This window comes from Corvus hawaiiensis, chromosome 3, assembly GCF_020740725.1.
Source record: "Corvus hawaiiensis isolate bCorHaw1 chromosome 3, bCorHaw1.pri.cur, whole genome shotgun sequence".
NCBI classification, from domain to species: domain Eukaryota; kingdom Metazoa; phylum Chordata; class Aves; order Passeriformes; family Corvidae; genus Corvus; species Corvus hawaiiensis.
The window spans coordinates 16331505-16908220 of NC_063215.1; the positions used below are offsets into that span (position 1 = coordinate 16331505).

At 40.2% G+C, this 576716-nt stretch overlaps 1 protein-coding gene and 4 long non-coding RNA genes across 5 annotated transcripts; 2 read left to right on the forward strand and 3 right to left on the reverse strand.

Moving 5' to 3' along the window:
• Positions 1 to 3832: 3832 nt before the first annotated feature.
• LOC125322619 lies at positions 3833 to 17868 on the reverse strand. The gene is made up of 4 exons (XR_007202117.1): positions 17791 to 17868; positions 16111 to 16210; positions 5301 to 5386; positions 3833 to 3873 (listed from the first exon to the last, which is right to left on the reverse strand). It is a non-coding gene; the product is annotated as an uncharacterized LOC125322619 (long non-coding RNA).
• A 946-nt stretch (positions 17869 to 18814) lies between these two features.
• On the reverse strand, positions 18815 to 20862 carry ID2 (inhibitor of DNA binding 2). The gene is made up of 3 exons (XM_048296461.1): positions 20414 to 20862; positions 20143 to 20207; positions 18815 to 19459 (listed from the first exon to the last, which is right to left on the reverse strand). Exons 1-2 carry the CDS (start codon positions 20759 to 20761, stop codon positions 20151 to 20153), a joined length of 405 nt encoding a protein of 134 aa, XP_048152418.1. The 5' UTR covers positions 20762 to 20862; the 3' UTR covers positions 18815 to 19459; positions 20143 to 20150.
• A 49147-nt stretch (positions 20863 to 70009) lies between these two features.
• On the reverse strand, positions 70010 to 83217 carry LOC125322617. Its single transcript, XR_007202115.1, has 4 exons — positions 83135 to 83217; positions 75715 to 75817; positions 75198 to 75440; positions 70010 to 74418 (listed from the first exon to the last, which is right to left on the reverse strand). It is a non-coding gene; the product is annotated as an uncharacterized LOC125322617 (long non-coding RNA).
• Positions 83218 to 121355: 38138 nt separating this feature from the next.
• Positions 121356 to 357316, forward strand: LOC125322616. Its single transcript, XR_007202114.1, has 16 exons — positions 121356 to 121496; positions 136472 to 136559; positions 138647 to 138798; positions 139506 to 139644; positions 153630 to 153749; positions 227404 to 227630; positions 230767 to 242375; positions 280480 to 280609; positions 294599 to 294700; positions 296948 to 298045; positions 298846 to 298914; positions 299387 to 299635; positions 337882 to 338052; positions 343199 to 343285; positions 346138 to 346276; positions 355227 to 357316. It is a non-coding gene; the product is annotated as an uncharacterized LOC125322616 (long non-coding RNA).
• LOC125322618 lies at positions 169932 to 194336 on the forward strand. The gene is made up of 3 exons (XR_007202116.1): positions 169932 to 171321; positions 190233 to 190361; positions 194224 to 194336. It is a non-coding gene; the product is annotated as an uncharacterized LOC125322618 (long non-coding RNA).
• Positions 357317 to 576716: the final 219400 nt, after the last annotated feature.

Here is a 576716-nt window from a genome sequence, read left to right on the forward strand (position 1 = left end):
TATATGGTAGTGCAGGGTGTACTTTATATCATCAAATTGACTTGTTATTTAATGCCTTCCTAGCAAAGTTCCTAGAATTGGCAAATATGATTGCTTCATAGCCAGTTTAAGAACAGCATGCCATAAAAGCTGGCTTTTAACGGGACAGTAAATATACTGACTCTCAGAATCTACTTGCATAAAAATAACTAGGCAGAGTGAATTTTTCTTTTAAATTTTTTTTATACAGGTGTTCATAAGCTAACAGAAGAAACTGTGGTAATATAATAAAGGGAGAGAGGAGAAAACAAAGAAAGAAATGGAGGACTTAATACAACACAGTAGTAAGTGTCCTTTAGTATGTAACAGAAATGTATGCTAGTTTAATGTTTTTTTTACATGTAGAATATAACAGAATAACATTTGCAAGAAATAAAAATACCCTGCAGTTTCCTAGCTGAAACTTGGTTTTTTCCTCTACCACAGTTTCTATGGCTACTTGCTTGCATAGTTGCACAATTTTTCAAGTTAAGAAACCATAAACAATTTTCAGTGTTGAAATATTAAATGTTAGCTCTGTGACTTGTGGGAATCATGGAACCCAAGAGTTGCATGAAAAATTGAAATCAATGAAAAGTATAAAACAATAAGACAACTGCAAACATTTCTGGTACTCGCTACTTTGCAGAACTCTTGTAATGATAGTTTATGTATCCACTCTAATTTTAGATGGCTGAACATACAGGAACTTGAAACCATGACTACTTTGTCTAACTGAATCTTAAGAGCACAGTTTGGCTTGTCCTCCTGTTATGATGCCTGGATAAGTTTGCGTGATAGGGTGAAAATAAATCGCTTCTGTAAGGAAAAAAATGGATGCAAGTAACATTCCAAGTTTTATGTGAGACTCTTGTGGCTATTTGCCAGCCTTTTCCAGGGTTGCAGTTTCTGAGGAAGTGAGAGAGGGAAATTCTTACATTTCACTTGTAAAACTTGCAACAAAATGATGGTCTGGTAAAATTCTTGAAGATCTGGAAAAAAGTTTACAGTTTGTGCCTGTCGTGGTCACTCTGGGATATCTGATCACCCTATGTGACTTTGCCCACACAGCAGAAGAGGTACGGGATGTTGGTAAGTTTTCAGTCCCTAACTTTCTTAAGTTTTCTTTTCAAATACTGTTAAATTTTTTGGTTTCTTCCCTTTTTTTTATTTATATAGTCTTTGGGAAATTTTCCTGAGACACACTTAGCAGGGGTTTATACAGAATGGTGAAAATAGGTGGTTTCTCTTGTGGTCTGAGGCTCAACTGTTCACTTCTGTCAATAGAATCCACAAAGCCTCTTTTTTACATGTGCAGCTCTCATGGGAAGTTTTCTGGTCCTCACTGTAAGAACATGGGAAGTTCTTTGTACAAGATAACACAAGCAGAGGAGCCACAGTTCAGCATGTTGCACCCTGTGGCCTTGATCATTTTGATCAGCTTTAAATCTGTTACAGATTTATTTAAGTTTCTAAACACATTACTAAGAAATTGCGAAAGAAAAGTAATACCTGAGTATTTGAGGTTCCATAAATGAAAGCTACAGTGGTGGTAAAATAAAAGTGTTCATACCAAGAAGTGAATTTTCAGACACACGAGAGAAAAACATTGTAGTAATTGGTGTGAGATAGAGACTGCTTTTGGGATTTTGGTCTTTTCTGTGCTGTATAGGAGGACAACTTACTGCAAAATTCCAGTTCCAGTTAAGCAGAGAAGACTGGAAAGACTGTACTAAGCTTACATGCTATTTTCTGGCAGCCTTATGCTTCGTATTGTCGAGATTTCAGTTATCTTTCTTACGGCCCATTTCATCAGATTAAGGGCAGGGTGGGGAAAAACTTTACTTAGAATCTTTCTCCATGGGAATACAGAACAGTTTCATAAGATTGACATATTCTCACAGGTTTCTGAATTTTAACAAACAGAAGAAAAAAAAGAAGGGAAAATGGGTGCTCAAAAAATGTCATAGTATAAATAATATCACACCATGTTTCCAAACTTTGAATCTAACATATTTATTTTCATGTGTGGGTTTGATGTGATACGCTTAATATTTTGGTAAAGTTTTGGTTTAGAAATTTATGCCCTGTCTTCCATGAAGTAAGACTCAGAGCTACAGGGTTCTTAGCAATGTTTTTGCAGTCAGAAGTGATTGTAGTTCTTTAAGAAGACTGATACTGGTAACACCAAATGTTTGGGCTTTAAAAAGCATTTACAGGTGGTGTTTCCCCCAAATTGTTGTGATGGTGACAGTGGATAAACTTCTAAAGGACATTCTATTGGCCAGTTTCCTAGTCTGTCATATCTTGGGGTCACCTTCTTCCGAAGGGGAAGGAAAAAAATTCCCTGGGATATTTTAGAACAGAGTCTTTTGGAGGAAAGAAAAGACAGGTGAGAGATTGTGTGATATTTTATGTAGCAAAAGGTTATAACTGGGAGTGTTACAACCCACCCCCAGAAAGTGAGGGATAACCCAGATTGTTGTTAATGGATCCCTTGGGGTAGCTTAGAGTGAAAGACACTGAATGATTGGTGTTTGTAAATATATGTAGGGTTTATTGCAGAAAGTTTACTTGCAATGGAAAGCAGGTATGTAGCCATTTTGGTTCGTATTATCTATAGTAATATGACAATATACACTTAAAAATGTATAAGGAAGGGACAGGTGTAGAAAGTTCTCACTGCCAGGAGGTGTCCTTACAACACTTGGTTGTTGCAATTATGTCTGTTGGTCAAGGTGGTGGTTGAAGACCATCAGGTGGTGGGAGAAGTCACACAGAACCCCCTAAAACACAACATCTATTGAGTTTTTATCAACTCAGGTTCAAGTGGGAACGCCCAAGTACCTCTCCTGAGCTGGGGAGTTTCACACTGGATGATGATTGTGGATTAATGTTGTGGTTCACGAGACACTTCGGAAGCCTTTGGCACCTTCTAAGACGTTAGAGCTGTCTATTACGTCAGCCCAGTCCAGTCCATAGGGCCCATCGGCAGAGATGAAAACCTTCAGGCTGAGGGCGAATGTCCCAGTGCTTTCCCGGCAAGGCAGTTACCACAGCTGAGTTCACTTTAGTAAGGACAAATAGACAGCTCCCCGAGCCTCAGGGTTTGCCTCTTTCCTTATCTTGTTCAACACCACCTGTACACTGTAGGGGCTCGCCCTCTGCCCCTGGGCGGGTACTTTGCACATCGCCAGCTTGCCCCTGAATGTTTGAGCTATCACCATTCCAGTCTCTCTCCAGGATCTCTTGTGGATACATTCTTCTCCCCAGAGCTGGGATGATTGGACAATAGCACCCCTTTATCTTATCTCAAGTGCCCGTCACTTCCCAACCTCCAGGCAGTAGGCATAGTCGGGGTGGGGTAGGCTGCGCTGGTTGCAGACGAACAGCTGCTGCTTTGCAGTTTGTTGCAAAGTCAAAGTGGGCAGAAGTCCTCCGATGATTTTTACAGTGCTTAAGCCATTAACCATTTCAGTCTCTCATAGAGAGTTGGTGTATATTTCTTTTAAAAATGTGATTCTAGCAACAGAGCATACTTTTTGTTGTGTGAATTCTTAGAGCTGCCATTACACAGCACAGTGTTCAGGGTTCTTTCATGTTTCAGGTCTGAGTACTGACATTGCATATCTTCGTTGCTTCTTACAGAAATAACCTGGATTGCAGAATTATCTTTGTGAGTAAACCAGAGTGTCTGTATATCATTACTGGAGTACAGTAAGTCTATTGTTTATGAAGGAGAAGGGGAGGAAAGGAATGCTAGTGGTCCATTATAAGATTTTTCTTTGTGTCCAGGATTTCTCATGGTAGAAAACAAAAGGAAAAGTTTGAATAGTTTGTATATGTCCTTGGAACCTAGAAATAAAAACAAAGGCATAGAATACTGACTGTGGGGAACTGTTAAACTAAAACAGAAATTTTGTGATGCCTTACTGCCTTGCCTCACTAATTAAACCACAGGGAAGCAATCAGCAGAGATTTAACTTTTTTGGTTTTGACTATTTCTTCTGAAATAATGTGATGGTTTGTGCATGGCTAAAAGCAATCCATATTCTTGAATATGTTTACATATTGCAGTACCGTCAAATCTCCCTCATTTGTTATAGTACTTTTGAGAGGCAGCAAAATTTTCCTAAGTTCATTTTGAACACCAAAAATCCTTTCCCACCTCAGAAGCAGTAGAATACAGGATTACATATGTTTTTTCACAGGGTCCTGAGCTTTCATCTGCCAGTCAAAACTGGACTTTTGATGAGAGACCACCTTTATTTTATGTTCATTTAAACAGTAAGAGCTCCTGAAATCTAAACTGAAGATTCCTATTAACTTTTTCTCATTACCCAGCTTTTTTTTTTTTTTTTAATCCTCTCTACATTCCCTATTTGACTATAAATTTTGCAGTCTGTTTATGGTCCTCTCCTTCTGGCAAAGCCTTAAGATTGTAGCTTTGAATGTCTTGGGCATGTCAGTCATTTGGCACTGGGTATGTATTTGCTTTCCCTTATTGTTGGACATGCTCCTGTCTTGTCTTGCCCCCACTCCCTGTGTTCCGTGCACAAGAACATTGTGTACCTGGAACTGTTTCAGTTCTGCCTCAACACCTGACTGGTAGTTGGGGCTTTGGTTGCTGACAGTGTGACTTACCTTCCCCAATTTTTTCATGATAACCTCAGAACTGCTGTACACTGCAATTTTTTTCCACTTCAGCAATGGCAGAAAATGCTGTTGTACTGCAGTGGTGGTGGTGTTTTTTGCTTGGATGAGGATTTTTAATTGGTGGGGGTTTTTACCCGAGGAAGGTTTTACAGCCTAGGTAGGATCTAAGTTATACAATAAATCTTTTTCTCATTTCTCTCCATCTTCTTCCTCAGGTCATAGAAAATTCACAGGATATACATATCCACAGTCCACAAAGCTGGTTTTAAAATACATTTTATCTGATATCTTTATTGCGGATGGTATTATGGACACATCTGAAAAAAAGTGCACTAATTTATATCTGCAAATGGAAAAAACCTTCGAACTTTATTTAGTGGGGGGAAAATCTGCTTCTTTGTTTCCTTGCATCTATTCCTGGTAAATAATCAGGCAATGATTGCTCATAGGATAAGGACAGTTGTCGGCTCATCTGCATTCTAAGTAGTCTGTTTAGATCCTAGATGAACTTTATGGTTGCACTCAGGAAGAGCTAATTTTCCTCATGGTTCTCTAAGTTGGGTTTGATGATGCAAGTCTGAGTGGCACTGCAAATAATGTTATATGCAGGACATTTTATCACTTACTTTCAAGTAATCTGAAGAATCTGGAAGTTTCTACGTTTGTTTTGAAGACTCAAGACTTGTCAACCTTTGGTGTTCAGGTATTTTTACTGTGAAAGATAAAAAGAAATCATTATTTTTTTCATTTTCTGTAAAAGACAAATCATCAAACCATAAGCCTACTTAACCTCAGGACATATTTACACCTTTGGAATATAAAGGAGGGTTTAGAGGTTTTGTTGTTCCAAGATGCCTTCTGGTCTTAATTTTCAACATCATCTTTTCAGTAGCTTCTTTCAAGGTGTGACGAGGAACCATGAATAATTTCCTCTGTTTTCACCATCTGTGCTACCTTCTGCCTCTCTTCCATCTGATGACAGACTAGCTCAGCTTCATCAGATCTTTTTATATGCTAATATGAATCGGAGTCTTTAGTTTTGCCGTCCATGGCTACGATGTTCAGTAATTTTTATTTTTTATTTTTTATCCTCACATCAGATTTCAGATCTCCTTGTACAGTAATTTCTTTAAGCACCTGGTGGTACTTTGCACAACTGAGATCCATAGAAATAATTTATCTGCATAGACACTTTACTCTCAAGCAAAAAGTACAATGGTGATTCATCCTAGACTTGCAAGAGAAGGCATTTATGCTTAAAATTCAAATTCAGGAAAGTAGTCGCACTTCTGTAATTTTCCAGTATAGGAAGGGGACAGTTATTTTATTCTCGTCCTTGAAATTATTTGGACTTTCATAAAAAAATGTTACTTTTGTTTGGACTAGTCTTATAGCAGAGACCTGCCAGTGCTCATCTGAGATGGACCATGACTCTTTTGCTTGAGTAAATGGCTTCTAAAACATAAGATCAGTTGGTTCAGGTTCTATCAACTACTTCATGGTTCTTCAATTTTTTTTAAACTTTTTTTTTTTTTTTTTTTTTTTTTTAGTTTCAGAGAGTAGACAAAAAAAAAGAAAATTTAAATATATTTAACAATTATAGAAATAACCTATATTTAAATAGCCCCTGGAGTTCAGGGGAGGGCAGAAACCTATCAGAGTTTTTTCTCTTCAGGAATCTTTTCAGGCTGTGAAAAGTTGGACAGAGTACTTAGACACTCATCCTCCTACTATGATGAGCTCCCTTCTAGTCTTTCTGGAAAAGTAACCTTAGGTTTGTTTGTTTGTTTGTTTGTTTTTAATATCTGTCAATAACAAATCTCAAAAAACATCTCTATCCAGTCTCTGATCTGCTGAAGAATTCTTTACCTATTCTAGTCCATTCAGCCTTCCTATTTCAATGTGAATACTGGGTGTCTGTCAGGGTTAGGGTGCTGATGTTCCCATGCTATGGGAGAGATCCTTATCAAGAGCATAAAGGGCTCTATGAGAGAATGCTCTGAAACGCCTTCTGTTTCTGCTCTCTTGGCTGAGTGTCCAGACTTTGGACTTTCTGATGGAGCTAAAGCTCAACCATCCCATTTTCTGCTCCACGTTCACTTGGCAGCATTACCTTGGTGCACCAGCCACACACATTCAGTGTTCTTAAGGGTTCTCTAGGTTGAATTAAATTGTTTCCTGTGTGGAAGACCAACGGGAACAAAGCAGGTAATGATCAGGACTAGGACTGCAGGACAGAACCTCAGTGGAATTTACAGCATTGCCGTTCATGATCATGTCTCTTCAGATTGTAACATTGGGAGAGCAGGTGAAATCCACGCTTAGGAATGTCCCTGCCACTGTCACTTTTTTGGATAAAGCATCCATGAAGTCCTATAGCTTCCCCTCTGCCCAAGCAATTCTGTTTTAACTAGGGAATGTAATTTTATGTAGCCTCCCATACCTAGGCCATTCTTTCATTACCAGGATGATAAGAGGGGGTTACTTTGTCTTCACAGAATCAAGTCCAGGACCATGTTAGTAGCAAAGCAACACTATCTGTAAAGGCTGCTAAACAGGATGATGATTTATGATGTGTCTATGGTGGAATCTGCCCAGAGTGGTGCAATTCATCAGAACTCTGGCAACCCTTGAGAGTCCCCACTGTAGTTGTGAAGCTCTTCTCTGCTCAGAGCAGAGCCAACAGGCTTTGAGCTGATATTCAGCAAGAGTTGTGGCATCACACAGGAATCTGGGGGTTGCTGCTGAGCTCCTAAGATTGATCTGTCAGTCTTAGAATGAGGACTGTGACACCTCTTTCCAGGTCACTGAGAGTAATGCACGGAGATGTTTAAATATACATTTAAAAATGGAGGAAAAAAGTATTCATAGGTTGTACCCAAGGGCAAGTCTTTCTGAGAACCCTGGAGTTCTGTAGCGGAGCCAGGACTGAGATGACACAGCACCTGTATCTGAAGTATGTGTGAGGATGTGGTGTGAACACATGCCGTGGGTAGTGCAAAGGTTGAAAATTCCTAGCTGCCTGGGAACATGTGCAATTACAATATAAATATGTAAATGAACAACACTTCTAAGAAAGTAAATCACTGCTGAAGAGGAGAGATTTCAGGAAAAAAATAACCGAGGGTAGTCATTAAAATCTTCCAAGTTGATGCTATGTAGCACCGAAATGTATTCAATTCAGATATCTTAGAATTATTTGGATTTCAAAATTCTGAAGAAAATATCTTCAAAATTCATTCATGTTTAGCTATCATAAGATCTTCTTTGTAATGCTTTCTGGAAAGAAACAGGCAGAAACAGAAAAAATCCAAGATAAATTGACTCCATATAACTGGCTTGTATATTTTTCTTCTCTCCAATTATCTTAGGAAGCTAAATTATGCAGGGGAGTTCTGCCATACTAAGAAATCAATAATTATTAAAGAAAGAAAACTACTGACATCAGAAATGGGAGGTTCTGAATACTTAGACCTGTCCAGCGTACCAATAGTTTTTTGTCCAGATAGCAACTTAAGAATACTTATTTTTCTTTCAGTGACTGCCTCAAATCAGTATGGCCAAGGTGTGCTTCCTGTGGAAATTCTGGATCCAATCAAAACAATCTATAACCATGATCAATTTTCTTGGAGAAACAGAGAGACAGCAGTATCGTGGAAATACAGCTACTAGAAGATAGGAGAGGACTACCTGGAATCATATTCAAGGCAAAAAGGGAGGGCCTGGGGAATTACCTTTACTTTGACATCTGGAAGAACTTAATTTATCAAGCTTTTGTTATTTATCAGGTGTTTAAAGTTCAAGTTTGAAAGTTAATCTTAAGTTTTCAGGGATGACCCCTTATCAAATTGCTCCAATTTCCTCCTTTGTCTGAGTAACCAGCCTGCAGAAGATGGATACAGCATATGTGATATGTTTGACTGCAGTAAGACTTTTATCATCGAAGCTTAAGCAAATCATGCAATGGAGTGAAAGCAGACTGCTGGAAAAGGTAAACCTGCCAGTGATCATCAGTTATCTCATGTCAGAGTAGGGTCACACAGGGGTCTGTTTGGTCCATTCTTGTTCAGTACCTCAATAAGCAACCTTATTGGTAGAATCTCAGAGTTTGCTATTGTCTGAACATGCCTCATCTCAAAGGACAGAATTATTGATATGCAGAAGATTGTAAATTAACATGATGCCACTCAGTAAAGGCAAGTATAAAATATTGCACTTACAAAAGTGAAATCAAATCCACAAATATAAAATTGATTTTAAGCCACTGAAATACTGCAGAGGGCAATGGGGTTTTGGTGTGGCTACTAAACCAGTAGTAAGCTAAGAAGGTAAGTGATACTGTGGAAGTGAGAGGGAAGAAAGGAAATGTCTGATGGGTGAATAAATAGGAGTGTTATCCAGTCCAGGAGAGGTATGTCCTGCTGCTGAAGGTCTACTGTGTCCAGACCTGAGCAAGTTTAATAAGCAATGGAGGAGAATGGCAAGAACATATAGAAAATATGACTTTACAGGTATGTAATTTTGAAAGAGTTGGATTCAGAGGAAGGTTGAATGGACATGATTTCTTCACGTGTAAAATACTGTTACAGAAAGATTATAAGCTACATCAGTGGAGCACAAAGTAATCAGCTTCTAATTTATGGTGGAAACCCCTCCCCAGTATTCTGAAAATAAAAGCTTTCTACTAAAGCAATATCAGTGATGCTAAGTTGTGGAATTTCATTCTTTGGGAGGGTTTGAGAGTAATGTAAGTGAATGAATCATAAGATGACATAAGATCCTTCCACTCTGGTTTGCACTTTTGGGTTTTACATTGCAAAATGCACAGCAATTTGTTTCAAACATCAGCCGTCACTGTGTTCAGCACTGATGAGGCTCCCAAAAGAAAAATAGTATGTGCCAAACTGTGTGTGTTTCTGGGAAATTCACTGATGGAGTAGGCCTCGATGTAAATACCCGTGAAAGAGAAAAATAGCCAAATTCCCCTTGGAGCAGGTCCATGAATAGAAGTTCAAATGCAAAAGGTCCCACTTTGTATTGCCTGGCTCTTTCTATTTCAAAGCTGGTTGGAGGCAAAGATAACAATAACCCCAGACTGTTCCAGTTATATGGGATACAGTAGCTCTTAATTCAAATGGAGAAGCAAAGCAGTATATTTTGCATATCAGATTAATAGCTCCTTGTTCTTGCCCTTGATGGTCAGACTTCCAGTCACAAGTGTGACTCTTGTGTTTTGCACAGTGACCTCATACCCAGCCTATTACCATGTTGGGTGTTTGCATTCATGTTACAATGTTATTAACATTGATAGTTAAATGTATGGATCTTGGAAGAATTCAAGTACTTGACATAAAATCATGTTACCTGATCTGCATTCAGGCCAAAGAAACTGCTTTTACTTCACACAGGGATCTGTGGCTGCCCAGTGTTTATGCTTTCTCCCTGGCTCTTTTTTACTTAGTGATATAAACAAAACTGGGACCTGAACCTACGTTAATGCTTCCACCAGGATAAGGACCATTCTTTGGCCTATTGCAATGGAATATCCTGCTGATATTGATTCTGATACTCTATAAAACATAATGCTGCTCTAGGAGGGCTTCTGGGCCATGTAACTCCCAAGTCATGACTGGCAATTGTTTGAGTGTGTGGCAGGTACAATTTCACATGATAAGTGACCAATTTTAATGCCCAAGATGCTCCCATTGATAGTATTTACAAAGGTAGCCCAGTATGAGACATGCTAGTTCATGAGAATTCCTGAGAGGGAGAATGAAATTTCCCATTTTTACACATGGATAGAAACACTAAGGGGTGAAATGACTTGCAGAGGTCGCATACAAAGTCTGTGGGAAATTTGGGCTAAGAACTACATCTTATAGCTCCCAGTTCAAAGTCTTAACCACAAGATCGTATTTCCCCCCACATCAGTGAAGCCCTGTTTCATCACCTTTAACAGCTGATAAATTACTGGTTTGAGCTGCTTAAATGCCAGAACTTTGAAGGGAAAGGTAAGAAGATTTTGTGGCTTTTAAGTGTTTTCATGGACACCTTAAATCATTCACCAACTGTATACGAATCAAATGAAATGAACTTTCTTTCCTGACTTGTAATTAAGTGCTTAAGAAAGCTGTGGAAGTCATCAGTTGATGAAAAAAATTAAAAATACATTTCAGCAATAGTTCAGAGACTAAGAAGAGATAGTAAACTAATACTTTTAAGACTTGAAATTGATTACATTTATAAGCTTTTTTTTTTCCTCTCTAGGAAACAGAAGAATGTCTATAAACATTTCTTCAATAAAATACTCAGTTGCTTAGAGGCATCTCTGAAAGTCTTTTTGCAAGTGTGCTTCGAGACCTTTTTCTGTGATGATTACATCAAATTGCTGCTCTGTTACCTTACATTTACCTTTAGGTCCCATGTTTCAATGTGACACTGTCTCCAAGATAGGGACAGATATCCAGTAATTGATTATGTCATGTAATAGTTCCAAGTATACTTTCACTGAAGCCTTTAGGCATTTGGTTTTGGGTATGTCTATGCTGCAGTCTGCTACCTTTAGGTCAGCTCATGCAGATGATGAGGATGACTGAAAAAGCTGTTTAAAGCATTGTGAGCAGTCAGGTTGCAAAGATTTAGGTGTCAGTACAGCCTTATGTATCTTCCATGGCTGTCTCCTACACTGAAGTCTGTACTGGACAATCTTCTTTGGTGCTGGTACCCAACTTGAGAGAATGAAAGTTTGCTTAGGTCTTGCTCACAGACTGCAATCATGCTTCCCACTTGTACTACAGAGGTATTTTTCAGGATTGGAAAAATGCTGGATCTTCACATCCGCTCTCTCTAACCTTTGAGTTACTGCATGAATTAATGCCCTCAAAAATAGCACTTACAGAGCTGTTTTTCCTTTGTAAGCCTGAAACTTGTATATCAAAAGAACCTGTTGTTATTGTTACTTAGTGAATGACTTTCACTAGAAAATCTGATTAATAGAGAAATTTAAATCACAGAACTCTCAGTTTTAGCGTCAGTCCTCCTTTTCTCTGTCATTTACTGAACTCTGCTCACCATGTCTATTATTTTTGACATAGTCATAATCCTTTTTATCCTTTGCTGCATATAGTTCTGAAGGAGAAAACCCCACTTTTTATTCCTAATGTAAACAATATAAAAAAATTTTCCTCATTACATATTTGTTTACACATTTATTGCTGACCCCCTGAAATCATATGTGAGGTTATGCATGTTATAAATGCACAGAATTTAATCAGAAATAACTCTAATAAACCCCAACATGGAATCTAAAAAAAAAAGTTCTCAAAGTTGACCTACTTTTTTGTTCTCCCTGCTTTAAGTGAATTACATGCTTCCTATGATAATATTTTGTTGTTACTGTATGCATGGCAGGAATTGTGTTACTGAAGGTGATTCATTCATAATTTTCCTAGCAACTGAACCTGCAAATGGAAGTCTTAAAGAAATACTTTTACAGCTAATTATCTTGTTTTTCCCTAGAAAATGTTAAATTTAGTCTGTTATGAGAGGTATAGTTATCAAGGGCTAAAATCCTAGTTTATTTTCCATAGGTTATGCAGTGTGAATAATCTCTAAAATGGAAAAAAAAAACCATTTATATTCCGATTGAGGCGCAAGGCCAGCTGGAACTAGCATTTTATATTTGTAAATACTGTGGAATTAGAAGAGGGATTTTTAGCTCTTTCTTAAAACTCTTCAGAGAGGCTGAAGAATAAATCTGTCCACCCCCTTCACAAGACAAGTAAGTTTTACATACTTTTATTCTAATAGCTCTGCTTTTTTCTTGTAGAATTTGTGACTGCATTCACTTTCTAGATTGCAAATATACTTTCTTCTGTTCTGCCTCTTTCTTACATGGACGCTTCTTTTTTACCTCATTCATTGTGTTTTCCATGTTTTCATTACCTGTGATTCTTTGCGTAAAACCTACTTTTCTTCCCTTTCCCTGGTGGAATAATTGTCTTCAGAATTTTCTTGTATGTGTGTGTACATTACATCACTTACTCTTTTTTTCCTGCATATCCCTCTTGTCTCATTCTTCCACTTGTAGTCACACTTGCATTTTTTTGTGGCAGGGTGTTGTCACTTCATACTTCTCAGTGGAAGACCAATAAATCTGAAAGTACCTGCTTTGTTTTCTCACTTTGATGCCTGGCTTCTGAGTTTCTTCTTCTATTTGAAAAATTTTGGTTATTTTTAGGCTCATAACTAACAAATCTGCTTCCTTCCAGGACTGCCATAGTCCAGGAAGTTTCTGCCTTGGATATCTCTCCAGAAGTGTGTCCTTTCCCCTTACAAGTACTGTTCAGCCACATTCCTTTTATCTTTTTTGAAAATACTGCTTACCTCAAAGCCCTGTAAAATAGTAATAAAAGTAATAGTAAGTATTCAAAACTGTCAAAAAACATGAACTATGAGTTTATAGATTTGGCATGTGATTTACTCAGCCTTCTAACTGTTGTATCTTCTGAAGAGTACTAATGGGAGATTTACTTAATGCATTTGACACAAACTTTTTTAACTCAAAGAAGCAAACCCCTAGCAGTGGCACAGTGTTCTCATATACTTATGAGGAGAAATACAAAAGCACTAGGAAGATACTTTTCCAAGAAGTTGTGAATTGTAGCTATGTAGCTTGACCAGTCTTTCTGAAATAGCCTGCCCATCACTTTATTCCTGTATATTAACTCATGTAGACACTGAATCTGAAATTAAAAAAATACTTACATGTTCATGTTCTTGGTCCAGTTTTTGTTAGTTTGGTTTTTTGTTTGTTTATTTTTTGTTTTGTTTACTCTTGTTCTTGGAACAAGTCTCTTCTACCCTTAATGAATGGAAAATAAGAATTTCTTGTAGTTGATCTCCTGCATAATGATGTCCATGAGAAACAGTTCCTCCCAGTTCCCCTGAAGTCTGTGTGTCTTTCTGATGTTGTGTGAGACTGTCTTTTGTAGAGGCATTAATATGTTACAGCTGGGTGTGAAGCTAGTGGTCTGAACAAGGCAGAAATCTCAGCGCCAGCAGCAGCATCTGTCGTTGAGCACCAGTTCTTCTCTATTCTCTGATCTCTAAAGTGGTTTACAGTAGACTGTTATCACATTCCTTCTTTTCAAGTACTACACAGATCTCTAAAAGGTCACAAAAAGCTTGTGGATGGGCAATGAGGTTTACAGAAAATATGGCTGAAGGACGCTATTAGAGGTTTTCTAATATACCAAATTTCCCTGGGGTGCTGGTATCAGACATAGCCAACCCAGCTCAGTTCTGTGGGGTGCCCGAGTGAGATGGTCCGTCTGGGATGGAGGTTGGGCTCTCTACTCCAGGTGAAAGAAACTTGCACAAGACTGAAAACACAACTGAAACTTCAACCTCATTGTTTTTTTAAGGCCAGACATGCTACTTTGATCTTTTCCAGTCTAATATGCAGGAGATACTTAGTCTTATGTTACTTCTGTCCTCCCTTTTTCTTCCTCTCTCTCCCCCTTTGCCTCTCTCTCCCCCTTCAGAGCACTGCATCTCTTCTCAGGACAAGAGAAAAATAAGATGACAGGTGTCACTCCAGCAGGATATGCAAGTTCCGTATTGACAAACAGTGCATCAAAGTGAACCTCCACACCAAAAAGATGAGAAAAGCTGTTCTAGGAGAATATGAGATGCTGAGAGTACATGGAGGAAGTACCACCCAAAGCTGATCTTGCACTCTTCCTTAAGTATCAGATACTGCAGCTGTTAGCAAGAGGTAGGCTCCAGTGAGGCAAATCTGCTGGTCCTCTGTCTGCTCAGATGCAAGATGGTAAGTATCCAAATAATTTGTTCTCTTCCAAATGAAAGAGAAATTCAGCAGGTTTACAGTCCAGTTCTTAAGAAGAGAAGGAAAAAAAACCCCCACAAGCAACTCTCTGTGAGCTTTTGAAGTTCTGCCATCAGTAGTAAAACTTAAGAGCTGTTTCAGGCAGTTAGTTTTAAGGAGAAATACCTGATCTATTCACAAAACTCTGAGTTGCAGACAGGGTGTAATTTGTGGTGATATTTACTAGAAATTATAAAAACTTACTCTTTTTGGCAAGTAATGCAGTTAGTTTAATTGTTTCAAATCTGGATAGGCCTTGTATCTTCACATAATGTCATTTTATCTATCCATTCATTGTGTTCTTGTGAAATAGCAAGTAAAGTGCTGTCTTCTAGGGCAGCTAACAGCAGTAAGTCCACTGCAGCACTTCCTGTGCAGTTCATTTTTCTCAGTTTGGCCCTAATTATAGTTCTTGCCCAGTGCAGTGACTACCCTTTAAAATTTTTTTTAAAGACAAGCAATCAACTGAAATATAAATTCCTCTCAGTTACCACGAGTGACTCCAAAAGTAATTGCATTTGTTTGTTTCGTCCTTTGTTTAATCCTTCAATTTACTTTAGCTAGTGGCTCACACAACCAGTGGCTGTTGCAATATCAGTTTTGATTTATTGAAATAGTGTTTGCATTTGGCTCCTGCACTTTAGAATTATGATAACTTAATAGCTGTTCTAGAGAGGAATATGGTAATGTGGGTAAAACAAATTTGATTTCAAAGATCCAACATTTTCATTTATCTGTAGAATTGGAAAATATTGATCCCTTTGCAAAACAGTAGTTTTAAAGAGTACATTTGTGAAAACCTTTTTCTGAACAAATTCAATGCCAGTGTTTTCTTTTGCCATGCAACAGTTGCATTCTGCTATCCCTCTTCTTTACAGCTTCCAGTAAAAGCTGTGTAAATCATTTATTGTAAGTAAGCAGGGGCAGTGGTAAAACCAGGAAAAGATGCTTACTCACAGCTAATTCTCATTAGCAAATTATAATTGTATCTATTTCCCATATTGCATAAATTGATCCAGACTGCAAAGTGTTGTATAGAAGAATCCTTAACACGCACTAGACTGTTTAGAGAACAGTCTAGTTTCTTTCCAGAGTCAAATACAAATTAGTGCTGTCAAATGGTGCTTTTCCCATTGCGGTACGGGCAAAGTATTTGGTATTTCAAAGCTGATTTCTCTATAGGGTTTTACAAAAGGTGCCACTTCTTGGGAATGAAGTTCGCAGCTTAGCAGAGCTGAATTCGCCAAAGCGCCGTTTCCCCGGAGCGCGCAGAGAAGGCGGCGCTGGGAGCGCGGTGCCGTGCGCGGCCGGCCCGGAGGGTGGCACTGGCCCTCCACGCACCGCCCGCCGCCCAGCCCGCGCCGGGGGACGCGGCCCGAAGGTGCGTCCTGCCCGTGCTCCGAGGCAGCGCTCTCGGTCATGTTTTTGTCAAAATATTGGCACTGGCTCTGCAAGTGGCTCCCGAATGGTTTCGGTGCGATAGACACAATGGTGTTTGCCCGGGGGTGAGTAAACAATCCCCAGCCTGCTCTCTGCGTTTCCCTTACCTGGAGATGGGCTGGAGGGATTCCTTCCGCTTGTGGGTGTGAGCCCGTCGATTTCTGACTGGGATAAGATTGGGAGCAGGGCCATGTGTTATGAAGGGCGCTGCACAAGAAAAGCCAGGTTTGGAAACCTCTCTTCTAGACGAGACAATCCTCTTGTATCTCTGTTTCCCCCCACCCCCATGTGGAAGTGTCTATAGGTGTATTTGCGACTTTCATGCATAGCCTACTCAAAAACATTGCAGAGTTTAAATATGATTGTCACCAAAAGTATTTTGCTATCACATACTTGACTGCAGCTCCTCTTGATCTGTTGTGTTCAGCTACACATAAACAGGACTATGGACAACAGCTGTGTATAGAGACAGTAAACAGGCCAGGGAAAGTGGTGAAAATGTCACACATTTTTCTGATGTGTTCTAGGGGGACAATGACAATCGTATAGAATAAAAAATATCCCGCATCTTCAAGGAAACCTAAAGAATTAATGTTAAGGCTTTGGGCTCTCAGCTTTGACCTTGCTGTTTATCTCTGAATGACAAAATCTTAAGAACAAAACCAAAGAGTGAATCTCTAAGGGAGGACCTAGCTTAAGCCCCTAGTTCTGATTGTAGAATTGCATTGTCAAGTCGAGGAATTAGTTAATTCTGAAAGAGGAAATTTTTTTCCTTTCTTAATTTACATTTTTAAAAACATGTTTGTTTGTTTTCCTGCTCAGCTCCCCACGCCTTGTAAATTGTGAATTTCTCTTTTGGCTATGCGTGATAAGAAAATGGGTTTCATTCTACAAGTGTGTTAATCATCCCGTAGCTTAAAAATATTGTAGTGTAAATGCCTTAGTTCCTAAAGGGGTTGATCTTAAAATAATTACAGTGATCTGACCGTTGCAGCTCTTTAATTTTATAAAATGAACTGTGGGTTTAAAGTGACTTACTGTTGTCTCACCCTAAAATGAGCAGCAGGGTGAAAAATTAGTTTTGACAGTGAAATTTGGTGGCGATTGCATTGGATTGTTACTGGCTTGGAACTACAAACATCTCAATACTCTGATTACAACCCCGACTGTGCTGCTATTAAGAGTTGGGTAAAATATACAGGAAAAAGAGTATTTTAGGGACTGAGGCGTGCCGATTTGCGGCAATGAAGTATTTCACTACTGGGCTGTCAGGGTTAAACGTTGATTGCACGAAGCTGGAACGAGCCCTGCGCTCCGGGCGCTGAGACAGTAGCGAGGTTTGGCCACAGGAGGCACAGCGGGTGTGCGCTGCACGGAGCTTTCCCTAATCCCTGCGGGGCTGGGCATGGGGCGATGCAAGATCAGCTCTGGGCCGTGTCCTTCTCTCCCCACCCCCCCCGGCCCGTCCCAGCTTTTGCTAACCCTTCTTGTCTTCTGATTGCATTGATCCTCTGAGAGGGCGCGCTTCTGCTTGGGCAGGGCAGCGTCAGTATTAAGAGATCAGAGCTGGCTTTCTCCCAGCCTACGTGAATGGATTTGGTGTCAAGGGCAAGGAAAGGCAGCTGCTGCTGCCCCAGAGCACCACCCACCCACCTGTTCGCTGGGGAAAGTGTTACTGGCCCCAGGTGAGGCTCCTGCCTTTCACACTAAGAGTCCCCAGAGCACAGAAACCCTAAACACGCTCCCTCAGGCCCAAAGCGCAGCGCCTGACAGAGAGCTGTACTTACCCCAAGCAGCAGGGAAGTTTCTTTCGTTCAGATTACAAGTGACTCTCTTTAATTCCTATGTAGGACCCACAATTTAACTTCCCATTTCGGGGAAGTTTATGCGTGTGCTTAAATTAGAATGTCATCTGATAAGGCACAGTTCCCACATCCACTGTCTTATGACAACTAAACATATTTAATGAACAGTGAGTCCATAGGGTACAGTAAGTGTCCCTGGAATAATAAGGGATATTGCATCGCTTCTGAGGGCAAAAGAGAAAGAATAAACCATTTCTGGCTTTCAGGAATTTAGACTCCTATTTCAAACTTAATTTAATTCTTATGGAGAGAGTCCCTGTAGGAGCAGCCAAAGTTTAATCAGTAACACAACAGCGATTTAGCTCAATTCTCAGTATCTTAGTCATATGGAGAAGCTGCTGCAACTGATTAGAAAGCTCATTTCATTGAAATATTGCATGGAAGCATGAAAATTCCAGTGAGGAAAGGCAACAGTCACTTCATCATTCTAGATCCCATGTTAACGCATCACCAACTCTCACATTCAAAGCCTTTTTGGAGTTGGGGGACTAATAACCACCCACAACCCTTAATTCTGAGTGATTATTTTAAGCACAAATTAACAGATCTGGGCCATTACTACCCCGAATTGAATCATTCAGAGGGGTGGGAGGGAATAAAAAAGGCAGTACTCCATGGGAATGCCTCAGGATTAACTGCTTTTGTACATTTCCAAGCACTTTTGTCAATAGCATCCCCTGTGTAATAAATTCCTTTTCTAGTTCCTTTCACACTGTTTACAGGCAGAGCAGTTAGAAGTTTGCAATATACACTCAAATAAGATTTTCCAAGTTACAAGAATTATTCACTTCAGGTAATTTTATTCTTTATAGTCTCTACATATTTGAATTTTTACTTGATGAATTCGTAACAGAATGTATAAGTATTAAAAAAACAAACAACAAAACCACAACACAAATCAAAGCCAGCAAACAATTGGTCCCCAAAGAATAAAGCAAGCAATCAGTTCAATAAACACACTTGATTTATTTTGTATAAAAAGGGTTAAGTTTACAACTAAACTTTTATAAAAAGTTTAGCATGATTAGGTACATCATTACACTTTTTGCAGAAATGTATATTTCTGCGACTATACAAGAAAACTCTAATTAAAGAGTTCACAAGGTTTCACTCATATATATATTTATATATAAATATATACACAGCATTCAGTCCTAGGTTTGTGTCAAAAAGGTAATTTCTGACCACAGACTTTCCTAAAAAACTGAACACTGGATCCTTCTGGTACTCACGCTCCACCTTTGGAAAAAAAGGCAAAGTCTGCTTTAAAATGGGCAACTCCTTGTGAGATTTTTGTTTCGCTCCCCACGTTGGGAATAGTATATAAAGGAAGCCTTCCAACTAGGGAAAGGGTATTTAAGAGTCTCTTCATAAATAACTAGGTTCAGTCCAAGTTGAAAAATGGGGTGGGGAATAAAGATCAATCTTGATTTTTTCTTCTTTATTAATTTTAAAGGTCCTTTTACTTGAACGTGGATTTCCCCCTCCAGATATACAGCTGAAAAATAAATTCAGCACCTCAAAAAAAAAAAAAATCCTGTAGACATTTTCTTGTGCAAAAAAAAAAAAAAAAATCTCATCAGTGGAACACCTGCAAGAGATTGAAAAGAAGCATATTTAGGAGAATGCTAACAGGGCAGAGATCCGGACAGACTGGCGCCAGAGAGGAAGCCACAGTTTGAACATTTAACCAAACACTCAGAGATTGGGCAAACCCTGGCGTCCAGATGCAACACATACACGCTCACACACTCGCTCTCAAGAGCACAAATTGAACATAAAAATAACATACACTCCAGGGAAAGGCTAGAAAGAGGATTCTCAGTCCAATCTTTATTTAGATCTCTGTAAACGCAATGTTCAGAGGCGCCAGCCTGCCTCTTAGAGCAATTATTTGATTAAAAGCAGTCACTTATTTAACTGATAGCGCAGACAATCCCACATCACAGAATTCAAGGAATTGTGCCAAGATTCCCAACTTAATCAGTCACTTTGGCCCAGGAAGTTAAGACTCCAAGAACAGATAAGAATTTGCATTAAGCAGCGAGCAGGATCAGAGCAGCCTGTGCTGCTGGGTGAACCTCAGCAACACACACACACACACACACACACTTAGGACCTCAAGACTCAGTTATTAGTCTCATTTCTTACTGATTACAAAGGCATCTCCTAATCAACTTTTAGGACCTATTTTTAGCACTTGCCATCACGCCTCCCATTCCCTGGGGAGGCAGTTTTTACCCGAAGTTTAGGAATAAGGCGCACAGCACTCACCGTTAGATTTAGCCACAAAGTGCTTTGCTTTCGCTTGACATGAGCTCTGAGGGGAACTCGGACGCCTGCGAGAGAACAAGAGCAGGGTAAGGGCGAGGTGGCCGAGCACTCAGGGAGGCGGGATCGGATTGTCCCGGTCCAGCCCCGCCGCGGGAGAGGGAGCGCGCCGCGGGTGCTGTCACCTCGCCACCCGCGCTGGGGACACGGCTAACGCCACCCGAGCTCCCCGAGCCAGGTCAGCGGCGAGCCGGGGCGCGGGGGAGGCACCTACCTGTAGCGAGAGGATGCTGATGTCTGTGTTGAGGGTGGTCAGAGGAGTTCTGGAGGAAGGGTTCTGCCCGGGTCTCTGGTGGTGCAGGCTGACGATGCTGGGGTGCGAGTCCAAGGCGATCTGCAGGTCCAGGATGTAGTCGATGACGTGCTGCAAGATTTCCATCTTGCTCACTTTCTTGTTCTGCGGGATGCTGGGCACCAGCTCCTTCAGCTTGGAGTAGCAGTCGTTCATGTTGTACAGCAGGCTCATGGGGTCATCCACGGGGGTCTTGCTCCGAGAGATGCCCAGGTTGTGCTCCGAGAGGCCGGTTTTCCTGACGGACCGCACAGGGCTGAAGGCTTTCATGCTGCCAGGCGGGCGGAAAGCGCGATTCCGAGGGGCGGACGGGCTGAAGCCTGCGGAGCGCTGCGGTGCCGCTCTGGCGCTGCCGGAGCTCGCACTGAGGGCCGGCGTTGCGCGGCCGCTCTTATATGGCGGCCGCCGCCGGGCCCGGCCCGCGCTCGCTGCCATTGGCGATCGCTCGCACGTCCATCACCGCGGGGCGCCCTCACTGGTGGGGCCTTCCGCCCGGGCAGCCAATAGCGACGGGGGGCGTGGCCGCGCGCACAGCTGAGGGAGTAAATAGTGCGCGGGGCTGCGCGGGCCCGTGCGGGGCCTGGGGCGGCAGCGGCGCGCTCCCGCCCGGCCCTCAGACATCCCTCTGTCCCTCCCCTGCCCTCCCCTGCCCCGATCTCTGCATGGGCTCGCACTGCTGTGCGGGGCTGGCGGCGCCGAGCCAGGTGCGCGTTGCGGGATGCGCAGGTCCCGCTGCAGCGAGGGATGGCGAGGGCTGAGCCTTCCCCAGGTCACCGTGAATTGGAGCATCCCGGCGATGCTTGCATGTCCCCACTTAACACACGGCAGCGAAAGTCAGTGGCCGCGTTTGCAGCCAGAGCTATAGGCTGCGGGTGTAAGCAGGAATTAAATAAATCAAGATTAAAGATAAAACAAGCCTATAAACCCCACTGCAACTTACTGTCCTGATGAGAACGGAGCACTGAGCACCCAGACAGCCAGGCAGGCGTCACTCCTAGCGCCCTGCTTCCTGAGAACAGGGTTACTTCAGATGATGCTATTAATTGGAGATCATTAAGCAAATGTGCATATTGGAAGTGCATTTACATGTATTACCCTTGAAAGGCTGCTCATCTGCGCCCTATCAGTGCTCGTGACACAGTACTGCCATTAATTATGCAAAGATTGTTTCTGGTGACAAATGCAAATGCTTACTACACGCTGTACTTTTAGCAGCTTTGGTTGCAGCCAATGAAACATCTTCCAGAAACATTCCAGAGGAAAAAGTTTTCGGGGTTTTTCTGTTTTGTTTTGTTGAGCTGGAGAAGTGACTTTGATTTTTTTCTTAAGTTTAGTTCCATTGTATTTTCTCATATTTTGCTTATACTACCGGCCGTATCACAAACGGACAGAGATTCCACCTCCCATTGCACACACTACCTGAGGAAAGTTCAACTTACGAAAGCTGGAGCTTATATACACAACTAATATAAATGAAATTCTGCACAAATCGCAGCAATTTTGTAAAACCACATGGATGCTTAAAGCGCGTTAGTGTTCATGGCAAACAAAACCGTAGTAAACGCACACATCCATAAAATCAGTGAGGATTGTGCTGCCAATCATAACTATTAAAAGCAGACAAATATGGGATTTATCTGCGCTGTTGTTGCATAGCTACACGAAGGGGGTCGGGGCTGTGAGGGAGGAACATTATGGACACTTGAAGACAAAGCTACGAAGAGCCGCATCAGTGTTTTTTCCAGTTAGCGTGGCATTCCTGAGCTGGTGGTTGGCTATTCTTTTAACAGGGCACTTTGGTGACTGTCACACCAGGGTGTTTGCCCCGCGGCTGTTCTCCGGGGTGGACTGGAGGCGGTGCCGAGGCTGACAGGAACACAAATCAAGCGTTTTGAAACGCGAAGGGTGAAAGTGAATCTCGACATTGAATCTGATAGGAAGACAAGTACACTGTTCAAGTGCAGTTACAGAGAGTAAATAAAAATAAAAAACACCCTGCCAATTAACGACTTGCTTAAAATCACCACTTAGAGGGACTTCAACCTTTACATCGCTAAGATACCAATTAGTGGTGGTACTTGACCTGCGGCCACCCGTTTTGGTCCTGCAACATACTTGCATTTCTGTCTAATGAAGGCACTAGTGGAAGAAATGTTGAGTGGTTTTGGTGTAATAATAGCCAACGTAAATATGTTCATGCTTCTCCCATCACTGTTTGTCGTTCTTGGACAGCACAGCAGCACGGCAGAACCGGCCGGCCGGGCGCTGCAGAGGACCCTGTATTGTTGCTTTCGCTTTTCCGCACCAACGGCTTAGCACGCTTTTTGGAACACCGGGGAGTTGTGTGGAGGGGCTAACCTGGCTATTTTCCCTGTCATCAAATGACTGTCATGTGCGCTTTCTGCACGCAAAGTAGAGCCCGCGAGCAGCCAGGCTCCGCTTCCCCCAGGCGAGCGGCTGGTAACATTTCATTCGCTCAATTCTGCTGTTTTAGCACTGAAAGCTTTGGCAGAGGCTCGCCAGCTTTGGGAGCTCCTGCGCTCTGACACGGGTCCCACGAGCGGTGCCACAGCCGTGGCGGTCCCGCTGCCCGGCGAGCGGGGGGGGCTGTGGGGCAGGGGGGGAGCCCGAAACCAGCGGGGCTGCGAGCTGCTCCTCGGAGGCTTCTCCCAGGACCCGTCCCAGGCAGCTCCGGGTGCCTCGGGAGCCGCGCGTCCGCCTCTTAGTTTTCAGCCGAGACTTTTACGGCCGGTTCCCAGCCCCGAAACGCCGCCGCCGCCGCAAACATCTGGTAGGAATTGCCGCCACTCGAAGCTACGCACAAGGCGCCGCTTTCGCCTCCGCGCCCCCCGGATCACAAACCCGGGGCTGCGCTCCGCGGGCGCGCGGGTCCCCCCCCCTCGCCCGGCGCCAGCCCGCGGCGGCTCCGGGTGCGCGGAGCGGCGACGGGAACGCGGCCGCCCCGGGGGCGCCGTCCCCCCCGCGCCCCCGCGCCCCGCCCCGCGCCCGGGGCCGGCCCGGACTGCGCGGCGCCAGCCCCGTGACATCAGCCCCTCGCCGCCGCCCCCCCCCGCCCGCGCCGCCCGGGCCCGGCGGCGCCGCTCAGGCGGCTGCCATGGCGACCGGGGCTGCGCCCGCGGCGGCAGCCCGGCCCCGCTTCCCCCTCCCGGGCGCACCTGCAGCGGGGGCCGCCGCCGGACGCCCCGCCATGCCGCGGGGGGGGGGGGGGGGGGCCGAGGGAATGTGGGAAGGCGGGGGGGGGGGGGGGGGGCGCCCGCAGAAAGGAGAGAGGGAAGAGTGAAACGGGCAAAACTGCGGATGGACGAGGGGGGGGAACGGTCCCGGCGCCGCTCGCCCCCCAGCGGGGCTGCTCCCCGGGGCCGGGGTGCCACGACCCGGGCAGGAAGGAGCGGGCCGGGCTTCCCAGACTGCGATGTGGGGTAGAAGGTGGGGGCTTCGGTCCTGCCGCCCCCCCTCGGCCCCACCCCCCCCCCCCCAAAAAAACAAAGTATTTTCTACGAGGAAAAGTCACGGGTTTTTTTGAAGGCTACCTGCTCTTTCGCCTCTGAAGGTCTTTCTAGCCCAGCCCCAGGGTCACACAGTCACGCCCGGCCTGGCTCCCCCCGGTGCGTGTGCGGGGCGGGGGGCTGAGGGAAGAACCTGCGAGGCTGCGCTACCGCCTCCCTTGGGGACCGGCGAGTTCCTCCGCGGCCCTGTGCCCTGGCTCTAATGAAATCTATCTAAAACATCCAGTAATAATGTAAATAGCTTTAATTGCCGCGTATTTAAGCCATCAAACCAAACTAAAAAAAAAAAAAAAACAACAAAAAAAAACCTGTTAAAATTGGCCAGGTTCCAAGTCATTGACACCATCCAGCCTGTCCAAGCAGGGCGTCCAAGTATGTTTTGATACAGCAGTTTTCAATGTAGCAGGTAAAATATCTCGCTAAACCCGGTCGCTTTTAACTACCCGCTCCCTTTTGTTTGCCTCACGTTTCCAATTCATTCAAAGAAAATTGTAGAAGTTTGGGGGTTGGCTTTTTTTTTTCTCCTTTCTTTTGAGCGGGAGGAAGAGTAACGCATGCAAAATATTTAGTTACAACTTCTGCGAAAGGCACCGGTCTGTAACAGCATTTTCTACTTTCACAAAGGATTTTCCTGTTACTTTTGTTCCGGTCAGAAAATTAAAAAAAAAAAAAAAAAAAAGCGAACGAAGAAGAAGAAGAAAAAAAAAAAAAAAAAAACTTGGGGGAGAGATAAGGTCTGGAAAACAATCTGGAATTGCCAGGCTGTTGGTGGGAGCTCTGCGGGGCTGGCGTCAGGAAGTCTGCGCCGCCTTCTATTACTGTTGATCCAGCTTTGTGCAGCTGCACTCAGTACAATTAGCTTGTAGAAACAATCCTGCTGTAGGCAGCCTCTTCCCTTCAAAGTGCTTTTCTATACTGATCCCCTCACATCATGATGCTGGAAATCAAGTCACAAGCCGACCACTGTTTGGCCAACATCATCTGTGGGAATTCATTAACCTCCATCCCAGAGATGCAACAAGAGATTGTTTGTCCAGAACTAAACTTACAGCTTAATATGATGTAGCCCATACAGGAAAAAACCTGTGTCCCCTTTTTTTTTCTTTTTTCTTTTCTTTTTTTTTCTTTTTTCTTTTCTTTTTCTTTTTTCTTTTTTCTTTTTTTTTTTTTTTTTTTTTTTTTTTTGTCCATAACAAGAAACACATTGTGCAGCTTTTTCTTCTTCTTCTTTTCTTTTTTTTTCTTCAGGGGGTGGGGAATGTAGCTGAAACCAGGCATGAGCCGGCTCCTGCTAAAACTTTGCCATCAAACTGTTTTTTGGTTCATCGGGCTGCAGTTTCCATAGAAGCAACTTATCCCCACGATCATCTTGTCGGGTGCACTTCGCAAGCTCATTTCCCGTCTGAGCTTGCTCCGCTGCTCTCGGATGCTGCAGCTGACACATTTCCTCCCCGTGCACTTTGCACCCACCTCATCCTTGCCCAGATGCCCGGGGCTGATTGTGCCTAAAAGGGGGTTTCAGCACACTCCGCAGCTGCCTTGGGGGAAGGGACTTTTTTTTAATTTAATTTTTTTTTTTTAATTTTCTTTCTACTTTTCCCTGCTTCCCACTCCTCGCCCTGCCGGCAGCAGCCCTCCCCGTGCCCCCGTCCCCAGCGCTGCAGACCCGGCTGGCAGGGGTGCGGCTGCGGCCGCTGTCCCCCGCCTCGCGCGTGTCGTGCGTGTGCTGCCGTGTGCCACCGCAGTCGGTGTCACCCGGCCCGGCCCGGCGGAGCGGGGCTGCCGCGCGTGGGACAGCGCTGCCGTGCCCCCCCGGCTGGGGAGCGGGGCCCTGGCGCGCCCCATCTGCGTGGGCAGCCCCGGCGCGGCAGCAGCAGGGTGACATCTCCCTGCTCCCGCGGCGGTCTGCGAACAGCTGTGCTGTTGGAGCAGCAGTCCTGCTTCCCGGCACCCCCGTGCTGCCCCTGGCAGGGCTCTCCGCGTCCCGCCCTGCCGGCAGCTGCTCCTGGGCAGTGGGGCTGGCACCACAGCTCCCTCGCCGCCAGGTCCTTCACTGGGCACGAGAATGCCCTGCCCACCGTTTTCACCCAGCCCTCTCCGAACCCCTCCGGGTTCTGCTTCAAAGAACATATGGATACACCGTCCCTGAGTTCCGTTTCCAAACCGTGTTCTTTCCTGGGCCGTAGTTGCAAATGCCACAGATTCACCAAATTTTAGGATATCTTTTCCTCTCTTCTCATTGTGCTTTTGAATAATGTTGCTTTTTCACAGTATCATCCCCTTCGTCCTCACTTTTGGGTGCTTTAGAAGTATTGTGGCAAAACATAAATGTTTTTTTCATTCTTTTGAGACATCTCCACTTTGGCTAGAAGTGTTGGACTATAGGATGGGCAGGCCTTTGTTCAGATTCTGTTTTGACATGTGTATCATTTTATGATCGTATTCCTAAACTGCTGTTGTGCAGTAAAATGCCTTTTACTCAGACTGTATTTTCCAGCACCACCCTGCAAAGAGGGCTGTTTCCATGCGAATTGCATGGTTTTGCTGCAACATTTATATCAAATCCAAATTCAGATGCTTTAGTTCTAATGTTTACTTCAGTTTTGTAGGATTTCTCATTTTTGTAAGTAGGACCAGTGCCCTGAAGGCTTTGCTACATAAACTGCTACCTGCAAAGGGCTGTTGCTTACCTGATTCTACTTGAAGAAAATTGCCATGAAATCTTTCTGAGAGCAGCATATTAAGTGCATATATAAGGCATAGTAAGTGCTACTGGTATTAGGTGTATTAGATCCATGTATTAACTCTGAGGTTTTTACTCAAATCCAAATACATTTCTTTTAAAAAAATCTTTAATTACTTTATTAATGCAACATCTATGTTTTAATTAAGTTATATGTCGTCTTCTAGAAGTGCTTACAGTGAACCAGTTAGGTGGCTCTCTAACTTAGCATGGTTGTAGTAAAATCTAGGATCAAGCAAGTTCACTTATTAGTGCGTGGCTTGTGTAGCAGATGGTTTTCATCTAGTGTAGCTTTTCTAGTGATACATTTAAATTAATGTAGGTCTAAAGTGTTGCAGATTTTGCACTCCCCACCAATTCTCTGGAAAATCTATTCAGGATAGGAAAGGGAAAGGGGCCAGGCAGGAGATTACTGACAGTACCCCACATGCAATAAGGAATAAACCAAGGAGTAAAAAAATGAGCTTATTCTTTTGTTAATTATCTGGCTGGCTGGTCCAGCTCCCCTCAGTCTCCCACTTTGGCCCAATTTTGATCTTTAGGTACAGGCCTGTGGGAATAAGATTGCAAAACGCTTGGCTTAATTTCACTAAAAAAAGGATATAATGGGAATTGGCTTGGTGGGAGAAGATTTTGCAGATCTGTTCCAGGTATGGTTTTAAGCACACACATCCCACTCGACCCCCCAAATTGTAAAATTATGATAATTTCAAGTATAAGTGTGTTTATGTAGTATGCTCTGTGTGTTTTGTTTTTGCTCAATAATAATATTTCATGAACATAGAGAAGAAATTGAGTCTGTACTGCAAGTGGCATCTAATTGTTGGTCAGTCTGGCCTTCCTGTTGTCTTCAGGAAGAATACCTCAGTTCCATGGTGGAAAGATTTGTAATATTAAGCAGGCAGTACTAATTTCACTTTACCAAAGCTATTGTTATACAGGACCCACATAATTCTCAGTCTTTTTTAACTAATGTACAGAAAAAAACAATGTATGGTCAGGAAAGCCTAATTCCACTCAGGGTTTGGGTACTGGAAGTGCAGTTTAGCAAAATATGTGTACCACATCTCAAATGCACGTGTGCCTTCACGAGTCCTGTTGAACCACGTGGGTTCCAGTGAAGTTTCCCAGGCTGTTAAAACTTTGCTTCTTTATAGGCCCAGAATGAGCATTATCTAGGTTAAGCTGACTTTCTTGGTGACTGTCGCCTGCACAAACCCCCCTGAGAATCACAAAATAGCTATGTGTCTGAATCTCTAGAGAGGCCTGGTCCAGGAGGTGTGCTCAAGATCATGGTTAAATGCACACTGACAGCATGGAGCTTAGCACAAGGCGCAGCAGCTGGAGCTGCCGGAAAGTTCAGGGGCAAAGAAGGAAAAGAACTGCTGCTTTCTCATAAGCAATTTTTCTCATGAGGGCACTTGTCCTGGAAGTGAGGGATGCAGATTCAATGTTCTCCTCATCAGAGGTGATATAAACTCCCTCCTGCTTGCAAAGCAACCCTAACAACCAGAGATAAAGCTAAGGTGGAGGACACCCACCCATCCTGTTCAAGTTTGCCACAGTGAAGAAACAGATGCAAATTTCAGAGGGCCAGAGGGATTATAAACAAGAGGGAGCCTAACAGTGTAGCTCAGGGGTAAAGGCATCTCCTGGATGGTAAGAAGCCCGAAGTCTGGGCCTGCTGGCCTGGCAGACTCACCCATTCTTGAGGGTGAGGTTGATCTCACCTTATCTTAGCTATTTAGAGGTTTTATGTCTCATCTCTCTATAGTCAGTGGGAAGAGAGAACAAGAGACACCTGCAGAGAGTGATTCATTCTGGGCCCATCTGACACCTCTCTCAGGATGGAGTGAATCTCCTTGCTGGGGGTCATTGCTCACCATCAGTTCTCAGCAGAAGCCGGACAACCAATTTCAGCCAGAAGCCTGACTTATAGATGCCAAGTGAGGCGGATTCCACTGCAGATGACTAATTTTCCTGGTTTATCATACCTGAATTTAGTCTTTAAAATTTGGGTAGTCAAAGTTAGTTGAGTTCTGTCTCTGTATCATGATCATTCCTTCCGTTGGAAGGCTGGACATGGATAGTGGAATATCTTGGGATGAAGTATTGCTGAGCCTGTAGAGCCTAAAGACCAAGTGGCCATGTGCGTTCCTAGTCTGCGCTTGTGAATCCTGGTGCCTGCCAGGTGTTGGAAATGTAAGTGTCAAACTATTACATGTCATTTTGTGAACTTCTTTTGTAGATGGTCTAGGTGACTAGAGGCACTATATGCTGCTTTTAAGGGAGGAGCTAGCTGTGTAAAATATGCATAAAAATTGTTTGACGATATTACGAGGCTACAGTTGGGATTTTCGGAAAGCTGAAAGGCTCTGTATTTAAATCAAAGAAAGTAAAGTACTATGGAAAATGGACTAAGTGTATACTGCATTTTATGCACTTGAGTACCCAGAAAAATCTGTCTCTAACTTCTAAAACTGGAGGTTGGATGCCTTTAAAAATACCACCTTTAATACTAGCCCTGAAGAGATGAGCCTGCAATTTTCGGTTTCAAAAAGCTATAGTTTTTTTCATTTTTGATAATGTGGAATAGTGCTGTGGTGTACTGCAGGATGAATCCCAACTATGTACTTCATTGTTTCATCAGAGATCAGCAAAAGGTCACCCAGCTTTCTTTTCAGGTTACTGGAGTGCAAGTATTTTCTCTGCTGGTCTGAGTTTGGTGCACATATATTCTTTGCAAATGGATGATTTCAGGGAAAGACAAGCTATGTGTTTTTATAATTTAATATTTGTTAAAAGTCACCAAAGGCTTATTGTCCAGTCATTTTGCAAATTTTAGATTGTAGAAACAATTGTGGAAAATAAATGTCCAGTTTGGCAAAATTAGAGTAACATGTTCTCTTGATAGTTTTTTAGCTACAAATACAGTTGGAGATGATGCCACCATGTTGTTCATGTCAATCACTCCATAAGGCTGAATGCCTTCAACTATTCCAAAACATGGTTGAGAAATCCTTCTACTTCTTTTATCAAAATACGAAGGATATGTTTTTAAATTTGGCAACATAAAAGTAATTTGGAATGGACTAAAATTAAATTATTTAAGACCTCGAGCTATTGTTTACAGCAGAGACAAGAGATCTGAAAATATGAAAAGGATGCAAAAACTTGTTAAAATGTTTTGAGCCAGAACAAAACAGCTCATTTAGACCTACCTAGCTGAGGATCTCTGGATTGTTCTCCATTGAACAATCAGAATTTGGACTTTTAACAGTTTCTTTTTTTCCTGCCTTATCACTCTGCTTGTTTTTACCTCATTAGCGATAGTTTTGTGTTCCTTATTCTCTTTCACAGGTCTCTTGGTTCCGGAGATGGGATTCACCTCACTTGATTTATGGCAGTGTCTGGTTGATGTCTGCATCTAAGCCTGTCTTTAAAGACTCAGTTTACAGACAATTGAGAAAATAGTTGCTTCTGTGATGACTTATTTCTACCTAATACAGAAGTCTAAAAGCCTAACTCTACCCTTGATATTCTTGATTTCTGAGTCCAGCTGTCCTTAGCTCAGATAGTATGTGGTTTAACTAGACACCCTGGCCTTGATGTGGATGTCCCATGTCAGGGTTGATTCTTAGACTTTCTTGATAATTCTCCACTTTTGGGTTTTTTTTGGTATGTGTGTGACTTGACATGTTTGACAGCATTGAGAAGAATGAGCAGTGGCTATTAGATTTTGACCAAGAAGCTTTTCTGGCTGTGGTCTGCTGGAGTGCTAGGGTTTTGCAGTCCACAGTGTGTAACCTCTAGGCTAGATGCTCATAGTTGTAAGTTTTGTGCATTTCTGCCTGCTGTTAGCTGTGCAACATTCACTACCAGGGCTGCGTTTTCCTCTGTGGCGTAGATGGGACTTATATAGTGAGGGAGGTTGCTTTCTGTGGAAGCCTTACCTCGGTTGTACAAGGTACACAAAGAAGGAAGATGCTCCTTAAAACAGCTGAATTATGTTGTGGAGGCTTTAATCCATGTCTCTGCCACAAAGTTCTTTTTTTATGTGAGATAATGGACAAGTCATTTAGAGCAGACCTGTGTCAGGAGACTGTTTATATCACCTGGGAAGTCAATAGGAATTGTCCTTAAAGATCTAAAATGTGATGAAGACACCACTCTGAAGTAACAGGTCCTGTTGATCACAAGTTTAGCATCCAGAACTAGAGCTAGAGTTAGTAGCCAGTATATTTTCTGACCAGATGCTTCACACATTACCATTGGTTTAAAGATAACAGCTTTTTATTTTTTTTCTTGAAAAGAGAATATCCCTTTTGAGGGTAGGACACAATATTTTCTAATAAATGTGGGAAAAGATTCTGGAGTGGCAGAAGTAATAATTATAATAAGGGACATTCCAGTGTCCCTTTCAGGGCCTATAGAGAGATTCTACTTCCTGCTCTCCAGATGGGAAATTGCAAGATGGTGCAGTGACAGTAGGGTGACTGCCAGAGACCAGAGAAAGTACCAGTCACAGCTGGATGAGGACTTGGAGCAGGAACAAGGAAGTCTAAGGATTAAAGGGGAACAGGGGAGAGGGAGAATTCAAGTTTCAGATCTCTTCATCAATTTAGATTTCTTTCATTTGAAATGTCAGGCTAAAATAAGCAACACTATCCAGAAAGTGAATGCTTCTGAAGAAGTTTCTTGTATTTCTGTCTCCTGTTAGGACAACCTGTGAGGTAAACTGTGGTGATTTTAGCCCTAACTAAATCAATTTCTTAGGTTATAAGAGACATAGGTTCTGGGTTGATCCAGTGAGGTGCTTACAATCCTCAGATAAGAAACACTCTAGAAGTGGTCATTTGGGACATTCACTGGTGCAATGGAAATTCTAAATTACAGTCTAAACTGGGAAGAATGGAGTATGAAGCCTTGGTTTTTGACAGGCCTTGTAAACATCAGACCACTTCTTTGAGAATTTCCTGAGAAAATGTTCAGGAGTATAAGCTTGGTTTTCTTCTGAAGTGTGATTGTATTTCTTTTTACATGAGCTTCTACTTTGTTTTCAGAAGTGTTTTTATGTATTCTATTAAGGAAAAAAAACATCATGGGAAAGTTTTTGGTAATTTTTTTATTGACTGGGTGTTTTTTGCTGTAATGCAGATGCTCCTTTTTTAAACCTGGTAAAGGCATAGCTTTTGAGGACATGATACTCTCTGTTCTGTACTGAGAGCAGCAACACACCTTGCAGAATTGTTTTAAGGAGCAGTCTGGAGTGTGCCAATTTCTCTCTTTTCTGCTATTTTGGTAGTGTTTTGTGGAGTGAAGCACATGTATATAAGCTGCAAATGTACATTCCTGTATAGAATAAGCAGGCTGTCTGTGTGAATCAGCTGTTATGGGGGTGGCTGTGGGTAAGACATGAAACAGGCAGTGGAAACTCCTTTGATGGAGACTCAGTAGTCTTCATACTTTACACATATGGGGCCTGATGCAAATCCAGTGAGACCCAGGAAGGCTCTCCCTGTCAGTTCACGGCTTTAGATCCAGCTTCAGGTGTGTTTGTGAATGTGTATGTGGGATGTGGCTGTTTTTTGGCTAGCATAACAGGTGCCTGTGAGAGCGGAGAGGGAATTTGTTTTACTGCTCTGGGTTGGCAAGTGAATTTTATCTAAAGCTTGTCACTTGCACATAGCCAGCCTGCTCACGTTCTAAATAGATTCTGCCCTCAGATTGTAAAGAACAAGATAATAACATTATGTTATGTACTTGAGAGCTAAATTATTTTAAAAGTCTGAAATTAGCAGATGAGGAGGAATTTATTTGCCAAATACATTTCAGAAGCAGCTTGGGAAACCTGTCAGAGCCCATCTTTGACTGCTTAACTAGTGGCTGTTCAACTTAATAGCTCTGAAGAGTGCTTATAGTATGAGGGAGACCAAAACAAAATCCCAGAATGCGTGAGATTTTATTCCAAACAACAAAAACCGCCGTCAATTCTCAAACCAGATAGTTAGGAAAACCTGCATCTACAACTACTGACCTTACCTAACATCCTCTGTGCTCCAGGCAAAAAAAACCCTTGCTCTTTTTTTGGACTCTTTATCCATTCTTTCCAGCTCTATTAACTTATTGCATAGCTGAACATGACCTTTGCTCTGGTAGCGATGCCGGCCTTTACCCTGCGTTCGGCCTTTACCACGTGTTCGGCCTTTTACCGCACAGGTATCTTCAAGTTTTCCCGTGTCCTAGCCTCCATGTGTGGGACGAAGGTCTGGAAAATTCTTTCCAGCCACTCTCCTTCAAATCACTCCTTAAGATGCACTTTCCCCCCCACATGTCTGTGGGGCTTTGCTGACAGTAGCTGGGAAGAGTGGAAGTTAAATTGTTTTCTTGGCAGCTTGTGTGAAAACATGCTCACGTTATTTGTATTGTGGATCTGCTGTCAACCCTTTTCCTGCTGGGGACAACAAGGCCATGATGCCATTTCAGTAATCATCAGCAGTCACTGGAACCTGACACAGACAGGAGCAGCTCTTGGCTCTGATGGTTGTTACCTTCCCTCTCCTTCACTCCCAACTGTCCCAGTTTGCTTTTAGCCACCGTGCTGCTTTCATCCTTCCTGGCTCTTGCACATCTGTGAATTCAGCTCCTGTGCCTGGCTGAGGGACTGATGCAGAGTCCACCCTTGCAGGCTTTATTAGCACATCTTGGCTTTAAGCATCAAACATCTGTTTTGGGGAGGTGATGGAGTCACAGATCTTAACCCTTCAGAGTGGCAGAAAAGCTTCCTTCTTTGTTGTTATTACTTGCCCAACTCCATATGCAAGGGGAAGGCATCCTAGCTAATCAGAGCTTCAGACAGGCAATTCTTCAAATTGCTTTAGGTTTTTAAATTAATATTGTGGGCTCCAGTATCGTGGTGGAGAGCCAGTGTCAGTCATCTGACAGTAGCCTTCACCATCTATCAGTAATGAGGGAATTCCTCTGCGTAAGCCCCAGAAGCTCCTGTAACGGGTGAGATTGCTGTTTGCAAAGCATCCTGCAACATTCAGCCTTGCAGGTCTGCTGATTTTTAAATTATATAAACAAAACCGTGTAAAAGCTGCATAGCCCAAAGGTAGTGACTGTTTATACTGTCCAGATCACAGATGCTGAGCATGAATGCATGAACAATCCTTTTGTATGGTGTTTGACACTTTCTGTGGCTGTCTGCACTGTTTTTTAATATACAGAATCCCTGATTCTCCACTGCCTTGCACCCTGTCTATTCATTCTCACCCCTGTGAAGTGAGGGTAAAACACTATCAAAACAAAATGGTACCATTTTGCATGTTTTCCACTCAGTTTGTTCAGGTGTAAATAACGACAGAAAGAACGGGGCAGAGCAGAACCTGACCCACAGTCTGTCTCTCAGTGCATCAGGGGTCTTGAAGTGGGGGGATGACAGAACAAACACAAGCTGTTACCTTGCCATTTTTGCTAATGTTTTAAAACCAGGCAGCTTGTGAGGATGACAGCTGCAAAAGTCAGGCAGTACTTCGTTCCTGTAGTCCTCACGTGACGTATTCCCCTAGAGCAATAGAAGTGTTACCTGTGGTGTGGATGGGTGCTAATGATAGCTGGTTTGGGAGCAGGGTTGTCAGTGAGAGTCATCTTTCTGAGTTGTTCAGCTGCTCCACTTAGTACTGGAGAAAAAAAAATCCTCTGTACTTTGTGCTGTTGGCTGCATTACCTTGGCTTTTATAATTGGTTGTAATGGAAAGTGAGCTCTTCAAGCTGTGGTGGCGAGCCTGCTGCTTTGTCTCCTGGGCCCTGAACAGCACTCAAGCCTTTTTAATTTAAAAAAAATTTTTTGTCATTGTAGGGACAAAAGACTACTCATCCTAACTTTCTGTCATCTTCTAATACTGCTTTTACACAGCTCTGCAAGTAAACACCCAAGCCTTCTTCCAAAAAAAAGTATCTCTTTTCCCTTCCCTTCTTTTTCTTTGCACAAATCCCAGCTCTGACACCTTCCTTGCTTTCCTGAACAACGTATTAGACCATCCTAGACCATTCTGTTTTTGCCAGGGCACAGAATTTAAGTATATTTATGATTTGTTCATAAGATATCTCTATCACCTCTTGTGATTTAATGTCCTTCAACATTAATGCAGGAAAAAATAATGTTGTATTGCACAAAAAAAATCCACCCTCCCTTAAAAAAATACCCAAATAATCAAAAAATGTATGTAGATAAGTACTGGCAAGATCTGAATTGAACAACTGTTGCATGGGCTGTTGTAGTAGGTAGGAATAATGAGCAGAAGTTTGTCTCTTTGAAGCCAGAACAGTAAATATTTTTGCTTATCATCAATTGAAATCTCAGCCTTACCATTGCATTAGCATTTCCACTCATTTTTAGAAACAGAGTGAATTTTCATGACTCATTTGAGTGCTCTGTAACTATTTGTATGCAAATGCGGCTCAAACTTTCTCACAGTCACATGCTTCAACCTCCGTTGGAGTTCATGCACAAATGGGAGTCGTGGTGTTCCTTCTCCTTACAAACCTTACCTTTCCTAAACAGTCTTGTGCCTTTCTCACACTTTTGATAGCATTTGAAGAAACACTTGTTCCTATAACTTCAGAGTTGTTTTAAAATTGAAAGACTAAAAAAGAGAAATAAAAATCCACTCTGTATTGAAAGCATTTTGTTAAAATGTTGTGTTCTCACATTTAAATATGAGAGGTTAGGAAAGGAGCGCATGTTTTCATCTAACTTGCAGAAAAAATATGCAAGTCCTGGCCTGAGAACAAGCATGAAAAAATTCAGTTGAAAGGTAATGTATCCATCAATGTATGCAGAGACTTAGAATGAAATTGCCATCTCAACCATAGCTAGAACAAACACAGCTGATGAATAGATGTATATTGACTAAAATAAATAAAAAGTGTAATGCCAGATGCGGACAATGCAGAATGCAGAAAAGCAATAAACTGAGTAAACATCAAATTAAGGACTAGCCTTAATTGTGAGGAGTTAATTCCAATGAGAAACAGAACTGGGGAGCTTTTTTGCCCAAAACCAGTTGAGGTACGTTTCCAACTAGAAGAGAAGCTGCCTGATCTGTCACTGCTTTCCCATTTGAGGCTCATCATCAGCAGCCTGCTGCATATAACATACAGTTCAAAGGCTGCTTTTATTTCTGCGTATCTGTGACAAAGTTGTAGGCTTTCCCTGTAGCCCAGCAAATTTTGTTTGCAGTTTTTATCTGCTTTTCAGAATGCACTTTCTGTTCTCCATAAACATGTCTTGGACCTTCTGAAGCAACATCCCTTGCACTGCAAGCACACGGGGTCTCTTGTCAGTGTTAGGAAGCAAGTTTTTATGTTTCTGTCTCTTACAAAGTCCAAACTATTAAAATGGAGTCTTCCAGAGTTGTTTACTTGTTCAGGAGCAAGATTTTTGGAATTCAGATGAGACACTCCACAGAATCACAGAATGGGTCAGCTTGGAAGGGACCACAGTGGTTCATTTGTTCCAACCTCCCTGCTCCTGCAGGGTCGTCCTAGAGCTCATTGGACAGAGTTGTGTCCAGAGAGTTCTTGAATATCTCCAGTGAAGGAGACCCCACAGCCTCTCTGGGCAACCTGTTCTGGTCACTTGCACAGAAAGGAAGTTCTTCTTCATGTTCAGGTGGAACTTCCTGTACAGCTGTTTCTGCCCATTGCCTTCTTGTTGGCACCACTGAAGAGAGCCTGATTTCATCTTCTTGGCATCTCAAATGACACCAGTTGTAGTCAGTGAACATCTAATCAGTAAGCTCAGTCTCCAGGGAGTGTTGAACCAGAGTCCCAAACTATGTCTGCCTCTGAGTCAGTTGCATGGCTCAGCAGTCACTGACCATTAACTTAAAAATTGACACCGACAGATAAACACTGAAACTGTTTCTTTTATCCCAGGAGCTAATTTCCACCCTACATAATTGATTTTTTTGCTGTACTGTGCCTTTGTGGAGTGGCCTGAGCACCCAGCACGGGGACAAAGACCCCACTGCATACCTAACTGTGCCCCTACTCCAGTGCTGTGTAACACCCTGCAGGTTCTTAGATGCTTTGCTTATTGAAATATTTTGTCTCTTTTTCTGTTTCTGGTGTTGCTGCCATTAGTAAGCAGCCCTCCACAGGTACCTGGGCTCTGCGATGGCTGCAGTTAACATGGCTAAATAAGTTATATGCAAGTGAATTCAAATGTCTTGTTGACACACCTGTGAACTCAATGATCAGTTGGTGACCACCTAAAGTTTCTAAATTGACTTGAAATTAAGCAAGTTACAGAAGCTGTAAACAAACTGTAAAGAAAAGAAAGTAGGAACTTGGTACTTGGTTTGGCTGCAAGTTCCAGACTGATGCATAACCTGCCAACGTGAAGTTCACTGCAGGATCTGGTCTTATGAAGGATGCACTCCCTCTTTTCTTAATGCCAGCATCATTAGTAGTGCAGGTATACAGATCTCTTAAATTAATAGTGCAACAGATTGTTCGTGCTGCACTTAACAAGCAGTTCAATATAACAGCCATGAGCTGAAATATTTGCAAGTTTCTGAACTTCAAAGAAAACTTTGCTTCTTTTTAAAGAGTCTTACAAGCAACTAAGCACATTTTCCCCACCTTGTCTTAAAAGAAATTACAGAAGAATATATACAGCAGGCCTGAAATTCCTGCCAGTCCTTCATCTTGATTTTCTTGGCATATTGGTAAGGAATCTGGATACTGAAATTTATGGTTAATGAGTACCTTATTTTATGGATGTGTTCTTTTTCTGTGCCCTAATGCTTATCTGAACTGTTCATGTTCTTATGCAGGGCCAAAAAAGACACCTAGAAGATAAATGCTGAAGTAACCAGTGAAACATCTTACTACTTTGGTGTTTAATTTTTAGTTTGGAAAGTATGGGTGGTCTTCAGTTGAACTAAATTTCTTTATTGAATTATGTATCTATGGATTATAATCCTACAAATTATCTGCAGTCTTCATTTCAAGGGTCTTCTGTGTCTAGTGATGGATTAAACATAGAGGCAGCAATTATTAGGGAGCTGTTGGTCAATGCTAACAAAAGTGGCATGTAGTGGTTCGATTTGAAACAATGTGGATGAAGTATACCTAAACACAAACATCAAGTGGAAAGCAAAAATGTAGAGAAGTGGCAAGGATAGCAGCAATTCCAGAATGGAGCAGATGAGGAGAAAGCTGAAAATACTTGCCCAAAAATGAAAAAAAAGCCCCAAGCCCCACCAACAGTAGGCAGGAAGGATTGAAAATAATGAGCTAAAAATTAGAAGTGTTGTGTACTTACCATTGATTTCCCAGAATCTCTAAGTGACTGTTGTTGGAAGCTGAACTAAAACCAAGGGAGGTGAAAAGTCAAAGGACCCTTTGAGGGGAGAGTAAAAGAACATGTTTGCCCTTTGAAAGAAAAAGGCAAAGATTTCCACTGGTTTTATCAGAACAGAATTGAATGCTGTGAGCTATGGAGGAAAAAAAAAATCAGTGTTTTTATCATGCTGTGGTCCTAAACTTACACATGTGATTAATATGATGTTTTGTGTTCTGTAAATTGGGTGTTTATACTTAGGAAAATTTTGAGGACTGAAAACCCTGAAATGTCTTTCCTCATTCCTTCACTGGAAACAGCAGCATCTTCTCTTTCATATTCTGGGCTTTTTCTAGCTGGGAAAATCTGTAGTCTTCCCAGGTGACCAGTCCCTACATCCACTGGCTGTGCATTTATTTCTTATTCCGCAGCTTGAGAAGCAGATCCTTGCTCACCTGTGCTACTTTCTGGCCTGCCTTGCTTGATTTCCTGCACGCTGGGATTGAGAGCTTTTGTACTATCAGAAAAATGCCAGTTCTGTTTAGCCCCTCTGTCCTTAAGGCCAGTTACCCAGGGGAGCTCATTCACCAACTCCTTTAACAGCTGGAAGTTCACTCTTGCAAACTTCAGGGTCTTGACTTTGCTGCTCACCAGGCTAGAGTGTGGTCACCACCGGGCTGCCTCCAATCTTAATTCCTTTTGTGAGCTCATCCACACTGGTGAGCACCAGGTCCAGTAATGCCTCACCTCTGGTTGCCTTGTCTAAAACCTGGACCAGGAAGTTGTCGTCTACACACTCCAGGAGTCTCCTGCATTGCTTGCAGCCAGCTGTATTGCTTTCCCAGCAGATGTCCAGGTGTTTGAAATCACCCATCAGGATGAGAACTTGCAAGTGTGATGGTTCCCGTATGTGAAGCAAAAAAGCCTCATCAAGAGGCTCCCCCTGATTAGGTGGCCTAGAGTAGACCCCCATCACCAAGTGTCCTTTGTTGGTCCTGTCCTTGATTTTTACTCACAGGCTTTCAACCAGTTCATGGATGTTACTCAGGGGCAGCTCTTCACAATTTATCCCCTCCTTCCCAGACTGTCTCTTCTGAAAGGGCTTGTGGCCCTCAGTTGCCATGCTTCAGTCATACATGACAACTCGTCTCACTGTGCTTCTGTGATAGCAATTGGTTGTAGTTTTCTAATTGCACCACAGTTTCCAACTCATCCTGCTTGTTACCCATGCTGCGTGCATTGGTGTAACTGGGCTGTCGACCTCTTCATCTTTTGTTGACCTCTTCATTTTTTGGGAGGAGCCCTCTCCAGTTCCTTTAGGATGATTTGCAGGTGTTCCCCTGCTATAGGGCTGTTGTTTCCTGGTTCCTTACTGACATCAAGTAGGGCATCCCCTTCTGCACTGAATCTAGTTTAAAGCCCTGGCTAATAAGTCCCACCAGCTTGCTCCCCAAAACTCTTGTACCCCACTTGTGCAGGTGTGCCCCATCTGCTGGCAATATGCCCAGTCTCTCAAGGGCACGTCCCAGGTCATAGAACCCAAAGGTCTGAGCATGGCACCAGTCTTACGACCAGTCCTTCACCCTATCCACTTGTTTCACTCTGCCTGGGTCCCAGTGCCCTACTTGGGAGGATAAAAGAGAACACTACCTGTGCCCCAGATCCTTTCAATGTCTTTCAGAGGGACATGAATTCCTTTCTGATATTTTGGAATCTGTCACAGCTTCAACTGATCATACATGAAAGAGTAGGAGCAGATGATAGTCCTCAGCTTTTGCCAGACTTGGAGGCCTCTTTGTTACATCCCAAATGCAGGCCCCTGGGTTGGCAACAAACCTCTATGTTAAGGCAACCTCTCTTCTGAGTGTCTAGCAAAGCTGTTCTTCGTGTTGGAGATTTTTTTCCAGCTCCTTAGTGTAACTGGAATTAAGTGACTATCTTGCTGCATCAAATCCCTGAGTAGATGTGAAGTAGATGCTGTTTTACTCGGGGGGGGATGCACTGAACAAGGCTGTAAAGGATTCTGCCTTCCTTTACAAAATCCTGTGGTTCTTATTCCAACTAAAATTATGTTTTCATTTGCTTTCATTTATTACAAATCTAATAAATGTAATTGAGGAGCAAAGGGAATTTTTTTCCTGTCTCATGTAGTGTCACTAAATCAAACAGCCTGTACCCATACAGAAGTTGCAGTGGAAATCACTGTTACAGGCATGCAAGAAGGAGCTAGAATACAGGTTTTCACCTGCAAGTCTTGGCTGAGGAGACAGATTTACCTCTTTAGTTCCTCCTTATCTTCTGGCAGTTAGAGCAATCGAGAGCAGGGCTGAGCAGCTACAACCAAGGAATGAGCACCATTCTGACCAGGTGCCAGTGTCCCATTTCAAACCAGCTGTTTTTTCCCTCCATCACCATTACCTTTGGCATACATCTCCACTGGTTTATAGGTAAGTGGCAGACAAGGAGATACTACATCAAAATTTCAGAATATTTGGTGTAGTCATTTTGCAAACACATTGTGTGAGCTGTTCAGAGAGGTGGTTGGTTGTATACTGGATTAAAAGACTTTTAAGTACAATTGCATTGATCTTCATAGTAGCCTCTAGGAAGAAGCAAGTAGGGGAGATGCACAATACCTAATAGATAAGCAATCCCTTTGCAAATATCGTGGAAGCAATTGCAACACAATGCCATACATCCATGCCCCAGGCTACTTTGAAACTTTGTGGATAAAGAGGTCTAAAATGCACTGAATAGTTAAAAAGCTTTTTCCAAGAAAGGATGAGATCAGTTGTCAGTAGGTGTCCAAACACAGAGAATGGCCAACTTCTTTAGCATTTGCCCTCAGAGACAGAGCAAGTGCATCTTCCTCACCAGCACTGGGGATTTGTGTCCCCTCCCCCTGCCCTCCACTGCTCTCCAAGGGGCCAGTCAACATCTCAGCTCTCTGCTATGCAGGATAGCTTGGCTGTAACCAGCTTGGAAACTCTGCTGCCTGGAAAGGAGGAGACACACTGTGCTGTGGAGATGGTGTGTGTGATTTCTTGAGGATAGTGGTAACATTTCCTCTTCATAACTGCCTGGTGCCAAAGGGCAGCAGAAAACCTTGGTAGAAACCATCCTTTTGGTGTGTGAAGCTGCCACAGCAGGATTTACTAACCAGGACCTGAAACTCGCCTGTGCTTTGCTCTCAGTTCCACATTTTTCCTGCAGCAGTTGCTGCATCAAGGCTCAGTATCACTTCTCAAGATAGAGTCCTGTCCGAATTCAGAGGGACCAGAGAGGCCTGTAGGTAGAGTGGTATTTGTCTTTGCTCTATATGCCCTGCATGAGCAGTTAGCATTGTGTTAGGTGCTAGAAAGTTTAGTTAAATTGAAAGCCAAAGCATGAAAAAATGGAGTGGGCTGACTCTGACTCAGCAGCTGGTTTTCATGCATAGGTAAAACAAATTTATTGTGTAAAGGGTATTCTTTTGCATAATCTACTATAGAAGTTCCATATGTTTTTCTTGTGCAGTGTTTCTTTGCAGATGTTAATTATTCTTCATTTCTTTCTATTTTTATACAAGCAGCAAGTTATTTTTCCCCAATTGCCAGAAGTATTTTAAGGATGTTGTTCATGTTCATCAAGCGCTTCTTTACTTTTCATGGGGCTGTTGCATTTATCCCAGGTCAGGCTTGGGTGCGCCCTGGGTAATGTTTCTGCCTAACTGTGCTGGTGGAGCTGTCACTGCGCCTTACAGCTCTCTAGCCCTGTGGGATTAAAAGTATAGAAGGAATATCTTCAGACTTTGTATTCTTAAACATGACAGACTTAAAGATGTCAGGATTAAAGACATGTTTGCTTGGCTAATCCCACTAATAATGAGTTAATTCACCCATAAAGGAGCATATGTGTTCTACAGGTATTTTTTGTTGCTCCTTTTCTGAATTAGTAACATACATCTCAAGAATCATGACGGTGCACCTCACTGCAGTAAGCACAGATAGAAAAGGATACTTTTTCCCAGGATCTAATCCAGCACAGATGCTGTCAGTGACTATATGTGGTCTCTCATATCCAGTTGGAGCGCCCCCCCACCCCCCCAAAGACAACCATTAATTGTCACTCACTGATAAAGTGTGTCTTCTGATATTGGGGACACTAGGAAATTTTTGTGTCAGATGAAAATAAGATATCTCTCAGTTTCTGCTTCAAAGCAGTTCCTTATTCTCTATGACTTGGTCTTACACTCCATCTACCTTTAGACGGCTTTACTTTGAATAGCAGATCTCTGGGTGATGCCAGTTTTGGCAGAGTGTGGTAGTCATTGTTTCAGTAGAATGAGCACTAAGCTTTAGGATCTGAGTGGTGGCTGAATGACATTCCCAAGGTGTAAAAAGAACTTGGTAATGACACTAGTTGGGTCAGACCAGTGTCCAGCTGCCCAGGTGTTGTGTCTCTGAAAGCAGAAACAGGAGATGTTATTTAGGGAGACCGTACTAGCCTGGTCACTTTCTGCAATTCATTCCTCTTGACTTCCATACCTGGAGCAGTTGTGTTAGGAATGTTAGACTGTAGCCCTGTTTAGCCCTTTCAGCATCTGCTTATGGACTCTTGGTCCATCAAGTTATCTCATTTTTTAATGATCCTACACCTGCAGTTCCCTCCTCAGCCTTCTGCATTGGCAGGCTCCAGAAGTTCGCTAGGTGCTTTGTAAAGAAGTGTTTTTACCTCTTTTAAATTAATCACTTACTGATTTCATCAAGTGACCCCTAGTTCTAGAATTGCGAAAGTTGATGAAGACTTGTGCTTTGTGATTCTAGAAAACTTATATTCCCTCTCTCAGCTAGTTCCTCATCAAATTGGAACTCTAATCTTTTTAGTCACTTGTTCCTTCTTAGAGCAACTGTTCTATCCCTTTGATTGTTTTAGTTGTCTGTACATGCAGTAAGTCTACTACATTTGCCTTGAGGTGCTGGGACCAGCACTGTGAAGAGTACTTGGGAGGGACACCACAGACAGTTTCTCTAAGAAGAGCCCTCACTTGTCCCATGGACCCACTGTAACTCTGCTCCCAAGCCACTGTCTGTAAGCCATACTGCTTCCCTCTGGCCAAGGGACTTGGATGGATGTTATGCTGGGGTGAAGAAGGGGAATTGCGTGTGCTTTATCTTTCTGCGCCTTTCTGCTTTCCAATCCAAAATGCCAGAGTTTACCAGGACACAGTGTTAACTCATACAAAAAAATTGTCAGCATACAGGCAGACCAGAAGTGAAATATATATCGACAGACCATCTCAGAAACCTACACTAACTGTAAGTAACAAGCTATCCTCTTCAGTCAGCACACGGTTAACCTGCGCACACATACACATCTGTAATGATACCCATTTTATAGATAATATTTCTTCAAGTACATTATCGCTACAAGAAAGACATAGTTTTCCAATAAAGCTACCTTGTGTTTTCATATCAAGGCAGTATCTACATATTTATTGCAGAAATAAATTTTCTCGTATTTATTCCTGAACAAATCTTAAACCATTGCTGCTAAAGCAAAGCTCATACATATGGTGAACTGAAGGAAACTTTTAGAACATAGTTGCCATTAATGCAGACTATCTTTAGCAATTTTTTGTATTGATGGATTTACCATTTTGTGGTTAAGCAATTTTTCATTCTGGAATATTTCTGAAGCCACTTTCTGATACAAATAAAAAAAATTTAAGGTTTATCTTGTATATCAGTAGTTTGGACAGCTCTGTCTACAGAAAAATAAATATAGTAGATATAAATTAAAAGGGGATGAAACAATCTGAGCTGGGAAGAGATGAGTGCAAGTTTATTTTATTTCCTTGGTTGTGTAGGAGTCCTGTTAACCAGTATGTAATGCACAGTCATGTAATAAAACATGCTAGACATTAAAAGGCAAAAACCCAGTTCACAGATGTTGTAATGTTATGAGATAATTTTAGGGAGTGAATGGGGTGAAAAGGCTGGATTTGTTAGAGAGGAAAATACCTATGGAGGCCTTTTCTGTGAGCAATACCATGACTTCATTACCATGTCAATTCTGGGAAAAGGCTCTGATTTAACACAGCAGTTGGCTGGATCCATATGGAGCTGATGAACCTCTGAATGAATAGTGAATGGAAAAACTGCTGGAATCTGCCTTCAGCTTTGTTCCCAGGATGACCAATGTAAAAGGCCTAAGAGCAATACTGCACAGATGGTGTAAAGAGGTAAGAAATCTGCAGGGTTTAGTTTACGTTTTCTTATTCTACACTGTTTGGTGTTTTATTTTTTTAACCATGTTTCACTAACTCCAACTCTATTTGCTTAAATGTCTTTACTCACAAAAATGTAAGAAAAAGGAAAGCTTTCGGGAAATGAAATTAATTAAAAAAACATATGTAGCAGTAAACATTTACATAAAAATACCATTTAAAATGTTGAATTTTGTATGGTGTAGAAGTAATTGAAAGCATAATTATGAAATCTTGAAAAAAAAATAGTTAAAAGTTTAACAAAGAACTTTGGAATTTCTTGTTCAATTCACCCTATGTTGTGGGAATATGCAGATGTTCACATTTACACAGTCATGTATGTCCACTAGGGTTACATGCTTTTATAGTCTGAAGCATCATCACAAGTGCCAATACAGTAAATCAAAAGACTCTCTGGCATTATCTAGTTTCCTTTCTGGCTTTAAAAGTTAGAACAGATGTCACAAGAGAGGACAAAATGGATTTTACCCACCGAGAGAAGCTTTTCTTGCCATCATTAATAGGAGGCTCCTTGAAATGCTAATGTACACAGTTTGTGTTGCCGGGTTTGCATAGAGATGGTGGGAAACAGCTCTGATCCCAACAAAACCTTTTGTTATTAATCAAGAAAATCTGCTCTTCTGAAACAGCAAAGCACTAAAATGGTGTGGCTACTTGCAATGCAGAGATCTCTATAGCAATCTCCAATGAACAAAAATGTAATAAAAACTGTTCAGCAGTTCTACGAGATACAGCACATGTAGCAATTTATTTGCAGTGATTTTGCATACACCTTCTACTTTCCTTTGTCTGTTCAGCATGGGTATTTACAGTGGAAAGATTACATAGTTTCCGTATTTTTTCTAAATCTCCACTCTTTAAAAATCTTGTTTCATTTCATAGCAAATCTAAAAAGCAAGTTGATGCAGAAAGAACTTTGAAAAGCAAGCTTTTCTTCTTGGAAAAAATCTATCACAGAGCATGAGTTTCTGTTCAATTTGACGTTAATACTATGTAAGATATTTTTACTTTGTTAGAATATGGGATTGTAAACATGTTTTGAGTACAAATGTACTCTGCAATATTAGGACTAGTATGTTCTTCCTGTTGCAAATGGGATTTAATAAATTTTAGTAATCTTAAAGAGAAGATGTTCAGACCCTGAGATTGCTTTGTGACATATGACCTCTTACTTTTAAGAAATACCAGTGCAGTTAAATCACAGAGTACTGACTACTATCAGACATTCACTGCCTTGTATAGGATGCCTCAGCAGAAGCCTTCTTCCCCACAACTGTTTGAATAAAAGCAAAAAAATTAAGGAAAGCCTGAATTAAAATATAAATTATTTGCCTGGCATTACTCATCACTGAAATCTCTGACCCAGTCTCTGATCAGAGTCACATTAAATTCCCTATCAATTTATTGTACACCAGTTCCACAACACATTAATGTGTCTTTTCACAGATTCATTGTACTGAGAGTTCAATATATGGGTACAAGAGAATGAATGAAGGATGAAGCATTAGCTCAGAGTTTAAGTCTCTTTTAATTTCTTTGACTCTGTGTATCTAAAGCAGATACTTGTATTTTGCATTGCCATAGATTATTGCGCTTTTATTTCTATTGTGTTTTTTTTTTAAATTATGGTAATAAGCAGACAGTAAAAGTAGATAAAAATACCATGTTATAATTCATGCAAGGTGTTTGATATGATTGCTGTGTAGGTATGGAATAAAAAAGTATACATAGTAAATTTTAAAATGGGAATGTCTATTTGTTCATAGCTTTGTCTGATACAAATTTGGCAAAGCCAATAGGAAATTGAGTGGGGTAAGAAGAGATAACTTATGTGAAAAAACCTGAGCGAAACATCATCAATTCCATCACTGAGGAGCTGTTTCAGTGGTAGGAAATACTTTAATGGGCAAGCAGGGAAAAACAAAGATGTAAGAACAACTTTGATATCACAAGTGCCTTTGGCATTGTAAGAGGTCTAAATGAAATGACCAGGACTATCTCTGGGTAATTCCTACAAAAGGATTTTCTTTCCCTAAGTTTTGATGCATACAGTTTTTCCCAGTCTCCATTTTCCTTTCAACTTTACAGTTAAACTTCTGATTTCATGAAAGCTGCATTTCAAAGGGGCCCCAAGAGCAGAATGCAGCCCTGTGCCAAAGGGTCTCCACCACCTGTGCTGCTGTGACCACAAGACCTCTCTGCTCCTGTGAATGTGCCCAGATTAACTCACAAGAGGCTGCACTGAAAATCTCAGTTTTCAAGGAGGGGATACTGTTCATCCAAAATAACAAACAGCAACAAAAAATATCCAACCAAGCATGCTTAGTGGGACCTACTAAGGCTTTTGTCAGGGATTAATGACTTTGACCTCACTGTCCGATCCCTCAGCATAGAGGTAAGGATGAAGACTGTTCCTCTGAAAATTTTTGATTAGGAGGGCTGAGCTATCTTGTGTCAACAAAATACCCTACAGCCCTCTTGTCTTAAGAGTACTGACAAAGTAAAGCCATTTGAGCAGAAAAATACTGAAGAGATATTGTCCTACATAAGACTTTTATCTACCTGTAAAGTCTCAGGGATTTAGAAAAGGAGGGTTGGTTTTTTTTTTTTCAGAAGCATTATACTTAAAATGGCATCAAAACTTTGCAGGATTTCAAATGCATAGATTTCAACCAGGCTGGAAATCTACAGTCTAGGTTCTGTTGCTAAATTATGAGCTAAGATGCTGTATGATAGCCTGAAACATATCCATGAAAGGGTTTTCAGATGAACTGGTTTTTAAACCAGTGTGAATTCTTTTATGGACACTCAACCTTGAAGATTTTCATCAAGGATTAAATGTTAATTGACTACTTCCCTGTACAGTCCCTACCAAATTTTGTTCTCACTTCCTCTGGTCCTGAGTATCTTCACTGCATTTGAAGTGGTTATTCTAAATTTGTCCCAGTGTAACAGACCAAAATTTAGCTTTAAGAGCCTCTTGGAGGAGCATTGCCATCTGTTGGTGTGGTTATAGATTTTTGGCCGAGAATCTGGAATAGGTGAGCAGTCCAATTCAGGTGTGAACACTTTCTCGACACTGCCTTGTAGTGAAATCTCCTTGGCTTGGTTTTTATATACTGAAAAATTGGTGTGACTTGATATAAAATCAGATCTCTTCAGCTGTGCCTTTAGTAACATTTTATGGACAGGTTAAATAGACAAAGTGCAAGAAAGCAAGTCCCACTTTCCACATGGGAATTGCTGTTCCTGGTGGTAAGCCGTAAGCGTTTATAAGTTCAAATTCATTTTGTGAGGTAAAAATAATACTTTTAAAAGTCAGGCTGTATATGTAAATTATTTAGGGATAGATCTTCAGAGATTTTTCAGAGTATTTACGATATGAAGACCTTCGGGCTTTAGAGTACTGTATATGGGCAAACAGCAAAAAAAGGTCAATTTTTTTGTGTATTTAAATTGGTCTCCAAGTTACATTGAGTCATATCATATCTGCTTTCTCTGTATCCTTTTCTTTAAACTTCCATAGTCAGGTAGCACCCTGCAAACTGCGTTGATTCCAACACCTAGGATAGCCTTATAAACCCTGCGGACATTAAACTATTGGAAAACAGATTGGGTTGGTAAAAATAAGTGTGCATGTTCTCACAGAACCTGAGAAAATCACACCTTTACTTTGTTAAAAAAATCTGTTTGTGCCACTCCAGTAATCACTTCATAACTGGTGGGAGAGCAGAACATATGTCTCAGAAGTGGTGGTATATAAAAGCCTCTACCTCTAATCCTATTTTCTTTAAGAGGAAAAAAAAAAAAAAGCAACAAAAACCCCAACCTTTTCAGTATGTCATCTGTAAAATCGATGCCAAGGGTTTTCTGCTTTAAAATGCTAAGACATTTTGTGGTGATTTCTGTGAAACCCCTTGGTTAATCCTTTTGCAGTTTTATTAGCAAGCAGAGTCCTGAAGAAGTAAAGCAGTGTCAAGAAGGGTGTTGTGAATGGCTTTTGTAGCCCTGCTACAGCAAATGAATCCTACGTGCCTGCTGTTCCCAGAGCATTTCTTGGTTACTTGTTGAGGGTTAGTTGAGGGTTGAACTCACCTCTTTCCAAGTTTACCTTTCAGACTCTGTGCCAGTGCGGTAAATATTAGGTAACAGGATATTTACAGAAGGATCATTTCCATAGGGAATGGATGGGACCTGAGCATTGATCTGCTGGACAGGGGAGCGAAAAAGAAAGAGGCTTCTTTTCTTTCAGAGTGTTGGTTGTTAAATGGTCAGGGGCATGAATGCTGTAATGTGTGGCAAGGCTGCTGCTTGAAATAAATGTCAAGAAGCAATCTCAGTCTAGTGCTACAAGCATAAAGAGCAGATGATGGCAGTTTAATATGTAGTCTACAGAACAAATGTATCCCACTTTAACACCGTTGAAATCAGCATGGTGACAGGTTGTGCCTGGGAGGCTTTGGTCCAGCAGTGTCCAAATTAAATGTGAAAATGCAAACTAACTGCTGACATTAGACACAGGGGTCTCGGGAACGTTGTTTTTGTCAGGATTCAATTGCTCTTTCATCTTCCTTACAAACTCCTTCCATCTCCTCCCTTCTCCCCTTTTCCTAATCAGCGAGGTCAGAGGATTGGAGATCCTGCCAAGCCTGTGCTAAGCCCCAAGGCTGTTCACTGATCAGCAGGTTCCTCAAATTGCTTCTTTTATTTCCAGCTATGACCTTATCCTTCTTCTGGTTTCATGTAGGTTAGTGCTGGCCTGTACATCTCCTCTGAAAGGCAGCACCTCCAGTGGTATCTTGTCCTTGGCACTGCTGGCTTCAGGTGTGAGTCAGATGAATAAATGAAGGAGTGACTTGTACTGTAAACCACATCACATACTTTTTGTCTTCTTTCCAGCTCCAGACCTGGGTTCTTTGGTACAGGCCAACAAACAGTCCAAGGATTCAAAACTTATCTTTAAAATCATGCTCTGTTAAATAAATCTCTTAGAGTTGATACAGGGCATATAACTCTTTGATAACTTCTAATGCACAGTGAGAGTTACTGGATGTATATTATGTGGAAATGAAAGCATGCACATTGCTGTGTGTATTCATCATTTCTAGGCAGTTTTTTTCAGGTAAATAAGATTTTGCTAAGCAGCATTCAGCTATGCTTAACCTTTATTAATAAAAGTAATACTTGGTATGGTACAATTTCTTAGAGTCAAGACAAAATTGCATCAAAAAGAGTAGGTAGAATAGATATCAGGAGGATTATAGCATTTACATTCTGGTGATGATTATATATTCTAGATGCCAAATCAGATTGCATTACAAAATTCTAAATTAAGAAAATATTGTGCCTAGTTCTATGAGCCGTTATTTTAAAGCTGATCTGGTTGAAAAATAGTGGCTGTTTTGCTTTGGAATAGCTATTATACAGCCTTACACTCTGATCTTTTCTGCTTCTTTCACTTTGCCTTTGTTCTTACTCAGAGCACGGGAAATAAGTCACTGATTTCTGCACACCTTGCGTAAAAACAGTGCTTATTCATATTTATCAGAGCATCATACAGTCCTTCTTCCACCTCTCCCTCCTTTTCAGGTAAATTCTACTTAGCAGTTCATTTCTGTTTACCCTTGGTGATTTGCAGTACTTTGGAAATTCTCATTAAATGGTAGTGAATAACATTAAAAAAAAAAGTAAAGCAGAGCTGTTTGTCTTGCTGTGTCTTTAAATCTGACCTTTATTGTTTAAGTTGCATTTGAAAAAAAAAAAAAGAAGTCAATTTGTTGAAAGATGACTGCATTCCATTATACTGCGCTCGAAGCACTGGGAAAATCCCACTGAGGCAGGGACACAAGCCACTGTTTACAGTGCTGCATTTTAAATGCATATTGGAAAAACAATGATAACAACATGAATTTCCTGCATCTAAGACTTCTGTAGTTAAGAAAGCATAATTGCACCAAATGCCAGGATTTCTTTTCAAGAGCAACCTAATTCTCCAGTGGTTGCAATGAATCGTGTTGTGGCTTGAGAAGGGAAATTCTCTCTGGTTGTGCACTGGTGCTCTCGGCTCCCTCCAGGCACGAGTGTCCAAGCATGGACGTGGTTGGAAGAGGGGCTTTGAAGGAATGTGGCTACCAACTCTTGTCTCACCTCTTCTGTGTTTCCTCTGACTCATGCCCTTGTTTTGAGGTGGATTTCTTCTCTGCTCCCCCCCTAGTAGATATATTCAGAAATTCAAACGTATATAAATATATGTACATGCTCGTTTTTCTTTGCTTCAGGCTTCTTGGTGAAGGGAAAGATTACTTCATAAGAGTTGGATACTGGCCTTTCAGTCAAAGCAAGTCAGGCCTGCAATAGTGGTGGTGCTACAGGAAAAAGTTGTTGTTTTGTTGGGGGACAGGGAAAAATAGAAACAAGAGGATCTCAAATAATGAGATCAAGCTTAGTGTGCAGGAAAACTTGGAACTTTTCTAAAAGGCATACTGAGTCAACTGGAAACCAAGTTACTATAGTCTAGAGCTTATTTGAATGACATCTGTGAATAGTTTTTCCATTAATTGTTGAATAAATGACTCAGAAATACATTTGCCCCTCTTTGACGAGCTTCATGTATGGTTGAATACTCTTTTCCAAATAAATTATTCATAAATTTTGAGCAATCATTGAGTAATTTATTCAAAATATTTTTTTCATTATACACTCCTGTATCCCATGGACTGTGAGTGAAACTGACTATGTTAAAGTTAGTGAAAACATTCTAAATTGTTTGACCAATGCCATGACTTCACCTAATTCAGAGCCTTTTGAGAGCTAAGTATTACATTTACTTATGGAACTTTGGTTTAAATATTAGTGATAAACTTACCTGTGACTTTTTCAATGTGTAGAAAAAAATGGGCAGGAATTACTTCAGCTTTTATTAATCTAATTCATTTAAATTAAAATTTGACTCCGGATATGTGAATGCACAGTCAAATTGTTTTTTTCTTGGATTTCTACAACATGATATTTCCTGTCATCTGGATTCCCAGTTTATGATGAGTGAAATCACTACAACAGTTGTTGAAGAAGTCTCAGGTCTTGGCTGATTTCCAGTTTTTGATAAAGTTATTCAGGAGTACACCAGTGGGGTATTATTTTTGGTTTTTGTTTTTGTTTTGTTTTTGTTTTGTTTTTGTTTTGTTTTTGTTAATTGCAGCAATCTTTGAAAGTGTTCAGAGTTTGGGTTGGGTTTAACTGTTCTCGTCGTTGACCAGATAAAAATTGTTAGGATGTTTCCACAATTCTGGAAATAAGTGTAATTTATTTTATTGTGAATTTATTTGCATTCTACAACTAGTTTTGGTAATTATAACACTCCAGCCTTAATTCTCCCTGCAAATATGACGTGAGTCTTCACTTCCTGTCCTAAATTTGTATTGTGTAACTTCATGCAATTAAGGCATGGCTGGCATTATGCCATTGTTCGTGGGTGAAATTATTCCTATGTAAATACTTCATTTTTTACTGTTAATTGGCAAATGGTATAGAGAGCTTTGGGATCCATCTGGAGAAAAGTTACTGCATATGCTTATGATCATTATTACTGTGTTATCTTGTTCCTTTAAGATACACAACTGCTTTATTATTTGCTGAGCTCCAGGAGAGTACTTGGTACTGTACAGATATACAAGGGGAAAATGCTACTGCTACTGCTACTGGAGCCTACAGTAGACTTGGCTGAGTGAGACAATAGGTATTGAGCTGTGTGAAATATATGGGTTCAATATCCACATTTCTTATTAACGGAGATTTAAACATCTCTCTGTACCATTATGATTAAGATAACTTTGTGGAAGAAATGCACTGCAAGTGAATGACAAAAGAGGAGAAAAGTAACTTGGTGAATAACAAAAGAGAGAGCAAAGCCTTAAACAGAGGGGCAGAAAGATGAGAATAGGAGGAGGATTCACATGAGGCAATTTAGAGATAGCTTGGAAGGAGGGAAGAGAGGTTGGGAAACTTGTGCTGTTTTACAGATATGACAGAGGGAGGGAAGGGAGTAGTAAAGGAGATAAGCTGGTAGAGAACAAAGAAGAGCAGTGATTTTAGCACTGTGATTTGTATTGGGGAATGTGGGTTGCATAATGGGAAAATGATGACTGCTGATGTCTGGGGATGGAGAAAAAAAGAGGTGAAGACGAGTTGGTGAAAAATAAAACTGGTTTAGTTGTAGTTTTGAGAGTCTGCGTAATAAAGAAGAATGGGTAACTTTTTTGAGAAAAGGCATCTGTTTGACACAAAGAAAATTCAGAGGTTGATGGTGTGATACTGTAGTAACAGATGATGTGAAATTCCATGAAAGAGGAAGAAGAATTGAGATAAAAGGCTGGGTTTAGATGTGGATAACTTAAAATGTGGCAACCATTTCAGGAGCTGCCAATTCATTAATTAACTAATTTATTAGTTGGCTTTAAACTCACTCAGACCTTTCTCTTTTCCTCAGAGAAAAAGTAGGAAAAATCTACTGAAATTTTTTTGTTTAAATATTTTGATGGAAAATAATTTTGTTTTCCTCTGTTGCTCAAAGATGTTGCTATAATTGAAGGCCCTGATCAATAAGGCATCGAGGAATCTGTGTCTTTGGAAACATATATGGTAAGAAGGCATCTTAAAAGTAAGATACCAAACCAGAGCTTGATAGAACTGAGAACCGTTTCTGGCTTTCTTTAGGTGTTTTTTGGGGTTTTGAACAAGCCAGCATTTCTGTGTCATTTCTTTGTACTTAATGGACATAACAGTTTATTTCTGTTCATCATTCTGTTCATTCATCTGTTTATTGTGTTGAGGTGTCTTTCTATCCTTATTGGCAAGACATGGATCAAAGGGAGACTGTATTCCAACTGGATACTTCACAGAGATGCCTATGTTGTATAGGGTTAGTTCATAATTTCATATGTCTGTGCAATGCAAAGCATAAACAGAATTACAGAATATTGTGTTCCACAACTCTAATTAAACTTCTTGTCGTTGCCTGCCTATGGAGTCAGGTCTGAAAGCTCTGGATTGTGGGCGATCTGAAGGGAATGCTATTCTCTGGAATTTCTTTGAGACTGCACTGGTTGTGATTCCTAAGTTAGCCATATACAGGTTGAATATGATCCGACATCAAAATAAAAATGATGCTGATATAGTATGGTAATCTGAAGATTCAAAATTAAAAAGACAGGCCATTGAAATTGTTATCAGATGTTGTGTCTGAAATACCTCCAGTTTTCTCTAGGGGAAAAAAGGGTTGGCAGTGCAGTTGCATGGTATCAGTTGTCAAACAACCTTTTACAAGAGACTGCTGTATAAAGACTTTTTCTGATGTGAAGGCCCACACGTGAGACATTTTTGTAAATACAGAAGAAAATATTCATCTTAGCAATAAACTGTATCTTGTGCAAGTAGGTTGTGTAGATGGTGTGGAAGGCTAAAAGATGTTTAAAGTTTGTAGTTAAGTTCACTTAATATTACCTTGATTAATGGTAGTTTTTTCATGTATCAGATCATTTTGTGCTAATTCAGTACAACAGTGTCTGCCTAATAACAATCAATAGTAAACGATTTCCTGCTTAAATATCAGTTGAAAATCAGTGATTTCTTGCTTCCAACTGCACTTGGTGTCAATATTGCACATGGTGCTGCTTGACGCAAGTGATTTGTTTGTCAAGCACTTAGCACACAGAGATGCGGTGTATCGGTGCAAAAGCACCGTCCCCAGACAGTGATAAGGCCGGAAACATTTATTAGAAAAGCATACAGTTTTTATAATATTTTTACCATCAGATTAAAATAACATGCCTCTAGACAGCCAATAGAATTTATGATTCCAGCATCAGATAATTTCTTTCAGACCAAGTGTTTTGTTATAGCTTATTGCGAACTACTGCGGTTCTATCTGTTACATTTTAGAAACTTTGTTACATCTTCTCCCCAGCTCAGCAGAATAAGCTTTTTTATTTAAGTAAGTGGTCTTTTTTCCTCTTTTACTAAGCCTCCTTTGTTTTCTTGTCCCATAGATAGATAGATAGATAGATATTTGAGTCTGGTTTCATCAGAGTAGTCTCTGAGAAGTTATTGAATTGTACATGACTTGGTTCAGTGCAACGGTCTCAGTCCAAATGAAGATGGCATTCTGCTAGACTGAGCATCCCCAGACCTGGCCCATGACTCACTGGATCAATTATTAGAACAATCCTGAAAGGTTCTTTTACTCCTAAGTAAATGAATTAATTATATGAAACTCAAATAGAATGATTTCTGTGCTTGAGGAGTATCAAATTTCTTACTGAATATCTGACTGTCAAAAATGTGACAAAGAGATGCTGGTGAAAGGAAGGCTTGGAAGTATTTTTTATGACTGTTTTTTCTTGTGATACTTTGCTATTTTGCTTCCAGTCCATTTCTTTTTGTGAAAGATGAACCAAAATGGCTGATAAAATCCTAGGCAGACATGAGGTGGCATTCTGGGCTGGAAAACCATCTTGCAGTGCTGCAGAGTACATCATCCCTCTTTCCATATGTCTTTGCTTACTAGTGAGGATGAGTAGGTGTTGCAGTAGGAGGCACTACCTGAATCATCTGAGGGAGTAATAAATTTCCCAGGGAGGCAGTTTCCCATCATCCTGTCTGCAGGTAGACAGGTACCCTGCTTTGGAAGTGCTCAGGTGTCTGTGTATTGAGAAAAGTATTTCTTTTGCCTGGCTTTGTTTTCAATTTCAAACTCCCTCTCCTAGATGATTATACTTCGTTTAGGAGATCTCTTTGTTAGTCTCAAGCGAGACAGATGCTCTGGCTTGAGCTGGTAATAGTGCTGTTTGGGGGCTGACAAGCTGGGTGAATTTGCAGTGTGGTTGTATACATCCTCTTCAGTCACCAGTGCCGTGTGTTTAACTTCTCAATATGTTCCATCTGTGGTAGCTAACAGGGGTATGGAATTTATGACTGCAAAGACTATAACATACCACAATACAGGAGTGCCTCTTGAGCTGAAATGATGTTTTTAATCAGTACATTAAATGTTGCAGTTGATTGACAGATGGCTCCTTCTATTTTCTGGAATGAATGTACTTTAACTTAATTGTAACAAGAGTATCACATGTTTTATAACACCTTTTACACTAACAGGTACAGAATTTTAAAGTCCACGTGCAAAGAACACTTCATGCACCATGGAAATGCAGCCACCTTGGGTGAAATGTGGGGAATTTAGGTAGAGAGAATGTAATTACCCAAACTGGAATTTGGCCAGCACCCTGAGACTAAAACCCGTAATCTTACAAAGAGTACCATGGGATCTCTAATGACCACAAATGGTCAGATCACAATTTTATGTCTCTGGCTACAATGCTTTGCTACAACAAGGGTATTTTCAACTGTATAGTGCATTCATTATGATTATGCAGCTAATTTTATTCTCACTGTAATTTCTAATAATAAAGTTACAATACTGCCACTAAAATGTATGAACAAAATGATACGACACAATGTTATGTTACATATATTTTGGGGGCATATTCTGCTCTCACTTATAGTGGCATCTTTCTTTGAAGCCAATGGAATTCCTCCAGGTTTGTGCTGGAATAACTGACAACAGAAGTTGTCTTTCCAAGAGAGCATTTTTTTATGCACATATATTGTAGATATGTTTGAAAAGTTAAATATTTATATTCTGTCCAAGTATGGGAGAGTCTTTCTTCTTTTATTTTTAAAACCATAAAATTGTTAGCAGATCCATGAAAAAAGAATATTATGGCTCTATGTCTGTTGGTTAACCTTCACCACAAAAATTGATCTGTGGGAATTTCTCACAGTGTAACATACTGTATCCAATTCCATAGTTATTACTGTAAACCTATTAGTGCCACCTGGGTTTGCATATCCGCAATGCTGTCCAAGTGAAGACAGATTAGCTCTATCACATGTTATGCCAGAGGGACAGCCTCACGAGGAGCCTGCCCTCAGGGAGGAAAAAAAAGGGCTCAGACCTTTAATGAGAATACAGTGCTTTATAATAGTGTTTGGTGGCCTAGAGATTTTCTGTCAAGTCATTTCAAATTAAATTGGCAGCCTTGCAATGTTCAGCCCATATGAGTTTTTGTGCCACGTGCATCATTAGTGTTAAACCAATTCGTACAGAAGATGAACACATAGGCACTGCTTGCATTGGTCCCTCTTTTAAAGTCTGGGCCTTTATAAACTGCTGAAAAATGCTTTTTCCAGGACAAAACCTAACTTTGGCCTGATTTATTAATGTGTAAATTCAGGCAATTTATTTGTGAAATTATTTGTAAATAATTATACGTTTCTATATAGTGTAATAATGAAATTAGTACCAGTCTAGGAGTGAACCAAATGACTTTGTTACCAATTAGTGTGACTCTACTCCCACTTCCTCAGGCTGACTCCCACGGAAAGGGTGCAGAATTTGCCACTGAGAACTCCATTTATTTCTGTAACTTCCAGGACTTTCCTTTTTTAAAATGTAACATTTATGTGATATTTTAGTCCTTCGAGTGTCTGAAAATTTAAAAAGCAGATGATACTTAAAGCTGAACTGCTATCATTATGCAGGAAGTTTTTTCCTTAAGTCTTTCTCACATTTTTCATTCAGGGCTCAGCCTGAAAAACTCACATTGGTATAGTCTTTCTGTGATGTATTGATTCATTAGTTTTATGGGAAACTGGGGTTTGCATCCTCAGAAGTAGGTAAGTACCTTGTTCAATGGAATTCAAGAAGAACTGGGCAGCTGAATAGCTATGAGGATCCCAGTTTGCATTTCCAGTTATGCAAAGTCCTAAGAATATCTGCAAGATTCTGAAGGTTTGTAAGCTATGTTACATTTAATGATAAAGGAAGTAGTTTTACAATTTCTAGGCATAGAGCATTAGCTGTAGCTAGTACATGATAATATTAGATGAAAGTTTGCTTTCCAGATGGTTTGGTAGAAAGGAAAGTCTAACTCACTGAAATAAGTGATAAAAGGGGCTATTTGTGTGTTTGGAGCTACAGGTTATCTTAGTCCATTATTGTACTGATATCAGGTGAAAAAGATTAATCATATAATAATAAAACCAGGTTTTTCTTTTACTAGGGAGCATGCAATTTCCACATTTTTCCAGAAAAGCTCCTAAGATCTTCCATTCCATATTTGGTACGTGCACATTTGTAAATCAGACATGAGTATTAGTTTTGTTAGAATTATCTAAGTAAAACCGAAGCACCACAGTCATGAAACAAGTTTGAATACCTCTTTTTATTTAATATAATCCTTGTTTTGGGATACAGTCCAATACTGTGATTTCATAACATCCCCTACCCTCTGTATTCTCTTTTGTAATTGAAGGAAAAGTGATGACAGAAAATCTTCCTAATGTGATAGCATTCTTATATGTAATTGTAAAAAGAAAAATCCAAATCTCGCTTCTTCAAATTAGAGGAGTAAGTCCACTGCATTTGGTAAGAGATTTACACTGCCAGAGCAAGCATGACATGATCCTGTGTGTGATGTAAGCACATTTTTTTCCTGTCTGTTAAATGTGTAGTCTTACTTCAGTGCATGTTCCTTTGGCAGAATTTAGCTCAATTTTCTTAACTTGCAGCGCTAGACCAAATTCAGCTGTGCTCCAAATCCATTGTCTTCTTTGGAGTTACTAAATAATTGGATTTGACATAATACACTCTTCACTGAGTGCCATCTTGCTTTTCAGGGAGGTTAACCCAATAAAATTTTCTATTTCTGCACTCAAACATAAGCATCTTTTTTTTTTTTTTTTTTTTTCTTTTTAATTCCTGTTAGAGGGAGTAGACAAACTGCTGCTGTAAATAGTGCTAAATATCTAATGGATATCCACAATTGCCTTGAAACTTCACTTTATCAGTTGAAATCGATAGTAAAATTCCTAGTGACATTAAGATGGCAGGAATTTTCCACTGTTGCACCTAGCTATTCTTACAGTCAGCTGTCCTTCCTAAAAGTGCGGCATTATTTCCATTTCACAGGCAGCAGTGTTCATACCTGGAGAAGATCCTGGAAATTAAGGCCCTAACAGTAATGTGCCTTCCACTGACACAATACAGACTGTGTGCCCACATTAGCCAGCAGAGCAGATGGACAGCAGCACACTGGCAGGAAGGAGCAGTCAGCCCTCTGAACCTGGTATCCACTCTGAGCACATCTCAGGAGGGTGCTTCACGCTGATGCTAGTCTAGTCCTGTGGACAGAATGTTAGCAAACTCTGTGAGTAAATAGGGGCTCTCAGGAACATTTCTTTCTCTTTTAGTGCTGAGGCCACCCTGCAATGTGAGCCCAAGTGCAGTAAATGGGGATGATTTGTAGGTTTGACTCAAAAGAGTCCCTATGATCCCAGCTAAAGCAATAGTACAGATGCACCCACATGGAGTAATTTCTGGCTCTCTTTGTTAAGTGGCTGCTTTCAAATCTTAATTTGCTTTTCTTGAGACTTTGTATTTAATTCTTGTGCCATCACTAACCTGTTCAGGAAAAGTCAGTGCAGGTGTGTATTTCCTGAGAGCATTGATCAAAGATTTCTACCTCTCTGGCCTTGTAAAAATGTAGCAGCACATTCAGATTAACAGTGATGATATGAAATGCAGCTGTGTGATCTGAATGTCCTTATTGAGTAGGCTTTGATTAGCCAGTCAGCATAGTAGTTTATTTTAAATAATTTTTTTTTCTCCTTGTGATGTCTATTGGTATGCCTTGGTTCACTGAACACATCCCCGAACACATCACCCTTGAATATCACAAATACACATACTCTGCTCAGATTGCACTGAAGTTTGTGGTACTATATAGATGCAAACCAGGAAGAACCACAAGGTGGAAAATAAATTTGAAACTCTCTCGCTGAGGAGTGGTACTACAACTGAAAAAAATTCCAGAACAGAAACTAGATCCAAACACATTGCTGATTATTCCTCTGCAATTCGCCTTTAAAACTTCTGATGGTCTTTAAAGTGTTGTACTAATGTTTCAAAAGAAATGTAATTTTACAGAGTGACTTGTCTGGAAATAGAATGAGATGGAACATCTGTCCTTCTGAACTGTTGGAATTGCTTGGCTGAAGCAAATGCAAGATGAAAAAAAGGGAGATGAAAAGACAGTTGAAAAAAAAATAGGATTTGTTAATCTTTTCTCTAAAACACATACTAAACTTTTCAAGTTAAATTTACTCATACTATTTCCTGCTATTTTATACTACTACATCTTCCCACATAACAACTGAGTTAAAAAAGGAAAAAAGCAAAACTGGTTTCATTACAGAGATAACAGCATATGCTAGGACAATTGAAAAAGTTTGATGCATTTTCTGATCACAGAAATACAGTTTTGTTTTTTAAAATAATGTGGATGAAAACATTTAGTGGTCTTGACTCTTGATTCATATTTTCAGCATCTCAGCTAATTATTATGATGATCTTTATTTTGTTCTAAGCTGACATTCTAGAAAACATATTGGAGTAAACAACCATTAAACCTTCCATGCCAGAAAGCACTTAAGGCTAGTAAAAAAGGTAACATTGCCTTTTTAAAATGTTTTCAGCAGTCAGTAATCTATTTTCATGGTGTTCTGTAAACCCTATTATCAAGGCTGCAGATTCCTACACATGACCAGTCTTCAGCAGTGAACAAAAATGGCATCTAAATCCCAAGTGACACTCTTAAGTACTTGGCAGCAGAAGGGCTCTTCTGAGGAAGATTAAGTTAATGGAAGCGTTTGGGTAACATCTGCATGACTCTTCGTCCTGGTATGGCCAACTCACACTGCTGCAACACGTGACCGAGGATTTCTTCGATTATCACTTAAGAACAAAACTGGCTGAGGTTCCTTTCCAGGCACCCGCCAGGCTGTGATGTACGTCTTGGAGTACACATGCGGTGTAAACAGGCACCGTTAAAAAGAGTGGCCTGCACGGCCTTTGAAGAGGACTTAATAAAAGTCAGATTACTCATTTAATGAAAAGTAGAAGAAATTGGGGGAAGATTTGTTGTTGTAGCTGCTGTTTATTTGTCTTATTTACAGCAAGATGTACTGTCTTTTCCAATTGAGGGCTGCTGCAGGCACACAGAGCCTTGTTAATACAGGCGATTAATGCACTTGCCCTTCACCTCAGTTGACCTGGGTTTAAATCTGTTATTTTGTTACAAGTTAGAGGAGTTTATTGGCCTTTCTTTAGCCCCTAGCTGGTGCCTTTCCACCTCGTAAAACCACTTCACAATTTGGCATGAGTGCTGTACTCTGGTGTGAAAAGACCCAGGTTTGCAGCAGCAGGGAAGAGGCAAGTCCTGGCTGAGGGACATCTGGGAAGGGGCGTGGGGGACTTTGTCCAGGGACTGGTTGTGTTGGACTGGTCTCACTTGGTTTTTCAGACCCCTGTTTGAAATCAGGGAGATCCTTCTTGTCTGCATAATGCAGCACTGGTTTCCATGCCGAGGCTGATCAGAAGTTACAAGGTTTCATTTTCCATAGGACTAATATTAAAAAAAGAAGGATGGGGGAACATGAAGGAGTCAGTTACACTAGTGCTAAGTGGCACTATTTATATTTGTTTTGAGATTTGCTGACAATAAGGACAGAGTGGAACAGAAATCTTAAATTCCTTGAAAAGGTTTTTATTTTCTACTGGGTATTCCCACTCCTTCAAGCCCCCTTCCTCCTTTCCTTTGCTTGCCATTATCAAGAGGTGATTTTCATCAACAGCTACAGGGGGAACATACAGAACAATGCAAGCTCCACAGAAATGCCTCCTCCACTCTACTTCAAGATCTGGCTAATTGGAAAATCATCTTGAATTGCTATTCCAAGATTTGGATGAAAAGGTGACAAATCACTGCAAGTTTGAAATGAGATCTATCCTGAGAAAAGAGAAGAAACTAAATTTTTTTTTTCCATAGAAAATGAGTGTTTTAGAGGAAATTGGCATTTTCCAGAAGAAAGCCTTGGAAACTGAATTTAAGATTTGTATGTATCAACATAACACTCAGCATTTTGGGCAGTTATACAGAAAAATAAAATTTGATGAACATAAACCAGCCTGAAATTAAAAAAGATAAAAACACTTTCAGAGTTTCACAGGAAAGAAATAAAAATCAAGGAAAAAGTTGCTGCGGCCCAAATTTGCTATCACATTAACATTCAGGTTTGAGCATTAGAGAAGTGAAATTGAGATCTATCTGCTGAAATTTACTGTCTTTTTCCTTAGCTTCAAATTCAAACATTACCATAAGAGAAGCCAACCAGTTGTTAATTATTTCCAGAATGCATTCTTTTTCTCCAAGGTATGTGTTCCTAGAATTTCCCCAGATTTGTTTAGGTAAAGGACTAGTTTTTCACTGCAATTACTTTTTCTTTAATCTCTTTCAAAGGAAAGGCACTGGCATGCAAAGATTGGTTTTGCCTGCAGATTTCATCTTTGACTGATGTTTTGTGTTGTAGGATGTGGTAGGCATCCACTGAAGATCAGCACACTGGTTTCAGATGTGCTTTCCTTTTTGTTGCTGGTTACCAACATTTTTTTTTCTGTAATGCCATTGCCCCTACAGCCATGTGGAAAGGGACAGTGAGAATCTGCTTCAGGGTAGTGTCAGCCAGATTAAAGTAAAGAGCTTTTCTTGTGTTAAATTAACCTGCTAGCATTTGTATAGGAATGAAGAGGAGCTCTGCAGTGTGGGCAGCTACTGGCAGAGGGATGGTAGCAACCAGATGAAGGGGGACCTTCTAAAAGCAGTTTCTTCAACAAGCAATTGACCACTACTTGTAAAGATTTTCAGTGTTTATACCTAGAAGTTGCTTCCATGAATTATAGTGTTTAATGTGTCGTCAAATTGCAGTGCTTCCTTGGGTGGTAGGGCTCAGGATACATCACAAGGCCCTGGGTTTTCCAATTAAACATGCAGTGAATTAAGGAGTTTACATTTCTTGAGAATGAACAGATGAGTAGATGAGCCTTCTTATGAACTACTCTAGTAAAAGAAAAACCCCAAACCACCCAGACTGTATTAATAGCAGATTTTATTTTGTAAACTTCATTAAACTTCTGATCCCATTGACCTACCCACTTTAGTGATTGGACAGAAAGACAAGAACACTCTTGTTAAACCAGAGCCTGCTCATCACATTCCCAGTAGTCTCAACATGGAAGCAAAGCATCTTATCTGGGAAAGTGTGGGTGAGGATGGAGGTATGAGAACTGGTGGGGCTTGTTTTGAAGCTGGGCGGTCTCTCAGTCACAGCCACAGTCTCAGTCCCAGCTCACAATCTTCACTTCTGTAGAGAGAAGTTTGGAATCTCAGATGAGATTCTAGGCCTTTAGTTTGGTGACTGAAACTTAATAACTTGTAAGCCCCAAACACCAGTGCCTGGCGGTACTGTGTGTTGGCATTGGCCTGAAACCTTGCAGATGAGCTAAAAATGGTTGTTTTAATATAAAAATGCTGAAGACTTCTCATGAACTAAAGGATGTTAATTTAAAAAACAGCACCAACCTTGATGATCTGTCAAAAGCACATTAAAACTGGTGCTTTTCAGTTTCTGATGGAATATGTTCCTTGGGCCAGATCCTCAGGTGCCGCAAACAGGTGTGCCGAAGTCAAACAAGCAATGGTAGTTTGCAACAGCTGAAACTTTGGGTGCCTGTTGGTGTGTACGTGTGTTGTATGTGGCCTGGATACTTACTGTGGGGCTGGATTGCATGCAGGAGATCTGATGGTAGTGTGCCAAATGGAGAAAGAAAATTCTCTTTCCATGGAGTGCTATCAAAATCCTGCTTTTTTACTTTGAATCATCAGGGCTCTAGCTTTCAGGCTTGCAATTGTTTAAAGATGTAATAAATATTTCTGATATTCTGTTAAATGCAGTCTGCTTTGATTACCAAACCTAGCTTGAGTATTGCACTCTGGGGGGTAATGATAATATTGATTTACCTATGTATAGGGTGTAGTATATCAGTATTATCAGGCATGACTTTATTTTAGTAGAAACTTTACAATACAAATCTAATCTGATAGTTTTATATGATCTCTGGCTCTGGATGTTGGAAATAGGTTGCAGCTTGTGTTGTAATGGTTTTGTTTAACACAGCACATGGCTTTTCAAAAGCATTTGAGGGGTAACCTTTGCTCAGGATTTTGTTCTTACCCACAAATGGCCATTTTAATGATGACTCACAAGAAACTGTTTGAAATGTTTCAGAAACCTCTTGCCCTAACTTTGATATTCTTGTTTGAAGGTCAGCCTTTTAGAGGCAGTGAGCTGTGTTGCACTGTCTGAAGGATTCTGGAGAGAAACTTGCTTCTGAACAGGATTCAGAGTGGCTTAGGAGAAGAAAATATCTTCTCTTACCTGCTGCCTGCTGAGAACTGACCCTGCTGCAATTCATTTCTTGCTGCTCCTAATATACCCTCAAGGGAGACGAAGCCTTTGCTACAAGCCCGTCAGCAGAAAGTGGATCCACAGGGAACTTGGTTACATGGTACAGTCTGGGGCCCAGTTTAACTTTGCTTCATCTTTCTAGCAATCCCAGAACTCTTCAAAAATGTGGGTGGAGATCTATTACACATGCTTACTATGGTTACTCGCCATGAAAAACAGTATGAACGGCCAACACAGGCTCCAGGTGGTGGATCAGCATTAATCATAATAGACTCAGGGCAGAGGACTGGCAAGATACCATGAGAAATGGTTGTACATCCATCCCCTTGAATTCCATTTCCTCCCACAGGGGATAGGGATATGGAGGTAAGTGCCAGTGCCTGCATCTTCTGTTTCCAGCTATCATAAACCATGATCTGCTATGTGTCCGTGTCCTTTTGTCTGCAGGAAAAGGGTGCATGACGCAACTCTCTGGTACAGTAGAGTTAGGAATCTGGGGATTTTGACAGCTTTCACAAAAAAATAATAAGGATCGAAGTCTGTCCTTCAAATTCATTTGGGTTTAATAGCAACAGCTTTTAGCAGTATTGCATGTTTGTCAGTACACTTGGCTAAAAAGCCATCTGGGTGATGAGCCAGAAAGCTCCATCTTTCTCCTCTTTCCTCTCCTCCTCTCTCATCTGTTAGATATATATTTCTGCTCATCTAAACCTGCAAGGGAAATAGTGTGGATATGGAAGAGAAGCAGGAGTGTTCAATGTGTTCGCAGCACGCTCAGAGCAGGCCTGTTGAGTGAGATACAAGTGGTGAACCAACTAGCAGGAGAAGAAGTTCGGGCTTGTGGTTGGCCTTGCGGCCAAGCTCTTTAGCTGGCAGAGCAGCTGCAGAGGCAGCCAGGGCTGAGCTGACTGTGAGGAGATGGGGAAGTACACGGGCTCTGGTCAGTGCCCAGCCCTCCCCCTTCCCTCAGTGCAGAGTTGTGTAGGGAGCTCTTTTGCTCAGAGGATGTTAGGACACAAGTGATGCCTCCACTGAACCACAGAGAGGAACAGCTACCGGAGTTGCTGAAATAGGGACTGTTAGATGCTGTGAGAGCTTACTGCACTTCTGGAGCATTTTCTGTACCCCATCCTCTTTCGCTGGAGAGCTGTCTCTCTTTTTTCTGCATCTTACCACTCCCCACAGTGATTTCACTTCATTTTTGCTCCTTGTCTCTTCTGGTTTATCTTCATCTCTCCTGACCTATTTCTTCTTAAATCTTTCCTCATCAGTCACTTGTTTGTTTTGGTTCCACACCCCCACTTTATCTAAAGCCTGCACAATTTGCTGGCTGTGGTACTGCCTTTTCTCCAGCCTTTCCTCAATTTTTTGTTTTGGCTGTGAGACCTCCAGGCAGGGCCTGCCTGCAGCTCTGTGTGCACAGAGCCTGGCGAGAGTGAAGGCACTACCCTTGCCGTAGTTCTTAGGCACTGATGTCGTAAGCAGAATTAACAGCAATTTGAGTGGATGCAATTGCCGGTGTGAGCACAGACGTACAATGCAACTGTGGGAAAGTTAAGTCTCATAGTGTCTGATCACTACCTGTAAAATAATATTTTTCTTCTAGTCTTTAAATAAGAATACATGGTTAAAACTAAATTGTATTTTTAAATCTCTTTCATCATGAATAATCTTCATCATGGTTAGCAAGAAAAATTAGGTATCCAGCTTTTGAATAGTATATTTTAGGCTTACCTATCTGCTTCTCAGAAGTTACATGATTCTGCAGTGTGATGTACTGATTTGTCACTCATGCATCCACATCCGTACACAAACACATTCCCTTTTCAGTTCTGTTGCTGCTTCTCCTTTGGAGGATCCCACTGGAAAATAGCAAGAAATAGGCATCTGGGAAAAAACTGTTGCAAGTTTAATATCCTCCCACCAACTTGTGTCTTTTGTACCTGCACAGGGAGGGAAAGAATTGCGATGGCAACACATGGATATGCAGACATTTATATAGCTAGCACACTTCTAAACCAGAAACAAGGCAATGGTCACAGCTTGTTGCTATTATATGAGCCCACTCATACAGTAGTACAGTTTTACAGCTCATAGAGAAGTGCAATGAGAGTACTGCAGTGTATGATATAATCACACTTGCATAGCTCAAGGAAATATAATATGTCTTATTAATTATGGATCACAAATATATTTTGGGATCCTCTGATTAAAAGCAGTATTGAGATATAATGCATTTCAACAGCACTGTGCTAATTTGCATGGTTGACTGGAAGACCTTTTGCGGTCAAATTAATTTTGCTATTTATTAAGTTTACATATCCAGCACAGCAAGCCTCATGCATCACAAATTGCAATTCTTCAGTGTATTTTTACAACAGTATTATCTATTTTAATTATTTACAGTGCTTAATGACTTCCTAGTTATTCTCAGTAGCATCTGTTTTAAGAAAACCAGTGAAATCTTATTCATAGCGGCTGAAAGGGGTCAAGCATGTGGGAATGTTGGGTGGAGATGAAGTTAGAGGTCCCTTTCTTCTCTCACCTGCACACTGGCTGCTTGCCACTGCTGTCTAACTCAGCCTATTGTCTCTTCTCAGAAGTACTGGAAAAGCCCCTGAAACCAGCATTGTGGCTTAATTAGGGACTATTTAAAAGAGAGAGACGTTCCTGTTTGTATTGCATGGTGTGCAGAAGTGTGACTCGTTCTGTGCGCTTGTTGCTAAATTCTTGATAGTGGCCAAATAACAGATGAAAAGATGTTTTCTCTGTAAAGCAGGGTTTACAAGTTTGGAAGCAAGGTCACCTTAAAGTAAAAGCAAAGATCTTTAGTGTTTGACAGAAGGTAAATTTGCTCAAATGAGACAGATAAGGTTTCAGATGACACAGGTTTCAAATATCAAATTGTCAAGCAGATGTTAGTATAGAACATGCTTGCTGATAAATGAAAAAAATACCTTACAAACAAGCAACTTGGTGAACAAGAAAGTCTCCTAAGCATTTTGATATGACTGTCTCATGCTGGTGAAGGGCCTAGTCCTGGGAGGAACAGCTGTGGGAACTAGGGTTGTTTAGTCTGGAGAAAAGGAGGCTCAGGGGAGCCCTTATCACACTCTACAAATATCTGAAAGGAGGTTGTAGTGAGGTGGGAGTTGGTCTCTTCTCCCAAGTAACAAGTGATAGGACAAGAGGAAATGGCCTCAAGTTGCACCAGGGGATGTTTAGATTGGCTGTTAGGAAAAATTTCTTCACCAAATGGATTGTTAAGCATTGGAACAGGCTACCCAGGAAGTGGCTGAGTCACCATCCCTGGTGGTATTTAGAAGATGTGTAAATGTGGCACTTAGGGACATAATTTAGTGATGGACTTGGTAGTGTTGCATTTGTAGTTGGATTTGGTGATCTTAAAGGTCTTTTCCAACCTAAGTGATTCTCTGATTTTGTGTAGTTCCTCTTTCTTGGCTTGATGGATCTGAAATCCTCACCCTCAAGATTATCAGGAGACCATCTGGATTTCCTTTGAGACCAGCAAATGGGATCTTTTTTTTCTGCCCAGCAGTGCAGCATCTCATCACTCCCTCTCACCAACAATCCTGGCAGTCCTGGATTTTGCATCTCTTGCTATTCCAGGCAGCCCAGGCATATATGCTTTGCACATGTGCCAAAGCCAATAGTTTTTGCTGTTTCCAGCATGTTGGTGGTTGACTTAATTTTCTCTCTGTTTAACACTTCACTGGCGTTTGGCGCTGAGAGCTTGTTGTACAGACCGCATCTCCTAGTACAGAGCAGGTAGCACGGGCTGTTTAACCTGTCCTTCCTCATGCTGGACAGACATCTCTTTTCTGGATGGGAATTCTTACCCTCTTCTGCTTTAATCAAGGCTCTGTGCTGATATATTACTCCTGCTTCCACCCACAGGGAAGTTGGTGCTTCCCTTGCCATTGGGCTCAGCTTGGTGGTTGGTTGCCTTGTGGCTATTGCTTGTCCTGAAGTCTAGTTATCTTGACAAAAACCAAATGCATATATAAAACAGAAAATAGACCATGCATGTCCACACTAATAATTTCAAACATCAGGCTTACCTAGGCCCTAAATCAAGTTAGGTCCAATCCTAGTCAAGTTGTTAGGAGACCATACACAGTCTATTAATGTTGCTGCCTATGTGGGTTCTCCTCTTTCTCCACCAAGAGACCATCCAAGTGGCTCTCACAGATAGTCTGTGGCCACTGAGCCTCTCCTGTAAAGATCAGAATCACAGAGTGGGTTATATTGGAAGGGACCACAGTGGGTCATCAGGTCCAGCCTCCCTGCTAAACTTGTGCCACCCTAGAGCACATTGCACAGAATTGCATCCAGAGAGTTCTTGAATATCACCAGTGAGGGAGACTCCACAAACTCTCTGGAAACCTGTTCTAGTGCTCAGTCACCTGCACATTGAAGAAGTTCTTCCTCATATTGAGGGGGAATTTCCTGTACATCAGTTTCTGCCCATTGCCTCTTGTCCTGTTGCTAAGAAGAGCCTGGTCCATCTTCTTGGCACCCTCCCTTCAAATACTTATAGCATTTGGTGGAGTCTCCACTCAGTCACCTCTTCTTGTGGTTGAACAGGCCCAGCTCCCTCAGCCTTTCCTCATAAGGGAGATGCTCCAGTCCTTTAATCATGTTCATTGCCCTCTGCTGGACCTGCTCCAAGTGCTCCATGTCTCTCTTGTACTGAGAAGCTCAGAACTGGACACAGCACTCCAGGTGTGGCCTCACCAGGGCCGAGTAGAAGGCAGGATCATTTCCCTCGACCTGCTGGCATTGCTCTTCCTAATGCCCCTCGGGACACTACTGGCCTTCTTGGCTACAAGGACACATGTCATGGACAGCTTGTTGTTCACCAGCACTCCCAGGTCCTTCTCCACAGAGCTGCTTCCCAGGAGGTCACCCCAGCCTGTACCAGTGCCTGGGGTTATTCCTCCCCAGGTGCAGGACCCTGCATTTGCCTTTGTTAATTTCAAACTGTTCCTCTCTGCCCATCTCTCCAACCTGTTGAGGTCCTTCTGAAGGGCTGCAGAGCCCTCTGGGGTATCGCCACTCCTCCCAGCCTTGTGTCATCAGGGAACTTGCTGAGGAGACCTCTGCCCCTTCATCCAGGTCATTGATGAGTAAGTCGAACAATACTGGGCCCAGTATTTAACTTTGTCAGATACCACTAGTCTCAGGAGACTTGAGAGAGATCTGTAAGACTAGGAACAGTTCTAAACAAGGTATATGAGTGTGCTTGTGATAGAGCTTAAGCATGCCATGCAGTCTGAACCTCAGCCTATTTTGGGGGGCACTGCAGAAAAGCTGGGATTTTCAAATTAAACCCAAGTCCAGCATAGCTGTACTTTTGCATCCCAGATTAACCTGCTGCAGCTCTCACCTTCTTTCTTGTTAGCACAACTGTTTATATTTTGGGTGTATGAAGGGGAACAGCCAGTATCTTGTTTTACTGTAGTGTGAGGAAAATCTATTTAAGTGTCTGAGGAAGGAACTGCTGGTTGCAGGTGTTCATGAGAGATGTGTTCCTCTTCGCCCCTGCGCCCCTGGAGGGGAATTCAGCAAAAAGGACCTGCATGTGGATCACAGTCCCTGACTTCCCCAAAGCTATATAAACATAGCACAGACGCTGGTGGGCCCTGGTGTGCTGAGGATGTGTCCCCTGGTAGAAAAGAAAAGAGGCTTAGATGATGTGCTCTGTTTATGTATGTTAACCTGTGAAATTTTTACCCTTTTTCTTCATACATAGTTTGTGCTGGATGTTTGTGATTCACATCTAAGGATTCTTTCAATTTATGACTTGTTTACTGAAATTTTCAAGACAATGAGCAGCAAATAATAATAGGCGAATAATGAATGTATAACAGGTAGTAGTCCAGCATGCTTATCACCTACAGACTGCTGGCATCTTGCTGGCTGTAATCTGTCCTCTTTAACTCTGACCTGGTAAAACCCTTGAACACATTTAGAAATGTATGAATAATTAACTAAAAATACCTATTGTTGCTTTCTTGGAATTAGACATGTCACTAGTTCCCTGTGCAGATGATGTGTTTACTCTCATGCTTATGAGCAATGCATCAGGCATCACTCTTTCACATACTCACAGAAATGCTTTATCGCTGGTGAAATATGTCACCTTCTTCCTTGAGCTGAATGTTTCATTCCTCTTGCTCACAGATCTAATACCACAGTGAATTAAATGTTTTGATGAATCAGGACTGAAATCTACAGTGAATATGATTGCTTAAAAATAATTCCACCAGACGTAGTTTGGAGATGTCATTTTTTGTGGGCACGTATGCTCAATGTATGGGTATATAAAGCAGCGTGTGGGAATGCGATGCTATTTAACTCGTAAATGGAGAGCAGAACTTTATTGGTCACAGTCAATATTTGTTCAGGGAAAAGGAGTGTAGGTGAGAACAATCCATATGAAAAGAAAGCAGGTTAGTACTCAGAACACTGAAAATACTGTTCAAGGACAGTTTATCCTTGTGGAAAATATGACCCCCTGTTAAGCTGCTGAGTCTGTTTGCAGATCTTTTCAAAAGAGAGTCCTTGCATTTGCCATTTTAGTTTGTTTTGGCTGTTGGTGTCCAAACTACATTCCTAGCAAATTGCATGAAGTGCTTATTCCATTATTTCTATTGTTATGTTTCTCAATAGAATGTGGTTATCTTTAGCTAGTGTCATGCTTTAGTACATTAGCACTGAAATGCACTGATATTGCAAAGAGAGTGTGAGGCAGCTGACATTGAACCTTGTACCTTGTACCTTGCCTCTGAAGATTCCTAAACCAGAGGTTGCTTTCAGCTTAAAATGAAGAAAGAATATTTGCATTTCTTTATAACCTGGTCGTCTCCCCTTGTGAAACTTTGACCTGCGCCTGTTCATATATGTTCTGCTCAAACTCTGTCCAGGTGCTGGGATGTGCTTGACTGGTCCTAACTGGTTTTTGGATGAGAGGTGCTCTAATCTGCTCTGAATTTTTATTTTGCATGGCTTCAGTTTTCACATAATGAGCCAGTTTTATCTGTCATGTGCACAGTTCTGCTTTCTTTACGTCCCAGTTCATAATTTTGTTACATGCCTTTTGTCCATAGAAAATAAAGGAATCACGGAACTGAAATTGAATTAGACTCAAAACGTGCTTGAGTTTCCTGTTTTTCTTGTATTAAAATACTTTTTTTATTGAGACCCATCATGCGGCAGTTTCCTAACCACAACCACAGGGACTGCAAGAACACACTGAGTTCTGCCACACAGCACAGGGAAAGGGGCAGACCTGGAAGTGGGCTGGGGATGTGCTGGGCAGAGCAGCGCGGGGGGGACGCTGTCCTGCTGCACTGGCAGCTGCCCTGCTGCTGCTGGACAAACGAGTTATTTTTGTCCTGGACACTGGCAATGACTAGGTTTGTGGTTCACCCCTTGTCCAAGTCAGATGTCATCTTTCTCTTTCATCCTCCTTCCCTGCTGTTTTTTCTGCTGCCCATTCTTTTCTCTCATCTCATCTTTTTTTTCCTTTGCTGTTCCACTCCTCCTTCTTTCACTCTGTCCTCATTTTTTCTCCTTTGTTAGCCAAACAGACCTACTGAAATATAAAGCCTGACCTCTCTTAAAGAGGGAGGATGTCCTTTCTCTTTTTAAATTATGCACCTGTCTAGATGTTTTCGTCATGTAATTGCTATAGTCACTATTGGGAACACAGATAGCCCCTTTAAGACAACCACTAAAAGCCTTTTGATTTAAAATTATGTTTTCAGTTTTGTGGCCTTTCTGTGCTTCTGGTAGTATCTTTCTGCAAAGCTTAAGTGGAGAGACAAAAGAAAGCAATGCAAGACCTGCCTCCAGCAATATTTCCACAGCCCTGTTACTGGGGAGGGCTGCTCACACTGCGGTCACTGCTAGTAGAGCTCGTCGCTGAGTGCAAAATACATTCAAAAGTTACTTTATTATAAGATTAACAGCTCTATCATGAAAACCAGCAACATTCCCAGGCTTGTGGAAATCAATTCTACTGCATTCCAGCCCAGGATGTCCTTTTGACACTTTTTTTTTTCCTGTGGAAACACTCATAAATTTGGCATGGTACTTGGAGATGAGTTAGACCCTTTTGATTACAGCCCTTTTGAATCCACCCTCTCTCCTTCCTTTGTTCCAAGAAGGAGGTGCTCTGTCTCTTGAGTCTTATGTCCCTTAGTAAACTAAGGGATATTTTAGATATCTTACTGTTTGTTTTGGATTAAGTGGTGCTGTTTAGGGAGTAATGTTCTTTTTGGTGTGAATGGGAGCAGTGGAATTTGTAGTTCCTGTGACAAGAAAAAAGATATTTTCACAATAGATAAAGAAGCAATTTTTTTTATATGTAGGAGAGAGAGGCATGGTATAAGATCAGAATTTTGGAAACCTCCCAGTTTAAGGGAGCTGTGATTTGGGCATTGATAAAAACCCCTATTCTTAATGGTAAAAACCCCCAGAAATGTGAATATGTTAAATTTGCGGTGATTTTACTTGTATGGACAAATTATTTAAAGCAGATTAATCAGATCCTTAATTTAGACACTAATTTGATGATCTGCCCAACAATGAAAAAAAGACTGTTGACTATCCATTATCTCACACAGAAGACAAACACAGTGTTATTGAAATGACTTACATACTTTCTGAAGTAAAATATTAATGCACGCATGCCTGTCCTAAGTTTCAGCCCATCACTAAAGCTCTGTGGTCTTCTTACATTAACATTTTGGTCTATTTTACTATGCATAGCAAAATAAAACTATGTTACACAATTAGACAAAACACCCTTGTTGTGATGAATAGTCACTTTCTGAAGGTACTGAATGCAACCTTTAATTAGTATTTCATCTGTGGCCAGGGGTCGTACCTTGAGTAAGCCCTAATAATATTGCCAGCTTCCAGTTTTCTTAGACATGTAGTTTTGAGTCTATTTGCTTGTTTGCGGTCATGTCTAAAATTAACTATTTGAGTTATAAACCTAAGAAAACAAAGAGGAGTATAATCTCATAATGGCACACAGAAGTGGGGCCTGCACCAGATATTTCAATGTGCTCTCTCTCCTTATTATATTTACACCATGTCTTCCTTATTTGCTTTTAATATGGGCCATCAGTTTTCTCCTTAAAAGCCTCAGTCTGAAGGCTATGCGTGTCGACTGTACCTGCTGTTATGGGGGTCTTTTCTACCAGCACTGTTTTCCTCTGCTGTCAGATCTCCCCCACCTACCCATTCCTCCTGCTTAAGGCCTGTTTGACACTGTTGTAATGATTCCCCTTGGGAGATGTACAATTGGATTTCTAAGTTCCTGCACGGCTCCTGCTTTTTAATGTTTGCTCCTGAGTCAGCACTGTATGCACAACTGGCTGGGATAGAGTAAAAATTTGAATAAATATCTGTTCTGTTTTCTGGATTGTATTGCTGTTTGGTTGCAGAGAAGAAATGTGCCTCTGAAATGCTTCAGGAATCTTACATTCTCACATACAATTAGGTTGTAATATTTTGGATGCCTATCTTTCTATTTCCTAATCTTAGTAGTTCCTAATGATTTTTGTTAGAAGTAGCCTGATTTTCACCAAAGCTTTATCGTTAAATACAATGGATGATGGATTTTTTTATCACGCAGCAGCACTCTTGATGGACAGTACAGGCTCTGCTCCAAGTTACATTTGGTCATAAAATATGTGGCAGTGTGAGACTAAACTTGTATGCTGTTAGAACAATGATCTCATAGCTAGACACTGGGGTAAAATTAGCTTTGGTCAAATTTACATTTTAGAGCAAAGATGAATGCTTGTACCCTGTGTCCTAAGAAAGGGAAGGTTATTTCAGGGAATCTCAGGATTCCTCAAATGCTTCTGGAGTTCAGAATCAAATTATTGCTTTCCTATAAACAGTCTGGGTGTTAATGTTTTTTCTGCTTCAGCCAGCCATGATGGGTTCAGCTCTTCTGTACACACAGGCTTGTATCCTTACATGTTGATAATTCTCATTTTGTCATATACTGTGGCAGAGAGTGATGCAATCTATCAGAACCTCTGAGCAATTATCCTCTTTTGGGCTGCATATCCTTAGTAGTCCGGGTAGCAATTACCCAATCTGAATATTTGGCAACTAGTTTGTAATTCCTGTGGAGAAAGCATATGCAAGCCTGGCTCTGACCTGATTAACTTTCTTAGTTCCATGACTTTACCATGCAGTACTGAACACCTAAGGGGAACTAGCATGTTCCCAGGTACTTGTGTCCTGAACAACATCAGTGAATGCTAATCACCCCTTCTGGATTTGGTGCTCCCTTTCATCTTGGGCTGGCTACATCCCAGGTGGGTGCAGCTTCTGGCAGCATGCCCCACAACGTGGGTGTTGCTCTCAGAACAGAAGCAGAGGACTGCCAGATGTCCAGTGTCACCTGCCTGAAGGAAATTTTCCTTCCAAATCTCTGGGTGGATTGTTTCACCAGGTGACTGTGCTTGTTGTTGTGGTCTGCTGATGTGACCATGTGACAAAAGGCACTGCTGGCTTCCGTGTTCAAGGGAAGTGGAATTTAACTTGCTCAGTTGTATTTTGCAGCTGCAAAGAAGGAAAAAAATAGAAGTAAGAGTACAGTACAGGATGGACTAACATATGTCTTATTTCCTGCATTCTGGCAGCACTCTTAGGGAGGAGGGACATAGCACCCTGGCAGTGACTATGGCCCAAATCCTTATGAGTTCAAGAGCTGCAGTCAGGAGTGTACAGGAAGCTCAAATATTAGGATCATTTTAATCCTTAGGTGACTAAGAACCTTGCATACAGAAGGCTGTTCAGTTCATAGTAAATCATGTTCATTTAATGATGTTCCCTTTTCCTGCTTTTTAGGGGTTGTTGTAGATGGTCTTATAGTTACCTAACTATTTCTCAGCTTTTTTGGACAAGCTTATCCTGTGCTCGCTTGCATGCTGCCAGACTTAAGTGAGATAGAAACATTGCTTGAGGACTAATTTCCTGCAACATCACCTTCTCATTCAAGGCTCCAGACTTTTCACACAAAAATATATTCAATGTCACTGATATGAAAGGGTCTGGGATGGTTCAGTGTGTTCCTTTCCTCAGCCAACCACATCTGTCTGTTGTGTTCAATAGAAGGAGTAGTTGTTCTTGACTCATCAAAAAGAATAGCTTATGTTATTTTGAGCTGGGTTGTCAAAGATGGCCCTTGACAAGACTTGAACTCATTCTCCCTGAGCTTAGTGGGGTGGTTTAACTGCTCATCTCCAGACAATAAATCTGGTAGTCAGAGGCACAACAAGGAGGTACAAGGAAGTTCTTTTAATCTTCAAGCAACTTCATGGGTGAGGTCAAGTTCTTACCCTATGATTCACCAGCAGATTTCGTCAGGTTTAAGAGGTGAACATCAGCTCCCTCGTACTGCTTTGTCAGTTCCCACATATCAGCATTCCTCTCCATCATGGCATAAGGGAAATGGATGTGACTCACACTTGACAGGTTTCAGGTAAAGCGGACATCAGAACATAAGAGACGTTGAAGGTTGTGACAGTGTTACAAGGGGTGGGTCAGTTCTCTCCTTAGGGAATGTGCTTAACTCCCTCAGACTATTCCAGAAAAGATCAAAAAAGAACAAAAAAAGAAAGATAGTGAGGGAAGGAAAAGGTGCTCCTATTTCTTGTGGCATTACTACACAAAGCTGAGCTGCCAGTTTAGTTAAGATCTGCAGAGAGATTGTGGTTAGTACTGGTGGTTGACTGGGTGCCACTGCATTCCTTGCAGTGGGACTCAGGCCAACACCATTACACCATCAACTCTGAAGGGATCACCAGTAGCACAGATTGCCAACAGGACAGGAAAATACAGCAGAATTTTTGATACCTAGAAAAGGTGAGCTTTACTGACAGTCTAGCTGTTCTCTCCACCACCATGACCATCCCGGAAATATTTAAGTGTCAGCATGCCTGTTTGCAGTCTTTTCAGCCTGTAATAGAAAAGTTGCTGTCAAAAGTAGAAAATGTAAATATTTGTGAACTTTTATAGTTTGGCATTTTTTTCTTTTTGTTTTTAAACTATAAATTCCCTCACTTCCTTTCTTCCTTGTTTTTAGCAATAGGCTGTGGGTCATCAGTATCAATAATTCAGATCTCTCTCATGACACACCTAAACTAAATTGTCAATAGGAGGTGTTGTAGGAGATTCACACATCATTCCAGCAACTGTAATATCTGTTGGGAAATGCAAAAACACCAGGTGCATAGCTGCTGGATAGTGTTTCCATTTACTTTACCTGGGGCTTTTCTGTAACATACAGCAATGTACGTCACATGCAGAAAAAAAAGTAGGTGGAAGGTTCTTTCCAAACCACATTGACTGAAAGAATGTATGTGTAAGGTAAGCTGTCTGCTGACATGCTCATGTGTTCTGCAGAGGAAAGGGTTACCTTGTCAAGGAAGTCTTCCTGGTGCAGGTGTGCATCCTAGCAGATTCATTCAGAGACTGAGAGACGAGAATGAGCCCTCCCTCAACTGACATGTACAAACAGCATTTTACCCATTTGTCTCCTAGGGCATTTGCTAGCTGTCTTGTTAATCTTTTACTCCAAGTCAGACATATGTATTGATGGGAAAACAAACCATAGACCACAGACCCCCTGCCTTGCATTCCTCACCTCCTCAAAATAACACTCACCATAGAAGCATGCAGACAGCACCCACAGCTCAGTGGATTTGTAGCTGCATTTCCTTGCACTTCTAAAGCACCTCTTCCACTACTGTACTCATAAGCTCTTCTTTTTACTAATTATTTATACTGTTGAGTAACTACCTATGCCCTGCAGTCCATCACATCCCCTTCCTCATTTGCATTTTGCAGGTACATGATTCCTTCCGTACCTCTGACTTAAAGGTGGCTGAGAAACTGGGACTGGAATCTCTTCGTTTTAACACTAGGTCACAGTGTGCTCCATGCACCTCTTGCCGACCTTCTGGAGGCTTTAAAAGCACCATTAATTTTACTTTTTTCTAATAGAGCAACAAAAATTTAGGATCCAATCCTCAGCTGGTTGAATTGTTTTTAACTTTATTAAGAGGGCATAGGAAACTTGTGAGCCAGATCCAGTAGCAGAGTAGAGAAAGGGAGAAAGGGAAGTAATTTCAGGAACAGAAATATCTGTAAAGTTTAATCTTCAGTTATCTTGCTACTGTCTTCATCATCATCTGGTCCCAACAGACTTTGTGAGCTAAACAGTCAGGTTAGCTCAGTACTGAAATAAAAGAGCCTGGAGGTGTTGTCTTGGTGGTGTGAAATAGTGACCTATCTTACCCAAGCAAGCAGATTCTTTTGCCTCTTGCATCATTGCATTCTCTGAGACTTTCTTGCATGTTTGCCTTCAAGCTTGCCAGGCTGATTGGTTGGGATTAGTGGCAGAGGTTTTCCAATGTTAATTTTATTTTTAATAGCATTTATTTTCTCCAACAAAGCTATGCATACTCACATGTTGCATCTCATTTTAAGTGAGCTCAGAATTTCTTTAAATAGTAATGATTTGAAAAGGACAACACCCTCAAATTCCTGTAAGAATATTGTTTATAAATATTTGTATTTTGCATCTCTGTAAACGAAAATTACCAAAGCAGAACAAGGATTTCTTTTCAGTTCTCTTTAATCTTAGAGCTATGCTTTGTACTGTATGACATGGAATTGACCTTCATGGGACTGGATCCAGTCAGAATTCATATCTCACTCAAATACACATTTGTACATTGTTTAGGGTGTTTGGTCAGGAAGTTTTAGCCTTTCTGTTTCAAATATGAAATATTTCTAGTGTTTAGTCTCAGTAAAATCCACAGAAACTCCAGTAGGCTCTGTAATAATTTCTTCAAGTGAGAATGTACCCTTCAATAGGAATTTAGGTTTGATACAGTGGTAGAACTTGTCCTCTCCATTTAATTTTTTCCTAAATATTTTTGTTTTTAGCTTCTAGGTTCCCATTGCAAAAAAATTCACAAAAAACTTTTTGTAGCACCTAGCACAAGGACACTGGGATCATAGTTTGTTTTGTAATACAAATCACCACTTAAAAATAAAATAAGAAATAAGCTGTACAGAGTATTGACTCCTTCAAGAGGTAGTCAGAGGTTTGTAATAGCAGGTTCAGTTGACAGCCCAGGAAAGGGAAGTTGTGGAAGCCAGTGTTGGGGATAATGGTGTGACCTTTGCTGCTAGAGCCTTCAAAACTGAAGTAAAAGCAAGTGCTTCCCTCTGTAATTCAGTTGTCAGTCCTGCACCATCCTTAGTCCTGATGTGGAGGTCTGTCACAAAGCCAACTCCTGCTGAGCTAGTAGCAGTATTTGGGAACTAGTAGGAAATAGCCGTTGTACTTGGAGACAAACAGGTAAATTATGAAGTTGTTATTATTATAGATATAACAACAAGTCTGTAATAATCTGGGACAGATCTGAGTTTATAAACCCATCCTGAAAATTACATCAGTCCGTCTTTAACCCTGGGTTCACTGAAGACATTGAAGTTCAACATGTAGGTTAAAGTGAAAAATGCATTCAGTGTTGGCTTTTGCATAGACTAATTTGTTGGCTGGAAAGCAGTAAAGCTAGAGAGAAGGCTGAAAAGCTAGTGAAAGTGCTGTGGCAACTCACTGTAAATTTCTAAGTCCCTGGTGGAGAGACTACATCCAATTGCTGTTACTTCTCATACACTTAGATCAATGGGTAATTCTTCGGGGAGTGGCATCATTGTTTTGTTCTGAATTGTTTTCGTGGTTGGTCCGTGACCATGCCTCCTGGGCTGAAAGATATTACAATAGAGATGGATCCTCTCCACCTTTGCAAGTGAATTGAGAAGGCCAGGTCTGGCTGCTGTGCCTTGGGTGAGCTGTGGGAGCAACTCCCATGCCTACCTCCCTGTTATCCTGCTTACGAGGGTGCTGGAATGCAAAGGAGATGAAATGCCAGAGCATCTGCCAGCCTGTCCTGCCTGGCTGAGTTTCATTGTTCTTTAAATTTCATCCAGTATTTCATTCAGGGAACAGTAACGCAAAACTCAGCATCCTAGATGATTTCTTGCTCTCTTTCTTGGCCTCCATGCCCTTGCTGGGGTCAGTATCCTCCAGATATCCACAGCCGATCACGCTCTCCTGCCTTCCCTCTCTGTTCCCCCAGCAGCTTGCTGTCCTTCAGCCAGGTTACACATATTTTTTCAATCCCGGTTGTTCATGGTCTCTGAGCACAAGGCTTAGTGGAGTGCTGTGCTGCCAGTGCTGTGAGACGCCCCAAAGGGAGCCTGGCTGTGGCTCTGCTGTTTTCACACCTCTGCACAGATGGACCCAGCTCCCCTCCCCGGCGCCCCTGCGGGCGCCCTGCCCACCCTTGGCCTCTGCTGTCAGAATGACTTTGGCAACTGCCACTGCTGGATTGCATCACCGTGCATGGCTCCCAGGTGGCTGCAGCTTTCAAACTCGCCTATCAGCCTCTCTATCTGCTATTAGCTTCTTATCTTGCCTGTCTATCCGGGGTATTGACTTCTGGGCTGCTTTTGCAGTTTTAATTGCAGTTTGGGCACGGCAGCACTGGGATGTAGGTGCTAGGTCAGCAAACAAATCCCGTGGTTGTTCAGGCTTGGACCACACTTCCACGGCACTGCTGCAGGAAATGGAGGTTCAGCAGGCTGAAGAGCACGGGAAGTAAAGCAAGTGCAGCATCTACTCGCGTGCCTCAGAAACTGCTCAGGGAAGGGAGCACCACTGCGAGCAGGCACCAGCGCGGAGACGCCAGCTTCCCCCCCGTGATTTATACGGGGTTTATAGTGGGGTGGGGCCAAATAGGGCCGGTAGGAAGCAGCTCATAGAGTTATGTGGGATTAGTGAGGAGTAGACAGAGGCAACGCAGGACCGGGCAGGGGGCCTGCTCGTGGGACGGCTCAGCCACAGAGGCAGCTGGCACCGGAGTGCTGATAAGGAGGAGAAACAGATGGCCATGCAAGCCCTTACACATGCCTTCCTGGTAGGCCTGCTGAAGGCTGGTCCACATCCCTTATTCCCCAAACAAAAATACATCTTTTCCTTTCCCTTGTTTGAAGATTTCATGTGGCTCTTTAAAGTTTGCTGCCATAAACATGCTCTTGAAGTCTTAGCCCAGTATGTTGCTGCCTCTTGTGAATGGCACAGGATCAGTCCCATTCATGCCTCTACCACGCTGTTGTGACATGGTTATAGAGCCCTTTATTTAGTGCGGCAAGTCTGCAAAATTAAAGAAAATTAGGAAAAATGACAAAAGAAGGGGAGATAGCAATTATGTAAAATACCCCAAAACCAATTCCAGAATTGGCCTTGATACTGAGGGAAGCATGCAGCAGCTCCTAGGTGTGCAGAAGGTAACGTGACAGACTGCTAAGTGGAACTTGTTGAAGATGTGTTCTGTATCGTGGAGGTAAGAGTAGTGCAGTGGGATGTGGCAGTTTCTGTGGAAGCCTTTTGGCTGTATGGCAGAGGGGGAATGCTTTTGGCTGTATGGCAGAGAGCAGAATACAGGGCAGAAGGTGAGCAGAGCCCAGATAGTGCCTAGGTACTGGAGGCAAAGCTGCAGCATTTGGTATCCTCTTCCTACTGCAGTTCATTGCTTGCAGGCTTGTGTTATGCAGCTCTGTCTATTCTCCATTACTACAGAGCCACCATGGGGATGAGGTTTGGAAAAAGCACAGAATGCTTCTAGTAGTGCAGATGTTTTCAATGAATTCACCCTTCAGAACTGAAAGCGAAGGAGGCCTGGAAGGGGAAGAGTGTTTGTAGTGAAAAATATTCGGCTCATCCATATGTAGACCCAATGTGAGCCTGGAAGACACTGAGTGCTCCCTGTGAAGTGACAAGTGCCCTCAGTCTTCACTGAAGTTCTGCTGAAGGCAGTGGGTATGTCTGCATAGCAGTGGCAGCAATGACTGCTTTTTGGCTGGGTAAATTAGCCTTTGTGGCTGCGCTTCGGCTCCTACAGTATGCACGCTTCAGTATCTCTTTAGAGGCTTGTCTGATGAAAAGGGAAAACATTCAGCATCTTGCCAGATCAGGGCCTGGATTTTGAAATGTTTTTGTAGGTTAAAATGAGAATGCATATGCATGGGCTTGTTTTCAGGCGAGCTGAGCACTTGTAGCTTACAGAGTTGGGTGTAAATTTTAGATGTTCTGAGTCTCCAGAAATCACTCTCAGAACACTTTTTCTGCTGATACTATCCTTATTGCCCTTACCTCCACCTCCTCTGCTGTTATACAGTATTTTAGCTATGTAACTGTACTATTTAAAGCATTTATGATACCATTTGTTTGGGAAACAGTATAAATCTGCTCTATCCTATTTAGGAGTTTGCACTGCTACTCAGCAATGTAAGCTCCTGAGTGACTTCCATGTAAAATCAATCAACGATAGTGAAACCTAGTGGAAGGGCTGTGAATGCCACTCAAAATAAGGCTCCCTTTCCTCCACAATGGCTCTGTCTCAGCCAGCGAACTGGAGTCTGGCCTGTTTCACTCACCATGTGTAAATTTGAGTACAAATTTACTCTTTTAACATCTTACCAAAAAAGGTCCCATGACCCATTCCCCACAGCTTTCACATTTTAGAGAAGTGATAGAGATGGAAAATTTGTGTGAGGACCCTTGCCACTGTAATATCTCAAATGGTAACATAATTCTGTAGAGTATCATCAATTGTAATCTTATATGATCAGGCTTTCTACAATATTTCTGGAAATATTTAAAAGGTGCCAATGTACATACAAAAAGGTGGGTACGGTTTTAGGTCTATCTATCAGTCCTTTTGATGCCCTCCCTCCTTATCCCGACATCTGTTTCCAAGAATGTCATACCTGGAAAGAATCATTTCAAATTAATTCAATTTGTTTCAAAGCAGCCTAAGCTTCATCCCTCACAGGGGCCACTCAATCATATTACTGCTCCTGTGAAACTCCTAATGGGACACAAAACAAGTAAAAGAAGATTCAGGTGATCTCACATATTAAACATACTAATTAAATCTGGCAGCAAAATGACTTTGTGAATTTCCTTTAATCCTGTTTTTAAATTAGGCCATATGTATTTTGGCTTTAGATTTCCCATGCTGTCTTTCTACGAACTTCCTTTTAACCATGTCCTGTGGCCAGTTCACATCCAATTGTTTGAAAATCAGTCTTAGGTGATAACTGGATCATTACATATGAAGTGTCTAATTCTGCTTTCAAATCGACCTGTTCCTTTGAAAAAGTAAATGAATATCTCACGAGAGGTTTGAAGCTGAACTGATCTGACTGTCCCCGTTAAAAACCCAAACGTGCTGGATCTCTGTGTTTTATGGCAAATGTTTCCCAGAGGAAAACTAGCTTTAAGAAAATGGGGATTCTTGCTTTAAATCAGCAGTAGTTTTCACTTTGCTACTTTATAGCATTGCCCGTGGGGAATATGGTCTTATTGATATGTTTTGCAGTGACATGCTGACTAACAAGATTAACAAGGGACATACTGACTAACAAGGGCTTCTTCCTGCAGTCCTCTTCTGTACAGTCTTGGTATATAACCCACCCTGTAGGAAGTTTGGTTCGCAGTTCAAGGAAGTCTATGTTTTTAGCCAAAATGTTACTGTTCGGTATCTACTTGAATAAATATTCAGCCCTGATGGGTGCACTCCTGTGTTGTACACATTTTAACTTCACAAAGCCAAAGCTCCCTGTGGCACCCAGGATACATGGTGGTACCTGAATGGACCCTTTTAGGGGATGGGAGGAAATTCTCTGTTACTTCTGGGGCCCAGAGCATGGATGACACTTTCATGTCTCATGCTTCCTGTAGAACACTATGCTTTTTATCTATTTCAGGTGGGGTGTGGGGGTGTGGGTGTGACAGCGAAAATGTTCACAGTGTTCACAGGCCGTTCTGGGCAGAACATCTATTTATGTGATTTTGGAGGGACTGGACTTGGTGAGCTAGGTGGCCCTGCTCCTCCTCATTGTATGCTGCACTCTCCTAACTGCACCAGTGACATAAATATGCGATAAATAATACAATCTACAGTAGTGCTGCTTTCACATAATAACTATGGCAGCAAAATTCATTCCTGGAGCCAACCACTTAGTGGGTGTAACCTGCTACAGCTCTGTCAAGTTACGCAGGACTCCATCCGTTCGCTGCAGCAGCAGATTTGGCCACTTTTGTTCCATCAAGGATTAGTGGATGGGAAATTTACCTAGACATGCACACAGACACAGCAGTGCCCACCCAGAGAACATAGCAGCATGGACTCACCAGGGCTCCTGTTTTGCTGGGATGACAATCTGGTCTGCTGGGAGTGAGTTTGTGTCAGCACAGTTCTCTTGATCTCTCTGCACTTAGTGACTCCTCCCTTGGGCAGTTGGAAAGCAATGAAATGCTGCCAGTGATACACGTGTTTGTGGGTGTGCAGACGTGCACATAGTGCAGAGAAAATAAGTGGCACTGTTGAATAAACGTCCTATCTGCAGAGGTGTGAGGTACTCGCATTACTCAGAAGTGTGCTGAAATGATTGATGCTAAAAATGTTATACCGCTGTACTTCACACAGTGCACATTAAAGGAAAGCCAAGTCAGGGCATATTAAATTTTATTGAGAGTGGGTTTTGCAACTTTTTAAGAGGCCATGTGCCATGCTTCCTTTTTTAGGATCCAACTACCAAAATTAAAACCACTAAATCTTTCTAAAAATAATCTGAGAAAAACTTTCCCCTATGTGAAAATGAAGCATGTTAATGTCCTCGTGTGCCTTGATTTTCCATAAAAATATTGCCTTGTTGGAAAGCAGAGTCTATTCCCCTTTCATGATACCAACTCCATGTACCACCTCTTCACCTTGTTGCCGATGGTGTGAAACTGGATGTGACCAGTCCTGGCGTTCAAGCCAGTAACATTGACAGGGATGGGAAGACGCTTTCCACTGATGGAGGCAGAAGACTCGGAAGACTGCCTGAAGAAGTGAACAGGACTTGGACCACTAGATTTGGGGAAGATGTAGTTGTGGGAAGATAGAGGATTTAAAAGTCAATCAGATACAAATTTATTGCATGGGTTTTAATGAGAAATGCGTGCTTTGTGGGCATAGCTGTATGCATACTCACTGTTTGCATTCAGTGAGCAAAGACACATGTGAAAGGTGTTTGCATAACATGAATGGGAAGTAGGTAGGCTTGTTCTTTCTCACAGTCATTCTCTTTCTGTTTATATATATATATAATTTACATTTATTGCAAAATATTATGTACTCAGACTGCAGCATATGTTAGGCTCATTATTTCACTATTGTATGTTGAATTCTTGGGGAGAGATGGAGAGGCAGTAAAAATACGCAGGATCTTGGGGAGGTGATAATTTCCAGTTAAAGGGGCATATAGTTTGCATAAGCAATAAGGAAAGAGATTATCTTATTGATTCTGGAGAATTTCTTCTGTGTGTACTTGGAGGCAGAAACAGAAGTGCTATTCGGATATTTTAAGACTGTGCCTTTGTGTCTTCCTCTACATCTAAGAAGTGCCCTGCCCAATTTGTGCAACTCTAGTTTAAACAGAAGAGTAGTGACCATTTCTGCATGACTGTGTCTGTTTCGTGGGGCTGGGTGGAGGTGAATGTGGAGGGAAGCTCCTTTACTGCTGCTGGCTAGAACCAAAATGTGAAGACATGGGTGAAAAGGGCAACCCTGTGTGAACTCAAATAGCTTTCCCATCTCTTAAAATTGCTCAGCCTAGATAAAATTGTGGGATGTGAACTGCAAGTGCAGGCAGGAAGCTTAATGCTTTCTGGAAAAAGTAATGAGTGAAGGCTGCAGCAAAAACCAGAACAGCCCTTCCTCCCCTCAGCCCACTCTGCCCAAATGAGCACTTTCTGTGCAACTATTGGCAGTAATAATCTTCATCTAAAACATCTCTTGTTACAGCCTTTATTGTATTGGCAGTAAGTGCATAACAAGCCAGTGCTGTACTAATAGTTCTGTGCTGATAAAAACCCAGTCAAGTGAAACACAGAAAATATTTTTTTAAAATGCATTCTGAAATGCTTTCTTGCAGTGCTAAAAGCAGTTTACAGGAGATGTTGAAAACTAAGTGCAAGGTTTAGACACCATGTGTTTACTTTTTAAGGCTGGGGTAACGCCTGGGAAAATCTTTGCTTTTGAAACATGTTTCAAACAGAGGACCAAATGCACTGCTGTGTACTCGTGCAAGTTCCAGCGGAGCAAAGGGGGCTGGACCTGTTTCCACCAGGAGTTGGTGCAATCACAAGCAAACCTCGATATGTCTTTCTGGCATCAGTGGGACGTGCCATGAACAGCTCTAGGAGCTAGAGCCAGGCTCCCACAGCAGCCATGACTTCTCAGGGATCTCTTTTTGTTCATGTGTGCCACTTCTGCCCATTTCAAAAACTGTGGCCAGTTAGCTGTAAAAACAGATGTGCCTGTGATATTTCTCTTCCTCTATAGGTTACAGGCCAGACTGCTCTTGGTGCTTGCATGGCAAAAAGGCAGGAGGTGGGGAAGAGGGGAACAAGCAAGAAACCTTTGCTGGTCTATTTGCTTATCTACTGAGACACAAATATGGGGAATGAAGAGGAATCAGTGTTTTTTGTCAGTAACAGCCCTTACAGCAGGGAGGACAAGGGGAAGGATGGGGGAATGGAAGGGTGTTCTTTTCTCCGCAGCATCTCTGTATACTCATCAGCCTAAGGAAGTCAGGCACACAATAGCAATCCAGTTCCTCAGTTTTCACTTCATCCCACTCCCTCAGGCACAGGGAGTTTTGGGAGTTAACCTGAGCCTTGAGAAGCAAGTCACCCCAGCTCTCTTCAAGAAGACACGAGCTGGCAGAGTCCCAGGAAGTGCGCAGAAATGGGTCTCTGCGCTGGTTTTAGAGGGAGCTAAGGAAATGCGCACCTCCGAGGTCAGGACAGCCACTGCTGGCTGCATGACGTCGGCCTCGGGTGGGCTGGGGCAAGGAAGAGGGCAGCGCTGCAGTGCTCCCTGCGCTGCTGTGCCTCCCATGGCCAGCTGGACACTCTCCTTGGGCTGCTTTGCGATGTGGACACTCACCTAAGGCTTGCGCTGGGGGCATCTTTCTGAGGCTCCCTGGGCTGCTCCCTGCTGACCCCGGGGTAGTTTAGCTGCCTCCTCGGGAGAGCCGCCTGCTTGACGCCTTGGAGCCGTCTGCCAATCCCTCCCGTCACCACCTCTTTTACTCTGTGTGTGGCATCAGGGCAGCCAGCAGGATGTAACTGTAGACTCACACTATTTAGGGCTGTCGCTGCTGACCAGCACAACAGTAGGTTGACTCACAAAGGACAAGAGTTTCTTTTTTTTTCAATGCAGTTTTTCGGGCTTAAATGCAGTGGACAGGGAGTGCTACTTAACTAGAAAAGCTGCTTTAAGAGAAAGTTTCCTCATTTTATTTTATGGTGGGGGGAAAAAAGTTTGTTCTCTTGCATGAAATATGATGGGAAGGCCAGAATCCCCCTTCCAGGGCTGGTGGGACACAGCAGTGGTGTGAGCCAGTGTGAGCAAGGAGACAGCCTTGGGCACTTCTATACTGTGAGGGCTGGTGAAACTTTGGATCCCCTCCTGACTGCAGATCTTCACAGCAGCATTCCTTGTGTGACAAGCCTTTTTCACATTTCCCCATTCAGCTGATTGTGGGTGCTGTGCTATTTTAAACCCACATGGAAGTATGTTTTTAGGACCATCTGCTACCGGCCCTAACCCAGATGATACAGTTAGAGCCTGCCCACAGCATCCTCCCCTCCTTCAGACAGTTCCAGGAACAAGCGGTGAGTCAGTCCCGCAGCTGAACTCATATTTAGCTAACCCTGATATCCTGCCTATCGGAGAGAAATGCACAACGGCCTTCCCAGGTGCAAAGCCCCGTTGTTCCCATTATTTAGGGAACGCTTGGAATTAAAAAAAAAAAAAACCCACCACGAAAGCAAATGTCAGATCATTTAGTGCATCGACTCCTTTTGTTCTGAAGAGTGAGAAGGAAGAAGTGATCAGTCCCCCCACAGCAGCTTGCCCCTCTTGCCTTTGCTTCCAGGCTGAGGGACAGCTTCTGGCCCTGGCTGACCGGTGGGCTCGTAGCCCTCACCTTGTCTGTCGCTGCGGTGGTGCTGCTTTGGCAGCGGCTCTCCCTCGTGCTGAAACATCTCCGCACAGCTGGAGCATAGTTAATTCTTCCTTCGGGCACTGGGGGTGAGCGTAGGCGTCTCCTAGGGCTGTCTGAAGGCCAGTGTCGCCTGTCCGGGTCCTGCCTTCTCTCATTGAGCAAATGTTGTTAAACACACATCTGTGGATCTGGATGAGGCTCTTTCCCTCCACCTTAGGAGCTTTGTGAGCCTGAAATAAGGTTTCAGCCAATGGATCATCTGAAAAAGCCTCCCGGAGAGCAGCATGACTAAGAACCAGCGTTTATAAGCCATTACTTGATGTATTTTAAACTCCTGCTCTTTGATCCCTGTATGATCCAGCAGCCTCTTTCTGGCTGTTTGGCAAAAGCAGCAAAACATGCCCTGCTCTGTCATCACATTTCTGCTGGATCCCCTCTGCATGCTGCACTGTTTCCCACCCAGCAGGTTAATGACCCATAATTACCTTCATCATATAATGAATAAAGTTCAGTATCTCCACAGTAGATACACTAGCACTCAGCCTGGGCACAGCCTTCAATGTTAAGTGATACCTGAGGCCCTGTCCTGCTCCTGCTGAAGTGGAGGTAAATCCCCCACCCGCCTCTGCATGGCCGCTGACTTCCCAATTCTGCAGCACAGAGAAAAAACCCTCCGTGACGCTGCCAGGAGCATTACCTGCAAAATGAGTATGAAACATGAACGTTGTTTTATTTAGGCTATGCAGTGTCTGTATGCTCCCATGCAAGCTCGGATCAGCCCCAGCTCGGAGGAGCTTTTGCTGGTATCCTGTTTCGATCAATGCTGATTTAAATAAGCATTGTGAATCTAATTATTTAGTACCACTCACATGACACTGCATTTGCTATGGTACCCTTGAGACAGGCAGGCTTTATCCTGCTCAACAGAAACATCCGCAGCTGTACCACACTCTGCTTCAGGCTCCTTGGAGTTACTTCATCGTTGCCTGACAGCTGTGTCCCCTGACCATTATCTGGTGGCCACATACTTCAATAGCAGACTGTATGTACTGTATGCACTAGACTACAGTGTGACCTGACAGCTTGGCTTCCTCTCCCAGAGTATATCTTCTGCTACTCTTCAGCATCCTACAGTTTATCTGTGGTCAGCTTTCTTACCCATTTCCTGCCAGCTGCTACTGGTCTTTTAGTCAGCTCCGCCAGGCACATGGGCAATGATGAGCTTGCTGAGCCTTGTGCTGCATTATTTCTTGGATGGAGGCTCTGCAAAGGCTGCTCTGGAGTTTTGTATAGAGGATTTCTTCCTATGTAGTATCACGGCAATTAAAGAGTGCCAGTCTTAAGAAATAAACCTTGTATTTATCATGTGGTATCAATTTTATCTCCGTTCTAGCATTGTTGCAGAGTTATGGCTGAGACTTTGAAAGCACAAAATTGTTTCTAGCAAAAATTATAACTAATTTCATCAGCCCACAGAGCCCAGAATTTGGTATTCTTCTTACCTCCTTTGCCAAGTTGTCCCACAGAGATGTTAAAGCAGCTGAGGGCACAAGTCCCTGCTTTGGATCCAGAATTTGGCATTTTACAGGATCATAATTCCTCTGCCTAAGTCTTTCGGAAAATGGCTTGTTCTCCAAGCTGGGACTGAGCAATGGCACTGTGGTCATGTGCTGAGCTCAGCTTGGAAGTGTTCCCGTTGCCACAGCAGGGTGCAGCAGCTGTGGAGGGTCACAATTCATGGATGTGTCCCTTGCTCCTGTCAGGGCTGGTTTAGGTATATTGTTGGGGCTGTGTTGGGAAGCACCTGTTCTGGAGGAACCAAGTCACTGGAGCTCAAGGATATTAAGTGAGGGTTTGTTCTCCACCCTTCCACCCTGACTTCTCCTATGTGGGAGCTTCATTCCCAGGAGCGCCCAAGTGAGCCCCAAATGAGATGAATGTTCAGTGAAGCAGAAATCAGCTAGAGAGACTCTGGTACTCTGAGCTATCAAAAAAGAATGGCTTTGAAATAGCAGAAGGAGAAGAGCTCAAAGCCTTGCCCAAATAATTTCCTCTTTTTGTTTCTTCTTTTTTTTCTTTTTCTTTTTCTTTTTCTAAGAAAAAAGTAATCACTTCAAACTTTTATGAGGTTTATGAATCAGCACGTAATAGATCCTTATACTGGGATATGAGATGGTGTGGGTGTTCCTGGGATTTCTTCTATGCGCTTTGCTAAGCCCAGACACACACCATCAGTAGCAGGTTCTATAAGATTAAGCACAGGGAAGGCATGGATAAGGCCGTGTCCATGTCTCATTCAGCCATGCAGCCTAACTGCACACTGGGAAACAGGAGTGCTTGGGCCAAAGGCTGCTGCAGATCATGTGGAAAATCAAGAGGAAGAAGAAATTTGGCTCACACAGTGGAGTTCACTGCTGAGCTTCTGAGACTGAATGCTCATGACACAGTGTCTCAAATGAGAAGCAAGGCAGAGATGTCTTCCTGCAAAGTGGTAGGAGGGATTATGTCCATCCTTTCCCATTCAACATTCATTCTGAAAACTGATGATGATAGCTGGGTATGAGTGTGGTGTTTTTCTTCTGAAACACCTTTAGAAGGAGCCTGACAATCTCAGCAATACATTGAGGATGCCTGGAGAGGTTTGTCTCATTGTCCTAGAGCCAGCAAGTGTGAATACTCTGGGTTCAGTGTTCAACGCCCTTGCCGCCTTCTCTCCTGGTAAATTTAGTAGACATACCTAGGAAAAATCCAGTCCAACTGAGCACCACAGAATGCTAAGATGGAAATTACTCATTAGGACTTTCTGTTCCTGCAGTGGGGCTTCTGCCATGTGTTAAGTGAGTTGCAGATTTTAAGGCTCTGGTGCATTGTTTCATTGGCCTATTAAAACTCAGGTTCTGCAAATCCACTCGACCCAGTAATGCAGATCTGCCAGTAAAACTATTTTTCTCTCTGTCATTTACTATTCCAGCAATTTTGAAATGAGATCTATTTTTTAATAGCAACACTTTTTCATTTTCTTCAAATTATTGCTAAGGATAGTGAACAGCACTGGGCTAAGAGGTTTCTGGGGTATCCCATTAGACATCTTCTGAAGATGGGGATGATTCAGTTAGGATTGCCTTTTTGAGCACTTTTGGCTTACCAGTTTTTAATCGATTTGAGGTACATTAATTCTGGATAGTGCTAATTATTTTAATCAGAATGTCGTGTGGGACTGAGTTAAATGCCTCACAGATGTTGAAACCCATGACATAGACACAGCTATCTTTATCAGCTAAACTGGTAATTTCACTAAAAAGCAACACCAAGCTCATTTGACAAGGCTTTTCCACCAAGTCAGGCTGATGACTATTAATTACGCTGCCATCTTTTAAGCCATTTTCAACTCTGACCCACATGTACCCATCTGAGAGGGATGGGGATGCAATGCAAATGAGACATGGAAGCACAGGGGACTTGATGAGTTGTGTCATCTCCAGGCCAGGAGCTACGCTGGGTAGTATCAGTCATGTAAAGACTGTTATCTCTCTAATCCTTCACATCAATCTGCTTGACTCCTGGATCGGTGTTAGGCTAGTCAGCCTGTGGTTGCCCAGACTGCTCTGTAAATAGTAATGAGCTTTTTGCCAGTCTTCTGGAAGCTCTCCAGTGCTCCCAGATGTGTGAAAAACCAACACAAACATTTTGGAAAACTCTTTGGCACATTTCTTTAGTATTCTGAGGTGCAACTTAAAAAGTGCCGCTGATTGAAAAATGTTCGGTTTTGATAGTGGCTGTTTAACTTTCCTGTAAGTAACTGATGGAATAGAAAGTGTTTCCTTATCACTATGAGATAGGAATACATCATCCTGCTAGTTTCCAAATACAAACCTGAAATATTTATTGAATATTTCTTCTTTTATGAATCATGACTGGCAATTTTGAGATTCCTATCTAGCTGTGGCACTCTCCTATTGTTAGGATTTTGTTTGTTCCTGATACATTTAAACAGTTCCTCTTTATTGTTCTTACTGGCTGCAGATTTGTGAGTTGGTGCCTTTAATTTCCTATGGTAATTTCCTCACTGCTGATATATGTACACCCACACTGATAGATCAGATGCAAGTCCAATGTCCAAACTACTAAAGTTTTAATGAATCTGGGCTCCTGATTTTGTCTTGACCCAATACAAATGAACAGGTATAAAGCTTGGATTAAGGTTTAATTTCTGAATTTCATATCCCTTCTCTCCAATTCCAGAAAAACTGGCATGTTGCAAAGCCATCTTTTATTCAGTGGCTCTCAGTCTTTGAGAATCAAGATCAGAAAAAAAGAATCCCATTTGTTTCATTCCTGTGAATCAGGAATGAACTGGTTTGTGCTATGATGAAAATACCTGGGTTATATTTTGCGTGGTGACTATTGGGCTTGGCTACAGAGCTAACTGGTGGATGGGGCTGGTTGTCCTCTGCTCACCATGCAGGGCACACATCTGTTGCAGAACTGGAGACTGCAGAGAGTAGGGGATTTCTGCAGGTAGGGAGAACTTTGGCCCAGGCACTGCTGCAGTGTGTATCCATAAGGGCAGATGGACAATCACGGAACAGCTGGGAGAAATGAATTCATTGCATCAGGGCTGAGGCTGTGACGCCACCGCCCTATCCTCCTGGGCAGTCACAGTCCTGGCTGTGGGGGTAGAAGGGTCAGCCCAAGCGCTGCGCTGCTTTGAGTTTGGAGGTGAATGGCAGTGGCCTCTGGAGACAATGGTGGGATGAATGGGTCTTTCTCATTGCTTCCCTCCCAGCTGCTGGGGAGGTGTGAGACCTTTTTCACCCTTCTTGTTGCTGTCTCTGACCTAGTGTGCTGCTGTCTGCTGCAGTTGTGCCCTGGGGGATTAGAAAAGCCCCTCTGGGTAACCGTACATGAATTGTTATTTTTGATTGCAAGTGGGTGACCATTTATTGACTCTTCAATTGGGTAAAGTTATTTAGAAAGTTATGCAGCTGGAAGAATGCTGCAAGCCTGGCTTACAACTCTCCTCTCTTTCCCAGTAATAGACTTTGATTTGCTGTAGTTCATTTCCCTCTGAAGTCTGCTTTTTGTAGATAACATAAAGCACTTGGCATAGTGGTTGATAACTGAATGTATGAAGCATGACATTTTCCTAGATACAGTATGCTACATGAACACTTGTCTTTTGTATCAGTACCCATAAACAAGAGTTGACTGAGGGCAAATAGCTTGCTCAGGTCCTGTGGAGAGGCAGGGAGTGAGTCAGTGCTGAGGGGAGCATGATGTGGCCACAGCTGCTTTGAGGAGGGCATGTGGCAAGAGAAGGCAAAGCCCAAGGGCAAATAATCCCTGTGAGCCAGCTGGTAGCAGGTGAGGCGACTCATGATGTGGATTTAAAAGAAAAGTATTTTGGAAACTTAATTTCCTCCTTACTTGTTTTTCTGTCCAGTGATTAAAATACTGACATGTTTTTCCGTCTCTGGAGCATGGCAATCCACCTCTCCTCCCACATCCCCCAGACCAGCGAAAACCTCAGAAACTGGCATTAAGGACTGGGACACTCCTGCTGGGTTTAGACCTTGGCAGCCCTGTGGGGGTAGATGGTGGTGCCCATGCCAAGCCATCAAACAAAGCAGTTAACCTCTTGGTTTCTCCCTCACCACCCACAAAGAGAAGCTAAAAATAGTAGGCAGTCTTACAGAGTTCTGGGAAAGAATTAAGTAAGAATAAAGCACCAGGCTGGGTGGCTGGAAAGCAGCACTCTGTGCTGTAAGATGGAGCATAATGTATACCAGTGAATATGCAGAACTGTGTAGTATATTTTAAAAGGAATGAAGCTTCACACCGTCAGCTATTAAAGCATTGCTGACAGCTGGATTCACACTGCTGTGCTGCTGAGAGTTAGTAAGTGTGTGCATGAACCGAGGGAAAATGACTGCCCTTCTCCTTCACAGTTCTCAGGGTTTTACCCCGGCTGCCTGGCTCCAGCCAACACAGGACTTACACCGAAAGGTAAAGGAGAGAGAAACTGGTCATGTCATGAAAGGCAACTAGAAGGGTATGGGGAATACAGAGCTCTGGTGAGTTAAATTGAAGATACTTGGGGTTGAATTTTTGAACCTCCTTTCCTAAACTATGTATGCAAGCTGCAGGCAGGAAAGTATAGGCCAGAGACAGCTCGAAGAAATGCTGACTTGCTCATGAAAATGCAGATTTTACAGTTGTGTTTGTAAGAACTTTTGCATAGCAAGTAAGAAGCTGTGAACTGCTTCCCTTGATGCAGACTGAGTTTCTTTGGTTCAGACTCAGTTGTGAGGGAAAGTAATCCAGTTACCGATTTTGAATGAGAATCAGGCATCTGTTTGCATCGAGTTTTTGCATTCTGTTTCAGCCATACATTTATGAGCTATCCAGAGGCGCGGGAACTGAAAGTGAAGAAAATATTTGTGGGATTCCACAGAGACGGAAGAAGCCACTGCTTTGCACGTGTGAATTTTGCCAGTGCATTTTGGTGGCTTAGAATGAAAGCCTGGTGCTGGCTCATAATGAAAGTTGAACCTAAAACTGGCCATATCCAAATTCCCAACCCCAACAAACTGGAGTGTGAGGGCTTAAGGCAGAAGAGAGTGGCTATACCAGGTAAAGATGCTGTATATTTATTTTAGTGCTTAGGGTTGATTAGAGTTGGGTGAAAATGATTAGCTGAAAGGATTCTGAATAAACCAATTTAAAATGTAATTATGAAGGGCTCAAGATAGTGTGTGTGTGTAATTATGTTTCTTGCCTGTGTGCACTGTACTCAGTGATTTTGTTCTGCAGCGAGTGAAAGGGGGAGGAAGGGATGTGCAGGGGAATAGCTGCATGGGGAGCAGCTGCTGTAGACAGGCAGCTTGTGCTGGGTTTCTCCTGTGATCTGGAGGTGCACTTTTAGCTGTACTTGAGGTAGCACTGAACTGGGTATCAAACCCAGCATAGCCATAGCAATGTGTAGTTGTGTTTCAGCTGCTCAGAACTGGGAACAAAGCTGGGCAGGTGATTGCAGTGAGCTCCTTGCTCCCTTGGGGTTCTCCTAGCCTGTGACACTGTGAGCTTGTACAAAACCAGCTCAGGGTTGCCATGCAAGCTGTAGCATATCTTGGGATGAGACCACTGACATTCTGGGTTGTGGCATTTCAGGGATGCTCATATCACCCCTGTGACCAGCAGCAGACAATAAGCCTCTTCTGGTGAGCAAGTTATTGCAGACTAGCTCACGTCCATGCTGTTGGGGATGAAGTCAGTCTGGGATGGGCTTGCTGCATCCACACTGTTCTCTCTGGAGTGAGTTGAGTCTGTGCAGAGTGGGTGTAATGATTGAGGGGATTTGTCCCCCTTGGTTGTGGTTGGCTCTCCTGTCATATGCTGGCCCGGGGCTGGAGCCTGAGGTGAGCAAACCAGCACAGTGCTGACACTGCACACATCCATGAGCCATGCAGGACAAACCACATGCAGGGTCTGGAGGCACCTTTTTGAGGCTGTTGCATCTGGGCTTTCCTCCAGATGCTTTTCTTCTGTACTCTCACATTACTGAAGGCACAAAAGGTCAGGAAACGTTCCTAGAATCCTTTTTACATTAAACAGGGAACACAGTGAGGAAGAGAAAGAAAAGTAGAAATTGTTGAAGGAAGATGAGCTGTGACAATTAAGGAGGCTAAGTCAGGAGTGCTAAAAGGCACTTTAGCATCAGTGGTGAAGGGTGATTTTTTGTGGGCTTGATACTCAATGAGTGTGTGTCTGAGTTAGGTAGTGAACTGTGCACAGAGGCACATTTAGGACAGAAAGTGAAAGGACATGCTCTGGCTGACTCACACATTCATCCACAGCGTGAGAGCGATCCCTTTTGTAAGACACAGCCCCAGTTGGGCAGCAGCTGTGCTGCACGTGACTCCCGCCTTCATCTGACATGGGAACAGAGGGCAGGAAGAGCCTCCTGGGATAGGTACTCAATCTCTCTTATTTCATCCTGTAATTCCTGATCAAGCATAATCTTAAAAAATAAAAAAGCAGTGTTATGCCCATGTTGTTTCATCATTTCCTTATGCTCTCTGTATGTCTGCTTTCTGTTACTGCCTTAATGGGATTGTTAGCTGCTTGGGGCAGCCATGGTCTTGTGCTCTCATCATTTGCTGTGGTGGGCCAGTATCATGAAGACTGTCACATCAGCACTTTGGGCACATCTGCTGGTGTTTTTGGACATGGGCTGCAAGATAGAGATGTTCCATTGGGACAGGCACATTTTCACAGCAGGAAACCTATGTTTCTGTTTTGTCCTTTGCTCAGTAGATGCTGGTGTGTGTCAACTAATCCTTTTCCTACTTAATCATTCAGTCAGCACCGATGTGTTCCTCTGAGTAATGGCCTAAAGACCAGAACTTCTAGCCAAACCTTGTGTTTTGCTAAAACCACAAATCAAACTTGAAAAATAGGTGCAATAAGAAATAAAGCTTCTCAATAAAGAGAAAGGAATATTTCAGCTGTTGTCATCTTAATACCTTCTTGCAGGAAAGAACTGTTTTTGGAAGATGGCAAGGGAAATGAAAAGGGGTAGCAGTGCCTACAGCTGATAACACTGACCTGTTTTCTTGGCATTCCTCCAAATGCAAGGCTAGCTCTGCTTGAAATGTAGGTGATTCATCAGCTGAATTGCAAGCAGATAGTGTGGTGCAGAAGCACAGTCATAGACATTATTATTTCAATAACCTGAGTTTTAGCTATTCCACTTTAAAAACTAATGAAGCAAATAATGTTGTGACAGAGATGTAGGCAGTGAAAATGTGTCAGAGAAAGGCAATTAACCTATGTACTAATAAAGTCTGTCAAATCAGTAAAATATTTTTTATATATTATAATAGCTAATCAGAAATATATAGGCCATGAGTATTCAGTGCCGCAAGCCTGTGGAATCTTTTATACCTTTGAAATCTAGATGTAAAACTTCATCAGGGAAAAGCAGGAGGTTTTTGATTTTTTTTTTAGCACAGGTGTAAACAGCTAAAAAGTCACAAGGTGACTTTTGCTGGGGTGGGTTGTGGATTTCTCAGGACCTGTTAGCATTGTGTCCCCCCCTTGCAACTAAGGTTGGGTTTTATATCCACATACAGGCATCCCTTAATCACTTACTGGCTGTTTTATCAACGCTCTGCTGGACACTCATGGGGCATTCTGAGCTGAAACATGATTGATACAAACTAAAGCAAAATACATTCTGTAATCCAACTACCTGGCTGGAGGAATGGGATTGTCTGTGATGTATTCCTGGAGCAGGAGAGGTTCTCTCCATTCCATGTCCTCTCTCAGTCATAATTTCTCCCACTGAGAGATAGCAGGAAGATGACGTTGGATGTGAACCGAGGCTAGGTAAGTTAAATCCAGGTTTAAAATTCTTTGCTAAGTTGTGTAAAAGTTGTTGTGCACAAAACTGAATGCTCCTATAGGAGAAAGAGCAATATTTCTGAAACTGAGTGAACTTCCTAATGCATTAATATTGTAGGCATTGTGGTGCTATAACCATCACTTAGCTGCTTCATGTTGGATTTTGATCAGCTTAGTCTATTGGTGAACATCACATCTGGAGCTCTGTCACACTGTAATGTCACAAAAGCTGTTGGATGCTCCAACATTGGCAGTACAAATACACTGAAAAACAGCTTGACCTTGTGTATATCTTTTAGGATACACAGTAGTAAAACATTTATCCTGTTTGCAAATACTTAGACCAATGCATTAAGGCACCTCTTTATTACTCTAACAACAATCATCTGCCATATTTTCTTTTAAAGTTAAATGTTTACAGTGTTGTCTCATATTCACAGTCCTACACAACCATTGCTTGTGCTGGTATGTGTGTGATAAAACCAAAATTTTATCAAAGCCTTTAACTGTGTTCTGCCTCTATACCTACCGAAGCGTTACTGTTAAAGATGTTAAATTGTATTCAAATATTAATAATTAACAACAAACACCTTGTATTAGTTATTGCTATTGAAGGGCATGTGCTGCTGATTATGGCCTCTGTCCTTGTGCTCTCCCACACTTACCCTCTTACCTTTCCTGGCACAAAGGACCTTGCATATGTCTTCTGTGCTTCTTACCATGGCCAAGGCTTCTTGGATGGTGCTGACGGGCAATTTGGGTATGAACTTGAATGATGGCCTTTACTGCGGACAGACAGCCTGTAACTGTTTCCCTTTGCATACATAAGTCCTTCTGGATTCCAGTTGAGCCAGTTTGTGTGACTTTGACTAACCAAACAAATGATCTGTTCACCCCCATGGCCTCCCACCAGGGTGCATGTCATGTCTTATGCAGTATGTGGGAATGCTGATAGCTCTGTGTCTCAGTGACAGTTCCTGCTGCAGGCAGCTTTTGTCATTGAGTGGGCTCACGTTAAATTGTGTTCACAGAGTCAGAGAATCATAGAACGGCTTGGATTGGAAGGGACCTTAAAGATCATCAAGTTCCACCCCCCCGCCATCAGCAGGGGAACCTTAGAATAGATCAGGTTGCTCAGAGCCCCCTCTAACCCGGCCTTGAACACTTCCAGGTTTGGGGCATCTACAACTTTTCCAGGCTATCTGCTCCAGTGCCTCACTACCCGCATGGTAAGGAATTTTTTCCTAATACCTGATCTAAAACTACTCTCTAAGTTTGAAGCCATTCCCCCTTGTCCTGTCACGACATGCCCTCATAAATAGCCTCTTTCCATCTTTCTTGTAGGCTCCTTTTGAGTACTGGAAGGCCACAATTACGTCATCCTGAAGCTTTCCCTTCTTCAGGCTGAACAATCCCAATAATCCCAGTCTTTCCTCATAGGAGAGTTGCTCCATCCCTCTGAGCAACTTGGTGGCCTCCTCTGGACTTGTTCCAACAGGTCAATGTCCTTCCCATGATGGGGACCCCAGAGCTGGATGCAGCACTGCAGGTGGGGTCTCACCAGAGCAGAGCAGAGCAGAGCGGCACCTCACCTGCTGCCCACATTGCCTTGGATGCAGCCCAGGACATGTTTGGCTTTGTGGGCTGCAAGGGCACATGACTAGGTCAAATCCAAACTCTTACCCACCAGCTTCCCCAAGTCTTTCTTGGCAGGGCTGCTCTGGATCTGTTCCTCCCCAGCCTGGATTGCCCTGACCCAGGTGCAGCACCTTGCACTTGGTCATATCAAACCTCATGAGATTCCCATGGCCCCAATTCTCAGGGCTGTTCAGGTCCCTTTGGATGGCGTCCCCTCCCTCTGGTGTGTCAACAGCAACACTCATCTCTGTGCCATCTGCAAATTTGCTGAGGGTGCACTTAATCCCCTTGTTTACATCATTAATGAAGATATTAAAACCACTGGTCCCAGTATGGATCCCTGAGGACACCACTGGTCACTGATGTCCATTGGGACTCAGCTGTTGATCACAATCCTCTGAATGTGACTGTCCAACCACTTTCTTGTCCATCTAACAATCTACCCAGGGAATCCATATCTCTCCAAGATAGAGAGAAGGATGTTGGGGGGGACTGTGTCAAAGGCTTTACAAAAATTGAGATAAATGACATCTGTAGCTCTTCCCTTGTCCACTTATGTAGTCATTCCATCATAGGAGGTCAGGCAGGACTTCCCTGTGGTGAAGCTGTGCTGGCTGTCTCAAATTCCCTCCCTGTCCTTCATGTGCCTTAGCATAACTTCTTGAGGGCTGTGTTCCATGATCTTCCCAAACACAGATGTCAGGATGACAGGCTGGTATTTCTCAGGGTCCCAGGTATTCAAAGGCTTAAACTACAAAATCTGAAGTTTGACTGAACTCCAAAAAAAGAAATGGCAGAAATCATGTTATTTTAATCACGAGTGAGCTGTTGCCTTTGAATTTGTTCTAATTAAACATCAGGTCAGATTAACTACTCCAAGGGTGTTTCTTTTTTTACGAGGTCTTAAAGTAGTGAATAGTTTAATAAGTTTTGAATTCTTTTAAATAGCTATTTATTGCTTGGAAAAACAGCTTTTTGTACTTTTTAATTACACAGTGAAAATTATATTAAAAGTTAATTTTTTTACTTCATATCTATGTTTTAAGAAGCTTTGAAAGGATTAATTAAGCATCCAAACTACCTGCTGAGGTATGTAAATGTTACTATCTCCACTTTTCTGATGGCGAATCTGAAGCACAATGCTGTGTAAAGCCTGAATCCACCATGTCTCCATTTCAGAAAGAGACAAGGAGGATCAGAACCTGCCAGAGAGCAATTAATACATTAACACAGTCAGGTGAGAGTGGCTTTCCCAAGGTCAGACTATAATGTCATGGGCAGACAGTTGCAGGCATTTGAGTTAATGAGTTACTGATGGTGAGATGTACTGTGAAAACTCACAGGATACGTGCTCCTGCTCACAAGTGGTGTACATGACAGTACAGATTGCCCTGAAACAGTGTTTGTGGGGAATTAGTGTAGCTTTGCCGTGGCTCAATCTGATTTTCTAAGCCACCACAGCATTTTGATATCTGATGGTCCTGTGTCCCTATGTCAAAGTCCTCCCCTGCTCCCCCTGTGATGTGATCTGTAGGGATTCCAAGATCTCCTCTGCCGATCCAGTCATGGGAAAAGGAGCTAAAAGAGCCAGTTTGGCTCTGGTTGTTGTCAGAAGTATCTGTGAACTTTGATGATTTCCACACCTGAAATCTGAAGCATTTTCTTATTCTCAAGGAAGTTCTTCACTTAAAAAACTCCTCCATCAAATCAAGCCTTCCTGTTGGTTTCGTAGTTTTTACTAAAAATGGCAGAATCTACCATTCATCTGTACTTAATGATAAGCTCCTACGAGAACCATCATTCATCTGTAGGCTGAGAACAGCCCTTCATCTTGCAATCTTTCTGCTTTCTCTTCATCTGTATCCCAGTCCTCATCAACAGTTTCCCATGGGAATTGTTATATTAAAAATGTAATGACAGAAATGCTGTTTTGTGCAGGACTGTTCAGGAAAATGATGAATGCTGTGCAGATGTGTATATTGAAACCTCTGTATCTCTAGGAAATATACTGCTGTGTTTTCATAGTTTTCTCTCCAAAGCTGTAATTAACAACAGTCAGCAGAATACTTGAAAGGGTTAAAGGAAAATAGATTTGAGGAAATACTGTAGGTGCTGCACATTCAGTGTTGCAGTTGCATGTGTGCTTGCAAAAAACACAATGGGAAGTGTGTCAATTGCCTCTCTTTGCAGATGGATGTAAGTCTGTGTAAGCAAGATGCTGGTTACCACATAATTAGACCACGAGGTTCTGTCCTAATGCCCTAGTTTCTGTTCGTAACCCTGCAGTGATCTGGCACTTGACAAAGGACAAAACATTCAGCTTCTCCAGGTCAGTGCCATCAACAAATCAGGGTTGTCACACCTCTGGTGCCGAGTACAAAGCTCAGTGTTAGTCACGATGTTATCTTCCTCACTGTTTGGGTATCTGCTATGTCCAGTTTGAGATCTCAGAACTTATCTACAACATGTGTTGTGTGAACACCTGATAGGTTGTCTGAGGCTCTGCAACAAGTATTTCCTTTTTTTTGCTTCTGCTAAAATTTTTCAGGTTCTTACACAAGTCTGTGGAGTAAATGTCAGTAAAATGTGTGACCGACCAGAAACCTGGGTACTTTGCTAAGATGCATTTCTTCAACTCTGCCTTTAGTACTGAAAATACAGATAATAGCAGGCATCAATAAGCATATTATAAAAAATTTATATATAATATATGAAAGTATAAATACATTATATAGCTATTTTTGAAAAGTGAACTGACTATATTCATATTTATTTTCATCTATGAAGATTTCTCCATGGGAGGAGAAGAGAAAAAAAGAAAGATCAACTTGTGACAGATGCACATCAGGGAAGTGGGTTGTTGCACTGCAGGGAGGTGTTGAGATATCACAATGATGGGCATGCTATATAGACCTGAGCAGAACAAAACACTCTCTTAGGAAAATTGAGCTGAGGTACAAATCATTAGCTGACTTAGTGAGAAATGGTCCTGAAGTGAACTGCAATTTTTAAATAACGTGCAATATAGAGAAGTCTCTGTGAAACAAGTGTTAAGAATTTCAAGTTGAACTTTTTACATTTGTCCCTAAAGGCAGATCTGTTAAGTTTTTCCTTTGTGAGGGTATAGGCTTGAGGGGAATCACCTGTACCACAGCGGTGTCCTTTGCTTTTAGAAATGGAGTTGCAATCTGCTGCCCCTGCTGCTCTGAACTGGCCTTTGAGTCTGCTCTTGCAATCCAGTATCTACTTTCTGAGCCTAAGCTGTAAGTCACAGGCTTTGCAGCAGTGTCCCCAGAGAGCTTTGAGGCAGTTCATCAAAGCAGGTGAAAAGAAGACTATGTTGTAATAGATCTTTCATTCTTGCATATGAGTAACGAGGAGGAACAAAACATGCTGTCTGTAGGCATAATTTTTCTTTAGAAACAAATCATACCAGGAATATAAATACAAGCAATGTATTACAGGTGCTACATACGGCTTTAAATATTCTTCTCTGGTGCCAGAGTGTGTGTATTGGTGTGATTTTGTTGTGGATGGAGAGAAATACTGTCTTTTGTTTTTGTGACAGCTCAAATACTGTGTTAAACAAATTACTTTCAGAACATTTCAAACATTTTTATTGTTTGAGCAGCTCAATTCAAACAATTAGTTTGTGTTCAATTTCCTAGGTAAGTTAATAAGCTTTTTAGAGTACTTCATGATTGCAGTTTAACTGGTGTCTCAGAATTTATGCTTCTGTTTTGTTTGCTCAGCATTAGCATTGCTCATTCACTAATCAAGCACTTCCTAAAGTGGCCCCTTCCCCTCCTCAGTACCTGCACTCCATTCCCCCTTGAACCTTCACTTTTCTGGTAGCTTTTGTGTGTTCTGAAGGATATGTACCTCTACCTGGGATAAATTATCCCTTGCTGGGCCTATTCCAACAGCATTCAAAAACTTACAGACACCGTTCGGAAATGAGTATGAAGTTGAAGCTAGCAGCTCTGCTGCTCGGGAGATTGAATTGCTGTCATATTGCATCTGACTTGCATCAGATCAGAGTTTAGGATTTGGGTGATTTGTTCTTCAGATTAATGTCAATCTGTTTTAAATTAAAACACCCTGGGGCAAATCCTTTTCTATGATCAATGAACTGTCTGGCTGCAGTCAACCAACATTACAACAGACATGAATTTGGCCTCCTGGTTCGTTGCCTCATCCCCTACATCACTTTCCTTATGTGGTTGAGACATCAAGCCTTTGATCCTATAAGTTGTTGACCATCTTCTACTGAAAGCAGTGAGAATGGAGGGTACTTCAATGTTCAACACCTTGTTGGTTTGGGCACAAGAAATGGACCACATATCTGCTCTACCTAAAATATAATTATGGTATATCTATGAGCGGGCAATCTGCTTTGCACCTGTTTTACTACAGGAACAAAAGGCACAGGAAGTGTTTGGAAAATGAGGAACACACCTGTGTGTGAGAATAAAACAAAGCATCTTTATATATAATCATTTGCCATAAGTCATTTCAGAGTTGACAAGCTGTTTTTCAACTTCGTGTCACCACTGCCTGATGCATCTAATTAGTCCTGTTCTCCAGCTGACAAATATCAGCTGCTCTTTCTAAAACATGGTTTCTCCCTTAAGTACATCCCTCTGGCAAAGTTAAATATTAATTATCCTTTTTTAAAATTTTATGATTATTCATGTGTGCTAATGTCACTACACAATGAATGGGTAAGTCAATACCACAAAATATTAAAAGCATTGTTTCTAAAGCTCTGCAGCAGCCAAGATGTACAGAGCCATTCTGGAAATGAATGAGGCTATGGTGGCTGGGCTGTGCCACCAGTCACGCATGTCAGTGGTGAGACTCAGAGACTGTGGCTGTGGGATGTGGGCCTGGATATGGGAAATGTACCTTCTCTTCCCAATTCAGATGCTGGCCGGTTTTATAACTGCACAAATCACAGGACTTTTTATTCTGCATACTGAAACTGCAGGGCATACAACAGCCTGGATACTGAAGCATCCAGGTACTCTGCAGATCTGAGCTCTGTGGACCTGTACTTTTGCTGAGTGTTTGGGTGGTGATAGTCTGCTGGAGTTTCTCGCCTTCCTTTGTGTGCTGGCCATCTTTGTGTGCTGGCCTTCAGGAAGATCAATATCCATGCCTTGTGAAACAGTCTCGAAAACAGACACTGAGAAGGAAGATATGTTGTATTCATGTCTCCTGAGACCAGTTATACCAGCTGCACCCAGGCTATGACACCCTTAGCTGTTCCCACTAAAACGAAGTTGCCCATCTTTCCCACTTGGCTGCCACAGTGACATGAAAGCTAGTGCATGTTCTTTTGTTCTGGAGGAGATTTTGTGTTTATTCTGTCCAGACAGATTTGCAGCTGGCTCCATGCAAGGGCTGATGTAGCTGTGCAAGCCCATATCTTTTTGTGCCTTTCAAAGCATTGTGGGGCAGCTTTGAAGCTGTTCCCTTCCCCAGGCTGCACTTCAGGGTATGCAGGCTCACTTTTATCTCAGTGTCTTTTGCTCACTATGCTCTATCCTTCCAGCTCTCCATGTGAATCAGAAAGATGCTGAAATACAGGAAGATCTCCTGTAGCTGTTCCTTACCTTATTCCAGTTTCTCACCTTACCATTGACCTGACTTTCTGACCTAGCTTCTTTGTGAGTGTTTTCTAGCATGACTAGCATTTTCTTACCCACATCACACAACCCAGCATGTCTGTCTAGCCCAGGGTGCTAGACGTGCCTTCCCTCCCTTTCTGTAGCCACTGAAGTAGTTGGAGTTTGACTGACTCGCTGAGCCAGTCCATAGGACTGAAGTAGCAACTGACACTTGTTGGAGCTTGGGCTAACATTTCTGCAGTGCGATATCCTAGAGCAGTATGTTTTACAAGCCCAAAGTATTTGTGGATATATTAGTTGTAAAGATAAAAATTAATAACATTTGTTTGCATTGTGAATGTCCTGCTTAGAAAATGGAGTGCAAATAGTGCTGGGTACCTGCCACGTGTTTAGATCATGGTTTTATTACATGAAAATTTGCACATCTCTCTTGTCTTTCTAAGTGTATGTCACCTGATGGAGATTTTGAAGAATGCTGGCTTTTTTGCATGTTAGATACCTACTAAAGATCCAAGTCCCAGCCAAAAGAAACTGAGGTGTGTAGGATCAATGTGAACATGAAAGCTTCCAAACTGGCAGTCATGGAGGATATCCAATCATTGTAATTATTTCCAAGTAATTTAGTGTAAATCTAATTATAATATGAGGTCATCTTGGTGCAAAATGATGTCTAATTAGGCACAATCCTTTTCAGATAGTCATAATAGATGCCAGAGAAAAACCTTTTGGCTCCTCTTATTGTGCGCTTTTAATTCTTAATTTACAATTTTTTTTGGTAATTAATTTTTTGAGCAAACAGGGCAAATCAATCTATTTGAGTTAATTAGCATTTCTTCCCTGGTTTCCTAGTCTTCCTCTCTGTTACTCCTCTTTTTCTTCCCCTTATTTGAATATTACTGTAATTTGTTCACATTTGTTTGCAACTAGTGCATAATGATTTCAAGCCATGGGCGAGCAAGGGACTGCAGCAACAGGAAAGGTTGCAGCTCTGGGAATGAAGGAAGGAAGGAAGGAAGGAAGGAAGGAAGGAAGGAAGGAAGGAAGGAAGGAAGGAAGGAAGGAAGGAAGGAAGGAAAGCAGGTCTGCAGAAAGTTTGTGTTGGTCACCTTAATTTAGTTGCAAACACCAAATTGCATCAGGGCTGATAAGGGCAGCAGCAGAATTAAGCAGAACTCTGGGGCTGAGGTGGGACAGGGTAGCAGAGCAGTGGAAGGAATCACTGCAACTACAGAAAAGGAAGATGATGAGCACCCAAGCAGGGAAACTGACTGATCTGCATTTGCTAAAAACCATTTTAAGCTGAACATTGTTTCACCTTGATGCTTTATAAGAAAGTCCCTATGAGATCAGTTTTGCAAAGAACACCCGGGCTGCATTCACAGAAACCTATCTCATCTTTATTAGTCAGTATTTGTCCAGCCACTTGCTTATTTCAGTGCTTATACACGTCTGTTTTTTTACCTAGTGCAGATGTACTCTATGGACTGCAGCAGGCAGATTTCTGCTCTAGTGCATGCATGCTTGCCCTTTTTCCCCTTGGACCTGTGAATCTCTTGAGCTGTGTGAAGCAATGCTATCCAGTGGTTTGAGCTGTAGGCTGAGTGCCAGCAATTCCTGATGTTGCCTTGTCTTGGTTCCTTTTGTTGCTGATTTTAGGAGCTCTCTAAAGACAGACACAGAGTCTAGTTTAGAAAGGAGACATTGTTTATTCCGTGCAGGGTGAAAGGTGAAGGTTTCCACAAATCAAGCACACCAAGGGGTAAAAATTACATCTTTTATAAAGTAAAATTACCTGAACCTTCCTATCTAATACATATTCTCCGACTACCTAATGCATATCTATTTGTGTGAGATAATCTTGCGCAATGCTTGAAAACACAAAGTACCTTTTTATTAAGCAAAGTCTATTGTAGAAGTTATCTGAGGACTTTAGTTACATTTACAAAAGGTGAGAAAATGACATCAATTCCTTTTGTAGAAGTTATCTGGTGACATCTGTTACACTTTCAAAAGGTAAGAAGATTCAGCCTGGGGACAGATAATTCAGCTTGAGGACATCAGTTTACTAACTTGTTTTTTATTTTTTGCATGTGTCAAGCATGTGGATATCCTCCATGTTTTCATGTGGCCTGTGATGTGAGACACTTCAGTTTTGTTTGGAATGCTCAAAAACCAAAGAAATCCTAAATTAGGTGATTTTGTCCTCTTGTTTACCACCTGTTTTTCTATAAAAAGGTGCATAATAATGCTTATATATATAACTCCCTTGGATATTGCAAAACTAATTTCATGTTTGTAATGCTCTTTGAAAATAGAAATCAATAAGTAGCATTAACTTAATCAGAAATTGTTTTTCTTTTAAACAGATCTTTATCTTTCCTATAACTTGCCTCTGCTGATCTCAGCTTGTACTTAATGTATTTGGAATTGAATCCAATAGGAGAAGCTTAGATTCAGGGGCAGAATGACCATGAGAGAGGAGGGTTTTGTAAGGTAGTAGATTGCTGCTTGGAGATGCAATCTACAGTTTCAGTTCGAGGGCCACATCAAGGTAAAATAGGGCTCTGGCCTAATAGATGCAGTCATGTAATTTTCTGGTCAATTAAAAATCAGCCCAGACAATGCATGAAGACTGAGGGGAGATTAAATAGACTCTACAGAAATGTCTCGGGGAGAAAAAGAATACAAGAAAGCTGAGTTTGCTATGTTGGAGTGGTTGGGGCAGTCCTAGTAAGAGGCAGTGCCTGTCCTGGCAAGTTCTCTGTGCTGAATGAATTGTGGTATTCAAGATTGCTTCTACACTAGTGAATAAAATAGGCCAGGGAACTACTCACTGGCCACAAGGCCAGCTGGAGAGTCACTGCTTTTGAACATAAGTCCTTTTCGTCTCCCACGCTAACAAGGTGGCCCATCCAAACCATGTATTGGGAATGGTCCCTGGTTATTGCTGAAAGTGTCCAGGCATTGTGTGAGAGCTGGTTGCCAAGAACAAGTCTGTGCCGAGGACAGCATTGACAGTTGAGCAGCAGGTGATGCTGTGCCAGAGCTTGGGCCCATGCCCTGGCCCTCTTTGGTTGCCTAGTGCAGTAGCCCATATACCTCTGACTCTAGGCCACATCCCACTGTTCCTTCAGCCCTTCCTGGAGTTCTTGGCTTGGATTTTTGTTTTATTTGTTTGTCTCAGAACAGCACTGCCAGGATCTGAGCTGCCTTCTGGAGCGGGTCAGATCACCCGGCCCGTCACTGGCTGCTGAACGAGCAGAGGGAGACACGCAGTCCTTGGGCACTGTGGAAGTGGGGGCCGACTGCTTGGCTGCACAGTGTGTGAAGAGTAAAAGGGTCAGTGCCCTGCCTCAGTACACACACACTTGTGCTATTACAGACCATCATGTTGATGCATTCACGGGGCAATTCTCCGAGCTGTCACTTCCCACTCATAGCCAGGCTCCTAGGCTGTAAGGACTTTGAAACGAGGAAGTGGGTCTCAGCTAATAAAATACCTTCTGTATGCAATAGAAGTTTGGTAATGATATAGCTTTGAAAAGTGGGATGGAAAGAGTTTGTGAAACCAGAGTAACTTACTCTAGAAGAACTAATTTTTTCTAACTTGTTAAGTTAGTGTCATGTCGATAGTCTGTAGGTTTCAGTGTATAGTTACACATACAAGTGTATTTATTTGACAAAACACAGAGAATGGGATGATGATCTAAAATAAGAGGATGACTCAGATGACTGGAATTTAATTTGTCAGCAAGTGAAAGCAGTAGCAATGAATAGAAGAAATAAAATTACTTTATCAAATTTCCTGCATAGATCTTGTCTTACAGAAGGAACAGTGTACAGTATATCAAGCCAACTAAAAATATTATAATAATGTAAAATGATAGTCACTTTTAGCATATGGCAGAAAGAAATAAAAGAAACCTAAACAAAAGCCATTGCTTTCTAGAAGAGTGCAGATCGTGTCAGTCATGTTTAAGCTCTCCCTGTTCCCATGAAGAATGAGGAGAGGTCTGAGTGTACAAACTTCTTGTCTTCCTAGAAAGAAAAGCTTTTCAGTACTGTAGATTAACAGGTCACGCATGTAAATGACGCACATACTTAACTGATCTCCAGGACTGGGCTGTCTTTTGTCTTAGCAGCCAAAGGCAAGTTTTACATTATCCCAAACCAATCCTCAAATAACACCACCAGTTGTATGGCAACTTTTGCTTTTCTTTAGGAGAAAGGTGTTCACCTTGATGCAAGAAAAGGGAAATTTTCAGTCTTGCAAGCTCCTCAAAAAGGTTCTCTTCAGAAAGGAGACATCACAAGATGAGGCCAAAACATTTTAAAGACTTTGACAAGTTCCTTTCAAGGTTTGGGGGACTTCTAAATCATTGTGAAATGCATAGACTCCTTCTCTTCTGCCTGTGACAAAATGAATTATGCTGTGATCCATATTGTTAATAGCAACTGAGAGAGATGATCAGAAGTCTAGCATAAATGTAGCAATTTTTAATTCCTTGTATTTTTTAAATGAGAGAATGAATTTAAGGGGACAAATAAGAGCCTGAGAAATTTATTACATGCAAACTGAGTTGGAATGAGCATGATTTCTCCTACTGAGACAACTAAAATGCAAAAGCCTGTCTAGAAGCTAGGAACAAGGGTTGGGCTATGGAAAAATAAAAACCAGCATTCCTTGGCCAAGAAAGCAGATGTTAATCATGAAATGATTGCAGACTCAAGAAGCAGTATTCCTCTGCAAGTGTATGCCCTCTAATTCACCTGAAAGATTCTTATCTGTTTTCCCTCCTAAAGTGTGCATATATATCTAGATTACTCCTACAGATTATTTTGCTTTCTTTCATGCTTCTAAACCTATGTTTTGCTATTGTAAGGAGGCTTTTCATTTGTGGTTGCAAGTTGTTGTGGATACTGTCCCGAAGTAGACTTGCTGGCTGTATCCAAACTGAAGTTCAGGCATGGAGATGGTTGTGATCGTCATATTGGAGACACAAACCCGAGCTGAGGGTAGCCAGTGACAGACTGCTGTTACTGGGGGCATCTACTTTATCTCACTGGGGTACTCGCGTGATGTCCTTGCAGCACTGTCTGAAGCCTTTGTGCTGCATTGTGTGTGGGACGAAGAAGAGGAAGGTGGCACTAAGTTGTGAACTATGCAGTGCCCAAGGTCCAAGACTTAACAACCCCTTTCTCTGTACCGCCCTACTTCTACATGAGAAGTGTCTCCAGTTCCTTCATACCTGAAATTTTCATGGCCTAATTTGTATTTGCTTTGGACATCAGAAAGCCAGCCTAAAACCTTGACTGTACTTCTTGAAAGGTGATCTTTTGAGTCTATCCCTTGGTGCTGGCTCTACCCCTCTGAAGCCAAAGTTTGAGAAGGAAGGAAGGAAGGCACCAGGAATCTGGCTGGCTTTAACTCTCCTTGAAATGCTGGTTGAGTAATCCTTCATTAGATCTTGTAAGTTGTTAAAGCTGGTGGCCTTGTGAGTACAGAGGAAATCTCTGATGATCACAGAAGCAAGGTTAAGGCACACAGAGTGAAATTCTAAGGAACTCTTTGGGCCTGATGATGAGAGTAGGTAGAAAGCCAGGGGCCTTCCTGAGGCCCACACTGCTTCTCTGGCACGAAGAACAGGTGACTAAGGAAAGGAGCTGGAGAGGGAAAAGGCACATAGGTCCTTTTCATCCTTTTGATGAAAAGGTCTGCCTTTTTCTCCTTTTGGATACACCTTGAGGGGATAGGGTCTTCTTCTCAAGAACACATCATACATCTAACTGTTGTATGTTGCTTAGAATGAGCAAAACCGGGAATGGTTTCTTCTGTTCAAAACCTAAGAGCAGCCTTGTTTTAAGAACATCTTTATTAAATAAAGTGATGGAAAAATAGTCCTTTGACACAAATGGCTTAGACACTCCTGTTAGCCACTTTCCTATGACAGTAGTGTGTGATACAGTTTGAGCTTCACATGGTTGCCAACCCTTTCCCTCTATTTTTTAATGTTTTTAAAGCAATTTCAAGTGTGCCTAATTCCAAAAATATTAATTCAAATGACATTAAAAGATGTTTCTGGTGCTCCTGTTTAGACTGTTCTTGGCAGAGGGCTGGGGAGTTCAGCTAGAGCTGCCCAGGCTTGCCGAAGCCAGCTAAGCAGCAGGTCCCCCCTCCTCCTCCCTCCACCACCAAGAAGGGAAAAAAATCTGTTGAGCCTTAGATAAGCTTTGAAAATGCTAGCAGAAAGAAGTGGAGAATGGTCTAGAAGCCAGATGTAGTGGTGAGAGAGAGGAAAAGATCTGGACAGTCATGAAATGGTAGAGGGGAAGGGATTTATCACAGGATGGTAGGAAGGGCTGTAGAGGGGATTAAAAACAGGCAAGTGAACATTACTGGAAGTTGATGATATTACAAGGGAAATAGCTACTTGCTGCTGGCTGTGTAGGAGGCCTGTCAGACTTGGGGAAGTAAAAGCATAGTGCTTACATCAACATGATTTTTTTTTTTTTAATGGCATCTGATCCTGTGTTGCATTTGGGCATGATATTTAGTGACCTACCTATATGTGACACATTTGCTGTAAGCAGTGTTGGTTGCTGCAGCTGGCAGGGATGGGAAAGCTTTCAGAGGGGAGTTCTGGAGAACAGAGAGCCAGTACTGTCCAAGCCCTGAACAGGTCCAGGCTGGGTACATCAGTGTCAGCACCAGAGGTGTCCTACTGGTGATTTAAGCTGTGTGTTTCAATGTTCCAGCTTTAGCTCTTGGGAGCCACTGTACTGAAAAGAAAATGTGTATTTGATTATGAGTGGAAATGAGTGCCTGGGCCATCTTCAGCTGTTTGAAAAAAAAAAAAAAGAAGGATTTGGTTTGGCTGTATTGTTCCACAGAAAAGTGGGGCACAGGGAGGGAGGGGGAATTCCTGCCTTCTCCAGCTCTGGAGCAGCAACCTGGGGACAACCTGAAATTGCTGTGCCCATGCAAATGCCACTACCTGAGCCTGGGCTTGGCCACATTCAGTGTTGGCTAACTGCTGAGATTTCCTTCATAAAGAACTCTGTCTAAAAAGACCCCAAGGCATTTAAAAAGTGAGGGAAGAGACCTAAGTTGGGCCTTTCTGGTTCAGAGAAAGGGGGAGAACTGAGTGGATCTGGGCTGGGATATAACTGGCATCTAGCAAAACCCTGTCTGGGATGAAGCCCAGGTATGGCCCCTTGATTCTCTGCTGCATCCTCAGCATGGGTTGGATCAGCTCTTGCACACCAGGACAGGTGAGCTGCCAAGGAAGAGTAGTCAGAATGAGGTGTGCCCTTCTACAGCCTACCTGAAATCACAGGAGGCTACATCGACTGCATGAGCCATGGAGATCAGCTCCAATCCTGGGCAATCCCTAGAAAGGATTGAGCCAGCCCTAGACCCTCAGTACTTGCAAGAGCTAGTCAGGACCTACAGTCAGTCTCTACTGGAGCAGCCAGTTTTGTAGAGCTTTTACTGTAATATCAGGTTGTGACCCATATTTGGGATTGCTCAGATCCCTTCTATCCTTTCTTTGGCACTTGTGTGTTGTTTTCCTGGTAGTAGTGCTCTGCTCTTTTCTTTAGATCCCAGCTGGCATTTGCTTGATGTGGACAAAGTGCAGAAAGTTTTCCAAGTCCATTTCAGAACATCTGATGCCCTTAAAGGTTTGAAAGGACTTATCAGTCAGTGACTTTGGAAGAGCATTTCAAACCCACTGCCAAATTAATGGGTCAGCTAAATAGTAAGTGGACCTTTTTTACTGCTTTGCGTCACAGACCTCCTTCTGTTTCACTGGGCTAGAGTTTTATTGCATGAAAAGGGTTTGGACTGGATAAACCAGCATTCTTTCCTGAGGACCTAGCAGAGCATGATAATCACACAGTATTGTAGGCAACAGAGTGAATAGGAGCAATTGTATCCAATACCTGAGTTATTGGAACATGCTTGCCTGTTCATGTGAGCCAGGAGAGAAAGGTTGTTTTTCCTTTCTGAAGAGGGAAAATTGGAGAGAAGCTGTGCCAGAACCTTTCCAGGTTTAGAGAAGTGGAGGAAACACCTGCTACACCATCAGCATTCTTGTTAACAGCGACTGCATGAGTGACAGAATTTGTCCTTTCCGGGGATGATTCAGACTCAGAAGACTCTTGGTAGTGATGACACGAACGCCTGGTAGCTCCTGAAAGCAGAACTAATGAGCAGTGCCACTCACTTAGCGTATGGTTTGACAACAGATGCACATGTTGGTAATTAAGTATTTGGCTGCATTACATTATTTTATTTTTGGATTTCTCAAACATACACCCATTGCAATCTCTAGGCACATTTGCATGGTTTAAAAGCCCTAAACTTATAGCAAACAGAAAAATCAGCGTAGGAAAACGATACCCCATTTTTAGAAGAGCTCAGTAGCACATAGGCCTTCCTGTGCACCCCAAGCCTAGGAAACAGAGGCTCTGTATTGCAAAACTGTACTCAGGGAATAATCCCAAGGATTTCTTCCACGCTGAGCAGAGCTATGTCAGATCAAATCAGTACACAAGTCTTGATCCAGGGTTTTATTCTACTGTATCATCACATCCATCACTTCTTGTGACCCAGCAAAGCCTTGGAATGGCTTTGAACTTCTTGAACTTCATAAATACCTGAATGCAATTATACCTTGCAGTGCTTAGGGAGCAGACTCAAATACTTCATCTTAGAAGAGATCTTCTGGAATGTCTTACTCTGCCCTTGCATGCCAGCAGTTATTTATGTCTTCATGTTAATGCTGACCTCAGCTACATCCTGCAAAATATGTACATAATGGTGCTTGCTGGAGCACCTTGCTCCCAACTTGTACACCTTTGCTAACTCAGTATAGATTCTTATTAAAACTCTCCCTTGGAGCCCAGGCAGCATTGCCCTGTATGTCAGATATACTGGAGGAACAGCTACTCCAGAAGTTGTGGAAATTATATTCTCATCCCACTCTACCCAGGTTTCTGTTGTGGGTTGTTAAGGAGGAATTAGGGTGCATCGTAAGGGCAAGATGGGGAAACATATGATGACTGGGGAGGTCACCTGGTCCAGGAATAATGCATGGAATTAGGGTTTTTCCTGCACATTATGTTACAGGATGATAATTTCCTTTTGCGTGAAAGTTAGGAGCTGAGCCAACTACATTGAACTTGTTTTGAGATTCTGAAAGCAGCAGAACTAGTGAGAAGACCTATTCTTTATCTTGACATTAGTAATTGTATACAGCAGAGGTCCAAGATCTACTGGAATATCCTTGTAAAACCACCTGTAAAGTTGCTAAATATTTTGAGTCTTGCCTAGAAATTCTCAACCTTGTTTTACAATTCAGGGAAATTCCAATCATTTGTCACCACTGCCTTCCAAAAGTATAGCTGGTCACAGACTGTGCCATCTTTTCACAAAAAGATAGAGTAAAATCTCTTTGGTTTCCTCTCTATATTTGTAAGCCTGGTTCTAGAGCTAAAATTGGAAGATTCTTGTGCAAGGACACTATTTGACTGACTGAGAGGTGTCTCTGTGTATCTCTCTGTGTTCCTATTCACTGACTGGAAAGTCTGCCTGTGTAACCAGAAAATGACTACAGCTTAAGCTGATGTAGGTGTTAGCTATGCTTAATGAAAGAAAAGAATTCCAGTTGGTGCTGACACTGAGAAGGATATTTAGAATTTTGAAGGAGAAAGACAGAAATGAGAAGACTAAGAAAGATGTGACCAGGCAGCTCCACCTACAAACCATAACCCTCCAGGGCAATCTCGGGTTTCTGCTCTGTACTAGCATACAAAACAGATTACATGCTAACCTAGACTGCAAGCATGAGAGTATTGGAAATCTGTTGCAGGTGTTTGATGGTAAACAGTGTTTATAGCTGCCAGGATGGAAACATTAATGTGTGTGAGTGAGTGCAAGTGGAGGGCAGGCCTCAAACTTTCACCCCATTACCTTCACATTTCAGTTTTGCTTTGCAGAGTACTAGCTCCCTGTGAGTTCAGACTGCTGGTGAAGCTACTATGTGATTTTACTTGAGCATGTCCTGTGTTCAAATTTGAAATGCCAGAATCACCTGGGAAGTAGTGGCTAATTTATCACAGGAACAAAAATATACAATGGAGACTGAATGGAAGAGGATAAGTTCTGACAGGCATGCCTTTACTTTTTCAAGCAAGTATTTTTGCTTGGGTGGGTGGTGCATTAGTTATATATACAACTCATGCTTTTAGCTACAGCAAAATGTGAGAAGACATAATAATAGCTCTTCGCGCTAAGGCTTCCTCTTTTTTTTTTTTCTTTTTTTCTTTTTTCTTTTTCAGTTCAGTTAGTTTGAGAGTTTAGATTATTCTCTTTCTGAGAACTGAGGGAAGTATTTTTAATACTTCTTAGTGTGAGAGGTGGCTGGGCTGCCCTTAACCTCAGATGAAAATAGCAGTACATTTACTAGGGAGCTGGGCCAGAAGGTTGGACTTCTAGTGCAAGGCTCTTGATTACTGCCTCACAGTGGTTCCCAGTCAGTCAGGAAGATAAAAAAATCCATCCAAAATAAAAGGCAAATTCACCTTTGAAGACTTAGTGTGTGTGATGGGCTAAATATGTTTTACTAGTATTTTTTTCCATAGGGAAAAAAAGTAGTAGTATAACCAAAGGAGAAATGTGTTTACCAAATTTTTCTCTACACACAAGTAGTTGACAATTGCCCACAAAGAAACTGCAGCATGAGGAGGATTCATGAGCCTGTTGGTGTCTTCCGTCAGGGCTGTGTGCAGGCTGGGGTGGACAGTGAGGGGACAAGAGGTGTTTACTACGGCCCCAACACACCCACTGCTGCTGTGATCTGTGGGTGGGGTGGGTGTTAAGGAAGGAGGTGAATGAGCTTGTTCAAGTGATCATGAGCAAGAGACTAAGGGAACAGCCTATCTCTTTGGGGTAAAACTTCCCCCTGTGCTTTGTCTTTTGGAAAATGCGGTTCTTAACTTCCACCTTTGCACTCTGGAGTAAAAAAGTACAAGAACATAAAATGGCTGGTCTGGCTCTATCTTTTGACAATGATCAATCTGATGCCTAGGGAAGGGTATACAGGGTAAAAGCAGGAATATTTCCTTATCGGTTTCCTGCCTTCCTAAGCCACCAAAGTCTATGTCTAGTACCCAAATGGATATATGTCTTCTTAATTTGTGTAACTGCATCTTGAAACCATGCACTGTTCACAATGTTCTTTGGCAACTAACTCCTCCATTTAACTACCAGTTCTGTTGAGAAGAACCTCTACTTGCTTTGGTTCTGTCTCCTCATTCCTATTTTGTGTCCCTCATTCTCAGTGCTCATTTCTTAGTCCCCTTCCTATGTCACTTTTTGTAAGAATCCTACCCTTTCAGTTTCTTTACCAGGTAATGGAACATCTGTAGCTCCATCACATGTGCACCTTTGCATGTTCAATGGAGGCTGTGATATGGGGCTGGAGAGGGTCTTTCCAGCTGGGATTTCTTCAGGATAGGCTTAAGGTGGCATCACCCCTGATTGCAGAGCAGCACTTGTGTTCCTCACCTCCAAGGGAAATGAGCAGTCAGGTTGGCTGAGGTATGTCTGACCTCAGGGAGAAGTAAAGAAGTCATTCTCCTTTGCTTAATACATGAGAATGAGGTGTAGGAACAAGGGCACACAGAGTGGGAACTATGCATCCTGCTCACTTCAGAAAACTCAAGGGGTCTGTAAAATCATCCTATTAATAAAAATACACCTTTTCTAAATTCTGGGAAGGTGTAAGCACTTCAGAAACCTAAAACAGTTTAGGTTTAACCTAAGTTTAACCTTAACACAGCATAAAAAATCCTGAACAGGAGTGAGGTAGAACTGATGAGAGTTCCAGGCTGGGGTCTGCAGAGCTTCATCCATGCACAGAGTCCTACCTCCTCTGAACTGCCCCTGGAGCTTCCTGGGGAGCTGGGCATGTTGAGGAGTGGAGGGTGCAAGCAGGCATTTCCACATTGCACAGTCTGAGAGCATTTGAAAATCAGAATGCCCAACTTTCCTTTTTTTCTCCTTAAAAAAAAAGGCAGATGCTTTATAAAGCAGACACTTCTTTAATTTGTAGCTGTTAATTCATTTATAAACTACATGTGCTTCATGAGTGATTATGCTAATGTACTTAAGGCTATTTAAACCCTTGCACTGATTAGCCTAACCATTCATTGTACAAATAAGATATTATCTTCAAAATGTGACTAGCAAAATTCAATAATCACAAACATGTTACTTCATTGAATACAACTATTGGCTTTACTGAATTCAGCCACTTACGCTTTAATTTTTAACATTTTTTTTTGCATTGTATTCATGTATTCCATACTGATATGGTGGGACTAGGCTGGTGGAACATATTTAATGGCAAAAATAGGCAGTTAAATTTATATTTCATCCTGTCTCCAGGCAAAAGAATTTGTGGGGTCACACTCACCTCATGCATGCAGAGGAGCAAGTGGGCTGTAACCCCTCTGAGGCAGGCGGGATGCGCTGGCTCTGTGCCATGAATTAGCACACCATAGCCCTGGCTCTAGTTCCTGCTCTGAGGTCTGCCAGGTGCTGCGGGGCTGCAGGCAAATCACTTAGCCCAGAGAGTCTGGTTTTCCCCATCTGAATGGGGTAATGATGCTCAGCTACCTTCAACACTCGCTGCTAAGTGCTCTCTGAGTCACAGGCGTTGTTATTAAAGACATCTGGAGAGATATCTTTGGGCAGCTTTGTGCTGAAGGTGTCTGAGGCCATTTCTGGGCAGATTTCCCTGGGGCTGCCATGGTGTCAGTGTCATCATCTGGTGTCATTTCTTGATTAAATGATCCAGGGAGATTAAAGAAAAATGAGGGTCTGTACTTCCTCCATAGTACTGTGAAAGCAGCAAGGTGTTTTGGGTGATCTGCCTGATATAGAAAACTTGTTGCCAGCTTGCAGAAGGTCTTCTGCCTGAAGAGTGCCAGGATGGGATTCTGCTGGTGGGTCAGGGCTCTGGCCTTTTGGTTTGGAGAAGGATCAAACCTCTTTTGCTGTCTTTGAGGCAAAATGACAGAGCTCTTTGACGTTTTTGTTGGTATATCTTTTTAAAATCTGTCTTGAGATGAATTTAAATTACAAAGATTTTTGGTTTTGTGTTGCTACATTATCCTGACATTCTGTGAAGTCAGGAGGGATGTTCTTTGGGGGTTCCTTGACTGGCCTGCCAGCATCCCAGCCACTTTGGTTATGGGACAGGGCCATGCATCCTGCAGGCCCTGGAGAAAGCTGAGAAGGACTGGTGGTAATGAGGATGGGCACTTCTAATCCCTTGTGCCCTGGTCTGGGCTGGTTCTGCCTCTGTGAGCTGAGCACTCTGAGCAGCAGCCACTAGAAAGAGCTAACTGAGCTCTGTGCTTTGTATGAAATAAATGCGAAGGTCAGATAGTGGAAGTAGAAAAAAAAAGTCTGAGATAGTTATCTGTATATCTAACATTGTAAAACTACTTTAAAAAATGTTTTGTGGATGGAACACAGGGAAAAAGCTGTGCTACTTTGCTAAAATGTGATATTCAGACTAGTGTGCTCAAAGGGGCAACTGCTTATACACATGTAGCCCCATCAAGCAGAACCTCTGCACCCGCCCGATGGGAATAGTGACACCTGTGCAAGCGGGTGGTGACTTTTGCATACACAGAAGCTGCTTTTAGGGTGGATGAGTGCAGGCACTCCTCCCTGAACATCTGCAGGTGCGGCTGCATGCAAAGAGACAAAGGGAAGTTGAAAGGAGGCAATCATATGTGCCCTTCATGGCAAAAAGTCATGAGTCACACTTAAAAATACTGTAAGATTCCATGTTTTCAGGCTTTTCTCTGCAACCAGGAAGGCCAGAGTTTCAAGGGTAGACCTGCAGGAAAGAGGACAGGGAGCCCAGCAAAATGCGGGAGCTGGCAGCCCTGAAACTTTGCCCCCAAGTGTCTCAAAAGAGCTGCAGCTGAGCTGCCCACAGCACAGATTCAGTGTCATACTCTGTGTCACCACTGAAGTGGAAACCAGGAGACCCTCTGGCTGTCCTTGTAAGAACAGTGAAGCAAAGTGAGTGAAGCAAAAAGCTGCATAACTTATGGTGATGCAACTCCCACAAGAATGGCAGCACCAATGCAGGGATGTTGCACAGCACCACAGCTTCCTCTGTACATGTGTGCGAGCACAGCCTAAAAACAAGTGTGTGCATGTTCTGCTTTGAGATAAGGCATATCGAGGTCAAGCTAGATGCAAAAGGGTTAAACACCCATCTCACTGCAAAATGGTTAACAGTTGCATTCTCACATTTATGCATTCACTGTCATAAGGGAGTACTTTTCTTCTGAAGTTTAGAGATGTACGGAAGGTATGTTGGTTCTTAGGATGGATTATAGCCCTAACTGAAACCAACTAAACCATTAGCACAAAACCATGCTTCTTTTTCTTCCATGCCATTAATTAGGAGAGTTAAAAGTCTTCCCTACTTTTTCATTAAAAAAATAGTACCAAGATTTGCACTTGTATGATTTCTTAGAATTTTTTTATGGTCCTGAGAGTGGTATTGCAGGGAAACTTACAACTGAAAAGCAGATAGAGGCATCAAAAAAGGAAAGATGAGTAAGAAGAGGATCTAGTCTATGATTTAATTGGAATCAATGGGAATTGTGCCATTTGCCTTTGGTGGCAGCAGAATCAAAGCTGAAACACCAGCTGTAGTTTATTTTAGATTGCTGCCTGTCTGAGATTAGATTTCAGATATCTCCACAGGGTTCTTTTTTCTTTTAACTACCTACAATTTATGGCAGCAATATATATTCTAAATGTCTTCCTCTACCAGAGGATCAGCTGAGCCTGTAAGGTCTGTAGGTGAAACAAGCCCTTTCCCTTTGTTTTCCGGGGGATGAGTCTGCCAGGTGTGAGTCTAAAGGAGTGGGTATTGCACTGCAGGGAGACATCCCTTGGGACAAGGCCTCCAAAGCTGCATGAGTGCAAAAGTGAGAGATTCAAGCAAGTTATGCTACTCAGCACTTCTCAAGTAGATATATGGGAAGCAGAAGCCAGCTAAGTGGACTGGAGATGGAGTAGCCTGAGGAGTGAAAGTCTCAGCAGGCTGATGACTGAACTCTAGGTGTAAGGAACTGATGGAAAAGATGGAGTGGAAGATCCTGATGTTGCTGAATAAATCCATAACCTCTTGGGAAGTGCTGTACTGTAGTGAAACAGAGCACAGGGGGAAATACCCTTCTGTAGGGAAGAAGGAAATATTAAGGCCTGAAGTCAAAGAAAGATTTGCAGAAGGCAACAGGGAAATGGTATCCATCTTGAATAGATGTAACAATCTGTGTAATGCTAACACTTGTATTTGAGTTGTGGTAGTCTTTTGGCTGCTAAATGTGTATGATTATCTTTGGGTGATGAATGAAAAATAGTAGTCGTTTAGTCTTTGAGAACAAACAAAGTAGTTGCTGAGGTGTCAGATCTTCTGCAGACCCTACCTGCTCTTTAATAGTGGTTAGTGGGCAGAGATCTCTGCAGGAGGTTTAGACAAACAGGAAGAAACTAGTGGTGAGCACTTGAGACAGGTGACCTAAAAAATAGGTAACTTTGATGTTGGAGGGAGAAGAAAAAATTTAGAAAACAAAATCCAAGAAAAAAGTCATGAATGAGTTGGTGAGGGGAAATGCCTAAGGGTCCAGGACACAAAACCAGCTGAATTCTCATTGAAGAATATATAGAAATGATGAGCTTTGTAACAGCTAGTCAGGAATCACTAAAAAACTCACTAAAAAAAAAAAAAAAAAAAAAAAAAAAAGAGGTGAAGTGCATCTTAGAGAAAAAGTTGTGGTTTGCAGAGCTTTAAAGTTTCCTGGATTGCTCCTGCTGTGGGTCATTTTGCCTTAAAGGTTTACTGAGGTGAAGGGTCATGACTGTGTTTTCTCCCTATTCCTTTTTATCTGGTCAGAGGCGAGAAAGAACCAACATGAAATAGGCACTGAAGTCGGCTCCAGTCCTCTCAATGGCTAGGATCAAGCCACTGATCAAGCCTTCATACTTCAAAGGAATAATGAAAATCCCCATACTCTTCTACTTATAAACTGCCTCCCACCCATGTGTGTTACTGAAGATGCCCAGAGCAGGCACGATCTGACATTATAATAGAAAGAAACTGATAGGCAATTCTCTCTACTAGAGCAACTAGTCCTGAAGAGCTGATTTAACCTCCTATAAGCAAGGACAAATGATGATTGAGATGTTTCTATTCTAGTAAATTGTATAACACATGCTCTGCTGTCCTTTGGTCTGATTCTGTATTTCTTGAATGTTCTAATGTGCAAGTGATGTTCAGAGGAGTTCTGAGCATGTCAGGAATATAGCTGGGGCTCAACCTGTAAAAGGTGTTTGCAAAATATTGCCTGAAGCACACAGGCCACCTGGACTTGTGACTGCAAAGGTTCCAGTGGCAGTAACCAAATGAGGTTTTGTTGAGTTGCTCTGAGTAGGGAAGGTATTCTTGCTTTGCTAAAGAAACTAGAATTTGTGGAGCTAAATATTAATGAGACCATTCAAAACTGAAACAAGAGTAACCTATGTCTGTCAACTGTTTTGAGTAATACCATACTGGAGTTAAAAAACCAAACGCGAACAAAACCCCAAGCAAACCAAAGCAAAACACTTTGTGTCAATTTTCAATTTGTTATCATGATTTGAGTGTTACAGGCTTTCTGCACCTCTCTGAGCCACAAATAAATAGATGGGGTCCATCCCTAAGTTATCTTTCCTAGGGTCTCCTTCCTCATTTCAGTGTGATTACATTGCGTTGAAAATGCTTTGGGTGGATGTTTACATTCAGAAACTCTTACTAAAAAAAGAGAGCAATTAGCAGAAGAGGGGACCAAAATATTTACATTATCTGTTGTTCAGCTTAAAAATTCAGTTTCTTTTTAACAGGTTTTCTCTGCATGGTTTCATGAAGGATAATTTTTGGAGGAAAGTTGTTGAGAAGGGAAAATTGTTCAGGAGCAAGACAGATCTCTACAAAGTGAAATTTACCTGTTCATTGCAGACCCAGAGCCTGAGAGTAGATTCTGACATATGTGTGAGCCCAGAAGTAAACAAAAGGAGTTTATTAATGTGGGTGGCATGACTGGCATGAAATGGAAATAGTACCTAACATTTATAAAGTATTACTACTCTGATTAAATTAAACAATTTTGATGTAATGGTTCATTCAGACAATATAGTTTTTAAAGGTAAGAAATGAGGCTTATTAAGGCTTAATGACACACACAGGGTCACACCATGAGTTTGAGGGATAAGCGGCTGAATTAGAAGACCTGACTTCCAGTACAATGCTCTACATTAGATGACAATGCACAACAGAAAGAATGAATGGAAATAAAATAAGACAGATGGTGAATGAAAGGAAACATGCATAAGTGTTTGAAATAAATATATGCACTGGGCAAGAACGAAACTGGTAATTGAAACCTTTGCTCACTTTAAAATACAATCAAGTGTATTTGCTTGCAGTGCATTTGGAATAACAGGCTACTGAAAGGGATGATGTGGCCTATGAGAGAAAGCGAAAGCATTTACTGAGGGTGTTGCTAAAAGCTATATTTTTGCCTCCATTTTCAGGAAAGAATAAGGGAACAGATGGCAGAAATTTCCCAAGAGAGAAAAGAGAATTACTAGAGAAGATCAGGATCAGACCTGCACAGGTGATCATGAAATCGAAATGCCTGAAAACTCAATTTCTCAAGGTCGATATAATCCATGCCTAGGTAACCAGCTTCTCTGAATTCTGAGGCAATTGGGACAACATGAGAAAACTGGGAGGTGCTGGAGGACTGGCAAGAGTGTGCAATGTCAGTGATGACCTAGGGAGAATCCAAGTACATCAGAGTCTTGTCAGCTGGGTGGTTTCTATTTAATTTGTGTTTCTGCATCACATTCATTGCTGGAGTATCTGAGCACCTTCAGTAAAAACAGCCATAGTGTCTCTCTCAGCCTCTCCTCCCAGGAGAGCCAAAGTTTCTTGGAGGGGCTTGTTTTAGTAGAATCTTTTTGTTGTTGTTAGTGTATGTATTGTAGTATATTTGTTGCAACAGGATGAATTGAGAGAGGTGTCTTGTGTCTGAACTGGAAAATAGTAGGTTATTGAGGAGACTGCATTCCTCAGTAGCAGTTGCTCCTGGACTAGGCCTGGTTAGACTGGGATTGCGGGAGATTTAACAAAATAAGGACAGGAGTTCCTCTGCCCTTGCATAGCTGTTGACATTGTGTCCAGCTGGTCTGTGCCTGCTTTCTCTCTGCTTTGGTGATAAAGAGTGTTTTCAAACAGGACCATCAGACTCCAGCTGCATAGAGGAATGCAGTTTTGTTCCAGTCCCACTCTAACAACCAGATTTTGTGAGATGTCTTGTTCCTAATGTCAGGGGAGCTAAATGCCTAAACATCTTTAAAATATGTGTTGACTTTATTCCAGTTTTGTCCAGTGTACCCCTGTGCTTTTGCATGATTTAGGTAAATACTGTAGTATGAAAAGAGGAAATATCCACATGGAGGAGGCTGGAAAACCTAAGGAGGAGTACAGTGAGAGAGCTTAAGTAGCATGATTTGATTATGCATAGTCAGCATGATTGCCTGAGAAATACTGTGTCTACCAAAGAGAATTTGTTTTGTTTTGACTTCTGTGAGGAAATGGAAAGAATTTTGGTGGATTGATATTGGGATTAAAATTAAATTTACAAATCCTATGGAATAAGTGGATATTATAAGTGTAACACAGGATGACCAAGTTTATCCAGTGCTGAGTAGCAGGTTTCTAGTTTTAGGGAACCTCTTCCAGACCAACATCCAGAGCGTTATGTTCAGAACAGATCCTTTTCCTCTCATTTTAGTGCATGTCTTAGAGACTTGCCAAGGAAGGCATGAACTCAAGGAGTCGCTCAGAAAGTGCTTATTTTCACATCTTGTAGGTAATGACTCTTCCTATTATATCAAATCCTTTTGTTGGGTCACTATTGAACCAATGCCATGCTTGACAATCATCCTGCTGGTTGGACTGCTGTGGAAGAGTTAATGGCCAAAGTAAGGACAATTTTGGGACAACTAAGAAAAAGACAGATGATATTTTGAGCTGGAACTAACAAGTTACTAGCATTGACCAATGAAGTGTGTTAGAGTCACATAGACACTCCTAGATTTCGTACAGCCTCACTTCTGTCTCTTAGAATTAGTGAATTTCTTGAACAAAGAACATTTTTTCTGGCATTAAGCAACCACTTGGAATTTATGTTGTCCCTTACTCTTATGTTCTTACTAAGCCTAACTTGTAAATATTTGGGATATAATAAGCAAGTTACTCTCATTTAAAAGGTACAAGTACTGATGCAAAAAGTCATTTGCCCTGCAAGTATGCCTGCTCTTGCCTGCAATAAATACCTCATTGAAGGAAAGAATAGATGGAGAAGAGGTCACGCATGGCTGATGTAGATAAGTTTGTGCCTGGTACAGTAAAGATATTGTTCAGTACTTATCTTTCTTGTGAAAATATTACTGTTGTAACAGTACCAACATATCTATGTGTGTTAGTTGTCTCTCATTCAAGCAGCAGCTCGGCAGGTTTGTTCTACCCCATCACATGTTGTAAGTCATCCACCTGTATTCTGCACAGGTGTCAGCCCTCCCTGCATCACACTGCTGATGCTTCTGGCCTGACCTGTGTGCATTTTGCTAATGTTCCTCACCAGACAGTGCTTCTGGATGAAGCTTTGCCCAAAGGCACTCCTACACTCATGGCTAGGTGGGGGAATTGGGCCCAGCTGTGAGCAATGTGATAGGGAAGGCTCACAAGCCTAGAGTGGCCCTTGCAAGTTTTGCCTTGCACTTGAGAAGCTCCTTCCTGCTACCACATTGCTCACCACGCTTGGTGGTTTAGTGCCACCATTTGCACAGGCCTCCTCCTTCCCAGCAGCACTGGGGTGGTAAATTTGTGCTCACACAGCGTCTCAGTCCAGATCAGAGGTGTAGCTTGCTTGTAGGATGCAGGTGGTGGGAGTGGGAGTGTGCAGCTGCTTGCAGTCGCGCTGGGTGACAGCTAACCAAGGCGGCTTCCTCCTCCCACGCACCGGGCCCAGCGCAGGGCTTTTTTCCTGTTCTCGCCTGCTGTCAAGATGTGCAGCGGGCTCTCGGTCAGAGCGGGTGGGATGAGGTCACGTCCTCTGTACCATGTCAGAATGGGAGTGATGAGCATCTCCCACCTCAGCACATGAGGAGTCAGCTTCCAGAGAGGTTGGTGGCACTGGCAGTTCCTGGTGTGCTGTCATTCTCTGAGGAGGAAGTTCCCATTGTTCAGACTTATTTCTTACACCAAATACTGATCAAAGTTATATGCTAGTCTATACCAGCAGCAAATTTGTCCCTGGGGTTTTTATCCTTCAGTTGTTTAAACCATACTCCTGTGAATGATCAGTGAAGTGAGCCATGAAGAAGAAAATTAATTCTATCTCAGTTCAATGTTCAGTATTTGGTATACTTTAAATCAGCTGTTTATAAAATGGTCAACCTCTTTCCCATCCCATGGCAGGACTTTAGTTTTTTCTTGATTAGATATGGTGTCTGGCTTAATGTGGGCTGAGGCTGGGTGAGTAGACCTGGTTATTGTATTTGCTTGTGTGGTAATTGAGATTGATACACACTGAAATTTGAGCTGGAGCCAAATTAAATTTAATTCTATTGCAGTCCAAGGTGCTTCTTTGTATGCTGGCCAGAACAGTGGTTCATCACTGGGACTCCTCAGAGTACTTGTAATAAAAGTAATAAAGCTACAGTTGGTAATAGTTTAGTGAGGGTGTGTTGTTTGAATTGGGGTTTACAAGAAAAGATCCTTACCACAACACCACATCTCTTGTCTACTCTTTCAAAGATGTCTTAAAGACATTTTTCTTTTTTCTTTCTCTTAAGTCTATGTTCTCTTTATACCTGTATCACTGTGTATGATGAGCATCAAGTATGCAACTCTTTCCAAGCTGAAAACTTCTACTATGGATAGAATACCAGAAGGGATAATAAATAGAAACAGATTTTTTTTTTTTTTTGGGAAGCAATTTGCATGTTATGCTTCTGGATCCTAAAGAAAAGGAAATGTACTTCATGTTAAAATTGGCTTCATCGCTCCAGTTTTCTCAGCTCTGCACCAACTGCCTCTAATCAAACTGTCCAATTACAGGAAACAATTGTTTTCTTGGTTTCTGTTAAGTGCAGAAATTAATTCACTAAAGGACTTTTTACCAAATGTTGCTTTAACAAAACTATCCTCACAATTTGTTTGAAAATAATGTGCTGATATTTATGTCCAGTTTGTATGTTAGAATTCAAACATATGGTCACCAGGATCCACAGAAGGTCATTTACAAAATTGTAATATTTATCTTAGCTGATTGCAGGGTTTGGAAATCTCTATTGTATTGGGAGAAACTCAGTGGACATTAATAGTTTCACAATTGTTGTGGTAAGCTGAGAATCAGGCCCTGACCTATAATTATCAGTTACATGAAGAGCACTGATAATACAAAAGGGAAATTGGTCTCCCTAGATATGCTGCCTTAAATGTGAGACAATGACTTCAGGCTGTTTCTGAGCTGCAAATCTCCCAGGTGGAGCCTTGCTGAAGTAGAATAAAATAGAATAAAAACCAGAGTAAGAGGATCCAGCTTTGGTTAATAATGCTTTCCTTGCAAAACTGGATCTCAAACCAAACCATAACCTTAACACACTCAATTAGCCCTACAGAATTACAGGAGATCACATGGAGAAAGTGAATACGCAACATCCGCTCTCATTTTAGCAATGATGTTTGCATGTCTTCACCTAACAACTGCTTTTTATCTGCAAAGAAACAGATTGATAAGGAAAATATTAACAATATACTCTTTATACAATTATATATATATAATTTTTAACAATATACAGTTTAGGAGCTTAGTAATTATACTGTAAGTATTTGATCTCCTCACAAACTTTGTATGAAACTAAATAGACTAAATAAGAGTGTAATGATCCTAGTTAGGAGGCCTGTATAAAAAGACATATAATACACTGTAAAATTTCCTTGAGAAGCATAAGGCAGTTATTGGAAACTATTGAATAGAGGAAACATGAGGAGCTACTATTCACTGTCTCATAACAAGAGAAGGTGGGGGTTATTCTATGACATTGACAGTCAATAAACGCAAAACAGATAAATGAGTGACTCATAGGCATTAACCAGTAAGCCTTCAGCATGTGGAATTAATTTCCATAGGAAATCTATAATAAACTGCAGCACAATTGGCAGCATTGCTACAGCCATGTTGAGAGGGGTGATGTACTAAAAACTGCTTTTTGTTTCCAAAATGTGTTTAATATGTGTCTGTGTACTCACATATGACTTGCAGCTATGCTCACTGGATCAATAGACTGCTATTTCCTCTGTTAGTTGAATCAATGAGGAGGTATTTGGTATACACCAGAAAAAGCTTTGGAAATTTGATACAATGCCCTATCTAAGAATTTCTTTTTGTCCTTATAGCTGTACTTGTCTATGCTTTTTATTTTCCTCTCCCACATTTTCCAATTTTTTGCCTTTTTAATCAAGATCGAGAAGAGAACAATGCTGGAGATTTTCATGTTGGCTGGCTTGTACTGTTTAGCAACTTTTGTTTGTTGCTGTTTGCTGAAGGAAGGGTTGAGGAATATATCGCTTTATTCCTGTTACTTCCAAGTTTGCTTTAGGTGCACTTGACTGGTTGATCTTGCTGCATTTATGTGGACAGTGGAGTGGTATATAAGATAAGAACAAAAATTTGGTAACTGAAGAAAAAATCTCCATTGCTTTTAAAGGAGAATAAAAGAGAAGAGCAACCTAACACAAAGCAAATGTTGCTTGCAGTGCAGTAAAACCTAGACAAAATCTGAAATGCTCTATAAAAAGGGAGACAGCATGTTTATCAATTGTTATTCCTATGACATGGGTCATTGTTTTGTTTTATTGTGTAACCTGTAATTTATTACAGTGCCCATCAACACAGTAACATTAATTCTTCATATGATAGATGCATATATATTTTATATGTTAGCCAAACAAGGATGAACAAATACAGCCTTACCTCTCTGGAGCACAGAGAAGCCAAGCTAGTACCCTGACTGACAAGTGCTCAGGTCTAGTGGAAAGTAGGTATGGAGAGATGCAATTCCCAGCACTCTTAACATTGTAGTTTGTGCCTTTATCTGTTTCTGAAAGGTTTTGTCCTAAATCTTGGGCAATGCAGAGAAGAGGATTTGAAGAACACAGGAGGTTCAGGGAATTGGAAAGTGTTGCCTAAAGCTCTTTATATGCCTGAAAATGAATATAGGTATGTATGTTCTGTATGTTCCAGGTATGTAGGACTGTATGGAGTTTTTACAGCCATAAGAAGCTGGAGTGGTGGATATGAAGGTACTGGGGAAAGAGTAAGTTTAGTGGATTGCAATGCAAGGATGAGGGGTATGGGCATAGAAGATATCCTCACATAGGCAGCGGAAATTCTGGGAATTACCAGAAAAAAAGTATACAATGATAATTCCATCATTATAAAACTTTGTCCCTTGTTATAAATTGACTGTTTTTCCTGCTGAAACAGGGAAACGCTCTCCTCCAATTTTCACGTTTCCTTTTATATATTCCACTTGAATTGTCATCCACTGTTGGTGTCTTGCTTGAAACATGGTCATCCTGCCAGGTGTGTGCGTGCACAAGTCTGCATGCACTGAGGGACACTGCCAGCCCAGCCCTGCCCCAGTGACCTGATGATCTCTGTGTGTCTGAGTGCACAGTCAAGATGAGGAAACAAAAAAGAAATGTTATGCTTGAAGAAAGAAGGAAGGATAAAAGCAGAATTTCAAAGCACTGGAGATTCTGCAGGTCCCATAGTGACACTGCCCACCTGGAAACACGTGCTACAAGTCCTGCATTCCGCTGGCCGTTCAGCCCTTCCCTGTGTCAACGTGGGCAGTGGCAATGTGCGAGCTGAGACAGAGAATAGTGAAAGCCTCAGACTGCTGTCAGGACTCCCTGAAGGGGAAGGATCTCTGCACACCAGAAAAAGCTTTTCTCCAGGATTTCTGCTATTTCCAGTTGTTTCAGGTCCTGGTGCATAAACCTTCCAGTGTGCTGCACTGGAAGGATCTGAAGTACACAGGTCTACCTAGGCAAAAGGAATATATGTATTATGATGGTTTCACACCAGCTCACTCTGGGATTGTCCCTGGGCAATAAATTTTTTGTTTGGAAAACACAGGCACACATGAATCACCCAAATACCATCTTTGCTTCCTGCCCTTCACACCCTATCTTACTGCATATTTCCCACATTTGTCACTAACCATGTTCATATTTTGGTGTGGGTCTTGTAACTCATTTAGCCCTATAGAAATAAAAGCTTTTAATTTAAATATGCATATCTAACTTTCCACATAGGAAGAAAATGTTAACAAAAAGACTTTTAATGTATATGTCACATTACTTAGCTCTATAAGAATGTCCATAATTTTGCAAGAACTGGCCCAGAGTCCAGCCAACAGGTGCCCCCAGATGGCTTCAGAAGAAGATGCAAGAAACATGACCTTTGAGGTAGTGCAGAGCACAGGCTGGGTTATCACCATGTTACCAAAGTTTGGCTGTGTGGTGTTAATGGGGTAATGGCCATGCTGTCACTGCCAATTACACCACCTTGGGAGAGGCTGTCAAAGAAACCAGAGAGTCTAATTTGGAACTAAAAGCAAGAACAATTGGCCAGCCATCCCTGTAGCAATTCCTTTGTTGGGCAGAATGATATTTGGGTTTGTGTTTCACTGTATTCATTAAAAATGTAATGAACAAATTTAGGTTTTTTATTATGGACACTGTGCAAGTAGTTTCTAGAAAGAGACAGAGCCTGCAAGATTACGATAGTGCTCACGTGGATTTTGAGTGGGCAGCTGAAACATTTTAAGTAACCAAAAATAATAGTAGGGGACATATGATAGCTTTTTGTTATGTTTTCTATTTCGTAGGACAGTCTTTAGATAGTTATTCATTACTTTCACAACTCACAAATACATTTTATGACTATCTAACAGCTTGTCTGCATATTGGAACACAACCTTACAAACAGCAGCACACAAGCATTTGTAAAATTAATTTAATTAGTATTCTATCAGCTCTGGAGCTTAGCTACTGTGCATAGGTGTTGCACAGGCAGTATAGTTTAATGGCTCCTGGAGCATTTTAACTCAGGACTCCATAACATACTTTTTCAGTTTCCATGCTTGTGGAAAGAGGGTCACAAAATCTTTCAGGCTGCCCAGCTGTTAAATGGTATGCTTATATTTAGGTAGCTTGGCTAAAATTGGTAGGATGCATTGAAGTATTTGGATGAAAGCTGCTTTACAGTGTAAGCATAAAGCATTATTATTAGAAACATTATTACATTATCAGCAGTGTGACTTACAATGAAAACTCAGGAACTTCTGGATTTAGGAGAGAATTTTTTGTTTTTTTAACATAAGTATTCAAGAAACATAAAACAGAGAAATAAAGACATAGATGTAAAACAAATAACAGTGATGTTAACTTTATTAAAAAGCTTCATTGTGGTATCAGGCAGGAAGTGAAACTGCTTTCAAACTGCAAATATTTCTCAATCATTTCATGCACCAGCAATCTTTGTAATAGGTTTTCTGTTGTTTTTTGCAAAATGTTCAGATGAGCAGATAAAAGTTGAGACACAAGGGGAAAGGCAGTCATTTTTCTTGCATTTCACTAGCCATGTATTTAATTCTGTGATTCAAAGTGACCTTAGAGTCTGTCTCAAAGAGCAGATGTGCATGCTGAAGGTTTGAGCCTTAACTATTTTTATAGGGCCATTCCTTTTTATAAACCAGCAGAGCTGTATGCTGGCAGCCCGCTAACCGGCTTTGGGTGTTGACTCATGCTTGGTGAGACTTCAGTCAGAGGCAGCTGAAGTAGAAACGGCTCCAGCTCCTTTCCCTCCCCACCCTGTGTCTTGCCATGGGCCAGCGGCGTGTGATGTGTGCCTGCACCCTGGCCAGGGAGCTGAGAGCCTGCTGTCCTCCTGTGAGTTCCTGCTGACTTCAGGCTGTAAGCCCTGCTGACTCAAGAGGGGATACTTGTTCTGCTAAAGCCTCCCTGGTATGGAACTTCCAAAAGAGGGACAGAGGCAACAGCTGGCAATGGTGAATGCTTCATCCATCCCAGTTAAATCTGCCAGGGAATGTGCATCATCAGTTTTAGGTTTTGCACTACTTGGAACTACTTTTCTTCCTCTCAGTATCATGTTATGTTGATCCCAGAGGGTCAAGTACAAAAGTATTGAGAACTTAGAGACACTAAATGCCCTTACTGGGTGAATTAATGGGCCTTGAGAGCATTTGGCAATGGGACTGCTCAAAAAAACTTCAATTAAACTCTTCCTTGACAGAAAAGCAGTTTTTTCATTAAAAACAGAAAGCTAGAAAACTGAAACTTCAGCTAGCATATTCATTTCTGCACCTGGGTCAGATGCAGAAGGTTAGATGCAGACTAAGTGCTAATTAGGTATCTCTTGACTCAGTAATTCTTGCTAAAAGTGCTGTGTGTAGGGCATCTAGAAGAGCAGCAGGTGTTGTGGTAGATTTTACTTGTCTAATCTTGTAGTTTCTAGACACCACGACCCCAGTCTTTGCAGCTTTTCAACAAGCAATGGTTTATTCTTGTACAAAAGTAGAAATAAAAAGGTAGGAAAAGCACATGCAATAAAAAATTTCCAAGGTAATCCCATTTCACAGTGTTCAAAAGTGATCTAATTTGAACACTTATTGTGTTACATTTCAGTCAAATGTTTGTCTAAATTTTGAAAAATTTAAATCTTGGTAAATTGAGAGAAGATTAAGTGTTTTAGAAAATCTTTGCAGACCCGTTCTGAGGAAGAAAACACCTTAATTTTGTAAGAAATTACATGTTAACAATGGCTACCAGGTCTAGGTAATGGCCTGGGGTTTAGGAGACCTGGATTCAGTTCTTTCTTCATTGTATGGTTTTCAACATAGTTTTCCAGTGCCTCACTTCCGAATCTGTAAAACAGGGGTGCTGTATTTACCTTGCAGAGGTGTTGCAGAGATCAGTACTTTGAAGACTGTGATGTTACTGTGTTATAGGACAGTGAAAAGTTTGAAGCCTATACTTTTGCTGTTCCCTGGATTCCTATTCTTAACATTTTTCTTTGCCAAACAGGGAAATCACAAAGCTCTCCAAAATCATAGCAATCTGCTGTTCCTGCTCCATTTGCTTGTTCCAAAGCCTGTAAAGTTTTATTAGAATCTTTGCAGTGACTTCATATACTTTGTGTTGGACTTTCATGACCTCGGGACCCATATGGACCACTGCATTTATTGTTGTGTGCTGAACGTCCTCACATTTCAGAGGCTGATCTCAAGACTGCTGAGAATTTGTCAAAGTCCTTCATTAGATACCATATGCTTGTTTGATACTGACAGATTTCATAAGTGTGACATTAACAGGAAGAAAAGCATTAGTACCTAAAACAGATTGCTCCATTTGCTCAGCTTGCTCCTCCAAACTTTTAGATAGGTAATGATAGTAAAGCCTAATGATACCGTGCTGGAGGGCAAACAGGCCCCTCAGTATCACAGGTGATATAATTCATAAGGACACGCAACTAAAACAGATAAAAGGATGGGATAGAGCCTCTCCAAGCCTTGCAGGAAATTGGTGGCTGCAGGGTGGGCTCTGGATGTTCCAGGAGCCTTGATTCATTATTGTTAGTGCACTGTTTGCATAGCATTTGTGAATGCTGTAGAAAGGTTTATAAACAAGTGTCAGATAACAGAAGTACTTGATGAGCTCTCTAGTCAAACAAACTGCAGTTAGATGGGCACTGATGATGATGAGAAGCTGAATGATTTCTAACATAATTTCAAGGAGATGCAAGGGAATGGTGTGGTTTGCACCTGAATGAGGTCATCTGCTCCAAGTGGTTCAGTTTTAAATCTGTATTTGGTGGAGCAGGCAGGGAGTTTTAAGATCATAAAATCATTCTGATTAGAAGGGACCTTAGAAAGCCTCATGTGAAACCTTTTACTCAAAATGGGGTCAGCTAAAAGATCAGACCAGGTTGCTCCGGGCTTTGTCCAGTCAGGTATTGAAAACCCCCAGGAATGAAGGTCGCATAACCTCTTTGGACATCCTGTTCCCCTGCTTGATTTCAAAGGCTTTTATTGTGAAAAAATATTTTCCTCAGATCCAGTCTGAACCCCACTTGCAATTTGTGCTTGCTGCTCTCCCACTATGTACTGCGGTGAAGAACCTGCCTCCATCTCCTTGTTGGTTATCCTCAAAAGCACTGGGGGCTGGTGTTTTTCTAAAGCCATCTCTTCTTCAAGCTGGACAAGCCCACCTACCTGAGCCCCTGCACTTTGGGCAAGTGCTCCAGTGCTTGTGGACTTCTGCTCTGGTTTATTGATAAGCTGCAGTCATACAGATTTACAGGAAGACACCTAATTCCTTCAAAATCAAAAACTTCCATTGGAAATGTCTGTTTTCCATGTAGAAAACTGTTTCCAGTTCAGATGTGGCCCCAGCAGTCAGCCGATGGGCTGCGGAGCTCCTGGCCTCACCGGCTCTGCAGTGCTGCAGCCACACTTGGGGCAGATTGTCAGCTGGCATTACCAAGGGTCTCACTCTGTTCCAGGACTGCTGAAACATTACTCTGGAGTTTCCAAAGTGAGGTACTGTGTAATTTTAGGGAGGAGAATTTCCAAAAACACAACATTTTCTTCTCTGAATTGACTTCTCTGTCAGTTCCCCTTTTTCCTTCCCCCTCCAAGTAATTTTCTTCAGAACTGACTTTATGTAAGGCACAGGCTGAACCTACAGATGGGTTTTTTGTTTTTTAATTATCCAGAGGATTGTGTGAAATGGGCAGGCGACCCTGTCATTAGTAAGGTGTTTGTTTAACAGAACAAAACTATTTCCCTCTTTACTGTAGACTTCAGATTCTGAACAATTATTAACTTGTTGCCTTCCCTCTTCCTTCCTTCCTTTTCTCTTTATAGTTGGACTTGAGGTTTTGCGTTTCTCTCTTATCTGCTGCTTTCAACATGTTAAAAGTAAATTTTTGTGGGATTGCAGAGGCAGAAAGCAGAGGGGATGTTCTAGAAGGGAGACTGAAGTAACTATAATATAATTAATTATTGTTTTTTATTAATAATTGCACCATTATGGATATAATCCTAATTTTGCATATGCAGGCAAACTCAGAGTGTCCTAGATAAGCTTGAGAAGGGCTTGTGTTCCTAGTCCTGGTGCACCTTTTCAATTACTTCCTTTTCTCCTCTCAACCTCCCTGCTCTATCACCTGGCCAACATCCGTGTGGACTTGGAGGTGACTGCCTAAGGTGGGCAACAGCATCAAAAAAGCTCTAGATTTCTGCCTGGCATGGCGTTGTATTAAGAAAATGAGGCAAAAGGGCCAGTAAATTTCATTCATCCACAGAAGGTGCCTCACAGCATGAGGCTGAGCTGGTGGACTTCTGAGCCACAGGAGGCTGTAAATGTGAATGCCATGCTGGATTGAAAAGGGCCTAGAAAACGTTATGAACAGTTGTAACATTTGAAGTAATAATACAGGCTTAATTAAATCTCATATATGAGCACATTGGCTAGTCTCTGTAGGGATCAGGAAGGATTTTCCCTTATCCATATACAGCATTTCATAATTGATCAGGTGCATTATGGGGTTATTGTCTTTCTCTAAATCCGAGGCAGTGATTAAATGTTTCTGCTAGGAGTGGGATGCTGAACATGAGCAGTGGGCCTGGTGTGGCATGGCAGATTTGGTCTTCCTTTAGATTGTTCGTTGTTTTCCCCTGTGATTTGTATTTTGATTCTTGTAATATTTGACATTTTTCTAGCTCCTGAATGAAGGTAATGGCAATGAGAATCTTGGCTTTCACTATGATACTAATTTTTTAGCCTATCAGTACAATAAGGTTGGAAGCACGACCCAAACCTCTGAAGTAGAAGAAACCCCAGGCCATCTTTTACTGCATTGTATAATGCATTGGTTGCTGATAATGTCTTTGCATGTTCCAACTCAGAGCAGCTATGTAATACATAAATTTGTCCTATAATGAAAACAATCAGGTGGGAAAATGCTTCTGACCTTTGAAGTGCTCTGGGAGATGGATAAGAAGGTATTTTTTATGCCTGTGTGTTTGTTATCGCTGCAGTAGTTGTGACTACAAAACTATTTCTATACAGACATATTTGTGTAGATGGGAGCCTGGAAAATTTCAGTCTTTTAAGAGGGGTTGAGAGGATCTAAGCCCAAAGCTAGATGTTTACGTGTGCCTCCTGACTCCTGCCTGATATGTGACCTAGCTTCCTGGAGACTGAAGTAGCTGCACAGGTCTCCCACACTCTTGAAGTCCTGATGTGATCATGCAAAGGGCAGAGGCACCCGAAGTGGTGGCGCAGGGCAGATGTGAGACATCGGACCTCGGCCAGGATGTGCCTGTTATCCTGGTGGGAAGTGCCGGGGGTAGCAGCTGAGGGCTTATCTACCAATGAGTACAAAATGCTGATAGCAGGCATGCCACGTGTTTCTGACTGCTGTGTGCAGATGCACAACCTTGTAGAGTTTTGTAATGGGAGAGCATCCACCAGTTGTATCCATCTGCTGGCTGCTCATGGTACCATGGAGTAGGAAAGGTCGATTTACTGGGGCAGGAGAGTGTGGAAGAGGGTCAGAGAAAACTTGATCAGTCTGTTCTATCTTGCATGATTGAAGGAGGCCCATTAAAAACAATCCAATTCCTATGCTACATTTCTACAGAGAGGCCAAGATTACTTTAATTAAAAGACATCTCTCTAAAATCCTTTATAAAGGATTTATAAATCATTAAGATTGTTATTAATTGTCACTGATCATCGTTTACAGTGAAGTAGGAGTGAAATTATATATGGTACTGACAATTTCTTAAACAAGGAGAGGCCATCCCTACCCTGAATTTCTTACAATTATTGCCCAGCATATGTATTGAGGGATGCAAGGAGTATGAAATTGATGCCCAGTGAGTTTAGTGTGGAAGCTTCTGATAATGTTTTAATAATACTCATGCAAGAATTTAGCTTTCTTCCCAATAAATGATGCTTGTGAAAAGTTTAATATGTATTTATTTGGTGTGTTGTGATACTGGCACATGAGCAGAATAATAAGGAGTTATGTATGCTTGAAAGGGTTTTCACCTGCATGTTGACTTTTAATTCTTTTTTAAAATGCTGAACAATAAGGTTTATTCTAATTAAAAGAAGAAGATGGGTTATTCCTCCAGAGTGATTTTGGTTAAAAATTTAATTTGTCTTGTGTTAATTTCCTCTTAACTGTTTGCAAGAAATTGACATGGTGAAACATGGTTCTGTGCAGAAATGAAAAGTAAAGTATGTTTGCAGTATATGAAAAAATTTTTTGCAAAATTTGCAGAAGCTTCTCTGGTGAGCATATGCATCTGTATATTGGTCGAATTATATGCTTTTAAGTGAAAGTAAGTGAAGAAAAATTACTAATGACACCCAGAGCAAATGCAAAATGGTTTCAGTTTCTTGAACAGGGGCACCAAGATGTGAATCATCATATTTTCACTGTCAGAAAACCTGAGTGGTTTTTCCTCAGGGTAACAAAGGTACATGTCAACTGTCTGAATAAGAAATCTCAGCAAAGGCAACACACATTAGTTTTACTATGAAGTAAACTCCCTCAGGTCAACCCCAGGCAGGGTACAACACTCATCTTGGCAAGTCACCTCATGGTAAAACTTGTAGTGCCTCATTGTCACTTATTTTACCTCGAGGTAGCTGACATGCATGTTGGCTACCCTGAGGTAAAAATGCTGCCTCTTTATCAGCAAGCACCAGCCCTTGGCGTACGTGCAGGCCAACACCGTGCTCCTTGGCTGTCCCCAGGTGTGACAGTCAGCCTGTACCTGCCTATCCCATCTCTTTCTACCTCTCCAGTGCTCTTCACAACTCAGAGGACGTCCAGCATCTCTTGTGAGTTAATTTCAATCCACTTCACTAAATCAGTCTCATAAAAAGTTCTCAGGCTGTCAGAGGGACCCTGTTAACTAGTTTCAGAAAACTGTAATATTGAAAATCACCATGTGGTGTGTATTCGACAGCCCTGAATATGGCACTGAGACCTCCCTGCACCATGTTTTTCCCCTGTGGGCTCTCTCTCGGCTCCTCTCCCATCTACTGCTACTTGGAACATTCCTGCTGGCTGGAGGTTTGTCTTCTTGTGCTTGGCGTATCCCCACTTCCATCTCTACCAGAAAATAGGAGCCTCTTTATCTCTCTCTCATCTCTCTCTCATTTACTGAAGGTCCCTTATGTGTTCCTGTGCTAGGAGCTGGGAATATAATTTTCCTTCCCACCAGTCTTATCTCCCAGGCAGAGCAAAAAGAAGTAAATTATTCAGCTGACCACATTTTAGCTGTAATGGTGAGAAGCAGATGGTTAATAGCCATTGTTATTTTTCTTTTCAGTATATAAACCATTGCAGGGGGAAATAAAGGTATTGGTTTTACTGGGGAGAGGCAAGGGATTGCATGCATCCTGCACTTTTCTCTTTGGGTGAGCGGGTTGTCATCAAAATCATATGGTCTGTGCTTTGATTTGTAGAACTTTTCCTGAACATTGGGCTTGCCTGGAGATGACATTGAAAAGTTCCCATATTACAGGCAGACAGCTGAATGCCCTCGAGCTGAAAGTAAGACCTTGCTTGACTTAGAAAATGAATGTCATTTTTCTGGTGTTGTTATTGAAGGTAGTATTATACTCCTGTGTATCTGAACATGACAGCAGTTACAGCATGGGTAAGTGCTTATAATCAGCTGTGATAGTGTTTATTTTAGAAGTTGAGTGAATCATTAGAAACATGCTTGCTGAATGATTTTATTGGGGAAAATGATTGCCTTGCAGCTATGTAAACTCACAGACAACCAGAAAATTATGTGGTACCAAGTTATCACAACACCTTAGATACATTCTCTGTTGTAGGTATCTCCTCAGATTAGCAGGTTGTATTTGAGAGTGCTGTTTGTCAACTACTCTTTTTAATTTCTGTCCTAATTTTCCTTCCTCTGGTGAGAAATTCTGTTTTCCCATCTCCTCTTCCCTACAACTTAAAATATCTAGTATTCCAGTATACCTCTGTCAACACTCTACATTCCTGCAACTGAGTTATTCTTCAGCATTGATTATTGTTCTCCTATCAGGAAGCTGTAGCAGCAAAGGGCCACAGTATTCATGTCTGTTTGACTCCCTAGATTTGATTCTAAGCTCTGCAAAACCCACCCAAGGTCAAACTCTCGATTTATTTGAGAATTCAGACTTCTTATCCCAGGTCCTGTGAGTGATCTCTTCATGTGGGTGGCCTGTGTGCTAAAAGGTTGGGCCTTGCATTTTTCTATCCAAGTCACATGTGGGCCTCTGGAATCTCAGAAATTTTCCACTTGACAGAAGAAAGGGACTTCAGAAGCACTGCTATAAGTACTTAGAAAGATAGGCTAAGAAAATGTTTCAGTGTACTGATACCATACTCTCCTCACTTTTGAAAAATGGTGGCATATTTCTTTGAATCTGCAGTTTGGCGTATTTGTGGGTATAGGCTGGTTTTGACCAGGATTTTCTTGTCTGTCTGCAGAAATGGCAGAAGGGCTTAGAAAGCTGCAAGATCCAACTTTAACTTGCATCAGTTACACCAGTATGTTCTGTCTTCATTGAATTTTGAATTGGCCCTGATGTCATGATGAGAGCTTCCTGAGTTCCAGGATGCTGTGAAAAAACACTGTTCTTTAGGAATCAGTATGTTAAAGCTTCAGCAGATGTGCCGAAGGAATATCTTTGGGGTTCCTGGGCTTAAGATGCAAGTCACTGGTTTTGATTAAGTACAGGCTTATTATTAGAGAATGGTCTCAGCAGAGGCAAATTACCATTTACAGGTGAGAGAAGTGGCCCATTTCCTTTGCCTTTAAGGAGAACATTGTCATTTTTTCCCAAGTAGATATGAGTTTACAGTTCTTTCACACAAATGACTTACTGTGAAGTCTTCTGTAAGCAATATGGTGGGTCATTAATGGCCGCAGAGGAGGCAGTAAGTGGTGACAAGTATCTGCAGGTGAAAGCCGAGTAGATAAATATAAGGTACTTTGGAACCTGTTCCCTTATCTAACCTTTTAAGGTTGCCATTAACAGTTTCCTGCTTATCCTTCAGTTGAAATCTCTGCTCACCTTGAAGAAGCCGATTGTTCAGTGGGAAGACTCATTAGGAACTCTATCTTGCTCCATCTCAGCAATTGGGCGTACAGCTCTGAGGTTTTATTCCCACTTCAGGATGGGAAGGCTGCTTTAAGTAACAAAATGTTGCTGAAGTCTATTGTCTTTGGCTGTCAGGAGTTGCTTGCTTTAAAGAGAAAGACTGTGTAGTTCTAATTATTTTTTTTTTTTTCTTTTGGTGTGTATATCCTTTTTTGGGCCCATTTTGAGACTAAAACCATGAGGTATCTCAGGGGGGTTATGGTTAGCTCATGCTATGCAGAATTACACACAGTAGGAAATCTGGGGATTTCTCGCTCTTGCTTCAGTGACTCTAGCAGCTTGCCCAGCAATCCTAAGTGACATGTTGTAAGGGTCATGGGTTTGGAGCAAAGCCAGCACTAGTATTAGCAAGCAGAATTCCTTATGACTCCACCTTTTTTTTTTTTGTGTTATTGGCCCAACACAAGCAGCAAAAATAACGTGTCTGAACCTGTTTCCTTGTCTGTTCTGGTAGTTACCCATTTTCTTCTCCCCCAGTTCAGGGAAAGTGGGGAAAAAAGGTTTGCCTTTGCCCAGCAGCACTGCAGGTGTCTGTCCCTCTGAAAGAGTCCCAGCGGTGTGGGCGTGCTGGAAAGAAAAATCCCCAGTGACTTCACCCAGCTTGGCTTGTGGTGGTTACTCACAATGAGGTAATTTTTTTCTAATTTTTTTTCTGCACGTTTAATGCTTCATCTGAGATTTTGCATATAAGTGAAACTGCAGGTCTGGGACTGATTCAGGGAGTTTTCTCTGCAGAGTAATTTTGGTGAGTAAACACAGATAAGAGGAAGCTGGGTTAATCCAATAACTCCTCCTTCAAGGGCAGGTGCAGCATGTGGCTCAAGGTACAGAACAGAGGAAATGCCTTGTTGACACAGGTGATCAGAGTGAAGTGGCCAAAATTGATATAATGATATGAGTTTGCAATGCAAAGCCCTGCTTTCTCAAGGCTGCTATTTGCAGCCCTCCGTAGCACATAGAGGTCTTTCACCTCTGTTTGGTCAGGCATCCTGTTGTGAGTGACTTCCCAGCTCCTCTTCATGATCTCTTGGTAGCTGCATTGCTACAGTGTAGCTTGGACTGTGCTGTGTTAACCTGAAAGGATTATTAAAATAAACTCTGAGTCATATATGAGCCGTATGTGGGATAAGATGGTTATCAAGGTTTATTTTTTCTTATAATTAGGTCTCTTAAATATTGCCTCATTAGATATCTTCCGTGACTGTTGGAAAAGTCCTCAGGGGACTAGTGGTTGTTTGTTTTCAAGGCAAGTTCACATGATAAATACAGAAGCTTGCAACTCTGTTTAGGTTTTTTTATTAATGACAATTAACCAGGCCTTTTTCTTTAATCCTAGGTTCTTGTCCTGATTTCTCTCCAGCCTTTTTCCACTGCTATTACAGCTCTGGTATCCTATAGCAAGTAAGAACATAACATTACAACTGTTCACACGTGGGAGATGGAGGAACTGCATTAAGAGCCAATCAGATAGGAAGGTAAGAGGCTGCTTAGGTTTGTAGGGAGCCACTTCCAAGTTTGGCAAGCCGGGCTGGCGTGCCTTGGCCTAGGCTGAACTCAGCAGTGCCGGGTTTGTAATGGCTCTAAGCAGTTCTTTTCTACCCTGTCCTTAAATGTTTTTCACTCAGGGGTTCAGGCATGGCCTGCTTTGTTTCTGTGGTATTCCTCTCCTTTCTCCATGCTTAAGGGGCTGCCTGGGAAATAGCAGCATATGCTTTCCCCTGCTCTGCAGTAGCCTGAGCTTTCATGTTGCCTGTCCCTTGCCCTCTGCTCACATGGCTGTCAGCTGGCTCACCTCCATCTCTCAGCTCCTCTATGTGATAAGACCAGTGCTGTTCAGATACATTTTGGGAAGTGTCGGAAAATATCCAAGGAGACGTAGTTGTTTTTTCAGTCATCTTTTCTTCTAATCTCAGTCAGGAAATCTTGGTCTTCAAATTCTGCTTCTCCAGCAGTCACCACCATTTTTGCCTCCTCCTGCCTCTCCTCTCACTTCCCCTTCAAAAACAGGAATAACTGGCCTGGTGCTCCCACTTAGAGCTCTTGGTCCAATGGGCATGTGGGACACCACACATAGAAGTAGAACTGCTCTGAGAGAAAAAAAGGATGTTGCTGGCCCTTTGAGGCAGACCTCTGCCTTTCTCCTTTCCACTGCTGAATTATCTCTAACTGCCACGGGTTTTAGGTGAGGTGGTTAGATAGAACTAACTGCATAATATGATCTCTCTAATGATAGCTTTTACAGTCAAATGTTGCAAGGTTTTTTCCATTTCTTTCTTCATTATTTTTTTCTTTGTATTCTCCAATTCTTTTTTGTCTGCTAATACTGGGATATCTGAGATATATTTTTAGAAAAACTGGTGAATCTGGAATGCTCACAAATTTTAGTAATAATGCCTTTTATTTTCTGTAATGCTTCAAAGGTGCATACATTATTGGATACTTATCAATATTCTCCTCAATTCAAGAATTTCAGCCAAATAGTCAGGGACAAGGAGGAAATAACATGTGGTAGAAATGATCAGTCTTGTATTGGGAGCAATGAGTTGTGAGCAAAGACTATGAGGCTGGGACTTGTTTCTCTGCACGTTTTGATGGATTGATCTGTGATTAATCTGCAAACAGGAAAAAAAAAGGGGTAATTAACAACAAACATAAAATTTGGAATGCATAATCTGATGAGTCAGAGACATAGATTAACTGTATTTTACATTTAGGGACTATTTGGAAAGGTTAAAGCTAGGAGGAATTCTGGAATAGACTGCATCAGCAAACTGGTACTTTATTTACTCTGGCAAGGTTTTCAGCAGTAGGGAAGGCTATTCCAGGAGGTGTTAGTCTGGGCATGGTCAGCACTGGCTCAGAGTTTGTGTAAAATGCAGATTCAGGAGATTACTGGGGATAGAAGCAGACTTTAGGAGTTGTAAGGCGCCTCAGAACATCAGCCCGGTAGACTATTGGATCTGCTGAGACATTCTGTTCCCCCCTCTGGAAAAGAGGAATTGGCCCATGCTGTGGAATGACTAACAAATTGTCCCTGAGGACTGGCCAGTTAGGTAGGAAAATGTTATTTACCTTAAAAAACCACATTTTTACGCATATTCAGGATGCTAATAATAATCTGCCAGTGGAGCTCTGCCCTTTGCTCATAACTGTGGTCGTCTCTTCTCCACAGTGTGACTGAATGCTAGCATTTGTCATTTCACCCAAACTACTCATACACTAAAACTAACAATCTGGCCATCACATCTCTCCTGGGAGGCTTGGACGTGAATCATGGAAGAGGTGTTGGGCCTGTGCCACAAGTCATGGGAATTGTGGAAGGAAATTATTATATGCTAGATTTGTTTTATAGTAAGCCGTATACTGTCCTAGAATTAGACCCCTTCTTTATATTTTCAGGAGCCAAGTCAAGGAATCCTAACTCAGATGAAATTCCTCTTGTAGTTGGAAAGTTTGTCCCAAACATAATTTAAGTTTTCACTTTTCTTCTTGTTTACAGTCTTTTTCTTTCTTACATATTTTCTCTTTGGATTCAGGCTTATTTTTTCACCTGAAAAATCTGCCTTGATTCCTAGAGTGTCTGGTCAGTACTTTTCTTTTTTTACTTATTTCTCTTCTCTTTTATATAGTTAAAAATATTTGGCAGAACATCCTCACTTGAATTCTGGTCCATACATTTTTTTTTCTCCTGCATAATCTCACAGGTGAGGCGAGGGTTATGAATGTTCTTTCTGGAGATGGCAGATACCTGGGTTAGACCCTGTTTAAGCCTGGGGTTTAGTATATACTGCCCCAGGAGCTGAGGGCATTCAGTACAACACACACATAAGCCAGCCAAAGGGCCAGTGAACTCAGCTGCAGCAGAACATCCATTTGCTATCTGATTGTCCACTCTGAGTAACTCAGTGGTGGAAAAAGTACACTGATAAACTTGGTGCACAGAAGGTAGTAATTTCATAGCATGTCTTAAAAAGCAATCAGACACTTCCACCCCTAAAATATCTAACCTCCCCAAAAAACCCCAAACCCCAACCATAACCCCCAAACACTACAGAAAGGAATGTAAAACTTCCAAAGAGATACTGGGTTCTTTCTGCCAGAATTGTATTGTCTACAGTATCTCAGGTCAGGTCTTCTGCAGGAAACTAAAATAGCGCGTGGGAAGAACTCTTAAACCAGCCTCATAGAATTCACATGACATTTCATTATTTTGTAGAACTTGTTTTTAAATATGAAAAATAATTAAAAGGAGAATACAATTAAACTGAAATTAACTAAGGCTAGATAGATTTACCATAGGCAGCGATGATATCTGGAGCTTTACAAAAACCAACCTGTAATGCACATCTAAATGGTATTTTGAGATGTGTACTGAGCTTAAAAGAACTAATATTCCATTTGAAAAGAATAAAAGATACTATTTTGGAACTTATTCTTTTCTGAGGCACAGCTGAAGGGTGAAACCAAGCTTTTCCATACAGCTGTATGAGACAGAATTCATACTCCACCAAATGAGACCTTTATGCTTCCACCTGCGTATTATGGCTCTAATAAACACGTTATCAGCTCATGAAAATGATGGCAAACAGGTGACTGGAGGATTTGATAAGTCAGCAGCAAAGATTAACAGATTTTTCTCAGGGAAAAGGTACGAGAGATTCCTTTATTTAAAACAATTGCAGCATGTGAATTGACTGCACTTAAATCATTACTGGCAATTAGTGTGTGTCAGAAAGGTTGCAGCTGGCTCCAATTACAGGTAGAACTTTAAGAAGCTGAACTTAATTGTATGTGTGATAGTGAGAGGCTGAGCAAATGCATACCTACATAAATGTGATCCCAGTGCATAAAGGAGGGCAAGATCCTATGAGCTGGGACCTGATTATTGTAGCTAGGCCTAGTTCCTGCCTCCTGGGAAATAGATATTGTAGGGGGAAATTGATGGGAACACAGAAGCTCACCTTGCTGAGCTTCTTTGGGTGGTGGGGAGAGCTTAAGTACTATGTAATACAGGCAATACTTCTTTGTCTTTCTGTGGTAGGTTTGCCCAATTTAAGTCTTGCCAGTCATATCCAGCCTAGGCTGTATAATTGATCCATCCAGCTCAAAGCCAGCAACCTGGTGCTTCAAAGGCCCTGCAGCTGTAGCTGGGGAGTGATTTGCAGACTGCCTGGGTATTTTGATGGGGCACTCCTTCGTGTGCAACTGTCATATGTGAAAATCTCTTTCCTTGTATGATGGCAGTGTGTTGGACTCTGTGGTGTAAAGGCTCTTGGATTTACAGCTGTGTGCTTGGGGTGTTTCTGCTGTAGTCATTATCAGGATCTCTCTTAGTTGCGTTCCTGGCTATGGCCATGTGCCTTCACCCTGGTCATGAACCAAGGTGACTTTTTTGTCATTCCACTTCTCTGTCTGGTTGTGTGAGTGTGTTTCTTGTCAGGTGGCAAAATAGCGGTGTTTTGAATAGAAGACTAGTATGTGTCTGATCATATGTTAGGAATTGGGATTATAGTACGTTGACTGCTTTTCATACCTCCATCGAAGCAATATGACCCACTTTGCCAGAGAAATTTATCTTTAGGCTCTTGAAATTCCAGTTACACCAGTGATTGGTATCTCCTGATGAGCAATATTGCTTTGCCCAGCTCCTGTGCCCTGTTACAGGAGCTTTCAAGGACAGAAGGTAAATACTAATGTTCCCATTTAGGGATTCAGTACTGCATATAAACCTGATGTGTGTCCTTGTGTCAAGATGATGCCCTCAGGTGGAGCCCAGGCTTACTGCTGGCTTTTGGAGGGGCTTGTGTGCATTTAGTGGAAGAAGGGAGAGCATAGAAAGCATTCTATCTTTTTGTCTCTTTCATTCTATCTCTTGTACGTCTGCTGGAGGAGAGAGGCTTAACCTTTGTCGTCTGTGTACCACTGAGTCTTAGCTTCTGTTTTCCAATAAAAAGGTGTATCCAGATTACTACGTTTTTGAAAGATTTGGTTGAACAATTTCACAAGGTTGTTACTACTTCATTGGAACTGATTAATGAACTGCAGTGTGACTGTATTCATGTCTCCCTGTTCATTAGCCAGCAAACTGTGTCTGTGCGGGCAGCAGCCGTTCTGCAGTTTGCCTGCACTTGGGCTGATGCATGGGCACAGGCACCTTATTGGTTACTTGTATTGCTCATAAACCCATGTTTGATCAGCGGAACAGCTACCACGAAACTCATTAGAGCTGCTATTTTGGGAAAGCAGGGTGATGTTTCACATAACATGCGCTAATGTGCAAAGGCTGCCATGCTTGTAAAACTAAACTGGAACTTTGTTGGAGAAGCATTAAGCATTCCAGCGGTGCACACAGACCAAGTTTCAAGTAATTCCTCCAAAGTCTTCCCTATGACCGCTTTCCTACTTACATCCAAGTTCCACAAATGTTGCTATAATGGTGATAATATGTTTTAAATCCCTAGCTCTTCCTCCAGGATTTTGAGATGAAAATACTAGTCAAGTAGAAACTGGGAGCTGGGGAAAGAGAGTCTGGGATTCCCAAACTCTCCCTATGTTTATGTACTTTTTTTTGTATCAGCATCAACAAAGGTGCTTGCTGTGTAGTCAGCTGAGGTAGTTCTGTGGAGGTAAGGTTAGTTTGGTGTGTGAGGCCTTTGCAAACAGAAACACTGCTGTCTCTGTCCATGTGATTTGTTCAAAAGCAGCACACCCATTTTTGATACAAGTATATCCTGCCTTTACAAGAAATGATCTGTCATAGGTCTGGTAGTTAATGATCTGTTCTGTCACATTTATTACAGTTCACAGGGTGCCCACAGTGCTGTGGGGCCTGTGGATGCAGCTCCTAAGCACCACTGTATTGCAAATTTGTAGTTTTCACAATGGAAGGGCCCATCCAGCATCACTTCAGCTAAGCTGTGTGTTTTTTGTTGCTGTTAAGTTCCTGAGCACAGAACTGCCAACACAGGAGGTGACCTTCTGAAAGAAACTTTGAATATGTTAAAGCAACACATGGTACATCCCGTTCCTGGCTTTGTCTCATGTCTCAAGACAAAGGCCTGTTGTGTGAGTGAGAGGGATGTCATCATGTTCAGGGCTGTGCAGCTTGGTGGGAGATTTGGAGGTGAGGGTCTTAGCCATTATTGATGCTAAACCTAATATTTTATTCTGTTTAATTGTGAACAGAGAGATGAACTTCAACATGACCAGGCCCAGAGCAGAGCTGTAGAATATGGGAAAAGTAAGGAATAATGCTTGTTGAGACTGTATCCCTTCTCACAGACTCTTTGGACACCACCAGAGGCTAAGGGCAGGGCTGTCTGAGATATTGCAGGGCCATGTGGCTGTTCTGTTGTCACTTCCCTGTGAGTGCCCTGCTGGCATTGTCTAAGGCCTGTGAGCTGCCTTGAACCTCTTTGGTAGATTGAGTGTTGCCAGCTCCATGTAGTCCCTGAAGCTCTTGACACACACCAGAGACAGCTCCTTTTATTTTTTAAAATGAAAGCAGAGATGATCATCTAGTAAAGTAATTGCTGGGAGGATTTTGCCTACTAAGAAACAAAGTATTTCTGTTCTTAATGCAAATTTAAACAAATGAAATACTGCTCTTAGTGGCAACTCCAATGGACTATGCAAGAAAGTTCGTGTCATGAGAGAACCAGGATGCTAATGGGCTGTCCTGGGTCTTGCTGGCCACATCTTCTCTTTGAGGACTCCAAGAACTGCACAGATGTCTTTTAATTATACTTCCACAGCTGAATACTCTGCTTACTTTGTGGGAAAAACCTCTGTGTTAGGCAGTTCATTGTGAAGAATGGACGTTGCAAAGAGATTCCTCTCCCTTAGTGCATTTATTTCATGTAAGAAGGTTCATGGGGAGTAAAGTTTTGGAGAAGTAAATCCAATCTCACAGATGGGACATATTCTTTCATGTGCAGGCCTCTCGTGATTTGTTCTCTCACTGCGCATGTATTAGAATTTAGGAGCTGAACAAGGCACTTAGAGATACAACATTAGAGTACTTAATAAGGAAAGTATGTGTCTTTTTTTAGTGTTGAATTGTTCTTCAATGTTTTCTTTTGTCTTTAGTCATTATAGTCATATCACTTACCAGCATTGCCTGTATAGATATCTTAGGGACTTTTGGTGAGACCTGGGGCTTGGGAGGAGGGATTTTGTGGTGCTTTAGCTGCTCTGACTGTGTCCTGGGGCATAGCATTTTGGCTTTCAGGACTCCTGTACAGTATGCCATGAGACAGCTGTAGGAGTAACTGCAAAGAGAGGTGTAGCGACATATGAGAACTACAAATATGTAAAATTACCTGTAAGTTCTTTTAAATCACTCTCTGCTTATTATTATTATTTTCAATTATAATCCAGTTATGGGTCTGGGCAGTGTAAACCAACAAGAGAGCTCTGCTTCCCTTCAACAACCCTCATTTTGTGAAGTTACTCTCAGTTTCAGAGACTCTAACTTCCTTACATGCCTCCTCTGCCTCTCTCTCACCCACTCCCAACTGAGATGTCTAAAATGACTATTTCTGACAGTTTGCATTACATTCATGGCTATATCCTGTGTGTGGAAAAACAAAGCTTTAAAACATGATTTCATTGAACTGCAATCCTCTGAGAAATGAGAGCTCTGGTGACAAGGCCTGAGGACGCCGGTGCTCTGGGAACAACACTGGCTGTTGCAGAACTTGGGAAGAAAATAGGAAGTCAGCAATACTTGAGGTCACCTTATTATTTATTTTGCCCCCTCTGAAGATAGCAGCAATTGAGTTGATTCTTACTTGAAAAGAACTCTCCTTGTATTTCTGGCTTACTTTTAATAACCTGCCTTGTCTCCCCCCATGCCTCAAGCTGTGGTAGCATGCAGTTCACTGATGGCCCAGGCAGTATTTCAAAAGCCATGGGACATGTCTTTCTTCCTTAAAAATCTGTCTAGTGAAAAAGCACTTTCTTATTTTCACAGGTTTGTTATTCCCCTGTGTGGAGGCAGTCCCTATTTTGTTTCCTCCACTGCCATTCTCATCCCCCATATTTCCTTCACAATGTCTTCTCTGTGTTTGGCCATCAATAGCTGGGCTTCACTCTCCTCAGGGCTCCGACTGGTGGGGATTTGCCTTAACAGCCAGTCCTTTGGTAGCAGGGCTTTTTCTAAGACCTCTCACTCCCTTGGGACAAGCTGTCAGCCCACACAACTTGTCATGAACAAGGGAATATTTGAAGGTTTTTCTTAACTCACTTTCACATTTTTTCACATATTAGTATTTTTTTAGACCCTGTTGTGTTGTTTTAATTGAATCTTGCCACCAAACAAATGAACATTGTGCTGCCACTTCTCAGTTCCTTTATACAGACGTGGCTAAGAGAGTTTGGAGACCGTGCTACCTGCAGAAATGTTGAAGTCCATGCTGTGTATAATCGTGATGAATTACTTTCAAGCTACTCCATACATAAATCTGGTCACACCAGAACAAGAACTGTGGAAAGTATATAACATTAATATATACTCATTACATTCGTCCTTTCACAGGCTCCAAGGCTGTCAGGCTGGCCATGGGGTGGGGAACTTGAAGTAATGAGGAGTTAGATTTAGGCATTTTACTAGAAAGCATTGCAGTTCTCCATTGAAAGGGTGATGCCCTTTAAGAAACTGTGCTTCTGTGATACAATGCCTGTGAAGGAGTAATGAGTTCTATGTTTGTTTTTGTTTTTTATTGGTGGCAAAGAAGCTTGTCCCATTTTGCAAGTTTATTGAAAAAGGCAGGAGTTAAAAAAACCCCCAACACCTTGAAAACTCAGTTTTAAATTTATAGTGCAGCTTTCTGCTCTCTTTGAAACCAAAGACAAATTTCCTACTGATTTTATCAGGAGCAACATAAAGGCCTGAAAAGAAAAGTAATGCTCTTTCTCCCTCATATGAAAACATGTCATTGGGTTCCTCCCTGGATAGTTTTGGCTGTGTCATTACAAACATACACCAAGGACTGAATTTGGCCTCGCAATGAATAATATTTTGTTTATTCAGTTTGCAAACCTCTACTCAGAATGAAGGCCTCACTGGCCCCAAAATGGGGAGGAGGAATACAGAGAAGGCAGCCATGCAAGGTAGGGTTACTCCTTCAGTGAATAGGGGCTGTCCAGAGCAGGAAGTCAGTACCCAGAGAGAGAATTCTGAGCAGCGATGCCTCATGTTTGCCCTTACATCTGTCATATTGCTCATCTTCAGAGCTGCTGATCTTCTCTCTATTGCAGGGGAGCTAGTGTGGATTCAGTCATCTGCTTTAAGTCCCAGAATGGAAACTTTTGCTGAGGAGCTTTGCTGGTTTGGGTGGATGTCATGTCACATCAGGTGTTTTTCAGAGAAGAGTAGCACTTTAACAGCCAGCTCAAAAGGAGGGAATTTCCTTTCCAGACAGAATGAGAAGGCAGGTCTTTTGTTGATCACCAAGTCTGTGGTTTATTTAATTGGGTTTTTTTTTGTGTGCTGAAGGCCCTAGCTGGTGGTAGGGCTGCCAGGCTCCATTGCCAGCAGCATACTGTGGCACTAGGGCTTATATCTGACTTCCTACAGCTGCAAATGCTGACAGCACTAATATTTCACAATGCCTGGGACACAACCACTGGGATGAAGGACAGTCTTCTAACTGAATTCATGCAGTGAGAGAGGCTAAGGAAGAGTGGCTTTCTGCAGCTGTTCCTTAGAGAACTACCCCCTGCTTTTAAGTCACAAAGCCCGTTGCCATTGCTGAGTCTATTCTTGGTTTCTTATGCCCCAATGTGTTTCATTCCTGACTATTTTTTTACTTTGTGTCTTCCATTTGGACGTGATTTGGCAGAATGATTCAGGTCTCTGTTACCTTCAGACTGAATTCCTGCAATGGAGGATGAGGATGGAGACAAGTTGGAGACTCAGCTTGTGCAAAGAGCCGTGTGTTAGTTAACACCATTCTTGATTCACTAGAGCTAAGCCTTCAAGGTCAGGTCCTGCTCATGAAGGCTCCTGTTGAATTCCTTTTATCCTGTGGTTCATACAGCTGTACTGGCATGCAGTTACCTTCCTGCCTCTGACTTCAGTCGTGGTTTGCTGGTCGGCCTGCTCTCGTTATGTTAATTGTAGACGCTGGGCCCCTCCGTGTTGGGTATAGTTCTACTGAGGTTTGGTATTGAGAAATGCGGCACACCCATCACTGGAGCTAAAGCAAAGAGCATTTTTGTACACAAAGAGAGAGGATTTTTAGTCCTGTATAGATATAAATAATATTTTCAGTTATAAACGAACATGGAAAATTCTAATATATCGATAAGCTTCAGCTTTTAATACTATTTTGTTCCTTGGCATTTAAGTTTTGTCTCCAGTCACGATCAGGTATTTTCACTGCTGAGAGCCTCAGGGGCTGCTTTCTGCTGTGAGCTCTATCTCGGTGATTCACTTCTCTGGTCTCCTAAGTAGTTGGTTTGCTCAAGGTGGTGTAGCTGTTGTTATCCTTGAGAAAACACACAGGTCATGGCTGATATAGATAACAAAACAGACACTGTTTAAAAAAAACCTCAGTTCTGAGAGCCGATGTTGTTAATAATCCTTGATCTCCACTAGCTGCTTGTAAACTTGACAGTCTGCTTCAAGGGTAGACTGTTGGTATTTTCAGTTTTAACTAACAGGCAGCAGTGCTGTGGGATGCATTTTGGGATATCACTAGGATCAGAAGTATTAAACAGGGTTATAATCTAAACTGGGATCGCATCTGAGATTTCCCAGTCAGCACTGGACTCCCTCAGATCAGGTAGCTGTTGAAGCTGTAGTTGGCAGTCACACAAAAAACTAAGAATTTGAAATTGAGGTCAAAGTTGGTGACATGACTCTGTCTGTAACGATGATATGTTAGGGATTTACAGACTTTTTGTACTTTTTTAAAGGTGGGCCTATATAGGAAGACTTTCTGAGTTTTCGTGATTCCTCATGGTAATTGTATTCAACTCAGTTCTACAAGGGTAAATTGGCATGGGAGAACCCAGACAGATGAGAAACATAAGCAGTACAAAGCAAGTATGCACCATGATACAAGACCATATGGGCAGATTAAGCCCTACCTAAATGTGGGGTCTGCACCCTTGCTGAACTCTGCCACAGCCCAAGCAGTGCACAGTGCTGGATCCTTAGTGCTGGGAAATAAAAAAGTCCTCTTGTGCACTTTAGTGAAACTGTATCTGTAGGACAGGCTGTATTTATTATGTGCATGTTGGAAAAATGAGGTAAAGAAAGGAAAAAGGGTATAAACATTAAAAAAATGTATACATTTATTTTCAATACAGCATGCTACATGTAGCACAGTCAGTGTACTGCATGACTCTGGGCTCAGTTCAGATCCTGAAATTCCAAAACAGGAGAGTTTCTTTTGAACTCTCTAAGAGAGAGAGAGTGAATTTTGTGTGCATTTGAAGTTGATTTCAGATATGATCCTTGCAATAAAAGCACTTGATGGACATCTGATTTGTGATGTGCCCAGGGCTATGTCATTCTGTGGCATAAGTTGATAATGGGCCCAGCCAGCACACACAATGCTTGTTGTTCCTAGATCAGAACACATATGCAAGGATGGGAATGAAGGTTTAATGTGGAGAAGTCAAACACAGTCTCAGGCTTTTCCTATAGGCATGAACAAATCTCTTGATGCCTCTCCCTTTCTAATTTTAGTGATAGAGCTGTTGCTTTTGCAGGAATTTATAATTGCTGTTGGTTTCTTCACTTAGAACTTTCATGGCTTGTTTAAACAGCATTGCAGTTCTGGAGTTCTTTTGCAACATCTTAGGAGGGCACTAAAGCAATATAAAACAGACTAGGCCTGACCCCAGGGAAGTTAAGGCATGGGTTCAAAGAGTCTTACTTGCTCATTGTTTCTGCAATCCAAGGACAGCAATCGTGTTTTGCACCTGGAGTACTAGTTTGTCTGAGGCGCAAATTACCCCCAAATTTTGCTTTCTGTCTTCATGCCTTTCTACAGCTCTTAAGGGATCTACAGGGTTTTTTCCCAACTCTTCTCTAAAAAGATGCCTTTGTTTTTCCTGTCACTGCCATAAATGCTTCCCTGTGGGTCCTGGGATAAAGACAAGGATTGTACTTCTGAAAGTGGAACATCTAAATACTTCCCTTACAGCACACGAGGTTAAAGATAACATGATGTTAATTGCCTGTTGCTGTAATATCCTTGTGGAAAAACTGTTGTATTTCTGAAATTTTCTGAAGCATATTGCAAAAAGTCAGTACAGATTTAATCTCCTGGTCTGCCCAGACTGTCAGTGTGCCCTTGAGCAGGTTATTTTTTCTTTGGGTGACTCAATTTCTTATAACTGAAATAAGAACATTTGCCTAATGTTTTTTTTTATGCTGGTGTAAGGAGTACATTAAAGACTGTAAAATCCTTGTAGTTTGCAATGGTCAAGCCACATAAGTCATTAAGGCAGATGTTAAAATATCTCAATACACAATCTGGCCAGAAGAGCCTGGGTTCTCCATGAAGTATTGCAGCCCTTGCTTTGCCTGCCTGTGCCAGAATGCTGTACCGCCTTGCGTGTCACTGTTAAACAGCATTTTCCTTCTTGAGAGGATTTGTTAAAGAGCACCATTTTACTCCATCCCAGACAATGCAGACTGACTGAAATCTCTGGGAATGCTTACTGCAGACAGTAAGCTTTGAGGTGATGCTAATACCTCGTAAAGGACCCTCTAGCTAGAGGATCCTGCTGGTGCCTGAGTGTTAACTGAAGATGGTCAGGGTTTCTGTAGTGTCCTAGATCAACACACTTCATTGTAGTTCTCTGCATACTGCATCTTGCATCAGATCTGTCCCGTTAAATCAATGGTATTATTTAAATAAATTATTTTTATTAATTTATTATATGAAAAAGTTTAGAGCAAATTCCTTTGATGTGTGATATCCTAATCACACCCGTAGGGCATTAGCAAGCACAAGGCACATCTGAATGTCTCTAATTCCCTAGTGGTGTGATTATATCTCATAATATTCGCAACCCCCTGGAGCTTCTTTACTGGTATAAATAAATCAATTATTTAAGTCAAATACTTTGATCATTAGAAGCTGCCAGTGAGTGCTTGAATGCCTGAGCTGTGCAATTCACCAGGAATGATCTTGCTTCTCAAAATGCTGAGCAGCCAAGCTGAGCGCTACCAGCACTTCATATCAATCTGCTTTATAAATTAGATTAGAAGTCAGTTTCCAATACTTCATCCTGGATAGCAAGGAAGGGAGAACTTTACAGGGGTGGAAATATGAGATATTGCTGCCAACAGATCCTTTTATCATTTAACACTGCTGTCATAGGTTAAGTGTGAACTACTGTTCATATTAACTAATAGCTATTGTACTGAAAACTGACACAGGGATTCCAGCTAATGCACCATGAACCTGGTTCACACACACTGCATCATATTAACTATTATTTGCACATATGGATGGAAAGGAGTTTTGAGTCACTTGGGATATATAGCAAATTAGCATTTTATATCATATTAATGAAGTGCTAATTGCTCCTTGCAACCTTTTTTTGTGCAAATTGAATGGGTCCTATTTGCATTGTCATGTAACTGCTGTATTATCTTGCAGCACTTTCATTAGGATGAGGCAGCACAGAGTTCATCAAGGAAAAATATTAGTAATTGTGAGATAATTAGTTATGAAACCAGTATTGTTTAAAGTAGACCAGAGTTAGCTGCAGTTAACTTTGTTTTAGCTTGGGAATATTTTTATTAATAGGTTTTATAAAATATCTTTCATTTTGCATGCATTAAACTGACATCTTTACAAAAAGAGGTTCCTGCTTCAATATTTTATTTTTCAGTTCCTGTTTGTCAAGGTGTTTTGCATCATCTAATGAAACATGAAATATAGCAAAAAATATTAAATAAGGGAGTAGTTTATTGCTGGTCATTTGCCTCTAAAATTAATTACAAGTCTGGAGCTCTTTGAAATTGCAAAATAAGGAAATATCTCTAAAGATTTTGAATTTACACGTGTCTGTGAGTCTGATCAAACAACAGTCAAGTCTGTAAAACAATTTAAGAAATGTTGAAGATGTTACAGTTCTAATCATTTGCAGAATATTGTTGATGATCACAGACACAATTCTCCATAGGTGTAAAATAAAGCATGTGATATTTTCAGCCAGTACAGGTATTTTGGAGAAGAGAGGTGGAAAAAATGAGGTAAAAAAAATTGAAAGGTAATTTCATGCTAACTTGGGGATGTTTCCATGATTGTGGAGGAAGCATGATTAATTTCTGAAGCCTCTGTGGGAAACGCACCCAGACAAAATGACATAAATCCCCATTAGAGGATTTAAATGCTTTTGCCAAGAAAAAAGTGAGTTGAACTTTTGGTACACAGCCCTTTGCCAGTCAATTTATCCAGATTTAGGGCCTGCACCTTTTCTTTTTCAGTGAAGTATCGGATATGGACAGATTGCAAGTTACAGCTGAAGGTGGTGTGACAACTTTATTGCTGTTGCATGGGTGACATGTTGTCTTCGATTGGGAAATAGGCTGTGGACTTCCAGAAAGGTATGTACAAAGAAATGCTTTCAAATATTTGCAGTATTAAAACAAAGGTTGTTAATACTGATTGACTAATACTTTCATTCTCTCTCTTTTGGCTGTGTATGCTATGCCTGTCTGTAAATTTACACCTATGTGTTTATTGAAAAGGGAACCTCATCTTAAAAGACAACTGAATGAAGAGACTGTGCATAGTACAGTCTGTCAGAGTATATTCTCAAGAGTCTGCAGAGGAGGGCACTTAAGATTCACACCTCAGACATCCTGAGTACAGAAATAATTGCACAGGACCTTGTCCCAGGCAGGCATGAAGCAATGCAGCAAGGAAAGACCTTCTTGCTGATCTAGGCTTAAGACTTTTTCCAAACAAGCACAAGCAGCTCAGCAGATTTTTCAGACCTGAAGTCTAGATAGGGACATTTGCAAACTGCTTTGTTTTTCCCCTGTATGTCATCCTGGCTTACCTGATGAAAAAAATGTGGATCATCTGGATTTCAGTTGTATTCTGCCCACTCAAGGACCAAACTAGAAATACTTGATTATGGTACTACTTGCATCCAATTTGTACTCAACCAAAGGAACTGTATAAATGAGCAGAACAAAACTGTCTTTATACCTTTGCAAAATGCTTTCTGCCTTGTCTACATAATCTTTAACTTGCTGAAGTCTCTATGGTGAAAAATATTTTCTCAATCTCTTTTTTTTTTTTTCCCTTAAAAATACTTTGTAGCTCTTGCTATGGCATTCTGGGAAACTTCAGTAGATGGTTTTGAGAACACAAATATTATTTTATTGGTAAGTCTGAGTGCATCAGCAAAGTCTTACCTGACAGCACTGCACAAGCTTGCTGCATTGCGTGCGTCAGAGTTAAAGTTTTAATGGGCTGGTGAGTTATCACAACAAATGTGGACCCTGTGGGGAATTGTTTACTCTATGTAAGAAGATGAGGAGATCCTGGGTGTGGACAGGAGAAAAGGGTGATGTGGCAACCTCAAGAATTTTATGGGTTTATGTTAAACAAATAGCTGCAGTAACGTAGGAGGTTATCAGGAGCCACAGGAGATCCAAGAGCAAAGCTCTGGTAGAGAGATAGAGGAATCAGATGCACAAACATTCTTCCCTGCTGACAGGTAGGACTGCACTGGTATATTCCTCTGCTAATCCAAATGAGTCTGGAAGAGGAGCTGAGCAGAAAAGGGAACTTTTGGTAAATGAGGAAGGCTGCTTCTTGCTTCACAGGCCACTTCCTATTACATGCTCATCTCTTTTTCCAGGCAGAGCTGACAGGAGTCCTTGCTGAGCTCCTGAAGCTGATACTGGGCTATGCAGCTGCTAAGCTCTAGTTAGAGTGTAAGCCTAACTTAAGCTCATGGCTACCAAAAGTCAGTAACGTTTGACACAGTGACCTGTGGGAAGTGAATTCAACTTCAGTACCATTCCCTACAGTTACTTTGCCTGGTTAGAAAAGCACTCCTGATTTGCTCAACTGACACAGATTTTTTTTTTTGCTGTGCCCAAGGAAGCAAAGGGTTCTGATCATGAAGCGAAGCCAGCGTGTGTCAAGGATGGGAGACTTCAAGTCAGGCTTGGAGACACCTTGTTGCAATGGCTTGGAAGAGACTTAATTTCTGTTGCTGAGATCTGTATCTCTTATTTGTCTTAAAAAGGAAAAAAAAAAGATCACTTCCTTCTATGGGCTGATGAGTAAGAAGCTTTTCAGACACCTAAAATGAGTAATGTGAAAAATTAATAGTTTGGAGTCCAAAGCAAAGTTTGTGTGACCTCGGAAAGGGAGGGAGAGAGAGTTTTCAAGGGAATGACAAGAATCCAAAAATATTGATTTCAATTTGCCATGGGAGGGAGCAGGAGAAACAAGCCATTGGAACAAGTTCATGAAGCTTCCCACTAGCTGGAATGTTGAACAGCAGAGTGAAAACAAACATTTCTGTAAGGTTTACCTTCTCAGAAAAGATTAAGTCCAGTCCCTCTTGTCTTGCACTCTGTCACTGGTAGCTTCTGGTCCTGTTTGAAACACCAAAGAAGGCAGAACTTTCAGTGCTGGTGGCTTGTGGAAAAAACCCAAAAAAACTATGGAGGATGTTTTACTTCGGGCAGGGGTTTCAGGTTGCAGAAGGATCCAGCCTGTACACTTGTGAAGGGCTATCCTCAGCCTCTGGGACTGGAGGAAGATGAGGGTACAGTCATGCTCCATGTTCATTAGTGGTCTTCTAGGAGTGCCTGCATCAGGTAGCCCTCTGCCTTTCCTCAAAATCAGAGTCCTCAGCTTGGATTTCGTGAGGCATCCTGAGCCCACATGATTCAATTGTGTATTTGGTGTGATTTAAGACCAATCACTGTCTCAGCAATGCTGCTCCTGGGTCAGTAGCCCCATAAACCCTGCCTCAGGTGGCCCACCTTTCCCTTGAGAGGGAAGAGCACAGTGTGCACATGTGTCTCCAAATGGCTGGGAAAGAAGGAAGCTTTGATATTTGACATGACTTTTTCCTCTTTGATACATCAAGCAAAGTCACAGTCTCTGTTGCTTTGCATCTTTGAGAATAATGCAATAACTAAAACAAGATGATAAATTGAAATTTGGAAATGGAAATGGCTTAAAATCTATGTATCTGAAGGTGACTGGGCTATTAACATGAGATGAACTTTCTTGTGACCTATATGCATGCAAAGATTGACACCTATACAGGATCAAAGGAGCTTATGAAAGGCTACAGTACATGAGAGGAAATTGAAAGTGTGTAGGTTGTCGATCTCAAGAGTGGCTTTTATTAGTTATTGTACATAATAAGTATTGTGTCAGAAATGAAAGGGATTAACTCTCACCCAAGGTACTGCACCTGAGCAAATATTGTCTTGCCTGGGTGAAATTTGTGCCAACACAAAGAAGACTTGGTATGAGGCTATGTACTTCTTAAGTCTCATTTAAGTCTTCAAAATGAGGATTACTCAGGATTTTAGTGGTACGAAATTATAAGGACAAATTTCAGCCCTTATATTGCTACAGTGTATATCCCCGGGGCTTCTGGAGCAATGTAGAGTCTCACCAGGAGACATCAAAGCTGTTGGAAAGTGCTTTCTGTGCAGACTGACCATTTTCCAGATTTGGGGGGTTTTCAGTCACTGAACTGAAGCTCTGAAAGGCTGTTAGAGATAAACTAAAGGGATAAGTGAGTTTTAATGGCTGAATGTTTTATTCTTTGCTGTGTTTTCCAATGGCTCAAGTGCTTTTGTCTATGTGAGCCAGCAGAAGAGTATTTTGCTGCGGTCAGTAGTTTTTTTGGTGAAACACTGTAAATTTTGGAACAGCAGCTGACAGTTTGTTGTTGGAAGTATGAATAGAAAACTCAAAGTTTCAGAATTAAAGTAACAAGTATTTTCAGGCCAGAAGAAGAAAATTCTATGTCTTGAGAACTAAGGAAATATTTTTCTTGCTGAATCCTTCTGTCTAGATCTGCTTCCAGCACACGATATTCACCTTTCAATTGCATTCTTGCACCTGTGCCCAGTTTGGACACCTCTTGCTAAATATTTTCTGGTTTATGGAAGAATGGTGAAATGGCTTCACAAGAACGCAGACCATTTACGTGACGTCCATTCCCATATTTAATTGCCTGTCTTTAGTAATAAGGCATGCCCATGAAAGGCATGACTGTAACCACCAGAGGGGAAAGGAGTAGGATATAGTCTTGTACACACAGTATTTTCAGGAAAATACTTCCTAGGATTTTTTGGTGATTCCCATATTTGTTATGTCTGCCCTTTGTCCTGCTGCAACATAGACTGAGAGGAAAAGAAATGGGGAACCTCACAGTGTCTCTGTGTAAAGCTGCCTCTCCTGTGTATTGACCTGTTTCCAGGGATATATTGCAGTGATGCCTCTGTTTTTTCCATATATATTCTGAGACACAGAGACCACTGATGGGGTGTGAGAGACTCTGGGACACTTTCATATGAAGCTGTTCCTTCTGAGAGGATGTTGCTGCATTTACAATGCAATATTTTTGAGGGGCTTGTGTCACCTGCCGCTGTCATTACAGCGTACACATCATGAGAATGCTTCCCTTCCCTACCAAGCTGGTCCCTAAGCCCTTGCTGTATGTCTGGCTTACTAGAGTTGCTGGTTAGCCTGAAGGATCATTTTGCACAGTTTTGGGGTTTTCTCCCCCTTTTTTTTTTTCTTACATCCTTTGCAACTCAAATATATTCTGATCTGATAGTGTTAGATCCATTTATTCTGTTTCTCTATTAATTTGATCTTACACATATAATTGTAAGCACTGCATTTTTATCTTGCATTGGTGTAGTAGTTGTGTTCTGAAGGCCATTAATGATCTGAGGAATCCAGGCCAATGCTGGTTTAGGTAAAATGATCACACATGAATAGATCTGCTCTGCATATGCTTCTCTGGCATTTGTGGAGGCTGTAGGGTGGTGGCTCTTCTGTCCTCCATCTAATATTTGCCCAGTGTAAGATCACTGGAAGCATGTCATTGCCCTTACAGGATCCCTGTGAGGCTGACAATACTGCTGTCACCATGATGCCTTAAGAGGCCTCCTAGAAACAGAGACTGGACAGGAGTAAAGGAATAAAAGTAGGTATTTATTTGAAGGGCCTTCTAAGGTACCCCCTGGGGAGCCACAGGCTTTTGCCAAGATGGACCCCAAGATGGACAACAGGTCACGAGTTCTTCACACTTTTATAGGTTTGGTTCATTTGCATATCAGGGTTAATTCTCCAATTAAAGCTTCACTTTAATGATGTAGTTTCCCCTCTGCTTGCTCCCCTTAGAGGCTCTTTGGATTATACTTTTTGGGCCTAGGACGGTCTGGGTGTCCTTGAAGAGCAGGCCCAGAGAGGCTTTGTTATGTCTACCTAGCATGAGAGAGCAGAAATTAACAGGCTACACGAAACTTCAGAGTTACACACTAAGCAGTACAGAATTTAAAAAATATAAAAGTTAAAACCTAAGGCATCAACCATTTTGCAGATGAGGAAATTTTTGGCAGAAGATAATCACACGACATAACCAGCATTCCTCTAACGTACATCAGATAGTGATCTATAGAGGCACAAATTCGGTGTTGTAGTACCTTTTCCCTCCTTCGCAAGCTTGGCAGAAGACTTTGTATTCTTCCTGACTTCTGTCCTAGTCAGAATTGTTCTGTCACCTGCTCCAAATTAATTTCTGTAACTTTCCATGATTTCCCAAATAAAAATGTTGTAAACCTCATGTTTACAATGTACATGGAGGTGAGGAGAAATCTCAGAGGAGTCATATCATGGATGTTCAAGCTTGCATCTGCCTTGTTGTGACCGAGCTGTGAGTAAGCACAGAGCAAGCAAGAACCTTTCTGTGCTAGGTGAATTTCTAGGGAGTCTTTCCTTTACATGGTCAACCAAAAGTTTTGGAAAGCAGGATGATTTTGCCTTGGTATGTTTTTGATACATCAAGGCAAAAGTAAGGAAATATCAATTTCTTTATTATTAGGGGGAAAAGTGCATTTAGATTTTTGGTTTGACCAACTTGATCCCACATTGAAGAGAGAGAAGGGGAGACAGAGAAGTCAGAAGTTTTTCTGTCTTACTAATTTCTAGAAAAACATCACTAGTGAGCTTATTAGTATGGCATTTTCAGTGGAAATACAGTATTTCTGCTGGACAAAATGCAAGAATGTTTTATCTCATGGAATTTCCCACTCAGGAATGGAACAATTCTTCATATTGCCATGGCTGCCTCAGCTCCTAATACGGATTTAGCAAGCAGCTCAAAAATACCCATCAGAACCTAAGGACGCAGTTGCTATGGTGGTTTTTCAAAACCTTAAAGGGGTATACCAAAAAAGTCAGGAAAAAACATTTGCTGTAAAAATTGTTGGTTGCAAAATAGGAGGGATCCTGCATTTTGCCAGATTTACTAGCCATTTGTTTTGATTTCTCCCACAGCAGGTTCTGCCTTGAATAGACTACAAAATTTGATTCTGTTGTGTTTTATGTGCACTGAGCCCAAGCAAAAGCCTTCTGTGATAATGTCAGTGCCATTTTGCTCTTAGAGATTGTAGCTTTCAGCTTGATGCTTTCTTGTAATGACACTACTCTTGGTTCATCCTTGTTTTGATGTTCTTTTGATATAAAATGTGTTTTCTGGATGAATGGGTTTGCTCCTTGTTTATAATTCAAATTGCTGAAGCCTGTTTTCACTGGATTTTTAATTATATAGCTTTTAAATCCAGAGTTCGTTTTCTTTGAGAAGAATCCTCATAAGGCTTTTAAATACCAGGGTACCACTTTTTGTTTAGGAAGTCTCTGAGTCACAAAGTGCTGCAGGAGACTGTACTGAGGAGGTATCACTGTGTGCTTACCCTGATATCACACTGTTTCCTAAGTTCGTGTAATTGCTTAGTGATGGAGGCATGATGGATGTGTGGTCTCACCTGGTACAGTTCTTTTATATCCCCATACACAAAATGTGTTTATGTCTTCATTCCTCATGTCTTTTTAGAATCTCACTTTCTGCATTTCTTGTTATATTATTGGAAGTCAGAAAAGGGTAAACATTTAGGGTAATATCCTAGCAGAAGTCCCAGACTGTGGCTGTGTCAGTACACTAGCAGGGCCAGGAGCAGTAGTGTTGGTGACCTGTGGAGTTTGGGTGTTAGCACACTCCGGGGCATAGTTCTGCCTGTGCCAGCCAGTGCTCTCTGCAGTTGGGCCTTGAGATGGGTCAGGGCAGCAGCGTGAGCCAGGGACTATTCCAAGCAGGCAGATACGGATGAGAACTCCTCTTTGGGGAGTGAGCAGAAGGATAGAGTTTAGCCATATGGACACAGGCTGTGCCATAAAACTTGTGCTCAGGGGCAGGGAATTGGCCCTGAACTGCTGTATTTTGTATTCCAAGGCAGGCCTGTTGATTTCTGTGCTGCAGTGCCAGGCTCTAAGACAGAATGCATTTACAGCTCTCTGTATACAGGACGTAATTTTAATGCTTGGCTCCTGCTGCAGATAACGTCACAGCGAACTTCAAGAGGATTGTTTTTGTCCCCAGAACCTTAAGCTGGAATAATGACTCTAATTTATTTATGCACATTTTGACAGCTTGTTATGTTTTATTCCATAAAGCTAAATGTGGTCTCAGCACCTTGGGGTTATTGCTACCAAGTAATGATGCCAGGGAGAGATAGGAATTTTTGTCTCTGAGCAGGGAAGATCTTTTCCATTCTGTAAGGATTTAAAACTACTGTCCTTGTGTCTGCCTATGTGTTTGAGAATGTACAGTGAAACTGAAGGGTGATGTGTCCTAGCTGCATAACTGAGTGGGAACACATCGACTCTACATCAACACTGAATTCTTGAATAACCCAGAAACCAGTGACCTTAGCGTGGGAGCTGTCACATTCATACAAGAGATGGGGAGCTCTGTCCTAGAGTAGAGACCTGTAAATTCTTGCTCTGTAATGTGATTCAGTTTGTTTCGGATCTGCTGAATGGTACAGATCGGGTAGCCCCTTAAGAGAGACTCAATATCTCTCTATGGAGGTCTGAAAGATAGACACCTTCTGGTCTGAAAGGGTTGTATCATTACTGGGTGTGTTTTATGTACCCATAGTATTTCCAGGGTCTAATATAATGCTTTAAGTTTGATAATATATTGACAGCTTATGAAGGTGTTCATAGGAGCATTGAATAGTTTTTTAAATGAGTAGAATATGATATTAGTGGGTAGAGGGCAGTTTTGATGAGGAATTTAAATGAAAACAAAAGAAAACAACTGTAAAACCAGAACACCGGTCACTGGATTCTGTATGATTTTGAGTTTCTTTTCCTGTTATCTACAGCAATATCTATTAAAGAAAACTGTGAGGAAGCATCCCCAAGCACCACATTGTCTACAACTGAGTGTTAGAAGAGTCCCTGGCAGGCTTTAGACCTGGAACAACTAGATTTCTCTCAAATAATTTACAGGCACCATTCAGGGATGAGCTCCAACCCAGCACCTATTCTGAATAGGTACTTGACCATCTTGTTTTGGAGGTTAAGAAGGTTAAATAGTATGAATGGGAAATGTTTGCAGACAGTAGCTGTAATCCCAAAGAAACGTCCCAGACTTGTTCAGTTGTCTAGTGCAGCTACAGCTAATGCAAACTTACTTCTCTAGCATATACATTGGGAAGCCCTGTTGAAATGGGGAAAGGGAGAAAGAGTATGCTCAACCTAATACAAGATATATGGGGATGACAGAAATCACATTAACACAGACTCTTAATTCCTTCCTGAATATCTTCTATTGGCTTGTAACAGTAGTAGCACAAGAAAAATAACATTAATGACGGGCCAGTGTGGATCCCTGGAGTCTCAGTAGGGGCTGCTGAGAGACAGAGCTGTAAATATGTCATGAAGGACTGAAAAGGAAAAGGTACCACTCTAGGGGGGAACTCAAAGTGTAGGTGTTGGCTCATGTTCACTAACCTGGGTGATGGAGCAGACTGATCATTGCCTTTGGGCTTTAGTCTGTGTTTTAATACATTATTTTTTTTATACTTTCTCTTAATCGACTACTCCAACAGCATAGTTTCCAGGGCCAAGTTTATTTATAGTCCACATGGAGAACATGAGTAGTTACTCCTTCAGAAACAATAGGAAGACGTTGCTCTGCTGCTGATACAGATGCACTGATGAGAATGATCCTGTTACCATTCAGCTACTAACTCCTTTATCAAAACTTTAACTAGGTTTATAATCCAAGAGAAAGAGCTGTGGCCACACTGGGATTCATCAAATTCTAGTGGTAGAAGTTTGATTTTCTCACTCCTGCCCTGAGGGAACGATCAAAGTCTGTCTGACAACTGACCGTCTTTGCAGTCCAAGGAAGGAGATCTGCTTGAACGTGGAGAGTGAGCTGAATTCCCACCTTTTTTGGGTTGGCATTTCATATCAGGGTTTGGATCTCATATTGTGTGTGTCTCACAGGGATGGTGAGTTTATCAGGATGGCACTTGTGTGTAGGTCTGTGGTCACTGTGACAGTTTCCTGGTCTCTAAAGTAATTTCCTGGAAAAATAATATCAAAATTATGAGTGTTAGTCAGCGATTTTTAAAATCAAATGCAGCTGAAAAGATAGATATACAAGAACTTGGACCAAATCTTGGTTATAACCTTATATCTGAACTATGTACAGTATGGCATGCTCCACTATCCTTTTTGTGAGAAGGTAGAAACTGGTTCCATTTCCTGAGACGGTTGCCATTCCTGTTAGCAGAGGCAGAACTTGAAGATCATTGAAGAAATGGCTCATTGGGAGTCTGATGTAAGTTCTACCATCAGTGAAGTGTGCTGTTGTCATCCACAAGCATTTTTCACTCTAGTATTTTGACCTTGGCTTCTAGACCTAGCCTAAAATGTCTGGTTTCTTTTCAGAAATGGCTGGTCCTGACACATAGTGAATAATGCACAGCCTATATCTTTTTAGGGCCTTGCCCTGGACTCTGGTTCATCTTGCAAAATGCACATAGTTAATCTCTGTTGTGTCCTCTTTTCAGAAAAAAGACCCTGGCAACAAGGAGTAGCTTATGGAATTCCTGACAGCAGGTGTTTCTTTTAATTTGGCTGCTATAGGTGTTTTTGATATACTAGCATGATTTTTTGTCTGTTAATTCATGTGAAAATGAATTATGGAGCTGAGGCTTGGACTGCCATACTTTAAATTACAGTCAAATGGGACCTTTGGATGTTTGCAAAGGCCAGCCACTGAATGCTTTCCCATTTTCATATCCTATGGAAGGGAGTTCTCATCTTCGTTCCTGCTCCAGAGAAATTGACCCTGCAGGAGAAGGGGGTGATTAGTTTTCTGTCAGATAAGTAAATATATTGTGGCAAACTTGAAAGCTCATGTTCTTTTCTAACTTTTCCATTAATTTTGTGGCTAGACAGCTAAAAATAAACTGCTTTCTAGATACCCTAGTCTCCAGCCCATCAAATTGTGTACTTGCGTATATTGAGCTACAGCCCACAATAACTTTTAGCATTTTGCAGTATATGGACAAATGGAAGTAGGAGATTGTGACTTTCTGTGACTTTTATAAGGAGTTGGCACAAGGTTATATAGTTTAATTCAGGCTATATTTTGCTAGCTTTGGCACATATGGAATAGCATTTTTCTCTGCAGTAATCTTACCTATATAATGCTGTCAGAATCTGTCCTACCAGCTGGAGTGAGCTATTTCACACTGTATCTGATATTGTTTCCTTTTTATCTCTTGAGGCAGAGTGCTTTGCTGTATATCCTGATATCCCATGGCTCCCCTTTTGGAGCTCTGTTCACACATCTTGATTCCATCTGTACTCTTGAAGAGGCCCGCTAGGTAGAAGATGTATCTGTCAAACACATGTCCACTCTGGACAGCAGCCCTTTACGGGTCACGCCTTGAAACATCGCTAATTTGATTTCAAAGGGAGCTATTACAAAATGCCTTTTGTGTTGTAAGGCCTCTGGAGAAGGACCTCAGTTGGACACAGCGAAATGCTGCAACTGCTATAGTCATGGAGTTCCTTGTTGGAACAGATATAAGAATCAGTCATGTCTTTGTCTTGGAGACCTGTACCTCTTCAGGAGAAGTCCCCTGATGTGAGAGGGGGATGGCTGAATGTGTGTTAAAAGGTCCAGGGGACAGAATATTAGTGATCCACAGCATCCATCAGATGCTGTCCAAAGCTGTTGAACAACCTCAGGAAATGAGTGGTAATCTGACTCTTGTTTGACTATCCTGAGTCCTGAGAATGGCGCAGTGGGTGCAGAGGGGTGATGTACACATCTGTGCACTCCCCAGCAGTGCTTTGAAGATCTGTGTTGCAGCCTGTGGCTTTTTATGATGCGGTCATGTGCATTTTTAAGACTTAGAATTAGACACCTTTGTGCTTGAAGTTAAGCATGACTGTGACACATTCAGCTGTCACTCTTACAGACTTGGTGCGAGAGCCATATGGAAGGGAAGAAGTATCCTAGACCCAAGATGCAAGTTTATGGATTGCATGATAGGAGGCCAAACACCGAAACAGCATCTAACAAAAGTGAGTACTTGGTCAAAATTTCCAATTCTATTTGGTCAAACTTCCAACATAAATAAAACCATTGTCTTGAAGTAGTGGCTTTTCCTTCTGGTAAGCTGTGAATCTTCCCCCACATCTAATTCACTATTTTCAGTTAGGTACAGTTGCTCATAGGCTGCTCAATCTCTGAGCACATTAGAGCCATAGTAGTAGCCTGTCTGGCATTTGTAAACAGGCAACACTTGGGACTTCATAATACTCTAACTCAGTGCAGTACTGTGCCAAAATAAAGGTCATTTCAATTTCATATTATGTCACGCAGTTTTGAAGTGACATGTGTTTAATGATTTTTCTCCAGTAAGTGAACGATAGCAAGTATTAAACTAATACACTTTGATGATATGCCCACAAAAAAGGCAAAAGCTTTTCAAAAACATTAAACTAATATTTCACCAGAAAAAAACCCCACAGCACATAACAAGGATTCCAGCTCCTGCCCAAAGCTTCTGCAATGAAGAAAATCAGACTTCTTGGCCTTTTCCAGATGACAGTTTCCAGAAGTCTCACTGTAATTTATTTTGTGTGTCCATCGCTGCAGAGTGAGGCTGATGCCTAGGTTTTAACTTTTATATTTTTCTGATTCTGTACTGCTTAGAGTGTAACTCTGAGGTTTCTTGTAGCTTGCTAATTTCTGCTCACTTGTGCTAGGTAGACATAACAAAGCCTCTCTGGGCCTGCACTCCAAGGTCACCCAGACCTTCCTAGGCCCAAAAAGTATAATCCAAAGAGCCTCTAAGGGGGGCAAGCGGAGGGGAAATTACATCATTGAACTGAAGCTTTAATTGGAGAATTAACCCTGATATGCAAATGAACCAAACCTATAAAAGTGTGAAGAACTCGTGACCTGTTGTCCATCTTGGGGTCCATCTTTGGCAATAGCCTGTGGCTCCCCAGGGGGTACCTTTGAAGGCCTTTCAAATAAATACCTATTTTATTCCTTTACTCCTGTCCAGTCTCTGTGTCTAGAAGGCCTGATAAGGCATCAAGGCTGATCTTCTGATAGAGACACAAGAGCATGAAGGGTGCAAGTGGAGCTTGTCACAGAATCTGTATCACAGACCTCATAACAGGACCACTAAAGGAGTGAAAAACTGGTCCTTATGTGTATGAAGCCTATAATTGTGCATAGATATGTTTAAAGTCTTCTCATTTAGCAAAGCCTTCCTGTCTTCCAACTCTGCCTAGTACTCCAGGTAGTTTTTCTCTGCCATCTTTCTAGCAGGCCATGGGCTCAAACAGGCACAAATTGGAGCACAGAAGGTGCTATCAGAACATCAGGAAACACTTTTACATGGTGAGTGTGTGGTCACTCACAGGTTGTCCAGGAAGGCTATGAGGCCTCCATCCTTGGAGGTATTCAAAAGCCATCTTGACATGGTCCTGGCAACTTGCTTCATGTAGCCCTTCTAAAGCAAGGTGGCTGGGTCAGATGACCTCCCAGAGGTCCCTTCTAATGCCAACCATTCTATGACTGATTCTGTGGCTGCTTGATCAGGGCTGCTGACATCTTGTTATTCAAAGACATATAGGCATTGAACAAAATCTGTTACCCGGTCTTGGTTTTGAGAATGTTGCTTTTGGTGTTAGCAGCTGGTTGTGTGCCCCATTTAAGAAACTATCAGTTCCTTCAGCACAGAATAGGCCAGAGAGCTATTTTGATTCTTGGTGGTGTAGCTTTTGAGTGTGCAGGAGGAATGGTGGTATTGAGGCTGCCTCTTCTAGGAGGAAGTGTGAAGATTCCAGGAGGTAGGATGGACACTAGTAAATGGCTGGTAGTGTGAACACTGGGGATGTACACCTCACAGCAGTTTGCAACAAAGCCTGTGTCAGCTGGTCCTTGCAAAATTTGTTCTTAATATTCTACTTTATGTTTAGTTGACAGAGGATGAACTGTCTCCTGAGCTGGTCACACACCAAGTTGTGTCTTCTGTTTGGTCACTAATCCCATTGAAATAAAACTGATGGTAAACTGTAGCTCAAGAAGTCAATACTGAATGCATTACCTGTCCCCTTGCACCTCCTGTCTGACCTCACTGAGCAATAGGAAGAGATCAGGCAAAATTTGGTATTAGGCTGCAATCCTAGAATGAGGCAGCTAAAATAATCCCAATTAATTTCCTTTGGAGACACATTTTTCAGAATGGCACTTTAGGTACTCAAACTTCAAAAAGTCTGAGATGTTGCATACAGATGATAAACCTTCCTATGTTATTCAACTGATCAATTGCTTTTTTGGGTCAGTGGCTATATGACATTATTTAACAGAGGACAGCTAAGTCCATATAAATAATATTTTAAAAAGCAGAAAGAGATTGTGTACTTGCTGTCTTAAGTACACTGGGCCAAAGATGAAATTTAATAGTACAACCATTCCTTACCACTCAATTGTTCTTACAGCTTGTCCTAAAATGTTTTACTATCAATAATCATGGCAAATATAATATGATATTCCTATTTTTCCAGTGCATGGACATGAGCACTTGCATGAGCTTCGATGATGATAATATTTGGCTTAAAAATTATTTTAACAAATTTTGAATTGTTTCTAGTCATATCAAATTCAATGCCAGAAGATAAACAAAATGGTTTCAGGAATACTTTTGATGCTGTGCTTAGTGCATTCATAGTAATAAGAAACCAAAGCTGTTATCTTTTGAATGCATGTGCCATGGAACTGAGAAATATCTTAAGACAACAAATTACTATGTCTTTGTTACTTTTTGACTGATACGATCCACACAAAGTTGGTAGAAGTGCTCTTTTGAGCAGAGATAGCAGGATAGCACGGCACTTCTCTTCCTTTGCCATGAATTCTGTAGGTGCACACGCATGGTATCGCTGGTTTTAAATGTCTCTGTCGTCTGTCAGGGTAAGTTAAGCTTCCGGTCCCCTTTTCCATTCCAGGTGCCTCTGTGCTGGGTACTGTGGCTGCCCAGCCCCTGGCACTGGCACTGGGACACAATGCACTCAGATGAGGGGCTGAGACAGGAGGAACTGTGCAAGGGCTGGTGCCAGGGATGTCAGAGCCAGTAACCAGCCTGGTGCTATGGGCTCGGGGAGTGCCCCCCTGGGACTACAGCTGTGCTTCGGGACTGAAGACAGGTTGGATTGCAGATGTATAGTAATGCTTAAAGGCTGGCTGTGCTGTCAGACCAGCATGTCTCGTGTTTCACAAGATAATTGTATGCAGTCTTCAGGCCTTTCATGTATTGTGTTTTATCCCAAGACCCATCTCCTTTTGAAAAGACATTAAAAAGGTTCTAATATGTATGTGGATAGGATTTTGTTCCTAGTAGGAGAAAAAGTTTTCAGACCTTGCATGCAAATTTTTGGAAAGAGAGAGCACACTGTTACATAAACTTGGAGCATGAGAAATGTGAACATGTTCTGTAAATGATGCATTTGCTTGAATGAGTGATTGCAATCAAACAATGCATCTTAATTGTTTTCTTTAGAGTAATCTTGCAGCCCTAGAAGAAGTAATAAGAACACCATGAAAACAGTCTCCAAACTTTTTTGTTGAAGTTTAAGACTTTCATGAGAATATGTACAGACAGTTACTGTCATAAAATCAAAGCTATTTCTTCCATAATAACCATAGCTTTGTGAAAAATGGAGAGATCCTATATCTATATCAATAGTTTAAAAGACCAAGGGTGGGGGATTCTCTTAATTACTTGCCTGTAAAAATATGAGTCACTGGTCAAAAAAAAGGTGTAAATTCTTTCTGTTTTTACTTTTGGTGTTACATATAACTACTACTGAGTTTGCACTTTATATTAAAAATTAACTTTTTGGAGGGGACTCCCCAAAATTTCTAGCGTGCATTAAATCTGTTTTCCTCTGTGCGCATCCTCGCCTCATTAGTGGTTCTTTTAAATTCCAATATGCTCTATGCTGCCCCTGGCAGAAATGTGTATCTCCCAGTGGAACTTCCCATGCTGGTAGGTTTTGAAAAAAGGCAGTGCACAATCCTTCTGGCTTGATTTACATGGGATAAATTGTGGCATTGGGATACATATCTAAGAAAATATTTCAGGTAGTATTGGAGTGTTGGAAGTGGTTTTGTTATACAGATTTGGTTTCAGTACATTTTAAGAGGAAGATGCTCTTTTCAGTATTCAAGGAGGGATGACAGATTGGAAGTTATGTTTGGGATGGGCTCTAGTTGCTACTGAAAATAACTGCGGAGTCTCCAGGGAGTCTTCTCTGCCATATCTATGTTAAAAGGAAACATGTCAATTGTACTGAAGAACTTGGGTAAGTTTCACAAAAGCACTTCAGTGTGACTTAGTTTTTTATCAATTTTAAAGAGTGATGTACCTTTTTCAGACAGAATAGGGGTTATGAAAAGTAAATAAACCATTCCTGTATCCAGGATGAAGGAAAAAAAAGTGGATTAGGAGGAGCATGGAAAAATATACTATAAATATAAGTTTTATTGCATGTAATGTCTGTAGTGCTGGCTTTCCACTGTCCTGCTCTGTGGGGCTGTGAAGTGCCTGTAAAAATCTGCTCAGAGTGACTACGTTTCACAGTCTTTGCACAGATTTAAATACTGGTTATGCGCGACAGCAAAGACTCAGATCCAGGTATGGGTTATACAAGTACTCGGTAGACTCTGTCTCAGATGCAGGAGGTTTCCCTGCTCAGGGCAAATGATCCTCAACCCACTCAGCAGCTGCTCCACTTAATTGTTCCATACTTTTCTTGGCCAAAATATTTTTCCTTGCATTGGAAAGAGCACCTTTAATATTAACCAATGGAAATGATTTTTAAGATGCTTTACTTGCCCTTGACAGAAAAACTCTCTATTGGAAGATGTGTCACAGAATGGGAGCTGTGGTTCAGACTTGGTCATGCTGCTCCTAACTTTTCCCTGCATGACTACATTGTGTGGGGTGTGCCCAGCCCCTGCCCTGGAGGGATCTCTGCTGAGATAAGAGATTTTGCAATCGCCCAGCAGGACTCCCTGGAAAGGCAACCACTTTGGTCACGGCGAGAAAAGACAGACCCACAATCCTTTAGGAGACCCTATGCAGATCCTTTGTAACCCATTGGCCTTTACCCATCCCAGATCCTTTGTAACCCATTGGCCTTCACCTATAAAAGCAAGCCCTCTGGCCCCTGTAGGACTCAGAGAGAGTTCTTGTGGTGTTTGTGGAAGCAGTGTTTGTAGGGCCTAAGTATGGTTTTATACTTTTCCCTGGGAACCACTTTGGGCCAGATGGTAGCTGGACACAGGCGTAGCCACATTGTAGCTTGGATTGATCATGACAAGTAAACTGAAGCTGTTAGTTCATTTAATTGTCAGTTCTGTGCCTGTGCAGTAAGTCAGTCAATGATTCTTCTGAAATGACTGCTGCTACATCGCATAGCTGCTCATGTGGCCATGGGATGTGTATTGATGGGGCTAATGGAGTCACTGAGCCAAGTTCATATCTAGCAATGTCACAGCTCCCCAGATATTGGCCGTGGTGGTGATTTGTTCTGCAGAGCATCCTGAAAGCCCAGGCAGTATCAAAATCCAGTATACTGGTTTGAGTGACAATAGCCACAAGGCTGAAGAGGCTACATGAAACTTGAAAGAAGACAGTAAACAGCAAAACCAGTGGTGTTGATGGTGGTACAGGATGCACAGGCTAGTTTTACAGTCATTTAGATGCAGCATCACTTGGGATACCTTAAAGTCAGAATTTATGAATTATTTTTAAAATATTAAGCTTAACAATAATATTTTAATTAAAAAGAACTTTATGATGGACTGTGCTGGCCATTCTGAACCTAGCAAAATAGATGATGAATTTTTTTATGAAACAGATGAGAAGGGAGTCTTGATGAATGTTAGAAAGACCAGCAGCAATCGTAGAAGTTAGTCCAAGGAAAATTTGTCCTGAGTGCAGCAATGGACCTATTACTTATCTGAAAACATCTTGTAGAAAACAGCTGTTAGGTCACTAGTTCACCTCACCCAGAAGATAGGATTTCTCTTAACTGTATTCTGTCTTGAGTTGTTTTCATGTTATTTTGAAAGCTAATATTAATTTAACCCTATTTTCCCTCACCTCAGATACTGCTGCTAATAATTTCTGCCTCTTGGATATTTTGCAGCATTTACAGACTCACCACTTCTGATCACTGACTACCTTGGCCATATGTGAAGTATTGGTATAGAGATGAAAACCTGTGTATTCCACTAGTGACCCTTCTCTTCCTCCTTTGCATCTAAAGAAAATTATGTTTTTTTAATAGCTTCTTTTTCTTCCAAGATTGCTCTCTCTTTGCCAATCTCCTTAAGAATGTCTTTGAGACTTATCCTGGGACCATAATGATTATCTTCACCAAAGAACAAGAAAGTGGAACAACCTGTAGCATCAGAGAATTATTCCTCACATGTACAGTTGGATAAGATGGGATTCATGCAACATCTCAGAATAACTAATTTCTTTTGGAGCAGAGGTATTTAGTAGTTATTTACATTGATAATGATTCTGTCATTCTAAGAATTCTTCTAGAAAACAGGGTTCTGTGTATAAACTGAAAACTTCATATTTCTGGGGGGAGGTCAGTGATGATACTTAGTGCTGTACAAATGATCTGGGATAATGATAAGTAATTTGCAACCACCTGGCACTGTGTGAACCAGCCAGAGAAACATGCCTGGGGTGTACTAGGGAGAAATTATAGAGCTGCATACTTTTTATGCTGAGATCAACTGCAGGGTCTTGACCAAGAATTAGTTCCTTCTCAGAATGAAAAAGATATAAAAAGGTGTGTTCCACTGGGCAGCACTGGAGCAGCACTTAGGTAATGAAGGTGCTCTAAGCTGATGGAAATGTTAGCCTTGTTTCCCTGCTGCTTACTGTGCTGAAGCAAGACCATTATAGGACCAATGCAGTGTATCCATGGTAACGTAGAACTCAACTTTGAGAAGCTCTTAAGAAAGAAACTGTTTTTGTTTTTTTTTTTTCTTTTAAAGTAATTTTATAACTAGTATTTGCAGAACTTAACAAATGGTCTAAATATGGTACTTTATCAATGTACCTAGGGAACAATAGGTATGTTATGGTACTTAAACAGGATGTTACATCTGGATCACCCAAATCAGGATTATTTTGTAAGAATAAAGATTGATAACATGAATAAGTATTTTCAGGATCAGATTGCACTCTGCAGTGGAAATTTCTCACAGTTAATGTTTCCTCCAGCTAGTTATTCACTGCCAGGAAAGCCTTCTTTATTGATTATTATTGTATATTAATGGAGCTATCAGATATTTATTTGGCAAGTTTTTTGGTTAAATTTTCTCTATGATTTCTCCCAGGGGTAAATGAGTTGCAGAAGTGGAAATAGGCAGTCCTCTTCTGCTAGGTCTGGATATTTAAATGTGTTTTCAAAATATCAGTTCTATTACAGGAGCATTTGGAACAGACATTTGGATTCCAATAATATAGTGAATTGCAAGACTTTTTATTATATAAGGATTAACTCAGAAAACAGATGGATGGACTATGTCAAGAATCCTAGCATCACAGGAATTACAGGAGGGCAAATTTCCAGCAAAATTCCAGATACCTGTCTTCAGAAATGTCTGTGAAGAAGTCAAAGCCGTGTATGCAAATCAAACTGCACATTTTCAGCTACTGCTGTTGTGTGCGCAAATGGAAGTTTAGGAAACCTAAGTTTAGTAATTTCCTTTAAATTGATTGTGCCGATATCTGAGAGGTGATTGGATGAATTTATCAGAGTTCCAGATATAGCTTGTAATTGCTGCTTCACATTATAAAAAAAGCCATTAACTGAAACATATCTACATTTACTGAAATGAGTTTCATTCATTGAAGACATTGGGGCACATTTAATGCCTTTTTGCTTTGTGTAAAGACTGCAATAAATTTTTCATACTTGCTAATATTTAAATCAGGCTTCAAAGTTAACTCAAATGATTACTTTGATGGAGGAGCAGGTTTTATGTATTCAACCAAACCCTCTTTTTTTACATAAACATTTTTTATGGCAGGTTTATTTTTGATAGGACCTTGTATAAAGACATTGCCTTCAGGAAGAAACATTGGAATTTTAGGATTGTTTGAAACAAATGTATAAGGATATGTTAAATGTCGTGACTATGCAACCTCACATACAGTTGGATCAAATGGACAAACAATAATGATGGACCAAACCTGCAATTAAATTCTCTAATATTTCAGTGGACATGATTGCATGTGAAGCTACTTCAGAGTGAAGCTCGTGATCCTGGACCTCTTTTCTGAATATATGTATGAAAATGCTTCATAAAACAAATCATAATAGAGGACTTGTTTCAGTGTATGGAATTACATACACAAGCAACATGCAATTTAACCTTATGCATGTGTACCAGGATTTGCATGATTCAATTTTACTGTAATTAAATGTGATGGTAAAACTAACCTGTGGATCAAACAATAATTGCAGTGAGGGGGTAGGCTCCTGCAGTGTTTTTGCTGCCTTGTCCTGCAGTAAGATAAAATATCAAATGGACAATATTTGCAGAATTACTACTACTTCTCATAGGTTTATCATATTTTGACTATAAATCTAAGAAATTTAAACTTAAGGTAACAAATTTTGGCAATAAAAACTTGGTGTTTGTTTCTCAGTAATTGATCCAGAATAAAGAATAATTTTGAACTGCTAGAGAGTTAAAGCAGTTGTTCAGAATGTGTGAATTCACTAACTTCTATTTTGGAAGCAGTTGTCAGGATCACTGTTTTTTACACAAGCAGTTGCTATATAAAAGCAAAACAGGTTCTAAAAATTAGGCTAGCTGTTACCTAGCAAGAATTGTTACAACTGATTATCTTGATGCCCACACTATGAAATTCAGTATCGTACTTTTCATACAAATGCTTTAATATGAATTTTCAGACAATGGGCACAATAATTCAAGGCTTGCTGCCTTCTTTTGGAAGTTAATTTGGATGAAAGTAAAGTTTGCATTTAAAGCACAAAAGCTGTTCCTGCATAAATGCATGTGTGGACATTCATGCATTCGTGAATGTGTAATTCAGGAATCAAAGTGTCTTTTGGTTTCACTTAACCTGCTTTGAAAATAGTAGCGTTTAGCTGAATCCTTCATAGAACTGGAACAGGTCTACTTATTCCAGTCAACATCTGAGTTATGTTGGAAAGGGAGTAGCTTTTGAATAACTACTATTAATTTCAGAAATATTTTTGCAACTATTTAGGTCTGAGCCTGATCTCAGCATACATTGACATGTACTGCAACCTTTCAAATCTCAAGTCTAAGTTTTTCAACTCGTCAAATAACAGGCTGCAATTTAAATGCTCGGAAGACTGGGCTCCAAAACAGAATCTAAGTTGTACTGTTTATCTGTGACAGAAGTGTAACTTAGATTTGTGGCTTTTACCAATCTCAAGCTACAATTGGTTTTCTGCTAGTTATAGGTATAGTAGTAGCAGTATTTAACAAAAAAATGGCAGTGATGATAGTCATTAATTGAAAAAATTGAATCATTGATTGTTTTGGTACAGAGAAAATCAAGGCATGTGCACAAATCCCATCAATCTAACTTAAATGATGCTATGACTTAAGAATAATTCCTTGCATCAAGACTTAAGGCTGTCAGCTCTAAGGAGCAAGCTTTGTTATCTCCAAGTGTCTGAACCATGCTTAACAAACTAGAACTGTTATATGGTTGAGAGCTTCAAATATAATTGCAAAACATTATATAAGCATCTTTTTTGGTATTTCAGTAGATTCTGAGAGTTAAAAATAAAACCTTTGCACTTAGTCTTTTGGGGAACTAAAGTCATTAATCTTTATTTATTTATTTATTTATTTAAAAATGATAATTTAAGCTCCTTATGCAGTTTTTAGAAAGGCTGATGTACATACCTGGGTTACTGTGAAGGTCAAATACTCTGCATATTGAACATTTCAAGCTGCTGTCCTGCTTAAGTTCCAAATCATTAGCTTAGCAAATGGGAGCCTAAATATAAGCAAAGTCAATAGGGAGGAAAAAAATCCACTGCACTGTATGTCTAGTGATAGAAAAAGCTACAGCACACAAACATAAATTTTTAATTCAACATTCTTTAATTTAAAAAAACCCCACACCACCTCCACTCCCCTCCCCTCTGACAAGCTTGCAAAAACTAGGTCTGAATTCCCAGTGGGAATAATGAGCAACAGCAAGAGTGAATGCTGGGAGAGTAGAATGCAATTGTATTAGTCTCCATCACAATGGGAGGTAAACCCAAATCATTTATAAAACGTAAATGCTGGCAGAACACAGGGAGCTCAGAGCACCACTCTGCAGGTGTGATTTATGAGGCTGGGGACTGGCTATAAATCAAACCCTTTTGTTTTAAATAGTACTGCTTCAACGCAGGAGATCAGTTTACATGTAGAGGAAATGATGAAAAAAATGCAGTACATTGCATCCCAAGAATATTAGAGAATCAGCTTTACAATGTGACTATCAGGACCACGCTCAGACAATGGGTGTCTGATGCGCAATTTAGCGAATGCTCCCACTGCTGAACAGAGTGCCCTAATCTAGCAACTCAGGTTTGTTTCAAATGTATTAATCATGGGATCTATTTTGTGAGACCAGCTGTTAAAATCTTTGCACTTAGGGTCAGGAATACATTGGCTATTCCTGTTAACTAGCTAGAGGTGTCCTTTTATGCCACCAAAAGCCCTGCCTGTTTCTATGTTATCTGTATTTTTCCTTAATTCTAAAGGTTGATTGGTCTCGTTATTTAGTGGCCTTGTCCTATGGAAATGGCTGAATAAAACAATTAATTCTTAAGGATTCAAATAGAGAGTAGGCGTCCTGTGAAGTTCTGCTCAATTACATGAAAATGCACGTCTGGCAAGGAAAAGTGCTTTTCTCCCTCTATTGGTTATATAATTATCAAATGGAAGAGATTTTAAAGGTAATGAGCAAAGTGATTTCTTCAGCTCTGCTTTCTGGATCTGCCAGAGTTTATCTTGGCTGCATATTTTGCATTCATTTTACATGCATGCCACTAGAGCCTATGCTATATGCATAAAACCACACTGTGTATCCTGCAATGTGGGCCAGAGAAACACTTTAAAAAGCTGAGAGAACGAAAGACCTACATAAAGGTAGGTACAGCAGTTATATAAGTTTTCAAATAAGTTTGTAGTGAAACAAAAGGTGCATGTGTTGCGCTTATGCATATCCTGACCATTTGATGTGATGGCCTTATCATGGAATTGTAGAATGGCCTGGATTGGAAGCGACCTTAAAGATCATCTAGTTCCAACCTGCCTACCATGAGCAGGGACACCTTTTACTAGACCAGGTTGCTCAGAGCCTCATCCAACCTGACCCGAAACACTTCCAGGAATGGGGCATCCACAACTTCCCTAGGCAACCCGTTACAGTACCTCAACCACCCTCACAGTAAAGAATCCCTTCCTCAGATCTCATCTAAACCTACTTTTTTTTTTTTCCATTTGAAGGAATTCCCTCTTGTTCTGTCACTACATGTCCTTGTAAAAAGTCCCTCTCCATTTTTCTTGTAGGCTCTCTTCAAGTACTGTAATGTTACAATTAGGTCATCCCTAACCCTTGTCTCTTCCATGCTGAACAAACCCATTTCTTAAAGCCTTTCATCATAGCGGAGGTGTTTCATCCCTCTAGTTATCTTGATGGCCTGTATCTGGACTTATTCCAACAGGTCCATGTCTTTCCTGTGCTGGGGACCCCAGAGCTGGATGCAGCACTGCAGGTGAGGTCTCACCAGAGCAGAGGGGCAGAATCCCCTCCCTCACCTGCTGCCCATGCTGCTTTGGATGCAGCCCAGGACATATTTGGCTTTCTGGACTGCAAGGGCACATGTCTGGGTCATGTCCAGCTTCTCATCCACCAGCACCCCCAAGTCCTTCTCAGCAGGGCTGCTCTGGATCTGTTCATTCCCCAGCCTGGATTGTTACTGGGGTTGCCCTGACCCAGGTGCAGCACCTGGCACTTGGTGATGTTAAAACTCATGAGATTCACTAATGATTTAGCCATGTGAAAGTAAGAAGTTGCACTCATAAGCAGAGTGCCTTTATGTAAGCAAGGAGTCAAGAGACATCTTGCATTGAAATGCTTTATTACTTTCCAAGAGTCCAAACTGCACACATTATGGAAACACATGCACACAATTTCCAGGATTTTTCAGAGGTCCTGGTCTTGGTAGAAGCAACATCAGCTATTGCTGGAGGCATTAATATCAATTGCTTGTGTGAAAAAGGTATCATTTCACTGAAATAATTGATTTTTTTTTCCTTACTTACTGTTATAAAAACACATCTAGTGCCATAAATTTATGGGGCACTCTATAAATGTAAAAACATATTCCCTGCTCAGTAGACCTTGCAGTCTGAATTAGGCCAATATATGAAAAAGATATATTGATCATGAACAGAGAAAAGAAACAAGTGGCTAAAATTGCTTTTACCAATTTCTTTCCAGCTGATAATGGGCCAGACTTTTAAAGGTATTTGGCCTTCTGTTTTTTGAAGATTAAAGTGCTTAAATATCTTTAAAAATATAGTCATTTTACATGTAAAATCTAATGCATCCCAGAAAGCACATTATGTGGGAGAGGAGTAAAGGTGGCTTTGTGTTTTATGAATCTTACTCTGTCCTGGACACTAGAGTCAATTTAGATACAAAGCCTTGAAATGGGCCTGCCCCTGTTATGTAGTCCTCTCAGGCTGCAATGCCAGCTGTAATATTTGCAAAAATTTGCTTTGTGACTGAATTCCTGAAAACTCTTTCCATCTTTGGTGTTTTTCTTGTGTTTTTTTTTTTTTTTTTTTTTTTTGTGTGGGAAAAACACTCTGTGTCCTTTCTTTCTCTATTATGCCCTGTGAGAGAAATAGTTCTGTGGGCCAGAAGTAGTGTTTTAAAACCCATTTGTGCAAACTTTTCTGCCTTTTAGACAAGTAAGTCACTCAAGGGACCTTGTTGCAACACTCAGGAAAATATGTAATTAAAGCTGGTTTAAACATTGAGTTTCTTTACCATTATAAAGGTTAAATACATGAAAAAGAAAAAGAACATTTATATAACAGAAGTGATAATGAAGGGTTTACATCTACAGCCTCCATGAACAGGGGAGTTTGTGGCTTTTCCTATGTAGAGTCATCAGGAGTAGCTGGTAATTACCAAGTTCAAAGCCTATTGTCTCCTCTAAAAAGCCAACTTGTTTTTTTGGGGTTGTTTCAGAATGACGTGATGTCTGATGGCTCTATTCCTTTTATAGGACTTCTTGATATGCTTTGAATTCTGACTAGGGATGGAAAGTAATTTTTGTGAACATATTAACAGAATGATGTGTAATAGACCTAGCAAAGGTTGAAGGCTGGTAATGGTGACTGATGTAGTATCACAGAGAAAAGAAATCTGAACACTGCTCTCTGAGGAGGCCAGCGAGGAGTGAGGTAATAACAGTTTTCATTGCCCAGTTGGGGTTGACAGAAGGCAAGATGATTTTGCTCCTCAAATTGCGCTCAGAGGATGGGAGGCAGCGTATATTTTATATACATGCGGTAGGGGATAGGAGAGACTTGTTCAGTGATGTAGGAGGCATTGTGATACATACAAAGGTCTCCTGCAAAGCTGATGAACACTTTTTCCTATTGTGGAGCTGACAAGTTGAATTCCTCCCTACAAATCTTGAGTCCAGCCTTGATGTGGTTTGCTTGCTGTATAATCTCATTAAGCCAATGGGTATGGCACTGAGGTAAAATCACAGGAGAGTTTTTTGTGTTCTGTAGCTGATGAAGGGAATGTCCTGGACATTTAGAATTTATTCTAATGTTGTGGTTTTAATTTCTGGTAGGTGTTGGCTTGCACAAACTGTTTCAAAATGTCTGCTGCAATGACTGCAAGCACGGAATGTTCCAGAGATGCTTACATAGATACACCTGCTGTCTGTGCGCAGGGTGTGTAGTATTAAGATGGCGATTCATGACCTTTGCATCTTCAACCATACCCTTCCACATAGGAAGCTCAACTAGGTCATGTACTGAAGGGAGCCAGGAAATGTACATGCGCGTGTGATGTGAATCTGATAGCCTGTCTAGTTACCAGGAGTGGCCACAGATGTGCATCCCAGTTTGGCAGATGTGTTTATACATTTTCTGAGATGTTACAGATATAAAGTGTATATCAGAGCTTACAATCTGACCTTAAAAATTAGATGCCTTTTAAGATTGTATTCATGTTCCTTGTGATACAAATTAGTTTTCCAACTTAATCAGCATTTGTGACTTGATTCAGCAGAGCATTGAAGCTGTACTTACGGCAATCACCATTCAGCAAAATTTTAAACTTTAAATACAGGCTGTGGGAACAGAGCTTAAAATTAAATGTGGGTTTACACAAGTTGCAAAACTGGGTTTTGACTTTGAGACTCTGAATGGGAAAATTAGTCATGAAGGTTTGGTTCATAGTGTGAGATTTCTCCTTTCTTACTCAGGAGGGAACTGGCATAAGAGGTGTCACTGGAAACCACGGTGAACAGTTAGCAGGATGTTTTAGCATCCCTTTTGAAATAAAAGCTAAACATGTGAGTAGGTATAAATTAAGCAGAAATAGGGTTTTTTTTAACATTTGGATATTAAAAGAAAATTTTTTTGAAGACTGACATTTCAGTTTAAAAATTAAGTGAAAAATTTGTAATTTAGAAAATGTGCTGTCATTTGCATCCCTCAAGGTCCATATGCCTACAGACAGATGTTCCTTTTTTAAAGTCATTTTTCCAAGATCCTGGGTTTGTAAAAATATAAAATAAATGAACAAATAAAGGCACACATGCTTTGATAAGCTTCACTCTTTTTGTGATATTACCCTGTAGGATGCAATAGAGATGCAGAATCAGACTAAAGGGATCAGAAGTATCAGGAATAAAGTCTTTATTTTATTCCTTGTTAGAAATATAGACCTGACAGATCAATGCTTTGGAGGGTGCCCTGTTAGAAATGCCCTCTTCAGCTCTGCTGCTAGTGGAGTTCTGCAAAGTCTGCTCCACAAAGTTGTTTGCAGGCTGAACACAAGACCTCAGTTCGCTTCAATGTGCCATTGGCAGCAGCAGTATCTTGCTTCCTTTCCTGACACCTGCAGACCAGAGTCATCACTAGCTCCCAGCCATTGGAGCAAACTGGAGAACCTGGTTGTCCTCATCTGCTCTCAAAAATGTGCACTGTGAAGGATGTCACAGAATTGGTAACTTGCTGAAGTGACTCAAATGCTCCAACCTGACCTCTGCAGATGGCTCCTGAATTTTTAAGCATTTGTACAGTTTTTTTAGCATTGATATGAAAGGTATTCTCTGACAAAAGAAGTTCATTAGTTGAACAATGCTCTTTTACAGCACTGTAGTAATTAGTGCTCCAGATAAGAGCACTTTCTGGCGTGGTGCTTATCTTCAGATTTGCCAGAGGACAACACTGTGTGGCAACTGGATGATTCTTTCAAACCTCTGCTTAGGCATGAAGTCAGGTGTTACGTTCTGTCTTTAATGTACCTCTGATAAATTATTATCATAGTCCAGTGGTTTATAAGGTTTAAAGTAGGCTATCTGGTGGCTGTGAGAGGCATGGAGAATCCCACTGGACAGTTCATCTCAAGTCTTATAAGTTGCTGGAAGTAGGGTTTCAGAGTAGGAGTCTGAATTTGTTCATAATTATGTATATGCATTTTTAGTTTAATAGGTATGAAGAGTATAAAACAGGGTAAGCAAACTATTGCTTCAAAGGGAAGTGTTTAAAAAATTTAGAACACCTGTTCTAAATGTATGACATTTTAATTTCTAATTAAACTCTGAGCTAGAGAGTATCTTCCACATATCTGTTCTGCTGGTCATCCTCTATTACGGTAAAGAGCATGTTTTGCTATTTTTATATGATTTGTTTAAAGTCCTTGTAAAATTTAATTTCTCTGTCTTTAGTTCCACCCCTGCTAAGGATTTCTTTCTTAAACCTCATAAATTAGAGAAACTTCCTATTAATTCCTCTGTCATATCCAATGTTAGTAATACTAGACCTTCTTCCTTATGTATTGTGTAATTGGAGATTGATCCAGTTTTGTCCTAAGTATCAGAAGAAACAGAAATCCCTCTAATTTCCAGAATCTGCTCCTCAACTTTGTAGACTCTGTATATTCCAGTCACAGTTTCTATCTGTGCAAAATTTGGAATAAATATATTGGAGTCAACAAAGCTGTTTTAGTTTAACATAATTTAATTATAGACTCTGTCCTTGAACTTTATCATTCCAGCACTCATTAGGCATTCTGGTTTTGTTCATACTAGGACCCATCATAAAGAAATTGATTTCCCCCTGTTCACTCATCCAATTTATTGCAAGAGAACTCCATGTTCATTTGCCCATTACACAGCGTTTTGTGGGGCGAGAAAGAAACAAGCCAAAAGAAATCAGCAGAAGAAGTAGTTATCATGTTGGATGAGGCTCTGCTCACATTTATTTTTGGTATAAAGGCAGAACAGCTCCTTTTCTCCCAGAGGAATTTATTTGCATTTGGTGGGTGAGAAAAACTCCAGATTAATATTCTGTGCCCCAAAATTCACCCTTTCTACCCCTATCTGTTGCTCTGAATTACAAAAGAAACTACTTAAGGTGATGCAGCATATGTTTTACGATTTCCATAACTTCTACAGTTCCTCCCCCTCCTTCATTGCTAGTTGTGTTGCCCAAGTTGGGCAGCTGAATAATGTGTCCTCCACGGCTGTTAAAATTGCATTATAAATAGGCTGGAAAGAAATATTGTTGGAATAAAGCAACTGGCACAGTCCCTTTTCCTCTCCCCAGTGGCAAAGTGTTGATGACCACAACACAATTGGTCTCTGTTATCTGGAGAACATGACCATGTCGTTGTTTGTCTGTCTGGGTCCCTCACAGGGTTGCACAAAGCACGAGCATTTCAGTCAGGATGGCACCACCAGCGTGCTGAACATCGTAGAATGACAGCAACAGAAAACGAGAGCCCTCTTCTCACACATTGCTCCATGCTGCGATCAAAATGGCATTCTTGGTGCAGCCAAATTGAAAACTTCTGCACAGTTGGCTCAGTTAGAAACTTGCAGTGAGGAGCGTGTTAGCTGGTAAACCTGTAAGCTGTGAATTGCGTTGAGACTTGACATGACAGTAGATGAAGTGATCCAGTAGTAGTTTTGTTTTCTTTCTATGTCACTCATTGTCCTCCTGTTTAGCTGTACCACATGAAATTTTCCCGACCTCATCTTCAGGGCCTTACAGATGTTGCCTACACTGCCATGTCACCTTCCTGTACTAGTTTAGCAGCTTCATATCTGTCCCCTGCCTACAACTTTATGCTTTCTCCCATGAATTTTCTATCCTTGGTAAAATTTTTCCCCAGAAAACCCTCCTGCTGTTATGTGTCAGTAATTCTTTGCTCACCTACTATACCTTCTGTGCCTTCCTCATCTGTATCATCAGGACTTTGAGTAATGAAATAATTTATTTTGGCTTGTCCTGGGTACTATGTATTTATAACTGTTGGGTGGGCTAAGATCAGTATTATTCTTGTGGCATTGTGCTTTTGAAAGCTGTGTACAGGATCCCTGTAGACCATAATAAAAAAACTCTGACTATATCTTAATTTCAATGATGTGAGGACAGGGCCTGAGACCTGTGGCATGATCTGCAGCTAGACAAATTACAACAATCCCTTGCAGCTAAACATGCAGATATTGTAGATAAAGTGTTTATACATTTGTGTGTTTCTGGGAGAAATATCTGTTTGGAAATTTTGAATAACAGTTTTGGTTAAATTAATGTTGCAGAGACTTTCCCTTTGGAATAATGATTTGTCAGTGGCTTAGAACAAATGAAATAAGAATTTTATACAAATACCAAACTGTTACTTAAAATGTGTCACAGCATTGGTAGGGCACCTCTGAGCTGGTGCTAAACTCAGCTTTCAGACTTATGGTGACTTCCCAAGTTCCATTTTGACTGGGTGGCTCGAAACATGGTCTCTTCTTTGGCTTCTCTGGCAGTTTTCCAATAAACAGTCTGTCAGCCTGTTATGCTTTCACAGCTGTATTAGCCCCTTTGGCCTCCCCACCAAGCTCCTGACTAGCATCAGCTCATCTTTGCTGAGAACATTGGTCCTACTGGAAAAGTCAGTTTACAATTTGTTCTTTGGGCATGTGACAGCTGAGAGCAAACAGACAAACAGTCTTTGCACTCTTTGCACACCAGTTCCTTTTTTCCTGAAATAGCACAAGAAATAACATATGCACTCATGTACATGTAAGGATATATAAGTGTACATACATGTTTGTGAACACAAAAGTGTGTATTTATGCATAAATATGTGTATGTGTATCTTCCTAAAATGAAGAATATATACGCTCCTTGCTTTTTCTTTCCTCTGTTTCTCTACTGCTTTTTCAGGAGCTGTCTGTGTCCAAACCTTCCTGTGGTGCACAGCTCTTCATGGGCTTGGTGTAATTTGGTTCCTACTTCCTTACTTGGCCCACTGCCTTCTCCATTTCTTTGTCTTGATTTCTTTGTTACTCAGCTTGCCCTTCCCAGATTCTTAATCTGTGAGATTTTATCAAGGCAAAGTATGCGCTTCTGTAGGACTGTATCAATGCTTCATTTCATTCTTCTGCCTGTAGGAAAATTCCCAGGCTCTAGCTCTGGCAGCCAGTGCAGACATTCTGCCTTTTCCTAGATTTGAGTCTTCTCAGTGCCCTGCCCTCGTGCCCAGACAATAACCCTTACAAGAGGCTTTTTCAATGATAGATTTTTTTGGCCCCACTTCCCTGCTTATTAATACAAACTGTAATGAACCAAGGTATGGTGAAGACAGATGGACATAAAAGTACAAGTGATGCCTACAGTGAAGCTAGGCTTTTGTACAGTGTGTAGACATGTCCTGAATGACTCCCTGGAGGTTTTGGAAAAAAGACTGACCTAGGGGGATGACAAGGACCAAACTAAATTAGTAACTCAGAAAAAAAACCTCTGAGTTTTGAGTATTGAGCTCTCAAGTTACTAAAAACCCCAAAGTCTTAAACAATACAGGATAGGGATAGTTTTCATTTTCATGCAGTAAACAGCAGTTTCAGGAGTCATTTGGTTTCAAGTGAGCTGTACTTTACAGAAAAACTCAAACTGAAACCAGAGTGGACTGTTTGTGAATGTACTTGGGCTGAAACTGAAGAAAAGCTTTCCATGAATTGCTGTGAGTGGAAACCACTGTGCTAACCTAGATGAGTACCGTACTTCCCAGCGGGGCACCTGTCTGCTTACTCCCTGTGGACTAGCAGGATAGGAGATGACCCTGAGCAAAGGGCTCTGCCTCAGATGCAACACTGGGAAGGAACTATTATTCAAACATAAACCACTTTTTGCTCCTCTCCCCTGTGGGATGGAAGGTAGGGGAAGTATAAACTGTTCTGAGATCATTCTTTCCTCTCCAAGGTGCACTTGGCATAGTCTTGTCCCCATCCTGATGATGCTATTGGGGTGTGCAGCCTGTGTGGGCAGCACATTTCCATGCAAGCCGTTGGCTGCAGACCTCACTTATATCTTCTCTGCCTGCATTTCTAGGGGCTTCCCGGATAGCACCTTCTCAAGGATATTTCAGTCTCATTTCACTTTTTCACGTCTTCATTCTTTATAGAAAAAGTAGGAAGGTTAAAAAGTGCTTCCTGCACCAGCTGATTTCTTGCAGTCTGTAGCCATTCCCCAATGCATAGCCACTCTTGGATTGAAAAGTAAAGGTAGTTTAACAATGCACAAAAGCCTCACACCATGTTTATTGCCACGGTGCGAAGGAAAAGTATATCTTGTACTGCAAGTTTATGGCATAGCAAAGGATCTTTTTTCTAAACTTATGGCAAGTTTTTATTTTTAGATCACTTTCCAAAGTTGTAGACTTACTAGATAGCTAGATGTACCTTTAATATTTTCCATTGTTGGATTGTTATTCTTTCTGATAGAGAATTTAGCTATTTTTTTTTCATGAAAATTGGGGAACTTCTAGATCTCCAAGTGATTTCACTGTTAATTTTAGTCTGAGCAGAGTCCAGTATATGTCAGTTGTTCTGATTTGCGCTGGTTGTTGCACACCAGCATCAGTGCTGATTGACTGAAATGGAAAAAAGCACAAAGACTGAAGTCAGTATGGCTGCTTTATTGCTGCCCCTCTTGCCCCAACAAATCCCGTAAAATGTGTTGGAAATCAACTGTCCAGCCTGTTGTTGATCAGGTTTCACTCAGGTGCTGTTGGAGAAATTATTTAAAATTTGTATGTGTTTCCATGCTACTGTCAGCAAAGCTACAAAGGGAGAAACTGGAACAAAATTGAAGAAAAGCTAAAGAACAGTAGTTTCTGCACAACTGGACTGCAGTTCCTTCACCATCTTTGTGACTGTTTGCCTGATGTGCACCAGTATGTCTGTTTCTCTTGAACTGGGGAGCTCAGGGCTAGACTCAGCACATCAGATGCTTTTCACCAGTGCTGAGCAGAGAAGGATCATCTCTCTTGACCTGCTGGCAAAACTGTTCCTAACGCAGACCAAGAAGTTGTTCACCTTCTTTGATGCAAGGGTGCATTGCTGGTGTGTGTTCAATTTGACGTCCTCAGCAAGATATTTTTCTGCCAATCTGCCTTCAGTCTGGTCAGCTCCCAGCATATCTTGGCACATGAGGTTGTTCTTCCTCAGCTGCAGGACTTGGCATTTCCCTTTGTTGAACATCATGACTTTCTCCTTGGCCCGTTTCTCAAGCCTCTTGATGTCCCTCTGGATGGCAGTACGAATATCTGTTTCATCAACCACTCCCATTGGCTGCAAACTTGCTGTGGGTGCACTGTGACCCCATCACCCAGGTCTGTAGTGAAGAAATTAAACAGTACAGGTCCAGATATCCAAACCATAATATTCCACTAGCGGCTGGTCTCCAGCTGGACTTTGTGCTGCTGATCAGAGCCCTTGGATCCCAACAGTTCTGCCAGTTCTCAGTCCACCTCACTGTCCATTTAATCCAGTCTGTACTTGATCAGTTTGTCTATGAGGCTGTTTTAGGACATAGTATTAAAAGCCAGGCTAAAATCAGGAGAAAGCCTCACTATGGTCAAGACTTTCAGTCTGATTCTGCCAGGTGACACCTTGTTTTTTCTGAGTTATACTGCTGTTGATGTATTCTGCCCTGGGCAAGTCACTAAGCCTCTTTCTGTGCTATGCTTTATGAAGCTGGGCCTGAGGTAATATAGAAAGAAGGAAGGAATGATCTTGCATAGAAAGTATTTTAATACTGTCAAGTATGATCAGTTTACATAATAAGATTCAAAAGCAAGAGTTAGGCATGGACCATTCATACCAAATATTTGAAATATAAAAATAAAATAAAAGCGCTTATAAAACTGGGGTGGTTTGTTAAAGCTTTTGAAATTTAGTGAACTTAGCATCCACAAATATTAAACATGTACAGTTTACCTTTAAGAGGAAAGGCTCTGCAGTGGGCATTTAGCTAGATTTGTACACCTACACACTGCAGATGGTTTAGTTTTATAAGAGATGAAACTGCATTTGGTGGAACTGATTAAATATAAAAACACCACCATCTGCCATTTATTCTAATATAAAATGGTTTGGGCAGATGCTGACATCTTTTGAGATGATTGATTCATCTCTGACAAGTGAAGATTCTCAGAGGGTTCCAGCTGCCCACTGCTCACACAATACCCACTTACGAGAGCAAGTGCCAATCACCACACTGTTGATTTGGATGTAGCGGGTGAACGAAGGGCACTTTAATAAACCAGCAGTCTGCAATTCCTAACTACAGCAGTGGTGTTTTTTTTCTCTTCCTTTTCACTCCCCCCCACTCTTCTGGTGCACATTATACTGGGAGGATATTTCATGCACACAGCATACTGTATTGGAGCACAGTGATAACTGGAAGAGTGTAAATTTCTGGCACAAATAGATCTTTTTCATTTTTTAGAGTGGAAAACCACCAGATACTCTCCACATATGCTATTCATTTTAAAATTATTTTTGCTAAGTGTCCATCAGGATTACATTTAAACTTCCTGGAATATTATTTATTGAGTATGACACCAAATGCTTTGTAATAACTTGAATAACAGATGTCTATCTTGTTTTATTTGATAACATTGTCACACTCTCTCCTGGGGTATTTCCTTAGGGCAGCTTGCTGTAGCATCATCTTTTTTATAGGTTTTGCTCAAACTTTTTAGAACATGCATGATAAGTTATGGAAGAATTCTTAAAAAAGTTCTCAGGACCAGACTATGATATTCATACCCACACTGAATAGCTGCTTGCTCCAGCAGTAAGTCCTAATGCAGACAGACCATTTCTTATGAAATAAGGTCCTGACCCAAAGCTAGATTTGTGGTAACTGCAGTGGACTTTTGGTCCATCTCCAAGTGGGAGAAAGTGCAGCATAATTAGATTGTCATGCAATTAGGAAGCAGATCCAGTCAGTCCTAACACTGCAAGTATATAAATGGCAGGACTTCTGCAGAATACCTTAAAATAGGATGCTCTTTTTGTACGTGCTAAAGTGTAATCTTTGACTGTCCCCCACTCAGAAGTATCATGTTGAACAAATTCTTCACTATAAAAAATTAGTTTAAAAAGGAAAAGAGTCTGTTTATATGAAATGACATGAAAATATGACAGTTAAGTGTTGTGCTGGCACAGCAGCATATAGCGCATATATATAAATTTGGTCAGAGGGATACTGGGTGATCGTACAATCATTTGAATGTACTTGGAGTAATTCCAATAAAGTCTGGAGTAAGCCTATTGTACAGGGAAGCAGTTGTTGTTACAGTATGGGTAAAAAACTCTCTGTGGGGCATTTTTAAACTATTGAGAGAAGCTAAAAGCTATATAAAAATATGGATTCTTATTATTGGTACAGAATCGATTCTGCTCACCTGTTGCTGTAGGTAAAGCTATAGAGAGTGTCATTTCATTGTTTAAAAAGGTAACGGATAAAATTAAGTCAGGCAGATTCTTATTTGGCATAAGTTGTGGTTTGAAGTCAATGAAGCTAATCTTATTTTTTATCAGTACTACACCTGGGGCAGAGGATTCAGAAATTTTTTTTTACACTTCTTTTTATTTTAACCCCTCTTCTACTTATGATGTTTTCTTCATTCAGATATTCCCATTTACTTTAGCCCACTTTTTCTCCAGGTGCTCTTTCTGTAGGAAGAGGCAATATATTTTGCCTCAGAACAATCTTATTGCCCCTTCCTGGATACTGGTTTGTAGGAAGCACTGATGAATGCTCCCTGAGTCAGAGGAGGACTCTCTCACTGAAGAGAGTGACTGTGTTATTTCATCTAATGATCTGGGAAGCTGGGTGCTTGGAATTGCCTCTGCGGTTGGTTTTATTGCTGGGAAAGAGCAATATTTATGTTAAACTCAAAAACCACCACCTTAATTTGAATGTTCAAAAGGTTTGTTTTTAAACAATGAAAGAGAATCTAGGAAAGAAGTATGTTTTGGAAGTCAAAATGAAAATCAGAATCCTAATGAACACAGAATACTTAATATATGGAATGTATAGCTGACTTTAGGGAAAAGACTTTCTCCAATTTAGCTCCTGTTTCTTCTGATATAGAAACATTATACAAACCTAAAGTGCCTAATCCAAGAAACAGCCACCAGAACCTTTATAATGCAAATGATCTGACTGTTCTATAGTGTCTTTCTTCCAAAAGGGTCCCAAAGTGCTATACAAATTACATGTGGCCACATGAATCAGTTCCCACACCACTGAGTTACTGGCAGCTCTGGGGAGCAGAACGCCTTTCTACCAGTGCACAGAGTCATTACCCAATATTTTATAGTGGCAAGCAGAAAATACAAAGGAGGCAAAACAACGAAACGCGAAAAGATGAAGCAGATATTGAAATTAAGATTCAAAGAGGACTGAGGAAAAGGATAAAATCAGCTCCATGTTTTTCTTTGATGGTGTCATCAGAGCTGGTGATGCATATTTTTATTGATAGCTAGAGCTGACCTTCACAATTTTTGTCAAGATCCTGGTTCCTAGGACTTGGTCAAGGGTATCTGGGCACTGCTCCTTGTTTCTGGCTCATAGACCATTTCTCTCTGCAACCCTTCCACCTGAGTGTCTGAGTTTCCACAAAGAGGCCTCCTAGTACAAGGGTGCTGGGGTACCTCTAACCTGGCCAGATGTGATTATTTCAGAGAATGCTCTCGGTTTTCCTGAAACAAAGGGTGAGTTTGGCTCCTTGTGCCACCTACTCTGCTCCCAGCTAACGCCAGTGTCAAGCAACAGGGCTGACTTCTGGAGCTGGAGCCTGGCTTGAACTTCACTGCTGCCCTTAGCAGGAGTGGTCTCCTGGCTGCCATTGCTCCAGCCAGAGTCCCTGGAGCAGGGAGAGGAGGAGGGACCAAAAAAAAAGGAGGGAAAGAAAGAGAGTTTCCCACAAAAACAATTCAACAAAAATCAAGTCTCCACAATCCTATATTTTTCTATTTCTTTAAATGAAATGTTTTGGATTTTTTGTAAAATTTAGTAAAGGGTACCTTTTTTTTTCCCTCAGGCTATCAGCATTGAAAGGTGAAACATGAAAAATCCCTCTGTCTGATTTTACATCAGCTGAAAATTTTGTTTGACAAAGCTAAATTTTACCATCCATCTGAGTTTTGAGACATGGGTTTTCTGTTGACAGCACTGAAGTATTGTCATTACTACTGCTGTTTACCACCTAAATTCTGTTAAATGTTATGTTGAAAAGAGGTTTGTTGGTTTGTTGGTGTGTGTGGTGTATTTTTTTCCTAATGGATAGCTTGCAATTCACTCTTGTAAGAAATTATGCTGGGCTAATCATTTCCAGAGTCTGCCTGAATGCAGTGATGGTGACAGTACAGCCACTCTGTGCATAATAGCTCCTTCACTTGTGGGAGACATGCTTGGTAATTAAAAAAGTCTGTACACAAAAGCTGATGTGCAGCTTCTCAGCAGAGTGATGTGGAATGACATTGTGGTAGATTAGTCTTCTTGGGGGCAAAATCAATGAAAGCAGCAGTTAGTCAGATGGCTTCTGACATAATTTTTCCTGTGTGCAGGTGAAGTATTTTACAGTAGTCTTAGGAGCTGTTGTTATTTTCTACTGGCTCTAAAGTCAAAATTTGCAAAAATATCTAAAGGATTTAAGTGTGCTCCTGTGGGTGAAACAGGTATATGGGATTTAGACAGGTAGGAAAAATAGAAAGGAACAAAAAATCTCATAATTTTCTCACCACAAACTCTCATTGAAACTTCCTAGGTTTCTTTTGTTGCTGCTGACTCCTTCCTTCCCTCACATGCTGCTTATCTGGGTGAAGAATCATGGCTGGAATTTATAAATGCTTCTCTGTTGTGCAAAGGAACTTTGATAGCATGAAATGAATAACAGGTAACATAATAAGAAAAAGTATCTGGCTACAGCTTTGGAAATGTAAATTCTTTTATCAGTCCCCTTGCTAATTGGAATTTCTGTTTGTTGTTTCACATTTAGTGGATTTCATTATAGTTTCCTTGGTAATTAGATATTTTAACTATAAATGAAAAATACCAGACCAAATAAACCCAAAGCAAAACAACAAAATGCAACACCAAACTACCAACAAAAAAACCTTCATTAAGATGCAGTCAAAGTTGTATATAGATAGGACTTTAATTAAAATATTGTTAGAATGTGCTGTTAAGGAAAACAAAGGAAACAAATGAGCCACAAAAATTGAAACTTGGAAAAAAAGGACCCAATCCAGTCATTCCCAGTCACTGCAAAGGCACTTGCCATCTGCACTGTGCTTGGGAGGAGTCCACATCCAAGTGAGAGCTTGAACTAGGGGCCAGGTCTGGGAGGTTTTTGCCTCTCTTCCTCAGTCTCCTGGTGGTGCCTCTTTTGGACTGCCTTCCTTCCATTCTGTATTCAGCTCCAGCAGCAGCCAGCTCCCAGACCGATGGGGGCTACCAGATACTCCCTGTCTTGTTTGGATACAATAGAGAAGGTGTCAGAAGAGGATTTTTGCATCATTTGTCATGTGTCCATGTGGAAAAGTCTTTCCCAAAATGATGTTGTTCCAGGCAGGTGGAGAAAGGACTTTGTAGACCTGAGGAGTTTTTGAAATGGAAAGTCTTGTGGTTTTTTTCGTCCTTTATGGCTTTTTAAAAATATGCATGATGGTAAAGGTATAGTGAAAATTTTTTTTTAAAAAAAATCTGGATTCCTCTATATTATTTCTTATGTGAAAAATGAATATGGTGCATTGCACTCCTATGCCCATAGCAAAGAGGTGTTCACAGACCTGCCCCTTACTACAGAGCTAAGTGCTTTATAAAAATGTGTTTTGGAAGGCAAATGAGCCTTACAGCTTTTGCAGCTTCATGTTTAGAGCTGGATTCAGACATAGAGGAAGGAAAACTATTTCACAAAATGTTCATTCTTTCCGAGGCTGATTTCTGTCTTATTAGCCCAAGGAAAGGTAACCCAAGAAGAAAGTATCATAGACAGATTTGGGTTCAAACTTTTCACCAAGGCTGACCTCTGCTCTGTAAGTGAGGCCTGCCAGACAGAGGCAGTAGTGTCTGAAAGATTCTGAGGTCCAGATGCCAGTGTGTGAAAGCAGTTTGTCTTTAAACAGGTGGAAAAAACCACCATTCCTTACTCCCTCATTTACTTCTTTGTCCTGTGTGAACTCCCTCATTTATTAAGCTTTCAAACCAAGCTCTTTTTTTTTTGAGATTAGATTGCTTTGTACTGAAAATGTTAGATAAATATGAAATGTACCAAAATCCAAATGAATCAAAAGGAATTTTTTTCTTCCAGCTGAAGGTCAGCAAGAACACTGAGTGCATTGCCATGCTTCCAGAATTACCTTCTTAATTTCTAGTGTCTCTCTGCAACTCAACCTCCTCCCTTTTGTGTCACCCTTTCTATTAGTTTAGTAATATGCTGTCATCCTGATTTTTCTTAATTTTGCTTGTGATATTACTTCTCCTTTTCCTCCTCCTATGGGAACAGATTTCTTCTGCCATATGCCCATTTAAACCTGATTGTAGTGTCTGAACATCTTGTGTGCTTAGCCACAGCATCCCTTGGGGTTCAACTGAGGCAGGGTATGTATGTGACCTTTAAAGCCATGTCAATGTGAGACTCTCTCAGCACATGGGTCTTTAAAGCCTGGATGTCTATGCTTTATACTAACAAATTTGACCAGCATGCCTTTTTATGAGGATATCATCATTTTGGGCAAATTCCAGGTTCCATATTTTAAATCAGCATGTAGAACATTTTTAAAATCTCAATTTCCCAAAGGTCAAGTTCCAGTAGATTAAAAATGAAAAAAATCAAAGCAGTTGTTATTTTACTTATTCATTCCAGCAAATTTGTAGTAGTAACTACTTGAACGTGACTAATTGGCAATTTGTAAAGTGGACTGTTCTCAGTAGCAAAGTTTTAAGTAAATCAATGCTGTAACTGTTTCCTTATTATGACAATTCTTAAAAAGTGTGACAAGGTTGTTATAGGAAACAGTGAAAAGTCCCTACACTTCTGGGGATAATAGATTTTGTATTTGTAGCCTAAATAGTCTTTATTTTCACACTTTTTTTTGCATACACCAGAAATAGGACTGTGCTGGGTAAACAGTGAGCTGCCCTAATAGTCCTGCCATAATAATGCTTTACTGTGCTGAAGTCTCATAAAATCTCTTCAGCTCAATGAACGACGTTTCACAAACATCCTTAGTTTGGATCTTGTGTCATGCCACAGCATTGTTGCTGAGCTTTGCCTTCCCAGAGAGTCTCTGACAGTTCAGTACATAAACTGTCCAAATTTCAGTGCTAACGTAGACGTTCTTAAATCTAAAAACTCAGGTGTGTCACCAGTACATATAAACCAAAATATTACAGCACTTTCCTTATGAGGCAACAATAAGGGTCTTAAGGGTATTTTATTATGCAGCTGACTGGAGAGACTGAGAGAAAGCAATGATTGATTTGTACTCTGAAGTAGAAAAAAAAGTTAAATTTCAATTAAAATTGACAGTAAGTTCTAGTAACATAAGCATAGCATACATTGTACATGTACTGAAATTAACCCTACATTACATAAGTGCGTAACACAGGACATTTAGTACTAAAATGAAACATTTTAGGCTATGAAAATACATAATTATGACATCCATCCAAAGGATATTAACCTTGCTCAATAGTGCTATATATCATGCAATTGGATTTTGACTGTTAAGTATTTTAACTCACCAATTAAAGGTACGCATTTCAATATTCATCTTTTAGCTTACCTTGGTTAGTTGCTTTATAAAATATAGGTACATGACCACTTTGTTACTTTCTAATCCTTTATTAAATGAGAATTCCTTATTTAAAAGCCCTCAGCTTTGAAATATTTCTAAAAATAGACTTGGTCCCTAATCTAAGTTTTGTAGAGTTGATTGTTTTCTGCTGAAAATGTAATAAAGGAGAAACTAATAGCATTTAAAAAGAAGACAAAATCAGCAGCTGGAATTGGCAAATATTTTAAGCTGGTTTTAGTCCTTTTCTTGTTTTAACTCAATAGTGAGGATCTGGGAAGAGTAGTAGCCTTTGTCGTGCAGATTATGAACAAAATTAAATCCTAGGGAACTTATCACTAATGTTAGTTCCTAAATCAGCAATCTTTTCCACGCTAATCACTTTCTGAACCTGATTATAGCATCTTTCTGTCCAATGAAGAACTCTATTGATTTTCCTCTTTGGAAGCAATTTTTGAGGGGGATTCTCAAGCGGAGGAGCTTGAGCAGTGAGTAAATCTTTTGGGAGGGGTAGGTTTTGTATACTCATAATGTGTGACAGCCAAGTTTATGTGTTGACTGTTTGCCTTACTGAACTACTGTTAAACTCTGAATTCCTGGAAACACCATCAAGCTGGAATAAAAGTACCACCTTCCCCTGAAAACACCATTATTTATTTTGGTCTCCTACAAAATCTTTGAGCTGCGTTTTTTTCTTACACATGTTAATTCATAATGAACAATATTTCTAGGGTGCCTTGAAAAAAAAAAGGCATCAAAGTTTGCGTTTTCACAGAGAATAACTAACTGGAATGACAAACACCTCTTACTTTAAGAGAAAGCCCAGACACAAACTCACCAGAATATAATTACAGGTGATGTATAGGGGTGTGTAGGGTGAGGGGTGGGTGTCTCATGTTATTCATGAAACAGCGTTGCCACAGAGGGGCCCCCAGAGTGAGTGGCTCTTTTCCTTCTCAGCTGGTTGGCAGAACCTCAGGGGGATTCTGGGGCAAATGAAAACAGCTCATGAGTGGGAAAGGGTCCCACCCCTGCATTCAAGTGATGACACAACTGAGTGACTGCATCTGCATCAGAGGGGAATATGCTTATGTTGTTAATACTGGCTCACAGCTACACTTTGATTTTACTTGCTGTCTCTATGATGAACTACAGCCAAGATTTTTTCCTTATAATATCTTATAGTATTTTAATATTATTGTATTCATATAAATAATAATACTATATACATTATATAAATAAATGATAATATTATCTGATAATTTTCTGATAATATCTTAAGATAATATAATATTCTTATTTGATATTAAATCAAAGGCAAGCTACCTTTTAATTAATATTATATTCTCCTACACATAATTTTCTGGTGTAAAGAAGGGTTATCTAGAAGGTCAAGGGCCAGAGAAAAAGATGGTATCTTGTAGCTTGAATTAATCTAAAAAAAAAAGGAAATAGATTTTAGAGAAGAGAACAGTATGAGTCTGGCCTGAATTGGATCAGACCCAATAGCCTTCTGAGGAAGAAATAAAGGGCTTGAACCTTCTCCCACTGAGAGCAATTACAAACCTGCAGTTTGCTATAATAGCTGTGTGTGATAGGGGCATAATAAATTTAAGGTCTGAGATAATCAAGAAAGACTGTGTAATCTTCTGCTAATGCTTCTGAAAGATGCTCTAGTAAAATTCTAGGTAGGGAGAGCCCTGCACTACCCTGTTATCAGAAGAAATAAGTTTAAGGCACTTGCTTGTTGCACTTGGCTATAACTGATCCTATGATTTTAATTTGACAGTGATTTAAAGTGAAAAAGTTTTGAAAATAAAATTTGTGGAATGATGACTCTGAATGCTGTAACTGTGAGAGAGTGGGGAGTATGAGGGGAGAGGGAAGAAGTTTTACAAAGATACCTGTCTGAATTTCTGTACAGTGCATAAGAAAGTTCAAAGGCCGTTTTAGACAAAGGTCCCCAGCTTGGTGTCCTGTTTTTGACAGAGGATGACAGGAGATACTGGTGGATGGTACAGGAGCAGGACACTCCCACAGTGTGAAGTCCCAGCCTCCAGCAATGTACAGCTGGGGGATTTCACATCAATTATGTGCTCTTCAAGGAAAAGCTATTGTTATCCATTTAAATGTTTTCCTGAAACTCACCTTATTCAGAGCATTGCTTATTCAAAGGCATTCATCAGGCATTTGCAAAATGTAAGATTCACTGAGTTTAACAGAGTGAGCTAAGTTCCTTTATAACTTTAGCTTCAGTTGGATAGAAATCTTAGTTCTGATCCAAAGCACCACTGTAGCCATTACATATTGTTCTGCTGCCTTAGGCAAGATTTGGCTCAGAACCCCTGTGCCCTCTATTATTATCAATTTAAAGTAAGTGTGACAATGGAATTTGTTTTTCCTTTTCCTAAACTGGGAAACTTTTGAAGGTGTTGCTGCAGCCTCATCTCTTTGGTTGATTGTCCCTAGTTATACCTTAGCTAAAATTTACATTTTCAATTTCAGAAAAGAGACAACTTTTTTTTTCTTTTTGTCCTCCGTTTTGAATCTTATAAAATAATAATAGTAATGGATTCTAGAATTTTGCCAATATATTGTATGAGAGCAAAAATATATACATAGCTTTTCTGCTATGGAAAACGTATGAAGCTCTATCTGTCTGTCTATCTATCTATCTATTTATCTAATCTATCTATCTATCTATCTATATGGCAGAGTTACCTACCAGCAATAGGAGAGTCCTTTGAAAAGAAAACCTAGAAGTTATTTCAGCAGAGGCTATATTTTCTGCTAAACAAAATTTGTTCAGAAGACACACTCGTTCATGTGCCATTGAAGACTGTTAAATTTGAGTGAGAGGATTGCATAATTTCTTATTAATTATTTTGATATTATGTTTGAAAAATAATTATTATAAATTATTTTTACTGTCTTTGTTTTCCCCTCTTACATTTTGCAGCTTTTGCATTTCAATTGGTATAATTTGTGAACATGAAAATACATGTTGAATCTCTAGTGAACAGCTGATGGATAAGAAAAAATGAAAAAAATTGTTTTGGCTTATTCCAGATAAAGACATTGATGTCCTTAGTTGACACTGAGCTAATGTGCTTTAAATTTCAAAGCTGAAACACATGTGAGGTTGTATGTGGAAACGCTGCTGTGGTTGCAAGTAGTACAAAGGGGTTTTAACCTATTGTGTTTCATAAGTTCTGTAAACAAGTTCTGTAAATACCCGGATAGTGGGTATATGCTAATCCTGCTCTCCTAATAACAAGAAGATTTTATTCTGAAAGTGAAATGAAGTACATAAAGTCATGCATTGTATATCATAAATGTATATATCAATTTCCATGCACATCAGTTTTTGAAAGGTCATTTCTCTATAAATTTTCTGAAAAAATTTGGTTGTTTCATACACTTATTTAGCATATGCATTTGTATGAATCAGGATTTTATCTGCAGACTGAGAGTCTCCAGTGCTTAAGGGAAATACTGACAGCTGAATGTCTAAACCTGTTTCTGGTTAAATGTTATCCTTGGTTGTCTTCAGGAGCACAGACTTTGCAGCCAATATTTTTTCTACAGTTTTCCTAGTTTGTGCATCATGTTTTACTTATCCTTCCCTAGACACAGCAAAAATGGGCTCCATTTTATAAACACGGTAGTCAGCAATTCCTAGAAATGTGAACATTTGTTTTAGAAAGGAAAATATTGCAAGTGAATTACTAAAAATTCAGAAGTTTTTAATTTTCTATTTGTAACTGGAAAATTGAGGTTTTTTTCATTGTCCGTGGTGTTATAACTGAGCACAGCTAGAATGTTATTTCTTTGGCGTATTGCTTTGGACCTTTGGGGTATGATATAAGGCACAGAGCATTCAGAGCACTGCAGCAGATTTCTGCTTACTGAATAACCAGAGGAAGTAGCTGCATTTTGGGAATGATGGTCAGCAGTAATTCTGACTACACAGTTTTTCATTGGCAAATGTCAGAATGCTGTAACATCAGGATTCCTTAACTGTGATGAGTTTCTGGTCACCTACCCCTGCCTGTACCCCAGACTAACCAACAGCCCAGTGCTTATAGGTGGGCAAGCAGTGTAGTTCTCTGAAGTGACTAAAAGAGCCTTTTTGTCATGGGCCTCACACTTTCCTGAATGGAAATTTTTCTTTAGGAATCAGGGAGAAAAATACATACTTTATATAGTGAAGAACTCCATGGTAGGTGGAAGATGGTGATTGGGATTCCCTTTCCAGTTAATATGTTGTTGTTTACACAAAATGAAGTTATTCCAACAAGGGAGGTGGATAGTGGTTAGCCTGAATACCCCTGAACTAATGATTCTGATGTTCAAAGGATGGTAGAAGATTAAGGTTTAATATCCAAGCCTGTATCTGACTTCTAGATGCCTCAAATACAGTTTTTCCCATGGTGTGCTGCCTTTTTCTTTTGTTTTGTATGAAAAGTATTCAAAGCATATAAGGGGTGCTCAGAAATACAGAGCCCATGTTGCCTCATGCCTGGTTTTTGGTGTCAGCCCTGCGAGGCACAGGTGTCTGTACAACACAGCTGCTCTTGTAGATGCCCAGATGGCCAGACCTTGTTTCCCTGATTTCCCCAGACATAACAATAAGAAGAGAAGAAAACTGCCAATAGTACAATTAAACAAAGAGATATCTCCCTTGCCACCCTTGCATCTCCTGTTATTTCCTACATTGCTGGGTAGTTTACTCTGTGGTACCCTTTGGAGGCCTGTGGACCCCTGGGCACTGCAGGGCTGGCCAGCACCACTCTTGCTGGAGCATCACTTAGCTGTAGATGTGCCTGACATGGATCTTGGCCATCTGTGTCTCTTGAGGCTGTTGCCCGTCTGAGATCTGAAATAGGGCAGATTTGGACCTGCCTGTCATCTTCTTCAGTGGAGATATGGTGTCTACCTCCCACAGCAGAATTTTTTAGCCTTAGGTCAGGAACCTGACCTCCACATGCACATTTTGGAAGATGCTGATGCCCCAAACCTCCCTTTACGACATCAGGACATAAAGATGGCAAATGTCTGTGTTAGGAATCAGCAGCTCCTCTTTCCACTTAGCATCCTCTACCAGGCTGAGGTGCTGCCTTTGGTAAATCAGGGGATGTAACTCTGAACAGCTGTCCAGGTCTTATCTTGGCCCTCTCTAATTTTTAGGAACCAGCTAAGAGGAAGGATGGTGACAGGTGCTGATAGAACCCTGTGAAAACAACCAATGCACAGGACCTTCTGCTTCTGCCTCCCTCCATGCACTGCTCAACCTCTACAGAGACTGCAGGCACTAGTTTCAGCCCTGCATCCAAGTGAGTGAGCAGCGAGGCACTCTTCAGCTCTCTGACATGTTGGGTGTGTGTTTTGAGGACCACACTACTCCATGTAAAGCTGTTTTGTATGTCAGGTTCCAGTAGCGCAGGCCTGTATAGTACCTGCACTATTGGTGCAAAGCTGGGCTGTGCTTGGCTTGCCTTTTGCTGTGAGGGGGGTGTTTTTAAGTACTACCTTCATTCAAGGGGAGGTTTTGGTTTTTTTTCTTTTGTACATTTGCCGTCTTAGTGGTAAATGACAGCACTGAGGAGTGAGAGCCTCTAAATGATAGAGCAGCCAAATCAAACTCTCAAGCTAGATCTACCATAAGTTTGTTTCCACCTGCAGAACCGGGACAGTTTTGAATTCTTAATACCAATATTGCAGGAGCGTCAGTTCCTGCCCTCAATAAAAGAACTGTTGAAAGGACCCTTGAAAGGATTTCTCTGCATTGGTTTTAACAAATCTGGTTAGTGGAGGCAGAGTTTACCCCTTGTGTTTTCCCAAATTGCAGTACACCAAGTTGTGTTCTATTGGCAGAGTCTGTCTGTGAACTCTGTGCCTGTCCAGCAACCCATCAGAGCAGTGAATGTGGACATCAATGAAGCAGTCCTGCTTTGCTGCTGCTGGGGGCCTGTCCAGCATCCGTAGCTTTTTACCCTGTGGGTAGTATGGACAAAGTAATTCCACAAGGAAAGGATCACAACTGGATCCCAGCTTTTGTATTCAGGGGATGGGGGGATGTTTGCGTTTCATTAGTGTTAAGTTTGCTATTTCCAAGGATTGGGAAGAAACATCTCTTCCCTCTTTTCTAGAATATAGTGGTGTTTACTTTCTCATTTTGAAATTTTCGCATCTTGTGTAACAGCTGTGCTAGGGCAGGACTCGCTCTGCTGAACTGCTGCTTTTTTCCTTTGGCCTTTGTTAAAATTTCTGATAAATAACAGACTGTCTACAGCTGTTCAAATGATGTTGCTTTTTCTAAGTGTTACTTCGGTGTTCATTCCCACCAATGTAGGCTTTGCTTTAGAAGGTAAATAAGGGAGGAATAGGGCTTGCTGTTGGGTAAAATTGAACATGTGGGCAGTGGGAAAAGAATCTGAAATGTGAATTGCCCAAACCTACAGAAGCCATCCACCTCCAGCTGTGATGGAGACACTGTAACATCTTGGCAAGATTGCTGTGTGCAATTTTCTTTAAATAACTAGTAGGTTTTTTGTTTGTTGCAGTTGGTGCAATTTCTTCACATTTTCTCATTTGAAGGTAATCTGTTTCTAAGGAGTGATTAGTGTGATTTGTACATGGAAGGCTTCACTGGGCTTTGAATTTTTGCAGTGACATTAGTTATGCCAGTGCTACTGGGCTTACTGCTGTAATAAATAATGAGAAGATAATATGTGTGACTTAATAGTATACTAATCTGTTGTTGTAAAGATAACTTGTATAATTTATATTAATCCATGATTTGATTTATCTAGAAGCTTGCTCTAAGAAATTTATAAAATCACAGATCTTGAATAAAAGGATCTTATGAACAAGGATCTTATTTTTTACACACTGTAACTCTCCTTTACACGGCTGTTGTTCTGTTCATTTTTTGTTCTTAACCCTTATATACAGATCACTCTAAGAAACTGAAGGACAGAATTTGGTCTGGATTTAAAAAACATAACAATTTTGAAGAAACAATATGAATGCAAAGTTTTATCTGTGTTTGAGATTAGAAATTGAATTTCTATAGTAATATTTAGGTGAGGTAATTATTCAGATGAGTTTGATTTGTTTCTAGTTGCAAACTTATAAAGATAAAAATATATAATTTATAATTCCAAAGAGAGAGGATAGGGAATGAACTGAAGTAACTCAACTCTGTCCTTTCCACAGCTGAGAACACAAAGTAATAATTGTTGCTTAGCTAAATTATCACACAAAAGAACAGCAAGTCATTCATTTCCACATGAAAAAGCATAAAAATAGGGTTTCTGTAAGACTGATTGGAAGGTTTAACATGAGAATGTCAATGTGAAGGTTTCTTTTTAAAGGTGTTAGATCTGCTTGGGCTGGAATTGGTCTTGCTTTTGCTCAAGCATAGCTAGAATAAACCTGCAGCAATTGAAAAAATGGAGAGCCAGTGACATTGTTTAAACAGTTTTTTGACAAATATGACAGTCCAGATCCTCAGTTCTTCTAGTTTTTGAAAACCTTTCTCAAGGTTGTTATTGTTGTAACAATATACATCACATATAAGCCAAATGTGTTGGTTCCAGTATAGTGCCAGCATTTACTGAGAGATAGTAGATCCAAGGGTCCTATAATTTGCTTGGTGACTCTTTAAATACAGGATGCTGGCTTACAGCCGTGCTGCAAGACAGATAGATATAATTCTGTTGGTAGACATTAAATTCTGGTGCTTTTGGAAAGAAGCTGGGTTTCTCAGTCACAGGGAGATCTCCAAGAGAAATTTGAGAATTTTGCGAGCATGTGCTTCAGGTTTGCTCAACATTTTGAGGCAAGTGTAAATCACTTCTAAGTAAGCTGTGACGAATGAAATGTTCCTAATTACAAGCTGCTAGCCAATCTTTACACTATTTTTGCCTTAGTACTACTTAAATTTCTACAGCATATTTTATAGACAAGAAAGTGTGACTAAATACCTGCAACATCATAGACTCGTGTAGGAATAGCAGTGACAAGAAGCAGAACTAACTCCTCCTGTTGAATATGTTAATTATTTATTGGATTAGAGGTGATAAATTGGGGATCTCAGCCCAAATCTGGGTGATCAGCCACTTCAGGCACTTTCCACCAGCTTGGCAGAGAGGCCAAGGACTTAATAGAGGTAGAGTGTGAACTACACTCTGGTTTCCTGAGATGGCTCCATTTCTTGAGGCTTATGAGCAAAATTGTGACTAATGAGAAATGTGTGTCCTGCTGGATCACAGCTGTCTGTGTTCACTGGATGAATGAAGACCTGCAGGTCATTTTTTGGTTGCAAGTGTTTTAATGGTGTCAAACACTGGATTTTTAATCAGATTTTCAAGCAGCATCAAAAACGCACGTGCAAATCGCTGATCTTGGTTGATCTTGGGACCCATTTTTCCTGTGACAGCTGGGGCCATCTTAGAAGAAAGCAAAAATAACAATGCGGTAAAAGCATTTCTTTAGACCTTTGTAGTTGGTGAGAGAGGATGTTCAGTTTACCCCAGATAGTGGCCATAATGCACAAACAGCAGGGCTGGGGTGTGCTATTTTCTAGTGTGTGGTTCAGGGGGCTGACCACCAGCTGCTGCTCATGGGGTGGGACAGCCACACTCCGAGCGTTGGGCAGATACACATCTAGGCCTCCGCTGCCGGGAGCCAAAGACGTGTGGCTGCAGCCACCCGGTGAACCTATCTCTGATGCTGCTCTTGCACATCTCTAACCATTGTACTGAGGCCCTACACCTGCAATGAACAAGAATTTTGGTTCATTGTTTAAGTGTCTTTGAAACGGGGCTATCGTGCCAAAGAGAAACTAGGGTTCTTCACTGTGTTCATGCAAAAAGGTACTTGGTGAATTGGAAGATTTTCTATGTTTATAGGGACAGTTACTCACTTTATTATAGATATATTTGTATCATAGAACCACTTTATTAGCTGACACATCAACCCTGTTCAGTCTCAATAACTTGTAGTCTGTTTTGAAAGCAGAAATGAAGCCAGGAATACCAGCAGTGGTAGGAATCAGACAGGGTTTTGCTGTGTCAAAGCTGGTGTTGTCTGGCATTTCACCTTGAACTGGCTGGTGAGAATTTTAAATGTGGAGATATTAGCTGCATCATGGTTATGGTATGTTCTATTTCCATTGCCATGTTTTGTCATGAAAGGTGGCTTTTCTGTACCTACATTTGGAAAGCATTCATTCCTCATGTGTAATGTGTGGCTACAAATATTGTATCTGGAGACTGTGTTTTTAACAAATAATTACCTCTTCATAATAGGTACAATAGATAGAGAAGATCTGCTTGGGCAGGCAGTCCTTTGCTTTTCCACAGAGGTATTCTACCTTTTGCAACTGAATCATAGTATTTGCTTGTGTGTTCAAGTGAAATGCCCAACTCAGGATTTCTATATCCAGAATTAGAATTCAAGGGTTCCCAATTATCATTCCTTTTTCACATGAATTGTTTTTTAAACCATCTCCTAAAACTCGTGTTAAAAAAAAAGGAAACAAAACTCAGCCATCCCCCCAATGTTTTACTGTGCTGATATTTGTGGAAGAAAAGCTGCAATAACACTTTATGCAGAGCATATGAAAGGGAAATGGTTTTAATTTTTAACCATAATATTTTACTTTCCTGGAATTTGTCTTCTCTCTTGGAGGTTCTGTACAAGGAAAGAGAATCTGTAACCCCTATGCTAGCATTATTTGGAATATCTTCCACATTTTCTATAATTACAAATATCTTTGATACATTGACGAAAGAATTTATTGGAACAACATGTTCAGTTAAATCATGAATATTTTGGCTTGTTCCATCTCCCAATTCTGTTTTATTTGCCTATTTTTTCATGCATATAACATTCCTATTAACTTCCTATGGCATTATATTCTCTGCTTCCCACAGTAGAGTAGGCTTTCCTTACCACTTTTCATTACAGCAGTGAGCTAAACGTGCTAAAAATGTATGTGTGTGTGTGTGTGTGTTTGCCTGCGTGGCGTCCGGTGTTTACACTTTTAGTGGGCAGTTCACTCCCAGCCTTTTCCATCCTCGATGCTTTATGTGGTCAGCTGTGGCTCCACAAACCTGGCCAGCACCCTGTGGAAAGGCATGAATAGCCCTTGTTGTGCAGCACACCTGTGTTCTGTGCACAGCTGTTTGGTTCACAACAGGGTTGCTGTTAGCAGTTATGAAACGTTTTCACACCACCCACCCACTATCCACTGGCTTATAACATTTGCTGGCACTTCTGTCCGGCTTGAACTTTTTTCCTTTTTTTTTTTTTAAATTTAAAGGACACCAGGATACTTTATGCATAGGAATAACAAGCCAAATTGGCACAGCACCTTATTAAAAATGTTCCCTCTCTCCTGTGTCAAAGATTGCTCTTTTTCTGTCTATGGGAAATCTCCAACTATTAGAAAAAATGTTACTATTTATTTTGCTATTTTTATATAGTTTGCTATTTTAAATTTTTTTCCCTAGTTATCAGACAGTTTTGTGCTGGCCAGAATTTAAAGAAGCTGGAACATTACTTTGTTTTTTTCTACATATTATTGGAGATTCAGAGTCACCCATTTTGTTCTATATTTTCTCTGTGTGTTACAATAGGAAGTTGAGACACTGAGCAAGAAAAGTCTACCAATGTACCACTTTTTAAACCCCCCGAACTGATTGGATGGGTAACTTAACTCTTCTGAGAGGAAGAAGGCTAAAAACTCACTTTTCTGGTACTCAATTCTTCAAAATGGAAACTAAAAAGAAAAAAACTAAATACAAAATGAGGTGGTTAAGTGAAGCAGGTGCTCCATATGGAGGGGAAGAAAGACAACGTACAAACTGCTTCACTTCTATAGGATAACTCCATTTAAATACATAGACTGGGAAGACAGCTGAACTCTTCTGTGCAGTTTTATCAGCTGTGTTTTGTATCTCTCCATGACACAGTATGTGGCTCTTTTCTGAAAGCAGGACAATGTGTTTTGACAGCCCTTGGCAGTGAGAGCAACAGTGAGAAAAGCAAACCAAAGTGATTCAAATTAACACGAGCTGGCTGTTGCGAAGCTGGTCCATCCAAAGCATTTCCCATGAATAGAGAACCTCAGATATTTTAAGATGCAACATAGCCAGCTGGGTTAGAAGCACTATGCTAGCACTGCCCACCATGCTGCCACCTACTAATAACTCCATTTTCCTTTGCTAGGGAATGCTATAGGAGCAGTTAGCTCTAGTCCTGTTTGACAAGGTCAGGGAAAACAGCATCAAGCAGAAAGGCAAATCTCAATTAAAATTGCTTTGGGTAACCCTAACCATTTCTGTAGTGGATGGCTTGCATGGGAATTTGTTGTTTTCCTACATTACACATGGCTGTGTGTTTATTTAGCCATAACGTGACTGCTGATGGTTTTTATATTTTAAACATTTTAATGCTGATGAGAAGGAAAAATATTGAGAATTTCCTATGCCTTATTTGTTTTTTTAAATGCTTTCTAATTCAAAAGAGGCAAAAATCTTAGAATTAAGGATTTTCTGCTCAAACTAGAGCAATTTACATGAGGTTCAGTCCTGCTGACTTTATTCAAATATGACTGGTTTGAGGAATTCAAAGAGGTCTAGAAAAGAAAACCCTTTAGAGTTCATTGAAGCTGAAAAATCTGGTTTTTGTCATTCATGTCCTCTTCTGGCCTTGCAGGACAATCTTTTCCTTTCATATTCATTTCCTGATGATAAGAACATGTTATTTTTTTGAGGTGTACAATCCTATGACCCATCTCTCTGTTTTGTGCGTCGCAAAGTTACTTTGCCTCATGTTCTGACTTCCTAAGAATACTTTTACTTAAGATCCTTTCATTTTGCTTCTCTTCTGAGTGCCTTCTCCCACCTCATCACCAAATAAACCTTAATTTAGATAATTCAAAGTATCTGTTGTTTTCTTCTTATTCGGCCACCTGCCCACATTCTACTTCTCATACCCAGTGCCTTCCCACTCTCATTTCCAGCTGGAAGCACTCCTCTTCCCATTGTAGTAAAACTCCCTTATGAGTTATGAGGAGGAAATTAACCCTTCTACCAGTACTTCAGTCCCTCATGATCCATAATAGATTTTATCTGCACTGTGCCCTGTGAAGAAGAAATTGTTGCAGATGCAAGAAATTAAGTGATTTGCCCAAGGTCATCAAGAAAGTTAATGGGTAAATTAAGAGCAAATCTCGTGGATCCTAATTCGGGCTGTGGAAGCTATAATAGCAATGGTGAGGAGGGTGGAAAGTCCAGGCAGATGATTTGTACTTCTTACTTACAGCCAAATATGACACAAATAGAGGCAACCCCCATTCCTGATGAGGAGAGGCGGGAGAGTGGGACATAATTCAAGCTATTCAGATTCTGCTATTTAGCATTTGCCGATCACTAATGTGATATTTGCAAAGTATAATATTTTCTAACAGCTGTAAGAACAAGAGAGCCTAAAATTTCTCCCTATACATAATATCCATGAAATTGCATTGAATATTGTAATGATGTGTTATGCTGCCATTAGCTCCCTGTGAATACCTAATTTGGAAGGTTAATGAAATTGACAAATGTGTGTACTGTATGTGCATTGTCAGTACTAGTTAATGGCAACTCTCACATTTTTATTTGGAAAATTATATAAAACTGAAAGTGACAATTATTGTAACTTCATCTTTTTTGGAATCTAGCAGAGCATGCAGTTTATTTAAATAGGGTTGTATGTGTTTTAAATTTGTATACCATCATATGAAGTCCTTTGCTCATCATGTGATTATATACTTAATTTTTGTATGAATGAATGCATGTATTGTGGTCTTTTACAGCATTTTACAGTTATTTTGGCTTTTTTGTGTGTATTCCACACTAAAATACCATAAGTCCTTGTCTTCCTGTTGGCTCAACAGTGCTTGATTACAAAACTTGTGCCAGTTAATTCAAAGAGACATCACACATTCAAAATGAATTTCCCCGGACAAGGAAAGTATGCACAATGGAAGAGTACACTCTTGTATTTTATGAACATGACTGAGCACCAACAAGGTCACTTGCAGCTGCTTCTGTTTCCATATATGAATTTGATGAGACCCTTGAAGTTTGGTCCCTAATTATTTCGGTGTCTTTAGAGAGTGCTTCTTTAGGTCAAGGTCACATTTTTAGGTTTATGGAGTCCAATTTGATTTCTTCTTTTGGTCTAAAGCTGTTCAATTAGACAGTTTCACATAGTGAATGATCCCTTATGGTCCTGGAGATCTCAGGTTCATCTCCTGGGAAGTGAGAGGAGACATTATAGTAATCCTCTGTGATGCACTACAGAATGGATAATGTTGCCATATCTGAGCCTTGCAGGCTAGAAAAGGGTGTATGGATGGAGTGATAGCTGCACAGCTCACTTCCCCTGTTACTTAATTTTTGTGCAGCTCTTCAACTCCTTGTGGAGCTTCTTCTGAGGAAGCAGGTGTCGCAGAGGAGGGTGGCTGCCCTGAGGAGACCATATGTGTCACTTCCAAGAACAAGGCAGTCTTTTAAACCCAGCGCTATATTGAGCCTGTGAGTCATGAATCTTTAGATCAATAACCAAAATGTTTTTAAATGTGGGGGCAGCCCCAAACAGAGTGACTCAGCGCTGCAGTTCCACATTCAGCGTGCCTCAGTGCAGGGTCTGGTTTCAGATAACTGGTCTCTGGAGCGGGGCCAGGTGATGTGTGGGGGCCGAGGCACTGGTGTGGGCACAGCCGAGCAGGGCTTGCTTTTTGATACTCAGCACACCTGCTCTGGGTCAGCTTCAGGCAGGAGCTGTGCTCTCAGGCCATCCGAGGATTGCAAGTTAGCAGCCCAACTGACTTCCTGGCATTTTTATAAGGTGAACTTGGACTCACTGAGGCTTAAGACATTCTTAGGCTTAGATTCTGCTGTGGCTTTTCCCCCTTTGTCATGTATTAATAAATATATGTCAGAATCTGGTGGAAGAATATATCTATTCAGATCCTTTCTGGCAGATGCCGTGGATTCCTGTAGCCTAAAACTCTGAAGAACTATTAAATGCTTGTCCCTCTTACACCTGACAACAAGGACTCTTTCTGCTTTGCTCCAGTCCTGGTGGCCATGTCACACTGGGCTCATGGTAATGCTCAGGGAGAAGCTGGAGTCCATTAATCACCCCACAGACCTCTTCCCCAAAAGCAAAGGTCATGCTTCAATGTTATCATCAGCTGTGATTTTCTATCTATGCACTGATTTGAAATAAGAAGTTTGGAGCCTGGAAAAGCTTCACACTGAGATTTGTCTTGATAAGTGGGAGTGTTCTGCTCCTCTGCGGATTAATGATTTACTGATAGTAAAGGATAAGAGATATTTGCACCTGGCCTATTGAAGGGAGATTTGCATTTGAAAATGTTAGGCCAGTAAATAATCCAGGGAGATGACATCGATGCCAACACCTGAATGAAGGAGGGGAGATGAATTTGAATGAACCTTCGTGCAAAACTCCAAGGAGTACAGAGTTATAAGTTAGCCTTCCTCCTTGGCTGCAAGTTCCCTTCTGTGAATATATATTTGTGGTGGAGACTGTACAGCAACTCTGAGACACTGTCCCCATGGGTCAGATGTGGTTTAGATCTTGTTTGGAAGTTAGATACAAAGTGAGACAAGAAGGAAAGAGATAATGGTGGGTCTCTTGGACTTGTTTGTAGAGAAAGTTTTCTTTCCTTTTTGCCAGCCATATGTTAAAAATCTCTATAACTCTGTTGCTTATTTTGAATTTTATAAATAAGTATTTTCCTTTGCTTTTTGCTTGGCTTGTGCCATGATTTCTAATGTTGGCTAGCATAAAAACCTATTCTGAAAACTGGTATATAGGCACAGCATAGTAACATCTAAGTCCTCATGATCTCCCATATCAGCAGAAGTTTCCACCTGTGCATACTGTGGGACAGAAAGGCAGCTGGTAAAGTAGGAAAACTATATTAATGTAAAATATTTGGTTGGTCAGCACAAGGCAGGGAGGTCTTGTACACACACAGGGGGTCAAAAAGCATATTGAACCTCATGTTTTGTGTTCCTTTCCAGGGCTCTGGGGGACCACATAAAAAAGCAGTTGACATGCTTTAGCTTTCCCTGAAGAGCTCTGCCTCTTGTATGTAGAAAGATATTTGGTAGTTCCTGCAGGCCTGAGCATATTTGATAGGCATATGCATTCTTCTGTCCTTTTCTGACCAATATGCTTCTCTATTATGTGTGTGCAAGAGGGAGATAGATAAAATTTCTGCTGATGAATCAGATTTCCTTCAAGGTCAGGAACTAAAGTTATGTGCTCTTAACTCATGAAATTAAAGGAACTTGGAGAAAGAAAGTAATAATGAGGAAATGTTTCAAATTAAATTATTTTTCCTCAAGAAATAATAATTATAGGGCCACCAATTTTTTTCAGCTTTTTGACACTTCAAGCAGAAGTGGAAGAAGATTAATGGTGAGTTATATTGAGAGACAATGCTGCAAGGCCACCATAGGGACTGGGCCCAGAAGTGGCAGGGGACTCCCTGGGCTGGGTATGAGGGAGTTTTACCATCCAGGGCTCATCCCATCACCTCCAGCAGTGATTCCTTCTAGGAAGCTTATTCCCATCCTAAGGGTAGCAGGTGTGGAGCCCTGACTCCTCAAAGAACATTGACTTTGTCAGCAGCTAAGATGCCACCAAGAGAAAGGAAACCTCTCTAGAAGAATGATCGCTTCCATTAAACAGAAAAAAATTCTGCTGGAAATTGGGCTATAAGCAGAGAGCGTTCACACAGGGCAGAAGGAAAAAAAGTAGCAGAAAATTCTCATAGCAGAAAATTCTTTAAATATCTGCAGAATATAACAGAGGTCACATCTATCAAACAACTGTGGATAATTATTGATTCATTATGATGTATCTGAACATTCAATGAAAAAACTCTCATTGACCTCAAAAGATGCCAAACTGAACTCAGTGAAGGATAAGATAATCCCCATGTCATTTAGCTGGTAAAATTTGGAGACTTAAGGTTTAATTTGCTTTCTAACAAAAAACACCAGGTATAACACAGAGTCATTTATTTTCTAATATAACCCACCAGATATAGCACACAGAGAACCATGTTATACTTCCCCTTTCCTCAGCTTGAGACACACAATTAGTGAATGTGTAAATGTGTGATACCTGATGTGTAAGAAATGATACTACACTAGAAGAGGCAAAAATTAGAGTTCACAGCCCTGGGAAGGGCAATTATTCTGTTGCTTCTTGAATTTATTTCAGCATACTTTCTTAAGATGACTACACTAAATAAAAAAAAAAAAGAGACAGGATGCCATTTCTCTGACTGTGGTTAGTACACGCCACAGTTCTGCCTATGCAGCTGTGTCCTGACCTAGAAGGAAACATAATGCTTTGGTACTCAAGACTGAAGAGTCTCGATTAAAAAACTTCTGGTTTAACCTCTGGCTTGCTAACCTTTGGTTCTAAATGTAAGGGGGGAATACCTCACCAATATAGTTTTATTGAATCAAAGAGATACAGACAAAAGATCAATGTTTTTAATGTGAATTTGTGTTGTGGTACTTTCTAACTGGGAGGTAAAAATTGAAATATTGCTTCTATGTGAGGTTAGGGCCAGACATCTTACTAAATCCAATCCATCCAGATTTCTCTGCTAATCTTCTGCTTTCACAGCTGATGAACTACAACTCAGAATATTTAGCTTTGTTCAGACACTGACAGTATGGAAGTTTTCATGGCTTTCATGGTTCTTCTGATCTTTTAGCTATTCTTTGATTAAATGTATGTTACTCATAATATCCAGCTTTCAAAATTTCCCTCTATTTCTTCCATGGCTAGGTTTGTCATAGTCAAACTGGAATTTCTGCCAGGGGGAAGTACTCTATTCATTGTCTACTCCAAAATGGTTTAGACTATGTGGAATTAGCTTTCCATTACCACAATCAAGGGTTAGCAGTGTCTGTCACAATCCCCTTGTCTTCCTTGTTACCCTGGTAGAAAATAATCTTTCTGGAGCATACACAAGGAATTCAGGTGTCACAGGGATCAGAACAGAATGAGCAAAGAGGTAGAGGAGGCTGACAGCTTCACACCAGCACTTCTGATGAGGTTCAACTCCTGGCCCTAGTGTTATATGTCACATCCTGCCTGAGCTGGTGTCCAGTGTATAAAAGCTGGAAATAAGTAGCTGTGCCTATCCCAGTCTCTTTCTTTCCTATATGGGCTCTGTGGGTTTAGCTCACTATACCAGCCTGTGCTGAGTTTCTAACTTGTTATTGTTTCCAGGACAATGATTGCTGTCTGAACAGGTTAGCCCTGTAGGGGCAGGTTTCAAGTGGCAGCTGTGTGGGATATAGGCACCATGTGGGATACAGAGCCTAAGGGATGCTCAGCACCCAGCATTACAGGATTCTGATTTTTTCTTGACTTTGGTGAGTCTGCCTGGATGAATGAGGCTTACCTGTGGGAGTTGTAAAGTATGTTGCTAAGTTTATTTTTGGTGTTTCTTTTAAAAATCTTCTATGCCTGTTGCCAAACATAAGACATTTGTTTTCAAACTCTAACTTCTCAGGTAAAGCTGTCATGTTTATTCTGACTCACTACATCAACGCATAAACATGAGATTTTTGTTTACATTTATTGCTCCTTGTGTATCTTTATATAGCCCGGGAAACCTTTTTCAAGGCTTTATTCATTTCCAATATATGAAAGAATGAGGAAAAATGTGTGCTATATAACCTAATCTCAGAAGTTGTGTTTGAGCTATATGTTGGCTGTGACACAGTAGGATACAGTTAAACCTGAGACAGACTTAGGTTTACTTCTTCTGGTATATCTAACAGCCTTAGCTTTGACCACCACATGACATTAAAAATAATTTTCCACTTTTCAACATGAAAGCTGTGAGTCATCCCTGAAATGCGTGTTGCCTGTGTAGTGCATTTGAGGAATGGTTTGGGGCAGGCTAACTTGCATTCACAGGATCTACAATCTATCATCCACTTTGCAGTGCTTTAATGTACTAACATTTTCACAGGCTGCAGACAGTGGCTCTCTGCTCAGATTAACCACAAGCTCATTTTGCTTCACCATAGTTTGACCCCTCTGATGAGCCACACATTAATGTATTTGCAGACTGTGTATGTATATTTGGCTATAGATTTGTCAAGGCACACACAGCACAGAAATAATTTTTATTTTTAAATGTGTTTGGTTTTGATTGGGATCTGGTTGGTCATTTATTCCCAGTAAATGATTTTTGTGGTGTCAGATAGTCAGTTGTGGAATGCTGTTAAATATTGGCCCATCAAAAAACCTGAGAAGATTATCTATGGAGGGTGTTACAGAATCAGGTCAGAAAAGACCTTGCCAGGTTATCTAGTCCTTCTGTGTTGCCTTGAGGTAGGCAGTCTGAACCAGTTAGTCCTCCCAATGTCTGCTCCAGCTCACTTCTGATACCTTGTCCTGCTCCCTGATGTCTAACTATGCATGCTCAGCATCCTTTGACTCACCACATCTTATTGGAATAGAACTCTGTTTGTTTCACAAAGGTGAGCTGCAGGCTTGTGGAAACCAGATGAACCCTCCTGATCCATATCCTTGACTAGGGAGGTAGAGAGAGGCAGAGCAGGCAGCTGAAGGTCGGGACTGAGCTGGATGGCTGAAGCTCTCTGCCAGGGCACCTGCATTCACACCCTTGGCCCGGGCTTGTAATGCAGAGTTTGGGCACCTCCTTCTCGGCTGCACCAGGTCCTTCACAGCTGACCTCAGCCGAGGCTGTTCTGAAATGAGGAGCAAGCTGATCCTGCTGTCCATTAAATTGGTACCTGCAAGTAGCCCCTATGAATGCATAAATGATCAGATGTTTGAGAGAGACTGTAGTACACCACAGGAATGCATGTTCTCACCTGACGCACCAGCCACTCAGAGCCTTTGCCATGCACTGCAAGGTTGGCATCTCCAGAGGATGACGGGCTCACTGCTGGTGAGGGACATGGTTGCTTCCAGATGTCTTGCAGTTCTCTCCATCCTTAGTAACCTCTCCATACTGAAACATGCTGGGCTGTTGGCAGCACCTTCTCCCAGTGAAAGGTCAGCAAGAGGAAAATCTGGATGTCCATCTTGTCAGCCCGTCGCAGAGTGCCAGTTAGGCTGCATTCAGCTGCTGTGCTCTACAGTGCTCAGCCTCACCAGTGTCTGTCGCCCCATGCTGGGGTGTGGGGGGTGGGCTGAGGCCAAGGCCAGGCATAGAGGTATACCCCTTAGACACTCCCTTCTTATCCAGCCTGGTTTTTAATTTTTCATTGCTGTAATTTCAAAGGAGTTTGTCCAAATGGTCAAAGAGCACTCCCAGGAGCTCCTTCAGGGGTTTCAGATGGTTTATTTTTGAAGAGCACTTTCTCACTTGCTTTGACATGAGACATACAAAGGTAATGTGCTCCTCTCCCTTTCTGTCTTTTTTTCCCCCAGCATGTAGGAACTTGTTATTGGTTTCGTTGTGCAGATGAAACACATCTTGAGCAACCTCTATAAATGTCACAGGGATGGGGTTTTTTTGAGTGTTTACTGAGAACATATTATGTTTTAGTGTCTCTATCATAAATACCTTTTTGTTAATCTTTCACCCTCACTAAATATATTACAAGCTTTAATCAACCTTTCTAAGCAGTAGTAAAATGTTATCAGCAGTTGGCAAAGATTATAAGTGACAGACCCTAATGTTTTCTAATGATTGTCATTATTTAGAGGGTTGTTTGTAGTTTTACAGAAAAATAATTAGCTCTATCACATACATTTGAAGAGAGAGGAGTGTACCTCCTCTGATAGTTTACTCTCAGTAAGTCTAATTTTTAAATAATTACTTAAAAAGAAAGAAACCATCAATCTAGAACTAAATGGAAATTCAAGATCTATTTAGGCAAATGCAGGCAGAAGAGAGCATGCTTTATGCTTAAAAGACAAGATATTCCCCAGGTAAATACATACAGTTCAAGGTTTTCACCTACTGTCAACAAGACCTGAAATCTGAATTTATAAGTCTACAGCACCTTCTTTATCAACTTGCTACCTTGTTGCACACACAGAAATAGGCTTTATGAAACTACTACTTTGTATTAGCAAATGATTTTTCCCTTTAAGAAACAGTCGATACTGTTTCACTTACATGACTTGTTTCTGCAACTCAAGAAGTGAAAGGTTTGAAATAAATGAAGGTGAGAATTTCTTGGTCTCCTTAAAGTTTAAACATTTTGGGTGGGTTTCTTTAAATTTGTTTTATTGTTTTGTTTGGTTAGGTTTGGTTTATAAGGGAATATCCTGTAAGCACTATGTTCTGGATGAATTTCAGTATTGATGTACTCAAACAAGATACACTTCTGTGATTTCTCAAGGGTGTGACTGTATTTTAATTCTTACTGTCCTGTTCCAGGTTGTTGCTGAATCTAGAGAAGATGCAGCCCTAAGCTTAGCACAAGCCAAGTTTGATTTGTGCTCCATGCATGGCATTCAGTCAGCTGTCCCACACCTCCTGTCTCGAGTACCAATCCAGCATGATGCAGCAGCTTCCTGCCTCTAGGTTCCGCTGTGTCCTGAAGCTATGGAAGTTTTTACTGCACCCCTGGTACAGCCCTTGGGCTTTAAGAGGACCACAGCCAGGATGTATTCTTGGGCAGCAGTCCAATGGCATCTTCTTCTTCCCTTTTTGTTTTCTCTCCTGTTGTATAACCCCCAGATGTGTGCCAGTAGAGAAAGGCCACCTATGAAGCAGCACATCAAATACACGTAGTGAATATATCTACAGTGCTCCCAGATACTTGCTTGTGCCACAAAACTGAAATCCTCACCAGCACCAGGCAGGGAATGTTTTATAGTTTAATGCTGTTTCATGCCCAATGAATGCTCACTGCTGACGTGCTTTCAGAGGGTGCAAAAAATATCTGTGCAGGTGTTTAGGTCTTATGGATGTATACCCATAGCAAGCACACACATACACAAAATCCTTTGGGCTTAAACCAGTTTAAGCACAAGTGTGGACCAAATCTAATTAGTGTAACTGAACTGGATCTTAGCTTTGCAGTCGCAGACCTCATCCAGTCTGCTTTTAAGCCTCGAAACTGAAGCTCATTCCCCAAGTACACCCTTTTCCCGACATCAGTTTTCCTCTTGCTCAGCATGTGGATCAGCTATGTGCTCAAGATGAACTTGCAAATGTTTATTAATTTATGTGTATTTTTTGAAAAGCTTTGTTTATTTCTTGTGGTGGGTTTCTGTTGGCTAGTGTAGATGTTGACTCTTTATTCCTGTCATCACCTCTTTGGCATTTCTAGAGTGTTATGCTGACTGCCTTTTTTTGTCTCTAGTGATCTCTGTTTCTGCACATCCCAGAAACTTTCCTGTTTAATTCTGTCAACAGAAAAAGAATGATATGTTTAAAAAATTAAGCTGATTTTTAGCTCCTTAGTAAACACTAAATGGTGCACTTTTTCTGAGCGTACTAGGCATTTTTAGCGATTAATTTCTTTTCTCAAACTCTCCATTACTCTGGAGAAGGATGTGCATCCTAAAGATATTATAAAGTAAGCAGAAAACCCAACTTGAAAGGACTGGCAGTATTTAAAGTTAGCATTTGGAGTATATCTGCAAGAAGCAGCAGCATGTTTAAATGGGAAATTCCAGACTATTAATTCTTTTTCAGCTAGATTATATGCAGTACAAGTGTTGACTTTCAATTTATACCTTTGATATGACTCATTGAATGTTCTGATTCTTAGTTTATTTGTCCTGTCTTCAGCAAAATGGATCGAATACAGGGTTATCCAACCATGATGTGTTGTCTCTGTGCCTCAGATGTTATATTGGTGAAATCTTAGTGTCTGGCACTATCTAAGAGGAGTATAAAAATTTGATTTGGTCTGCAGCCAGTTTTCCTCCCACTCTGGAACAATGATGGAACATCTGGAGAACACTGTATTCATTAACCCAAATCCTGAACACTTTGCATAATACCTGATCCTGTAAGAATCTGCTTAGTTTTCCAGCCTGTGTAATTTGTGCTGGATGCAGCTAGAGCATATTTAGTCAAAGGACCTTGTCTCTTACATTTTTTGAGCTTTTATGTGACATTATGCTTTGTCATAATTGATGATAACAAGATTTCCATTTGTTTTCTGATTTTAAATGCCAGTTATATGCATGGTGGCTCACTCCATTCTCTCTCCTCTAGAAATGTCTCTTTATTTGTCATTTGTATTTTCAGCTGGAGACCTTAGGGTTTTATTTTACCCATGGTCTCAGCTGAAGCCATATGCCAAGAGGCCTCTTAACTTTCGTGAGGATGGATCTTGGAATATCAGACTGGCACCAGTGTGCCACCTTTATTGTTTTTCTTGCTTTCATAATCTCCCCTTCTCACAGTGGCAGATGCACACCAGTATTGTGGCTGTCAGAATAGCCATTTTCCTCCTGGGGTTTGATGCTGTGCTCTGGCCAGCTGCTGTGGGGTATACAAAAGGGATGCAGTTGGTACATCCCAAGGTTTGAATATCCCCAGTGATTTTACATTCTGTGCTTGCCTAAGAAAGCGATTGTGTTTATGTCTTCTCATGACCTCAGATCCTCTGCATGGATTTGACTTTTGATGAGACTAAATAAAGCTAAACTCCTTAACTCTTATTTTAAAATTACTGTACTAATGCAAAACATGGGAGCTCAGCTGTCTGTTATAGGAAGGGAGGAATGAAGCAGTGGTTAGAGCACCTTGGAACTCTTTTCTCCCTTTGAAGTATAGGTACGATCTGTGCTTGACCTTGTGCAACACACACAGGCTGAGATCCAGAAAATACTTGTGCACCTGAATCCCACTGTGGGATTTAGCCACCTGGATAGGAGAAAGGTCCAAATTTTCAAAAATCTTGAGGTTTTCAAAGCACCTCATCTGCAAAATGAACATGGAAGCTCACAGTTTTCTTCAGTGGGGTGTCATGACAACAGATGTACCATATTTGTAACATGTAAGCCACTCATCTTTGTCAAGCCCAAATGCTGAATCAGAAGGACATAAAAGTGTATGTTATCCCACTACCTGCCTCTTCTACTGATGTTTTCAAAATATATCATTGCCTGGCAGGGTTTGGCAGGAATGGAAGAGGGTTTGGGACCAAACTGAAAATTCTCTCTTTGTGTTTTATTGATACAGCCCCCAAAGGTTTACATAAAAACCAGCTCAGATGGGCCACTTTTCAAGACCTTGACGTCAGCATTGCTGAAAGAGTTAAGGCCATTAGCTGTGTGCCATAAAAATACTTAGTATCTCACATCTTCAAAGCAATGTACAAATACTAACTAATTAATCTTCAAAATAGCCTTACCTCCACACCCCACAGTCAACCCTGATTAAAAAGTAAATATTCCTCCTGCACATGTAATCAAGGCTCAGAGCTTTATGCTCTGAGAGTGTAATTGACTTGTTTGTGATTTTGATAAACAATTCAGAATAGTTCAAAGGATGCAGAGCCAGAGGGAAGGTCAGTAGCAGTGTTGAGGTATGGAGTGAGAAGTACTTCCTCCCCAGATGTCATCAGTATTTCTGGACTTAGCTTTCTTTTCACATTGATGTGAGAGAGACAATATTTATGGTACAAAATACTGTGCCTAGCAATCCTGATCTATGGTGAGAAGAATGGTATAATTTTTTAGGTACCTAAAATTTCAGCTTGCCGTTGCTCAGTGTTTATATTGATATGCAGACGTGCACCACAAGTCAGTTCACTTGCTTCAGTTCTTTCCTGAGAGTGGACCCATCTCTGGACCCATCCAGTGACAAAGTGTAATGTTGAAACCAAATTGATGGCTAGTGCAAAATAAGGGGAAATTGCTGTACCTAAAAAGATATGTATTCATTTATCTCAGATGAACTTGTGTCTCTTAAATCTCTCTGATCCTAGGAACAGATAGATGGGAGATGCTCCATCACAATTGATTTGGCTTGTGCAACTATGACAGTGACATTTAAAATAAAATCACTTTGTGACCGCTTACTGAACACTGTTCTCATCAGACCTGAATGCTGCTGCATGGGTGAGACTCTTGAAAGAGCACTTACTACTTTTAAATGTTTTGGTAGAATACGGATGTACAAAATCCCCTTGCAGTAGCCAGGTATTTACATCTAGAAGCATCTCAATGAATAAATGCTAATAAACACCAAAGATAGCCTCAAGCTGTGCCAGCGGATGTTCAGGTTGGACATCAAGAGAAATTTTTTCACTGAAAGGGTGGTCAAACATTGGAATGGGCTGCCCAGGGTGGTGGTGGAGTCACCATCCCTGGAAGTGACCAAGGGATGACCGGACTTAGCACTGTGGTTTAGTTAGCATGGTGGTGTTTGGTTGAAGGTTGGACTTGATGGTCTTGGAGGTCTTTTCCAACCTTAATGATTCCATGATTCTGTGTGGAAATATGAATGTCAGGTCTGCAGCCAACACCAGGCTTACAGATTCTGCACATGGCAGAAGGGAGGTCCATGGCCCTGTGGGTCAGTGCAGGGAAGGGAGGGATTTAGGATCTACCAATCCACTCACTAGTCTGTGGGATCAGTCAGCTGTAGGATCAAGGTACTGCAACAAGTTGCTACTGTTTTGCTCCTCCTTGATTTTAGAGCCAGGGTACACTGTCTGCTGAACCTTAGACCTTGTATGTATTACTACAGATTCATGTTGCTATCTTGTCTGGCTGAGATCTGAGACTTAAAAGATGCCTTTTTTCTTTTTGTTTGCTTGAGAACACAGTCCTCCTGAATGACAGTAGGAGATCGCTCTGTTCACTCTGTTGCATCATGTGGTTAGTTCTTTTCTACTTCATGCTTTAAGGATAAGCGTTTCAGGTCCTGAAGTGTATTATGGCTGGGCATCAGAGATTATTGTTGTGCACGAATTTAAAAAAATGTCTCAGGCAGTTGAAAATTTTGTAGCTGAGTTGGCAGGGATGGATAACTGCATCAAGAGATGACATGTACTTTTATATGGAGCAAGTTTAGGTAATAACAATAGTTGCATTGTGACCATGGTATTTGGTCTTTGGAGGGCTCATCTTGGGACTGTGAATTACCATTGCAGTGCCTGTATAAGCAAAATGCTGATTGTCTGGTCACATAAAGCATGATGTATATCTTCTTGAAAGACTAGAGTTTTAAAGATCACAAAGCAATTCTAGTAATGAATAATATTTATAGAAAACCCAGTAAACTGGAACACTTGATAAGGTATTAAAATATGCTGTATGAAATTCAGGTGTGGTTGGTTAACAGAGTTAAAAATAATGGATTTTTGCTGTGCCCAAAATGAGTTTAGTTTGCAAGATATTCCTGGTCCTGCTTTTGAATATTAAAAATTCAGCATTTGTCACATAACCACTTCAGCTCAGTTCAACACACCTGGGTGCATGCCACATTGGGATTATTTCTGATCTAATCACTAAGGTAAGTGGTCTTTTCAGGTCAGGACTGAGGTCATGATTAGACTGTAGATAGAAAATTATTCCTCCTCTCTCTGAAGCATGCTTATTTACAGTATCAGGTGGTGTTCACTCATGTCTCCTCATTTCATCATTGAAATGCTAATACTCATTTTTCAGTGTCACTGATACTCCATGTGTGTGTGGGAGCATGTTTTATACCCTCAAATAGGCATTGCAATATCATTTTCAAAGGCAGACCTTTGTTAATACATTTAGGTAGCTCTATATATTTAATTAGGTCGATGGATTCAGTGGACATTAAGTTTCCATCCATAGTAATACTAGTGGGCCTTTGTATCAAGTTTGTTTTTAGTAAAGCCAGGAATGCAATGCTTAGAGCATATGCAATGCTCTAAGCAATTGTAAAACATAAATAAAACATAAATTCTTATCTTTGTGTTGAAATGTTAAATGTTCACATCATAAAGCTCCACATACCAAGGATGCTCCAACAGTATGAATTAACTGCTTGTCTACTATGCTTTCTGGTTTACATCCTCCCATAGGCTTTTCAGCATGTATTTGATTAAAATACATATATTTAATAAGGATGACATTCTTATTAGAAATGAGATTAATATTTTGAGATAAAATACTGGAAACAAGTTGAAAAGCAGCAGAAGGTAATAGCTGTAAAATCTTTTGATCCTTTCTGTCTTCTTGCTATCAGTTTCCTGGATCTGTTTTGGTACAGAAATATCCAGAGGCTGTCTCTCACAGCTCCTCCACTCCTGCAGACTGTTACATCAAAAGTAGGCATTTCACTCAGCTCTTCGAACTCCTATATTATCAGCTTGGTGATCCTCACCTTAGGATTTAACATCCTGTGCAAATGCTAGAGCCAAGCTGGATGTGATATGGAGACAGGTTGTAGTGTGTTTCTTCCACTGGCCTACTCATCTGCATGCAGAAAGCAACTGATTTTCATGGGCATTTCAAGATTTTGAGACATGGTGCACTCATCAAATTATATTAGATTCCAAGCTGACATGTGAGATTAACCACTACCAACTACCTTTGTCGTGGGATGTCTCAAAAAGTGGGTAGTTTCAGGGAAAATGGAAGCTGGGTGTAAAATGGAACCTGGATGTAGATAATGTCAAAAGTTATTAAAACTGTGGCTAAAAATAGTAAGGATGCAAGAAAAACAGGGCTCTCAGCAACAATGTCCATGAAAATGGGTGATAAATTGGTGGAGAACATGGTAGAGCATAGATGAGTGCACTGTGACTGCTCAAAGTCTAAGCTCATTTTCTAGATATACTTAGCAGTCCTCAGAGAGATATAAGCACTGCTGGGGCATGATTGGTGTCACTCTGAGGCTGACATCTGATTTCAGGTTAGTGAAGCCTCTGTTCCTCCCTAATGACTGGACTCTAGCCTGCTGCATCAGGCACTAATACCTACTTTATAAACAATCAGAAACAGGTGAGGTGATTTGTACTCTGATCATGCTGGAGACACACCACATACTTTTCATCCATTCCATTGGGAAGGGAGGGTCTGAAAGAGCTGTTTTGTGCTGGTAAATAATAAAGGAGAGGAACCCTCCACAGAAGGCCAGGTGGGTTTTCATGGTATCTGGAATACAGCAACATGAACTTCCCACAAACAGAGCAGTTTATTTTCTTTCTATTGACATCAAAAAGATTTTGCTGCTGCATCTGGTGAGGGAGGGTACAGAGTTGGGACCAGAATTTTCATTTTGGAGCCCCTGTTAACCTCCTTTTGGAACAGGTGAAGAGCAGAACGCAGGTGTTGCTGGAGAAATAAATCCTACATTAAATATTACACATGTATCTTGCATTAGTCCTGCTCAAATATGCTTGAGGGACAATGTGTGTGTTGAACTCTGTACTTTTTCTTGGGCACAAAACAGTAATTTGGGCACTCATGTCCTCCTTAGGCACCATGAACACCTGATACAAAACATAACCAAGTTTTGTCATCCAAATCAGAAGGATGTTTTTTAAAGCTGGCAGGAAAATGTGTTCTTCGTTTGTGAGTGTGCAGTTGTTTGAAAGGTATTTGATAACTGGAGACTTGTTTTTCTCTCTTCCCCAATCTCTAGTTTCTGTAATTGATTTTCTGCTCACATGTATCTTGGGCTCATCTGCACCACTGTCAGCAGTAAGCACTTAGAGCAGCATGGCTGCAGTGCCACTGAAAGCCTTCCTGGGGCTCATTCCTGACATCACAACAATGCAATGCACTGAGTCAGGAACTGCTGGTGTTTCAGAGGTGCTCAGTGCCTTAATTTTCATTGCCTGTGATCATTTTCAAGAAAAAAAAATCCAAACCATTCTATTTTGCAATAGGAAAACCTTTTTCAAGTCAAGCCACGCATTCCTGGGGTACTTGGATTAGCAGTTAGCCCTCTCTTTGTTTGTAGACACATATTCAGCTGGTAGGAATCTCTTTCCACGTTTTGCAGCTTAAGTAGTGTTCCAGAGTAAGGCTCTGTAATCAGGCAGCACAGTTTGCTTTGTGCTTAAGAGTGGGGAAGAGTACCTCTGCTCTATTGGAATATCTCCTAAATATTGTCAAGGGTAATCTCTTTAAAGATAACATTGCACAAGGCAAAAATCAATCATCAAATTGTATTGTCAAAGAATTTTTATATCTGACTAGCACGCAGATCCAAATCCTATTAAATAGAATGAATCTTCTGTACACAATAGACAGGTAGGATGTGTAGCAATTTGCCACAATATATTTTTCACGTTGAATTTGGTAAGATTAAAAGCTATAGTAGGCTAAGCAGACTCACACTCTGAGAAATGCAAACTCCGTTTTCTTCATATGTGAAGCTGTAGCCAGCTGATGTATTGTAAAATGGTACATTCCTTTTTCTGTCTTTAGTACAACCACTGTGTGACAAGTGCTTGCATGCTGCAGAAATGAGGACCATTTAAATATTTAGCTATCTTACAGCTCGGAGTTTCTCTGCCTGGGACTCCTACACCAGGAGGCATATGTTCACAGAGACCTCTTCTTTTTTGCCATGCAGTTTGTACCTTCCTGTGCACATAGTTACTGAGCTGGAGAAATACCTAGTGGTACAGTTACTTGACTTTAAACTTCTGATTAATTCAACAGAAACTGCAGACACAGTGAAATCAAATGTGAGTCTTAGGGTCACTGAATGTTTGTTTATTTTCATGTTTATTTGGGCCAGATATGCACTGGAGAGGATAACCACAGGTGTAAAACTCAGAGGAATGTAAAGATACCTTGCTCCCACGACATTCAGGTGTTGTGTGCAACTACCCCTTTTGCAAACATATTGAGAATGGTTTGTTATCTCCGGGAACCATTTGGACTGTGCAAAGGAGCCTCTCTGGCATTCATGATGCTTGGAGATGGCTCAGGATCCCAGCCCCAAGGTGTGGCATGAACAGGTACATGTGGGGCATGTGAACTGATATCACCCTGTCGTATCACCCCAAAGCTGTGGCCCTGTGCACTGCAAACAACCTGCAATCTCTCCCTCTTTAAAGCCTATAACTTTTCATACTTGTTTGGAAGGAAGAAGGAGAGCTAACGATACATGTGTAAGAAACAGTAAGATCTGCTGTGCAGCTGTGCAAAAATTTTAACCTGACATGCTTATTTCATGTAGAGTCACCAAAGACAGAGAGAGAGGGTTCAAACATCAAGAACTGCTATTTCCCACTGGAAAAAAAAAAAAAATCAGTGAGTGAAACATACTTCTCAGTGTGAAGATTTTCATTAAAGAATTGATATGGTGTGATATGAAAGAAGAAATCAAGGGTTACACTTTTCCTAAAAAAATGTGGAGATTCTTTTAATGCTGAGGCACTTGTAACTTGATTTTCATCTGTAAAAGTCAAGGTTTGATTATAGTCCCTGCATTATTATTTATAGTTTAGCAGTTATACATGCCACGTCCTTGGCTGTGGCATTTCAGTTTGCACCATCTATGTCTGCTTCCTAAATTTATTGATCTCATTAGAAGATAAAAATGACAAAGATAGCTCATAATACTTCTGAGAAATGTAAAACCATTAGCAGGTCATTGTCAAAGCTATAACATGTCCTTTTAAGCTGCTTAGCAAACTGGTGGCAGCCTATGATACAGGGATTAACCTGTGCCAGGAGTGACTGAGAGGATCGCAGTGGATGGTTAATATTCAGCCTGCCTACAAAGCTCTGAAACTGCCTCACAAAATGATACAATGAAGTGATAAACAGAAATACATTAAAAACAAAGGGAACAGAAGTTTTCTTTTCCTGTCCTTTATCTTGGTCTCTAACATATAAGAAGCAGAATGGGTGTTAGAGCTTCGTCTGAAATTAGGAGTTACTTTTTATAAGTTGGGCTATGCTTCCACTAGGCAAAGGAGCCTCTTAGGCTTTCCTCTGAGTGCAGGCTGACCTTGGCCAAGACCCTAAGCCAGCTTTTCCTGAGGTGGGACCTTGTGCTATCCTAGAGCTGTGTTTAAGTGCACAGTAATAATAATGAGTATTTCAGACACACAGTGCACCGCTGTATTTTGAAGCCAGCATTTGTTGCCTGTGACATTCCATACTGCCCAGGATGCCCACCAGTGCAATGGACATAACAAGACCTGCTACTTTTTTTGCAGGAGACCTATACACCTGCATTATTCTTATTGTTGTTTACATTTCTTCCCTTAGAGAAATGGCTGCAAGCACTGGCTGATTGCTCTATTGCTTACGGAACTGTCTGGACTTACAGAGAACAAATTTAAACTGGCAGAACACATGCTGCTGCATAAGATTTGGGCTGGAGGGCTGGGTTTTCTACATCGGTTCTCAGGGATGGAGCAGGATAGGTGGTTAAGGAGAGGAGGATATAGGCAGAAAGCCTGATACCTAATGGGTCTTCTCAGGATCTCACCTGACTGTTCACTCGCAGTGGAGAGCCTGGCATTAGCATTAGACACAGCTACTGCCAAATTCCTTTGGGAGTGAATGAACATGCACAGGTGGGCTCAGACAAGAGGAGTAGGAAGAAAGAACATAAATCCAAGCCCCCATTCACTGTTGCTGAGTATCATGTGCCCTGATTTACACCAATGCATTATTCTCTTTTAGGAGCAATTTATATGCACTTTCCAGTAACAAGTAAACAAGCATTAGGGCACTGATTAATTAGCCTAGACAACAGTTTACAGATCACACAGGAGAGAATAAGGATAATAACAGTATTAATCATTTCAGTTATTAATTCTATTTTTAACCTATTAATGGCTATTTGTTTATTTTATCTATCAGAAAGTCAGAACTACCAGGAAGGGGACCCTTGATCACAAGCCTCTCCCAACAAAACTTGTTTCTGTTTTCTTTTTCCATGTACACAGCAGTAATTTCAATTTGGTGCAACTATACAATTTTGGCTAGACCACACATCTATAAATTAGGTGTGATAGTGTTCTATTGACTAAATCACGAAGGTGATTGTGGGTTAACTGGTGAATTTAAAATACTCAGAATGCTTCATAACCATGTTGTATAAATATTAATGTATATAGGTGTTCTCAGCCATTAATTGCCCTGTCATTGGAGTCTGGGCTGCTAATATTTGATTGTAATAGAAATCCACTTGATTTAGCAAAATGATCTGTAAAGTTTAAAGAGATATTTTCCCAATCACAGATCTTGTAAATGCTGTCATGGGATGTAGTCAATAAAGAATGAAAAAAAAGCTAGTATCTTTAATAAAATTATGTGAGGAAAGCTGAATCAATTTCCTAGACGTTTCTGAGCTTTAAAACAAAATTGTTTGGTTCTAATTCAGATTGGAAAATATCCCCAAAATATAAATTCTCCTGCTGAAGAGTAATTTCTAGTGACTCTGAAAGTCTTTGTCTTTTCTCACTTCCAGCCACTGGATCAAGAGAATACTTCAATTTCCACCCTAAGAGCAGCCTCCCAGCCTGACTTATCTGGGGCCATGCAAAAAACTGATGGTCACAGATTTTAATACTATTCCCATTGTTTGTGCTCCAGAACTATGGGTGTTTCCCATGGGTTTCTATCCCAGAATCCTGTAATCCTTTTGCTCAATATCCTTACTTCTGAAGGATTAAGGCAAACTCGAAAGGTTGCAGAAAAGAAGAGCAAAAACAATTGAAAGTCTGAATATCCTGCCTGACATTGAGAGATTAAAGAAGATCAGTGTACTTAGATTATCTGAGAGAAGGTTAAGGGGTGGCTTGATCATGGTCTCAAAGTCCCAAGCACAGAAACAGTTTTCCAATACATGGGGAATCTCTAATTTAGCAGACAAAAGCCATAGCAAGGTCTTGTGATTGAATGCTTAATCTGGACAAGTTCACACTAGATGTAGCACTTTTGAGATTGTAGAACCTTTTTTTTTTTTTTTTAGGTCTTGTTGGATTCTTAGTAATTTTAAGATTTCAAAACATATCTTTTCTAAAAGCTGTCCTACTTTGACCAGAAATTATAGGGTCTATGCAGAAGTCCCTGGGTAAAATATTATGGGTATATGTTGTGCCCAAGGGCAACTTATACAATCATAATTTCAGAATTTATTAATTCTTTGGTAATGAATGTTCCCTACTACTACATAAAATAGGCTCATATAACATACTATCATTTGCAGTTTTCTAACCTTAATGACATTATTCAGAAGCTATCAAAACTGTTTTTGTACCTCTGTGTGCTTAGCCCAAAGAAAAGGAAAGCTAGTTAATATAAAAAGGTATTTTTAGCATTTCTGAAAGCTTCTTATGCCAATCCTTAAAAAGAAACAAGAAATTTCTCCAAAAATGCAAATGCTCTGTCTAGAAGTAAGAGTATCATTTTAACTACTTCATCATTATGTGTCACTCCCTATGTATAGTAAGTGCTGCGTGACAGTTGTTTCTAAGAGACAATCGGGGACTTTTCCAATAACTACATAATTATATTTCATAGTACCTATATTTGTGACACATAGGGCTTTATGTGTTCAAAGGACTTAGGAGTCATTAGCTAATGCTTACAGCACCTCTATAGAATAGGTAAGACAGTATTATAAGGGCAGATGGTCCTCAAGACCACATAAAACATTGCAGGCAGAGAAAGAAATAGAGATTGGTACCTTCCCATTTCCAAACTGCATGTTCAAGTCTCCAAAAATTGTAGCTATATAGCTATAGGAACAGTGCTTTTAATATTATGTCCTAACCCTCCATCTCTTGCACTGATTTTGTTGGCCTCCTAAATACAAGGAGTAATGCTATGACACTACCTAATTTGTCAAGATCAGCAACATTAGCCTCTGTAGTTCTTACAAGGGCTTGACCTTACTTACTGAGCTAGTCCTACTGAAATTAAATCGCTGCATGAAAGGTATGTTTCATTAAAAATAACTGTGAAGAGGAAGTGATACTACTTTTCAAAGTTTGCCTTTATTTTACAGATCAATGGCATTATGATTTGGCAGTAAAGTCCATAGAGCAGCAGGGACTAAGTGCTTGCTCTGCCAAGCCCAGTCCTTGCTGTTAAAAGAATGCTTTGTGAAAGGGATCACTTAAGAAACCAGTAACAGGACAGCATAAATAAAATTTATGAAAGAACCTCCAGACTATTTAGAGTCCATTGTGCCCATTTTCATGTGCAGAAGGAAAGAATATCTTTCTGCCATAGATGAATAGCCTTCCACAAGGGATTTCTTGGGCCCAACACCTATCCATAGTTTTTCTGTCCTTGACCCTGCATGTCTGGCAAAAACATCTTGAAGGCACATGCAGCTGCTGTGATAGCAATGCAGACTCCAACCAATTAAGTCTTATTCATGAATAAATCTCATGCATGACAGACTTGGAGGAGGAACTGATCCCATCTCATCCAGAAGATTTCCAATGACATATTATGTGTTCTTACTATGTTTTCTGTGAATCTGGGAAGTGATTGGCAAGGCAAATGTGAAAGACAGGGCTAGGGTAGAAATGTGTGGAAGGAAAGCCTTTGTTCAAAACCTGACCACTTGTCTGGATTCATTTTGCCCTGAGGTGTGGGCTCCCTCAGGCATAGCTCCTGGACTTCCTTGCTCCTAGGGATTGTAAAAAATGATGATTAGTCAAAAAACTACTGAGTAATGGACAAAGGGGAAAATGGAAGAACTGCCATACTGTCACCTCACAGCCTATCACAAATATATACTGTTATATTTCAGAGATGGATGACCAGATGAATAACTTCATACCAGGCTTTTTCATTTTGACCACTTCTGATGGCGATAAATCCAAAAAACCTAAGAAAATACAAATTCTATCAAGCTGCTTATATGTGTGTTTGAATTACAAAAACTTACCTCTGAAAAGACCAAGTTTCCTTTCCTCTTTTTTTTTGTTTCTGGCACAAGACATGCAAATGTCAGAGGGAGAAAATATCACACTCGAAGAGAATGTTGGGAAGTCAGCAATAGAAGAAAGAAAAGGTTCTTGAAAAAACCAAACAACCCACAAACACAAATTCAGTGTTTCACTATAAAATTAAAAGCATAGTACAGAGAAAGCAGAAATCACAGATCTGTTTCTTTCATGTTTTCAACTTGTCTCATTCCAGATAACTTCTGATCAGCTACCTGCCACCTAGGTTCATCTCAAAGACTTAGACATGAAGAGAAGACAAACCATAATTTTTGCAGAATATGATCCTGGCATGTGGAGGGATCAAGCACCTTTGCAGGCAATGATATACAGAGCAAAAGCAGATCATTAGCTTCATAAATGAATCAGGTTATTGTGAAAAGAAGAACAGAATAATGATATTGTAAAATACGAAACAACCTGGTAAGATACACGTCCTCTGCATGCTTATTTAAATGTAATCTATGTTATGGTATCATTTTATGGCTTGCCAGTGCAGCTTACTGATCATATAATGCCTCCAAAGGAATCTGACCGTTTTCAAAAATCAATAATTACCAATATTCTGCAATTGAAAAGGGCTGGATAATAACCATTCCCTAGCACTTCCTGTGGAAGGGTAATAGGACATTTAGAATTTCTAAAAATGTGTGTCTAAATTATTTGTTAAACTGCTCGGTAGCATTTGAAACCCAGATATTAGATTTCTTCTGAACTCCAAAATTACTCAGCTCAAGAAAAATTAATAATAATAATAATAATAATAGTAATAAATTTTTAAAAGCCCAAGAATTGAAAATAGTGGGAGATGATTGAGTTCTTCTACCTGTATTTTGCAGCTGTTTTTGAAGGGCAATTTGGGGGCTGAATATTGAAGCTCCATCATTGAAGTTTGTGGCTATGGTGAACACTGAGAAATAATGTCTTAGTACCTAGCCAGAGTGCTCTGCTCAGAGAGAAGGGAATAAGGCAAATCATATACAACTGCTATTAGTCACCACTCTGGCACCATTTGCAAGTTTAAGCACTTTGGGTTTGGGGGAATTTTATTGAGAATATCGTATTTTCAGAAGAAGATGTTTTTGTGGAAAACTGACAGTATCCCAATACAAAAACCTTTCCAGAGCTATTAATGAGAGTTTTAATGAAGGGTTCTCAGTTAAAAGTAATTTTTTTTTAATTTCACAACATACCTGCTTGATCAAAGATCCTTAGTTCTGTAGTGTGGAGTGTTTTAGGAAGAACTTTTATTTTGTGAACCTCATGGCACAGGTACCAGAAGAAGCACAAATAACAAAACTGGCAGCACTTCATCGTAACAGACTGATTCTTAATATTTATTTATTTATTTATTTCCTGCCTCTCTTCTTCTCCATAAGGAATAGTTAAAAGCATAAGAATAAACAGTCAGCTTTTCCAACAGAAAATCATCAGTGAAGTCCCTCAAAGATATAAGTGAGAGCTAGTCAATAGAAGATCTGGCAAAAGAAATATTGAAATAACACAGTTTTCAAATAATATAAAGCTTTAGAAAAAATGTGTGCTGGAAAGAATTGCAGAGGAATATGGTGATAGTGACTCACTGGCTGACAAAATGTCAGGTACAATTCAGTAATTAGAAGTGTAAAGTGGTGTTAACCTTATATACACAGTAGTGGCTTTTGAACTGGCTCTTATCACTCAGAAGGAATATCTGAGTTCTCCAAAACCATCAGCCCAGAACTCAATAGTAATGAAGGCAAGAGAGGTAGTCAAGCATGTGGAACGGCTTCTTCAGATGGACATAAAATAGGCTGTGGGTCTTTGGCATGAAAGGAGCAAGTGAAGGGAATGCCTGAAATCATGGAGGGGGGAGGTGAATACAGAATTATGATTTAACCCTTCTTGTAACACTGGACCTAGAAAGCACCACATGTAAACCACTGGATGGGAGGTTTGAAACAAATACCAGGTGTGTAGTTGAGCTGCGCCACTCATTATTCCATGAGTACAAAAGAAGTTTACACATGCATGGAAAGCTGTTACACATGTTTGTGGAATAAAAATCCACTGAGAACTCTTAAAATATCTTCTTATCAGAGAGTCCCTGACAACCTATCATGATGAGATGAGTGAGCCAACCAAGAAACTAGAGTATATATTTGCCCAGTTCTTGTGCTCTTCCTTAGCTCTTTTGCTGGAAATGAGATAAAAGTCTGTAAGGGCTCTTGGTCTCAGGCAGAAAAACTGTTCTCATGTTGGAGGGTACTTTCTGTTGTTCTGTTTTGTAATCTGTATGATATGCAAAGCCCACATGTGAATGTGTGTGGTAGCTGATGGCAGTTGCTGTGACCACAGTGGGGAGATGCTCAGAGCAGGGCCACTGCTTCCCAGGCACAGCTTCCTCATCGTGCCCTTTGCTGCTAGTTAACCTAAGAAGAGAGGGGGGGAATTCAGACTGTCTATGTTTCTTACTTGATTCCAGTAAATTTGTACCAAGAAATGGTAAAATTATTTTTATGAAATGGGGAGGCCAATATTTTGTTGTTTTGGCTACAATTTTTTTCCCCCTGTCCTGATTTAATTTAACCCGGCAGTCCTATTTCAGTAATCCTCATCACTTCTTAGCTCCCTGTTTTATGTTGATGTTTATTCATGTTCTCCTGCTTGTACAATTCACCAGTTCCCTCTCCTTAATGTGTTGATACCAATGTTCAGAGATGATATAAAAAAAACTGGAGGGAAACACGGTCATTTACTCCTTCTTGTCTTGTTTGTTTGCTTCAGAATTACTTGCACTGACACAAATAGATTTTCCTTGTGCACAGCAAGAGATAAGGTTGGGGTTTTCTGCTTTATTTGTTCTGTACCACACATATTTTCCCCACCCACTCCCTCACTTGCTTTTATACATCCTCACACACAGATGTACTTGCATACTATAAGATTTCAGAGAATTTCACTCAGCTTAGGAGAATGTGACCAATGTCTGGGATGAAAAGTTTATATTTTCAGCATCACAAGTCATTTCCACCAATCTTACCATCACAGGTGGGTGTTTCTGGGAAGGGTGCTAAAGCACCTAACACTCAGTATTTAGGACACTGAAATACCATTAATGAAATCAGTGCTATGAAGAGTTGGGGTGTGCCATGTTGTGATCAACTATTTGCTGCAAGCTGAGTTTAGCTCCATGTTCAGAAGTGGAGAAGTGATTTAGCTAATAGGCGATGCAGTTGTCTGTTTTTCTGCCTATTTCTTTCTGGAAAATGTTGGTATGGCTCATAGCTCTGCCTCATTGCTGTATCTTTGACTACTACTTCTCTTATGGGAAGCTGCACACAGATAATTTGGGTGATTTTATGAATAGAGGGATTTTTCTGAGCCTGCTGCATTTTGCTCAAGTGTTCTCCCAAAGCTGTGTGTCTCTGCTGATAGATGAGTGCATCTGCAAGTTTCAAGATGTGTGGTTTCTGTGGGTGGAGTGGGATGAGTGTGGTGGGTTGAAAGAAGAGAAGAAGAAACGGTCTCCAGCATCAATAAAGTTTCTGGTGCCTCATGAATATTTGTTCTCTTGCAGGTTCTGCGTTTTAAACACTGACCTCAGGAGAAGCGCTGCAGGATGAAAGAGTTATTTTGTGCCTGGACACATTAAGTCACTTGGGACAAATTGCTACAGTCTCTCAGTTATCAGTTAAGTCCTTGTGTTCTGGTGAAATCAGTGGAGCCTGTTTTCACTGGTGTAATATCTGAGCCATCAAGTTTAATGAATCATTACAAATAGTTTAATCTGCACTTGCAGGTGCTATTAAAACTAGTTTTGGTTTGGTTTTTTTTGCCAAGAGAATTTTTTTTACCTGGGAAGAGCAGTCTTTCTCAGTCACAATGGTTTAAATATGGAGTAGTGGGATAGGTTTTGCTCATTAGAAAGTCTGATGCTGAATTTGATATTCCCTTCTGCTAAACTTACCTCCTCCAGGATTTAAGACTCTAAGTTGCAGAGGATAAAACATAAGGCCCTGGTTAATTGCAAATAAATAGTGCCAGAAAAACATACAGATGGTACCTGAAGTTCATTTTTGAAGACTATCCAGTAAACTATATATAATTTACATGAAAACTATGTAGAGTAAGCAGGAGAACAACTTTTTTGTGGTTTCTTACATTTGTAAAACAACAAAACAACAAAAAAAGAAATAACAAATGAATACCCTCAGTCAGTGAAACTTCTTGTTTAGGAAAACAGCAACCTGTATTTCTATTTATTTACCTAATCAAATTAATTAATTTAACAACTCTAAAAATGTCAGCATTTTACAGGATACAGGTATAAATATCTGGCAAGTAGAGTGTATATATTAAACTACATCTACTTAGCTAGTAAATATTTTGCTGCATTAGTTTGCTCATTCCTAAGCAATCAGTTGTGAACTCCAGTGTTGTAACGGGTCCATAGGGAACATTTGTGCTTTGGTTGGCACTTAGATTAAATTCATCAAATTATTTTTTTCCCTGTTCAACGCTGACATTTCAGAATGTTTTTTTTAAAAGGTTTTGTGCCAACTGCCAAAGTCAATTAATTAAATAGTAAATCTGAAATTTGTAGGGGAAAACTATCATTCCCTTTTGCTGTGCGACCTTGGAAATGTGCACGTTTAATCCACAAAACACATGGCTTACCAGAGGGTCCTGATCTACTTGCACTGAAAGTAAAAGCAAAGCTTGCTGAGATTTTTTGTGAGATTAAGGATTACCTCAAGGATGGCATTTTACCCTGCATTTTCCTTCTCATTTTGATACTTGGTAGTAATGACAATATCTTTTGAAGTCCTGCTATGCTTGAGAGCTAAAATTTTTCAGCACAAACACTGGAAGCAACACAAATTTATGGACTCATTTTCCATATATTTGAGATACCCCAGATGAGGGTATGATGTGCAGTCCCAGAATTTGCTGGCCGAAGAACTCCCTCTTAGATCTGTAAAGGAAATCTAGAGACAAAATTCGATAGACCTGAGCAGATGGTGATCATATTCCTACATAGCAGAAGTATTACAAATCTCTTCCCAAAACACACACTTTCCAAGGAGTGTGTATACCCTCATTGTCAGCAAAGGCAGTCTGGTTCCAAAGATTAGACTGGATCTTGCTTTTCTGCCTACTTGTATGTCTCTTTTTGTACATCTCAGTGAAATCCTCATATTTTATTTGAAGCTTTATCATCTCAAGGTGCTTGGAAATGAGAACAGTGCACTGACTGTTCTTCAGCTGTTAGTTCTCTGTCATTAGTTTATATTGATTTGTATTTGTTTATTTTTTCCCTGCCTGAAAACTGTGGCGCAGATCAGAACTCTGTATTTGAGGCCCTGTATATGCATGGACTAGAAACACAGCCCAACAAAAATGTAAGAGACAGTAAAAGTAGTGCTAGGATAGATGGGTTAAGGCAGACCAGATACATGACCTGGTACTCCTATCCCTTTGCCATTTGCAATTGTCTCATTCTGTGTTTTGCTATAATTTTAAGTTCAGGATTTGTTTTCGGCCTTCTTACTCCCCATTTGTTTCAAGAAAGTACATGTCTTTTCTTTAGGAAGATAAGATGTCTAAAGAGAGTGGCTTCCAGCACATTCAGAAATTCATTAGGATTTGGTCCCTCATTTGACAGCATAGCATGAGGGGGCCTAGAGTTCAAGGAAAGGTACTGGTTAGCACTCAGTAGCAGGGAAAAATGGTGACAAATGCTAGTGCCAAGAGTGTTTCTCAAATACCACACTTGTGGGAGTGAAGGCACAATGGGTAGCAAGATACAGGAAGCTAATTCCTAGGATTCATAACCTTATATGTTCTCCTACCACTGTGCTTTATATAGTGAACATATACCAGTTCTTTTTATCAAAGCCTGTACTGCAATTCTTGGAATTGTCCTGCCTGCCCAGATAGATGCCATTTTGCAGAAAGGAAATCTGATGTCTTACTGTTGAAAAAGTTGCTCCTTGTGAAAGAGATTACTGACTAACCCTAACCCTAATCCTAAACCCTAACCCTAACCTAACCCTGACCCTAACACTAACCCTAACCCCAAACCATAACCCTTACTCCTAATCCTAACCTAACCCCAACCCCAACCCCAACCTTAGCCCTAAACCCTAGCCCTAAACCCTAACTCTAACCCTAACCCTAACCCTATTTATAATATCAAAAAAATATACCAATTCTTTCTATCAAAGCCTGTACTACAATTCTTGGAATTGTCTTGCCTGTCCAGATATAGGCCAATTTGCAGTAAGGAAATCTGATGTTTTCCTGTTGAAAATGTTCCTCCTTGTGAAAGAGTCTTACAATTATGGTGGCCCAGACGGACCAAGTCACCTCTGTATGAGCAGAAGTGGGAGTTCTTCAGCTCTGCTTTTCTGAGATACTATTGCTGTATTTAATCTTGGGGATATTTGATGTAAAACATTGGCAAGAATGCCTTCAGGAAGAAGATAAATTAAGGATGCCAAGTTGTGGACAATGTTTGGAGTCAAAGCTTTTGGGATTCTTGGGTTCTTTATACTGTAAAATGGATGTTTTTCTATCTATGTCTAGAAGGAAAATCACTGAGATGACTAGGGAAACTTTGGTCTTAACACTTGAAGAACTTCAGATGGTGCAAAGGCTAAGCAGTAGACGAGGGAAAATTTAGAATATTGAATTAAATACTATTGGAGGCATCTAAAGTCCTGGGTTGGGTCTAAAACTCAGCTGATATGTGTCTAAATTTCCTTTCTGGAGGATGGATTTGTTATTTATCTCAGGGCAATGTTGGGCAGGGAAATGTGTCAGTTATTATTACAGTTATTATTACAGTAATAACTGTACCATGTATGGACTTGGAGAGATAGAAAAGCATTTTAAATGGTTTGTAAAATTTGGTAGAGAACAAATCTCATGAATGTTTCTAGGTGATCACTAGATTATTAAGTTGTCCTTAACCAATGGTGGTTATCTACATAGTTTCTGTGCAAAATGCCTGTATCTCCCTGTGATAAGTGAATCCAGTTTTACAAGAGATAATTAAACACGAAAGAACTAAACATCCTAGTTTTTTTCCCCTAATGTTGTATCTCAGCATTGTCTCCATCAGTAGCCTTGTCCGCAGGAAGTGTAAAGTTTCCTGCTATGACAGTTTGACTGCTGCCAATTATCAGATCTGCTTTTGGCAGCTTTCCCTCCCAACCTGCTGATTAGCTAATGTGTGGTTACTAATACAATATGGGAAACTGGTGTAAATGAAGAAGCAAAAGTTTATTAATTTCATGTGCTAATTACTGTTTGTAATATAATCATCAATACTGCGAGAAGAAAGCCTGGCTTAAGAAATAATCAGGTTTCTATGTCTTGTGAAATGAGGCACAAGAATTTTGTGCAGTAAACAGGCATATTTTCCCCTTGATACATGCACATAATTTTCATTAGATTCATAGGTTTCAAAGGTAGAAGTGAGATCATTAGAGCTTGGAATCTAAGTACCTGTACAACACAGGCTAGAGAATTTCATCCAGCTACTCTATATCTGAGTTAATAGAAAAGAGGAGCCATATCCTGCACTGGATTTACAGCAGTTTTACTCCACTAAACTGGAATAATGGTGATTTATACCAGCTGAGAAATTGGCAGTAGACTTAAATGACAATGGATTCTTTTTGCATAAACCTAAATGAAAATGGTCACTTATATTTTAATAGCTGTGTTGAAAGAGCCTCGCTGGGAGTGAGTTTTTGAAAAGTATTTTAAACTTTAGAAGAAAATGAGGGCTTTTCCAAACCTTTATGGGATGATTGTGTTCCCTGTTGTAATTTAAACTTGTCCCTTCACTGAAGAAAAGACATAAATTTAGCAGAAAAAAAATTTCTCTTTAAATTGAAACCTGTGCCAAAATTCTTATTTGTAATTAAATCAGGCTCTAGGATTTTAGTGGGGGGAAGGAAGAACAAAATAATATAATAAAAAGCTGAATATTCTCAGAGCCAAGAGGAACTTAAATGTTCAAAGATTAAAAGTCTCAAGAGCTAAAAAGTAGTCTGTGATTTCTTTCATTCAGTTGTATATCTGGTAAAACAAGATGCCTCATTACTCTTTTGTAGCCATCTGCATGTGCATGTGGATGATGTTATTATATTTATAGCAGATACAGTCTTATCATTTAGGTACAGACAGAATCCTACCTGCTCAGAGCTACAGGGAACGCACTCAGACAATATTGATATAGACAATGCCATAACATCCTGCAATCTGCACAGAAACTGAGACTTTGTGAGGACCAAAGCTGAAGAAAAGAATTTCCTTCCTGCTCTCCTAAAATGAGAGTGTTTAAAGGAAAATACCAGTGTGGGGAGAATATCCTTCAGATTCCCAACAAATTTCTGTCAGTTCTATCTCAGGAGGAGGCTGTGAAGGCTTTTGTGTTTAGTGATACAGAAATCTGTGACTATCATATAAACATGTAGAATATATAGAAAGAAAGACATCTTCTTATTAGAGTAGCTGCTTATGTAGACAGTAAGCAGAGAGAACCTTGTCTCATAATATTCCCATTCTCATTGATAATAAATCAGCTGCTGGTTTGGCTGATGAGCAGTTTGAGGTGCTTTATATTTGCTGAAGAAAACCTGGACAGGATACACATTTTAAACCTAAACAGAATACACATTTTAATATGTTTACCATACTTTTTCCCCTGAGTGTTTTTCTTCAGAGATGGAAGTCTGCCTCAACATGTCACAGTATATTTTGATGGCACTGTCACATGGAGAAAAAACTGATAATTTACTGCACAGGTAAACATCAGAAGACATGGTCTGAAGCTTACAAATCAACCCAAACTTTCTCTCTCTTTCTTTACTTTAAGCAGGACTAGAAGAGCCAATCCCTCCTTGAAAAGCAGGGTTCCTTTTTGTCCCTTATCCAGAAAGATTCAAGTGTTCCCCATCCTTTAGGATTGTCAGGTAACTCCATCCTACCACTAAGTATTTGGTAACATCACACTTGCCTACAAAGTTTGTAGCAACATCACATCCTTCAGTCTGTTGCAGACATCTGTCTCATGAGGAACACGCAGCTGCTGGACTGCTCTTCCCACTATGTCTAGACCCAAAGTTCATTCAGCAGTCTGTAAGAAAACTGAGAAAAAATAACTGATAGTCTGTTTTATGCAGCCAGGCAAGACCAAACAGCTATCAATGCAATCTTGAATACTCTCCCTTTATGAACATCAGACTGTTAGCTTATGTTAGATACTACTGTAAAATGAATCCTGAGGGGTGAAACACTTGGAACAGTGGCTTGTGAAGGAGAGCAACCCTTCAAAGCACTGTACCAAGTTTGGTGATGTACTGCAGCATGTAGAGGCCACTGCTCCTTCTCATCCTGCCTCATTATTGTGTCTTCTCCCCAAAGGTGTGTGTAGAGTGTGTCAGCATATTGCCACTGTGATACAAGAAGAGACAAGACAAAACGTGAGTGCCTTGCAGAAGCCAGGTAAGAGAGGCTCTGACTGAGGTCTGAACTGCAATATTGTGTAATTGTATATTACTCGTTATGAGCCTGTGTTTATTGCTTGGTTCAGTCCTACAGTTCTCAGACCACTACACTGACTTCCAGGAATCTTTAAAAACATTGTTTTCCAAGAGCTGAAGTTAGGCTATTGTCATAGAAAAAATAGCTGTGGTTTATGGTCTTGTCAAATTAAGTTCAGCTTCAGTAAATATGACATGAAATCTGTACAGTACAGCCTCACCAGTGAATAAAAAGGCTTATGCAACCTAGTCATATATAAATACCAGTAATATAAAATTCTGACAATTGTAAGAGAATTTCATTCACAGAAGCTTTGTACTTTCAGCCTGGTGAAAAAACATCAGTCTGTATATAGTTCCATATTGTCATTTGCTGGTGCAGTACTTCCTTCCCTCACTAAAATTAAAATTTAAAAGACTTCCACTTTTGGGGAAAAGAGCATCATTGATGAGAAATTCTCCCCGGTAAATTAATAGATAAGGTCTCCCATGCTAACTCAAAAAAGCAAGCAAAAGGTAAAAATTGAATCTCTTTATCACAGTTGAGTCATTTTTCTAAACTGGGGAAGTAATATGGGATGGAATATATAGGATGGATTCTCTTACAGAAAGTGTTTTTAAACTTTAAAAGATCCATAACTAATATTGGGAATGGTTATAAATGACAGTCTTCTCTTTTAGATTATGTTGCATTTATTACATTCTACCAGGACGTTATGGAGACTCTCAAGGAATTAAAGTCATATTTATGATAAAAATATGGTGCTGCTTCTAAATAGCATTTTCATCATATTAACTGTTGCCTAGATAACAGGCATATCTCCTTGAGCACCTCTATTCTGGTTTAGCACTACAGCTTGCAAATTAATACAGTCATTATAAGACAGCAAAGCTATATCACTTACCATTTCATTATTGTTCAAGTCGAAATCCATATTTTTTCAGTTTTCCCTAGGGTTACAAACTGGATAGGGAAATGTTATCATCTTTCAGAATAACCTCTCAAGACTCCTCTCTTTGGTGTTAAGAGGAGCCGTTAATCCTATTACAATAATTTTCATATTAATAGGTCCCATGTAAAGACAGAGTTAATGCTCTCCTACATTCAATCCTCCAATATAGTTTTTTTTATATATATATGCTCAAATATATATATATAAATATATATATATATAAAAATACATGTATATATTTAAATCTGCTTGGAACTAGATTAGCACAAAAGATATCACGTCCTACTCAGTATATAAATCAGGGTCAAATCAACAGCAAACCCTTAAATTTTTAATCAAAATGGCAATCTGTCATCCTTAAGAGAGTTAAGTAATGTTTAAGTGAATAACATGAATATGTTTTAATGGAAAATACATGGGAGAACTTACTGCAGCACAGAGAAAACATTCCATGGAGTATCTAGAAGATACATTAGTCCTTACATGAGAAGCTGTGATGCTAGCATGCATATCCACTCTAAATTAAAAATCATCTTTAGACTTGAATTTTTTTTTTTTGAGGACTCAATACACCTTTTATTTTTGTGATCTTCTCAGACACTATAATTTTCTGAAAGCCTCTCATACAATGTTGTACATTTAATAATGTAATGTTACTTAAACTCAGGGCATTTTCTGATATTTTTCCTTTTTTCAAGTCTGCTGACCTGAGTGATGTGGTCTGCTCAGAAGAAGTTGAGTGTGAATTTAAGAAGCTGTCCAAGGGGTCAGATGTTTGCCTAATTTTGAGTAGTCTGCATGTGAAACAAAGGCGGGTCAGATCTGCAGAGACATGAGGGTGACCCAGCTCTGTCCCTGCTCTGCCCTGGCTCTCTGGGAAGCCGGTCTGTGTGGGAGCCTGAGCGCTGTGCTGGCGTTGCAGATAATGAGCCCCATGGAGAGCAGAATCGAGCTCTGGGACACAATGCTGACTTAATGTGGCAGTTTGGCTCCTAAAGCCAGTCAGCTTAGCCCAGGAAGGAGCCCGTCGCCCCTTCCTCGGCAGTGTGGGAAGATGCTCCCTTGGTAAACCTTCACTTGCTCTCAGCATCCGCTGTCCTTTTGCTAAGCCCTTTTACTGTAATGATGCCATCTCTCTCAACGTCCTTCATTATTCTCCTCTCTGTCTTTCCCAGGGGGTCTGATTAAAATCAGTGGAAAGCTCTCTTGGGTTTTACTGGCTTTGGTACTCTGGCTCTGCTCCTTAATTTGCCTTTCTTTTCCGTTTTTAACTGCTTTCTGTTTAGGCTCACTTCTACTGTGTTCTAAACATCCCTCATCTTTCCCCACTTTTGTATTTTTGTACTTTTATTCCTATTCCTGACCTGCTCGACAACTGTTAAATTACTTAGGCAGTGAGTAAAATGCAGATTAAAGAAGTGCTTTCGGCTTTGAGCTAAAATGTGTTGACAGGACTCATAAGAGGCCTAGAGGAGACATGGGAGAGTGGCATCATTTTGGGAGAAGAGAAGCTAGAAAAATTACTCACATCAGATCTGAGGTCTCACCATGATTCTGTGGCTGCGCTCCTGGCTGCCGTAATGAGGTTGTGAATCCACTATGATTCCACAGTGTGTAGAAATAGTTTTAATTGGTGATAATTTTAACACTTGTTTAACAAAATTTAAGGCATCTGGAATGGGGTTCTATCCACACTATACTGGTGCAAATCAAAAGTAATGTTATTCAAACTTATGTTCTTCTAGAATAGCAGCACATTAACAGAAATCAGATTTTAAAGCACTCCTGAATTTCAGATATTATACTGTATTTCCATTTATAACCTGACATAATTCCCACACAGCATATGGTATTAATCTGGTGTAAACACCATGTTATGATGGTACTCAAACACATACAGCTGACATGAAAATGTCTTCAAGTACAATATTTCCAAAAGCAATTATGTCTATATGGTTGGTAGCTAGTTAGCTTGTGTGAAGTTTTATTTCTTGTTCTTACATACATGAAGGTTCACAGGATGAAACTTTATGTATAAAAAAGGAGATATTTTCACTGTTTGCAGAAAAGTAAGAAAAAATTGTTACAATCTACTTATTTTGGCCTGTCCAGCTTTTGTAAGGAAATCTCACCTACATGTGAACACAAGATTTTTACAGTGTTGGAATTTCCTTTTGTTTGCATTAGAGGGTACATATATAGATGACTGCAAGGAATACAGTGACACAAAATGAAACTCACTATATTTCTGTTAGAGAAAATGAACTCCAAAATAAATATTTAGCAACATTTTGCAATTCTCAGAGAAGGTAATACTCTTGATGTGTGAATGCCCCAGACATCAATCTCTGCTGGTAAGCAAGCATTTTTCAATGTTCTCTGATGAGAGGGGTGGGAGACCAGCACCCCTTGTCCAGGTAGATGCCTGTGTGAAATCCTTAAAAAAATTGCCTAAGATTAGTGTTGTGCCAATTGTTTTGTCAAAAGGAGATAAAGAAAAGCATGTCTTTTGGAAAGTAAATGCTTGTGGATGCATGAACACTTGCCAGTAGGGCCAGATTCACAGGTAATGTAACTTTTCTAGTGTCATCTCACCCATTTGAGATAAATTCATTTATTAGGATGAAGTGTAGCTTTTTCAGATGGCTTCTAGCTCCACCTGCTACCTAGCCTTTCCTAGTCCTTTTTTTTCCTCCTGAGGATCCTTTCCTAAATATGTTCCTAAGACAAAATAAGTCACCCTCAGTATCACATTCTCATGACAGAAAGGAACTGCTAGAAACTGCTTAACAACCAGCTCTGCACTCGTTAGCTTCAGTATAAATCTGCAATGACTTTATTTTTATTACTTCATACTGGCACTACAGTGAATAACAGTAGGCTAAGCTGTTGATGGCATGATATTAAAATGAGCGTTTCCAGCTCATCGCTATTATCCAACATAATATCTTAGTTTTAAAAGAGACAGCAATTTGCAATGGGACAAGAATAAATCTGGAATAACTCCACTGAAAATTTACACCAGTGTGACCAAGAATTGAATTTGGCCCACTCTGTTGAATTCCTTTTAATGGTTTTTGCACGTTCAAGCATCCACCAGAGATTAGATGGGAGGCAGCAGACTTGCTGTTATCTGCGATCCAAGCAGGACACCCGGGGTGAAAGGGTAACGCATTATCACACTGCGCCACCTGGCCCATCCAACACAATTTGAGCAACCATAATTGTATTGATTACTTCTTGTGCTCATGACTAATGACCTCTAGCTGCAACCTTGCATTTTCTAAATCTTTTATATTCTGATTTAATAATAAGATTTGATTAAAAATTGCCATTAGCCAATGCCAATGATTAGTCAGCAAGACTCAGTGCTGCCAAGTTCCAATGAGTTTCATTATTCTGGAATTAAAAAGCACAGAGAACTTCTCTTGGTTAATAATACAATGATTCCGTCTCAATCAGGAATGAAAGAAAACAGCTCTAATATATAAATGCAGCAAAATGTGTGGCTATTACTAATAGCCACAATTTACAGAGAAGTGTTTGAAGAATTAAAGGGACTTTGTCACAGATGGTGTGGACAGTTTGCTTTTACTTTTTATATTTGATTGGAAAGGCAGTGTCAGATGGTGTGTGAGGGGGCATTTTCCTAAGGAAAGACATTTCCTTTGGTGCAACAAGAACATGGGCCTTATTCAATTTCTCCATGAGCATCCCTGCCACAAAAAAACAAGGCAAAGTGTATGTTGGCAAAAATGAATTGTGATGGCTTTAGAAAATGACAAGATGTTTGTCCAGGTTATTTACCTCCTGATAATATATTTAACTATGTGGTTTTTTTCATTTTTTAAAAATATGACTTATTATTTAAACAAAAGAACATATTGTCACATCTTTCACAGAAAATAAAGAAGTATTCCATCTTCTTTCAAGAAGGTAGGATATTTAAACACATACTAATTTTTAGACATGTAGCTAAATCCTGAAGAGTGTTAGGCTAAGGAGGGACTTAAGCATACATCTAAGAGATCTGCTGGATCTGAATTGAGGTGTTTCTGTATTTGGGGTGCACTAGAGGAGATGCTCTGCGGGGTAAACATCTGCTATGGGATGTGATGTTCCCTCTGATCCCACTGAAGCTAATTGAGGACTGGGTGACATTGAAGTCAGTGAGAGCTGAGAGCACTCAGCACCTTTCAGGTTCAGGTCTCTAAATAATAAAAGACTCTTGAGACACTGTAAAAGCATTTACTGCCTATCACACAGGAGCAGAAAAGCTGTCCTGTCTCACTGTCATCCTCCAGAAAACATGCCATGTCCCAAACGTGAGTCCTGTAAGATTTTTAAGGTATTTGAATAAAGAAATACCTTTTTAAAATACTGCACACATAAAATCTTGTATTGGGTTTGCATGGCAAGCTTTTGGTAGAGGGGGAGGCTACAGGGGTGGCTTGTGTGAGAAGCTGCCACAAGCTTCCCTGTGTCCGGCAGAGCCAATGACAGGTCTCTCCAAGATAGACCCACTGCTGACCAAGGCTGAGCTCATCAGTGATGATGGTGGAGCCTCAGGGATGACATGGTCAAGAATTGGGAGAAAACCCCACCAAACTGGGGTGCAACAGCTGCTGGAGGAAGGAGTGAGAATATGTGAGAGGAGCAACCCAACATTTCCCAAGGTCAGTGCAAAGGACGGGGAGGGGATGCTGTGGGTGCAAGAGCTGAGTGAGACAGGCTGTGCCCCTGCAGCCCATGGAGGTTCATGAGGGAGCATAGATCCACCTGCAGCCCATGGAGAAGAAGGGGATGCCTGAAGGAGTGTGTGTCCCCATGGGAAGACTACACTGGAGCAGACTCCACCAGGAATTGTGTCCCTGTGGAGAGAGGAGTCCATGCTGGAGCAGGTTTGCTGGCAGGACTTGGGACCCTGTGGGGATACAGTCTGGACCAGCCTGTTCCTGCAGGACTGCACCCCATGAAAGGGATCCACGCTGGAGCAATTAATAAAGAACTGTAGCCCATGAGAAGGACTCACATTGGAGAAGTTTGTGGGAACTGCGTCCTGTGGGGTGGACCTCATGCTGGAGCAGAGTAAGAGCGTGAGGAGTCCTCCTGCTGAGGAGGAAGGAGCAGAGGGGACACCATGTGACCACAGCCCCATTCCCTGTCCCCTTACACTTTTGGGACAGAGGAGGGAGAAAAATCAGGAGAGAAGCTAATCCTGGGAAAAAGGGAGGATTGGGGGGGAAGGTGTTTTATGATATGTATTTATTTCTCTGTGGTTTGATTTGTAATAAATTAAACTAATTTCCCCAAGTGAAGTCGGTTTTGCCAATGACAGTCACTGGTGACTGATCTCTCCCTGCCCTTATCTTGACCCATGAGCCTTTCATTATACTTCCTCTCCCGTGCCCAGCTGAGGAGGGCAGTGATAAAGCAGCTTTGGTGGGCACCTGGCGCCCAGCCAGGGTCAACCCACCACAAATCTTTTGTTACCTTCCGGAATATAATTTTTAAGCATTCTTTGCTATTAAAGTTTGCTTTTGGCAACTGTTGTTTTCCCGGCTTATTATAAGTGCCTTTAAAATGTTTCCATTAATTAAGGCTGCTTTTATGGGATACATCCATTTAGCAAAATTGCAGAAAGAAGTGCTGCCGACACATCTGCCATTGACTTCTGTTTGCCTGAGCATTTTATACCCCCGTGAATAGCACAGTGGGGAGAGAAAGCCTGCGAAAGAGAATGACAGAAAGTGGTGAATTCTGTCCAGCAAAACATGGAGGTCAGGAGAGACTCAGCTGATTACATACTCATGTTTTCCAGGATTTCATGAGGAGAGTGGAAAGTTGGTTAAACTCTGGTTACACCAGAATAGCTTTCTTAAAACATACTAACTGAAATACTCAGAAAATAAAAATGCATAAAATGTGAGTTTGAATATGTGAGATGGTGTTTTGTGGAATCAAGCAGGAAGGAGGTTGATCTGATCATCTCTGTATTAACTTACCAAGGTTTTTATACACCCTCAGCTGACAGCATTACTAGCCAGATTATAATTATAATTACCTTGGCTTCATCTCAGTGTTTATCTGCCATGACACCCACCCAGCCACCTGCCTGCTATTAATTCATTCAACACTAACTTCATCTTTTTTTCCTTTTATCTTGTTTTTTTCCTGTTATCCTTACTTTAAAAAATGTGTCCGTTATTAGAAACAAACTAACACAATATTTGTTTGCCCATGACATCATGTATTCCTTTGTTTAAAAAAAAAGAGAAAAAACCAACCCAGAATTCTTCTGATTATAAAAATAACCTGTTTGTATTTTATAGTAAAAACTGGAAAGATCTGGCATTTGACTCAAAAACTAGGAACAGCTGATAATCTTCTTTAAATTGAATCTTTTTTTTCATCCATAATACTGCCAGATATTCAAATAAGAGGAAATTCATGACAAAGGGCAATAAGCAACATACACAGTAGGCTTGTAGGATTCCACTGTGGGTGCAGTTCTATATGAGTGCTGGATATTTGTTACTGTTGTTGCTCCTGAGGTGCTGAAGTTTTTTATTTGTTCTGACAGAACATTGAATGTCCAAGTCTCCTGTAAAATGATGCTTAAAAAACCCAGGAAAACCCGGAAAGAACAGCCATGCTTAAAGACTTAGCACTGTTCTGCTATGCTGTTTATGGGACTGAAAGCACTTCTCCCCAGTATGCCAGGAACTGTGAACTGGTGCTGTTGTGTGGATGTCATTTTGGATGTTTGGTGGGTGGTAGATTGAAGAACACACTGTAATGTGTCTGAGGAAGCTAATTATAATAATGGCTTGGGGTCAGGTAAATGCTTCACTATTTATCTGACCCCATCCACTGTTTATTATACTCTGTGTGTCAACACATTTTTACAGAGTGAAAATTAGCAACTAATTAATTTAATTTCAGGAGTTAATGCCACTGTAAAGAAAAAAAAAGCAAGGTGTATATTGAATAGTGATATGTCTAGAAGAGAGGATTATAAACATTGGAGGGTCTTTAAAAGCAGCGTTGAACTGAATAATGTAAAGGTCTGATTCTGCAATCATTCATCAAGCATCAGTTCATTAAACTCTGCTTAAGTATCTAGTCAAATCTTGTTCAAATCAAAAGCACCTGTTTAAATGCTTTCTGCACTAGGGTCTTAGACCCTGCTCATTTCTGACTTTGCTGAGCCTGTTTCCCTGAGGAAATGTGTCAGGGTGAAGGCCTAATTGCCCGTATTCCTCTCTCATCTGTTGATGCTCCTTTTTCCAGTGGCATTTCTGCTCTCTGTCAGTTAAAGGTTGACTCAGACCTCTGTACAGGTTTTGGGGGCACAATTCAATCAAGCAAGTGAAGGAAGGGAATTTTCTGAGGGTGTATTATTGCTTATATTTTTCAGCTTCCCAAATTATGCAAGCCACTGTTTAGCATTGGTCCCTGATGGGTTTAAGCCAACACATTCTTCCCTTAGCATAACCCACAAAGACACAGTAACACCTTGTGTATATGGAGACAATAATTCTTAGCATTTTTACAGTCATTTTAATGTGCAGACTTTAAGTACTTTAGGATCTACTAAGTCTGGAGATTTTCCGATCTTTCCTACTATCTTTTTTTTCTCATATTGCCTTTCCCATCTTTCTTCAATCCTTTTGTTCTTAGATGAGGTCAGTACTGGAGAATATTAGGCACACTTTGCCCAGGTTCTGGATGAATCCTTTGCTTTCACTCCAAGCTCTGTGGCAGGATGAAATTTCGTTTTCTTCCCCTGAAGGCCATTAGAGAGCCTCAGTGTGTCCCAGCTGGATCCCCATTCCAAGTGACTGAAGGTCCAGGGCTCCAAAGCACACTGCAGCCTGCAGCTGCTGAGCAGTTTTCTATAGTTTAAATAGCTAGCCCCAGGAGATGCAAAAAATCTGTGGCAGAGCTTAGAAAACAACCCAGATGTCTTAGCTGTTCTTCCTAGGCATTAAACAGCTTTCACTCTCAATGTGCAATCAATGATTGCTGGATTGCTATGTCACCTTTTAAAATTCTGGACCACTGCATGCAGGAATCTTTATTTTTAGCCTTAGTTTTTCCAATGATAAATTCAGGAAATATTTTAATACTGTGTAATTATCAGAACACAGCTATCAGTCTAAAACTTTCATTCAGCCCTGTGCTGATTTGGCACTGTGTGGCTGGCCTGGCTCTGTCTTCAAAGTCATCTTTTGTGTCAGATAGCAACTGCTGCAAGGGAAGTATGTGCAGCTACAGCTTTCACCAAGACATTGGCAGCTCTGAGGCTGGGGACCGGCAGGGCAATGCATAGGTCTTATGATCTTCCTCATCTCGTTGAAAAAGGTCATAGAAGTCATCAGATTGACTGCAGAACACTCCCTCTGAGCAAAGCACCTTTTGTACTGCAGAGATGCTGCTATTTTTGAAGTTGTGGTCCATGTGGAACACAAATCTTTCTTTAGCATGTATATCAATGCATCACAAATGCCCTCAGGGGACAGGGAGGGGCTTCATGTTCAGTGCAGTATTTCAACAAAATATTCTAAATTAGAGTAATGTAAATAGGCAAGAAAATCCATTGCTCGATTTTGTTCCTTCTTTCCAAAAGCAAGTCAAGGAAGGGGTTTATGGAGATCCTTGACTGTAGTCAGCAAATGTATTCTTTTCTTATAAAGAGGTAATAATAAGAAAAAGATTGATATACTGGAAGCCTTTGGATTCTTTCTACATTAGGTTCATCAGGTTAAAATGGGCTGTGAAAGATGGCTCTGTAGGGGCAGCACAGGATACCGTGGACCATGCATTTTAGAGGAGAGCTTAAAATGTGTCCTTTTTACCCCATGAGCCTTGTACAAAATCTTGTAAAAAGATCACTCTGTGCGAAGTATGAAGGATTTTATAGAGTATATAATACCCTTGTTCAAGAAGTATCTGCAAAAGAATCACCTGCCTAGCAGACAAATCTTCCATTGTACACTTTACAGGGCTAGAAAATGGCTTTTCCTTTCACATATGGATGGGAGTTACAAATGGAAAAGCTGCTAAAAAATGTGCAGTCAGATGTGTCCCCGAGTATTTTCTTCTGCACTGTCAGAAAACATTTTTGAATCACAAATATTTTCCTGTTCATCTGTGCCCCATGGAAACACTTGATGAATAGATCAACCCCCATTCTGCATGGGTGCTTGCTGTGTCTCACTGTAGGTTTGCTAGCAAGCGTTCCTGCCACAAACAGATTTTCTGTCTTCAGACACTGGCCCTGGCCCCTGGCTGATGCATAAATCCCAGTCCTGCCAATCACCTGCACTGCACTTGAAAGAGAAGAGTGGCTTCCTTGAGGCCTGATCCTGCAATGACATCACATACTAATCACGAGTGACCATCAAGTATGACTGTTTAGTTCAGTCTCTTGATCACTGAATGAACACCATGAAGACTCAATAAGGCTGAGCTTTGTTACTAGGCTTGTTTGATCATCAATATGTGAATACTCAGAGGTGTGAATAAACCCAATATGGGAGGAAAAACCTCACCAAACAAATGATATTTAATGCCTAAAACATGCTTGCTGTTTTTTAGATACAGCATTACAAATTTTCTTTACAGGATTTAAAATCAATTTAGCGTTTGATGTCTATTTACATAGAAACCAGAAGAAAAGCCCCCAAACTTTTTCAGCTTTCTGTGGCTTTTCTATGGGCTCCAAATGTTATTTATGGATAAGTCACCTTATCAGTCAATGTTTCATAAATAATATAACTTTTACTGTGACCTTTTAAATGTTTTTTTACATTTATTTTTTGTTTGTTTGTTTCTTGTGAGCTTCTGGAAAGCATGGACTTTTTTGTGTCATGGTATTGGAAGATATATGAAATGCACAGTTGAGTAGGAACCTTCAGGCATGACTAGAATAGGAAGAAATAATAAAATGATTGTTAGCCATTGTTTTAGGCTGTGGGAAAATGTGCAGGAAAAAAATCATGCTAAACTGACACATTAAAGCACTGGAAATTGACCCAGATAAAGTTCTCAGAACCAGGATAAGCCAAGGCTGTTGCTGGTTGCTTCTTAATTAACTAACTGAAGCATACACAGCCAATAAAATCTAACTTTTGCAAGGCAAATAAGCCTGGACTTTTATGGATGCCAATAAAATGAATGTTGTCTGGAAGATATTCATTAACCAAGAGAAGATGTCTGTAGAGGCTATGGTCCAGAAAGTTGGTGGATTTAATGACACAGGCACAGAGGATTGTGTAATAAAGGGAGTGGAGCTGGTAAAAGAAAAGAAGTAGCATTTCTTCAGTGTGAATATGTTTCATTAAACCAGCAGTAAATTGCATGGACTTTTATTGTTTCTGGTCTACATTAGCCAAGGTCTGTCTAATGCTAGTGGGTCTACCCATTCATTTTCAGAACAGTAAGACTGTCTTACTGTTCCTCACAGGCTGAAGTGTAGATGACTAAAATGTAGTTGGATGCCTACTGTGCATGTTGGAAGGTGAACAAAAGCATTTGTGGAACAGCAAAATCTCATGTTTGTCTAATATCCCTTCTCTCCTGTTTGTGATTACATGGTTGAACAAGAAAAATGGAAACCCTGACAGTGTTTTCCCTGCAGTTTGGAAACATCTTCATACTGAGACAGGTTGAGGAGGAAGGAAGGAAAGAAAGAAGGAAGGAAGGAAGGAAGGAAGCAAGGAAGGAAGGAAGGGAGGGAGGAAGAGAGGGAGGGAGGAAGGAAGGAAGGAAAGAAAGAAGGAAGGAAGGAAGGGAGGGAGGAAGGAAGGAAGGAAGGGAGGGAGGGAGGGAGGGAGGAAGGAAGGGAGGGAGGGAGGGAGGAAGGAAGGGAGGGAGGGAGGAAGGAAGGGAGGGAGGGAGGAAGGAAGGAAGGAAGGAAGGAAGGAAGGAAGGAAGGAAGGAAGGAAGGAAGGAAGGAAGGAAGGAAGGAAATTAGTTTCTGGACAATGAAAAGGATAAGCATAAAGAGAAAAATGATAGTGTGGTCGAGAGCAGCATCATGTATACACACTCTGGTGTCACTTCAGAGCCAGAGCCCCTGCTCTTTGTCAGACTGTGCGGGGGCTGGTGGCCTCCCCCATACTGGCTGCCTTTTAGAAACCCCCATGGGTTTCTAAACTTCACATTCTGAAGCAATGTGATGGCTAAAGCTCTTTCGGCAGGGTATAGCTGCTTTGTGATTTGATCTTCAAGTGATACATGATGACTATGTGACTCAATTTGTTCTAGTAGCTATGTGGTTACTGTGCCAGAATAATTATTATATCTGGCTCTCTTTGCTTATTCTTGCCCAAAGACCTCCTTGTCTGCAGAGGGTGCAACATTTTAACTTCGTTTTCCAGTTTTGTTGTAAGGTAAGCGAGTAGCAGAGCCAGGACCACAACCAAGACCTCATGAATTTCATCACAACCACCTTCAGTGTCTCTTACTGCTTCCTAGTTGTTGGCTGAGGTGCTAGTCCATGCTTCCTTGTATGGACCAGGTAATTTTTTAGATCAAGAAAAGTCTGGATCCTGGAGTCTTCGGTACTTAGTTACCTGGTGCCTCATGTGTCATGGAAGAAAGATAGTTTGGCATACCATTGTGTAAACACACACTTCGTCTCCAAATAAAATGAAAAAAGGCTGGAAAAAGCCCAATAATATGAAATAAATTCAAAATATGGGTTAATGATCAGCAATAGATGTGATATGCTTAGTGTTTGGGATACATCTTTGTATCTTTATATACAAAGTTCCCACAATAAATACGCATGTAAAAGGCATATAGGTACTGGGATAGTAGAGAAAACAATGAAAATTAATTCATTTTCTAATTAAATAATTAATTTAATATTTTTTTTTTTTTTTTTTAAGTCTCCCAAACCTATTTTACCTTCTCTGGTAAATGGAAAATACCTGTCAGAATTTGGGGACTATGAGGAAACTAAAACTACATTCTACATTGGATGACAAAAGGCTTGCATGAATTTCCAGCTGAAATGTGCAGAGCTATGGAACAGTTAAATGAATGTTAAAATTTTCCCCCAGTTCTTATCTGGGAAGTTTTGTGTCTACGCTGTCAAACAATCATTTAAAACCATATGTTATCCTTTTGGTGGCAAAGTGGGAACTAGTTCAGCTTAAGCTTTGCATCACAGGGACAGGAATGTTATGCATCCAAAAAAAAGGAGAAAACAGTAACACTTACTTCAGCACTGAAAAACTGTGTTTGGCTATTTTTCTTTTACAACTCCCCAGCTGTTCTACTACCTGTAAATGGAGTGCTAAGATGAATACTTGTTTTAATTGGGGTGGGTAAACATTGATGGGAATTGTATAATATTCTGAAAGAGCAGAGAGAATATTTTAGTCACTATAGTAGGGCAGATTTAGGTTCTGCTACTGAAATTGTACTATGCACATGAGTAACTGCTCTTTTGGTGTGATTCAGTTGCTAACTGTTTAGCTCTGATAACCCTAATATTTACAGTTTCAGAGCCTTTCTGGAATCTGTTGTTTTTACACTGGAACATACAAAACTTCTTGAATAAATCTTGACAGTAGGCATGAGCTGCTCTTCAGACTGTGGTGTCCAGTTTGGTGGCTGTGGCTGCTGTTTCCCACCGAGTGAACTGAGACTCAGGATGTGACAGCAGTAAACAATGAAACCTCACCAAACCCTTTAAAGGTAGATGCTCTAGATACTCTGGCATTTGAAATTCTGCTACAGGCTACCTGAATATGGTTACATTTCCTGCCTTGATACAAATGGAAATGAGCCTACATCAGAACTGTGCGATGGGAACTGTCATATTTGAAAGAATTTTTAGAAAATACCGTACAAATATGAATAACTATATTTTGACATGAAGAACTAAAACCATAGAAAGCTTTTGTTCAGTTTTTCCCAATCATTTCTCCAAGCCACTGATTCAAGAAGAAAAGGTTATCCTTTTCTCTCCTCAGCCTCTAAGGAATTAATATTAATTTTTAGTTAATAGCTGAAGCACCAGTGCAAATGTGAGTTGTGTCCCTGCATCTATTAGGATATAAATACCTCTCCTTTCTCTCTCCTAGGGGTCACTCTATTTTAAAAGAGGCAATGGTAAATTTAACATCCAAGCTGTCATGAATGGAAGACTAAACACAGATGAAGAAAAGTCTTCCAGTTCTGTTTTCATTAAGTTTAATTTTCTGATATTTTTGTAATGAAGAAGAAAACAAAAGAATTGGAGCTCTACCATTGGAATAAAAGCCACACTCAGAGCAGGACACAGCTCACTGACATGAGCTGACTACACAAGCAACTTTATTTCTTCTTGGTTTAGCCTCTTAGTCTTAAGCTGCAGGCAAAAAAGCAATCATAGAATACTTGCAGAAAATTAAAAGAGCTTCCAAATTAATTACTGGCCAGACAAATGGAGTATCACTTAGGCCAAATTGTGTTTGTGTGAAAGATCCCACTAACTGTCATAGGTGAGGTTTCCAGTGGGATTTCTTCAGCACTTTGAGCCGTCTTTACCTTCTTTGAAAGGTGAGATATATTGGGTGCTAATGTTATTTTGTTTAAGCAAAAACATCCTATTCTGTACTTAAATTTTGCTTCTTAGTGAAACTCTTGAATGTGTATTGATTCTCTTGCTTTTCTCAGAGATGAAGGTGTTCTTGTTCCCTGAACCTGAAACAATACTTTAGCAATCATGATGGTCTCAGGAATATAAACGGAAATGGGTATTTAAAGACAAGTATCTATCTCTTATTAGGAAAACTGACCTTGAAAAAGATGGGCTTTCAGCAACAAATCAGATCAGTGGTGTCTTAGGCCATGACTGGAACTTTTGGCTGTCACAACTTTGCACCCCAGTTCAGGATGCATCTGGATTCTTCGTGTACTGCCATGATTTCAGTGTGGTACAGAGACTGAAGAGCTCCCCTCAGAGACTGAAGAGCTCTTCATAGTAACCACTTTATTCTAAGACAAAGAGCTCTGCAAGCTCCTCAGGCCTGTCCTGCCAACTGGCATTGCCTTTTTCTTTTCCTATGCCTTTCCTAAAGCACAGATCATGTCCTCAGACCCCAGTGCTGACGCTGTTAAATTTTTGGTGGCATATGTAGCCACTTTCTTATTCTTTATTACAGAACATGTAACCATTATGTCTGTTGTTCTCCAAACTGCTTTAAGAATTACTATAAGCATTGTGAGAATTCGGCATTATATTTTGATCCAGGATTGACTACAGTTGTTTCTGTACAATTTTAAGAAACTCAGACCACTATTACATTTCACATTAACCACCATGTTGACCTTTAATAATCCTACCTACCGTAACTAATAAATATCACCAACCTGTCAGTCCTTAGTAGTTTTGTCTCCATAATTGGTCAATTAGTTTCTTGATAAGAAAATCTAAATTCTTTAATTTTTTTAAAAAAATCAATAAAATAAAAATATTTTACCTTTTCAGATGATGTAGCCATCACCTATTAGCAAACATATCCTTCAAAACCAGAAGAGTTATGCTTTAGTTATCAACACACATTTAAAAATAATTGGGACTGAAATGTCCTCCTTAGTTCATACCTTTAGGGATACATCTGCAGCTTGACCTCACCATGTCTTTTTCTATTTTGAGTTAGTTTTGACGTGTTAATAGGCACAATATTACAACTTCACACTGTGGAATAATATTTTGCCTTCAATTTGATACACATAGGCAACACAAGGGACTGTTTGTTATCTTCCAAGTGTAAGAACAAGTGCAACATAAGATAAAGCTGGAAGCAAAAGGCTTAGGTAGTAAAACATGTTTTCTTCCTTCTGTTTTTGTCCTGATGAAGTTACAGGAAAAATATACAAGTTGTTTGTTAGGTTTCCAAGCTGCCAATACGTACAGTAGAGAAAAAAAAAAAAAAAAAATCAAATTTCTGACAGGTGCAGAAGGAGAGAGCTCTGAGGAAAACTTTGACTCCTCAGGGTACTTAAAAATTTTTCCTCTTGTCAGACCTAAAACAAAATTCAATCTCTATGTCCAAGAAAATAAACAGTTCTGTTGACTTGCCAGATATCAGGGCATGTCTTGGAGATTTTATGAGATTCATGTAGATGAAATTCAGATTTTTCTTTTGTTATCACTGATTCTGTATTGAAACAATACAGTTGTGGGAGAAAGTTAGCATTGCATTTCTGAAAGAGAAGGGTTTTAACTTATGGCATCTGATTTATGTGACCTGTTCTAGTGATGCCTGAGGAAGCAAACTTGAGCAAGAATGTTTCACTTCTTCTTTCATCCCCTGTTGTCTTGGTTGGTGGTTTTTCCTACCTTCCAGTCCCTTCCCAAATATCCTTTCCTTCCAAAAAACTGCCAGAAAAAATTCCAGTCCAAACAAAACTGCCTAAATATGTGTGAGTTGCATGAATATCTGGGGGATGTGATGGAGCAATGGAGATGAGGTGAATCTGATCATCACCTGCACGAGAGAAATAGTCACAACACTACCATGATGGATGACTTGGCCATCTATTGCCCACCTGTACCCATAGAAGGAACCCTAGGTTTGGTGACAGTAAGTTGTGTAATGTGTCCCTTTGTGGCAGTTTGTGCTGGGAAGGGATGTGCTGTTGACTTGGAGTGGTAGCAGGATCTGCACTGCAGTCTGGTGGAGTCCACTCAGCTCCAGTTGTCTGACCCTGTTCATGCAGCATGGCTCAGGGACCTTCCAGATGGCCACCCCAATCCCATTTGCCTCAACTAATATCCTAGTAAGGCCATAATTGTACTCACTCTGTTTTAAAACTCAGTTTTAAATTTGAGGAGGTATTCCTGGTTCTATCTCAAAGTTTCATAAATTAAATTGAAATCAGTCACATTTATGACTGGTTGTTAAAAAGCTGTAAGTGTTATGAATTTATGACACTGTGCTCATGTTCAGCTGTTCACTGCTTCTGCTTCTAGGTCTTTTCGTCCTATGTGGGATAAAATTTATATTTGTGGGTGAGATCATTATAAATCTTTTATGCACCACAAGTGCAATTTTAAATGTTTGCAGGCATGGAGAAATGTGCCCATGAGATATCAACTATATTTCATGGGTTATTGCTTCATAGAGCTGACAAAAAAAAGAGCTTTGCAACTAGTATACACTCACACACCTTCTTAAGTTTACATGTTTGACCTTTAAAAGCTGGTAGGCAGCATGAAATGTGCAACTTAGGAAATAAAATGCTACATGGTCCATATTGTACTTGGATGCCAGTTTGCCATGTTAATTTTCTTTCTTTAGCAAAAAATACCTTCTCAGAAGACTTGCCCATGCCTAATCCTTCAAGGCTTCTTGCTGATTCCAGTGACAATGAAATGGGTTTCTCAGGAGTGGGTGTAGCTTGTGTACACCTCTGCATAAATCAGTGATGAAACAGAGGCTGGCAACGATGAATGCATGGCTCACAGCAGATGCAAGCCTGTTGCTGAGATCTGTAGCCTTCAATCTGAGCTTCCCTATTACTGTTCTTATAGATTATGTATTCTGGGGCACAGAGGAATACAGTTTTCAAAAAAGATTTTTTTTTGGGGTAGAAAGATGGATGGGATGGATGAGTGGCCTGTTCATAGATGACAAGCTGGGAGCTAGGTTTTCAGTGGGGCATAAACTTAAAAGCGCACTTGGAAAAAATATGCTTTAATAGAAAGCACAGTGTTGAGAGCTGGGAAGCCTGGGGTTTCCTAACTTCATAGCAGGACTATGACAGCTGGTGTGGGGTCAGTAGCTCTGGCCAAGGAAGCTGTGACCAGTCTGGAGAGATGGTCCCATGGAGGATCGCCTTCCCAAGGCCCGGTGTCTTCCCTCAGCTGCTGGCAGGAGGGCCTGTGCAGAAGCTGTCAGCTCTTTAGTGATTGTCAGCTCGTGATTTCAGCTCAGCTCTGCAGGGCAGCCTCCAGGCCAGACCAGGGAGAGAGACGAGAGGCCCGTACAGCTGTTCCACACGAGGCAGCTTTATCGGTCCGTACTCCGGCGAAGGGGAGGCCAAGGACAGGCTCTCTCTGCCCTCGCAGGGGCAGGGGGCTAGCTTTATAGGGATACAGGGGGTGGGTGTCAGAGGGTAAAGGCCAATGGGTTACAAAGGATCTGCACAGGGCCTCCCAGAGGATTCTGGGTCTGTCTTCTTGACATAACTAAAAGGTGGTTGCCTTTCCAGGGGGAGTCCTGCTGAGAGATTGATCAATCTCCTCACCTAAGCAGACGTCCCTCCAGGGCAGTGGCTGGACATACCCTACACAGGACCACCAGTACAAATAGCTTCACTTCTCTGTGGCTTACCTGGGCATCTATTTACCAGGGACATGTCACCCCAAAACATCATAATGTGGCAGGAGTGAGTAATTTTCTACTTCTCAGTCTATGTCCCAGCCTGCCACCATTTTCCATGCTGAGCAAAGCTGGGGAGAGCCATCCTGTAACAGGCATCTCCACAGTGCTGGGGACACACCTCTGAAACATGATTGAGTGTGAGCATCTACAGAATGCATCTACATTGGCTTCATCCTATTACTCACCTCACTTGCTCATTTTGGACAAAAAAGCTACTTGAGACTGAGGCTGTCCCTTACTGTATATTGCTGCTTTAGATATCCATTGTAAATATTAAAAAGTTAAGATAAGTTTCCAAGGTCTGTGTGATATGACTATGATGGATTGGGAATGGTGAATTATCAACTAATTCTAAGGAATATCTTTTCATGTTTCACCTATGAATATCTTATATCTATGTTACTGGATATTTGGTAATTCCCTTATTGCTTTCCTTTGCTGAACAATCTATGTAATCCCTTTAGCTTTCATGATCTTTTTACCTCAGGCTTTATATATTGTACTAGAGAGATTAAGACACACACATACCATTTTCTCTGTCCCCTGATTTGGGGAAATGACTTTTGATGAAGAGATGTCAAGAGGACAGTGAGAATGTTACCTGTTATCTCCATCAATATTAGCACAAATGTGCTCGTAAATGTTTCAATGCACATATGCGTCCTTGGAACATATTAGCAGCACAACATAACTACTGAATATTCACAAAGCACAAAGTAATTGCATTATGGTTGCTATTTTAACAAATAGGCACAACCTTTTTTAATGCAACATTCATCCAACTTCATAGTATGCATCAAAATACATTTGGATTGTTTATGATTGATGTGGTCATCCTCTTATGGTTCCTGTGGGCTAGATAGAAATAGAAATGTAGGGCAGAAGTCTCCATTATTGTGCAGCTGCTTTTCTCTGCACTGTCAGCATAAACTCACACGAAAGCTGGAGGATCTGGCTCAGCATAAATGTAATTCTGAGATGATTAGCTGCTGTGGGGCACCTACAATTCTCTTCCTTAGTATTGTTGAGATAACATCAAAGGGGTACTTGTCCAAAGAGAGAAGGCAATGGGAAGGCACACACTCGTTCATGTTGACTGTTGGTTGTGATTTTGGTTTACAGTGTGTTATGGCCAAGCAGTAACTGGAGCAGCTTTTGAGCATTTCTGATAGAATGGAAAGCAAATGGCCCTTTCACAAAGCAGCACCAAGTTAAGCAAGACTCAGATGTAGCTAACCTGTAGGTGAGGTAAAGATACTTTGAGGCCATAGGTCTGTATCATAAAAAGCATGTGGGTTTCTGAAGGCTCATATTACTTTCCAGTAATACCCACTATTATTTTCCACCAGGGTTCATGACTGCAGGGACACATTTCTGAAAAATACAAATAAAGTTATACCTGATTTCTGGAAGTGACCTAGTAGCCTGATTCTCCATTTTTGGTGAAGCTTAGACTCTTATTTTCTTGCTTTTCAAAGCAGGGCTTATCTGTGGAACTTAGACTGCTAATGAGCTTAGGAGGTGCTGAAACTGTTGACCTCCAGACTGAAAACTGTTTGTATCTTTCTGTGGCTGTGATACATGCTGTCTGTAAAGGTTCAGATCGCAGGATCTGTTCACTTTCTGTTTTGTAAATATATGTATTGTATAAAAATTAAATATTAGATCTATTTCTGAAGTTAAGGAAGGATGAAGAAAAGAAGTAGTGTTGCAATACTTCAACAGAAGCAATTCGTCTGATATTATTGGATGTACCTTTCAGTATTGTAAGTGCGTCTAAGGGAAATGCATATTGAAGAGTTTTTTGTGCTCCATGACTTTGAATATTTTGCATTAATTAGTTTTGTCTCTTCATAGTTCTTGTCCTCAGTAGAACCTGAATCCTTAACTAAAAAGTAATTAGGCTTTTAATGTGACTGTGAAGATTAGAACAAACACACAGGCAACCACTGCTTTCCTTAATCAGAGTAACTCCTTTTTCCCCCTTTTTTTAATGTAGTGTTTTAATCCTTCTAACATTCTCTAAGACAAACTAACTTCTGTCTCTGTGTACCTGAGGGATTGTGCAATGCAGACACAGTTTGCTGCAGCTTTCTTTCACTTCTGAAAAAAGCCACAATCCACTTAATCTGACAAGTGAAACCTTTGATTACATGTTACCTACACAATACTGCTTCTTTCCATGTTAAGGCAGGGAAGGAAGTAAATGCAGAAATGTGTCTGCTAAATTTCCAAGTTAGCCATCTGTTGAAGGAAACTGTGATCCTGACAGGTGCAAATGCTGGACTCTTGGGCTTAGGGAGTCTCATGAGCCTTTCAGAGGTTTTTCACCTCACTGATCCAAAATAAACTTCAGTACTTAGGAAAAATCAAAACAAGCAAGATGTTTCAGGTAGCACGATCTGGTACAGAGCAAAGAACAGGAAGAGAGAAAGAGAGAGAGAAGAAAAGCCCCCAGCAGGTTATTTCTGTGCTTTGGTCATTAACTGCAATTCTTCTGTGACCTTCCTTTTCGAGTTACCCTTTCCCTGGGTGTCTCCAGTGCAGGGTGTAGCAATAGAAATGCTACTGTTTAAATATGAGCCATGTGACTAGTAGGTAGCACTAGCAACTCTCTAGTCCATAATTTAACAATTTGTGCAATGATCATCATGGATACGAACCCCCGTACTTTTGCCTTCCTTTACCTGAAGGATAATTGCAGGTTTTGGTTCTTGACTAGCTTTTGAAGTTTGTACCACTGTACATCTCTCATAGTTAAAAAAAATACACTGCAAAATGGAGACATATGCATACAGTTATATCAGATGAAGTGTAGCCTATCTGACAAATTACTCTATGCACATTTCTTGTCTAACAGTGGACTAAAAAGGGAAGAAAAACCCAACACAACACTGTTTCACTGTTTAACTTTAAAGTACAATCACTGATCAACATCTTCCGCCTAAAAAATGTGCTTTCAGCACAATCCTCAGCCTCAGCCATCATGTTTCAGCCACGGTACCACAGAGACATGAATATGAGCTTGTAGAGTCATTGTGTTTACTGATAATAACAGCAGCAGCAACAACAACAACAATAATAATAACAGAAATAGCCTGCTTCTGTGAATGGGGTTCTGAGACACCAGTCCAGTCCTGTGCGTATCCAAAATTAGCTGGGAGATAGATGTATCCTTCTCCTTGCCACATGTATTTGTGTGTACATATAGCATATATCAAAATTGCCTTAGTTTGTCACACATAAATACATAAATCTCTCTCTCTTTCTCTACCTATCTGTATGACTTTTCTTTCAGAAGTAAAAAAAAATAATGGGGCCTACATACAACACAGAAATAGACCATCTTCCTGTATCAAGTAGAATAAATTAGTGCTGAATGCCTAGGTTAATGTTCACTCTGAACTGGGGCCTGCACAGCTGGGATTCTCAGTGCTGTTTGATCTGCCCTTTCAAGCTCTGATGATCCCACTAAATTGCATTTAATGGACACAGGGCTGAAGTACAAAAAAATGAGAGGGCTTGTTATAAAACAGTACAGACAACTTAGCTCACATGCACACTTTTTCTTTGTACTTCATGGAAGACTGTCCTGATGTGGGGGAAAAGATTTCCTGAAGCACTCCCCTGGCATTGTTTGCTTGAACTTCATAAGTACAATGGCCATTTTGGGGTAATCAGATTTACAGTCGCTATAGCCATGGATTAATTTTATGGGAGGCATTTGTCTTGGGGTGACTTCATGATGTGTATCCCCTATCGCTGCTCTATGCCCAGAAAATTAACTTTGTGCCTTTCTGTGCCTTTAAACTGAGCCTGAGAGGGGGGAGAGGAAAAAACCGAGCAAACTTCTCAAAGTGGTTGTTCAAGGACACACATACACACTCCTCTGTGTTCTTCTGCTGCGGTAGAGAGCGGAGGAAGCACCCTGCTTGCTTTTCAGCCAGCTTGCGGTTCCTTTTCTCCAGAAAACTCGGAAGAGTTGAACTTTGTTTTCCTGGGACTTCAGGTTTTTTTTCCCTTCTTGTCTTCTGGACTGTTTCAACATCAGAGCACATAGGGAGAATTTTCTACTGAGGTGGAGGCCCTGGAGGTGGGCCCATGACCCAGCTCCAAGGAGGAGGAGAGAGACCACACCTACAGAAGGACTCTGAAATCTTCCCAGGTTTCTTTCCACAGCGAGAGGTTTTATTATTTAGCATTATTATCCTTTTCCTGTGTGTTTGTTAAATAAATAGCTTTTACCTCTTTCATTTTCCTCTGAGGAAAACGTCATTCTTTCCCAGACCTGGTGGGGGGGAGGGGGGGGGGGGGCGGTGGTTATAACTTGCCTTCTATCAGAGGATATTTTTCCTCCAAATTTCCCCAAACTGGCACAGTACTCAGCTAGTCATATCAGAACAGCATGTGACACACCTGCACACTGCACTAGTAGAAAGAAAACTGCTCTGAACACTTATTAGCCAGACACATCTGAGTTAAATCAATAGATTTCACCCATGCAGGCAACTAAAGGCTATTAAAGGCTGCAGTTAATGCTTCAGATTTTTCCTGTCCTGCAAGACAGCACTCAAAATTTACCCCCAGCTGAAAAATAGGAATTTTATATTGGTGCTCTTTTTGACAGTATCCTGGGATATTCATAATAGGGGGAGGTGCAAATTGAAAAGTATAACCTTTAATTTCTTTGATGATTTTAGTAGATTTTATTAGATGTTTATTTCCAAATAAGCATGGAAAATATTTTTTTTTTTTTTTTTACTGGAATGATTGAATGCACTTTCCATCTTCTTCACCTTAGATTTCTATATCTATTAATCTATTATTCACTAATTTTTTCTCTGTGCCCAAGATTTCTCTTGAGAGCCAGTTTCTGGGCCTGGTCTTTAAATTCTCATGATAGAAATGGTCCTTGGCAAATCACTAATCCTAAAATCAGCACGGTGCTATATAAATCTGGAAAGACATAAGGCATTTAGTTATTGGAAAACAGTCATCATCTGACTCATCCATATTGATTTATAATATAGAAATAACATGGATTGTCTTTTCCATTTTGCACATAATCCAGACAACAACATTTAGCCTGAAAATAATAATCTGAAGACTATAGACCTAAACTAGATGTGTATTTTCTCTGTATACAGAAAATCAGGAAAACATGCAGTGGAAGTATAGACAAATTTATGCTGATGTGCTGATTGCATAGAGTCCAAGCCTCTAATATGTACCTGAAAGGGGAACAGTAAGGTCTACGTGGATCCCTGTATCACATGTATTGATTTCACTATGACTGTGAGTGTAAACCTGTCTGAAGGATGTTTCCTATCATAGCATGCTTGATACTGCACATAGAATCATATAATGGTTTGGGTTGGAAGGGTCTTTAAAAATCATCTAGTTCCAAGCTCCTGCCATGGGTAGAGAACCTTTCACTAGACCAGGTTGTTCAGAGCTCCATCCATCCTTGTCTTGAACACTTCCAAGAATGGGGAGGCCACAACCTTTCTGGGCAGCTTGTTCCAATGCCTCATCAACTTCACAGTAAATAAATTTTACATCATATCTAGTCTAAACTTACTCTTCTTCAGCTTAAGGCCATTCTCCCTTGAGTTAGTTGAGGAGAGATTTGCAGACTGCCTAATAAAAAAGGAGCTTTTTTCCTGTAATATTTTCCATGTGGTAATAACAATGTTGGGGTACTTGAGTGATACTGGTGATCTCTGTGGCTAGGAAGTGTGTGACAGCATTATATAAAAATTTCTGCAGGAAAACAGATCTATATTTATGTATTTTAAGCTTACAATCAGCCATCATAACAATCCAATTTGACCTTTGGAATATTTTCTAATTTTTCCTGACCTTGCTCCTAAATTTACCTGAATTAGTTCCTGTTTCAAATCTATGACTTACGGCTACATTGGAATATTAGATAAGTGCCTGTGTCCAGAGAAGCCTGAGAGGTGGCTGTAATGAGATGTCTCCCAGAGAGTCCAAAAGTGGAGTTTTCTAGCTACTCTTCGTAATTAATCACATGATAGTTTCCACTGTAGGAGAGTTTCCACTGAGAATAAGGGATAGTGCTATTGAACGTTGCATTTCAGATCCTTAAAACTGATCCTCTGGAGAACCTCCAAGGTACTTTGCCTCTCCTTCAAGGAAAGACTACAACACTCTTAAGTGGTGGAGTGTTTTTTCTGGGAAACTGATAAGAAACATGCTTAGAAAATAGTCAGCAAAGGTGAAATGACAATATAGAATCACAGGTTAAAGCAATCAGCTCAGCTACTGTAGGGACATAATTTAATAAGAAGATTCAGGGAAAAATAATTCTCCTCTCCTCTCCTCACCTCACCTCGCCTCGCCTCGCCTCTCCTCTCCTGTTTCAACTCTCAAGAACACAAAGCAAAGGCTGTCAGTAACAGGTAAGCATGTTTCTTTCTGTGGTGACTGGTTTTAAGGCAGGTTGCAACTGTTAAGCTGAAAAAATTACAAAGAGGGGGGCTAAGGTTAAAAAAGACATAGCATTGTTCTTAGTCATATTCTTTCTTGAATTCCAAATGTCTGCGTATCACGGACTTAGTCTGGCCTATTAAATATCTAACTTTAAAATCTGGATTGAGATCCAAATCCTGGCTGAATTTATGCTTCACCAAAAGGAAGAGATTCAATACAGATCAGTGATCAGCAGTATTTGCTGTGAAGAAAGTACAGGTGTGTTTACTAAAGGCATTAATTGATTAATTTTTACCTACTGCTTCCAAATAATCTGCTCTTAAAGGTGGTCAGATATGAGAACAATAAGATGCTCTGGACTGTACCTTTTTAAGTGATTATCTGTAAGATAGTGGTTGCTTAGTAAGGCCAACATGCCTGCTTCAAAGCTGGCCTCAGGCCACTGAAAGCAATAGAGTGTTTTCTATTGAAAATTTTCTGATAAATGTGCAGAATGGTGTGAGAGAAATGTTGCATGTTATCAATAGGCCACTGAGACAAAAGCTTTGCAAAACATTAAAACTGATTTTTTTTCTCCCTAGGAAATGTCTTTGATTCCACTTGCCATTTCTGTTTTGATGGTCATGTTTAGTGGTGTAGTATGAAAATGACTTTTGATGCTAAGAATGGTACATGACATGGTAGAGCTCTATTTTTTGCCTTAAGCTCTAGTCTCCTTATTTACTATAATGAACACTCCAGGATGGAGTTTCCTCTAAATTAGAACAGCAATTGTATGCAGCGGCTGTTGTAGGGCTGGCTTGAGAACCTGCTTGGGGTGATGAGCAACAGGGCTTTGGAAGGGTGCCTCCATGGAAAACACTGGACATTACAGAAGACTGGGAGTCAGGAATGAAGTGGTGCTCTTGCAGAGACATGTGCCTTCTTTTATTCTTGCAGAGGTTCCCTAAGAGCTACAGGTGGTGGTAGATTACTAGTCTAACCTGCCCTTTTGCTGTAAATAACACTTTCTAGCAGACGGGCTGTTTTAATAATACATTAGTTTATTATATATATATAAAAGAATAACAATTGGATAGTTTAATAAAGAACAGTAGTATAATAGTGTAATAGTTGTGTCATAAACAACAGTACTTTTACTACAAATACATTTAACTTTATGCAAAAAAAATATGCTAGTTGCACAAAGTTCATTGTTAGCATTATCTAATTATAAAAGATGCAAAAGTAGTAATCTGGGTAGGGACCAAAGTACTTGATGATACTTTTAATAAAGAGTCATAGTCAGCTTGTTTGGGCTCACAATAATCTTAGTGCCATTCACATCCCTGTACAGATTTAGTGACCTTCCCTAGTCATTGAAGTGAAGATTTTCAAACACAGATGAAGTGCTTATGTCCATGTTTTAGTAGTTAATAAAAGTGACTTGATTTTCAGAGTGTTTGTGTCTCCCCATCTTCTAATTCCAGTGCAAATCATGATTACTTGCAACTGAGGTGAATTGGCAGCTGGGTCTGTAATTACCCTTCATCCTTCCCACTCAGCATAACTGCAACTGATGTCAGTGGTCTCTGGATTTACTGAACAAAATTTCACTCTTGGCTGAGCTCTTCTGATTAATATTTTCAAAGGCATCTACTGGGATTTAATGTGCAGATCTTACTGAAAACCAGTATTGATAGTTTATTCCCTTAGATTCTTTCGGAAAAAAGAGCCTTCATTTGTCGACTTTGATCATTAAAATAGATAGCGAAATTTCTTTTCACTCTGCAAGAACTCTTTATCAGGTCCTCCTCAGAACTCAGAGCTGAAATTCTCTGAGTGATGCTGTATTAATGACAATAGTATAACTATCTTATAATCATAGAATGATTTGGGTTAGAAGGGACCTTAAAGATCATCTAGTTCCAACCCCCTGCTGTGGGGGTGTGATGTGATTTATTCCTAATCAAGAAAAGAAACACATTTTTTTAGGCTAAGTACAAAGTCATGTATTATGCTAATGCACTTCTACCCAGCATTGGGAGAAGATTTTTTCCATTACCTCTTACTTTTCTATCCCAAAGGAATGAAATTTCATACTTCTCCAGAACTGGGAGATGTCTTATTCTACAAAGAACTTGGCATTTAGGACTGATTTAGGAAAAAAAGATTGGCAGGGGAAGAAGTGCAAGAACTCTGTTTTCATTATCACAGGGTAGGTGCAGTGCATGTGAGACATCTGATGATGACTCCAGTAAAAGTTGCTGCTGCTCAGTCAACATCATGAGGAAGAATATAAACTCTCTGGTGTCTATGGGTAGTTTTCTTCTCATTCTTCACTTGAAGAGAAGACAAATGTTTCCTTATCCCAGAGGGATCTCTAACTTAAGCATTGAATTTGATGGCCAAATAGGGATCAGCTAAATGAGAATGTCTTACATTTACAGATGTGTGAAGTCTATGTCCAAGCTGCTACCACAGGGCAGGTCATGCAGGGTATACCTTGTCAGAAAACTGCTGGTTTGTATGGTCATGCACCATGGTCTGTGAGGTGATTCAAGGTAGCTGTCTTTCCAGGAGACAATGCAATCCCTGTAAAAGATCTATACAAGAAGAAAATTTTTTTGTTTTTGCATTGCTTCAAATATGATATGCAGCTTTAACACTGTGAATAACATCCTTTAATATCTATATTTGGCTTAGCAACTACAATAAATCTGACTCTGGAACATAAGCCTAGAGACTGCCTGTTTCTTTTTGTTGGAAGGACTAACCATGATAGTTCTGTTTCTTTCATAGGATGTTTTTCAGCTTTCTTTGCAAAACTTTTCATTGCCTATGAAGGGTTTTGACTGTGTTTGCATCCATGACTGAAACTTGTACACACTTGGAAGTACTTTCACAATATGCCAGCAGTCATTTTCCTTTCAGTTCTGTCCATTTCTAGAAGAAAGAAATAAAGTTGGCATGTTGTGGAACTTGAATGCAGTATGTTTCCTCTGTCATACTGTTCCAGCAGTCAGGCAAAGATCACAGCCTTTTTTCCCCCTCAGATGGCCATAAACCATTTTACATTAGAAGTTTTCAGGTAACTATCTGTCACTAAACCAACATACAAGCAGAATGATTTATCACAGTGAACAGAGCTGGCTCAAAAATATTCATGAGTTGGTGAACATTTAGAGCTTGATCTAAAAATGCTGCATGCAAGAGAAAAAGGAGTGCATTTAATAGAAACTTCAGGCTTTAATCTCTCTCGGTTTTACAGACATGCTAGCATATGGATTCACATGTGTCTGCCATGTGGTAGAGTTTGTACTTCTCAGAATCCAAAGCAAATAACATTTAAAGCTTTCTTTTTTAGGGGAAGGAAGGGACAAAACATTCACATACTAATAGCTCATATTTGAAGAGGAAAAAGCTCAGACTTCTTGATCCATAGATATGGAGGGTGGTACCCATAGTTCCAACTGGGGATGTTTAAATGCACTCCCGTGTACCAGTACTGATGAAAGAGAGGTGAGGCCAATTAATGCTTCCCTGTGAAACCTTTGGGGCAGGAGATCTGGAGAGGGCAGGTGAGAGCTGAAAGTCAGTGGGCTGCTCCACTAAGGAGAGGGTAAGTGCCCATTGCTCCAAAGGGGAGCTAGGCAAGGGAAGGCATGCTACACCATCTGGAGAGGGTGGCCACAGCCCCATGCAGAGTTATCCTAAGCATCCTCTCTGAGACCATGCAGGGCTGAGCTCCGTCAACTGGCAGAGAGTAACTGGCAAATCCCAGTCTGATACATGTATAAATATAGCAGTCAGCTCAGAGCAGGTGGACTCTTTGGCTTTCAGGCAGGATGGGCCTGATAGGTCTGGTTGCAGGACTGGTTGTTCTTTATTAAGAATTTATTTAGATCTATTTTTTTTAAAATGATTTATTATTTAAATGCTGCTTGTGCATTTCAGAAGCAGAAAACAAAACCCCATACACTCCAGTTCTGTCTAACAAGACATCAGACATAGAAAATGCACCTCATTTGATTACAGTTCACTATTCAAAAAATCCCAGACAATATATTTATTCCAAAATGAATTACCCTTAGGGATTTTTTTAGATTATAATGCTCAGGGTGTTCCTATATATACAGCAGAAGGGTTATTAAAAATAAATCAGATTCTTAATAATGGGATCACTCCCTTGAGGACAAGAGCTGAATGTCATTTGCCAGTTGAAGAATGAACTTTCTGTCAAAGTGGAGATTCACAAACTTTCTAACAAATGCAGTGAGACTCCTTCCTCCTTCTCCCTTTCAGGAGAGAAACCACAGTTAGCTGCCAACAGGAGGTGTATTTAAACCCACAATAATGGCAGTGCAATGGTTGATAGGTGACGACCCCATCAGACCACTGCAACTGCGTGACAGCTGCCTGGGGTCAGCCACACACTGTAGGTATAGATAGATGCATTCTCCTGGTGGGACCCTGCAGACGGCCACATTCTTCCAGTCTTGTGCTATAGTCAGCTCACTTTCAGCAGCTTATATTGTAATCAACTACATTCTTATATTAATATGTTATAGCCCTTCCTCCTCAGGGCTGTGTGTTGCCCTGCCAAAGTCACTTGCTGTAGTCAATCAGACAGACACAGCCTAATAGGTGTGTGAAGGAGACAAAAATATTACTGGGGAGAAGCACACATGCTATGGACTGCTGTAGCATTATAACCTCATGATATTACCAGACCTCTGTCCTTTAAAATATAATAAGGAGTCAGATGGCATAACCATATGCTGATATCCATACATTTTCACTGAAGTCACTTTACTATCAAGGACCATGCTGCCAGTTCCCAGGGGCCTCTTCTCCATCTGATCGCTGGGGTCTCACACTTGATTTGTTGCTTGTCCCTAAGACATACCTCCCTTATTCACCTGCACACTGGTGGCTGTGTAGATGTCACCTGATGAGCAGCTGAGACCTCTTAAAGTTTCTCAGTACTTTTATATTAGCATTCTTCCCCTCCCCGCTGAATCCTGTTTCCCAGGTCTTGTTTTAATTACAGGAACTGTCATTGAAAGAAAGAAGAAAGTGGACAATTGTCTTTTCTAGGTAAAACCAAGTGAAAGGCCAGGATGTGGGAGAGCTACAAACTTCTCTGGTCTCCAGATTTTAATGAGTCTATTAGTATGAGGAAATGTGCAGAGTGCAGAGTGCTGACAAGCAGATATCATTCATTAGGTTGTCTTACTTTATATAGCAAGACATTACTTACAAAAAGCCAAGAGTTTTGGAATTAAGCTGTTCCTTTTTTTCCTTTATGAGTTTATAAATTAGTGGTGGATCATCTTTCAGACTGGAAGAGCTGTTGACAGGCTCATATTTTCCTGCATAACACTTCACATGCTCTAGAAGAACCCACAAAAGCCAAACGTCTACCAATGACAGCAATTATAACCTTGAGACACATAAGGTATTGCCTGAGATGCTGCTGCCTTTACACTGGTCTAATAAAAGAGTTGCAGGAGTATGAGAGATTTGCTGGAACCAATATTGCTTCATTTGTCTGTTCCTAATTCACCTCCCACTAATACAGTCGGCTATTACTATTTTGCCAACCATCATTATTTTCATCTGTGTTGCATTTAGGTCATCACTTTCTTCCTTTGAGATGTCAATAGTACTAACTTGCATGACCTTGGCTGTTTCCTTCAGTAGACAATGCTGTACATCCTAATGAACTTATTTTATTTACCTTTTTTTAAAGACAAGAAGCTAGCCTATATGTTGCTACTGGTTTAGCACCAGATATATTTGTTACAGTATATAAATGGTAATATATTGAAATTTCAATATATAACATAATTGGTAACACTACCATACATAAGAATTACTGCGACTAAGGAATGATAGCTCTTTGAGTCAGCAATATACCTTTAGGACAACTATTTGCTGCCACATCTGTGTTCTCACCTTTGGGACGCTATGCCAGATATAAGCTGTCTTATCTATACAGTAACAAGACAAGATCATCATTATGTGTGATCATTAAAGGCTCCAAAGGCATTTCTTACATGAGTAAAGTGCTTGCATAGTGTCCAAATTCCTGTACAGGTAGTTGTAGTCTGCTTCCCTAAAATTTCTGTTACTTTAATATAAAGAGTTTTATTGTTGTATGAAATTTCTGATGCTGCTAGTTAAAAACTGTTAAACAGTAGATGCATGTAAATAAAGCAGAGCCTTGTGTAGCACATCACTTTTCAGAGAACCTGGAGATTCCATAGTGCTGAAAGGTGTTATCTAATTGTAAGTTCATTGTCACAAATAAAATAGTCCAAGTCTCCCCCTATTTACACACAGTGTAACCTTCTTGTTTTTATTGTAGCTGCACGTTGTGCAAATCAGAGTAGAATCTGGTTCATTAATTCTAATTCTGTTCTGGCTGGACAAACAGACAATGTGCCCAGACAGAATTGTCATTGCATATAAAAGAAGTGCTTTACATATTTTCAAAGTATCATTAAGATGCTTATTTGGGCTGCAGTCTAGGAGCATCTCAGAACACAACCCCAGTGACATTGCAGCTGTTGTGCTTGGACATTAAAAAGGCAATCTTTCCTTTCATTGTAATCATTTAAAAATTACCAGTCATGTGCAGACTCTTCGAGCCTGAGCCCATGTGAACCAGGATGGAAGTCAGGACATATCTCTCCATTGAAGTGTGCATACTTTGAATCATTCTGTAGACTTTGAGTGCCCAGCCATGCACACCAAGCAGTGGACTGTTAATTGAAATAACCTGAAATGGTTAATATCCGAGGCCTGCATTCATGATAGCAAGCACAGCATACATGGGAAAAGAGGTTTTTTAAGCCCTTCTGTATGTGTAATGTTGGAATGCCTTCTCTCAAGTGAAATGAGGCAACTCTTTGGCACTGTCAGCAGCAGGACAACCACCCCCACAGCCTTCTACTCTACAACAGCCCTTTGAATCTGCTGGAATAATGTAGTGGTTTATCTGTGATTCATTACAATGTGTGAGTGTGTCTGTGTTGGGGGGGGTGGGCAGGAATAACATCTCTCTTCCTGCAAACAGCAGTGCTGTGAGTGTTATGTTATGCTCCAAGCAGCATTCCCTTTCACCACATGCTGTATCTGTTGTTAAGTTTTGTCACCTTCCACAGTTTTGTCAGCCCTATTTTTGTTACAAAGTGGGGATCCCATTCTGATGTTGCTCCAAATCAGTGTTGCACAACTGTTGAACATGGCTGAGAACTGTGCTGTTCCTGGCAGTAAACCCCTTGTTGCCGTAAAGCCCCAGGAAAGGTGCTTCATGTTCTATCTTCTTGTGTGGGCTTCTGCTTAAGAGATGTAGTACAGTGCACAGACATTGCTAAATTGTAAAAGAGTCGCTTGGGTTTTATTTTAACTCACACTGTCTTCAACAGGTTTTGTTGTGTGGCCTATATAATGTATATTTATAATTTAGAAGTATATTAATTATAAAGACAAATATATTAGTATTTTATGTGGAAAAGCATATTAGAGGAAGACAATTCACATGATCAAGATATGAGCCCATGCATTATGGCAGAACTGTAACAACAGCTTGGTAATAACAGACGGTGAATCCTCAGGTTTCTGCAGTAAGAGAGGCTTCAGTCTCATGTACTGCATTGCCACCATGTCTCTCACAACATCCCTGTAGGCAAACTCAGGAAGTGTGGACAGAGAGGTGGACTGAGAATTGACTGAACAGTAGATACCAGGGGGTCATAGACAGTGGCCCAGGGTCTAGTTGGAAGCCTGTCACTAGTGCTGTCCCCCAAGGTTCAGTATTGTTTAACTCACTCATCAATGACCTGGATGAAGGGGCAGAGGTCTCCTCAGCAAGTTCCCTGATGACACAAGGCTGGGAGGAGTGGCGATACCCCAGAGGGCTCTGCAGCCCTTCAGAGGGACCTCAACAGGTTGGAGAGATGGGCAGAGAGGAACAGTTTGAAATTAACAAAGGCAAATGCAGGGTCCTGCACCTGGGGAGGAATAGCCCTGGGCACTGGTACAGGCTGGGGTGACCTGCTGGGAAGCAGCTCTGCAGAGAAGGACCTGGGAGCGCTGGTGGACAACAAGCTGTCCATGAGTTGGTGGTGTGTCCTTTTGGCTTAGAAGGGTGCATTAGGAAGGGTGCATTAGGAAGAACATTTCCAGCAGGTTGAGGGAGGGCTCCTCAGTACAAGAGAGACATGGAACTCCTAGACTGGGTCCAGCAGAGGCTACAAACACAATTAAAGGACTGGAGCATCTCTCTTATGAGGAAAGGCTGAGGGAGCTGAGCCTATTCAGCCTCAAGAAGAGGTGACTGAGAGTGGATCTCATCAATGTATTTAAGTATCTGAAGGGAGGTTCTTAAGAGGATGGAGCCAGAGTTCTCTTGGTGGTGCCAAGCAGTAGGACAAGAGGCAAAGGGAAGAAACAGATACACAGGAGATTCCACTTCAGTTTGAGGAAGAACTTTACTGTGCATGTCACCAAGCACAAGATTACCCGAAGAGGCTGTGGATTCTCCCTCACTGGAGATATTAAAGAATGATCTGGACACAATCCTGTGCAATGTGCTCTGGAATGACTCTGCTGAAGTAGGGATGTATGCCAGATGACCACTGTGATCCCTTCCAACCCGACCCCTTCTGTGATTCTGTGATAGATTTAGAGGTAAATTTCGGTTTGGAATGACCATAGGAAGTCATTTAGTCCAATCTCTGCTTTACAGTTTTCTTTACCACTTACTATACAGAAAGTATATTCATGAAGGCAGAGTGGATCTGAAGTAGTTTCAGCATCAATTTGCTGTGAGTGGTGAGGTTTTGTCTCCCACAGTGATGCTTGGCAGTAGGTTAGTGGACAGTGGGTTAGCTGTTCCGCAGGAATCAGTAGCCTTTAAAAGAGCCACAGCACACAAACATCTTTGTAAATGACTGAACATAGAGATAACATTCTGGATATAAACATATGCATAGAAGCCTACTGGTATTAGGGAAAAAGTGTCTAGCATTATTCCAGGACAAGTTCTTCAGAAAGATAAGTGATGTTTTAGGTAGTGAACAACAGCACCTACAAAATCATTCCCTTTCTAACTGGCCTTCATGCAGCTGGACCTTTTTTCTGACATATGCATTTGTCTGAATGAATTATTTCAGTGTTTTTTTTAAATATTTGCTGTGTTCAAGTAAGGATGCAAAAGTATTAATTGTGGGAACTGAAATCTAAGTATTGCAAAGAAAAAAATGTAGTGAATGTTATTGTAAGAAAAACTGACCTTTCAATTTTTTATTTTGTCATATATATAAGGTTTATTAGGCATCACAGAATAATGCTTAAAGTCCGTAAGTCACAGCGAACATGCTGCTGTGCTAACTGGTTCAAAGAATTTCCACTTTTGCCCATTACATACACAGCATTTTTTTCTTTCTTCTTCACTGATTTTCAGTTGAGGAAACCCCTGTAGGATCTCTCTTGGATCACCCAAGAACATTGGAGAACAGTTCAGTCATGGGTACAGAGGTCTACAACCGGGCTGGTTGCTTTAGTTTCCTGACAGCTGGTGCATGAGCCAACTAGGGAAGGTGCCCTGATGGACCTTAACGTTTGTGAACAGAGAAGGACTAGTGGGTGATGTGATGGTTAGAGGCCATCTGGGGTACAGCAATCACAAAATGATAGAACTTTTGATTCTTGGAGAAGTAAGGAGGAGGGTTAGCAGAACTGCCACCTTGGCAGACTCTGACCTGTTTAGGAGTCTGGCTGACAAACTCCCTTGGAAAGCAGTCCTGAAGAGTAAAGGAGTCCAGGGAGCCTGGGCAATCTTCAAGAAAATCCCACAGGTACGGGAGCAGGCCATCCCCACGTGCCAAAAGATGAGTCAGGGGGAAAGAAGATTGGCCTTCCTGAACAGAGAGCTTTAGCTGGAACTCAGGTAAAAAAAGAGAGTTTATGATCACTGGAAGAGGGGCAGGCAATTCAGGATGACTACAAGGATGTTGTGAGGTTCTGTAGGGAGAAAATTAGAAGGGCTGAAGCCCAACCAGAACTTAATCTGGTTAATGCCATAAAAAAAAATCAGAAATTTCTTTAAATACATGAGCAACAGATGGAAGGCTAAAGACAATCTCCATGGATTTTGGATGTAGGGGAAAACATAGTGACAAAGAATAAGGAAAAGGCTGAGGTAATAATGCCTTCTTTGCCTCAGTTTTTAACATAAAACCACTTGTTCTCAGGGTTAACCAGGCCCCTTAGCTGGAAGACATAGATGGAGAGGAGAATGAAGCCCCATAATGCAAGTGGGAATAGTTAATCACTGCTACACCACTTAGACACACACGGGGCCCAATGGGATCCACCCAAGTGTACAGAGGGAGCTGGTGGAAGTGCTCACCTTCAACCATTTGTAAGCAAACCTGGTCAGCTGGGGAGGTTGCAGTTAACTGGAGCTTAGAAAATGTGATGCCCATCTACAAGAAGTGATGGAAGGAGAATGTGGGGAACTACAGGCCTGTTAGCCTGACCTAGGTACTGAGGAATGTCATGATGAAGATCATCCTGAGTGTCATCTTGTGGCACATGCAGGACAACCAGGTGATCAGGCCCAGCTAGCACGGGTTTATGAAAGACAGCTTCTGCTTGACCAGCCTGATCTCGTTCTATGACAAGGTGATCAGTGGACGAGGAAGAGGCTGTGGGTGCTGTGGACTTTAGTCAAGCTTTTGACACTGTTTCCCAGAGCATTTTCCCAGAGAAACTGGCTGCTCAAGGCTCAGATGAGTGCACTGTTCACTGGGTAAAATCTGGCTGGACAGCTGGACTTAGCGAGAGGTAGTGAATGAAGTCAAACCCAGCTGGTGGCCAGCTGCAAGCAGGCATGATGGTGTTGGTGCCATATGTCTCTGTGATGAGGAATTTGGACTGCACTAACTGTTGTTAACGGGAAAAAAGGTGGCTGGATGCATTGCCTCTTCCCCAGGGAAACCCTCCCATGGTTCTCTTCCCTTACAGCAAAGGTGACCATTACTGCTTTCAGGGAGCTACTTAGCATTTGACTGCCTAGATATAGTTTTGGTCTTTCTGGAGACAACAAAAGGTTTTCTTCTGTAACTAAAAAAAATTTCCATGTGCAAGTAATATCTGATCAATGACATATGTCTGCAGAGGCCTGTTGTTTTTTGTCTGGTGTTTCGCTTACTGATTTAAAGTCAAATTCTGCAACTTTATATCAACACAAGCCCATTGTCTCCGGAGATTGAGAACAGAGTTTGGCACTGTCAGAGAGGGCTACCACAAACCATGTAACTCCAGTATATGTACGATGTGTGACTTGTAACCTTGTTCACTGCAGCATAAGTGGTTTGTACATCTCTTATGAAGACATGGTAAAGAATTCCAGCACTGCATCTGAAATTCATTCTATTTTAAATTGCCCTCCTGCATATGCAAACAGCTGAGTTTCCCTTGCCCACTTCTGTATAAAAAATGATTGTGGTATAAATAACCTTCAATACTTTGTAGATTGAGTGTGGTGGTCGAGTGAAAGGTCAGAATGAGGCTGAGAGAAAACACCAGCCAAACAAGATAAAGAACACCTACACAAAAGCTGTATGGTTAAAAAAACCCAAAACCAGTTAATTCCATTCTGCGTTGTCAACTACTCTTCCTTAAAGAAGGAAGTGACATGTGAATTCCAAACTTGGACTGCAGATTTAGAAGATTTCCAGTTAGGAACTATTATTTTGAAATATCAGTGCATGATGCTTTTTTCAACCAAAGTGGTTTCAAACAGTTCAAACCCCAAAGTCTAAGTAGCATTTTGTGTGTATTTTAAACATCTGTGCTGTTTATTAGAAATGGCATCAGATTTTGGCAATCCAATCTTTTTTCTTTTCTTTTTTTCTTTTTTTTTGGTAGAGCTTGAAAGAGTTGCACCACTCTTTTTTCAGTGCAGTTGTTGAGGTCTAGGGATTTTCTAAAATTGCTAGTAGAATATAATCCTGGAAGTAATTTATCCTAGCTTTTTTTTCAAAAGGGCAAGGAAACAAAGGAGGAGAAAAAGGTATAAGATATGTTCCTGATTTGTGCAACATTACACACAGTGCAGAAAATGTTTGCCACTTCAGTTCTATTGCCAGTTTCCCATTTTCTTAGGGCAAAATTTTAATTGTGTTTAAAAAAATAGCTGATTTATAATAACAATTACTGTAATATTGCCAACAGTGATTTTTGAGTAGATTTAAAAAAATTCTATCTTAAGCTTTTGCTCTTCAGTTGAAGTAATAGTAAAGAGAGAGGGAAGATATTGTTTTTAAATTACCATTAATTTAAAGCTGGAAAGCCTCATTAGGTGAAGTTTAGTTCTATCTGCAGTAGAAAGTGCTATACACGCTGTTCATGAAAGTGAGAGACAAACAGCTTGTTATACAAAGACAAGACTCATAAGCAAATCAGAAATGGATATGAAAACTGGCTTTACTCTCTTCTTTGTAGTGCCTACAGCTTAAATACTGTCCTTTTCTTGAAAAATAAGACACAAACCAAATAGTATCTGCAGAACAGGTCAACACTTCTAATGAAGTTTTGTGTGTTTTATGCATGCATTTTGCAGAAGCTAGAAGAATCCTCCACAGGATATTTAATCCCAGTATTTCCAGTGGATCAGACTGATACCACCTCTGCAAAAAATCTCGCTTATTGTACACTTTGAAACATTTTTTATTTCTCTATATAACCCACTTGCCCATTCCTTACGCCTTAACTGCACTGTGAGGGTGCATTGTAGCCTTCCCTTCATTTGAATAAATGAAGCTCTTTGAGCTGAAGAAGCATTAGCACTTCTCAGGTCCTCAGCTTCTGGCATAACCAGCCTGGGGAAGCCTCCTGTGGTATGTGCAGCTCAGGAACCGAGGCCCTGGGAACAGCTGTCCCCTCATGAATCATTCATGGCGGGAGCTGTGATGATGAATGATCAGCTGCAAACAATGCATAACATTTAGAGAAAATAAAGGCATTTCACTGTAATTTCATTTCTTCCCCAGAGGTGGGGCAGAGCCCCAGGTGTCTTCATAGTGGGATGACTTTAGTTAAGGAGGAACTTTTAGGTCCTGGAAACAGTTTTCCAATGACCCCACAGGTCTTCTCAAGACCCCTTCCCAAAATGAGGAGGCAAAATATTAGTGATGATAAGGTAAGATATTAAGTAGGGATTAGAAAACAGAAACATTTTTCCTGCTTTTAACTTTTGCTGTATTCCCAGATTTTGGAAAATTAATGAAAAATAAATGGGTGACTATTTTCTGGTTGGCTGGGGAATGCCAAGTCACATGTTGTTGCTCCTGCTCTTTGACTGGCTGCCTTCTATAGCTAATCAACACAGTGTCATTTTGAAATTCACATCTGGGAACTCTTTGAGCTAAATATGCACTTTTCATAAGCTCTGGCAACTGTAAAGCACCAAATGCTTGAATATTCAAGGAAAATAAACACACATGCTAAGAACGTGACAAAATGGAAATCTGTGTCAAGTTTGAAAGAACAATCTAGGATATCCTCTGCTCTCTGCTCCCTGCTCTCCACTCAGCTGTGCTCAGTAGCAGGCGTAGATGGCAGAAATGTGTGTCCCTTATGTAAGATGCGCTCACAATGCCCCTGAACTTTTGGCATCAGTTCAGAATGTAGTTAACTGGATCGTGCCAGTTTAAATATATCTGGTCATTTTCCAGTACACTGCTCAGCTGTCTACCTTTCAGCGCCCTTGCTGGCATCTCAGTAAGCTCAATCTGCATTTCTGTGTTTGTTAATGCTACTGGGTTCTCTAGTGGGAAACAGGATATTATTATGTTGAGAGCGAGGGACTGGGAAACATGAGATCTGGAGTAATTTTTGGTGCCTGTTATGATTTCCTGCAAACTTCTGGAGACATTCTTCTGGCTTTTAGTATTTAAAGAAGATTCACAGACCCCTGTCTAACGAAGCACAGTTCTAGTTTTGATTATGTGAGTAGTCACATAGCAGTTAGAGGAATCAGGCTTTGATTTCCTTAGAGTTCAGTTTACTGCACGTATTTCACACTCTCTCAGGATACTGAAGTACAACAGTATTTGGAGACTATCAGGAGGAGTCATACAGTCATGGGTCAAAATGACATGCTTAAAATTTCTAAAAAATCTGCAGACTTTGATATTGTTTGTTATTACTTGTAGCAGAGAAAATAAGGTCCTTCTGAGTGAAAGAAATATTCTCAGGACCTGTTGCTGACTACATCAGGCTAATTCCTCATCCTGTCCGATGGCCCCATGAAAGACATGATTCTTTGCTTATATCCATTTTTCCCTTTTTTACTATATTCCAGTGTGATTGTATGGAGACAAGCACAAAGGCTGTGACAATGATGCCATGAAGATTTTTTGCCTTTTATTTTATACCCCTGTTATACCTTTTTACAGCTTCTGTATTCTTAGTGCTTTTTGCCTACATTCTTGGACTTGTTTGTCAAGCTAGGAGACTAAACATTTTAGAAGCTTCGTAGGTAGGGGTTAGTGTGCCCCAGACCCCAAGGTCCTCTCCAGAACACATTCTGTAAACTAAGATAGAACCATCCAGGGGAAGGTTCCTTAGTGGGTGGGGGGGGGGGGGGGGGGGGAGGGGAGCTCATTCAAGCTTCTCACTAGGGAATTTTTGATAGGTATGCTAATTAGTAAGACCTATAATGTTATACCAGATCTTTTGGGGGTGTGCGTTGTGGTGTGCATTTCAGCCCATTCCACCTGGACGTGGTGCACTCAAGAATCCTTAAAATAAATACCAAGGTAAAATCCCTTTTCCCCCTTCTAACTGCATTTGACTCTTAATTTTAAGACCAGGAAAAGGCATCAGCAAGGGTGGTCTTCAGTGATACAACTGAAATGTAAAAGTCACTGCCTGCAAAATTTCTCTGTCCTGTGGAGAATAATTCAAGTACTAACCTGCTTGGACCATCTCCAGTTCAGCTCCTCTACTGTTCTTGAAAGGGTAATAAATAAGGTTCATTAATAATAAAGTACAAGACAAACATGGCACTGATGGAAATAGTTAAACCCAAATTCCTTGCTGTGCCTGAATTGAAAAGTGCCCATCATGCCTTAACATGTTCTGAAATGAAGCTGAATAACTTAATTTCTAGTTGTGGATTCTATGGATCCTCCTTGTATACTGCAAAAAGCCAAATCAGAAGATTAAAAAGAGCAGTGTCAATTGTTTGGGGAAGTCATTGTTTGTCCACATTTAGCAAGAGAGGGACACCATTTGGCAGCATGGGGTGCCACCGCCTTGGTTCCAGCTAATGATCACTGTGAATTGAGCTGTAAGGAGAGCTGCCCATTGACCAGCATTGATTGCTGTCCTCGACAGGTGCTAATGTTCAGAGGGCAGATCACAGCTGCTTGCACAGAGTTCCCATTATCCTTTGCTGGGTATTGATTCCCCCTGTGGGATGTTTCCTCCCTAACTGTGTTAATTTTCAGACCACATATTTGCATTGGTCTGTGCTGAGAGGGGCAAGCAGAGGTACCTTGGCTATGTTTAATGACCTTCACGTTCTTCTGCTCCCCCCCTCTCTTACCAATCTCTCAAGTCTTTAGAGACCATGTCTGTTGGGATCCAAGTTTCCTTTAATTACGGTGCACATTAAGGGACAGGCTTTATGAAGAATAGCAGTACTGCTCTTGTAATTGCTTCAGGTGCACTCAAAAATTAATCAGAAAGTACACAATGGAGTTTTTGTCTTGGTGTGCTTTATTTTGAATCCTTTCTAAGTCTGAAGACTTGCTGCCTGTGTGCAGAGCTCACACAAGTATAACAAGGAAAGGAAGGGGAAGTAGTTCGTGAAGCCGCCAGGGCAGGGACTGCTGTGTCCCTTCAGCACTATTTTTGTGCTGCACACAATTAATTAGCTGATGGACCTCAGTTACCATCAAACCAGAATGGTATTATAATACATTCATTTTACATTGGAATAAATGTCTTTCAGGGTTGATTTTATGGATTTGTCTTTCTGTAGATGTCTGCACAGTGCTTAGAGCTGTGTTGGGATCTTGCCGAGTCTTCGTACTACATAAAACTGCTTATAAGAATCATGCCTTAGCTCCCTACTTCAATAAGCCAAAGAAGTCTAATCTAGAATTTTTTCAGAGAAGGGAGTAATAGTGTATGACAGAAAAAATATTCAACCACTGAGGATTTTTCTTGTTTTGGCAAATATAACCAGGTCAGTGCAAACGTTGTCTTCACATATGAAGAAACATTATTAATTTTATCTCTGTAATAGGGAAATGGAACAATTAATTTAGGTCCTCTGAACAAATTACACTTTTGCACAAATAAATAGACACCAGTTTCCAAGCCTTCCTTAAAGCATCTTTGTTTTCTGTGGTCTGCATAGAAAAGAGAGGGTACATCTGAACCTAGTTAGCCCTAGGGCTGAAATAGTTATGTTGTGGTGTTTCTGTGATCAATAACAACCAAAAGATGCATGTAATTATCTTCAGCTCCACAGTTTAAATGGCCAGGTAGTCATTTATAGCTGAATATCAGGGTGGGTCCAACACTTGGATTAAAACCTCTGTAACCATTCTGACAAAATTTGTGAGTTCCTTGTGGTGTCAACAAATGTAGCATTATTATAAAAGAAACTCTTCTTTGAGCTTCAGGGTACCAGAGTGGCTACTTCACCCTGGAAGCATGAAGTCCCAAAGACTGTATTCCACCATTAGGAATTTTCTTCTTTTTCTAGAACGTGTTTCCCATACTCTATGTGCATGGCTTTGGAATGGTGTAGTCTACAGACATGAATTTTGGGTTACCCTTTTTAACTCTGTCAGGTTCACAGTCCACCTTACAAAAATGATGCATGTGTGGGTGGATTAAAAAAGCATTTGAAAATACACAAAATAATATATAATTGAAAAGAAAATAGTACGGGATTTCAGCAGCATCTGAAGAGCAGGGAGAGGATATGTTCCTCTTTTCATTTTTCTGCTGCTGAAGTTGCTTTACCTTAATGCACAAGGGTTTCTGCTCATCTTGGTTTCCCAGGACTGCAATCGCTTCTGTGGTTGCTGGAGTGAGTAGCTTGTGCTGCAGTGCATGCAGGATTGAAAGAGATGGTTTAATCCTCGGTTGCAGCACATCAGCTCATTTAAGCAGCCGTAGTGATGCAAGTGTGGACAAGGGTACAAGTCATCTCATTAACTGATAACTGCTGTATGTTGGAGAGTGCAGACTTAAGCTACTCCTGAAATGAAAAAAGCCATCTGTTTAAGATCAGCTGGGACATCAAATTTAAAAAGTAAGAGGACAAAAAAGGAGAAAATCCCAGCCCAACAGAGAGCCTGAGTCTGCTCTTGCTAACGCTTGAATAACTCAAGAGAAATGAACAGAAATTAACACAGTGAAGGCAGTGTAACAGCAGTAAAAACAAGATCAGAATGTGTGCCCATAGGAGACATCATATGTGAACTTTGTACAAAGAAGATGAGTGGGAAGAGAAATGTTGGTAGGGAATGGGTAAAGACAAGGAATATTTATTATCTGCTTACTGCAATGCTTTTCTCCCTTCATGGAATGAGAAATGTGAAAATTTTTCCTATTATTTGTCATACTTTGAACAGTTGCTTCCCAATGTGTTCAAAAGGAAACATTTCAGTTTTCTTAACTGGGTTTGCTTTGTGGGACTGACTCCTCTCTACACAAGAAGAGTACAGATCTGGTACTGCTCATTTGGGACCCACAGAATTGCACTGATGTAAGGGAAGGGAAGTGGAGAAACTTAGGTTCTATGGCTGGAACAGAAACTCATGAGTTAAAAAATAATTATTGGGGGAGGGGGATTAGAAAAGCAAAAAAATAAATTAGAGAGTTGAGAATTCAAAGAGGCAGGTGAAGCTGAGAGACAGAGCTTTATTGAAGGGGGTGGTGAGATAGTGCTCTGTGTAAGACAAGAGTTAGCTGAAAGAGAAAAAAATAATTAAATTCAAATAGAAAGCTAATTAAAAAAATAAGAGGGAGAAAAGAATACATTAAAAATGGAAAAAGGAAATAGAAGGAAATATGAAATAAGGAAATGCAAGTACTGAGAGGTAAGAGATGAAGAAAAATATCTTTATCTAAAGCAATTTTACAAAATAAAAAGCAGCAGCAATTTTATAAAAGTGTTTACCTTTGGATTGACAACCACCCTAAAAGATCTCTAAGAACAGCAATTCAATTCAAATTTGATTCTACTTAATTAAGACACCAAAGTAGATTACTGAGTTGGGCAGCATTTCAATGCAGTTGTAGTAGAGTTGTCAATCAGTACAACTGCAATCCAAATTAGATACCAAAAAAAAAAAAAAAAAAAAAAACCGCAAAAAGAAAAATAAAGAGCTTGATCTTATTTCTCATTGACTTCAATGGGACAGGAAGAAACCATTGTAAAGAAAAAACCCATTACTGGGAAAGAGAGAAAATGACAGAGGTTAAAGTCAAAGAGATGATTTGGGCTACAAACCATGATATGAAGATGGAAAGTGAGAGCTTCCTTCATACCCGGCCCTTGCTGGTTTCTGGTCTGTTGTGGTATGCTGTCTCTATTTCAAGTGGAAAGCTGAGGATGAGGCTGTGTTTTCATAAATTTATAAAATATCCTGAGTTGGAAGGGACTCACAAGGATCACTGAGTCCAACTCTTTATTCCACACAGGGAAACCTGAAAGTTAAATCAGGTGTCCAAGTGGATTGTTCAAATGCTGCTTGAATATCCAGTGGGCCTGGGGTGATGACCTATTCCCTGGGGAGTTTCTTTCAGTGCTAGATCTCCCTCTCAGGAAAGAACCTTTTCCTCATATCCAGTCCAAACTTCATCTGATGCAGCTTTAAGCCACTCCCTTGTGTTCTATTACCAGACACCAGGTAAAAGCGATCGGCATCTCCCTCTCTGCTCCCCACCTTGAGGTTGTTGCAGACAGCGATGTGGTCACCGCTCAGTCTCGTCTTTTCTAAGCTGAACAAACCTAGGATCCTCAACCAATCCTCGTAAGTCATGTCCAACTGTCCTTTCTGTATCTTTGTTGCCCTCCTTTGGACACTTACTAAAATTTTCATATCCTTGTGATATTGTGAAGTCCAAAACCACACATAGTACTCGAGGTGAGGCCTCAGCAATGATGAGTGTAATGGGACAATCACTTTAGATCAGTTAGCTACATCATCCTTGAGGCACTCCAAGTATATGGTTGGTCCTTTTGACTGCACATTGTTGACTCAAATTGAGTTTATCATCAATCAAAAGCCTCAGATCTTCTCCTGCAGGGCTGCACTCCAGCCTCTCATTCCCTAATCTAAATGTGCATCAATTTCTCTCTTCAAGGCAACCAGCATGGATAGGATAGTGAGGGAAAACAGGTGTTCCCTCAGCACACATAGGAAAGAGGTTTGACTATCACTGCTTTAGAGCAGTGATGCTGAGCGCAAAACTTCCTCTAGCTACTTCAAAGATGGTGCAGCTTACTCACCTCCCCTATTCCAAGCATTTCCTGAAGATGCAATGTAATGCCTCAACATTAAAGGGACAAAGTCTTGCAAATTCTTGAACATGCAAGTTATTATCCATGGATTAAAATGGAAATAGTCACCTACAAAACATGTCATATACTGATGTTCCTACTGCTTGCAGCAGTAATGGGTCTGTAAAGCAGCCTCTAGCCAGGATGCTGCCTATGGCTCAGGCTGCTGGAGAAATTTGCCATGTGCAGGTCATATCTTCTGTGTGTGCATCAGTTTAACACCAGGGAATAAAGTTGCTCTTTTTCTTCTTCACAAAGTTGTTGTGAGAATAAACCTGGGACATTTTAGGATGGAGTGATAAATGAAGCTATTCCATCTCGTGGCATAGCCACACAGTAAATGTCTCTATCTTTGTCCAGTATCTTTTGGAAAAATCTTGCTCTTGTGCAGATGGATATAACATGGGCCATGTCTTAAAACGTCCTGTTAGTCATTAGCTGCAGCTGCAGAGCTTTGGTCTTTGGCCCCTGCTAGCCCGGGGAAGCAGGGGCACCCTGTAATGCTCAGGTACAGAGGTGTGGGAGAGGCTGTGCTACTCAGGGGCAGAGGTGTGGGAGAGGCTGGGCTGCTCAGGGGGAGGGGGGTCCAGGTGTAATTCAGGATGGTAAATAGCCCAATGAGTTTAACAGCACTGTTTAATGACATCGTTACCATACTACACAAACTCCCATTGAAATTAATGGTATTTCACATAATAAAGTACTGTGCAAATACTCAGTTATGTAGAACATTAATGTGCCTTTAAAAAGGTCATAAAACCAGAAAATCAATTTAGTTTCTGTAGTTATATTTGAAGTGGGGGCTCATAATAGAAACACCAGCACACCTAGAGATGGAAGTCCTCAGCTCCGGAGGCTTGTAGTCATTTGTTCCCCGTCACTTTAATCCAGTTAGAGATTTTGAAATAAGAATTCTTTCCTCTCTGTTTTCTTTTTTTTGCCTGTCAGACAGAGTTTCCCCTTGGGTTTCTCCAGTGCAACAGACAACATAAATCTATGGTTTTTTGTTTTCCTGTGTATATGCCTGACTTGCAAGTGATGCTAGCAATGAAGTATATTTTGCTGTTGACTGAATTGGAAAACACAAAATGAAACATTTGTTCTCATCCAAAACAACTTTTTTTTTTTTGTTCCCTCCACTAAACACAACACCAACTCTTTAGACTTCACAAATTTAAAAATTTTTTCCTAGAAATCACTATTGGCAAGTATGTGAGCTCACTATTTTACATTTCAAGTATACAGGGTGGCATGGATATATTTATTAATACTATCTCAGAGGTCTCAGTTCAGGTTTTCTTTTACTCCTTACTTACTAGCACAAGATAAATGTGATAAATCCTATATACATTTCTTTGCCTTTTCCTTATTCCCCTGGTACATCATTTAGGCTGGAAGCAGGTACTCTTGCTTCTGTTTAGATATTTCTCTTGCCATTTTCTGAACAAGACAGTGTTTCCACATCTTGAGCTGATCCATTAGCTAAGTCAGATCCTCCCTATCACATGGGTGTACGTTTCTTTGTCCTATGAGTTTTTTGACCCTTCTCCTTCATTGCCTTTGTGTATGTCTCTCAAATCCTTTTGGGATTTTTTTTTTATTCCTCATTTCTCTTGACAGGCAATAAAAGCTGGTTCATCAGTCAATCTCTTCAGCCAAAACTGGTAAAATCATGGCTGTTTAGATTAGCATTTCCTCAGATTTCCTCATATTGTGAGAACTCATGAGCTGAATTCAAAGAAACATTTCAGAGCCCACCAATTTGCCGTGTAATTTCATCAGTGAACAGTTTGTCAGTTTTACTGGGGCAGAGTCACCAACTCTTCACAGGAGGCACCACCACAACATATTTCATGCCCTCATCTATGGAAGTTTTTTAACAGAAAACTGAGAACTATAGTCTCTATAATGAGAGAAGCTGATGTCAAAGGAAGTGGGACTTGCAGAATTATTATACAATTAGATATATGAAGACTGAGAGTGGGAATGTGTCATTTCTGTGACAGGGCACATATCCGTGATGCAACACGCCAGTCCCAGAAAGCTGGACTGTTGCACAAATCTGCCCTGTAGCCTTGTGAGACAATTAATTCCTGACACACATAACTGGAAGACAAATAGCAAGATCTGAAGAATTGCATAAGGTGCACTGAGTGCTCAGAAATGCTCCCAGCAGAGCAGGTAGTGATCCTCTGTGCTTTGTTTGAGTCTAAAGCTCTAGCACAGGACTATTGTATAACTCTATTTTCAGTTCTATAATCATCACCCCAGACAACCTAAATTTGCATAAAAGCAAAGGCAGAGACAGGAAGGGTATTACAACAGAGAGGAAAAACAGACTGTTGGGAATCGAGGAGAAGGGGGTTAATGCAGGAATTGAAACAGTCAATGGAGACTGAAAAATTGTTGAGGGAAGAAGCATCTAAGTTAAACTTTCCCTTGCATTACTTACAAATATAGGTACGTAAAGTTCACTGTTCCTATGGTGTGGGTCTGAGGCTTTTTGTTTGTTTGGTTGTTTTTACTTTATTTTAATTTTATTTTATGAATAATCTGAAACATATATTTATGAAGATATATTTATTTTTTTAACCTGAGCTCAGCTGAGTAGGAGTCAGTACAAGCAACCAGGATACTGCTAAGATTATTTGATATCCCCAAGGAATTTGGGAAATGCCATGCATCCAGGACCTTACTAAAGGTCTGGGGAAACGTGCTTGCATTCCAATTGTGATAACAGGGTTATGTAGTCTCCTTCAAAGTATATGATCAGTGTCTCCCAGGCCTGTATCCAGAACTCCAATCATAATTGTGCAACTAAAGAAAGACAACCTTATTCTACAGGAAAAATTTTCAGGTGTCCTTTGACAGTGGTAAGAACTGGACTCTGGTTGCTTTTAAATGAAACTGAGTGCTGGGAAATAGGGACATGAAGTTTCCTGTATCTTCTGGGAAGAACAAATTCTCTTGTTCTGCTGGAACATATTGATGCTCATTTTTAGCATCTTTGCCATATTAGACATTGGAATCTGAGTTGAACCTTGTAGTTCAAAGGAGTTTTCCATTTTTTATTACTGAACTTCAAGACAAAGACTACTTTGTTCAGCACTTTTGATTTTTTAATGTTTTAATTACATTTTGCATTCTTAATTCATTTCACATATAAAGCTCACCATAGGTTAACTTGGAGTTTCTCAGTTTTTTTCTGTTTTTCTCCTGGGATTCCATGACAACTGCTCTTTTATCAGTTAAATACTACTAATTCAGATGCTCAGACTAGGATCAGTCACAAAATCTTCCACTGCTTTGCTTCTTTTTTTCTTTTCCACTTCAGATCCCAAACAAGTTTTACATACTTTCTTTCACTGAACATGCTACTTACTCCTGCAGTAAGTCTGCTCTTCCTGACTTCACTGAAAACTTTAAAAATTGTCAAGTGCATCAGGGCTTGGACTTGATCAAGTTAAGGTAACCTGGGTGTTCTTCTCCTCATTGGCTCCTGGTGCTTTCCAAAAGCAAATGCACTGTTTAAAAGTCACTTGTTTTCATGTTTCTGAGTGAGTTTCAGCTCTGTGGAAACTCTTAGTTTGGTGTTTTTCTTTCAGAGGATTTTGACTTCTTATTACGTCTATTGCCTTGCAGTAGTCAATAAAAGCTTTGGGCCTGGAATAATTTAAACTCTTATTCGGGCACAGGATAGTAAATCCTTCTGGTTAACAGAAGAAAAGCCACAAAGATATCCTTTTGCCTGGGTTTTCCAGTGTCTGGGGTAAAAAGTACAAAGTTACCAACACATTTGGTCTTGTAGGAATGAGAAAATTTTCCTGCCCATAAGGCTGGTAAAGGTTGGGAAGAAAACTCTGCACTCAGTAAAGGAAATTATAGCAATCTGCCTGAACTGTAGCCCTGTAGTGTTAGGTGGGAGTTCACGATCAGCATGCTCCCAGGTTCCAGCTAGCCCACCTATTTCATCTAGAGATATGAGGAATGGAAGCAGTGATGGCTTTTAAAAGGAAAGAAGTGCTGGTAGAACTTACTCTCAAGGTTAAAAAATGTGCAAGTTCTTAGAATCCTTTAAACCAAGTTATAATCATGATAACACCATTCATCATAGCAATGCCTCCCCCTCCCCCCAATCAAACCAGCCCCTTTAAACACAACTCTTCCTGCTATATAAAGTTATTCAATGAAAGATTTTATTACTGCTGTCTGTACTATTTTTTTCAGGGAGCTACCATAATAGAAATCAACGCAGCAAAATCAGTAATAATCACACATGTTTCATATTGGTTCCCATGTGGAAAACATTTCAAAGGTGTCAGTGCCTGGAAAACCTGATGGTTTCATTGAATACCAGAATGAAACTCCTAGGCAAACCCTGAGGAGAGATTAACACTTGGAAGTATAAAATTCAGGTAGTAATGAGAAGCCAGGTGTTCACTGTCAAGGATTCCAAGTTTCCCTAATTATGGGCAAGTATCTGACTTTAACTGCCTCTCTCAGGTGAGCTAGTAATCCTTTGTTGACAAAGATTTATAAAGAGAAAAAAATAACAATAGGAAAAGAAAAGAAATATGCCTCTGTTTGCTGCTATGGAGAAAATATTACACAAGCAGCCCTATTTCTAACTAAATTAAGATGAGAGAGGGAGTTGGAAGTCATGTTGCACCCGCAGTGATCATTCTGCAAATTGCAATATGGATCTAGAATTTCATGTTAATTACATTTTATTTGAAAAGTGCTGCACTACCCAGTATTTTCCAAAGCAGTGGAGGCTTGATTCTGCTCTCAATTATGTAGGTGTAAAGTGGAGTATCTCCAGTGAAGCTAATGAAGTTAGAGTAGTTTAACACTGAAATGAGGAAGATTACAATAAGGCCCTAGAGTCTGCAATATTGCTACTGCAGTTAATGATCATTACTGCAGAATGCTGTAGTCTGGTAATTATTTCGTTCATGCAGGTAGAAAAATACACAAAACTGGCACTGATTGTGTCTGTAAGAGAAATAGTCCAAAATTTTCCAACCTAATATTGTCTCTCCAAATTGCATTTCATATTTCTTTTTGTGTGCATTGTGGTTCTGTGCAGAGGGCAGCGTGTTTGGATTTTGAGTAGGCTGATTTAAAAGGCTGCATGGAAACTGAGTATCAAAGTAACAAAACTATGCCTTTTACTTCAGGCTGCTCTGATGTCTATAGCCATTATGTGGAAACCCCATTATTTTCGCTTCTTTTGGAGTGTCTTGATACACTTTAAAATACAACACCTTAGCCAGTCCTAGTTCAAACCGCTTTCCAAGTCTTGGTTTACCAACCTCAGTGTTAAATGCCACCCAGGCTTTCCTGAGCACCATGTGTGGGTGTGTTCAGGGCAAAAAGTGGATCCAAATTTTTGCTCCTGGAATATTGAGTGGAGCAGGCCACAGTGAGACTTTGTGCTGATAGCCCAGGGCAACAGTGGGTATGTTGGGTTCATCTCTGCCTGGGCAGCTGAGGACACAGAAGCTACACCTAACCTGGGTTAGCAGTGTATGCTCAAGCATTGATATGTGATTTTCCACACATAAACTGCCAGCAAGGTCCCTGTAATGGATTTAACCAGCACATAGCTAGAGATGGATGGAACAGAACATGTAACAAGAATTATCCCTAAAAAGCAGTCAGGATATGGCCATCCTGTTCAGGTATTGACTATGTTAGAATGAGGGCTGGGCCACGCCTAAGGAAAGAACTCTAGTCTGAAAAAGATCTCCAGTTTGCTCATATGTGAAGAGCTGTAGCATAACACAGATGCAGCTGGAGTAGAGAAAGGTCATTACCAATGCATTTTACTTTTTCCTTGGAGCCCTGTAGAGCAAAACTCAGGTGCAAGCCTGGTAGCCCTGGGGTAACCCAGTGGCTACCATTGAAGAGCTAAGATCTCAAATTTTATGCTTTAGGGCAAAAGGATGCTCCACATGGACAGGTCTGGATGCTCTGTACCTGGTGATAGCATCCAGCTGGCCCATTGTCTGAGCAACTCTGAGCCACCAGCCCAAATGTGTTACCTAGAGAGGTCCTGGCATTAGGGGAGCAAGGGCGCAGATGAAAGAATTGATGTGAGTTAAGGGTCTCAGGATATGGACTTTTGCCTGTTCCTGGGACTGACCAGGTGAGATACAAGTTCATGCAGCCTTGGAGTAAGCAGTGTGAATGTAAAAAACTGGATTAAGGCACCTATCATTTTAAATCATACTTCAACACAGTCTAAGCTATATCCACTGCCAACCTCTTTGTTAGTCTAACTAACAAAGTCTAGCTAATCTGGATTATTTATTACCCATATATTAATATATTTATTTTTAAGAGGGCTATTTTTTGTGAGTGATTTCTTAAAAACTCCCACGCTAACCTGTTTTCTCCAGCCAGGTACACAACCTTAGAATCAATATTTATAATGAATTTTGAGCATATGACAACATATCAATGACAAGAGGAGAACAGATAATTTGAAAAGATGTTATTAAAAGATTACTATCTTCAGATAATCTGTTTTCAGCAATAGTGCAGTCCAGGTGTAGCAGATTTCATAATAATGCTAACATCCACTACATTTGGAAGAGAAGTTTTCGAAGGTATAAGAAGTGAAAAGGCCCCCTGATCAATTTGGCTGGGAGAAGGAAGGCTGCTTTATGTGTCTTTTAGGTTCCTGGAGATTTCCCACCTTCGTACTTTACACTGGGGATGGCAAGTCCAGAAATTGTTCCGTAGCTGTGCTTTGACAGGCGCACTTCTGCCATTCTGTGTTTGGAGGTGTTGAAATGCTGCTGACTTGTTTGTCACAATATTATTCCTAATGCCTTTTAAAAATTACTGTGTGTTGTCTGCTCTTTCTTCTCTCTCAAGTGATGGTGAATTAGAGGGGAAGCATGGAAATGAGGTGGAATTGCCTTTGCAAACATCTTTGTTAGGAGGCAGGCAGGGACTGTGACGGTTTTACATCACAAGGCTTGCTCCTTTTTATTTGCCTTTCTCTGAATGTAAATGTACTACTTCACCTCTCCCCAAAGAGAAAGACAACACAAAATCTCATCAGGCAAAGGGTTATGAATCTCTTCTCATTAGGCACTCAAGTACCTGAGAACTGAATTCTGAGAGGCTCCTCCTGAAAGGGTAGCCAGCTTTATCTGTGAGATAAAATGCAACTTTTCTTCAGGAAGGACATCACAGTTCATCTCAGAAGCACAAGCTGGAAGAGGCATAATGCACATGTTCATCATGTAATCTATCTCCTAGGATGCACAACTTGAAAAGAGTTCGTATGTCACTGCAATATGTCCCCTTGTCTATCTTCCAGACAGACTGCATGTATCATGTTGATAAACTGGGCAATGCACAGGGCCAGTTCCCTCCTACTGAGGTGAGTGGGAACTGCATGGTGCCTGATACCAAAGCTAAGGAATTATTCAGATTGACCAGCATAGCTGAGTGCATGCCAGGCTTGCTTTATTTTCGTTGATAGATCTCTTGGGGAGTTAAGGAGCTGAGGGGTGATTGAGTTTCCACAGCAGAAGAAAGGCAGGTAGTACCACTTGCTCCGTAGCACCCCATGTACCACACACACGGGTGGCATTGGCAATTTGGGGAGCAGCTCAACTGGTGGTGCAAGAGGCTCCAGGTTCAGGGAAAACACAATCTCCCTTGTTCTGCTGGAGCTATTGCTTAGGGTTTATCCTTTTTAGTATTTGTCCTGGAGGGTTGCTTAAGGCATGACTGTGACATAAACAATTATTAATAATGATTCAGCAACTATATTACCCTGTGTAGAAGAAAACAAAACCAAATAAGGCTAATCTCTTGCAATACTACTTGCAGTTTCCTACAGGGACTGTTATTTATCTTCCAGCCATAAAGTAATTAAATCTTACTGCTTTCCAGTTGTGGAGGAGCTGAACTCTGAGGATTCGATCCTCACATGGCTTATATCTTTGGGGCTCCGGGTAAAATATTAAGATAATATGTTACTAAAAAGACTTTTATTTTTATTGTTTGTTTGAATACTTAAACAAAACCGTTTTGAAGCCGGTTCAGTGTTAGTGCAGTGAACAGCATCCATACACCTGGACTCCGCTGCACTTGTTCCTCACATTTGTGGAGTGAAACAGGGACCGTTTTATTCAGTGGAATCCTATACTTAACAGCAAGCAGTGTGTCCAAGCAGCTGTTGACCAGTACACATCTCTTTGTATCCATGTCTGTCATCTCTCAGGGCTCACAGTGAGACGACCTCCTGCGCAGTTTCCTGCTAGGAGCTTCTCTCCCAGCACTTGATGTTTGCTCCAGGAGCAATCCCTTTCCATAATGCAGGCACAATACTGCCTTGTGATATATGAATGATTTGCTCCTTCACTGATGGATATTGTGCTGTAATGGATAGAGGTGTAATGTAATGAATGCTGCCGATCAGTGGGCTCTGCAAGACTGTCTGGGACAGAATCCCTCCTTTTTGGGATTCCTTTCTGAGAATGTGAGGGAGAGTAAGTCTGGATGGGTATGGGTGGAGAGTTATAGGGGTTGCGTGACTATGTCTCTTTTGTCCCTGACAGTGCTCTGGTACCACTGACATACCTCTAACTCCAAAAACTTCCCTAGTGTCTGGCTAACAGACACATTTAATTTTGCTTCAGTTCTATCAGAAAACAAGAAGGAGTTAACCCAAATACTGTCATCATTATCATAAATACAACTTGGAGAAGGAAGCAGCTAAGTCACTAATTCCTTCTGAATTCAGCCTGGTGATGCAGAGAGAAAAGAGTGTGTGGCCAAGAATAAAAACTCTGTGTATATCAAAACACACATGAAAAAATTATCTCAAGAATGGGAGATGCTGAACAAAAAGAGAAAAAACCCAAGAGAATAGAAGCAAAGATAATAAACAACCACAGACAGACTCAGATGCTCTCTCTCCCATTAGAGATGACTTTACCAACGTCTATTATCTCACTGCAAAGGTACGTAGGCAGGTGTGACTCAGCATCAGACCAAATGCAGCCTGCTGTTTTATGTATATTAAAATAGAGAAGTGAATAACTGTATATTGTACCTGAATTAGTAATTGCAAGGGACTGATTCCAAAAGGTCCTAGGGATTTAGCCATGGAAATCCCACTGATCTGCAGTAGTGCCTATGCACCTACATTCCTCAGGCACTTTAGAAAATCTGTCTGTATGTACTGGGCTCCAGGGAAAAGTCCACTGCTATTATTATGATTTTAATACCTTGTAATGTACTCAATTTTATACAAATTTACACAGTAGTATTTGTCAGGTCATGCTTGTTGCCACTGAAGTGGAAAGCTCAAATTGGTGTGAATTACTGAAACTTAACATCGTACTTTGAATTATGACTCTTTATATTTACATGAGAGTGTCCTTTGAGTCACATCTGGGTTTTGTGCTGTTTACAAACTGCTCTAAAAAGCTGAGCTGAGAATATACACAGTTAGTTCAGTATGTCAAACAGAGGAATAGAATTTAGCTCTATTCTTAAACCATGATTATTTATGTAGCAGGCATGTTGGCCAACAAAAAGAATGAAAGCTGACATGCATGAAAATAACCAGTCTGCTCATACATGAGATATGCTTGCAGTGGTCCCAGCAGGAGCTTGAAGAGGACTGCGTAAATTGTGAAACAAAGGGTGTATAGTTAATGCACACCAGAGATGACCACTTGTGGGGCTACTTAATGCTACAAATCCCACATGGTGATGAGGCTGTGAAAGAGCAGAAATCACAGACTGGGTAAGGTTGGAAGGGACCACAGTGAGGCATAAGGTCCAATCTCCCTGCTTAAGCAGGATCATCCTGGAGCACATGGCACAGGATTGTGTCCAGATAGCTCTTGAATATGTACAGTGAGGGAGATTCCACAACCCCTCCAGGCAACCTGTTCTGATGCATGGTCCCTTGCATAAGAGTTCTTCCTCATATTGAGTTGGAACCTCCTGTGCATCAGTTTCTGCCCACTGCCTCTTGTCCTATTGCCCAGCACCAGTGAGCAGAGCCTGGCTTCAACCTTTTGGCACCCTCCCTTCAGAGACTTAAAGACATTGATGAGATCCACTCTCAGACACCTCTTCTCGAGTCTACACAGGCCCAGCTCCCTCAGCCTTTCCTTGTAAGAGAGATGCTCCAGTCCTGTAATCATCTTCATAGCCTCTGCTGGACCTGCTTCAGGAGCTCCATGTTTCTCTTGCACTGAGGAGCCCAGAACCGGACACAGAACTCCAGATGTGCCTCACTAGGGCTGAATAGAGGGGCAGGATCACCTCCTTCCACCTGCTGGCAATGCTCTGCCTAATAGAGCCCTGGAGAAAGAAAGAAAGAAAGATCTCAGAAAGCTACAGGAGCACGTGTGCCATGCTCTGGGAGCACATGGCTGTTGGTACTGGGTGTGGGCTGGTGCATCAAGTTATCAGTTTAACCCTAAAATGCAAACTAAGTACAAGAAGACATGTAGCTGTATAGATTATGCATGCCCAAAGACAAACTAACAGAAGATTACATTTAAAACAACTTACAGCTGGGAAATGAGGTAATCAGAAGTGTGAATGCATTAGTACTGTGAGAGCCACAGGCCTTGATCTGATGCCTGCAGACATATCCATTGGCATATGTGCTATGAAAACTATTACTTGATCACATATAATGGTTTTTCAAAGGGTGCCTACATTGGTTGTAGGCATGGACATAGACTGCTGGATGAGACAGATGATCAATAATTAGTTTTAACCATTTTTTCTTAAGAAATGAGTATTTTGTTATTTTCTGCTGGCCAGTCCTCTCTCTAATGACTTTAAATCTATTAGACCATCTAATCTAAACTTGATGTGGGGAAGGAGGAAATAGTGTGTGTCCTCAGAACCTTGATAGGTTGGCTCAATCAGCATATTAGGCATCAGAGAATCGCTCACTCAAAATGAAGCAGGTTCAGTTAACACTGCATTTCACAGTCTATTTGTCACTCTTAGTGCTCCTCATATGCAGTCCTAGCAGCAGGCATGCACCAGATAAGGAATTTTCACAGTGCCATGAATTTTCTTTTGGCAACTTCTGGTCTTATCAACCAAATACCTTGCAAATACAAAATAAGTTTTACAATGATAAAGGGAAAGATAAGTGTTGTTATCTATATGCTATGGAAAAGGATCTAAATATACAGTGCCACCAATTTTGTGTGCTTCTATAATAATTTGTGTAAAATGGGACACAACTAGATTTTTCTGATGTTCCAAGTACTGAACATTCTCAGAGAGAGCTGAAACAGGTCAGAACCACTGACAGGGCCATCCATCCTGTGACCTTGGGAAGGCAGATCTCTTAGTGCTGCTCTTTTGCACTGTTGTGTTGTATGAGTGCATCTCTGCTAGAATATGTATTGTTTTGTGTGACGTTATATTTGTCTCTACATAATACAGTGGACTCAGGTGAGGCTGGAAACTGAAGAAATTTGGAATAAATTACTGCTTTTTCAAGACAGAGTGTAAGTTGTGGAAAGGTGAGAATCTTGGCATTGAGAGTGTGAAGAATATCTTACTCCACTTAATAACAAGCTACTATGAGAAGCAGTTTGTCCACTGTCTGTATCTGACAGTGTCTCTTGCTCTCTCTTGCATCCACCTTTCTCTAGCTCACATTTCTGAAGTCCTGCAAACTCTTCAGTTTTCCAAGATCCATCTCACAATGCCAAGGAAGGCTGATGGAGTAAAGCAAAACTTTTTTCTTTAACACCTACATTTCTCTTACTGTCTTCTCATTTTCCCTTTTCTCCATGGGAAAGAATCTATGCGATGAATATTTCTCAGACATCTCTCATGGTCCTGTCTAAGGGAGACAGGAAAAAGGAATAAAACAGACAAAACATGAAAACTTTTGCAAAGATGAAACCAAGAGGGTATTTGGTACAATAAAAATGCAGCAGGATGAACAGAAGGATCATTATGGAACAACTTGCTGGTATGGCCATCTCCTTGATGTTGGAGGTTATCAATTTATGGAAGTTTTTATGGGATCAGAATACTAAATATTTCTCATATTTTAGGCTACTTCTATTAAACTGTCAGCTCAAAATTGTCAGGGTTTATGAAATAATTTCTAATTGGTCTAATTTCTTTATATATACCATAGCGTCATCTATAAAATCTACTAAAATCTACAAAATATATAAAGTCTTGGTTTGAACAGGCAATTGGAAGGTGCATTTTAAAGCTTATCTGTCCTGTTCCTTATACAGGAAACCTTCTGGTATATTGTTCTTTTCATTACTTATATAACATTCCACCACATATAGACTCAAACCAGCAAGTTCATATAAAGAGTAACTCTATATAAACTGTGAGAAAATGAGACAGGAGACTGCAAAGGTTTTGTTAATATGGTGATGAAACCAAAAGTTTTCTTATAAAGCTGATACTAAACTATTTTGGGTTTTAGATGTACATAATATTATGCGGTCAGAATGAAGGTGCCTTATCTCATATTGCACTGTTATTGACATAAATAAAATTTATGTGCAATATTTTATTTCATTTCATAAAATTAATCCAAGAGCAAAACTGCATAATCTTGTGTGGCAACATAACTTTGTATTCATGGCTGATTTTTTCCCCCTTAACACAGAAAAATAATGTGGGTTGATGCAGTGTCCTGACACAATAGGGGCTAATGAATAGAGCTTGCTGTGCTCAAGAGACTGCAGTTCAATTACTAGTGGTGCCAATCAAGTCAGAAATATTAACCATGGTAACAGCAGCTTTGAGTTACATGGAATGGGGCCGTGGCTTCTTGGGGAAGATTGCCTCTTGGGAGGGAAGGGGGTGCTCACAGCAAGAGTTGCAGAAGGTCAGAGCTGCTTCTTTATGGCAAAGGAGAGCAAGACAGCTCATGCCACAGGAAGGTTTCTGCTGTTTTTGTACCTTTTCATTGCAAGTGCACCTGAGAGTTCATAATACATAAGTGCGACTAACTGTGTGATCCACACATAACCTATAGAACTGGATTTCTTATGTATAAGTGTACAACAGTTAGTTAATCATGTGAAAGATAAATTATAAATCAGATTAGGTCCTGAACTGGAGTAAAATGTTGCTGAAGTCAGTGTGACTGGGCTGAATTACACCAATCGATTCTGTAGCTTTTTATGAGGATTTACTTAATATAGTGCATTTGTTCTGCTGGCTGGTGATCAGAGTGAAGATCCCTTGATGGGATACAATGGCAGTGTTATGTATTAGTAGCATGAACAGGAAGCAGCTGGCATCCTGTTCAGAAAACAATCTTGGTTTTTATTGCAGAGAACAATATTGAAAAACAGTGTGTGTGTGATGGGCCTAATCCTTTAAAAATGTGTGAGTTTGGATACTATCCCTTTTAATTGACTAGTCACTTCTGGACTAAATCTAGATTCGTCTCTTTTCACAGAAAGCTCTTCTGCTGTTTGTCCTTTGGAATACAGAGAAAACCAGCTAGAGCCCCAAAATGGCTTTTTGCACCTGCCCGCTGCCTCTCCCTCTCTTCCAGCTGGTGAGTATGCTCAGTTGTGGAGTGCTTTTCCCCTTCTCTTATTCATGAAGAGATGGCACATCTCTTTGGTCAGCATCACTGAAACATTTTCTATTCTTTGTCTTGGATGCCATTAAAAAAGCCAGCTGTTAAGGATGGTTACTGTGTTGTTGGAGCTTAGCTTCATTGTTAACTGAAACTTCTGTAAAAATTTAGGATGGGTTTCTTAAGAATTGAAGAGTAATAGCAGCCTAAAAATGAATTTGAATCTGACTGCAAAGCGGTGAAAATAGTATTTGATACCTTTTCTGAAGATTTTGGAACATGCAGTAACTATCATGATATCTCTGTAGGGCAAACAGGTGTTGTACGTGGACAGGGCAGCTGGATTACAGAGGTTTCTCTTGCATAGTTGAGGCATCTGAAATGGAGTCATGCCAGCTCAGTCTCATCACTACAGGCCCCTCTTTTAGTCAAACACTGCAATCTGGAGGGATGTTTCACCTCAACCATCTTAAAGCCTATCCCAGGTTAAGAGGAAGAAATGTCTCCAGAAATGGATCTTAGCAACAATTTGTCAATGCACGTTTAGGTTCTAAAGCCAGGTGACCTGAAGTGGCTTGATGAATGTGTCTGATAAGGTAGGAAAACTAGCAGTAAAAGAAGTGAGGGCAGGCAAGGCTTTGTAGTAACTGAGTCTGTGTTCCAGCTGACAGGAATTGAATTTTAATCCCACTTTTAACCTACTGTCTATTTGACCTGAGACAGGGTAATTTCCATCATTATCTCCTTTTTACCTCTCTTCTTCCTCCATGCTCAGTCTACCTTGAGTATTGATCCTTATTCAGTGTGGGAGACATTCCCTCTTTTCTCCTAGTAAAGACTGAATCCTGGTGTCTTACTCATAGTAGAAAATGTGAGCCATCTGGTAAAAATGCTCTTAAGTCATTACTGTTTCAATTGCATTAATGACTTTATCAGTGGAAGAGGATGAGAAGCCACTTTCATGTTTCTTAGAGCAACGCCCTAACCACTGGGCTAAACTGTGATTTACTCACTGGGTTGATAAATAACAAATTAATGTGAGACATCACCAAAACCAGATTGAGGATGTTAGTGTTTAGGTTGATTGGCAGTCTCTTTTTAAGACATTTGCTTGAAAAAATGAAAGATTTTAACAAAATATTCAGGTCATGTTATGACTGGCTCAGAACAGTCCCTGAGGCTAAGGTAGTCTACAGGCTCAGTAGCCATTAGGCTACTGTGCTATTTTCTTGTCAACTCAAGGCATATTAAAATAACAGTAGAGAGTGCCTGAATAGTCTAAATGCCTAGTTCAATGTCTAGGACCTTCTCTTTGGAGAAAAGTGGTTTGGGTTAAAACTGTGTTTAGTGAAGGACAGAATGGAACCAGTCTCTTGTGTCTGGGTAGAGGTGTAATAACTGGAAGAGACTAAGTAAGGAGAGCCATAGATAGCAACATTATCAGCATCTAGCTCTCAAACCCTTATTGCACTCGTTCACTGCAAATCCAGAAATAATTTCAGGATTCTCAAAATTATACTTTTTGGCAAATGCTGTGTGTTATTTCACCTGATCTTGATTTGTCGTATAATCAGCCCACAGCACCTATCGAGTTTCTAGAAATGACTGCTTTAGTCGGCAATATGTGAAAATACAGGAAACAAAAATTTGGAAACTATGCACCCTAAATTGCATCCTTGGCTCTGTTGGCTTCAGTGGAACATTCTGAATTATCTAAGATCTTCATTCCTTTAATTTCTATTTTTCTTCTTCTCTAATGAATCTTTATCAAATAATCTCAACCATTTTGGCAGTATTCTCCACAGTAAAAGTTGTTAATTAGCAAATTAAAAGACACCATCTTAATTTTTTATTTTTTTCCTCAAAAAAATGCAGTTAAAATTTTCTGGTTCTTTGGAGCCCTTCCCCCTCACCTGAGTGGAAGTGTAGGAAAGGAAATCTGTTTAATCTTCACTCTCATACTCTCTTGATTCACCAGGTGGCCCTTGGGAATTTAAGGGAAAACAGTTCAGCTTGGCAAATAAAATTACAAACTAAGTTTAATGCAATGTTTTAGGACAAATGAGGCTCCATTGTTATTGTCCCTCACTATTGCCTCCCCTCAGCTTCTGTCTGACATATGAAGAAAAGGGCTAGCAAAGTGTTTATGCTAGAATATGGATTTAATAACAGGGTAACTTTTATTTCTGACCTTATAGCTAAATTTAGTTGAATGATATTCAGGGCAGATCTACTATCAACAGTATATCCTTTTGTATTAACAATATCACACTCACTATAAGGAAAGAAAATATCTCCATAACAAGGAAAAAGTCCCAACAGGCCAACCAACCAAATAAAAATTGAGGGTCTTGAGTCTAGTGTAAGCCTCATAAATCGTTTTTCATGTATTTTGTTTTTTCTTATTTAGAAAGGTTAGGACAATAGTTTCCCTTCAGAAAATGTTTGCTATCAAATAATATGAGATACTGAGTTATTTCCTTGTCTGAAACCACAATTCATGGTGTCCAATATGATTTTGCTTGTCCTTTTAAATGATTGCAGGTTACAAGCTATCAATAGTGCACTTCCTTGTAAAAGACAGTTTAGCTTCAGTATCAGGTTTATCACTGTCTTGTGTCTGAATAGTCACTGGCAATAGTCAGGCCAGAATGACAGCAATGCTATGCTTGGTTGAAATATGCAGGATGTTCCCACGTATGGAGCTAAGTTATTCTTTTAACAGGTGAAAGTGAATTCTGTGGTATAAACAAAAAAACCCATGAGCTTCACAGAGGTGATACACCATAAGCTCAGAGGCTGGTGAGCCTGGCTCTCAGCTGGCATAAAAATGAAAGAATTACTGTCTCAAATCAGCATAAAGAGCTGAAGTGAGGCAGAGGCAAATTAGAAGAGTGTGGAAATGGGAATTGCCTTACTGCTGTGACAGTAATTTACCTGCACTGCAGCTAACTTACAAAAACAGGATGTCAGCACCCCATGTGAATGAAGATGCTCATCTCTACAAGGGCAAAGCACAGTGTCTACTTGAGGCAGGAGTGGGAAAAACTATGAGCTGCCTATATCTTACCACATGACTTTCAGCTGAAATGCTTTCTGCTCCAGAAGAAGCTCCTTGGTTTAGAAGACTTATTATTTTCTTGTGTCTCTATCTGAGTGGTTGTTGAGGTGACAGACTTTATGTCCATTCTACTACAGAGGAACTAGGAACAAAAGAGTTGACACTGTAGCCCAGAGGAGGAAAACTCTGTAGAGGACAAAGAACAGTCAATACATATCAGCAATTTGAAGAAGAAGATACCAAATAATTCCATTGCCAAGGTAATCATATACATTAACACAAGTTTCAACACCATAGTCTTTCCTATTTAATAGCTAAGAATGTAATAGAAGATATAAAAGGTAGCAAATTAGATAATGGAGGGTAGATCTCAGTGCAAAGAATAAGTACAATCATCTGTGTGCACGAAAATCTTTCTGAAGCAGAACGTAGCCTTGTTAGCAAAGAGAAGATTCCTGAGTGCTATTATCCTGCTGAACACAAAGAGTTAGTCAGGATGTTATTTTGTTATGTGCTTGTCTAGTTGATCTTTCCAGAGAGACAGAACCACAGTCTAGGCCTTGGAACAGCTCAAGAATAGTTGTTTGAAGAATTGTGGAGGTGCATAAATACTAAACTGTTGTAAATGGCAGGGGAATGATTCCATTTTTAGAAAAGAAATGTAACTGCCATTATTATTGTTTGTTTAACAGTCCTGCAGTTTCTTCACAATTTGCACAGATGTGTTCAATTTCAGTCATTTGCCCTGTCAGTTTTTCTGATACATGGTACATCATTTTCTTTAAGATGCCTAAGTGGTGGTGATTAGTGGTGTGTGATGAATGGACAAGGAAACTTTACTTTAAAAGGAAGAATTCGCTATGTGTTCTATATGTGAAAGTAAAATGTAGACTCTCCATTGTAAATTATATGTTGCTGTAGTTCCTGCTTTGTGTTATGTTGAAACACCACAGCCCAAACAACATTCAACATGTGCAATGGCTGTAAGATGTTAAAGTAGAAGCAGAGAGCCATATATCAGAATGTCAACATCCTTAACATCCAGTCATTTAATCCCTAGCAGCCTCCGGTACAAGTTAGATTACCCTGGAAATATGTGTGCAGTCTCTCTTTTCAGCAGGATGTCCATGTAAGTATGAGCTTTCTGATGTAAAAACAAAAAACAAACTGTATTTTAAAAGCATTAGCACTGATGTTGGAATGCTTTGGCTCATTTGGCTTACTGAGTTTAAAATGATGTCTGTTGAAATGTTTAACTCTGCCACCTCTTAGTGACTCTGCAAAGGAAGAGTAAACTGCAATGTGGTTTTCATGTCCTTCAAGGTACAAGGACCTGGCTGAGAAGAGCAGCTAATCACTGACCTGTTCAGACTGGAATATCAAGTTAAGAGGGACTTTGGAATTAGCTTCCCAGTCAATCCAACAGACCTGATCTAGGGGTGCAAATGGCTGCTAGATGCATGTGCTTAGCGATGCCTCACTTCCATTCTGAAAGGCCTCCTATACTAACCAGTACTATGAGAACAACTATAGCTTGTAGATGATTTTGGTGGTGATTTTTTGTAGGTTAACATTGAAATATTTCTACATTATGTCTACAGAACTGCAAGAGTGACCTGTAGTATGGATAAATGAAGAAAGAAGCAAGGCTTTGACAGACTATATCCACTAATGAAAGGTGGATAAATTCCGTCAAAAGTTCTGAGGATTTGTACAGCACTTGCATCCCTTTCTTTGGCTTGCTTCACCTTGCTTTTCCTTCCTTTCTATCCAGAAGTCAAGCAATTTAACAGAGGACGGAATCACAAGATCTACGCTGGAGTAACAAAATAAGAGCAAAAGATGTATCTGTATGTATAGTGCTGGACTAAGATTTATTCAATGAAACAAGGCAGGCCCAAAATTTGAGAGGAGGTGACAAGAGGCAAACCTCCAGTTCTTGCCTTTGCCAGGATGTTGAACTAGATATAGAAGTATTCCAGGACATATAAACATACAGCTTGGTTCTCCCTAAGCACAGAAAAATCTAACATTGATGAAGTTAGTGAGAAATTAAACAATATGACCTACTATAATCCATGTGGCTACTTTCTCTGACTGAGGTGCTTCCAGGATGCAGATGATGAGGACCAAATGTCACCAGTTCTGCATACAATAGATCAGTAGATTTGTATTCATCAGTGGCTCATGGTCAGTCAATTGAGTCATGGGAGATGGTCTGCAGACAAGTGCTGGGTAATTTTGATTAATTTGAAGAACAGCAATGATCCACTGGCCCTAAATGTTTGGGAACCATTTGCTGAAAGGCAGTTTGTCCCAAAGAAATGTTTGTCCCAAAGAAATGCTGCTGACTGCATCTAGAAAATGACAGATAGTGAAAGAATTTGTGTTTGTGAGGGTTAAAAAGCTCAAGAATGACCAAGAAATTGAAAGAAGGGAGGAGTTTCTATCAGGATTTCTGTCTGTGCAAGTAAAGAGAAGAGAGTTAGAAATACGGTCAATGAGGACAAAACTCACTGTTTGAGGGACTGGATACTACTAATAATACTATGTCATCTTGGAAAAATTACGTCAGTTTTGGAATCCAGACAATTAGTCAGCTTTTCTGGCATTGTGATATTATTTCAGTCACATTACTTTTTGGGAAGGAGCTAGATTTATGGCGTCAGCATCCATTTTCCTGGACAACTAGAAGAATACTCATATGTTACTTAATTTTCTCCTTTTCTCTCTCTGAAATGTCAACATGTCCCTAGATGAAGTGCTTTAGAGAGAGGCCACTGTGAGGCTGCACTGTGATAGTAGACACATGTGTGGAGTTAGTACTACAGATCACCCATAATTACAGCTAATTGGGCTTCTCTTTTGAGAACAAAAACATCCACCTGGAACATGCCCCCAACTTCCTTGTTCTCTTTTTAAAAAAGATAGATGATAGAAACAATGATGGTGAGCAGTTCCTCCAACAACATTATTAATACGGGTTTTTTGTTCTTATAACCATGAAGAAAGGGATTGTGTGCCCCTTTCTTTTAGCCTTTTAAAAATATTAGCTTTTCTAATAGTAAGAAAAAAATACATTCATCGTCTGTGATAAGCCAAATTTAGGTTTAATATGAGTTACTCCTTGCAATTAGAGACAATGTAAAGGTATGTAGAATGATAAAACTGCCATGCACAGCATTGTAGTTTGGCTTCATGAAAAACATGTTTTCCTTACTAAACACTGAATTATATTGACAGTGGAGCCGAGAGACCTTGCAATCAGGCATTATTTGATCAGGCAGTTCTTGTTGTACTGAACATAGATAGAGAGTTTCTTTAAATACAATAAATAAAAGTAAAATCTTACACAAGGCAGCACAGCTTAGTAATTGCTGTTTTGGAGCTCACGTCGCTGCAGTTATTTAGCTCAGCATTTCATCTCCAGCTGCAGCACAATTTTTGCCAAATATAGATAAATGAAGTTAAAGTTATTGGCAACGACTAGTTCTGTATCCCTGTTTCGAGTTCATAGATTTCATAGGAGAGGCCTTCCTTTATTTTTGTAGCAAGCAATTGTTTTGAACTCTGAACTTCTTCACGTTCCAGTACAACACAGTGTTTTCAGTTCTACTTTATCTACTGGTAAACAGAGAGAATGAGCAGGTTCCCTGTTTGAGAAATATACCACATGAAATGTAAGGGAGGAACAAACTCAGAAACCGAACCTCACTCAGCATATTTTAGGAGTTTAATGTAATCTTGATGCTGAATTTGCAGTCAGGGCCTTTCAGTATGGGATATCTAACTCTACAGTCTGCAAATGTCATTGCTCTCTATGTTGCATGAGATGATCTGGTAGCATGGTCTGATGCAGACCCTCACTGCAAAGTCACTACAAACTACATAAAGATGACTTTTTGGTTTCTTTAGACCTTCTATAGAGAAAAACTCCTTTCATTTGAATTTAATAAATGAGATAATACAAATAAATGATAGAGACATAATATTGAAAATATTCTAAATCTCTATAGAAACATTCATTATTAAACTCAAGAATTTCAAATTTGGATATATAATTCTGTTTCTTTAGATTTTTTCAATTCTATTTCCTTCTTGCTCTTGTGAAAACATATTGTCACTTTTACAGCTGTCTGATGTTTATCTGTAAACAAGTAATAGGGTCAGGAAATGCTGGTCTTTCCCTCTGACCCACCTGGCTGCTTTCCTTTGATCTATGATCCCTTCTGTTAAAAGGGAAATGAAATGTCCTACTGTCCAAAAAGCAAACTCATGGGGCTTTTATTTTGAATGGATATCCATGACAAAACACATCTCAAGTACTGCTGTGAAAAAGCACTTCCTTCTTTATGTCCAAACACTAGCCTGGAGTTTCTTTCCACAGAGTTTCTATACTAAAAACGTGCAATTTTTTTGTCCTATGCTACTTTTGTCATGGTAAGTTCACTTGGGACCATAGCTTCAGAAGCAGTAAACTCTAAAATTATATTGGGAAGATGCCTGAAGTTTGCCAGTGAGATTTCAAAGGAAAAACATATTTTCAAAATTAGGAGAGCAAGCACTTATTAATTTTTTTTGTCTGTGAAATTTGCCTGATTCATTCAGAGTGACTGGTTTCAGTTAAAGAACAGGCTTCTCCTTTTTTGTGATTTCTCACCAGCTTTACTTTATATTGTGAGTTTCACTTCACAGATCCTATGTTACCCCATTTTCCAAATGAAGTGAAGTTATAGGCTTTTAAATGGTAAAAAAAATCTCCCAAATACAAAAATCTCTACGCTGTTTAACAAAATAATTGCTGCTGATAACACAGCAGCAAATGAAAATCAGATATTTGTATTTTCTTCCATATTATGGAGGAGAGCAAATATGTTTCATTAGCTAGCACTTTTCAATAGATGTAATGGAATGATCCACTTTTCAGATTGTATTGATTTAGACATTACTTAGAAAAGTTCAACTAAGAACATCTATCTCTTTTGAAATTCATGGGGGCTCACAATGTATAACTTCTTACAATGCTATAAATATAATATTTTATACTGCACTTTTTAATTGAAAAGTGAAGCATATTACAAGTGAATTAGAAATGATGGCTTTTTTCATATAAGAAATGTTGATGAAAACACTATTTTTCACTTTAAAAATATTTTATTACAAAAACAGAACTTCTTTTAAAGAAAACATCTTTTTCCTTGAAGGCTATTTTATGGAAAAAAGGGTACTGTTTCCCATGGAGGAAAAGAAAAATATTTCTCCTTCTATAAATGCCTATAACACAGCAATAAATTTCCAACACAAAATTCAGGATTATTTTAATTAGGACCACTGTTTAAGCCTCATGTTCTCCCTGTAATGTGTGAATAATATGTATTTTACAAAGGACTGGACAGAGATATTACTAGTTATTTAGGCTTATAAGGTGACTTGTGCAGTCAAAACAGAACTGCCTGTTTTACATCCCTATCTCCTGTTCACAGTACTAAAACAGCTAAAAATTGGAATTTTTCAATATGGGGAGAAACTGGAGCTTTTCCCAGTACAATTCTCCTTTCTAATGAGAGCAACAAGTAATAGCAAATAATAGTTTTGATGTTCCAGCCAATTTCTCTAGGATTGTTATTCCTGTTACTACTATTGGTGAAACTTCTCACCTGTGGACTCAAAAAGCTTTTTTTTCTGAACATTTTACATGGAGTGTAACTCCAACTAATGCAGCTGTCTCTAATTTACACTAATAAGTGAGGTAGATAGGGATCAGACTCTGTACTAAAGAGGAGGTATTTCTTATGGCTGGATGAGTATCTCTGGTTCCTACTGTCTCTCATGAACTTGACTGCCTCAGATAACTGTACTTTCTCATGGCTACTCATACACATCATTGCCCATGTGATCCAGAATGTATTTTGTAATATTTGAGTCTTTCTGGTTTTACTGAGGAGGGCATCAGTCCATGCTCTCCATGTCTCTGCCAAAACCCATGTATGGCCAGGCCCAGTTTGGTGTCTTACGGTCAGAAGGCAAAGTTTCACAGTCAAATGTAACCATTTCTCATCCTGGTTATTTCCCTCATAGTTAATCAGCCTGACTAGAATGCTGATCTGGTCTCATCTGCTACATAGCTGGGAAGCAGAGAGCAACACCAGAGCCTTTTTTATATGGAGGCTGCATTCCTTCAGCATGTCCGTCCTGAAGAGCAGTTTACCACAGGGTGCACTTGTTTGTACACACAGGGCTCACCTCCCCTGTGAGTGACATAACAACAGCATGATGTGAAAATAAAGTGAAAAACTCTCAGGGACATTCCTCTGCAAAACACATGTGCTCGTACAAATGCACGCAAATGAGCTCGTTTGCACACTGAGGCAAATGCAGGCATCTGCACACGTACAGACTCACACCCTGTCACATTTGGCTCAATAGCCTGCGTGGTTAAATAATGTCAATAGCAGAAACTCTTACAGTGCTGACACTTCCTCTGGCTGTAAAATATTTACTGTTCCTTTAAAACTGTGAATAAAAAAAGGTCAGTCTGTATACTGAACAAGGAGTAAAAAAGAAAAAAAATCCTTTTTTTATTAGAAAACACTTGAAACTTATCATGTGCAGCAGATGGGAGTAGAAAATGCAGCTTGAAGACAGTTATATAAATATATCCTTGATGTCTGTTTTGCTTTTCAATTTGCAGTGAAAAGTACAAAGGTAGAGTAGAGCGCCAGTCAGGGCTGCACTGTGTCTCTTGATATCCATTCCAGATGTTGGCTAGACTTTGTGGAGCCAGGCTTATGGCACTGAGGCTGGAGCTAGTTGTCTTTTCCTCCAGGTGTGATGCTTCATGCTGATCCCCCCACATGCTAGCCTGTCTTATCCAAACAGTCTAAGCTCTGTGACAGGCATCTACCACCTTTTTGACCAAAATTCACCTCCCTTCCCCCCCACCTCAACGCTTTCCACCCACCCCAACTTCTTTCAGCTTGATGGGCTCTGCAGACAAGCCCACTTGTCCCTGCCTATCATTCTGTCACTTCAAAAGCAAGCCCCCCTAAAAAAATGAGCTCTGACGTGGTTCTCAAATAATGTTAGTCAGTTAGTAGCTGCTTTGAATATTCCTCTTTGTGTTTTGAGAGTGTCTGGAGGTACTATTTGACACCGAGTATGTCTGCCAAGCCTCTAATGGTAGTTCTCTGTTTGTGCATGCTTGTAAAGGATTTTACACTGTAATATTTTAACTCCCTGATTAAACATTGCTAAGCACAGAAGTATATCATAAATCTCGCAGGCGCCAACTCCATTTATCTGAATGTTAGTTACTGTCTACGGTGGGTAAACAAATTACAGCACAGTTTATTACAATATATGGGGCCACGATGTTGCTCTATTAATATCTTGTACCCCCTGGAAATATACCGTTGGCTCACAGTCTGAATTTTTTCTCCTGAACAATTAAAAACAAATTCTGAATGGAGTGTGGGGGGGCGTGTGTGAGAGGGAGGGGGAAGCATCAGGCACTTCCAAGGGGAAACTTGCTGGGAGTAACAATAATGAGCTGCAATATCAAATTACTACTATCCTGGGTTTGAGGTCAGTACATATTGAGTTAGTTGTAAGATATTGAAGTAGAAACTTTTCTAGTTTGGAATGCACTAATGCTGCTTAAGCTGCCAGAAAAACATCTAGAAAACATTTGAGCTGGAGAGGGCAGAAACAAAGAAGAATGTTAACAAGCAGGAGCACTGGAGTCTCTTCCTTTCCCAGCTACATGCAGCACATTTGCAGAGATCATTCTCATTAACGCTGGCACATGTGAGGTGCATAGAACCTCCACTTGTAGACAGGGGGTGAGCACTGGAGAGATTGGAATATTTCCAGATCCATTTACAAAAATAGTCACTTCTAATTTTTTATCAGTTTTCTTACCCCACAAAAATAATCCCAGTTATATGAACATATAGCAATCAGTGGGAGCTCTGTCTTCTCAAAGTGTAGAATAAATGACTGAATAAAGTAGGAATTCTATTGGGAGGCTTTTGGAGGGGCAATTTTAATGTCTTTTAAAATGGTTTGTGATATGTTTCAATATAGAAGTAGGAGCAAAGAAAGAAGTGCTATAAGTTTTAAGAAAATTCATAGCAACTACTAAAAGTAATTTCACTACTAAAAAAGCCAGAATCAAGATAAAAATAGTATGTGTAAATCCCTGTTTACTTTTGATGTCATAAAAGCATCACTGCTGCTTGTCCTGGAGCATGAAGTTGTGGCTAACAGACTGACTACTAGTGGAGCTATCAAATTGGAGATTACTTGCAGTAGTCATGATGGTAAAATAAAACAAAGGGATGCTCCTCTCCTAATTCTGCACTGATGCCTGCAGGGGGGTCACAATCTCTGATACAAGCAGACAGCCCTGACGTCATGTTCTGTGGGAGCAGGAACAACTAGCTGCTATCTCCCTTTCACGAAACCACAAAACGCCAACATTTTACAGACTGGAAAAGAGTTCATTACTTGCAGGGGCAGGGCAGGATAACGTTCTGATGTTCTTAGCTGGGCTCCAGTGGCCAATAACACAAACACAATCCTTCAAAAAAGCAACCGAAGCTTGGTAAAAATAGAAATCCAAATATTTTTAAAGTTTTTGCATCTTGTCAATACTGTAAATCATCATATAAAACTATATAACAACTGACAAAAATATGTCTGTAACTAATAAAATTAACGCCACAGACTTTCACTTGAGGAGTTTGTCTTCACATCAAAAAAGAAGTAAGGCTAAATTAATTGCTAGCCTTTTCCTACTAAAACCAGTACGAATCAGCATTTAGGCCAGGGCTGAATTCAATTATGAGATTCTTAAAGAAATGCAAGTGCTATGTTTGTGTCAGTTTGTAAAGATCTTGTTTATATACATACTCATTTCTTGATTCAACAATGTGTTTGGCATTCTGGCCTGATCCACCAAAGCATTCAATCACATGTGCAGGCATGTAGGCGATTTCTTTCAGATCTGTTAAAATATTTACATGCTTAACCTCAAGCATATTGAAGGGCCAAGCCTGCAATGGAATTATTTTTTTTTAAAAGAAAGCCATGCAAGAAAAGCAATGCAGCTTTCAAAGGTACTGCCAGGGCATGTACCAATTCACCTCGTCAAAGGGAGCCTGAAGGTGCTGAGCCCCACTTGCCCATGCTCTAATTGACTCCATGCAAGTAAGGAGCTCCAAGGATCTCTCACAACCTGTGTAGGACACAACTCTTGATCACTGAGGTGGAAGGTTCAAATAAAGTATGTCCTGACTTTTAAAAGATTAGGAACATTTTAAGAATAAAATTTGATTCTGCACCCTGAAATATTTTGGGTAATCAAACCAAGACTTTGGAAAGTGTTGTGATCCTGGAAGGACTCACCCTGTACAATCCTGTGAAGTAGGGGAGTATTTGTCAGAGGGATGCCAAATAAACCAAAGTGTAATTTCCTGTGGTTGAACATTTGCACCTCAACTGGAACTGATTAAGAAGGTTGAATCTAATAACTGGAAAAAGAGGGACAGGATGGGTCACAGGCTTGCAGAAGTTTTTTGGAAAAGTCAGTTGCTGGTGAGGGGACCCTATGGGGACATCAGAAGATGTTTTGGCAAAATCTGAGAGGTGGGACAGTATGATAGAAAGATAGGAGGAGGAATGAACCTTTCAAGCTGACAGGGGAGAACAACAGAACAGGACAGTTAAGTGCAGGAAAAGGCTTCTTGAAGCAGGGGAGCAAGAGGACGGTGTGTATGCAGCTTTCTCCCTGGAAGAATGAGTGGATAAACCAGAAGGCAGGCTAGCTGGTGTGTTTGCCTCCTCAAGAAGCTTCCCTTTGCAGGCTGTGAAGAGTAACTGAAGGGCTTACATCTTATGAGTCCTGGAGAGAGGAAGGAAAATATCATGGTGAAGACTGAGGTGAGCAAGGAAAGATAAACAAGGTCTTCAGACCATCTTAAAATAAGACCTTAAAAGGAGCTACAGGAACCAAGCAGAAAAATCTGGTACTTGGGTTGCTGTGTTGATGTACATGTTGGGGCATAGAAGGATGTAGACCAAGAAAATGTTTTTTTGCTGAGAGTGCAACACATGTCAGGTAAAGAAAATGAAAAGCTCCCAGTAAGGATGGCTTCATCCTAGGCTATTTGATCAAGAAATTTTGGAGGAAATAAAGAAAGGGAATGACAAATGGCAGTCCTGCTAGACTGATCAGTTGTGACATGGATAATTTTCATCCCATCTTCAAAGATGTGAAAGAGTCTTTTAAGACTCTGATCCATCTGGTGAACATCCATCTGGTGAACTTAAACCTTGGGTGTCATTTATGGTATAGCAAGCTGATCTCTTGATTTCGTATTTACAGACTCGATGGCAAGAGACAAATCTATCAAACACCCAAAGATGTTTGAATGACTTTGTGAACCATCAGTGATTCTGCTATTCTTTTCACAGTATTGAACAGCATAATCATGGACTGGTGAGATTGATGAAGGTTATCAAAAGGGACTGTAATGCTTATTGGTACTATAATATTAAACTCTGTTCTGGCTATATATTGGATTTTTGTGAATATTCACCAAGCATGTTAACTGGCATAAATATTTTGATGCACATTGTGTATACATAATTCCAAATGTCAGTGTCAAATTAACAACTGTTTGTATTTGCAATGAAAACGCTATTGCTTTAATTAAATCAGGGAACAAACCCCAGTAACATAGGGTCTCAGGTTCAAACCTAATTTATACCACTTTTGAGTTTTCAGGTGCCATGAGATTTTCTAGCATCTCTCACAACAAAATCACATTGGAGGCAGTGTATATCTGTCTCAAATCTATGTCAGTTTTTGCTTAGTCAGCAAAGGGATTTTGGATCAAGCTTTTGAACACATGCACAATTTGAAAGTTACATTCATTAATCTTTTCATTGCTACTTTCCCAGAGGTTTTCTGGAGCAATGCTGAATTTTAAGATGGGAAGAATCAAATGAAGTAATAGGCAAAAGTTACTTCAAGTGTAGTGGCCTGCATGGTAGAAAGCATGGAAATGCTCATGAGAGAAGGAAATGAAATGAGCCCATGGTCTGAACCACAGATGTAGTGACCAGTTAAAATCCTGAGCAGAAAATCAATCAAGCAGTGTTAACCACAAAGTTAGAACATCTGGCTTATGAAATCACTTATCTACATGGCACTAGAAGCTGGAATGATGTAATAGACAAAATATCATATTGTTTCCCTAGCACTTATACTTTCTTTAGCCACCTACTTTTCACTGCTCTTTAAAGAAACTGCTAGATGGACCTTGGGTTTGATTTCTATGCTGTTCTCAAGGTCTGTTCTGGGAACTCACTGTCACACAGACCTCTTCACAACATTTGGTGACATACATATTTGTGGGAAATCCCCCACAGCTCATGGAACTCAGCACCAGCTTAAAAAAAGTTAATGAATAATTTACATAGATTAATTAATGGCTGGAAGTGCTTCCTTTATTTGAGAATTCATTCAGTGTCTTTGTGACGAATTTTCTGTAGATGAATTTCTTTCATGACTTTTGTTGTTAAAGCTCCACCTGTATTTTCCAGGGGCTGTGTTTGTGTGTTTGTATGTTTGTAGTCTTAAATCAACATATTTTTATTTATTTATTTATTTGTTTATTTAACTTCAGGATTTTAAATTCTATGTGACCTAAGCTCTGCTCATGCTGAATGTTGAAAGCTTACATGTTGACTGCATGATACAGATCTTCCATAGTTTCCGTAAGTTTCCAGAGGAGAACCATGTCTTTGTCCGTGAAGATACAGGGCACTCCATGTACATTGAGAAAAACATACCTCAGCCAGCACTGGTGGAGAAAGGCATAAAATGCTGTTCCACTGGTACTGTAGTGAGAGGTGTCCCCAGTGCCTGCAGCCAGACCAAATGAGGGAAGCTGCCTTCACCTGTGATCCATCTGGTCATGTTTTCACACGACCATGAAATGCAAAAAGTTGCACTAGGTGGTTTTCCTGCTGCACTCAGGAAGTCCACAGACCACTTGGGTGCCTGATGGATGCTTTAGAGAAGGTCAAAAAGGCCCTTCTCTCCATGTATTACACCTTGGCACGATTCACAAGGGCAGTCAAAATTCAGGCCTGTATGAAGACTGGCTGTTGTGAAAGGGAGAGCCTGTGACAGAAATACTCTTGTGACTTATAACAAGGGGAGTCAGAGTGCTAAGAAGGGAACACATAGCTGCAGGCTAGATGAATTAATTTTACTAGGACTGTGTGTGTCACAGCCTTGATAAAGCTCAGTTCTCTTTGTACATTCCAAGCTGCTGTGTTTGGGTAATATTACAAGATATCTAAATGTTTTAAGCTTTCTTATGATTTAGCCTCAGTAAGATTTAGCCTCTCTTTCCAGCGGACTTCTTTGATATATTCTTTATCTACTATTGTTTCATAAAAGGAAGATTCCTAGAGCCCACTGCCTCCTCCCCTACTTCTCCATGCATATCTTTTCCCAGAACTCCACATTATGGTCAACCTAAACTCATAGTTTCTTTTCTCAAAGATATGGAATAACTGAGGTGAACAAGTGTGTGATAGAGATTATGCCATTTTCCTTCAGCTAGCATTAGAAGCACACATCCGTGGACAAAACATTTCCACATTCAGCCTTCTGCTTCAGTTTCCTTTTTACCTTGGATGGTTCTGTTCTTTGGTCGGAATTGTCTGGGCTGTCCATGACATTTCTGCAGTTTCAAGTCTGAACAACTGAGTTTTTCTCAGTCCTATCTGCTCCCTCTTTCCTTCTTCTGAAGTAATTTCAGAGGAAACTACTTCTTTAAATGCCTTGCTATACCTCAGGTATCTTTAGATAAGGTGTATCAGATGATCTGCTTCTTGGTAACTAATCTGTAGTTCAATTACGGTCTTTCCTAGGAACCACACTTGAAATAACCACTTGCTCTGGATAGCTGCCATCTTTTATTCAAGTGTGCTCCATTTAAATGGAGAATCATCAAAGTTTAATGGCTCAGTATTTTTAGCCATGAACCAGGTGCAAGCAACTTTTCTGTCACCTACTGTGGGTTTTATATCAATATGGAAGCACAGGATCAGAAAGAGAGGAGTGTGCCACATTCCTGCTGGAACTTACATCCTGACAGATGTCCATAAGATTCCAGTGTCAAGAAGAAATCATAGTAGAGAAATTCCCCAAACTGTCTCAATCTAAAATGCTGTTTCACCATATGTCTTGTTATAATTAGCACTAGTAGGATGCATGTATTCCAGATCTGAGTTGATAAAATATATTCATTTTGATAGGATGATTTTATAGAAATCTAAAATATTTTCTGCCTGAGTGTGGAGTGCAATGAACGTGGAATGCAACTGTCCTTGCCAGCGATCTGAAGTCAGTCTCTTTGAGATGCAAGCACAGCCACAGGAAATGGTGCCTAACTTCACAAAACACAGTGATCTCCTGTTGCTCCACTGTATTCCCATCCCTGCAGCAGTCTACAGGTCTCTGTCTAGGTCCATGAGCCAGGAGCTGGTCTGGGTCCCTTCTACTGTCAGAATGAGAGATCCTGTCTGTTGCAGAACTGATTATCGTTTGCTTTACAGCAACATGCCTGTTCTTTATTTATCAGTGATATGAACACTACATATCAAACTATAATTATTTTTGGGTGAGATAGGAACAGTTTCCAAATTAAATTATGAATTACCTAATCATTATATATGCCTTGCACTTAAATGCATGCAAAGCATAGATGCAAGCTGGACAGGCAGTCCGTGGACTCTGAAGGATTGGAATTCACACATTTTTCACATACAAGGTTTGAAAGAAATGAACTTCAGAAATTCTAGTTCAGCAGGTCCAAATTCTGAAAAATATTCTATCTAGGATTGTAGTGGAAACATATTGACTGAAGAGACCAGCTAATTGTTATCACTGTCATTCTTATGTAAGAAGTGCCTTCAGCTGCTATGTGAAAGGAATTAGAACATAAATTCTTGACAACTTTAACACATGCTACCTGAATACCCATCTGCTTAGCTTAAGAACTAAAAAGGGGTTCATTAATGTAGTATTGAATAAATTAAACATGCTGCTCTATGTGCTGAAATATGTTACAATATTTAGAACTGCTTCCTTTTTTTCCCTTTTTTAAAATTGTATCTTAAAAAGCCGGCTGTATTTTTCATATGAAAACCAAACAGCAAATTGGATCTGCATCTAACAAAAGAAATTCATGTTTTGAAGTTTCCAAGTGGTGGCTGACCACTCATACATACGGACTGACTAGAAATGTTGCTTAGAAACACCACGTTATCAAAGAGAACCCAACATCAGGTTGGAGTGCTTCCCAGACAGCCGGTTTGTGGCGATAATTTGCAATGGAAAATTCTAATATCTGTTCCAACAATTCTTTATTTTCTAGATCTTCTTACTTTTCTCTCTTGAGATTATTTGCCATTAGACTTTACAATTTTCTTCCAAACTCTGATTTGGAAGATAGCATAGAAGTATGTGAACTATGTTTATGGATTGGTAAGTCCTTCAGCAAGTATTAAGAAAATGTTGTTCAGCTGAGTAAAATACATGGAAAATCCATGCTGAAGGAACTGCAGTGTAAATTAGTATTTCTGACATGAGGACTGACTTAGCTAGATTTAAAGATATTATTTCCCCTGTATACATTAATAGTAACTGCTTACTGTGGACTTTTGGTTCTAAACATAATAAAAGAATAAAAAATTCTGTACAACTACAAAAATTATCTATCTTAACCTTGCAATCATCTCCTGGGTAGAACAAGGGGGTGATTTTATACTTTCAAACAGAAGTTATCCAAGTAGGGCAACTAAAGAACTGCATTTGTCATGTTCTGTGCAAACAGGAAGATTTAACAGATTCCCCTCATATTCAAAAGCAATTTTGTATTGCAATAGCCTGTTGTCTGCTCCTCTGGTCCATTCCAGGCCCCACAGCATCTGTCGCTCCAACCACCACAGCTGGAGTTAGAAGGAAATGGGTCACACTGAGACATACGGAGAAAGGTATCTCCAGGCAAATTGGGTCCTAGACTGTTTGAGTTTTATACATATTTACAGCTTGAATATAAATGGTTTGTGTATATGTGTGTATTAAATCCCAAATCTTATATAAGACAATTTGACCCCTTCCCCTTAGAAGAACAGTTTCTAATCTTTATCTGAGGTCCTGTGTTGACTCAGGGGGAGGAGTGCCATCTACTGAGGCTCCCTTGTGAGTTTGCACTTCATCTGCCATGGTTTCTTTCAAGATCTTCAGGGGAAGTGCCCAACCAGAGTACAGCAACTTCTCTTTTTCTTAAGAAGAAACATTTTTCTTAGGCATACACTATAAATTTTTGGATTTCCCCAGAAGCCCTTCTTGCTGCCAAACCCAAGTCTCTTTTATGTGTTTACCTACTTGCACTTTTTATTATTATTTTTTTTATTCAGAGGGAAACATGCAAAGTGATGCCACATTAGTATTAAAGCTGGTTCCCTGATCAAATCAGGTGGTGAGTCTCAGCGACATTTTTTCTCCTATCTTAAAATAAGAGAGTTCTCTTCCTTGAAGCCACCATTGAATCATGTGCAGACAGACCTCTGCTCTCTTCTAGGCCTTCATTTGCATTTCAAGTTTGTTCTGTAGAACAAAATAAAAGTTTAAGTTTTATAGGCAAACATGAATGTAGAGAATGGCAGAATTGTGTACTTGGGGGGGTTTAACAGACTGTAGGTCCCATGTACAATACATTTTGTTTTCAAGGCCATAGAGGGCCACTCATTTCCCCATTGCTACAAGACTTCCGTCAGTTTTAGTGTAATAAGTGCAAACTCAAGCTTTCAGGTTGCTTACAATATAAATGTCTCCTGCCAGAGATATCCTGCATGTGGGAAGGTGAAAATGAGTGGTGAAGACAGAGCATAGAAAACGTAGATGACAACAGAAAGTGAGTGAGAGGGGTGACACAAAAGAATATTAGAAAAATGCAGATGCACATTTAATTTTTCTGTATACCCTAGACTACTAAAATGAAGTTGGTACAGTCTATACCCCAGATTAAGGTATTTTAATGTTTCCAAATGTAGCAAGGGGGGACGAGTTACCTGAAGGAGAAGAATCAAAAAGCTGTATGTTCACACAGGGCAGGAGCCCCCCATTTTCCATACAGTTCACATTTTGTCTCCAGTGTCTAAGTGCTGAGTCCCATGGCCACAGAGGAAAATGAAGTCCTCTAGATTTTTTATTGTTCCTATTGCCACATAGATCTTGTAGCCCACTGTGGGTACCACAGCATGAGCAGTCACTGTCCTGGGACCACCTCCTGTCCTTGTGGTGCTCAGCTATAGGGTGAAGAGTAACACTGGTATCATACAGGCATCTCTGTCTGGCAGCCAGGTTGAATCTGCTCCTGTAAATGTCACAGAAAGAGCTGGAAATTGCAGTAGATAGGATGATACTTCTGTTCTCAAAGAAAATAAAGCAACTGGGGGATATCTGAATCAAGAAGATTTCATAGTATAGTACTATAAGCTCACGCTCCCAACCGTGGTGCAGATCAGGTTGAAGCTGCAGGATCTCATGTAGTGCAGCGAAGTCAGTGTAGTGTGGGCCTGGGATTAGCAGGTGTGCCAATTAGTGTGGTGGTGATTCTGTTTTCCTTCTCCCAGATGAAGCATGGATCCCTTCATAGTGCTGTGCTGCACTGAAGGAATTAAAAAAAAAATTAAGTTAAACCAAACCAAAACAAACCCCAGACATTCAAATTTAGAAGGGGATAATTGGGATTTCTGTAAATGAAGATGCCAAACAGAGATAAAGAGGCAAAAAGTCAAACTGATGACAGTCTTGCTCACAAGAAGTAGTGTGTAGCTCAGTCCTGAAGCACAGGAATGCAGCAGCTATGAATGCCGGAGCTACAGCCTTGCACTTCCCATGGCTCTGGCCCCATCCACTGGCATTAAATAGCTGCCTGCTGCTGCTGCAGATTGACTTGTCTCTGATGAGGGTTAGGACTGCTGTCAAGAAGTAGGGCTTAGGCATTTCCATTTTTTAAAAGGTTAATCCTAATTATTTTTTATGCTTTTTAGCACACTGTGACATGCACAAACTTTGGAGAAGCAAAGGAGCCCATTGTACAACCATCATCCATCACCATCTTATTTTTAGAAAGCCTGATTTCCTCTAAGGTCGCTCTACACTTATATACACTTAACCATGGAAATAAATGTATATATGCATATGTAGGGATATGTAGACACATAGAGACATGTTTACATACGTGCATTTTTTGACCTTAGTTTGGTTAATGGAGGTTTTCCATTGTTTTCAGCAAGGGAGGTTAAGGACTTAGAACTATCCAATCTTTGTGTTCATCAGTGTTAACCTTCCTTTAAAAAGAGAAATTCTGTGCATTCTATATATGCTCCGGTTTTGGCACATCTGAAGTATTTATATCCATAAGGCCATATTCAAATTTAGACATGTATTGTGTAATATATCCTTGTACAGACACAAAAAAGTGCTGAAGCAACAGCTAAGATATTTCAATACTTTGTGTGACATATTAAAAAAAATGTGTGTATTTTATTTTGGTGGGAAGTTCATTCCTGACAATTTTTCCCAACCTGGGAACTTTTATGTATGTAGAATGCTACCATTTTTTTTTACATTCATGGGATACATGGCATTGCAAATGCTTTTTTGCTCAGAATCAGGCCAAATTTCTCTTAAACCATGTATTTTTTTTCAATGAAATCAGAATATTTTTCCTACAAGACACTAATTTAAACAATAGTGATACTTTTTCAACTAAGTGATTAAAAAATATCATCTTCATTTCAAAAGCCTGAGCACTGGTGAATCTCTTAATAGTTCAAAAACCTTCTTTTCTATACTTTCAATTCTGTTCCAAAAATTTGTTTCTCTCTTGAACTTGCTCATGAATCACTGAAAGAACACATTATTCTGTGAATAATTAATTTCAAAACAATATCCAAACAATTTAAGATCTAGAATAGTTTATATAGATTAGCATCAGTATTTAAGTATTTGAAGTGCTTCTCAGATAATTTTAATTTTATAACACCAGTGCTGGCATAGCAGGTGGCTCTTGCAGGGAATCACTAGGTGGTGCTATTGTACATATCTGCCAGCTTATTCTTCTGTGTTTGAGCAAATGTTCAGTCTTGGGAAGAAATGCGAAACACCCTATACTTCATTAGAGGGAATGACAGGGGTGAAAGAGCTGTTTGCTTTATGCTGCTCCAATATCCTAAAGTTTTGAGACAAAATGCTTTCAGCCCACCATGCTTTGCTATCATACAAAGAATTCTGAAAGTAGAGATGTACGGTACTTCAATTCAGCCACTACTCATCCAGTGTTTGTGCATGTATGGAAGTAAATATGTAAACTCTAATATTCCCAGATTTTCCCTGATTTTTTACTTCTTATTCATTACAACACTGACCTATAAAGCCCTAAGACACTGTGGCTCAGAAAAGGGAAACATCAGTATCTCAGTGAGACACCGGTGGCCTTTCTTAAATTGAATGCTGTATTGCAAACATACTCCAAGTCAACGTGGACAATACACATTAACAAGGCATACATGTCTTTTCTCTAAACGGACATCAAATTCAGCACATAGGACATGGCTGGCATGTCCAGCTGCCTTTCCTTTTCTCAGAAGACGTGCTTGGGAGAGAACGGGAGCCCTGGTTCCAGTTCAGGAAACTGGCTTGTGCAGTTGCAGGAGCTGCAGGTAGAAGTTTGCAAAAATGACTCAGGGCTAAATGGTTGGACTGATTGAGAGTAGCGGTGCTTGGGAATATGGTGAGTGGAGGACTTGGTGGTGTTAGGTTTATGGTTGGACTTGATGAACTTAAATTTTTTTTCCAACACAAATGATTCTATGATTCCATGAAAATTTGATCCTAGTTCAGTCTTCCTGAAACTGCATATCTGTTTGCTCTGCAATGCCCTTGTAAAATGTATATAACATTTACACAAAAATGGATTATTTACTGTAATGCTTGGTTACCTGTTTGGCCCAAATGAACAAATTTCAAATTGTGGACTTGTCAAAGACCATGTTGGACAAGTTTAGCTCCTTCCATATGATAGTATTACTGGTTGTAACCCTATATGTGGGACATGGAAGAATTTTAACTTTGTGAGTACAAGGTCTGAAAAGCAAGAAAATACCATTTTTAAGGTATTTACATAAATTTAATTCACTTGTTTTCCATATATTAATTAAGACAGTTGACTAGAAACCAGTTGCCTATCTCTTATAAAGTTGCATATTTTCAAACAGAAGTTTTGGATTTGGTGTTCAAAGATGCTCCAATTTCAGAATATTGTAGAAAATATGTTTACTGTTGAAATATGCTTCTTTATCAGGAAATTGTGTTTCCAAATTGATATGCTATAATGATATGATAGAAAAGCTTGAGAAGTGGGCCCACGAGAACATAATGTAGTTTAACAAGTCCAAGTGCAAGGTCCTGCACGTGGTTCGGGGCAATCCTAGACATGGGTTCAGACTGGGAGAAGTTGCTCAGAGATGTTGTAGCTTCCCCGTCCATGCAAGCATTCAAGGCCAGGTTGGACCCTAAGCAAGCTGGACCTTAGGACCCTAAGGGCCCTAAGCAAGCTGGTCTAGTGAAAGTGTGTCCCTGCTCATGGAAGGGGGGCTGGAACTAAAGATTTTTCCAACCCAAGCCTTTCTCTAGTTCTATGATTCTATGACCCTGTTTAATTACAGAGTATTTGCGTCTTCTATTTAAAAAAATATTGCTATTTATTTAAACAAGTACTTAACTTTAAAAAATTTTATTTTGCTTGAGCATCACTTTTATTTAGTGCATCAGATAGGTTATGCACTTGGTTGAAGCATGTTTGTTAAAGAGCATTCTCTAAACAACCTAATCTTAGAAGTGGGCATGGACAAAGAGTCAAGGAATTGCAGCAAAGATGAACAGCTTTCTGGCTCAAGAGGTGCGAGGTCATGCAGTTTTACTCTGTGACTGCCGTTCTTCACAGAGTTCTTTTGTTCAAAGCTATAGTTTTACTCTTGTCCAGTAACGGCCTTTCTTATACATAGGGAGCTTAACACAGGATGCTGTTACAGGTTTACAGGGATGCTGACTGCCTACAGACACAACTAACTGTTGCTGCATTTGAATACACAACGATCTCTAAAACATTTATTATTCTGAGACATCTGGTTCTATATGTCCTAAACTAGATTCTTCAGCTGACAAACTCTTCTAAATAGAAAATTTTGGCAACTTATTAATTCCTAAATTTTATGTTATTGTTATTATTATTATTATTATTATTAACGTGGTGGTGTTTTCTTTTTTTTTTTTAATACCCTAGTGGTCTCAAGTATATTCACTCATGTTTCGGAATAATTCAGTTACTCAGGTGACAGGCTGGCCATAATGCTCAGAAGGAAGTTATAATCCTATACCCAGCACATGACTTCATGCCATCACATACTGAGTAAAAAAGGCAAGGAGAATGAGAACAAAGAGTCAAAGTCCCATGCAAAAATAGAAGGTGGTGCAGTTATAAAATCTTGTACTGCCTCATGATGTATATTCCCAAAGGGAGGATGAATTAGGTTTTCATGAGCAGTGCTAATTCTGCCATTTGCTATTTTTGAGTCGTAGGTTGTGTCTTTTATATATATTTGAACATATATATCAAGGAAATTTAATTCTGAGACTGTCTACATTACAGTGCATATGTGTGTTCAGCCAGATGTGTGTCCATCTATATTACCTAATGCTATGTAGATTCAGAATTACATGGAAAATCTAAACTAAAAACATCCCAAGAACAGTACTGGTTTAATTATTTTATCTAAAATCTAATTTCCTAACAAATGTTTTCCGATCAAAGAATTTTTCTAAGAGAAAAAGCGTCAGTCTTTGTATAACAAGAAAATAAAAAATTGTTGTGCTAAGGAAGGAAAAGCCCATCCCCCTTTCTTTGAACTGAGAAGGAAAAAAATCTCAGCTGTTAAGAGATCCTGAGATTTCCAGCTTATTGAAGCAAAGGAAAAAGGTTTCAGACATGACTCCCCTCCTAACACACCTTATTAATTTTTTTCCAGATGCTTGTAATGGAGAGGAAAAATGAAGAGAGGAAAGATGTAGTTATCTAGCTCAGAGAAATGTGGCTAGCTGGTTCCAGATTTTCCTCATTTCTTCCCTTTCACTCTGATAACCCTTGCACATTGATTTGTATTTCACACAATCCTTGTAGACCTATAATAATGATATGTACATTGTGCAGCTGATTGATTTTTTTTTTGTGTGAGATGCTTTGTTTGTCCTGCACAAAGTGAACTCTGTTCAAACAAACGTGTGTCTTAAAGTTTTCAAGCCACACTATGCGTGATAATGATTTGGACAGAGACCAGCGACTTGAATGAACGCTCAAAATTTCTTGCCTGTCATTGCTATTGTTATTCAAGACCACGTTTCCAGAGGTTGGCATTTATTAGTCAAAATATTAAGGACTACATTGTGTTATCAGGAGTAACTTTAATCTGTTATTGGGGCAGGCTTAGGAGGCACTACTATTTAGAGAGACAGTTGTGAGGTGTTGCGTCTGTGCTCCTTAGTAGCAGTAATTGATTGCTGGCCTTTACATAAATGGCTAACTCTACACATATGCTTAGCCATTCTGGCACACAAGTGAAAAATGGATCCACTGCTTGTCTGAGTGCTCCACAAAGGGAATATGGAGCGTAGTCATGTTACAAAACACTCTGCATCTGGAGTTAAGGCAATAGTTGCTCACAAAGGGGTGCAAGTCACACAATAGGCTACTTTTAGTAATTACTCTTGAGTTATTTAGGCCCCAAGTGCATATAAAATGAATTAAAAGAAATAAATTTGAGTTGAAGGTATTATATGCCTCTCCTCTTAATTTCTGTGGAAACCTTTAAAAAATCCCAGCACCCTGCTGTTTTGGAGAAACAAACCTAACAGCACTGAGCTAATATACATGAACCAGAAAGAGAGATTGGCTGGTTTCAGTTCAGTCACAGGCTGAAAGCTCTGCAAAAAAGTGGATGAAAATAGACCCCAAAAGAACATAACTGAGAAACATGGAAGATTGCAAAATGCTTTCTTGTTGTGGCTGTAATAGGTAGGACTGTTCTCTATTTTTTTAGGAAATCTTGATTTTTATTTTTTCCTGAAAAGTACAAAATCCAAAGAGCTATGTGTAAAATTTTTTGTCTACTGCCTTGCTTCTTACATCACATAATCTGTCTTGAGTCTATGCTTTTCATTTAGATTATGAACCTTTTAAAACAAGGATCTTGATTTTTAATTATTAGTACAATGTTCAGTGCCCTGAAAATAACACATATTTAGAAAAAGATTTTTTGTAAACAGTATTAAACAGTTTATGTCAGTAAACTGGAGTAAGTATCACACTGACATAACAATATGCTTCCAGATGAGTGATTATAAAATTACATCTAGAGTTTCCTTCTATGGTTCTCTTTATGTCTGAAACACATGTATCTAACACCATCTGTGAAGACAACACAGGAAAGTGCAGCTTGACTGGTGAGAGTGAACGGGCACAATCCCAGCAGTGTGGCTTTGCTGTGTGTCTCTGTGTGTACACATCAGTGTGTAAGCCTGCTACCCCTGATAATCTGAACATCACACTTGAGACTTAGTGAATCAGAGCAGATTCCTTAGGGACTGGAAATCAAGTTAGTTTTTTTTCCTTTCCATAATTTACTGCCAGTGGTGAAGATGCAGAGGTATATATGCCAGCAGGTATAGCTCTTTTGTAGGACCCCACAAAAATGGTCTCAGGGATGGTTAGAGAAAGGAGGCTTTGTCCTTCCCCATAGATCATGTCTTTACACTGAAACAAACTTTGTCTTGTCCTACGTGTATTTCTGGTTATGTCTCCGTGCTTCTTCTGTGTAGTCTGTTCCTGTCAGAAACCCATGTTTACTTCCGAGATGTGTATTTTCATTTTAAAAGCTATTTTTTTCACGAAACTATATTAAGTGACCAGAAATGGATGAAACCTGTAATTTTTGATGAATGCCTTTTCAGCTGAATACCCCATGTTACCATTTTCTCCTTTGCCCTTTCTCTGCATTTCTTCTGTCTTTTTCTATTCATGAATTATATTTGTCCTGCACTGTCAAACACAAGATTACACAGATTTTCTAGGGATGAATTTTAGCTTTACTCAACTGTGCAGTGAGCTCTGTATTTTCATATATGTAATATAAAAGTGCATTACTATAAAAATTCTATTGCATTTATTCTCACTAGGGCCATAATTTGGTATAAATATGCACTTTTTGAATGCTGGTATGCATGGTGGAGTGAGAACTCAGGCTGTTACATGCTGCCATTTGCTGTGGTCCTGATGTTGGAAATGCTGGCTGGCTCTCTGGCCAGCTGCAGTGGGAGGACAGGGTCCTTTTCTCTCACATTTTTCATTTCTTTCACAGAGATTCTTACCTGAAGGAAAATTCTCAACTTAGACTGCTATGTGGTTAGCCAAATTGTGAAGATGATTAAGAAAACTCCTTTTGTATCTTCCAGGCCTGTTAAAGATTTTTCTGAGGAACGCTGAAAACAATTGTGTTACTCTGGACTTTTGTAAATGTTACTTAACAGTACTCCCGTGAACTACTCCACTCTCTTCCTCTTTCTGTGTAAGTGGTACATTGTGGTACATAAGCGACTATATTTTTGGATAGCAGTTATGTGCCCACATTTAGTTCTCCAAAAAGACCATCCAATATAAAAGTTTATAAAAATTATCACTGTATTTTATCCAGTCAGGTGTACCTTGCAGGGCAATCATTAGATATACAGCCCATGTAAATCAATTAATCTTTAGCCTGTGCTAGTGTTGGAGAGGGTCAGCATGGGCCTTTATGATCTGTATTCCCTTGGAGCCTTGGAGATCAGTGTTCAGAGACACCTGTGTGGGTCTGCATGGAGTTGGACGAGGTCCAGGTCTGGAAAGGCTTACATATTTAGATTTAATACTACCTTTTCCACAGCTGATAGCAGAAGTGATTTAGATAAATAGAAGGCTCTGACACCTGTGGAGCTGGAGAGCCCCATGAGGCACTGAAATAGCAGGTTTTCTAAGTGAAGCTCCAGAATTGAGAAGTGGGAAACACTGCTTTCCATGATGTAATGCATAACAACTGCTAGTCATTATCCATTTACAATGTTTCTCTGTACAGTATTGTGATTCCACAGTATATTCTAGAAAGCTAGGGTTAGGAAAATAATAACATTGAAATAACTTTGATTTGATCAGGACAAATCTAAAAGCAAATCTAAAGGCAAATCTTATGATTATAAAAAATGAGTTTCAAAGCTTATAGTTAATAATTGTATTTGAATTAGAATCTATTACAGCTGGTGATGGGGTCCGAGGCTGTGACCCAGGAAGAGATGACTCGTCCGGGGAGATGGTCCCGAAAGGAATCGCCTTCCTGAGGTTCAGTGTCTTCCCTCAGCTGCTGGCAGAGGGGCCCTTGCAGAGGCTGTCAGCTTTTTAGTGATATCAGCTCGTGGTTTCAGCTCACCTCTGTGGGGCAGCCTCCAGGCCAAGCCAGACCAGAGAGAGAGACGAGAAGGCCCGTGTGGCTGGTTCCGCACGAAAGTAGCTTTATTATGGGTCCCCTCCAGCGAAGGGAAGAGCCAGGAATGAGCTCTCTCTCGAGGGGCCCGAGGGAGCTTGCCTTTATAGGGATACAGGGGATCAGTAGGGGACCAATGGATTACAGAGGGTCTGGGACAGACCAGTGGGTTACAGAATGATCTGCATAGTGTCTCCCAAAGGATTGTGGGTCTTCCTTTCCTTGCCATGACCATAAGTGGTTGCCTTTCCAGGGAGTCCTGATGGGAGATTGCTCAATCTCCTTATCTCAGCAGTCGTCCCTCCAGGGCAGTGGCTGGGCATACCTGTTGCAGTGGGGATCCTGCAACATGCATATACCAAACCAGGCGTCCTGTGGAAAGGAAATATATATGGACGGATTCTTGCTAGATGTTTCAGAGATGTTTATTTCTCCAGCCACATGGCCGGAGCTCTGCCGAGGAACTGTTGCAGTCACCGGACCAAGGGTCCTTCTGCCCGCGCAGGGAACACAAACCAACCAATGGGAACGAGGCCGAGCAGGGGCAGGGAAACCCCGTGTCTGTGCCCTCAGGGCCCCTCTCCCAGGGCTACATGGCAGGGGAGGGACCCCAACACCTCACCCGTTTTATTTTAATAAAAGGAGAATGAAAACAACTGGATAAACATTACAAGAACAGTTTCAAAACAAAACAAACCACCCTCTTGAGTCTTTAAATGTCCAAACAGATTCTGTGGAACATCTTAGGGCTGACTGAAGGGAGACAGAACTCTCTGAGCATGCTTTGTGGGGAAACTGAGGCAGGAGAGGGTTTAACTTCTTCCCTCCCCCTTTTCATCCCCCACTCGGCATTGGAAAGGGATTTTTGGGGAAACAATTGGCAAAAGCATGGTTTTGTGAGGGAAACCATGGATGAAAAAACGGATTAGGAATACACTGGGGGTAATAGGACATAGGGTAAAAGGGAAAGGTGGGATTAGGAAAGGGAGACTGTAGGGGGGGCTTGCAATGGAGATATTGTCTAACATGACTACGATTTTTTGCATATATACTGCCTTTTACAGGAACACCATCAGGCCCAGTGACCTGCGATGCTTGTAACCCTTTTCTCCCTAGTACAATATTAAATTCCACCACCTCTCCATCTCCCAAGCTTGGGATGCATTTTTCAGGGTTATTCTTTTTAATAGCAGTCCTATGCACGAATATGTCTTGCTGGTTGTCACACCTTGTTATAAAACCATAATTTTGCTTAACATTATACCATTTTACTATCCCTGAGATCTTAGCTACTATAATCTTTTCCTTTTTCCGAGTGGCTGCTGTTTTCTGTCTCGCTGCGTCTTTGCTCTCTCCTTCGGTCGCTCCCGTGTTGGAATTGTCGGGGCTGCTGGTGCCTGCGCGCTCTTCCTGGGGTCGCGTTCGGGGCTGCGCGGGCCGGGCCGGGCCGTGCCGCTCAGTTCTCCGTGCGTCGCCTCCTCTGGTCGCAGCTTTGCTGCCGCTGCCAGGCGCTGCACCCATGTCTCGGCCGGGCCCCCGAGCGACGACTCCCCCGCGCCCTGCTCCAGTGCGTATTTTGGTTCGGCGTGGCTCCGCTCCACTGCCACCGCCGCCAGCCGCTGCCCGTGCGCCGCCCCTCTCGGCCGGGTGTTCACGGGGCTCGCTCCACCACGCACTGCACAGGACCGGGCGGGCACTGCCGGGTCCCGCCGCTCCCGCTGCTCCTCGCTCCACCACCGACACTGCGGCTCGCGTGGCTCCGCCCGCACGCGGGAGCTGCCTCGCTGCTGCTCGCAGAGCACTCGGTGCACGTGGCCTGGGCCGCACAGTCCCTGAGGCAGGCTTCCCTTCGCCAAGACACAGCTGACATTGCTCAACAGTCTCAGTAATTAAATAATATTCATGAAAATATTCTTCCATCGGCATATATTTTGACTCCAATATTAACTGTGTCCAAACGGTTTTCCAAAAGCCCTTCGTAAGAATTAAATCCCAAGAAACATAGAAAAAGTTCTTAAACAACCATGCCAGGAAGTGTTTCAGTTCTTTTTGAGCTTGAATCAAGCTAAAATTTACAAATCGTTGTTCAAGAATCATTTTAAGTTTAAGATAAATGTCCATATGCGGCTCTGAAAGCCAAGAGTCTTCCCACGGTTCTTCCATAGTTTAGCTATGGAATAGCAAAACAAAACCAAGAAGAGGAATCCAAAGTTTCCAGGGTTTACTCACACAAATCAGTCGCTTAGGAATTGGGGATCGTTCTGCTCTCAATTCTCTACCATTATGTTGCAGTGGGGATACTGCAACATGCATATACCAAACCAGGCGTCCCGTGGAAAGGAAATACATAGGGACAGATTCTTGCTAGATGTTTCAGAGATGTTTATTTCTCCAGCCACATGGCTGGGGCTCTGCCGAGGAACTGTTGCAGTCACCGGACCAAGGGTCCTTCTGCCCGCGCAGGGAACACAAACCAACCAATGGGAACGAGGCCGAGCAGGGGCAGGGAAACCCCGTGTCTGTCCCCTCAGGGCCCCTCTCCCAGGGCTACACGGCAGGGGAGGAGACCCCAACACATAAACCACAAGAACCCCCTATGATTTTGTGCAGAGGTGTTCATATGCATTAAATATGATTGATGGCTGATGTTCAACAGATTATAAAAGGAGAATGGACTAGTTTCTGTGAGCTCTTTTAAATAGAAATACGAATTTTAGCACTAGAGAATGGATGGATTTCCACACTGTGGGCATTGTGCTTTTGATTCCTTCTTATCCAGGCAGAGAACTTCATGCTGTTGGTAAGATCCTTGCCTCAAAACTTCCACGGCAAGTCTCTCATTGTTTTTTCAAACAGAAAAATGGCAGATTCCAGGTCTGGCCTGTGACTTAGGATGTCTTTGTTTCCCAGAACAAACTGACCACACAATCCCCTATGAATAATTATACGTGAAGCCTCTGTTTCCTAGTGAATTACCAGTTTCAGCATACAAACCCAGTTACCAGAACTCAGTTATCCATGCTGTCAAATTGTTAGGCTGATCACAGGCATGGATTTTGCCTGAGCAAACTGGCATTCTCCCAGATAATTTCCAGATAGGAATGCAGAGTTGACTTTATGCAGAAAGCATTTTAGATGCAACCACCTTGATTTGGAGGGTAAGAGAGCCAAATACGGACACAAACCATTCCAAGTTTGTCAACCTCAGTGCTCAAAGGTCCCAGGCATGTTCGATTTTTCAGAGATGTCAGTTGAGCTAACGAGAAGAACTTGTCTCCCATGTTGAAGCTGACCTTGGATGTCTTAATTCAGCTTGATACACCTGAGAGATCACATCTCATGATATGCAACTTATGCTATGGCTTTAACTTCAAAGAAAAGCATGACTAACAGCTTCACTGCACACGGATTGGGAATTAGAGGTGTCTGAAATAACATCAACCCTACATGTTAAATCTACCTTACTTAGTATCCCAAATTGTAAGGCTATATAGTGGTGTTTACACTAGATTAAACTCAGAAGTCCTTTTTGGGGAGGGCAATTCCAGAATTTTTTTTCACCTGGTATCATCTTAGATATGTCTATATTCATGTTTTAACCATTACTCATGTCTCCTGTCAAAAGACTGTTTCTGCACTGTTTCTGGTCAAGTAGTTACTGGCACACACTGGTTCAACAGGAAGGCATCACTTATTTTCTAGAGTGCAATTGCAAGACACTTTTATGCCTCTTACATGAAAGACACCATATACGAGAATTCATAGTAGTATTCCTCCGCTGTGATATTTTTTTTTTTAAATCAATTATACCCTATAACTTATCACAAGTAAAAGCTTAATGAGTCTGGCATACTCTGATTACTTTGAAGAACAATATTTGGTTCTCATCTGCCTGATGTTGTCAGGACATCCTCGAACAAAAACCTGCCAACAGAAACATGCAAAGTTTGGGCAGAGGTAAAAAAGGCAATGGAGCTGGAGTCAGATCTGAATGTTTTGTTTATTCTACCCCATATAATGTGCAAATTAAAACTTAAAGTCCAAATGCCTCTATACTTTGTCAGAATATGAAGTGGGTCCTGAACTCTGCTGTTCAGACCTATCTCTAGTAAAGAACACAGTTTATTCAGGGAATGTTGTGTATGAAATCACTCTTGGTATATGAAACAAAAATCAGAGGAAAATTACATTATTTTAAATACAAACTGAGCAAGAAATAAATTGTTCATGACCTTTTCTGTTAAGGAGCTCAAACTTGATTAATTCTTGGCCTGGATGTTCCCTTACCTCCAGCAATTACATGCCACTATTACAGTGTTTATTTTATAAAAGCTAATAAACACTATCTGGAGTTAATATTTGCTCCCGAGGAAAGTTTGCCAAAAGCTTAGAAGAAGTTTACAGAAGATTTTGCCCATTAGGTTTGTGTACAACATTTGAAATGCCAAAATCCTTTTAGCATCATTAATCACAAAAATGCAATGTAAAAACAGTTGTACCTAATAAAGACGTAATCTGATACAAAAATAGGCAAACCCACAGGAATTCAACACAATAGGCCAAACACTGTCCATTCCAAATGAGTTCCAGTAGTACCACTATTGATTCAGCTTTGAATAATCTTCAGCTCTTTTAAAACAGATATATATAGATAAAATAGGATTTTATTTTCTGCAGTAGAAATGCATTTGTTATTAATAATTTCTTTCACAAAGGATTTTGGCTAATGCTGTCCAGGAAAGCTCTTTTGATCAGCTTGCCACAACTTCTTTCTCATTCACTAAGCTTACATCTTCCTCTGTCCTGATGAACTCATTGGGGTTCTCTCTGTCCCTGACTCATGAGTTGCTCATGTGTGGGGTTCACCAGGGGCTGAGTCTGTCTGGCCATGGGGAAAAGGAACTGTCTCTCTCAGTTTCTGATCTTGGGATAGGCAAGTGTTGTGGGGGTCTGACTGTTGTCATGCCATGGTAGTGCCAGAACAGGGAGCTGGGGCGGTGGAACAGAGTGGCCTTGTAGAGGAAAAGATGTATTGCCTTCCTGCAGTTTGATCAGTTGCTCCCAAAAACCTGGAGCTCCAAATGTCAGCGGGAAAGTGTCATTTTAGACAAGGCATCACTCCCTTGCCTCACACTGTACTCACCTATGCTATGGCCAGCTCATCTTAACTGAATATTTATTGCCTGTAGTGTGCATTTATTATAGTGTATCCTATTTTTCACTTTTATGTGGACTTCCCTTTTAAACCAAGCACAATTAGCCTGGCAATGGGCTAAGCTCTTCAGAAAAAAAGTTGTAGAGACATTTACAGAAAGCAAATAAAACATTGGTTTCTGTTGCAGAATACATGCATAATAAGACATGTTCTTATTTGTTTAATCCCCCTCATTTGAAACTATGTCTCAACAGAACACTGTTCACCTTGTGATCTGAATGCTAGCCTTTTTCAGGATCTAGGTTTAAAGTTAGAACAGAGGACTGATGGCCTTCTCTCTTGAGTTCATCCTTCCTTTTCAAGATGACAGTCTGTCTACCCTTTTCTTCCTCCTTCTCTCTTGCTTTGAAAATTTAATTTCCTTAGATAGAGAACAACGCATTTTGATAACTCACCTTTTTTTTTTTTCTTAGCCAATGGAAACATAATTCTGACAGTTCATAAGCCAAATTTGATCTTAAAATTTATTTTGACTTGGCTATCTTTCATTCTCAGATTCTGACTCTCCTTATTCACCTACTCCAAGTCTTCACTGAAGCCTTAATTAGCTCATTTTTTTCTGGTGAGGATAGTTTTTCAACTATCTTAATGAAATTCCATGAATTGGATACTATAAAAAAAATTATTTTTGCAAAACTGCTATTATTCCCACAGTTCAGATATTGGAGACCACATGCATCACATTAATAATGTGGATGACGGACTGTTAAAAACATGCATCGTCCAAGCTAATTTCTTTCACGCCTTTTTTTCAGTCATAAGTATTTTCTATCATTTTAAAAGACATGGGAAGACTAGATCCCTTTCCTTTTGATACTGACAGGAACCGGGGAGCTCCATTGCCAGGTCCTCGCAAGACGAACTAAGTGAAAACCTCTTTTTTGGCTGAGAAGACTGATAAAGCCATCTACAACTCTCATCCTTATTCTATTTTTTTACAGTCACAGTAGAAGATACCCATTCTGGGGAGCTTTATGGCTCTCCTCTCCTGATAAACATGAGAAACTTGATGCATGGGAAAATGGGACTTGATGATAGCTTGACACTTTCACACCTTGAGACTCAAACTCAGATCTGTCAGAGGCGCACGCTATGAATATGCTGATGAAGCATAACCCACACAGAACACATCACAACCCTACTCAAGAGGCTTTATATTTGTCTACTACAAGTTATTCTTTCATCCAGCCTGCACTGAATTGCATCAAAGTGTTCTATAATAAGGTTCTGACCACATCATAAGGACAACATGGAGCAGATGATTTGACACGTGAGAATACAACAGCACCTAAAACCTCCTGCCATGTTGCTGGCCCTGAGACAGCACTTACAGTACTGACACATCTCCCACAGCCTCTACCAGCTTTTCAGGCTTAATAGTGATAGCTCTTCATCTGCAGGTTTGAGGTTTTCACGAAACTTTAGCCTACCTGATGTACATACAGTTAGCTGTGTATTCAGCTAGAAAGGCTATCCAATAGTCCACCAGTAATTGATGCTTGCCAGCAGTTATTTAAATTCAGCTGTCAGACACAATCAAAAGGAATTGATAGAAAGCTGCTTCATTATAATTCCCCCCATTTCTAGCATTTAACGTTCTTATGTGGAGTTGGATTTTGGTCTGGAACAGTGCAGTAATGTGAGTTGATAGCAAGCTGGGAATGAGCCAGAAAGTGAGTGCTTAACCCAGAACCAGCACCTCTGGGAGCAAAGACTTCAAGAATCAGATGTTTTGCATTTGCCTTGCTTCCAACTTCATATTGGAGGAGGGAGAGAGATGATGGAAACCATTAAAAAGATCAATTTAAATTTCTTCTTTAACATTTCTCTTTCCACACTTTATCCAGTTGGGAATTTCAACCAAAATCTAGGACTGTGTTCTTAGCCTCACAAGCTGCAGACTAAAAAAGTTAATGAAATGTAGCTCAAATTTTAGAAATATGGTATCTGTTTGATAGGGACAATGGTGCTAGGAATCTACAACTGGAACAAACCTGAAACAGACAGCAATGATGCTTTTAGTTTTATGTGTGTGTCACTTGAGATTTCAGGGCTGCCAAATTTCACACATTCCGACATCTTAACAGTCACAGATTGAGCCAGGCTTCAGGGATTGATCATGTTGGTCATCAGGAGATTGCCTGGTTTTTGCCCAATTTTATCTGAGATATGGTCTCTATAATACTTTTAACAGCAGCAATCCCCTGGGACACTATTTTCTCTGAGATTTTGCTGTCCACATTGTAGGCAAGAAACATCTTGTAATCTTGCTTAGACATATTTCTTTCCCCTTATGTAATTTAAACCAGAAACCCTTTGATAATGAAAAAACAAGCTTGCTTTTAGTGCACAGAAACATAATAGAGAAAACAGTATTCTTGTTTACACAATATTTTTCTCAATTTGAGTCCCTTGCTCTGTGCAGTTCTGCAGATGAATAAATATTGTTCTGTTTGTTATTTGTGCTGTTGTGGCTCCTAACAATGACAGTTCTTGACTCCATTATGCCTCATTGCATGGAGAGAATGGTAAGATGTCTTTCTCTAAGAGTTTGATTGAGAAACCTGGAGAAATGAGAATAAATGCTGATTGGAGAAAGAAGGGAATGTCACAACTTACCCAGTGCTTAACTGCTGTTTAGATTTTGGTTTCAAGGAATTTAATGAAGTAATTTTTGGATGTTTACTGGGAGACTCTTTCAAGTTAAACAGAAGTACAAATCAGACATCAGAACACTTTCGTAATTCCATCATTAAGATTCAGATTGTTTGTCTAACATGATTATAAGAACTACTTAATGCTTTCTGAAACCCATGGTGTAGCAATGAAGAAAGTTTTAGAGGTGGTGCAGTTGAATGTAAGAGAGTATTTACACTGCCCACTTGTAGATCTTTGCCTCACTCTGTGTAGTCAACAGACAAAGGAGAGGTGCTCCAGAGAGGCAAAGTATCCATGTTGAATGTGTAAAACCAACTTGAAGTAGAAAGCATGAATAACCCTTGTAAGAACTCATACTAAAGGATATTGATAAATACTGAAATTTTCCACACATTTCTCTTTCAAATCCTTTTAAGAATATCTCACTAGAATGTTATAATATGTTTGGGGGGTTAAAAATAAAGCTGTGGCGCTGCAAGTGGCTGCAGCCACCCTGACCCCAAATGAAACACCAGAGCTCAATGTTTGGTGGTCAGGCACCAATGCTTAAAGACTGCCTTCTTCCTGAGGGTGAGATCCCATCACCCCTTGGTTCAGTTATTTGCCTACATTGTGTTGATTGGTTCTTGTTCTCCCCTCTGTGTTTTATGTATAAGTTTGTAAATATTAATTTCCCTTAGTTAAATATTTGTTAGTTCTAGAAGTTTCTGTGTTACTTGATACCCCATTGGCTATCCCCTGTAATCCCTCCTCTGCGTTATCCCCATTGGCTACTTCATTGTTAATCCTGCCTCCTCCACCTTACCCTATTGGCTGGATCCCTTATCCCCGCCTTTCCTGCCCCAAGTGTAAACTCCCTTGACCCCCTTCAAAAATAGACTCTTCATCCCTAGTCCCTTCGCCAGCAATAAACCTGCTCGTGGAACCTATACAGAGAGTCCCCTCCTTCATTCTTTGCGTCCGCCTGCGCGCCCCAATAGCGTAGCCCAGGACAAGCTCCTTCGGGTGAGGAGCTCACTCTCTCCCTTAGAGTCGCGGATGTAGAGGGTGCAGCCAGACCTCTGGGCTTCTTGTTTTTCTGGCTAGCACGCCCTCATGAAGCCATTTCTAAACCAAATTAGACTATTTAGTTTACCTGGAATATATATATTAAAGTGATTCCACATGATTTAGCAAAGATCTTAGCAAGTATGTTATTGTACTTATCACTTCTCTTCATTGCTAGTTTTTAGGTTGTATCTAGGGGCCTGCTTTCTGCTGTCTTCTTTCAGACATCTATTTTGGCTGATTTAAATGTGAGGATGGAAAAAAAAACCCCTCATTATAGAAATCCCTACAAACAAAACCCTTTTTTGAAAAATGAGGTGTCATGTATAGTTTAATTTAATCTTTGTGTGGTTTTCTTTGGCATGTTGCTTACACTTGGGATTCATATGGTGTATCACAGCAGTTCAGTTTACAAACCCACTTGTTGCTCTACAAATGGTTATAAAAATTCCAAGAAAATGCTGAAAAAGAGCAAGTTTGCAATCTTGAGAGAAGTAAGTGACAAATATGTTCTTCAGAAGAGATAAAGTCGGATTTCTGGAGCACATACACTGTGAAAAGACCTTAGACAGTAATTTTAGTAAATAATAGATTGTCTTTTTTTCTTCTGCCAATACTTTCTCATTTTACTTCTCTGTCTTTCAGTGTTCATCAGCGGAAATACCAGGTCACAGTTCATGCATATGAAGGAAGATGTCACATATCTGAAATTCATATGTATCCTGTCAGCTCCTTTTTTCACCAAGAGCTTGATAATCATATTGCATTGGAGACATGAGGGCATGTTTTCATGAGGGATTTCAAGCCATACCCCCTGAAATGTATGGCCTTTTGTATATGAAAAAGGCAGTTTACACAGTTGTGTAGCAAAGACCATATTTTCTTACATTTAGGAACAAAGACATGTCAGGCTTTATTGAGCACATCGCTAACTATATAACTAGCATTAAACACTCTATTTGCAACTGTTGCTGTGTATTTTGTGTGTGATTATCACCCCTAGATCTGCATCCTATAAAAAGATATTTCTGTTTGCTTAATTATAAAGCTCTTTATGAACAGGCTCATCTGTAAATAGCTTGGTGCAGCTGAAATAGAAATATAATTATAATGAAGGCAGATGTTTCTGAGATACTTCTCATGAAAGTTGTTCTGAATATACAAAGGAGGAAGGCTTTTCTAGCCGGTGAAGTGTTGGCCAAATGTAGCCTAATCATCCAAATGTGAGAGGGGGGTTCACTTTGAGGGAAAAATCTGAATAATAATAATAATAATAATGACAACAGCAGTAACACCAACACTACTAACAACAATATGAATAATATTTCCAAAGCCATATACAACTGCTCTGTCCCTGGGTAAACATCTTTCTTCCTGAATCATGTAGGGACAAAGAAATAACTTGCGTAATTTATCTCTGTGGACTAGTTGCCAGAAAATGCTGGACTTTTCTTCTACATTACTTTTTTAGGCTGATGAAACTCTCATGGAACCACAAAGTTTAGGGTCATTTGTATACAAATACAGCACTTTTGTCTGCCTCACTGTCTCTGCATGTGCTTTTAAATTGTTTAAATCCTGTCAGTGAAATAATGAGACAATTAAAAAAAATTATTATTTTTACAACCAAGGACTTACAAAACTACCGAATCCTATTTCCAGTGGAAATTCTATTTCCAAATCTTTAGAAAGTCTCACCTTTCAGTCAAACCAAAGGCTTCCTTCCCCCTCCATCCCTTCCTTCACTAACAGTAAATGCTTGTGCTGTGGCAGCTGGCTGAGAGCTGTTAATCCAAGCCTGCAGTCCTCACTTCAGTGGAGCTGCCATCCTGATCAGCTCCCATTTGTCCCATCTTTAGTGACTCACCAACAGAGCCAGTCACTGTCCCAGTCATCATAAGGCTGTCCAGGCAGCTACAGCCATCTGGCAGGCTTGTGAGTTGGAAACAGCTAGTTTAGTCCAGGATGAACTGCTACAAACTGAGTTATGCTGTGGAATAGCACCCTCCAGCCCAGGACAGTCTTGTTTTACTCACAGCATGTACACAGGAGAGTCACTGGTTAGCACTGCCGGTCTGCCCATCTTCCTCATTTCAGACTGCATGACTGAACAAGGAAGTATGGAACTGGGCTGCCTTAAAATCGGAGAGGAGAGTGTGAAGCAGAAAACACTGTTAAAGATGATTTAAACTCAGTCAGTAGCACTCCTGATATCTCTGCTGTGGATATTTTTCAGACATAAACATAGGCCTCTGTCTAAAAGTTTACAGAAGTGGAATATGAGTATTTGTACCACGAGACATCAGGGATTTGATTTAAAAGGAACACGGTGATTTTCAAGGGTTGGGTATCAAGTTTTGAATGTAAATTTGGGTAGCCTGTAGTCATTTGTTTTACTCCCCCACGTGGGTGGTAAACTTAAGGTAGCCTCACCTGGATGAACAGAATTGGAGAATACATATCTCCTTTGCAGGCAATATATCCATAAGCATAATGGAGCAGAATCCAATTCAGAGCAACTCCCCTTGAGATGCAGTACCTGTACTTCCTGCTCTCATTTGTGAACAACTTCACTGTGTCAATGTCAACTACACTTACCATGCCAGGACCTGGCTGGTGTGGTTCTCTTTGAATGGTCCACTGGCACTGCTCTGGGTTTTGGGGGAAGCTTTCATTAATAGCATACATCACGCATATTTCAGTTTAAGAACGCATCACAGTTCTCATTTCAAAAGTTGGATCCCAGGTTGCTCCTCTGCAAAACACAACTTGGGGAGAGATTTTCTTGTCAGGTTGGATAATTTTGCTCTTTATTTCTGATATTCTTAATGGAACAAAAACAAAATATTTGGTCTTTCAGTGTAAGTGCATCACTTCCATCAACAAAGATTACGTATGTGCTGAGGATGAGAATGAAGCTCTCAGACTGTACATACTTGTGCCTGAGGCCAGGCCTTGGGGGCTAACAAATCAGCCTGGCTTTCTGGTCTCTCCTGACCCCAAGGGACTCAGTGTAACTTGTCTATACATATGGGATAGAAAAATACAGAAATAAAACGTTGCACTTATCTAGAAAGGAAGGATTCAGCACTAACTCAAATGTAGGAACTGAGATTAAAATTGATGGAGCACCTGATGCTATAAAACACATTCTATTAATGAAATGAGCAATTATTTTCAATTTTATGCAGAACAAATGCATTAAGAAAGGTGATGACAAATACTTGTGCATCAGGAATCATACATGCTGTGATAGGAAGAAAATTACCCAACTGTTTCTTTTTTGACTGGGAAACTGAAGCATAGAGATATGATTTACTAGAGATCTCTCTTTTTCTCTCTTACGCACACAAAGGAGAATGGGTGGTTTTTTGACTCCTGTGCAAATATTAATTTTTCTGCATTCGTTCCAAATTTGTGAACTGCACTTGTCCTCAGACTCCCTTATATACAAAAATGCTATCCACAGGACTCCTGCTAATAGAAGCTGTCAAGTCTGAAGCAGACATTCAACCTACCAGCTATGAGGAGCACCTGTAGCATCTTTGTATCTCCACCCTCACCTTTTGCCTGCTCTTCATTGTCCTTGTCAGACGTTTTCTTCTGAGAACTTGTACTAGAAATTGTGTCCTTATACAATGAAAATGCTAAAAAGCTACTCTGGCTACTAACTAAAAGAAACCATTTAATGACTAAGCCTTGTCCTTATTAGGGAATAAGGTAGAAAGCATTCCATTTGAATTTGGCATAGAGGAAAAGTATCTGAAAGTCTCTTTCCCTGAAAAAGAAATGTTACCTGTTTTTCACATTTCCCTATAGTTGCCTCTCTAAATTGACGCTGAGGCATTGCTGTCTTTATTAGCTTGTTCACTCTGTTATATCATTAATATAGTTTGTTTTAGAATAGCTTGTTAGTGAATAAAAATGCAAAAACAACCTTGCTAAAGTTATTTTGTACTTTGCTACAAATTCAGAATTACAGGACAACAAATTAATTTGTCAATTTTGAAGAAAACCTAGGTCTGTCTGATTTAAAACATTTTTCTGTCATTTTTGTTTTCTAGTTTCCTGTTTTGCTTTTTTTGCCTTTGTCATACTGATGACTGTACAGAAATGGAAGCATTTCAGAAATGTCTGTCATGAGATGAATGACCCAGTTTTGTAAATGTGTGAAATTAGGAGATACAGTGATTTTTAGCAATTCTGAGATAAGCTTATTCGTATTTATTCCCAGGATGTACAGAGGGGCATAAAAGCATGGGGTTTGGATTACATTGTCTTATTTAAAAGAAGACATAAATTATCTTTTACCACTTATAGGTATGCATTAGCAAATCAGTGCTTTTAAATACCAAAAAAAATCAAGAATCTCTTCAAAATATTGAAAGGTTACCTTGCTGTATTTCCCCTGTATCATAGAAAATCAGTTTTTCAGATCTGTGAGTTACCCATGTCTAGAACTACTTAAAGTGATGATTATTTCAGGCATCGGTTTCTCAGTTGACTCCACCTAGCTATATCTATGATCTTTATAAAGTCTAGAGGATGACACAGACATTCTTCTAAGACTATGGACTGATTCATCATTCCTTTATCTAAACTGGTATTCCTGATACCTGTAGCTACTGTTGTGGCTCATACACTGCAGTGAATCACCACATCCCCAGCTGGGAGTACCATAGCTGATACTAGTGTTTACTTAACCAACATATGGTTAAGGATCATAAGATGGATGTGGAATAAGACGAAACATGGTAAGACAGCTAATAGAACAATAAAAACACCTTTAACAGTGTATGTGGGACAACAGGGAAATTGTGGGTAAAGGCGAAATAGCCCCAATACTGAAAAACTGAAGACATTATTATGTTGGCTGCTCTTTACCTTGGGTATGGCTGACTTGGACAGATACTGAAGCACAGATCCTTTGTTCATATACTCAATATAGATTATTTGAGTTAGATGAGTGGTGATCTGAGTTACATGTTTTGTCTTGTTTTGCTTTTCCCCCTTTCCTTCTAAATAAATAATTGAATCTTTTAGAAGAAGACCATAACAATTGATACATAGAGAAATTTTTAGTAGTTCCGGAGAAAACTATTCCAGTGAAGTAGTATCAAACTGTGACTTGTGATCCTTTTAATGTATATTCAAGAGATGCCAAAATCATGGAAATGATGAGCTTATTTCCTTAATATATTTGATAGGTTTTTTTAAAAATCAGTTATCTTTTTCTTGACTTGTAACAATCCATATACAAAAAAAATTCTGTATCCCAATGTTAAGTTCTGAGAACCTCTGAATTCTCTTTATGCTGGTGTTCCTTTGCATCAGTTTTACAATGTGAAGTTGAAACAAGTTAAGAAAATTTTGAATATGCTGCTAGAATGGAATAAAGATGTCTGAGATCTGTTTGGTGGTCAGATCTTAAGTAAAGGGAGCTTTAGTTTTCTGTGCAGTTTCCTTTCACTTGCCATATGTAAAAGTAAATTCTAGGGATATTGATTGCATTATACTGTGCTCACTATTAAATTTCATTTATTTATGTGTGTAATCGTCTAATAAAAACATTTTATATTGGCTATATAATATAAAATTATAATATTGATATTGTGTTATTCAAAATAGTATGTATTATAGCATGTAATCGTATAATATTCTAGATGCTGATAAATCTACATGAAGTCAGGTTTTTACCACTGTAAATCTACTGCAGCAGGAAATTTTTTCTGAAATCTGGCTGAAAAGTTATATCCTGTAAAGATTCTGTGAGCTATAATAGTAAATTTTTGCACTTGTAGGACACTTCAAGGAGATAGGATCTGGACCACAGCCTTCAGTGGTAATGGGCAGAGCAGCTGGAAAGGAGACAAATCAAAGAGGTTTTACAGTGTGGGATCAGGAGGATTGCAACAGCTGGGGAGGGTCAGGCAGGTTATAACATTTGGGGGAACTGTTGGGTAGGGAGCTCTTCGGTGAGGAAGGATGAGAGTTACGGCAGCTGGAACTGAGTTGGTGTTGAGACTTATGATCAGGAGGAACTGGGAACAGTATAGCATCTGGAAGCTGATCAGGCAAGGGGCTCATATTATCCGGGGGATCAGGAAGTACACAACAGCTGGGAAGGGTCAAACAAATACCCAACACACATGGAATTGAACAGCAGGGCCTGGTGCCACATACGGCTTCTCACATTCCTTTTTTATGTATTGCTGCTCTCTACCTTTCTGTAAATTTCCCTTAACTCATGTTCAAAATGTGTCTTTGTGCAAAAGTAAAGAGGCAGAAATACATATTACGAAATTCTACTATGACAAAAATGTGGATAGCGCTTCTCAGAAAAAGGTGTCTTGCCAAAGCCCATGTAATTCTAACTATTGTCTAGTAAAGTATTTTTTTCTTCAATGCTATTGCACCCGCTGCCCTACTGTGCGAAGATTTTTTGAACGTTTTTTCCAGGAGCTCAAGGAACCAGAGGAGTTTAACTTTCTCCTCCAGTGGGAGCTCAACATACGGAGGCTCAATTTTTCATGATACTGCCCAGTGATACTGAGGGAACTTCATGACAGATGACCCTGCTGCAGGAAGATTCATGTGTCTTGCTTGGCATACACCACTCTGCCTGAACTGGTCTGTTTTCTCAAAAATTTGTTTATTTAATGCTTTCCTGGTCTCAGATATTGCACTATTAGATACCACAGGTATAATTGTACATTTGACATTTTTTTCCTAGAGTTTCTACTCCCTCTCTGAGGTTTATTATTTCTTACATTCATGTCCTCCATATATGCTGTTGCTGTCCTGTCTTTTTGTAAATTAATTTTAAAAGTGAGATCTTAATGATCCCATACTGCCACACTCTCCATAGGTTTACTTCTCTCTTTTTGTCATTTCTCTCTGACTTTTGCTGACATTCCTAGATCAGCCTTTTTCATTATACCTCTTTCCATCTGCACCTCTTTGCATCTGCACCCAAATGATTTGTTTTATGCTGAGTTTTGATTGTAAGCTCATTTTGCAGAGATTTTTTTTTAATTCATATTTAGATAAGTACCTAGCATGATGCAGTCCTTCACAATAGGTCTCACAGGTATTAAAAAGAACTATAAATGGTAGTAATGAGTTCTGTGTTTTTTTGCAGATCTTTGACAAATTGGGAAATTATGTCATATGTATTAGGCAGGTGTGACAAATATGCATAGGGTGGATAGTAAAGTGTTGTTTTACCTCTAGAAAAATCTGTAGTATTCTCTTGTTTTCCATAGCTGCTCATATTAATTTTTTCTTCTATAGGCTCTTATTGCTTTCCAGACATGCTGTGCCTTGTCTTTGCCAATTGTTGCCATCTGTCCGGATGACATTGTGATGGAGGTTGAGTGTGTTTCTGAGCTTCTTAATAATGTCACAGTGTCATTTTGCGTTACTTCTGTCACTCTGCTGCTGTTAGGCAAACTTGTCTTCCTTCATCTTTTCTTTTACACAACTCTTATACTCAAGGCAGTCTAAAAAGTGCCCTCTGGATATAAGTTCTTCTCTTCTTTCCACCATATCCAGTATCTCATCTGTTCTCTACAGCTGCTTTCTGTGTTCTGTATTTATTCCAATCATATTCTATATGGTAGAAAGTGCTACTCGTAGGACAGATTTTTTTAATTTCCTCTTGGCATTCAATAACACCCTATTAAGTGGCTGTGTTTACACTGCAGTTGTCAATGATCTTTTCCGGGTCCTCTGCTCATTAAGCAATAAATTCAACTTTCCTGGCTAGTAGTGTTTTGAACATTTCATGTGGCAATATGGAGCCAGTCCCACAGGGAATGGTTTCCTCTTACCAGACTGCTCCCTCCACGTGCTATACTCCCTGTTGGGTTTATCTAACTATGTCATCTCTAGGAAGGATACTTGAAGCAAGCTGTTGCCTCTTTCTTAGTCGCATGCAGGTTGCCAGGGAGCCTGGGGGACCCACCATCTGACATTCATAGCACTCGGCTTCTAACAGAATATGTCTGAGAATCCCACTGAAGCGTGGGATGACAAGTTCCCTCTTTTTTTGAGAATTACTTCTCATCCACAATTAAGGTAATAAAATGTTTCTGCCAACCTGTTACTGTGCTAGCATTCATATTGCTGTCATTCACTGCAGAATTATAAAAATGGTCTAGAAATAGTTTTTCAAGGGCATCTCATAAGTGACTTTGTTTCACGTTTGACTCCAAAATCGCAAAATGTGAAAAGCCCTGTCGACCTGAGTCACAGAGATGGCACAGCAAAAGCAGCAATTACTTGGGCTTTCCTTTGCTGCTTCTGTATTCTGCTTCAACTTGGACACAGGTAGATCACACCCAGGAGTGAGAAAATAATTCATTACACAATCTGGTGCTTAACCTGCCTACTAAGACTGAGAACAAGGGTGCCAATTAATGCCAGCTGTAACTGTGCTTGGGAGATGTGGACCATCCACCAGGAGTTGGACCATGATCACAGTTCATTTCAAAAAGGACACTGAGCAGCCATCAGAATGATAATAATTTTCAACCACTCTTGAATTAGGACAGATTCAGACTTAATTTGATAGAACAGACACTCTTAAGAGTGCTGAAGGTTAACACTGGGCAGAGAATGACATCAGAGAGGTAACATGGAAACAAATACAGGGACAGAAAAATGTAACAAACCTATAATCTTTATTTAAAATTAAAAAAGAAAAAGAAAAAGAAAGGCTTGACCCAGGAAGAGCCTAACAAAAAAGAGGGAGTGGACACACAGTCATGCTGGTGTATGGTGGAAGGGCAGAAAACAGTAAGTTATGTTATTTCTTGCTATCCTGGAAGGGGAACAGAGATCATGCAAATAGCATAAAGTACCATCATACAAAATACTGTGTTTTAATATGGTAGGATACAAACCCCAGAGCTCAAACACAGTGCTGAAGGATATGCACTATTCATGGTTTATATCACCAAGTTCCCTCCTTTACACTCTTCACCGTGTTTGACTCTAGTTTCCACTCCTGTAACATGATGATTGACACCTTTTGCTCTCTACCTCATTATACTCATTCACATGCCAACTTAATTTTGTTCTTCCTTCTTTCATAGTCTTTTTCTCTGCATTAGCTTTCATGCTCACGACCCACCTAAGGCCTTAAATATTTGGTGCTTGTTTCAGCTCTTCATTCAACCCCCAGCTTTGGTACAACACTCCCGCTTGTCAAAGGGTTGTTCACACAACTCAGTCTTCAAGTGTTGTTCCCTTTTTTGGCCTCTGATCATGTGCAAGGGGCTATTTCAACATTCATTGGCTTTGACCCTCTCCTGGTCTTACCTCAGCATGACTCTGCCACCTTGCCACTCACATAATATAAGTCTGCCTGTCATCGTTTCCAGTGCCATCAGTACTGTTGCCCTCTCTTCTGTTTTCAACAAAAGCTAAGTGCAGATCTGTTAGCGTGGTATAGGTAAAGTAAGTTAGAAAGCATGAATTATGAACTGCTCAAGAAATAGCAGCTGTCGAGGTTGTGTGCACAGCGAGGTTTGTTTGCTGCTGATCAATAAAAATCAGAGTCAGTAGCTATGCTACCAGAGAGACCATCTGTGGATAGAGAGCCAGAAGCTTGCTGACCGGGATAGACACTGCTGGCTCAAAGGAGGACAGGGACAGGTTATATTCATATAACCACCCAAAGAAGGACATATTTAACTATCAGTGAGTATTAGCTGGCAATCTGTGTGCAAAAGTACTTTACTGCCCTGCACTTCCTTTGGGAGGAAGAGGCTTGTAGTGGTTTGGTCCAAAATACTCATTACTGTTTACCTTCTGTGAGGTAAGAATTAGGAGAAACGCAAAGCAGGCACCAAACTTGAAAGAATATAAAGAAGTTTATTAACAGACCTAAAAGAAGAAAAAAAAATCATACCACACCTTCAGAACACTTCTCCTCCCCCCCCCCCCTTCTCCCTTCTCCCACTGACAATGTAAAAAGACAGCCCTTGAGATATTCAGTTTGTCTATCACTTCCATAATAACCTTGTTCAGTCCATTTAGGAAGAGGAGTCTCTCTGTCCATGCTATGAAAACATTATCACAATGAGACAGCCGCCCGGGTTGGTTCTCTGCTCGCATGTGAGTCCCTTCCCACGACTTGCAGCTTTTCCCACAACTGCTTTCGAGGGCCCACTCTTGAATTACTGGGGTAAAATTTTAAGGTTGAGCCATTCAGAAACAAAAGTTCTCTTCACCCATCTCTGGGAGCATTTCATCTCTAAGAACAGAGGCCCTTCTCCTTCCCTGGGAGCAAAGGGTCCTCCTCATCTTCATCTCTAGGACTATCTCTGGGAGCATCTCTAGGAGCTGAGGTCTTCTCCTTTTCTATTTGGAGCAAAAGTCCTCATTGCTTCTATCTCTTGGTGTTCAAATTTCTCATTAAATTACAGCTGCTTCAGCATCTGCTTATTTCAGCGCAAGTGCTTTTGCTCACAATTACAAGTTGAATGCTCCACCCCCCCATGCCTTCATGAAATTACAATGGGTACTCTGATACATCATAGCCTCACAACAGAATTTCAGCTTTAAGCATCTCCTCTTTCTTCTCCTTCAGGTTTTCAGCTGTTCACAGCACTAAAAGGGTTAATCTCACCCAGGCCTTGCAGCTGGAATGTTGCTTATCGCTGTTGGCCACATGATCTTTTGCCGGACAGCAGGGCAGCTTCAGCTGAATCTTGGCTGCACATGGAGAGGAGAGCCGAGCCACTCCGGCTGCCCTCAGCAGGGCTGTGGGGGAGTTCTGCAGGTGGAACAGGGCCCATCGGCTCCAGGATGGCCGTGGCCTGGCCTGGCCCGAGCAGGGCCTGGGCCAGGCCCGCCAGCCCCTGCACGAGGCCCACAGCCACCTGTCCCAGCACCGGAAACGAGAGAGCTGGGGGCGGGGAGTCTGTCTATTCTTAAGTGTGGATCACAGAGGTGGTCACAATTTTAAGTGGCTTAAAGAACTGTCCATATTCAAACTGGCCAGGTGATAGGTTCTGTTAGGTCACAGAGGAAGCTGTAAGCACCCCTTTGCAAGAACATCACTCTCGGGACTATGCTTGCTAACCCATGACAGGATGAAAATCAACAGCGAAGTACTGGCATGTCCCTTTGCTATGTTGTTAGTGTAATAAAGTAGCGTGGCTAACAAAATAGGGATTATTATTACTAAAGAAATTTGGTAGCAAGGGACCAGAGAGGAATAGAGGGATAGAAATTTCTCTCTTCTATTGAAGAAACAAAGGTAGGGATGGTTCGTCTCTTATTCTTCTTGTGAACCTGGTGCTAATATCTTCTAATCAAAAAAATTCACTTGTGTCCTCATTTCCTTTTCCAGTTACTGCACCACTTTGTATTTCACTCCAGTGTATGCTGTGTCCTGTCACTCCATTTTTGTTCCTTAAGCCCAGAACGGACTCATCTCATTCAGTTGAAATTACTCTTGTAAAATTTCAAATGCCCTCTTGTTAGCCAAATCTCATATTCAGTACCCTGTGCTATCAAGTTTCATCAGATGTCATTGATCTAACCAAGTATGCTCTTCTTAAAATCCCATCGTCCACTGGCTTTTGAGGTGTCTACATATGTTGGTTTTCCCTCTTCCAATTCTGATAATCCCTTGAGTGTTTTCTTTTATAGTTTTTTATCACTGATTATCTATTAATAAGACTCCTTTTCCCTCTCATTCTTCTTTCCTTCTATATTGTACCTCTGAATAACATGTGCAAAATCAACTACTGTTTCTTTGCAGATGACTCACAGACAGAGCTCTCCTTCAGATTTCTCTCCTGGTCTACAAACAGAAAATACTCAACTATTACACTAAATCTTTTTAAAGGTCAGTTTGAGTAAAAAATGAGTTCTAACTCCTTAATTGTCCACAATACTTCTTTTCTTCATCACTGTGACATCATCCTGCTTGTCACTGATATAATTCAGTGTTGTTTTTCACCTGGTCCTCTCTCCATGTTCTGCTCTTCTGGGTATTGTTGCCATGATGATTTTTTGCCTTTTCTTTTATACCCCTGTTAGACCTTTTTATAATTTCTGTAGTAGTGTTTTTTTGCCTACATTCTTGGACTTGTTTGTTCAGCTAGGAGACTAAACATTTTAGAAGCTTTGTAAGTAGGGATCAGTGTGCCCCAGACCCCAAGGTCCTCTCCAGAACACATTTTGTAAACTAAGATAGAGCTATCCAGGGGAAGGTTCCTTGGGGAGGGGGGCTCACTTGAGCCTCTCACTGGGGAATCTTTGATAGATATGCTAATTAATAAGACCTATAATGTTATACTTGATCTTTTGAGGGTGTGCATTGTGGTGTGCATTTCGGTGCATTCGACCTGGACGTGGTCGTTTAAGGATCCTTAAAATAAATACCAAGGTAAAATCCCTTTTTTCCCTTCTAACCGTGTTTGACTCTTGATTTTAAGACCAAGAAAAGGCATCAGTATTTCTAGGTCTTGTGGATGCTTTCCTGAAACATTTGGAAGGTGTGTAAGCTATATTCTCTCTCATTGTTCCTCACTGTGACAACCTTTTACAAGCACTTTTCCATACATCCTTATTCCTAATTAATTGCAACATCTTTAATCTCAACTGATAATATCTTTACTTCAGAGATAGAGTTTTGCTCTTTTGTTTCTATCCTCTCTCTTCTGTTGCAAAGGCACATAGATTCTTGATTTGAATTTAACTGTGCCAAGGAAATTATATCAATTAAGTGTTTTCCCTTTTTCTTTTAAACAACTATCTTGATCTTTAAAGCCCTTCCCAGATTCTCCCTGCTTGATTCATATTTGCTGGAGAAAAGTTGATTTCTGGCCTTAGCAGTTGATGTTGATCTTTGTATTGTCCTTGTTTGAATTTTTTTGTCTGCTTTTTTTCCTAAAGACTTCTTTGTACATGGAGCAAAAAATCATAATCATCATCAGTACAATTTCCTTTTCCTCCTCCAAAACTTCTCTTTAAAAAGAAACCTTCCTCTGCTGAGAAACCTACAGAAAATATAGGAATAATTTGGCATCTTAAGTGGGATACACCTGTTCAAATGTGAGTGTTTCTCACATAAAGCTGCGTCTGAGCTAGTCCCAACACACTCAGTAGTCAAGTCAGATGGGAATCACGGATTTATCTCATCCTAAAGTGCACATGCATCTCTCTATACTGATGGTAAAGAGAAGTAAGCAGATAGTTCCTGTGCAGACATCATAGATACATGAAACCTATTAGGTATACACAGGATTAGCTTACTATGCTCATTCTTTTTATCCCCTTATTTTCTGTTATTTAAATTCAGATATTAGTATTATTTTTCCTTGGTTGTCAGCTCTAGAGTAGGAACTTCCTGTTTTTCCATCTTGGTTAAACCCATAATATATCATGGCTTACTTTCATAGTTTTTCCTAGTGATAATATACAAAGCAGCCAGAGACCTCAAATAGGTGACTTGACATATTAATCCTTCTTATGAAGCACTTGCAGAACTACTCAGTACTTTCAACTGTTAGACAAATGTTTTTATGGGATAAATATTAATGAAACAAATTGTTTTACTTCAGAGCATTTCTTTTGGCTTGACTAATGTGGTAGGAAATCCTATCTGCTGATTTAATTCTAATAAATAAACAAGTTATGTCAGAAACAAATTAGGCAGGAAAGCCGCTGGATTCCTCAAACTACAATACAGTCAATTTCATGAGCCTAAGAAACCGTAGTCAGAGAAGAGAGCTTTCCTATATCTGAGTGTAGCACAGAGCCTACTTTTTTACTAGAGTCACAGAAAGCTTCCTTAAAATAAAGATGAAATAAGAGAGCAAAGAAGAAAAAAAAAAGTAAATAGGACACAGTAAAAGAAAGGAAAATAACTAGTCTTAAGCACAGAATAAGAAATAGCTTGGCAATTTGTTTGCTCTCATACAGCAATTCCTGTGCTAAATTAAGTGCGTTAACCAAATGCCCCGAGTGGCTTATGCCATGTTGTAGTCAGTTCAACATATGTGAGGTCTTCTCAATTGCACCAACATGTTACATTTGCACAAGTTGCATTTTGTGTCATTCTCTATTGGAACCTGAAGGCTGGTTATTTTCAGCTATAAATGGAGATATGAGCAAAATAATTTCACCCACTAGCAGTGTACATGTTCCCTGAAACATAGCATCCATCTGTCTTTCCTGTATTCTCACTGTGTCTGGTATCAATTTGGGTAGATAAATAGTTATTTTGAAGTGTTTTTCCATAGTCCCAGATGTGTGAATTTTTAATTAGTTCTAATAGTTGCCTTTTTTATATTGTTTCTATGAACTATGATGTATAGCATCTAATCCTTATAAATTACATCTAAAGTGAAAATTTCAAAATCAACCTATTATAGTGGGTTATATTTATTACAAACGGAATTTCAGCTTTCTTGCTACAGACAGAAGTGCACCTGGAATATAAAGCTAGTCACTGAGTGACTGTCACAGTATATGTTAAAATATGAGATCTATTAGGGCTGGAGACCTTTCATAATGATTTATCTTAGTAGTATCTGTAGCAGCATGGTCGGCACTGCAGATCATACTAATATGGGAACGATTTCCTCAAAGAAAAAAATGGGTGTGTCCCCAAGAAAAGGTCCACTTTGACCTTTAGCCTTCTCTCTTTGGGTAGTGTTGAGTCAAATGCTGTTTCTCACTCCTCTGCTCCAGGCATGTTTGACTGCTGAAAGACTGCTGAAGAATCCCATCTTCCCTGTGTGGAGAAGTCCAGAGGTGCTTTTCATGGACATCATCTATCCAGAGAAAAATTTTACAGTGTTTCCCATGTGAAGACGCTGAGGAGCAAAAGGTTAGTAGAAGTATGATGATCTTTGTTTTAAAGGGTTCTAAAAACTTTTATTTGAATAATGAATATTTAGCAAAGGAAACGAGTATTTAGACCTATATTATGTCCTGTAGACACTTACATAGTTCTGCACAGGAATTATAAATTTGTCTGGGTAAAAAAATTAATCCCTCTTGTGGTTCTTTCTCCCTTCTCTTTTTCTCCACCAGCTTTGTAAGGAGGGTGACTTATGTCTTTCTTTTTTTAGTTACTTCTAATTATTTACTTTTCCTGTGATGATCTACCTTGATCTGTTTATTTTCCATTTTCAATCTTCCCATTCCACTGAAAGCATGCCTTAGAACAAGGAGACATCAGATCCTTTGAGGGTGCAGTGGAATGTTGTTTGTTGATTTGCACTAGCATTACATCTTGCTCCTCTTTGTTTTCATATTATTACAAAAATATTATTACTTCAGAAGATTACAGTGAAAGCTTGCAGAAAATACATTAATGAAATACTGCAATGAAATGCCGTAAAAATTAATGTTGAAAATCCAAAGGTTAAGGGAACAGTGATAATGAGGAAATAACTCTGGACTGGACCGCTGCACCTAATCTGCAGCTAAAACATTGACAGTACCTCTGTAGCAATTGCCTAAGTAGTCCCATTAGTCAATAAAAGGAGAAATAGATTTTAACCACCTACTGGGGAGGCCAATGGGCCTATTGACAAAGGAATTGCAACAGCCCCCCGGAAGGATGAGCTTTAGGGCTCTTTTAGGTTAGGACAACTCTCCCAAGAGGCTTTGCGTTGTTAATGTTAATTATGCAAATATACCCTAGTTCTGTTTTTCTGGTTGGCCCGTTGGCTTCCCTGCCCCCTTTTACCTTATATGTCTCCCCTCTGGAAAGTTGTCCCCTCCTGGCTCTCCCATTGGCCCTTGGTCCCTCACCACTCCTCCCATGTTTCCTCATTGGTCCCTGTATCCTAGCCCCACCTAGGCTCCGCCCCTGTGTCCTCTATCCATTGGTTCCTGATGCTCTCTCGGCCCTTACCCAGTCCCATATAAAACTCCTGGACCCCCCGTTTTCCCCTATTCTTCTTCCTTGGAGCGTTTCACTTGTGAGCCTTCAATAAAGCTCGCCTGTGGAGTACTATACAAAGAACCCTTCCCTGCTCCTTGTCGTCCCTCCCTTACAACTTCCTAGCGCATGTGCGTGAGTGTGTATATGTGAAGTGGCCAGCCGAGCGGCTCTCTTGCTGGAGGCGCTTCTGGAAGGTTGCAGCACCATGCCATGTGCCCCACTGCAACAACCTACATGCCCACCACTTGGACAGCTTGGGGAAACTGCTATCTTACTGACCTTTTTGGAGACAAAGCTGAGGACCACGATGCTAACTTTTTGTCTTCTAGATGCCTTTGATACTTTGTCTTTCTTTGATGTCTGTGACCTCAAAATTTGTATCTCATTCAACAATTTGTAAATTTGCATAATGGGAAAAGTGAGTGTGTGGGTTATACAGGTTCCCTGAATGGTGCAACTCTAGTTTTTTTTGGTGTTTATGCAGAAATTTGAGTTGATGTACTGTGGGTGCATGACTATGAAAACTCTATTTACGCAAGGAATAAGTAATGCACGTGGATTTTATTCTTAAGCTAGTACACTGCACAGAAGAATAGGAGGTCCTACATAGGTTTACATGAATTGACTTGTTCTCCACTCCAAAGAAGTTCTGTTCCAAGCCTCAGTTAAATTAAATAAAAGCAGGAAAGTATTGAAGAAAGTATGAGACAGTCCTTAAGGATTTAGATGTTGCTTATGTTTTTGAGGTCTCAGATTTTTAGGAGATACTTTTATGTAGTAATCAGTGTTTTTATTCTCTGTAATACATTGGGAAAGGAAGGATTGCCAAAAGAAACCCCAAACCAAACCAACAACAGCAACAAAAACCCACCAAACCCAAAACTCCACCAAAACAAAACAAAAAAGCCATCAAAGGAAAAACCCCAGGAAGTCAGTTTCTGAGGTTTTCTTGGTAAATGTAGTTACTATTATAAAAGGCGCTGGTTCCATTAGGTCTCAAGGCACGATTTGCATTTTATGCTTTATTTGACAATTACTTCAACAAAACAGTCTGCCTACTTGTGTACCACACCCTGTTGGACTCAGTGTTTCTTGAATGTAACAGGAAATCTTCAGTCTGTAAAGCCATAGACGAACGGTTTTTGCCTATGGGGTCTGGAAATGATAGTTTTTGTAACTGTAAATTTCAAAGCAAAAGCTCTTCTGAAGTGTTTAGCGGTACACAGATCAGGAAACTGATATCGTAGATTTGTTAATGACACACTTGCACAAAACTAGACCAAAATGCAGGTTGCAAAAACTGATGTTAAGTTTGTTGGTGCGTTGTATACAACGTCTTACTGGGCGTGACATGGGTTTACAGGTGTTTTTCATCAAGGAATCTGTATCAGCCAATTCCAGTGAATGCACATTATATGGAAGATAATGCTTTAGTGCTTCAGTGTTATTTTCAGTAAAAGAGAATAAAGTGTTGCTCTCCATCAGACTACACTTTATCTGATCTCTATTATAAATGGTTTAATGGAAAAAAACTGACAAGGAAATTCTCCTTATACAGAGAATTATTTTGCAGATTCAATTTTATATTAGTCTGAAACAGAAGTTACATTTATTACCAGAAGTTTTATGTAACTGAAGAAACTTATCTTTATAAAATGGGCATAACATTTTAGGGCTTTTCATCATGCTTGACTGGAAACTAGTCCATTTTTGTTAAACAGCCTTGAACAAATGGTGGATTTCTTTTTTTTTTTCCAAACAGGAAGTTCCACTTCTTGTGGCTATGATTTTTGAATGCTTAGTAATTCATATCAGTTATCCACTGCTAACTGTAAACTTGTGGAACAGAAAGTGATCGGTGTTTTTATAGTGCCTATGTATGTGAATGAATCCTCCAGATACTACTGCAATGGAAGTGACAATACAGTGAGTTAAAGTCATTCTCATGTCATTGAAATCTGTTTAAAGCATTTTCAAATTGCATTCGGAAGGCAGGCTCTACACTGGATGTAGTACTGCTGTAGAAAATGGCAAGCTGGAGACCACTCCTCAGCTTGACAAATGATTACACTTTGGAATACATCCCTTTGGAATGAATATTTATGCTGGTCTAACATTTTATTTTCTGTTCTGTATCACTGTAGCAGTTTAGGATGTTTGCACACAGGCCTTGAAGAAGGGTGTCCAGCTCTGTCGATGTTTCTTGATCACAATACAGAAATGATGATTACCAAAGACAGAAGGAGCATTGTGCAAGACATAACATATTCACAGATTACGTCCAGATCACTACTGGGTGTCAAGCCTGGTCAGGATAGTCAGTTGCCAAATGGCTGGGCTTGCAATTTCCATGTCATTTTCTCTGCTAATCTTTAAGCAAAATTCCATGACATTCTCATGCAAATGAACTATATTTTCCTTTTTACAAAGATGAGCTATAACATGGAGTTTCAATTGCTGCATAATGAAGTTGTTCCTGAGGACAGATGACATGAAGACTTTTGAGCAAAACAAAAGGAAAGTTGCTGAGGAAGTGAGAGAAAGAAAGATATTACCTGGAAGGACTTCGGCTAATTTGTAGAACAGTCTTGTGAAAAAATGCTCTCTTGAAAGAGACAAATCTCTCAGTATGACTTAAAACTGAATTTCCAAAGACTATAGCTGTTATGTTCTGCAAGACTTCAGACATAAAAACTGTAAAGGTTTCTTATTTTACTCTAGGAGATGTCAGTTAATCACAAAGTAACACCCCATAAAGTTTCATTTTTCATAGAATCATAAAATGGTTTGGATTCAAAGGGACCTTAAAGATTATCTAGTTTCAACCTGTCTGCCATGGGCAAGGACACCTTCTACAAGACCAGATTGCTCAATTTTTGTCTTAATTTGCATGAAAAGTAGGGAAAGTTGCTTAGGAAAAATCAATAACAATAATGTGCTGTAGAGCCTTTAGTCACCCGTATATCAGTTTGATTTCCAGAAGAAAAGAGTCTTCAAAGTTGAAAACTCTTAGCCAGCTGAAGTACACGGCAATTAAATTAGAAGACAAAATAGTGTGGCTTGATCTATGTGAATGATTTTTACTGGAGCCTCCAACATCCCCAAATTAGGGCGATGTTCAGCTTGCGCTAAATGCTGCACAAAACCACAGAAACAGTGGACAAAGAAAAAAAAAATTAATAGTGCGTATCTTGCAGTCCTTTCCCACCATTTTCTGTTTTATCAACAGCGGCTTGTGGGAGGCACTGTTTTATATAAACTTTCTTTTGTGTAAATATTGGATGTTCTGGAGCAAGACTGGATGTTGTTACGATTTCTGTGTCTGTACTGGGGCACAAAGCATGACCAGTGCTGGTGTTCCTGTTGCTGAACTCCATAGTCTTGGCTGGGCTGTCTCCTGACAATGATCTCTGGCACTAGGCCATGGCTGGGGATTTCCTAAAGGAGTTGCCAGCTAGGCATGGATCAAGCTCATTCCAGGGATGTGCCAGCACTTAAAATGATGCATGATGTGTTTGGCCCTGTTTCATTTGCGGCTGGAGATCTAGCAAAGTGTCTGAAGCATTGCCCTGGTCTGAGTGCACTCCAGTGCTACGTGGGAGAGACACACTCTGTGGTGTTTGCAGTCCTAGACATCTTATGTTCTTCCCTGTCGTCCCTTCAGGAAATCTGCTTGTGATGGAAAAGTACTGATGGTGGATTTAGGTAGGAGTTATATCTCTGCCAGTGAAACCCTGGGTATTCTAGCGCAGCCAAGTAAGAATATTTAGACAAATGAACACAAGGGTTTAATGGTCTGCTGTTCTTTGCGTTCCACATGTGGAGTTGTATTTGCAGTTCTCAGCTCTAAGGGCTGGAGTCATCTTCGGTTTGCATTGTGATTTCCTACCAGGTAAGACCTGTGAGCACACTGTATTCCCCTGCTGTCCACACTTGAGTCTAGGAAAGATGAAATCTGATGGAAAAGAGTCATGGTGACCTCTATGCAGGTGTTATAATCTGGTCTATGAGGTTAGGAGGGCTGCAAGGAAACACCATGGGATCCCCATAGTAAAGACAGACTCACAGACATCCAGGGATAATTAGTTACCACGTGCCAGTGCTAATGTATTAGTCTGATAATATTAATGAAATGTGCCAAATTAAATGTTGAGAGGAAGTGGATGTTGTCAGTGCACCTAATTTTCAGCCCTCAGATTTTTTCTAAATGACTTCAAACACTGCTAGAGGCAATCCATGTACTTGCTTAAAAATACTTCTACTTCAAAAATACTGAACATTCTGCTGTGTCTTTGTCAACAGTAACTGAAAAGATGAACCAAAACCATGCCTAAATGCCTCTTAATTCAATCTAAACCATGTTTTAAGTATGCAAGTCCTAATCAAGGTTAATGTAGCTTGAGACTGTTACAGGGAATGTAGTAGTAAATATTAATAATTTGTTTCCATGATTTGTATAGACTATTGTGTTGGAAAAGTCGGAATGTGGTTTCAAGCTACATGAATTCTCCTTTGGAAATGCTCTTCGTCAGTGTCCATTTTCCTTCTTTACTAGCATAGTTTTATCAATACTACAAATTTATTCCTCTTTCCTTGTCATGTGTAATTTTATATATATATATATTCTTTTCTTATAATGAGAATGTAGGATATGAGGAGTCTGATGCAAAAGCAGAAAAATTCAGACTTAAAAAAATCACATGAGGCCATAAAGTTGATTTAGAAGCACATTTTCAACTGAGTTAATACTTTTTTCCACTTTGATACCATTCTGTGGAAGGATCTAGAAATCACTAGCTAATTCTTCTGAAATATTATTTTTTCCTCTTTTGATGTTTTGCCAGAAGGTTGAGGGAGGTGATCCTTCTCCTTTCCTCAGTCCCGGCAAAACAATCTGGAATTCTGGGTCCATTGCTGAGCTCCTCAGCAAAGACATGGAAATATTGGAGGGAGTCCAGTGAAGTGCATGAATAGGATGAAGTAGTTGGAGCATCTGATGTATGAAGAGACACTAAGAGAGCTGGAGCCAGACACTTCTCAGTGGTATCCAGTTAAAGGATGAGAAGCCGTAGGCACAAACTGAAATAAAGGAAATTCAATTTGAACATTAGAAAATCTCTTTTTATCATAAGGATTTATGAGCAATGACTCAGGTGGCCCAAAGAACTTGCAGAGTGTCTCCCCTTGGAATTATTCAAAATTGACTGGACGTGGTCCAGGGCAGCCTGCTCTCCTTGATTCTCCTTGATTAGACTAGTCAATCTCCAAAGAGGCCTTCTGACCTCATCTACTCTCTGATTCTGTAAAACTGATTTGAGTGAGAATTCCAGCAGTCAAGGATCTCTTCCTTGTTGTGATACTGATATTTTTGCCCTGAAAAAATACCATACCTCTTGCAGTTCTCATATAGTTTCAGTAATCCTACTAAATGGACTGCTATGGTGGTTTATAATTTGCCTTTTTCGGACTCCATGATAAACACAGCACATGTATACACAAAGTCTGTATCTATGCAAGCAAATCAATTGTGTGATTCACTGGCACTGAGGCAAACTGGAATGAATGGATTGGAATTCACATTGTTCAACTGTCCTACCTTCCAAACAGGATGGCCCCATCCCAGCTGCATAATGGAGTGCTTGGCTCATTCTTGCTCCTACACCATGCCCAGGCATTCTCTTGGATGGGACTAGTAATGTGCTGGGATCATTTCAGCTATTTAGCAATGTAAGTTGCCAGTTGCCAGCCTTAGCGAAGCGCTGCGTAATTTGTAAGTATAGAGCCACCCATACAGACCTGTGTTCTGTTTTTTAAACATTGTTGTATTAATTGAAAAATGAAGAATAAAAGTTTAATGCTTTAATAAAAGAAACTCAGAAAATTGAAGCAAAAAATGCAATCCCTATCCTCATTTCCCTGCTATAAGCTGTAGAGGGATTCCTTGTGGAACAAGGGCATATGATGCCCCTGGAAAGATTGGACAACCCAGGGTTGCTGAGGAAAAACCCCTGAACAGGCCCCTGGCTGCACGCAAGCCTGGAAGGCACCTGGCAGCAGGCAGCCCTGAGAGTCCTTGGCAAAGTTATACACTGATCTGCTCCCCCGCGGATTAGAGGCCGTCTAGAGGGACTGGGCCTGAATCTTTGCAAAGTAGATATAAGCTTGCATAGGTAAACAATAAAGGGAGAACGATGCTCAAATCATATTGGTGTATGTGTCGTGTATCTGGCCAGCTCTTCAGTTACTCAGGACCCCCGAAAATGAGCCAACAGTTTCACGGTCTGGATCATTCCTCAGGTTCGTGCTCAAGTCTTCCTGGAGGCTTTTTGTAGATCAGGATCCTTTCTCTGCATGAGTTTTCTCCAGAATCAAATAGTTTTATCTCTGAACCAGGACAACTCGTCTTGAATTTGGCTGGTTCCTCAGTGAACTCATACTCTCTCCTGACTCCCACTAGGAATGACTGAATTCCCATGTCTTTCTGTCTTCTGCTCAGAAACTTCCTGTGTGGGCCCATTCTAAGTATTCTTCTGGTGCCTTGGTTTTGTTTTACCTCTGGAAATTCTCCACTTTCTGAGGTCTTTTTTTTTCCTTGTGAATTAACTGACTTTCTGATTTAGGCTTTCTCCCTTGCATACTAACTATCTAATGAATATAGACATTAATTACCTTACATTGTACCCATCAGTCTGGTGAGGATTTTCTGAAGCAGCAATTCTCAACCTATTTTAATCCATGGAAAATGCAACTGTTTCAAAAAGAATCAAAAGATGTTTTAGCCATTAAAAAGAAAAAAAAGTATTATCTTATGCAGTACTATTGTAACATTTCCAAATAAAAATGAGTTAAGCTAAAATAAATGTCCATTCAATTTTTTTTTAAATTTATTTTTTTGTTTGTATGAATTCATATATGCATATATTTCTCCCCTCCCCAAACTTAAATGCACTATTACTTTGTGAATTGCCTTGTAATATCCTATGGCAATCACCGACCAAAAATTGGAAGAAAACTTTTAAAGAAAAATGAAGAAATACACATGCTAGGAACACGGAGCTAAATGTTGTACATGAGCACACAACTGGATGTCTAAAGAGATTTTGAAAAGTACAAATAAAGACCTATGAGACTGTTTAAAAAAAAATAGGAAAAGGGAAAGGGAGAGACAAGGTAAAGGAAAAGAGAAAGGGAAAAAATGGGAGATATAATACGCAATAGTTCTCTTACATGGTCTAGATCGTATTTTTAGTCAGTATGTTTGTATATAAAAAATGCATTTGTATTGGCAAAGAAATATTTGTGTGCAGAACTGAAAGAATGGATTTGTTTATTTCAGGCAGTTTTTCAAAAATCTGCTTCATCACAGTTATCAATAGTAGCTTCCAACAAAATTTACTTCCTTCAGACACTAATTTAGAATTTTCTTGAAAAAAATATTTATCTGCTTACATTATAAGCACTTTTTGATGTAACCATATTTGAAGCCTTTGTGACAATTTGGATATTTTGGCAAGGTGTTAATGGTACCTGAAAATGTCAGTTGTTTCCCATTCTCACCTTTATATTAACTCACAGATTTCTATCTCTGTTTCTCTCATCTTGTAATTTCCAGGCATTTTGTTCTAGATTAAAAATGTTTGTGTACAACTCTGGGATAATTAAGCTGGATGCTGAAAATGTTTAGCATTTCCCTTAATAAATAAAACATGGGATGTGTCCTTTTGTTCTTAGAGTTTGATACTCTTGGGACATGGACGTCCTCACCTACTCCCAGTCAGACAAAAATAGATGATTCATTTATGGGGAGGAAGGCTGAGTAGTCAGTAGATTTTCTGAGAGACAGGTTGTGGAAGGTGAATACTCACTATATTTTAATATTCTGTAGGCAGTGCTATGTGATACTGCTTCAAGTATGTTCATTGACCTGGTCAGAGGGGTGGAGCTACTGAATAACCATGGTGTGAATAGCTACAGGAAGCCAGCAGATCAAAGAGGTATCCACTGTTTAAAAAGCTCTTATCATGAGAGAAAGAAGTGGAGAATGGGGTCAATTCTTAGATGTCACTCCTGTTGAGAACACACAGTGATGGAAGAGAAGGAATCCTCTGGTGAAAGAAACCAAAAGGCTTTTATTTTTTTTCTATTGTAGGGTCTGCTCAATGTTCTTTGTTCTCTGACAAAATCAAAACTTTGTATGGCATCTTTTCTGTCCTCAAGCCTTATAGGTCTAAATTATTTTATTTTTAATTGTTTATTTTGGTACTGTGAAGCTTGGTGTCAATCCATTAGGTATAAAATTCTAAGAGTGTGCTCCCTCTGGAAGGATGAAGCACAGTGTATTTGTACAAAGAGTTTCAGTGTCTCGCCTCTCTAGGTTCACATATTCTCAGTCTTGTACCTTTTCTTTTGTATATGGGTGAAAAGGTGTGAGAAAAGAAACTGTGTTAAGTGAGAGAATCTGTTAGTAAATCCCCAGTATAGCTGCACAAAATGATCAGCAGCTGTAACCCAATTAAATGTAGCAATTTCACAGCACACTACTGCTCACCAGAGAGTATATACCGATATTCTCTGAGTATTCAGCCAAGCCATTTTGTACCAGTGCTTGCAAACTTCTCCTCAGGAATATTTACCATTTGGCTAGAGCTCCTCAAACACAAAGGGAAGATGAGAGGGAAGAGAAAAAGCAAAAGAACGTAGTGCAAGGAAAGCCAATTAGGAAGTAAATCCACTCTGTCTCTTGAACACAAAGTAATTGCTTCACAGGTGTGCACAGAAAAAGTTGCAGTTACGCCATAACTAGAAGGTTAACTATTTAAAAGGTCTTCTCAAAGAACATTTAGATTAGGAGCCTTTCTTCAGTTCAAAGCTCCTGCTGCTGGTTTATGAGTCCGAAGTGAGGAAGCAAGCTATTCCTTGTTTAATGTGGTCATTTTAATAGCTAAGCCATTTCTAACTTTGCTTTTATAGACATCATGGCTCCAGTGTCTGCTGATCTGGATGCTTTTTGCATACCCATATATGTGTGTAATAAAAGTATTTGGCTACCAGTTACTGGGGTGAGGAGAAAACACCCCCAAAATACTCTTGCAAGGCTGAGGTTATACATTTCTTACCAACATGTTCAGTATAAGACATGCAAAGAGACATCTTTAGTCTAATAAATGTTTTACAAAACAATCTAACAATATTCATATAAACTTCTGATTATATGAAAGAAAATTTTAAAACCAATTTTGTTTATTAATTTCCTTTTCTATTTGAAACTCTGTATCTTACCTACATTGATGTATTGTGGTTTTTGTCCTACTCATCTGCAAGACAGTATCAGGAAGGCTCATCCAAAGTGTGAAAAGCAAGACTTCTACTTTTGTCAACTAGTGAAAGAGACCATTTAAAGCCATGTGTCTTCTCCTGTTCACATCTCCTGCTGAAATCACTTATTGGCAATCATCTTGCAAACGTGGACTCATATGGAGGACCTTGTAATATTTGTGGAAATTGCAAATGTCTTCATAAAGGATATAGACAATATTCTTCTGTGCTTACAGTCCCTTATCATACACTGTCTAGGACAGCAACTCTCTGCAAAGACAGATCTTTAGCCTGTAGTTATGTGGCATGATACCATATATGAAGAAGAAGACAGAAGAAAAGAGCCCAGATCACTGCAGAGTTCTGTTTTTCACTCTAGTTGTCTGAGGGAGGTGCAAAGTAGTAACGTCTTAAATCCTGTCAGAGCCTTGATTTCATCAGTGGCACTTGGTTGTTGCTTAATTAGCACACTTTATGACATTCTGAACACCACATGGACCAGGAGTCACAATCTTACATATGGGGTGATGAAACACCAGTAGACAGAGGTTTCTGTCCTGAATTTTGTTTCTGTAGTGTATCCTTGTTCCATAATCACTCATTTCTGTAAATAAATCACATAACACTCACTTCCCAATAAACTGTTATTTACCAGCCTGAGGTTATCAACACTATGGTTTACTCTCATTTCTTTATGTCCATATGGTAAAGTTCAAGTATAAATTTTATTTTATCCTTTACAGACCTCTGTTTCAGTTCATTTTAAGTGACTAATTTGCCTAAATAGCCTTCAGTTTGCCTTGGAACTTTTTCAGCTGAACATGGTAAGAAAATAAAAGAATGTATATGATCTATTTAAATAATTGCCCCTTAACATCTCCAAAACTATGCAGAATATTTTTTTAAGCAGCAGTAATGCCCATTACTCATTTTCTGCCTATTTTGTCCTTTGTCCTCATTTCTGTAACTGAGCCCACTGTCATCTGGTAGAAATATTTACCAGTTGGATCTGAATTGGCCTGGTAACAGTGAGAACACATCTGGAGTCTAGACTCAGCGGCTCTATGGGCAGGGTCATATCTCTGTGCTCCATCAGCCCCAGCGCCTATTTCTGTTTACATAGGTGGTGTGCGGCATCATCTGTTTCAGTTGTCAGACATTGCCAGCCCCCCGCCCCCAGCCACCCCCTCCCCTTCTCCCTGACCTTCCACCATCCCACTACTATCAGCTGGAGACAGGAAGCAGGAGACCACTGGCACACACAACGGGAGAAGAGGGGGAAGAAAATCCCTGGATCTCATAAAATTCAGCATTATCTGTGTATCTGAGCTACACTTCAGCTCCACAGGATTCAGTTGAGAGCAGTACCTTTGTCTGATATGGCAGGAGGCTGCATCAAATATGCAAGGGACAGAATAATCTCCTGGTACATGAGGAAGTATGCTCTAAACTCTTAAAAAACTCTTTTGGTTTGTTTTTTTTCCCCTCCTCTTCTCCTAATTAAAATTCTGTGCTTCTACCTCTTGGACTTGAAAACTAGAAAGTGGTGTAATATTTTCTGAGTACTACTGTTTACCTGAAGAAAGGGACTAAAATAAGCTTAGAAATTGTGTCATGGAAAAAAATATAGTTAAAAAGTTTGCTGTGACAAAATTGTGTCTCATAACACTTAAATTTCTGTAATGTGTGAGGTAGCTTGTGTGTGTTTGAGGATAAGAATTATGCAATACTTCATTAATGATTCTTTAAAACTGTACGATAGGATTTTCTTTTCATCACTCATTGAAAAATGACTCAGTCCCAAAGAGTAGGAACTATCTAATCAAAATATTAGTATGTTGTGGTTGGTTGACCTTGGCTGGATGCCAGGTATACACCAAGCTGCTCTATCGCTTCCCTCCTTAGCAGCATGAGGATGGGGCGAGAAAATACGATGAAAAAACTTGTGGGTCAAGATAAAGGCAGTTTAATAAACCAGAAGTAAAGGGCATGCACAGAAGCTAAGGAAAACAAAAGATTTATTCTTTACTTCTGTGTTCACTTCCATTTCCTGAGAAGTAGGGCTTGCTCTGGAATACAAATATTGTAGTGAATGCTTCACACCCCTCCTTTCTTCCCAGGGTTAACTTATGATTTTCTCTACCTCCTGCATCCCAGTGGCACAGGAGGTAGGGGAAGGGGGACTGTGGTCGCTTTGTCACACATTATCTCTGACACTCCTTCCTCCTCAGCGGGGGGACTCCTCACACTCTTTTCCTGCTCCAACATGGGGTCCTCCCACAGGAGACAATTCTCTACAAAATGCTTCAACATGAGTTCTTCTCATGGGCTACAGTTCTTCATGAACTGCTCCAGTGTGAGTCCCTTCCATGTGGTGCAGTCCTTTAGGAGCAGGCTGCCCTAGTGTGGTTCCCCCATGGGATCCCTACTGGGCAAACCTGCTGTAGTGTGGGCTTTTCTCTCCAAAGGGACACAGGTCCTGACAGGACCCTGCTCCAGTGTGGGCTTCCCACAGAGTCACAGCCTCTTTTGGGCATTCCCCTGCTCTGGTGTGGGGTCCTGCACAGGCTGCAGGTGGATGTCTGCTCCTCTATGAACCTCTATGGGGACATGAGGGGCACAGCTGCCTCACCAAGGGCTGCAGGGGAATCTCTGCTCTGGTGCCTGGAGCAACTGCTCTTCCTCCTCCTTCACCAACCTTGATGTCCGCAGGGCTGTTTGTCTCACATCTTCTCACTCCTTTCTCCGGCTGCTGTTAACTACATTATCCCAGAGGTGCCACCATCCTCGCTGATAGGCTTGGCCTTGGTGGATCTGTGTTGGAGCTGGTGGGTATTGACTCTGTTCAGAGAATCATTAATGAAAAAGACATAACCCATACAAAGATGATCATATATTAACATGATGCCCACTTCTAGAGTCTGGTAGAAAAGTTGCACAATACAGTTTTGGGCCTTTGACACAAGGAGGTATGCACAGCTTGAGCTAAATGCTCAGACTGCTGGTGAGAGGAAGGTAACACTTTAAATCTTACGTGGATTGGCACATAAGTATGGCCCTTATAACACACTCTTAAGTATAGTACTGTTGCTCTGAAAACAATGAGCAAATATTTATAAATACAAGATGATGTGTGCCTCTGTTTCATTCCGTGATGTGTAAGCAGGTCTTCCTATTGTTAAGAAGAATTCTGCTCGCAGAGAGAAATAACAGACAAATTTCTACCATCAGACTTTTATCAGTAAACATTATCTCTTCTCTGAATACCTGGAGCTAATCTGCTTAAATGGGAACGCACACGGTTTTGTTAAAGGTGTGTGTGAGATACTCTACTCTTTTTCGCATCAACAAAGTGATGTTAAAGCTTCATTTTAGTTGCTGGATAGATTCTGTCATCATCACTAAAAGTTCTACATCTTCTTCAGTGTAATGGGGCTGCATAAAGTCAGCAATGATTTGAAAAAGTGCTTGCAAAGTATTTTGGTATTGGTGATGCGGCAAAAGTCAGAAATAATCCTACTTTACTCAGTCTGCAGAGCAGTTGGCAGACCAGGCAGTATTTGTTTTTCTTTTTTCAAAAGTACTTTTTTAATCTCATAAACTCTGAATAAAATTTAGAAAAGTGAGACTTGCTTGCTCTATTTGGCGCATGTTGGAGGCGGTGTTAATATATCTTTTGACTTCAATTGGAGCAGAGCTTAGATAATGCCAAGTGTTTTTGAGGTGTCTCAACATCACTTTAAAAGTATCACTTCTGAAAACATTTTTTTTCCAACAAAACAGTGTTGTTTTCAAAGCTGAGGGCCAAACATTATCAAGTCTACAAAAGAATGGTACATTAGATTTGAATTTTCCTTTCAAACACATTGATTTGGAGAAACTGACAAAACAAAGCTATTTGGATCATCCATAAAAGAGAAAACTTAATTCAGCTCTTACATCATAGATCTTGGATGTAATATTTTCCTGTATAAAAAGGTAAAAATTGCTCCCTTTATGATACAAGAGATTAGTTTACAAAAATGTAATACCCAGAAATTGCTTGAGCATGTTTTTACCATACATCATATCATCACAATATTTCCATGGATTTCTATGATAGTTCCACTTGGGTGTGTTAAGAAGGTACTCAAAAATTACAGAAAATAAAAGAAGAATAGTTTAAAAGTATTTTTTAAAAAATTATATCTGTATTACTGTAATTAGTATAATATCACGTAGAACTTACTGAAGGAATATGATTCAGTTCACAAAACTTAATTGTGATAAAGATCTCAAATTATTGTGAAATGCTGAGAAACACTCATTCCCTAAGATAGGTTTTTTATTACTGAAAACACTGCCAGACTAGGGTAGAAAATAATTGGCTGCCAACAGAAAACAAAGCGGGATGTATTTGAAATTGATCTTTTCACTCAGCCATCTGTATTCATCAGGTCACTGGAGATGGTGTTAATAGCATCACAGGTAACATGACTAACTGGGGCTTGGCTTTGAGGGCTCTGTGGATGTAGAGCTATAAATCTGGTCATTCTCATTGTCTTTTTCTGTCTATTGTTTTTGCTAGTGGCAATGAGGGAAAGTCCTATGAGAAGAAGCTGAACAAGCTGGGGTTGTTTAGCCTGGAGCAAAGGAGGCACAGGGAGGACCTTATCACTCTCTACAACTGCTTGAAAGGAGAATGTAGTCCGGTGGGGATTGATCTCTTCTCCCAAAAAGTGACAGGACAAGAGGAAATGGCCTGAGGTTCCACAGAGGTTTAGACTGGGTATTAGGAAAATTTCTTTGCTGAAAACATGGTTAGCCATTGGAACAAGGTACCCAGGGAAGTGGTGGAATCACCATCCCTGGAAGCATTTGAAAAACATGTGGATATGGCTTTTGGGTACACTGTTTGTGGTGAATGATTGGACTCATTGACCTTAAGAATCTTTCTCAATCTAAATAATTTTATCATAGAATCATAGAATTCATTCCTTTTCTAGCACAGAAATTATTTTTCTATGATTCTAAGTATTAGAAGCTCTCAAGATCAAAAATAGCTATTTTACCTTTGAGTGAATGAAGGAGGATTTACTTTCTTCCTGTTTCCACAATGTCACAAATGTTCTTTTCTCTTGAAAGCACCAAATTTTGACTCTTTATTTTCCTCCCCCTTGTCCTATGATAAACTCAGAGAAGTAAGAAACATGCTGTGCTTTTTGAACACACATTGAATGGAGGCGTTAGAAGATCATATATATATATATATATATGTATACACACACACACACACACACATATACATGTATATGCAACATATCTCAAAATCTTCCCAGGGAGGTGAACATATACTTTGCAATGTGTGAAGGTAAATTTTTCAAAAGATCCCATGGTCAGATTTTTTTGCTTGATTCTGAAAAAAGGCCAACATTTCTGAAGTACTGAAGGAACTTTGCAATACTCATTGCAACATCTGTGGGCAGGTTTTTTTAAAATGATTGGCACCTAGGGTGCAATTAATGCCCCAGAGTCTGGCAATCTGTTTTGGCATTAAAAAGAAAACTGAGAAGTTTAGAAATCACTAAGGAATGAAAGAAACAGTGAGAAACTGCTAGAAAGTATAGACTGTTTATTTTGAGTAGCAATGAAAAGTTACCTTGATTGCCTTTCTACTTTCCAGAAAAAGGCTGGCTAAAAAAAAATTGAGTTAAAATTATTCTATAGAAGTAGAGGTGGCATGAAACTACTAAAATTAAAAGCCTACACCAGAAAATAGTAAGTAACATTTCATCAGGAGTAACCCTTGTGGTGGAGCTGCTCAGTTACAACACTGGAACCTCTGTGGTGTGTCTTTGAAAAGTGAGCTCAGGTAATATGTCTGCAGCTCTCAAATGCTTGGAAAGCATTCCAGGGACACAAAGTGAGTGGACAAAGAATATGCTCAGAGTCTCAGGTGTTTTGCTGATGCAGCTGACCACCCTCAGTCGAGTTATTCCATCAAAGACTTTGTCCTGACATCCTAACCTCCGCTTCAAATTTCTGTGTATTTTTTTCACATGAGCAGCACCTATGAACAGCTCTGGGGTGAGGCACACAAGGGCAGAGGTCAGTGGGAGGGGCCTGTCATTTTTAGCTTTCAGGAAAAGAGGATTAGAATAAAATTTTGACAAAACTGAGAGCTTTGAAAAGAATAGCCATGAGCAGTCAGATTGAAAAACTTTTAGTGGCTTCATTTCATCAAAGTAAAAGAATCCAAAACAATTACAATGAATGGTGGGAGAAGGAAACAGTGACTTTCTAACTTGATGGTCTCGGTGTAGGAGGCACGCTTATTTCTAGGCCACCATTGCAAATCTGGCTCAGCTAACAAGAGTAGGAAATCATAGCCGTGTAAAAACTGTTTATTCTCAGAAATTACATGGAGCGAGTCAGAGATCTCAGTCACTTATCTGTGGGCAAATCACTCTGCATTTAAACATACCCCCACAGTGGACAGCACATGGCACTTGGCACTCACTGCACACTCGAAGGGACAATATTTGTATGGTAACTCCTAGAAGTAATCATATATTCCCGATTTTTCCTCCGTCTGGCAAAAATGGAAAGAAGCTTGAAGTCAAAGCACCCAAAAGGAATGAAATTCCCCAAAGACTTCAAATTACACTGTTACTCTGGGCAATTTTTACTGTGCATAAATTCTTGAAATGGAGAGGGGGTGGTGAAGATAGTGGATGTGGCCATACTTTTGGCCTGCTATGGAAAGTGTGGAACCAGATGTGGAAGTTAATGTAGAAAAGGAGCACTGAACGAGTATAAACAGATGGCAAATAAAATAAGACCTTTCTGTCTCATATTTATGAAGAAGTCACATGTAAGAAAATGAACTTCTAAGAACCCACTGTGAGCAATGAAATAGGAGAGTCTGGAAGAAAGAATCTGGGACTGATCCTATTAAATAAACTCCAGTGTCAAAGAGCATTGTGGGATGTATTGCTCAAGAACAATAAATCCTATCACAAAGATTTCTGCCGCCAAGATTTAGTATCTACAGTATGATGCACATACTGCTGGGTTAGCTCTAACCTGCAGACCAGCTGATAGCTCTGTGAAAAAAGGATTTTTTTTTGGTCATTGTATAGATTGAAAAGTCTTACTTTCTATCAAAAACATTTGAAATTCAGTACTTTTCAACCAACCCAACACTTTACTGTGTACAGTTTTCCCTTAGGATTTTCTTTCCTTTACAAGATAAAGGGTCCTGGTCCAGAGTTCTTGCTCTCTAATTAAATAATTACCTAATGTAATTTAATTCAGATGGGAAAAATATTAGTTTATTATGAATTAAAAGGTGATATAGTGTTTCTACCCCAATATTATTAAAATATATATATATATATAAATTCATGAAATTTAATGATGATTCAAATCATGAGGGAGGCCTTACTTTAATATTTACATGCATCTGGATGCTGCTGTAGGGACTGAAAATGTACTTTTGTAACTTGAAAGCCAAAATGAACCCACAGCATTTTTAGTTTAAATGATAAGAGAGACATTTACATTGCATTTCTTTACTCAGATGTGACTCCTTAAACTGTAGATATTCTGATAGAAGAAAAATACATGTGGTAGAAATTCTTTGTTGAAATAGCATGTCAATTATTACAAAGATATAAATGCTTTAGAAATGAATTACTGTCTAACATATGTTCACTCAAGGCTCTGAGCTGAAAAAGGTAGTAAATATGCTGCATGAAGAATGATCGTGAAAATAAAGAACGAACGATCTGGACATAATTACCTAGTTCAATTTTGACTTTCCTCAGTAACTAAATACAAAACATCTCAATTTACATCATCCACAGGTTTTGCTATGTTTGTACAAAATTTTAACAATTTAAAAAATATCAAAACCCTTCAATATATGCAAAACACAAGCAAGTAATAGAGGACATGTTACAGTAATGTTGACACCTGAACCCTTAGCGGAATTTTTCATTTGAAATTCTACTACATCTATTATTATTTTACTTATTGAATACAATGAGCTCTTCATGGTTTCTAGAATTTGTCCAGAAATGAATCAACTGTTAATGTCTCTTAGACTCTTACAGAAAAAGATAATACCGACACTTAAAACTTTTAAAAACCAGCAAATTTACAGGGAGGAGAGGAAATGAGCAAGGGATGAAATCTTTTGTTTTATCTTTAAAAAGATGAAAGTGTCATACCTCACAGAAGGCCTTTCAAATATAGAAGAGAAAGAGGTGGAAATGCTGACTACTGAGAAAATTTCCTGGTTTGGAAAGTATTCTTGCAACAGCAAGTGAGAATCAATATTATGTACTTTCTCTCTTTTGTATATGTAAAAACTCTTGATGACAAAAATTTGGCCAACTGGAGGACAATGAAGTTGTTTTTTCAAAACTGTTCTTATTCCTGTTAGGGTAAGAAAGATATGTCAAATCTTAAGTGCAATGATCATTAGGCTGAATGCAATATTAACCTCAAAGTTTATCTAGGCTAAAGAATACCTTGTTAGTTGTTTGAGTCTCATAGCACCAAATACCCTAAAACCTGACCTTTCTTCTAAGAAGGTAGAGGGTAAAAGCCTTGTCAGTAGAGTTTAGTTAGTGACAGAAATGGGCTTCAGCTGCCTCAGAAAAAAGGAGACTAATGGTCTGGCTGTAAATGACTTCACAGGACTTCTTAACTCTTGGGTCTGGTGTGTGTCCAGCACATATTATCGCTCTGTGCTGGAAGAAGGCACAAGGAAGGATCATGTCACACACAGAATCATGGGATCACAGAACAGTTGAGTTTGGAAGAAACTTCAGGAGGTCATTTAGTGACTTGGACCTACAGCTTGTTTCCCAGGACCATGTCTATACAGCTTCTGAATATCTCCTGGGATGGCCATTCCACAAAGTGTCTGGACAACCTGTTCCAGTGCTCAGTCACTCTCCCAATAAAAAGATGTTTCTTTGTGTTCAGACAACACCTCCCATATTTCACTTTGTGCCTGTTTCCTCTTATCACTGGGACTGGAGTGCGGCTGAAAAACAGGAAAGAGGTTTCTGACCAGAGAATCCACATGTAGAACTGGCAGGTAGGGCTGGAGGTCAAGGCTCGGTGAGCATGGGGAGCCATATCCATGCTTGTGGTGGAACTCTTGCTCATCCTAATCCATAGCAATGGATCCTGAACTGCTGCTAATGCACAGATAGAGCCTCTGTGAAGGCACAGAGGACAGCAGTGCTGTCATGGCGCTGTCAATGCACTGCTCTCCCTATGTTCATGCGTTTTCTCAACTGAGTGATAGACTGAGAGGCACAAGTGTGGCCTTGGCTGGTCAGCAACTTTTCAGAAAAAGAATTTCCTAAGAAAAACAATTCTTTTTCTTTCTTTCTTTCTTTCTTGCATTCTTGCTTTTCTTGCTTTCTTGCTTTCTTGCTTTCTCTCTCTTTTTCTCTTTTTCTCTTTCTCTCTCTTTCTTTCTTTTCCCATTCTTCATTTCTCTATGGTACCTAGAGGACAACATTCCTCTCAAAATTTAGTTTCGAGATGTTAAAGTACATCACTGTTTTTCTTGATGTCCCCCCCACCCCATACATGTTCTCCAGGGATTTTTTAGCTCCTACTAAGCCTCCAAAATACTACTCCAGTTGGGGCCAAGGGGTGGGATTTGCTCAGAAGCAGAGGGCAGCAGTGGGCCTATAGACTACAGTACAGGCAGCATAAATGAAGAATTGAGCATTTTGATCACTGATTTGAAAGACAAAATAATAAATAAAATATTTTTTAAAAATTGAATTTGATTCAAGGAGGCCCTGATGTGGCAAAAATTCAGAAAGTCTTTGCAAAGACCTAGGTATTGAATTTACAAATAGCTGATGAACATTAGACATATAAACTTCCTTTTTAAGAGAATTGGGAAGCTCTAAGAATTGATACTTTAGGACTTTTATCACTGGACTTTTACCCAGGGTCATTTGGCAGTATATGCATGAATGAATAATAATTTTTCATAATTTATTTCATTACAATATAAATATTATTAATATTTCCTTTAATTAAGCCAGTAGTTTTAAAAGAAACTCTTTGATCCACTAGTATGTCAAAAGTCCTGTTTCCCAATGATAAAGTGGTAAATGACAACATGACTGTAGTAAGAGCAGTCTTATATTTATGAAACATCAGAGGACACAAACACTGAGCTTGCTGTGTTGGTTAATATATATTTTAATTGCAGTTGTATCTTTCTCCCTATATTCTTCAGTAAAAGTTCTTTATAAATATAACTTTTCACTTAAAAAATTTTGATTTGGCCTTTTTTTTTTCCCTCATACTAGAAGGGTTAATGTCTTAAGCATGTGTTTATGTATGTATGGGTATATGGTGTTGGGAAACCAGGGAAATATTTTGTCTGGAGCCATGACGTTCTTCAATACGTGTGCTTCTGGGTAAGCTTCCTTCTTAACTCTATATGAACAAACAGCAGTGCTTCAGTAAGACCTACACTTGCTCTTTTTTTCACCTATTTGGTTAACACTTTCTCCCATCCATGACAAGTGCTGTTTGGCTAATCTGGTAGGACCAGGCACTCAGATTTGTCCACCAAATACAGACAAGGATCAGACTTCAAGATCTACAGCACCTTGCCATTGTTCAACAGGTTCAAATCTGGGCAGCTAAAAACCTTTCTAGAGGCAGATTATTCTCTCACAATGCTTCTTCTGTCTTCCTCCTTTCTACGGAGTAATTGTCATTGGTATCAGTGAATTAATCTTTTGTTGACTCACATAATTTCATGATTGAAAATATAATAAAAATAAATATAATGCAGCTATAATGGACCCCTGCTCTACAAACAGCTTATAACTATATACAAATATATTTATTTTAAAATATATTGTGTAATACACTTCACAGAGGATCACAAGTCTCTGAAATAGAATATTGAATATTTCTTTTAGAGATAAATGGCAAATACCCTAAACTATGTACCTCAGACCTCCAAACAGTCATACATTTTCCAGTGTTCTACAATGTTAACATTTTCCCATTCTAGTTTTTATAACTTCTGCACTTCTGGTTTCTGTCTGAGACTAGAAAAGCAAGTACCCAAATGCCACAACAAAGACAGTGCCCAAGATATTTCAGGTTTGATTTAGAGCAGGAAGTATTTAGATTCTTTTAAGATTTACAGTTAAATTTTCAAATAAAAAATATTCAGATAAGCATCCGAGCTGACCGGTGCTTTCTGAACTGAACACAAATGTGAAAACTTTAGAATTTACCCTCTTACAGCTGATAAAGAGATCTATTTATGGGACAAATCTGTATTGGTATCATGTAATGGATTGTTTGATTGCATAATTTCTAAGAATTGCTTGTGTGTAGCACACTTTATATTGGCTTAAAGAAAATACAGACTGCAAACTGAAGAAATTTAAGAAATATATTTACAAGAATATTGGAAAAAGACTTGTCATGTGTATACACAAAGATCTATGATTAGATTGGGCCCTTAAAACACGCTTCAGAATTCAACATTTGTGGTAGAACAAGATTACACTGTTTTGGATCATTACTGCATGTTTTTTTTCTGAGAAAGAAACAAATAACTTTTCAAAGAAAGGAAATGATCATAAACATTGGCTGTTTATCACACTGTGATATTTGTCTGCCTTATGGCATTTGCATCATTTCCTAGGCAAAGAATGGCAAACATTGCAAGAAGCACAGTGAAATAAACATAATCACCTTGTTTAAGTACCTATCTGAACATGACCTGCATGGCTTAGCATTTTTTATGCAGCTTTAGGTCCCAGTCAAATCAAATGCAGTCTTACTGCACTTTTAGTATTTGGATTTTAAATGGTTACAGTTTGTGTTTTGGGGAGTAGCTGAAATAAGGCATATCTAGGCTAAACAGGTGTTTTGGCAAACACATGCAATACTGTTTTTTGAACCAAGATAGTTCACTTGACAGAAAAAGTGTATCTGGAGGCGAAAGGGATTAAGCGGTGATTGTATAATGTGGCCTGAATCCAGAATTCACCAACTCACTGGGTCAAAACTTTGGAAGAGATTTTTGAGACATTTAGACAAGGACAGCACTTGACTGCCTGGAAAGACAGTTAAGAAGGGCTGGAAAGAATATCCTGATGCTTGTAAGTGGTTAATTTCTATCTGTACGTATGGAAGGAGAAAAACTCTCGTGTCCAAACAGATCATAAGGCAGCCGAAGTTTGTTTATAGTATTTTGCCTTTATCTCCATGTGGAATTCAACTTCTAATGCTGAAACAGAAAATCTGCAACTGCCACATGAAATGCTAAATTGAAAGGAATTAATAAACACATGCAGATTCTGTTAGCAGTGTAGAAAACAATCTCTGTTTTTTTGATGCAAGAATGTTAAATATAAAATTCACATAGCAGAGCTTCAAAATTGTCAGAATTTTAAAGCAATTATGAGACACTGAGAAGTTACTCTAGATGATGGAGAAGACTAAGGAAAAATACAGTTCCCCGCTGGGATATCTATGCAGCTCATTTATTTACCCTGAAAACATGCCAGATATCTCAGAACAGGCTGTAAGTTAACTAGCTCAAGAAATTTTGGCTACTGAACTGCTAAGCCTCACATTTTGAAGAGATTAAGTTATAAAATGAAATAACTGATCTTTGAAGATGAGTGGGATCCTGTGAGGATGCCTTGAAGAGCAAAGGAGCCATTAAAAGCTTGATGACCTATATATAATTTCCTCGAAACACAAGAACAATCCACCCTGCTGTAAAATAAACCAGCTTGACTGAATGGGGAACTTAAACTGAATTCAAAAGCAGACTTGAAGAGGTGGAAAATGGAGAACAACTAAAGAGGAATACAGCGTCACCCAAACACTTTGGGACAGTTAGGAAAGGCAGAACTTGGCTAAATGGAAACTGGTGAGGGATGCAAAGGTCAACATGAATGGCCTCTACAGACCTTCCTATCAGTGAAGGAAACACTTGGGCAGATGTAGAGCTGCTAGTGAATAGTGCAGGCAAACTCATGAGGGCAGGGAAATGAATGAGGTGCTCAGAGCCTTCACAGAAAAGGTCCTTCCTTGGGCCTCTTGAGTCTGCACAACAAGTAACAAAATTTGTGGGATAGAAACACATTGAAGCTTTAGAGAGGGACCTTAGGGATACTTAGGTGAGCTCATCACACACATATACAAGCCCACAGGACCTGGCAGGATGCAAATGAGCGTGTTGAGGGAGCTTAAAGGCTAATGTCACTTTGTGTTTGATAGAAGGGCTGGTAAAGTCTTCATACAGATAGCATGTGTGAGGGCAACACCAGGCCAGGGAAGTGAGACTGATAACTGGAGGACAGGACTGAGACGGTCCATGCAGACAAACAGGCTCCAAGAACAGAAACTTCAGGAAGTTCAACAAAAACAAGCATTAAGTCCTGCATTTGGGAAAAAGCCAAATACTGTGCACCAGTACAAACTGACTGTTCATCAGCACTACAAAAACAGTATCTGAGAATCCTTGTGGACACTGAATTAAACCAGTCCAGTTCTATAATCTTGCAGTGATGAGAACTAAATCCAGCCTGGTATGTATCAGCAATAACTTGGTAATCCATCACTAGCACTGACATAAACATATTGTCATTACTTATTGTGATTGCTTACTTCAAAACTTTTAGGACATTACTTGCTTCTTGGAAGATATATTTAGTTATTGTATCAGATCACGTATTCACAGATAACAATCTGCATGTGGTTCAGAAAACAGATTAATTAAGGAGTTTCAATATGTTCTCATCAGTGATGATCCTGCTTCAGCTTGGCACCCTGATTAAATCTTAAAGCACTTGATGAAGTATCCATTTGTGCTCCCAAAAAGTGGTTTTCTGTTCTGTCCCTCGGTATAGAACAGCCTGTGAGAGTGAAGGGGCTTCTAGAACCGCTCATATATACTGACTGTACATTATCTGCCCGAAGAAACAGACTGGGGCTTAAGTCCTTTCCAAGGAAATCTATATTAATAAAATGATCGATATTTCTGCTCTCTCCCAAGGATGTCATGCTCACAAAGGAGAATCAAAGGCAAATAGTTTCAACCATTGAAGAGGCTTAATTTACTGTCTGCTATGACAAAGCACTTATGAAGACTCCTGGTCTCTTTGTTTTCATCAAAACCAAGTTATCAAATAAAGATGTACATTTATTTCTGTAAAAAAATTCAAGCAACTAAACAAACCAAAACAAATCAAAAACACTAAAAAAAAAAAAAGTAGTGGCAGAATCAACACTTTTGAAAAGGATTTCTTTCATTCAGAAGCATATAAAAAATTCTGTGTACAGTTTCAGTACTAGCACAAGAGTTAGAATGGTAATCATTTATATGAAAGTACAATATACAAGACATCCAATATAGATCAGTGTATAGAAAATGGGCTACATTACCTAATAGAGCAACTCTGGTCTGGTTTTATTCCTCAAATTCTTTTAAAACTATTGAGACACTAAGAACAGTAGTATTGAGCAAAGTGCCTTATTATGGGATACCTTTCTCTAAGGAAGATTTAGTTATTAGCAGAATGAAACAATGAAAACTGCTCTGCATGGGAAGCCACAGATACTAGCTTTTTTAAACAGCAAAGGGTTTTTAAAGCAAGAAAATAACTGAAAGTATTGAAGCTACTGCAGCTATTCTCATGCTGAAATTAGGCACTTATTTAAGCTCTTTACTGGCTTTATCCTATTGAATGCTATTATTCAGTTATATATTCAAAGAAACTGAAAGCAGAAATGAAAAATTGTCCTTTACGTTGCTAAATATGACAAGAACTGAGTGCATACTCCTGAACAGATGTTAATTAGCTGTTCTTTTCACAAGAGTTAAACTTGAGCAAATACCAAATTTCCAAATCCAGCTGAAAGGCAAAAGAAACAGAAATGTTATGACAGACATAGAAAAGTGCTGTCCAGGCTGGTAGCCAGGCCACCTGAGACCAAACAGGATCAGCTGGAAGCTGGCAAAAATCATTACTGCCTCAGTAGAGTCACAGTCATGTATTGCAGAAACGGAGAATGGTACTGGAGGAATCAGTGAGATATACTTGAGTTACTGAGAGTTATCTGAGAAATCTCAGATAGCTCTTGAAAGTGGAGAAAAAATGGAAAATGTGATTTTTTTTCCAATGTTGCAAGTATAAAGCATGCTGTATCTTTTTCAGAAGCATCATTATAAATACCAGGAGCACTGAAATTACCAGTACAAATTGCTTCCAGCTGAGATTGCAACCTACCCAGCCCTTTCATTTCTGAGTCATAACTATCCTAACAAGGTATGCAGTGAATTTAAATTGCATCTTGATGGCAAAATATTATCATCTCAGAAATATATTGATCCCTTAGATGAATTATGTCATAACAACAAAATGTTGCTATCTAAAATCATTTAAATTATCAGAATGGTATTGAAAGAGTTACATTTTAATGCTGATGTTACCATACTACTGGTGCTACCAAGACTTTGATGATAGCAATGTAGACTGAACACTTTTCATAACTCAGCAAAGCGACTGTGCATTTAATGAAAGGAATTCTTCAATTTTTACTTTTAAAAATGCTGGAATTGAAAATTGTTGGCCACTACTTCTATAGATGAGGTCAGTTAGACTCTGCCTAACACCACTTTAAGACTGTAGGGTGAGAATTCATTTCACTGAATGCTGGACATCCACACTTGAATTTGAGGACTGACTCCACACTCCCCTCTAATGAAAGAAAAACACAGGACAGTTTATCTACTGTATTTAGTACATATTTTTATTTGGGTTGAATAGTTGTAGAAGCATCTTTCTTTTTCTACGAACTTGCTGCTCGTTTGCCTATCTCTCTGAGTCGCAGATGCAAGTCATACTGATGTGTTATCATGCGATAAATCTGCTTCCACTGGGTTCAGGCAAGCAGCTCTTATGCTTATTGTACATTATAGACGCTTACATTTGGTGATATAGATACCACTACAGATGCTGAAATCGTAGTGAGAAATTCAGCTTATTTCATATAATTCACATAATTGAATTATCTGTTACCCTAGGGCACCCAAGCCAGTGTTTATTTCTTCCTCTGTTCAAGGACCTAAGCAGATGCATCTACATTTGTCTCTTTGTAGAGTCTTTTTTATTTACCACATGTACATATTTTATTGTCTTGGAAGAAAATGATGACAGCAGAGAAGTATATTGTTGTCAGTCAAAGCCTCTTAATCTAAATGAAGGAGCTCTTGGCACTGTAGTCAATGGACGGGGGATTGTGGGAATAAGGTCAATTCTTTTTCACTCCTGTATTCCTGCTGAAATGTCCATTGTATTTCACTGAAAGTAAAAATGACACACTGGAAAGGCATTGGATTGTCCCATGAAATACAGCAATCCACAGCATGTTAATGCAATTTTTTCCTTTTCATGTTGCCCCTAACTGCAAGAAAAAACATTGTTTTCAAAAAAATAATACTAAACCATTCTCAGAAGTTTCTAAGTAATGGACTCTCCTTACATTTCAGGCTTTTAATTCTGTTTTCTTTCTTCCATTGAAGAGATGGAAAAAACCCTAGATCAATTCAAACTCGTTTTTCAAAAGCACTCACTTCCCAAGCAGAAACAAATTACCACCATCTCTCTGGGATTTAATTGCTTTTGCTCCAGAAAAACACCCCTTCTGCACAGCGGAATGAAGCAAAAGAGAAATGCTAGATGCACCAGTAAAGAATGAGCAGGTTTGAGTTGTTTTTTCCTTCTCCTAAATTAAGGTAGAGTTACTTGTCCATTAATATACAGTAATTTTCACATAATGAAAAATCTGGTGCTTCCCTTGTTAAAATTAGGAGCTGAAATATCTGTTCACCTATACAGTTCCAAAGGGATGTGCTTTTTCAGAAAAAAAAAAAGGAAAGGATAGAAAAAGAAGCAGGAAAAAGAGAAGGAGAGAGAGGGGAGTGAGAGTGAGACAGAAGGGAAAAGAAGCCAGGCAGAAAGCAAGAAAGTGAGAAACTGTGCCTGTGTGAGAGAAAGTGAGAAGGAGGGCAAGAAGGAAAGCAGGAAAGCAAAGCAAGAGAGAAATCAGATCTAAGTTGCAGTATTTCTGAAGTGGTGGGTCTAGCATGAAATAATGGGCCAATCATGTAACATAAAGAAGCTCAAAGTAATAAGGTTTGGTAAGGTTAGAGTAATGATTTCTTTTTTTCATGTGAGATATTGTTCTTGAAAGTGATGCTGAGCTATAGTAGGCAATGGTAGGAAAGGAAACATCTTGTTTACAAATGTCAGCCAGCAATTAGCATCATTTAAAGAGTGGAACCACAACGGCTGTTTTCTGTTAGCTTTGAAAACCCATCTCTTTCTTGTGGCCATGTTTTAAGAGGCAAAGTAGACAGCAAGACTCTGAAACCAGTTCATAAATAGTTGATTTCATATTTTAAAATCTTGCCTGTAACTGTCACCCCCCTCGCGTGGATCACAGATGGTGAAGAACTAATTTGTTACTGTTTGATAACGGCTTTTATGTATCAAAGCGCTTATTTACTACTCTGTGGGGGGAAATGACAGACTAAAAGCAATTATGTGTTTTTCTTTCAGTTTTTCTTTAACCACTCTGCTCTTTGGCTTTTTTTTTCCACTCCTGACATGTTTTTTATTTGAAATATAGCATTGTGAATCTTTTACATATGTTGGTTCTCATTTAACCCTCTTTCTGGGTTTTCAAGAATGCATCTGGCCAGGCAGATCAACTGTAATCTTTCATGATTGTTTATAATGGCCCAGTGATAAGTAATAACACTCAGGGGTGTCTCCCGGTAGCAGCGTATTACATTTCAGTATTAAAAATGCAAATTGGGACTTTACTTTTGAAGATTGTCAGGAAAATGTTTCAAGAAGGTAGAATAGCTACCAGGATGCCTGTAAGTGAAATCACCCCCTCTCCCCACACCATGTGGGGACTCCTGCCTGCAGGTTTTCTGAAGGAGCCCCTCACCCTCTCCTCCTTCCCCCAAAATAAATAAATAAGTGAAGAGACTTTCCTCTGTACATGGTATTAAGTAACTGATGTTAAATATCTGGCCCTGGAATGTCGTGAACTCCTGCATCTTTCCATTTTTTTTCCCTCACTGGTGATATGCAAACTGTTCACTTGGTGTTGCCACCAAGAACGATTTTCCTGAGGGTTGTGCTTTCTGGTGCTGCATGGAAGCAGAGCTGATGGGGCTGAGGGAATAGTTTTTGCACATATATTTATATTGAACAAACAAAAAAAGTTCCAATTTGGTGATGAACAGGGCTGATTTGTGTGTGAGTTTCCTTAAAGTAAGGGGACCTGCTTGTGTGACTAAAGTTGAGGGAGTGCATGAACACCATGGTTAATTTAGTCACTAGTGCAGAATTTTTTGTACTCAATTAAGAGTTAAAGGCCAAAATTCTTTTACAGATGGAAATTTCAATATGACAATTCAATATCATAATAATGATTATAAGCTGAATGAAACATTGTCTATTGCTGCTGAAATCAATTGGAATTTTCCCACTGACTTAAATGAAAGGAGGAATAAGTCACCATGGAAAAACCCATGGAAAGATTACAAGTTTTTGTTTGTCTCATTACATCCTTTAAATTACCTCCTGGCTCTCTTTGCCTGTTTCATCCTCCTTTTCTTCTTCCATATTATAGCCACACTGGCATTAGGAGATGCCTGTTAATGTCGGTGGGACTGCTTGGGGAGCAATAAACTCAACATGAGGAGGGACAGAAAGCTTTTGCCAAGTAAGAATATACAGAGCATGTTCTTCCTTACTCCTGAAGTCTGCCTTATAGCCAAAGCTTAGACTACTAAGAAGAAAAATCAAGGAAATGGAGGAGAACAGAAAAGGAGAATAAAAGAACAGTGGAATTTAGGAAGCTAGCTTAGAGCCTAGCCTCTTTAAAGATGAAATATCATAATATATTCCTTATTACAACCTAAATATGGGAGTAGCACTTATTTCAATGCTTTAATACCAGAAAGCTTCAATAGAACCCATAAATCACTTCCACATGTTTTAGAATAAACCTCTGTCCTGCATTGTACAAACTGCTTTCTCAAGACAGTTTGAGTAAGGTCAGCAATCCTTCCCTCCTCTTGTTTGACTTTCTCAGGGTGAAATTCACCCCTGGCAGTTGTCAAGAAAAAGACCTGTGTCACTGAACTCCTGCCTAAGCCAATTGATTTCCAGTGAGAGCTATATTTAGGCTAATCAGGTCCACTGTGTCTGGATGTGGCAATGAAATAGCTGAAGCATGCTCTATCAGGCCCCATTTGAAAATGCTGGCCCAAGTGTGCCTGTCATTCCTGCTGTATTTCAGACTCTCCATCATTTTGATAATTATACAGCTTGGAAACTTTTTTCTTTTTATAGTCTTTGAAACTATAATGAAGTCTTCGGTGCTGCCAACCCAAACCATCCAAAAATCTTGAATCAGGCTTGAAATAATCATGAGATTGGCCTGAAAATCATACAACTGAATGTACTTGGCTTCTTTTATTTGCCTTCTGGTTTTGAGTGTTTAGGGTGCAATGGGGTCACATTTGCAGGGTTTCCTCTGCCTCTGTGTGGGCCAGAAATGCAAGTTTTTTATAAGACAACTGAAATTCCTTGGGTATTTACATGACTCCAGAAGCTGGGATTTAATGGGGGTGTGTGGGGGAAATCCACTGTGTTTGGGCTTGTGATAAAATTGGAAGTCTTGGCATTACAGAGCGTCTCACATTCAAAGTTTGTTTATAAGGGGAATATAGTTCTATGGAGAGAGAGAACAGAGTTTCCTTCTGTTCTTTTCTGACTTGAGAGAAATTCCTCCCAAAGGGTGAACTTCACTTCTCAGAGCCAGCACAAGGCCTATTCAGCATCTGAAGTGATGCATAGACCTGGCTGTGGCTCTCTTTACTTAAATTTACTTCATACTACATTAAGAGAAGCTGCAGAAGTTATTGTAGCTGAGATAGTTTAATGTTCTTCACAAGGAAAACAGAAATTCTTTCTAAAATTGCCTGTTATCAAGGATTTTGAGGCAAAGCTCAACATGATGGGGTATGGAACTAAAAGCCCTAGTGAAAGAGGATGGAAGAGGCCCTTGAAGCAGGGAGGGAGCTGGGGATGGAAGCATATGAGATTTATAATATTTGGTATAATTAAAGATAGGAATCCAATCTTAGGACAAGTGTTTGTGGAGGAGGAGGCATTGTTAGAGATGCAGGTAGGAGCAACACCTGGCAGCTTTGCATGTAAGACAAAGATATTAAAGGTGGGATTCTTTGTATCAGTTACAAATATCTAAATCCTAGGAAATTTAACATGAGATTCACTTTATTCACCACCTACACGTGCTAGCTCTTCGGTAAGCAATGAAAATTATTAGATACTTCTGGAGTGCAGTTCATCTCATCCTTACACAGATATCTAGACCAGATTGGATAAACTGCACCATAAAAATGCCTTCTTATTTCCACTGGCTATGTGATGCCTTTTCTTGGTCTTAAAATCAAGAGTCAAACACGGTTAGAAGGGGAAAAGGGATTTTACCTTGGTATTTATTTTAAGAATCCTTAGATGCACACGTCCAGGTCAAATGCACTGAAATGCACCCCACAAAAATGCCCACTCCAAAAGATCTGGTATAACATTATAGGTCTTACTAATTAGCATATCTATCAAAGATTCCCCAATGAGAGGCTCAAGTGAGCCCCCCTCCCCAAGGAACCTTTCCCTGGATGGTTCTATCTTAGTTTACAGAACGTGTTCTGGAGAGGACCTTGGGGTCTGGGGCACACTGATCCCTAACTACGAAGCTTCTAAAATGTTTAGTCTCCTAGCTTGACAAACAAGTCCAAGAATGTAGGCAAAAAGCACTAAGAATACAAAAGTTGTAGAAAAGGTATAGCAGGGGTATAAAAGAAAAGGCAAAAAATCTTCATGGCATCATTTCCCCCCTTTTAGAGACTAACAAAACTCTGCCTTGTCTAGTCTTTATATTTTTTTACTCTATTTTTTGGGAAACTCAAATTGATGGATTTTAAGAGGATTCGTTTTTATGCAGACTATTGGCAGTGTAGAAGTCTAAAGTTAAGCATTTTTTCTATGTTTTGGTTAAGAATAATCTTAGCTGACACTTTTTGAGCAATTCAGGATATGGCTGTAAATGTTCTTGGTGCAGCAATATGTGTGTATGTGTATATGCTCATGCACAGGGTGTTGGATAATTTTTGCTTATGCTAATGTCTAAGTGGGGAGTTAGCAAGAGTAGGGAGTTTAGTGCTGCTCCTGGAGAAGACACTGCATTGACAAAGACTAAACTGCATGAAGAAGGAGGTGAAGGTATGGCTTGGAGCCGTTTATACTACATGGTAAATGTCTAGATAAGGCACAGTGGTCATACTCTGGGATCCTTAAGTACAAATCTGTTGCAATGTCCTAATGTCTCAGACAATCTGTAGTGCTTTAAAATAGTTTGCTAGTTTTGTTATTCTTTTGTGACTAGTGTTGGGGTTTTAGTTTAGTCTTAGGTTTTCCTGTTAAAGGAATTTTCTCCCATATGCATGTTGCTAGGGGACAAATAGCTGTACTTAAGAAAGACAAAAAGGGGAGTGGGGCGGGCCCGGCTACTCCTTTGTCTACACCTGGGTGTGGGGACAGTTCGCTCTGAGCGTCCGGAGAGAGAAGCTGCAGAGAAAGGAGCTGCTGCTGCTTTCTTTTTGGCCGTTCTTTCTTCCTGCTGGAAGCAACGCCGGGACCCCAAAAGCCGCTTTCCCTGCCCTGCTGGAGACCGAGCTGTGGCTGCCCTGCTCCGCTGCTGCTTCGAGCTTTCGCTACGCTGTAGCCCTGCTCGCCCTGCCTGCCTGGGCCTCCGTGGTTTTTCCCATCTGGATACATCTCGCCTGCCACCCGGGATTTGCGTTCGTCCCTGCCATTCCAGCCTGCTGTTCCTGAGAGCCCGGGATCAGCTGCCCAGGGGTTTGTGAAGCCTTTGTTCCATCCTTCCCGGGATCCCAGGGCACCAGAGCTGCGGGTTTCCCAAGCTCGCCCCGGAGCGCCCCCTGCAGCCGCGGGGGAACCATCGCACCTGCCCTGCTCACCGGGAGCCGCCAGCGCCCCTGCCGGCTGCGAGCGGAACTGCACCCGAGGGGAAATAGCCTGACAGCCGAGAAGGCTGGGACTGGGTTTGTGATTGCTGTTACTGCCATAGTTGTTGTTTTGTTTGACTGGTTATATACATATATATATATATAGTAAAGAACTGTTATTCCTATTTCCCACATCTTTGCCTAAAGGCCCTTGATTTCAAAATATAATAACTTGGAGGGAAAAGGGGTTATATCTGCCACTTCAAGGGGGGCCTCTGCCTTCCTTAGCAGACACCTGTCTTTCAAAACCGAGACAGATCTTGGCGCCCAACGTGGGGCCTGAGGGCATTAAGAGATAGAGGTGAAAAAGGAATAACAGTTCCTCGATAACTTTATTTTGTGTGCTGGATATTGGAACCTTGTTAGGCAGCACTATGTGGTCTAGTTTACCCTGGTTTGGGTGGCATGTAGCCGTGGCTATATTCTTCCCCTTTGCAGCTCCTTATTTGAATATGGGTCCTCTGACTAAGGCTACCATTGCTGTTATCCAGCTTGCGTTATGGGTCGAGAAGGTGAGGAATTCATGGGTTTTTAACTTCCTCCGGAATGTGGGCACATGGATAAACAGCTATCACACACTGAGCACATGTTTTTGGGGTTATGTTAACAATGGTACCTTCTGTGAGGAAATGACACCAGGGGAAGTTTTCTCCCAATCCCTCAACCAGTTCTTTGGGCCCACCCCATCAATTTTCGAAGGGTTTAAATTCCCTCTGAATACTAACCATCTGCTGCTGATAGGCCTACTCTATTTAGCATTCAAGGATAAGTTGAGATTGGCTTGGATATCTACCCGGACACCAGCCCCAGAGACTAGAGATCCTGCCCCAGAACCTGACATGGCCCCAGAGAGTAGAGTTCCTACCTCAGAGCCTGATCCTGCCCCAGAGCCTGACACGGCCCCAGACACTAGAGATCCTACCCCAGAGCCAGAGCCTGCCACAGCCCCAGACACTAGAGATCCCGCCCCACAGACTGATACCGCCCAACAGTCCACCTCAGAAATGGACTACCCAAACTGGGTGGGGGTACTGGCAAAAGGGATGCAGGAGATGTGCCAAGAGATGGGTCAGGTGCGCCAGGGGATATGCCAGGAGATGGGTCAGGTGCGCCAGGGGATATGCCAGGAGATGGGTCAGGTGCGCCAGGAGATATGCCAGGAGATGGGCCAGGTGCGCCAGGAGATATGCCAATTGCTAAGGGAATACACCTCCTCAGCTAGTGAAAAACCCTCTCCCTGCCCCAAAGAGGGTGAGTCCGATGGTGCAGCAGTGGAACCCACGGATGTTACAACCGTCCAGGCTTCAGCTGAACCACAAAGACAACCACAGCCAGCAGCAGTCGCCCCTGTGCAAAGGAGGAAGTATAAGACCAAATCAGTACGACCAGTTAATGATGATGGGCAACCAGGGCCCTCACAACCAGCAGGAGAGCCAGAGCCAGAAGTCATCACCGAGTCCCTGTCGCACGACAGTCTCCGTGCTATGCGAAACGACATTGTGCGAAGGGGGCGTGAGCCTTATACCACCTGGCTGCTTCGGGTTTGGGACCTTATGGGCACAAGTGTGCAACTGGATAGTGGTGAGGCAAGGTATCTGGGATCGTTGACCCAGGACCCAGGTGTGGACCAGATATTTGTGAGGGAGCCAGGGCCTCTCTCTCTCTGGGAGCGGCTCTTAATGAGTGTGAGAGAAAGGTTCATTCACAAAGAAAGAATGCAGGAGTATCATCATAGAATGCAGTGGAAGACACTCGAGCAAGGGATCCAACAGCTAAGAGAGGTGGCAATATTAGAGGTACTCTTTGGGAAGGATGGACAGCATGATAATGACCCCGATAAGGTCAGGTGCACAGGACAGATGATGTGGAACCTGGCAAGGCTAGGGCCATCGCAATACACCACCTTCATTGCAACGATTGATGCTGACAATACCCGAGAAACAGTGGGCTCCGTTGCCAACAGGCTCAGGCATTATGACAGCATGATCAATGGCCCGCTGAAAGCTCATGTCTCTGCTGTGGTCCAGGACCTCAAAGAGGACATGAAGGAGATGAGGAAGGAAATGAGGGAGGAGATGAGGGAGGAGATGAGGGAGGAGATGAGGAGGGTCAGTGTGGCACCAGTGCGAGTCACAGGCCCCCAAGTCAGAGCCCGTCGTCCCCCTGCTAGAGAGAGAGGGTACACCCCACGAGCTGAGCTGTGGTTTTTCCTGTGTGAGCATGGGGAAGACATGAGAAGGTGGGATGGGAAACCCACCTCTGCCCTGGCAGCGCAGGTGCGTGAACTCAAGGAGGGAGGCACTAACCGAGGGGGTTCCGCTAAGGTGAAGGTAGCCTCAGCCTCCCGTGACCGAGCTGCCAGGTATTACAGAAGGGAGGATGATATATCGGATCCCCTTGAAGGTACCTCGAGCATGTACGCCCAGGGAAAGAACGATAACCAGGGCTAGAGGGGCCCTGCCTCTAGCCAGGAAGAGGCACGGGAGAACCGAGTTTTCTGGACGGTGTGGATCCGATGGCCTGGCACATCAGAGCCACAAAAATATGATGCATTGGTTGATACTGGGGCACAGTGTACTTTAATGCCATCGGGACATGTGGGGGCAGAACCTGTATCCATCGCTGGGGTGACCGGGGGATCACAGCAGTTGACCCTTTTGGAAGCTGAGGTGAGCCTGACTGGGAAGGAGTGGCAAAAGCATCCGATTGTGACCGGCCCAGAGGCCCCGTGTATTCTGGGCATAGACTTCCTCCGGAATGGCTACTACAAAGACCCAAAAGGACTCAGGTGGGCATTTGGGATTGCTGCTGTGGAGGCAGAGGGCATTAGGCAATTGAACACCCTGCCCGGACTATCTGAGAATCCTTCTGCAGTTGGGCTCCTGAAAGTGGAAGAGCAACGAGTGCCAATTGCCACCTCGACAGTGCACCGCCGGCAGTATCGGACAAATCGAGATGCTGTGATCCCCATCCACAAGATGATCCGCGAGCTGGAGAGTCAAGGGGTGGTCAACAAGACCCACTCACCCTTCAACAGCCCCATCTGGCCTGTGCGCAAGTCTGACGGGGAATGGAGATTGACTGTGGACTATCGTGCCCTGAATGAAGTGACTCCACCGTTGAGAGCTGCCGTGCCAGACATGTTGGAGCTCCAGTACGAGCTGGAGTCCAAAGCAGCAAAGTGGTACGCCACTATTGACATTGCCAATGCATTCTTCTCCATTCCTCTGGCAGCAGAGTGCAGGCCTCAGTTTGCCTTCACCTGGAGGGGCGTGCAGTACACCTGGAACCGACTGCCCCAGGGGTGGAAGCACAGTCCCACCATCTGTCATGGACTGATCCAGACTGCACTAGAAAAGAGTGAGGCTCCAGAACATCTGCAGTACATTGATGACATCATTGTGTGGGGGAACACTGCAACCGAAGTGTTTGAGAAAGGAGAGAGAATAATTCAAATTCTCCTGCAAGCTGGTTTTGCCATCAAGAAGAGCAAGGTCAAGGGACCTGCCCGAGAGATCCAGTTCCTGAGAGTAAAGTGGCAAGATGGACGACGTCAGATTCCCACTGAGGTCATCAATAAGATCACAGCAATGTCTCCGCCGACCAACAAGAAGGAAACACAAGCTTTCCTAGGTGCTATAGGTTTCTGGAGGATGCACATTCCCGAGTACAGCCAGATCGTGAGTCCTCTCTACCTGGTTACCCGCAAGAAGAATGATTTCCACTGGGGCCCTGAACAGCAGCAAGCCTTCGCCCGGATCAAACAGGAAATTGCTCACGCCGTAGCCCTTGGCCCAGTCAGGACAGGACCAGAGGTGAAGAACGTGCTCTACTCTGCAGCCGGGAACAATGGTCTGTCCTGGAGCCTCTGGCAGAAGGTGCCTGGTGAGACTCGGGGCCGACCACTGGGATTCTGGAGCCGAAGCTACAGAGGATCTGAAGCCAACTACACTCCCACCGAGAAGGAAATCCTGGCAGCTTATGAAGGAGTCCAGGCTGCCTCAGAAGTAATCGGCACAGAGGCACAACTCCTCCTGGCACCCCGACTACCGGTGTTGGGGTGGATGTTCAAAGGAAAGGTTCCCTCCACGCATCACGCCACCGACGCTACTTGGAGCAAATGGATTGCCCTCATCACGCAGCGCGCCCGAATTGGAAACCCAAGTCGTCCTGGGATCTTGGAAATAATTACAAACTGGCCAGAAGGTGAGACTTTTGGGTTATCTTCTGAAGAAGAAGAGGAGCAGGTGACACGTGCCGAAGAAGCCCCACCATATAATGAGCTACCAGAGAGTGAAAGACAATACGCCCTCTTCACTGATGGCTCCTGCCGAATTGTAGGCGCTAGCCGGAAATGGAAAGCCGCTGTATGGAGCCCCACACGACAAGTTGCACAGGCCACTGAAGGAGAAGGTGGATCGAGCCAATTTGCTGAGCTCAAAGCTGTCCAATTAGCTCTGGACATAGCTGAAAGAGAGAAGTGGCCAAAGCTCTACCTCTACACCGATTCATGGATGGTAGCCAATGCTCTGTGGGGTTGGCTGGAAAGGTGGAAGAAGGCAAACTGGCAGCGCAGAGGAAAACCAATCTGGGCTGCTGAAGAGTGGAAAGACATTGCCACTCGGGTAGAGAAGCTATCCGTGAAGGTCCGTCATGTAGATGCTCACATCCCCAAGAGCCGGGCTAATGAAGAACATCGTAACAACAAACAGGTAGATCAGGCTGCGAAAATAGAGGTGTCCCAGATAGACTTAGATTGGCAACATAAAGGAGAACTGTTCCTAGCTCGATGGGCCCATGATGCCTCAGGCCATCAGGGCAGAGATGCCACCTATAAGTGGGCACGAGACCGAGGGGTGGATCTAACCATGGACAGTATCTCCCAGGTTATCCATGACTGTGAGACATGCGCTGCGATCAAGCAGGCCAAGCGGGTGAAGCCCCTGTGGTATGGCGGGCGATGGTCCAAATACAAGTATGGGGAGGCCTGGCAGATTGATTACATCACACTGCCTCAAACCCGCCAAGGCAAGCGCTATGTGCTCACAATGGTAGAAGCCACCACTGGGTGGCTGGAGACCTACCCTGTGCCTCATGCTACTGCCCGGAACACCATCCTGGGCCTGGAAAAGCAAGTCCTTTGGAGGCATGGCACCCCTGAGAGAATCGAGTCTGACAATGGGACTCATTTCAAGAACAGCCTTATAAACACCTGGGCTAGAGAACATGGCATTGAGTGGGTGTACCACATCCCTTACCATGCACCAGCAGCTGGGAAGGTTGAGCGGTGTAATGGACTGCTTAAAACCACCTTGAAGGCACTGGGTGGGGGGACTTTCAAAAACTGGGAGATGCATTTAGCAAGAGCCACCTGGTTAGTTAACACTCGAGATTCCACCAGCCGAGCAGGCCCTGCCCAATCTGAACCCCTACAAACAACAGATGGAGATAAGGTTCCAGTGGTGCACATGAGAGGTATGCTTGGAAAAACTGTTTGGGTAAAGTCTGCCTTGAGCAAAGACAAACCCATCCGTGGGGTTGTTTTTGCTCAGGGACCAGGTTGCACCTGGTGGGTGATGCAAAAGGATGGAGAGACCCGATGCTTACCTCAAGAGGACCTTGTTTTAGGGTGAACTACCCATGGCTCTGTACTTGTATCAATATCAGCATGTATATTTGTATATAATTTGGGTAATGCATAGATTTATATGGTTAAAAAAAGTTAAGTTTCATGTAACATGTTAGTATGGGAAAAAATTCGGGGTGGATAATGTTGGGGTTTTAGTTTAGTCTTAGGTTTTCCTGTTAAAGGAATTTTCTCCCATATGCATGTTGCTAGGGGACAAATAGCTGTACTTAAGAAAGACAAAAAGGGGAGTGGGGCGGGCCTGGCTACTCCTTTGTCTACACCTGGGTATGGGGACAGTTCGCTCTGAGCGTCCGGAGAAAGAAGCTGCAGAGAAAGGAGCTGCTGCTGCTTTCTTTTTGGCCGTTCTTTCTTCCTGCTGGAAGCAACGCCGGGACCCCAAAAGCCGCTTTCCCTGCCCTGCTGGAGACCGAGCTGTGGCTGCCCTGCTCCGCTGCTGCTTCGAGCTTTCGCTACGCTGTAGCCCTGCTCGCCCTGCCTGCCTGGGCCTCCGTGGTTTTTCCCATCTGGATACATCTCGCCTGCCACCCGGGATTTGCGTTCGTCCCTGCCATTCCAGCCTGCTGTTCCTGAGAGCCCGGGATCAGCTGCCCAGGGGTTTGTGAAGCCTTTGTTCCATCCCTTCCCGGGATCCCAGGGCACCAGAGCCGCGGGTTTCCCAAGCTCGCCCCGGAGCGCCCCCTGCAGCCGCGGGGGAACCATCGCACCTGCCCTGCTCACCGGGAGCCGCCAGCGCCCCTGCCGGCTGCGAGCGGAACTGCACCCGAGGGGAAATAGCCTGACAGCCGAGAAGGCTGGGACTGGGTTTGTGATTGCTGTTACTGCCATAGTTGTTGTTGTTTTGTTTGACTGGTTATATACATATATATATATATAGTAAAGAACTGTTATTCCTATTTCCCACATCTTTGCCTAAAGGCCCTTGATTTCAAAATATAATAACTTGGAGGGAAAAGGGGTTATATCTGCCACTTCAAGGGGGGCCTCTGCCTTCCTTAGCAGACACCTGTCTTTCAAAACCGAGACAACTAGTAACACCTTTAAGTAATGCACCATTAGTGTCTCTTAATCCCAGTTGTGTATGCCTTAAAAATTGGCAGAAGGTTTTCAGTCAAAAGGTATCACATTCAATTTAAGTACAGGATTTACACTGTGCCAAGCCAAGTACTCTTTGCCAGCAATTTGACATCCTGAACTAATAAGGTTTGAATTCCTGCTCTGAAGCAGGAAAAGGATCATTTAGTCTGTTTGAATATCATTTAGAGTAGGGTAGCTTTATTTTTTTGATGCAGGAGTAGTGTCAAGTGTGGATTCTGACAGATTTATTGAATTGATGCTTACGTGTTAAACATACAGCTTTAGACACAGTTTAAATATATATTCAATCTTTCTATGAAATTTAAGTTATGAAAATACCCTATTATAGGTAGATTATAAATGCAACATAAAATAAATGATAACCAAAGTTTCTCAGGGTAGTTTTTCCAGCACAGCTATGACTGAGGTTATGAACAAGGACAGGGGAGATCACACATGAAGAAATAGATCCACAGAAAGACACAGGTATTTATTTGCCAATTTTGTCAAGGAAGTCAAACCTCATATTCTCAGACCCTGCCTTTCTTCCATCTGTTGCAGCTATTGTCCATCTTATGAGACAGTGTTTCAGTCACTAAAATTTCTTGGGTGCATTAACGTCTGCTGCAGAGAGTATAAAATATTGACAGTTCTTACTGTCAATAACCCTAACCTTAGCATGTGTTGTGGACAAATGGGACAGGAGATAGGCGGTGAAATGAGAGTATTTTCTTGAACCTGAAAGTAGTATAATTTTATTAATGTGACAATATGAGGTAATTAGAGCTGCCTCTCAAACAGGATCATCGACTTTAGGGCACCCCATGAACTGACCTTATTGTTTCAGTTCTGAGGGTTGGCTTAATTACAGCTGCGTTGGGTAAGTCTGTCAGGAACTCCACAAGGAAGAGGTATATGGATGCTCTTAGTGTCCAACAGCCAGGTGAGAGACAAAATAGAGAAATTAGGGAATGAGTGCAGGGGACAGCGCATGGCGAGCCAGCCTCCTCCCCTAATGCTCCACACCTTAGACTGCCAGCTATGGACTGACTGGTATATAGCACTCTTTACATGGTGCTACAAACCTAAATGTCCTGCTTACATCGCTGGAGGGTGAGGTGTTACCATCAACGGTGTTGTCCAGCAAGGTGAAGTCATGAGACAGGAATTCAGACAGGAGAGAACTTTGCTTATGTACATGGATACAAAACTGTCCCATCTGTTATGCCCCTGTCCACTTGGCAGGTTTAGGGGAAGGTTGTTTGATTCACTCTGGGTGGTGCATGAGAGAAACAACAAAATTCTCAGGAGGTTCTATAACAAATTTTACTCACAAATTTTAGAACATTAAGGTAGAATAAGGTACTTGGCAAATTTTAAGACAACATCCAGGCAAAGTAAGCCACTTAATGAACTTTTAATGTAGCAAACTTAAACGTGGCCAACTTTAACTTATCCAGGCACTTAGTAAGGCATTGACTGGAATTCTTTAGTCTGGATTACAATATATTTTGAGACTATGGGAGAAGAAAGAGAGAAAGAAAGAGAAGGCAAGGATAAGATATTTAGGCTAAAAAGAAAGATATTTGTGTCAGAGGAGGTTTAGTTTGGATATCAGAAAAAGTTTCTTCACCCAGAAGGTGTCTGGGCACTGGGACAGGCTCCCCAGGGAAGTGGTCACAGCACCAAGACTGACAGAGCTCAAGAAGAAATTGGACAATACTCTTGGGCACATGGTGTGATTCTTGGGAATGGTCCTGTGCAGGGCCAGGAGCTGGACATGATGATCCTTGTGGGTCCCTTCCAATTCAGCATATTCTGTGGTATTACCGCCCGCTGATCCAGAAACAAGACCTGATTGCTGCAATTTCAGTGTCTGCTGATCGAAGGGATGGTCGCAGTCTTGATCTGTTGGGGATGAGGGAAAGCCCATGAAACACAAAGTTCAATGGTTTCATATATGCTTAGGTTTATGTAGGAACACCCATGTACCTCCCCTGGCTGGGGGAATTTTCCACTGTATGAGGTAACACTGTGGAGCAGGTGCAGTCCTCTAGTGGAAGGCTTCAGAAGTGAGCCTGAGGGTTTTTTGTGGGTCTGTAATGGTTTATGACTCTTTCTAAGACATGACAGCTCCCTCTCACGTCAGCATAGCTGAGCCAGTCTTGCCCCATCAGAAGGGATAAACACCTTCAGGACTATGTTTGAATGTCTCGATACCTCCCCTGGAGCAGAGTTTTCACACCTGAGCCAGTTGTGCAAGGGAGGACATTGGCATGATAAAAAGTACTATTCCAGCTCGCAGGATCTGCTTTTTATTGGCCTCTTCCTTTACCTGGCTCAAAACCCAGGTTCTTGCTAAACAAAAGTTGATTTGTTGTGGTCATCCTCTAATGCCCCCTGCACCTGGGCTGTTACCTATCACATCCTCAGCAAAGCACCACTGCTTTTGCAAATGGCTGATGGTTTGAGCCATTAATCATTAACATTTCAGTCTCTCACACCATCCTCTTCCTCCTACTCTTAATTTAGACTTCAAAATGATTTACAGAAGTTCTGGTGTGGCATAGTAACATTTTCTAAACCTCATTTGGCAGACCTTAAGCACTTTTCATTTGTGGTCATGCTGTGCCATTGTTCAGAAAAAAATTACAGCATTTTTTGTCTCATGGCTGCTGCAGAACAACCTTTATAAAGAGTTTTAGCTTGTCGTCTCTTTTTACTGAGCACTTGTAAAAATAGTAATAATAATAGCATTAAGAACTCTAATAATCAGCCCTTTCTGTTTGAGGCTCCTTGATTTATATCACTCCCTCAATGAGGCTGAGTTTGCTTTGAGAGAACATTCGCCAATGTCTAACTATGCATCAAATGAGGTGAATGCAAGATAAGGGAAGTCAGTGTGGAAGACTTTGAAACACCCCAACAAGAAACACTAATTTACTTTGAAGAAAGGCTACAAATTATATTTGGGATTTAGGTGAAGATGCATCTGATTTTTTTTTAACATTTTTGTTAATTAAAATTATGATTAATTCAAACTTGATTTAATTAAATATGATAATGCAATAGAAATTGACAGTACACTAAGACAAAATCACTTAAATGCTCTCACATTTTTTAAAGAATCCATAGAAAATTTCTCTAATTGTTATTTAGCCTGAAAACACCTAAGAACAAAACATTCAGCAGAAGTCACGGGATGTTTACTAGCAAAGACAACCTGAAATACCACTCTTAGCAGAAACACTGTGTAACCCATGGTATATTAAGAAAATAAACACTAAGCCCTCAAATTTACCCTTTTTTATTGTACTTACAATGTCCTGGTTCTTTAGCAACATGGATTTAGTTGCATTGAGACAAAATACATGCAAGATAGTCCTTGTGAAATAAAAAATAAAGTAATTTATTGCTTCTTATTTCTAAGCATATGCAAAAATATAAAAAAAACCACTCAGACAAAAATTAAACAAATGCACTAATGTTATTGTTGTGCTTTTAGCAATTGTTAATTTGAAAAATAAGTGCTAATTTGACAAATAAGTGGATCTATCTCTGGCTTTTGCTGCTATGGATCTGCTGTACCATATGCTATTACTCAGGCTAGTGTTGGTGACACAGAGCTCATTTTCTGTCTCCTGATCAGTGTAACTTTCTGAGCTTGTTCTGCACTACTGATAAAAAAATATCCTTTCTTTCTGGGCTCTCTAGAAATTAAAGGGGATCTCAGATATTGCCATTCTGCATTGTTGCTTGATGTTTATTTTCTCTATCACCAGCACAACAAAGGAAAGGCAGCTTTAATTTGCTGTATGTTGTGTAATGCAAACGTGAGTTACTGTATATCCCTTAACAGCCCATCATTAATTTCCCTTGCATGCCATTTCCAGGTTTCATATATTGCTGGCTGTTGTGATAGTATGTAAAGCATCAGCTGCTGTTTCACAGCTTGGATTTTAAGGGGTCCACAAGGAGAGATCAAAAGCTGAAATTCTAATATTGCCTCTAATGGAAGAACTATTACCCAAACAAGCAGGATGTAGATTTCTTTCCTAGCAGAATGCTGCTATGGCATTCTCTCACTTATGGCTCTGCAGCATTCAGGACTCTGGCAATGTATGGTTTCCAGTTCTGAGAAACAATTATTTTATACTTATTCTTTTGTCCAAGGAAAAAGAATAGTCTAACTAGTTTAGAAGCAAATTTATTTGTGTAAATTCTTACAATGTGCTCATCATCTTAGTATATGGGTGTAGTACAAAAACCAGTTTTATTGACACTGCACATTTGTGGCAAACAGAGATTAAGCTTAAAGCCAGAACTGTGTGACTGTGAGAATCTGATTTGAATAAAGACCTAAAGTCTGGTAATTAGTAAAGTTATAGACCAGGACCAGTTTTTATACCAATTCTAACATTCTTCATAAACCGCAGAGAATCTTTAGTAGTTGTCTTGGAGGCAATGTGACTCATTTGACTCAGATTCAAACCCTGCTTTCTTTTCTGCAAATTAAAAAAATATTAAATAGTCCAAGTGAAATTAGGAGAACTGACATATAATGAGAGTCTAACCATTTATTCTCTATAAATGCAATTTGTAAAGAAAGCTAGAAGATGTTTGTTTTCTAAAAGAAAAGCAAAGGGAAATGTTGAGTGAAGGAGATTATTATTTTTTAAACACGGAAGAATCCCTGTTCTTAAAAATAAGGAGAGAAGGTATTGCTATGGCTTGATCAAAAGAAAATCTCATTTGTTTTGTTTCTTGGTTGAAGATACAGGCTCTAGTTCTTGAAGGAATGCCTGAGATTTTTTAATTCGATCATCACTGTTCCCATTCTGAGCCAAACATAGAGATAGACATAAGACTGCTGCTGTGAGACCCCTCAAGTAAAATTTGATTCCATGTTTAGGCATCTGGTGTCTTTTAAGAAAAGATCACATGGAGCTTCATGTATGGGATTAAAATTGCTATTCCTTGTACCTGTTTTGAAAAGTCTGTTAAGAATCAGAGCTCATGGGGGAAAGTTGTTTAACTGTCGTGAACAACTGACTGCCAACAAGGTGGGTTAGCATCTTCTGGAAGACATGTTTCAGAAGATAGATGAAGAGTACAGTCACACATGAAGTAGAAGGAAAGAAATCACAACAGCAGCCTAGAGGAAAGATTACTAGTGGAAAATCATAGGTGTAGGACAGTTAAAAAAGGCATTCTGTGCAATCAGTTTATAAATATTATTCTGTTGTGCTAAGTTATTGCCTCATCTGCTATCACAGCTTGAATTTGCTTTAAATCTTTTTACCTTGTTGAACCCAGTCTCAAAGTCTCTGTCTATTCTGTAACAGTGCAACTGGAGTGTAATGGGCTTTTAATTTAATCATAATAAAGCCTAGAGAAATTAAGGAACCTGACACTAAAGTAAAGATCTCTCTCACATTAGATATGTAGCTGGTTTTCCTTGTCTATAACACAGAATTTCTCTTAACATTTTTCCATAGAGGCCTTATTTTTAAAATGCAACTTTTTCCTTTGCTACAAAATGACTCATTTTCAAAAAAAATCAGAAAGTTGAAAAGGAAAAATCAAAGTTGCAAATTTCATGCAAAACTCTGGGTCTTTTTAGCTTTTAAACTTGATGCACAGGGGAACGTATGTGAAGGGATAGAAATCTGGGTCACAGCATGAAATTCCTGTTTTTGTATTCATAAAAAACAAACTCTATATATCAAAGGAAGGAGGTGTGAAGTAGTAAAAAAGAAAAGGAGAAAAGCAGTCTAAAATATTCTCAGCTCTTGATATTTCTCAAAAACATACTGAGTTCTTTTAAGACATTATATGATTTCTTCAGACCATTATTGAAACAAAAATGTTACTTCCTCTGCTAATAACTGCTCTAAATTTCTCTTCTGGAGAATAAATGAAACATTTTCAGTTTTCCAGTACTTTTTTTTCTATCAAAATATGGTTCTAGGCTCTGTGGTCTTGAGAAATGCTCAGGTGGTTACGAATTTATATGGAAAAGCAGGACACGGACACTGAATACAGCCTTCTCTACCCATATGTGGTCAAGAATTGCAGGGATGGTGGTAAGCAAAGAAATCCTTTTTGGTGTCATAATATTATCCTGGTAACAAACCCTTGAGGTGTAGAGTGTCTCATGTAAGTATGATGCCCTAGGGAAGCAATCATTAGATACACACCTCTTTTAAACAAAATGGTAATCTGTATGTCTCCTGCATTACAGACCAAATTGTGGACCAATTACATTGCAAGCTGAATCTCCAGAGGGACTGTTGGAATGATTTTAGTTTACAAGCTAATGATGTCTACCAGGTTCAAGATCACACTATAGAATCATAGAATTTGCTTAATTGGGAGGAAGTCAGAGTAATCATCGAGTCCAACTTCAGGCCCAGGACACCACAAGAATCACACCATATGCCTGAAAATATTGTCCAAATGCTTCTTGAACTTATCAGACTGTGAGATAACCCCTTACTTTCTAAATGAGCCTACATGTTATAGATGGAGCCAAAAATGTCAGTTTGACACTTCTGAGGAGGGCCAGTAAATGAGAAATAGTTCTTAAAGAAATCATACATTTGTGGTGGTAAAAATAGGATTTTTTTTAGACAGCTTCAGGGAGATCAATTTTTCTAATGCAATTCTGTCACAGAAAGACAAGGAAATATAAGTGTTTGAAGAAGAGCGTGCCAGTAATTACATGAAGTGCTGTTCTGCTGCTCTGGGTTTTTATTTTCTATTATAAAATTACTTGAGAATAACCTAAAAATAACCAAATAATGAGTGAAAAAGTACAGTTTTAAGTTGCTTATAAGAGAAAAAGGAACAAAGAGAAGTAGCAGCCACTAAATTTAATTTTTCTTTTTGAAAGTCTTGCTCAGCTCGCTAATGCTTTTTGACAAGAAGTTCCACTGCCACTACTGAATTTACATCCAAGAAGTGAGTAACATAAAAGAAGGTACATGACTGTATCAATCTCCTAGGGACTTTCCTTGTGCTGTTTGCTTGCTAGTAATTAAATTTCTTATGCACTCATTTGCTTTGGGAGAACACAAGTGATATCAGCCATCACAGCACAAATCAAATGGAATTCCATGGATCAAGAGAAGGGATGGGTTCTTTCTGCTTGGTCCTGGTAAAGATTCCCAGTGCTCAGCTCGTTTAGGACCTTGAAGCTCTACTTGTTCTCTTTCAAAACTTCCCCACACCCTTGAAAATTACTGTGTGTGGTTAGTGACAGAAAGGAAGCATCATCTCTGTATAGTGATCATAGGTATTTTTATCTACAGAAGAGATAGATCAGCTTCCTTCACAATCTCCCAAAGATACACAACTTCTCAGAAGGGGATAATGCCATTCTTTAATATCATTAAATAGAAATTGCATTTCCAGGAATTCATGAAAGAATTATATCTTCATAAACCTTTTGGTTTGAGGCTGTGCCCTAGTTGGCATAATTGCACCCTTTTTTTCATGTTATAAAAGTCTGTCAATAATGAAACATCAGTAGAATTCCAGATGCATGTCCTAGTCCCTGAGAGACACAAGTCCTCTCTGCTATGAGTCAGACAGAAAAAAAAAATCATTGCTAAAAGTCACAAGTTTTCCCAGTGGAAAAGTAGATGGTGATACCAGTTCACAGAAGTGGTGTATGATGATCTACAAATTAATTACACACTTGGATTGCCAGAGATAGAGTGTCAACATTTGTTAGGATTTGCATGAATGCTGATTTAGGCTTCAAAACAGCACTTATGCTCAGGCTAAACTTCAAGCACATCCTTTAGTCCCAAGAAAAAAAGTCAGGATCTAAATTATATTGTGTATTTAATTTGGAGCTAATAAAATGTAAGTACAAAAAGGAAACATTGGAGTCAGTTTATTATACAGTATTTGACCCTATCTACCCTATTAAAACTTCACATTCTTTCTCCAGTGGTGCCGTATGGGAACACAAGATTGCAATTGTGCCCCAAGAGCATGACAGCAGTCCTCATAATAGTTTCTTCGGTCTTTTTTTACATTGCTTTCTAAAATGATGCTGCCATATGTGCTGTTATATTTAAGCAGCAGATGCTGTGAACTCACAAAGTTGAAGAATGCTGAAGTATGATGCCATTTGAAAACAGGTTTTCTAAGGAAAGCTGACTTCTTGCAAGGCTTTGGATTTATTTCAGGCATTTCATTACTAATTACAAAAGGCCATATAGAATGCATTTATACCACTTATTGGTTCTGTCTTGGGGCACCTAATATATGGGCTATCTAGCTTTTACACTATATTGCTGTTTCCACAGCTACAAAGCATCTATAAGCTGTTTGCAACAGTGTTAATGCTTTAATTTTGAAAAGGAGCTGGGAATGGGTCTTCATTTTCACTCCTTTACTTAACCAGAGTTTGAGCTAAGGATGATATTGCACTGTAAACCAGGCTCATAGTATTAGGCAATGCATGAGCTAAAAAGGTTACTATGAATATAATGTTAGGAAATTCAAATTTCTTCACTTTCATTGGTAACTGACTTTCTAGCTATTTTCATGTTCAAAAATTAAGCAAGTAAATTCATAGCCTGAATTAGATTGAAGTAGAATTGAATAGCCTGAATCTGAAGTAGATTGAGATTGTCAGACCTGGTGGATTCTTAGGGAGTAAAATCAGTTCCAATAGAACACACATCAGATACCTGGACTAGGAGTTGAAGGAGGATGAAGTAGAGAAATGGAAGAAAAAGGTGAAGGAGGGAAACATTTCTAATACAGAGGTTGCTTCATGGAAGTTGATTTAGGAAAATGACAGGATCTGGCAGCTGAAGTAAATACGAACATTTTTCTAGCACCGATGACTTGAGTCAATTTAATTTGATGTGTAACTTCACTGGACTTATGAGACTGAAATATCAGGCTCTGTAAGGCAGGCAGTTCTTTTTTACACATGGCCAGATCTGAGCAAGTGCTGGATTCTGCTCCTGGGATGGGGCAGCCCTGGATGTATGTAGAGAGTATGGAATGAGACGCTGGAGAGAAATGCTTAGGAAAGGGCCCTGGGGGTCCTGGTCATTGTCAAGTGGAACCTGAGTCGGCAGTGCCCTGGCAGCCAGGATGGCCAACCCTGTCCTGGGGGCATCAGGCACAGCATCACCAGCTGGGCAAGGGAGGGGATTGTCCCAGTCTGTTCTGCACTGGGGTGGCCTCACCTTGAGTGCTGGGGGCAGTTTTGGGTGCCACTATATAAGTAAGATATTAAGCTTTTATTAAGCATCCAAAAAAGGTCAACAAAGATGTTGAAGGACCTTGAGGGGAAGCTTTATGAGGAGCAGCTGAGGTCACTTGGTCTGTTCAGCCTGGAGAAGAGGAGACTGAGGGGAAACTTAATTGCGGTCTACAGCTTCCTTACAAGGTGAAGCGAGGGGCAGGCACTGATCTCTTCTGTGTGGTGACCAGTGGCAGGACCTGAGGGAGTGGCCTAAAGCTGAGTCAGGGAAGATTTAGGTTGGATATTAGAAAAAGGTTCTTCACCCAGAGGGTGGTTGGGCACTAGAACAGGCTCCCCAGGGAAGTGGTCACAGCACCAGCCTGACAGAGCTCAAGAAGGATTTGGACAATGCTCTCGAGCACACGGTGTGACTCTTGGGGCTGTCCTGTGCAGGGTGAGGAGTTGGACTTTGATGATCCTTGTGGGTGCTTTCCAACTTAGCATATTCTATGATTTTATAAACATTAAATAGGGCAAGTTACCATCATGTATTAATCTATAATAATTGCACCTTAGGGGATAGAGACTGTCATTTGGAACAAAAGGAATTATCCATTGAAATTTCTGAAAGTTGGAAGGTCCTGCACCTTTGCATCCTTCCACACATAGATAAAGTATAGACTGGCTTGGGTCTTCTCTCACTTGTGACACTGATTGACACTCCCATCAAAAGTATCAGTGAAAGTACAGATCTAACTTTCTCATAAATATATTTGGTATGAACAGCAAAGTGGAGAGGGCTGCAGGAGTGGTCTTTGGGGGAAGAAACGTGGGACTGACTGACATTTGTCAGATACAACTAGTATCTCCAAAGCAGACCTACTACAGGGCGCAGCTGATCCTATCAGCTGAATTGGTGGCACCTTTGTGAACACATATATAAGAAAGGGCAGGAAACACCAGAGGCAAAGGGAAAAAAAGAATGAGAAACAAGAGGGAACAACAAAGTCAGAGGAGGGATAGCAGGTACAAACTGAGGAGACTGTGGCCTGAGGAAAACCTACAGTGGAGCATAGGCAAAGGGTGCTAAACAGAGAAACTGCTGTGTATTTGACTCCCACCTCTGGTGCTGCTTGCTGCCTTGACACAAGGACGGAGTGTAACCTGTGTCAATAATGAGGGTGCAGAGGAGTCTGAAGTGATTGAGTGAAATGGAAGCAAGGAAGGAGGAAGGACAGGAGTCCTCCTTTCCTGGGAAAGTGGAAGAAAAGATTATTTTTCCCTAAGAGCTTAATGCTTGTCTCATTTTGCTTGGCAATGCTCTAATCAGTAATTAAATAGTTAAGCAATTTGGCAATAAATTAAGTACCTCAAGTTGAATTTGTTTTGCCCATGACAGTAAGTGATTTTTCTGCCTTCACCTTGACCCATAGAATCTCTCAATCTCATTCTTCTCTCTTCTCCTGCATCCAGCTGGAGGGGAGAGAAATGGTGAAGTGAGCAAGCGCCTGGTTGGTTCTTGGGTGGTAGGTGAGGTGAATTCACCATAGCAAGGGATTTTATTTTAACTTTTCTCTCTCCTTCCTTCCTCTCTTCACTCCGTTTTTTTTTTTCTTTTTGGCTTTCACTCTTTGGACTTATTTTATTTCCCTTTATAACAGTTTGAATGGGATAAGTGTATCAAATATAGTTGACAGTAAGGCAAGTTATTGTTCTTGCAATTAATTCTTGCTACTATCAGTTCTGCAATAGAAAAAATAGTATGAAACTGCTCCTATTGTAGATGCTTCAACAATATGATATTGGCATCCAGATCACATTGTGCAAAGGGATATTCTAACTACACTGCCAGAAGTAGAATGAAAACTGTAAATTGTTCTGCGGAGCTGTTATACCATACTCGGTATGGTTGCACCCAGAAGTCATGTACCTGGGTTTGTATTTTATATATTTTCCCACTTCCTCTCTCATTGTGTTTCCCTCTTTCTCATTCATCTGCTGTTTTTGGGGTGACATGTTCATTTTTGTTAAGTGTCCATTGACTTATCCTTCTTTTCTTTCTGGTCTCTGCAGCTCTGCTAAAACATTGCCAATCCAACATCACTGGAAGACGTATTGATTCCAGTAACAGAGGTGTTTAACTAGAGTTCTTGGCTAACATGACTACTAGCAAGATTTGGATCCTTCCACCTCTAGATCCCTTTGATGTGTGCTGACCCTCCTATAGTTAAGAGCTCTGTGTGATGCCCCCTTTCTGCTTGAAAAAAGAATGAAATGCAAGTGGTAATGAAACTCTTTTTCCCCTTGGAAGGGATCCTGCAGCATGGCTGCAGTGCACTGGTAGGACATAATAAAGGGATAATTTCCAGCTGAGCTACTTAAGGTTCATGATATTTTAAAGGAGAGGCAGTATTGCAATGTGGAGGAGACCTTAGACTGCTCTCTGGAGCTCCAGGCTCCCTTATGCATAAGAATAATATGTTAATTATTCAGGCCAAGAAGTTTTGCATCTCAGCTGCAGTCTTATAGTAAGCTGACAGGCAAAGAGAGGAAATGGTCTGAGACTACAAACTCTAAGGTGCCCTTGTATTGAGAATATCACAGGCCAGCAGTGGAACTGAAAGAATGGTGCAGATAAAGCTGAGGGAGAGGAAGGCAAAGTGTTAAATAGGCATATGTGGTCTGCTAGATTGAGCTGTTTGGAGAAGAAGGATGAAGCTATAAAATCTAGATTTAGATTTTTACAGGTTCAAGGGAGGATGGCTACCATTTGCAGTTCAGCTTTGAGTCTCTTTAGTAAAAAAAAATTGGCTTAGACTGAAGTTAGTGAAGTGTAGTTAACACTGTAAGTAAATTTTTCAAAGAATCCTTCAGTCAAAACCTGTTCACTTATCTACCAAATAGATTATATGAGGAAAATTATGAGAGTATTGGGTTTTTCAGTATTTCTGGTTTCTGAGCAGAGTATCCAAAGCAGTTGAAACATTTGTATGGTTTTGCTTTTCTTTTCAAACCTAACAAGGGTGCAGCTCTAGTAAATGACAAAATCCAGATAGAGTGTGGGAGCAGCAGGATCTCAAATTAAACAACTGGGAGGTTGATAAATGCTTCCAGTAGCAGATTTAACTACAGATGGAATCGTTTGACCATTCGACACGCCACAGTCCGCTTATTGGGGGCTTCCGACCATCTCTCTGCAACATTAACTTCATAAAAACTCCCATCAAAGAGCCCCCACCAGAGTCACAGTGCCTTTTTCAGAGAGTTTTCAAACAGCAGAAATAGACATTAAAAGATTCTGCCCTTCCTTCCTTGACATTTTTCTGACAGCAAATTAGAATCAGATGGAAGGTATCATTATTTCCACAAAGATTATAATGCAAATGAATTCCTTTACAATAACTTTAAAAAAATCCCAAACAACCTAAACCCAAACCTTTTAAAAAATATGTATGCATTTGGCCAATAAATTCAAAGACATAGAGAAATTTTGTTCAAGGCTCACGTATCTCAATTTGTATTCCTATCCTTAGCCACAGGATGTTCTTCACTAACCAGCACTTTTAACAAGCAGTTTATTTATTATCCTGCACAACTGATAATTTTGTTCTTCAAGTGTTTTTCTGCCTTTCCAGGTTGGTTAACTTCTTGGGGTTTTTTTGTTTAGCTTTTGTTTTGGTTAATTTTTTTAAGTACTGCATTGATTTTCTGCACTTTGAAATGACAAAATAATTGTGTACCTGGCATTAGGAAAATAAATCTGCAGCAAATTAGGGTATTTTCATTCCAAGATACTCTAAGAATTGGAGATGATATAATTTTAAAGTGACAGTTTTTGAAAAGCAGAGTTTCAAACACAAGCAGGTGTTTCCCCTGCCTTCATGCTGGTGAACACTATGCAAAAGACTGTCAGTGCTCTCCAGAGAATCTGTTCACTGAGAAGGTGCTGAACCAGTATATTGATTTTGTGAACTGGAAATTTAAGAACGATCTGAGATTGAATATATGTGGTTGAATGTAAATAGATACAAAAGAGGACTGAGTTGTACACACTTTTGGAGGATGACATTCATTTATTAGTATTGAATAACTGATTTCCCAATATAATTTAGAAATATTTATGACACTTTTCTTGGCTACTTATATGATATAATTGCTAAAGAAGACAGCATTATACCTTTATCCTTTAATGTTTGTATTCTCTGCAGCATTGGAGTTAGGGACATCCACTGCTTTTTGTGTTTTGCTGTTTTGGTTTTTTTTCCAAACATCCCAGGCAAAGTGCAGGATGATGAACCAGAGAGTCCTTGTGTTTCCTTCTGAGTTATTAGGTATTTCTCTACTGTCAGCAATAATTACTTTTTTAGAGTGATGAAAATCAGATCTATTTTGGCTCTTCATTGATGTTTTTTTGGAAATATTCTCAGGATCTAGTAACATTGACATTGCATTAAAATTCTAGTTGGCAGATTACTTCATAATTATAATGGTTTGGAGTTACAACTAAGTAGCTATCTGTAGAGCTCTTTGTTATTATTTGTGTTTATATGCTGTAGTATTCACAACACACTATCCAACATTCACCCATGCCTTGTACCCGCAGAGAAAGTCTCAGTGGGTATAGACTCAGAAGTGCTCGTGATCTAAATCCAAAACCAGGTACTCAGAGGTCCTTCAAATTTTAATTAATTTCTAAATACTTACATTCACACACATATATATATATATATTTTTTTTTTTAACTGTAAATATCTTTCTGAATGTTCTAGCTAGAACATAAAACTAAATTATTTGTTAGGATTATAAGCCTGGTCCCATGTCACCACCTATTCATATAGAATACATCATCCAGGAATTTAGTCTTGTTTTCTAAACTATATTGAAGTAAAAACTCACTGTTTTCCTGTAGTGAAGATACTTCTTGGTACATTGCCTGCTCATAGGTAGCCTTCTGAGGTGCACATTTCAGGCTTCTATCTCCCTTCAGGCTGCAAGTCAGGTCTTTATTGCTCTCAGTGGCTGTTGAGACAGGCTGTAGGTGCAAAGGTGTAAGTGTACTGCCCCTGCTGAAGAGCCAGGCCAGGCCAGGTGTTCAGCCGTGCACATCTCACATTTGGTGCATAGGGCATGTCCATATCAAGTATTATACATGTTTTAGCACATTTTGGCGCTGGTCAACTGAAAATAAGTGGTAGTAAAAAATGTGATTGTACTGCTTCACCAATGTCAGAAGATGAACTTCATGAAAGTGGCAATATCACGCAGTTACTGCTCTTCTTTAGTGTAAGGCCCCAGTATTATGAAGATATATAAACCAGTTATCACAGTTACAGGCTTGCTGGGATGCTCATTTTACAAACACCAAACAAGAAATACCAAAGGTAGTGGTTGATTCATTTACAGATGATTTAGGACCCAAATTCATTTTGAAATTGAATGACATTTCAACTCATCCACTTAGGTTCTTGTTCTATTCTGAAAGGCTCAAGATCATGAGGGCTGGGTTGCCTGTGGCAGAAGTAAGAGAAGTATCCAGACCTTATGTTTCCAATCCATAGAACCATGGAATGGTTTGGGTTGGAAGGTGTTGGGGAAGATGAAACAGGAAAGCCTTGGAAATATGATTGCCTGACAAAAGATTTTGGGAATATGAAAACTACAGGCAACATTGAAATGAAAGCCACTTTTGAAATACCAGGTCTTAGTTACTGAACAACTAGAAAACAATGGTATGGCCGACTGAAGTAATCCCGTCTTGATGGAACAATACCCTCTGCTTGCAAACAGGTCCAAGGGTCAGAGCAGACCCTACTAGCTCAGCAGAAGGGGTCCAAAGAGTAGTTTTTAGAAGTTAAGATGTAACACTCTATGGTAATATAAGAACTCTTATAGGCTGTATGTAAATGCTATAGGATTTGTATCTTGTATTAGATTGGTTAGTGACAATTAGAATATTCAGTGCAGAAGATGATTTATTGTATTGTAACCAGGACTTCAGACATTCTCATTCTCATTCTCATCCTCATTCTCACTTCTCATTCTCTCTCTTACTCTTGCTCTTACACTCTCTCTCTCTCACCCGTTCACTCTCTTGCTCTCTTGGGCCTGCTCAGAGCTGAGTCTACCAGCTCTGAGCAGTGCCCCAATACCCACGCCCTTTACAATAAACCGGCTGTGTCCCAAGACCTGCCTATAGAGATCTCTCGTCTCCGTCTACGTCCGATCGTCCCGACCAGAACCTCAGAACCCCCGAAACCTACAGTCTGGCGCCCACCGTGATTGCCGAGCCCACACCCAGCACCTGCAGCCTGGCGCACAACGTGATTGAACGCCCGGTTCAGCTTTCTCCATCTGTAGGACTTTTCTCCATGGACGGTAACTAAAAGACCAGTTATAGCCACCTAGAACTTGTCGTGAGCACGGCATACCGATGCTGCGCATCGTAATAGCTGGAGCTCTGTAATTCTGCTGAGGCAGCCTTCGAGCACGGGGATTACCTGGAGCTCTTGGAGGCAATTGCCTGGCAGTCTTCGAGCACGGGCCGCCACTGCTGCGCAGCGGCCCCCTGGAGCTCTTTGAGGAGGTCTGCCGTATCACCCCTCGAGCACGGACACGCTGCTAAGCAGTACTGACCGGAGCTCTGCGGAGGGAAATCTGCCGCACGCCCCGAGCACAGGCGAGTAGTGCTGAGCACCGCCCGCACTGGAGCTCAGTGCGGACCCACCCGTGAGGTCCTGAGCACGGAAAGCCGTTGCCAAGCGACGCCTGAAACCGGAGCTCTGGGAAAGGACCGAAAAGCGGCGTCCTGAGTGCTGAGTGGAGTGCCTGGCCAGCCCCGCACGACAGACATCTGAGTAAGGACGCTGCTCCTGCGACATCACCTAAGTGAGTATCATACTGGTCTAAAAAAATGGGACAAACCCACTCTGCCCATGACAGAGATCTCTATAAGCAACTTAAGCATTTACTTATAAGCTCTGGTCCAAGTCAGTTGCCTAAACACGAGCTAAAAAATCTTTTAGAATGGACCCGACTTAATTTCCCAAATGCTGACCGTTCAGCTGTCTTTACAAGAGACTTTTGGGACACAGTTGGAGTTAAGCTCTTTAATAATATCTCCTACCGGGATATGGCAGCCGCACAGCTGCTCCCAGCTTGCAGAGCGCTGGTAGAGCTGTTTGCCGCGGTGGCGCCGCCCGCAGCAGTCACCCCGCTGAGCCCGGTTCCGGCTGCGAGTCCGCCCCTTGCCGTCGCGAGCCCGCAGCGGAGCACGGCCCCCGCCCCTCCGCCGGACCCCGCGGCTCCGATACCCGCGGTCCGGCTGACGCGCGCCGCCCCGCCCCCCGCGCTCGCGGCCCCCGCACCCGTTACCCCGGCCCCAGCCACCCCACCGGACCCTACGGCCCCTCCCGCCCCTCCCGCCATCCCGTTCCTCCCCGCTGCCCCATCCCCCGCGGCCCCCGCTGCCCCATCCCCCGCGGCCCCCGCCTTCAGTGCCAGCGTCTCCGCGGCCCCGCCCCTTGCCCCTGCCCCTCCGTGCCCCCCCCCCCGGTTCCGTCACCGCGGCTCCACCCCCCCCGCTGCCGTCATTGCTACCCCACCCCCCGCTGCTGACATCATGATGGCCCCGCCCCCCGGCAGTACCCCGGCGGGGCCAGCGCCTACCCCCTTGCTACCTACGGGTGTTACCCCTCCCCCAGCCGCGCCGGTTATGGCCATGGCTGGCATTATAGCCGGCCCCCCCCAAAGCCAAGCGGCGACCCTTCTTCCAGCCCCCCAGGTCCCGCCCCCCACACGGCGCCGATGATAGCCATTGTTCCATCCGCGTCCGCCGCTGCTGCGTCTTCACAGTCCCCTGCCGCTCCTGAACCACCGGTGCCTACAGCGCCGGTCACGGCCGCGCTGGTGTCCCCGGCACCCCCTGTGCACGTTACCGCAGAAACCCTACCCCCCCCACCCTGCCGTTCAAGCGCACACAGCACGCCCCGAGCGGTCCCCCGGCCCCTCGCCACAGCAGCCGCCTGTGTCTACTCACGTCTCTGCTGCCGTTTCTGTGCGGTTCCCTGATCCCCACACACCATCGCTTGCGCTGGGAGCGCCCCAGCTCCGCGAGCCACTTGATGCCGGTGCCACGCTGCCTGCACGGATGTCTGCAGTCTCCCCCGTACCTGCCCCTGCTCCAGCTACGTCTCCCGGCACTGCAGCCCTGTCTCCCGCGGCACCACCACCCACCCCAGCCCAGCCTACAAGCTTCCAGCAGCAGCACGCCGCGATCCAGCCACCAGCCCTCCTGCCTCCCGCGACCGCAGCCCCAGCCCCTGGTTCTGCAGTCCTGCCATCTCCCGCTCTGCCCGAACCGCCCGCCACACGGACTGCTGCCCTTACAGCCTACCGCGCGGACCTGATGACGCAACACGCGCATGCGCCATTGCTGCAACTCCCGGACCAGTGGTATCAGTCCGCTCAGACTTCTCCAACCTCAGCACCGCTCCCGGGACCAGCCGCGCATCCTCCCGCGACTCCGCCGCGCAGCTCCACCCCGCCTCCTCGCCCGCCGCCACCGAGATCGGCTGCACCACTCCCGAACTCTGCCGTTCCATCGCTGCCCCTGCCGGGTCCCATCCCCGCGCCGCAGCCGCCCCCGCCGGGGTCCCCCGACACCGTACAGCCGTATCCCTCCGCGCAGTGCAGCCTTGCCTCAGAAGCCGCGAGCAGGGGGGGAACCGAGAGCAATAATGCAGCTCCAGTGGCAGGGGAAACGGAGAGCCCCTCTGCTGGAGCTGATGCTTTAAATCTAACACAAGTAAACTCTGAAAAGCAGCCAGATTTGTTTGCAATAAGCCCCAGAGTCCCGCCGGCAAGCGGCGGGGATCTTGCAACCCAGAAAGAGAAAACGAGTTCTGAAAGTTTGTCAGCGCTACCTTCTGAATCAAAAAATCCTCCAAAGTGCTCAGATTATTCTAAATTAACAGATTGCCATGAAATAAGACCCCAAATCTATAAAGATGAAAGTCTTAGTCTATTAACTAAGCCTGTGATAGCTAGCCAACAGCCTGACAGTCCTAAAATGTGGGCTCCCATCTCCACTCTCCAAATTAAAGAACTAAAAAGTGCTGTAAGATACAGTGGCATTTGCTCACCGTATCTTAAACAACTGCCAAAAAGTACCCTAAAAGGAACACATCAAACTTTAAAACGCATTTTAAATCAACAGAAAAGGGGAAAAGCCCAGGCTACACCTCAAAGAAGGTTGAATAAAGCCTTGTATGTTTTTAATTTCTTGAACAGCTCTGCAGAAGAGCCTGAACCCCCCATCTATAGACATTTCCTAAACAACAAAAAAGCAAAACTGAAAGAGCACCCTCCAGTTTTAATTAAGAATTTAGCATCAGGAAAAATAGAAAGACCTTATGATCTTATAATGTGGGGGAAGGGGTTTGCATGTGTTTCCACAGGTGGAGAGCTCAAGTGGGTTCCAGCAAAAAACGTGAAGCCATACCACACATCAAAACCTGCCGACGCCTCCACACCAGCCAGTGACCCTGCAAGTGGAAGCCAGGAAGCAAGCACCCAAACCTGGAGTACGCAGAATCACCAGAAGAAAGCGATCTGCCAAAAAACAGCTCAAGAAAATAATGGAGCTTTCTCATCTGCGCGCGTGCATGTTGCTTTTATTCTTATGTTTTAGTTTTTATAGTGAAGCTTTACCTGTAAATCAACCAAAGACAAATGTCTGGGTTGCTTTAGCCAAATCTGCAGGCTCCGATACCATCTGTCTATCTGACACAAGCCCTGACAAACCTTTTTCAACCTGTTTAGTTGGAATGCCTTTTCCAGAAGGTTTTGGTAATGTTATTCTTGATAAGTATTAGCCATGTGATAATCATCACATTTCTCCAACTACCAGCCATAAACACCAAACTTATATTGATAACTCTAAAATTGATAAATCTGACCTTCAAGAGCTAGAAATCCTAGGCTCGTTAACTATGGATACCTGCTATTTCTTTCACTTTCTAGGAGAAAACGGTCCTCATTTAAATGTTACCCCATATCACCCAGCTTATAGCAATGTAACTTCTTGGTGCAACCAAGCTAAGCTTCTTATATATGACGAACCTCATGCAGATCGTTTTAACAAACTTCCTATTTGATTCCCTAGAGGAATTTGGCTCATCTGTGGAGACAGAGCCTGGCAAGGTATACCTTCAAAAATAGATGGTGGCCCTTGTGCTCTGGGACAACTTACAATTATTGCTCCTAGTGTCAAAGAAGTAATCAAAAAGAAAAACAGAAAAATTAGATCTTCCTGGGGACATCAGTATGAGAGCGACTGTGATAGTGACTTTCATCCTTGGAACTCTGAAAAATCAATTGTTGCGAGCATTTTTCTTCCTCAGTTAAGTTCCTCAATTGCACTAAAACAGTTAAACAAGTTGGGATGTTGGCTCAGCAAGGAGGTAAATGCCACCTCTACTATAATCAGTGATTTGTTAACTGATGAAGAGGCAGTCAGACATGCCACTTTACAAAATAGAGCTGCCATTGATTATCTTTTATTAGCACATGGGCATGGCTGTGAAGATTTTGAAGGATTATGCTGTATGAACTTATCCGATCATTCTGTTTCCATTCACAAACAGTTACAAAACCTAAGGGACCTAGCTAACCAAATTACAACAGATAACTCGTCTTGGCTAGACAGTTTGTTTGATGGTTGGAGCTTTGCACCCTGGCTAAGGGAACTCTGTAAAATAGGCTTGATTATTCTAGTAGTAATAATTATAGTTTTAGTAGCAGTACCTTGTATACTTCAGTGTGTGCAAAAAATAACGAGTAGGACTATGTCTAATATCTTAATTGTCCGTCGAAAAGGGGGAGATGTTGGGGAAGATGAAACAGGAAAGCCTTGGAAATATGATTGCCTGACAAAAGATTTTGGGAATATGAAAACTACAGGCAACATCGAAATGAAAGCCACTTTTGAAATACCAGGTCTTAGTTACTGAACAACTAGAAAACAATGGTATGGCCGACTGAAGTAATCCCGTCTTGATGGAACAATACCCTCTGCTTGCAAACAGGTCCAAGGGTCAGAGCAGACCCTACTAGCTCAGCAGAAGGGGTCCAAAGAGTAGTTTTTAGAAGTTAAGATGTAACACTCTATGGTAATATAAGAACTCTTATAGGCTGTATGTAAATGCTATAGGATTTGTATCTTGTATTAGATTGGTTAGTGACAATTAGAATATTCAGTGCAGAAGATGATTTATTGTATTGTAACCAGGACTTCAGACATTCTCATTCTCATTCTCATCCTCATTCTCACTTCTCATTCTCTCTCTTACTCTTGCTCTTACACTCTCTCTCTCTCACCCGTTCACTCTCTTGCTCTCTTGGGCCTGCTCAGAGCTGAGTCTACCAGCTCTGAGCAGTGCCCCAATACCCACGCCCTTTACAATAAACCGGCTGTGTCCCAAGACCTGCCTATAGAGATCTCTCGTCTCCGTCTACGTCCGACTGTCCCGACCAGAACCTCAGAACCCCCGAAACCTACAGGAAGGGACCTTAAAGATCATCTAGTTTCGACTCCCTACCATGGGTAGGGAACATTCCACCAGACCAGCTTACTCAGAGCCACATCCAGTTTGATCTTAAACACTTCCATGGAAGAAGATTACACCACCTCTCTGGCCATCCTGTTCCAGTGCCTCACCACCCTCACAGCAAAGAATTTTTCCTAATATCTAAACTTACTGTCCTTCAGCTTAAGACCATTACACCACGTCCTATCATTACATCCTTATCCTTTGTCCACAAGAAATAATCTTCTCACCTACATTTATCCAGCACTGAGGTAAAACCTTGCTTCCTTCATAAAGAAAAGTCAACCAGGAATATCTCTCCAAGACATGGAAATGTTCTGAACAACTTTCTGTTTATTATGTATTTGAATGTCCTTCTGATGAGTGACTACGCCTTTGCTGGTGGCACTCAAAGAGCCAAAAGAAACATATGTTGTGAAAAGTACCTTTAGCAAAACAGACAGATGGATAGGTAACACTTTAAAATAGGGTGGCCAATGATTAGCAATTCATTTGGTATTCATTGTGATAACATTAATTGTTGTGAATAAATTACACTTAGCAACACTTGGAATTTTGTGAAAAGAACATTTGCCTTTTGAGGACTTTGTGAAAAGGAAAAAATAAACCACTTTTTTATTTTTTCCATTTTATTTTATTTTTCCCATCTCAGAAAATTGGGTTTTTGCAAGATCTTCAAGAACATCACATGCTGTGTACCAATGTTTTAGAATTTTAAATGCTTCTGATACTAATATGATCTCTAAGTAGGTTTTCACTCAGATCATGCTTTTAAGCTTTCCTTTTTTTTACAGCAATTGAAAAATTTCTAAACTCTTCAATCCTTTCTGCTGTTTAATCACTCTCCTACTTGGTTAAATACACCACAGATGTGAAAAAATATACCTATTGCTTAAAAGCTGTAAACAGGCCGTAGATTGTGTTCTGATGATTACAGACAGTTTATATTGGCTGGACCAAGCTTTAGCTGTCAGCACATAAAGAGAGAAATGGACAAAAGAGGCTCTGAGAGCAGATGTTGACACTGGAAGCTCAAATTCAGGGATCCTCAGCCTGTGACTGTGGAAGCCCAGCTGGGAGAAAGAGACAGGCTGCATTCATAGAGCCTCTCTGGGATCCCTGCCCCATGCAGGTACCCAGCCATTGAGAGACAGGAAGATGAAAGGCTGCTTCACAGATGTCACCTGCTGAGGGTTCAGCAGCCTGTCCAGAAATGTCATGTTTGGCAGCTGGTGGAGAATCTCTCCCACCAGCTCTGGCACACAGATTCTCATAGTATTCCGGGAAAGATGCTTATACGGGGGCTTCCTAATGAGACAACATTAAAGAGAATTTTTGGCTTCTGCCTGTAACAGCACGTTGACATTAACCTAGCTGTCCATTCATTACACAGTTCTCCTGAAGATCAGTCACTAACAAAATGAATTTTAGGCACAACCATCAAGCCAAATTACCCTGGAAAATTGTCGAGATGGCTATCTCTTCACATTCTGTTAAACTGATTCTGCAATCCTTTGTTTCCATGTGTGTTTCTAAAATTCTATTGATACAGGCTCAGTCGAGGCAATTGGCCCAAAAAACAGTACAAAATGCAAAGTCCTGGAGGATATATGATACTCAAGGCCTATTGAAGCTCTTGGGTCCTATTATCTTCTTGGATAGTAATATATGACCTCATCTGAACCCAAATTTTGAGCATCGGCAAAAAAGATCAGAGAATATTTCCGAGAAGGTAAAAAAGAAGGGCAATAAGAATTTGGCAAAAGGAGGTTAAGATCTGAGCAGAAAGGTGCTAAAGTGAAGTGGAGGAAAGTTATTGCTTAAATTGGTTGGGAGAGGTTAGTGTTTGCCCTTTTTTTCCCCTACAGCCCTCAGGTTAAGGCAAATGGTACATGCTTTGTCTTTTGCCTTTTGGGCTACTTCTGACGTGCATAGAAAGAACAAGAACAATGTACTTTTCCGTACTGCATACAGGCTCAGGGAACTGACAGGACTTGATTCTTGTATATCAATTACATTCCCAGAAATATTACTTAAATGCATGGTATCTAAAATTGGCATGGGATCTAAAATTGCATTTAAAATTACTCAGAATGGTAAAATTTCTCATTCATTTTTTTTGAAGCTTTACAATCTTCACCCATTTTTTCTCTCTTCTTTCTGTATTCAATGTGTTAATAAGAAGAGCCATGCTTTTAACAAGTGAGATTTTTGCTGTAAAATCTACCTAGTAATGTATTGGCTCTTAATAGCATTCAGAGGCATCAAAATTCCACTCTGTCCCAGGGAAGGACTATGACCATCTACATTTTTTCACAGCTATAGTTTGGGTTATTGTTTTGGTTCTTCCCAAGGAGGCTGCTTGCAAACCAGGCTAGAATAGGCAATGCTCCTCAGAACCTATGGCAGGAAAGGTTTGCCTGAGCATGCCAAGCAGAAGCACTAAAAAGAAATTTGTTCATTAGTCACATAAAATGGTTGAAACTAAAATCACTTTTAGCACTACTACTGTTTTTGACTGTGGTGACTGAAACTTTAGAGCATTGGGGTCATCTTGACGCTTTAGTCTTTGTTTTGCAAAAGGCGAGGAGAAAAGTAATGAGTGAAAAACTAGAGGAGGGACTAACAGAAGGAAGCAAAACCACAGTGAAATACATGATTTTAAATAAATTCACAGCATCAACCAATTGGAGTAGCATATAGTGTCAAGATTTGAGCTTGGATCAGAGCATTAGCACTGACAAAGCCGTGGTGATTAAAGTTAGTGACAGCTCTCAGCTATTTCCATCTTTTAAGACAAACTGGGAGAATATTTCAATCTGTGGCAGTCCAAATTGAGATATCTTTGAAAAAAACCTAATTTTGAAAAGGTAAAATGCTTAGCATTTTTGAAAATTGGTTATTTAATGTGAAAATCTGACTAAGAGAAAACTTTACTTCCATTGGCATGCATAAAATTAGGACATCTGAAGAAGAATAAAACAATAAAATAAAGGATGTCTTAGACAAAACCAGAAAAAATCCCCTTAGGTCCTGGCCCCTTTTACTGTTTTCAGCTCATTCCCTGCCCTCTTTATATTTGTGAGAGAACCTTAGAAAATGTTGGAATTTTCTCTTTAGGAGACATTGATGAGTTGAACTATGGAACAGTAAATATACATATCAATGAATTTTTATATTTATAAAAATAATATTTTATTTTAAATACAGTACTATATTCTCCACCATCAGGTTAGACTTCTGTCTAGTTGAGAAGGAGTTTTTTAATTAAAGAACATAAAATTTAAATGGTTCAGAAAATGTCAACATGGGTTCCTATTTTCAGCCCAACACAGATGATAGAACGAGAGGGCATAAATGAAAATTAAAGAAAAACAAATTCAGAACAGATGTCAGGAAGCATTTTTTTCAAGCAGCGAATCATAAATGTGTGGAATGGCTTACTAGGCAAGATAGTTAAGGCAAAAACACGGAGGTCATTAAAGAATCAATTAGAAGACATCATGGTGTAGATGGAGAAGGGAATGAGGCATGATGAGCCAAACCGCCTCTGCTCACTACAAGACTGTCTCATGTTCTCAAGAAATCTGGACACTGGTAGATGTTTTTCGGACTCTAGGGTAGGTGCTAGCTGGAAATCCATACAACTCTCTACCTTTCCTCTCCTACTCTCTCCCTTGCTTTCTGCAGGTACCCAACACAACTTTCAGGAATACCATCAAAGCAGTTTTAATGATGGGAAAATTTGCATTAAATATGCATTAGAAGTGCCAGTGAAATCTTTGAAACATGTTCTGTTAGAAAGTGATTTTATTATCATAAAACAAGTTTGCCAGCATAGAACAACAGGCAACTTCTATTAGTAAAGATGTCTTCTACTAGGAAGATTTTAGTATCCTTTCTTTTTTTTGGCATTACCATTATAAAGAGATATTCAATACCATATGTAAATGCTGTCAAAGACAGCGTGGTAGAAATACTTAAAAGAGAAAGCCCAGTCTTACAAATAAGCCAAGACAGTGCACCTGGTATGTTGTACAGCAGAAACAAAGACTCAGACCTTGCTGTTCTGTCAGAATGGGGCAACCAGAGGATCTGGCTTAGGTGAGGATAGATAATGGAGAAGAATTTGATTTACTATAAATCACCTACATCTGTGAATGGAAAAGGAGGACAAACAAATAAGCTCTGTTGCTCAAGATTATTTTGAAACAAAAAAGAAATCTGAAGTGATAATTATATCTCAAAAGCGACAGATGTTAAAACAACAAGATGCTTTAAAAACAAGTACAGGCTAGAAATGAACTAAAATGAAATTATTGCACCAAGCCAGCTGACCGCAATTATTTCCAGCATATGCTATTTCAATAACCTGTAAAATTCTAAATATATGGGAACTAAGAGTCATATTTTTACTCTGCAAATCTAGAAAGACTTCTTTAAAGGGCTAGTGCATTAGGAGGGTGTTGCAGTGGGGATACTGCAACACGCATATATCAAACCAGGCGTCCCGTGGAAAGGAAATATATATGGACAGACAGATTCTTGCTAGATGTTTCAGAGATGTTTATTTCTCCAGCCGCATGGCCGGAGCTCTGCCGAGGAACTGTTCCAGTCACGGGACCAAGGGTCCTTCTGCCCGCGCAGGGAACACAAACCAACCAATGGGAACGAGGCTGAGCAGGGGCAGGGAAACCCCGTGTCTGTGCCCTCAGGGCCCCTCTCCCAGGGCTACACGGCAGGGGAGAGACCCCAACGGGTAGGATGATTTTTTAATCATTTAAAACATTCAGAAAACCAGCTCATTTTTGGTGAAAAAATTGCTCTTGTGTTAATCTGTGTATTAGAAACAGAAAACTGCATCTTGCAACATTCTTTATATAAATGAAATGATATAAAATTATATTAGGCAATCCCAGATAACAGGTTGGATTTGGTCAATGGGCAATGCAGCCTAAATAGCATTTTAGTCAATGAAATGCAAAACACCGTTCAGCTCACCCTAAAGTAAATAGTCAGGTCTGGTGAGATGAATATCTGGTTAGGAATAGTAGCAACTTAAATCACACTATTTGAGAAAATCCTTTCTGTGGCTACTATGATTTTCATTTGCCTTAATTTATTTAGGAAGTGATTAAATATGAAACACATTGATCTTTTCCCGTGACCACCAGATCATTGGATGAAATGTTGCTATCTGTGTTTAAGATCTCTACAGCTGATTTAGACACCATAAACTTCCTTGTCATTAAAAGAGAGAAATTGGCTGCTACAAAGGCCAAGGTTTCATCTCAGTCTAAAGGGCATTAGATCAGTCACATTATGAAAGAGCCCATTTTTCTCTGCTAAGGGGATGCAAAGGGAGCTTAAGGTGACTAGGTCGGTGTTGAAAGCTAATTAATGCCACTCATAATCTTGAGTTCTTACCTTACTACAAACACTCTTCTCATAGAATCATGGAGTCATTGAGGTTGGAAAAGGCCTCCCAGATCATCAATTACAACCTTTGACCACCATGGCCACTAAACCATATTATGAAGTGCCATGTCTACTCATTTTTTGAACACTTCCAAGGATAGTGACTCCACCACTTCCCTGGGGAGCCTGTTCTAAGGCTCCAAGTTCTATCAATTTACACTTGTAAGATCCTTGAAGTTATAAGGAACTTATACTTGTAAGTTCCTTAAAAAATGCTCTTTACTTTTGCATCTTGCGAGAAGGTAGAAGAATAATGAACTAAAGTCTCAATGGAGACTAGGGAGCAATTACTTTCTCCCATTGAGGGAATGAGTAGGGCTAAGAGAGGCCAACCAGCAGGTCTTACCTCTGGCTGTGTGCAGTCCAACAAATATTTAAACAAAACTTATTTCTGTAAAGAACATCCACAGAAAAGTAAAAAATGGTAAATTTTTGCTGATCTCCAGAATTTACCCATAGCTGTTCTCCTTAAATTGTATAAAGTGTTTGAACATACTTGAAATTACATCATGAAATTTATTTTTCATAGTTTCTTCAATCTCTCCCTATTTATAGACAGAAAATTAATCTGAAATTACAAAACAGCTATTCTCTGCAAGCCAATAGCATGCAGGGACAGGATGCCTCCCAGGTAATTCATGTTATCTGAAAAGTCTGTTTCTTTGTAAGGCAGTGCTTAGACTACATCAATGTTCAGCAGAGAGAGATGAGCCACCTCAGGGTATATGACCCTCTTTGACAATTAAGTTTTGGCAGGACAAATTGCCTCCTAGAAGTGTCTATATCAGACTGCTGAATATACAGGAAAACCAGAAAATCCACTCATGTTTGAAACTTAGTTTTCAGATGACTGCAAGTAAATGAGGGTGAATTGTGGCTACAAGGGAAAGTTTGCTATGGCCGCCTACATATTAAGAGTGATCACAGACCGTGACATGAGAAACACACAAACCACAAAATAATGCTCAAACTTTTAGAAGAGAAGCAGACATATCCACATATGCAGACAGAGTCATGTCTTAATTGGGCTCAGGCATGTATGTTACGTATGTTGCCAAATTTCACATCATTACATATGATTTTCAGTAAAACAGAAATGCCTCAGACAGCAGAATTAGCAATAGAGGCTTACATTTCTGTTTGGGTGGGTAAGGAAATGCTCACCAAGGTTCATAACATGAAGTGCCAGACCTACTGTGACTTAGTGATTCTAAACACTGTGGAAGTTTAATAAAACAGGGAGTAAATTTGCTTATGCCATTGGAGCTGTGCTTTTGGCTACATGACCGAGCATTTGTTTTGGAAGCTGGAGTCTCTGTTTTTGGTCCCAATGTTAATTAATTGTACCAGGCATTTGCAGTGCAGTCCACCCAGGAAGGTGTAAGACAATGTCTGGATGTGGATTATTTAAACATTACTGGCTCATCCAAAGGGCTTTAGTGGTCAGGTAATGACCAGCTGGAGCAGTTAAGGCCTGTGGGTGAAGCAAATTGTTCTGCATTTGTGAAGGACCTCCAAGTAACTCTGTATTGCTCAGATAATTTTGGACTTTTTTTTTTAGATTTCATTTTGTAATTTAATTTATTTTTAAATGTTTTAAAAATCTAACTCTTAATGTCATTATACTGCTGCTCTGCTCTGCCAGAACACTCTGTTCAGTGGCCACAGTCTGCTCATCCTTGCTTTATCTTAATGGGAAATCATTCTGTTTGAAGCAATGCAAAAGCAAAGTATTATGTGCAAATTATCTTAAAATTAAATGTTTCTCTGTGGAAGGAAGATGTCAGCTCTCCCTCCAAATGATAAATTGAGAAAAATAGTTTCTGAATGGAAAGCCAGAAAAGGCCCATCTCTCCAAACAATTGCCAGGTAGCTATTTTGATTTGTGGAGCTATCAGTGCCTCTTCACATCCTGCTTTAGGACTTCACTGACTTTCTAGAGCAGGTAACTCACTCCACTCCTCACACTACACTCAGGACCACTGATTCCTCACAGCCTGTACAGACTGGAGGGTGGTCTGTACTGGAGGGTAGTAAGAGGCACAGAGATTCCCTCTGAGCATGAGGAGCAGGCCCAGGGCCATGCTGAAGTGCAGAATGTGGTCCCCATCCCACTGTACTTGCAAGCCATTGATAATGGTGGTGTCAAGGCCACTGCATTTCCCACTTTGAAAGGGGATTTATCAGGTCTGTAGCTGGGTTTATTCTGGTATGACTGGAGCCATGGCAAGGGGTAGACAGTAGAGTAGTATGTAGTAATTTTAGTCCTTTGGGTGGGTACGTGCCACCTTTGGGTGGGTATATGCCATGTGACACATTAGGTTTCAAAACTATTCCTAGTCTGATGTTGTGACTGTTGAATTGAAGATTGTTGTTGGGATCCTGTTGAATAGAAGCACCCTGGAGAGCAAAGCGTTGGTGTTATATATTAAAAAAAAAAAAGCATGAACCTAAGAAAGACAAAGCAGTGGAAGTTCTTCTGTGGGGCCTTCAATATCTTCCATGGAATGACAAAGAATTGATAGGGACCTACTTCAGGTGTGTGGCTGTCTCAAGCTGCCTGCACAGTCATGGCATCTTTTGGAACACCAAACTGTCTAGTCTGGCTTCTATTTGGAATGTGACTCCATCTGGTGAGAGCTTGCCAGTCTCCACAGACTGCATAGGGAACTTAAGGGTCTTCCACAGATCAATTTCATTTTACACTTCTGCTTAAGCCCAGTGGAAGCAACTCCAGCTGAAAGCTGAACATGTACTAACTTGCTACGACATTCACAAAGAGATGAAGGGAAAATATCTACAGGGAATAAGGAAAAGATCAGAATCAAAAGACTTAAAAAGAAGGAAGGAAAGAAACTGATAAACACAATATAAGAAGGGAATGGCATTGGAGCTGCAGATGGAGAGGCAAGTGTCTTAGCACAGAACATTTAAAAAAACCCCTTCTGTTATTGTTTTGATGCTAGTTTCCCATTTCTTCATAAAGTAGAAGATTCCATGAACCAGAACTGAGGAGCATTTCTTCTATTTCTTGCTTCTCTCTTAAGTTTCAGCTTCTACTATCAGTAAGAAGCAAGTAGGTAACTGGTACTTTTGTTCTGGCATATCTTTCCTCTAGAATAAATTCCCATATGTTAAAAGATTTGTTTTGATTTTATATGCTTTAAAGATATTTTCCATCAATACTGTTCACATTTTAATTACAATAATTAACATAGTTTTCCAATATTTTTTTGTGTCTTTGATTATATGCCTAAAAATGTTGCAGCTGTGTTTACCTATATCCTTTTTGTCTCAGGCTTCATCTGAAATGAGAATATCATTTTATATATAGCTTTCTACTGGCTTTGTGAACTGTTTTTCACAATACCCCAGTTTAGCTTCATATATATTCATACAAAGGGAAGCACTCAGCTCTCTCAATTTGAGTGGTTCTGGAACAGAAATCAGGATAGGCAGAAATTCCCAGAGTAAATTGTGTGACTTTTCAAGAAATAGCAAAATATGTCTTCTGTTTGAACAACACAAAAATATGTATTACCAGAGAATGCTTCACAAAAAACCCCATTTGTGGAAAGATACACCTTTGCCTATCATTATTCAACAGAGGAGGAGATATTAGAAAAAACTGTTGATTAGAAACTGAATTTTTTTCCTTGTTTCCAGTAGTATTTGCAATGACCAAATACTCTTCCATCGTCCTTTTTCCAGGGATATTATTTTATCTTCCATGTAGCTGATCTATTTCTGGGAAAGAGACAAGGTGAAATGTAATTAAGTTTTGTGCAGTTGATGTGGACAAGAGATCTCTCACTCATTATTGAAGCATCCACTACCATATGTGGTCTGCAGAGCAGCCAGATATTTGTGGTCCAGCAGCTGCTAAGGATTTCTGATGGATTAGGCTTAGAAGTCTCTTCATTGGGAATTGGAAAGGTCCATGGAGTTTCCACAGTGGCTATTGGAATTCCCTTCCTGCATGAAAAAATCCAAAAGAGCATTTCTGAAAGCAATTGTTTCATCTAGATTGCTTTGCTGCCAGCTCCTGGAGGCAGCTAGCAGGAAGAGTAGAGCTGCTGTTGGGGTGGGAGATTTCAAAATTTCAAATTTTTGCTGAATTTCAAAATTCACCAAATGACTTGAGAATTGCTCTCTATGAAAAGATAAGAATGGAAAGCAAAGATAAGTGAGGAAGAAGAGGACAAAACCTGGACAAGGAAGGAAGAATGAATGAAAAAATAAAGAGATGAGTGATAAAAGGTGGGTGATCAGGATCTCTAGGTTCTAAGCCAGATGTAAAGGAGGCTTCCACATTTCCTGCTACTATTTTTCATTGAAAACAGTTTGCCAAAATGGGATGTTTTAAGCATGCATTACTGTACTAGTTTGAAAACAAACCAGTAGGAGGCACCAAGTCAGAATAACAATTTAATGGAAATTAAAGAAAAGGGGGGAAAAAAAAAAAAAAAGTAAAAGAAAACACTGTCAAACTGACAGAGTCAAGGTACAACCTGACACCCTGTTAGGCAGGGTGGTGGTAGCAGTCTGGTAGAATGGTGGCTGCAGTCCTCTGAAGCAGTGATCCTGTAGTAAAAGGGTCTGCTCTTCCTCAGGAAGTCCAATGGTGGCTGTGTAGCTCCTGTCCTCTAGAAATCCAGTGGGAAGCCAGTGTCTCTGGTGTTCAGCCTCAGATTATATCCACGATGGGATGCTTGGTTCCTCCCTCTGGGTGGAGCATCTCACAATGGGGTAATGAGTCATGAGGCCAAGTGTTGATTAGGCTCATTAACAGAAGATAGTCCAGAGGGAGTTACCTCTGAGTCATGTGGCAGGACAATGATGGGCAATTAACAGAAAGATAGTCTGGGGGGAGGAGGCAAGGAAACACTGTCCCACCTGATTTCAACGGCTGATGGGGATGGTAATAGAATACACTGCAACCCAGGACAATTACCTCCCCCAGTTACTCCTGAAACACACAGGTTTCATAATCCGTTGAACAGCCAAATAATAAACTGAGGGATGGAGGCAAAGTATTTAAGAAGCTTCATCTTCTCAGTCGCTTATATAGCATAGTGGAAGCTTTCTTCTGAAAAGCCAGTGGGCTATGGAGCAGCATCACCCTCCTCTATGTTGTGCCTGTTGAGTATGTGATCCTTCTTTCATAAACCTGCCCAACAGACTATTTATAGTGAGATTGTGCATTTTGCTATGTTTTCGTAATGGACTTCCACACTATTTTTCAGGCTAAAAATGTTATCAGGGGACTGGGATAATGAAATATTATCAACCTCAAGCACTCAGTAATCATGAAACTTAAAAATTGTGAGATTTAAAAAGAAATTGTTTTCTGATTTGTGTTTCTGTGATGTGATTCGACTTTTTTGCCACAAATGTGAGGGCTAGAAAGCTGCTGGGTTTTTATGAGACATTGAAATTTCCACTTAAGCAATGTCACTTTAGGAGCTACTTTTTCAAGCGAAATGACAAATATATATCAGTATTCATACTAAATTCATGAATTGCACAGCATTCTCTTGACTTTTGAAGACAACTCAAATTGCTGCATACGTTTTGTGGACAGCCCCTTATTAACTGATCATTTTCTGTGACAACTGCAGTTTTTATTTCTTGGACAGATTTCCCTCTAGACTTTGTAACCTAAATACTGATTTGGCAGTTTACTTTCTTAAAGCAAAAGGAATTAAATGCTTCCTTCAGGCAACTTAAGTGAAGCTGATTTTAATTTTAAAACCAATGAAGTTGCTTTAGTCATAAAATGCAATCAAAGCATCCAGAATGCCATAAGGTATCTCATACTCCATATAATGGCACATCCCAACATTAGATACAGCCTGAGATAATTAAATTGTGCTGTAATTCTGAAAGACTGTTTAATTTGTGGGATTTTTTTTGAAATTGGGCTTTGATTCTGGAACATAAATGTTAGGTTTATTTCACAGAACACTAGGAAGTGGTCAAATGGGAAGAAATCATTCCTACATTTTATGACTGTTCACTGAATGGGATCAAGTCAATTTGCTCCAATGGAGATTTCTGATAAACTGTGTATTGGGTCAGAAGCATTGCCTGCATAAGGAGCAAGTCAAACTCTATTTAAGGTGTGAATTTTCTTCTTTCAGGAGATACTTATACAATCATAGAATCATATATGTTGGAAAAGACCTCTAAAATCATTGGGTCCAGCCATTAACACTTCCATATCCACATCCTTATATGGTCTTTGATTTTTGTGAAATAATTTGAACTTTTGTCTCTTACAGCAAAAGACACAATGTGATATCTAAGCTCAGAGACCAAAAGAAATGCTGTAACTGATGAAGAACTGGTTGTAATGATAAAAATGTCCAACAGTTTGGGGGTCCTCCATTTCAGGGCTCCAAAGGTTGAAAGTGTATGTTTTGCATTATTTTGGGTTTTTTTAAGAGGTATGTATGAGGAAGGACAGTCACTGACTATGTGCATCAAGAGGTACTTGGATATCTGAGGGAGAATTTGGGCTCCTGACAGTAAAGTGGGGATAACACACAATGAATGTGTGTTTTCAGCTAGGCCTGGTGCTTACTGTAGGACAGAAAATGGAGTCAGCATTGACAGCTGGTGGGTCTGAACACTAAACATCTCATGTAAACTTGCTCAAGGCAGTTTCACTCCTCAGGACCTGAGAAAGGATTATTTTAGATTTTAATCTTGGCTGCTTTATGGGATTCACCTCAGTAAAAATTAAACTACGTAAAGGCCTCACTATAGAGCACGACGCTTAATTTTAAGCAGCTGAAATTGGAAAAGTTGACCTTGTGCCTTCCTCTAGAGAGCCATCTGTGTCCTAAGTGAAAACCCTTGAAACCTCAATTTCACCAAGAAACTAACCAGAGAGTGTTCTAAAAAGATGCAGGCAGAAAACTTGCTAAGTTGTTATTTGGGATTTGATGTCATATCTGGTACAATTTAAAACAGCTGTACAGCTTGAAACAGAATTTTTCACTTTTTGAACCACAAAGCTACTGTTCAACCTTCAGCATTTCTGGTGACCCAGGAATTAGTTGGCCATTCCTGTTGGCCACCAAGTATCCTATGGGTCTGTGCTTTTAATGAACACAAAGGCGACATAATGACTGATTGTTATATTCCACTAGATTTCTGCTGATCATTAACACAACCTCATGGCCTGCTGATGGTACACAGAGCACAGCTTGGCAGCCGTAGGAACAGAAATGAACCCATAGTCTGGCAAAGGAAGAGAGATAGGAGTTTGTGGAGCAAGCATCTGCATCCAGGTTGTTGTTCTAACAGGCTGTGAGAGGTGAGAGATGTTCTTCTCATCTTCTGGTGGCCTCAGCACTCTATTTCAGCAGCACACAGCAGCATACAGCAAGTCACAAAGCAGATAATTACAATACTGTTTGCATCCCTCTGTTAATCACAGGTCTTGCTCTCTTAGTGCTGAATATGGGAGAATTTGATTCAGACAAATATTTGAACCTCTGTAAAATGCAAGGCTCCTTTTCAAGTGTCAAAAAAAGTGGAAAAACATCAAGGGAAACCGGAAGACCATCCTGAAGGAGGGGTCAGTGGCAGCATCAACACTCAAAGTAATTACTTTCTATTCTGCAAGGAAGTGGGAGTTGAAGAGATTTTTTTCAGTGCCTACTTCTGCTACAAGCCAAACACCTTCCAGAAAGATCACTTCAGTCAGTTCCAGAGACCTATGTAATTGTAAAGATCAGTCTTCAACCAATCTGTGTAAGCAAAGAAACTCTCTTCAAACACTGAAGTCACTAGTGACCAGGAGTAGCCTATCTGCTTGATTTTAAGTTTAGAAAAACTGATAGAAGAAGCAAACTAGTGTTAAGGAACAAAAAATATATTAGCAAAAAAGAAGCAAAGAAGTGGTCAGGAGAAGAACATTCCAATGTCTTCACCTTCTCCTAACAGCTATGGGAATTCGCATAGAAATATCATGTACTAATGGTGTTAACAAAAACCAGACATTGTCTTGTAATCCAGGACAGCTCTGCTCCTAAAAACCTAGAGGTTTATGGAGGTTATGTTTGGAGCACTGTGTGAAATCTCAATCAAATTAAAAATAGTATTTCCAATCAAGAGGCCAGACACAGCAAGGTAGAGAACCCCAAATTAGCAAATGAATGTTGTAAAAGAAAGCAATAAGATTTGAGTCAGGGTAAAGAAGATTAATGGGCCTTAATGGGTTTCTGACAGTACAATGTCACCATCCTTCCTGATGGAGGAGGAGGAAACCATGGCAGAGCCCTGAGTTGCTCTTAAATCTGAGTGTGTGCATGGTTGGAGGGCTCCCACAGGCTTCCAGCACCTGGGTGTCCTTGGCTGTCAGCTGCTGGGCTCACAGAAGCAGAAAGGATGAAGTTAGGGCTCAGGCCAGTTTATTTATTATTATGGACATGCCTAAAGAGTCCTTCTTGCCTAGCTTTAAGCTTTCAGAGAGTCCACATTTGAAGTAGTCAGGCTCATTTTCAGTCATAAAGGAAAGGTGGACACATTTTTAGGTTTCAGTCAACCTTACCTATTTTAGACATTTACATTAGTGATGAATTGCAACCCAGAAACTCCCTTAGTTGGTTGACAAGAAGCTAACTCAGATTTTAGATGTTTAAGTTGGTCAGATGAATCCTGACCCCAAGACAGAACTGGCCGTTATGAGTGGATGCCTTTGTCATTTGAAAAGTGCATCATACATGTATGGTCTTTTCCGTGTCTTTCTATGTGCTTCTTGCCCTTAAAGATCACCCACCATGAAAATTTCTGGCCCACATTTTTCTTCTGTGTTGTTCTGGTACTTTTCTTTCCTCCAAAATACTCATGTGCTTCCACCCTTGACTACTTTTGTTTAACAACACTGTCCTTATTCTCCCCCTTCTAAAGTAAATTGAATGATCTATATGCAGGGGTGAAAGGAGAAGGTTTTCTTTTGATCCAGGAATCGTCTCCTCTAGTTTCTTCTCTTGTATCTGGCTGCATGGGTCAGAGGCACATGATTTGCTTTGTGTTTCTATAGTGCCTGGTACAATGGAGCCTGCTCCATGGCCAGAGTACTAAGGCACAATGGTTGTACAAAGAACAGGGGAATAATGAATAGTAAATGAAGTAAGAGCTAAGTAAATAGAGAACTATGTTGAGGGAGAGAGGGGTGCAGGGGCAGTGATATGAGAGAAGGCCAGAAACAAAGAGAAGGGGAGAAAGAACCAGAAGATACAGTGAGAAGCTGTAGGGTTAAAAGTCCAGTGGCACAGGAGTGGAAGTGAAATGGAAAATAAAAATCAAATGTGAAAAAGGACACTATATGAAAATAATAATGAAAGGTGAATAACATGAGAGTAGTACAGAAATCCCAAGAGGGATTAAAAAAAGTCTTAAATACTCAGGAGAAAATGGAAGTGAGAGGGGCAGGTGTCAAAAAATCAGAGACAATAAGGACAAAAAAGGCATGGTATGCCTTGGGATAAACTAATTGAGTCCAGTCCCTTAAGAACACAATGGTCTAAGCTTACTACTTTTTTTTTTTTCCCCCTCAGTTATTCAAAGCTTCTCGCAACAGTATCTTTATCAGCTTATTTTCCTAAGGTGATAGAATATCCCCTTTTTCCACCTGGTTGCTCTGCAGTTTGTATTCAGAAACGACTGAGTGTTATGAGCAAAGATAAAATTCACACGAGGAATTTTGCAGCCTGAGAGTGACAGTGTTCCATCCTGCCATGTCAGCCAGAGCCTGCCCTTGGATGCACAGCTCTCATTGAGCTACATGTGTACAGTTGAGGGTAGGCCTTAGTACTGCTCTCCAGCATACAATTAACACAGAAGGTCTATACATTATCTCATCTTGCATTTTTATTATTTGCAGCCTATTGTTCAACTGAGCATGTATCATTGGTTAATTAATGCTGCCAACACTCTGCTCCACTAAATGATTGTTTAGCCTAGAGTGGAATAAAATACTACAATGACTAATACAGTATCATTATGTAACAGAAAATTAAAAATCTGATAATTTGATTGGAAGTCTCAGGTGAGTTTTTTGTATAAAAGTGTTAACCTCAAGTAGCTATAAACAGGTAAATGTTTTATTCAGCTGACTGATAAGGAATAAATGCTTATGATATAAATTATGTATAATTAATACTCCTGGGATAAAAAAATGTATGCTAATAGGTTGTCAGTTAATTAGGAAAGGAATATGAGGTAAACAAAGGTGATTAGAATATACCCTGGGACTATAAACAGAAATTGTGCGTTAAATAATCTGTAAAAAACCCTCACACATTAAACAGCAAATAATTCAGTTTCAATTCAGAGCAAAAACATAATGCTTTATGGAGGAAGGCTCAGAGGAGATGTTAAATGAAGAAGCAGCTTATGATAAAAGATCTAGAGGCTGCAGAGTAACTCACCTTCCCTGTTCTGCTGTACCTTGGTTTGTGTATTGTCTTGGTCTATCCTCAGGTAAAAGAAGGCTAAAATAAGCTTTGTAAAAATGTGGGAAGTACTGTGCTACAGGACCAACCAAGAGAATGACAGCTCTTAACGGTTGGTCTTAAATCTGCAACATGGGAAATGTTCCCCAAATCAGTTTATCCTTCTTACCTGCCCTTTGACTCACTCATCCTCCTTGCTTCTGCCAGTATCTTTATGTGATAAAGGAGACCATCCTCTTTCCTACCATTCTGTAATTTCATTTGCAGTAGAAATGTGAAATATTTTCTCATGAAACAGGACTGAAGTAGACAAAGACATGACAGAGATGAATGCTCATTACAATCTCAGCCAAGTCTTTCCTTTGTGTCAGAAGGGGACAGATCTGCATTGCCTTCCAATAACAGCCACCCTGGACAAAACTGAAGATTCATCTCCCCTGTGCCTTGTTTAGGACAGCTACAAAAAGCAGCTATCAAGGGAAGAGTTTAAGAATGAAACAAGTATATATTACACTTTTAGTACTCTCCTAGCCTTCAAACACTTACAGCTTGTGGGCTTCCTGACCTGGATATATGCTAATCTCCAATGAATTTATTCTTCATTACTCTGGCCATTCCTCCTTTGAATGCATGTAAACATTAGCTATTCCTGAGACCATCCAAGGAGAATGGTGAGACCACCAGCAAATCCACCAGCAAATGCTGAGTGGAGTGAGTGCAAGACACTCCCTGCAATGCCCTGCAAACTAGAGTTCCACTGTCTAAAGGAACATAGCCTTATTATGGGTTGCGGAGGGAAGGGAATTTTTGGATTGTTTAAAACTTGAAGTTGGACTGGCTAGTGGGGAGGAGAGGTCTCAGAGCCAGCCACTGGAATGAGAGGCTGTCAGCCTAAGGGGCTCACTGGTCCCCATTCCAGTGACTGTCTAAGAGCAGCTACTGGGGAAACCCAAACTGGGGGTTACATGCTCCACCAGTGGATTTCAATCCAGATAGCTGGAGCAGATGAACAGGACTGAGCCTCCATGCTGTTCATGTGTTGTTGGGGCCTTCCCGCCTGCCATGTGGTCCTGGGAGAGGGGCCCTGGGGGGGAGACACGGGGTTTCCCTGCCCCTGGTCAGCCTCATTCCCATTGGTTGTTTTGTGTTCCCCTGCGTGGGCAAGGACCCTCGGGTCTTGTGACTGAGCAGTTCCTCGGCAGAGCCCCGGCCATGTGGGTGGAGAAATAAACATCTCTCTGAAACATCTGTCAAGATCGGTCCATATATATTTCTTTTCCATGGCCTCCTTGTTTGGTGTGCATGTTACAGTATCCGCACTGTAACAATGTGTGTTGAGTGGAGTGTGTGCTTGCGCGGGTGTTGTCAAAGGCACTGTTCTCTGTGCTGATCCATGGGGCCAGCCATATGTCAGTGTGCATCTGTGCCTTCTGGGAATATGTACCCCGCTGCCTTGCCACTGGCTGGACCTGGAGACTTGCTACTGTGGCAGATTTGCATCCATGGGGACAGGAGCGACCCTGGGGCAAGAGGGATCCCCATGGGGGCCAAAGCCACTGCATTTGGTTGCCTCTAACAGTACACAGCTGCAATCCACAGCCTACAACAGAACACATTCATGTCCCAAGGAGTTGTACAGGTCAGGCACACACTGCTGGCTGCTGTTTTTTCTGAATCACTCTCCTCCTACCTTATTTGACAGCCTCAGGTCCATGTCTCAAAAGAGACAGTGAAAGTTGGCACCCACCTCCTCTTGTGTGCCTCTCATGAAGGTTCATGCAAGCAGTGCTCCGAGAAAGCTATCAAAGTGTGGACAGATCACCACAAAACAGAGCCCTCTGGAAGTCACCACCTGCCTTCTGCAGCAAACTGCGATTACAGTAGTGGCGATGGTACAGACAGACACAGCTTTCCTCCTGCAAAACACCTTCCCTTTGGAAAATGAATTGAGTTGCCATAAGAACTCCTTTTTGGAACTTTTTAAAATGACTGCAGGGGAGTCTAAGGCTGCCACATTCCTAACTATATTCTTCAGGTCTCATGAGATGGACTGAATCAGGTCAATGTTGTTTTCCTAAGGTGCAAAAAGGAACATTCTTCTGTCCCTTACACAATTTAGTCTAAAACTGACAAGAAACCTTTTGCAAACTTGTTCATCCTGCAGGATGTGTCATTACCAGTTTCTCAGTGAATTAAAAATATAACTTTAAAAAAAATAATTGTGGAAATCAATGCCTAATTTCCCATGAAACTCATCTCCATAGGGTGGTGTAATTCCTGGTGGAGCAGCTTGGTAAGTTTGGTATGTTTTCTTATACTTAGGATCAGTTCAGGAAATGCATAAATTAAATCTCCATGGTATGTTGTACAGTTATGTGAGGGAGCAGCATGGGCTGGAGTTGAAGGGCCAGACCTGAAGATGACCCAGCACTGGCTGTGCCCTCACCCATAGGACACAGTCCCAAGGTGATGGTAACAGGGTCCATTGACACACCCCAACACAGCAAGTGATGAATCAGGGCCAGAGTACAGGCAAGGCCTCCAACCAGGACTAAAAGGAGATGGAGGCAGAGATGGGGCTGGAGATCAGCACTGCTGCACCATCACTGGGACAGGGACTGAAGGCCCTGGGGGGCTGCAATGTGGTCCTGAGCAGGGTGGAGTGAGGTCCCAGAGAGGCTGGGATGGGACACTACTGTTTGTGCCCTCAGGGCCCTGGCAGATATATATTGGATGATTGCTTAAATTATGTGAGGTAAAGAAGTGCCATAAATTTATTATTAGTAGTAATATTTATATCCCTGTACCACCTACACAGACTAACAGAAAATGACCTTTCCCAAGAGTAGTAGGAGAAGTGATATCTGAATGACGATGGGTAGAAGACAACAAAATATATGCATTTTCCCTAAGATTTTATCCACACAAGAATAAAATCAAGCTAGTGTTGGTTTGGGTCAGGATATTTTTCAAGATATTGATTGTTGTCTTTAGATATGGTAACTTCACAATTATACAGAAATCTACAGAATATGATATAGCAAAATATGTCTAAAACAAAAGAGAATCTCATGAAGGCAGCTAGCTTTGTTGCATGGTGCAGATGTAGCCAAATACTTCATACATTTGGGCTATCTGAAAGTGGTATTTGATTTCATCCAGATATCAAGCTACCACATAAAGTATCTGAAATAAGTCTTTTAAGCATAGTTTATGACCCCTTCAGCTCCTTTTAATGCATGGAAGATAGGAAAATATCAGTTTCAGAAGTTAAATAAATAAAAGTTTCAGAAGGAAACTTTTTAAGTCATAAGACTTGTAAACATAACTCAAAATACAAAAGAAGATATCTGACATCTGGAGATGTTCAAGTTCACATTTTGAATTATCTCAGCACCACAAATTAATTGTGCATTTCCAAAATTGCTTTTGCACAATTTATATGCCAGTGACTAAGACCATATCTATTTTTTTCCTCCAAAGGCTGGGCTGAAGATGGGAAGCACAAAACATTTTGCCAACCTTAAATATGGAGGTTTAAAATTACCAAATGTAAAGCTCTAGCAGTGGGCTTTTAATTTGGCTCAAGCTTTCAGAGTCTGGCAGGCTGATGAAGTGCAATTGCCATGGGTGAAAGCAGAGCATCAATTAACAGACACATGCAAGGTTGGCACCTACCAAAAATTCACCCTGAAAGATTTAAAGACAAATAACTCAGTGATCAGACACACCTGGAAATCTTGGAACAAACTTCACAGAGTTATGAAAATTAAACCCACTAAAAACTTCCAATTGAGTATCTGGAACAATGCTATGTGGAGGCCAAGGAGGGAAATGATACTGTGTATTACTTATTGTAAATAGCAGCTTATTTATGGAGCAGATTTTAAATAAATTTCTAGTTCTTATACAAAAGACAGTCAGTGTTACAGGTAAAGAGCACAATAGCCATTCTGTTCCAGAAGTTTCTCTGAAGACCCAAAGGGTCTGAATCAAAGATATTGATGTCTGTAAAAGTTTTTTCCATTTACTTCAAAGTTCTTGGAATCAGACTAACAGCTTGAGAAGTCAGATTAAAGCCTTCACAGATGTACAGGAGTCTCTGGCTTCCCAGATGAATTCTGCCTATATTTCAAGGCATTTTACCATTGAGTAAAAGGTAAAAGTAAAAACAAATACAAGTACTTGGTGTTTGCCTTAAGATGATTCAGGATGTAAATCTGTTTAAAAACACTAGATCAAATCTGACTTTTTTTGAATATTTGAAGTGTCTTATGGAGGCTTTGGGGTCACAAATAAAATTCCTTAACTAGAAATAGGCCAAATCTGAGAAGTGTGGAAATAGTCCTCAGTGAAGTGAATACCTGCTCCACAGCACTATCTTTTGTGCATTTTAATCATATCTTTTAGATAGTATATTAGGAAAACGCTAAGAAATTAAAGTGTACTTTCAAAGAACATATTTATATGATCAACTTTCTTGTTATCAGAAGAAAGTTTATGTGGATGAATTCTTGAAAGGCAAGACCAAACATAGAAAATATCTATTAATGATGAAAATGTTACCAGACTATTGATCATTCCTTTGATGAAAATGCAGAAACTTCTTCATTAGGAAAGACAATGCAATCTGTTACAGGCACTGATATTTTTCAGAGTTTTTAAAATTGCTTTCTAATTCAGTCAGTATTGCTTGGGTCCCAGTTCAATAAAGCACTTCAGAGAGTGTCAACCTTAGGTTTGGCAGGGTTTATGTGCCAGTGACTTGATCTTAATCATTAGCCATTAAATAAATGCTTAAATGCTTTGCTGAACAGTGCTGTTTTTAAAGCACATTACACTGAAAGAAGCCCCAACAATACATCCTTTTCATACTGGTCTTCTCTCTCACTCTTGCTGAAAAACTCCTCTGGTTTTCTATTCTCAGTCTCTCTTCTTTTTAGATTGGCTGTATTCACCAGTTCTCAAGACCCCAAAAGGTTTTGAGGGACTCTGCACTAAAAAAGGCAGGGCCTCCACTGTCTTCCTTGAGTTACAGTGCTGTGACCTTTATTCCTTCCCAGCATTTTCACTGCTTACAAACCAGTTCACATGAGCAACTAAATCACACGTTGTTTTTATGCTGTATCTAATTAAGTGTATACAGGTGCTTTTGTCTATGCTACAGGTTGTAAATTCGAGTTTAGGTAGAGCTACTCAGAGCTGAACCCACCAGGAATATGTTATATAAAAAATAATTGGGACGGTTGTTTTAGTAATAATTTTAACCTAGTAATGCTATGTATACGATACTGAAGATGAAATTCACTTTATTAAATCTCTAGCAAATTCTGGATTAGCAGCATTGTTTGAAGTTTCTCAGAAAAACACATTATGGTTGAGATGGTTTGAATTCTCTTTAAATGAATTGTTCTGAGCAGAGTCTCTTGGGGAAACTGAAGATGACAATTTAAGAGACAGTTCAGATACAGGTAAATCTGTCAGTTCCAAGGTAATTTTTGAGAGGGCCAGGAACTTGTGGAAGGCTGGTTGTTATAGCTGAGAGTATGGAAGGGCAGAGCCCAGGTAGGCACAAACAGGTGCAAACTTCTTGAAGTCAGGAAAAATATTCTGATTTGAACCAGCTGAGATCTTGCTATCTGTAGTTTGGTTTAGGAGACATGATTTGTTCTGGCCCAGAGATTCAATTCTGACTTTGAAATAACTTTTTTTTTGAGAGGTAGAAACCAAATGTTATTTCCAAAAGAGCTTTGGATTTCATCTGTACTTGGTCATGCTGTATTTTAGAATATCTCTCTATCCTTTTCTTTGATAGGTCTAATAATTAATACTCTGAAATAAGAGGTGGTTTTTAATTCTTCTGTTTCTTTAGCTGCATAGGTGTGGTATGATCAATGTCTTTTATGCATAGGTCTGCTTCAGGAGAAGGGAGAAATGAAAGGAAGAATAAACATGGGGTAGGAGCAACAAAATAAAAGAATATTTAAATGATTTCAAATGGATTGTAAAGTGTTGAATCATAAAGGATTGGCAAAAAAGCCCTCTCCTCATGAGGTCTGGCTAATATTAGGAATTATTGCCTCAAACGCTGCAGGTGTGGATCCATTTCTTTCATTGCTAGCAAATGGGGTTGCAACTGCCTTTGACAATGCAAAAGCTGCACAATCCCTGTGCCCCAGGGCAGACAATGATGTTGGTGAGATGCTGATTTTAGGATAGAAAATTACAATGGTTATATAGTAAACAGCACCTGGAAGTTTACTAATGATTTTTCCAATTAACAGCAGCACTGTGGTCTGATTATTCATGCAAGCTTTCTATGAAAGGAAAGAAAAGAGGCAGATGTTGAAAAGAATCATCGGTTGAGGGATATTTAAAATTTTTTTTTGTAACTGGAGGTAGAGCCTCCTTCCTGTTGTCACTACTTCTGATAATGATATGCCAAAACTAGTGAATTAGAAGTTTTAAAAAAATTTTTAAATGTTTAGACTGTTCTACTCTCCCATTAACTCCAAGTGCTCCCATGAAATGTGCATGAAAATGGACAAGTATGTGTATATGTGTGTATGCATTTTTACACAGACTTTATTCTCTGCTTGTGGCTTGATATGTAGGTTTGGCATCCAAGGAAGAAAAAATAAAAGAAACCCACCAAAAACTGCATGGCCCTGCAGTTCTTCAGCTTTAAGTACTGGATCTTCTATGATAACAATGGCTGTATCTCTCCCCTTAGAAGTCCACCAGGTGTGCACCTGCCAGGTTAGTTATTTTAGAGTGCTGAGATTCGAAAACACTCCACCATCTGCAGCATAAATTTAAAAGTACAGTAAGGCATACTGGTACCTCATATATTTTCTCTCTCTCTCTAGTCATCACTTATTTTCACAGCTGTTCTCGACCCACTGCCAAGCAAAGACCTCTTCAATTTCTTTTCTATCATATTGAGGCTTAGTCAGTATCTTAACAAAGAATGGGTGGGGCAGTGTTCATAAAATACAAGCTCTCTTTTCCTTTAACCATTTGTAAATTACTAAATCTTTTGGAAGTCTCTGAAATGTTCTCATCTTGTCTCTGCAATAGGCTGTTGCACATTATTCTTACAGGACTTCTAGCCTGATATTGCAAATCCAAGAAATTATAGCAAGAAATTATTAGGAAACTTCGGATATTCATGCTGATATGTCAGGACTCAGCTCTTCTGGGGTTTGTTGGTCACTGATCTTGTGTTTATAAGGGCAGGTATAACCTTCATGTTTTGTTCTTATCTCTGGTCAGGCAGCTTATACAAAAGTTGTGAAAGACCTTGCCATGGGATGAAGTTGATAATATGGTGAATGTGAACTTGGGTAAATTCATTCTCTGAACCAAGGCCAGGGCTGGACACATTATGTGCTGCTGTCTGTACAGACTCCTGGTTTGCCACAGATTAAAATTTCTGTGTTGCTTTTCTGGTTAGTGTCCAGGAGAAACAAGTGACACTGAAGTTAAATTTTTTAGTACTTGTCTAAGTGATTGCTGGATATTTCAAACGTCTTTGTTATCTTCTGAGATATGCTGGGTTACTGTTTCTAGTCTTGGAAACTAAGTTGTCTTTGACTTATCCAAAACCTAGCTGAGAAAGATGTCAGGCACAAGCCAAGGAATCACAGCAAACACTGGACCAGAACAGGTTGATGAGCTGCAAGGCAGGATTCACCCCCATCACCCTGCTGAAAGAGTAGCAGTGATGAAGTGTTGTCCTGCTGAGCGGGACATGGGTATGGCCTGACACAGGACCTTCCTGTGTTCTGAATGTCCTTGGGTGGGCAGCTATCCCTAACTGCTGTAATTCAGCCCAGGGAAAGGGCTGGTCTCATGCAGGTAACACTATGATTTTTCTTCATGTTTTTGCATTTAGATAGGAAAATCTTTTTTTTAGATTTCTTCATTTCCTTACTTTAATGGACATTTAGCTCCCTAATTACTCTGAACTCCCTTGGGCTTTTAATTTCTTATTCAAATTAGGACACTTCGCGTTTTCAGGTTTAACTTTCACATGTGCTTGGAAAATACAAATATACACTTATATATGTAATCTATTATCTGTCTATCTAAACCTACTCAGGGGCAATCTGAGAATATAAATGCCTGTCTGAGAGATGTTGTCTTGCAAATGAGAATGTCTGACATTGTTAATGAAGTCAGCTGTAATAGTTCAGGTATGCAAGTACTTGTCCAGTCACTGGACAGGTTCTTTTTCAGTTAATTTTTGTGCTGTTCTGGCCAAGAGTGTCATGCTTTACAAGCTGCATATAATACACATTGTGTCTGTCCAAGTACACAGTGCAGCATGAAAAAAGGTTGAATAATATTAACATAGAGACCCTGAAACATCTAGATACTTAGACTTTCATTTACATAATCCAGTTAAACTGGAGTTGTGCACACACCTGTATATAGTATGGATAAAAAGAGCAAATAACAAACTTTTAGTGGCTCAAAATTCAAGTAAGACAAATGAAGTCATACAGATTTCAAGGCAGTTGTCTGAATTCAGTGAACTGCCTCCTGGACTTTGGACAAAGGACCTTGTTTGTGCAGGGGCAGATGTACAAGGGGAGAAGGTGGATGAGGGAAGTTGGACTCCATCCCACTCCTGCCGTCCACATGATGTGGTTGGCATCTTCTGTATTCAGGTGAAGAGAAGGTGGCAGTGTGGCTGTGTGGTCTCTCTCATGTCCAATTTTCCCCACGTGAAGTGCCGATTCCTTGCCAAAACAAAATACTTTCTCTGTCTTTTGAATCCCACTTGAATCCCTTAATTTTAAAGCCTTTGAAATGCTGGATTTTCAAAATAATTAGTTACTGCTCTTTACCAGGTTGGATAAGGTGTGTAATTGTTATCAAGATATCAGATAAAAGACAATTAATTGCAAATATCATAGCAAATGAGACCTTTGAGACAAATTATTCTGTCTCTCAGGTTCCTATGTCAAACCAAGTGTTTAGCAAGGGTACCACACACACTGCACAAATTATTTTATATTCCTGATGAGCATTACTTGGAATCGTCCTGGTATGCCAAGAAAACTGTGGCTGACTTGGATTTTCTGACTTGTCATTGTTTTGCAGTTTTTTCTCAAGGGAAGATCCTGCAGACAAAGAAGCTAATCTGAAGAAAGAGAGTCTGCAATTTAAATAAAGCAGAAATAGGTTCTCTAGGATCTGCTAGACATGGAGAGACATCAAAGATGAAGCAAACTATTATGCTCTTACACTACAGTGAATTAAGTCCATCAACATACTGATTCAATTGTGAGCTCCACAGAGGGTATGAGCAGTGTGGCTTGTCCAGCTGGGGAAAGCTGTCTTTATGGCTGGTGCAGAAAAATCAGGGATACTCTTTTGTGGGGTGTGCCCAGCCCTTGCCCTGGAGGGATCTCTGCTGAGATAAGAGATTTTGCAATCATCCAGCAGGACTCCCTGGAAAGGCAACCACTTCTTTGGTCACGGGGAGAAAAGACAAACCCACAATCCTTTACGAGACACTATCCAGATTTCGTCGTAACCCATTGGTCTGTTCCCATCCCAGATCCTCGGTAACCCATTGGCCTTTATTGATCCCCTGTATCCCTATAAAAGCAAGCCCAATGGGCCCCTGTGGGAGAGAGGGTTCTCGTCCCTGGCTCACCCCTTCGCCGGAGGGGACCCACAATAAAGCTACCTTCTGTGCGGAACCAGCCACACGGGCCTTCTCATCTCTCTCTCTGGTCTGGCTTGGCCTGGAGGCTGCCCTGCAGAGCTGAGCTGGAATCACGAGCTGATAATCACTAAAGAGCTGACAGCCTCTGCAAGGGCCCCTCTGCCAGCAGCTGAGGGAAGACTCCGGGCTTCGGGAAGGCGATTCATTTCGGGACCATCTCCCCGGACCGGTCACCTCTTCCTGGGTCAGAGCCGCTGACCCCCGCCACCAGCTGTAATACTCTTTTGTGCTATTTTGAGGATCAACTCACAGTCTTGTAGCTGGTGAACAGAAAAGGGTATAAAAAAGGATATTTTAATAAGCTCAATTAAGCCTTTCTTATGGTGCTACACAGAGTATTTGGAATATAAGGACACACTTTGCTACCTGTAACACTGGATTTTTTGTATCTTGATCAATCAAACCAGGACAGTGTCCTCTGGCTGTGAAAGGCATGGACAGTTTGGGAACAGCTGTGCTTGATGTTGACTTAGAATAAATGTAAGACCAATAAGAGTGCAACTGCCTGTGCTTATATTTGCTGCCCTTGTGAATACTGTTCAAGTGTCTTTAAATTAGTTTGTTTCGGCTTGGGGCCTAATCCTGCCAAGCACATTTTTAGCAAGTGATCATGTGCCATGTGGGAATAAACTAAAATAAACAGAATCTGAGTGTGCTCGGTGCCTCTGAAAACGGGGCTATTTATTAACATACGGGGTTTTAGTTTGATAGCATTTGAAAATGATGCTCACTTTTTTATTTCCTTTGGGTTTTTTGCCGCTGTTTTGGAAATTCTTACATCACAATGTGCAAACAAACTATAATATACCTGAACCATGGAAAGGGTACCAGTAGTAGCCAGATTCTCGCTTTTATACCCCAAAGAACTGGAGAGGTCAGGAAGATAGTATTTGGGCTGACAAAACAGATGTTAAAATGTTACATTAAATAGAAAAGACTCTTCTGACTGTCTAAAACTGTAATTGCAAAACTATTTTAAGGTCTTTACTAACAAATGTAAGTGATTAAAATTACTAGAATGATATACTTTCTGCTTTTGTGTTTCTGCTCATAATTATGTTCTCTCATGTCAAGAGTAGACTCCACTTTACTGTCCTTGGTTAGTTCACCATTCATAGTCAGCCCGTAACCATTGACAGATTTACCCAGCAGAAAATACCAAATGGGAACAGTGACAGCTGACCAAATACATTTAAAAAGAAATAACAATTTTCCTGTGTTCTGCGCTACCTGACAAACAGCACTTTCCTAAGCTGTGGAGTGGGAGAAAACCATGGAGAGCAAAGTACGAAAGAAGAAGGTGGTAGTGATGCTGTTGGTGTCAGTCTTCTTCTGAGTCAGATCTGAACTTATGCCCCAGCCTTGTGTTAGGTAGCATGGTGCTGCTGAGATTGCTGTGTTTCAGCTGAGATATCAAATAAAGGTCCCGACCCTGTTCTCATTAGAGATCCCTGGGTACTTGTTCTCATTAAAGATCTCCTGGCACTTTTCAAAAGGGAAAAAGTGTTAGCCCCAGTGTCTTGGCCAAATTCCAGCTTGGGTAATTATGTTCTGCCTACCTAAATTCCCTTGGCTGTTTCAACTCAATGTTATTTTTTATTTCCTCCCTAAACCTTTGTGTAGTATTTTCATGTGTTGGGAGAAAACTTCCTCTGGCGCCCTAGATTTGTTTGCATTTTTGAGGTAGAATTGAAATTTGTATATATTATTAATAATTTGTTAAGTCTACAAAGGACTAAAAGTCTTATCATTTAATGCGAAATCATTTTTAGAATGTAATCTAAGTCTTTCATGTCTTGCAATGATCAGTTTTACACAATTATTTCTACTAAGAAAATACTTTTTCAGGCGGATAGTTTGAAGGTACCGTTTACATTATTTTAGTTGATACTTTTTAAATCAAATGATTTCGTGTTGTAGTGGTTTGGTTCGAAATATCTATTACTTACTTATTTTCCTTCTGTGAGATAAGAATTAGGAGAAAGCAAAGCAGGCACAAAACTTAAAAGAATATAAAGAAGTTTATTAACAGACCTAAAAGAAAGAAAAAAAGTCAGACTAAACCTTCAGAACACTTCTCTTCCCCCCACCTTTCTCCCTTCTCCCACTGAAAATGTAAAAAGACAACCCTTGAGATTTCAGTCAGTTTACCACCTCTATAACAATCTTTTTCAGTTCACTTAGGGAGAGGAGTCTCTCTTGCTCATGCTATGGAGACATCTCCACAAGAAACAGTTCTCTCATGGCTTCACTGTCACAGCGAGACAGCCGCCCGGGTTGGTTCTCTGCTCGCATGTGAAAGTTCCTTCCCTCATCTTACAGCTTTCCCCACAACGGCTTTCGAGGGTCCAATCTTGAGCTAATGGGGTACCATGTTAAGGATGAGCTGTTCAGAAGCAAAGGTTCTCTTCACCCATCTCTGGGAGCATCTTCATCTCTAGGAACAGAGGTCTTCTTCCCTGGGAGCAAGGGTCTTCCTCACTTTCATCTCTCTCTGTTCAAGCTTATCATCAAATCACAGCTACTTCAACATTTGCATATTTCGGGTACTTTTGCTCACAATTGCAATTTGAACGCTCCACCCCCCATGCTTTCATGAAATTACAACGGGTACTCTGATGTATCATAGTCCATCACCATAGCTTTACAACAGAATTTCAGCTTCTAGGTTCGAAGCATCTCCTCTTTCTCCTCTCTCAGGATTTCAGCTCTTCTTCACTACCTTTGGTGTCTTTATGGTGTTTTCTTCACGTGCCTTCACCTTTCCTATGACTCGGGAGAGGATTGATGTCTGCAGGTTTCATCTATTCTGGAGAATCTTAAAGCACTAAGAGAGTTAATCTCACCCGGGCCTTGCAGGTGGAATTCGCCTTCTGCTGTTGGTTCCCTAATTTCTGCCGGGCGGCAGCTGGAGCTTGTTTCGGTGTAGCATTTTATTTCAGCAGCTGCACTGGGTGGGGCTGGCCGAGCCGCGGGGCTGCCTGCACGGAGCAGGGCCATGGATGGAACAGGGCCGCATGGCTCCGGGGTGGCTGTCTCCCGGCGGGCCCAGCCCGCACTGAGGGAGCTGCGCTGGGTGTCCAGAGAGCAGGAGCGGCTGAGATCTCAGCCAAGCCCCACCGCAGCTGACCCGGCCGGGCCATGCTGAGCAGGGCCCGGCCCAGCCCTGCAGGGTCACGCCGCGGGCTCCCAGTTACCTGTCCAAAAGCTGGAAGCAAGAGAGCTTTCCTGGGGTTTGTTCATTCTTAAATGTGGATCACAGAGGTGTGTCAAGCTTCTTAAGGGGCTTAAAAAAGTTGCCAATATTCAAACTAGCCAGCTGATTGGTTCTATTGGGTCATAGAGGAAGCTGTAAGCACCTCTTTGCAAGAGAATCACTTCCATGGCTGATGGAGCTCCTCCTTAACTAAAAACCCAAACTATGCTAAACCATGACAAGTGTGTATTGAATATCAACAGCCACAGAATATTGGAAGACATGTTCCAATTTGTTTATTCATTTTGTTATGAGCATGAAGAGACAGAACATGGAAGATGGGTGTGGAGAGAAGGGTACTGACATAGTGTACTTAGAATGACCTGTTTGCAGAAAACCATTCTACAGAAAGAACATGAGCCCATCAAATACAGAATATGTTAGTCCCATCACTTACAATCTTAGTGGAAACAGACAGCTTCAGACAGACTACTGCAAGTGCAGTTTGGGTGTCTGAGCAAACTCTTGTGACAAAGGACACAAACCCAAGCACTTACACACATCTTTTCGGAATGGAGGTTGAAATATATGTGCAGGAGCTGTTAAGTTTCTGCGGGATTTCCCATGCTAGCTATTTTTTGTTCAGGGAAGCACTTTCCTTTGTTTCTTGGTGTTCCACTGTCATCACTGAGTTGCAATTCCTCAAGGAAAGGGATCCTGGAAGGATGAGAAAGAGGGATTGTGGGCCTGATCCCACTGGGTGCTGCCTAATATTTTAGTTTTGTGAAAGCTGACAGTGCTGAATTGCTTGTTTGCAGAGATCGACTTCTGTCCAAATGTTGAAACCTTTGATGGGAAGAAATTGGTTTTGTTTTTGTTTTTTGTTTTTAACCTGCTTTCAAGTGTGGAGGGTTTATTCAATACCTGGTTGCTTTTTAATTTGTGCTATTAACTGGATGTTTTACTGATCTGTTTGCACAGATTCCTCTAAATTACACATTATTTTCATTATAATTTGTATCTGTTTTTTAAAAAAGACAACCTCGCTAGAGCTGTTGCCATGAAAATAAAATTAAGAAGTCTATAATTACAATATTAGCCTGTAATTATTAATAAAAACTACAATACAGTACAGAGCAATAAAACAGGAACAGGAGTTGAATAACTCACACACTCCAACTTTGTTGAGTAACACTAAACGGTTAACTGTAAACTAAGAAATAACCAGAAATCTTGAGCCAAGGCTCTATTTGGACTGAAGTCCCTGTTCTGTATAGTCCTGTTATGTGAGATCACAGACTTTTCTGAGAACTTTACAAATAAGCAGGTCCTGGGAGAAGGGTGGGTGGAGTGAGATGTCCTTGGTCTGAAACTCTCTGGTGTTAGTGTCTAAAAATAACCACCGTGGCAGGGACTGGAAGGACATGGCTCCACCCAAGGCTGCTGGGGAAGCTCCTCTTTGCTGTAGGGCGATGCAGAGGTAGGGACAGCAGCACTGCATTTGAAGAGACAGCTCTTTCTTCTCTCTTTAAAGGGGCACCCTGAAATCCCACAGGGTGTGAAGAGACCTGCCTAGGAACAAGATCCCACACCAGGTATGGTGTTTGTGGTACCCACTACCCTGTAACATTTAAGGTGATGGGTGATACGCACTGGGGTGGAGGATGAACATGTGACAGTCTTGATCTAATCTACCTTTAGAGCACTCTTCTGAAGTATAATTGAAGACAATGGGAACATAGGACTAATTTTATAACTATTTAATCCCTACCTATTCATACTTCCCTGCTTTTTGAAGTCCCACTCAGCATCTTATAGATACGAAAGTCCTAAGTGATTTATCTAAAGTGTGCTTTTGGGTAGAAAATAGCAAACAGAAAACAAGGCTAAAGGTGTAACACAAATACTGATGCCTTGATTTCTGGCCAGCACTTCTCCCTGTTGTAAAGGGACCTTATTTTTGCTGAAATGAGAGATTTTTGCTGAAATGAGAGATAGATGTACTCTATGGAGTTTTCCTAATTTTTCAAATAAATTAATTTGAAACAGAAATAGCATTATACGCTCCTTCTAAAGCTGGTAGCAGGGAAGAGTAGTGAGAGGTTCAAATTTCAATTTCACCTATTAAATTTTATTTTCTACTAATTTTCTGCAGTTTGAACACTGTTCTTAATTTTACTTCCTTTTATAAAATAAATCAAGGATTTAAAAAGCAAAGGTTTTAAAGAAATTTTCCAGCAATTCTGTACTGCTACATGACATACCTGTTCTGGGGCTGCTGCTTGTATCCTGAATATGGCCTGGTTTTGGATGGCTTTGTCAATATGAGCTGAGACCTGTCCCACTTCATCTCGACAGCCAGCAGCACCTGAGACATGTAGCTTAAAGCTTTCTTGAGTTTGTTTCAATTACAGGCACTATTTTACATCTGTCTAACATAATCTAGAATGAGAACATATGTCTTAGAGCCACACTACTTCAGATGTTCCTGTTCGATACTCAGGAGGCGATAAAAGTCAGGATTTTTCTACCATCAATTACTGAGACAAATACAATCTCTAGAACCAGTAAGAAACTGCCATGGGGTAGTGGCATTTGATATCTGCGAGGAATATTAAAAAAATACTGTTGTTACCCTCTTGCCACAGGAACCAAATCTGACCACATCTAAAAAAGATGCAAGTGGAACTTGCAGGGGATATAAATGCCTGGGTTTATCCATCAGCTGTTCTTATATGGAGATCAAAGACCTGTCCTTATTTCTCCGTTGTGCAAGGGCTCTATTTGTACAATGAGGCAAAATTAATGGAATTGGTATCCCTTTCTTGCAGGGTGGTCTCTGTTCAGAATCATGAGTGGAAATGTTTTTTCCTAGTCAGCTTCCCCCATTCTGGAAGTCCCACCTTTCATGCTGAGTTAAATCCGTTTTCCACAAATACATTTTCCACAAAGTAGAAGACTTGTTCCATGGGAGTGTCCACCTGGAACAGCTAAACCAGAATGGTTTAAGTACACCAATTTCCAGGATCACAATCCCAGTTGGTTTATTTTCTGCACATACCAGTTGATTCTTTGCTTTCTTGAAAGAGTAATTATTATAGAAGAAATTATTTGAGAACAGAATATCTGAAAAAGGAAGAGAATTAGCATAATATAGTAGAATAACGTCCCTGACCAGATGAACCCTTAGTGTCACAGCAACTTCTTTGACCTACTCCAAGAACACTGTAGCCACAAGCTTGCTTTTCCCCTCAAGACAGAAAGTTGAATTACAATATTTCCCAAAATACTTTAATGAGAAAGAATTCCAAATTAAATTTAAAAACCTTGTAAGGACACTACACCCCAAAGATACCACTCACTATAGACTTTTTAAACCAACTGTGTTTTATTTCAAATAATAACAATAATTAAAAATACATATCTAAGAAGCCCGAGCAGATTAGCTAAAGAGCATTTTAGGATTATAAAAGCACTTTCCGTTGCATCAACCAGATGTCATTTCAAATGCTACTGTTTGGATTAATTAACTGAGTTCAGGACACCACATATATTAAAACTGCTAGTTGTACTATCCACCCTCCCCCATATCCTTTGTAATTTGTTATTAAAATCTTTGCCAATTAGAAAAACACAATCTCTTAAGTAAAACAGCACACTGAACCAATCAGCAATGACTACTCAGATTAAGAGCCATTTAAATGATTTATGGCAGAAATTAAATGATTTTAAAATGCTTCATAAAGTTGTGGTATCTTTCACACATGCACATATACAGTATGCGGAATGTATGGAGTCTGTGTTAAAATGCTGTGATTATTTGCCTCACAGAAATGCCACAAATCGTGTATTTTAGCAAAAAAATCATTATAACAGGACATCATTGATTTAAAGCACTATTCTGGTTAAGGAATATAGCTTCAGACTTTAGTGCAAGAACAATTCTATCTTTCTTATAGAGATACTTAATGACTTTAATAAGTCTGTAAAACTATTTTATAAAGCAGTAGCTTTTAAATTATTGTCACCCTAGCAGAGATTACGATCACTTTATGGAATATAACGCAAATACATTTCTCAGCATATTAATAAATCCTAACATTTGCTGTGTTGAAGACTGGAGGAAAAGTGCTGTCTTTATTTAAATATGGGTGGCCATCCTCTAGATTTTCCTTTAGGCTAAAATAAATTAAGTGTAGAATAACCAGTTTATGATAGTGCTTCCTTGTCTATACCAAAAAGCACAGCATAAGTTTGACCACTTTAAACTGGGTCAGTTCACCTGGGCTGAGCCCTATGTCCAGTCTCCAGTGCTGGCCCATGACAGGTGCTTGGTTTAGAATTTAAGAGCATGGTATTAACAAATATTTTAATACTTTTGTCATCAGCCTTCCCACATGGTAAGACATAATTTTCCTCCCTTTGCTGCTTTGGTAGATGCAAGACCTTCAACTAGAAGACCTGCCCATTAAAGAACCAAACCCAAAATCAATGATGAAGAAATTTTTCAATCATATCAGTACCTTGATGACTGTCAGAAAAGAAAATTACTTTTAGACATAAGATCTCATAATGTAGAGTTGAATAAATGTTAAAGTTGACATTTAGTAAAAGATATCAGTGTAGCTACATGAAGCTTTGGATCCTTTATTGTTACAAGGATGACCTAACAGAAGAAAGGCATTGGAAGCCTTTGCAGGCTCTTCAGCAATTTACAGTGAAGCTGGGTGAATAACTAGGAATGAAGTAGCTGATAAAAATCAAACTTGTTGTAAAAACCACCTAGATTAATCATAGGTTTATGACAGATGACCTTTGTCATTCAGTTTAAAAATAGATTGTAACTTCAATAAAGGAATTTTTATTTATATTTATATATTTCATTTTAATTGAACATCTAGTGTGTTCTTTAGTGCATTCACTTTATCTGTGACACCATGGCAAATTTTCCAGATAATGATAAAACATGATAGGATACAGGACTGTTTTATTTCAGTGTTCATCAACTTCCAGAAGTGATATTATCTACTGAAAATAGTACTGTGAGGTGTGATGGCACTGGAACATTTATTTTGAGGGCATGCCAGTATAACACAGGTAAGCGTGCTCCAGAGGTGCTACAGGGATGGTGTGACAGAACATCTGGTTTGTAAATGCACATAAATACTATTTCAAGCTGAATCATGTTTGCAAAAGAAAGAACTTTTCTTTTTTTTTTATTTTTTTAAATAAAAGTCTGTCTGGGAGGGGAAAACCAATTTATCTAAAGTAAAACAAATGCATTTTTTCTACCTCTGCAGCCTCTGCGTATTTCAGGTTAAAGATGGGATAATTTTTTTAAAAAAATATAATGAAGCACATTTTCTCTGTAGTTCTCTTCTGCCTCTCTTTGCAGCAAGTCTTTCATGGAATACTGATCAAAAAATATGATGCAGGCGATTGGATTGCTGAAGCAGGGTAGTTCCCTATCTGAGATGGACCATAAAATTTCTGTGGTCACTGGAATCAAGTCTATAGAAAACTCACATTCTTCTGAGCTGCAGACAAGTACTTTGAGAGCAAAGCACATGGAAATCATACCCTTAAATCAGCAGAGCAATCTAGGATGAACAAAAGACAGACCACATTAAAAGACAAGGAAATCCATTTTTGCTTTCATTCAACAATTCACACATAAACTGCAGACACAGGTAGACATATCTGATAAAAAAATTCTCTTAAACAGCAAATAAACTATGTTATCAGATATGTGCAAATTTGCTGTTTAAGAGAATTTTTTTCAAAATATTCAGTTCTAACAAAATTTTAATGATTAATTAAGAATATGTGAATAAATTTGAATGCATTATTTTTTGAGTATTCAACAGTTTATTATCTTCATAGTCTTATTTTAAGGAATTTCATGTCTGTACAGAAATACTATTTGGTGGGTTGTCCTGGCAGAAGAAGATGCAGTAGAGGAATTGGGAAAGGAATATGCTCAATTAATTAGCACAGTATTAGATCTTGCTGCTATTTAAAAACTAACTAGTCACTCTTAAACTTTGGAGAAGTGAGTAGGACAACATGAGAGCTTGAAAGGCATTTTGAGAGCATTTTATAATAGCTTTTATCTCATTATTTATTACATTCTCTTTGATAGTAATTCTAATGCACGTTTGGGTTTTTTTTTGTTTTTTGGGTTTTTTTTACTATCAAATCACTGCATTCACACCCTTCATTTCTCTCTAGTTACAGTAAATCACTTGGGAGTCTCTAATTTTATTTTCTTAAATTTTTCCTTTTATTGTGTTTTTGTCTTATTACTTTTTATTTGCCACTCATTACTCTCTGAGAAATCAAAAGCCTAGAACATGCACCATCTCACCTTACTCTGCAAAACTTTGCAAAAGCCTTTTTTGAGGGATGATATCTGTTGAAGGTTCTCTTTACAAATATCCCTCCATTTCCTCTTGTCTGGACAGGAAAGATAAAATCTGCTACAGAAAAAGCTGCAAGTTTCTTTCCACTTAGATACTAGAATATGTTTTATAAGTACCCAACCAACTGAATAATCAAAATCTTTTAATAGTAATTTACTATGGGCTATATACAGAAATAATAGCTTTGCTTATAATTTAAATCATTCTTCTACGTTGTATCTGTTCTGAGCATGTGAAAAAAACCTTAGAGCCTGACTGAAATGAGCAGTTTAAGATATTTGACAGGAACTCTCTCTGGATCTTCCTAAGAGCTTAACTCTAGCTCAACTCTTATTACAGGTTTGGACACAGACTGTTGTGTGTTACTCACAGAGCTGCTTCGAGAGGAAGGGCAGACTTCCCTGGGAGCCCAGATGTGGCCAGATGCCTTTCTGGTGGGCAGGTGATTTGGCAATACAGCCTGTCCCAGCTATGGACCTGCCTCTAGCTTTGTGAGCAAGAGAGCTGCCCAGCTCTGTGCCAGCCCCCTGGCTGCACAGGCTATCACAGGGTGAAAATAAGGAGCACATTTTGGTTTGAAAACATTAATCCATCCCTGCAGCAGTGATGTCGTGGTGTTTTCTATATCTGATATTGTGAAATTAGAGCTTTATAAAAATATAATCCATTGGGTGTATAAGGTGTGCATGTATGTTATTGTCTGGATTTACAAAAGTTTCTGTTTCAAAAACCTTGTCCCATTTCTGGGCCAGATATGTTTGGAAAACAATGGCAAAAAAATAAAAGTCCCCGTTGTAAAGCAAAATGATTCCAAATGAACATAAAGCCTCATGAGTCCTGGATCTTACTTCATCAGACCAGGCCAGAGACACTTTATCTGCAAATTATACAACAATGTTTCAAGGGAGCAGCTGAAGAAATTGTATTGTCATGGAACCAAGGTGATTATTACATGGTCTGGTGGTTTGACCCCGACTGGATTTTAGAAACTCACCAAAGCTACTCTATCACTCGCCTCTGCAACTGGACAAAGGAAAGAAAAAATATGATGAAAAACTGATAGGCTGAAATAAGGACAGGGAGAGATCACTATTCATTTGCCAACATAGGCAAAACAGACTAGACTTCAGGAAATTAACTGAGTTTATTATCAATCAAAATCAGAGCATGATAATGAGAAGTAAACCAAATCTTAAAACCACTTTCTTCCTACCCCTCCCTCCTTCCTGGACTCTGCCTCCTCCCCCAGTTGCACAGGGAAATGGAGAATGGGGCTTATGGTGAGTTTATCTTGTCTCACATTGCTTCTGCGACTGCTCAGGGAGGAGTCCTTTCCCTGCTCCAGCATGGGTTCCCTCCCATGGGAGTCAGTCCTCCACAAACTTCTCCAGCGTGAGTCCTTCCCACGGGTTACAGTTCTTAACCAACTGCTGTGGCGTGGGTCACTCTTTCATGGGGTGCAGTCCTTCAAGAGCAGCCTGCTCCAGCATGGGTGCCCCAGAGGGTCACAAGCCCTGCTAGGATCTCGCTCCATCGTGGGCTTGCCACAGGGTTACAGCTTTCTTTTGGGTATTCCCCTGCTCCATTGTGGGGTCCTCCACAGGCTGTGGGTGGATCTCTGTGTCCCCATGGACTTCTGTGGGCTGCAGGGGCACAGCTGCCTCACCATGGGCTGCACCATGGACGGCAGGGGAATCTCAGCTCTGACACCTGGAGCACCTCTTCCCTTTCCTTCTGCACAGACTGGGAACTGCAGGCCTACTGCTTTTATATATTCTTACTCCTCTCTTCTTTGAGCACAATTACAACTGCACAATAACTTTTTTTTTCCTTTTTAAATATGTTATCACAGAGGGGTTACTACCACCTCTGACGGGCTTGGTCTTGGCCCATGGTGGGTCATACTTGAAACCATCTGGCATTGGTTCTGTCAGACATGGGGAAAGCTTCTGGCAGGTTATCACAGAAGCCACCCCTGTGGTCCTCCTGCTACCAAAATCTGACCATACAAACTCAATACACATGGTCTAGAATAATTAGACATTACTCCTCCAAGATGGTTCTTTTTGATGTCCAAATAAATACTACCTTCTGGCCTAAGAATGCATTTCTGTGGTATGTGTACATTAAAATTTGAATTTAGAGAAGACAGACTCAAGCTGGATTTTGTGACTAGATTCTCTAGGGAGAGCCCCATGCTATTCAACACTGTGCTGTAAAACAAATGTATATTTTGTGAAATGAATATCAGACTTTGAGTGTTGTGTTTAGTATACTCAAATCTGTGAAATCTGTGTCTGCTGAGTTCTCAAGGGATATCAGGAACAAAATCAGCTTAAATGACCCTTGTTTACAGGACAAAAGCAGGTAATCAATATGCAATCTTCAAAGGTCTCTCAAGTATCAGGGGATACTAACAAGGAAGACATCTCTCAGTATTCTTCAATATTGATCAAAAATAAAACCTCAACAGCTTTGAATAATAAAACTTCAATAATATATATAAAATATATATTTTTGATATAAAAATCGATAATTAAATATATTAAAATAAATTAAAATATTGTGGGCTATGGGTTACCACTGCCACCCTGCACTATAAGTCACTAAAATATTTACAGCATATGTCATAAATCTTGCTTCCATAGAATAGCTATATTTGGTCAGATTTCCATTTGTTGGTTAAAAAAAGGTCTGTTTTATTATCCTTGTGCTGAGAGGGCCAATACCAGGTGATTCAGAAGAATATACTAGAAATCCCATGAAATGCAAATAATCTTCTTGAGGAGGTTTCATTCTAATGCTCTTGCATAAAGTAATTTCAAACTGTAAAGCATAAAATTTTCTGGTGTTACATTTCTTTTTTCTCTTAGCAGTAGTCAATGTTGGACATTTTTATTCTATAAAACCTTAGTTGAATTGTCCTAGCTGGCATCCCACCTCTGTGAGTTCCGCAGTCTAATTATGCTTTCAGTGAGGAAATTTAACCAGTTGGGAAAGGAGCTAAAAAAGTATTTTCTTTATTTCTTTGCTTAAGGCCTTACCTAGAGAAGCAAGTAGTCCTCCAGTTTGTTGAACCAGGAACCCAGCTAAATTAAATTCAGGATTTTGGTGAAATAAAACCCACAGATTAGAAGGTAGATTTGAAAATAATCGTGTGAGGAAACTATGAAAATGAAATTGGTTAAAATTCTTCACTGAGTCATAAGATGCTAAAATAAGAGGACTGCCTGAGAGCCCAGAATTTTGATCCAGGTAATAGTGACCTAAGAAGGGAAAAACTATTACAGCTTTATGAAGTTTGATTAATGTCTGAAGGATTTCAAATAAGTGGTTTTGATATTGTCATCTCAATTAGAAACAAATTGTTGTCATCGACATGCTTCTTACAGCATACAGCTGGAAAATCATAGAAAAGACTACAAAGGGCATTGAAGAAGCAAGCAGAAGCTTTTCTTTCACTTAAAATTGTCTGTGGTCAATTAAAAAAAATAGCGGGAGTACAGTGAGACTCACTGCATAGTTCTTGATGCAAAGGTAGGAAAACACCAGCTCTATATGGCTGAATGAGTTTGATCTGGACTGCACTGTAACTGGTCCAAACCAGTTCACTTTATCTTTGCATCTACATGACTGAGAAATTATTGCTTATGATATCTCAGAAGTGCTTAGCAGGAATGAAATTTTGGCTTAAAACTGAGATTCCTAATTTTAATTGTACTAATGTTACTGTTCTGTTTAGATCACCTTCTGAAAAAAAGTATTTCTGTGGGAAACAAAGAGTGTGTTTTTTGTTGTTATTGTTGGCTAACACATACACACGGACACAAAAAAAAGTAATAAAAGAAAAACTTTCACAGCTTTCCCATTATTAGTTCTGGGAAAACACAATAAAGCCACAGCTGGCAGGCACATTTTTTTCTTAGCACTTGATAATAGAATTAATTGGTAAGTGGAAAGCTTACAACCCTTTTTCTGCTGCAAGTTGCCCTCTGCTATCATTTTGAATAGATGTTAAAATCCAAGCTAATTGTAATTCACTTAATAATGAAGAAATATATTTGCATCATCAATAATCAAGGCTTTTTTTTTTTACAAGTAATTTTAGCGTAGAACATCAATAAACTGGAGACAAAGAGATGTTCAGGTTAGCATGAGTAGTTCAGGGTGATGGGGTAAATTCAAATGCAGCACTTTAATACATGTATATCCAGTCCGTGCGCTTCCTGTTGTAATGACAACACTCCCTATAACAGCATTTGAGGAAGCATGGGGCAGGGATGGGGTGGGGTGGGAGAAGAATGTCTGTCTTTCTAGTAACCTACCAAGCTGAAATGAGCAGTACTGAGTGACGAACAGCAGCTCCAGCAGAGTTGTCTACAGTAGTTCAAGACCATTACTCCATCCCCGTTAGAGACATTTATCATTTAGTCACTATGCTTATGCAACAGTATTCTAAAGCTGCAAAAAGCACCTTGCCAGCTCTATATTAGGTATGGGTGAATTCATTCTGATAAAATCAGAACTGCTCTTAATTTTTCCCAGACCTGTAACTGAACCAAAACTTAATGTTCATCCATCATTTTTCAGACCTGAAAGTTTGTGCTTTGCAAGCAGGGCCACAATGTATCAGCTCAGCAAGGTCCCTGATGCAATCGTTGGTGGGCATAGCATAAGAACATGACCAGAATTGAACAGATTATTTGGGAATTTCTCCATCCCTTTCCATCTGCAAACTTCTCTCCTAGGCTTCTTGCCAGTGGTGAAACCATGGTGAGGATGTAATCTGCTGGCAGGCCAAAAGAAGCATAGTGTCAGCAATATGGATTGATACATATATTTAGGAATAGCTGGATTTGAAGCACAACATACACTTACAGTCAGATTAATTCTGGGAAATGTTAACCAGTAAAATACTGCACAATTTAAAAAAAAAATCTGTTTCTACTGTTTTGATTCCCATGTCATTTTTCTCACACTTTGATATTTATAACCCATTGTAATATACATGGCATTTACAAGCAGCTTTCAGCAAATTCTTGTGCAGGTGTAGAAGAGAAGGTATATGTGATTGTAGCAAAATTCATGTCTTTCAACACAATGTTGCATTGCCTCTTCTTGACTTTTCACCCCTACCTAGGTACAGATCTGTATGTACAAAGAAAGTATTTCTTTAGTGAACGATTTTTGTATCTTGAACAGGTTGGAGAAAAGATCTTCCTAATATCTGATGGAAAGTACAGGAAGAAATATGTATTACAGCAGTGATGGAACATAATAAAATTTTCAGTCCTTAAAAATCTTGTTGAATTTAGTTTTTTTTTCTTTTCAAATATGTCTGAACAATAAGCAAAATACAGTCTCAGTGACTGAAACTAAATTATTTTCAATGTTTAAATTGAAACCATGATTTTTCAGCACTTTCCCTCTGAAAAATAATATGAAGTAATAAGCCTCCATCCTTTGGTGAATGAATGTATTTTTGTCTGTTAATATTCAAGGACTGTTCGCAATTTACATTTAATCATCTGCAGCCAAGGAGCAAAAAATATTCCAAGAAGTTTTGAAGAGGTAAGGCAAAAACTAATGTAAGGATGATCGATTGGAATATTATTTGATGACCATAGTCATAGATTCAGTACTGAAGGCTCCTAGGGTGACATTTGACATGGGATTATCTCAGAATTAAATCTGAATCCTCTGAAAGAAATTATTTCTATTTTCATTGACAAAAAAGATCTTTTGTTGCAGTTAAAAAGGCTTTGAATGTGTTCTCTCCTCTCCAAGATAAGAATGTTGGATGACAGGAAAGAATTCTCCAGTGGGTGAGTCTTCTGTTTGTGCAAAGAGGAATATTTGACATGGCTTCTAATGTAGTCTGATGGCTTTACTGGACAAGTATTTTCTGTGACTAACTTTCAGATTTTTCAGTTGTCTGCTCCTGGCTCTACAGGTTTTTTGGTTTCTTTTCTTCAGAAGACTCACTCCAGCTTTGCCAGCAGTGCTAGTCAAACTAGCTGATTGCTGCTCCGGGTGTTGTCTAACATGACTGTGTTTGAAAAGAACAGTTTAGGAATATTGCATCTATAGAGTCCAGGAATGGGCTGTTTATTGTAGCTTGTTATCATTTCAGGATTATTGTGAGTGTATAGGTATATAGGCACTAAAGAGAATTTGGGGTGTCTTCAGGGGAATAATCTTTGACAATTAAAGTATTAGAGAAACTGGGATCTGTTCAATATTGTCTTAGCTTGTTCAAAAATCAATGCCACATGGATAGAGAGCTCTGCATGTCAATGGTAGTCCTGTTAGGACTATTCTTGATTTACAAAGGAAATGAGTAGAATTCATTGATACATTAGTAAAAGTCTGGAGGACAGGATAATGTCAAAAAAGCCTCTGGTGATCAGTACTGGTATTTAACCATAGATGAAGGTGTTGTTGGATCTCTCAGATCTCCAATGTGTTACATGCTCTTTCTTTTCTGCTATTTCAGACAAAAGCTGATATGTCAGATATATCACTCGGGATCATGTCACCATGTGGTACACTGAATGCACTCATGAAGTTAGATTCAGCTTTGCAGATCTGAGAACTATGTCTTTAATTAGCTGAAGCAGACACTGATGTTAGAAAGAAAGAAGTTCTGTAGCACTTCAGTGCCTGTTTCCAGCTATGCGGTGAAGCAACATATTTGGTACGTAGACTATTAAGTCAGCAAGAAACACAACAGGAATTGTAGCTGTTGGCTAAAATTTATGAAAAATAAATTGGATCCTGGAAACTGTGTAGTGCACCCCACTCCATTAATAAATTGTTAAACTGAAAGCTCATATGTACTTTCAGTAACCACTGACATTTTATCTTAAATAAGGATGAGAAATTTCACTTACTACAAAGTAAAGCATTAAAAAGGTTCCTTATCTATGGGACCAGAATAGGGCTATTAGTAACACTGTCTGCTTCTTTTTAAAACCCTATTAGTGTCAGGTAATATGTTTCTCCAATGGCGCTTGATATTCTCTTGGCTAAAAAAACCCTGAAAATGAACTTTCCAAGGGAATATTTTAAGTAATAATAGCTGGCTAAAGAAAATGTAACCCTTAGTATCAGTAAAACATATACTGGCTTTCTTCTTAGAACAGTTTTCACAGGCATTAGCAATGTAATCTGTTATTTCTGTTTCTGTACATGTGTTTCTTTTTTGGTCTATAGGTATATGTGTACATACCTACTAACCAAATATTCAGTTTGTGCTATTTCTTTGAATTCAATAAGATGCATAGCTAAAAGGCAGGACTATTCTGACCGCCCAAACCTAATATTTATTCTTCTCTGTGTATATAATGCAAGGTAAGAGATGGGGATCCCAAGCTTCTGTGTAAGTATTGATCAATCCTCTTCGTCATAGTTCTTTGCTTTAAATAACATTTCAAGTCTGTGGACCTATAGTTGTCAAGGTATGCCTCACAGGTTACGCCTTCAGGGCTAAAAAGCCCAAGGCTGTTCAAATAGCATGGACACTGAATGGTGTGAACAACATAGCTGGAATTCTTGTGGAAATAGCACAAACTGCACTACTGTGACTGGAAGCATGAAGATGGAAAACACTATACCACATGCAACAAGCATCATCTGAGAGACATCTCATATCTCTGCTGCTAAATAAAGCAGGAGCAGAGCATAAACACTGAACAACTGCTTGTCCATGCTGGGCATTTCCCGTCATATTTGCATGCAGAGAAACAGTTTACTGATCTCCTAAACATTGTCTGGGCACAGTTTGGTGGATAACATGTACTGTAGACTATGTCCCAAAGGTAGAATGAGTAGGAATGTTTTTTTTCTCTCTCTATTCTATACATCCATCCATCAATTTCTGTGCAGGCACGTGTGTGTGTATTCAAACTCCATGTCTTGCAACATGTCTTGATATGTAATAATTCCTTTGTTTTGTGACATGAAAATATCTCACTGTGACGTCCTATAAGCAGGTAGGTCCTTGCTTTGTTTCAGACCCCTAAACTGAGAAATGTACAACACTGTAACCATGTCCTAAAACCACCTGAATACCCAAGGTCTTTGGAGTAAGCATGATGTGACGTAGATGACACCTGTGCGTGCCCTTTGGCCTAAAGAGGAGGAAAACAGTCCTTGGCACACATTTATTCTGTGGGGCCAGTATAGATATGTCCAACAAAAACAGGCAGAAAACAACTCAAAAGCAGAATGTGCAAGTATTAGACATAGAATTAAGCCTACTGTGCTGGAGATTTTCTGGAAATTGCTTTGATGTTTGAATGCAAGTAGAGAGTCCCTGCAGTTCTTGGTTTTACCAGTATTGAGCTGCTTTTCAGAACTATCCTTTAATTTCCTAAAGTGAAGCTTAAAGCAAAAGAAATTAAATACTTGCATGAGTGTAAAACAAAAACACCCCCTAAAATTCAAATGTTTGTTAATGACATGATTAATTCTGATCAGTGGTGGCGTAACGTTTCTATTGAAATGTCCTCCTGGAGCTCCGCAGTGAATTCCAGGCAAGTGTGAGGGAAATGGTCCCAGGTGATGGATCACTTGCTGAGTGGCTCAGAGCAACTTTCCCCAGCATTCATTCACTGGATGAATGTTCCTTTTAAGAGTGCTTTGGAGGTCAAAAGTCTTTCTGGCTCTGAAGGCTGTGAAAAAGAGGAAGTCTTTCACCAAAGCACTGTTTGTCACCAAGCTCCCTGGGCTGTGAAGCTTGTTTTTCATTGTTTCATGCCTAGTTCTGATGAACTGGTTTGACTGCTGCAGTTTTAGAAACTACCAAATAAAAGAGAAAAAAAAATAGTTGGGAAAATATTTCACTGAGAACATATGGGGCAGGAAACCAGTTTAGAAATCTTATGATTGGCTAATCATAAGATCTAATCACAAAATCTATGGATTTAGACGACTAAAAGCTAGGTTCTGATTTGCTCACTCATTCTGGGTGGTAACTCACTGTCAAAATTCTCCTTTTCAGTGAAGCTTTGGGAGAGCTTATGCACCGAAAGCATGAAAGACAAAGCATTGTGCTGATTCACATGGTGCAGTCAACCACGACTGATAAACATTTACATCTTGAACAAGACTGTGTGCCATGCTCTCTCATTCTCTATATGAAATACGATGGTGCAAGTTATTGATACAGACATCAAACTTGCTGTGAAAAACCATCCCATTTTATGTGGTAAGTCTTTTCCACAGCTCCTTTATCCCTCAACAAAGGTTTCAGGCTCCTCACCAGCTGTCAGAGTAGTATCTAACACTAGCAATGCAATCTGAGTTTCAAGTCAGTATACTATCTAATGGAGCATCCCTTGTGAGAAATTCTAGAGCCAGCATAATGTCTGTGTGCTACCTCTTGCCTCCAAGGTTATAATTGGTATGTCCAGTTCATGGTGTCCTTCTGTCATGTCAGCCTCTGGCTGCATTTTCAGTTCTCTGACCATTATGCATCTGGTGTAAAAGAGAGCAAGCCTGTACCCTTCTTAGTACACCAGGCTTTAACATTGCATATGCTTCTTTACTTTCCACTGACCTTCACTTAAACAGTACCAGAGAGTCTCTCTCTCACGTGAAAGGGCAGAGGGGCAGCCAGGCTACCAGGCCTGCAATCCCAGTAATCTGTGCACTGAAAGCTGCCTGTATATGATCCCATGAATCTGTATAGAGCAACAAGCTTGGCAAATGAAGTGCTCTCTATATTGTTCTTTATTCAGGCAGATGACTCTTTTTTCTTTTTTTTCCTGTTAGTTTTCTAGGTTAAGTACATGGTCACTATTTTGAGCCTAAGCAGAAAAGATCATCTTTCCCCTTCAGACTTGCCACACAAAAATATAGCAGTTTATACAATGAGTCATGATCAGAGCTTCTTTTGTCCTTGATAAGTCTCTGAAGTGCAAATTAGAGCAATGTGTATATAATTGACAATGAATTTTTAAGACCTCGATACACTTGGTGTCACCTGTGTCTGTGACAATAGCAGTGCAGCATCCTTTCCCTTGCCACACAGAGATTTTTTTCTTACACAGCTGTGTCTACTCAGAGTTTACTTGTTTCAGTCACCTAAAGCCAGAAATATAATCCTGCCTATCTGATTCCAAGACAAATTAAATAACTGTCATATGTCATGTGGGCTCCCCTTTGTTATCAGTGCTCTGTGGTTAGTTCTAATTAGAACAGTGAAATACTTAAGAAAGCAGGAGTGAGGTGGTTCCCAGGAATGCAATTATCTACCTACTGCATGATCCTCTGAAAACTCCTGTGGCTAGGGATCTCCCAAACCTTCCTTCCTGCCTTCCAAAAGAGCTTGTCTTGCTTTACCTTCTCTCCCTCACAAGTATTTACAGAATCAGAATTTTCATGATCTTTTAAGCTTTGTGTAAAAGCTGATATGGAGCAATTTCAGTGCTGTCTCATGCTGGGAACAAACAACACATTGCACCTTTTGAATTTCCCCTCACATGGAATTAGCATTGATCGAGGTTCTTAGCATGTCTGTGAGAGAGAGAAATACAATTCTTTCCCTTTTTACAGTTAGAAAAATAATGGCACTTTGCAATCCAATTTAGAAAGTCATCAAAGAAAGTGATGTAGGGAGGTTTATGTGTTTACATTGATGGAGGCAGACAGACACACTCTGGCTTCACTTTCAGTCTTGCCTATGATTTCTAGGTGTAATTAATGTCCAAACTTGTATAACTTGTCTTTAACAATGCTTACCACCTGGGCATAACATTTTTTTTGTAATTACCAGATTATAACTCTCAAATCAGATGGGCTGTAGTCAGAGTGAGCTTGTCTGAACCTGCTGCTGGAGAAAAGTGCCCTGTGACACCTGGATTCTAGACTGTAGCTAGTGGTTATCACAGCCTCCACCTGCAAGGTTTTGTGTACTTGCTTTTTCTCAAGGTGCCCAGTAGGAATTTGTATCAGGGTCCTCAGAAATATTATCTGAAGTTTTTGCAATTTACATCATATATGTAGCTTACTGAGAAACACAACTGAAATAACATCAATGTTCTTCCATTTACGCTATGCTAGTGCTGGTCATGTTTCACAAGGAATTCTGTGGTTTGTATTCTTAATCTCCAAAGTGAAAGTGATGTTGATACATCTGCTATAACGTGTTGGTTTCATCCTGTATTTAACATTGATAATTTGCAACAGAGAAACTGTTACCTGTTATTTTTCTGCACAATATTATCATGCTTCTAAGACTACTTAGCATAATATCAGTCTCAGAATCATAGAATCAAAGAATCATAGAATGGCTTGGGTTGAAAGGGACCTTGAATATCATCTAATTCCAACCCTCCTGCCATGGGCAGGGACATCTTCCACTAGACCAGGCTGCTCAGAGCTCCATCCAACAGGGCCTTGAAAACCTCCAGGAATGGGGCATCCACAGCTGCCCTGGGCAAGCTGTTCCTGTGCCTCATCACCCTCACACTAAAGAATTTCCTCCAGGTATCTAATCTAAACCTATTCTCTTTCAATTTGAAGCCATTTCCCCTTATCCTGTCACTAGATGCTCTTGTAAATATTTTTGCCCCATCTTTCCTGTAAGTTCCCTTCAGGAACTGCAATTAGGTCACTGCAATTAGGTCACGCCAAAGCCTTCTCTTTTCCAGGCTGAACAAACCCAATTCTCTCAGCCTTTCCACATAGGAGAGGTGCTCCATCCCTATCAAATCAGTGACCTCCTCTAGACTCGCTCCAACAGGTCCATGTCCTTTCTGTGCTGAGGTCCCCAGAGCTGGACTCACTACTCCAGGTGTGGTCACAGGAGAACAGAGTAGAGGGACACATCCACCTTGCGTGACCTTTGATGCAACCCAGGATGTGTTTGGCTTTTTGGTCTGGAAGTGCACATTGTGAGCTCATGTCCTCTTGCCTTCCATCTCATTAACCTTTGAAAATGCTTACTTGAGAAGAGGAAACATTCAAACTCTGACAGCTGTACCTAGAAACAGAAACTATAGAATAGCAATACATCATTCTCCCACAGCTCTGCATCCCTATTGTTTTCCCCTTGAAGTTGAAATAGGTCTTCCTTTCAAAATCTTCTTCTTTAGGTACTAGAAAGAATCCATCAGTATACTGCTGATAGGCAATATTCTGTCTGTGTAACACATCAGGTCATCCATCAGCACATCCATTATTATGCCAGGTGCTTCAAAGCTTGGGAAGCTACTGGCTCTCAAAACCCATTGTATTGCAAGCTGCTGTTAATGCACAGAGACTGTCTTCACTATACATATCAGTGGGAAATCGTTAAAAGCAAAATACTTCTACTAGGGGACGAATCTCAAAAGGTTTGGTTCAGGCAACACAAAAAAGTTTTTCAGTAACTTCTTTGTTATGAAAATCAGTTCGGAAATCTCATGAGAATAGGTCTTCTCCTTTTGAGAACTGCAGTATTGTCCCAGTTTTGGTGAAAGTGAAAATACCAGTAGAATGATCTTTTCTTAAAATAGTTCAATAAATCAATGACTGATTCTTATCAAAACCAGGGAGAGTAAGAGGTCTGTGAAAACTCAAAATGCTAAACAGCGAAAGAAAATGTTTGAAAATGGATAACATCACCCTGGAGCTGACTTCACAAACCTGGAAAAATCCCCCACAGGCCTATCTTCAGGAAGGTTAGAACCATATGTTTCTGTGTATTTGCTCTTTATGTTTTCAGCTAAACCAGAAAAGAAAGAGAAAAAATAATAAAGCCCTCCAGCTCTGTTACAGCTTTTATCATTTTAGATCTTTCCCTTAATAATTCAAAGTAAACTAATTACCTAATTATGTTAACAGGTGTCAGTCATTCAAATATAAAGAGCTACTAGATAGACCTGAACTGGGGAATTCTTTTCCTTAAGTGTCTGCACTTAAAATTTGAACCATAATGGCATTAAAACAACTGATTGAGTTCTTTTAAAGACATTGCAGCTTAGATCCATACTGGAGGCATTCACCTGTGAGGCAATTAAGCTTTTACCTCCCATTACAATACTTTGGCAAGCTTCCTGATGCATCCTTTATGTGTGGCCCCTCATGTCTAAAAGCCTACAGTAAAGAGTTATACTGTTTGAAAGGAGGATGAGGAGATGCTTGTTAAAGAAGGGGGAGAACATTGGCCTTGCTGTAACTGTGTTGGTAATTATCCAGTGTCCATTATCTTCCTTAAAAGTACTGTATTATGCCATGACAACAGCCAATAGTACTGTTGGGGTCATTGCTCATAGGGCCAAGTGATGTAAAATTATTAGATGTTCTAAAAAATACCCAATACCAATTTTTCATTAAAAATTTAAGATTTTTTTTCTTTGTAATGTATTTTGTGAATCACAAATTTCTCCTGTCTTCCATGTCCTTATGCCCTCCCTCCCACCCCTGAATAAATGCAAGTGGCTGCCTGTGAGTGCTCTTCAGTTCCATAATTTCCTGAAAAGTCTGACAGGGTTTTATCTCAGTAGTATGCAGAAAGTCATTAAAGTGACAAAAAAATGAGACCCAAAAATACAAATAAAGCTTATTCAGTGAGATAAAGGAGGCAAACAATTTATAAGTGTTAATATGGATTTGGGACCTTCCTTTATAATCAAAATATTTCAGGGTTTGAAAGTTTTGGCTTTCAAGGAAAAGAAAATCAGGAAAATGCAGCATGTTTGCTTGTTTGTGATGCTTGGAGGAAAGCTAATTTTTCTGACAAAGGCAAACTCTAATAATGACAGTCAATATAAATATTGCTTAGGTGACCTGTAGTTAATTTTTCCAGTCTGGCACATCCAAGTGCTGAGCCCATCTATTAATGCTCTCCTAGGGGAATGCAGACACATGCCTATGTGTATGCATATTGTTTCTGCTGCCTTGATTTCTTACCGCTGTATTTCATCCAGTGGCAAAAGCAATATGTGTTTTGATGCTGAAAAACCTCAACCAAACCTAGGTCATGATATTTCACAGGGATCTAATCTACCATGACATTACAAGAAGCTAGAGAAGCAGGTGTGGTAAAGTCAGGGGGTGGGGAGGAGGGAGCTTGACTGGAATTTGGAAGACCTGCTTCTTCATGACTGCCTACAAAACCGTGCTGTGGATAAGGAATGGTGCAGAAACAGGAGTTGAGCCACAATGCAGGCATGTGATCCAAAGCAGGGATCTGAATTCTGGTAAGTTGTTTTCTTTCAATGTGCAAATGCTTAAAATTTGGCAACAAAGAAGTTCCTATTTAAAAAGTTACTCTGGTTCTGTTACTCTGAACCTTTTTAATATATAATAAATGGAAGTGAGGTGCTTGGGTTCAAATAATTTGACACATTCATGCGAGAAATGCTCATCAGAACAGTTAAACACAAAGCAACTACTACCTTCAGTCTTTGAAAGTCTTGCTACTGTAAGGTGTAAAATCAATCTGAGAATGTATGAGCCCACATTTACCTGCTTCATTTCTTTCTCAGGCTCTGTTGGCTGCTGATAGTGACAATAGTATGCCTGATGGGCCAGCAGTCTGAACTGAAATGGCCACTCATATTGTCTTACAGTACTGTATCTTTGTGTTTGGTACTACTTTTTGCAGTGTATTTGTGTTGAAGCAGTGAGCAATGATGGTGTCACGGCTAGAAGAACATGGACAGCAATGAACAGACTGAGACGTAAAATTATTCTTCCTTCTTTAAATCTTCAATAAGAAATTTTACTTTAGTCCAAAAGATACCTGGGAAATACCCCCAAGATACCCTCCTCTGCCCCCCGCATTTAAAGAAAAAGTTAAAAAAACCAAAAGTCTTGTCAATGTGCAGGTGTCAGGCAGAACATGGTTCATTCATTTTAGTAAAAGAATATTATACCGAATGCTTGTGTGTATGGAAAGAGGTATCTTACAGAGAGTGGATGGATCCCTGAATGAAGAGCAAAGAGAAAACAGGTGCTGTTTGAAGTTTTCTTGATATGGACATCTACAGATAAACTTCTCAAAAACTCCACTAGCCAAAGAACTGTTTTAACAGATGAGCCATTATACTCTTGTCTCTCTATTTATTTTTAAAGAAGACTGAAATGCATACTATCCAAACAGTCCTGTAGTTACAACTGTACTCTCTCCATTGTTTTTGAAAAGCAAAACAGTTTATCTGCTAGGGAAAGCTTATTTAAAGTTAACAAAACTGTCAAAGGGTACAGAGAAAGAAGGGCTTGGGGCAACATTCCCCTGCATCACACAAACCACTCAGCAATGTGTTGTGGTACTGCCCCATTTTTACCATAGGCATAGGTGGGAGAGTACAGGTCTAAGACTGGTTTAGCCTCCAGGAATTTAAACCCACAGCTCAGGCTGAAAGGGCTTGAAACTCCACATCTCTGGGACTGTGGATCAGGAATGAGAACAATGCAGAAGAGAGATGGAAATACTTCCTGCACAAAGTGTTCCTTAGCCTGGTGCTAGGAGACCTCTTTTGGCACTTCAGGAACCAGGTCAATGGCACACAGACTGATGCCAACGACAAAATCCCCCCAAATTAATAATCTTATTTTAAGACAGACTGCAGGATAAGGAGTGTAGTAGCTGGACTCTGCAATGGCAACAGAAAATTTTGTATGTGCCATAACAACTCATTCAGGAAGTCAGTATTTAGGTTAATATTTAGTGTACTGTTTGCTACTTATTTATTAACTCAATTCCTTTAAATCTTTGAAAAGGATATCTGTAATTCCTCGAAGTATCTTCACTCACTACCCGCTCTCTCATCTGTATTCTCTGTGTATTTACAGAGTTGCAATGGTAACAGTCCTATAGGTATGTTCTATGAATTACTTTTTTTTGTCTTTGAAGGAAGACATAATTCTTTTCCTCAAACAATTAATTTTAACTTTGAAAAAGAAGAAACACCTCTCTGCCTCTAAATGTAACAAAATAAACCCATTTTATTTTATGTTTGTATTCAATATGATCCTATTAACTAACAGGATTGAATTGTTCCAAGTATAAAAATGCATGGAAAAATATTTAACTAGGTTAAAGACCTTGAAATACAACCAACTTTACCTGAGAAAAATAAATGCAGTTTACCAGGTAGTGCTGCAGATACCATGTGCTTTTCAACAGAACAGAACCAGAAATGCAAATCCAGACAGGGATAGCTTGTAGTATTTTATGGTGGGTGTCAGTTTTTCATCTATGGTATGCAACTTAAACTGTGTTTCACTGTAAAAAGTCACTATCTTGGCTGCTCTGGGAATCCAGCAATATTATGAAGATAGTAAATAAGAACCAAGAAAAAATCCTGCATAGGTACTGTGTCAACAGAAGCAGAAGGTGGTGTGGTTTGGACTGGCCAAAATGTGTCTTTCTTATGTAAGGCTACAAAACTCTTTGGCTCTGTAATATTCTTTCTCTTCTGAAAATGAAGAAAAAGAAGACAATAAATCTCTGAAAATTCTCTGGAAATGAAATGCTGAATTTGTGGTTGACCAAATGACTTTTAAAAAGCAATTTGGAAGTAAAAATTGAATTTTCCTGTAAAAAATTCCAGTTTTACTTTCAGAATCATATTTCTCAGAATAGGCATGTATTACTGAAATACCATTGAATAACAAGTGTTACTTAGTATCTTCATTAATGACATAGAGGGATTTTGTGCACCCTTAGCAAGTTTACAGATGGCACCAAGCTGAGTGGTGCAGTTGACACAGTGGAAGGATGGGATGACATCCAAGGGACCTGGACGAGCTCAAGAACTGGGGCCATGGGAAAAGTACTGCATTTGGGTCAGGGCAACCCCTGGTATCAATCCAGGCTGGGGGAGGAACAGATCCAGAGCAGCCCTGCTGAGAAGGACTTGGGAGTGCTGGTGGATGAGAGGCTGGACATGACCCAGACATGTGCCCTTGCAGCCCAGAAAGCCAAACATGTCCTGGGCTGCATCCAAAGCAGTGAGGGCAGCAGGTGAGGGAGGGGATTCTGCCCCTCTGCTCCACTCTGGTGAGACCCCACCTGTAGTGCCGCATCCAGCTCTGGGGTCCCAGCACAGGAAGGACATTGATCTGGTGGAGTGAGTCCAAAAGGGGACACCAAATTGATTAGGGGATGAAGCACCTCTGCTATGAGGAAAGGCTGAGAGAAATGGGATTGTTCAGCCTGGAAAAGTGAAGGCTTTGGCGTGACCTAATTGCAGCCTTCCAATACATAATGGGAACTTACAGGAAAGATGGGGCAAGAATGTTTACAAGAGCATCTAGTGACAGGACAAGGGGGAATGACTTCAAAAAGAGTAGATTTAGATTAGATACTTGGAAGAAATTCTTTAGCATGAGGGTGATGAGGCACAGGAACAGCTTGCCCAGGGCAGCTGTGGATGCCCCATCCCTGGAGGTTCTCAAGGCCATGTTGGATGGAGCTCTGAGCAGCCTGGTCTAGTGGAAGATGTCCCTGCCCATGGCAGGAGGCTTGGAACGAGATGATCTTCAAAGTCCCCTTCCAACTCAGACTGTTCTATGATTCTATCATTGAAATATTTGACTTACGAAAAATCTGTAATGTGTTGATTGGTCATAGATCATTGGAGGACCTTTAACCTGATGTAACTGAAACTATTACTTCAGAAGAAAATGTTGTCCCTGTGAGTAGAAATAAAATGATATTACTACACTCTCCAAAAACTGATAAAACTCTTTTGAAATCAGTGGTAAAATTATCACTGACTTTAGTGAGGATGTAAATCACTAGATTACTTAAAAAGATACATTTTTTCATTAGTTCTTGGGTGTTTAAAGATGCACTCTGGAATCTGGTCAGCAGTTTGGCAGCCATTTCTTTTTTTCTCTATTTTTTCTCCCCCTCTTTCCCCCCTCTTCATTTTTGCCTTCTTTCCTGCATCCCCTTCCCTGCCTCAAGCGAAACAGTGCCCTGACATCTTCCTTTCATCTCACAGTTTTGGGGAACCTTAACTGATATCTTTATTTCCTGTGCTGCTATAAACTCCCTTTTTGAAGGTTTACTTTTTGGGATCTGCAGCACTGAAAGCCCAGATAATCATGTTATCCAAAAGAAAACAGGCCCACTATGAGATGGAACCCTTCTTTGGGCAGTAACTTGTGTTAGAGCAATGTTATTATTACATGACAGAGATATGATCTAATGTAGTGGGGTCTTTACTGGATGTGGAAGGTATCTTTTCAGCTTTATACCGGCTAGCGCTTATATTTCAATGCCTTAGAAAGCCTCGAGCAGCCTTGAGAGGTAGCACGGGAGATCTAGCACTTTAGTAGCTCTAAAATCGGTACCTGTATCAGCTGCAGAGCAAATACCATCAGCAGAAGCAAAGAGGGAGAAATATAGCTCCCTGCTCGCTCAATTCCCTGCAGTTAGAAGCTTTCAAATGAGACAGACAACCAGAGATGTTCACGGGAAGGTAGCTGAGCTGAGAGAGAGGCGGAGCCTCCCCTCGACCATCTTTATTAGGAGAAGGGGAAAGGGGAGGACTGGGGGCGGACCCGGGGTGAGCGGCCAATCAGACACTGCTGAAGAGTCTGAGTTACATTTGGTTTTGCCCGCGCTTGGAACAAAGGAGCTCGGAGCACATGGGCAGGAGCATGTGTCTTTGGGAGGGGGAGGGGAAGCTCAGAGCAGGCAGGAACAACTGGATACCAGCAGACCCAGCTGTCATTTTTGACCTCCCTGCTGCTATATGAGATGGCTGCTGGCAGTCACCTCACTTCCTTGCAGCTTAGTCCCATCTCCTGTAACAACAAGTATATTATTTCCATGCCCCTCTTTCTGTCTTTCTGAGTTCTGTGGATGTAAAATGTTAAACTTGTGAAACAAAGCAGGTGTGTATTGAGAACAGTGCAACTTCTCTATAAACCACTGAAATAGATCAGTAACGATGACCTTCTTGCACATTTAGACCAAAGTAGCTTGCAAAACAAAGAAACCCCTTATTATACAGGTAGAACTGAGACACAGACGCAAAATACCATTTCTCATTCCACACTAAATAGACAATAAAGCCAAGAATATAACCTGCATTTTCTAACTTCTGAAATACTCCTTTTCATCAACAGTTCTTTAAGCTGCTTCTAATACGTGCCATATTTCTCTACCTTCCACTTGCTCTGCCACTCAGAGTCCCAGGTGGGTGGCAAATCATCCTAATATACTTTCATTAAACAAATAAAGCTCCCAGCATATTGTTTTCTCAATTCAGAAGAATAAAGAAATCCTTGCACATTATAGAAACACATTGTTCTTCCCAAATTGATCTTCTCTTAAAAAACCTCTGATTGCTACTATGCTGCATTTCACATGCAAATATATTGTATTCCTTTTTTATTTGTTCATAGTTTAATTGGAGAACAGCAGGTGATCAAAATCACAGTAGTAAGAAAGGTGTGTTTCTGTAGAACAGATGAGACTTCCATTTAAATCCTTACAGGGGTGCTTTTAACTTTCTCTATTAAGCAGCCTTGCAAATTTCAAATCCCATAGCTATAAAACTGAAACAGAGTCTTACCTGCCTTGTAAGTTCCCTCAATCACACAGGCATGAAGAGAAATCTTAGGCTAGTTTGCTGTCCTGTTTCTTTCTACTTAATCTGATTTTTTTCCCTACCAAAGCCTTATCACAGGAAAGCATATGAACTTAAAGAGAAAAATCAGTTTTCCTTTCGCTAGATAATTTTTTAAAATTAATTATCAGCAATTGCACACAATTGTTGTCAAGGTTTAAAGAAACAGATAAAAATGCAATATAAGTAGAATAATCAAGTAACCTACATAAATTGTGTAAGATATTTAAGAGTAGAAATGCTTTTTAAATTAAATATGACATCTATTTGTACTGGCTGGTTATGTTTTAGACATATCTTTATACCTATACAATAGTTCCCTCTGAATAACTGCCTGTGATTTGTCTCTCTGGAGTCAAAATATTTGTATTTTCTAAGTCTTTATAAGCATACAGCTAGTGATATGATCTCTTTCTGGCAAATCATGAATGAGGTAAATCAAAAACAAGTAGGAATGAACAAAGATGCAAAAAATATAGAACACAGCAAAAGATGCCATTTTCTTTGTTCTGGGTTTTTTGTACATTCTCACTTTGTTATGATTTTTCACTCCTTTTTCTAAACATATATCCACACATCTATCAAATATGCACCTATCACATGACTTCTCAACCTTTAAAATATATGTTAATACCAAAAATTCCTAACAAACTGCCAGAGACTGTCAGGAAGCAGATGATCCCAGTATTAATTGCTGACTAACAAATAGCATAAGTTGGAAGATCTGCAGCAATTGATTGTTTTAATATGGGACATCTTTCATCTAATACCTTTACAGACAGAAGTCTGGATAAGCATGCATATCTTTCCTGCCTTGTAGGTCAGCTAATTTGTATTCTAACTGAGCAGAAGAGGAATGAATATTAGTCATTGACACAGATATTTTTGCTTTTCCTAAAAATCAGTAATCAGGGAAAGCTCTCTCTTCAATGACTCTGAGTAAACCTTAGCCTGGAAAAAGGTTTATATTTATGCCAACATTGCCCAGATTCTTTATTAGCATGATTGAATCAATGTGGAGGATTTCCTCAAGTTATGTGTAGTGCTAGGAAACACAACTACTTACAGCTAAAGCATGTTTAGTGTTGCTTGTCTTACACAATTGCTTGTTTTACACAATTGCTGTTGCAGATTACAGAGAGAACTGTTTTTTGTTATGTCAGCTTGAATTAGTAAGCAAGAGTGTTTTTTAACCTTTGTAGTACTTTCTGGGAAAATCTTATACACTCCATTGCTCTGGAGTGTAGATTTAAGGAGATGGCATTCAGAGCACCTTTGGTTCATTACCCTCTGCTTATTAATGTGTTTTGACTGTGCAACATACATTAATGTTTGAACTTATTACTACTTTTAAATCATATTTGACTGAGAAACAGAGGTTTCAAGGACATTATATTCCTGCAGGTTCACGAAACTAGGCAATTTGAAAGAGGACAAGAAAGAAGAACTAAAAATTCTTATCTAATACAAGTAGAAATATATTTGGACCCTTCTATCTATGGACTCCAGATTTTCACAGAATCACAGGAGTTTGGAAGTGATCTTTGAAGAATGTTGAGTATAATGCCTCTGCTCAGTGTAAGGTCAGCTAGGGCAGGTTGCTTTGGGCTGTGCTCAGCTGAGTTTTGAGCATCTCCGAGGATGGAGACAGCATAGTCCCGCTAGTCAACCTGTTCCAGTGTTTGGAAAGCATCACTGTAGATAGAGAATTATATTTTTCTTAAGTTTAAATGGAATTTCTTGCCTTTGGGCTGATTCCCTTTTGACTTTTCACTGTCTACCAATGAGAATTCTTTGTCTCTTTCTTCTTTAATCCCCACACATAAAGGATTTGTGCATATTGATAAGATTCCCATGAGGGTTTTCTTCTCCAGGCTGAACAAACTCAGTCAGATGGTCCAGTCCCTTCATCAGTTCATTGTCCTTCACTGGATTAGCACATCATGTCTCCATTTTACTGGGGGTCCAGAATAAGACAATTCACATTACATAATTACATGATAAAAATATCATGGTGTTACAGACTAAATTCTGGATATTTTAAATAGCAGATAATAGTTTAAGACAGCAGATGTATCAATAAAAGGTACTGCAACTCTCTGTCTGAAAAAAACATTTCTGAAAAGTGTACTGGCATTTCTATTCTTAGAGTAATAATCTCCCAAAAATCCTTGAGGAAAGACTATGGAGTAAATAAGGTCTTTACATCCCTTTGTTTTCTTACTTTTTAAAAATAGAGATCAAATAGCTTGTTTTAGAGGCTTCTTGTTAATTTTTGAAACAGTTGAAGAAAAATATTTCAGCCCTCATTAAAGAATACTGATTAACTTCATGTCTCTAGATATTTTCATAATTCACCTTAATTTCATGCTTTAATAATACTAGGGATCAGAAAGCAAGAAGGAGCAGATGTTTTGGAGATTATCAATCAAAAGGCTAGCCTAACCTGTAATAACAAGTAGAGAAAGCTAAATATCTTTCTGAACATTCATATAGCTACGAAAACTGTTGCAGCAATATAGAACCTGATTCTGCTGCTATATTTTCCTATTAAGCAGCACTTTCCTTCCAAATTACATTTTCCCCCACAGCTTTCCTCATAAATCTTCAGAATCAAAATATTACTGCAGGATTTCCCTGTTGCTTTGTTGTACTCACACATTCATCTGAAGTTAAAACTTCAGTGAAAGGAGTTGTGGAAGAGCACAATCATGTTTTTGAACATGACTGTGCTATATGAAATATTTCCTATGTTGAATATGAACTTAAGGTTGATCTCATTTTTCCTGAGGAGGTATATCATGATCATAGCTTGAATTATAGAAATGGAACTGCCCTTAGTACCTGGAATTATAGACATGGCAAAGCATGCTCAGTTTAGCACAGTGTTGAAATGGAATGTTATGGCGAGGTGGGAGCCAGCTTCACTGTATTCTTGGGACCTCCACTGCTGTTAGCATTCCTGTCTAAAGAGATTTATTTTATTTACTTTAGTGGGTGTTGGATCGGGCCATGAAGGACGTAGTCAAAACTTCTGGAGTACAACCATTAGCAGGATGCTCATAAACAGTTCAGTCAGCATAATAATGTTGGATCCTACACCATGGAAAAAGGGTTGGAGGTTTCTGAAAAACTCAGTCATCTGCACTGTGTCACAGAGTCAGTGGGACTACTCACATTTCAGCTCTTTGTGAAAATACAGGTTGCTGTATGTGCAAAGAGAGTACCTCCTTTTTCCTTCCTTTCCAGTACTCCAGACTGTAGAAAGCTCTTTCCTGCAGCTGAGACATGCTAGGGAATTTCTTTGGACATCAAAGCAAAGGTTTATTGAAATCTTACCCTTGCACTTCATTTTCTCTTTCTCTTCTACTGAAAGGGGTGACAAATAACAGGGCCTGCTGTGGAGGTCTCTGAGGAAATGTTGCTGAGAATTCACTCCCTGGACAGACAAAAGTAAGGCTTGCCTGTCACCACAAAGTTGTTAAGAGTATGAAAGATATGTTCAGTGTGATAGTAAAAGATGGGGAGAAATGTTATTCACAGTTTTAGCCTTTCATGAAAAAGGGTTTTCCTGTTCTTTCAACTTTTACTTGGGATCAAGGACATTTGTCTACCATACCTTGCTTTTTTCCTTGCAGAAAAAGTAAGAGAACGTTCATTGTAATCGACTTTTCTTTTTTTCCTTACAGCTCTCAGTGAGGTATTATTATCTTGCAGGTGCAGAACTGGGAGGGCCTGGGTGGCTTCTTTCTGGCCACCTTCTTGTTCATGAAGGAATCAAACCCAACATTTTTGTGCATTGCTGCAGGGCTATGCCTCTTGTCAGACAGAGAATGACTGCAGTGCAATAGTCTTTATGGACTTTATGGCCATGACGTATTTCCCCTATTCACTTGGCAGGTAGATTCTGAAAGATTTATTTGAAAACCCAGTTTAATATTTTATACAAAATTCAGAAACTATGAAGTAGCTCAGTGTGTGGCAGAGGAACATAAGAATATATTTTCTTTTACTGCTTTCCTCTTCTTACTGAGTTCTTCCATCACCTGGTAGTGTCTCCCATACATTCCTATTTACTATCTACTAAATCAAAACTTTCAGCTGTGCTTGAAAAGTCATGTTGAAATGGGGGCCCGGAGACCAGGTTAAGCAGCCCTGGCCTTGATAAACACTGTGCTCACCCTGTAACATCCCCTTAATTTATCTTCCCTGATTTCTTGCACATTCATCTTTTACACTGTTTCTCAATTCCTTGGCAGTTTAAATAATTTATAGTAGAGAATGGAACTGTGGATGGAAACAAATCTGCAAATTAGGTGTGGCCTAATCCTCTCAACTCTTAATAGCTGGTGAAGGACTGTCTCTTGCCTGCCTACATAGAGAACGGGCTGACAGGAGCAGGAGATGTCTACCATTGCTTTCATTTTTTTTGATGTGGGTTCTCTAATAAGCAGATAGACAAAATGCATTTTTGAATTGATGTGTGTGAAGCTGAAATTTTGTAGGAAGGGTGGGACCTCTTTATTTCATTTGCATATATTTACCCTTGGAACAGAATTCATTTATATGGATTTCCAGGAGGACTCTAAAGGTTATCCAAAGACCATCTTTCAAAGGGAACTCTCATAAGATATGTATGCAAAACATGCCTATGCTGTCACAAGCAGGTAATTTCACATGCAAAAATATGCTGTTCTAGATTATGAAAACAAGCTGTCATTCATGGAAGCCGTAGTTTACTTGTGCAGTTAATATCTGCAGATTCAGCTAGGAAGAGACACCTGCAGGAGACCATCTAAGTCATCAGGTCCAGTTGTCATAAGTGCAGTTGTTACCTGTATAGTCCAAATGACTTCATAAAACATCTCTTTGGTGCACTCAGCGTGCTACAGAGCTGGTAACCTCGAGGTTAAATATCAAATGACATAAAAGGCTGCAATGGGCTACATGAGAAGGAGAAGGTGAAATCAAGGATATTATTAGTGTCCTAGATTCTTCCACTGTAATTCTGTGAATAGCCATATGGTGCTAGAAAGCCCACTTTCCATGGGAAGGCCTTCAGATTGTTTTTCTTGGAGTTTCAAAACTAGACTAGACAAGACCCTGGTCAGTTTGGTCTGGCTGGCCCTGTTGTGAGCCACAGATTAGACTAAATGACCTCAGGAAGTCCCTAACAACCTAAATTGCCTTTATTATGCTACAGTTCTTTTATTGTTCTCAACTCCAGACCTTCTGTATGAATTGAAGTTCTTACATGGTTTCACATGAACTTATGAAGTTCTTACATTTACTGTGGGCCAAGAATTATTTCAGCTGTTGACATCCTTCCTTAGTTTGGGATACCCTTTGTCTCTGATTTTTGAGCCTTACTCTAAGACACAGTTGGCAGTGAGATAAATGAGCACAGAACAAGACTAAAAGTTAGTGTTTTCATTGGGTCATTTAAAAGGCACTTTTTGGCTGTGTATTTAATTAAACACATCAGCCTGATTCTGTAGTAACACAAGAAAAATGCACAGATGAAAATCCTGAGGGTAGAACAACTTTGCTGTACCTTATGTAGTGCAACACTGTAGCACTATACTTTGCTGAAATTTGGGCAAACAGCTTCAGAATTTTGAACCTGACATCTGTACTGTTTGCTTGAAGGAAAATGTAGACACATTAGATGGGATATTTTCTTGTGGGGCAGCCTGAAATCAGTTTCAACTTTCAATTGAAACAAATGGTAGAATTTAGAATTTTAAATTGTTTGAATTTAGTAGAGCAGCACTTAGCTATGGAATTCCTTAGGGAAATTTTCTTGCCCTTGTGTAAGCCTAGAAGAGATCTGGTCAACTAAACTCAACACAATGCTCTAAGAATGATCCCATTCATCATAAGAGTGGAGGGGTCCTCTCTGTCAGTGAACCTTTGTGCTGATAGTGTTATTCCAACTGAACTCAGCAGAAAAGCAAGCACCCACATCTAGCTGATTTAATTTTTTAGAGCATAATTAATTAAAGTAGTATCTGTGATCTGTTAATTAAAAGAATGAAATCTGAAATTAGATTTTTGTTAAAACAGAAAATGTGGACTTGGCAAAAGTTTTGAAACTCACATAAGGCTTCTGATAAATTCACATTGGATATGCAGTTATTTGGGGGGTGGGGTAGAGGTTAAAAGAGGGTCTTTTATCTCCCCCACAAAACCATCTGTGAGCCTTTTTTTATCTGACAGGCAGTAGAAGAGGAGGAGATGTGTAGGAAAAATTAAATGTTCACATTGTTCAGCAACAAAAAAGGCATGTGTCTTAGAAGCTCTCTTATCCAAACTTCTGCCTTCCTAAAAGCCCTATAAGCCATATTTAGGTTGTGTCCCCTGAAGTGCATCATTAGCCTTAAGGAACTTTTTTAGCAGAGATTTCAGCGTGTCCAATTACAGTCTGAGAGCCTGATACTGAAGTCAGTATCTCCACATTCCATCTCAGCAATTGTAAATGAGGGGGTGGAGGTCTACTGTGCAAAGCCATAAAAATATTCTCCCCTTTAAGGCACATGTAACTAAAAAAAAATAAATCCCTGTTACATAAACAAACATTAGCAAAAGAAGATAATGTTGGATATATAACACTATACAACATCCTGCATTTATCCAGAGAATTTGTCACATCACCTAGTTTACAGATATTTTTTAGAAGTCCTTAGACATCTATTTGTTCTGTGTATCCAGCTATTCAAAATCCTGGGATGGGTGATTTTCCAAAGTAAAACCACATGAAAAGTTAAATCCATGTCATATGATGTGGTAATAGATGAACTAAAATTATACATAATTTATTGTGTATAGCTGTAAGATATAGATACATGTATGTAAGAAAATGAAAAGGGAAAAAAGTGGGAACAATGTTCAATATTGGTAGCTATTTAACAGGAATATCTTTAGAAGAATTATAACACTGAGTCTTAGAATATTTTTATAATTTCATCATATATCTCTATCAGGCTGATGCTAAAAAAAACCATTTTGAATGTTTTTTTATAAATGCTTTTAAGTGTTTGAAAATACCTTGTTGACTTCATTTGCCCAAGCAGTTGTCTCTTGAAACCAGTCAAGTGGGGCTTTAACGCAGTATCCAAATAACTCATCACTTGAAAAGCAAAAGAAGTGAAAAAGAAAATAATGTCTGAATTCAACACAAACATGCATAAACACAGACACACAATATACTTATGTATCACAGCAGATATTCTCACTAGTGTCATATATAAGACTAAGAGATATATTCTCAGTGTGTTTGTGTACGAGTGCAACACAACAGACACACCATAAGAGCAATGTGTCTAAAAGCTGGAAATATATCTACATACTGTTCCTGTTAGAAACCAAAACTTTTTCATCAGTATCTTAGAAATCAGGTAAATTTAAATTAAGAAGCACTTTAAGAAAACTGATGAGGACATGGGATTTGAAGTGCAATTTCAACAACCTGTCTGGTAATATTTATTTTATATTTTAAGGAAATAATATTTTCTGGCGTATGTTGAAGATAAATGAATGTGGAAGAAATTTAAGTTTTGTCTTTATATTTAAATCTGATGACAAAAGACCTATGAACTGGCAATTATTGATACTAATAACTAGTAGATGGATTCTTGTTAATTAATGGGTTTGGGCTTTTCTTGTTAGGAACAAGATTAATCAGGTATTTCCAGCCTGAGATGTGTGTCAGAACATAGTAATGATGACACTTTCTTTTAAGTTTTATAGGCTGGAAATGTTCTCAATATATAAAATAAAATTATTTTTCTCTAATTGTTAAAAAAAAAATTCAAATTTTAAAATTGATTTCCATAAATTTAATTTTATGATTAAGAAAAACATTATCTTTAATTAAAGTAGATGAAAGCTGCTTAGCATTATCCACGTCCTGATTTAAATCCTCGTGTTTTCCACCTACTGTTTGAAGAGTGTCTCTAGTAAAAATTTGTTCTTTTGGTCTGAAAATATGTGGCATATGACACAAAGCTCCAGTTTATCAACAATCACGGTTTCTAGTGCCTTAATAATCTGCAAATATTATGTAGTGACACTTCTCATGAGATGAATTCCAGTGTCTCCAGAACTGAATGACATCATGTTCTGGGGGAAGAGCAGGCCAAAGGCCTGGGAGACCAAAGTTTGTTCCCTGCACCCTGGGCACCAGAAGCACCAGGAATATGCCTCGGCCACAAATTCAGATGTGCCCAGACCCTTTCGGGCTTTTACCTACAGCAATACCAGCAAATAAAAAAGGCCAAGGCCTCTTTATTTCTGTTGTTGACTGGCAGGGAAACCTTATGGCTGAAGTGTCTGTCCCATGGCAGGGTGGCCTCACCCTGACTGCCAATAAATAGACTCTTGAATAGACTCTCCTCAGCTGTGCCTGGTCTTTGCCAGAGAGTAGACAAAAATAGAAGAAAATAACACGTCAGGGTTTGTCTACATTTTCCAGATTTAGTTTACCAGTATAGACAAAGCCTTTTTTAAACAATTCATTTCCTGAGATTTCCATGGAGATCAAGGATTTTGCCACACTGAAGATCCAAGTAAATATGGGACAAGATGTGACTAGTGATGTCTGTTGGGTGTCACCTGACTCCGTTGCTTTGAGAAAGTAATTAATTTGCCTTATAGGACACAGATATAACGGTCTGACAGCACCTATGCCTCTGCTTTTGATGGAAATGCTTCCAAAGATAGTAAGAACATAAGTGTGCCACCTCATTTTATGCAAACATTGTGCATCTTTGCAGGCATCCAGGCAGAAAGGAGTCTAGGTCCACAGTCCAGCTATATTCCTTGGTGAGTTTCCCTTCAACTCCTTAATGTTTGAGTCATACACAAGGGTGTGGAGTAGAGATATATATTGTTCTGGTTCCAGCCAGGACAGGGTTAAGTTTTTACAGCAACTAGGAGGGGACATGGCCAGGACCCAAAGGCTATTCTATACCATTGTGGGGGGTGGAGGCAGGAACTCTCTTCCAGGGAGAAGGGGTTCCTTCTAGATGAGAAAACGTGGTGGAGGGAGGCGTCTGGTATTTTCTATTACAGTGGATGTTTGTCCATCTGAATAATTTATTTTCTTATACTTTCTACTATTAATATTCTTGCTGTTACTGTTCGTTTTCTTATCTCATTGATGTTTCAAGTAAACTGTTCTTATCTCAACCCATGATATTTGCCTTTGTGCCTGCAGTTGGAGGGGACAGGGGGAGCAGTGGTGGCAATGAATTGGGGACTACCATTCCTAAACCATGTCAATGGTCTAGACAGGAAAACTGTGCTCACCCATGGAACCATGTGGATCTTCACACTGCTCACTGAGATGAGCCCATGGTTTGTGCTGAACCCCTAAAATGCTTTTGGGCATCATTGACAGTTTTTCCTAGCTCAAAAGAGTGTTAGGGATCATACTGACATTAAACAGGACAGGTGCTGAGGACCTTGTGCTCAATCCTGGACTTGTAGACTTTACTATCATAGACAGTTGAAGTGGGTACCACCAGGAGCAGAAAGAGAAGAAACTTGTTTGCAGGAGAATGTGTTCTCTCTTTAATTTTAACGATTCCTGGCTATTTTTATGTACAGTAGTTAGTTTTCAGACTGATGAGAAGGAGTCTCATTTGTGCAGATGGGAAATGCTTATTATGCTAATAGTGTTCTGCATTGTTAGCGGAGATTATTAGACAGAGATGTTAGAAGTGCCTCTAGTGGAATTAAGTAGGTGACAAGGTAAAACGAAGAGATAAATGACAACAGTGATTAGGAAATGGATTATGCCCAATAGATCAATACAAAGGAAGAGGGGAAAGTGTTAGTGGGGAAACTGCAACACGCGTATCAATCAACGAGGTCCGTGGAAGAGAAATATATATGGACTGATTCTTGATAGATGTTTCAGAGATGTTTATTTCTCCAGCCACATGGCCAGGGCTCTGCCGAGGAACTGTTCAATCATGGGACCCGAGGGTCCTTGCCCGCGCAGGGGAACACAAACCAACCAATGGGGAATGAAGCTGACCAGGGGCAGGGAAACCCCGTGTCTCCCCCCCAGGGCCCCTCTCCCAGGGCTACATGGCAGGGGGAAGGGACCCCAACACTTCACCCGTTTATTTTTAACAAAAAGAGATTTAAAACTTAATATTGAAAACAACTGGATAAACATAACAAGAACAGTTTCAAAACAAAACAAGCCACCCTCCTGAGTCTTTAAATGTCCAAACAGATTCTCTGGAACATCTTAAGGCTGACAGAAGGGAGACAGGACTCTCTGGGCATGCTTTGTGGGGAAACTGAGGCAGGAGAGGGTTTAACTTCTTCCCTCCCCCTTTTCATCCCCCACTCGGCATTGGAAAGGGATTCTTGGGGAAACAATTGGCAAAAGCATGGTTTTGTGAGGGAAACTATGGGTGAAAAAACAGATTGGGAATACACTGGGGGTAATAGGATATAGGATAAAAGGGAAAGGTGGGATTAGGGAAGGGAGACTGTAGGGGGGCTTATAATGGAGATATTGTCTAACATGACTACGATTTTTACCATATATACTGCCTTTTACAGAAACACCATCAGGCCCAGTGACCTCTGCTGCTTGTAACCCTTTTCTACCTTGCACAATTTTAAATGCTACTGCTTCTCCATCTCCTAAACTTGGGATGCATTTTTCAGGGTTATTCTTTTTAATAGCAGTTCTATGAATGAATATGTCTTGCTGGTTGTCATATCTTGTTATAAAACCATAATGTTGTTTAACATTATACCATTTTACTATTCCTAAAACCTTAGCTATGATGATCTTTTCCTTTTTCCGAGTGGCTGCTGTTTTCTGTCTCACTGCGTTTTTGCTTTCTCTTTTGTTTTCACTCGCTCCCGTGTTGGAACTGCCAGGGTTGTCAGTGCTGTCAGGGCCGTCGGGGCTGCTCGTGCCTGCGCGCTCTTCCTGGGGTTGCATTTGGGGCCGCGTTGGCCGGGCCGGGCCAGGCTGCTCATCTCCCTGCGTGCCGCCACCTCTGCTCTCAGCTGCGCTGCCACTGCCTGGGGCCATGCCCATGTCTTGGCTGGGCCCCCGAGCGACGACCCCCCCGCACCCTGCTCCAGCGCGCGTTTCAGCTAGGCATGGCTCTGCTTCGCCACCAGCTGCCGCCCGTGTGCCACCCCTCTCATTCGGGCATTCCTGGGGCTCGCTCCACCACGCGCTGTGCAGGGCCGGGCGGGCACCGCCGGGTCACGCCGCTCCCGCCGCGCCTTGCTCTGATGCCGACACTGCAGCTCGCGCCGCTCCGCCCGTGCATGGGAACTGCCTCGCTGCTGCTCGGAGAGGGCTCGGTCCACGTGGCCTGGGTCACACGGTCCCTGAAGCAGTTTTAACTTCGCGAGGACACAGGTGACATTGCTCAACAGTCTCGGTAATTAAATAATATTCACAAAAATATTCTTCCATCGGCATATATTTTGACTCAGAAATTAACTGTGTCCAAATGGTGTTCCAAAAGTCTTTGGTAAGAATTAAATCCCAAGAAACATAGAAAAAGTTCTTAAACAACCATGCCAGGAAGTGTTTCAGTTCCTTTTGAGCTTGAATTAAGCTAAAATTTACAAATCATTCAAGAATCTTTTCAAGCTTAAGATAAATGTCCATATGCGGCTCTGGGAGCCAAGAGTCTTTCTACAGTTCCTCCATAATTTAGAGATGGAACAGCAAAACAAAACAAGAAGAGAAATCCAGAGTTTACTCACAAATCAGTCGCTGTCCTTAGGGATCAGTGATTCTTCTGCTTGTAATTCACCCCCATTTGTTACAGCAGGGATACTGCAACACGTGTATCAGACAACGAGGCCGGTGGAAAAGAAATATATATGGACTGATTCTTGATAGATGTTTCAGAGAGATGTTTATTTCTCCAGCCACATGGCCGGGGCTCTGCCGAGGAACTGCTCAATCACGGGACCCGAGGGTCCTTGCCCGCGCAGGGGAACACAAACCAACCAATGGGAACGAGGCTGACTGGGGCAGGGAAACCCCGTGTCTGTGCCCTCAAGGCCCCTCTCCCAGGACCACATGGCAGGGGGAGGGCCCCAACAAGGGACTACTTTTGCAAGAAATTGTTTAATCAGTGAGGTATCCATGAAAAACATACAAAAAGATAATTTACCTAGATGACACCAAACACTGCCTGCGAGATTACATGTGATGTTTAATCTGGAGAAACCGGAGAGAAATGTCAAAATGGTCAGCAAGGAAGAAAAACAGAACATCTGAAAGTAAGGAAGACATAGACAGGCTTGTATTTTATAATTAATATATTCTGTCAAATAGCTATATTATGTATGGGCAACTCTATATTTTAACATGCAATTTAGTGAAATGTGCGATTCATCTTCTCTGATCTTGTAATACATCAAGAAAGTCCAACCTTAGAGACAGGCATACAGGCTGTCTGGTCACACCAATCTCTCCTATTGCTGCTCTTTGGCATGTTGCTTCTATACCTACTTCCATTGTTCCAGCTGGAAGATGGGATTTGTGACTCCAGTCTGAAAAATAGGCATTTGGCTTTGTTTCTGACATAACACATGTCAACAGCCTAACTGTGCTGTAAACTTTCACTAAATGCTTGATGGAAATCAATGCTCATTTTAAAGTGCTATTGAAGCACTGCAGTTTGATATGACAGAACTAGTCATGGTAAATAAATGATTCAAGGAATATGGCTTTCTCCTTGTTTGTGGATCAGCAGTGAATCAATCCTGCCAATATATTGATTATTCTTAATTATTCAGTATGGGTAAAAGCTTTCCTTGTTGTGTCAATTACCGTCACATGTCATGTTCAAACATTGATCATTTTGATTGTTCACACTTGCAGTATGTGACAGATCGCTAAAGTTTCTGGAGCTGTTTTAACTCTCTCATCATATGCCTGAAACTTCTATGAGAGGCAGAAGAGTGATGAACAGCAAATAGTTACAGTCATTAGCTGATAACTATTGTTCTTGCTTGCATTAAAACTTCCCTGCTTTTGTACCTGATAGGCAATATAATATATATTATATAATATATAATAATTGCTTTTTTTCTCCCTGGTACAGAGTACATGTTAAACAGAATTCTGATGGGACAAGTGCTGCTTCTTTCAGATTAATTCTGAATAATATCTGTGGCTTCCTCGAAGAAATAATCATGAATGCAAACATTTACTGACCAGAAAACTTGTGTTGACTAACATTAAAATAGGTTCCTGAATTTTGTTTGGAATGGGCACATGTGACATAGCTGTTTGTGATTTCCAGAACCACTGCAGAGCCTCATGCACCATCCAACTTTCTTTTCTTCTGTTCTGATTATGTTGGTGGTGGGCCAGATTCTCTGGTCTACCTAGCCAAAATGGGGCACCCCTAAATGCATGGGTTGGGGTTGGTGTGCACTCTGTTGCTGTAATACCTGAGTGCCTCATAAAGTTTAAATTCTCTGAGAGGAGCAATTGCAATTATCTCCTTTAACAGGCAGTAAACAAGAGCTAAGAAAGGCTCCATGACTTGTCTAATGCCACCTAGGAAGACTGCAGTTATGGACCCTAAACATGCAGGACTGAAACATCCTTTTAGGTTGATAATGCATGAGACACTTGAGCTGTAAAGCACAACAATAAAGATCATCTTCTATGAAGAGATGCCCAGGATACAGAATGTGTGTTCAGCTCTTTTTGGTGCTTGATATGAGGGGAAGAGGAGAGGGAAAGGCTGTTTCATTCCTACTGAAATGCAGCTCAGAACAGATTGTGCATGTATGTGATTTTTCATGATGGTGCAGATGTGAACCGGTGTAAGCAAGAAGGAATCATTTGTGCCCTGTTATGAGAAATTCTTTATTCCTCTCATTTCTGACACTGAAGATCAGGCAAGGAAAATTCATTTGGTGTCCCAGTAGGGAGGGATGGGCTGTCTCACTGATGGGAAGACAGTAGGAAATATTTCTTTCAGAGTGGGAAGCTCCTGTTTTAAACACCATCAGTTTTTATGAGGCTGCTTAGTGACGATGGACTGTTTCTTGCTCAAAGAAGTGAAAACATTTAACATGAGGGCCTACACAGTCTGAACATGAGTAGCTATTCTTTTGTGTATCCCTAAAGAAAGATTGGAGCAAGGTCATCTTTACTCTGGGCCACAGCAATGAGGAGGAACAAAGTTACACTGTGGAGAATATTTCTGTACCAGAAGTGTCTTCATTAATCCAATTTGCATCTGATGATGCACGTTTTTTGCAATACCATCATTTAATGTCTTATTTTACAAACAGCTGAGACAGCCTTACAAGACAACTTTTTTTTTAAATTGAGAATAGACACAATGTCCTGTTTTTGCTAATCAGACGGTTCCCACACTGTCACAAAAGCATGGTCACAGGCTAAACCTCCAACTGTGACTCTGACCTCTGTCCTTCCTGGACAGTAAAATCATCAGTCAATACTTGAGACCCCTGCAAACAACGGGATTTGGTGAGAGTACCCTAAAGCCTCTAACGCTCCAAAATTCTGATCACTGGGAAAGAAAGAAGGCATCCCTGGGTGAATTGCTGCACAATATGAGTCTCAAAAATGACCACTTAACCTATTTCTTTGGTAATTAAGGTGACTGAAAGGTTAATAAAATTCTCTGTCAGTCACTTCACTTTCTTCTTAGATCTCTCCCTGGCTTCAGATTTACATACAGTACAGACAGAAAATCTTTTGGGGAAATTCAGACTTTGCAAAGATTTTGGGATACTTATCAGGGAAAACTAACATAACATTTTGGGATTAAGCAATTTGAATTGGAACTGCAACATTTAAGTCTGGACAGGTTTTACTTTTGTTTATGTTCAATTGACCTGCAAAGTTACCTGCTCAAAGCTTTTTTTCGGATATCTTGGAATCTAGAGATTCATGGTAGAAAATAGAACATGAGGATTACAAGATACTGCAGTAAGTAGTCCAGGTAATGCCAATTCTTAAATGGAGCAAAAATGTAACATGATGAATCAGTTCAACAAACTGAAGTTAAAAATTGCAGTAAAGTAGTATTTTTGTAGCGTATTTTTAATTTTTAAAATTATGCCATTTCCATTCCCTTAAAGAGCAGTTTTCATAACTTGCATCCATCACAGGAAGATAAATGTTCTGCAGAAAAAAAATTCCCATTTCTATTTGTCATTTGCAGACCTGGCAACAATTATGTGTACTTTTTGACTTTTCAGAATTAATTTATTGCATTTAAAAATGAAACAGTCAGCCTGATTAAACTCTACTTAATAGAATAAACCAGCATGCATAAGAAACATCTGAAAATATTTATCTAAATTATTGTATTTTTTAATAGATCTTGACATTGGCCAGCAAAGTGTAGATGTATTGTGTTTACTCAGCTACCCAAGTGCTTACTTTCCCACTAGATAAATAGTAGATTACACTGGTTCTCTAGAGCAAGTGGCAAACTAGAGTGAGGGCTGAGTTGTCCTGAGAGGGGAACCCTTAATGAAATTACAAGCCTAATTTCATGCTCTTCTCTCTATGTTCAATCAATTTAAGCATGGAACAGATATTGACGCTTGCAAGTATTCTATTCTGTTGGTGACTTTTTCAGTGCGTCCAGAAAAGCTCAAAGTAACCACACTCTTAATCCAGCTGTCTCAGAGCCTTCACACAGATGAACAATTCCAGATTGCCATCTGCCTAAAATTGAATATAGAGCTGCTATTCTGTTCTAGTAAAATTCTGCAGACATATTTCTGTATTTTCACTCTCCTTTGGGATGATCAGGGAGCTTATAAAGTTTTTTGGTGGAGAACAGAAGGGAAAAAAAAATGAGGCATGAGGTAAGGGATTTTTGTTGAAATCCCTGCTCTGAAAAGCACATTGTGACTGAAAAAAACCATTGATTTGGGAATTAGTGAAAGGTAGTTCATGAGCCAGCGTGAACATGTTGCTTTCCTGCTTCATTCTATGCCAGCTCCCTAGGACTTCAAAGTTTGAATCAAAGTTTCTGCCTTCTGTTAAAATTTTCTGTGAGCTGTTTTTCTCTTTCTGAGGGTTTACATCTCCTCCATGGTGATCAGAGAATTTGGTAGGTACTTTCCACCAGAGAAGGTGCTCCTGCCTAAGAACAAGCTGGTGAACAATTCCTTGTGCCCAAATATTAGTTCCTGTTCTCTAAAAGAGCCCTGCTGAGACTTCCACAAAAAAAATAGTTTTTTAGGGTACACGGTATGACTTCACTGAAAGAAACTTACACATGCAGAACTCTTCACAAAGTTAAAAAAATAATTAAAAGTTAAAGACTGTACATACATCATAAGTTTAGTGTTAGGAAAGATTTATTGCTAGTTTCAGTGTGTATATTTAAATGAGTCTGGTATGTGTGTTTAAAGTAATAAGGTAGACATCAGAAAGTTAACACTTTAATAACAGGTTGCCTAAGAATGCCAGGGCCCTTGCTGTGATGTGAATGTAATTGACAGCTATTATTCTTCACTTCGGAGCAATGGCCCACCCCAGGAGCAATGAACAGACAAATCACAAAGTATCATGTTCCTTCTTGATTGAACAACTTCAGGGGCCCATGGTTAACTGCATGGCCTCTTGTTCAGCTGCAAGAGTGTCTTTTTATTTGTTTGAGGAAGTGTCCAATTGCATATGGAGGTGAAAGAGAGGCCGTTTCTCTTTTCTTGCTTTTTTCCCTTTTCCCCCTCAGCCTCAGAAAGGTCAGGAGCCTGCTTCATCTGTCATGCTTAATCAGCTGATGAAAACTCTGCTGATGCATGAGGTTGTGGCTCCTCTATTTTAAGCATAAATCTTAATGGAAGAATCATTCTGTAATGTGTTACTTCCTGAAATGTGGAGCTACTCTTTTAGGAGTGTGCTGCAGGCTTGTGGTAGCATGGGTGTACAGTGTTTCTGGAGCTCTCCCAGGGCACCAAGCTTTTGTTGGGTGATATATGTGACAGCTTCCCAATTGCATATGATAAGGCATGTCGCCTCAGACTCCAGCAAAAGGCTGTAACAAAAGGACTAGACGTCCCAACTGGAATGTGAAACAAGTCATCATGACTACAGTTAACAGGATGCTGCAGGCTGAGGAACAAAGATGGGAGTACATTTCAACTGCCAAAATGAAATTGCTCATTCCCCTCCAACCCATCATATTTCTGATTCTAAGTGTTTGTGGAACAGTTGAAAAATGCTGTGTGTCTAGTTAAGGTTGGCAAGAGATGTGCAAGCATTTATCTAGAGAGGGAGATAGAATTATGCAATGTTGGCACAAATGGTCTTTTGTCCTGGGTGGTGGGTCTGGCTAAATATGCTGAGGGACAGATATTGTGTCACACCATGTCAGAAGAGCCCATGTCTTAAAAAACCCTTCTGAAATCTTTGTGGTAAAAGATATCTTTTCACTAAAAACTATTAATCTATCTACCTGACGTTCTAGTTCTTAGTGTTTATGTACAACATATTTTGTATATACATACATTCCTGGAAGGTCCAAGAATTTTTCTCAGGAAGAAGGCCCTACAAAGAAAAAGCTGAAGGATTCAGTGCCTTTTCTACTGTCATAGAAGACACTCAGAAAGCAAAATGGGAATGAGTTGCAACATAGAAATATGAAATCCATGATAGTGATAGATACTGCATTTTGCCACAGGATAGAGGAAAAGAATAACCAGCCTCACACAAAATGAAAGTAGTCTACAGAACTTCTCCTTTTTAATGAGCTTAATCTCCCAGAAACACATGGTTGGAAAAAAGAAAAGAAACTAAAAGAAAACAATACGTGGGGACTTTGTGTGGGGTCAGAAATGGAGAGTCCTTGATGTGGCCTGTGTCAGTTATTCTGACAGGAAAATGTTTGCTACAGAACTAGCTGAATTTCATAAAAGTTTTCTCCCATAGGTTGATGTGCAATTAAATTGTTCCTCATTGTATTCATGTATGGATTGAATTTTTGAAATCCAGCACTAAGAAAGTGCGGACTGCAACAAAGTACCTTCACATCTGCCCTCTACTCCAGTTTTATCCCATTACATTGGGAAGTATTTCTCAGTGTATCACATTATAAAAGAAAATTCAAGTGAGTGTGCAGACCAGAGATGTATTAGATGAGTGGAGCATTCATCAGCTCTCCTCTGACATACACAGAATGTCAGACAAGGACCTTGTGCTTGTCAGAATATCATGAATACTACAATACTTTCCTGGTTTTTTGAATGTGCAAATACTACCTTGAGCATAACGTACATGATGCACCTTCAGAGAAGCTGCAGACCATTTAAATATACAACCAGTGCAGATGGGCATTAGCTTGTGTGGAGCTAATCATGGCTCTAACGCTGCTTTTCCAAACATACAAGCTACAACTTCAAGAAGAGTCATGATGGCAGTTCTTGTTTCTGGAGCTAAGCCAGAAGCTCAGTTTTCAACTACATGTTAAGTTGCAGCTGGGAAGGACCTGGGAACTGGTATCCTAGTGACAAAATGCAGTTCTGTGTGTTACAGCAATGTCCCAAGATTGAGTGCATGTGTACTCATGTACATGATTCATGTTGCTTGTTCTCCACCTGCTGGTGGTATTTTTAAGGCCTAGAAGCCCTAATGCCCCTCCTATAAGTGCTGTGGAGATTACCCCTACTTAACCCCATAAAAATGTGCAATCAGCTAATTGGAAAATTCTAATTAAGCCTGTGCTCATGGTGCAGACATCCATATATGAAAGGCACTCGTCTTTACGACCAGCCTGCTTGCCACTGGAGAGCAGCAATGGGTTTGGACAAGCTTTCCTTTCCCAGCCACTGGAGCATGATGGCCCCGGATGACTGTGTTGATGGCTGGCTTGCTGAGGGCCGATTTTTCTCATGCAGACACCCATCGTTCCTTAGTTTCAGCTGCCTATTCATCCATGTTCTCCATTCTGAATAATCGCCATTTCAGAAACAAAATGAACAGGGGTGAACACAGTTATCATTAGGAAAAACGATGACAATTAAATATAATTAATAAACACTCCTATTACAGGGCATATGCATGCTGTGTGTCTAAACTGGACTGAGTCTAAAAATTAGTACACCTCATTACCCAAATGAATTGGAATTACACAGCACAACTTCCACTATTAATACAGCTTAAAGAAATCCTCCATTTTTTCTCATGTATATCTGTTTCCAGAAAACTATGTGTTTTTTAGTCAAAAAATATTAGAATGAACATTGCTAATCACATCAGTCCAGATGGTTGGCTCTCTTCTTGCCAAGTGGAAGTATTGTAACCTATTTAATGTGCAATTTACATAAGCTCCATGTTAATAAAGATCCATGAGCTTGTGGACTTTTTCTCTACTCTTTTCTGTGTCACGGGTTCAGTCCACAGAGGCAGAGCACAGTGCTCGTGACTGCCACTGGTGCCGGCTGCTGAAGCCAGAACTGCTCAGTACATTGCCCCCAACCTTTTGTCCCTGTCTCCTCACAGCAGTATGGGATCCTATAATTGATCATTATCCACTTTTGAAGTTAAAAGTACAGTTAGGAGCATATATGCCAAGCCCACATAAATCTGTGGTAAAGGCTGGAGTGAAACATATCTCAAAATAAAATTATCCTGTTACTGTGTGCATTCAGCCTGCATTCTCAGACCAGCTGGAATGTATTAGTACTGTTTTGTGTTTATGGGGTTTTCATCTAAACCTTACACAATTTAATTTTCTCTGGAAATTTACTAACTTTGAGGCTACTGTGCACCCTGTCCTTCAGTCCAACCAGCATTTTTTGTGTGGCAGGTCACACTATGCTGCCAATCACAATATATTTTTCTGATGGGTGGAATTACGTGCTTATAAATTCCTGTTGGTATCTCTGTAACCCATATGAGGAAAGTTTTTGTTGCTGAGAGCACATCTCCAGAAGGTTTGGCAGGTCATACACTTTTCTGTTATCCAACTTTAATGTGGCAAGAAATCATAAACCCAAAGATCATCTAACATTAAATCATTAAATCATTGTCCTGGGTTGCAGTGTATTCCATTACCATCCTCATGAGCTGTTGAAATCAGGTGGGGCAGTATTTCCTTGCCTCCTCCCCCCAGACTATCTTTCTGTTAATTGCCCATCATTGTCCTGCCACATGACTCAGAGATAACTCCCTCCAGACTATCTTCTGTTAATGAGCCTAATCAACACTTGGCCTCATGACTCATTACCCCATTGTGAGATGCTCCACCCAGAGGGAGGAACCAAGCATCCCATCGTGGATATAAGCTGAGACTGAACACCAGAGATAACACCTTTCCACTGGATTTCCAGAGGACAGGAGCTACACAGCCACCACTGGACCTTCTGAGGAAGAGCAGACCCTTTTTCTACAGGATCACTGCTTCAGAGGACTGCAGCAACCATTCTATCAGACTGCTACCACCACCCTGCCTAACAGGGACTCAGGTTGTATCTTGACTCTGTCAGTTTGAACCAGTGTTTTCTTTTAGTTTTTTTTTTTTTTTTTTACTTCCCCATTAAATTGTTATTCTGACTTGGTGCCTCCCACTGGTTTGTTTTCAAACTAGTACAATCATGAGCTTGTCTGTCGATCCCCCACTTTTTCTGGATCAGTAGATACCTATGGAAGGCAAAGAATACTTTTTTCAAGTCACTCTAAGAGTACTTGTGCCTTAAAGAACTTGTTGTATGTACAAATGGGACAGACACCAGCTGAAGATGGGAAACAGGCAAAATTGTTTCCAAGGCCATATAGGAGTTTAAAGGCAGAATTGCACAGTTCCTTCTACGAGGCTGTTCTACCTACATTAACAGTAAAATCTGACCAAAATATGGAAAGGAGACCACCTGTGTCTGAATATTTTGTCTTTTGGTATGCTGTTGGACTATATGGGCTTGTTCTGTTAAAAGCACTAGAACCTGATTAATTATTCATTTCATGTTTAATACTTTGATATTTAATTTGACAACATTTCTAAATGTATTAAAACCTACTGGGAGTATTCCCACTGGTGCGGATGTAATGGTGGAGGGTGCACATCTAAGTCTCCTTTGTATAATTATGCACAATAAGATGCTGAGGGCTTAATGCTTTTTGGTTTTGAATTCAGTCTTTGATGCAGCTGGAGAAAGGCTGGAGCTAATGAGATTAAAGATCAGATGCACCAGGATGAATTTGGCTCAGTCAGGGATTTCTCCTACCAAAAAGCTGACTACAAAACTAAATACTTTCTGGAGAAATATCACACAGCCTAGAGCTGTCTGAATCTGCTGTTCTTATGTGTTTCCTTGCCATCTCAAAGAAACACAGCATTTTGAATCCATGAAACATCAGATGTCTTTGTGATGTCTTATTCCTCTACCTTTCACTAACAGGTCACCAACTTCCCCAGGCGTATGAGCATGCAAACCTGTGTTTTATGTGACCAAGGGACAAGCATGCTCCTCTCGTCTCCACACAGGGACTGTTTTAAGGGAAGTCTCCACCCTCAAGGGGGTGCAGCCTATTCACTGCTGATGTCCTGGCACTGGAAAAAGAACCAAAGACATCTGTGAGAGAAGAAGGAGATTATCCACTCCAAAAATTCATTTGTACTAGTGGTAGGACAGGGCATCAGACAATCTCTTACCACATTCCACAGTAACTATAGGGAGAGCTGGACTGTACAGGATGCTTCCCCTGGATAGGCCCAAATTCTTACTAATATAATTTCCAATGTCCAAATGCCACAATGTAATCTGTAATAAGCAGGTAACAGGACTCTGATCCCAGAATAAGAAAGCAGGAAGAAAAGCAGGCAAGTTAAAATAATGAGAAATAAAAACTCAGCAGACTGGCAGGGCTATGTGATCTTTTAAACTGGTGGCTTTTAAGTAGGGCTTGCACATACATCCAGTGGTCTTTTTAATGCTCCTCAGCTGCTGGAGATCTCAACTGAAATTTTTGTAATAACTTGTGTGCATGTGTGTGTTCATGTATATGTATGCACACGATGGGGGTTTAAGGGAACAAATTCTTATAAAGCAAGAACATCCTAGATTATCCATTTCCAAGACAATACTACTTATGGGAATATTTAGTGGTTGCATTCTAGAAAACATTAAAATCAAACAATTAGTTTGTAAAGGACCTTATGAATTTATCCTGTGCACAGCTTCTTACACAGAGGTCAAGGTGATTCTTTGTCTTTACAAGCCTGAGGACAGCCAGTAAAATCTGCCCCAAGGGCTGCTCCAAAGGCACAGGATGCTTCCTGCTCTGTGTCTTCTTGTGCCAGGGCTGGAGTGAGCATGTGTTCTGCTTGTGCTTTACCACAGCAGGTGAAGCTCAGGTGGTTTTACTGAGAGCTGCAAAGTTCTGGTTGAGATTCTCCTGCCTCAGTGTAGCAGCTGCTGTTTCAAGTCCTTGTCAGGGCTGACAGAGCTAGAGTAGCTCTTAGTTTTGGACAGAGGGAAGAGAATTGATGACTCTCTACTATGTCCCTTTCTGCCTAGTTTTCTATGAGTCCTTGAAAACAAACAACTCAAACGCTGAGAGAGACTATTTTCAAACATCACTAGTCTCCAAGACCCCAAGCACGAAAATTCAGAGAATGGTTTGTTGACACAAAACTGTCACTTGCATTTCTGATGGTTGTTGTCTTGTTTGGTTATTTGGTTTTTTGCCTGTTTCAACTGAAATTTCAAAATATCAAAATATCCTTTATATGTGTATGGGGAAGATAGTTACTCAGGGCTGATTTCTCCTAACGTTTAGAAAACACCCCCATAGTCTTCCATTGGCTGCTTCTAATGTCTCCTGCTGCTTTAACCTCTGTTTTCTTACAGCAGTGTGTGTTTATGGCATTTTAATCAAGTCTCCTTATTAAATGTGTGAGCACCATTTTATGTGAGGTGAAGGCTTGAGTACAATCTACATCAACACCTCACAAAGCCTGGTGATTATACATAACCTACATAACAGCTTTTCTGTTACACTTTCAACTAAGTTCTCACTCACTTCCTAAACCTTGACAAGACAGGCAATCTGCCTTCCCATTAGAATCTCATGCCCGTTGCCCACCATTACAGTCAGCTATTAATGAATGAGGTGACAGCAAACTAAGCTACACTTACTGGTACCTGCTAGTACCAGCTAAGTCCTCTTTATCTCTTAATATTAAAAAAAAACCCCAAAAAAAGCCCTGGTGAGTACATGTGCTTACAAGATTTACAGTAGGGATTAGAAATTGGAAGAAAAATTTTCCTTCCCATTTCACATACACAACCTATTGCCAGGTCAGGATGCATTCCGTCACTTAACACAAGGGAAAGCTCTGGCATGAAAACCAGGATGTGTTTTAACCTGTTAATCAAGACTGGTGTAAACCTATCTTTAGACCTTGTCTATACAAGAAAGAAAATCATGTCCAAACAGAAATAACTAAAACAATTCTTATGTGCTTTATTTCCATGGGTCTTTTTCCCCTCCTTTTTTTGCTTTTCCTTTTTTTTTGGTCTTCTTTTTCTTAATGTTTGAGAGCTAGTTGAAGTTTTATTCCTGAAAGATGAATGGGGCCCCTTAAAAGGACTTATTTCAGGTCTGTATTGATTATGAGCATTTGTGTTAATGATAAAATGGCCCCAAGAATCTCCAAGAAGGTTTTCATTTGTACTGGATGTTATGCCAACAACTAGAAAGACTTTTCTCCTACAAAGACTTTTAAAAGATTTAAGAACGTAAACATATTAAAACTTTACCAAAGCAAATCTTCAGTGCTGGACATGGATGCAAAACTCTAGCAAATATCTTACATGAATGACTGGATTGCCACTTCAGTAACTACTGATGCCTATTTTGGGCATTCAGATTACTTTTATTCCCTGTTTCTGGATTTGATCCTGACCTTACAATTTGTTTAAGTGAGCCAAATCACCTGGTTATTGTGATGGTAGGAACTAGTCCTTTCATTACTTCTGTATATTGGTGTTCTCATGAGGCAGTCTTACTCACTCTTAAAAATGATTTTTCTAAACAAAGTAGAATCTAATTGCAACCATTTCTTGTTAAACTATTTTCCAATTGAAAAACCAGGTAAATAGAAGTAGAAACACATTTCTGTTCCATTTGCTCCATCTGTTCTATCAGATTCTCCCCTAGCAGATAAGAACATTGCAACACCAGGATGTATCAACTGCCTTTCAAATTCAAGAAAGCTAATTTTTAACCTGCTCCTTTATAGACAGCCTCAGGCTTTAAATCTCCCCATATGACCTCAAGTAATAATTACAGCAATTAGTCCCTACCCCTCTGGGATAATTACTAGCATAAATTGAGCTAACTTTCCTCAAAATTCCTCTAAAAAGTCATAAAGAAAAAAGGGAAAAAAGAAAGAAAAAACCCAAACCCTACCAAACAGCTGAGGGAAGAAAAGGACTGTAGACACGAGCAGGCAAAAGTAAATGGGAAAAGGAAAAGCAAGACATGACAATTTTCCACATTCCATTCCCATGTGCTGCCTCTCTCCCAAGCACCACATACATAACATTCCTTCTTGCAGGCAACAGGCCTCCCTACCCCAGGTGCCATCAAAAATTATGGGAGTGGAAAAAAAGAAAAGCTCATATCTTAAAAGAAACCCTGTTTTTCATCAAAACAGATTGCTTTAAGGCAGCCATCTGACTGGAAAGAGGAGAAAAAAAGAATTAAAAGATTCTTGTGCTCTAAGTTTCTATGTAATGCCCAGCCAAAAGAATAACTGAACAGTAATGAGCAGGAACTTGAATTTACCAAACTAAAAGGAGAAATAGTGCAGTGAATAATTTGCTAAAGGGGATTAGATTGAGGTCAACATAGCCCTCTGTGGTCAGCAACAACAAAAACAGAATCAAGCTGAAATTCATTATAAATACAGTACCAGGAGTAGAAATGCCATATCCAATGATTTCAAAACTTGTCTGTGTGCAGAATCAGCGCAAAACCTGATGACTTTGAGTTTCTTTTTAAAAGAAATAGTACAAGCTGTTATTTCTTCAAAAGCCTTCTGTTTAAACAACATTAAAATACTTCTATTTTATTTTAGCTTTCTTTTTGTACCATGCAACATAAAAAAATATTTAAAATAGACAAATAAAAAACCCTCATAGAAGCACACAGAAATGGAATTGTTTAAATAGTCATAGTTTCTGCCACCTCCTTTTTCTTAGTGAAAATGAAATACTGGTGAATTTCAAGAAGTACTTGAGTAGACCCACATGGACACTGGACACAGAGTATATTCTCCCAATAATATTAAAGCCAGCTCTGCTTCAGAACTTAATTGTCCACTGTTGCTTTACTGCAAATCTATAAGTGCACTCAATCTAGCAAAAAATACAATGAAATTAGTTTATATAAGACAATTCTTTTCCCTGTGAAGGAGGGAAAAATAATTGATAAAAGAATCTTGAAATTATTTAATGGAATTTGTCTAATTGTATTATGCCCTAATTCATCTTGATTTTCTTCTCTCAATGGAGAAATCTTGGTGTCTCCTATTACTGCCCCATTTTCTTAAGAAATATATTGAATCTGTGTTCTGAGTAACAAATATCAATACAGGCACTGACCAATTACTCACCTTTCCACATCTGCATGAATTTGGAGCAGTCACAATGAAGGAGAGAAACTAGTGCTGTAAAATATTGGATTACTGTACTGCTACAAAAAGAAGGATAAGCAACACCTAAATCCTCACATAATGCACTCCTCACATATGGTTAATGCAGTGTGAATTCAAATGAAATATAGAAATCTAAATCAGGGAGAGCAGATCATGGCTGACATCAGACACTGCAGGCATATTTATATTTTTTTCAGTATTTCCTCAGAGATCAGGGAGCACAGCTGACATACATTCAAATGAGGTAATTTCTGTATCCTTGAAGCCAGTGTGCCATGCACTCGGTCACTTCAGCTGGATGAAGTGATATACATAAGAACTGCCAGCCTCATTAAACAGAGTGAGATATAAAACCTCATGGACCTTTGAGCATTTGCACCTTTCTCACTACTGGTGCAAAATATAAGTGGTAGAACAGGCAGTTGGTGAATTAAAATATTAGGGTACAAATACTCATCAGCCAAGAATCATGGAGGGCATCAGGTCTTGTAAGGAGTCTTCTCTAAACAAAAGGATTATGGAAAAGCTCACACAGTATCTCTTGTGATATACCGCTCTGAGCTTCAGGGCAGCGTTTAAAGCTTCAGAGAGATACAAATGAATTTGTCCAGTGTAGAAGTACCAAGGATAAAGCTAGAAGGGACAACAAAAAGATAAGCATAAATTTAGAAATATATTCATTAGATAACATCCAGCCAAGTTCACACAATTCTGCTTCATAAATAAAATTTATTCCATTTTATTTATTTAGATTATGTTTCTGTTGTATCTGGGTCAAGGGGAAATGCCCTGCATTGCAGATGAATCCTAATGAGAATGCACACTAAACCACTACATTAAAGCTATTTCGGTGTTTGAAAAATAGTCAAGTCCTTCTGTGAAGGTGCAAAAAATGTTAAAAATGTAGAAATTGAAGGAGGTAATAGGGTACATGGTGGCACTGCTAAGCTGAGTGAGTGTGGGTACGTGTCACATACCCACGTGGGTGTGAAGAAGACTATGTGTGGGAGGACATGGGAAGAATTTGACTTCTATAAGGGGATTAAAACTTAACATCCCATCTAGGAAAGATTTTTTTTAGCTTTGAATCTAAAAATGTGGCCTTGAAATGAAGTCTGTACATTACCTCTGTAAATCAGGTTATTTTGAAACATAAACAGAAGAATCTTCCACTCTTAGTTTCCATTGTCAGGAGAACTTAGAATTATTATTAAGGGAAGTAATGTGTAAAATCTCAGGGACATGCTGATTTCTCAAAGTCAGACCTACCAAGAAAACACCAATATGCTGAGTAGTGGCACAGCACTTCAAGAGGGATGATTTCTAGAGCAAATTTGATGGCAAAAGTATAAACTTTGCTACCTGTTTCCAAGTGCATTTCTTACCTTTTACACTAAAAAAGTATGGGTTTGATCAGTCCTGAAGGCAAAGAGCCTGACTGCAAGCAAGTAAATGTATGTATGCATGAGAGTTCAACGGAGGATTCTGCCTAGCAAACATCCTTCCAATAGACAGTATTTTCACTCGAGGTTGTGAAGCTGGGAATGTAATTGTACTGAGAGTATAATCTGTACTTCCCTATGTTGAAGCAGTGTGGATTTTAACATACCTAGAGAAAAGTGTGGGTAAGTGGAGAAATTCTGGGAGGGAATGTGTCAGATCTATAGCTACAGACAGTGTTAACACATGCTTGGACTCCCACTCTCTTCATTCTCCCCTTTACATCACCTGCCTGCTGAGTTAAACATCTTGGAGGTGGTGAGACAACCTGACAAGGAAGAATTATTTTCCCAGCTCTGGGAGAAAACAGAAAAAGTGTAAATGGGGCAGCTGATACAAGGGGTGTTAAAATTTTAGCTTAGGACATAACTTCTGCATTTGATTTGCAGCATTCAGCAACAAGTTATGCAGATACAATATACTGCCAACTGCTCTCCCAAGCACAAGGAAGGTTTAAAACATAATGGAATATAGATAACCCACTGAAGATATTTCCCAGTTGAGCATGCCCTTTGTTGCCTACACAATGAAGTACATTCCTGGGTTTTGCATGTATCATTTCTTAGCATTTGTTCAGTTTGGTACAGTGTGGAATCTCCAAATACTGAGTCTTCTGACTTCAGTGGCAATTGCAAGGGCTTAGCACCTTTTAAAACATGGGTTGGTGATTAGATCCCTAAAATTATAATTCTGGATCAGACACTGAGTCATTTGACCAAAAGTCCTGTCTTTGAAAGCAATTGCTTCTAAGTACACTCCAAGACAATTACAGACAGAATATAATACGTGCTATATTAAGGCCTTCTAATCAATTTTAAAGATTATATAAGGCTCTGAAGAAGTAATTAGCTATGATTTCAATAACTGCATTAGTTGTCCTGGCTCTAGATTCTTGCCATCCATGTAAACATATATTTTCCCTTTGAGTCTTGCCACTCACAAAACTCAACTATTTACAAACAGTGAGAAGTAGGTCACTCCCACTTCTTCAGATCCTGAAGCTGTAATGAAGTACAAACATAAATGCATTCATGTTGAGTCAACTTTTATTCTCACATCTATCTGTGGAACTGAAGACTAAATAGGGAATGTATGCAAAACTACAGACAGAAATGGTTGGAAAGAAATGTACTACAAGCCCACTATTAATCTATCCTTTTTTTTATTGTCCTGTCCATTTTGTAGTATTTAAGACATTATTAATTTTATATCTATTTCCCCTTCCATATCACTGCTCTTAGCAAATTTCTTTCCTGTTTACTAGTTAATTCTTGTTCAGAAACTAATAATTCCTGTCTTCAGTAATACAATATTTCCAAATAATCACCTTTAAATGGGATTTTTATCATTCTTGGCCTCTCCTGGATCATTACTCTCTTTAGGAATTTGAAAATTACTAAAAAGCTATAGTTATTTTAAAGTATGAACACAATAGAAGAATAAAAAATTGTTTCACATTGTAAAAGTAACATAGCTGTAACATTTCTTGTGGTAGTAAAATATAAGTAATTAGAGCTCAGAACAGGTATGTGAAGAGGTAAGATCCCTGAGTCTCATATGAGACATATTTTGACTGCTTTAAATTCCGATATTAATCTGACAAGACATATGGATCTACAACCGAGGCAGTCTCTTTGTGTTCCCTCTTTAATCGAAACAGTGAGAAATAATTTGCAGTACAAGTTCTCAAGTTTATTTTGGATTCTCCCTTTAGGACAAGAAGTGGTATATATTTAAGTGGTATACATTTAAAAGAAGTGGTATACATCTAAAAACTTGAAATATCTACAACATCTTTAATCAGATAAATCTGATTTTTGTCCTTGGTTCTCCTCAGTCCATGAACTGCCACATCAATATAATGTGAAAGGGATGTTTAATGATTAAGAGGTAATGGAATGATGAGTCAAGCTGCAGAGGGAGTCTCAGGGAATGTATGCCCTAGGTAACTGTGCCATTAGGGAAGGCCTGTGGTCACTTCTGTATACCTATGGTAAATTTTCACCTGTGCAGAATTTAAAAGCTTCTGAAGAATTAGTGGCAGCCCTAAGTAGAGAGATAGGAGCAGCCTCACATTCACTAGCACTTCATGGAGAACTTCAACCACCCTGATATCTGTTGGATACAGCTCAGCAGGGAATAAGCAAGCCAGGAGGTCTCTGGAATGTGCTGATTTAAATGTCCTTCTCCAAGCGATAGAAAAGCCAACAAGGAGATGTGGTATGCTGGACCCTATTCTCACCAACAAGCAGGGGCTGATGGGCGATATGAAGCTTGAGGGAAGCCTTGGTGGATTTGAGATCCTAACGGTAGCAAAGAGGGCATGCAGCAAGCTCACTATCCTGGACTTCAGGAGAGCAGACTTTGGCCTCTTCAGGAAACTGCTTGACAAAGTACCATGGGATAAAGTCCCAGAGAGAATAGGGACCCAAGAAAGCCGGCAGTATTCAAGCATCACTTCCTCCAAGTGCCAGGTGCATCTCTTATGAGTAAGAAATCAAGCAAAGGGAGAAGGAGAACTGCATGGATGCCCAAGGAGCTTCTGGCAAAACTCAGACAGAAGAAAGAAATTTATATAGAACATGAGGAAAGGGGCAGACCACTTGGGAAGCATATAGGAATGTTGTCAGAGTATGAAAGGATGCAACAAGGAAGGCTAAGGTCCATTCAGAATTAAATCTGTCAGGGGAAGTCAAGGACAACAAGAAGGGCTTCATCAAATACATTGGAAGCAAAGGGAAGACTAGGAAAAATGTGAGCTTCATGCTGAATGAGGTGGATACTCTGGTGACAAAGGATACAGAGAAGGTGGGCTTACCGAATATCTTCTTTGTTTCAGTCTTTACTCCTAAGGCCAGCCCTCAGGAATCCCAGACCTTGGAGGTAAGAGAGAAAGCCTGGAGAAAGGGAAGGCTTTCATTTGGTCTAGGAGGATCAAATTAGAAGTCATTTAGACAAAATCAACACCCACAAATCCATGGGCCCTAATGGTTTGCACCCATGAATGCTGAAAGAACTGAGAGATGTTATTGCTAAGCCACTCTCCATCATCTTTAAAAGGTCATGGAGAATAGCAAAAGTGCCTGAGGAGTGGAGGAAAACCAGTGTCACTCTAATCTTCAAAAAGGGCAAAAAGGAGGACCCAGGAAACTAAAGGCCAGTCAGCCTCACCTTCACCCTGCATGTCATGTCTAAGCATGTAGGTGGCATCTCTAAGCATGTGGAGGAAAAGAAGGTCATCAGGAGTAGTCAGCATGGATTCATAAAGGGAAATCATGCTTAACCAATCTGATAGCCTTCTATGATGGAATGACTGGCTGGATAGATGAGGGAAGCACAGAGAAAGTTGTTCACCTTGACTACAGCAAGGCTTTTGACACCGTCTCCCACAACATCTTCACAGGTAAGCTAAGGAAATATGCATTAGATAAATGGACAGCGAGCTGTAGTGAGTGGCAGAGCTCAGACGGTTGTGGCCTGAGGTGCAGAGCATACTTGGAAGCCTGCAGCTAACACTGTTCCCCAGGTGTCAGTGCTAGGTCAAGTTGGAAGTGGCGACAGAGTGCACCCTCAACAAACTTGCTGGTGATGCAACACTGGGAGGAGTGGCTGATACACAAGAAGGCTGTGCTACTGTTCAGCATGACCTGGACAGGCTGTGGAGTTGGGCAGGAAGGAACAGATGAAGTTCAGCAAGGGCAAATGCGGGGTCCTGTGCCTGGGGAGGAATAACCCCATGGACCCCTACAGGCTAGAGCTGAACTCCTGGGAAGCAGCTCTGCGGAGAAGGTCCTGGATGTCATGCTGGACAAGCTATCCATGAGCCAGCAGTGTGTCCCTGCAGCCAAGAAGGTCAAAGGTATCCTGGGGTGCATTGGGAAAAGCATTGCCAGTAGGTCACAGGAGGTGAACCTGCCCCTCTGCTCAGCCCTGGTGAGACCACATCTGGAGTACTGTGTACAGTTCTGGGATCCCCAGTTCAAGAAAGACAAAAAACTACTGGATAGGGTCCAGAGAAGGGCTGTGAAGATGACGAAGGGAATAGAGACTCTGTCTTATGAGGAAAGGCTGAGACTGCCTGTTTAGCCTGGAGAAGAGATGACTGAGAGGGGATTTTATCGACACATACAAATATTTAAAGGCGGGTGTCAAAAGGATGGGCAAGACTCTTTTTGATGATGCTGAGTCAGAACAAAGGGTAATGGATGCAAAATGATGCACAGGAAGATCCATCTGAATATGAGGGAAAGCTTTACTGTGAGGCTGGTAGCAGTGGAACAGGCTGCCCAGAGATGCTGTGGAGTGTCTTCCTCTAGACACAGTCAAAACACACCAGGATGCTATCCTGTGCAAGCTGCTTTAAAGGTCTCCAGAGGTACCTATCAATTCTGTTAACCCTAATAATTTTGTAATTCTCTGTAATTAGGCCCAGAAATCTTTTGCACCTTAATTCATGGACATACACACTCATGCATCTCCCATGAATGTCAAAAAGAGTAAGCATTTGCACCAAAGAGTAATAATACACCCTTACTGATCTTATTTCTCCTTGATTTTTTCATTTCCTATCCATTTCCTTCAGGCTTAGATGGCTCACAGTTTCCCTTCACTGTTGGTCTAGTAGAAAGTCATTTCAAGCACTGCAGGTCTGCCTGTGGTAATGACCATGCTAAATGCCATTGTGTGGTTTGGATCTTCACAAACTGATGCTGCTTTGTTACCTTCTTTCTTTCCTTCTCAAAGGTTATAGGTCTAATAATTAGAGTGGCCCCTTGATGAGCACATTGAGACCCAGTTTTCATGCCTTAATGGCAGTGATAAGAATAAAATTATAGCTCTTCACAGCAATCTTTTTTTGATACAGTGTTAACTCTGCATTGTGTAAAGTTAAAGGGTGGTTATTATACCCTTATATGCCAGAAGAATGTCACTTATGAGAGAAATGAGGAAGATTTTGCCTCTTGAGACATTCTAAAACTCTGTTGAAAGAAGAAAACCTAGATGCATAAGACACCTGGACAAAAAACCTCTTTATTTTCAGTTTTAATCAGCAATAGGATTATTAGCTAGGCTACTAGACCAGTAGGACAACCTTCCCTTAACCAGTGACCCATATCAACATCTGAACACAGGACTGTACCTTATGACTTCAGTGGGATTTTTGAGTGTGCTTAAACACGTATACTTATCTGCCATTCTGCAGTAGTTATATTTTCCTGAAAAAGGATGCAATTCTAGCAGTGCTGTCAAAACAACTGCTGTTGGAATAAATGCAAACAATACCAACCTTAAAAATGCAGACACACATATCTACAAGCAAAAAGGGAAAATGGTGGTGACTGACCTACAGGCAGCCAAAAGCAGTGGCGTTGAACCATCTACAAGTCCTTAAATCACAGAAGAGCAGAATCTTCTCATTTTGAAAAGGCTGAATTTCTGTGCGGTTGAGACCACAGGGGTGTCTGTGAGGAGAGGTCAGGAGTGACATATGCCAGACACAGCTGGTTCCAGCTGGTTCCAGCCAGCTCCAGCGGCCCCACCAGAGGCTACAGCTGATCCCATCAGCCCCTGCTGGGGAAACAGAGTCATAGAATCTTTTCGTTTGAAAAGACATCTAAGATCATCCTGTCCAGGCATTAATGCAGCTCTGCCAAGTCCACCACTAGTTTTCCTCAAGTCATGTCTGATGTCTGTTTTACCACAACAGTAACCAGTAAGCAATCTCCCTGATTTTGTCTCAACCCAGGTGCTTCCTCTTCTTTCGATTTTTTCCCTGGTCCTGATGTGAGAGGTGAAGTGAGGAGTGGGCATGGCTGATGGGAAGTTTAGCTCCTAGCCAAAGTTAACCCACCACATTGGGGCTAGTTTTTAATACTGTGCCCTTTGCAGTTTGAATACCTGAAGTACTTGTCTAATTTTAGTCTACAATTTTTCACTTGGAGGTACTGTGAAATGAGACTGAACTTGCAAAGCATTAATTGATACATATTCAAAGTTTTTCTCTAATTTGTACAAAAGCATTACTAGTTGGTCTTCAATCTCAGAAATTTAAGGAGATTTAAAAAAAAAAAAATAATAACAACAGCAGCAATTAAAAAGCCCCACATCCTCACCAAACAAAACAGAAAGGAATGAGACAATTACCAACGAGAAAGAGTGGTTGAGACACGATTGCTCTTATTTTCAAAATGTTCCATGTCAAAATGGAAAAATATTGCTTGCATAGCAGAAACAGACTCCAGAAATCACTGTAAATGATCTGAGGGGACTGTTCTGGCCAGAGATAAAGTGAAATATGAATAATCTTAATTTATCTTTGGGCAGTTCTTAATATACAACTTAAAATTCTTTGAAGTGTCTAAAGAAGTTTAGTACATAAAGGAAATAGTCTCCAAACGGACTTTTTTTTCAGAACAATTATAATTCCATAGATTCAAATTCCTCCCTTTTTACAAGTTTAAACAATAAAATGGAGCACATAAAAGCTTTTTGAATTGTATCTTTTGGATATAAAATCAGTCCTTTGAGTCAATTTCCCATTTTTTATGTTTTGAACCTTCTAAAAGGAATATCTTCTGAAATTATATTACATGAAACCCCATGTTGCAAAAAAATTCTCATTAATGTTGGTTTTGTGTTACTGCTAAATTGCTTCTAGTACATTAGATTAGTTTCTTGCATAACATTAAATTCTGTTATTAGTATTGTTGTTGTTACTGTTCATTTTCTTATCTCATCACTGTTTCCAGTAAGTTGTTCTTATCTCCACCCATGATCTTTAACTTTTTGTGCTAGTTCTCCTCTCCATCCTGCCACGGGGGCTGTGGGGGGCAAGTGAGAGAGCAGTACATAATCTGGGGTGTTTCAGTGGGAGCACTAAATGGGGGAACACCATTTCTAAACCATGACAACATCATGAAAGAAAAGGTTCAGAAGTGAAGCAGGATTAGGCCAGAGAGACTGCTGGTCATTTCTCCATCTTCTTTCTCATGAATGTTCATCCTTTCGGTAGGGTTCTACAATTTCGGCAGTTAAAAGCCACCTTTCAAGTGAAAAAAGAAGGTGAAAAGACAGGGAGGCAGGCAGGCAGGGAGAAGGGAAATTCCTAGAAGCATTCTGGCATTTTTGTGATTTTTTATATTTTCCAAATATGGCAAAACAATCCATAGATTAATTCTACTGCATAGAGGAAATCTAAATCTTCTCAAATGCATACTTATGAGGTGCATATAAATTATGTCCAGTCAGAGATACAGACGTTGTTCAACTCTGAGGAATGAACTTCTGTGAGACTAGCAGAGAAAACATAGCAGCAACACTTGTTACCTCCTAAAAGGTATTTTAAGCTCTACCTTACCAGTGACTCAATATAATTGAAATTACGGCAGGTTTTACATAGCATGACTTAAAATATGTTGAGTTTGTTTATCTAATGGATTTAGATAATATTCATTGGAGCTAAATGTGTTCATTTGGCATAGATGAAAAATCATTAAAGTATTGGATTAGATTACCAGTATCTCAAGGGTTACTTGAGAGGGTTACAGAGTAAGGGATCACTTACTCTGTGATCCATCATGAAAATAAATAAAAATGAGAAGTATTGAAGAAAAAAGAAGAATCCACTTCATGATATCTTCCAAAAGTGAATGGGAAGAAGCACTGGGAAATGTGAATCTTATTTTTTTCTTGATGTATGGAGACGTGCAAATTGGACAATTTCATATTTTCCTTCGTCACTGGGTCTTTCTGTTACTGACCACTGAATTGGTGTCTGCACCATGAAAGGTTATTAAAATAAACCAAACTGCATGTTCATGGAAGTAGGCTTGTTATACACTTGTAATGTGTACACAAGCTTCTTATGGAAGAAACATGCCTGTTCCAGTACACATTCACAGCACACATCTGTGCAAGAATATGGTAGCAAAGAATCATTTAAAATGAAGACGGCTAGTTCCCTGCATGTTTGTATATGTGTATTGGTAATGATGAATGAATCATGAATGGAATGCTTCTGTGTGTATTTTGGCAGTGCAGGAGTTGCTTTGCTCCCTGTTTCTACTGCCTGTGTGTTTTGGCATGCTGGTTTTGTGCATATTCCTAAATAGGATATAGATTTGTAATACTGAGCCTGGGTTTGCATGTTCTATCCTTTCATAGTACTAGGTGGGACAAGAATAATTGAAAGGGGAAATGGGATATAGTTTTCTTAATTTAATGATACCAGACGTCAGGAGGGAAGCTGGGAAACTGTAAAAAAAATTTGTATCACTATTGGCTGAGAATTGCAAAACCAAACTGGGTGTGATTTAAGTTGTGTAGCTGAAGAAACAAACCAAAATGTTTGAAAATTTGCCAAAAAGAACACAGAAATGTCAACCTCTGCTTGTCCCTCAAAGTCCTTGAATCCTTATGTATGAGGTGTAAAGTTGGTTTATGGAGACTTTAAAAGTTTATTTGAAATACCCTTATCCTAACTGCGTCTGATTCTTCTATTAGCTGCATCAGGACGAACTAAGAATAACTTCTACAAGTAAATGGCCTTAAACTGGCTTGACAGGGAATCTGGCCCACTAAAGCCAGTTCTGCTTTACTCCCTGCCATGCCAGTGACTACTGAATTAAGCAGTGAGAAACACCACCTTCTATTTTGGCCACCTAGTACACGTAAGAGTGAATATGTGGCTAAAGCAAAGTGCTGGCTGTTGAGAGGTCTGGTTTATATTCCAAGCTCTACCACTAAGTGCTAGTTTCTGACTTGGCATGAGTATCTTAACCCCTGTGTTCACACCTTTTTTCCTCGTTACAAAGTTAGACTGGTATCACCTCACAGGGATGATGGAAGAACACATATTTTAATAATTGTAATTTTTTTTGAAAATTGTTTAATAAATGTTCCTATTAAACAAATATTAATTATGAATCAAGTTTTCTTGAGGCTTAGGATAAGAGCAGGACAAACTTACTGAAGTACAATTTATAATCTTCTTTACAGATCTGTGAATTTTTGTGAGGTCCTAAAAGCTTGTAATATAGTTTTACATTTTTGAGGTGAAATTAATGGGATCAGGACTGACCTTTCCCAAAAGGGAACAGGGGACCCCTCTTTCTCTCCTGTCCCTTTGTGCTGAGATTCAAAATGCTATACTGGAAGTTCAGTCTGTGTCTCAATACAATACGTTGAAACTTTCTGAAAAGCTGTATCTGTGAGAGGTGTTTTTTTTTCCTTCTCCACATTTATTCTTTGTACTGCTTCGAAGATTATGAAGGTATGTGCAACTTGCTAATAAAAGTACAGAAGTTTGGTGTGGGAATAATATCTCCATCCCAACTCTGTGCCATAATAACGGGGCCATGCTATTCTCTTTTAAGAATAAGTAAGAAGGAATGATGTCCCATTGCTCACTAATGGCTATTACAAAACTTCCTTATGTTCAACAAAAATAGGCAAAGCCTTTCTCTCCCTTCCCTATTTATGTACAATAAGAGCTCAGAAAACCCTGAGAACTTCAGGAAATTAAGTCAGTAGGTGCTTGTGACAGACACATCCCTCAGTCTATTTACAATTAAATTATTTCCCTCAGCCTATTTAAAATTAAATAGGGTTGCAAAAGAAAATAAGACTTTTTAGTGTTTCAAAGCATTATTAGTTCAAAATACATATAAGAGAACATGTCTGGAGAGAAAGTGAATGAAGGTAGTGTAGTTAGACAAAGCCATTTGCCTGTCTAAACTCTTGAAGTCTCCCTTTGTTTAGGACATCTATATCTTGGCACAAGTTCTCATAACACCATTAATTCCATCTCTTCTCCCTGACAAGGATATCCCCATGATAGATTTGGCACCCTAGCAAGTATCAGTCACAAATCCTGAGATAAAGCAGCAGGAACAGTTCCAGGAAGAAGGCAGTGGGCGTCTCTGAAGATTTGTAACACTCTGATGTTTTATTCGTTTATGCAAAAGGTTCTCTATTTTTCATAAATGTTTCACAAGATATTATTGTTTAGGTCAGCTATTTAATTAGCTATCTTCTAACACTCTTGGAAAAAAAGAACACCTACCTGCGGGACATTTCCATTCATTGTATTGACTCAGTTGCACTGATGTATATTTGGAGCATCTCATTTGGCATCAGGAAACTCAGATTTACACCAGGTAAGAGAGAAATAGGATTTATATGTCTTTGTTATCTTTTCTGGACACCAAGCAAACAACAAACTCCTCCAGAAGGCCAACATTTCAGGGCTCTAGAGCCAGCTGCCTGCAGCATCCCGGTGGAATGTGGTAATGTGCTGCTCTGAAATTGCCCCTGTTATTCTGTGTCAAGTATCACAGCCTCGTGGTCCACTCTCCCAGTCCAGTAAATTTTTTCCTTGTCCAGCCTTTTACTCCTCTTTGCTATGACAGAAAAATGAATATGAATTATAGTGGAGGTCTGTTTTGCAATCATACAAGGCCCAGACCCACAAGCCAGATCTGGAAGTGAAGATCTGTGAACAACAGCTCTACTGTGTGAAACAGGTGTTAAGGATATATGGGACTGGGGAAACTGGGAGAGGAGATCAGAACAGGGTCTGTGGCTAAAGAGAGGCTTTGAGTTTCTAAGACCCATTATCTTCTGTCTAAATCAGAGAGGGTAAAATTATACATCTGTTATTTCCTATTTGGCTGCTAAATCATCTCTAAGATTCTGTGCCAAGGCTAGGGCTTTTACAGAAAACACAGCTCCCCACTCCCAACACTAAAGATAGGCTTTGAATATATCTTTACAAATCTCTAAACCTCATAATTTGAGGACTTAATCCTAATTGCAAGTATAAAGACTGAGATCTAATACAGGAAAAAGATTCTCCTGTTCTGGCCTACAAGAGGTATTTTACACCATGCTGAAGGCGAGGGGCCTGAGCCTGTGTCTATGACTATTTCTATATTCTTGTAAAAATGTTTGATGAAGACAAGGCACTATGGCAAGTCTTCTGAATGTGTCTTGTAAATCAGCTAACTTTGGTCTTTAAGTTGAAACCATAGTTAACCATACGTGGGAGAAGGAAGATGTGGTGAAGAAATTAAGATTCAACACGGAAACAAATAAATGATATGTAACTAAACTAATTTTAATTTAATTAAACATAAACAGAAAATTTCTCTAGTGACACAAGTCATTTGAAGCAGTACTTTTTTTGCTTTTCTGGTTGTATGGACTATTTTTATGCTCAGAAAGGAAATATTATGAAAACAGCATTCGAAGATGTGCAGTGATAGTTTTTCTATGACCTCCTTAAAAAAATATTGTATATATGAAATATAAAATAAGCCCAGCTTTTGTGCATGTCTCCTAGACAAGTTTATTTTCTGCAACAGTTAAAGTACAGAAGAATAAGAAACCTCTAAGTTGCAATGCACTTTGTTCTTTAGGGAACAGAGGTGGGGCTTTAGCACTTCACAGTAATCTCCTCATCAGGAAAAGTATGTCTTCTGTCTGGGCTGTGTCACCCTGTATTTGCTTTTGCAGTTGTGCCCTTCGGACCAGGTTCTGCCACTGGTTACACTCAGTGGTGCTTATAGAAGAGTACAACAGAGGGACAAATTTGGTTCTCTGTTTGTAAGCAAGCACCCAGGGAATGACACGAGTTGCCTTATTAGGCAGCGCAAAAGAAAATAGTGCCGCTTGGCAATCCTCACGTGTTCCAGCCGCCCACGTCTGTAGTTGCTCAGACCTCTCGGGCCTGTGCTTTTTCACAGTAAAACAGCAAGCCCTTGAAAATACACTGCTGGCTTGGCAACTGACCGCTGCCAGATAACAATTGACACCAGGACTAATTTAGTAATGTGCAGTTTTAGGGAGTGACATTTACTGTATCTCCTGGTGCAACTGATACAAAGCATGCAGCCGTGGCAAGCCCTGCATGGTATTTGCAAAGTGTCAACTTGAAAGAGTCAGGCTGCTCTTATGTCTGCTCTCAGAGGCAATTGCTGCAGCCCATCAAATCAACCTTCATGTAATATAAACAGGGAGACGTTCTCCCGCCATTCAGGGTTGCTATTCTGTGCGGTTTCTGGTTATATCATATGTCAACACATTGTACAGATAATGAAAATGGGGAGTCTGAACTTGTACAGGAGATAAAGGTTTCCCCGGAGAAGCAAAATTACAGTGAACCTGTCAGGCACAGATTAAGGATTTTGCAAAATAATCAGAGACACAGAAGTTAGCCCTTTTGATATGACTGTTAGCTGTGGTATGACTTACTGTGCAGAATAATTCTATTAAATTAGTTCATTAATATGTAAGTTATAATGATCTCTGTAAAAAGGACTTTCGGCATGAAATACTGGTAGTTCTTTCAGGAATTCCAGGTGGGTGGGCTGAAAGCTATTGTGATAATGATTGCAGAACTAAAGATCTCACAAAAGAAATTTTCACCTGGATTTTTGCAGTAGATATTTTGAGGTGAGGTATAAATGAGTGTTATCAAATCCCCAGATAAGGATATTATTTTCATCATTTCTTACCTTTCATTGAAAAGGGTTGTTAAGCAATGGAAGGTTTCCAAACAGAACAATAGAAGGGGGTGTGTGTGCAGTTTTACTTTCACTCATTGACTTTTTGCCAGAGCAAGCAAAATGCTTAGTTTTCAGCAATTCAGCAACAGTCTTTAATAAAAGCTGCAGTTGTGAGCTATTGCTGTTCTGAGAACAGGATATCTTGTCCTGACATCCAGCCACTTCCCCAGCCAGGATCACTGGAAAGCTGCTCTGGGGCTACCTCTGTCCAACCCTCTGCAAGCCACATGCACTGCATGACTCTTTCTGCTGCAGAGCCCCACAGGCAGCATGCAGATGGCAAATCACAAATGGCATCACAGCTTCCCCTTGGTAACTGCTTCCTGGTTAGCTCTAACCCTTGGGAAGCTGATTGATCTTAATATTAAACACCATCAAAACTTGCAAGTCTATCTCATAGAGAAGAAACACCTGTCTGGAAAAAGATGTCAAAGTTGTTACCATTACACCTGGTTGCTTTCCATGTCATGTATTTTTATATTTTCTGCTATGCTGTAAAAAGTTCTTTTCAAGCATATGAATGAACTTATAAGGAAATCACTGATCAATAGCCCCAGCAATAAAAAGTTTCTGCACAGGGATATTGAAGAAGTGAAGTAAAATTGATGCCAACAATTTCTGTTTAAAATTTCATTTTTGAAAGTAAGAAGTACTTGTACTAGAGAAACTTATAGCTATGAAGTTTTAATCAATCAGAACATGCTTATGGCACATTTTTATTCATTCTAAAAATATCTTGATGCTTAACTGAAGCACAAACTGACCTGTGAACTGTGCCAGTCTCAGTGGCGTTTCTGCTGTATCTGTGCCCCTGTACTTAATGTTGGAACATTAAGAACACAAAACGTTAAAATGTTACGATTTCTTCTTTAGTCCTCTGCATAACGAGAAGTCACAAAATTCACTGTGGGAAAATCATGATGTCTCTATGGTTTTATTACTCATTTCTTTTTTTTTCATTCTTGTAATAATAGCATTGCTGTTGTCTTAAAGTGACAGCTCCATGTCCAGGTCAATAATTAAGCTCCTCTATTTATATCATAGCCTGTGGATCAAAACTATCCCAATTTCCAGAAGCCTTAACTGGCTAAATTCAGCATCTGCTAGAGTGAAAACAAACTCTAGTTATTCTGGCATAAGGATGATGTTTTCTACTGATCTGTGTGAACTAATTGCATGGATAATAGGAGAGTTTTGAGGGAGCAGGAGCATGCTGGTGTGTGGCACCCAAGGAACAACCTGCCCTTTCAGCAGCCTGACCTGCAGACAGTGGCCAATCTTGAGGACACAAAGGGGGAAGTAAAATGACAGAGCCTACATGTGTCCACAGCTCTACAGAACTCTGCAGGGAACAATTCAAGGCGTTTCTTGATCAGTTTTATATTCCCATTGCATTGCATTTATGTTTCAGGAGTGGGATAATGCATGAGTTTTGAAAGAAATTGTGGGAATATTAGATATGATATTTGGGAGAGAAAATACTCTGTTTAAGTGCGGTGTGCAACTGACAGAAGTGTTGATCTTACTGTGATAGATACAATTTTTCTTCAAATTATTTGGTAGGTTATGATTAATAATATATTAGCAATCAAAAATGGGCCCTATATGGTCTTAGTAACACAATAAATGAACCAAAAAGAACAAAGGAAAAGCAGAAATGCCATCACTGTCACATAGCTGAATCTCAGAGAGTGCCACATTTGCCAAGAGAGCTATGACAGGCTTTTCTGTAGGTCATGGAGGAGGAAAAGCCTGTCCAATTTTAAGGTGTGCATCAAAGCAACATTTGAAAAATTTTATTTTAGTCATCATCATCCTTTAATTTAGGCTGGAAAAATATGTTTTCTTTGCAAATTGCCAGGTTTTTCTCTTGGTAAAATCTAAAGGTAAATTTTGTGGTGTTTGAAAGCAATTCACCAAATAGTTCCTAAGTTAGAGATCACTAAAAGTTCGATGGGAAATAGTGGAAAAAATAAAAAAGGTCTTTTCCATTCCTCCAGTGAGGTACTCGAACTTTAAAAAAAAATTGTTTTCTTGTTTAAAGTATGATTGTTTTTAGCTGTTAACAATTTTCTGTGTGGGCCAAGCCTTTTGGAAAACTGATATGTCTATTCTATTTGAAGACAATACCCTTTATGTTAATTGTTACAATTTCTTTTGAGGCCAAATTGCCTGTGACAAGGAAGACTTTTTCTTCTTGTTGTTTTTAATGACTTTCATTTTTTGAGATGTGGGGTGTATTGTTTGTTTGTTTCATTTCCTTAGGCATAAATAAAATTCAGATCAACATGAAACCCCATATTTTGTGTAAATGGCCAGATTTTTGCCACAATTTTTCTTTGTGTTATTTCATTAGATGGCTAAAAAATAGCTAATTAGCTAAAAATTATAAATCAGATTGCCCCCTTCAACTTTTATGATAGTTAGTTTTAGCAATGTAAAATGTATTGCATTGTTAAGTAGTATTTTTTTGTTTGACCTAGAATTCAGAAGAAATTATCGTGTTCTTCCTTAGAGAGGATATGAAATTGCCAATTTGACAAGAAGCTGTAAATTACTCGACTTTTTTTTGAGTCCGTTTTGGAAAATCATTACTTTACTTGACTTTCAGTGACTTGCAGAGATGTGAGTACTCCTAAACAAACCCCTATTTGTTCTGTTTCTTTGTATTCACTTTTACAGGGTTGATATAACCCTAATCTGTGGAGCTGGAGCTCCTATTGCTACTCTGCTGAAATAATAGCTTTACAGACATCACAACAGTCACGGCACTTCCCTGGGATTGTTTGTTCAAGATGTTCATTTTTAGAAGACAGTGATATGTAATGCCAGACTTTTCCCTATCTCCAGGGAACAAATGTTGGGAATTGGTGCAACATTTTAAGCAATAACTTGGCATCTTTTAACACTTTACATCATTGCTGGTAGGAAGCATATTTGTACAGAGATATAACAATGTGTGCAAGACAAACCCGATGTAAATATCTCATGAGAGAAACGTTGGCTGTAGCTGTCTGAATTAAATCATATAACTTCCCGTATTATACAAAAAAGGCATCCAATTTGTAAGATTTTTTCCTAAAGCTGTTAGCAGAAGGTTCCAGTGTGTTATCATGTGATTAAAAAGACAAAAACTTTTGTTTAATAGAGCTTTTAATCCAGACATGAAATCATTAAAATAAAATGGAGAGATGATATTTTGGATGAGAACTCAAGAAATTTGGGTGAAATCCCATCTGTACTGCAAATATTCTGCTTGAACTTTGAGAACTGATTTAATCTGCATTTGCCTTAAATCCCTCTTTATGAACTTAAGGTGATGATACTCAATTTTTACTCCTTGGGGAACATCCTAAGAAATGCACATGTAATTTGGAGCTTACCTTCCTAATTTCCTATAATACTGAGAGTAAAGAAAGGAACTTAAAAAGTGAATATCTGACTGGATGAATACTTGACAAGTTGGTAGTTCTAATGCTATTGTACAAAGCTGGCATTGCGTGTTAACGGCATGCCAGCAAATTCAGCCGTTGAACTGGTATGTTCTCTAAGTATCAGGTCGTCATTTGAATCTAATCATTACAGCTGACATTCTGGAAAAAGGTCATTATTCTAACTCAGGTGCTCTTGAAAATTATTTCTGTTTAGACCTCTCCATCACAAAATCAGTGGAACAAAGGCTGAGTCTCTGCATTATTGAGACAGTAGGATCCTCATTGGGATGAGAACATGTTGCTGGAGTACGGATGGTAATACAGGTGCAAGTACAATAGCAGTGTGAAAACTGTTATATCAAACTGTTTTCTGGAGGGAGGGCAAATTTACCTTCCCAAGTGCTACCACTGAGACAAAGTTGCACAGTAACCTTTGGCTGCAATGTTTGCATCACACTATAAGCCTCAGAGTATGAATGGCTGTTGAATGGAATCAGGAGACCTTCACTACCTAATCAGTTTATTATTCTCACTCTTTTTAAAGTGAAATTGTTTCCCCCAAAGAAATTAAAAAAAAAAAAAAAAAGAACTTTTGAAATTGACAGCAGAAAATAAGGCCAAAGATGCTAACAATCATTTTCTGTTTGACCATATCCCTGAACAAGATAATTCACCTATGCTTCAAGTCTATCCTGAAAAGTGTCGCTGTTTTCAGAGATAAGCCTAAAGCTGGAAGCTCAGATCAAGAACAGATCTTATTGCTGTGGCAAATACCACTGTACACCCAGATTCATTATTACTTGTTTTCACAGGCTTTATAGTAGTTGAATTTGTGGAGCTACTTGCACTCTACAAAGGGGTTTGAATGGTTTTAATTAAATGTTGATAAAACAGAAAAGGAATCTTGGGATGTGAAAACAAATTAATTCTGGTCATTAGTCACCTGACAAGCATATTACAGTACAGATTTTTTATAGCTCCATGGATGCTTGTGAAAGTGGAAAGATGGTATTCTAAATGGATTCCTTGTTAGCTGCTTTGAGTCACTGTGAATATCACTTTAGTTACCTACTAAATTACTGAAGCAGTTATGTAAAGTGCTTTCAAGGCAGTACATTACCATGCCTGTATCTGATTTTGAAAATGAATTCTGAAAGCTTAGCTGTAAAAAATATAGGATCAGCTTAGTACAGTTCAGAAACTGCTGTAAAATCTTGAAATGAACGTAGTAGAATATTTTGGTGATATGCAGCTGCCAGATGCAGTATGTCCCATATCTCCCCTTCTGCCCTGCTTTGCTCTTTTGTTTGTTACATGTCACACGAAGTTAACATTTGTCCCCTGCTTTTTGCATCCTATGTAGTAGTCCTGTCAGCTGAGAATAAAATAAGTCAAGTAATAAAATAGGCTAGCCCTGCCTTAGCTCAACCATGGGGAATCACTCTGATTTCATACATTGGTCAAGCCTGTTTGATAAGGAAACCAGTCTGTGTAAATACAAGAGTGTCATGTATATGGAAAAAACTGCTCCAGGTTCCTTAAAACCTGCTACTGAGGTGTGTTTTACTGGGATTATGAGGGACACATAGTGCTTTCTATTTCTATACAAATTGTGTTGGCAGTTCCAACAACGAGATGTACCAGATCTGAGAATTACTTTTACCAACATACTGCTACTTGAAGTTGCTTTATTTTAGCTGTTATGCAGAAAACATCTTATTATGTCTCAGTTTATTAGCACAGACTATTACAGAGACTGAAGGATGCTTGGATATCCAGATTATATATTAATTTGCAGTAAAGTACCAAATTGGAAGGGAGTATAAAGTAAATGAACTAAATTAGGCCAGCAAGACTAATTTCTTTGTCATAACATAGCACATTGTGATCATTAGATTTTCCACCAAGAGTGAATCTTGCTTGCTTTTTGTCTGACAATAGAGCTGACAAAGAAAAAAGAAGGGAAAAGAATGAAACATTTTCGTTTTCCTGGCTGACACAGATTTAGAAACCCTTGAAGAGTGAGTCTGCCTAGTGAGCAGACAGGAAATTGGTATAATTGACCTAGATCACCTTTTCTATCTGACCTTTAGGACTTTGGAGCTCATTTCAGTAGCAGGCCTGGGAAACTTTGGGAAGCCCTGAACAATCTGTGTTAAAGGCAGCTTGTCTGCATGCTTGCCCTGATATTCTTGGGTCAGGGAAGTTTTGGGCTTCTCTGTTAATAGAATAAATCTGCCCAGAAGGTACTAGTGATACAAGTGTCTGGGTGATGCAGGGCAACCAGAATTTTAACGAAGGTCACTATTTCCAAGAGATATTTAAAGTTTAAAAGAAAGAAAAATTGTTTGATCAGAATATTTTGCCAGCTGAACCTTCCACCATTCCTTGGGCAGAAGTAACCTTTCAGCTAGGAGGGAATTTACTGTCTGAAGGTGAGTGCATTCTAGCTATCCAAATACTACAATTGTCTGTAACATGGCATATTATACACCTGCCAGGGTATCAGGATGGCCTCTGCATCCTAATACTCACTTGCACAAAACAAAAAAAAATCCAGTACAGAACACAGAGTGATAAACTTGCCAGTGAAATACTGTGTTCCTGAAGTACATTCCAAAGGAGATCTGCATGGCAAAACTTTGAGGGAAGGGCAGAAGAGAAACAATACCAGCAGCTAGCAATGGGAAGGCTCTTTTTGTTTCAAAACCCTGTGCCTCTGAAGTTAGTAGCTGTCACCTACAAAATGTTATTATCTCTAGCAGAGGAACATTAAGCCGTGTTAAACAAAAGGAAGAATTAGGTTCATTATCTTAAATTGGTTTATCTTAGAACTATCTTGGAACATAATATAATTTTTAAATAGTGCATTAAGGAAATAAAATACAAATGAACAATTGTTTTAATATGATTGACCAAGAAACTGCTGATGGTTGACCCTGACTGGACGCCAGGTGCCCACCAAAACTTCTCTATCACTGCCCTCCTCAGCTGGGCAGAGGAGATAAAGTATAATGGAAGGTTCATGGGTCTAGATAAGGGCAGGGAGAGATCAGTCACCAGGGACCATTATGGGCAAGATAGACTCCTCTTGGAGAAATTAGTTTAATTTCTTGCCAATCAAATCAGAGAAGAGTAATGAGAAATAAACCCAAATCTTAAAACCCGTTCCCCTGACACCACCTTTATTCCTGGGCTCAACTTTGCTCCCATTTTCTCTCTCTCCTGCCCTCAAATGGCACAGGGGGATGGGGTATGGGGACTGCAGTCAGTTCATCACTTGTCTCTTCCACTCCTTCTGCCTAAGGGACAGCACTCCACACACACTTTCCCTGCTCTAGCCTGAGATCCCTTCTAGAGGAGACAGTCCTCCATGAACTTCTCAAATGTGAGTCCTTCCCATAGGCTGAAGTTGTTCATGAACTGCTCCAAAGTGGATCCCTTCCCATGGGGTATCCTTCAGGAATAGGCTGCTCCAGAATAGGTCCCCTGTGTGGTCACAGTTCCTGTCAGCAAACCTGCTCCAGAGAAGGCTCCTCTCTCCTTGGGGTCACAGGTGCTGCCAGGAACAGAGTGCTCCAGTTTGGGTTTCCTACAAGGCCCCAGCGTCCTTCAGGCATCACCCTGCTCTGGTGTGGGCCTTCCACAGGCTGCAGGTGGATCTCTGCTGCACCATGTGCCACCATGGGCTGCACCACGGGCTGCAGGAGAATCTCTGCTCCTGCACCTGGAGCACCTCCTCCACCTCCACTGACCTTGGTGTCTGCAGGTTTGTTCCTCTCACATGTTCTCATTTGTCTCATCTGACTCTTGCTGTGCACCTTTTCCCCCTTCTTAATTATGTTATCCCCGAGGCTTCACCTCTGTTGCTGATGGGCTTGGTCTTGGCCAGTGGCAGGTCCATCTTGGAGTCAACTGGCATTGGCTCTGTCGTAATCCTTTGAGCCTTTGCTACCAAAAGTAATCCTTACACACAGGTAATGGCATATGTTAAAATCAATGGCATTGATTTTACCACATGGTGCTGCCTTGTAAGAGTTTGAAGAAAACCAGAACCCTGGGAAGTTGCCACTGAGAATGTAAAAGTATTCATCTTCTCTTTCTGTTTTAAAAGAAGGCAGTTTTATCTCACAAAATGGCAGTTAGTTTGGCTGATTGTAGTTCTAAGAGATTGATATTGTTCAAATATTGAAATATACATCTCATTGTGAAAGACATACTGTGCAAAATTGACTGCTACCCCAAAAACAGGAGGAATAAAATTTAAAAATTGGAAAAAAAGCATCAGTGTTTCAGAACATATCTTATGGAAGAATCTTTCGAGGTCAATGCTCATTTATATTCCTCGACATCTAAACTCTTTGCATTCTGTAGGCTCAAATTTCAGGTTCAGCAGAGATTTGGTAGAGAATGAGAAAAAGATTTCTTTGATGACATGGGATTGTGCTGTTATTTCAAAATGGAGATCCAGTCAGTGAGCACTGAACTCACATCTGACTTAATTCTTCAAAACCAAAAAAAACTGCTTTATAAAAGAGAGTTTCAATTTTCTAAAATCACGGTTAATAAATTCCCCAGCTGCCTTCTTGTACTATAATACATTCAAATCCACTTTTCAAAGACCTGAGGTGTTATGACACATTGTGTTTTCCTCTATCCCTCCTACCAGTGACAATAAGACCTCTGCACCCCAGAAAGTCAGGCAGCATGGATCTTGTCTCACATGTCTTGCCCTGTCACCTGTGACAAGACAACTCACAGCAAACCCAAGGCTTGCTGGAGCAGTAAGATAGGGCAGAAAGGTGGGTGTGATGGTAAGGAAACTGCAGATCTTTTCCCTATAACTGAGCTGAAACAGCATGCTGGTCCCATTGTTTTTATATACATATTTTTGGCAGTAAGTGAATTGGAATATGTAGTTTTCTGCTACCACAGAGAGTCATCCAGCACTTCAGTTAGTCAACACATTATTTCATTCTGAGGTTTTACTGTTACTGCTCCAGATTCTGGTCTGCTTGTACCTTCTGTAAGGAGACAAAGTAAACATGGTCAATTTAATCCCACTCTATGAGAAAGAGAATAAGTATTTTTTCACACAGAGAAGACTTAAGATTTTAATTGTGAATTCTCAGCAAAACTAACTTTGACTTGGAGGCTTCCCATGTTCTTTACCAGGAGATAAGAGGGGAAAAAATTTTTTTTTGGTAATTATTCTCAGTATTTTCCTGTGTTTAGAGTGACAGTAAAGCAATTTCCATGGAAGACATTTATGAAGCAGTTTGATTAGGCAGAAGGCACAACAAGCAGTGCTATTTGGAGGGTTAACACTTGCAGTGGTTGTGGAGCTTTGAGGCACAGAGCCAGAGGGCAAGCGACATTAGCTGCACAAGAAATGCACTAATCGCCTTAGAAATGCAATGCCTGGAGAGTCTCTTAGGTATTATGTAATGGAAATTGTAAGGGAAAGGATAAAAGTCAAACTTTGTGTATTTACTGAAGATTATTGACGTAGTTGTGACATCATTGACGGACAGTCACAAGACACCTTTTGTGTACATAATTCAACAGCCAGCTGGCAATTAGCACAGTGCCACCCAGGCAGGTGGAAATGTGGTACTGTACCTACAAACACGCTCCAGGAGGTATTTCCCGAACAGCTGACTGCCTTTCATACACCATATACAGAACGTGCCATAGGATTGACTACTGGTCTTGTAGCAACCATGGCAGTGTCATCTGAAGGGTTGGCTTTCTCCCCTCATGTCAAAAAGGACATTGAGGTACTGGAGTGTGTCCAAGGATGGCCAATGAAGCTGATAAAATGTCTAGAAAACATGTATTATGAGGAACAGCTGAGGGAACTGGGGTTGTTTTGTCTGGAAAAGAGGAGACGCAGGGGGGACCTCATTGCTCTCTACAACTGCCCAAAAGAAGGTTGTAGCCAGGTGGAGGGTTGCTCTCTTCTGCCATGTCTCAAGTGACAGGATGAGATTAAATTGCCTTAAATTGCACGCGGGGAGGTTCAGATTAGATATTCAGAAAAAAATTCACTGAAAGAGTGGTCAGGAATTAAAATAAGTTTCCCAGGGAGGTAGTAAATCACCGTCTCTGGAAGTGTTAAAGAGGTGTCTGGATGTAGCACTTTTGAGTATGGTTTAGGGGTGATTATGTTAGTGCTGGGTTGATGGTTGGACTGGATCATCTTGAAGGTCTCTTTCAAACCTGATGATTTTGTGAGTCTGTGATTCCCCACATCCTCTTTATGATGGCTCAGCTTGAAACACCAATGATGATTTGAGCCTGTAGAGTGTTTTTGTTAGGATCCATGCAGTGTGAAGGATTCTGCAAAATGCCAGTGGGCTTTTGACTCATTTGGGGTATTCACCCATCTCTTTAATAGGTAAAGGCTAGGCAAGCATAAGGGAAATATGTTAATGAGTTAATTAAAATTGTGGTGCATCATGACTCATCCAGAGTAGCAGAAATCCCAAAGTTAAAGAAAGCAACCCTGATCTGCATTTGTCATACAAAGATGGTCCCTGGGTGAAACAGTTAAGTGGCATGATGTCCTGACAAATTCACAGCTCCCAGAGGCCAGAAGGTGGCTGTCAGAAGCCAAAACCTGTGAAGAGAGGAGTTTGGATATCTAGTCACATGACACCTAACTCCCTGATATTTGAGAGTTCCACCTCAAATCAGTTGAAAATTCTAGACTGGATTTGTAGATGTCCCCTCTGTGATCAAGCAAACTGCTCTGTAGAACAACTTTGAACTGCTCCATGGAAATCTTATGATTGGTGTGGGAGGATGGAATGTAGTCCATGAGTTTAAAAGAAGTTGTTCTTACCTACTTATATTAAGACCTGAGAAAAGTAAGGAATTAAAAAAGGAATGCAGTAATTTTCCTACTACTGAGCAGTTCAGGTCAGGTATTAGGGCTCTGTGCAAATCTGTTGATTTAATTGAAACTCTACAGCTGCCTCTTTGCCAGAAATCACAAGCCTGATAAACAAGTACCACAAAGCTCATAGGCTTCAGCTAGCAAGTCCACTGTTGTTCAGTTGATGGCCTCATTCTGATATAATTGTAAAAGCCATGGACTCCAAACAAAAAGGAAGAAAACAGAAGAGTTACAAAATTCTCTATAAATGAGTAAAGATTCTGTTGGCAAGTCTTAAATACTGCTACTAGGCTTTGTATTTTTATCACAGAAGAAAATGATAATGTGGTGGTAAAAGATAACTTTAACTAGAGACAAGATAGAGAAAGTATTTAGGAATTGTTGAAGTGAATCAGCTTCAGTGGACTATATGCTATGGCATCTGTTCTTTGGCTGCGGTGAGCGCAGCAGAAGTGAGGAATGGGGTGGTAAACAACCCTGGAGCAGTGTGTCATAGGAGAAACCACTAGAGAGGGGACTGCATGACTCTTCATGACTCCAAACAGGTCTTACTGGGGCCCAAAGTCTTGGAAAAGAACAACCTGTCCTCAAAATATGCCCCTCTTCTTTATTTTACTCTCAACCCCTACTTGTTCCCATGCTATTACCATGCAGGCTCAGAATTAATTCAGGAATCATTCGCAGCAATCATAGCAAAATAGACACAGAATAATCTGAAAGTTTTTTCCTTTCTACAGGTCATGTTTTTGCTTCCCCTGCTTTGTTCACCAGTTTTATTTGCTGAAACCAGGACTGACATCACCTTGAAACACCACACTGTGAACAAAGGACACCACTCTTTTCTTGTCCTGTCAGTGACAGGTTGCATTTTGCAAGCACAAGGATTTGAGGTACAGGAAGGAAAGGCTTGGGAGCAGATACTCAGATGCCTTTCCCATACCAAAGAATTGGAAGATTTTTATCTTCTGAGTACCAAATTAATTCATTTGAGGTTTCATATCCTGAACAGGGACTGTGCCCTTTTGCAGAACCTAGAGAGTTCTTGTCTTCACCCATGGCAACAATGAATGATGAGCTGCATTTCTACCCCCACTGCCAGCTAGCTTCATATTTCAAGTACCTTCATCAAAGCAGAAAACACTATCAAATAAATATAAACCAATGTGATTTGCTAGATGTTTATTACTGTCTCTGACCCAGCTTTGTGGGGCATAAGTGTGCACCCTCAGAAGCACGGGTGGGTTCAGTAATACAGTGGTAGCAAAGAGTCGAGAAGGGCATTTGTGTGCGTTCCAGCAGGAGCATTTATTGCTGCAACACTGCTGAAGGTTGCAGAGGCAAATACAAGAACAATGCCGAACTCAGAGGTTTTATCCAGGGTGGGGAAAAGGCGGGACTAGGGAATGGCGACCAATGGGAAAGCTCTGGGGGAGTGACAAGGGGTAGAGGCTGACAGCCATCCGGGGGAGCTAAACTGGAGTAGATTAACCTAACAGAACAATGCATTGTGGGAGAAGCCTTTCTGGTCACCCTAACCTTGGCCAGTAAGTCTCTGGCAACAGAGACTGTCTTACCAAGAGCTCTCTCTGTCCCTTGTGCCACAGGCCAATTGGCCACCACAGACCTTATCTTAAAAGAATCCGTTCAGCTGAAATTGAGAGCCTTATTTTCCCAAAGAAGGGAGCTCTTAACAGCAAATGAAATAATACACTGGTTTCAATCCTGTTACCTGTTGTTGGTAAGAGCAATACTAAATTCTAGTTCAGAAAAATTTTAGACAATAGTGATTCAGATTGCTTCTCATTTTAAATTCATAAAAAGCTCAGAGTTTGCTTCTTAACTGTGGGCCATGGTGTGCAACCATAGTGATGCAATTTGCTATGGAAAAAAGATTAAATTCATTATATCTACCCACAATGTAACCTGCAAAGATTCAGTTGATACATGCTTCCATTTGAGCTCTGATCTTGTTTGGTTCTGCAGCTGCAGTGTGCATGAAAAGGCTGCCATACAGTCAACTTGGCTGTCCAGTAGGTCTGTCAGATGAAGGTAGAGCCCTGCCTCTTCCCCAGCACTTCACAAGCGCCCATGGAGAGCGATACAACCGTGCACTGCATCCCCAGACAGAAGAGCAGGATTGTGTTCAGTCAACCAGGAGAGCCAAGCACCCTCATGCTTAAGCATTATGACTGAATAAAGTGGTTTTGCATCTTCCAACTCTGCAACAAACCATGATCACCTTAATAGACACTGATCACTGGGTGCCCTAAGTAAACACAAAAATTAGTGCTTTGTCTCCAAGAATAAAATGCAAATGGTAAAATATTTTAAAAATGAATAATATTTACTTTGCTTTACTATGTTATTTGTTTAAATTACTCTTGCTAGTAAACACAAAAATTAGTGCTTTGTCTCCAAGAATAAAATGCAAATGGTAAAATATTTTAAAAATGAATAATATTTATTTTGCTTTACTATGTTGTTTATTTAAATTACTCTTGCTTTACTATTGTTTTCAGAGATGTCATATACTACCCCACCTTCCCTATTATTAGAATGTTTCTAGTGACTAATATTTGCAAAATCAGCTAAAGAGTAATGGAAGCATCTTCACTTTTCATGCTTTCAGTTGAAAGCCCCAAAGGGATTTAGGATGCAATGACTACAGTGGCCAGCCTTGTCCAGATTGTTCTGAACTGATCTACTTTGCTTATACCTTCGTATCTCCAAAATTCCAGAAGTGGAATTTGTTGGGAAGCATATAAAAATATTACTTGTCAAGTAACTATCAGCTCTTACTCTCTTTTGACATGTGTCTAAGTGAGGAAGGTTGATATGTAAAGCAGTTGACATGTAAAGCAGAAAGTTACATCATAAGGTTCAAAACCTAGAAAGGAAAGGAAAACACAAAATAATGCAAACACCAAAAAAAAAAAAAAAAAAAAAAAAAAAAAGTTTGTGTTTCCAGAGTATTCTGGGACTTTCCCTGTATCCCTATAATCCCTAATAGCCTCATAATTCCAAGTCAAGACTTGAAAGAAATTAATGATAATGATTCCACTGATTTTAACATTTCCTTCTTACCAAGAGACACATATAAATAGCATCAGTTTTGCCATAGAATAAAACATTTGTTTCCTCATGGAAAATAGTATTACAAAGAACAAGAGTTAATATAACAACTGAGGGCAATTTTTCCTTGCAGAATTGTGGAGAGACATTGATGACAGCAATGTGATTTGCTACGTGCTTCAGCAGAGCAAAAGATTTTGGCCATGAAACAGTGTTTAGAAAAGCTAGAGTCAGAAATGGAATATAGGGGAATGGGATCAGTGTATGGCAGCAGTTACATGTAGTGGGACCTGACTTGTCACAGCATCGCTTTGTAGCAAGAACAAGAAATAAACACGAATTTAGAACAAGAGATGTGTGACTTTCAGAGCACAGAGTGAGCCTTTTACATCTCCACTGTTGCCAGGCCTAAATGTTTAGATTGAGACCTTGGTGGGAAAAAGGACTTATAGAAGTAATTTGCCATTTGAACTGCCTGGCTTGATAGAATTGCATGGGGCAAATGCAGCATAACTCTTGTAGCCTGCTGGAGGCTTCCAGCCATTGAAGTAAAAACTGGCAATTTTGTCACATTGTTTTCAATTAAAAGAGTATATCTAAGGGAAAAAAAAAAGGCACAGTGGAAGAGTGATCTTGCGCAAAACCTTGCATGCTGTTTGACAGCAAGCTCTTCCAGGGGTTACAGCAGCCCTTGGCCCGTGCTGCACGCTTGTGTGAGTGTTTGCCCAGGGAGCAGCAGTCAGGGCTCTGCCACTGACAGCAGATGAGCACACAGGTGTGTGCGTGGGTGGGGAGTATATAACTAAGGAAGAAGAATAGCAAATGGAGAGATAAACCACACAAAGGGACTATGTTTGAGCTTTGTTATGAAAACTCAAAGACAGCAAGAGCTGTAATAGTTACTTGCTGTTCCACATAATGATCTAACTGGTACAAGATTCTGCAAAGGCCCAGGACTCCTCCATGTTTCTTAAGGACAAATGAATGCCTTTCATTTTGCTAGAAGAAAAGTTCTTATCTGAATAAATATGAGTGACTTTCCTTCCCTGACATTTCTTTTATGAAATTATGTACTGTGTTAAAATCTTTGATGCAAAAATTTCAGTCACAGGTCATTCTGTATGTAAGGTTATATTCCCTTGGTTATTTAGATTTGTATATTATACATTCGTAAGCTTTTTTCCAAGCTCATTTGTGTGTCTCATGATTAAAAATTCTGTTTATGTTTTTTCGCTTGTCAAGACATAATCAGCTTTCATGCTGTGTCTATGTGATATCTTCAATAATCAGTTAGGTTTATGAGGAAAGCAGGAGCAGCAATGCTGTACAAAGTGCTTCTTGGGGATGAGCTGAAGCTGTGAACTCCGTTTTCATTCTGCTTCACTTAAAATCTGAAAGCTGTGGGCTGCTGCCAAGGGAAGTTTCTGTAACAGCTTGGACTCTGTTAGCTAACTAGCTCCCCCTCTTGAAACTCCAGAAATGCTGACAGGAGTCAGGGATGTAAAGAGAAGTGAAATGAAATCCATCGGTGCTGGAGTTCTCTCATTTTTATAACAGTTGTGGTTTTGGGTTTTTTTCTTATGTGTAACTGACAGCTGGGGAATGTCCTTATCTTGCTGCTGCTGGTTTCTGAACTGACCTTGTAAGAATGTTAAAGGGGCTTTGGTGACTGTTGCAAAGGAATTCAAGGCTGCTGAGGTCACCCTAGTGCCAGTGTCCAATGGAGAAAGGCAGCAGAGCTCCCCTGATGAAGGGCACTGGAGAAGGATGGTGGAGGACGAGGATGGCTGGGGGACAAGATGGTTCAGCTCCACCCCGCAGCAGCCCCTGCTCGGGACTCCAGCAAACACCAGGGCAGGAAGGGAAGCGCCCATCTGTGCAGGACACAAACATCAGCTGTGCCTCCCGGGGCATTCCTGCCTGACAATGAGCCCAGCTGACGCGGGGAGGTGGCAGCTGTGCTGCTGCGCGACACGGCTTTGCTGGGAACAGGGCTATCAACACAGTAGGTAACTACAGCCAGGATTTTCCGACTGTTTTTTGGTTTGTGGGGTTTTTTTTGTTGTTGTTTTTTTGTTTTGTTTTGTTTTGTGTGTTTGTTTGTTTTCCTAGAACAGATATTAGGTATATAGAGAGATTTAGTTCTAGGACATCAAATGGCAAGGTATGTGAGTCTGCAGCTGAGAAAAAGGTGTCTTTGGTATACAACAGGCCTCATTAAATGGAACTCTCTCCACACGGCTTTTACAGAGAGCTGTCCTTGCCTGAAAATTCCCATTCTGAAAAAGTTAATATAATGTCAGGATGGATAAAGGGCAGGAGAAAGGAAGTGTTCTTGCTTTGTAGAGAGGGGTAACTGAGATATGGAGCTGCATTTAGACTTCATACTGCACTATTCAAGCATCCAAAAACTTATTAGATGAAAAAACATTTGCCATCCCTGCCATCCCTGAAAGAATGAACGTTAGAACTTAGGACACCTCATTTCTGGGTTTTTCCTGGCAGTGGGCTATAAATCTGGACCCTTTTTGTTTCTTCTTCCTCTCTCCAGTACCATGAATCTTTCAGGCTTTGAATAGTGGCCCACGTTCAACAGGAAGGACAGACTAAGACCAGTGTATAATCAGGTGAGATTTCTTCTGCGTAGGGGCAGAAGCAATTTTAAATCTGTAGGTTGAAGAGGATAAAAATCAATTGTTTAAAATGGAGAAGACTACCACTAACTTGATTTTGGGCTGAATATGATGCCTTGTGTCATTTTCAAGGGTGTGGTAGGATCAGCTAACAGAGCTGTTTTGGTATTCAGCTGCCTGTGTGTCACTGCTGCCATTCAGTGAACCGCAGTGGAGCAGCCATCACAGCTAGGGATGCAACTGAGACTTTATACCCTTCTCATGCAAATAATGTAGCATTTACTCACTTCTCATATAAATAAAATGGTTGAAGTTTTAAAGTCCTTAAAGTCAGGCTTAAACCTTTCTAACCAGCCTAAATATATCCTTGGAGATATATCTTAGTTGTTTAGGTCTCTTGAATTCTATGTAAATCTACCCTAAATCTTAGTCACAAAAATATCTTTCAGTATGTTATGACACTAATCCCAAGTCATACTGAAAAATCTATAAGGACTGAAAGCACATCCTTCCCAAGAGTTCTATCCACAATATGGTGTTTCACTTAAATTCAGTGAGCGGCACTATTTAAATAAGTGGCAAAGATCTCAATTTTTGGATATCCATTGTAGGACACCGTAAGTGCAACCTTATTCTTCAGATGAATACCACCTTCTGGACATCTGCAACATCTCTCTGGTAAGTCTGTGCTGTAAATTGTAAACACTGACCCAGATACAACTATTTATTTTTTAAATCTCCCATCTCAATGACGGAGAAAAACTTGCATAAATGCTTACAGAAATAAAGAAAGTGTTTTGAGGGTAAACTCTCAAATCTGCTGAGATACTTGTAGTGGTCAAGTGAACTGTAAAATCGGTGGAAAACAAAGAAAAATGTTTCAGATTTTTAGTCTCCAAATTGTGTTTCTACGTACCTACAAAGAAAACTATTGGGGTGACAGGTTGAGGTAGATTTTGTTTTAGTCCCTTCCCAAATCTTCTAATACATTATTTGCCCAAAACATAATACATATTTTAATTTCAAATAGTAATGATCAAAACATGAGAAAAGACTGGGTTTTGTTCTGCATCCAGTGTTTTCCTATTTGCTCTTACAGTCCTCTGAAATCTTGCTCTCTGCATGCTTTTTAAAGTAGAGCTTTAAGATTCAGCTTTTCAGATGATAATCTTAGAGAAACTCTGCCCATTTTTATCTCTTGAAAATGTGAACTTCAAATGGTTTCACAAAAACACAAAGCAAAACAAAAAACCCCTCTCTATACCCAAATTATGCACATAGGAAACTTGCCATGGAGTGTGTTAGTATGTCTGAAATTACAATACAATACAAATTCCTGATGTATGTTTTATCAACTGCACAAATACCAGCACATATTAAATGCCTGGGTCTGGATGCGGTAGGGTTCTTTAATACTCATCATATTTAAAGCTGGGGGTCCTCTAGGCAAAAAGTGACTGTCTGGTTTGGAGGTGATGCAAAGAAGGTCATCTACATTAAATGAACTAGACTGGGCTCAGTAATAGTGAGCCATTCTCAAATACTAATGACCATCTGGATTACAGATGCAGTAGCCAGATTGTCTGTTGTGTCCACCAAGTGAGTTGTCTTACCCTGGGAAAAAACTGTCATCTGTCTGTCTTGCCCTGTAGACATGAGCTTTCTTCCAACCTGTCCACATGGATTTACTGGTGGCAAGGTCATCCCGTTCTCTGGAACGTCACTCACTTGCATTTGCTGGCTGCTTAGCAGCTGCCAAAATTTTTGCAACAGAACAGAGTGGCAAGGGGCTGGAAATAAGGCAGTAAAACTGAAATATTTTCTCTTTGTTTCTGGTGCACATTCACCAATATTTAAAGAAAACAATACCTATTTATTAGCTGAATGAAAACTCTTTTCTCAGCTCTGTTTGTTAAATAGATGATGTCGGTTTTAGGGTGTTTATCTTCTCAACTCCCATGCTGTGAAACTCCTCTCCTTTTGTTAAGCAGAATAAGCAAATCATTGCAAGACCTAAAATCTTGTTAAAAATTGCACCAATTTGATTTGGCATTTAATTAACACATTTTTGTTTGGTATTACTGTGTGAGTCTTGACTCTACTTACAAATTTCCTTTTCATTTTATTAATGCAATTGTGCTTTGCTTTTAAGGGTGCCCAGAGAGTCCATAATCTACATATTTCTGCTCTATTTTTGTTGGTTTAGCATCATGCTATCATTTATTCAGTAGAGGATTGTAAATATTTTTCTGAGTACAAAATTTAGAAGTTAATAATTTGTGAAGACTTTGTACTGCTGAATGTTATCCTTGTGTTTGAAATGCTCAATTCTGAAGAAGCTCTGCAAAGTATTGCAGGCAGTGAATACATCAAGCACTTGCATTTATTTTCAAAGCTTCCTTATATCCTTGTGGGCACATAGACAATTAAAACCTAAAAGGGGTTATTGCCTCAGTTAACTTCGAATTCTGGAGAAAATAGTCCTTCCAGAAAAGGAAATCTACAGGTAGGTAGCTGTTGGGGTCCCTCCCCTGCCATGTAGCCCTGGGAGAGGGGCCCTGAGGGCACAGACACGGGGCTTCCCTGCCCCTGCTCAGCCTCGTTCCCATTGGTTGGTTTGTGTTCCCTGCGCGGGCAGAAGGACCCTTGGTCCCGTGACTGGAACAGTTCCTGGGCAGAGCCCCGGCCATGCGGCTGGAGAAATAAACATCTCTGAAACAGCTATCAAGAATCTGTCTGTCCATATATATTTCCTTTCCACGGGACTCCTGGTTTGATATATGCGTGTTGCAGGATCCCCACTGCAACAAATGGTGGAGATTTGTGAGCAGAACGATCCCCGATCCCTAAGCGACTGATTTGTGTGAGTAAACCCTGGAAACTTTGGATTCCTCTTCTTGGTTTTGCTTTGCTATTCCGTATCTAAACTATGGAGGAACCGTGGGAAGACTCTTGGCTCTCAGAGCCGCATATGGACATTTATCTTAAACTTAAAATGATTCTTGAACAATGATTTGTAAATTTTAGCTTGATTCAAGCTCAAAAAGAACTGAAACACTTCCTGGCATGGTTGTTTAAGAACTTTTTCTATGTTTCTTGGGATTTAATTATTACCAAGGGCTTTTGGAAAACCGTTTGGACACAGTTAATACTGGAGTCAAAATATATGCCGATGGAAGAATATTTTCGTGAATATTATTTAGTTACCGAGACTGTTGAGCAATGTCAGCTGTGTCCTGGCGAAGGGAAGCCTGGCGCAGGGACCGTGCGGCCCAGGCCACGTGCACCGAGCGCTCTGCGAGCAGCAGCGAGGCAGTTCCCGCGCGCGGGCGGAGCCACGCGAGCCGCAGTGTCGGTGGCGGAGCGAGGCGCGGCGGGACCCGGCGGTGCCCGAATGGTCCCGTGCAGCGCGTGGTGGAGCGAGCCCCGTGAATGCCTGACCGAGAGGGGCGGCGCGCGGGCGGCGGCTGGCGGCGATGGCGGTGGAACGGAGCCGCGCCCAGCCGAGACGCACGCTGGAGCCGGGCGCGGGGGAGTCATCGCTCGGGGGCCCGGCCGAGACGTGGGTGCAGCGCCCGGCAGCGGCAGCGAAGCTGCGACCAGAGGAGGCGACGCACGGAGAACTGAGCGGCGTGGCCCGGCCCGGCCCGCGCAGCCCCGAACGCGACCCCGGGAAGAGCGCGCAGGCACCAGCAGCCCCGACAATTCCAACACGGGAGCGACCGAAAGAGACAGCAAAGACGCAGCGAGACAGAAAACAGCAGCCACTCGGAAAAAGGAAAAGATCATAGCAACTAAGACCTTAGGGATAGTAAAATGGTATAATGTTAAGCAAAATTATGGTTTTATAACAAGGTGTGACAACCAGCAAGACATATTCGTGCATAGAACTGCTATTAAAAAGAATAACCCTGAAAAATGCATCCCAAGCTTGGGAGATGGAGAGGTGGTGGAATTTAATATTGTACTAGGGAGAAAAGGGTTACAAGCATCGCAGGTCACTGGGCCTGATGGTGTTCCTGTAAAAGGCAGTATATATGCAAAAAATCGTAGTCATGTTAGACAGTATCTCCATTGTAAGCCCCCCCTACAGTTTCCCTTTCCTAATCCCACCTTTCCCTTTTACCCTATGTCCTATTACCCCCAGTGTATTCCCAATCCATTTTTTCATCCATGGTTTCCCTCACAAAACCATGCTTTTGCCAATTGTTTCCCCAAAAATCCCTTTCCAATGCCGAGTGGGGGATGAAAAGGGGGAGGGAAGAAGTTAAACCTTCTCCTGCCTCAGTTTCCCCACAAAGCATGCTCAGAGTTCTGTCTCCCTTCTGTCAGCCCTAAGATGTTCCACAGAATCTGTTTGGACATTTAAAGACTCAGGAGGGTGGCTTGTTTTGTTTTGAAACTGTTCTTGTTATGTTTATCCAGTTGTTTTCATTCTCCTTTTATTAAAATAAAACGGGTGAGGTGTTGGGGTCCCTCCCCTGCCATGGAGCCCTGGGAGAGGGGCCCTGAGGGCACAGACACGGGGTTTCCCTGCCCCTGCTCAGCCTCGTTCCCATTGGTTGGTTTGTGTTCCCTGCGCGGGCAGAAGGACCCTTGGTCCCGTGACTGGAACAGTTCCTGGGCAGAGCCCCGGCCATGCGGCTGGAGAAATAAACATCTCTGAAACAGCTATCAAGAATCTGTCTGTCCATATATATTTCCTTTCCACGGGACTCCTGGTTTGATATATGCGTGTTGCAGGATCCCCACTGCAACAGGTAGCCTGGGGATTCATTTGTGATTGTCATGGTGAAGTATTTTTGCTAATTAATTTTGCTAATGAGGTGATAAACAAACTAAGGGAGTCCTCTCCTTTTTAACACTAGCTCAGATTTCATTAGTAGTAGCTTGTCCGTGACAATTGCAGGTAAATCCCATACAGTATTCATTACAAACAGTAAACGCAAGGCACGGCGATGCTTTGACACCAATTTTAGCCCAAAGCCTTGGATGATTTTTGTAACTGCCAAGCTGGATGTACAGTAAGATGCAGTGTGAGCAAGGAAGGCCATACCTCCATGTTACTGCAAACACATCACATGGCTTTGATTGGAATATGTTGTGAAGAACAATGTAGATATGGTAAGACAGGAAGGAAGGAGGTCTGCTGTTAAGGAGCTGGAAAATGTGAAATGCTGTGTGTGTTTAGGGACATGCATTCATGCACAAGTATGTGCTCTCTCTATATGCTAAATAGTTTTAGTGTTAAGTGTGTGCTTAAGTACCTCCTTACACTGGAGTTGCAAGAAACATGGCTAAGAAAGCAGAGAAGAAAGGAATAGTGAAAAGGAAAGAAAAAAGGAAGAAAACCATGTGGTTTTCACTCATTTACTTCATGGGCTGGTAATATAGTGTATATATGTGTGTATATATATATATATATAGTTGTAGACAAGTGCATATGGTTAGATATTCTGAAAACCTGTGTGCAGACAGAGCTTTTATCTTCATTATATGTAAAATATAACCAAGTATATGTGCTTGAAAAAAAGTCTTGTGTATGGTATTTCATTTGGCATCATCAGAAAAGGTGTTTTCCACGCAGATCAGAAACAGTCTGTAGCTCACTCTAGCAATTCAGTTTGGAGTAAACGAGCTCTTAATTAGGTGAGGGCTGATTTCTTGGCATTCGAGACTCTTTGAAACTCTCAGACTGCTCTTCACATAAAAAAAAAAAAAAAAGGACCGATTTTGTAAAACTTCCGAGCAAGTGGGAGCTCAGTCTATAGGAAAACAGGATCCAAAGCCACACATCATTGCTAGGAGAATGATGCAGAGGTGAATCAGACTCCATTTTGTACTTGATTAATTCCACTGAAACATTTGGAAAATACCAGCTAGTAATATAAAAGTAGTATCTTCTAGAGTATAGGTGTTTTGTCAGCAAGGATATGACAGCTCAGACCTAGCCTAAAACTCATCCTCTGCTGTGGGAGGCATCACAAAACACATCAGCCTCCTTTTGAAGCTGGTTCATTTCTTGTCCTCACAGCACTGGGAAAACTGTTTCTTAGCTTCATTCCCATGATGGTTAGAAACTATATAATTTCCTTCATTAACATCTTCATGGCCTTGCTATTCCTGTGGCCCTGGTATAGCCACCTACTTACAACACCATCTCCAGCTATGTTTCTCAGCACATCCACCCCACAGAATGATCTCCAGTCCCCTGGCCCAAGTGACACAGACTGGCTGATATTCAAGGCTAATCCTCTGTAGAGCAGAGGAGCAGACGAACCTAATCCACACCATATAGCCATATGGTACTCACCTACATCTAAAACATGACTGGTTCTATCTGTGGGGGTGGTTTGGTTCATCATATTTATAAGTGTGAGGACTGAGTTGCAGCCCACAGATTGGTGTTTTCATGGCATGTAATAATAGATGTTGCATGCTCTGGGTTGTGGCATATATGTGCTGGGAACGCTATAGAGTTCCTACATTCTGTTTTGGTGGGAAGTGGTTGGTTTCTTCCCAAAGAGGACCTGGAAGTAAATAAGCAGGTGAGGAGGCAATGAGCATAAAGGAAGAAAGGAGTGAACAAAACTATCCAATTGTATTGGTACCCATAGGCTTTAGCTTCAGCTTTATTGACCCTTCCTGGCTATCACCCTTTCTTTGGAGAGAGCAAACATATTTCATCCTAGGCTGAGTTTTACTGATCAAACAATCTTCCCTTTTCCCAGATCATTCCATTATCCCTTCTTTATGAGCAGCTTTAATGTATCTTCCTGGAATGTGAATTACTAAGATTTTACACAGTATTCCAGATAAAGTTTTGTATACTGCTTAGTAAAAGAAAAAAAAATTCTTTGCTTCATAGAAAGATCTAGAGTAACATAACTGAATATTGCATTTATCTTTCTCATATTGGCCTTACTTACCTAGTTCATTACAAGTGTATTCACAGTGTAGACGTCTCAAACTCATGCACTTGTCTAGACTTCTTTCATAATCAATAAAGAGAAATAAGTGATTAATCTCTTTCTGAAGTAAAGGTCTGAAAAAGGTCAGATCAATAATGTCTGGAAGTGCCTGTTTGTCTCCTTTGACTGCAAAAGCAGTCTGGGTTGAGGAGTGAGGGGAAATATGTCTATACTGTAGACATCTGAAGTTAGGTCAGATAAATCCTTGATTGATTAATACTGAGATGATCACACTCTATTTCCTCTTTACTGTCACTAACATCTAAGAACTCTTAAATTATACAAATTATTCTTGTTATGAACCTGCAATTTCAGGAGCTTCCATATGTTGTATTAATTAGGTAATTCATAAATTTCTATTAGCTCAGTCCTCAGGGTCAATATAACATTTCTACTGTGGCACTCCAGTTCTCTTCGATAGTGATTGTGTCTCCCAGTTTTATGTCACTAGCCAAAATGAACTTGTGGGTTCCTACATTTTGTGCTATTGTCTGTGAAAGCTTTAAATAATTTGATTTCACCCAGGTTTTTAAGAATCTTTAAGAATATTGTCCCTAAAATACAAGTATCACCCTCAGTACAAACTGCTGCTGTCTCCTAGTTGGCTTTATTTTTTCCTTTACTGTACAATTTTAGCTAAAACTCAGCTTCTCTGTTTACTAATGGCCAGTGTAAAAGAAGATTAAATGATTTGGCAAATTTTAGGTAGATGGGCTACATCAGCTATATCTTAGATTAAAACTGACTTTTCTTTTAAATAAAAAGTCAAGGCAGAAGTATGCTGTTAATTTAAAAAATATTTCTTGGTAAACTCTACTACATTTATGCAATTTTCAGTATATTTCTATGGAAAATTTTTATTTCCTTCTAACTGCATTATAAACAATGTACATTCCTGAGACTCCACCAATGGAACTCTAATTTTTGCTTCTTAAATATTACTAGTTTGTTTGCTGGTCTTTCCTCATGTGTTACCTGACTCGATCAATTCCCTAAAAATCCCAGACATTACACTGAGAATTTCTTGTGTCAGTTCTTTGGATATTTTGGATTGTTTTCCCTCCTTCCCATACCTTCTTCAGGTTGAATTCTGAGTTCTGTGTCTGTCTGGGATATAATTTTAATTGCAATGTTTTAATTTCTCGTTGCCTTTTTTTCTTCACTTCTTCCCATTAAGCATTGATTTTTTGAAAACTGGGACAAAATATTCCTTTGCTACCTGGATTCTATACAGATAGTCTAATTTCTCCTCCAGTCTCAGTGATGAGGAACACTTTTTTTCTTTCTTTTATGTCTTCATGCTTATGTGTTATTTGTCTTAACTTTTGCTGCTATATGTAACTCAGTTGCACTATGGCAGTTCTTATTTTGTCCCTTCAATTTCTCACCCTCCATATGTATATATCTCTGAAGATATGTATATTCAGTCTTTTTTTCAGTTGTCTGTGGAATCTCTGCTTATCTCTAATATCCCTTCTCAGGTATATTATATGTAACAGGGTTTATTCCTGTTTGAATAATGAATTACAGGAAAGTTCGTAAATTTGACGAAGATATTCCAGGCCTCACAATATGAGGCTTTGAGTTCTTCAGTCCAGTGGACATCACTCACTAATTACCTTAATTTTCCACAGTCTTTTTCTTGAGTTAAAAACTGGATCCATAGATTTGTTTCATATAAACAGAGTCAACTTATCATTACTCAGTGCAAGGTTTCTTCTGTGATTAATTCTTCTATAAAGCCTTTTACTGATTACCAAAAATAAGCCAAAAAATTATGTGTAAGATGGTGGGCTCCCTCCGCAGTCAGTGAGGAGGGACAGACAACTTCAGAAGATGAATCAGCCCGTAGAAGTCTGACTCTTGCTGTGGAAAGGCTGGTCGCAGCTTCTTGGCTTAGAGGCACTGTAGTTCAGACAGATTGGGCATCTTCCCTGGGTCTTCCCTCTGGAGGTTGTGTTTGGTGAGCTGCCACTCCCACAGACAGGAGAGCTCTTGTATTACTAGTGACATTTGTTTCCTATTCTCCAAGCAGGCAGCTGGGCTCCTGTGGCCCTGTGATTCCCAGCAGTGTGCCCTGGGTGTGGTATGCATGCGTTTCTAAAGTGTTCCACAGGTCTTGAGCCATACTCACATTAATCTGATCACACCAAAACTGCAGGCCTTCAACACTGCTTCAGGATGAACAATGCTTCCTTGGTGTATTTGTGACACAAGGGAAGTCCATTTCACAAGTCCCATCACTTCTTATTTCCTTGCACTATTTTGCAGAACTGATATATTGATACAATGATATTATTAAGGTGTGATTCTAATGACCATGCAACAGAGCTCAGTGCCTTTACCATATTCCTCCTAGGTTTGGTTTGGATTTTGCAAGGAGTCAAGGGAGACTCCAGCTTTCTCATTAACAGCACTTGGTGAAGTGCATGATCCCTTACAGATGCTACTGCAGAGACTCCTCTTGCCCTTTCCCTCCTCTATACATATGCTGTAGTATACTGAATCCTTATTTTTACTTCTCTCAAGACACCTCTATCCTTCATTCATTTCAGCCCCTAAAGCAATTAACTGAATCAAGCCCAACTCTATTTTTTAAAAGTAAGGCATAATCTGTAGGGATAGATGTGACTATCCTGTCAATTAGGGAGTTACAGGTAGCTGATTTACCTTATAACAGTGCTATTTTAGTTTTTCATTGGGACTTGTTTCCTCTTACCTCTACTCTTTTTCTCTCAGTTCTTCATGGATTCACTTTTTTATTGCTGTTGCTTTCCTATAAATTTCACTTATCCCCAGCCCTTTTATTTTCTAATGTCTTTCTAAGAAAAAAATCTCTGTATTAGTGGTCAAATTAAGTCCCATGGGGTTTGACCAGATATAAGCTGGCAGTGATTAGTCCTGTTGTGAATCTTACCAGCTGCAATGGTAGCTCTAAGAGCTGGTGTAATGGTAGCTCTAAGGCTAATGGCTTAGGAGACTCCCAAGTCTGTCACTGTATGTGTATCTTTAGCAGTCCCCCAAAAGCAAGGAAATAAGTAAAAGTAACCCTGTCTACCACTGGTCTCAATGCTGAAAGATATGTCACTGTCTTGAAAGTGATAAATCCCAGGAATTTGTAGATTCTTTTTGTTCTGATATATGAAAGAAGAAAAAAAAAGTTGTTTTGCAACAGGAAGTGGCTTGACTTTATAATGTAACTTACAGTACTGCTGTAGTGTAGTGAACTATGTAATCTAGCAAGCTTCATCACTCCCAGGGTACAATCTGAGGCATTTTAGCAACATTTTTGGTTTCAGTTTATGCCCCACCAGTCAGAAAATGTATCTTTTCCTGGTCTAGAAGTAGAGGTCTTGCAAACAAAGGATTTTCATTCCTGAAGCTGAAGAGAGAATGAGGTCCCAAGCCTACACACTTTTGAAAAAAGAAAAAAAAAAAGAAAAAATAAGTTACATTTTCACAGACATTCAAGCAACAGAATTTTTTTTTGAAAATTTAGCATGGGGCTTCTAAGATTCTGGTTCTCAATTCTGTATGAACATTCTTTAGAAGTTTTGACTTTTCCGAACTTAAACCAGTGCACATGATGGAGCTGCCTTAAAACTTCAGTCTCTGAAATTCTAAGCCAAATTCCCTTGTGCTTCAGTGGAAATTCATTGGAAGTAGTATATATCTGTGATTCAATGCCTTTTCAATAAACAAACGTCCTTTCTGATAAAAACCTATTTTAGTGAGAAATTCTGTACTGGTGCTAAGTAAAATATTAGAAATAACAAATATCCCACTGAGGGAATATTTGGTAAGTATGCAAATCTGAAAGTGAACGGAATAATAGGGTGCAGCTGGCTCTTAGTCTTATATTTGACTGTTGCTGTTCACATACAGTACAACAGCCGTGCATGGGGGAGGAGTGTTAACACGATATTCAGTGAAGGCTGCATGGTGTGGGTGTATCACAGTTCCAGGAAGAGCCTGAGGTTATGGTTTACAGAGTTCACGCCAACTCTTCATTTTAAAGTGTAGTGGCACACTGTAAGTCTACTGCTGACAGAATGAAGTTTTACTGATGCTTGACATGGTGACTAAACTATTAGGCCCATCCAAGCTCAAAATATAAAGCTGTTTTCTGACAGCTTATCAGAAAACAAGACTAACTGCTCTTCAGCTGAATATTTCTAAACCTCTCATTCCTCAACCAATATCAATTCTCGTGACACACATTTTGAAAATCCACTTAAGTACTTCACTTTATTGAGAAATTCAGGCCTGCTTTCCATACAGAGGAAGCCTGAACTGTTTTATTATTTTATCAAATATCTCAAATAATTTGCTATTAGCTATTTTTATTTTTTTAAAATATAAGTTTCAGGCAATCTCTAGTACCACTGCTTGAAAATTTAAAACAGAGTGACTGATGCATGAAAAGCATACTAGCAAAACACATCCTGGATTGTCAGGATCCTCTGCTCTCTGTAGGTTTTTCTCATATCTTGCATCTTTCATTGCTAGATTTGATGATTCTTTTCTGTGAAATGCATTTAATTAGTCTTGAAGCTCTTATGCAAATCTATCACAAAACTCCCTTTTGTTACACTGAGTGAAAAAAACCCTTTTCTATTATACTTTTCTCTAAATATACTACTATATATAGTATACATAATGAAAAAATCTTACCTCTGAAGCTTTATTTTCTCTGCAGATGACTTAGAATGTGTTTCTCATTCCTCCTCTTCACAAGTTTGGTGTCTTTCTAGTTTTTAGTACCTTTAAAACTCTGTGCCTTTATTTAGATTGGTAACTATACTAACACATACAATAAGACATGAAAACAGTAAATATTTCATTGCATGAATGAGACTCCTTCAATATACAGCCAGTGTTCTGTATAATCAATATGTCAACGTCTATTTTGTAGAGAAATACAATATTTAAAAAATTGGGGGAGGGGGAGTATTTAAATATTGAAAATGGAATTCTTTGCCTTTATTCAAAAACCATAAAATATATTTCTCCTTAGATGCCCTTTGCAGAAAAATGAATTGCAGTTATTCACACAAAAATACATTTGAACAAAAAAATAAATTTTAATGCATGGCATGGAAACTACACTAGGGAACTTGAGAAACTAAATACCCTACTGTTTGGCCAAAACCATAATTGGTGTCTGGAGGAGAGGCTCTTCCATAATCCAGACATCATATTTCCTTCCATGGCCTCTGTTTTAGTAAAAATTCCCTAAAGTCCAGGTGATCATAGGTCTATGTGATCATAGGTCTTCTAATTTATTTCATTCTGAAGAATTTTGGGCAAGTATAATATGATATTTTCAAATCTCCAAGAAAGAGCAACATAGCAGCTTTCTCCCTTCTACTTTCTATAATTTTCAGTTTGTTGACTATCTTTTGTTTGGCAGCAAAGTTACAATTGTATCTGTAGAAAGGGAGTATCTTTATAATAAATTATTTTTATAATCAAATACTTAAGCATTGTCTGGCATCTTATTACCTCCCCCTCTCCCTAAAGCCATTTTTGTGAGCTCTACACCTCTGTCAGCATTCATAGTCTTTCATTATCCTATATTTGAGAAAGCTGTTTATCTTGAAACATACAGTTTTAATTAAAAATTTCACTTATGCTCAGAAGGCTTAGGTATGCGTCACCATGTACAAGCCTATTTTTTAATCATAAAAGTTGTATTGAAAAGCAGGTCTGGTATAGAGAAGAGTGTGGATTTAATCAGTTAATTGTGTGGTTACACTGTTCATAATCACTTCATTTGCTTTTAATGGCAATGAGATGGATATTTCCAAAGGAGTCTTATTGTCCTCTGTGTAAATAACTAATTGCTTTGTTATTAAATACTTAAATACTCAACATGCCCTGAAAATGCAATCTGCATGTGAAACCAAATCCCCATACTCCACCCAATTCTCATTTCATAGACAGACACGTAGTTGCATCCAAATAGTGCCCAGGTTCACCTTTCAGTAAATCTGAAGTAATTTGTTTTCCTCAAGAGATGAATACTCTGATTTTCAGTGATTATTGCAATGTTTGCTGATTACTTTAATTGATTTCATCTATCTTTCTATTCACACAGTTGAACAGTCAGCTCATCTTGGAAGGTGCCAGGACTGAATCCAGGTGGGATATAAATGCCACTGTTTGTTGCTTCATCTGAGACTGATACAAGCAAGCATGAGCTGTTCCTCCTTTGATCTGAATCAGACAGAAGTTAACACAGATGTCATCCAGCATATACATCGCTTGGAAACTAACCCACCATTCTCCTACCACAGAAAACATGTTCGGAAACAGATTCGTCAGGGTTCAAGTCTCCTGTCTCTCCCCAGAAAAGCATGTACCCAAGTGCCCTTGTTTAATCTACTTTCACCCAGATCACCAGGCTTTTGTGTCACTCTATTAAATGAAAATCAAGCCAGAAAAGGTAAAAAAACATCAGCCTGGAAAACATCAGATCATAGATGGCTGCAGTGTGGAGATCCAAATCTGATCTAGTCACACTAGGTGTTCTATATTGCCAGTGACGAGAAGTAGGCACTTTGGAGGCATGATTCATCTGACCCATATTCAGTGTCTACTGTAGGTTAAGGTGAATCATACCCTAAAAGTGCCTATTTCTTTCTATTGACTATGAGGAGAGCCTTGACAATGGCTCAGTTCTAGACAGCTACATTCGCTTTTGTTGCTAGTCATAGATGTGCTGGGTAGTTGCTAATGTATTGAATTACTAAGATGGAAAGATTCTGTGTGGGAAAAATATAAAAGAGTGCTATTACAGGAGAAGTAATGTCAAGGGGGGTGCATGCCAAGTTGAAGCAATGGAAGAAAAGCAGAAGTAGTGAAATGGTACATGAGGCAGGAAAGTCTGAGTTCAATTGGTGTACAGATATGACTATCTCCACATAAACCAATTTAATTCAGAATACATAGATTAAAGCAATCAATATGAGATCTTTGTATCTGTTTTGTACTTAGTTTGGGCATCTTACTTCAGTCTAGATTTGATATGGTGTTCTGGACTGAACACCCCTACATTGAATATGTTTCTGAGCTCACCAAAGAACTGATTGTTGGTTGAGACTGCCATGTCCCCCTGAAGGGCAGCAACACATTTGGTGTGCACAGTAGCACAGCCCCAGAAAGGATTTGGTTTGTAAACACTAAAACCTTTCTGTGAATTCAGCCAATGTGCAATAAGTGAGGATGACTGAGAGAGTTATTTCAAGAATGCACAACTGCTCTGAACCAATATGCTAATGTAAATGCAGCCTAAGACAGTTTGCATATAAAATTTAAAATTCTAATGAAACAGTCCTTTAGACATAACTGCCTAAAATCCTGATAGAATTGGTGTAAAGTACATAACTTTGCAAGCTGCCAGATCATCAATTCACTAGATGAACTGAGAAGGACAAGATTTTCCTCTAGAAGTCTTTGCTGGCACTTCGCACTGTATGTTGATTATATGGGGCATGTGAATAAAAATCTAGGAGCCTCACACCCACCCTGGCAGTACACAGGAAGGTCTGATGGGAGAAAAAGCAGGGGTAGGACTTTCTGTAGGGTACAGTTTGAGGTTTGGTCATGACTGGAGACTGAAAAGCACTTCATCGACAAATGTTGACCAAAACCGGAAGGCAAGTAGGAGACAGGTGCAAAGAATGAAGAGATGACATGGCAAGTGTGAACAAATTAATTTAAATTTGAAATACTCCGGAGCCGAAGTACAATTTTACATTAAGCACAGGACAAAACAATACACATGGAGAGTTCTGTTTGCATTTGTACCACATTGTCCGAACCTTCTGTTGCTATGGTTTTGTACCACCTGTCTGCTATCAAGAATTGTTTACCTCTTTCAGTACTGTGCTGGATTATTTAGATGGTTATCTCAGCGTGATAGATTGAGTTACCTCTCTGGCTTCATATGCTGAGAATAAATTCTGTAAAAGTCCTTGTTGAACCATTGTGATGCTCCCTCATATCTGATTTTTTCAATTAAAAATTATAAAATGTTTCTGTTTTTTCACAAAATTAGAAGAATGGTGAATGTAAGGAAATCTATTAGAATGCAAAAAAGAGCTGAACATGAAGAAGAAGCCATGTTTTTTTAACTTCACGAAATAATATTTTGCATCAGTTATAACACACTAGCAATTTTTTTCACTTGTGGTTAGAGCTAGCAAAAATTGTGATCCACCTTTTCAGGTGGTGTGGAGCAATGTATTTTTATAAGCTTCAGTTTAACTGCTTTCATCTTCTAAATTCACTTATAGGATGACACATGCATTTCAAACAGTGTTCCATTATCTTAGCCTTGGCAAGGCTATATGCCTAAGATGGAGATGGATTCTTGTGCAATAGCTTAGCTGAACTCTCTGCTAAGTTCCATTCAATTATATTTGCAGAAGTCTATGGAAAGCTGTGGAAAATCTCATCTCTTAATCAAAAACAACTTGATTGTATCCAAGGGGCTCATTGGAGCTCTGAATCACTCATAAATGTTGATAGGGTACAAATGGCAATGATCTTCCAAGCCCAGCTGGAATTTGTACACGTAATAGTTGGACGTAATGTTTCTTTACATGTAAGCTGAATGCATTTAAATAACAATTATTGACAAGAAACAGGTGAGAAAACATATTCTGCTTTTATACATTTAATTAAAAACCAAAAGGCTATATTCTCAGCCTGAACACTTTTCTCTTCTTAGGTATTATGACTAGATTTCACAAAGGGAGTAAGCATGAGGAACAGGAAGCTTAGGTAGGGCTTAGTCAGAAAGAGAGCTCCTGACTCTGAGAATTCAAAACAAATAATATGTCATCTTCAGCTCTGTATGACAGCCCTGTGAGCAACTGAACATGTGCTGTTTATCTGATCCTCCATTCTTCTGTGTATGAACATCACTGTTTACACCTCTCCCCTTCAAAAAGTCTCAGGCTGGCCTTGATATGCACAGATCTACTGCAGAGCTGAGCCTCTTCATTTGGCCAGAAGCATATCAAATCTGCAAATCTTCAGTGAGAAGAGAAACATGATGCACGGACATCAAAAGAGTATAGATGCAGTCTGCAGCAGTTAAGTTCTAACCTACCTGAGACAGAAACTGTGCAGAACTGGGGTAAAGGTAGTCCCATCTCAATTATCCTGGAGAGAGAGAATGCACTGGATCAAAACCCCTCTTTCACCAAACAAATCAGAAAGCTATCTAAATCCTCCCCTTTACAGACAATTATTTCCGAAGAGTATCTTGCCTACACATTCCCACCAGAATTTTTAAGGTACTTCAGAAGACAATGCAAGGAAATATGTGGAAAAGGTGTCAAACAGCGCTTTGAGAACAGATACCTCTTGTCAAAAGGCATGGTCAGTCTGATTTTAGGACTCATTGTATCTGAAAAGGAGCAAAAACAGTGATGAAGGTAAACCAGAGGATAAACCCTCTCATCCTTGTTGTTTAGTATGGCTCAATGGTTTCCAGAATCAGAGGTAGCAAACTGCAACTGATACTGTAAAATTGAAATCATAATACTCTACAATTAGTGGCAATAACACGGGGTCACAAGATGAGGGAAGCATTTCTTTGTACTCCTTTATGGCAAGTGACAGAAGCTCTTCATAATTTCAGGAGAGAGAACTGTGGAAAGCAAATTTCAAATTTAGTATATAAATCTGCATGGTGTTACAGCCTGCCCTATAGGATAAAAGCAAATGGATAAGCCCCACTGAGCTCTTGTTACCACTGAGCTACACTGAAACTTGTAGTCTGAAAAAACTAATAAAGCATGAAAAACTTAAATTAATGAACTTTTCATACAAACCTTTTTGGCTTCAACTCATTTCCTTAGAAGGTGTAGTTTCTTCTACTATTTAACAGTTCAAAGTCACCAGAACCTTACAGAACTTAATTTATAATTTCTTTTAGAAAGAAATGGGATATAATTAAAAATAATTATTGCCATGAAGAATAATTTTGACATTTAAATACTATATAGGTCTCTAGATAAAGTATGTACAGTCAAAGAACACTTTTCTCACAACAGAAATTTTATATTTTTTTCTTCAGCTTTATAGAAGTTAAACTGCAGGGTTAAAGCAGTCCCCTCTGGTCCTAAATTCACTGTTGAATCTCTGCTGATTTAAATACCATTTTCCATTAAATAAACAACCACTTACCCTTTGTGTTTTTTATGGCACTAATACATATAGAATACAAGAATTATCTTAAACTAATCCCTGGACTTTAATAATTTTTAATAATTTGCAATCAGTTAATTGTTTCCTTGGGACTGAATCACAGGATTTAATTTCACCAGTCCAGATTAGTATTAATGGCTCTTCCGGAAGAATTTGAATCCTCCCTTCTTGTGTTCAGTCAGTGAGATTCTCGACCTTGTTTGTTTCAAAATAATCTGCTTCAATTATCTCAGTTTATTCTTTAAAACAGAATTCTGAAATAAAATTATTTAAAATGATTTTTATTTCTATTTTTATTTAAATGATTTCTTTGTGACAACCCATGGGCAAAAGTAACCTCAAAAGGTTTTAATGTCACTACACCTTTTACTATTAAGCAGTTTTTTTGCTATTCAGCCCTCTGCTGTAGTGTTCAGATGACAGTTCTTGTAAATAAGAATTTGAGATATAGAACATAGAACACCATCTTCCTTATCACTTTAATATTCAACATCCTATGAATCTTTGGGATGGTCATTTTTATTCACTTATCTTCAATTATTCCATATAATATGATCATCATGAAAGTATTTGTGGGGTCTCAGGCTCAGTTTATTTAAGTTTTCTCATGGACTAAGTTTTGAACTGAAATTCTATGAGGTTCTCCATTTTTAGCATCATTTAACAAGGATTTATCATTGCAATTTTCCAAAATCTTACTTCTGAGAGAAAGTAAGCACTTCAGCAGACAATATCTTCAGTTCTGGCAGTGTGGGAGCATCTTGTTGCTATGCTCCAGCAGTGGATCAGACAGCAGATAAACATTTTTGCGTTGTCAAGGCCTGTCTGTCACCAGGAAGTCCTGGGATAACATAATCCAAATCATGAAAGACAAGGATGGAAAGAGTGATAGACAACAATTCCATGAGGAATACCCAATCTTGTTTTAATGCTCCCATTATGTAAGGAGAGAGGTACAGCAGTGGTAAAACTGATCTTTGATGGCGAGCAACTCTTTGAATAAGATTTTGTTAGATTTTCATGACTCTACACTTGTGCCACAGCTCGCCTGCCTTGGTGGCAGGCATTTCTGCACTGGTGGACATCGAGGGAGCCAGTTCACCAGGGGTTTTGTGCTATGTCCAAACCAAGGTGGTAGATTGGACCTGCTGAACATAGAGCAGAAGTATCAACATGGTGCCCTCAGTGCCATCAATGTGCCATCCACATGCAGCTGGTCTGTCTCCAGAGCAGACAGGTAAAAGAGTTTCTGGAAGTTATTCCTGTAGGTAGGACTGAAAATTTATAGCATTTTCTTCAGTTTGGGTTACTTTTCTAAGAAAGGTCAGAAGGAATAAGGGAATTTTTTTTAACCTAGGACAAACTGGGATTCCTCGGCTGTTTGGGTTTTTTTATTTTGTGTTTTTATCTTCCTTTTTGTCTCTTCAGACTATGGAGAAGACATTTCTTCAAGCACATGGAAAGGCCATCAATAATTTGAAGATTCACTTGCTTGCTCTTCTTTTATGGAGATACATTATTACTAGATTGTTTGTCAGATGTCTGTCTTCCTTTGAGTAATCTGTCTCCATCTGTGGCCTTAAGAGGGCTTCTGTGTGCACTTAATCTGTTCTAAATGACCCAAATAAATTATGACTGAGACTAACAAGGCCTCAATAAGGGAGGTTAGCTGTGACTAGAGTGCTCCTCTCCTGAAATCACTTCTGTAGGACAGATTAGTCTGTAAGCTTGTCTTTTGAGAAGAGGTGAGTGCAACTGGGCAATCTCCAGTGCAGGCTGTTGACCTAAGATCTCTCTGTGGCCAGCAGTCTCTCCCTGTGGGGCCAATACATTTCACTAACTGTACAAACAGCAAACAGTGTAACTACTTGACAACTTTAAAATATTTTTTCTCTGGATGATAACAAGAAAGTTTTGCATTTGTTAGCACTTGGCAGCTCTCTTGACTGTGTCAGGTAGAAAAAATTAGTTTACTCTTTACTAGGCACATGTGCCAGGGGACCACTCACTATTCCTTTGTGGAGGAAAGCTTTTCACCCAGTACTGATCCTGTTTTTCACTGCCTTCTTCCAGGAGAAGAGCTTTAGCTCAATGAGTGGAGAATGCTTGGCCAGGGATAGAAAAATGTAACAGGATAATAGAAAATATCCTCTCTCATTTTTGTAGCATTCTCAGTTTGTGAGTGCTGGTATATGTTTCTTTGGTTGATGTATGATGTACTGTGTTCTATGAAAGTGGAGGAAAAAGAGGGGAAGGAAAGGAAATTGGAGTGAGATCCAATAAAACAGGACCTCTGTGTTCCATTTCTTTGCTGTTCTTAGTGAAGAAACAAGGAGAGACTAAAAATTGAAGTATTTTAAGTGTCAGGTGATAGGGCAATCCAGAAATGATATTAATTTACATGAATGAGGGAAAGGAATCATTGTTTGCAGAGGGAAAAAACAATGGAGGAAGAGTCTATACAAAAACTTTCTAAAATAGGAAGAAGGATATGGGCAGAACAGGAAAAAGGGTAATCCAGAATCTGCTGCTCTCTCATAAGCCATGCCATTGAAGGATAGGTGAGGTATACATGAGGTATACATGGTGAATCCCATACATGTGTATATATATATATATATATATATATATATATACACACACACACACCCCCTTGGCAGTCTAGCAATCTGTTAGTATAGACTATACACAAACTTGCCACCGGACTGGGTAGGAATCCTCTGGCCTGTATGGTCTTATTGGAGGCTGTGTAGCTTATAATGGCTCCATTCTCCTCGTATCAAGTGTGTAGAAAGCATCTTGATGATGTTTTCCACACAAGCAGTGAACTCTTCTCACTGACAAGGCCCTAAGCCAACCAAACGCACCGTGACAAATGTGTGTCAGAACCTGAAAATATTGGTGCATGCTGTTTAGGAGTGATATGGTCAAAAGGGCGTAAGCAGCAAGCAAAAATTCTTGGTTTGCGTTGTGAGGTTGTCCTGACATGCAGATATTGGTATTTTCCTTCACATAAGAAGTTATGTTGATCCTTGTTAGTCACAAAAGGAGGACAGTGCCAGAGATTTGAAATAGATTGGCAATATGAGCATGACTGGTGAAGACAATGTATGCAACTGGCCTACAGTGAGGAAGCATCACTGTATGGTTATTATAAACCCAGAGAGAGTCAATGGAAGACTGCGGGGGAAGTCTGTTCTTTTGATAGTCTTGGAGTGGCTGGATATGGTATTCTTATGGAACATGGCAATGATGCCTGAGTTGTCATAAATCTTGTCAAGGATGAAGCAGATGGAGAACAGCCTTGCAGAAGCTCCTTGATAATGAAAGCAATACAAGATTTGCTAACTTGGAATTGTAAAGCCCCATCTCTATAAATGTCTGATGTAGCTGCATTAGAGAAGCTAATGATCCTCTGAAGGAATGATCCAGAAAATAGCTATCTGCTTCTCTAGATCTGTCACCCTTTCCTTGCAAAGGGCTGTCTAGGTGGCCTTTCAGCGTGAAATCAGCAGCCCTCTATGTGCGTATGTGTCTATGAGAAGATGTGGTTTCATGTGTGAGTACTATGATATATGTCCCATACGAGTTTAAAAAAGATGGCTTGATCTTGGTACCAGTGTCCTGCAGTGTTTAAAATGTGCTTCTGTACTATATAGGAGCTGAGAAGTCTCTCACGTTCATTCTGGTCACAGCATTGTGACTTATGAGAAAAGGCTACATCTTGGTGACCCTGCCATGACCCAGTCCTGCTGCCTCTCTTCATCCCCATTCTTCCAAGATTTAACTAATCAATTTTGCTACCACAAGATTAGAATGAATGCTTATTGGTACAGGTGGTACATGTGTTTTGGATGAGTCCAGGGTGGTGAATTCTGGAAGGGTTGTGAGGTGGTGGGTGCTGTGCCTGCAGGTGGCTCATGCTCTGTGAGACATAGATGTGTTGGGACATAGTGGAAGGTCTCAAAGGTCTGCAGTACAGAGGTAAACAGAAAAGCCTGAAAAGCGGTGTCCTTGTTGGGATAGGATGTTAAGAGAGATGTATCACTCTTAAAATGTTTAAATCAAAGCAAAATTAATTGCATAAATTTATGCATTAACTACATAATTGTTTTTTCTTATATTGAGCTGACTTACTCATAGATAAAATTTTGTAGCTCTCAGCTGCAGTTTAAATATCATCAACAGGATAATGCTGTTCCTGAAAATGCCCACTTAGATTTAGATTAAAAAAATAAAGCACTGATCATAGAGTCAAAACCTAAATGAATATGTGTGTATGAAATATCCACCACATCTTGCTACTTCTTTAATATTCATGTGACAACAGAGTACCTCTCAATTTTAAGTAGTCCTTGCATTCTGACAAAAAAAATTTCCAAGTCTAGGTCATGAATTCCTCCAAAATTATATTTATATCAGCCCATGGCATGACACTTTTTTATCATATCAGGGATTTAAACCTCATTGTCTTTAGAACCTTTATAATATAATATCCAAAAGGGACAGTCATCTAATAAAGCAGCCTATTTTATTCTTACATTTTCTGTTACTATGGATCAGATTCAGTTTGTGTGCAGTACAGAAAACAGACCACTACTGAAAGAAAGAACAAAAGGCAAATCATTGTAAAATCTGAACTGCCAGAATTAGGCCGTCATGTTACAAAGTGGTAATTCTTTCTGACAGCCTCAGCTGTACCAATCATGACATTCGGCAAATTAGCCAGGCCAAGAACAAATAAAAAGAAGAAACAGGTGTGAAACCAACTTCCTGCCTCCCAGGATAAATACATTGTTCACTGAAGGGCAATGCACCTGCACTATTGTTTCTAGTTGGCAAAGGGGGGGTGGGGGGAAGCTTTTAAGTGCAAATACACTTGAGACTTGATAAAGACAAGAGACTTCTCTATAATTTCAGTATAAACGGGCATTTTCTTTCACGATCGTTTTTAATAAGTTAACTCTTTGAGGAGACATTTAAACTGTAGTTTGAATAAATTATTGCTCCGCAAGGGAAGATGAAGTAAAGCTGAACATAAGCCTTTTCTGAGCTTTTCAGAAAAATGAGGGGGATCTCACTGTTTCCTTTCTGATTATGATCTTTCTTCTTAAAGTCACCCTCGTGGCTGAATAACACCTCAGTGGGGTGAGATGAAGGAGCCTGCTGCCGTCATCTAGCCGAGCCCTTGAAGGAATCCCTTCCCAACCAGGTGTACTACAATGTATTTATTGGCAGAAACTAGAAGAGATGTAGAAGAGTAGGAGACAAGAGAAGAGCAGCAAAAAGGCTGTAGTCTTCATATCTTAATTGAATAAATTTTTTGCTCTGTCCTGAAGCTGTCCTTCTGCCTTGGTACTTGGGAGCATTTTATTCATGATTATTGCAATGGGCAGACAAAGGAACAGGAAGGTGAGAAACTGTGATTTAAATTTAAGAACAGCTCATTTCTCCAAGCCAAGAATCATGAACTGGTGAGACTGCTTTCTTGGATGTTTTCTCCACTGGTACAGATATGGTCCTTGGACACACATTTTAATAAATCATTCTCTGCATGTGGGTAGGTGCAGACCAATACCATAACCAGAAGGCTGGTATCCCCTGATATTCATGGTTGCTCTAAGAAAGGGCAAGGAATAAGAGGGTTCAGCCTGCACTGATGATTACGGGTTTTTTTGTCCCTAGTGCAGATGGTTTAGCACCTCTGCATTTAACTCTGCATTGGCAGAGATGGAGTGGGTATGGAATAACACATTGAATAGATATTTCCAAGGGGCAGAACAGCTGTGAAACTGTTCCTAGTTTTCCTGGGGCAGCTGCTGACCCTCGCTGCCTTGTGGGGCAATAGCTCCTCTGGCGCTCTGGGACAGACTGACACCTGCAACGAGGGCTGTTTTACAGCAGCACCTGTGTCTGAGGAAGTGCAACAGGTTAAATTTCTGTCATTCTCATGAATCCCTGGGAAAAGGACAGGAAACAGTGGTTTCACAATTATGAGAATGGGAGAGGGTCCAAGAGAGGTAGATAAGAAGGCTTCTCATGTTGACCTCAGATTGTCCCCAAATTTGTTTGTTACATCATTTACAACGTGTTCTGCTTGCTTTTTTTTTTTTTTTGCCTGGTTTGTGGTGATGTTACTCTGAAAGCTGACAAGGTCTGAGCAAAACTGGTTCCTCATGCGCTCTGAACACAGACCAGTGAAACTGGAGGATGAAACTATTGCATAGAAATATTTCTGTTCCTGAACTGTAGATTTGCTAAGTGAGCATTTCTGTGCAGGATCTCAGGATGTTTTATTAAAGTAAATGGTGCCTCCTGGTAGATGAGTACCTCCTCAACCTTCTACTGCAGCCCTGTCATCCCTAACTACAAGGTTATCCCTGTGACAAAATGCTCGGGGAAATGGGCAGCTGTGCACTCTTTATGTCACATTGACCAGCCATAAATTTGAAGCAATTTAGGGCCAGAGAAAGAAAGCTGTTTCTACACTGATGTAAAAGCAGTCAGTGATGCACTAGGCGATGGGACTAGTATAGGCATCCCTAGTACTCAGTGCCACTATTTGAATATTTTATAGATTAGGAATTGAGAACTACAAGACACCAGTGCTACTGTGACAGTTTTCTCTAGCTAAGGAGGAGAACTGTAAATGGAGAGACAGTAACAGCTTTACTTGAGGTATTATTCAGAATGAGTTGTACACTTGCAGTGAATATTAGAGTTTGTTTGCACATGAATTTCTATTTATTTGTAATTATTTCTGTGAGAAATATGACAAGAAAAAACTTACTGAAATTCTGTGAGTGAGCACAAGCACTTGCATCGTTTTAACATCTGTCACCAAGCTCAGTTGATAATGGTGACTGCTATTATGGCATCTTCCTCCCCTCCACACAAGGCCATCTGGGATTTGTGTTATGTAAGAGGATTAGCATTTTTGCTTTCCTCTGTTATTTAAAGTATTTCTCAGAACTGGTTTTTGAATAATAATAACAACAACAATAATAATTGGTCTGTTTTCTGTAGGGCTTTCTGAAAGGAGAAGTTGGGAATTCTAAAGCTACTGCTCTTAAGGTGAACACCTGGCCTTGCCATTTGGGTTTGAATGGGATTCACTTGAAACAGGATTTTTCAAGCTGTGATGGATAGGACTGATGGAAGGCTGATATCACTGAATGAAATCAAGGGTAAAGCATAAATCATTGTGAATGGATCAATTCCAGCAAGAAAACCATTGTAATTTCCGTTTCTTCTTCTCAGACATGATTATTCATCACAGTGGTTTTAGGGAAAACCTCAGCTTCAAATCCTATCTCATAAAATTATAGTAGTGGTTGGTAACATTGCCTGTTAAGAGAGCCTGAAATGTATCATTTTCTGACCCTGGCTTTGGTTACTTAATGATTTCTAAAGGTTGAATTATTTGAGCTGAAATTTCTAATATTGAGGGTATCCTTAAGACCAAAAATTTTGAAAAGTTCTAATCAAAGTGTGTACCTATTTTCAGAACTTGATAAAAATAAAAATAAATAATTTTTACCATGAAAAAAAAGCAGTTCTTAAGACTTGTCAGTCAAATTCACATAAACTGGAGCTAGGAGTATTGAAGTCAGGATTAGGGAAAAAGTAATTTTAGATCTGTGACAATTTCTGTGTTTTAAATAGCTGTATATTTGAAAAATATCCCTGTAATGGAACCCTAGTGTGACCACAGATTTTGGGTTCGGGTCTTCATCTTTTCCTTAGAATAAATATATTAAATTTAAAAAAAAAAATAAAAAGGTAAATTCTTGTGGTAAGCATTGTTTGAACAAATGTTGTAACAATTAGCTCTTCTGACTGGAGATGTGATAAAAGTAATAAGGGTGGTATACAAATCCCACTATACACAGTAAATTCATAGACTCCCATTGGAGAAATCTTGGACTGTAGCTAAAGACCCCAAGGACTCCATGGAGATTGTCTGTACTCCAGTCACCCACACATCTTGACAACCCCATACATAAGAAGCATCTGCATCAGAACTTACTATGAGCTAGGAAAGAGTACACGACTGCTTTTGGTTGGGTTTTTTGTGTAAATGCTGCTCTCCCGCTGGTGTGGGAGCAGGCTGGTAAAAGCAGCAAGGAAACAGTCATGGCCTCTGGGTGCTGGAGCTACAACTGAGAGAATAAGAATGGTAGAGTGAAGACAGTGGTTTTGGGCCTGGGAACTCAGTTTTAATGCCTGGGAACTGGCATTACCATGCTGGTGCTGGAGATTGGATGGGAAACCTGTGGTGGAAGCAGTGATTGACTGCAGCAGGAGATGGTAACTGAGACTAGGTGAGGTTGGAGGCTAATGCTGGAACAAGGAGATTGGGAAGGGGGACAGGGAGGGGGAGCAGCAGGTGGCAGCTCTGTATGCATCAGCATTTATTCCCTTCAAGCCTGCAGAAAGCCAGAGAATCCTGAGCCCTACCACTTCTCTGATGCCAGCAACTGCCATAAAACTCTGCTGCTATTAATGGTAAATACCTCAGGCTGACTGCTGGGTCAGACCACCTAACCCAATACCCTGTCTCCTCAGCAGTAATTCCCTGGGGGAGAGTACAAGAACGGACCCACAAAGTGTAAGTTGATGCATTCTCAACTACCACAGTTTTTTCGCTTAGAAGAAGTGTCTGCAGTAGATATAAATTTCTCCAATAGTTGCTGATTCACAGAAAAGTCAAAATAGTGTCACACAGTGGCATTCCTTTCTTTTCAGCTGGCTTTGTAGAAGAGCATTAGGGAAGCACATACATAAGCAGATGTGCTGATGGTGTGTGCTGAAGCACAGGTGAGAGGAATCCTTCCTTGCTGCTTCTCCCAGGGCTTTCTTCACACCCGTAGCTACACAATCACATGCTTGTTTTCCAGGAAGACTCAGACACAGTAGGTGCTGAAAGCAGACCTGACACCTGAGACGAACTGATGCAGCAGGAGGGCCTGTCATTGGCTATGGCCATTCCCAGAGTTAGAAATTTGGAATAGAGAAAGAAAGTCTTGGGATGAATCAGTGGAATTTTCCCTGAGTGATTGGACTCTGTCACTACCCCAAAGACCTGCAGGCCTAGGGAAGTCATTTAAAGGTAGCCCTTTAGGGGTGGACACTGTCAATTATATTAATCTCACCTTACTTTAGAGGTCTAAGCATCTGGATGTCTAATCATAAGTTAGTCATTCTCAGCACCTGCTTTTGTTGATGAACACAGACACCTTCAGTGCGTCTCTGTCTCTAACTTTGGGATGGAACTAATTTGAGGATGCTTGTTTGTCTCTAGTGATTGTAACAGGAACCTGAGACTTGGGGCAGGTGAATGCCACCTTGCTCACCTTGCTTGAGACTATTTTGTGAAAAATATAGAATTATTATAGCTTGTTCCCTCAGGAAAAGATTGACAAAGAGATTGAAATGAAGAGGTAAAATGAACAAGGGTAAGGAGTAAGTAAGCAAGAAGAGTAAATTATTTATCCGACAGCTGTACATCAAATGATTCCTGTCCATTCCATGTGCTGCAAAGTTGACTTTTGCAGCTGTAATCCTCTTTGGGGTTTGACTATATAACTAAACCTGTAAAAAGTAAATATAAAATTATCTGGACAAAATTAGTCATAGATTTTTCCTTTTTTAATCCTCTTAGTGTTGTAGAAATAATCTGCTAGCAACATGTCTACACACTGTACAAGGTGAATTGCTTTGTTTATGATTGAAAACTATTTATACAGTCATCTCTTTTTTGTTTTTTTTCCTAACTTGGCTCTTATGTCATGAAGAATATCCCCGTGGTCCAACTTTGCTTACTTTGTGGTAAGTCTCACAGGTAAGTGTGCTAAAATTTAGGCTCTTTTCTGTCTTTTAGGAAGCAGTTTTCATAATGGATTAAATAGAATAAGGAAATTAGAAACAAGGGAGAAGGAAGGACCCAATAAAATAGGTGATTACAGGTATCAGTATATGTGGGGTGTAGGCTCATATTTCTGCTTGGAATCTGTTGGAGCAGAAATCTGAATCTAGAACTACCCAGTGCAGAGGTGTATCTTCTCTCGTTTGGGTTTCTTCCACAAAAAACCTGGGCTTATTTTCCTCACATGCGGCTTGAAAACTGTTGTTAAAAAATAATTTATGGTAAGAAGATATTCTTGATTGGCAGCTAGATGAGAAAGTAATTCTTCATGAAGTACAGTGTCTGATCACCACCATGTAGATACCATAGGTTTTAAGAAAAATCATCCCCGTTAAACTTCCTGTCAATTTTTGTCCAGTCTTCATGCCAGTCAGACAGGGTTGGTTTTTTTCACCCAGCCAATCTCCTGATTATGTTTTGCCAGTGCAGCAATGTACATTTTAAACATAACCTGTAACAGAATCTTACTGAGTGAACAGAAAAAAAAAAAGGAATACGAGAAAGTTATGTTAACAGCACTGCAGATATCAAAAGAATGTTATTCTTACTGCACTGTTTAGGCAGATATGCAGCTCAGTAATGCCTTCCTCTTCCCACCCGTGCTTTCTTGGAACCAAGTCACAATTCCTATTGGGCTTCAGATTTCAATTCTCTGCACTACAGAATTACACGGTTTTTCTGCACACAGTGTGTTTTCAATATGAAACAGAGTGTATTTTTGCTGTGTGAAACTTCCAAATTCTGTCTCCATGCTGGAGGAGTCATTTTGCATTGTGTTCCTGGTTGAATGCCTGAGCAAAACCATATTCCTAGCTGAGAACTAGATTGCAAGGAAGCTAATCCTTTTATGTATGTATGTTCCTGCTTTCTCATTTCAGACATAGCGAGTATTGTTAAGAATCTTGGCACTGCTCTTTGCCTTGACTTTCCATGCATATCCATGTGCCAAATGTCATCAGAGAGTTTTTTTTCCAGCTGCGTATTTTTCTCATATACTGATAGACCATTATAACAATGTGGTCATGAAGTGGGGTGCTGGAGTTTGGGCATTATGGCTCCAGAAGCCCATCATGGCATTTTTCAGTATGGATTTGAAAGAACTTTTTATTGCCTCTCTCCATCCTCAACTGGCCTCTTTTCCTTATAGTCACACCACAAAGAGTAAGGTCAGCAAAAACACATGAGAAAGGTTTAACAAGCTGGTTCTTTGAGAATATATTCCAGGCTATAAATATGTGAAACTTTAAATTTTTTGTTGTGAATGTGCTGCAGGGCTGGAGCCGAACTGCTTTTGCTGAGGTCTGGACATAAATGCTAGTATTTTTCTTAACATTTTGCAAGAGACCATTGTCCAAATGCATCGTCCAAATAAGCCACAGGAGATATTAATGTGCAATCTGGTGAATTTTAGCATATATCTATCATGCTGATATTGTATTTTAACATGCATACTCATATGTTTTTGGAAACCAAGCTTTCATCTGTAGGAGAAAAAAAAGAATATAAGATAGTATTATGGGTAAAGGATTTCTTTTAAAACAGAAAGGTATACTTGGAAACATAACCAGATGTAAAACAATGACTGCAGCTGAAAATTTGTCACTGATATTTTTCCCTTAATATCACACATTGGTTATTTATTGTTCCCTCTATGGCTGGTCAGGGTTGTGGTTTTCAGCCTGTGAAAACCATTACAGCAAGATTTTCTTTTTTGTAAGACCTAGTTCTCGATTAAAATCTATCTGATATGTTTATGTGAGGAGTGAGAAATGCAGGAACTAAATGAATGAGGAAGAAAGATTTTTCTTTTTATCAGTTTGTAAATATGTCAAAATAACCTTAAAAGCTTGAACCTGGCTATGGTCAAAAAAGATTTATTCTGCTAATACAAGAAACAAATATTTTCTCTGGTTTTTTTTTTTTTCTTATATGACTAATATGAAATATTATTCTGAAATTTTATTCTGAAATTTCATTCTGAAATTTTTCTTTTCCTGGTTTTGACATGCTAACCCTTATTGATGAGAGATGTTAAGCACATTTTTACCAAACTAAACATGACTTGCAACACCTTCCTATCAGACAAGAAACAAAATTTCTTGCAAATCGCTATCTAAAATTGGGGTTGTTGAACACACAAATCTCCTATCTAAATCCTCATTTTTAGCGACACTAACAACGTACTAATTTATATTTTTGGTGTTACAAACTTGAATTTGTATTATGTCTTGCATTATGCCTTAATCAAAATGTAAAATTTCACCTGTTTATCCCTATAGAAAAACAAATTATTAAAACATAACTTCCAGGTAGTTTTGATTTCAGGATATTGACATATGGTCGATTCTTCATTTGCATGCTTACTTTTTCTCCCCCTATTGATTTGTATGTGATTTCAATCTGGAACTTGTCTGACGTGAAGTTCCAGCTACTGGGTTTTGTTCCGCCTTTCTTCTCTAAATAAATAGAACTGGATTTTCAAATCTGAAGAATACCTGGCATTTAAAGAATAATGAAAGAATAATTAAGATTATCACAGAATCATAGAATATTCTGAGTTGGAAAGGACCCACAAGAATCATCAAAGTCCAACTCCTGGCTTTGCACAGGACCAAGATAAGGATCACACTCAGAGAACATTTTTCAAATGCTTCTTGACCTCTGTCAGGCTGACATTGTGACGACTTCCCTGAGGAGTGCCAGTTACAGAGTTCCAGTGCCCAGCCACCCTTTGTGTGAATATTTTCCTGGTATCCCACTTAAATCTCCCCTGACACAACTTCAGGCCATTCCTTCAGGTTCTGTCCCTGGTCACCTCAGAGTAGAGATCCGTGCCTGCTTCTCCTCTTCCTCTCACAAGGAAGTTGTAACTGCAATGAGGTCTCCCCTCAGCCTCCTCTTCTCCAGGCTGAACAGACCAAGTGACCTCAGCCACTCCTCATATGGCTTCCCCTCAAGGCCCTTCACCATCTTCATAGCCCTCCTTTGGACATTCTCTAACAGCTCAATGTCTTTCTTATATTGCGCACCCCAAACCGACCCCAGGATTCGAGGTGAGGCTGCACCATCCCTGAGTAGAGCAGATCATCTTTCATCCCTTTTGAGAAATGAAAGAGACTAAATTCTTGAGTGAATCCTCTACAGTCTTTTCCAAAACCTCCTACTGTTACCTTATAGTCCTATAGATAATACAAAGCCCAGGAATTGATAAGTATTTGTTCATAAGATTTGTTTTGTTTTCCATGGTGAAATAAATCCTCTTATTTGTTCATGACATCACTTCCATACTTCAGATCATCTCATTGTCTCTTGCTGTATTTGTTTCCAATATACTTAATGTATGCCTTTTTTGATTTTTATATCAGAAACTTAAATCAGAAATCCCAAATATATTAGGGAAGTATCTTGCACTTATGCAATTGTCTGTGTCAACCAAACTATAATCTCAGTCAAATAATGGAATCCCTTTTGTTCTCATATATTGCCTTCCATAAAAATACATTGATGTAAAATCATAAATATTGTATAACTATGAACCAATTCTTGCTCAATTCTATCCACATATGTTTTCATTATTTAGCCCAGAATTAGATTCAGGCCAGCTAGCTTATGCTTATTCAGGTCATTTCATTTGCCCTTTTAAATATCGCCCTAACCTTTTCACTTATGATTTCTCTGCTATTCAAAGATGTATCAAAACCCAACAAGACCGGGAGCTGTTTTTCTGCCTCTTTCAGGATTCTTGGTTGCAGGACTAAAAGGACAGACTTAGATTTAATCCTGCAGCCAAGTGTTTCTTCAGTGACATGCTCTATATGTGCTTCCAAATTTGCTCTAAACAAGCCCCAAATGTGGTTATTGCCCTTTTGTTTTTTCTGCTAGTGGAAAACATTTTTGAACAGCTACCAATCTAACCAAGAAAAAGTAGCAGGTGGATGCAGACAAGCAGACAGAAGCAGAGCACAGGGAAACCACATTTGGGCACCAAGGGACAGGGTGATCTCGGCACATTGGGCTGCTGAACCACTGCCAGTCTCTGGCAGGCATCACAGCAAGGGAGTATTTTAAGAGGGGTTTGAAGGACAACAAGTAACTGAAGGAATCTGGGTCCCTGACTAAACATTTGCTGCATGATATAACATCAAAGAAATACAAACTTGGACATGGAAGGGGCAGAACCAGTCCTTTTCAACTCTTCATCAAACTGTGGATAGTATTTTTTGTTGAATCACTTAGCAACATGCTGGCTGACAAGTTTGGTGGTTTTGTTTGTTTGTTTGTTTTTTGTTGTTTTGTTTTGTATTTTTTTTTCTTTTTTTTTTTTAAATAAGTTTAAACCTCCTTTTTTTCAATTAGCATTTTTCAAGAGGAGCTACGTTAGTTGAAGCAGATGGTTTATCTTTTTTGGTAGTGCTTCTAGTTGGACAAATGAGACTTATTTCTACATCTTCCTCTCTCTTGCAGTGCCTACAAAGTCATTCCACATTTTACGCACCGTGTTTTGACTTATTTAATGCAGGCATACTTTCCCTGCAGTAAACATGATTACCCAAATACTTTAACTAGAGAGCTTCTGCTTTCCTCTCTGGTATAATTAGTCACACTGCACTCACACTGCATTTAAAGGGGGGGAAAAACCCACACATGGAGCATCTTGCAAATGTGCCTATAATCCCATACAGCTGCTTTCTTCACTTTATTCTTTTTTGACTGCTTATAGAACAAAATTGCTGCAGCTGGGCAGAAAACTGAGCAAAGTTGCAAAGGCACCTCTCCTTTCCTTTCTTTGTGGAATCCACCCATTCAGGTGTCTAGGGATAGCTCTTGATTAGCAATTGCTTAACATGGGGCTAAGTTTTCTTGGATTCTAGCATTGAATAACTTGGCAAGATTTCTATTAGGTTTGAATTTCAAAGCCAAAAGAGTGATCTGAGATCGCATACTGGCAGTTCCACAGTGGTAATTTCCATGTAAAAAGAATACTTATCACCAGCACCACAGTGAAAGAAGCAGCTTTACACAGAAAGGGCCTCTTGTGAAATTAATTTGGTGTTTAGTTTATTAAGAAGGCGATTCCAAATGTGTTTTTTTTAGTTTCTTGTAAAGAAAACTCTTTCTAATCCTGCCGATATTTTGAAGGCAAAGATTTGGTTGTTTAAAAAATGTTTACAAAAATTCTGCTGAACCTGTTTTTCATTTATGTGGCCAGCATGCTCTCCAATTCCTGCTTGCTAGAAAGCAAGCAGGAGATGGAAAAGGGAATGATCAGTGTAGATTCAGTAAGATATTGGCCAGATCAGTTTGGCTACTCTACATTCAGTAGGTAGCTTGTTTGATAGATTATTGATGGATTTACCATTAGTAAGCTTAAAAGAATATCTTGCTTGGCAAAAGAAATTTTAGATAAGGAAGGAAAGGTGCATTTGTTAAGAAAAGACCCCCGAAAGTTTATCCAGGTCTGTTGCATGTAATATAAAAGAAGAAATCTAATATAGGTCAGCTAGTCTCTGCTTATGACTGTAAATGAACTTTGGGCAATTTGTTCAGACGTAGTCATCTAAAGTCAACTGAGATTAATTCCACCCTTTGGTTTTCTTTTCCTCTAACACTAACTTGTTATGTTGCCTCCAAGACTCACACCCACTCATTGTCTTGTCTGTTTGCACAGATACCTCTTCTGACACAAGGCAATCTTGTCCTGTGTGCTGGTACAGAGCTCAGTCCCCACAGAAGAAATAGGAGACCTTATCTTTCTTGAAGAGTTAGCATGCCCTAAGGAAGCAGCAATCAACAGACATTAACTTGTGATCACAAGCACAGGAGCTGTATCTTCGATGGACATATTAGAGGAAGGGTAAAAGCTTCATGGAGAGCTCTCCATCTGTTACCTGAATCAGCAAGGGGACAGAGCAGAAAACATGCTAACACAGAATTCTCTCTAAGCAACATTTATTCTGTGTAGAAAAAAGGAAAAAGCTTAACAGAATCAAACCTGGTTTATATCAGGCCTTCTGCAAGCTCTGGAAATAAAAAAGCATATCTGACTGCATTTGTCAATGCATACCTAATTCCTCATGGCCCATTTAAAAACAGGCCACTTTCTAGAGTAATAGAGATTACTGAAACACATATTCCAGCCTTTCCACCTCTGAGGTGAATGTTAGTACAAAAAAGCAATACACTGGACAAAATATGCAGGGAGCTAAATAGCTCTTCATGTGCTGCAGGAGATCATTTTATTTAGGGAGAAAGGAGCACATGAAATGGCAAAAGAAGAAATCAAAGTTTAAAAAGAAGAAGGGAGTGGGGTTGGGATTGTCAGTTCAAGAAAATACAGCCCTGAAAAGCAGGGTCTGATAAAAAGTCAGTGACTGAATCCTTTGTATTAATAAGAAGAAAACCTATCACATGCTAGATAGATAGATAGATAGATAGTCTTAATAGTTTCTGACTTTGAGGAATGAGATTGCAAAGGTTCTGACTACCTTCTTGTCATATAAACAAAGGGTATTCTTCATATATTTTAGAAGATAATTCATCTAGAAAAAAATGCATAGCTATGGTACAGATAAATGTTTTTATATTATGCAGTGTTCAAAATGATAATTGCAGGTACATTTAGAAGATAAAAGTTTTATTCATTTAAAAGAACTACATTCAGAACATGGCAAATGGTTATCTTGTAAGTACAACTTTATTAGTAGAGTTATATTAATGCAATTATTATTTTCCTTTCCTGCCTGGTCCATTCTTATAATCTTTCTCTATTTATCTATTTTGGAATTTTTTTCTTTTAGTTTGAAAAACGTATCTGCTCATTCTCCACATTTTCTCCAAAGCAGAAAACAAGCCAGTAAACATTACAACTGAGCTCTCAACTCAACTCTGTAAGAGTAGAATCATAATTAGGCAAAGTTAGTTTGTCTGCTGCTGTGTGTAAACAAGTTGAATAACTTCATTATTTTCAAGCTTTGCCCCTACATTAGAATAATTCACACTACTTCAGGGAAATGACACCTGCTAATTAACCACAAGCAGACAAAGCACTTTAACAGCGATAATCAGTCATTTTCTCCTGCAGTTTAAAAAAGATTAAAAAAGAGCCCACCAGAAAAAACAAAATAAAACTAAAAATTTAAAAAAAAAGAAAAGAAGAAAAGATCAAAACCTTTGTGACAAGATGTTTCTGTGAATCATCCTCTTGAGGAAACCTTACTGCTTGAAGTAGATTCAAATATAAGTCACACATTTGTTCAGAGTAGGAATTAAGTCACATATATGCTCTGCTGTATTTTACACAGACACCTGTTTGGGACTTAGCTCCAACTAAAAGTAGATATCTAAAGTGGTCAATATGTATAGTCAATATGTATTTATTGAATGATTCATTCCTAACAGAGGTTTCTATAATAATGAACTTCCCAAAGTTCCCTCCCTCTCCATGGACAAACTTTGCCTTTGCCATACTCATCAGCACTGCAGATGACTGAAGTTAAGTGGTGTGAATCACAACCTAACAATCTTGTCCCTAAGTAGTTTACATTCAACATCCACAAGAGAAATAAATTATTTGCAAAAGGAAATATTATTCCTATTTTGCAGTGAGAAGATGAAGCATGAAAAATGAATCTCCTACACATGGGTTTCACTGAAAGTCTATGATGGAATGAGAAACAAATACCAAACTGCTGGTGTCCTGCTTCAGGAACACCATAGTTCTAACTATGCCTTTTCCCCCTCTGCTTTCACATTCTGAGACCCTGCAGAATAGTTTCAATTGTATTTTTAAGAGTTCTTATAAGTCCTGATTTCTCAATTCATTTGCAGTAATTTAGAAAGTACTTTACATGTCCTGGTGGGCTACTGCATTAACCAAAACTGTGCTGATACTCTCCAGAACTGAGTGAAAAGGTTAAAACAGCAAAATCTTCTTGTTGTTCTCTCATTCACTCAATACCTATGTTGAGCAGGAAAGATCTACTTTCTGGGACATACTAGGAAGAAATACAATAAGCTAAAATTGGAGACATATAAGAAAGTGGTTTCACAGTAATTGGTAGTATGAAAACTAAATATAAAATCACAAAACCCAGATATTGCAGTCTCAGTTCCACAGTAGCATGGAGAAAAACAATGAGCCCTGGGGAAAAGTGCTGATGCAGCAAAAGAAATTATGGAAATCCTTTTAAAAAATTGAGATTGTGAATGTTATTCACAAAATATGGGACTCCAAGGACAAAGAAAAAAACTCACAGCATTTCCAGGCATATGACAAGAGAAGTGAGCATGTTTGATATTTCCATTATATGAGTAAGAACCAGGTAGGCACTATTATAAGGAGATGCTGAGCAGGCTGAAGGGCTACAGTCTGTTTCCCATCACATGACTTGGAGCATGCTGGGCAATTCCAATGTTAGACCTTACATCCTTTGACCTCACTGTCCATCTCCAGAGAGCCACTGATCTCTGCCATTATTTTTCTAGGTATCTGCATAGCTTTTAACAATCCTTGAGCCAAATTAGTACAAGCTTTATAAAAAAATTGTCATTTTCTAAACCACAGCTACAGCTATTGCCACAATATTGTTATACACTTTGATCAACTTCTGAAAGGGTTTACATGCTGTGCTTGCTTGAGATGACAGGAGACAGGAAGTTTTCACTAATCATTAAGAAGGAAGCTGTCAGGAAGTCTCACTCTTCAGATCACTTAAAGGATTCCTTGTGGTCTTTGCTTTGAGAAATTCTGATATCTCCACTCTAAGGCTTTGTAATTGGACCTCTGCAGGTGAGAGAAGCACGTTTCCTTTCCATGGGGAAATTTCACACAGATTGGCTGAGCTGAGTAATGTTGGGCATGGTTACATCCTTACCTTTTCCAGGAGAATGTTATCAATTGCTACAATCCTAGAACACTCCAGACAACCTTATGCAAGACAGTACCAAAAAAGCAGCATGTGAACCAAAGCCAGCAGCGCTGTTCTAGGACCACTGAATGGGATGGCTGGTTCTCATTCATGACAGAGGGTGACCCAGACTTATCTTCATGTCTTGCAATCACCATGACCCGTCTTCCTTGGCTGACTTTCTGTGAAGGAAGCCCTGTTGCTGAAGGACAGTAAACTGACCTCCTGGACAGATATAAGACAGTGGTAGCCTATGTTGTGGCACAGTGGATGATCAGGATATTCTGACATGTAACAGTGTTGAGTTCTACCTTTTCTCTACCAAAATGTATGCAAAAGTTGAAACATTGCTTAGTCTGCAAAGTCCAAGTCCTATGAATTAGGGGATCTCAACAGTAATTTGCCCCATCTCTAAATGTATTGAAAGTTCACATGAAAACTTGCCCAGTATTTTAAAGATATGTCAGAAACAGAATTAGGGATAAATACTCCTATATTTAGCATTTCCTAACATTTAATTCATTTAACATTCAATACAATGCAAGTAACTTTCCTTTACTGTTGTTGTTTTTGTTGTGTTTTTTTGGGTTTTTTTTTGTAATTACAGACATGTGCATACACATGTTTATGCTCATATAAATTTATAATACTGGGAAAAAGGAAGCTGTGTTTTACATTCAGCATGAAGAAATGTCTTTCTTGACATGCTTCCCTGTAATGATTCTTGAAGAAGATAAGTAATATAAAAAGGCTAAAGACCTCATGAACTCTATGCTACACCTGTAATTACAGTACTTTAGGGTTCTTAACCACACTGCAGAAGAATAAAAGGAAACTGTCTCAACATAGGCACTCTTGGGTACATGCTAAATCTTTTCACTCTTTCCTTAGCCCACCACCTCCCACCAGCTGACCTAGTGAACAAGTCCTTTCTGATTTCAGAAGAATCTACATTTTAGCCATTCCAGCTAGGAACAAGCAAGGTTGTATGTTGCCATGGCAGCAGTTACACTGAGAATGGGATAAGTAGAAAAGGTGGCAAAGGCAGCCAAAAATAACAAGTTATACAGAAGTGGGATTCTGTTTATCTGCAGTTAGGTGGATGGGGTTAAGCCATCCACCTAAGCCCTGATGCTTAGGAGCCCTGGCTATGAAAGTGTTTCAAACCCCAATTGTCAGCATGGGGATCTATGGTGATGGGTTGCTAACTTAGGGGATCACAGGCATTTGACAAGATCTCATTTGTCCAGTCCACAGAGGATGCTCTGTTTCAGTTCACATACCAATTCTCCACTTATTACTTGGCACCATATAAGGCAAGCTGTGTTTCTTCTGTGATCCTCCTTGAGCGATATAAGATCACTCAATTCCTACAGAGTAAGTATCCTTGAGTAACAAATGAGTATTACTATGTAACAAGAGTTCTGAGGGTTAATAATTTTCCCTTATGTTTCCCTGAGAGTTCATCACAAAATTGTTCCAGGTCTGCTTTGATGAAAAGAGTCGAGTCCTTGCAGGCAAAATGCTGGCAGCACACAGAATATTCATAGTTTCCATTTTTAATTCTGCACTTCCTGTTGCCTGTATTTGCTCTCAAGCCACTTCATTTAAATTATGAAATACAGCACATTTAAACAAAAAAGAAAAAGGTCTATAGACTTGCAATGAATACTTGCAGCCAAACAAACCATGCAGCACAAAACCCACCAAAGAGGTTGTGTGAGGCTGGAATCACTGAGGGCTGTATAAAGTTTAAGGAATTGAAGAAAATGTTTGTGACAATTTTATATAGCCCACCTATTTGACATATGACCAATGTAGAATCCAAAGCGTGGTTGGTAAGGTAGATTCAATAAGGAAGTAAAATTAATTATCTGTATGAATTGTTATAATTATTTCCTCTTCCATTCTTTTCTGACAACTCTGCAGTATCTTCTACAGCAGAAGTTTAATGTGGTATATAGGATGGGTAAGTGTTGTAGTCATGGAATGGAAATGGCTATACACTTGTGTGTTCTTTCATATAATCAGAAATTAAATAATCGAGATTTATTTTCCTTTTGGCCATGTTAAGAGAGAGAGGTTAATGCATACAGTCCCTGAGTGCTTCCGCGTATGTTCCCCTTAGCTAAAATGCAGATCACTGTTGGAGGTGACTGAACAGTGGTTACAATGTAAATTATTTAAGCCTTAAAAAATGAGATGACTTTTGAAAAGTGTCATTGTTAATTTAAAAAATATGATTGTTTTGATGTTATTCCCACCCACATGTGTCTAACTTTGTCCATCTACCTTTTTTAATCTTTCTTTTTTTACCCTGGAGGAACTTTGTCATCCTCCTCAACTGCCATCTTCATTTAATGATGAAAGGAACAACAGAACATGCAGGTCCAAAGAAGCTATGAAAAATGTAACCCAGGTTCTACTGCAATAAAGAAATAACAATGTACAATGTGGAACAATGTCCGAACACTCATTTCTCTGAATAACCTACTTACATCAATCAGATTACTGCAGTGATTAAAAGTATAAAAATAGGACCAATATTGGTTTAGAATTAATGTAATAATTTGGCTTTTAGACTTCTTTTGTGTTAATCTGACCAAACAGTCAGCAATGGGTTCCTTGGATTTCTGTGAAACCTGCTGACTTGATCAGTTAAACTGGCTTAGTTCTTCCAGTGCTCATGCCAGGGACTATGCTTTTCTTGGTGACTGTGGAGTTTGTTCTCCCCAGAGATTTATCACCATTGAGAAAATCTTTTTCTCCTTGCTGAGCAGTGCCTGTGCTGGCAGAAAGATGAGGACGCACCAGATCAGAAGGTTACTGTGCTTGCCTGAGGAGATCCCACCCACAAAACAGCAGCAGAGCTGCCACGGTCCCACAGTTCTCAGAGACTGTAACCTAAATTACCTTAGCAGATTGCTTCAAAACTCATTGCAAATATATTATCCATGCAGAAGGCTTTAATAAAATATCCCCCCTTCTCCCCGTGCCCCTATCCCTGTGAAAAGAGCACAGGCACTAGAAGGGAGCTGGAGTGCTCCCAGACAGTCACACTGGAGTGCACCTCCCTTGCAGCTGCCTATAGCCAGAGCTGCTGCAGGTTTGGGGTACAGTTGCTTCACTTAACTCAATGTTTCCGCTGCTTAAATCCCAGCAAATCATACCTGGCACTTTTAAGAAAACAAAAAGACTTAACTGTAATCAGAAAGAGATACTTCTAGACTGCAAGATGAGAAAGGCTGAGGAAAGTAATTTGGGATGAAATCACTTTCCACTGAGAATAAATTTGGCTGCATAGGAGCTGTATGAAGAGCCAGCCAAGTGTTGGGCATAGAACTGTAAGCTGCCCTTTGTAACTTATTATAAAATATAATGAATTTGTATAGAATATAAGACTATCTATTATGATTATATATTATGATTATATATTATGAATGAGTGCATAAACTTTAATAGACGTAGAATTGCCTCTCATAAGACCTGAGCTTTGGCAGCTGGAACACTGTGTCCTCTCACACTGTGGTTGTTTTTGAAAAACAATAATTACCCAACAATAGAGAGAGTCAGATGTGTGTGTAGCTTACCTATTCATTCAAACAGTGCTTTACAAAGTCAAGATTCAGATTTAAAAGCACATAAGAAAATCAGCAAACTTTTGCAGCCTTTTTGTATTCTTTTTGAATACTTGGAGTTTTGCAATTTCAGCTTCTCTGTGCACCTAACAGAAATTTGGTAATAATATATATTTTGTAGCTTCATCTTGGAAGGATAAACTTAAATATATATGAAAAATTAATAGGCTATAACATTATATTTCATTATTTACTGTTGAAATAGTACAATGTTGTAGGACCTAGAAACTGAAATAAACCTTAGAAATATCTTACATTACTTTTTCAGATTCACTGTAATGAAGGTAAAAATAAAATCAGAATATATTTCTGTGAAAAAAACCCCAAATATAATGGACTGAGAAACATGACATATTTTGTCTTCTCTGGTGTTGTAGAAAGGACCTTAGATTCTTGAAAACTACAATCCCTTTGTAGTTAATAATTATGTGAATACAAGCCATTTGAACAGTACAAACAAAGAAAGAAAGAGAAAATTCAGCAGTCACTGTCAACCCTTGCATGGAGATAAAAGTGCAGGAAAGAAGCACTGCTTGAAAAGTATACTTGATGGATTTGTGAGAATCTTTTTTTGGTCAGGGCTTGCCATTCTTTCTAAGAAACAGCATGTGTCTTTCTCAGGTATTTCTGGGTGTTCTGCTCTGTTGCTGAAGCATTAGCAGACTGACAACAATAAGCTCAGAGTGGATTCAAAATGCTGTTGTTTAAACATCCTCTACTCCTGTACATATTGCTCATTCTGCATGCTGGAAATGGAATACAACTCTCCTTTTCTTGAAAAGTGTGTTCTTAACATAAACTAGATGCCTGCTTTTCTGATTTGGAACATCTAAACTCTCACTTCATGAACAGTCATGAGTCAAAAACTGAAGAATATTATTGGCACGTTCTGAGTCATATTGCTATTTTAATAGCTACACATTACACTCGCACAGATTCTCAGAAGAGAATGAATTACCTTCAGAAAAAAAAAAGAAAAAGGAAAAAATAAAAAAGAAAAAGAGGACAGAAAGGAAAAGGAAAAAACCCATGGTAGATGTTTTCTTAATCTTCTAACTCAAACTTTATAAGAAATCTTTCTGAAAATGTATTTTTGATTTCTAGTACTCTCTCCATGGCCATTAAAATAAATGTGTCTAATGAATTTATAAAGGTTATAGAGAATTTCATTTATCTGAATTTACAGTGCTTGGATACCAGGAAAGATCAAGGAATTCATATTGGTTATGTATAATGAGGTAATCAAGCTTTAATGAAAAGCAACAGTTATTAGATAATCAGTTCAGCCTGGTGACTATTGGTCTGTTATTGCAGGACAAGAATAATTAAAGGGCACTTAAGGTATGGAAGAAAATGGCAGCCAGAAACTGATGTGCCTATAGGAGTCTCCAAACGACAGGCATTTAATAGCCCTTTATATGTTACTATAGCAACACACTTTGATAACTCATCTGCCCACACCATAGTAAAACAAGGGGCACAGGGCTCCTCGGAAAGTGCAATCTCCTTTAAGCAGATCTATAAGCATTGCAGATGAACAGAACTCTAAACATTCCTCCATGAATATTCATGAACTAAGTTGTTTTTTGTTGCCTGCCTAGTCAGCAGTCACAAAACACATGGTGTGTGTTGGCAGCATCTTGCCTAGGTAGAGGGCTATGGACTGAGGCAATGGCAGGAACCAGGACCTGTGAGGCTGACTGACATTTCCATCTGTAGCGAAGGCTGGTAATTAACAGGAAGGAGTGTGCCTGCAGCATTGCACCATCTGCTAGGGAAACGGCTCAATAAGAAAGGAGCTGGATATCATCTCAGTGGTGGCTCGATCTGGTTCCGACATGAGGCTGGGCATCTGTTAGCTGAGGAGATAGGCTATTAGGAAATTCGACTGGGAATGAACAACATGGAAAGAGCACTCTGACCTAGCCCATAAAAGCATCTCTTCAGAAATGGTGTCTTTTTATCTTACTTACACAAGTCTTCTGAAAATGGTTTGCTGAGGGACCATTATGGATCTGTTTGAAGTAACACAATGGTTTCAAAAATGCTGCTTAATTCCAACATGAAATTCTTGAAATCAGGATACAGCTGTCATCTTTTGACAATAGAGCTAATTTCGGGATGAGGATATGAGGTTAAATTCCTTCTTCTGTTGTTTGTTTTTTGGGGGCAGGAAAGAAAATTAACTTCTAACTATTGTACAGTTTAACTCTCAGAACACAGTAAATCTAGGATACCCAAATGGAAAATTTACAGAGATGAAAGCATAAAACCTTGCCATGTTTTAAAAGCAGGATTGCACAAAACACAACAGTCAGAAAGAACATCAATGTATGTTCTCAATGTGTATATATACATGCAGAAATATATATATATATGTATATGAGTTTCATAAACTCTTTGGTAGGAATTTTTCTGCTTTGCAGAAAAAGACTCAGGATTGAGTTTTGTACTTCAGTGCATTGAAACAGGTTAGTTCTTTGTGCTGGGAGACTGATCTATGTTATAACTGACCCAGCTATGAATTGAAAATATTCTGAGTGTAGATAATATTATTAAAGACCTCTAAAGCATAATGAACTATAATGTTTGTGGAAATGACAGTTTGATATTCCCCAGACCTCTGATAATCTACAGGTTCATCAAAATTTGGGTAAATGTCTCTGTTTTCATCTGCTGACATTCTCAGAATTCTTTTGATGAGGAATGATCTTTCCATCCTTTTCCTCTTTTGCCCACAATATGAGAGCAAGTGTGCCCATGTATGTGCAGCAACACGCTCTGTTGACATCATCACTGGCGCATTACATCAGTGCCTGTGGACACAAATCGGTTTGTGCCTGTGTTTTTGCAACCATGAAGTGCCCAGACACCTACTGAGTTGCTGTAACTTGGCAAGTTGAACAGCCACAGGGGTCACTGTGTGCTTTATTTGCTGTCCACGGCAAGTGCAACACAATGTTTTAAAGCAACTCTCACTGACTGCAGGATAAAGAAACTGCAATTCCACTGCACTTGCAGACTCTGAAAGCCTGTACGGGTGCTGCATCTTGGCTTTTGCTTGCTTGGACTGTGGTATCTTGGTTGTATGTCAGAGTCATGAGCGTGACTGTAGTCATGTGCGTGAGTTTTCCACTGTTTGTCTACAGTCAGGGCACAGAGGTAGCATTTCAATAAACAGTTCTGGTCTTTCACGGGTCTGATGTGGCTTCATGTTGAATTTACGCCTGTTGTCTACCTTTTAAACTCCCATACTAGGTGCCATTCCCCTACAGAGTTCATAGGATGCACAAATAATTGCTGAGAAAATGAGTTCACATCAAGAGCCTGGCAAATAAGCTGAATATCCAGTAGAGAAAAACAATTTCTTATTATAGGAGATTAGAACATGGAAAAAAAAGATAGTATGTCTCAGAAAGTGACAGAGGTGTTTTCATAATTTTAGAGATGTATCTGACAAAAAAGAACAAAATTTTACTTCCACTCATTTAGTATTTAGTTGTTGTGGGTTTTTTTTTTTTTTTTTTTTTTGGTCTGTTTCTCTACATAGATTTTAAACCCTTCTCTTTGCAAAAATAGTTGTGTATTGTTTTCTGGAAACACTGATGAATTTGGCTTTTCCCCATAATAGGAACCAACTTTTCTCCACAGAGCTGATACAGCTGTATTTATATTTCAACTCCATCCCTTTCAAGGGGAAACAGAAACCCTTTAGAGTCTACTCTCCTAGGGACTCAGGAACCAATTACGTGTAATGCAACTTGAACAAAAATTATCAGCACCCCATATACCTTTGTCAAAGTGTGTTCTGTGAAAGACTGGAAGGCCACAGTCTAGGTAGTGGATACAGTCAGAATATTCAGGCTTTCTACTACTATTTCTGTCAATACCTTTTACAGGGAGCAGTGCCAATTAGAGTGCTCATGAGTAACTCTGCTCCTACAGAGCTTCCTACTCACAGAACTACAGGCAACAATGCCCTTGTAGTAAAATCAACAGGCAACAGGAAAAAAGTGAACTCAGGGACTAATCAAGCAGAAATCACCATTGTCTGTCCTCAGCAATTGAAGGCTGACAATTGAAGGCTGATCTACAGCCAGTAAAATGGACAAAGCTTTCTATTTTTGCTGGTTTCTTGGTTTTTTTTTTTTTGGTTTCCAAATATCTATTTTCTTGACAGCAGGTTCCTCACTATTCAATCAAGGGCAATACGTCTTCAGTCAACAATTTTCCCTTTTTTCTTTTCTTTCTGTGTGTGTATGTGTATAACACTGTTCTTAAAGCTCTTTGCAGCTGGTTGTCATCTGAACGACTGCCAATCGCCTCTGAGAGCACTACCCCCTCCAGAACACATCATTTGGCTCCCTGAGATTATTTACTAGTGAAAGCTCTGCATACACAGAGTCAGCCAGATATGACTCTCAGAGGGAAGAGCTGGGTGTGGCATTTTGGGGAATTAGCTAGTAGAGGAGACAGAAATACTGTTTGGCAAGTGAGAAGATGTGTCCTGCTGTTGTCTGAAGCCACATGTGAAGGCAGGGTAGCCCAAGAAGGCCCAGAGGATTTCTGATCAGCAGAGTCCTAAGACAATGAGTAGTTTAGCTAAAACACAGCATAGTCTTTCAGGAAGAGGATTTTCTTGGAGATGGGGAAATAGATCAGTGGTAGTGGAAAGGCGATGGTGCAAATCCTTTTTAAATCTACGGAAGGGTTAATTGATTTCATTGGGCTTTCTCCTGCGTCTGAAATGTTTACCTTGCAGTGAAAATGATTTTAAACATACAGCTATAATAATTTGGTTTGATATTAATTGAGAGTAAGTGGATACAATCCCAGAACATTTCAGCAACGCACTAAGTAAGAATTCATCTAGCTATCATTGCCACGAGGCTGAGATTCAGCACTGAGCTATTAAGCCCACACACATGTTCACACACAGTCCCAGCATCCAGCTCCTATCAGCAAACATGGTGTCTGACTCTGCCCATGAGATGCTCCTGACATCTTCCTTAGTACAAAGCTTGAAAGCATTCTTCAAGGGAAAGATTCAGAGGTAACTTTGGAAGGCCAAAATGCCAATTTGCACTTCCCTGAACTGACATAGGAGCCATCTAAATACAGCAGCTAGTAATGCACTGAGTTAACACAATAGAAAAAATGTTATTATTCATTATTTAAATTGCATTTGCATGTGAAATCCTTTAAAACTTATCCAAAGATGCTGAATCAACAGGACAAATGAGAATTTTGCTACCCCATTAATTCTGTGGTATAACTGGGTCTGTTATCAGATGACACTTGTAATTTCAGCTACACTGCCTGAAAGGGTTAAACACCCCTGCTGACCAGTATGGAAGTTCTGTTTTTCTAGAAACTTTCCAAAAATGGCGAGTTTAACCCAAAGGAAGGGATGAGAGGAAGCTTTGGGCAGTACAGATTTGAGCTCCACATGAAGACTCATGACAGAATGACAGACAGGTATGATTTCCCCAGGTTTGCACTGCACAGACAGAATGGGCACACATCCAAGACCAGGGGCTTTTCTTAAAACTCCGAAGACTGAAGAGGATAGAATAAAACCTTCTGAACTCTTCTTCCAAAAGTCTGCCTGCAGTTTGGCAGGGTGGTGTGGGCAGGGCTGCGCCCGAGGAGAGCCGCGGGGGCACGGGGAGGAGGGAGCAGGCGGCACGGCAGGATGCTGCGGGTCTGTGATGCACTGGCAGGGCTGCGTGGGGAGAGTTTGCATAGCACCTGCCCACATGCTGGCTGGCTCTAGCTAGTGCCATTAGCCATTCATTCCACAAGCATTAAAGTCAGCCATAAAATGATAAATTAAAAAAAAAAAGAAAAACCAGTAAGACGCAAACTACAATGTAACAGAACAGTGAAGGGACGGGGATCGTATTGTGCAAAACTTTAAAATACTTTAACTTCAATGCTGAAGTCCAGCCCCTGCAGATGCAGAGAAACAGTCTGTGTGCATAAAGGCATTTAACTGTACAGAGAAGGTATCCATACATGCACAAAGCTTCCAGTACTAAAGAGGATGAAAAGGGGAGGAAACAGAAGCTGAAGGTTTACTGTATAGTGAGGACAAAATGCTAAAAGGCCACTGCATTTGGAGCATGTTGAAGTCAGTGTGATTCTCAATATCCATAATGAAGAAGAGAGGGGGATTTGGTTTGTTTTGGGTTTTTATAAATTTTTTTTGCTTGTCTCAGTCATAGTACTAATTATTTAGTGGTCTTTCAAACCTTTTGTAATCTCAACTTGAGAAAGCACTGAAAGATATTAATTCTTAGCCATGTGTCTCATAAATGAAGGCCATTCTGCTATACTTAATGACAAGGCTGAGGCAGCAAGATGTCATTTGCTTTTTTCTCGGTTTTTAAATTGCTTTCTAAATGAACTACAGCTGTGAGGGCCAGGTGCTGTGATCCCTTTAGAAAGATCAGGAAATGATGAAATCCAAAATTTCAAAGTGTGATGGATGTCAGCTCCCGATTTGGTGTGTGTGTGAGGTCACCCCCATGCACCTGGTGCTATCTCCACAGCAGAATCACTTTATTGTGGAAAAAAAAAAAAAAAAAGATGCACATGTCGAGTGTAAGAGTAACAATATGAGATGCAGTTTATAATTATCCCTTTGTTTTCTCCTCATCAAGATGGAAATGACGGATATACAGTGTGTGTGTTTCTTGTTCTAGGTGCTGCAGAGTATATTAAAACAAGTTTTGAGCAAAATAACCAACATGGCTGGATGGTGAGATGAGCAGCCACCACACGGGGAATGCTATGTTAGAAAAATAAGAGCTCACTGACTAACTTTACTCAATTAGAAATTGTAGCTGCAAGGTCAAGAACTCTATTAGCTAAATTTTATTTTATACAATATGGGCTTAGGAGGTAACTGAGGTGCACTATAGAAAACAATGCTTTTGTTGCAGCTACTCCAGGCTTTTTATGTGACTCTACAATAATTCAAGAAGATTGTTTTTTTAAACATTTTAAAGTGCACTGTTGAAATATTATTACTGTCTTAATTGAAGAGATATCTTAACCCTAGAAAATCAACCCCTGCAAGAGGCATGTTCTGTCAGGAAAGTGCACACAAAACATGGACAACAAAAGCCAGAGTCCTTCTCTCTGATACCCTCATTTGACATGTCACTGTGCTGCAGCAGCCACTGCAGATTCTGGGGTATTTGCAGACACTGCCAACTGCTTCCCCCATTGTCTTTCTTTTTGTGCATTGGCCAAATTTCTCCTCTGAACCAGCACAAAGACTTATTCACACTGGCAATGCTCCAAAACGATCCAGTCCACAATAGGCGAGATGTGTCAAATTCAGCCTGTGAACTGTACAACTCCAGCACAAATTAAACCATTCAGAGGTTGTATTCTCTGTTCTGTAATGACATGACATCTTCTGCTCAGTTTCAGTAACAGAGAATTAAAAAATAAAATAGCTTTATCCCAAGTTTTCCGGGGAGAGGGATGCTTTTGTTGCAGGTTAATCCTTCCAAAAATGCAGTTATACATTAAACACATCTAATTGCTGGACTCTATTAGAAACTCATCCACCATTCTCAAAGCTCCTGCATTGTTAAGCTGGATTAGAGACTTTTTGTGAGCACGATTTTGACTTCCAGTACACTGTCATTCATAGGTAAAGCATAGTCAAAGCAATGTGCAGGAATGTGAAGGAAAAATTAAATTACTGAGTATAAAAGGAAACTTCAGAGCAGGGTCACTGGATCTTTGAAATGAATGATGAGGATGTTTTCCTCACAAAATACTGTATTTATTACCTGTGGTGAAAATTCTTGGTTTGTTTGGAACTTTTTTATGTTGATTACAGTAACATCACAGCATGTCAAAGAATTGACTGTGAAACTCCAACTCAGATAAACAGTTTTAGGATTCTTGTAATAGGCCTAAATGAAGTACATTTAGTTACTTCTTGTCTGCATTTTGAAAAGAGGAAAAGTTTTGAAAGAGCTATATTAGAAGTCATGTTTGCATTGTTGAGAAAGGTGAACACTCTCTTTTTGCCCGACCCCACCAGTTTTTATGGTGTCAAATTGAGTAATTGTCAAGAAAATTTCACATCACCTATCTCCTCAAAGATTTCAAAGGATCTATTGTCAAGAACAAGGAACTACAAGGAGGTCTTCAGACTGAAGGACAGACTTAGGATTGTTCCTAAGTAAGAAGCAGTGAGTTATGGGTACAAATGTCTGAATTCCTGATATAGAAGCTATAAGTCTATGATTTCTTTTATTCAACAAAAGATTTAGACCCTGACTACCTTCAAGACCTTCAGATTTACAAAGACATCATTTGGCCACTGAGATAGATGACAAGCCTTGTTCTCAGATGCCTGCTCAACCTGGGAGGAAATTTTCCTCAACAATTTTGTTGGTACTGGGATGAGAGATACAAAGAGTGTATGAGGCTTTATGTCAGAGCAGTTCAACTATGCCGCCACCCAGCTGAATTTTTTTAGGCAGTTGGTTCCAGAAAAAGGGATCCTTCACTTAGATTCAGCTGTTCAAATACTCTAAGAAGAAGACACTGCTGTCTCATTTCATGGCAAATCACACTTTTAAGAGACAATAGTGCTAGGCCCGAACAAGGCCTGAGTAACATTTAAGAATGCTCATAAATAAATGAGGAAAATATTAAAAATTTCAAGCATATTCCCCCCTAAAATTTTCACAATACATTTTGTGGAGAGCACCCTTTGACCATGAGCTGTAACTCCTTGCTAGTGCAGAGGCCATTACTAAGTATCAGCAGGTTCTGGGCTGCTATCCACTAAATTCTGGTCTTTACAAAGTGTTTTGAAAGAAAAGACAAAGATAGGCAAGAACAGACACTAAATGAAATCCCCAGATTGAGATCCTTCTGGATTATGGGGCTGTCAGTGTTACAAAACTCAAAGCCCTGAAGATCAGTTTTGGAGATGCCTTTTTTCCTGTATCAAAGTCTGTATCAAAACTCCAGATTGAGATTTCTTGTGTCGGAAATCCAGAACCAAAATCTGTGGTTTGAACCTATTTCTGGTTTTCTGTTGCTTCAGTATCCAGGAGACATTGTGAGAAAATAAACTCAGAGATACCTTGTGTAATGATAAAGTAATTAAAATTTTAAAAAAGGAAGGAGAAATTAGAACTGCACCACCCTTCAGTCAGATTGGAGCAAATCAATTGTTAACCCCTGGGGAACCACTAATTTTTTCAACACAGCTGCAACAAAGCAGCTTTACTCATCCTCTTGCTTCTATTATTTAACAGTTTTATTGTAATTAAAATGAAGGGATTTTTAATGGTAAAAATTTCTTTTAAATCACCTGTATTAAATAATTTCAGCTATTTATTTTCATTGTTAAAATATTTTTGTCATATTCCGTTGCAATACAGCTTGATGTAGTAGGAGAGAAGAATCTTTTATAGACAGGTTTGAATATATGGTTCCACAGATCAGCTATTTGTTAATTTTATGCAGGCTGTCTGCAGTTTCTGCATCTCACAGTTTGGGCACAACAGGAGGTGACACTGTTAACTGTTACTCTTTTCACTTACTTTTTTTCCCCTAGCTGAACATAAACATATCATTACACAGTTACACTACACTATATTTAGAGTTGATTTTTAACTATCTATTAGATAAAAAGATTTGAGCTGAACTACAATACCTGGAATGAACTAGGAAGGTCTAACAGAAAGGCGTTACCCACAGAAATTCTGGTGCAAGTAAGGTATTTCAATCATGCCATCTATTTCATTTGCTGCTGAGACTTCTCTGATGTGACTGGACAAACTGGTATTGGGTCACTGCTGAGGGCTCCCTACATGGCAAAGGAACGTAGCCATCATCAGCAAGTTCCTGAGTCTTTTTTCTTCCTGAGGGCAGGGACTAGGTCTAAATCGTGAAATCTGTCAATGCTTTCTAAGTCTGACGTGGCATCCTGGCAGCATCAGAAGGGCATCTGGGTCTGTTTCTTGCATTTGTCTCTCCAACATCTGGCTCCTTGCAGAGAAAATACATGTCTCAGACCAGCAGGGAAGCTTTAGATATTCCAGCAGATCCCCCAGCTGGGATATTCATGGGATGAGACAAGTCCATGCTGTGGAGCACACTGGTTCTGCTGCATAATGCAACCTGGTTGCGTTATGTTTCTGCATTAAGTTTCTTCAAATGTGTCTAAATATAATCACTAAAATCTCAATGACATTAAGTTATTGCTACTTTAACCCTGGCAAAAAACTTGCCAGATATCCTGTCTCACAGAACAGGGTGCTCTGAACACTAAGATTTCCTTACAGTATCTTTATGGGCTAGTATGATAGCAAAAGGTGTAAGGAAGATGTGTTCATCCACGTCCCCTTTGACAAATAAATTAAAGAATTCACCTAAAAAGTAAATTTCTTTTCACATTTCATACGAACATGATCTGAAACACAGATTCAAGTGTCATCAGCATCTGAGCTGCAAGTTTATGAACCAGACTGGCCTATTCTTCACATGGATCTCTACCTCTGTGTCCTGCAGGAATTTCTTTGCTTTTTAAAATTATAGGATACTCTGAAGTTGACACCTGAACCCTTCCACATACCAATTCAGTGGTGTAACTGTAGGTATAAAGATCTCTTCTGTTCTATTTTTTTTCATGAGAAAAAGATGTACCCGGTAAGTCATCTAACTCTGGATGGTTGAAAGTGTTAAAATGTGATCCATGTGTTCAAACAGCTCTCTATGCTCTTCCACACTTGGATGCAATATTTACAATAAGAAATGTGCCTACACCACTTAAAAATGTAGCATCTTCCAGCAGTTCCCATATCTCTGCGAATATGGGACCTTTCCCCTGTATTCTGCATGAGAAGTATTACAGACTCATTATCATTGTGTGATAGCTGGTAAGTGACTGGTTATTCAATGACTTACCCTTGGCTGCAATTCTCTGTTTATCCCTTGGGAAGGGAAACCAACTTTTTAATATACTTAGCAAATTTATTTTTTTGGTGGCCTGTTTCTTAGAGTGCAGAGGTTTTCTACATAAAACCCAAAAACTATAAATAACTACACAGACTAAAGTAATCTCTAATGTAATTGCATTAATTCAAATGAGGTCAGTTGAAGCATTAATTGGACTCTGTGATGCTTCAGTAATGTACCAGACTAGTTCAAAAGACAAGTCAAACACCCAAGATTAAATATCTTTCTCTGGGAAACAGAGACTAAATGGGAAAACACCTATCCTGATGGTAACTGTTCTTCATATGTATCCAAGTTGTTATATGCTGTTTTCTGCATATTCGGTCTTAAATACAGCATGGAAAGGAAGTGCTACAAACATTGCCTGTCTTAGACATCTGTGCTCCACTCAAAGTATCTGAGCATCCTTACACTGATCCTAAGACACCCTGAGCAAAAAAAAAAAAAGAAATGCAGGCATTTCCTTCTTATGTAGAGATAACATGGTACCTATTTTTAAGAATGAGTTTAAGAATTGTTCCACTTGTGAAAATGAACATCCAATTTCGAGTCATTACTTGCATTTTAATTTCAATGCTGGGTGCTGCTTCCCAAGTGTATTGCCTTCAGTGAGTTTTGCTGCCTGCACTCAACATAATAATTAAGATATCTATAGGAGATACAGCCCTGAACTGCATCTGTGTTATGGCATTGGTTTGTTTGGGGTTTTTTTAAGGCAGAACTTGCCCATTATTTGAGTAATGGGCTACAAATGAAGGACAGGTGTGCTATGTTACCAGGACAAATCTTTGTACTGTGAGCCAAGTTCTTGATGCAAAAAACATCATCAAACAATTGACTGATCTTTGTAGGAAAAGAAAAGGATGGCTGGATGCATGGCTAGCTGGCTAGCTGGGTAAGAAATGGGCTAACACATTACTGATACTCTCACACTATACTGAACAGGAAATCAGTCCTCAAAGGTCTTCTGGTCTTCTAGATAATTTTTCTTCTTATTTCATTCTATGGAATCAAAGCAATAGGAAACTCTTGAAAGAAAGAAAATAAATATTTGCATCAGATTTAGCTGTCTTAAAGGATGAACATGTAAGTGAAGAGGTACTGAGCCATGAGGTCTGATTACACCCTAGTGAGGGCTCTCCACTGCCGCCCCGAGAGGAGGCCTGTTTGACATTTAAAGTCTACAGCATAGAGCTAGCTGGTTCCCAATAGTAGTGAGGGTGTTAGATAGTGGAATGCAGATAAAAATTTAAACCATCAGATTTTCAGTGTAATATTTGCAGGTCACATGGGTAGTAGATTCCAGTAGTCAGAGTAATAATTCTAGTCAATGTTTTATTTATTACTGGGGAAAACCCACAAACTTTGAAAGTATTTCTAATTGTATTCATACCTTGAATGTTGGCATATCATGTTCAAGCAATGCCAGGAAAGAAGAATGCTTCATCTGGTAATAGACATCCTCAGGGAACATACATCTGATTTGTAGAACTCTTGCATGATCAGAAAGTTTGATAAGAAAGATTAATATGTTTCATTTTGGCACAGAAACATTGCCGAGCAGAGAATAGGAGGTATATCCTACTGTACATTGGCATAAAAGCTGCTATCCTGCAGGATCCCATAATATCCCACTATGAACAGAGGCAGTAGGATCCATAGATGTAGAAATAATTGAGGTATGACTTCTGTTTATGAGCCTGGATTTTTTAAACATCTCACGTGTTTTGGAAGTAAAAAACCTAGCAGGGGAGGAGAATGTAAGATTTATCGTCTCAGGTTTCAAATAAACAAGTCATTTTAGTCATCCTGAATACCTCAGTACCAACAAGGGCTCCATTGTTTCCCATCACAAATTTTGGAAGCACCACCTCTAGGAACTTTCAAGAATCTCTTGTGACTTTTGTGTGATGAAGCAATTGTAAAAACACCCCTGCATTTCTGCTTTGCTACAGCAATTATTTGCCCTAAATCCACACCTCCCACAACACGGGTGTTATGGCTACCTCATGTCCACAAATTGAAGGTTCTGTGTATACCCATGAGATACAATGTCAAATAAAGAGCAGTCATAACAGTGTTAGGAAAATTATGACAGAAACCATAGTGGAGACACTGTGTTTCAGGACAAATGAAAATGTTTTGACAATGAATAATTCAACTATCTTCCTCTTTAACTATTATGCCGCTATGGAAAAAAGCCCGAAACAACATGCTAGCTAAAAAAAGTCCAAGATACTACAGACAGTATTATAGTTGCCATGGTGTGTACACTGCTGAAATATCCTGTTCAGTGACTGCCTTCTTTATAACGGAGATTTTAAATGGAATTAGGTATAGAATAAAAAATAATCTACGGCCAATTTAGCCACTCACGCAGGGCTAGAAATCTCCTGTTTCAGGCTGCAGTGACAGATAACTTGCTACAATATGAGCTGATTGGAACTCTGAAAAGTCTCTGCTTCAGTGACTCCTGGAAGAGGCAATAGCTGTGTGGAAATTCAGAGGGGAGCACAAAGCAGGCAAAAGGGAGGGGAGGAGAGCACAAAAATGCTCTCGCCAGCAGGAACAGACTGGAATTTAATAGAGGATTGTTCTCTTCGCACAGTTCGAAAGGAACTCTTGGAATTTGCGTTAGCTGCTTTAAAACCCAGCTACTGTCTCAGGGTATAGAAGAAGAGCAGAACTCAGGTGGTGGAGGACCAGCACTCCCCATATGCTTTTCAGCTGGCTGCAGAGCTCTGAAACAATGAAATAAATATCAGTACAAACAGTCAAATCACAGTGTGCTGCCTTGGGACACTGAAAGACTGTTTTCATGGGCTTTGTCACCAAAGAAGAGTTCATACTAGGCATTTGATGTTTAAACAAACATTCAGAAAACTGATTTGAAGTGCACTATTTTATTAAACAAATAAGCAGACAGATCAATTCGAAACCTGTGCCGCATTCTGCTGACCCTGAAGAAATGACAGAGTAGCCCTTCCCCAGAATGCAAACTTTGCTGCCTGCCTACTATTACCTTTCAGGACACGGCAGAGGTGGGAATGAGCTGAAAAGAAAACAAACTTAAAGCAGAAATTGGGTTATTCTAGGATGCAGCTGAGACCGAGATGTGGTTATGTGCTGTCCCAACCTCCAGCCTGAGAATAATATGCAGGTATGTGCATATGTACCCTCTATGTGAAATCTTTACTTCTAAACTACCATAATGGCTCTCCCATTTTCACAAAACATCTAACAGCTGCCCAGTGTTTGGAGCTATAACTCTGCATCAGGAAATGGCAAAACCAAACTATTGCAAATGAAGATAACAAGTACCTGAGCACAGGGAGAACTCAGAGCTGGGGGCTGGAGGGAAAGATAGAGCATGACAATTTCTTTACATTTTTTACCCATATTATATGATACTTCAAGTAGGTTTGCTTGCTACAAACAAATAAGGAAATTGCTGATCTTAAACTGATTGTTACCACAGTGAAAAAAACAAAAAGGCCCAAAAACCAAAAAAGTGAAGCTTTGCCATCTCAAAGATGGTTTGTTCCTTTTATGACAATATAGGCTAATTGTGCTTTTTATAGCACTCTTCTGCACTCTTCTGCAAGTTTTTAACAGATCTGTAACTCTGATAATAAACTGTCTATTCAGTGTGTATTGAGAAATATATATGTTACAACTTTATATATATATAAATATATTTTTGTATCTACAATAAAAATAGTATTTTTCATTTTCCACTTCTTTTTTCTTGGCCTGATTACACTAATTTCTAAATGGTTTTTAATTTTTTTTTAAATGATAAAAATTCAGAAGAATATACCAATTTAAAATCTGGAAGATGAAATCCATTTATCATTATAGAAAATAGCAATCGGCTCAACTGAACAAAAATAAATCAGGCAGTTAGCTCTCACCAGCTTGCACACTCTACTGATATATTCCGTTTACTACTTTATATCCATCTGCCAAACCCACCTGGGTTTCAGATGGGACATATTCTAGCTCTGTTAATGATAAGCTTCACTCTATTCCCTATGTCATCCCCTCAACACTTTCTAAAAAAAAGACAAAAATTATACAGTGTGTATTGTGCCATGGTGTATTGATCTAAATGTTACATTAAGTGAAGAGCATATTAAGAAATATGTCAGAGAGTGTTTCCTTCTTGTTATGACCCCCACAATGAGTCAGGCAGAAGTCATATAATCTACAGTTAAAAGGCAAAAGTAGATGGTTTCTGGGTAAAGCAGAGTCATATTTGTTTTTATGAGGTACCTTTCACAATGAGATTATCTCTAAGCACTTTCAGAAATACTGCAAATGCTACTATTTCAGTGGCTGAGTTGTAGAAATATATAGGGCCTGCTGGAATTGGAAATAACAATTACCTGTTTAACAAGCTCCTTTGTGGGATTTACAGGGAGCTTCAGGTCTGCACAGAGGCCATGCAGAGACAGTGACATCTCACAGTGTGAAGGTTTATTTTGTCCTCGCCTTTCTTAAAGGCCCTGATGATCCAGAAGCCTTTACCCAAATGGGTGACATTACTGCACACTCCAGAGAGGTCTCCTGATGAGCAGAGCACACAATCAGTATTTGTCAGGGAGTGGGTAGGTGAGAAATGCACCCGCACTGCTGTGGGGAAAAAAATCTATACAGTCTTCCTCCTCTCTGTGGCATGTTGCATCTCCAATCTTTTTGCAGGAGAGCTATTGATATGCCTGTCACAATCTACAGCAGAATGAAGATAACCAGCTGGTGGCACTACCTTAAGGACACAGGTAAATTGGCAAGGAACTGAGTAGCTCCTTCATCATTGCTCCAGAAACGCAGACAGTAAGGCACTGTTTTGTTTAAAAGAAACCCTGCTCAGTGCTGGAAAACATCCTCTTGCACTTTTGAACACTGCAACACAAGGGCTGGACACAGGAAAACCCTGTCCCCTAAACACCCCAGCCCTGCACAGGAGATAATGAGTCTGTCTAATGACAGCAGGGTAATATACTTAATGGTTTAAAAGAGTTATACCCACTGTGTTTTTTCATATATTAGTGAACATTATGGGTGATATTTTTTTCAAGAAATAAGATTGCACCAAGCCCTCTTGATGCAACTTTCACAAGGTTGTCCCCTTCTTCAGGCAAAGGTGGCTTTTTGTCAGCCCCCAGTGACTGAAAGCTCTCACCAGCCTAAGTCCAACAGTTTCCCATAGATAAGTCAGACTTCCTTCCCAAACTCAAGGACTGAAATGGCATTATTTTTAAATATTTCAGGTAACTGACTTTTGGCCTTTTTAGTTTGCATTCTGATGCTGACCTGAGCATTGAGTAGTTCTAGAAACCATTTCTGTGTTAAATGAAGAATGAAAGAAGGCAACCGTATTTTTACTAGATCCCCAAATCAGTCTCAGTGCAAAGGAGGCATCTCTAACAGCTGAAGATGAGTAGTATTATTAACTGCAAACTTCTCTGTTAGAGCTAATTTTCCAGTCTTCCTGGAGAAGATCAGTTGTATATGCATCCCTCTCCAAGCACCTGCACAGGATGTGGGCACACTCAAGGACAGGAAGGCTTTCTGTTCCCCTAATATGCAGGTGTGCGCAATGTCAAGCATCAGCTCTACTTTTTCAGGATCATTTCATAATGCATACACAGTACAGTTTGGCTGGATGTCAGCAGTCTGAAAGTTTTCTCACTGACAGAGATGGTGAAATACAAAAGTATGTGGACAGCTCTGGTGGACAGTTACTCTACAGATCTTTCAAGATGGGGATTATTTGTGTTCTTGCTGCATTCTCCAAACCACATCCAAAAAAGTCTCCTGCAAAGAAAGGAGGGTTAGGTGAGAAAACTATATATTGCACTTAAATGTAGCTGAGGAAGAAATAATATTTCTTTAATTCATAGAAATATGACCCAAATAGTGAGAAAAAAGGCAGCAGTTGATGGCTCACAATTTTCCAGGTCATTGCTTATTTTGGTATTTCATAGGATAATTGTGTACTTCCCTCCATGAAAAAAAAATGAAGTTAGTTGCAGAGAGAGGTAAGATCAGGTTAATACTCAAATAAATAGAGGGAAGTGAAACAGTGAAAAATATGAGGCAGAGAAGTTAAGCACATTTAAAGTCATATGCAATTAGTAATTATAAGATACAATAAAACAGAAGTAAGGATTGTACCATATAATATTTATGTGGTTGTATGTAATTTCTTCTAATCTTGGTACTAGCGTTTGGGGTCTACTTCTTTCTTTAATCCTGCAAAAATGAAATTCCATCCTTTCCAATGGCTCATATCCAATCTTCTACATGTAAGGACCCTTAAGAAAATATAGCTGTTTATTAGAAAAATAATGCATTTAGAAGTGAAATATAATGCTATTTAGACATTAATTTACTGCTATATTTATGATGCTTCTATATTTGTTTACTTATATCTTAATTATGTAAGTCAGGGGTGGTCTAATCCTAGCAGCAATGAGGGCCAGATGGAGATTTTTTGCCCTCCAACTGAGCATGCGACATTCCTCCCCTCACAGCTGCAGCCTGACACAGACGTTTGGCTGGTGCTGCTGCTGCCAGAGAAAGGAGATATTTTTGAGGAGGTGAGGGAGAGTGTCCACACTCCCTCCCACAGGTGACATTGGCAGTTTTGCTCCATGTGTTGAGTGTGTTGTGAGCAGGAGATAGCTGTCAGCTGTTTGCACTGATTTTGATGCATGAATAGCTACCTTTCCTCCTTTTCAGGGGAAATATTCTGCACTGGAAGGGGGTGTTCAGTGGCCCACCATATAACCAAGACAATAAGACCAGAAGTCTTTCCTAAAAATATTACATTAGAAGACTGTGAGCTGAGTGTATTTTGCTGAGAGCCAGCTGAAACTGAGGAAGCTCTCTTAGAACAAAGTAAACCACTACAATATAAATATCACTTTTCTTGAGAAAATCAGTTTTCTTCCAACAAGGTGTAACACAGCAAAGTTGTGATATGCTATTGATGTTTTGAAATAGGAATTTTCAACCCAGAACCCCAGGTTTATTCAGATTTTAATACTACATTAAGAAGGAGGAATTTTTCCACCTGTGTCAAAAAGAGGAAATACTATGAATTTTATATTTTTCTTTCTGGTTCAACAAAACTGCTTTGTCCTGACAATGTGGAGGAAAGAGTGAACAGCAGTTGTCAGAGACGCTTTAGAGTTTTAAGTCCCTACTTGGAGAAAAGTCTGCTTTAGATCTATCATTTATATATTTTGATATATATTTATGGAATAGCTCAATCTCTCCAGTTGTAAAGCTTGAAAAGGGATGAGAATAAAACCAGATGAAGGGTTCCAGATATAACTCCCTCCAAAACACTTTGAAAATGCCTGCCAAAAATGTGAAACAATCCATTCTGAAGTTCTGAGAAGGTTGTTGAGCATCATTTAATCTCCGTGAGAGGTGACTCATCTCTGGCATAGATTAACTACTACTACCTAGAAAAAGGTAGAATTTTATCAGAGGAAGGGGAATCATCCCAATTTTACCTTTGGTTTGGCAGTGAAACTGTTAACAACCATAAATCACTCCCACCTGTCCCTGGGATCTCCCCTACAGCACCTCACTGTAGGGAAGGCAACAAGTTCTGAAGCAATCAATCCCTTTTATATCTCTCCACAGACACATAGGCATCATGTTGGAGCTCAAACTGTGTTTCTGGCTGAAAAAGATGATTGGTAAATCAAATACTAAATGAAATCACTCAAATGATATCCACTGCCCTCACTTTTGCTGAAATCCTTCGTTCATCTCTTAACCCATGGACTGTATGTAACCCAGCAGCTTCTTCCTAATCTTCCTAACCTCTTTCCACCTCCAATATTCACTCCTGTGGGTGCCATCACTCTCATTGCATGACCCATAAATTGCCTTTCCGAACTCTTTTTTATCTGTGGTCCTCTATAGGGTCTTCATTGGGTGTAGCCTCTGTTCAGAGCGTGTTTACCTCGGGCATTGGACATGCTCATTTGTAGGGTCGTTATTTCCTTGCTTTGTGAATGCTTTTTCTGACTCCTACCCTACGGTACTTTCTGGGCTGAATGGATCTCTGGCTGTCAGTGATCAAAGCTGTCAGTTGCTGTTTATTTCCTCACCTCTTCAATTTGGCTCCTGGGAGGATGTTTCAACAGACGTTTTAGAGAGGCAGAAAAAACCAATATCCTATTAAACTAATGACCCTTGGCTATGCTGTCTACAAATGAATGCAGGCACAGACAATTGCCCAGTTTTCTACTGAGGGTCTGTGCACAAGAGTCTTACGTGTGTTTTCTAGCTATTAAATGTATGTGTGTAAAACTTCTAGAAAAAATGTATAATTTCCATTTAACAGTAATTATTCCAGTGTAATTATGGCACTCCACAAATTGCTTTCTGGTTATTAAGAATATTAATAAAGTTCATGTTCAGATTTTCTGGTAGAGAGCACTGCTGGCTCTTCTGTTTATTCTTTTCTGAGGGCTTCTGTAAAGAACATCTGAAGCCTTTTTATAACAGTTGCTTTTTAACAAAATCAAAAGTCTGGAATAAATTTGTTGTGACTAGCTATTAGCAAAAAGATTTTCTATTCAGAGCAGCAATGGCTTCTTTCTTTAGATAAACATAGCTGTAATGTGTCACAGATTGAATTGTATCTTCATGCCCTATGACCACAGTGATAATCACAAATGTTCCTGGTGTTGGTACCAAGAAATGTTTTTCCTGCTACCAGCCTGCTATTGAATTCCTCATATTTAATATGCTTGAATTAAACCCACTTTCTAGGAGGAAATCTTTGAAGTTTTCATTTCATTGATCAAGGGATCATGGAGACCGTGACTGAGGAAAAAATTAGAAGTGGAGAGCTTGTGGGCATTGGAAAGAGAAAGTTGAAGAACTTCATTTCATCCACGCTTAACAGAATAGATGAGCAGGGATACACGAAGAGGTGCTCA

Bases quoted from the DNA above. Each gene is read 5' to 3' on its own strand.
- ID2 (XM_048296461.1), bottom strand. From the start codon at position 20,761: ATGAAAGCCTTCAGCCCTGTGCGGTCCGTCAGGAAAACCGGCCTCTCG. The intron at 20,208-20,413 runs GTAGGTGCCTCC...GTTCTCTCGCAG, and splicing joins TCAGCATCCTCTCGCTACAG to GCGTCCGAGTTCCCCTCAGA.